The 563,814-nt window shown below is 42.5% G+C and overlaps 5 protein-coding genes across 7 annotated transcripts; 4 read left to right on the plus strand and 1 right to left on the minus strand.

Moving 5' to 3' along the window:
• The first annotated feature begins 64,461 nt into the window (after positions 1 to 64,461).
• On the plus strand, positions 64,462 to 202,666 carry csk (C-terminal Src kinase). Of its 3 annotated transcripts, XM_072282746.1 has the most exons (14): positions 64,463 to 64,566; positions 68,506 to 68,576; positions 161,865 to 161,952; positions 162,812 to 162,925; positions 165,799 to 165,911; positions 179,283 to 179,502; positions 187,220 to 187,313; positions 187,568 to 187,633; positions 188,371 to 188,470; positions 190,182 to 190,272; positions 192,980 to 193,053; positions 193,926 to 194,121; positions 196,781 to 196,867; positions 201,864 to 202,666. In XM_072282746.1, exons 3-14 carry the CDS (start codon positions 161,938 to 161,940, stop codon positions 202,044 to 202,046), a joined length of 1,353 nt encoding a protein of 450 aa, XP_072138847.1. In that variant the 5' UTR covers positions 64,463 to 64,566; positions 68,506 to 68,576; positions 161,865 to 161,937; the 3' UTR covers positions 202,047 to 202,666. The 3 variants fall into 3 exon arrangements, with proteins under 3 accessions (XP_072138848.1, XP_072138847.1, XP_072138846.1); XM_072282747.1 differs by lacking the exon at positions 68,506 to 68,576 and having other exon boundaries at positions 64,462 to 64,566; XM_072282745.1 differs by lacking the exons at positions 64,463 to 64,566; positions 68,506 to 68,576 and adding an exon at positions 106,701 to 106,881.
• A 23,700-nt stretch (positions 202,667 to 226,366) lies between these two features.
• Positions 226,367 to 350,684, plus strand: LOC140212138 (protein ERGIC-53-like). The gene is made up of 13 exons (XM_072282744.1): positions 226,367 to 226,598; positions 240,653 to 240,807; positions 241,708 to 241,815; positions 244,833 to 244,894; positions 254,774 to 254,873; positions 257,035 to 257,158; positions 267,461 to 267,516; positions 274,806 to 274,935; positions 276,085 to 276,284; positions 288,665 to 288,741; positions 337,552 to 337,696; positions 342,679 to 342,794; positions 350,280 to 350,684. Exons 1-13 carry the CDS (start codon positions 226,430 to 226,432, stop codon positions 350,314 to 350,316), a joined length of 1,479 nt encoding a protein of 492 aa, XP_072138845.1. The 5' UTR covers positions 226,367 to 226,429; the 3' UTR covers positions 350,317 to 350,684.
• Positions 350,685 to 366,330: 15,646 nt separating this feature from the next.
• LOC140211855 (complexin-3-like) lies at positions 366,331 to 389,741 on the plus strand. The gene is made up of 3 exons (XM_072282031.1): positions 366,331 to 366,491; positions 377,227 to 377,314; positions 389,517 to 389,741. Exons 1-3 carry the CDS (start codon positions 366,331 to 366,333, stop codon positions 389,739 to 389,741), a joined length of 474 nt encoding a protein of 157 aa, XP_072138132.1.
• A 24,230-nt stretch (positions 389,742 to 413,971) lies between these two features.
• LOC140211856 (dual oxidase maturation factor 1-like) lies at positions 413,972 to 441,964 on the minus strand. Its single transcript, XM_072282032.1, has 8 exons — positions 441,837 to 441,964; positions 438,487 to 438,655; positions 432,283 to 432,340; positions 426,791 to 426,925; positions 424,098 to 424,311; positions 420,996 to 421,210; positions 419,269 to 419,447; positions 413,972 to 415,098 (listed from the first exon to the last, which is right to left on the minus strand). The coding sequence occupies exons 2-8, from the start codon at positions 438,631 to 438,633 to the stop codon at positions 415,078 to 415,080; spliced, it is 969 nt and encodes a 322-aa protein (XP_072138133.1). The 5' UTR covers positions 438,634 to 438,655; positions 441,837 to 441,964; the 3' UTR covers positions 413,972 to 415,077.
• A 62,742-nt stretch (positions 441,965 to 504,706) lies between these two features.
• Positions 504,707 to 544,386, plus strand: LOC140212142 (sorbitol dehydrogenase-like). The gene is made up of 9 exons (XM_072282750.1): positions 504,707 to 504,937; positions 509,728 to 509,761; positions 512,250 to 512,414; positions 518,107 to 518,266; positions 524,331 to 524,449; positions 526,580 to 526,645; positions 532,258 to 532,436; positions 536,439 to 536,560; positions 544,011 to 544,386. The coding sequence occupies exons 1-9, from the start codon at positions 504,881 to 504,883 to the stop codon at positions 544,279 to 544,281; spliced, it is 1,173 nt and encodes a 390-aa protein (XP_072138851.1). The 5' UTR covers positions 504,707 to 504,880; the 3' UTR covers positions 544,282 to 544,386.
• The last annotated feature ends 19,428 nt before the right edge of the window (positions 544,387 to 563,814 follow it).

Genomic DNA, 563,814 nt, shown 5'->3' on the forward strand with positions numbered 1-563,814 from the left:
GCTGTGTGGAGAGGGGTGGGGGGGCCACATGGTCATCAGCTGTGTGGAGAGGGGTGGGGGGCTGCATGGTCATCAGCTGTGTGGAGAGGGGTGGGGGGGTGCTGCATGGTCATCAGCTGTGTGGAGAGGGGTGGGGAGGCACTGCATGGGCTACAGCTTGCTTTCCAGTTCGTACTGTGCTGGTTAGCGTGCTGACTTGTGCATCAACTTCAACAGCTAGGATGCCACGCCCATGGTCGACCCAGACCAACGGAGGCCATCAAGCATGACTTGTAGCTCCCGGATTTGTGTTCAGTTTTGGCCATCGCGTTACAAGAAAATTATAGAAACATAGAAAACCTACAGCACAATACAGGCCCTTCGGCCGGCAGAGCTGTGTCAAACATGTCCCTACCTTAGAAATTACTAGGCTTACCCATAGCCCTCTATTTTACTAAGCTCCACGTACCTATCTAATAGTCTCTTAAAAGACCCTATCGTATCCACCTCCACCACCGTTGCTGGCAGCCCATTCTATGCACTCACCACTCCCAGAGTAAAAAACTTACCCCTAACATCTCCTCTGTACCTACTCCCCAGCACCTTAAACCTGTGTCCTCTTGTGGCAACCATTTCAGCCCTGGGAAAAAGCCTCTGACTATCCACACGATCAATGCCTCTCATCATCTTATACACCTCTATCAGGTCACCTCTCATCCTCTGTCGCTCCAAGGAGAAAAGGACGAGTTCACTCAACCTGTTCTCATATGGCATACTCACCAATCCAGGCAACAACAATAAAGCTGGAAAGAGTGCAGAGAAGATTTTCCAGGCTGTTGCTGGGACTTGAGGGGCTGAGTTACAGGAAGAGGTTGAGCAGCTTGGGACTGTTTTCATTGGAGTATAGGAGAAGGAGGGGTGATCTTACAGAGGTGCATAAAATTGTGAAAGGAATAAATAGAGTAAATGAATGCATGCAATCTTCTCCCCTGGGCTGGAAAAACCAAGGACTAGAGGGCATGGGTTTAAGGTAAGAGGGGAGAGATTTAAACCAGTTGCAGATGTGGAGGAAATTAGTGTCTCCCTGGACCAAAAGAGAGTAGGATGTGGGCTACTGGTCAACTAGGTTTAATCCAAGAGAATTCATATTTGAAACTGCAGGTGGAACTCAATGAGTCAGGCAGCATCCCTGGAGGGAAACGGACAGTCAAAGTTTTGGGTTGAGACTCTCCATCCGAATTCAGAGCAAGAGAGTTTCACAGAATTCCGGTGGAAGAGAGGTGAGTAATTTCTTCAGAGTGGGCAGACCTTGAGGCAACCTTACCATGATACCAGATTAACCACAGACAGTTGAAATATTCATCCAAGGAAAAACACTGCAGGTCATAGACATGAGATTCTGCAGATACTAGAGATCCACAGCAACACACACAAAATACTGGAGGAACTCAGCAGGTCAGGCAGCACCTATGGAGAGGAATAAACAGTCGACGTTTTGGACTTCAGGACTGGAAAGGAAGGCCAGAATAAGAAGAAGGGGTTTGGGATGGAATACAATCTGGCCTGTGATAGGTGAGACCAAGTGAAACCACTGCAGATGCTGGACCTCTGAATTAAAAACAGAGAACGCTGAAAAGACTTGGCAGGTCAGGCAGCACCTGTGGGGAGAGAAACAGATTTCTGGTTTCTGGTCAGGACTGGGAATAGTGCTGGAAAAGTTTTGAACAAGTATAGGAATTCCAGCAGGAGAATTTGGCAGGGTGGGGAAAAATGTTGTTATAAAACCCTGTGATAACGTGAAGTATAGGAGAAAACAAATGCAAAAGGAGAGGACAGTGTGTGGAGAAAAGAACTTCTAACGGGTATGTGAAAAAACCAAAGATGAGCCATCCAAGTGAAATCATTATTATTCTCGCAGTGCAGGGGTTCAACTCAAAACATTGGCAATTCCTTTCCTCCCACAGGTGCTGCTCGACTTACTGAGTTCCTCCAGTTTATCGAATTGTTACAAAGGAGGCCGCTTGGGAAAAGGGTGCAGTGTTCCAATATGAAATTGTTTGGATCCTGAAGGCCGAATGCAAAAGTGTTTGCTCAAGAGTTGAGGTGTTTTCTATTGAGCACCAGTGGAAGAGTGTGACAGCCCAAGGGCGGAAAGTGCTTGAGTCAAACAGAAAGCTAATAGGGTTTGAGAGCTGGTTCCTAACCAAAGGTTTATCACCAACTAACTGAAGAAATTGCTCCTCATTTTAGTCCTCTATTTTGAGACAGAACCCTGCTTCTAGGCCCCTCGGTCAGTGGCAACATCCTCCCTGCATCCTGTCTGTAGAGCCCTGTAAGAATTTTGCAGGTTTCAATAAAATCTCTTCTTATCTCCCCCACAAAATAATAAACTTGCATGCATTATCATTTCAACACTAGCAGTATCTTATGGTCTTATAGCAGAGTTTGATAGGTTCTTGATTAGTAAGGGCATCAAAGGTTACAGAGAGTAGGCAGGAGATGCATAATAAATCAGCCATGATGGAATGGCGGAGCAGTCTCAATGGGAAGAATAGCCTAATTCTGATCCTGTGTCGTATGGTTTTTACCAACTAAACAACCCTGATCTGGTTAATTTTGCTCAGTGCATTACAACACCAGATGTAAGCTAGTTTATAAATCTCCTTTTTATCTTCAGAGGAGATGGAAAGACGACTCATCATTTCCACAAGAGTCAGAACAATCTGTTCTCATGAACTTGCTCCACCACTTGATAAGATTATACCTGATCTTAACCAAGTCCACTTTCCTAACTCATTTCCATTCCCTTTGCCTCTATACATCCAAATATCTATAATTTCTGACTGCTAATGTAACATTCCCTTTGTATCCATCTTGTCAAACCCTTTTGGAATAAATATTTCATTGAGATTATTTTAAACTCTGTCCCTTAACCTCACAATCAATCCAGGCAACTGATAAGACATATAATAATATTCTTACATAATTACTTCATTTTAATGAAGTATGTGTGCACATTTTACACTACCGATTTACAGTAATTTTACGTGTCTAAAAGTGGCTGGAGAATTCAAATTCTTCAGATCATCAACCCAATTACTCTTTGCTTACTTCTCTCTGAATTTACTACCTATAACGACTGATTAAGTTAATGTATTTATTCTGCTGCCTGCAAATTCATGGTATATTTGGCGTCATTACACGCGCCATAAATGATACATTTGTGTCTACACTTGCTCTGTGGCTGCAGGTTTTTCAGTAGTAAATTGCATATGGTTTCAACTAAAGACAGGCCTGTCTGCTCAATCTCCTCCAGGGCTTTTATAACGTTCTGTAAAGCAAATCAGAAACAAACCATCCCTAATAAAACAGAGAGAACTTCCATTTACAGAGGATTTTTCATCACTTGCCCCTCCATCCAACCCTCCCTATCGCACTTCACAGCCAATATATTTCTGAAGTTTAATTATTGTTATAAAACACAACATTTACACTCATCAAGATCCCACAAACTTCAAAGCTCCATTTATATAAAAGTATTAACAAGTAAGCATACAGTAGCTAGAGATTCTTTTTTTGCAGGCATTCACAGTAAAGCGGAGAAATACGATAGAATCAATTGAAATCTGACAAACCAAGACTGACAAACAACCAATGTGCAAAAGAAGACAAAGTGTGCAAATACAAAAAAACTACTAATAATAATTATTAATAACAAATAAGTAAATAAGTAGTATTGAGAACATGAGTTATAGAGACAACACCTCATATACCATCTGGGTAGTCTCCAGCCCCTTGGTATGAACATAGAATTCTCCAACTTCCCGTAATTCCCTCCCCCTCCCTTCCCCCATGCCAGTTTCACTCTGCCCCCTCCCCCAGCTGCCTACTACCTCCCTCATGGTTCTGCCTCCTTCAACTACCCATTGTGCTTCCCACTATTCCTTCTTCACCTCTCCTGCCTATCACCTCCCTCACCCCTTTATCTTTCCCCTTACTGGTTTTTCACCTGGAACCTACCAGCCTTCTCCTTCCCACCCTCCCTCCACCTACTTTATAGGGCCTCTGCCCTTTCCCTCTCCAGTCCTGACGAAGGGTTCTGGCCCGAAACGTTGACTCTTCGTTTTCATGGATGCTGCCCGACCTGCTGAGTTCCTCCAGGGTGTTGTGAGTGATGTGTTGTACAGTTCTTGGAAGTGAGTCCATTAGTTGTGAAATCAGTTCAGAGTTGAGGTGAGTCAAGTTATCCAAGCTGGTTTAGGAGCTTGATGGTTGAATTTCAGCAGAGCAAACATCAGAATATCTGATTTCAAGTCCGATTAACTGAATAATCAATATTTGTTAAGATACCAAGGAAAAGTCCCTTCTCTTTGAACTAACACTGGGTAATCTTATCATATCCGGGATGGCAGGAGGAGTCACAAGAGCTGCATATGCAGGAACCTGGAACAACACACACACATACTGGGGAACTCAGCAGATCAGGCAGCAACTATGGAGGCAAATGTCATGAAATATGTGGTTTTGTGATAGCAGTATAGTGCAATACATAAAAGTTTACAATAAGTTGCAATATTTTTTAAAATAAACAGGTAGCACAAAAAGACATCAAGAATAGTAAGGTAGCGTTCATGGACTTTCAGAAACATGATGGTGCAGGGGAAGAAGCTATTCCTAAAATGCAGTACTGGGTTTATTTTAACCTACCTCTTCACTCCCCACCCTGAGTATGAGAGAGATGGAGATCAGGTCAGTTGTATAATTCATTCTTTCCTTCATTCATGGACATGGATGTTGCTAGCAGAGTCAGCATTTATTGTCTGTAGAAAGAAAGAAAAAAAAGGGAAGTAGGAAAGAAAGAAGGTAGGAAGGAAAAAAGAAGGTAAGAAAGAAAGGAAGAAAGTAAAGGAAAATAGAAGGAAGGAATGAAAGAGGGAATGAAGGAAAGAAAAAGAAAATAAAGAAAGAAGGACATAAAAAGGAAGGAAAGAAGGATGGAAAGAAAGAAAGGAAAAAAAAAGAAAAAAAAACAGCAATGATGCTCTGGAGTTGCACTAGCTCCAACCCAGGTAATGGCTGAAGAATTCTCTTGCTGAAAAGCCTTTTGTTTGTTTCTTGGTAACTGTGACCAACTTTAATTCCAGATGTTTTAATGACTTCATTTTAAATTCCCCAGTTCCAAGGTGGGATTCAACCTCATATTTCTGATCCAGGAATGCCGGCTGTTAATTCAGTAACTTCACTACACTACCAACTTACATAATTTCACATCTGCATGTTTAAGATCAAACTGGGCTGTAAAGTCATATAAAACAGGCTTACAAATTAATTCCTCTCTGTTAAAAGTAAAGAAAGTGTTGGAAGTAGCAGGTCAGGCAACAGCTGTAGAGAGAAAGGCAGAATTAGTGATGTTTCGTGTTGATGAATTTTCATCAGAACCTGATGTTGAACTTGGAGTGTTTTTCTCTCTCCACCACTGCTTCTGATGTCTTGAGTGTTTCCAGCATTTTCTGTTTTTATGTAGGATTTTCCAGTATCCCAGAATTTTTACATTCTAAAACTCATTCAAAGTCAAAGTTGAGTTGATTGCCATTTTTACAGGTGCAATGAAAAACTTACTTGCAGCAAGCATCACAGATGTGTAGCATTAGTGACAAAACATTCACAAGAAAAACAAATTAAATATAATTTATACAAAATTATACACATAATTGGAACAAACAAAAGAGTCCATTGTATTGCAAAGTGATCAAAGTAGTCATAGTGTTGCTATACGAGGGAAAGATTAGTGATAAACAGGTTGGTTCAAGAACCAAATGGTTGTAGGGAAGTAACTGCTGATTCTTATATTGCAGGCTGAGTTAAAGTAATGACCAGATCTTGAGTTGTGATCCAACTTAGTTGGATATCGAAAGTGAGGCAGCATTATTAAAGAAAATTGAGTAGGGAGACTTCCTCAGAAATTGTCCTGGGCTTGAAGTTGCATGATGTCAATTTGCAATGCGATCTGAACACAAGAAAGAGCAGATGTTGGAATCTACAGCAATACACAATCTGCCAGAAGAACTCAGCATCTGAGGATTGGAAGAGGCTGCAGTGGGTTGTAGACTCATTCAGTTCTATCACAGGCACAATCTTCCTCACCGTCAAGGACATCTTCAAAAAGGCAGTGACTCATGAAGGCAGCATCCATCACTAAGGACCATCACCATGCAACACATCCTGACTCAAAATCAAAATCAGAATCACATTTATTATCAGCAATATACGCTGTGAAATTTGTTGTCTTTGCAGCAGCAGTACAATGCAATATATAATAATGATAGAAAATAGTTAACTTAAATAAGTAGTGCAAAAATCAAAATAAAAGAATGGAGAGGTAGTGTTCATGGGTTCAATGTTCATTCGAAAATCTGATGGCAGAGGGGAAGAAGGTATAGTTGAGTGTGTGCCTTCAGGCTTCTGTAACTTCTTCCTGATGGTAGTAATGGGAACAAGGCATGACCTGGGTGATGGGGGTCCTTAATGATGAATGTCACCTTTTTGAAGATGCCCTCTTCTTGTTACTATCATTGGGAAGGAGGTACAAGAAAATAAAGAGCCACACTCCATGATTCAGCAGCAGCTCTTCCCCTCCGCCGACAACTTTTGAATGGTCCATGAATCATAAGCCTCATTTATTCCGTTTTTTAAACACTATTTATTTATTTTTTGTTTTTTATGGTACCTTTATGACTTTGCACTGTACTACTACCGCGAAACAAATTTCACGTCATCTAAGTCACAGGTTCTGATTCTGATTCTGGATTTTGTAAATGGACGCTTGAAAGTTGGCTCTAACTTGGTGAGTTAAAGGTTCTGCTTCCTTGCTGTATCTCCCTTTGACTCTATAAGCATTTCAGCAAATGCTGAGTTTGTGTCCGTGGGAAATGTAATGCTAGGTGGAGGAGATACAGTAGGGATTTTCTTGTCACTTTGAAGATAGACAGTACAAACACATTCCACGAAGCAGGCACATTTAGAAACAAAATGCAAGCAAAGGAAATTACAGGACATTGTGGATTCTGATCTTCATCTATTAGGACTGATAACAACTGTGCTGGAAGTAATTTTTATCCAGTGAGCCCTCCACAAGGGTGAACTTATTAACACCTGAAACTTAATCCCTTGAGCTGAGACATTCCAAGTGAAGGCAGCTGTGAGATAAAGCTGTAGGAATAAAACTGCAAAAGAAAATGTTGCCTGGCCAGCAGACCACCCACATACCAAATAAAGTCAATGCCCACCATAAACAAACAGATGGGCAAATCTTTGTTAACATTGCCCAGGTTGGAGTTCGACAACAACATCTAGATTTGCAAAGCATCCTCACTGTTGTAAAGTGTCCAAGATCACGCTGGAGTGTGGTCAAACAAAATTTGGCACAGACCCTTGGGTGGAGTTATTTGTCCGACGGACAAAAGCTTGGTAGAAGGGAAAATTTTAAGGATTATCTCTGAGTCTGCAGAAGGCAGAATTAGAAGGGCTGGGAGGGGGGAAGGTTATGTAGATGGACTGGTGGGGGTGAGATGGGGGAGTGTAGCCAGAAAATCATGATGATGTCAAATAGTTAACTCCAATGAAAATGTTGAAAAAACTTGTTTTATTTTCTTTGCCCAATCTGACAATCTAGACATTGGAATATCCCGAACTAGAATAGGAATAAAGTGCCATATCTCTGGTATAACTATTTCTGATTAATTTGCCAAGGGAGGTGTCAATGCATGAACCAAGTAATGTAAAAAGTAATGACTATGCTTTATAAACAAATAATTGAGAGTTTGCCATTGTATGGTGACACTTGCAGGCTGCCTTCAGCACTTCCTTGGGTGTGCTGGTTATTAATGCAAATGACACATTTAGATCTGAACCTGAATCCGGAAAAGATAGTTTAGTAGAATTAGGAATTGGCCATATAATCTTCAAACCTAATTTTCCATCATAGTCAATCCTTCACCTTTATGCCTATGGTTCCCTTAATATCCCACTCTGGAATACTTCTCCTGCTTTCTAGGCATTCTCTCCAGATTGATGCTAACTTACTTCGATTCCTTTCTTTGGGGGCGTTCTGAGGTAATGCTGAGTAAATGAGCATTGTTTGCCCTCCACTGATTTACAATCTCTTATTACTGGTGCACTATGAACAAAGTCCTATCTATGCTATGCGTTGAGAAGGTAGGACCTGCATTTAGATGGCACCTTCTGAAGCCCTATGCCCTTTTTCAAGAGGCTCCTGCAGTGATTGGTAGATTGCTGGAGATCCTATCAAGGAGTGGAGGGTGCAGTCAGCTCAGTGAAATGCCTGGCTGTAACACCGAGATGCTGAAAGCTCCAAGCATGAAACAGAACTGTGTTGTTTGAGTTAGTTGGACTTCCCATCAGATGCTCCAACTGAGACAGAAGGTTGAGAGATTTAAATCTTGATCCAGGATTTGGCTTAGTGGTGGATTTTGTATCGTAATATTGTCTCCACTGAGATGAAGCATTTAGTACTGCGGACACATAGTTTCTGGGGCGCAGTTTTCATCTTGATCTCTGGTGCTGCCTGTGTGGAGTTTGCATGTTCTAGTTTCTTCTGCCATCCCAAGTCACATAGGTAGGATAATTAGCCACTGTAAGTTAGGCTGTAGTGTGGGTAAGTGGCATAAGAGTCAAAAAGGGTTGAAGTACTGTACATGCGAGAGAGACGTAAGTTGCAGGGGAGCAAGTGATGGGAATGGTCTGCGAGGAGACAGCTTCAACTTTATTCATCTCGTTTACATGGGTTGGAGCACAACATGCAACAAAGAAACAAGTTAGGGGTGGAAGTACTGATGTGGAATAAAATGCATAAATACACATATACCAACATGTATTTACAATGTAAGCGGCATTATAAAAAGTGCTTATAGTGCACTGAGGTAATGCATAGAGGGAGGTGGGGTCTGGTTCAGCATATAGCATGCACCCAATGGGCCAAATAGCCTCCTTCTGGCTTACTTTATTACTTCCTGTCAGAGTCACCTGACATGCACGTCCTCCTGCACCTAGTGTCACTTCATGTACATATATTCCGTCTATGTATATAAGCTAATCTCATGTGTATACAGCCACACTCAGTTACTTGTACACTGTGTTTCATAGGATTGTTTTTATATTTATTGTTTTTATGTATATTGTGTTTTTTTCATCCAGTACACGCCCTCTGCCATTTGATTTCTGAATGGACCCTAAACCCATGAGCGCTACATTTTTTATTTCCGATTTTTTGCACTACTTTTTAAATTTAACTATTTAGTATATATACTTACTGTAATTCACAGTTTTATTTTTCTCTCAATTATCATGTATTGCATTGTACTGCTGCCGGAAAGTTAACAAATTTCACGACATATGCCAGTGATATTAAACCTGATTCTGATTCTGATTCTTCCCATTGCTATCATCAGGGAGGAGGTACAGCAGCCTGAAGACACACACTTACCATTTTAGGAATAACTTCTTCCCTTCCACCTTCAGATTGCTGAATAGACAATGAACCCATGAACACGACCTCATTATTTCTTGGCTCGCTTTTTGCACTACTTTATTTTGTATTAACATAAATTATACATAGCTTAGAATTTAAGATAAACATAACGATACAAGTAAAAGTTGAGAGAGAAAAAGAAGTATAATCTGAATTTTAAATCAAGGTAATTTATGTATATTCATTTAGTTCTCCTTTACACTTGCCTACTGAAGAACGGCAATAAACAATCTTGAATGTTGAATCTTGAGAAGGAGCCCATTTACCAAAGGAAAATGTTATTGTTGCTCGAGGAGTATCATTCTCTGGCTCTTCCTCCGGAGCAGCACTAATAGTTCCATTTCCCTCTTTATAATTGGATCGGCATGCCCCACACTTTCAGGCAATTCATTCCTGTTCATCAACATTCACAGTCAGATCCTCGGGGAGATTGGAGAGTGGGGTTAGTTTCAGGATTTCGGCTCAAGGTTTGGCTTGTGTTGTTTTGAAGTATAGGTTTAGAATCAAGTTTTAGTCTGAGCTGAAGTCACAGATTGTAAATTACATGTTTGAGTCACACTTAAGATTAGATATACAGCAAATTAATTTGGTTGAGAAAGCTTCTTGGATTGAATGCATGTATTGAGTGTGATGAATTTCCAGTAAGTTGTATATAATTCATGGTCTAATATAATCCTGAAAATTAATGGCAGTACATGAACGAACTATTCACACACTCATGAATAAAAACACTCCATTTTCACTGATTGCTTGGCTGGTGAGCATGGCAAGACCCAGGAATTTTAACAGATCACCAAGCACCCTTCCAAAGAAGTAAGAATTTAATTTGCTGAAGCATTTTAAATTATACAAGGAGCAATATTTATGGGTCAGGCTAGCCATAGCTGGTCCCAAGTGGACTGTTAACTGGAGATTTCTTTTAAAAATTTTCATGAAACTCTTGACTAAATTTGCATGTGGTGATTGACTGAACACAAGCTGATCCATTAGCAAAATGTGATTACTTAGCTCAGTAAAAAGTGATGAATTCTCACGGCAAAAATACACGGGGTTTATTGTCCAAACTTTAATTGGATCCATTCAAGTTTAAATTTATTGTCATGGGCATACATATACTGGGGATAAATGTCATAAAAATTAGCTTTTTGCTGCAGAAGCAGCACAGTACATTACAACCACAAAAAAACATAAGTTAACATAAATGCACAGTAATGTAATGATTGGTGCAATCACTTTACACCAATTGGGGTTCATTTCCACTGCTGCCAGAAAGGAGTTTAAACGTCCTCCCCATGACAATGGGCATGGGATGGGTTTCCCCCTGTGCTCTAGTTTTATCCCACATTCTAAAGATGTACATTAAGGTTTGTAAACTGTGGGCATGCTACATCAGCACTGGAATGGTGGCGACACTTGCAGGCTGCCTTCCCAGCGCAATCTTCGGACTGTGTAGGTCACTGATTCAAACAATGTACATATGACAAATGAAGCTAGTTATTTATCTTATATTAACATAAATTATACATAGCTTAGAATCCCAGCTATGTATAATTTACATTGGTGGTGCGCAAGTGGAACAGGTCAAAAGCTTTAAGTTCCTCGGGGTCAATATCACAAATGACCTGACTTGGTCCAACCGAGCAGAGTTCACTGCCAAGAAGGCCCACCAGCGCCTTTACTTCCTGAGAAAACTAAAGAAATTTGGCCTGTCTCCTAAAACCCTCACTAATTTTTAAAGATGCACTGTAGAAAGCATTTTTCTAGGGCGCATCACAACCTGGTATGGAAGCTGTCCTGTCCAAGACCGAAAGAAGCTGCAGAAGATCGTGAACACAGCCCAGCACATCACACAAACCAATCTCCCATCCTTGGACTCACTTTACACCGCACACTGTTGAAGCAGTGCTGTCAGGATAATCAAGGACACGACCCACCGAGCCAACACACTTTTCGTCCCTCTTCCCTCGGGGAGAAGGCTCAGGTGCTTGAAGACTACAGCCATATTTGGGAACAGCTTCTTTCCAACTGTGATAAGACTGCTGAACGGATCCTGTCCTGGATCTGGGCCGTACCCTCCAAATATCCAGACCTGCTTCTCGGTTTTTTTGCACTACCTTACTTTCCATTTTTCTATTTTCTATTTATGATTTATAATTTAAATTTTTACTATTTACTATCAATTTGTAATCCAGGGAGCGGGAAGCGCAGAATCAAATATCGCTGTGATGATTGTACGTTCTAGTATCAATTGTTTGGCGACAATAAAGTATAAAGTATAAAGATAAATATAACGACACCTGTAAAAATTGAGAGAGAAAAAGAAATATAATCAGAGTTTTGAGTCAATTCAAGAAGCTGTTTTTAAACTTTGAGGTGTGGCTCTTTTGGATCCTATAGGTTCTGCTTGATGGTAGTCTCAAGAAGAGGGCATAGTCTGGATTACGGTGGTCCCTGATGATGAATATTACCTTCCTAAGACATTGTAGATATTCTTGATTATGGAGAGAGCCATGATGGAATGGCTGAGTCCACCCCTCTCTGTAGCCCCTTGTTTTCCCGTGCATTTAAGTTTCCATACCGGACCCTGATGCAGCAAGTTAGAATGCTTTTCACTATCTCAAGAAGGCAGCATCAATCATCAACGATCCCACCATCCTGGCCATCGCAGCTACCGTTGGGCAAGAGCTATGGAAGCCTGAAGTCCCACACCACCAGTTTCAAGAACAGCTTTAACCATTCAGTTTTTGAACTCACTGGCACAACTGTCTCACCTTAACAACACCGTGAGCAATTTGTGCTACATTGGACTCTTTCTTTGTTCTAATTGTGTTTATTCTTGTATGAGTTTGTACAATTCAGGCTTTTTATTGTGAATGTTGTGTCTCTGATGCTATGTGTCTAGTATCTATGTATGTTTATGCATGTTATTCCATATCTATACTTCTAACATCTTTTTTGTATAATTCTTTATCTTTATAAATGTTGATTTTTTTTGTTGTTGAATGTTACGCCAACAAACCACAGCAAATTCCTAATACACGTAAATATACAAAAGTTTGTACAAAGCAAGCAATGTTGTTCTTTGATCCTTTCCCCTAAGCTGCTCTGTGGAGAGTCTTTTGAGTTCCTGAGATCCCTAGAATGATCCCATCTGGAGGTTAGTCATCTTAGCTCGTGGTGGGGCCACCCACAATGGTAAGGTCATGGGGGAGTTCCAGACGAAGAGCAATCCGACCAAGATCTCAACAGAGGAGCTGGTGGAAGTTGATTACACATCATAACGGCAGTGAAAGCGGAACAAGACTGCAGTAGTGAGGGGTCCCTAGTCATCTTGCAATACAAGCAGCAGGGCCCTGACCTCGATCCGTCAAGGATCATGTGGTGGTTACCCATGCATCAGTCACTCCACATTAAACAAAATTATGCACAGACGTTCTCCATTAAGGAAATCCATCCTAATATCTTTGATATCTGGATCAGGGATTGGCCTCTACAGCTACCTGAGGACCTACCAAAAGACAACCCCTTAGGAGAGCATCATACTCGACTCAAGTGATCACTATAATAATACTCAAACAACAGGAATTCTGCAGATGCTGGAAATTCAAGCAACACACATCAAAGTTGCTGGTGAACGCAGCAGGCCAGGCAGCATCTCTAGGAAGAGGTACAGTCGACGTTTCGGGCCGAGACCCTTCGTCAGGACTAACTGAAGGAAGAGTTAGTAAGAGATTTGAAAGCGGGAGGGGGAGGGGGAGATCCAAAATGATAGGAGAAGACAAGAGGGGGAGGGATGGAGCCAAGAGCTGGACAGGTGATTGGCAAAGGGTACACAAGACTACAACAGTACACCCCTTATCGGCTGTGCCAGACTGCAACACCTGTCCAGCTCTTGGCTCCATCCCTCCCCCTCCTGTCTTCTCCTATCATTTTGGATCTCCCCCTCCCCCTCCCACTTTCAAATCCCTTACTCACTCTTCCTTCACTTAGTCCTGACGAAGGGTCTCGGCCTGAAACGTCGACTGTACCTCTTCCTAGAGATGCTGCCTGGCCTGCTGCGTTCACCAGCAACTTTGATGTGTGTTACTATAATAATACTACTGTGAGGTAGCTGTTCATAGATTTTGACCGACTGAAGATGAATGTAGAAACTGTGGGCCTACATCAGTGATGACTCATCCACCTTTACCACACCTTTTGGTAGGCTCATTTTGAAGTTCAAAGTTTAAAGTAAATTTATTATCTAAGTATATATACGTCACCATATACAACCCTGCAATTTGTTTCCTTCCAGGCATACACAGTAAATCCAAGAACCATAATAGAATCGATAAAAGACAGCACTCAACAGGGCGGACAAACAACCAATGTGCAAAAGACAACAAACTGTGCAAATAGAAAAGAAAAAAAGAAATAATAATAATAATAAATAGATAAGCAATTAATACTGAGAACATGAGATGAAGAGTCCCTGAAAGTGTGTCATGTGTTGTGGGAAAAGTTCAGTGATGGGGAAGTGAAGTTGAGTGAAATTTTCCCTACTGATTAAAGACCCTGATGGTTGAGGGGTAATAATTTTATCTGAACCTGGCGGTGTGAGTCCTGAGGCTCCTGTACCTTTTTCCTGATGGCAGCAGTAAGAAAAGAGCATGACCTGGGTGGTAGGGATCCTTGCTTTTCTGCGACAGGACTTCTTGTAAATGTGCTCGATGGTGGGGAAGGCTTTACCTGTGACAGACTGGGCTGTATACACTACTTACTGTAGGATATTTCATTCAAGGGCATTGGTGGTTCCATACCAGGCTGTGATGCAGCCAGTCAAGATACTCTCCACCTCACATCTATAGAAATTTGTCAAAGTTTTAGATTCCATACCAAATCTATGCAAACTTATAAAGAACCAGAGGTGCTGCCCTGCTTTCTTCGTACAAGCTGGGCCCAGAACAGGTCCTCTGAAATGGTAAGACAGAGGAATTTAAATTGCCTGTCCTGTCCACCTCTGATCCCCTGATGAGCACTGGCTCATGGACCGCCAATTTTCTCCTCCTGAAGTCAATAACCAACTCCTTGGTTGTGCTGATATTGCGTGAGAGGTTGTTGTGTGGCACCACTCAGCCAGATTTTCAATCTCCCTCCTATATGCTGATTCGTCACCACCTTTGATCTGGCCCGCAACAGTGGTGTCATCAGCAAACTTAAATATGGCGTTGGAGCTGTGCTTAGCCTCACAGTCATAAGGGTAAAGCGTAATTTGGCATAACTGGTTAGCTCACTGTCGGTTTCAAAATTAATCGGTCATAGTTCTGTGGGTCTGAGGTCACATATAGACAAGAGCAGGTGAAGAATGTAAACTTCCTTCCCAGGGAAGTTAGATGTAGAATCAGAGTCAGGTTTATTATCACTGATATGGGTCATGACATTGCAGCAGTAGAATGCAATACAAAAATATGCCATTGTAGCGGTGTGCTACACACAGCGCCAGAATAACGACACGTAGTCAGGGAGTCGTAGTTGTGAACAAAGAGGTTTATTCAAATTTCGCGGCCTCCTTTAAAGCATTCCTGTTCCCGCCCTTCCCGGGCGGGACTGCTGTGGGGAATGCATATTCGCAGACCCTTCCTGCGCGTGGGTTTTTTCCCCCTGCTGGTGAAAATGGCCTGGCGCTCTTTTTTGGGGCCAGCCTCCCTGCCGGCGCGCACCGTTTTGTGAGCCGGTTCAAGTGCGCTGGAAAGTGGGTCACCACACCATCAAAATTCAAAGTTCAGAATAAATATTTTTATCATAATACGTACTGTATACGCCACCATATACTATGTGTGTGTGTGTGTGTATGTGTGTGTGTATATATATATATATATGTGTGTGTATATATATATATATATATATATATATAAAATTATAAAATTACACTCTCTCTCCAGGAGAGGTGAGTCAGAGCCAGGTGTGCTCCACCGGGCCACCGGGGGCAGTGTGGCACAGCATCCGGGCTCGAGTCGGTGCTGCCCCCAGTGTCCGCTCAGCAGTAGCCATACTGTATTGTAATCGATTGCAAATTTCTGTGGCTCAGGTCTGGATTTTTTTATTGGGTGGCTGGATCTGACTGATGTCTGTACGTGTTTGCTATTTTGGACATGCTATGTGTGCTTTGTGCTGAGTGACTGTTAATACTGTGCTTTGCACCTTGGCCCTGGAGTAATACTGTCTCCTTTGGCTGTATTCATGGATATTCATGTATGGCTGAATGACAATTAAACTTGAATTGAATTTTATATGTAAGTAGTGCAAAATGAGACAAGAATAAATTAAGGTAGTGTCCATGGGTTCATTGTCCGTAAAGAAATCTGACAACAATCAGATTTCTGTACGGACAATAAACTGTATTTTCAACAACAGCACTATAGTTTCTCAGTCACCATAACTAACACTGGTATTCGGTCTCAAGTTTATTTAATTAACTGAAGTTGAATTTCCTCTAGTTGTTGAGGTAAGATCTAAAATATTTAAAATGTCGCTGTCTACAGGTGAGGTGCCGGAGGATTGGAGAGTGGCTCATGTTGTTCCGTTGTTTAAAAAAGGATCGAAAAGTAATCCAGGAAATTATAGGCCAGTAAGTTTAACGTCGGTAGTAGGTAAGTTATTGGAGGGAGTACTAAGAGACAGAATCTGCAAGCATTTGGATAGACAGGGGCTTATTAGGGAGAGTCAACATGGCTTTGTGCGTGGTAGATCATGTTTGACCAATCTATTGGAGTTTTTCGAGGAGGTTACCAGGAAAGTGGATGAAGGGAAGGCAGTGGATATTGTCTACATGGACTTCAGTAAGGCCTTTGACAAGGTCCCGCATGGGAGGTTAGTTAGGAAAATTCAGTCACTAGGTATACATGGAGAGGTGGTAAATTGGATTAGACATTGGCTCAATGGAAGAAGCCAGAGAGTGGTGGTAGAGAATTGCTTCTCTGAGTGGAGGCCTGTGACTAGTGGTGTGCCACAGGGATCAGTGCTGGGTCCATTGTTATTTGTCATCTATATCAATCATCTGGATGATAATGTGGTAAATTGGATCAGCAAGTTTGCTGATGATACAAAGATTGGAGGTGCAGTAGACAATGAGGAAGGTTTTCAGAGCCTGCAGAGGGACTTGGACCAGCTGGAAAAATGGGCTGAAAAATGGCAGATGGAGCTTAATACTTGCAAGTGTGAGGTATTGCACGTTGGAAGGACAAACCAACGTAGAACATACAGGGTTAATGGTAAGGCACTGAGGAGTGCAATGGAACAGAGGGATCTGGGAATACAGATACAAAATTCCCTAAAAGTGGCATCACAGGTAGATAGGGTCGTAAAGAGAGCTTTTGGTACATTGGCCTTTATTAATCAAAGTATTGAGTATAAGAGCTGGAATGTTATGATGAAGTTGTATAAGGTATTGGTGAGGCCGAATCTGGAGTATTGTGTTCAGTTTTGGTCACCAAATTACAGGAAGGATATAAATAAGGTTGAAAGAGTGCAGAGAAGGTTTACAAGGATGTTGCCGGGACTTGAGAAACTCAGTTACAGAGAAAGGTTGAATAGGTTAGGACTTTATTCCCTGGAGCGTAGAAGAATGAGGGGAGATTTGATAGAGGTATATAAAATTATGATGGGTATAGATAGAGCAAATGCAAGCAGGCTTTTTCCACTGAGGCAAGGGGAGAAAAAAACCAGAGGACATGGGTTAAGGGTGAGGGGGGAAAAGTTTAAAGGGAACATTAGGGGAGGCTTCTTCACACAGAGAGTGGTGGGAGTATGGAATGAGCTGCCAGACGAGGTGGTAAATGTGGGTTCTTTTTTAATATTTAAGAATAAATTGGACAGATACATGGATGGGAGGTGTATGGAGGGATATGGTCCGTGTGCAGGTCAGTGGGACTAGGCAGAAAATGGTTCGGCACAGCCAAGAAAGGCCAAAAGGCCTGTTTCTGTGCTGTAGTTTCTATGGTTTCTATGATCTCCTACTTTCAGATTTTTAGTCCAGTGCTCATAATTACTTGGCCTCCAGTTTGCTCATTGTGTAGGTGGTTTACAATATTCTAACACCACCATCACTGACAAAAGGCCTGTAGAATGGTATGAACCAGCAACCTCATTTAGAAGCTCCCCTCCCCTTTCCTTACAATGCCCTGGGATCTCAGTCTTCGGGGACATCCTCAAAAGGCCGAGTCTAAGGAAGGTGGCTTCCATCCCTAAGGACCCACACCATCTGGAACATACCCTGTTCTCGTTACTACTAAGGGTACAGGAGCCAAAAGATCCACACCCAGTGATTCAGAAACAGCTTCTTCTCCTCCATCATCAGATTTCTGAATGGTCCATGAACCCATGACATGACTTCTTGTTCCTTTTTCTGAAATTATTCACTTATTGTCATGGTCCGGATTGGGGTCCCTTTCAATTTACTTTGTTTATGTTACGAACCGGACCGTTGACTTCCTGTTTCCCTTTGGTTCCCTGTTTTCCCGTGTCCCTCGGCCCTAGCAATTTACTCCCGGCTGAACCGGTAGTTTATAGTCTCCGGCTTTCAGCCATTCGGGGCGGGAGCATTTGCAAAGTCACCAAGGTACGGCATGCCAATGTCATCTGGCCGGAGCAAGCCTAGTCTCTGCCCAAAGCGAGTGCCGGTAATTCGCCTTTCCTCACCGGAACAACCCTGTCAAGTTACCCCGCCAAAGCGAGCCTGCAAAGTTTCCTCACTGAGGTGGGTCCGTCAGTTAACCCGCTGGAGGGAATCAAGAACCGCTGTCTACTGTTCTCGGGCTGAGTTGAGAGCTCGCCACTACCTAGCGACATCCACGTACCGAGTCAAGTCCTGGCCCTGGCGGCATCCACATACCGAGTCAAGTCCTGACCCTGGCTGCATCCAAGTATCGAGTCAAGTCCTGGCCCTGGCGGCATCCAAGTTCTGAGTCAAGTCCTGTCCCTGGCGGCATCCAAGTACCGAGCCAAGTCCCAGCCCTAGCGGCATCCAAGTTCCAAGTCAAGTCCCGACCCTGGCAGCATCCAAGTTCCAAGTCAAGTCCTGGCCCTGGCTGTCTGTGATTCTTGTCCTACCCCCTTTCTGAATCCCTTCTCTGCCCCTCTCACCTCTAGCCCTCGTCTGCAGCCCTCGCCTGCACCTCGGTCTAGTTCTATCGCCGGAGCTAAATAGGTACTGTCTGGTGTTCTTTCGTGTTGGTCTATTATTGTCCTCGCCTCCATGGGGTAAGTCAGGCCATCTTGCCATTGCCCCGCAGGGTGGGGTCATGTCTTGTCTTGTCTTGTCCTCGCCTCCATGGGGTAAGTCTGGCCATCTTGCTGTTGCCCCGCGGGGGGTCATGTCTTGTCTTGTTTTGTCCTCGCCTCCGTGGGGTAAGTCAGGCCGTCTTGCCATTGCCCCGCGGGGGGGGGGGGGGGGGGAGGATCATGAGTCCCGGCCCTATGTCCTGTACCCAAGGAGGGGTCCCAACTCTGTGTTCTGTGTATGTGTCCATGGTTCCATGTACCTGCTCTCCCGAGACCGAGGCTCTGTTTTCCATGTTCCTCCCCTCCCTAGCCCATGTCATGTCCATGCCTGGTTCTGGGATCCGAGCCTGAGGCAAGACCCAGGTACTGGGTCCTTGCCCAGTCTCTGGCTCGGAGTCCATACCGTAACCTCTTCATGTCGCCTCTAGTTTTGGGATCCGATTCCGAGTCCTAGCCCAGTCCCTTAGTCCCAGCCTAGTCGTAGTCCTGAGTCCTTGTCCAGTTCGCTATTCCTGCTCCTGCCGTGCTCTCCTGGTATCAAACAATAAACTCAACTTACTTAACCTCACAAGATGTGTCTTGCATTTGGGTCCACCCTTGCTCCCTATGCCCCCCCCCCCATTGTGACACTTATCTTTGTAATTTCTGATAATTTTAGATATGTCTTCTGCAGCTGCTCTCTACTACTACTACTACAGTCTGGGGCAGCAATGAAGGTCCTCTATCCTTCATCATGTCAGTAGCTCGGTTTTCACTACTGCCAGTCACGCAAGTCCCGGGTGGTGTCTCAGGAATACCGTCACACTCAGACGTAGAAGGATTCTTCATTGCTGTTTTTGTAATAATGTTGTTTTTGCCAGACAGGGGTGTTAGCCCTGAGTTGAACCCCCAAACCTGGAGGACCAGTAGACCACTCTTAGTCTGGCCTCTACCCTTTGTCATGGGTGACTCTACCAAGAGCCAAAGCACAAAGCCCTGCCTCCAGCCAACACAGCTCTGCAGATGGCTGAGGCAAGGTTGTGGTCCTCTTGGAGGTCTGCTGCTGCAGTACAACAAATTTCCCGTCAAATTGGTAATAATAAATCTGATTCTGATTTCATCAGCCAGGGCTTCTGAATGCCCCTGGTCTCTTACCTCCACCACAACAACCCTGACCCAGGCTGCTGGGGGGATCAAGCTCTGCTCCTCCCCTCACTGACAAGGTGGGTGATGACGATTTGTTTCCCAGGGTACGGGAGTCTAAAACTAGTGGGCCTTTGTTTAAAGTGATAGGAGCAGGATTTTTACAGAGAGGGCGGCAGGTATATTAAATGAGCTGCCAGAGGAAGTTGTAGAGACAAGTACAATATTCAAAAGATATTTAGGCAGGATTATTGATAGGAAAGATTGGATACGGACCAAATGCAGATAAATGGAACTAGATGGGGTGGTTACCTTGGACAGTATGGGCAAGTTGGGCTGAAGGGATTGTTTCCATGTTGTATAACTGTAATCTATGACAACCGTGAAGATAATTTGTGTGGCCAGATGGAGGATCTGTTCTGATGTAAGAAGTGACCACAGAACCTTCTGACTTCAAGGCTCAATTGTTATTGACGACAAAAGCCTGCCTCAGCGGGTGGCAAATCTCGGGCACACGTCCCCAAAATAGCACGCACAAAGATCTCATAAGAACGTGGTATGTAGTGCCGCCCCCTCGATCCTTTAAACTGCACCCATAATAAAAAAAACACATAATGAGTATCTTTACTGCCAAATGAAGCAGTGAATGATATTTTGCAACCCAAGAGCAGTGAGATGTTTTCAGAGGAAATGTTTCAGACCAGCTTGGTTCTGAGAGCATGTGACTTTGGATGATATGTTTTGAAATCCTCACAGGCCTGTGGTACACATCAGTATTTGAATAGTAGATGATTACAGTAACAATACTATTTTGAAAAGATGTTGTTTTTCAAATTTTTTATAAAGATGAATATTCATCACTTTTGAATAAGGTTAATAATCTTCTAAAGTGCTGCATTTATTTCAATCTCTATTACACATTTATTAATAGTAAAAAAATGAAAACATGTAAATAAGAAACAAGATTCAGCCTTTTTTCTTGAAAAAGTCCATGATTATTGTAACTAATTTATTAATCAATGATAATCTTTGATCAAAGTTACAATGGCATGTGAGAAGTTTATTAATAACTTGAGCATGCACTCTCAAAATGGTTCACTACACCTAGCCTGACTTTACTGACATCTTTAACATGGTAATAGAGTTTGAGGGGTACTTTCAAATGTAATTTAACACTGAGTGTCACAGTCATAGTCATACTTTATTGATCTCGGGGGAAATTGGTTTTCGTTACAGTTGCACCATAAGTAATAAATAGTAATAGAACCATCAATAGTTAAATAGTAATATGTAAATTATGCCAGGAAATAAGTCCAGGACCAGCCTATTGGCTCAGAGTGTCTGACTCTCCAAGGGAGGAGTTGTAAAGTTTGATGGCCACAGGCAGGAATAACTTCCTATGACGCTCTGTGTTGCATCTGGGTGGAATGAGTCTCTGGCTGAATGTACTCCTGTGCCCACCCAGTGCATTATGTAGTGGATGGGAGACATTGACCAAGATGGCATGCAACTTAGACAGCATCCTCTTTTCAGACACCACCATCAGAGAGTCCAGTTCTATCCCCACAACATCACTGGCCTTACGAATGAGTTTGTTGATTCTATTGATGTCTGCTACCCTCAGCCTGCTGCCCCAGCACACAACAGCAAACATGATAGCACTGGCCACCAGACTCATAGAACATCCTCAGCATCGTCCGGCAGATGTTAAAGGACCTCAGTCTCCTCAGGAAATAGACGGCTCTGACCCTTCTTGTAGACAGCCTCAGTATTCTTTGACCAGTCCACTTTGACATGAGTGAGATAGATCAGCTGGTTAAATGGTGTTACTTTAGCTTATGTTTAATTTTGTTTTTCTTTTGAATGCTGTTCATATGACCTGTGACGCTGTTGCAAGCTGTACTTTCTGCCCAATAGTCGCTGCAAGAGGATGGCTCCTCTCTGTTTTTGTGATGTTAAGCGAAGAAAAAAAGTGTTGTTTTTTTGGTCAAAATATTGCCTTAATATATTTTCCATTCATAGAACAAAAAAGATGGAATGGCATTTAAAATCTGATCAATTCTCCCAACAGCATGGCATTCCCTAATCGCTGTTGAGGAGAATTGGGCTAGATTACTGTCTCAGGTTTGGGGTTGAACACTGAATCTTGTGTCTCAGACGCAGAGTGCTACTGATTAAACCACTGTTGACTGAAGCAACACCCTACTCCTTCACAGTACTGTACCATGAGATAACAAACCTAGAAATTCTCTGAACTCATATAACCTGCTCTCTTTCTGATTGACCCAGTATCTCTCAATTCTCTTCGGACAGAACAAGAAATTGTAATTAAAATATATATTCATTGGATTTGATTTTTTAAAAATCTGTCTACAGAACTCACTGAGCTTTCAATGCCTCTGGGATTATTCACCCTTAACTATGTTGGAAAAGCTTCATTTTGCAAGCCTTTAAAACATCTTAACAAGCAACAAATCGTCTCCATAGTATCTACAGTGCCAAAAGACAATCTACGCGTAGCAAGTTCCTATGCGCAGCTGATGTATGAATGGTTTATTTTTGATAGGAGAGGAAAGCCATACAGCAAACAGGCAGAACTCTACAGTCAACTACTGAACAGTACCAGAACTGCTTAAATGCCATCAAACAGGATACCTTCTCATCAGGGAGGAGGTACAGGAGCCTGAAGGCACACACAATGCTTTAGGAATAGATTTTTCCTCTCAACCATCAGATCTCTGAATGGACAATGAACCAACCCATGAACACTTGCTCACTATTTTTATTCTCTTTTTGCATTACTTATTTAATTTAACACACATATATATGCAGTAAAATGTACATATGTACACATCTTGCTATGATTCATAGTTTTCACAGTTTTTATTACGTACTGTATTACATTGCACTGCTACCGCATTACAAATTTCACAACATGTGCATTAAACCTGATTCTGATTCACTTCCTGCAACTGAACTTCACATCTCGTCTAAGGTGGTGGTTGGAACTGTGCAAAGGGGGTGAGGGTGGGGTGTTGGGTGGCAGTGGGTGGTCCCGATGGAAGTGGGATCTGTGAGATGTCTGTGATGTGGATAGGGGGGGGGGGGGTGTCTGATCCACATGCATTGTGTGGGGTGGGGACAGGGTGTGGTGTCATTAGGGCTGGTGAGGGACAGTCCTGTAGGCTTTCTGCTTCTTCTGGTTTCTCTTCCAAGCCACACAGGACCTGTTTGATTTGACACAAACAACACATTTCACGGTATGTTTCAATGTCCATATAACATACAGCTGAGCTTTATCTTTAATCCTTAAAACTTTGTTTTGCATACCTTGCATACAGATCATTTCATTGCAATGACACGTCAAGATGGTGGAAGGGTAAAGCAATGACAGAATGTGTTACAATTACGGAGGAAGTGCAGGTGCACAGCCATAATGAGATATATTGTGAGGTGAAGAATCAATCTTAGTGTATATTCCCTGCACCACATTTTTGGATCTCCCAACAGAAAGACCAACTTAATCAGAGCAAAGAGTTAGAAGTCCAATGTAATTGGCCACCATTGTCATCTTCTTCCACTGTTTATAGCATGCAAGTTAGGTTGATTAAGAACAGGAAGGAGAGAAAACAAGATACAGGAAGTAAATATGGCACCTCTGGGAAGAGAGCATCAGATTTTAAAATGACAGATCAGAAAATCAGAAGATTTTACAAAAATGTTACAAAACAGTTTCAGATACTTTTAAAAGTTTATTTATGTTTCCTCTGGACTCCAGATTCAAACCATTGACCTGATGTGGATCCCAATCTTCATACATTGATTTATTAAGGTTGAAAGATTAATGAAGGTGCATTGACCATTTAGAAAACAACTCCGGTCTGGCTAATGACTTATGTCAATAGCTCAATTTTTAGATTGTTCTGCATTTGTAAATCTCTTGGGTTTTGCTTGTCCAGTTTATGAACCTTTAATTAAATTTTGCTTTCGTAACCCAGTGCTGGCAACCCCATATTTTTGCCATTGAACAAGTTTATGGCTTTTGGCCGCCTTGCTGGAGTGTTTCCATAACAGCAATATTTCTTTCTGTTTTTTTTTACTCCTCTGGCTTGCTTGTCTTGATTTATTTCATAAATTGCTCTTAATTTCCCTTCATCTTCCGTTCAGCAGACCTCCTCTTCACACAGCCCGTCTGTTCACTTTCATCAATACACAGTATTTCTGGCAAGTCGTAGCTGAAGCTCTGCTTGAATATTTCAGAAAATATTCATACGGTCTTATCAACGTTTATCTTTAATTCATCGTGCAAAGCCAACTAAGGTACAGCCATACAACTCAAAGTTGCTGGTGAACGCAGCAGGCCAGGCAGCATCTCTAGGAAGAGGTACAGTCGACGTTTCGGGCTGAGACCCTTCTTTAGGACTAACTGATAGAAGAGCTAGTAAGAGATTTGAAAGTGGGAAGGGGACGTGGAATTAAAATGTGTGGCCACTGGGAGATCCTGGCCACACATTTTAATTCCACGTCCCATCCCACTCTGATATGTCTGTCCACGGCCTCCTCTACAGTAAAGGTGAAGCCACACTCAGGTTGGAGGAACAACATCTTATATTCCGTCTGGGTAGCCTCCAACCTGATGGCATGAACATTGACTTCTCAAACTTCCGCTAATGCCCCACCTCCCCCTCATACCCCATCCTTTATTTATTTACATACACACATTCTTTCTCTCTCTCTCTCTCCTTTTCTCCCTCTGTCCCTCTGACTATACCCTTTGCCCATCCTCGGGGTTTCCCCCCCTCCCCCTTTTCTTTCTCCCTGGGCCTCCCGTCCCATGATCCTCTCATATCCCCTTTGCCAATCACCTGTCCAGCTCTTGGCTCCATCCCTCCCCCTCCTGTCTTTTCCTATCATTTTGGATCTCCCCCTCCCCTTCCCACTTTCAAACCTCTTACTAGCTCTTCTTTCAGTTAGTCCTGACGAAGGGTCTCAGCCCGAAACGTCGACTGTACCTCTTCCTAGAGATGCTGCCTGGCCTGCTGCGTTCACCAGCAACTTTGATGTGTGTTGCTTGAATTTCCAGCATCTGCAGAATTCCTCATGTAAGGTACAGCCATGATCGTTGTCTTGTTTCCTGGAACAACGTGCAGAGAAAAGCTGTGATCTGGAATTCATTGCTGTAGGTTTTCTAGAAGCAGAGGCAATCCAGGTTCCCAAAAGGGAATTTGAAAGGACTTGAGGGAGATGACTTGCAGAGTAACAAGCGAAGAGTGAGGTGGGATAGGACTAACTGACTTAGATGCTCCACAGAGAGCTGTCATGCACATGATGGGCCAAATGGCTTCCATGGTTCCAGTGATTTAATGAGAAGCCTCCCCAACAATCACTGGGCTGAGTCAAGTTTTAAATATATGCAAGGGTGTAATTCTGACTAACTAAAAATACGAATAATTCCCCATTTTGATAGGTATTCGTTGTCGTGATCTGTTCTTTCATTGCACAGAGGAAACAAATGCATTTTCTGTCATTATCTACTGCATCCTCCATTCAACCCTAGACACTAACATGCTACAGCACAGTACCGGCGCTTTGGTCCTCGATGTTGTGCCGGCCCATATATTCATAAAAAAGTACTAAACCCACACTACTCCATAACCCTCTATTTTTCTTTCATCCATGTGCCTGTCCAAGAGGCTCTTAAATACCCCTAATGTTTTAGCCTCCACCACCATCCCTGGAAAGTCATTCCAGGCACCCACAACCCTCTGTGTAAAAAAACTTACCCCTGATGTCTCCCCTAAACTTCCCTCCCTTAATTTTGTACATATGCCCTCTGGTGCTTGCTATTTGTGCCCTGGGAAACAGGTACTGGCTATCCACCCTATCTATGTCTCTCATAATCTTGTAGACCTCTATCAAGTCCCCTCTCATCCTTCTATGCTCCAAAGAGAAAAGTCCCAACTCTGCTAACCTTGCCTCATAAGACTTGTTTTCCAATCCGGGCAACATCCTGGTAAATCTCCTCTGCACCCTCTCCATAGCTTCCACATCCTTCCTATAATGAGGTGACCAGAACTGAACACAATACTCTGTGTGGTCTCACCAGAGATTTGTAGAGTTGCAAAATAACCTCTCTGCTCTTGAACTCAATCCCCCTATTAATGAATCCTAGCATCCCATAGGCCTTCTTAACTATCCTATCAACCTGTGCAGCGACCTTGAGGGATGTATGTATTTGAACCCCAAGGTCCCTCTGTTCATCCACTCTTAGGTAACCAACATCAATCCTGTACTCAGCCTTCTGGTTTGTCCTTCCAAAATGCATCACCTCACACTTATCCGGATTGAACTCCATCTGCCACTTTTCTGCCCAACTCTGCATCCTGTCTATATCCTCTTGTAACCTTCGACAACCTACAGTTCCATTCAGAACTCCTCCAATCTTCGTGTCATCCACAAATTTACTCACCCATCCTTCCACCTCTATCCAAGTCATTTATATAAAAAAAAAGCCACAAAGAGCAGGGGTCCAAGAATAGATCCTTGCAGCACTCCGCTAGTCACCGACCTATATACTTTCCTTTCACTACTACCCTCTGCTTTCTTCCTGTACGCCAATTTTTTATCCAAACCGCCAAGGTTCCACTGATCCCATGCCTCATGACTTTCTGGATGAGTCTCTCGTGAGGGACCTTGTCAAATGCTTTGCTAAAATCCATGTAGACCACATCTACCACCCTATCCTCATCAACTTCTTTTGTTATCTCTTCAAAAAACTCAATTAGGCTCGTGAGGCACGACCTTCCCTTCACAAAGCCATGTTGACTGTACTTCTCCAAATGCTCGTAGATCCTATCCTTAAGAATCCTTTCCAATAGTTTGCAGACCACTGACACAAGACTCACCGGTCTATAGTTCCCTATTACCTTTTTTAAACAAGGGAACTACATTTGCCATTCTCCAATGCTCTGGCACCTCCCTGCAGCAAGAGAGGATTCAAAGATCATAGCTACTGCTCCAGCAATCTCTTCTCTCACTGCCCACAGCAACCTGGGGTACATCATATTTGGCCCTGGCAACTTTTCAATCTTGATGTTTTTAAGATCCAACACTTCTTTCTTAATCTCCACATTGTCCAGCACACAGGCCTGTTCTATTTCGTCCTCACCCTGAAAGGTCTTTTTCACTTGTGAATACTGAAGTAAAGTATTTGTTTAGGACTTTGCGAACCTCTTCCACCTCCAGGCACATTTTGCCTTCTTTATCCTTTAGCGGCCCCACCTTCATTCTTGTCATCCTTCTGTTCTTCACATATGCATAGAACGCCTTGGGGTTCTCCTTAATCCTACATGCCAAGACCTTCTCATGCCCCCTTCGAGCTCTCCTAGGTCCTTTCTTGAGCTCCTTCCTAGCTACCCTATATTTCTCATGAGCCCCTTCTGCTTCTTATACCTAACATGATTCCTCCTTCCTCTTGATGAGTTGCCTCATGTGTTTCGCCAGCCACGGTTCCCTTTTCCTACCATTTTTTCCTTGTCTCAGTGGGACAAACCTATCCTGAACCCAGCACAAGTGGTCCCCAAACTTCCTCCACATTACTTCTGTGCTTTCACCCTGAAACATCTGTTTCCAATTTACTCTCGCTAGTTCCTGCCTCAGCCCTTCATAGTTAGCCCTTCCCCAGTTAAGCACTTCCCCATTTTGTCTGTTTTTATCCTTTTCCATAGTTATGCTGAAGCTAAGGGAGTTGTGGTCACTCTCACCAAAATGCTCCCCCACCAAGAAGTCTGCCACCTGACCAGGTTCATTACCCAGAACTAGATCCAGTATGGCCTCTCCTCTCATCAGCCGGTCCACATACTGTGTCAGGAATCCTTCTTGAACACACCTGACAATTTCAGCCCCATGTATCCCCCTTGCAGTCAGGAGGTGCCAGTCAATACGAGGGAAGTTGAAATCACCCATAACTACAACCCTGTATTTCCTGCAGCATTCTAAAATCTGCCTGCTTATCTGCTCCTCAGTATCCTGAGGGCTATTTGGGGGCCTATAGACTACTCCCAGCACAGTGATTGATCCCTTCCTATTTCTGACTTCCACCCACACCGACTCAGTGGATACTCCCTCTGCAGCGTCCTCCCTTTCTATAGCCGTGATACTATCCCTGACCAGTAATGTTACTTCTCCCCCTTTTCTACCTCCCATCCTATTCGTTTTAAAACATCTAAACCCCCTACATGCATCAGCCAATCCTGCCCTTCCTCCAGCCAAGTTTCAGTAACGGCCACAACATCATAGTTCCATGTTCTGATCCATGCTCTAAGTTCATCCTCTTTATTCCTAATACTCCTAGCATTGAAATAGACACATTTCAACCCCTCTAACTGGCTACATTTATGTTTTGTCCCCTGCCTGTCCTTCCTCAGCAACTCAGAACACAGCATCCTGCCCTCGTCCTTCTAACCTAATCTCTGCACTCACATCCTCATTCCCACCCCCCTGCCAAACTAGTTTAAACCCTCCCCAACAGCCCTAGCAAACTTGCCCGCCAGGATATTGGTCCCTTTCCAGTTCAGGTGCAGCCCGTCCTTTTTGTACAGGTCAGACCTTCCCCAGAAGAGATCCCAATGATCCAGAAATCTGAACCCCTGCCCCAACTCTTCAGCCACGCATTCATCTGCCATAACTTCCTGTTCCTACCCTCTCTGTCTTGTGGCACAGGCAGCAATCCCAAGATTATCACCCTCGAGGTCCTGCTTTTTAACTTCTTTCCTAACTCCCTATATTCCTTCTTCAGCACCTCATCCCTACTCCTATCTATGTCATTGGTCCCCAAGTGGACCACAACATCTGGCTTCTCACTCTCTCTCCTGAGAATACCAAGAACTCAGTCCAAGATATCATAGACCCTGGCACCAGGGAGGCAACATACCATCTGGGATTCTCAATCTCTCCCACAGAACCTCTCATCTGTCCCCCTAACTATCAAATCACTACTGCTCTCCTCTTATCCCTCCTTCCTTTCTGAGCTGAGGGTCCAGTCTCAGTGCCAGAGACACGACCACTACACCTTGTCCCTGGTAGGTCATCCCCACCAATAGTATACTTATTGTTGATGGGAACAGCCACATGGGTGCTCTGCTCTTTCTGTCTTTTCCCCTTCCCTCTCCTGGCAGTCACCCAGTTACTTGTCTCCTGACTTTTAGGGGTGACTGTCTCCCTGAAACTCCAATCTATTACTGCCCCTGCCTCCCAAATGATCCAAGGTTCATCCATCTCCAGCTCCCTAACTCAGTTTAACAGGAACTGCAGCTGGATGCACCTTTAGCAGGTGTAGTCATCAGAGACAATTGTGCTGTCCCTGACTTCCCACATCCTACAATCAGAGCACTGGACTGCCCAATCTACTGCCTCCATTACCAACTCCCAAGTTAATTAAATTAATGAAAGAAATTTACATAGCCTTACTTCACTGGGAGCAAGCTCATCCTCAGCCTCTGCTCACTAAAGCCTCTCAAATCAAAGCTCCACTCCTTCACTAGCTGCTCTGCTTGAGCTACCTCTCTTTTTATTTGTTTAAGCTTTTCAATTTTCGATTGCCCAATCAAACTGCTTGGTCACCTGACCTCGATTGCCCAATCAGCTGTTTTCTGCTGAGTCTGAGCTATTCAAATCTTGATTGACTTGGTTGCACGATCCAACTGCCAAAACCTCTCAAGCCAAAGCCTCAAAGCTCCACTCCTTCACTGGCCCACTCACTCATGGCCATCCAGCTTGGAATCATCACCAGCCACTGGGTAGATTGCAGTTGGTCATTTCAATACTGTTTGTTACTGATCTCTGGGGTGTCCCACTGGTCATAACCTTCAACCCTGAATGACCCATTTATTATAATTAAGCAGCCCTCAGTCAATGCCGGTATATCATGCCCAATCACAGGTGCTCTACTCTTGCTTAATAACTTCTCACATGGCACCTTATCTAAGACTTTGCATACAGGTGCCAGGGGTGGTGGTAAAGGTAGATATGTTGGGGACATTTAAGAAACTTTTAGATAGGCACATGGATGATAGAAAAATGGAGGGTTATGTAGAAGGAAAACATTTAATTGATCTTAGGAGTAGTTTAAAAGTTTGGTAGAATGTAGTGGGCTGAACGGCCGGATTTGTGCCAAGAAACTCAGGCATGCATCCAGTCAGTGCCTTGAGTACATGCAGTTATATTTGACTAGTCTGCGTTGTATGCTACTTTTAATTTCCGTGTCTTTGTTTTTTTTAATCTAATTAACTGTCCAACTGAGTTCCTCTATGTTTAGGAATAAGGGAATGTTTGTAGGTGTGTTTGCAACAATTACATTGGGCCACGTCTTCTGTTGGTCAGAACTTGCTGATTACCTCCAGCTAGACTAGTATGTCCCAATGCGATACCATGGGAAGGATGTGATTCCCAGTACGTCAGGGAAGGGACCATGTCTGCATAGGAAACCAGCTCCACTCCCCGCTCACAATTCATTCCACCCACACCTCTCCTCTCACTCCCTCACTCCCACCTCCACCTTCGTCAAAATCTGTCAAGTGGTTGGGACCATCGAATGATTTTGGCGTTCATAAAAATGAGGTCATTCACGCATCCAATAGAAGATACATTGTTTAAAGATTTAACTATTTTGGAACATTCAAGCATCATAGAATACTACAGCACAGAAACAGGCCTTTTGGCCCATCTAGTCCATGCCAAACCATTTAAACTGCTTACTGCCATCGTCCTGCACATGGAACCATAGCCCTCCATACACTTACCGTCCTTGTGCCTATCCAGACTTCTGTTAAATGTTGAAATTGAGCTCACATGCACCATTCCACACTTTCACAACCCTCCAAGTGAAGAAATTTCCCCTCATGTTCCCCTTAAACTTTTCACCTTTCACCCTTAACCCAAGACCTCTGGTTGTAGTCCCATTCAACCTCAATGGAAAATGCTTGCTTGCATTGACCCTATCTATACCCCTCATAATTTTATATGCCTCTATCAAATCTACTCTCAATCTTCCACATTTCAAGGAATAAGGTCCTAACCTTTCCTTCAATCTTTCTTATAACTCCGGTCTTTCTGACAAAATTCTTATAAAATTTTATAAGGATCTGGCTACTTCCTTATTAAATTTTCTCTGTACTCTTTCAACCTTATTTACATCTTTCCTGTTAAGTCAGTAAAATGTCAAGTCATTGAAACTAACTTATATAATAAAAAAGAAACCATGTAACTTTCTCTTGAGGGACAATGTGTCCTTTGTTGGATCCTGATGATTTCATGATCCAAAGGCTCTTCACAAGTCAAGATTGAGACATAAAACTTATGGCAAGCAGTTTTATTAAATGTTGCAAGAACAAAGAAAGAGAAACTAAAAGAGCAAAGAAAAAAACAAGGAAAAGGTGATTACTATTGTCTCGTACTCAGACCAGAGATAACAAAAATTCCAGTGATAACAATTAACCTATAAAATAACTAGATTCAAGTAACCTGTCACCTGTGACTGGAAACTAAGAAGCTTCTCAAAAAGTACAGAAGCAACTGTTCTGTAGTTGCTGGGAAAGTCTCTAATTGCTGGAAAAACCTACTAACTGGTTGTGTAAGAGTTAGTGTAACACTATTACAGCTCTGGCGATCCAGATTCAATTCCACCACTCTCAGTAAGGAGTTTGTATGTTCTCACCATGACCACATGGATTTCCTCCAGGAGCTCCTGTTTCCTCCCACAGTTGGTTAATTGGTCACGAGTGTAACTGAGTGGTGCAAGCTCACTGGGCCAGAAGGGCCTGTTGCCGTGCTGAATGTCTAAATAAATAATTTAACAGGGGGAGTAAAGGCCTGTGACTTTTCCTAAACCTGCACTTCTCCCTACACAATAATCCCCACACATTTGGTCTGTGTCCCACAGAAGTGTAAAGGACCCAATATAAAGGACCTCTGTGGGGAACAAAGACTGTGCAAGGCCAACCCCTCCAAAGCTGCTCTACAAGTGAAGACTACCATTCAGAGTGTGAGATTGTGTCATACACAGACAGGAAGCTGTTGGTTGTAGCACATTACCTCTATTTGTGTCATTGGAAGAACATGAAAAGAAGTATTTAATTATCAGTGAGAAAGAAGCATTTGGAGGCTAACAGGAAACTGGAATGTTCTCTATAAACATTAATTCAGACATGGTGGATGTTAGATGCGTGGCGACGACCAAAGGAAAAACATGACTGACATCACTTAGCACTTTAGTGCAAGGGAGTTTATTAGGTGCTTCAGAAATCAAACTTGCAAAAATAGCAAAAATAAAACTGCCAATATTTACCAAAATACGTCTGCCAGAAAACACAATGATAGCTCCATACTATTTTTTGTCCAGTCGCAGTGTGAACTACTGGCAACCTGTACCTCTCTCTCCTACTGAGTGAAGAATTCCTTGTTTTACCATCTTTAATTACCAACAAAGTTAACTTGAGAGTACACATAAAGTAGAATAAGAAGCGCCACACAATGTACTTACAATGATATTACTGAATCAACAGAAGAATCTACCTTAAATACAGTATACAAACAACATATACACATTGACACTTCTCCTCTACTGGAAAAATGGAATATTCTGCCAAGTATGGTGGGAAAGGCACCACAAAGCCAACCTGAGGGCATCAGCTCAGTTTTGGAGCCATTATGAGAATATATCAAGAAAGGACATTGGAATGTGTACACTCAGCTCAACGACAGCAGAACAACAAGGCAATGTTTGTGTGTGAAGGGTGCATTTACCGAGTGCTCTCTGTCACAGTGGATTAAGCCGAATCCTTCTGTTTCATTCTAGGATTCCCAGTGCAGTCAACAAAAACAGTGCAGGAACAAAAAAAATTCCTTGGCAACAGCCTTCACTTTGTTATCAATGCAAACATTATAGTCACACAGAAGGATATTGGAATGAGGCACAGCTTGAGGATTGGTGGAAGAAGAACCTAGTTAAGAAGGTTCATAGGATAAAACTGGCTGAAAAGGCGACGAGCAAAGAATTTTGCCGTTTCCTGTCTGCTGTAGGGCATCGCAAAATGGCAAATGTCTTTTAAAGCAGGATTTAAGTCTTCTCCTTCACCCTTTTCATCCTCACCTGTGCTCCACCTGAAAGGACAATAGCATTAACTGACAGATTCCTGTGAACATCAGTTTCTTGCCCTGCAGCTAGTACAGACTCACCATCAAGGAAGCACGTGTTGCATCCCTCGACATTGTTGAGAACTTCCCGGCTCTGTCCGGGAAGGTATGATTTATTAGAAGCACATAAACACAAGAGATCCTGCTGATAGTTGAGAAAATCTGCAGATGCTGGAAATCCAAGCAACACACCAAATGCTGGAGGAACTCAGCAGGCCAGGCAGCGTCTATGGAAAAGAGTAAACAGTCAATGTGTCAGGCTGAGAACCTTCATCAGGACTGGAAAAAAAAGATGAGGTTAGAGCAAGAAGATGGGGGAAAAGGAGGAAGAAGTACAAGATGGTAGGTGATAGGTGAAACCAGGAGAGGGGGAGAGGGTGAAGTAAAGAGTTGGGAAGTCGATAGGTTAAAGAAATAAAGGGCTGGAGAAGGGGGAATCTGATAGGAAAGGGTAGAAGACCTTGGAAGAAAAAGAAGGGGGAGGAGCACCAGGGGAGGTGATGGGCAGGTAAGGTGATAAGGTGAGAGAGGGAAACAGGAATGGGAATGGTGAAGGTGGCGGGGGAACTTAAGGGATGTTAGCGAAATCGATGATCATGCCTTTGGGTTAGAGGCTACCCAGATGGAATATAAGCTGTTACTCCTTCAACCTGAGCGTGGCCTCTTTGTGGCACTAGGGGAGGCCATGGGCTGACATGTCGGAATGGGAATGGGAAGTAGAATTGAAATGGATGGTCACCAGGGAATCCCACTTTGCGTAATATAAGGTGTTGCTCATCCAACCTAATCCAGAGCAAACAACACAGCAGGTCAGGCAGCATCTACAGAGAGAAATAAAAAGTCGGGGGTCTTGGCCTGAAACACCAGCTTTTATTCATCTCCATAGATGTGGCCTGACCTGCTGAGTTCCTCCAGTATTTGATGTGTGTTACTCTATAAAAATAAAGCAGATAATTTATTCTCTTTCATCAGCATCCCTGACTGCCAGCTGTCCTTCTGCCAAAATAAATAGTGCTCCAATAGCAGCAACAAGATTAGAAAGTCTGGAGTGTCTCATCCAAGTCAACTGCAATTGGGCCAAGCTTCCTGATCCTTATTTATGAGTGAAGCTCAATAATAGTAATTTTATTTATGAGAGAATGTGCTGTAAAATTAGCTTCCTTATTTTTAAATCTCCCAGTGGCCTCTCTACCCACCGCCCTGCAATCCTCTATGTTTACGCATTTACAGATACCGGCATCGCTGGCAATGCCAGCATTCACTGGCCATCCCTGATTATCTCCGAATTAAGTGGCTTGCCTAGCAATCTAAGAGGAAGTTGAAGAGTGTCATCAGATAAAACGTTTTATAAGGCTGAGGCTTTATAAAGCATTGGTCAGACCACACAAAGTATTATGAGCAGTTTTGGGTCCCTTATTTCAGAATGAATGAGAGGATCCAGAGGAGGTTCACAAAAATGATCCTGAGAAAGGAAGGGTTAATGTATGAGGGGTGTTTGATGGCTCTGGGCCTATACTCACTGGAGTTTAGAAGAATGAAGAGGGATCTCATTGAAACCTATCAAATATTTGAAAGGCATAGATAGAGTGGACATGGTGACAATGTTTTCTATAGTGGGGGAGACTAGGACCAAAGACCACAGCCACAGAGTACAAGGACATCCCCTTAGATGAGAAGGACTCTCTTTAGCTGAGGTGGTGATTCTGTGGAATTCACTGCCATTGATGGCTGTGAAGGGCAAGTCATTGGCTATATTTAAAGTGGAGGTTGATAGATTCTCGATTAGCAAGGGCATTAAAGATCACGGGGAGAAGGCAAGAGAATGGCTTTGAGAGGGATAGTAAATCAGCCATAATTGAACAGCAGTGTGGACTTGATGGACTGAGTGGCCTATCTCCGCTCTTATGTTTTATGATCTTTCACAAAAACACAACGCTGAGCGTTCACACTAGTCAGGACTGAGACCGTTCTTCCATCAGTCCACAATTGCTGTGATCAAGGAGCATTTTCTCAACTCATTCACCATGATATGAACTCTGATCTCACAGATAACACGTTTCTTGTCTGCATCACCGAACCCCTGACAAATTGGGAGTGTTCAACAACACAAGTTCAGAGAAACTAACAATGTATCTAGACGGCAAGGCATTATTATTGTCAGGTACATAATTAAAAGGGCTTTAACACACACACACACACACACACACACACACACACACACACACACACACACACACACACACGTCTTCTTTTATTTATTCTGCTCTCCTGGTTGTGTGGGCAATGACAATAAACTTTGGTGCAATGGCACCTGTCCCCAGGATGACAGTTCAACACTTCAATGCCTTGGATGAGTCATTGTGTTTTCATTCCTGAATGATAATCAGCAGAGATCACAGTCAAATCTAAGGCATGCTTCTGTATTTTCTTACGTTAACAAATATAGCAGAGGGAAGTCATTATAGAGGATTATTTAACTTAAAAACAAATTGTTCCTGCCTCCTGTTCTGATGATAGGGTTGTGGTCTGTTCCATAGACACATTGTTCTGTAGAAAGGCGTTTGTGATTCAGAACCCAGTCAATGTTCATTGGAGATAATTTATTAGTTGACATATTCTGATACAAAACATACTGTATCTCTGGAACCTTGGGCACTTGATTTTTCTTTCCCTCAGCCATGATCACTTGAGTTATTCACAAGGTTATCCTGGGTCCAGAGAAGGTTCACGAGAATGATCCCTGGAAAGAAAGCCTTAAAATTTGAGGGGAGTTTGATAGTTCCGGGTCTGTACTGGCTGGAGTTCAGAAGAATGGAGTGGGGGTGAGGTCTCATGGAAACCTATCAAATATTGAAAGGCCTAAATAGAGTAGATGTGGAGTGGGTATTTCCTATAGTGCAGGGTCTCCCAACTTGGAGTCCACGGACCCCTCAGTTAATGATAGGAGTCCATGGGGTAAAAAAGGTTGGGAACTCCTGCTATAGTGGGTGAGATTAGGACCAGAAGGCACAGCCTCAGAATAAAAGGACCTCCCTTTAAAACAGAGATGTGGAGGAATTTCTTTAGCTGGAGGATGGGTGATCCTGGGGAATTCATTGCCACAGATGGCTGTGGAGGCCAAGACATTGAGTATATTTAAAGCGGAGTTTGATAGGCTATTGATTAGTAAAGGCATCAAAGCTTATAGGAAAAGGCAGGAGAATAGGGTTGAGAGGGATAATAAATCAGCCATAACGGAATGGCAAAGCAGACTTGTTGGGCCAAATGGCCTAATTCTGCTTCTATATCTCATGGTCTTATATTAAATTTCAAAGTAACTTTCTTATCAAAGTATGTATATTGTCCCACATACTACTTGAGATTCATTTTCTCACTGGCACCTACAGGAAAAAAAGAAATGCAATAAAATTTACAAAAATTTATACATTAACTGGCAAAGACTGGCAAACAATCGATGTGTAAAAAAAAGACAAAACTGCAAATAAAACTAATGAGAACATGAGTTGTAATGAGACCTTGAAAGTGAGTCTGTAGGTCATAGAATCTGTTCAGAGTGGTGGTGAATGAGGTTATCCACGCCGGTTCAGGAGCCTGAAGATCGGTGGGTACTTACTGTTCCTGAACCTGGTGGTGTGGGACCTAAGTCCAAGTTCAAGTTCAATTGTCATTCAACCATACATGAACACCCATGAATACAACCAAACAAATCAGTGTTACTCCAGGGCCAAGGTATAAAACACGGTACCAACAGTCACACACAGCACAAGGCACAATACAGAACAAATAATATAGCAAGCACATGTAAGATATCAGTAAAATACAGTCACACAACATAAAGGCTTCTGTACATCCTGCCTGCTTGTAGAAGGAAGAAGAGAGCTTGATCTGGATGGTGGAGGTCTTGGAGGATAGATGCTGATTTCTTGTGGCAGCGTCCCATGTTAATGTGCCCAGTGGTGGGGAAGGATTTGCCTGTGATGGAGTGAGCTGGTTAATCATTCGGTAAAAACCAAGGAGAAATATTCATTAAAAATAGCACCCATCTGCAGCTCAAGACATGGGCAGCCCTGCTCATCTCTAAAGGGAGCTAGTCTCTCCCTAGCCACCCTTTCACTCTTAATGTTTTGTAACTATAGAACTCCCTGGCATTTTCCTTAACACCTGTCAGATCCATTGCACATCCTCTCTTTGCTCCCCTGGTTTTCCTTTTAAGAGTATTCTTAATCTTTCTATAGTCATCAAGGGATTCACTCATTCCCAACCTCCTAAACCCATGCTTCCTTCTATTTCTTGACCAGAGCCTCAACATCTCTCATCAGCCAAGCTTCCCTAAATTCATACAATAGAGTGAGGTGTATATTCTGATATAAAAACATCTGGAGTCTTTCTCAGGTTGGTTGCAAATGCAGAAAATGTTTGGGCTCGGGTTGGGTACTTAGTCTGTTAAAGCATTTGGAATCGGGTTAGGTGTTTTTTTTAATAAAGTGATTTTGGCTCAGGTCAGGTTAGATGTACATACAGATAACACACTTAATGCAGGTATCATTTGGTGTATATTCTGTTGAAACATTTCTTTGCAAACCTGGGGAAAATAGCGTACAGAGTTTGCTCAGTAGAGTTCAGCACTTTGTTAAATCACTGATATTTTGGTCTGTTTATTGTATTTTCTGATCAAATACAGCTTCTGAGGCATGCAGGTGTAAATTCTAGGAAGGTTGGTTAAGCTGCATATTCTGATAAATCATTTATGTCCAGGTGGGGTGGGAATCTACATTCTGAAACAATATTACGGTTCATTTTGTCAAAGTATGTAATCTGATTAATCATATTCCATCTTGGTAGCCTCCTGCCTGATGGCATGAACATCGATTTCTCCAACTTCCGGTCATTTCTTTTCTCCCCTCCCCCTTCCATCTTCTTCTATTCCCCACTCTAGTCTCTTACCTCTTCTCTTCACCTACCTATCACATCCTCCGGTGCCCCTCTTCCTTCCTTGTCTTCCATGGTCCACTCTCCTGCTCTATCAGACTCTTCCTTCTCCAGCCCCTTGCCTTTTCCACCTATTACTTCTCAGCTTTTAACTTCATCCCCCTCCCCCACCCACCTGGCTTCATCTATCACCTTCCAGCTTGTCTTCATTCCCCTCTTTCCCACCTTCTTATTCTGTCATCTTCCCCCTTCCTTTCCTGTCCTGACAAAGGGTCTTGGCCCAAAATGTCGACTGTTTATTCATTTCCATAGATGCTACCTGACCTGCTGAGTTCCTGCGCATTTTGGGTGTGTTAACCTGATGAATGATTTGGGTTCTAGCTCGGCCATGTGTCCATTCCCAGGGACCACTCAGGTTTGGGTTCGGTTGGGAGTACGTTTCCATGGAATTGGGTGTATGCCTTGAGTTCCCATAGGATAGTCACATAAAACATGAAGGCTCAGATCAGCTCAGGTGTACATTCTGATGAAATATTTGAGATGCAGCATGGGAGCACTCCCTGCAGCCTGCTGTGTACCTGCCAGCTGTGCAAATCCCATCTTCCAGCCCAGCCCTCCGTGCCATGGTATTTCATGTGTTCATTCTAAATATCGTGAGAGGCTCTGCCTTCATTATCTCCTCGGAAGATTTCAACCTCCCTGTACGTGGAAAAATTCTTCCTCGCCCCATCTAAGTCTCTTACCTTAACACTATGATCTATAATTTCCTTCCTAAAACTCTTCCATTCCCTTCCCTTCTTTAAGAAGTTACCTAAGGCCTACTTCTTGGTTACCTGCCCTGCCATCTCCTTATGAGATTTGAGAGACTTTGCTGGAAAATTGTTGATAGGATGCCCTCTAGAGAGATTTTAATGCATTGAAGCCTCCTTTAACATCCTAATTGCTGTACTTGATCTAGTTATTTCCAGTACACATTCTGATCAGTTTTATAGAGTCATACAGCATGGATGTGACTGAAGTATTTTGCAGAGTAACAAAGTGTACCTGTCCCAAGAGGAAGTTCCAGTCATCAAGGTAAAGTTGAACTTACTGTGATATGCACAAGTGCACAGGTGCAATTAAAAAATTACTTGCAGCAGCATCACGGGCACATAGCATTAGAGGCACAGTATTTGCATGAAAAAAACATAAATCTAAACACAAATTATACAAAATTATGCAAAAAAGTGACCCGGATCTGGGTCGTACCCTCCAAATATCCGGACCTGCCTCTCGGTTTTTTTGCACTACCTTACTTTCCCTTTTCTATTTTCTATTTATGATTTATAATTTACATTTTTTATATTTACTATCGATTTGTCCACGGAGCACAAAGCGCAGAATCAAATTTCACTGTGATGATTGTACGCTCTAGTATCAATTGTTTGGCAACAATAAAGTTTAAGGTACAAGTATAAAGTACATTTAGAACAAAAGCATTGCAGTGGAAAGTGGTCATAATGTTGCCGCGGATAGTAAAGTCAGGGAGTTACACAGGGAGATTCTCCATGTCATTCTCAACATTTTGGCCATCCTCACTGACCCTATTTGTCCACATTAGGACTGCACGCAGCTATGTTCAAGTGCCTGTCTAAATGACTAACTGCCTGATAGCGGCTAGGGAATTGGCTGTCATTTTCATGTAGGCCAGTGGTACCATGAAGGATCGCACCACCCTGCTCATGGACTGTTTGTCCCAATCCCATCAGGGAAGAGGCTACACAGCAACCTCTCCAGTACCACTAGACTTCCCCAGGTTATCAGACTGATAGCACCTCCACCCATTGACCCACCCCACCGCCCCCCTACATCTGCCACTCCTCTCCACAGCCCTTCAGCATCCTTCATCTCCCATGCACTGCCACTTTATGTACGTGCAATCAGCCTATCTATATAAACTAACCTTATGCATTTTATGGCTACACTCAGTTACTTGTACACTGTGTTTTATAGGTTTGCTTTTATATTGATATTTACTGTGTTTTTAAAATTGCGTTCTTTGTGTTTATTGTGTTTTTATATGCTATATCGGATCAGGAGTAATAAACATCTTGTTCTCCTTTAGACTTGAATACTGAAGAATGACAATAAACAATCATAAATCTTGGATATAAAACCTGTTTTGGCCAGCAGGTGCCACTGCGCCTCTCTGATATACAGAACATGTAACTTTCCTGCTCTCTGTAATCTAATAAATTCTTGTTAATATCCATACTAATACTGGCAGTAATTAGATTAAAGTGACTTTACTTAGGATACTAATGGTCAACAAACCATGAAACTCCAGCTGGAGTGACTTTCTTCCAATAACTCCGTGTAGATATGTAAATTAGAACCTGATTCATTCATCAGCCCTGGACTTCCTGATCTATGCCGCCATATAGTGTGGAAACATCTCAATCGTACGGTTCACATTATTCTTTTCAAGCCTATTGATTCCCATAACCTTCCTTATCTCTGTGACATCCCCCACTCCTTTAAAGATTTATGAGGATGCTGCCAGGACTCAAGGGCCTGAGTTAATAGGAGAGGATGAATTCTGATGATTCCTCACCATAGATGCTGCCTGACCTGCTGAGTTCCTCCAGCATTTTGTGTGTGCTACCTTGAATTATAAGGAGAGGTCGGGCAAACTAAGACTTTATTCCTTGGAATTTGGAGATTTAAGGGAAACCTTATTGAGCTGTATAAAATAATGAGCTGCGTATTTTGGATGAAAATATATAATCTTTCTCCCAGGAAGCAAAGACTAGAGGGCACAGGTTTAGGGTGAGAGGGAAAGATCTAAAAAAATGTTCACACCACCAGGTTCAGGAACAATTTCTACCCCTCAACCATCAGGCTCTTGAACAAAGAGGATAACTACACTCATTTGCCCCATCATTGAAATGTTCCCTCAACCAAGGACTCTTTATCTCATCATCTCATGTTCCTGTTATTTATTGCTATTTATTTATAATTATATTTGTGCAGTTTGTTGTCTTCTGCACTCTGGTTGATCTTTCATTCATCCTGCTAAAGTTGCTGAGTATGCCCACAGAAAAATGAATCCCAGTGTTCTATACCGTGATATATACGTACCTTGAAAATAAAATGTACCTTTGAACTTTGAAATTTAAAAAGGAATGGACAATTTTTTCATGCAGAAGGTGATGTGTACATCCAATAAGCTGCCAGAGAAAGTGGTTGAGGAAAGCATAATAACGGCATTTAAAAGACATTTGGATAAGTAGATGGATAGCAAGGGTTTAGAGGGATATGGGTCTAATCGAGGCAAGTGGGCACCATGATTGGCATGGATAAATTGCCCAAAGTGCCTTTTTCCATGCTGTATTACTCCATGTCTGTAAGACCAACATTCCTGTCTTCCTGCACTCTGTCACAGTCATAGATAAGTCATAGACACAGCGCAGAAGTAGGCTTTTCAGCCCATTTCGGCCATGCTGAACAGTTACTCCCAACAGACTTCACCTGGACCCTAGCCCTCCCATCCATATACTTATCCAAATTTCTCTTAAATGTTGCATCTTAAAAGTCCACTTGCACATCTTCATTGAAGTTGTAGTGATTTACAGCGCCAGCGATTGGAGTTCAATTTTGACATTGTCTGTAAGGAGTTTGTATGTTCTCCCTGAGTTTCCTCCAGATGCTCTGGTTTCCTCGCACATTCCCAAGACATCTGGGTTAAGGTTAGTAAATTGCGGAGATGCTATATTGGCACAGGTAGCATGGTGACACTTTCAGGCTGCCCCCGAGCAGGTCCTTGTGTTGGTTGTTGACACAAGAGATGCATTTCACTGTAGGTATCGATATACAATTGACAAATAGAGCTGATCTTTAAAAATAGACAGTGCTGCCGTGACCCACTTCTATCACATAGCTTTTGATCGTTTGTCCAAAATTTAAATGACTCTTCATCAGAGACATGAGAGACAGCAGCTGCTGAATATCTGGAGCAACACATACAAAACACTGGAGGAACTCAGAAGGTGAGGATGGAAATGCAGGGAAGTGAACAGTCAACATTTTTTGCTGAGACCTCCACTAGGACTGGTAAAGAAGAGGACAGATGCCAGAAAACAAGGGCAGGAGGGAGGAGAGCACAAGTTCGGCAGGCGATAGGTGAATCCAGGTGAGCGAGGAGAGCTGAAGTGTGGGGGGGTGGGGAGGGAAATGATGTGAGAACGTGGGAGGTGATGGATGGTGAGGCAAAGGGCTGAAAAAGAAGGAAACTGATAGGAGAGACAGTAGACCATGGAATAAAGGGAAGGAGGTGAAATATGCAGACCGTGATAAGTTTACTTTGAACTTTGATATGTTAGTAATAATAAATTCCATTCTGATTGTTGTACCAGCATTGATCTCTGACTATGGTGCCCTCTCCTGTTCTTTAACATCACAGGCAGTACTACTAGCTCTCCCTTAATCATTTTTTTCCTGCCTAAGAATTGCTGGAACAATGGAAATTATGGAATTATAGCTGTGCATCATTTTGGATTCAATTTGTGACATAATGTCTCACTAGACCAAGGACACACTGCCGCCTGGAAGGAGGCTGAGCTGTGAGACAACCACGTGCACTACAGGTCGGTCTTCTCCTCCGCACACAGCCTTAGTCAAGAGAGAAACAGAAAACTTCCACAACTGTTTCTTTATTTGTTTTAGAAGTTTGTTTATTACTGCAAAGTTCTGATTGTTTTATTAAACTGGTGAGAGAATAAAAAGCATTGCCAATGAGGAAGCAAATCATTTGAAAGTTCATTGTATCCTTAATCCTCAAAAGGAGATCAGCGAATAAAATCTGCAAACAGGGATGTGGTAGAAACTGTGACAATCTGCAAAGATCTCCAGAAATCTTCTGTTTGACACCGAAATTCTAATGGGAGCAGTCATCACCTTCTAAAGAAGTCCAAGTCAGACAAGGGTTCGTGGACCAAGTTTTATGTGGATCGGAGATCGAGGGCTACTGAGCTGTTAAGATGGTTTATTGCAATGGACAAGTTAATCGTGAACCTTATACTTCACCTGAACTTCTGTGTTCAGTTTGCTGGGAATTTATACAGGGGATTGAAGGGCATAGCATTTCACATAACATTGAATAGGGAAACCAAATTTACCAAGGATCAACTTTCCATATACATTTACATATATTAGGAATGTGCTGTGTTGAGTTGGCACAACCTGCAACAAAAACAACATTCAACAATCATAAGGAATAAAGAATTAATGATGGGACCGACAAGGATAGGACTTGCACAGTGAATGGCAAGGCACAGATGAGTGCAGTAGAATGAAGGGATCTGGGAATAGAGCTCCTTGAAAGTAGCAGCACAGGTAGATAAAGTCATAAAGAAAACTTTTGGCATGTTGGCCTTCATAAATCTAAGTATTGAGTACAGGAGATGGGATGTTATGTTGAAGTTGTATAAGACATTGGTGCTGCCTAAATAGGAGTATTGATTGAAGTTTTGGTCATCTACCTCCAGGAAAGATATAAATAAGGTTGAAAGAGTACAGAGAAAGTATGCTTTACGAGCTTATTGCTGGGACTGGAGGACCTGAGTTATAAGGAAAGACTGAATAAGTTAGGACTTTATTCCTTGGAATGTAGAAGATTTAGGGAAGATTTGATAGAGGTATACAAAATTATGAGGGGGGTATAGATAGGGTAAATGCAAGTAAGTTTTTTCCACTGAGGTGGTGGGACTACAATTAGAAGTCATGGGTTAAGACTGAAAGGTGAAAAGTTTAAGGGGAACATGATGGGAAACTTTTTCAGTCAGAGGGTGGTGAGAGTGTGGAACGAGCTGCCAGATCAAGTGGTGCATGTGAGCTCAATTTCGAAGTTTAAGAGAAGTTTGGATAGATGGATGGATGGTTGGGGTATAGAAGTTTATGGTCCCAGTGCAAGTCAATGGGAGTAGGCAGTTTAAATGATTCGGTACAGACTAGATGAGCCAAGGGGCCTGTTTCTGTGCTGTACTTCGTTATGATCCTGTGACTGACTGTATGAAAATAAAGTTAGAGGTTAAAGTACAGCTATTGAATAAAAATATGTATAAATACAGAAATACAAGCTTACAATGTAAATAGCATTATAGAATGTGGTTTAAAGTGTTTACAGTGCAGAATCTGAGGTAATGGAAGGGTGAGAGTTGGGAATAATTAGAAAGATTGCTCAGATTAACTGCCTGGGGTAAGAAACGTTTAAGATGCTGTGAAGATTTTGCTTTAGTATTCAATAGTGCTTTCAAGAAGGGAGTTTTTGGAAAAGGGAGTTTGCTGATCCATTTTCCAATTCAGACTGTCATATGGGGGGCGTTGGTGGCAGACCCAAATGCAAGACACAGACACTGAGGTACTAGGAATAGGACTAGATGTGTCATGCAAGCAAGGGAAGTGGGGAAGAAATGATGCTGGACAAGGCACAGGCCCTGGACGAGGCTAGGATACAGGGCCTGGGCTAGGACTAGACCAGGAAAGTGAGACCTGGATGAGGAACTAGGAACTTGGAACGTGGACAAGGACTCTGAGCCAGAGACTGGACAGGGACCCGGAACCTAGATCTTGACTCGGGCTCGGACCCCGGATCTAGGCGAGGACAAGACATGGCTACAGGACTGGACGTGGCTGGGCTACAGGACTGGACGTGGAACTCCTGCACAGGACAAGAACACAAAGCCATGGCTTGGACTAGACGAGGTACTTGGATGTGGCTTGGACTAGACGAGGTACTTGGATGTGGCTTGGACTAGACGAGGTACTTGGACATCTCTTGGACTAGACAAGGTACTCCTGGGCTGAGCAAGGCACAAAGACAGGATGAGACCCTGAAGCCTTGGCTTGGTCAAGGGAGAACAGGAATGCAGAGCCTTGATCGAGGGCGTTACAGACAAGGACACAGGAGAAGGTAGCAGGTGAGGCTTCAGAAGGAAAGGGAGGGAACAGTCCAGCAACTGAAGCTGAACCCAGGAGCTATTTATGTAGTCAGCCCAAAATCAGAATCATGTGCTTCAATTTAGGCACCCAACAGGACAAGGGAAAACCAGAAAACCTGGAATAAGGATCGATGGACTGGACCGTGAACTGGAATGCGGACTTCACGTACCAGACCATGGCACAGATCCAATTTCCTGTCTTCTCCCCACATCCCATCATGCCTTGACCAATCAAGAATCTATCAACCTCTGCCTTATATATACGCAAAGACTTTTCCTACTTACCTTTTTTTGTCCTGGACACATACAAGTCCTGCAGTGATGGTAAACTGCAGCCGTTAAACTTTTCCTGCTGACCTGACATCCGGGAAGCATCAGCCTCACTGTGCTTGATAGCCATTACTTTCTGTCAGTTTCTGAAGCACTAACCAGAAATAACTTTTTGACCAGGTGCCTCTTACTAGTTTCAACTGTGACACTTCTTTTTCAGAAACCCCTACTGGACATAGAGGTTCTTCTGGACATGCGTATGTCCTTGAGATATTTGTGTGGAGTGAGGTCTGGATAAGCCACGTCACATGAGAAAACACCATAAGGCCATAAGATATAGGAGCAGAATTAAGCCATGTGGCGAATGAGTCTGCTCCACTTCGTTATGGCTGCACACACAAAATGCTGGAGGAACTCAGTAGGCCAGGCAGAACCTATGAAAAATAGTACAGTCGATGTTTCGGGCCAAGACCCTTCAGAGGAACACTCCAGCATTTTGTGTGTGTTGCTTGGATTTCCAGCATCTTTAGATTTTCTCTTGATTGTGATTTCATCGTGGCTGATCCATTTTCCCTTTCAGACCCAATTTCCTGTCTTCTCCCCATATCCCATCATGCCTTGACCAATCAAGAATTAGATTATGAAGACACACAGTCCTCTTTTATTGTCATTTAGTAATGCATGCATTAAGAAATGATACACTATTTCCTCCAGTATGATATCACAAAACAGAGGGCAGACCAAGACTGAAAAAAACTAACAAAATCACATAATTATAACATATAGTTACAACAGTGCAACAATACCATAACTTGATGAAGAAGTCCATGAGCACAGTAAAACGTTCAAAGTCTCTCAAATGTCCCACATCTCACGCAGACGGGAGAAGGAAGAAAAACTTTCCCTGCCATATACGACCACAGTCTGACTCTGAGTCATCCGAAAACTTCGAGCTCTGATCAGCTCTCCAACACCGAGTACTGAGCGCCATCTCTATCCGAACGATTCAACCTCCATCTCGGTCACCAAGAGCAGGCAAAGCCAGGGATTTTGAGGCCTTCCCTCGGAAAGATTCCCGATCACGCAGTAACAACAGCAGCGAACTGGCGTTTCAGAAATTTTTCCAGATGTTCCTCTGTGCTTTCACGACTGTCTCCATCAAATCAGAATTGTCCACGGCCCCTATTTAACGAATACAAAATCATTTTTCACCGGAGGGCTGCGCAAGCACGGCGCACTGCTCTCTCTCCTCCCGCCGAATCTATCAACCTCTGCCATATATATATACACACAAAGACCTGGCCTCCACAGCTGCCTGTGGTGACAAATTCCACAGATTCGCCACTCACTGGCTAAAAAAAAATTCCTCCTTATCTCCATTCTAAAAGAACGCCCCTCTTACTGAAGCTGTGTCCTCTGGTCTCAGACTCTCCCACCGTAGGAAACATTCTTTCCACATCCACTCTATCATGGTCTTTCAAAATTCAATAGATCTCAATTAGGTCACTGCTCTTTCTTCTGAATTCCAGTGAATACAGGCCCAGAGCCAACAAATGCTCTTCATATGACAAGCCATTCAATCCTGGAATCATTTTTGTGAACCTCCTTTGAACCCTCTCCAGTTTCAGCACATCCTTTCTATGATAAGGGGTCCAAACTGCTCACAATACTGTACTCCAAATGAGGCCTCATCAGTGCTTTTCAAGCCTCAACATTATTTCTTTGCTTTTATATTCTAGCCATCTGAAAGAGCAAAACAGAACTTCCAATGACTCAGATCAGTTTGAGGGAAAAACTGGTGTTATCTGATACTGCACCAAAAATCAATATCCCATCCTATATATTATTGGAATAAACTGAATATAATTTTCAGCCTCTTTTTATCATTTACCTCAAGAAATACTTTGAGGTTATTTTGTAGCTGTGATGACATGTGATTCCATTGGCCTTGAGTTAGCTGACAACATTCTCAGTGGGTTCATGACCTAATTTGGAGATCTCAGTGTTCCTTCTCCACTTGATGAGACTACCTCACTGTTGGAGATAGTGACTTCTGGGTAAATAGAGGCCCTATCATCCACATAACTGAATATAAATGATCATACAATGTTAATTTTTAGTCCACTACTGAACAGCTCATCACATTTATTTTATCTCATCCCTCTTCTCAGCTGTGTGCTATCTTTCCCAAGGGGTAGTTTGGCATGGATCAATTGGGAGATGCTCAATTTCTCACCACTACCATTGGGCAGGAGGTACAGGAGCCTTAGGTCCCATACCATTAGGCTCAAGCACTATTATTACCTTACAACCGTCAGCTCCTGAACCAGTGTGGATAACTTCACACACCTCAACTCTGAACTGATTCCACAACATGCAGATTCACTTTCAAGGAATCTGCACTCATGTTCTCAGCATTATTTATACTTTATTTGCACAATTTATCTTTTTAGCACATTGGTTGTTTGTCAGTCTACAGTTTTTTAAATAAATTTTATAGTATTTCTTTATTTTCCTGTCAATGCCTGCAAGGAAGTGAATTTCAAGGCACAAGAAGGTGACAAATATGTACTTTGATCAAAAATTGACTTTGACTTTGGGAAGAGCTGTGAAGAAACTCTGCGAAGAGACTACGAAAACACTGTGAAGGGACTAAAGTTGGTCTTTGGTGAAGCTGCCCAGAAATCCTCTACTATTGCCTTCTTCACTTTTGGGTTAGAGTTTACATACTTGGGTTGCAATCTCTGCCTCAGTATTGAAATATAGAGTTAGTCTAGATTTTTTTTTGCTCAAATCTCTTGAACTCAATTTTCTGACTCTGGGCTGGCAATAGAAAATTCTATCATCTCTCAATCAACATATTCTCCAATCTTTATCACAGTGCTGGGAGCTCATTGGGCTGGCACAGTAGTATAACAGTTACAGTAACACTATTACAGTACCAGCAACCCGACTTCAATTCCTGCCACTGTCTGTAAGGAGTTTGTACCTCCTCCCCATAGGTTTCCCCCAGCTGCTCCAGTCTCCTTCCACATTCCAACAATGTATGGGTCGTTCGGTTATTTGGTCACATGGAGATAATTGGGCGATGTGGGCTCATTGAACCAAAAGGTTCAAGGCTTCCATTTACTATCAGAGAATCTATTCAATGTACAACTTGAAACTCTTACTCTCCGCAGACATCCACGAAATAGAAGAAAAACCCCAAAGAAAGAATAACAGAAAAAAGTAAGAACCCAAAGCCCCCCTCCCCCTCCCACGCACAAGCAGCAGCAAAGGCATCAACTCTCCCACCCCCCACCTATGCCAGCAGAACACATCAGCAGCCCCAACACCCACCATGCAAGCAACAGCAGAGACCATGATCTACTGTTCACCAAACAGTTCAACATCCAACAAGCTCAACGGAGAGAGAAGTATCGCTCGAATTAATCAATCATCCCTGCTGTGGACCACCTGGAGGTCCAAGACGCTCTCATTACGTGCACATGCAGTTCAACTCTCTGAGTGATAATGCAGAAAGTTTGAAGTTAATAACTCATCTTCTTCTACCTTAGGCCACGAACTTATCTATCACCCCTCGTATGTCACCACATACAGCCCTGAGATTCACCTTCTTGTCGGCATTCACAGTATATACATGAAACACAACAGTGAAAGACTTCACCCAGCAGGACTGACAAACAATCACTGTGCAAAGACAACAAACTATGCAAATACAAAAAGAAAGAAAAAGTGATAATAATAATAATAATAATAATAATAAATAAGCAATGAATATTGAAAACATGAGATGTCGAGTTCTTGAACATGAGTTCAAAGGTTGTGGGAACATTTAAGTGATGGGGTAAGTGAAATTATCCCCTCTATTTCAAGAGACTGATGGTCAAGGGATAACAACTGTTCCTGAACCTGGTGATGTGTGTCCTGAGGCTCCTGTACCTCCTTCCTGATGGCAGCAGTGAGAAGAAGGTATGGGCTGCATGGTGGGGGTCCTCGGTGACGGATACTGCTTTCCTGTGACAACACACCATGTGGATGTGCTCTATGGTGAGGAGAGCTTTACCCGTGATGGACTGGGCTGTATCCACTAATTTTGGAGGATTTTCCGTTTAAGGGCATTAATGTTTTCATACCAGTCCATGATGCAGCCAGTCAATGTATTCTCCACCACATATCTACAGAAGTTTGTCAAAGTTTTAGTTGGTATGTCAAATCTTTGCAAACTTTTAAGAAAATAGAGGCACTGTCTTGCTTACTTCATATTGGCTGTTATAGACAATAGACAATAGGAGCAGGAGTAGGCCATTCGGCCCTTCAAGCCAGCACCGCCATTCACTGTGACCATGGCTGATCATCCACAATCAGTACCCTGTTCCTGCCTTCTCCCCATATCCCTTGACTCCACTACCAATAAGATATCTAACTCTTTCTTGAAAGAATCCAGAGAATTGGCCTCCACTGCCTTCTGAGGTAGAACATTCCACAGATCCATAACCCTCTGTGTGAAAAAGTTTTTCCTCAACTCCGTTCTAAATGGTCTACCCTTTATTCTTAAACTGTGGCCTCTGGTTCTGGACTCCCCCAACATCGGGAACATGTTTCCTGCTTCTAGCACGTCCAACCCCTTAATAATCTTATATGTTTCAATCAGATCCCCTCTCATCCTTCTAAATTCCAGTGTATACAAGCCCAGTCGCTCAAATCTTTCAACATATGACATTCCCGTCATCTCTGGAATTAACCTCGTGAACCTCCGCTGCACTCCCTCAATAGCTAGAATGTCCTTCCTCTAATTTGGAGACCAAAACTGCACACAATACTCCAGCTGGGGTCTCACCAGGGCCTTGTACAACTGCAGAAGGACCTCTTTGCTCCTATACTCAAATCCCCTTGTTATGAAGGTCAACATGCCATTAGCTTTCTTCACTATCTGTTGTATCTGTATGCTTACTTTTAGTGACTGATGAACAAGGACACCTAGATCTCGTAGTGGACATAGAACAGATCCCCTGAAGTGATAATACCAAGGAATTTAAAGTTGTTGACCCTCTCCACCTCTCATTCCCCGATGAGGACTGGCTCACGGACTTCCGGTTTCCTCCTCCTGAAGTCAATAATCAGCTCTTTGGTCTTGCTGACATTAAGTGTGAGGTCGTTGTTGGGCACCACTCAGTCAGATTTTCAAACTTCCTCCTATATGCCGGTTGGTCAACAACAGTGGTATCGTCAGCAAATTAAGCACATTGGAACTGTGCTTAGCCTCACAGTCATAAGTATGAAGCAACTGGAGCAGGGGGCTAAGCACACAACTTTGTGGTGTACCTGTACCAATGGAGGTTGTGGAGGAGATGTTGCCAAACTGAGCCGAATGGGATCTGCAAGTGAGAAAATTGAGGATCCAATGACACAAGGAAGTATTGAGGCCTAGGTCTTGAAGTTTATTTATTAGTTTTGAGGAGATGACAGTATTGAATTCCAAGCTATAGTCAATGAGAAGCATTCTGATACATACACCTTTGCTATCCAGATGTTCCAGGGTTGTGCGAAGAGCCAATGAAATGGCATCTGCTGTGGACTTGTTGTGACGGTAGGCAAGTTGGAGTGGATCCAAGTCACTTCTCAGGCAGGAGATGATAAGTTTCAACACCGACCTCTGAAAGCACTTCATCACTGTGGATATATGATAGTCATTGAAGCAGGTTACTACTTTCTTCTTAGACACCAGTATAATTGAAGCCTGCTTGAAGTGCGTGGGTATTTCAGACTGCTGAATAGCATGCCCACAATGTTCACCACATCAATACAACACAGAACAATACAAGCAGCATCAACAGAACAGAACAAAACAAGACAACAGCAGAACAAGGCCCTTCCCCACCCTCTCAGCCCCTAACACATAGACAGGCCTCCAGTCAGAGGACAAGCTGCCTCTAGGCCTCTATACTTGGCCCCAGGCTCTCAAACTTGCAAACATTGGGCCTCCAACCTCCAATCTCTGGCCTGGACTTGCCTGCCACCTCTGGAGTCACTGACTTTGGTCTTTGACTTTTCAGGCTTTCTGTCTCCAGATACGCTGAGCCCTGGGTGTCAAGCCCAGGACTCACCAATCACGGTTTGACCTTCAGGCTTCAACAGCATGACTTGGCAATCATGGGTTGTGCCTATGGGCCTCAACCGACCCAACATGTGGGATTGTTGTTCTTCAACTGTGGAGAGCCTCGGGCCTTGACTTCCAGACTCACATGGACTTCCAACCCCAGTGGCCTGGGACGGGTTACTGGGCCTCGTGACTTCTGCCCATAACGACCTTTGACTTAGGATTCAGCAAGCTGGGCATCACCAAATTCAGTGGAACATGGTGCACACTGTATCTTCATTGTGATATTCAATAAGAGCAAGTGCTGTCTTGAGACCATGCTGGCAATCATCTTGGCTATGTGCCAAGTCATTATCATGCCCATATGTGGGGAATTAGAAGCAGCTACAAGTTCATTTCAAGGTTAAAGAACGCAAAAGAGATGAAATGGCGATGCTATTTCTGTATTTTATTTCATAATGTCTGTTTCTTGCAGTGACCGTCTAGCAAGGTCAAGTCAAATCAAGTTGATTGTCATGTGCACAAGTATGGTGACATACAGATACAAGTACAGTGAGGCACAGGGGCAGCTCAGTAGTGTGGCAGTTTGCGTAACGCTTTACAGCGCCACCTGTAAGATAGGGGCCTGATTCCTTCTGGTATCTGTAAGTATTGTGTACCTCCTCTCCGTGACGCATGTGTTTCCTCCGGGTGCTCCGGTTTCCTCCCACCAAAATGTACAAGTTAACGTTCATGAGTTGTGGGCACACTATGTCGCCATCAGAAGCGTGCGACACGAGCAGGCTGCCGCCAGTGCGATCCTCACTGATTTCATTTGATGCAAAATAACGTATTTCACCGTACATGTGACAATATCTTACTCAGGTTAGTAGGATCTGAAAAACTTGCTTCAGCAGCATCACAGGCCCATAAGCATGGACTACAAAATGAATGTGAATATTAAACACTTGGCTGCCAATGAAATGCCGCATCTCTCCAGAATCATTATTTTTCTAAGGAGCGGAAATGAAGTAGAAATTGCAAAATAAATGGAGGTATACTGCATGACCACTTTACCAATGACCTTCTGTGTCGAATGAAGTGGTCACTGAGTATACATTCACTCCCAATGGCATGCATTTCAAATAGAGTCTGACGACCAAGCCCAGCTCCTGGCCTTCATGTTTGGCTTAGCTACTAAGCCTGACAGAACTGTTAGGAGAAGGGGCAAAGGCAGGCTACTGGCACCATAAAACCAGTCACTCCAGACAGATGGGGCTCGTCGGCTGTGCTTGGCAGCTCATCCAGGAGAAGGAAAACTCGGATCTCAAACCTCTGCTGCCTTGCGTCCCCACTCATGGGGAAGGCTTCAGAAGTAAACCTTAAGGAAAAGTCCAGAGCTGGAGTCTCCAGGACAATAGACAATAGGTGCAGGAGTAGGCCATTCGGCCCTTCGAGCCAGCGCCGCCATTCACTGTGATCATGGCTGATCATCCACTATCAGTATCCAGTTCCTGCCCTATCCCCATAACTTTTGATTCCGCTATCTTTAAGAGCTCTATCCATCTCTTTTTTGAAAGCATCCAGAGACCTGGCCTCCACAGCCTTCTGGGGCAGAGCATTCCATATATCCACCACTCTCTGGGTGAAAAAGTTTTTCCTCAACTCCGTTCTAAATGGCTTACCCCTTATTCTTAAACTGTGGCCTCTGGTTCTGGACCCACCCATCAGCGGAAACATGCTTCCTGCCTGCAGCATGTCCAATCCCTTAATAATCTTGTATGTTTCAATAAGATCCTCTCTCAGCCTTCTAAATTCCAGAGTATACAAGCCCAGTCGCTCCAATCTTTCGATATATGACAGTCCCACCATCCCGGGAATTAACCTTGTGAACCTACGCTGCACTCCCTCAATAGCAAGAATGTCCTTCTTCAAATTTGGAGACCAAAACTGCACACAGTACTCCAGGTGTGGTCGCACAAGGGCCCTGTACAGCTGCAGAAGGACCTCTTTGCTCTTATACTCAATTCCCCTTGTTATGAAGGCCAGCATGCCATTAGCTTTCTTCACTGCCTGCTGTACTTGCATGCTTGCTTTCAGTGACTGATGTACAAGAACACTTAGATCTCGTTGTGCTTCCCCTTTTCCTAACTTGCCTCCATTTAGATAATAATCTGCCTTCCCGTTCTTCCCACCAAAGTGGATAACCTCACATTTATCCACATTAAACTGCATCTGCCATGCATCTGCCCACTCACCCAGCCTGTCCAAGTCACCCTGCATTCTCATAACATCCTCCTCACATTTCACACTGCCTCCCAGCTTTGTTTCATTGGCAAATTTGCTAATGTTACTTTTAATTTCCTCATCTAAATCATTAATATATATTGTAAACAGCTGTGGTCCCAGTACCGAACCCTGCGGTACCCCACTGGTCCTCGCCTGCCATTCCAAAAGGGACCCTTTAATTGCTACTCTTTGTTTTCTGTCAGCCAGCCAATTTTCAATCCATGTCAGTACTCCACCCCCAATACCATCTGCCCTAATTTTGCCCACTAATCTTCTATGTGGGACTTTATCAAAGGCTTTCTGAAAGTCCAGGTACACTACATCCACTGGCTCTCCCTTGTCCATTTTCATAGTTACATCCTCAAGTCCTACACTGAGTTCAACACTAGCTGGAGACTCCTGCGACTCTGCTGGTACCAAACTTTATCGGTCTCCGCTGCTCCTTTGGATTCATCAGCTGCGTAGAACGTGGGAGCCTGCTACATGGATAACAGCTCGCTCTCCATATCGTACTTCCCTGGCTTGCATACAAGCAGACAGGTAGGACATAACATCCTTGGACCACCTGACTGACAGAAGCCTTGGAGTTTATGTCCATGGCCTTATGCATCTGTAGCACGTCCACTTTAAGGTTTTAGATGCTGTGTATTCAGATATTATGCTGCAACCACCAGGCTCTTGTGCCAGTGTGGATAACTTCCCTCATCTCAACACTGAACTGATAACTGAAGAGACTGTGGACTCACTTTCAGGGACTTTGCAACTCATGTTCTCAGTATTTATTTATGTATTTACTTGCTATTCATTTACTTTTTTACTTGCTATTTATTTATTGACTTGCTTTCTTGTTATTATTTATATTTACAGTTTGTCTTTTGCACATTAGTTACTTGTCAGCCTCGGTTTGTGCGTGGTCTTTCATTATTCTGTTGTATTTCTTTGATCGACTGCAAGAAAAAGAATCGCAAGATAGGATATGGTGACATATAGTATGTACTTTGATAATAAATTTACTTTGAACTTTGAACACTATGTCTATAGGCATTGATACATCTGCAATACCCTGGTTAAGATCTCTACTGCTGTGCTGTAGGTATTACATTTTAGCAGTTTTCTGCAAAAGCAGATGACATACCACAATCAACAGCACAATGATGTCTCCTTGCATGGTGACGAAACATTTGCAAATAAATTAGCAAGATCGGGGAACAACTCAACCCAAATACAATAGAATTTATGAAAAATTGCACATAAATGAAGACTGACAAACGATCAATGCGCAAAAGGACACAAATTGTGTAAATAAAAGTAAGTAACATTGATAACGTGTGTTGTAAAGAGTCCTTTAATCTGAGCTTTTCGATCTGTAGATCTGCAGGAATCAATTCAAAGATGAGGTGAGTGAAGTTACCCACGCTGGTTCAGGAGCCTGTTGGGTGTAGGGTAATAACCGCTCCAGGAGTGTCAAATGTTCTTGGTGTGTGCACTGGATATGAAATTTTAATGGTCCAGGCCCGGAGTCCCCAGAATTGGCCGTCCTCTCTGTTTCAGAAGCAGATCCTATCAAATTACCAATACATACTATCTCCTGGTATCTCGTGAGCACACTGTATTTTTTAGGGGTCAAAGTATCCAGGTTTCTAGTTGTTAAAGTTATTTTTGGTTTTGTGTCATTCATCTTACTTTTTGTGGGTTTGTGTGTAGGCAAAGAATCTGTCTACAGACATTTAAGGCTTCCTGAATGTCTTAGTTCAGCATGTGAATAACCGCCATGTATAATCTGTACAATTTTGCCTCCAGTCTTTTCTGCCTTAAATGATTTTATTCAACCATATTTAAATGCAGAGCACAATTACAAATTGATAGGGTTGATAAGAAGGTGTACGGTGTGTTGGCCTTCATTAGATGGGGGACAGAGTCCAAGAGCTCAATCCACTCGATCTATGCCTCTTATCATCTTGTACACCTCTATCAAGTCTTTTCTCATCCTAGCTTGCTCAATATATCCTCATAAGACATGGTCTCTAATCTGAGCAGCATTCTCTGCACCCTGTCTAGAGCTTCCACATTGCTCCTATAATGAGGAGACCAGAAATGAACACAATACATATTTCGAGTGTGGTCTAACAAGTGTTTTATAGAGGTGCAGCATTACCTCTTGAACTCAATCCCCAAACTAAGGAAGACATTACTTACCACAAGTAATGGCTTCTGGAGTCTCCAGTTTAGCACAAATAAGCATTGATCCCAAATTCTCACCACATTAGAGATCATGTTGAATATCAGAGTGGAGTATGATTGCTATAGGTGCAACATCCTTGCATTTCCTTTTTGTTGTTGCTTGCAAAGTTAAGTACACATGAGTAGAACTATAAGCAGAACATATTTTATTTAAGACATTTTCTCTCAACTGTACAGTATTGTAGTGTCTGGGCACAATGCATTAGAGTCAGAGCTTAAGGGGTAGATTAATGGGTGGATTAAAGAGAATTGAGGATGTGACCAAGGGCGACATCCTCCAGACAGTTCATGAAGCTACTTCTTTCACTTCTCTTTTAAATGTGGTTCTGCTACTGTTGGACCCTGTGATTTACATTTCGGTGTGAGTGTTCAGGCTGATTGAGCGATCAGCGATTTGCTGTTTCCGACTGTATTCTGGGAGGATTCAAAGGAAGTGTGCAGCCTGCAGGCCAAGAAGCCTGGAGATGAGGCGCAAGCTCACAATTGACTCCGTTTCTCAGTGATCTCGCAGATTAAAGCACTGAGGAGGATTGAAATCATGGGTCTCATGAGACCTCCATGAGTCTCTTGCTCGTTGCTGCTGGAGGAAGGTGTCTGTGTGTGTCATGGTCTCTCTCTCTCTCTCTCCCTCTTGCTTGCTGCTCCCAAAAGAAGGTTCCTGTGTTCAAATGATCTCTCTCTCTCTCACTCTCCCTTGACGCTGTAAGAGGATGGTGCTGGAGTTCTTGGGCAAAGTTTTGTCAATATGGTTTGTGGATTGGACTGTGTAGTTCAAGTTACGATCTATTTCTGGTTTCTGCTTGCTGAGCCGAATGGAATGTATTCTGTGTTTTTTTTTTGCTCTTTTTATTGTCGCTTGTTGCAGGATTTGTTTTTTTTTTGCACATGGGGGCTGGAGGGGTTGCTGTTTTTATTTATTTATTGAGATACAGCACGGAATAGGCTCTTCTAGCCCTTCAAGCCAGTCCATCCAGAAATTCCCTGATTTAATCCGAGCCTACTCACAGGACAATTTGCAATGACCAGTAAACTAACTACCCAGTGTGTCTTTGGATTGCAGGAGGGAACAGGAGCATCCAGAGGAAACCCATGCAGTCACAGGGAGAACGTGCAAACTCCTCGTTGTGTCTGTACACATATATATTAAATAAAAGCACGCACACTGGAGATGGTTTTAACTGGCGTATTCACATTGCAACGAGAGAGAGAGAAAGCAATGTGCATACGTAGACAACAGTGCATGCACAGACAACAGGTCAATACATAATGCTAAGAGGGGGAGTCATTGCTCTAAAAGAAATAGATCCTTATAGGCAGCAGTTGGAATTGAAGCCAGGTTGCCTGTACTGTAAAGCATTGTGCTAACTACTACAGACTATCATTTGAATAGGTTCCGTGGTTTTTTTTTGTTTCATGGGTGTCTGTGGGGAAGATTAATCTCAGGGTTGTATATTACATACACACTTTGATAATAAATGTCCTTTAAATCTTTGATTAAAGATAAACAATAACAAGATTAGCTCTATTTGTTACATGTGCATCAAAATATACAGTAAAGTGGCAAATGAGCAGATCTGCAGAGGCTGGAAATCTGAGCAACATACACAAAGTGCTGGAGGAACTCAGCAGGCCAGGCAGCATCTATGGAAAAAAGTACAGTCAACATTTTGGGCTGAAACAGTGAAATGCATCAATTGAGTCAAATCAAATCAGCAAGGATTGTTCCAGTGCCAACTTAGCATGCCTACAACTTAATAATCCTAACCCATATGTCTTTGGAATGTGGGATGAAACTGGGGCATCCGGAGGAAAGCCACATGATCGTGGGGGAGAATGTACAAATGTACAACCTCCTCACAGGCTGTGGCGGAACTTGAACTCCAATCTTAGAGCAGATGCTGTAGTAGCATCACACTGACCACTAAACTACTGTGCTGTGTCATGGATCAGGAAGTGCAGGAAGACAGTCAGGCAAGGGTCAGAAGAAGACTTCCAGTTCCTCTATACTTCTGTCCCAACACCAAGATCATTCGAGGGCCTTCACTTCTTTGTTGAAGAGAGACCCTGGTTCACCTGCCTAAAAATCCTTCTTACATTGTATAACTCTGCCCTCAACTCCAGCCACATCATCCAAAGCACAGTCATGGTTACAGGAGCTGCCCTAAGCTATGCTTGTTTGTCACTTCAACCGTGACTTCCTCTCTGGTACAGTTGACAGAACTTCTAACCACAACTGTTCTATTTTCTGCACTTCTTCTCTCGACCCCTCTTTTCCTAGCTAAAGCGAGGACAGATTTTCGCTTCTCCTCACCTCCCACCCCTGGAGCACATTCCATGGATCGCCCTCCATAATTTTTGCCACCTTAATGGGGATTCTAGCACCGGTATTTCACAATGTTTCAGTGTTGTGAAAAGACCATTGCCTCCACGGCGCCCTGGACTACATTTTTATCTCCACTAACCACTCCCCTTCTGACAGCATTTTTCCATGAGGCTGTGAAGAGAAGAAACATCTTCCCCTTTCTGCTAAATATGGCAGCAATTCATTGCACTTCTTCCAGCTTACTGCTTATGTTGTGGGCTCCTCTGCAGCGGAGAAATCAAACGTGGCTGTTTTACAGAACGCCTCTGCTCAGTTCTAAGGAGTGAACTTCCATTTCCAGAAACCTATCATTTTAGTGCTTGGCCTCACCCTTGATCTGACTCCTCTGTCTTTGGTCTCTTATAGTACTTCACTAATGTTCAAGGTAAGCTTGAGGATGACGTGGGAACATTATAACCCTTAGGACTTAATACTGACCTTAAAAGGCAGGGTGTCAGAACAAGAGGCAAGGATCAGGCCAGTTCTGCTCGCTGGTCCGCGACGTTTACTCTGCTCTGCACTGCTGAGGCAGTGGCATGCTCTGGGCTTCGTGTCTGTGGGCTCTGCGGCATTTGTTTGTCTCTGTGCTGAACTGTAGCTGAGACTGTAGGCTGCTCCAGGCTTCGTGTCTGAGGACTCACTTTCGTTCTAAATGCTATTCACTTACTTCTATTGTTTGCACGATTTGTCTTTATTTCCCCCTGCACATTGGGTGTTTGACGGCCTTCTTTTTTAATGTTTTTCTTTGGGTTTCTTTGTTTTGTGGCTGCCTGTAAGGAGACAAATCTCAAGGTTGTATAATGTATACTGTACATACTTTGATAATAAATATACTTTGAACTTTGAACTTTAATTTTAGACAACTATTTTCTCCACTTCTTTTCACAAATGTGCCTAAGCTACCTGGTTTCAATTTGTTTCTTTTTTTCTTTTCAGCTCCTAACCACCATTTTCAGATTTAATTTAGGGGACCAATATTCTTTCAGGCAGCTTTGTTAGGGCTGTTGAGGAGGGTTGAAACTAATTTGGCAGGGGGGTGGGAACCAGAGCGAAGGGACTCAGGATAGGACAGATCGTAAAAAAAGTAAGGATAGCATGCAGTCAAACTGTCGGGAAGGGCAGGCAGGTGATGGTGCTTAGTTGTAGCCAACAGGCTGAGTATCAAAACATTAGGGATGCAGAATCAGAAAGGACAGCAAATACGGTACTCAAGGTGTTGTATCTAAATGCGCGCAGTATAAGAAATAGAGTGGATGATCTTGTTGCAATATTACAGATTGTCAGGTATGATGTTGTAGCCATCACTGAATCATAGCTGAAGGACGGTTGTAGCTGGGAGCTGAATGCCCAAGGTTACACTTTATATCAGAGGGATAGGAAGTTAAGCAGAGGGGGTGGTGTGGCTCGACTGGTAAAGAATGGAATCAGATCAGTAGAAAGATGTGACAGGATCGGAAGATGTTGAATCCTTGGGGGTTGAGTTAAGAAACTGCAAGGGTAAAAGGACGTTGTTGGCAGTTATACACAGGCCTCCCAACAGTGGCTGGGAGGTGGACCACAGATTACAACAGGAAAGAGAAAAGGTGTGTAAAAAGGGCAATATTATGGTAGCCATGGGAGATTTTGACATGCAGGTTGATTGGGAAAATCAGGTTGGAAATGGATCTCAAGAGAGTGAGTTTGTTGAATGCCTAAGAGATGGCTTTTTAGTGGAGTTCGTCATTGAGCCTGCTAGGGGATTAGCTATACTGGATTGGGTGTTATGTAATGAACCAGAGGCGATTAGGGGGCTTAAAGTAAAAGAACCCTTAGGAACCAGTGATCACAATATGATTGAGTTCAACTTGAAATTTGATAGGGAGAAAATAATGTAGCAGTATTTCAGTGGAGTAAGGGAAATTACAGTGGTATGAAAGAGGAGTTGGCCAAAGTAAACTGGAAGGAGCTGCTGGCAGGGATATCAGCAGACTTGCAATGGCGTGCATTTCTGGGAAAATGAGGAAGATGCATGACATCTGTATTCCAAAAATGAAGAAATACTCAAATGGTAATATAGTACAACCGTGGCTGACAAGGGAAGTCAAAGTTATTGTAAAAGCAAAAGAAAGGGCATACAACAAAGCAAAAATTAGTGGGAAGATAGAGGATTGAGAAGTTTTTAAAAACCTACAGAGAGCAACTAAAAAAATCACTAGAAGGGAAAAGACGAAATATTGAAAGCAAGCGAGCAAATAATATCAAAGTGGATAGTAAAAGTTTTATCAAGTATGTTAAAAATAGAAGAGGTTGATATAAAAATATAATAGGTTGAGTGAACTCGGCCTTTTCTCCTTGGAGTGACAGAGGATGAGAGGTGACCTGATAGAGGTGTACAAGGCAATGAGAGGCGTTGGTCATGTGGATAGTCAGAGACTTTTTTCCAGGGCTGAAATGGCTAGCACGAGAGGGCACAGTTTTGAGGTGCTTGGAAGCAGTTACAGAGGAGATGTCAGGGGTAAGTTTATTATGCAGAGAGAGGTGAGTGCGTGTAATGGGCTGCCGGCAGCAATGGTGGAGGCAGAAACGATAGGGTCTTTTAAGAAACACTTGGATGGGTACATAGAGCTTATAAAAATAGAGGGCTGTGGGTAAGCCTAGGTAGTTCTAAGGTAAGGACATGTTCAGCACAGCTTTGTGGGCCGAAGGGCCTGTATTGTGCTGTAGGTTTTCTATGCTTTTATTTCTATGTTTCTAAGAGAAATAAGAATGGATATGGGACCGCTAGAAAATGAGGCAGGAGAAATAATAACAGGGGACAAGGGGATGGCTAATGAACTAACTGAGTAATTTGCATCAGTCTTCGCTGTGGAAGACACTAGCAGCATGCCTGATGTTGTAGTGTGTGAAGAAAGAGAAGTGGGTGCAGTTACTATTACAAGAGAGAAGGTGCTCAAAAAGCTAAAAGAGCTAAAGGTACATAAGTCACCCAGACCAGATGAACTGCACCCTAGGGTCCTGAAAAAGGTAGCTTTAGAGATTGTGGTGGCATAAGAAATGATCTTTCAAAAATCGTTGGTCTCATGGTGTCAGAGGACTGGAAAATTACAAATGTCACTCCACTCTTTAAGAAAGGAGGAAGGCAGCAGAAAGGAAATTATAGACCAGTTAGCCTGACCTCAGTGGTTGGGATGATGTTAGATTCAATTGATAAGGATGAGGTGCTGGAGTACTTGGTGACACAGGACAAGATAGTACAAAGTCAGCATGGTTTCCTTCAGGGAAAATCCTGCCTGACGAGCCTGTTGAATTTCTTTGTGGAGATTACAAGTAGGATATATAAAGGGGACGCAGTGAATGTTGTATATTTGGACTTTCAGAAGGCCTTTGACAAGGTGCCACACATGAGGCTGCTTACCAAGTTAAGAGCCCATGGTATAACAGGAAAGTTACTAACATGGTTACACCATTGGCAGATTGGTAGGAGGCAGCGAGTGGGAATAAAGGGATCCTTTTCTGGTTGGCTGCCCGTGACTAGTGGTGTTCCGCAGGGATCGGTGTTGGGACCACTTCCTTTTATGCTGAATATCAATGATTTAGATGATGGAATAGATGGCTTTGTTGCCAAGTTTGCAGATGATGCAAAGATTGGTGGAGGGGCAGGTAGTATTGAGGAAACAGGTAGAACGCAGAAGGACTTAGACAGATGAGGAGAATAGGAAAGAAAGTGGCAAATGAAATACAATGTTGGAAAATGCATGGTCATGTGCTTTGGTAGTAAAAATAAATGTGTGGACTATTTTCTAAACGGGGAGAAAATCCAAAAATCTGAGATGCAAAGGGACTTGGGAGTCCTTGTGCAGAACAACCTAAAGGTTATCTTGCAGGTTGAATCAGTGATGAGGAAGGCAAATACTATATTAGTATTCATTTCAAGAGGTCTAAAATACAAGAGCAGGGATGTGATGCTGAGGCTTTATAAGGCACTGGTGAGGCCTCACTTTGAGTAATGTGAACAGTTTTAGGCCCCTCGTCTTAGAAAAGAAGTGCAGGCATTGGAGAGGGTCCAGAGGAGGCTCACAAGGATGATTCCAGGAATGAAAGGGTTATCATACGCGGGATGTTTGATGGCTCTGGGTCTGTACTCACTGAAATTCAGAAAGATGAGGGGGATCTCATTGAAACCTTTTGAATGTTGAAAGACCTAGACAGAGTAGATGTGGAAAGGATATTTCCCATGGTGGGAGAGTCTAGGACAAGAGGGCACAGCCTCAGGATAGAGGGGCGCCCTTTCAATACAGAGATGCGGAGAAATTTCTTTAGCCAAAGGGTGATGAATCTGTGGAATTTGTTACCACAGGCAGCTGTGGAGGTCAAGTCACTGTGTGTATTTAAGGCAGCGATTGATAGGTTCTTGACTGGACGTGGCATCAAAGGTTATGGGGAGAAGGCCAGGAACTGGGGTTGAGGAGGAGAAAAAAAGAAGGATCAGCCATGATTGAATGGCAGAGCAGACTCAATGGGCTGGATGGCCTAATTATGCTCCTATGTCTATGGTCTTATTTTAAAAGTAATTGTCATCTTGTAACTCTGAACAATGCAATCACCAAAGAACCAGAATAAAATTAATGGTTGGGTTTCCTGATAAAATGTTATCAGATTATACAGAAGAATATTGTGACAGTATAACTTGGGCTGCATTCACTTGACTGAATCTGAACCAATGAAATAAATTAAAGCAGGAGATATCAATCCTCAATGATTGATCTCAGTCAATGATTTATACTAGGTTCCAAATCTGAAGAGCCTGTTTCTCCCCACAGTGACATTATCCAAACATTAGAGTCAATTTTGAGTTCATTGTCATATGTAAAAGTACATGTATGAGCAGATGCAGTGAATGAGGAATACGAGTGAGGGTTCAGCGCCGACTGCCTGCCTTTTGAATCGCTGATGGGATGGATCTTTCTGATGCCGGAGAAGGTGTTTGTGGATCCCATCGCTTGCTGTTGCTGGAACCATTCTTTTTTTTTTTGTGCTGGGGGTGGGTTTGATGTTTTTCTTTTAAAAAACTTCTCTGGTTCCCTTTGTTTCATGGCTATTTGGAGAAGATGAATCTCAGATTTGAATACTGCATCCATACTTCGATAATGAATGAACCTTTGAAAAATATACTTGCAGGCACGTAGCTTAGGATGTTTGAAAAAACAGCAACATGAGAATATAAGAGATCAGGTAATAGAGAAAGACCATTCAGCCCCTCAAGCCCGCTTTGCTACTCAATAAGATTGTGATTAATCTTCTACCCCAAACACTAACAAATTTCACGGCATACAGTGATATTAAATGTGTGATATTTCATATCACATCAGTGATATTAAACCTGGTTCCGATTCTGATTCAAACACTATCTTCTTTTAAATTTCTTTATAGTCCTTGAATCATTTAAAACCCAAGAAACTCATGATTTCTCCATTGAATGCAATGAGTGTTTGAGCCTCCACAATCTATTACAGAGAACACCAGAGAACCACCACGTTTAGAGTGAAAAAATATAATTTCTGGATCACCTACCCTTTATACTGGATGTGATGCCTCGCTCTGCAATCCACAGGCAAAGCAAACATTCTTCCTGCATCTAACCTGTCGAGCCCTGTAAGATTTTTTTCTTGCGTTTATACAAATTTTTTGAAGAATGAGATAACAGGTGGAAAAATAAGAAATATTGGAAAATTACAGTGAATAAAGAATGTTATTTCTTAATTTTTAACCTTGTAATGAATACATTTTATTTTTAATTTCACTATATTGGAATAATTTCTGTTTTGAGCAATTGTTTGCTTGAGTAAGATGCTGGATATGGATCAATTCAAAGCAACCAATTGTCTGTAGATTTTCAATTCAGAATTTCAAGTTTTCCTGCGTTCGCCAGGATTATGAAAGTATTTCCTAATTGGTGGCTCTTCCACCAATCAGTGGTCCGTTGTCTGTTTTTTTTCCCCCCATCTCCCCTATGCGCCTATTGGTAGGTCAGACTGATCGGAGTAGTGATTGGTTAGATTTCTCTTCATTCTCACCAATCGTTGATGTCGCACTACGATTGGTCTATACGGTTCACCGGGCATGAATATGAACGAACGATGCAGGAAATAGACGAGCGGGGCCGCTGATTGGCGGGTGCGGTCGAGAAGGGCCCAGAGAATTGGTGGTTGGGACGTCCATTAAAGCCGAGCCGGCGGCTGGCGGTGGATCGGATTGGGCAAAGGCGAGGCGGCGGCATAAGGTCCTGCCCTTCGCCGAGCGAGGATACAGGCGGGTGTTTGCGCGGTAGCTGCCGGAGGGGAAGGTGAGTGAGAGCGGGTAGGGCGATAGGGGGTTTGGTCTGTGTGACCTGTGGCTGAAGGGTCAAGGCAGGGGAAGAAGCCTGCAAGGCGGACTAAGCATCTTAGGCTGTCCGGGAGGAGTGGATTACCTGAGGCCTGTCGTGGAAGGGTGGGACTTGTGCGGGCCAGAGTCCAGAGGGTGTGAGGCGGCGGGGGTGTTGACCCAGCACCAGGCCTTCCCCTGGAGGGAGCCTTCATACAGCGTGCCTTGACTTCCTCCACCCCCTTCCCACCCATCGAGCTCAAGTCCCCCCCCACCTTTTTTGGTTGTTATTGTTGCAATAAGCACTGGTGACAATGTTGACAAGATTAAAAGAGGGTCCGCTGTAGATAAGCAATGTTGATGTTCCTGGGTGTTGCCTTCAAATGTTTGTGAGTGTTGTATTGCGGTGGGCGGGGGGGGGGGGGTGGAGGAACACTGTATCTGTGCAGCATCGGCTCAGCGAGGCAATGACAGTTGTGGGTGGGATAGCTAACCAAAAGCTTAAATTTACTGATTAAAAGCACAATAAAAAGGTGCTCGAAATAATTGTCTAGGTTTTATGGGGAGAGGAGTTAATGTTTTGGATGAATGATCCTTTAATGGAATTGAGAAGCTGTTAAATTGCTGATATTGGTTTTGGAACAGAGCAAAAGTTTAGCGTGTCTTTAATGTACAGAATATTTTGGAGAGTACTCTAATTTTATTTGAGAATGACTATGTACAAAGACTATGTATGAAGTTCAATTTATTATCAAAGTGAATATATATCACCATATACAATCGTGAGATTCATTTTCTTGTGGGCATACTCCATACATATAGAATAGTTACCATAACACAATCAATGAAAGACTGCACTAATGTGGGTGTTTGTCCAGTGTGCAATAGACAACAGGCTGTGCAAAGAAAGAAATAGCAATAATAAATAAATAAGCAATGAATATGAGATGAAGACTACTTGAAAGAGAGTTCATGGGTTGGAGGAACATTTCAATGATGGGGCAAATGAAGTTATCCCCTCTGGTTCAAGAGCCTGATGGTTGTGGGGTAATAACTGTTCCTGAACCTGGTGGTGTGAGTCCGGTGGCTCCTGTATCTTTTTCCTGATGGTAGCAGCGAGAAGAGAGCAGGTCCTGGATGGTGGGGCCCCTGATGATGGATGCTGCTTTCTTGTGACAGTGCTTCATGTAGATGTGCTCAATGGTGGGGAGGGTTTTACTTATGATAGACTGGGCCGTACTGACTAGTTTTGTTGGATTTTCCAGTCAATATACTCTCCTCCACACTACTTTAGAAGTTTGTCAGAGTTTTAAATATCATGCTGAATCTCCACAATCTCCTAAGGAAGTAGCGGTGCTGCCATGCTTTCTGCATAACTGCACTTGCGTGCTGGGCACAGGACCGGACCTCCGAAATGATCGCACTAAGGAATTTAAAGTTGCTGACCTTCTCCATCGCTGATCCTCTGAGGATTAGCTCACGGACCTTTGGTTTTCTCCTCCTGAAGTCAATAATCAGTTCCTTGGTCTTGCTGGCATTGAGTAAGAGGTTTTTGCTGTGACACCATTCAGTCAGATTTTCAATCTCGCTCATATATGCTGATTTGATACCACCTTTGGTTCGACCAACAGCAGTGGTGTTGTCAGCATTATTGAATAGGGCATTGGAACTCTGCTTAGCCACCCGGTCTTGAGTATAAAGTGAGTAGAGCAGGGAGCTAGGCACACAGCCTGTGCTCATGGAGATTGCAGGGGAGATGTTGCCAATCTGAACTGACTGGGATCTACAAGTGAGGAAATTGAGGATCCAGTTGCACCAGGAGGTATTGAAGTAAAGACTTGAACCGTATTGGTTATCATTGAGGCGCTTGTTTTTACTTTAGTACATAGAACAGTACAGCACAATACAGGCCCTTCAGCCCACAATGTTGTGCTGACCCTCAAACCCTGCCTCCCATATAACCCCCCACCTTAAATTCCTCCATATACCTGTCTAGTAGTCTCTTAATCTTCACTAGTGTATCTGCCTCCACCACTGACTCAGTCAGTGCATTCCACACACCAACCACTCTCTGAGTTTAAAAAAAAATCTTCCTCTCATATCCCCCTTGAACTTCCCACCCGTTACCTTAAAGCCATGTCCGCTTATATTGAGCAGTGGTGTCCTGGGGAAGAGGTGCTGTCTATCTATTCCTCTTAATATCTTGTACACCTCTATCATGTCTCCTGTCATCCTCCTTCTCTCCAAAGAGTAAAGTCCTAGCTCCCTTAATCTCAGATCATAATGCATACTCTCTAAACCAGGCAGGATCTTGGTAAATCTCTTCTGTACCCTTTCCAATGCTTCCACATCCTTCCTATAGTGAGGTGACCAGAACTGGACTTCATAAGAAGTGATAGTATTCAGGCCCTGCCACAACTGTCGCGCATCCTTCGTTGATTGAAGTTTAGTCTGGAATTGCCACTTTGTCCATGAGATTGCTTTTTGGAGATCATATCTGGACCTCTTGTAACTTGCTTAAATGCCTCTGTCCTGACCCTCAATAGATTAAAGATTTCATGGTTCATCCAGGGAAATCTCTGAAAGATTTCCCTGGGTACACTCGTCTACAGCTGTTTTAATAAAGTCTGTGTCAACCACAGTGTATTCATTCAGATCCACAGATGAGTCCTTGAACACAGCCCTGTCCATTGACTAGTGACGTTATTCGTTTTGTTTTTGCCTATACTTTCTGGGAATTTGGTCACCAGAAGGATGCTGTTGCTCCTGTTAATAGGAATTCGCGTGAAGAAGTGGGGTAGTGAGCATATGAATGTGTTTATTGTGTTTTGATAGCTGTTACGATGAGCCAGTGTAGATGTAATGTGTAACGATCTCCTTTGTTGTAAATGTCTGTCGCTCCGGAGCATATTTTAGGCAGAAAGCATATGTATTTTGTGAAATGAATGTTATGTGACTTGTAATTGGTAGCTGTATATCTTGGAGCAGAGACTACTTGAGTAAACTATCAACACATTGGAATCAGATTTATTATCATTGATGTGACGTGAAACTTGTTTGGCAGCAGCAGTTCAGTGCAAAGACAAAAATCTATACATTACAAAACTAAATACTGTAGTGCAAAAAAAGGAATTGTGTTGGTGGACTGTTCAGAAATCTGGAGGAGGTAAAAAGCTGTTTCTGAATCAGTCAGTGTTGGTCATCAGTCTTCCATATTGTCTTGATGGTAGTAACAGCAAAAAGACTTGTCCTCGATGGCGAGGGTCCTCAATGATGGATGCCTCCTTGAGGCACAGTTTCCTGAAGATGTCCTGGAAAGCGGAGAGGGTTATGCCTATGATGGAGCCTGCTGAATCCATGCTAATTCTGTTTTCTGAGCCCTGAGACAGAAACCATTATCTCCTGTGACTGATGAAGAACTTTGCATTTCTGCAATGCAACTTTTTGTTTACTTCCAGCTAACTTTGAATGACATTAATTTGTAATCTGTGAACAACGGTTCATAGCATGGTTCATAATCTCAGTTCATTGAAAGAAATAGATTTGTATAACTTGAGAAGATCGATGTTTTGTAATTCAAATTGAATTTGTTGGATATAGTCTGCAGGTCAGGCAGTATCTTTAAAGAGAATGAAACTTTTAATTTGTTGACCTTTAGCCACAACCAGAGACGTTTAGTGAATGGGCTTAATTTGAGTTGCAAAGAAGTGGATGCATTCAAGGGAGCCATGAGTGTGTGAGTTGAGGTGGTGTAGAGGACAATACATACTGGTAATGCTGTTTTTGGAGAAGAACAGCAACGTTTTTGAGGTCCTGGCTAATATTAAAATCAATACAGGAGATCTTATTGTCATATTGGTGTTTGTGTATAAATTGATGCATTTCCGACTTTATAACAGTAACTGTTTTGTACTTCCAGAGTACTTGATTGGCCCTAAAGGACTTTGAGACATCCTGAAAGTGAAATGAAAGGCAGTGTATAAATATAAGGTTTGTTTTTATTTGATTCCCCTGCATAAACTGGATAAAAATTCTCCTGAGGTACAGCTGATTCTGCTTCTGTCTGCTCCTCTACTTTCTCCACCTTCTGAACTATTCAATCAGAGAATTCAAATTCCTGCATTAAGCAGCTCTCCATTTGAGGATTTTTGTCAATGATATTAACTGTCAGTTTAACTGCTGACTGTATTGCCAGCTGAGGCCTTCCCTTTTACTTGATCAGAGTGTCTCTTGACTTGACCTTTGAAATCTCTGCTCTTTGCTGGATTGGCTGTCAGAGACACCCCTCTGTGATGGTAGATTTTTTTTTAAACAGTGGAGGATAAGTACCAAGCTTGTTCAGTTGATGCTGAATATTAAAATGCCGTGCATTTATGGTAATGATAACAAAACCTGAATTCTGAATACATCAAGAATTTGTATTAGGAACAAAGTTTGATGAGTAAACTTGGATTTGTGCTCTAGAATTATGTTCATTTGTGATGGCAGAAGATGCCAATGTGGAAGAAATGGGTTCTTCCTTACAGTGAGAGTTGTAGAGCAAAATACCCTTTGGCCCATCTAGTCCATGCCCAACTGTCATTTTTTCCTCGTCCTATTGACCCATCCCTGGGCCATAGCATTTCGTACCCCTTCACTCTAGGTATTTATCCAAACTACCTGAACAACAATCAAACCTGCTTCCATCACTTCCACTGGCAGCTCATTTCACACTTGGACCACCTTCTAATTCAAATGTTCCCAACCTGGGGTCCACAGATCCCTCAGTTAATAAGTAGGGCTTCATGGCATAAAAAGGTTGGGAACCCCTTCTCTAAGTGAAGAAGGTTCCCCTGTAGTTCTGCATAAATATTTACCTTTCATCCTTGTATCCGATAGCTCTAGTCTCACTCAACGTCAGGAGAGCATGTTGTTTGGGTTGTTCTACAATTAGTTCTGTGTAGAATGAACCCAGATATGAAGAGTTCAAATAACCATTTGTATTCTAGTCACAGTTTTGTGCAGAGGATTATAAAGTAAAGCTTGTTGCCGGTATTTTGAAAATTGCACTGTTCTATGTGAATGAAATTGTGATTTTTTTTTTTTCATCTGCACATGTGACTTTGATTTTGATTTTTCTGCCATTGGTAATGAGCCAAATGGTCATGATAGGTGGAGAGCCAGGTAGTGTTGAAGCAGGACTTGCAGAAAGACTTGAGCAGTTTAGGAGAATGGGCAAAGAGATGACAGATGCACTACAGTGTAGGGAAGTGTATAGTCATGCACTTTGGTAGAAAGAATGAAGGTTCTTCTTAAAGGAGAGTATATTCGGAAATCAAGTATGAAGTGATTTGGGAGTCTTAGTGCAGAATCCCTTAAAGGTTAACTTGCAGATTAAGTCAGCGGTAAGGAAGACAAATGCAGTGTTAACATTCATTTCGAGAGGATCCGAATATAAAAGCAAGGATGTAATGCTGAGACTTTGTAAGGCATTGGCTAGACAACACTTGAAATATGGACAGCAGTTTTGGGACCCTTTGAAAGGATGTGCTGGCATTTTAGAGAGTCCAGAGGAGGTTCACAAAAATAATCCTAGAAGTGAAATGGTTAGCGTCTGAGGAGTGTTTGATAGCTCTGGGCCAGTACTTACTGGCAGGTTTCAATGGGATTCCCCCTTCACTGGAATGAGGGGTGATCTCATTGGAACCTAGTGAATACTGAAAGACCTAGATACAGTGAACGTGGAGAGAATGCTGCTTATAGTGAGGGAATCCAGGACCAGAAGACACAACCTCAGAGTAGATGGATGTCCCTTTAGAGGAGAGATGAGGAATTTTTTTAGTCAGATGATGGTGAAACTGTGGAATTTTTTTTTACCACAGATGGTTTTGGAAGCCAAGTCATTTGGTATATTTAAAGCAGAGATTGATGGTTTCTTGATTAGAAATGGTTTCAAAGGTTACAGGGAGGAGGCAAGGAAATGGGGTTGAGAGGGATAATAAATCTGCCATGTGGAATGACAGAGCAGACTTGATGGGTTAAATTGCTTAATTCTGCATCTATAGCTTGTCTTATTATGAAATGTTGTTAATTTGTGAATTGTATTAAGTAATTAAAATCTAATAGAACGTTTAACTACCTAGTAGTGGCCTTTAAAATAAGCACTTGGATTCTAAGTTTTACCTGTCTTCTAAATCAAAGAAGCTTAACTTTACTATGTTCTGTTTCTGTGAAGTGCAGAAAAACATTTATAGAAACTTTTTTATTGTTTATAAGTAAAAAAAATTACAGTGCCATAATGTTAATGGTGGCTTTTTGTACATTAAGTGACATCAATTGTTGGGGTATAGGATATAATGCAGTCAATTTTCTCATGCCTTCCAATGAAAATGTTGAAATATGGTCTGTCACAGACTTGTACAAATAGATTGAGGTGATCTAATCAGATAGCGCTTTCACAATTTTGTTTTGAATCTAAGCTAAACTCTCAGCAGTGACGTCAAATGCTTGTCAAACTTTTCCTATCGTCTACACGCGATAGTTCATACTTTTTAATTTTTATAAAGCAGAAAACATTGGGAATATTGAGAATAAGTAATGAAATGAGAACTCAAATTTAAAAAAAAATTGAACACATTCTACAAACCGTTGCATCTGTGAACAGGAAGAAGTTAATATTTCATGTCAGGTATTTATCTTTCCGGCTTAAGTGTTTTGCAGCATTATTCATTTTGAGCTCAAACTTATAGGTTCTTTTTTCTGAGAACCTTGGAGCCACCTCCTGTTCTGTGCTCAAGAGAAATTTGCTGCAGTTTGAAATGCACAGTTTAATCTTGAACATGCTTCCGCCTGAAAGACTAATCGTTTGTGATCTCGCATGTCTGCTCAACTGTTCGTTGCCCGGAGGTCACACTTGATGTGTTTTTACATGACTGTAGACTTTTTGTACAGAAATGCAGCAAGATTGTATCAAACACCAAACCTGCATTTAATTCTCGGGGAATACTTTGAATCCATGAGAGTGCATGGTACCCAGGCTGATCTCACGATTTCCTACATACTTTGTCATTCGGAGCTTTATAAAAAAGGATTTGTTGAGTTCTGTATTTTCACCCAAACAATGCAAACGCTCTATTGTTGATTTGAATGTAAGAATCATCCAAGACCTTTGTATGAGCATCGTTCAAGTTTCTGGGATTTCCATACAAAGTGGCTTGATTTGAGTGCCGGTTTGAGCTGACTGAACACCCTCTGCAGCTCAGTCTTGGCTCTACTGCTAGATCCTGTAATGACATTGTGTGACCTCGGATGAGAATAACAAATTTCGACTCTTTGGGATTTGAGGTCGTGGAAATGACTTGGGAAGTGGTGTTGTGGTCAAAATCAGATCAATCTTGATTTTAATTCAATGGCAGTGCAGCCTGCATCATCTCAACCCATGTATTTTTAAAATAATCAGAATAAGGCTTAATATCACCAGCCTGCATCGTGAAATTTGTTGACTTTGCGGCTGCAGTACAATGCATTACACAATAGAGAAAAAACTGAATTGCAGTATTTAAATAGACGTTAGATAAGCAGTGCAAAAATAGAAATTTAAAAAAAAAACTAGCGAAGGTGTTCATGGCTTCAATGTCCATTTGGAAATCGGATGACAGAGGGGAAAAAATTGTACCTGAATAGTTGAGCGTGTGCCTTCAGGCTTCTGTACCTCCTTGCTGATGATAGCAATGAGAACAAGGCATGGTCTGAGAGATGCGGTCCTGAATGATGGAATCTCCTAGAAGATGTCTTGGATCCTATGGAGGCTAGTGCCCGTGATGGAGCTGGTTAAGTTACAGCTCTGCAGCTTATTTGCATTCTGTGCGGTAGCTCCCCACATACCAGACGGTGCTGCAGCCAGCTAGAATGCTCTTCACGGTACATCCGAAGAAATTTTTGAGAAATTATGTATTAAAAGTTAAATATTTAGTTCTGTGAATTTTGTCTTTTTGGTGTATAGGATATATTAAATTTACTTGTTTGTTTACTGCAACATGTTTCATTCATTTAGTCATAACATTGTTCTTGATAAAAATTAGGTTTACTCTGATTATTTAGAGTCTTCAATGAAGTGCTTTTTGATAAGGAAGCTTGGGGGAGAACTAAATTATTTAGTATTGGTGGGGATAAACACTCTCACTGGATTGTCAGTATTTAGTATTGGTGGGGATGAACTCTCACTGGATTGTCATTGCTCCTGGTGGTGTTGAGCTGGTTTTGCTCTCTAGTTTTAAGACTTTAATCTTGATTGGATTCATAGAATGCTACAGCACAGATAAAGGCCCTAGTCTGTACCGAATTATTAATCTGCCTAGTCCCGTCGACCTGCATCCAGCCCATAGCTCTCCATACTTCTCATTCCATGTATATTCCCAAATTTCTCTTAAATGTTGAAATCAAATCCGAATCCACCACTTCCACTGGCAGCTTGGTCCAAAACTGTCACTTACTCTCTGAGTGAAGTTTCCACCCATGCACAACAGCGCCTCTTTCACCTCAGACAGTTGAGGAAGTTTGGTGTGGGCCCCCAAATCCTAAGGACTTTCTACAGGGGCACAATTGAGAGCATCCTGACTGGCTATGTCACTGCCTGGTATGGGAACTGTACTCCTTTAATCGCAGGACTCTACGTAAAGTGGTGCGGACAGCCCAGGGCACCTGTAGTTGTGAACTTTCCATGATTTCAGGTGTGTAAAAAGGGCCTGTAGGTTCACTGGGGACCCCAGTCACCCCAACCACAATCTATTCTAGCTGCTACCATCCAGGAAACGATACCACAGCATAAAAGTCAGGACCAACAGGCTCCGGGGCAGCTTTGTCCACCAGGCCATCAGACTGATTAACTCATGCTAATTTGAGTGTATTTCTGTTATGTTGCCTGTTCTATTCATTATAGATTATTATAAATTAGTATGATCGCACATTTAGACAGAGATAATGTAAAGATTTTTACTCATGTACGTGAAGGAAGTAAGAAGTAGTCAATTCAAATCACCTTTCAGCCTTAACCAACGACCTCTAGTTCTAGTCTCACCCAACCTCCATGGCAAAAGCCTGTTTACATTTACTTTGTCTCTCTATACCCCTCATAATTTTGTATACTTTTATCAAATCTCTCCTCAGTTTTCTACACTAAGGAATAAAGTCCTGACCTATTCAACTTTTTCCTATAACTCAGGTTCTCAAGTCCTGGCAACATCCTTGTAAATTTTCTCTGCACTCTTTCAGTCTTACTGATAGGTAGTTGACCAGAATGCACACAATACTCCAAATCAGGCATTATCAATTTCATATGCAGCTTCAGCATAGCTTCCTAACTCCTGTACTCAATACTTTGATCTGTGAAAGACAATGTAGTAAGAGCTCTCTTTTCCACCGTATATTTGTGATGCCACTTTCAGGGAATTATGAAAATGTATTGCTGGATCTGGCTGTTCTACCACACTCTTTAGCGCCCTACTGCTCACCGTGGAAGTTCTACCCTTGTTTGTCCTCCCTAAATGTAATACCTCACAGTTGTCTGCATTAAATACCACCTGCCATTTTTAGCACATTTTTCCAGCTGGTCCAGAACCTGCTGTAAACTTTGATAACCTTCCTGTCTGTCGGTCTTGGTGTCATCTGCAAATTTGCTAATCCAGAAACACGGATTCTGTATGTTTAGGATGTTTAGCATTTGTATGTTTACCAATTATGTAAACGATGATCCTGAAATCATTGTACTGTGTGGATTAAATCAGAATATTTAAAAGAAAACAGTTATTGCTGATCCATTGGTGCTAAAACATAACATTTCAATGGAAATAATCTGTGGATTGTGTCCACTGGGGTAGTTGAAGGCCCATTGTGTCTCTGTTTCTGAATCGGAGTTTGCTAGAGACTGAAGGGTTAGAGGGCTGTGTATGTGAGTGGGAGGGAAGAACACATTTGTTGTGTGTGTTCTGTGTTGTTGCCCAACTATCTTCCCACTGGACTTGTGGGTTGCTCCCAGCTTATCCTTGGGTGTGTTGATTGTTAATGCAAATGACACATTTCACTGCATGCTTCGATGTACTAGTGATAAATCATCTCGAGTCTTGTTTGTGGACATTGCACTACTTTACAGAGGACAAACTTGAAAGATTTATCCCATATTTCTGTCATCATTGTACGTATTTTGAAGCTGTACATAGTCCAACAATTGGTTTGCATCCCACTGGGAAAGTTTCAATTTGCAAAGCTTGAGAGGTGAACGGGCTGGGCAAAATGCTGTTATTGGTGCAAACTTCATTTTAGTAAAAGTTGTCGTAATTTTTGCGAGAACAACAATAGGTTGTAGTGTCATTGCCTCTTTGGTGTACACACATCAGTGTGATTGACTCAGAACTGCAAAGCAAGCCGGTTGTACCAAAACCGAGAGGGAGGAATGTGCATTGAGTTCCGGGCTTGCCAAAGGTTCCATTTCACAATAAAATGTATCCTCCTGAAGAAATGTTTTAATGTAAATTGATAATTTTGCTTTAGTTAACGGAAGATCTTTCATCTCTTTGTACACCTATAATTGATAAATGATCTGGAACCTTTCAGTTTTAAATTGCCTCTTTGCTCTTTACGATTACTTCAGTTCTGAAAGCATTAGACACTTGCACTTTTATTTTGCTGCATCTGATGTTTATTTTTGTCCATTTAACGTAAATGCCCTTTTAAAGTTTGCATCATGTGCCTTGTTTGCTGCTTGCATTTGGAAAAATATGGCGAGCCTCAGTACTTTTAGACTTGAACATATTAGACCATAAGACATAGAAACAGTATTAGACAATTTGGTCCATCATTCCATCATGGCTAATTTATTTATCTCAGCACCATTCTCCTGTCATCACCCCATAACCTTTGACGCCCCTACTATCAACCTCTGCTTTAAGTTTACCCAGTGACTCGGCTCCAGAGCTGTCTGTGGCAATGACGTACACAGATTCACCACCCTCCGGTTAAAGAAATTCCTCCTCACCCCTGTTCTAAAGGGATGCCCTCTACTCTGAGGCCAGTTTTCAAGTGTCAGTAGAACAAAATGTATTGCTCAATATAAATCTCAATTTATGCCATCAGTATGCACTGAGCTATATGTCTCATGGTGGGTGGTAAGTGCTGGTTGGTATCAACATTTTAATAATGTAAGTGAAAGCTTGGTTTGACAGTGTATACTTTATTGTCGCCAAACAATTGGTACTAGAACGTACAATCATCACAGCGATATTTGATTCTGCACTTCCCACTCCCTGGATTACAAATATTAAAAATAGTAAAAATTAGTAAATATTAAAATTTTAAATTATCATAAATAGAAAATAGAAAAATGGAAAGTAAGGTAGTGCAAAAAAACCGAGAGGCAGGTCTGGATATTTGGAGGGTACGGCCCAGATCTGGGCCAGGATCAGTTCAGCAGTCTTATCACAGTTGGAAGGAAGCTGTTCCCAAATCTGGCCGTGCGAGTCTTCAAGCTCCTGAGCCGCCTTCTGGAGGGAAGAGGGACGAAAAGTGTGTTGGCTGGGTGGGTCGTGTCCTTGATTACCCTGGCAGCACTGCTCCGACAGCGTGCGGTGTAAAGTGAGTCCACGGACGGAAGATTGGTTTGTGTGATGTGCTGTGCCGTGTTCACGATCTTCTGCAGCTTCTTTTGGTCTTGGACAGGACAACTTCCATACCAGGTTGTGATGCACCCTAGAAGAATGCTTTCTATGGTGCATCTGTAAAAATTAGTGAGGGTTTTAGGGGACAGGCCAAATTTCTTTAGTTTTCTCAGGAAGTAAGGGTCCTGGTGGGCCTTCTTGGCAGTGAACTCTGCCTGGTTGGACCAAGTCAGGTCATAATTGAAATTGCTTTACAGAACATTGTGCTTATCAATTTAGTGGAAGATTAGAATGAGTATTTTGTAAAATGAGTTTTGAGGAACTATAGAGATCCATAATTCTTTAAGTGGCATCACAGGTAGGTGGGATCATGGAGTGCTTTTGGTGCATTTAGCCTTCATAGATCAAAATATTGAGTCCAGGAATTGAAATGTCATATTGAAGTTGTATAAGATGTTGGTGAAGCCAAATTTGGATTATTATGTCCAGTTCACCTACCTGCAGGAAAGACATCAGTAATATTGGAAGAATACAGAGCAAATTTACAAGGATGGTGCTGGGACTTGGACCCAAGTTACAGGGAGGGGTTGAATAGGTTAGGACTTTATACATTGGTCCCTTTAGGATGATAAGGGAATAAATGATAAGAGGTATACAAAATTATGAAGGGTATGGATAGGGTTAATGTAAGCAGGTTTTTTCCACTGAGGGTGTGACTAGAACTAAATGTTGTAGGTTAAGGGTGAAATATTTCAGGGCAATCTGAGGGAAACTTCTTTACTCGGAGAGTGGTGCAAATGTGGAATAAGCTGCCATTGGCAGTAGTGGATGTGGATTTGATTGCATATTTAAGAGAAGTTCTGAGGGTTATGGGGGAGCTATGTCCATGTACTGGTAGATGAGACTAGGCAGAATAATGGTTTGGCACAGACTAGATGGGTGGAGGGCCTCTTTCTGGGCTGTAGTAATCTATGGCTAAACCAGGATCCCATTTGGGATTATGCATAGGACTATCGAACAACAAATTGTCCATTAACCTGAGCAGAAATGTAACAACTACATAATTGTCATAATTTGTAACCTTGATCTAATGCTGCAAGAAATTTTGAGCTTCCTGCCTGTATTGCAAGAACTGTATTTGGAAAGTAAAAGAGCTGCCGATTCTTCTGGGAACTGCACACTTATTTAACGTCAGCTGGAAATTTGAACAATTCTTTGTATCCAGGGTGTTTCCTACTGTTTATGTACTGAATCAGGTTTAATATCACTGCCATATGTCATATAATTTGTTGTCATTGTGGCAGCAGTACAATGCAATACATAATAGAAAAAGATTTGAGTTACTAAGTATATTAGTTATATTAAATAAGTAGCGCAAAAATAGAAAAAAAATGTAGTGAGATAGTGTTTATGGGTTCGACATCCATTCAGAAATCGGACGACAGGGGAAGAAACTGTTCCTGAATCATTGAGTTTGTGCCTTCGGACTTCTGTACCTCCTTTCAGATGAAAACAAGGCATGCCCTGGGCGATGGGGGTCCTTAATGATGGACACCACCTTTTTGCAGCATTGCTCCTTGAAGGTGTCCTGGATACTAGGGAGGATAGTGCCCATGATGGAACTGGCTAAGTTTACAAGTCTCTGCAGCTTACTTTGATCTTGTGCAGTAGCCTCCCCCCATGGTGCAGCCAGTTAGAGTGCTCTACTTGTGGTTAGTATCTGTTATGACAGTCTCCTAAGAGTGACATTAATAAAAACAATGAAGGACAAAATGCAGTGTGTTTCTTCAAAAATGGCCACCAATCTTAAATATTTGCTTTGAGTTTTGGATAACATTTTACGAACTTAATTATTCATTTTTACCTCCTTGTAAACCTGTTAAGACAATAAAAATCAGAATTGTACATCATAGGAACAGGCCATGTAGCTTAACTTGTCCATCTGACATTGAGCACCTGTTCATATTAACTGTAATATTCATTCTTCGATCCAGATCGAAGAGTTTCTAACTAGTGTCATTCGCATGCACTTGCATGGCTGTTAGACACTACACCATGCTAAACATGAGCAGTTTTTAAATGGCATCAGTTGCATGTGTTTGTGTGTTGTATTATCCATTTTGACCATGGGGCACTGATTCAAAGAACAGTGATTTTTGATAATTTGTCTTTTATTGACTTCAAAAAAATTTCAGACCCTTGCCAAGATGCCACAAAAAGATTTGACACTAGCCGAAAAGAATTGCCCTAGGTGACTACTAATTTTGTTCATTTACAGTCAATTAAAAGAACACGACAGTATACTGGATGAATTCAAAGTTCAAATTTCAAAGAAAATTTATTGTCTAAGTGCATACAGTATATGACACCTTGTACAACCCTGAGATTCATTTTCTTATGAGCATTCATAGTAAATACAAGAAACAAAATCAACGAAATACCACTACCAACAGGACAGACAGACAACCAATGTGCAATAGATGACAAACTGCAAAATCAAAAAAAAATATTGAGAACATGAGATGAAGAGTCCTTGAAAGTGAGTGCATAGTTTGTGGAAAAATTTCAGTGATGGGGAGAGTGAAGTTATCCCTCCTGATATATTTCAATGATGGTCGAGGGATTAATGACTGTTCCTGAGCCTGGTGTTGTGGGTCATTAGGCTCCTGTACCACTGTCCAGATGGCAGCAACAGCATGAAGAGGGCATGGCCTGGATGGTGGGGGTCCATGATGATGGATTCTGCTTTGCTGTGACAGCACTGTGAAGATGTGCTCAATGTTGGGGACGGCTTTACATGTGATGGACTGAGTTATATCCACTACTATTTGTGGGCTTTTCCGTTCAAGGGCATTGGTATTTCCACACCAGGCCATGACGCAACTAGTTAACATACACTCCACCACACATCTACAGAAGTTTGTTAGTTTTAGATGTCATGCCAGATCTTTTGCAAACTTCTGGGAAGTGGAGGTGTTGTCATGCTTTATTTGTAATAGCACTTGTTTACTGGGCCCATGACAGGAGCTCTGAATTGATAACGCAGAAGAACTTAAAGTTGCTGACACTCTCCACCACTGATTGCCTAATGGGGACTGGCTCATGGATCTCTGGTTTCTTCCTCATAAAGTCAATAATCATCTCTTTGGTCTTGCTGACATTGAGTGAGAGGTTGTTGTTATGGCACCACTAAGCCAGATTTTCAGTCTCTCTCCTATATGCTGATTTGTCACCACCTTTGATTCAGCCTACAACAGTGGTGTTGTCAGAAAACTTAAATATGGCATTGGAGCTGTGCTAAGCTTCGCAATCATAAGTATAAAGTGAGTATAACCGTGGGCTAGATACTACCTTGTGGTGCAGCTGTGCGGATGGAGATTGTGGAGGAGATGTTTCCAATCTGAACTGACTGGGATCTGAAAGTGAGGAAATCAAGGATCCATTTGTACAAGGAGGTATTGAGGTTGGGGTCTTGAAGCTTATTAATTAGTTTTGAGGGATTACATTGAGCTGTAGTCAATGAAGAGCATCCTGATTATGTGCATCTTTGTTGTCCAGATGTTCCACGGTTTAGATGTTGATAACTATTACAAACTAATACAATTTTATAGTACTGTACTAATATTGATAGTGTTCTAATTACTTTATACTTTATTGTCGCCAAACAATTGATACTAGAACATACAATCATCACAGCGATATTTGATTCTGCGCTTCCTACTCCCTGGATTACAAATATTAAATATTAAAAATAGTAAAAATTGGTAAATATTAAAAATTTAAATTATAAATTATAGGAAATAGAAAAATGGAAAGTAATTTAGTGCAAAAAAAAAAACCGAGAGGCAGGTCCGGATATTTGGAGGGTACGGCCCAGATCCGGGTCAGGATCCGTTCAGCAGTTTGTTCTATATTGCATGTAACTGCGTAACACAATGTAGTTAAATGGTTTCTACCTTAACTATTTCTATGAAACTGGATAATTGGGGCAGCCACTTAATTGGGCCATAATGTACTGGTCCCAAAATGTCCCAATTAATGAGAATCCACTATTTATAAAATCTACCCTTTATTATAAATTGATCTAATCTACAGTCCAATCTTGTTCCAGAGTTTGCATGGAAGCATTATATTAAAAACCAGCTTAACCTTTGACAAAAGTCTGATTTCTAAAAATGTCCAAAATATTCCAATGTAAACTTAATATCAAAGTACATAGGTCAAGATATACAACACTGAGATTCATTGTCTTGCTGGCATGCTCAATAAATCCATAGAATAATAACCATAACAAAATCAACAGAAGACCATATATTGGGGTTACTTGAATTTTTACTGGAAAGAACAAATTATGTGCTGTAAATTTCTACTTAATGCAGCCCTAACAGCATCAAATTCTTGTCCAAATGTAAGTAATGGTGTCATCTCATGCCCATGCTAGAAAGTGCATTTGATGTATTTCAATGCAGTACATGTGAGCAGTGTAACAGTTTTGGATCGTGAAACTAGTACAATGTATAAAATTTTCCATTTGACATCTGAAAGTTGGGTAGATAAATGGAGTGCATGTTACTTGTTTGCTGTTTTTTGAGCCCTGATGGTGGTGGGAGTTGTTAAGATTACTAGATGAGTAATTAAATGCCTGAGCTAACAATCCTCATCATGGAAGCGGTGGAATTTTAATTTCACTTAAACTTCATTTTTAAGATTGCTTCCAAGTTTTCAGGCGGCCAAAGATGAGAATTGAATGTAGTTCTTGCCAGTAATTTTACTGTCTCTGTCTCTGTCTCCCCTCCCCTCCCCTCCCCGAGTTCTGAGGAATACTCTGCAGGGTTGGGGAGTGCCCAGTTAGAGGCTGCGAACCTGAGGTAAGAGGGGGTAACTTCACACGAAGGGTAGTGAGTTACCTGGAATAAGTGGCCAGAGGAGGTGGTTAAGGTGGATGCCATTGCAACATTTAACAGGCATTTATATAGGTACATAAGGTAGTTATATAGGTACATAGGGTGGGGGGCTTGAGTTATGGGCTGAATGTGAGCATCTAGAACTATGGGAAGAATATTATGGTTGGCATGGACCATTAGGGCCAAAGGGCCTGTTTCTGTGCTGTATCACTGACTAATGAAGAAATATTGCTTTCTGAGATAATAAATCATCACTGGCATGGTACACACTTTTTAAGCCATGCCTAATAGTTTTATTGAGTTAAGACTATCATACTCAATTATCTGTGCAGTCTTCAATGTTCTTAATTTGTACAGTCGTAATTGGAGAAATATAATCCAGTTGCTTGGGTTTTTTCTCCAATTCAAAATGTCTGATTCTTAATCCAAGCATGTTTATAAATTTAGTTTTTAGATTTAAGCCATAATTTGTAATGCACATAGATTATTTGCATTTCACTACATAAAAAAGCACCTTTGTATCAACATTTTGGAGAAGGAAATACTGATTACACTCCTAATTCTAAACTGGAATATTTCCTACTTAATTATCATTAGTTGGCAGACAACTTCCTGCTTCAATATTTGTCACTGATTCCTAAAATTTGAGCTGTGCACTCAACTTGCATAAGACTTGGGATCTAGTTAAACTTGGTCCATTTTGCAGTGCTCCATTACTCTGAAAGGAAATTCTGCGGTTGCTTCTGTCCTCTATCTCCATGATTCCTTTCGAGCTGCACTCCAGTATTGATTAATCAAAAGCCCCTTCTGTCACGTCTAATTTTACTGAACTGCATTTACATCTGCTATGTACTATGAACGATTAGTGTCCAGATGTCTTGCTTTCTGTTTGACTCCTTTGTTAGCTATCCTGTGGGAGTTGTGAAGTGCAGGCTTGTGCTGCAGTGAAACACAAGGAGGGCGAATAGATAGAAAGAGGCTTGAAACAAGGGGACTGGTTCTTCTTGCGCAGCAGTTAATTTTAATATTTTTTGAGTGGGGAAGTGCTGTACATGTTAGACTTTATGAGCTCATGGTTTTCATGGGTGAAAAGGGCAATATTTATATGCCTAGCAGAGATTAGAATGGCTGGGTAGACTAGAATATCAGTCAGAAAAAAACAACTTAACTGGCTAAATTGAAAGCTGCATTAATCCGTAAAGCAGAAGCGAATGTCAATTGTAGCTCGTCCCTGTACTATTTTAATGGTAGTCGAGATGCAGCAATATTAAATTGGCAAACTGTTTCTTAAATTTTATAATTAAGGTTTCAGAAAATTTATAGAGGGTTTGGTGCACAGTAGTACATGTAAAATTGAATTAGATTTTTTCAGTTGAAAATGCTGTTCACCAGAGGATGTGAATGCAGTATGATTACCCTTTGTGTTTCACTAAATATGTATAATCAAGGGAGTAAATAGGAAGTGATTTGGTTGTTTGGAATTCTGTGCAGGGATCAGAGTAATGCTTGGCTCTCAGTATGTTTATATGTACTTGAATCATTTCTATGTTAACTATTTCAGAAGAATTACTGGACCAGAGCTGGCATGAAAATTAGCCCTGCTGTTTTGTGCCTTGAGTGCATTGTCAACCGAATAGCTGTTTGACTGTCATTGCCTTGTAGGTGTGTGTGTGTGATATGTACATTTATCACTTCTCTGTTCTTCCTCTTTCTGGACAGGTTGAAGAATGGAGTTGGGTGACAGGGAAGTTAGAAACACTTTCTCAAGCAATTGGTCAAAAATAACAACTAGTACATTTGGTGCTGTATATCATGTAAATTGCCTCTGAAAGTAAAATGATCAACTTGGTTGTATACCTATCAGGATGTTGACTAGTGATGTTTAAATGGAGTCAATTTCCTCTGCGAATGTGTGCAACTGGATGTGGGCATCAAATGTCATGCACTGCATAAATTGCACTTGAGTTCTCTGCAGAATACATGCCGAAACAACTACTTTTGCAGAATTTATTTGACCTACATAACTTATCCCATGTAACTATTAAGTGATTTATTACCACCTAATCAGCCCATGAATGCACTGAAATTTCTGACTATTGATGTCTGCAAGCATTCACATATGTAAAATGAAATAGTTCTGTGAAAAATGATGCAGCTTTAGATGCATTTGAAAATGTTTCATAACATACTTGTTGAAATGCTTTCTTTGCTGTATATCTTGCAATACTTTTGAAGATAATTGTATTAAGGTGCTTGGGGCAATAGTTGAGGAAAATTAAACTGCATTTGAAAATACTAATCACTTGTTGATATCCTGTTGGACTTTCCAAGAATATATGCTGGATTCCAGTTGCATTAGTGGTTATCATGTCCCATATGACTTTTAAGCATGCATTTGATAGTTCAGAATGATTTTAACAGATGAGAAGTGTTGTCCCAGTCTCAAACACTCAGATTTACTGTAAGCTTGCAATTTGTTATACCTGCTGTAGTCTAGATTGGGAATGACTGATTTAATATAATGGTCCCCTACTGTATCAATTAACCCAAAAGAGGGCAGTTTTTAAATGAACACATTGTTAAATGGTTTTCTTTTTGGTACTAGCATCTTTGAATATGTTCCAGAGACAGCAGACGTTTGATATTTTCATACTGATGTATTGAATGTGTTTAAATGTGAAGGGAAAGGGAGATGGTAGAAGGAAAGGATGACTAACACTATTTAGAAATCTTTAATCATTTCAGTTTGGATCCCGTTGGATTTGTGGTTTCAATGCAGGGTGTGTGGGATACCTGATTTATCTAAATGTAGCTCTTCAACATCGAAGAGCTGCAAATCTGTGAAGGATATAAATGGTTGTTTTTATAACATTTGTGATTCTGTAAGAAAATCTAGTCCATGAAGCTCTCATTACCAACTTTAATATAGGTTGTCCCTGGATAGTAGGTTGAGTTTGCACAGAAGTTTATAACTTCCAAAACACACAGAAATCACTTGATGGTAACCATGTCTTTACAGTATTTTAATGAAGGGCATCAAAAACGGAATTTCTCAAAGTGGAGAATGAGCAGAAACTAGTTTTGCTGCTGGTAGGAGCAAAATTATTTAGAGTTAACGGGTTCTTTCAACCCAATGAGCCCATGGTTCCCAATTACACCACGAACTCGTATGTCTTTGGAACATGGGAGGAAATGAACAGTGGATGTTTTGAGTCAAGACCTTTCATCAGGGACGGGTGTCAGCCTGAAACATTGACTGTTTATTCCTTTCCATAGATGTTGCATGACCTGCTGTGTTCGGCCAACATTTTGTATGGGTTGCTCTGGATTTCCAGCATATATATAGGATTTTTGAATTTGATATTATGCAAGCTCGGTCATATGTATGGAGGTTCATAACCTGGGATGGCCGGTAATTGGCATGTGATGGGTTTCGGTTGTATTGTAAATGCATTAAGTCAGCAGTCACTGTTAATCTGACACTTCCTTTTAGCAATGTGATATTGTTTAATAAAGTTTCTTCTGTTCTGCAGAATTGTTGCTGCTGCAAAGAATTATATTTGTGACGGAGCTTTACACACAATGGCTGGAACATTTCGTATTGGATTAGCGCGGCTCCTTCGGTCAGATCACCGTTTGAGTTTCCAAAAAAATAAATCCTACCAGCAGACTAATTTGATTTGCACTGATTGAGATTCTCCTGATTGCCATTTACTTTGGGTCTTAATGATAACAATTCAGCTCCAAGAACAATCAGAAAAATGTAGAAACTAGGGTGAAGTTGTGCTGTGTTTCTGTCATAAGTTTCTTTTGAAAATTTTAAGATGACGTGTTTTGCAAAGTAGTGTTATGTTTCCTTGAGTGGATAAAAGCCTTTTGTAACCATATGTGCTGTTACCTGTTTTGCTTGTAAATTTATAAACAAGCACCAGTTGGATCCTAGTTGGACTGCTGTGACCAGTTCTTGCACTATTGACAATCTGTTAGGACCTTGGTGCAGCTGGGTGAAAGATTTTAGTTGTGTGGGAAGACTAACAGAGTTAAGTGAGCAGGAAAAATTAAAGCTTTAATTAAATATTAAAGCTTCGAGCAGGAAAAGTTAAAGGAACATTTAAATGAGGTGGTAAAAAAAGTTTAAGAACTAAATAAGGAGCAATAAACAGCTAATAAAATAGTTAATAACCAATTTCACCATACTTGCATCTTCTGGTTAAGGAAGCACAGCCATGAGTAAGTAGATGTGGGAGATTCTGAAGAATAACCAAGGTAATGGGATAGTTAATGGTGCCAACACCAGAGTTTCCTATTATTACTTTGTAAAACATGGTATATTTTTGGTTTCTTGATATGCTATCTAACATAGAAGCCCAAACTTTGATTAAACTATCTGTAATCAAAAAAGGTTGGTGCGTGGCCAAGTGGTTAAGGCGTTTGTCTAGTGATTTGAAGGTCACTAGTTTGAGCCTTGGCTGAGGCAGTGTGTGTGTCCTTGAGCAAGGCACTTAACCACACATTATCTGCGATGACACTGGTGCCGAGCTCTGTGGGTCCTAATGCTTTGGTCAACATCGGTGGTGTGGAGAGGGGAGACTTGCAGCATGGGCAACTGCTGGTCTTCCATACAACCTTGCCCAGGCCTGCCCCCTGGAAACCTTCCAAGGGGCAAATCCATGGACTAACGGATGCCTATTATTAGTCAAGAAAATAATTTGGATTGTCTTGAAGTGTTTATTAAGTTATCTAACTGTAAGGTATCCTGAATCTAAAGTTTTGTTGCTTGAGGTGCATGTTTTCTATTCTGATGTGTAGTTGGTGTTGGTCAAGTCATGTGGTCTAAATGATATTAGAGAAATAGTTGATTCTCAGTTAACTGTTTCTGACATAATTTAAATTAGCTCTGTTTATAAATTTTAAAAAATGTACTATAAGAGCTCTAATGGTTGGCTACTTCAGATGCACATTTGATCATGAGATTTTTTTTGTCAGATGTTGCTAGCTATTAGTATCTTTTCAGATCTAATGGTGTCTTGCTGGTAGTATATTCCAGGCCATTGAAGTTTAAAAGGAAGTTGTACAGTAGTGGTACTCAGTGGGGGGGATTTTTCTGGGCTGAAGGAAGAGTGGATAGTGTCCTAATAGTTCATTGATCCAGTTAGCTGAAATGCTGTTGACTATGCTTCACAATTCTTTATCAGTGCTCTCTTCAGTATTTTGAAAGCAAGTAATTGCAGTAGACTTTGATTGCTGTTCCACAGAATGATCAAAGAATGAGCCTGGGTGACGGAAGTGTAAATGGGTTATTAGTTTATAAATTTCCTGTTGCCTGTCAGTTTAATATTTCAGCATAATAGGGCTCATTGCAAATTATTATAGATCATTGTTTTGTCATCTGAGAAGAGCTGCATGACAGTAAAGATGGTTAACATTATTTTAAGAGAAGTGGCATTGGTCTCTTTGATTCAGTCTATATAAATATAGGCTTCAAATACCTTTGCAGCAGAAAGTTAACTTTTTTCCAAAACAAACCATGTTTCTACGCAAACACGAGAAAATCTGCAGAAGCTGGAAATTCAAGCAACACACAAAATGCTGGTGGAACGCAGCAGGCCAGGCAGCATCTATAGGAAGAAGTACAGTCGACGTTTCGGTTCGAGACCCTCCGTCAGGACTATGTTTCTATTTTGCTATGCAGCTCTTGGTTGTTTAACACTTTTGCCCAAGTGGAAACTTGACATTTTTGTTGTTTAGTAATTAGTTCTCTAATGGCTTCATGGGCCACATTGGGTTTGAGGATAACTGCCAACTATTTTCCAGGTTGCAATATGTTAATCATTCTAATTGATAATGTTTCTCTCACAACTTGTTTGTCTCGGCAAAATATTCTATTGTTTCTCCTCTAACACTTCCTTAGAATAATGAAGACTGTTGATATAATGGTACAGTATTTTTAGCAGCTACCTTAGGTGTAACTTTTGGCTCATTTAGTAATATGAATATGATGTGATCACAATGGTAAGGGTTAGTAGTGTAAAGCAAACATGGGCAGCTTTACCAAAGGACTAATCCATATTTGACCTACTGTTGTTTGAAGGAGAAAGTTATTTGGGAAGAAGTGGTGATACTTAATGTAAATTAACCAATAGTTCTGCAATGCATCAGTACTTAAGGTGAGAAAATCTGCAAATGCAAGCAATACACAAAAATGCTAGAACTCAGCAGGTCAGGCAGCATCTATGGAAAAGAGTAAACAGTTGATGTTTTAGGCGAAGACCCTTCATCGGGACTGGAAAACAATGATGAGAAGTTAGAGCAAGAGGGTGGGGGAGGGGAGGAAGAAATTCAAGATGGTAGATGATCGGCAAAACTGAGAGGGGAAGTGAAGTAAAGAGCTGGGAAGCTGACGGGTGAAAGAGAAGGGCTGGAGAAGGGGGGATCGGATCGGCAAGGGTAGAAGACCATGGGAGGCGCACCAGAGGGAGGTGATGGGCAGGAAATAAGATGAGAGAGGGTAATGCTGATTACCAGAATTATGAAGAAATTGATGTCCATTCTATCAGGTTGGTGGCTACCCAGGTAGAATATAAGGTGTTGCTTCTCCAACCTGAGTGTGGCCTCATCGTGGCAGTAGAGGAAGCCATGGACTGGTATATTGGAATGGGAAGTAGAATTGAAGTGGGCGGCCACTGGGAGATCCCGCTTTTTCTGGCTGGTAGTGAGCAAAGCCGCCTCCCAATCTACATTGGGTCTCACCAATATACAGGAGGCCTCACTGGGAGCACTGGATACAGTGACCCTAACAGACTCAAGTGAAGCGTCACCTCACCTGGAAGAACTTTTTGGGGCCCTGAATGGTAGTGAAGCAGGAGATGTAGGGGCAGGTGTGGCACTTGTTCCCTTTGCAAGAATAAGTACCAGGAGGGGAGATCGGTAGGGAGGGATGAGTGGACAAGGGAGTAGAGTTACACAGAAAACCTACAGCACAGTACAGGCCTTCGGCCCACAAAGCTGTGCTGAACATGTCCTTACTTTAGAAATTACCTAGGGTTACCCATAGCCCTCTATTTTCCGAAGCTCCATATACCTGTCCAGGAGTCTCTTAAAAGACCCTATCGTATTCACCTCCACCACCATCGCCGGCAGCCCATTCCACGCACTTGCTACTCTCTGCGTTTTTTTTCAAAAAACTTAGCCCTGACATCTCCTCTGTACCTACTTCCAAGCACCTTAAAACTGCGCCCTCTGGTGTCAGCCATTTCAGCCTTGGGGATAAAGCCTCTGACTATCCACACGATCAGTGCCTCTCATTATCTTAAACACAAAATAATCTGCAGATGCTGGGGTCAAAGCAACACTCACAACACACTGGAGGAACTCAGCAGGTCAGGCAGCATCCGTGGAAACGATGAGTCAACGTTTTGAGCCGGAACCCTTTGTCAGGACTATAGAGGGAAGGGGCAGAGGCCCTATAAAGAAGCTGGGGGGAGGGTGGGAAGGAGAAGGCCGGTAGGTTCCAGATGAAAAACCAGTAAGTGGAAAGAAAAAGAGGTGGGGGAGGGGAAGCAGGGAGGTGATAGGCAGGGAAGGTGAAGAAGGAATAGGGGAAATCACAATGGGTAGTAGAAGGAGGTGGAACCATGAGGGAGGTGATCGGCAGCTGGGGGACGGGGCAGAGTGAAATAGGAATAGAGGAAGGGAGGGGGAGGGAATTACCAGAAATCATCTCTCATCCTCCGCAGCTCCAAGGAGAAAAGGCCGAGTTCATTCAACTTTTCTCATAAGGCACACACCTCAATCCAGGCAACATCCTTGTAAATCTCCTCTGCGCCCTTTCTATAGTTGGGAGTAATCTCTGTGGAAAGTGGGGGAGGGAGAGGGAAAGATGTGCTTTGTAGTGGGATCCCGTTTGAGATGGCGGAAGTTACGGAGAATTATGTGCTGGGTGCGGAGGCTACTGAGCTGGTAGGTGAGGGCAAGAAGAACCCTATCCTTGGTGGCAGGAGGATGGGTTGAGTGAGGGTAGGCGTGTGCGAAATGGAAGAGATGTGGGTGAGGGCAGCTTTGATGAGGAGGAAGGAAAGCTCCTTTCTTTGAAGAAGGAAGATATCTCATTAGTTCTCGAATGAAAAGCCTCCTCCTGAGAGCAGATGTGGCAAAGACAGTGGAACTGAGAGAGAGGGATGGCATTTTTACAAGTGATAGGGTGGGAGGAGATGTAGCCCAGGTAGCTGTAAGAATCAGTGGGTTTCTTAAATAAATAAATAAATAAATACATTGTTAGATAACTGTCTCCAGAGATCAGGAAAGAAGAGGGAGGTGCCGGAAATGGACCAGGTAAGTTTCAGGGCAGGTGGACGTTGGAGGCAAAGTTGAAGTCGAAGAGCTCCGTGTGGGTGCAGGAAGCAGCCCCAATGCAGTTGTTGGTAAAGCATAGGAAAACTTGGGGTGATACCGGTGTAGGGTTGGAACATAGCCAACAAAAAGGCATGCATAGCTAAGACCCATGCAAATGCCCATGGCAACACCCTTGGTTTGAAGGACATGGGAGGAGTCAGAGGCTGGAGGAAGTGGGAGTAATTTAAGGTGGTTGAGTTTGGCTGATGTGGAATAAAGTTTGAAGTTTTTTACTTTGATTGTTGTGAACCTTTTTACACAGAAGTCAGGTGAATATATTCAATTGCAGAATTAACAATGTATTTGTAAAGTTCAAAGTATTCAGTTATTTTAAACATTTGACATCTGTAGTACTGTTGGTTATGCATTCTTCTGAAAAAGCACAGCACTAAGGTACATTATGGATATTGTTTACTGCTTTTTATTCCTGGAAGTCCTCCTAGTCTCACCAAAAGCTTCAAAAACTGGGATTATTCACTGCCACACACATCAAAGTTGCTGGTGAACGCAGCAGGCCAGGCAGCATCTCTAGGAAGAGGTGCAGTCGACGTTTCAGGCCGAGACCCTTCGTCAGGACTTCTGCAGAATTCCTGTTGTTTGCATTTTTTATTCACTGCCAGCTTGGTTCCAAGTTAGAGCAAACTAATGGGTCACAAAATGTCCACCAAGCCATTGAAATGCCAGACTAGTTTATCAATGTCGATGGTGAAGCTCATTCCATGAATAAAGCAGTCCTCCTCTGCTCTCTCCCAACTGTCCCCATCAGTTTGTCCTTTAAACAGGCTGTGTCCTAACTATTGTGTCTCACTCAGCATCAGAACATCTTATGCTGTGCTAACTGAGCAACATTCAGGGGTTCCAGTTCAGATTAAATCCTGGCCAGTGTTCTGGTTAGCAATGATTGCAGCCATAGAGCAGCATAGAGAAAGAGGGGAGTGGTGAAAAAACAACCCCAAAGGGAGCTGCCTTTTCACACAATGTTTCCAGCAGGCCATGTTGGAAATACAGACCTGGTATTTCATGGCAACATCACTAATCGAAGCACTTGCAAAACTGCTCGATTACATCAATACCTGCCTGATACATCCTGAGCATTTAGCCTCTGAGTACTGGTGACTGCTGGACTGACCATTGCCTAACCTGCTCTATTGCTTCCAATCGCCCTGCCATAGAACAGAAGCTTAAATGAAAGTGTTGTTGCAAGAAAATCATTTTCCAAACTCTTAGTCCCTCGCTAAGTTGCATGTTCTGAGAGTGCCTCATCGATGACCTGTCAGTTCCCAAACTCTGAGAGCTGCAGTGTCTATGGTTGGAAATGCGTATAGTATCCTTCACTGTAGGCATGCAGTATCTATTGCACATAATGTCAATTATTCTGTGATGTTGCAAATTCCTTGCTCCTGGTGGTAATAAAATTCTTACTACCTTTTAGAAGGAAAACCACATTGTTGTAAATCTGCTTGGTGAGAGAAGTTGGGTGGTATGTCTATTGTCAGATTTGTGCCAATTGCAAAAGCAGCAAAAAGCAGCTGCTTTTTATTGTTGTGAAATGCAGAGATGGGGTGGAGGGCACGATGCGAGCTGATAGAGGTGGAGTGTAGAGATCTTGCTGGCTGCTCACTGCGCAGAGCGTACTATCTCCTTGGAATTACGGGAACTGCAAAGAAAAGAACCATCAGCGCCATCACAGGGGCTGCTGAGCAAGCCACCAGATGGATGAAGAGGTGTAACCTGTGAACCAATGCTACTGGGACACAAGCCAGGGCTGATCAACCCTTGGGCATGAGGGTCTGATGTTGAAAGACCCGAAACACCCACTGACCTCCGGTTACATTGCTGTGTCCCAGCACATCCTAGGATGTATCTCAGCATCCCAAATTATTATGAACTATATAAATTGTGATGTTGCTGCTTTTTTTTAATGCTACTGCAGTTTAAAGGCAGAATTGAGGCTGTCCTGTGTTCTGAACACCTGTGGATATCCATATGTGCGAATGAGCTCCTGTGATGCGATTAAATTTAAATGTCCAACACTTGAACACTTTGGACTTTTATTTGCAAAGATTAAGCTGTTTTATTATAATGCTTCCGTGCAAACCCCAGAACATAATTAGACAGTAGACAAGCTCTCTTTAAGGTGGATTTTGTAAATACATCCAATAATCAGAACCATCTGGGTGAAAAATGAGGGACTGTACCATCATGCTTAACCAAGTGACAACTTGATGTTCTTAATCAGCGACATTCTGTCCAAGATTTTAATCACACTCAGTCTTCTCTCCAAGAATCAAGTACAGAACAGATTCTGGCACCTTTGGAAAACTGGAAGATACTGATCAACTGCAATCCAAACAACACCAATGAGCACATTGCTACACTGAATTCATCACGCAATCTCCCCTCTAGCCTTTTCCAGCTTTGTTACTTGGCATGCAGTAGAATTTCAAACGTGGTCAATTTTTCTATTGGGCAAGTGAGAGAAATGAAAGATTATTGTTCAGCACATAGGAGGAGAAAAAGGCCATGTGTGTTTTTGATGCCGTTCCTTCAAATACTAGGGAGATATGGTGTGCCATATTGAGTGATTTTTTTTTCTTTTTCTTTTCAGTATTTTTTGATTTATGGACAGAATCAACTTTAGGATGTCTGCAAAACATTGTTATCTGGGGTAGCCTATATAATGGAAATGTCCAGTGCATTAGAAGGCTGAATGTAATATGAGTAAATGCTTGGCATTTCTTTGTGAACATGATCATACTGAACCCTGCTGTTGGTAACTAATTTGTTCAAGTTCCCATTCACTTATTGCCCTGGGCCTGCTGACATATAATTGGCTCCTGGTTAAGCAGGTCGGAAGTTTTCAAATTGTTCCTTGATTTTCTGTCCTCTTGGCTTTGCCTCTCTGGATAGACCGATGTAGCTTGACATTATTACATATGTGTATTACTTGCATTTACGTACCTTTGCTTTTCCCTAATGGTGATAATTTCAGCTCTATTAGCCAGTCATGCTCTTACTGCTACCATCGGAAAGGAGGTATGGGAGCCTTGGGTCCCATGCCATCAGGTTCAGGAACAGCTATTACCTATCGACCATCAGGCTCCTGAACCAGTGTGGATAACTTCACTCACCGCAACACTGAATCATCACTGAACACACTTGAATTCACTGTCTAGGACTCTACAACGTGTTCTCAGTATCATTTTATTTATTATTTGTTTTTCTGTGTATTTGCACAATTGGCTGCTTGTCAGTCTTTGTGTAGTTTCAATGGTTCCATTAAATATCAGAATGTATACAATATACAACCTGAAATTCTTACTGTCTGCAGACATCCTCAAAACAGAATAACCATTGTGTGAGAGAGAGGGGGAGGTAGGGAATGATCATCCAAGTGCAGAGGCCTCCGACTGTGGCTGTGCTGATGTTGCGGCTCCTAGTTTTTCATTGATTCTATGTATTTCTACTACTGTGCATGCCTGCTGGAAAGTAAATCTCGGGGTTGTATATAGTGCCATGTATGTACTTTAATAAATTTACTTCGAACCTTTGAACTTTGAACATGGAATTTGCTTAATTAAACTTCTCCACATAACAACTCTTAAGGTTGACTTTAAAATGTAGGTAATTTTATTAAAGCTTGCTATCTGACCACAGAAGAAAATGAGTATTTATTACACAAATTATTACAGTCTTTACTGCACTGAAGACTTTTGAACTACTCTGATATCAGCAAGTTTGATTCTCTGCTACCGTCTCAAAATGTTGGAGGACTTGGCTTTGAAATGGAAATAACATTTTAAAACTCTTTTGGATCTTGATAGCATAAAATATACTTTTTGATCCTCTATGCGCTCCTAAAAGCTAAAAGGGACAAAATTGAGTCTGTCATGGTGAATGTTAGTTACACATCTTGGTCTCAGTTAAGTTTTAGCTAATTCATAAATTTTTAGTAAGGAAGCTGGAGCAGCTTTATCATTAATGGTAAGGATATTAGGTAATGAATTGAGTAATGAAATGAGCACCTTTATGCTTGAGACAAGATGCTTGAGAAATTCAGCAGGTCAGGCAACATCTATGGAAAGGAATAAAAAGTCAACGTTGAGCTGAGACCCTTCATTAAGAGAACGAGGTGCTACACTGCAATGGGCTAATTTGTTAGATGATCTTTGCCTAGCCTGAACCGCCTCTTGTTCATTCAAGTTGGAGCCTGGTGTGAACATTTGCCCTCTCATCTGCCATGCAGAGAACGTGATGTGAATCTGTGGTCTCTCAACTGAGAGTTTCCCATGCCTTAGTGTGAGTGACAGGTGTCAGGGAGGATAAAACAGGTAATGTGGTTCCTTGCTTCTGATGTGCAGGGCTCAGATTCTTGTAGCATATTAGCCTGAATGAAAGAGTGTTCAGACCCAGAATTAAGATTCCGTAAACAAATAAGCACGTTGCTGAGTAGCTGTAAGCGATATACTAATGCATCGCCTTGGAGGGGATGGAGGATGGAAGTTGCCTTCCTCTATTTAGCTGCATAGTTCTCCGGGCTCTCCAAAGTTCTTCGAGATCAAGAGAGCTGTACTGCAAAATAGAGACATGGAGCTGATCTTCCCAGCACCAGCAATGATGTGTACTCACTCTGCCAGCCAGAATGCGACCCTGACTTTGACGTCTTGGCACTAAGTTGCCATGTTGCCTACCCCAGGCTCCCAGTGGGAGCTGTCACCAAGATGAGTTGTTCTTTGCTAAGAGGATGACTGTGGGAGCCATGGATCTGTGTTAGGATGCTGACAAATGGCACTATCAGTATGCGTGTGTAATACTATATAACCCCTTTTGTGTTCAATTATTCAGATTGAAGTATGGAAGTCCTGATCCATATTGCATCCGTTCACTCTAGGTGTCTAAAGAAAAGAGCCATTTACTGCACTTTCAGTAATGTGCCACAAAAATGTGGTGCAAAATGACACGTGGATAGCTATCAAAGTTGCTGGTGAACGCAGCAGGCCAGGCAGCATCTCTAGGAAGAGGTACGGTCGACGTTTTGGGCCGAGACTCTTCGTCAGGACTAACTGAAAGAAGAGCTAGTAAGAGATTTGAAAGGGGGAGGGGGAGATCCAAAATGATAGGAGAAGACAGGAGGGGGAGGGATGGAGCCAAGAGCTGGACAGGTGATTGGCAAAAGGGATATGAGAGGATCATGGGTTTTTCCCCCTCCCCCTTTTCTTTCTCCCTGGGCCTCCTGTCCCATGATCCTCTCATATCCCTTGATCCTCTCATATCCCTTTTGCCAATCCTGTCCAGCTCTTGGCTCCATCCCTCCCCCTCCTGTCTTCTATCATTTTGAATCTCCCCCTCCCCCTCCCACTTCCAAATCTCTTACTAGCGCTTCCTTCAGTTAGTCCTGAAGAAGGGTCTCGGCCCAAAGCATCGACTGCACCTCTTCCCAGAGATGCTGCCTGGCCTGCTGCGTTCACCAGCAACTTTAATGTGCGTTGCTTGAATTTCCAGCGTCTGCAGATTTCTTTGTGTTTACATAGATAGCTATTTTTATTTGTGAAGGGTGTTACTGACAGTTTGATGTTAGTGATAGAAAAATAATGGAATCGCTTTAGCAGAAACTGAAACAATAGCATTTATTGGGTGTTGTCTTGAATACCCTTAATATTTTTGAAGTGGTAATGCAGTGGAAGCATCTAGGTTAAGTGGTTTTCAGTGGAATATCTTGTATAAAGGCCTGGGAATGTAGATGCATGTAACAAATAGGATGGATCGTCAGGTGGAATGAATATTGTTGGCAGGAGTAGAGGATAGCTATTCAGGAGAAGAGATTGGGGAGTGACATTTCACAAGGATCTTTGTTGAGACCAATGTTATATTAATGATTAACACTTGATTCTAAAATAACACTCTGAATTTTGCTGATGATAACCAAATCTTGGTGGCAAGATGGTTGATACTAAGAAGTTCAGTGTAAAGGACATAAATACACATGCAGAATGAGTAGATGGTTGGAGAGGTCTGAGTACTTTTTGATAGGGAGAATGAGGCCATGATTGTTGGAGATGTGTGAGTAAAAAGAAAAAAAATTGTGCCACTGTTGCAACACTGGAGTTTATTTCTAGATATTAAGGTTGCCTCTAGCAATTGAGCTGTAGGAGGGAGATTGTGTTGAGCATGCTCAATGGATGAGCACTAAACCATTGACACTTCACTGAAGTAGAGAGGGTGGGTCTTGCACTTAACATCCGCAAGACAAAACTCCTATAAAGTTGGCTCTGCTGCGTGCACAGTCCTCTTCCAAAGAACCACTAGATTATTTATATAATTTGCTGCCCTTACGAAGTGTCATGTACCTTTCAATATTTGGGCACTAATCTTTCCTCCTGCAGCCAAGCCTCTGTAATGGCCATCAGATCATTTCTTTCAAGTTCTTTGTTTTGAATGCCATGTGTTGTCCACTATCAATTTCTTTTTGTGACCTTTGTAACATCTAGATAACTACTGATTTGCACTTGGATTTGCACTCTTTGTAATACACTGTTTCATTTCCTTTGACTCTAGTCTTGTCTTTTGCCCTTTGACCACATCTTAGCAACTTTTGGGCCCTTGCAAATTCCCTCCCGCATGCCCCTACAGATGTTCAGTTTAAAAGTCCCTTTAGTTATAAAGCTTATGAGAATACCAGTTCCAATAATGTTTGCAGCACACAAGGTGCTGGAGGAATTCAGCAAACTGAGCAGCATCTATGGAGGGGAAATAAGGACCTCAGTCAAAAACATCAACTGTTTATTCCCCTCCACAGATGCTGCCTGACTTGCATCTTGTGTGCATTGTTCAAGATTTCCAGCATGTGCAGAATCTCTTGTGTTTCCAATACTGTTTGTCTTGTCCCAACACCACAGCTTCCACTTCCTCTGAAGTTCCTTTCAGAGACCCATGAGCCAAATGCTACTTCCTCCACATTAGTCTTTGAACCATGCATTCATTTCTGTAATCTGAGGTTCTGCTTAACTTGATGCCTAACGTCTTGCATTGACTATGAAGAATCCATTTCCTTGTCCTTGCAATAATATTGGTACTTGCATGTACCATGATTTCTTGATTCTACAATACTATATAAAACTGCCATCCTGAGGGGAGCCACCTCTCAGTAAAGCCTGAAAAAGATAAAAGGTGGATCTAGTTTTTGAGTCATTTCAAGTTGATGTATCCTAAGAAACACACCTTTCCACTAATTCTGTCTATCTGTTGGTTCTTTTCCATTATTGATTGATGTATGACTACTTCTACAAATGCTGAATACTGTTTATATTTACATTGTTTTTATTTTCCATTGTAGCCTGAATAATTCCAAAGGAAGTAATATTAAAGAAAGTAATGCTAACTTTAGAAGTCCTAAAGCTTAACCAGTTTATTATAGTTAACTTTCACAGGAGTTTGGTTCTGATGCTTTTGTGATCCAAAGGTTCTTCAGAAGTCAAGAATGAGGCATAAAACATGATGTTTATGATAGTTTAAGTGTCGCAAAAGCGGAAAATGAATGAGAGCTGAAGGTACAAATAAAAGACCAAAGGAAAAAAGTAGACGTGGTCGTTTCTTACTCAGACGAGAGATAACATTTCAGTGACAGCAACCTATAAAGTAGCCAGATTCAAGTAGTGTTACATCTGCTACTGAAAAAAAGTTTCTAGAAAAATGTAGGATTGCTTGTAGCATAATTCATTGGAAAGTTCACTGTAACAATTGCATGTATATAGGTAATTGTATAAAAATTGAGGAAAGCATCGGAAAGTTAAACCAAAGGAAAATAACAATTCTACACTTCAGTCCAACAGCAGGTATGTTCCAGTGTACATAAGACTTGCATGAATTTGTCTTTTGGTAATAATCAAATTTGTAGAATTTTCACAGGGGGACTAAGTGTGGTCACTTGTGTAGGGCAAGTGGATTTTCACTGTGCTATTTCACAGCAAGTTGAAATTTCAACTGATGATGCAGCTGTGCCTGGGAGTATAAGGAATATATGATCACACGAGAATTTGATTTTGTGATGCAATATGCAAATAGGCAGATATTAACTTCGATTTCCTGCTCTGGGCTCAGCTGCAGCCAACTCCATAGTGAAAAAGGATTAAAGAGCATGAGAGAGACTGAACCAGTGAAATCCAATGTGATTTATGGAGCAGGTATTAGTAATGTTTTTGGATTGGAAAAATGATTAACTGGACGGAGTTTAAAATCAATATATTCCTTAGCCTGAGGATGCTCTTGGAGAAGGGCAAAATTCTTTGTGAAAGCTGAAAGTGAAACAGAACTGGTGTGTGCATGTCATGATGGTTGCATTGATACAAGCCTACTGCAGATTTGAATTATGTGAAAACAAGTGGCAAGTCTGCTAGTGCTGATGAACCAACCAAGGAAAGGAAATGTTGAGTGTTGGTTGAAATCATCTGTGGGGAGGGGGAGGACTTAATTGCTTGATCAAGTGTTTATCTGTGGTCAGGTGCATTAGTTTGGAAAATAATACTCAGTGTAAAGGTGAGAAATCAGTGTATGAATTTAAAAGAACAAAGGATCATCAATGGCGCCAAGGTACTGAGTTAAATTTGCAAATATGTTGGGGGATAAAGTACATCCTTGGTTTGTATGTGGTGTCTAAGACTTCGAAGAAGTGGTCATGTTAAGGTTGCTGAGCTGACACACTGTTGGGCTTGGGGAGGAAGTCAACACTTGATACAACTGCAGTACCTTGATGTGCAATGCCTTGAAGATGGATCTCCACCCCACAAGTTTCAGGACGTTCAGCTGGATCAAATGTCAAGTTTGATGTCATTAGCACAGGTGCGATAAGAAATTTGCAGCATCACAGGTACATAACATTAGGGACATGATTTACAAGAAAAACGTGAATTAAACTTAATTATACACAGAACACAACTAGAACATAAAGTCCATTGTAGTGCAAGGTGGTCATAGTGTTACCATACTGAGGTAGTGATCATCCGTTCTGGTCTGTTATGCCATATACAGTGGGAGAACTTGGACAACTTCATAAATGGGGATTAAGCCACTTCCAGTATCTTCAACCTGGAGCAGCAGGGTAGCGTAGTGCTTTGCTCAACACTTTACAGGCAAAGGGGCTCAATTCCCAGCACTGTCTATGAGGAGTTTGTACATTCTTCCTGTGACAGTGGTGCTCCAGTTTCTCCCACAGTCTGAAGATATACTGGTTGGTAGGTTAATTATTCACTGTAAATTGTCTGATAATTAGGCAACGGTTGATTCTGGGGATTATTGGGTGGTGCATCTTGAAGGGTTTATTCTGATTTGTATCTCAATCAATTAAAAAAATCAATCAGCTTATGGACTGACACCATCCTTAACCCATCCCTGTGATAAAGTAGGTGCTATCTTACCACCACCAGCACTCTTTCATACAAGCAAACCAGCACTAAGAATTAAGGTAACTAAGCTTTAAATTTGTGTATTTTTTATGCAGAATGCAATATTATTCATGTATTACATACAGTATAATTAGATTAGCCTCTGCTCTAATCAAGTGTCTAGTAAAATTATAGACGTGCACCTGGTTCAAGTGAATTATAACTTGTGGTCAAATTTACCTTGCAGAGCAGTTTCCAGAATGAAACTCCACAAGTTCGTTTTTTTTGGTAAACAGATCTAAACACTGTTCCTCCCCCAGTAACATTGCTGAAGTGTACACTGAACTGATACATTGTTGCCAAAGCAGTAAGTTGCCTGGTTATGGTGAATGGAGCATTTCAATCTGAAATGTTAAAAAGATAAATACATATAGAACAAAATGAATTTGCCTCAAGGTTGTGCTTACCATTAAAACATTTATCTAGTGATAGTGAAATACTTGATTTCATTTTCATTGTGTTAAGAGTATTCTTATATTATAAAAAAAATGTTGAAAGCCACCAATCTAATTGAATTGTGTGTTGTGCTATGCAGCCATTGTGTGTATGATTATCAATTTAAAAGCTAACATTTCCACTTTTAAATGTGTCCCTGACTTATGTTCATCTTCATGTTATCATTAACACATCCCACACTTTCATTAGTCGAGTGACTGACCATTAACTTCCAAAGAAAGTGCACTCGTTTAAATCAAAATTTACTGTTTTGAAATTCACTATTTTGTATCAGCTGGCGAATTAATTTTTAACATCCTGCATTACAAAAGATTAGCTTTGTCACATGCACATCAAAACATAGTAAAATGCGTCATTTCGTGGCAATGACTGAAGCAATCCGTCGGGGTTGTTCACAAGCCTCCGTGCCGATGTGGCATGCCAAAACCCACTAACCCTAACCTTTACTGCTGTGGAATGTGGGAGGTTATTGGATCACTGAGAGGAAACCCAGTGATTACTGGGAGAATGTACAAACGCCTTGTAGACGCCAGTGGAAATGAAGCTGGGTCGCTGGTGCTAGCACTTAATGAGCATGCTACCCCTCATTTCCATGTTTCAATGTACTTTGATAAGTAAAACTAATCTGATCAAAATTGATGTGGATGCTCTGCGGGAAATATGACAGTGGGGTGTGGGGAGGAGTGATCTCAGTATAATTAGATCAGAGGATGTAAGCCAAGATTTTCGAGAACATAGAACAACACACCATGGTACAGGCCACTTGGTCAGCAATGTTGTGCCCATCCTTTGATCTTAGAATGGGTTATTCTAGCCCTTCCCTCCCACATGATCCTCTATTTTGTTCATCTATGTGCCTGTATAGGTCTCTTAAATGTTCCACAGGCAGCATGTTCCACCCACCCACTACCCTGTGTAAAACACAAAACCTACCTCTGACATCTTCATACTTTAAAGATATTAGAGTTACATCCCCTCATGTTAGCCATTTCAATCCTGGGAAAGTGTCTGGCTGTCCTCTTATCAAGTCGCCTCTCATCCTTCACTCCAAAGAGAAAACTTCAGCTCTCTCAACCTATTCTCAGCAAGCTAGAGTTTCACTTGGGAAAATAAATCTCAAGGGTGGCAGAGAATGCAATGAAGGGAATTATCTGAGAGTATTTTGGTAATTAGTTCATTGCAACATGTACTGAGATGCATTGAAAAGCATTTTGTAGCATGGAATCTGGGGAGATCATTCTATATACAAATGCATTGAGGTAGTAGTTTGTCATGTCTGACAATGATAGGAGACCTGTGTGGGAGAGGTTTTAAAGTGGAAAAGTTGTTGCACTGGGGCAGTTCCACTCTCAACCTCAGAAGTCTGGTTCCAGTGGTACGAGCAAGCATCTCAAACTGAGGTCTTGGTTGCACTGAACGATCCTGACATCTTCTGTGCCTTGTCATGCCTTTTGCTCCCAATGGAGTGGTGCAGTACTCCCTTCCTAGCCATTGGATCTCACTGTTGACCTCATCTGCCCAGTCCACCAGAGCTGGTTTTGCATGCTAGGATGGGTATGTTCCTATCTCACCAGGATATGAGACCCGCTGGCTACCCTCACTTGCTTTAGCCTGCTTGTTGAAACAGTGTACTGGGGTGTGGCTGCGGTCAAATGCAAACAGCTACTTGGAGCCATAGGTGAATGCAGAATGTCCAGTGGGTACCAAAGGTGAGTGATCTGCCCCAGAATGCACAGGACGGGGGTGAGTGATCTGCCCCAGAATGCACAGGACGGGGGTGAGTGATCTGCCCCAGAATGCACAGGACGGGGGTGAGTGATCTGCCCCAGAATGCACAGGACGGGGATGAGTGATCTGCCCCAGAATGCACAGGACGAGCCCCTTCACCAGAGGTGCTGCCCTTCCCCGGACACCCCATACACCAGTGCCAAACAAATGCAGTATGTAGTGTTACAAAGAAAATTGGTTAGGATTTGATTATATGGATGTAAAAGAGTCCAGAACTGGAACAGCAAGTGAGAAGAAATCCTCAGTAAAATTCGTGTAAGTTTGATGGTAAGAATGTGGAAGTCTCTGTTATTGTAGCAAATAACCTAGATGCAGGTTAAGGCAGTTAAGCACACAAGGAAGTAGAATATATTTGATGAGGTTATATGAAGGGTGGGAAGCACAGAATGTAGAGCATAAACCTATTTTGGATTTGTGGGCTGACTGGCTTGTTTCTTTGCTACTGTACAGCAAACTCTCATATCAAGCATGCTCCTCTTCAGTAATCTTAGACTGGCAGATTTTACTGATTTGAATGTCCTTTCCATTATTACCCCAATTTGAAACTGAGGACTTTTTCAACTGCTGCCCAGTATTATAATTTTTAACCCAAAGTTTAAATGGAGAATATAAACTGGGCCTCAGTGAGTGAAGAGGGAGTGTAGCCTTATGCCAATCGTCAAATGGTACGATATTAAAGTTGCAATTTTAAATGCTGGTTTTTCCAACAATGAAGCCACAAATTTAAGAGTTTAAAAAGTGTATTAAGATGCTTAATCCAGGTGCACGACATGCCAGCATACAGTGAATGTGCAAACATAAACAAAGCAGCACATAAAATGCTGGCGGCCCTCAGCAGGTCGAGCAGCATCTACAGAAAGGAATGGACACTTGTTTTGGGGACAAATGGTTACCCCTGCTGGGGTTTGTCCCTTTTCTCAGGTCTACAGTTCCTTAAAATCAAACAGCTTGGTGCTCCTTCCCTGCAGTAATCCCATCTCTTGAGGCTTTCTGTTGGTTATGGTTGACCATGTATATTGTATCCTAGCTGTCTACATGATATGCAAGCCAGGGTAGAGTGATATGGAGAGCAAGCTGTTGTCCATGCAGCAGCCCCCACCCCTGCCCCCCATGCAGCTGATGAATCCATAGGAACAGCGGAGACTGCATGCACTTTCGCGCCAGCGGCGTTGCAGGATTTGCCAGTCAGCATTGGACTCAACGTGGGCCTGCCGTAGGGACACTAGCTCTGGAATTTTCCTCCGGATTTACTCCTGAAGCCTTCCCCCACGAGCGGGTATGAGATCAAAGATTTTCTTTTAGATGAGCTGCCAACCAAGACTGCCCAAAGTGACTAGTTTTAAGGTGCCTGTAATGCGCCTTTGGGTGTCAGTAGAAATAGTTCTGCCAGGTGTAGTAGCTCAGCCATACATGAAGGCCAGGAGGTGGACTTGGTTGTCAGAGGCTGTTTGAGACGCACAACGAGGAGTATTTAATAAGTAGTGGGAGCTTATCCTCAGTACTTCCCCTGGCTGTGACAACCTTAAGGAACTCGTATTTTTTTTCTTGATATTGCAAAATTTATTGATTAGTGTCTCAAATGTGCTCTGAGCTGCTGATAGTGTGCTCAGAATTCCAGAAGTACACTTCCCTTTTCCTCATTTTGTTTCTAAATGGCTAACCCTGTCCTTTGAGACTGAGCTCTGGTCCGGTATTCTAAACAAGTTTTATGTCGTTTGGCACTTGCCAAACATTCACTAGAACGTGAGAGAGTGAAAGAGCTGAATGATAGTTTAAATTTAGATTGCTGAAGTCAGCTGTATTCATGTTTTGGCTCATTGTCTGAACATGAGTTTACTGTAATTTTTGGTTTCAACTCCTGTGATGTTTTTTCTCCCCCCCCCCCCCCCCATCATTCTTCTCGGAAGCCTCCTCCGGATCTTCACTATCATCTGTGCCGTTCCAGTTTAGTTTCTCCACACAACTGGTTTTATTCACTGTTTTGGCTTTGAGAATGTGGTTATTTCTCCCATGTCATCCTTTTTGGCCTATTGGTCATCATCGTAGCTCATGGAAAAGTGGTAAAACAGCACTAATGTTTCCATGTACATTGGAAGTACTAGTCATGTAATTCCTTTTGTCCAGCTTCAAGCTTCCATCCATTGTTGCTGTCATGTTTGTAAAAGCAACCTGGTGATACTTGTCGTCTTTGTGTTTATCAGAGATGGCGTGGTTTGGATGAGAGAAAACCAGTTTCTTAGCCTTTCATATCACTGTTCATGTTGAACAAACATAGCTGCTGGGTTAGCTGATGAGATTAATGGGAAGGACTTCTTTAAAAAGCCATTTGCAAATAAATGAGAATTACATTTATTATCACTGACGTGAAGTTTTTGGGGCAGCAGTGCAATGTATAAAATATTACTAAAAATTGCAATAATGTACATAATAGAAGTAGTGTAAAAATAGTGAGATTGGGTTCATTGTCTGTTCAGAAATCTGGTGGAGGGGAAGAAGCTGTTCCTAAAAGATTGAGTGTGTCTCTTGAGACTCTTGTACTACCTCCCTGATGGTAGGAAGGAGAAGAGGGCATGACCTAGCTGGGGATGTCCTTCATGATGCATGATGTCTTTTTGAGGCACTGCCTTGTGAACGTCCTCTGCTGGGCAGGGTAGTGCCAGTGATGGGGCTGGCTGCTGAGTTCTACAATCGTCTGCAGCCTTTGCATTGGCATCTTCATACCAGACAGTGATACCCCACCAAACATATCTTTACCCCTCCCACCCCACTTTCTGTAAGAATCACTCCTTCTGTGATTCCCTTGTCTTTTTGTCTCTCACCACTTACTTGTACCTACTATTCACTTCCTCCTTCACCTCCATTCAAGGCCCCAAACAGTCTTTCCAGGTGAGGCAATACTTCATTTGCAAATCTGCTGGGGTCATGTATTGTCTGATACTTCCAATGCCTCCTGTACATTGGTGAGACCTATTGTAAGTCAGGAAACCATTTTGAGCACCTCCGCTCCATCTGCAAAAAGCAGAACTTCCCAGTGGCCAAACATTTTAATTTCCATTCCCGTTCTGACTTGTCGGTCCATGGCTGCCTCTTGAGCCAAAATGAGGCCACTCTCGGTGGAGAGGCAACACTTTATATTCTGTCCAGGTAGCCTCCAACCTGATGGCATGAATATTGATTTCCCCTTCCAGTTTTAAAAAAAAAATCTCACTCCCTCCCTTCTTCTATTCCCCTTTTCAAACCAACCGGTCACCTCCCCCCCTTTCCCTTTCTCCAATGATCCACCCTCCTCTCCTATAAGATTCCTGCTCCAGCCCTTTACCTTTCCCACCCACCTGGCTTCACCCATCACTTTCTAGCTATCCTCCTTCCCACCCCACCCTTATCTTTTTATTCTGGAGTTTTTCCCCTCCCTTTCCAATCCTGATGAAGCGATTTGGCCTGTAACGTCAACTGTTTCCTCATTTCATAGGTGCTGCCTGATTTGCTGAGGTCCTCCAGCATGCTGTGTTTGTTGGTTTAGATCGCCAGCATCTGCAGACAAACTTTCTTGTGTTAGTGATGCAGCAAGTTAGAATGCTCTCCGCGGTTTATCTTAATAAACATCGATTTTAATTTTTTTAATATATGTACAAAGGTGGGTTTTTTTTGGGGGGGTGGTGTGAAATACATTCCTTCAAATAAACTAGTTGCCATATGTTCAGTTTTTTAATAATCTGACTTGTTCAAAATAAACTAGTTGTTAAATCAGACGAAAGTCATTCTGAATTAAACGAGGAGAATGATTGGAAATTTTATTCAAATCTGAATGTGTTTAGCTGATGAACATTTATTTCTGTTTAAAGGCATTCATCCATTTTATCTAAAGAGTGTAGACTGGGGCAAACTTGTATTTCTGGATAATAGGTTTGTTTTCATTTCACAATGATTTTTTTTAAACTTCATTTCCTCTAAAAGGCAAGCGTTATCTAAAAATACTCAGTTTTATGGGAAAAGAATTTGCTCTTATGACGCTCTGTACTGGTGCATATAGCTTGAGTAGAGGCTGTTTAATAATGCAAAGAGATTTAACTTTGGTTTGTGCTATCAAATAGTTATGAACTTGGTGTTATTTAGCCTTTTGCTTTTGCCTCAGTTTGGAAATGGTACATAGATTTTGTGAAGCAGATTTAAATACTGCTATTACAAGAACTACTTTTCTCTGAGCAACTTCCCCTTGGTTCAAAATGAGAATCGATCTGACAAATTGCAGTTTTGCACTGCAGAATGGAGAACTTGCAGCTGTTCATAGTAATGGAAAGGTTCAAACGATCAGTGCTGGAACTATGCTGGATCACAATTTATATGATCAATTTGCATTTTGGAATCAAAAACATTTTCTAAATTTGTGGGACTGAGCAATGGGAGGAGGTTGTCAATATTAGTATATAAACACAGCAAAGATGTGTAATAGGCATAAACTTCAACAAAGGTAATGGACTTTGCAAAAAGGTTGCATTGTCTAGAAGTTAAGAGGAAAAAATGGGACAGCACTGTAAATTGATTAATTAGACCATTAACAAAGAAAGCCAAATGTTCAACACAAGATTCTGCACATGCTGCAAAATGCTGGAGGAACTCAGCAGGTTGGGCAGCATCTATGAAGGGGAATAAAGAAATGATATTTCAGGCTAAAGAAACGATATTTCAGGCCAAAGGGAGAAGAAGCTAGAATAAGCTGAGGGGAGGGGATTGTGTACAGATTGGCAGGTGATGGGTGAAACCAAGTGAGGGGAAAGGTGGGTGGGTGATGAAATGAGCAGCTGGGAGGTGATAGGTTGAAGGAGAGGAGAACGGACCATGGGAGAAAAGGAAAGATTGCCCTAGATGAAGCTGATGGGCAGATGAGGAAAAGACAAGTGATGAGAGGAGAGCCAGAATGGGGAATGAGAAAGGAGAGAAGTCGAGGAGGAGAAATTACTGTAAGTTGGAGAAATTAATGTTCACCAAAACAAAACTGTATTTTTGTGAAGTGTGAAATTGAAAGATGCACCAACCTGGAATCTAATCTTGGTTCGATCTGGAGTACTGTGTTACTCTGGCCATTTTAGTCCAACTAGTGTGTAGCTTGACTGAATACAATGATTTGCAATTCTGATAAGACTGAGAAGCTGTCTTTGTCAGCATGGAATGAATAGACTGGGTAAAATTTAAGGAATGAGTTTTAGAGAAAGTTTATTCATGAAGGTTTGAAATGAATACATTTCTGCTTGCAGTCAATGAAAGCAAATTACCAGTAAATCAAGATTGCTTAATGATATTTCCAGTACTCGGGTATAAAGGAGAATGAAATAATTTTATGCCAGATCTGATGCAGCACAGGAAAACACAAGATAAATAACAGTAAAAACATAATAAATATAGCTTGTATGCACAGATTATTTGCATGTACAGTACATAAAGTGACTGACAGGAAATGATAAAGTGGTGGGCTGGTGGGTAAAGATGTTGATCTGCCTTACTGCTTGGGAAAGGTAACTTTTGAGTCTGATGGTATCGACTATAAAGGAATTTAAAGTTCCCTGAACAATGAGAATGGAACCTGCTGTTGGTGGTATTGTTTCGCCTAAGAGGAAATGGATGTGTTAAATGTGGATGCAAGGAACCTTGACCATAAATGATTGAATAGACTCATTGGACATCATGTAATTTCCATGTAAGTTGAGATCTAGTGCTTATTTTTATGTTATCAAAATCTTTACCAACTTCACTTTTTGGTTACAAGATGTCAGCTATCAGAAACGGGTTCAACCAACATTTTAATACTTCTGTTGTTTCTTAATACAAATGATATTTGTGGGACCGATCATTTTTCTTTTTTGGTGACTGGATACAATTCTATTTCCATTTGGTTTTATGTGGCAGATGAATAGACTTTTTTTTTTTGAAACAAATGTGTATACTGATCCTGAGTTCCTTTTGCTCATGTTGGCGGTTAAGCTAGTGAGCTGATGGGCTACAAGCGCAGTTGTTATTCAAGTGGAATGCCTCCTACAGGAGTTGTATTAAAAATTATTTCCTTGTAGCATTTTGATTATATTTATAGTTGGTGTTTGTCTGTACACACTTCTTCTGGTTCTTGAATTTAGGGGAAGTATCAGTAAAAATATTTTGATATCTGTATTTATGGTTTAATCAAAGAACATTTATTATCAAGAATATATAAATTATATACCATGAGATTTGTTTCAGGCAGCCACAAAGCAAGAAACCCAAAGAACCCAGTTATCAGTACTATATTTTATGTGAAATATGTCAATTATACTGCAATATCGTTAACCAATTCAGCATATTTGGCTATTTCATAGGGTTTAAATCCTTCTCAGCATTATTAAAATACTTGTGGCTTTTTTTCAATGTGCTTTCAAAATTAATGTGAAATTCTGTTAATTGCCCACAGCATGAATCCTCACCCAACTTTGCTTCTAAGCCTGAAGGCACACACTTAATGATTCAGGAATAGCTTTTTCCCCTCTGCCATCAGATTTCTGAATGGACTACCTCACTTTTCTCTTTATGCACTAATTCAATTTAACTCTTTTAATATATGTATACACTTTAGTTTTTATTATGTATTGCAAAGGACTGCTGTCATGACAACGAGGGGACAAAAATAACTTTTCCACTCTAGCCACCCTCCCTCCCCACCACATTCAAGAAAATTATGCTTGTGATCTGCCCCAGACCTGAACTCTTTCCCATGGCTCCTAGTGTCTCAATCCTTTAGAAAGTTGTCTGCCTGCACCCTAAAAATTTCCAACATCAGGTATTTGGTAATGGAAAAATGTATGATTTGGTTAAATTGAATCCTGAACTACATATTCAAAAGGGTGGAGCATGGATTGTAATTGGACATCAGAAGATGGTTTGTTGCCTCACAAGGTCTGCCATAGCCAGACTTCCTTGTGTCAAAATTGATCTTTTTAGTAAATCTAGTACAACATTGTGGGCTGAAGGGTCTGTTCCTGTGCGGTAATCTACTATGTTTCAAGATTGAGTTTTTTTTCTCATCTTGTGCTCAGGTTGTGTTCTCGGTGAGCTGTAGGGACGCTTTGGCAAGCTTAATGTAACTAGGATTCTTATGTGTGAATTTTGTAGTTGGATATTCACTTTGACTGGACAGCTTTAAGTGTGTATTATCATGTGTGAGAATTTTTAAAAAATTCACCTTAATATCTTTCCAATTCATGTATCTCTAAGTTTTGTACTTTCATTGCTTTGGTTAATATTTTATGCGCACTCATTATCAAATCTGTTTGTTCAAGAAGATGGAAATTAAAAATGTAGTTAACATTAAGAAATTGTACTTGGTAGCTTTTGACAATTTGTGATCCAATTCAGCTTGTGGTATCAGTGAATGTTTGGAATGTTGTCCGTTACAAATGGAATGTTCCCAAGGCCATTTTGCAATGTTTAATGTTTATTACATGCAGTATGTTTAAACTGAAATTACCCTCTATTTGGCTTGGATGGAACATATATTTTCAAAATGGCTTTCCTTGCTTGTGAGTAAAATCGGCTTAGTTGCCAAAACTGCTTGCTGCAAGCTTCCCAATTCCTGCTTGGATAGCTTAGTCAATAGAATTTAACCACTATTTTTCATTTTTTAACTTTTTACAGTACTTAACACGGCATGTACTTACACTGATTTTGCCGTTAGCTTTTGCTAAATAGCGATTCATTGAAACTTAATTCCATCTTGTGGTGTTGAATACCCTTGTATTTTCGCTGCTGCATTTGCATTAGTTTTAACTACAGCATTATTAATCTGTGCAGATTTTCATCTTGAAATGTTAGCATTCATTTCAAGAGGACTAGAATATAAAACCAAGTATGTAATGCTGAGTCTTTGTAAGGCACTAGTCAGACCACACCATACACTATGAGCAATTTTGAGCCCTGTACCTAAGAATTGATATGCCATTGGGGAGTATCCAGAGGAGCTTCATGAGTTACCCTGGGAATGGAAGGGTCAATGTATGAGGAGTATTGATGTCTCAGGGCCTGTATTCGTTGTACTTTAGAAGGATGGGGGTGGAAGAGGACATATAAGAGCAAAGAGGTCCTTCTGCAGCTGTACAGGGCCCTGGTGAGACCACACCTGGAGTACTGTGTGCAGTTTTGGTCTCCAAATTTGAGGAAGGACATTCTTGCTATTGAGGGAGTGCAGCGTAGGTTCACAGCGTTAATGCCTGGGATGGCGGGATTGTCATATGTCGAAAGATTGGAGCGCCTGGGCTTGTATACTCTGGCATTTAGAACGCTGAGAAGGGATCTTATTGAAACATACAAGATTATTAAAGGATTGGACACGCTGCAGGCAGGAAGCATGTTCCCACTGATGGGTGAGTCCAGATCCAGAGGCCACAGTTTAAGAATTAGGGGTAGGCCATTTAGAACGGAGTTGAGGAAAAACTTTTTCACCCAGAGAGTGGTGGATATATGGAATGCTCTGCCCCAGAAGGCTGTGGAGGCCAAGTCTCTGGATGCTTTCAAGAAAGAGATGGATAGTGCTCTTAAAGATAGCGGAATCAAAGGTTATGGGGATAGGGCAGGAACTGGATACTGATAGTGGATGATCAGCCATGATCACAGTGAATGGTGGTGCTGGCTCAAAGGGCTGAATGGCCTACTGCATCTATTGTCTATTATTGTCTATAAAAGGCCTAACGATGATAACGCAGAGACAGCTGAGGCAGAAACTGCAAAAAAAAGAAAGCTTCCTTCAACAGAAAATACAACGAGTCATACATAAAATATGGCTTTATTGCGACCAGTGACTCACACGCTCCAAGCCCCCTGTGTGTGATATGTGGAATCAAGCTGTCTAATGAGGCAACGAAGCCCTCAAAACTGCTTCGGCACCTTGAGTCCAAGCACCCTGCACTTAAAGGCAAACCCGTCAAGTTTCTTGAGTGGAAAAAAACGTGAACAAGCGGGACAGAAGCAAGTGCTGAGAGCCACCTCCTCCACAAATGCTGCTGCTCTGAGAGCATCGTACTTAGTGGCTAGCCATATTGCTAAGGCTAAGAAGCCTTTCACTGTTGGTGAAGAATTGATTCTGCCTGTTGCCAAGGGCATGTGCTGTGAACTGTTGGGAGAAGCTGCAGCTAACAAGATGGCACAGGTTTCTCTTTCAGCTACCACAGTTTCAAGGAGAATTGATGACATAGCAGAGGACATCGAAGCACAGCTGTTGGAACGGCTTAACGTGTCACCATGGTATGCTATCCGGGTCGATGAGTCTACCGATGTGTCGACAACAAGGCAATACTGCTGGTTTATGTGCGATATATATTTCAAGACAATGTGTAGGAGGATATGTTGTGTGCGCTGCTGCTGCCAGCTAACACAACTAGGACAGAACAATTCAAGTCTTTGAATGACTACATGTCAGGCAAACTGGACTGGTCATTCTGTGTTGGAATATGCACAGACGGGGCTGCAGCTATGACTGGATGGCTGTCTTGTTTCACTACCCGAGTCAAAGAGGTTGCTCCTGAATGCCAGTCTACACACTGTGTCATACACAGGGAAATGCTGGCTAGCTGAAAAATGTCACCTGATCTCAACAGCGTATTGAATGATCTTGTGGAAGTTATCAATCACATCAAAGCAAAAGCCCTTAACTCGCGTCTGTTGGATCATCTTTGCGAGGAAATGGATGCAGAGCACAAATGCCTTCTCTTTCACACTGAAGTCAGGTGGCTATCAAGGGGGAGACCCCTGGCCAGGGTTTTTGAGTTGAGTTAGAGGTTTCTTTAAGGAAAAATGTCACCATTGGCAGCACATTTCAGTGACGAGGAGTGGATAGCAAAATTCGCTTATCTGTGTGACATCTTCAACCTGCTCAATGAACTCAATTTGTCACTTCAGGGGAGAATGACAACTGTCTTCAAGTTGGCAGATAAAGTATCTGCTTTCAAAGCCAAACTGGAAATGTGGGGACGGCGAGTGGACGAGGGAATATTTGACATGTTCCCAACGTTGGGAGAGACTGAGGCTGCACCGTCCTTCTCACAGCTGGTGCGCGATCACCTGACTTTGCTGTTGACAGAATTAGAGCGTTACTTCCCAACCGCAAATGACTCAAGACGTGCAAAGGAATGGGTCCGCAATCCATTTGTGAATGTCCCTGGTGAATCATCCATGCGGGAAGAAGATCAATTTCTCGAGCTTGCAAATGACGGTGGGCTGAAAAGTATATTTGACATAATATCTCTGCCGGCATTCTGGATCAAAGTCGAGGATGAATATCCTGAGGTAGCCATGAAAGCACTGAAAACGTTGCTTCCATTTCCAACATCATATCTTTGCAAAGCAGGATTTTCTGCAATAAGTGCAACGAAAACTAAATTGCGGAATAGACTGGACATAAGGAACCCCCTTCGAGTATCGCTGTCTCCCATCACCCCTCAATGGGACCGTCTTGTTGCAGGGAAACAAGCCCAGGGCTCCCACTGATTTAGCGATATTGGTGTGTTGCAATGATTTTATATGTTCATACGAGGAAAATATGTGCTGTGTGTTTAATATCCAAACGTTACTTAAAATGTTATGATACTATTGAGTTATAAGTGACTTATAATTGACATCACTATATTCATGGGAGGAAAATATACACTGTGTTCGATATTAAATATGCTAGATAAACCCTTTTAGAAATGAAATTGAGTGTATTATTAGCCACTTATAAGTGACTTATAGTTTCATCTATATTCCGGTTGTGATTAACACCCCCCCTGCCCGCCCCCCCCAGTCGGCCGGTCCGCAAGAATATTGTTAATATGAAACCGGTCTGTGGTGCAAAAAAGGTTGGGGACCCCTGCTTTAGAACAGGGATGAGGAGTTTCTTTAGCCAGAGTGGTGAATCTGTGGAATTTGTTGCCGCAGACAGCTGTAGAGGTCAAGTCATTGGGTATATTTAATGCAGAGGGTTGAAAGTTCTTGATTAACAGGGAGAAGGGAGGTGAATGGGTTAAGAGGAATAATAGCCATGATACAAAGTTTGCCCAATTCTTATCCTATGTCTTATGGTCTTGATGCCATCTGGCATTTAAAAATGATTTCAACACGAATGAATAACTTTGCATTAGCCTTTCCTTTGTCAAGCACCTTTAAATAGAATGGCAGTACAGACTTTGTCAAGATTGTTGAAGGTGAAACCTGTGGAATAACCTTGAAATCAGAATCTGGTTTAATATCACCGGCATATTTTGTGAAATTTATCAACTTTGTGGCAGCAGAACAATGCAATATATAACATATTTTTTAAAAACTGAATTGCAGTAGGTATATATGTATATTAAATAGCTTGAGTAATGCAAAAACAGAAATAAAGTAGAGGTGGTGTTCATGGGTTCGATGTTCATTCAGGAATCAGATGGCAGAGGGGAAGAAGCTGTTCCTGAATCGCTGAGTGTTGCGCCTTTGGGCTTCTGTCCCTCCTTCCTAATGGTAACAATGAAGAGAGAGCATGTCCTCAGTGGTGGGGGGTTATTAATGATGGACAGCACCTTTCTGAGGCACCGCACCTTGAAGATATCTTGGATACTACAGAGAGTAGTACCCATGATGGAGATGACTAATTTTACAACTCTGCAGTTTACTTAGATCCTAAGCAGTAGCCTCCCTCCAAATACCAGACAGTGATGCAGCTTGTCAGAATGCTTTCCATGGTACATCTGTAGAAATCTTCAAGTGTTTTAGGTGAGAAACCAAATCCCCTCAAACCCCTAATGAAATATAGCTGCTGTCTTACCTTTTTGGCTGCATCCATATGTTGGGACCAGGTTAGATAATCAGATATTGACACCCAGGAACTTGAAATTGCTCACTCTCTCCACTTCAGATCCTTCTGAGGATTGGTTTGTTTCCTTGTCTACCCTTTCTGAAGTCCATAATCAGCTGTTTGGTCTTATTGACGTTGAATGCAAGGTTGTTGCTGTGACACCACTCAACTAGCTGGTATACCTTGTTCCTGGACGCCTTCTCATCTCCATTTCAGATTCTGCTGACAATGGTTGTATCTTCAGCAAATTTATAGATAGCATTTAAGCTACGCCCAGCCACACAATTATGGATATAGAGGGAGTAGAGCTGTGGGTTAAACACACATCCTTGAGGTGTACTAGTGCTGATTATCAGTGAGATGGAGATGTTTCAGATCTGCATAGATTGTGGTCTTCCAGTTAGGAAATTGAGGATCCAATGGCAGAGGGAGGTACAGGGGCTCAGGTTCTGTAGTTTTTCAAGCTTTTGAAAATAGTGGGCTTCCAATCTTTAACCTGTTACTTCTGATCGCTGCTTTCCCGGGTTCTTGTCAAGGATATAACATTTGGGTCAAATCCATTTTCTGTTTGGGATGTATTTCTATCTGAGCAGCCTGGGTGGCATGAAAACATAATTACAAGAAAATCTGTAGATGCTGGAAATCCAAGCAACACACAATGCTGGAGGAACTCTGCAAGCCAGGCAGCATCAATGCAAAAGATAGTCGATTCGTTGACTGTTTACTCTTTTCCATTGCTGCCTGGCCTGCTGAGTTCCTGCAGCATTTTGTGTGTATTGCATGAAAACATAATTGTATGAGTTGTTCCGTGACAACGAAAGAATCAGGGTTATTATGACTGATATGTTGTGAAATTAGTTTTGCGAGAACAATACGGTACAAGACATTTATTTAAAAAAAATACTATGTTATACCAAAAATAAAAGTGCAAAAGAAGAATGATGAGGTTTGGAACATTCAGAAATCTGTTGACAGAGGGGAAGGAGTAGTTTTAGTTGGTCCTAAAACGTTCAGTGTGGATCTCCAAGCTCCTGTACCACCTCCATGATGGTAGTAATGAGAAGAGAGTGTGTCCGGTTGTTTTTTTTTCCCCCTTCTGAACACGTTCTACCTTTGCAGTAACTTCAACTTTGAACGAGTCTTAAACGTTTGAGCAGTGATAACTATAAAGTGCCCCTGCTTGATGATGGATCTAAAACCTGTTCTGTCACTTGTCCAGAAGGCACAGCTTCAGTCCTTGTGCTCATATTACTGACCTCTAGTGGTCATGGCACTATTGGTTTATTGACACGAGAGTCTGAGGATGCTGGAATCTTGGGGAAACAGTGCTGGAAGAACTCGGCAGGTCTGGTAGCGTTTTGGCCCAACACCCCTCATTAGGGTTGGAAAGGAAGTGGGGAAGAAGCCAGGATAAGAAGGTGGGGAGAGGGAAGGGGCAGAAGGTGACAGGTGAGACCATGTGAGTGGGGAGATAGATGGGTGGAGAGCCTGTTTCTGTTCCATTGCTTGCATGGGTCATCAGGTAAAACTAAAAGTGATGATGTGATCATGGTTTTATGTTTGGCTATTGTGTATACTTTTTTCAGTTTCTCTGCAGGATTTTAAGAAGAGATTATTGTATAGATCTTTATTCTGACTTTCAGTAATTGGTTTCCCAGCAACGCTTTCTGTGCTATTTTACCAATGCTAAATAAGTGCCTGAATATGTTTAAATCCAAGCCAATATGTTGCATTACATGAAAAGTCCAGCCTCTAACAATCACCCTTTTAGAAACCACAAGTCATTTAAAACAATTATGCTGCCACATAAAATAAAACTAATGACTATAATTAACTGGATTGCAAGTAGTTTAACATGGAAATCCTCCCATTTTCATCTTTTTATTTTTAAAGCTACACTTTGTTTCCAGAGAGACTTTAATGCAGATCACAAATCTGCATGCTTTTTAGCTACAGAGATGGAGAAATAATAAGAAATATTTCTGACTTTGTCAGCTGAAGTTTGGCAATAGATACAAAATTTTGCCTGTTTGGTGGCATCATTGGAGAGATAAATGGTTCCCTGCTCAGATGCCATTTATTCATGTTAAAACTTGCAAAGGCAAATGTTATGAATGCAGTATGCTAGTTGCAGGATATTTTAATGTAATTTCTATCTGTCAATGTCTCTGCTTTTGCATCTAAATCCCTTGAGTATATAAAATCTAATAAATGCAGATGACGCAAGGGTCTGCACTGACAAGGAAATGGGATTGTGTAGTCAACGCATTACTTAGCAGGCAAAATCTTAAAAAAAAAATGGCTTGGAGTGTGGGGATGAGTGGCTGGTTTGGAATATGAATGCAAGTTCATAATTCATTTAAATCATAGTGAAATTAGGAGTTTTCATTTGCAGCATGTTGTCTGAAAAACATTTTAGAAATGAGGCTAAAGAAATTTTGGGCATGTCTCCTTTTAACCCTCACAGTTTTTATAGATGCATAATTAAAAGCTATCAAGAAGCAATATGGCTTGGTATGGTAACTGCTTTGCCTGAGACCACAAGAACTGTGGACACAGCTCAGCACATGGAAACCAGCCACATTTTTATGGACTCTAATCTTCTCACTGCCTTAGTAAAGCATCCAACATAATGAAAAAAAACATCTACCATAGACATTCTCTTTATTTCCTCCTCCCATTTGGCAGAAGATGCTGCATTGAAGGCTTTTATCCTGCAGTGTAAAATTATTGCATGGTCCCTTTGTGCAATAAAATGGACTCGACCTCATAATCTACCTCATTATGGTTTTTTTTTACTTTATTACTTGCCTGCACTGCATTTTCTTTGAAACTGTAACACTTTATTCAGCAATCTGTTATTCTTTCCCTTTGTATTACCTCAATGTACTGATGTGATGAAATAATCTATATGGATGGCATGTAAAACATGCTCTTCACTGTTGTCAAAGTTTGTCACTATACCTCAGTGCATGTGACAATAATAAATAAATTTATCAATTTAACAGCAGGAACCCTTCATTGGGAATAATGATTTGTGTGGAAATCCATTTGTTAACCCTGGTTTAACTCTGATCTAAGGATCAATAAAGATCCCTTCTGTTTAAGTCTATGAACTGAAAACGAAAGATAAACCAATACTATTGCACCCTTCAAATTGATTCAAGTAATTGAATATCCTCACTTTGATTATAGCAAACTTGGTCTCAAGAATTTCTTAAAAATATCTTGTGAAATAGTAGAACTAACTTGTTTCTGAGTAGACAGTCTTTTCAGCAATAAACCTTTCTATAGTATCAAATAATTGAAACTGATACATCAGTTGATATGGAGAAGGTTTGTTTTCAATCCAGATGCCAATGAAATTGCAATAGCTATGACAGACAGCCACGATTTTTAATACAAGCTCTAGTGATCTGGCTTATTTGAATGTTTGCAGACTTTTGTTTAGCTATTTTTACAGTAGCAGGAGCAGATTGATAACTGAGCATTAGACATTTGGTCAAGCTGTGTGCAGTTATATAGATGAACAAATATATTGACTGATCTGATGGCTTGACAGCATCTCAAAAGAAAACTGACATAACTATGCAAAATAGAATACAGAAAATGAAATGTATTACCATATTCCATGATATTTTTCAGAACAAGTATTTTATTATTGCTGACATGTATTGTGAGATTTGTTTTATTAGATTTCCAATAACCACTTGCTACTGGTGTTGGGCTTGCAGATGCACAATTGCCGTGCTTTTCCTTGCTACCCTTGGAAAGGGCAACTGCTTTAGCTGCCCTCATCATCTGATACTTTGCCAGTGTAGATATAAAACCTGATCAGGATAGCAAGCACTTCGTAACTTGCCTCCCATAGCAGTCTGGAATAAGTGTTATCAAAGTATGAGGATTTATCCACCTTTTAAGCAGCATGACAGCATAGTGGGTAGCACAATGCTTTACAGTATAGGTGAAGGATTCAATTCCTGCTGCTGTCGGTCAGGTTGAACACTCTCCCTGTGACTGTGTGGGTTTCCTCCTGGTGTTATGGTTTCCTCCCACAGTCTAAAGACCTTTTGGTTGGTAGGTTAATTGGTCATTATTACTTGTCCCATGATTAGGCTAGGATTAAATGGGGGGGGTGGATTGTGAGGCGGCATGGCTTGAAGGCTTATTTCACACTGCATATCAATAAATAAAAAGCCTGCTAAAGTGTTAGCTACCTTGTGTTTACATAAGGAGACTTGCTGTAGAATTTCATCTTCCCTTTCACTTCTCCAGTTCCAAACCGTTTATGATAAAATATTCATTTAGGACTTTGCTTTTGCCTTCTAGTTCCACATGCAGAATGCCTCAGTTGTCAGTTTTGCTTGGTTATTCTTTTGTCCTTGTATTTACAAACCTCATTTGGATTTACCTGACTCATGTTTGCTAGTGAGTTCTTGTGATCCTTCTTAACCCTCCTAATTTCCTTTTTAAGCATCTTCCAAACTTGCACTCTTGACTGGCCTTCTCTATTACCTTTTCTGTGCTTTATTTTCTTTTATTCACCCCTTCACATCTAGGTCTCCCTGTAATTGTTAATCTTGGCTTTCATCCTTGCCCTAAACTCCAGTTATTTCTCCTTTTAAATGCTTCCCACTGTGCAGATGTAGAACAGCCTGCAAGCAGATGTTCCTAGTTTAGCTTTGCCAGGTTTTGACTTATTTTAATGAAGTTGGCTATCCCCAATTTTAAGATCTGTATTCCTCTTCTATCTTTATCCTTTCCTTAACTACATTGATTTGGGGTTTCCTGTTTTTAAAAAAAAATGCTCTCCTCGTGACATTCCCTTCACCTGATTATAGTTATATTCCCCGAAGGGAATTACAGTAATGCTTCATCCCTTGTTGGTCTATCCACTCATCACCAAAAACACTCATGGACACCTAGAAAATTCCATGTATTCTGAGCATTGAAATCCCACTTGGAGGAATTGAAATCACCTTGTACTATGCAGTCGGCCCTCCTTATCCGCGGGTTCCGCATGCGTGAATTCAACGAACCGCGGATTGGGAAAACTTGGAAGTTCTCTCTCCAGCACTCATTTGAGCATCTTATTTGTCACTATTCCCTAAACATTACAGTATAACAACTATTTTACATAGCATTTACATTGTATTAGGTATTATAAGTAACCTAGAGATGATTTAAAGTATACGGGAGGATGTGCGTAGGTTATATGTAAATACTGCGCCATTTTATACAATGGACTTGAGCATCTGCGTTTTTTTGGTATCCGCGGGGGGTCCCGAAACCAATCCCCTGCGGATAAGGAGGGCCGACTGTACCTCTTTTTTCATATCTCTTGCTTTTAATCTGGATGTCTGTCCTTTCCTCTTGAATGTTAGGTGGTTTTTAATACTCCCCGAGGAATATAATGGTGTTGTTTCTATTCTATTGTACTATATTTAGAATTCACACATGTGACAGGCCCTTTTGGCCTAATGAGCCTGCACTGCCGGAACACACCCATGTGATCGATTAACCTCGTAATCTGTGTGTCTTTGGATGTGGGAGGAAGCCCATGTGGCCACGGGGAGAATGTACAAATTCCGTACGGACAGTTGTGGAATTTGAGCCTGGATCACCGGTGCTGTAATGGCATTATTGCCGGCCACTATGCTATTGTGCCACCGGCATTCTCTACTCTTGAGGAGCCTTCAAGGATGTCTTCCCTCAATCAAGTGATGCATTCCTTCACTCAGTGCAGTACACCTCCTCTAAACTACCTTTTGTCTTTGCTAAAAATTCTGTATCCCAGGATCGAGTTGTCACTCCTGCCTGTCTTTCAACCATGTTTGTAGTTTTTAACGATGGTGTAGTCTTGTTAAAGTTTTGAGTTCCTCTAATTTACTAGCCATTCTTCTTGCATTAACATTGCAGTTTGTATCCTCCTTGTGTGCATATGCCTTGCTGTTTTGCCTACTAGATTTGCTAACTGCCCATCTGCGCATCCTTTGGCACCCCTTTATCCTGCTAACTTGGTTTAAACCTTTCCCAATAACACTAGCTTACTCGCTCATTGGGATGTTGGTCCAGTTCTGAATTAGTTGCTCAGTTTGACTGTCTAGACTGAGAGGCTGTGAAAATCTGTAGGCTAATGCTTCAATGCAGTGCAGAGGCATATCGTACCTTCAGATAGGATGTACCACTAGATTGGATGAGATGGTTAACATTAGGCTTGGTTTGATATCATGGGTAAATGTTCCTATGGCACTTTTAGTTTTCAAACAGCAGCAGAGTTATTTCCAGAGTCTTCAGAGATACTCAGCTCTTGATGTCAGAAACTGATTATTGGATTATTTGCATATCACTTCATTTAAATTTTCCCTATCTCTGTGATTATTCAAAATATTTTGGCTGTTGAGTGCCTTGAAACTAAGATGCTTCAATGACTTTTATAAAATACCTATACTTAAATAACTGTGTCCTATCTACCGTGATTTGTATGGTTTTGTATGTCTATTTACAATCCTTGCCGATTCTAGTTGCAGACTGTTGCATGATAAATTCATTTCTGTCTCCATGTTAACCATGGCTAAATGGCCATGGTTAACAATATGTTGTGAGATGCTCATTTTCTGAATGTTTGGAGGTGTGCATGGAATACCAGTACAAATATACTGTTGAGGCCTTGGTACATGAACAAATCTTAGCAACATTTTGATATTTTGGTCTGAAAAATATAAATTGTTTAATTATGCCTTTTTGAAGTTTGCTTTTTTTTCTCAAAAGAAATGCTGTCAAACATTGGCAGTAGGTATATTGCCAAATAAGTTTTTGTGCTTAATGATTCCTTCCATTATGTTCTGGTTGCCGGAAGGGCAATTTGTCACACTTGGTTTGTCAGAAATCCACAAATACATCACTTTGTAAAATGGTAAATCACGCCTTACATTTCACGTAAAAATATGAAAGTAGCTCGCTTAACTGAAGTCCATCCAAAATACCATGTGAAGATCTAGCTGTTTTAGAGGCTCCTCCATGGGACATTGTGCAGGCTGTTGGCCATTGTCAAGTTAACCACATACTTGGTTTGTCTGAAGCACACAAATACATCACCTTGTAAGCTACGTTTTACCATTTACAGAGGCACAAGTGAGATAGTCATCGATGCATCTCTTTTTTTTTTGTGTGCGCGTGCACGTGTGTGTTGCTGAGGTGCTTTATAGATGCTGGGCATATTTTTCAAGTGCAAACATGATTGCAATGGAGTGAAGGAAATTTACCCAGGTTGCACTCTGAGAAAATTGGATACCTCCGTCATGAAAATGTTGTAAGGTCTTTGTCAACTTAAAATCTAATTGGAAACTTGGCTGAAAGATGGGAAGCTTAGTAGTTTTGATTACTTGTGAATTTGTATGAGATCATTAACCATTACAGCAGTGTTTAGTGACTTGCACCTTCACTTTACATGGTGCAGAAATATCTTGTACCTTTGCCCTTTTGGTTTTGGATCCCTCAGTTGCCTTGATTCTTGTATCTCTAATTCCTCAGTTTTAACAAGTGAATGTAGTGACACAGGCAATAGATCTGTTGCCTCACAGCTCTAGCGACCCATACTGTCCCCTGCTGTCCTTGTGGAGTTTGCGCACTCCCTTTGACGGCATGGGTTTCGCACTAAGTGTGGACTGACCAGTGTTTCATAGAGCTGCAGCTTTAACTTGTGTCTCTGAACTTAATCCCCCAACTAACAAAGGCAAGTACACAAAAACCCTATCAACTTGCATGGTATCTTTGAAGGATCTATGGACTTGAACCCCAAGATAACTCTGTCCCTCAACACTGCTGTTAACCTTGTACTCTACTTTCAAGTTTGATGTTTCAAGGTGCATCACTTCACACGTTATACATTATTCAATAACGCCTTCAACCTTCTGCACACTAACTAACCCAGCCCTCTACTTCCTCATCTAAGTTATAAAAAGCGCAAAGAGCAGCGGTCCTAGAACAGATCCCTGTAGATTTTCACTGGTCATCAACTTCCAGACAGAATATGCTCCGTGTTCTACCAGCCTCTGTCATCTCTGGGCAAACCAATTCTGAATGCATACAGCCAGTTTTCCATAGATCCCCTGTTCATGACTCCGGATGAGCCTTCCATGAGGAACCTTGTCAATCACCTCCATATACCACTGCTCTACTTTCATCAATTTGTTTTATCACCTCCTCAAACTCAGACTTGTGAGGTATGAACTACTCCTCACAAAGCCATGCTGATTAACCCTGATAAGGCTGTGCTTCTCCAGATGTTTGTAAATCCTGTCTTGAAGAATCCTCCAAAAGTTACTGACGTAATTCCTCGGATTATCCATCCCTATTACCTTGAACAATGGAACAACATTTGCCAATCTCCAATCCTCTGGTACCACTCCTTTTGGCGAGTGAGGAAAAATTCAACAAAAGAAACATAGAAAAACCTACAGCACAATACTGGGCCTTCAGCCCACAATGCTGTGCCGAACGCATACTTACTTTAGAAATTACCTAGGGTTACCCATAGCCCTCTATTTTTCTAAGCTCCATGTACCTATCCAGGAGCCTCTTAAAAGACCCTGTTGTATCTGCTTCCACCACTGTCGCCGGCAGCCCATTCCACACACTCACCACTCTGTGTTTTATAATTAAAAAAACTTACCCCTGACATCTCCTCTATACCTACTTCCAAGCACCTTAAAACCGTGCTCTCTCATGTTAGCCATTTCAGCCCAGGGGAAAAAGCCTCTGACTATCCACAAAAATCAATGCCTCATCATCTTGTACATCTGTCAGGTCACCTCTTGTCTTCACTCAAAAGCCAAGTTCACTCAGCCTATTCTCGTAAGGCATGCAAAACCCTTGTAAATCTCCTCTGCATCCTTTCTATAGTTTCCACATCCTTCCTGTAGTGAGGTAACCAGAACTGAGCATAGTACTCCAAGTGGAGTCTGACCAGGGTTCTATACGGCTGTAACATTACTCTCGGCTCTTGAACTCAATCCCATGCTTGAAGTCCAATGCACCATATGCCGCCTTAACTACACAATCGACCTGTGTAGCAGCTTCGAGTGTCCTATGGACTCGGACCCCAAGATCCCTCTGATTCTCCACACTGCCAAGAGTCTTGCTATTAATGCTATATTCTGCCACCATATTTGACCTACCAAAATGAACCACCTCACACTTATCTGGGTTGAACTCCATCTGCCACTTTTCAGCCCAGTTTTGCATCCTATCAATGTCCCAATGTAACCTCTTGACAGCCCTCCACACTATCCACAACACCCCCAACCTTTGTGTCATCAGCAAATTTACTAACCCATCCCTCCACTTCCTCATCCAGGTCATTTATAAAAATCATGAAGAGAAGGGGTCCCAGAACAGATCCCTGAGGCACTCCACTGGTCACTGACCTCCATGCAGAATATGACCCGTCTACAACCACTCTTTGCCTTCTGTGGGCAAGCCAGTTCTGGGTCCACAAAGCAAGGTCCTCTTGGATCCTATGCCGCCTTATTTCTCAATAAGCCTTGCATGGGGTACCTTGTCAAATGCCTTGCTGAAATCCATATGCACTACATCTACGGCTGTACCTTCATCAATGTGCTTAGTCACATCCTCAAAAAATTCAATCACGACCTGCCTTTGACAAAGCCATGCTGACTGTTCCTAATCATATTATGCCTCTCCAAATGTTCATAAGTCCTGCCTGTCAGGATCGTCTTCATCAACTTACAACCAGTGAAGTAAGACTCACTGGTCTATAATTTCTTGGGCTATTTCTACTCCCTTTCTTGAGTAAGGGAACAACATCTGTAACCTGAGGTTCAGCAATCTCCTCCCTGGCCTCCCACGATAGCCTGGGGTATATCTTGTCCAGTCCCAGTGACTTATCCAACTTGATGCTTTCCAAAAGCTCCAGCACATCCTCTTTCTTAATATCTACATGCTCAAGTTATTCAGTCCGCTGTAAGTCATCCCTACAATTGCCAAGATCCTTTTCCATAGTGAATACTGATGCAAAATATTCATTAAGTACCTCTGCTATCTCCTTCGGTTCCATACACACTTTTCCACTGTCACACTTGATTGGTCCTATTCTCTCACATCTTATCCTTTTGCTCTTCACATATTTGTAGAATGCCTTGGGGGTTTTTCCTTAATCCTGCTCACCAAAGCCTTCTCATGGCCCCTTCTGGCTCTCCTAATTTCATTCTTCCTGCTAGCCTTATAATTTTCTAGATCTCTATCATCACCTGGTTGTTGTTGTTTTTTTAACCTTTTGTAAGCTTTCTTCTTAACTAGATTTTCAACAGCCTTTGAACATGGTTCCTGTACCCTACCATCTTTTCCCTGTCTCATTGGTACGTACCTATGCAGAACACCATGCAAATATCCCCTGAACATTTGCCACATTTCTTCTGTACATTTCTCTGAGAGCATCTGTTCCCAATTTATGCTTCCAAGTTCCCGCCTGATAGGTTCATATTTCCCCTTACTCCAATTAAACGCTTTCCTAACTTGCCTATTCCTATCCCTCTCCAATGCTATGGTAAAGGAGATAGAATTGTGATCACTATCTCAAATACTCTCCCACAATGTCCCAGCAATCTCTTCCCTCGATTCCTGAGTAACCTGGAGTATATTCTGTCAGCTGCGGTGACTTGTAGATGCTAAAGTTTTTCTGAAGCTCCAATATTATATCTATCTTAACCTTAACATGCTCCAGCGCATTATCCAGTTCTATGTTGACCTCACATTCCCTGGTGAACGCTGAAACAATGTATTTATTATGGATGTCCCTACCTCTTCTGTCTCTAGGTGCACATGCACCCCTTTATCTCTGAGCGGTCCTATGCTCACTCTAGACATCTTCCTGTTCTTCATGTATATGGAATACCTTGGGGGTTTTCCTTAATCCTGCTCACCAAAGCTTTCTCATATCCCTTTCTAGCTTTCCCAAGTCCCTTCTTAAGCTCTTCACTAGCTACCTTATAATTCTCAAGCCCTGCCTGAATTTTGCTGCTTAAACCTAAAGTATGCTTTCTCCTTCTTCATGACTAAATGTTTCACCTCTTGTGTCCATGGTTCCTTTACGCTACCTTCCTTTCCTTGTCTCAGTGGACAAACCTATCCAGAACCTCATGCAAGTGCTCTTGAAACAGCCTCCACATTACTGACGAAGGGTCTTGGCCTGAAACGTCGACTGTACCTCTTCCTACAGATGCTGCCTGGCCTACTGCGTTCACCTGCAATTTTTATGTATGTTACTATATATTTCTGAGAACATTTGTTCCTAATTTTCCTCCCAAGTTCCTGCCTATCCAAATATATGGAAATAAATAAGCAAATTCGTCACTGAAAGGTTGCTTCCGGTGTCTGTGAGCAGCAGAGATTGGGGCAAGTTGATAGGAATGTAGAGAAGAAAACCAAATTAATTTAAATGAATGGTTGAAGGTCGGTGCAGGTTCATTGGTCCCAAAGGCCTATTTTCATGCTGTGTGAACATGATGCCAAATTTCCTGTGATTGTGGACAGGTCTTTAAGAACCTAAACTCTTAAATTTATTTCCTGACTCCCCCCCCCCCCCCCCAACCTTTTATAAGATCTCTTTAGACTAGAGCATTGCTCATCACAAATAGCATCTATAGTTCCAAATGTCAATTTTCTTATTAAATGCCATAGATATATTAATTCAGTCAATCCGGGCGATATTTTCCATTCTCTAACTCAGAGCTGGAACCCTTGATCTTCTGAGTGGGGCAAGAGCATCCACTGATCTGTGATTCGAAATATTTGCCTGTATTATCCTTTTGAGCTGTTCTATTTCAAGCACATTGGAGGATTATTTCTGTTTTCTGAACATTGTACTGAGCCTCACATGAACAATGCTATAAGAATACAGTTAATTTCTGGTTCAATGTGTTTTGCCTTTAGCTGAAAAGCTTTCAACGTACTCATCGGTTTGTACTGCTGTGACAAGATGCATGTGGAATTCTCAGTGCTGCCTTATCTAAAGGTGTAGATTTGCACAGTCAGATCATGTTCTCGATGACTGATTTCTGTTCAGTAGGTCTAGCTTGGTTCCTGTTGCATAGCTAATGTGTATTAATGGGCTGAATAGATGCCTTGAGATTAAAATTCTGTCGTTCTGGCTGTTAAAATATGAAAGGATATAGCAAAATGTAGTGTACATCAGGTGGGCAACTTGTAAGGCAACCGCTGTGCCAATCTGATGGCATCAGTGGGAGGTCTGACTTTTTCAAGTTGATCAGGCATCCTTTAAATTTGAACCTGCCAAAGCTAATTGCAATGCTTCGAGGTTGCATGCTGTTTGCGAGGGCGTGGAATCTAGTAATCCTTCCGATGCTTGAAGTTGGCTTGCATGTCTTAAAGGGGAATTAGTCTTATTGTTGCTGTGTAAAAAATAAGCTTCTGAGTAGCACACATTGGCAATTCCTACGCTTTCTAGTCTATTCAATCTTTCCTTATAACTCAGGTCCTCCAGACCTGGCAACATCCTTGTAAATAAGACTGAAAGAGTACAGAGAAAACTTGCATCGTTTCCTGTAGTAGGTGATCAAAACTGCACACAATACTCTTAATTAGGCCTCACAATATCTTGTACAGTTTCAACATAACATCCCAACTCCTGTAGTCAATACTTTGATTTGTAAAGCTCAATGTGCCCAAAAGCTTTCTTTACGATCCTAACTTCCTCTGATGCCACTTTCAATAAATTATGGATCTGTATTCCCAGATATCTTTGTTTTATCGCACTCCTCAGTGCCCTACTGCTCACTCTGCAACTCCTACCCTGCATGGTCCTCCAAGTGCAACACCTCGTACTTGTCTGCATTAAATTCCATCTGCCATTTTTCAGTCCATTTTTCTAGCTGGCCCAGATCCCACTACCAGCTTTGATGGTCTTCATCGCTACCCACTACACCCCCCAATCTTGGCATGCTTGCCTTTACAGAGGAATTAAATTCAAGAGTTTGAAGTTATGTTACAGCTTGATAAAACTCTTTATTGTGCTGCATCTGGAATATTGCATTCAGTTCTGGTCATCCCCTTAAGGGAAAGCTGTTGAGGCTTTGTAAAGGGAGCAGAAGAGGTTTAAAGGGGTGCAGTTTGGCTTAGAGGGCACGTGCTGTAAAGTGAGATTGGACAAACTAAGATTGTTTTCTCTGGAGTGGCTGAGGGGAGCTTTGGACATTTTTAAGATTGAGGGGCTTCAATAGCCAGACAGCATCTTTTGCCTATCCATCTAAGGTGAGAAGGGATAGCTCAAAGGTGATGTGCAGAGCAAGTGTTCTTTTTAATAATGTTGTGTGTCTGGAATAAGCTGTCTGGAGTGGTAGTGGAGACAAATATAATAGAAGCTCTTTAATAGGTACATGAATGTCCTGGAACTGAAAGAATATGGACATTGTGTTGACAAAAGAGATTACGAACATTTGATTAATTTAGTTAGTTCACAATACTATGGACTGAAGGGCCTGTTCCTCTGTTGTACTGTTCTATATCCTATGAATTAGTGGTGGGGAACTAATTGACCAAGTTAGCTTCTCCAACCTATGCCTTGCTTCCTACCAAATGCTGCATGCAATACAAGTAAGCACAACCGTTTTGTTCTAGACTGAGACCCAAATACACATAGAATTAAGCTTTTTATTGTAGGTAATATTTGGAAACACTGTGATCCACCAGAAGATGATCAAGTGTACAGTAGTGAACCCAAATCTGAAAGATAACCCTAATCACAACAATGGCTAAAAACTGCTCCTGGTTGCAAGTGCTACTATAACCCTCTTCCCCCAGTTGCATAGAACCAAGAAATGCAGCAAAATTCCAAGCACCTACTGTATCTTTTTGGAGATTCCAATGACAGTTCCCATGTTCACTTCCTCGCACCAGGATCTCTAGTAAATGTATTACTACTCTGTGTAACAGTGATTCTGAAAGTGTGGTCGAGTATTAATAGAATAACATCTGTTCTTCTGGCGCCACCAAAATGCTGAGCTTGCTGGTTTAATAGAATTTTACTCTGGCTTGCATTTTCAGATAAATTAGCACTTCCATATTGAAAACGTTCAATTTTAGGAACAAGTTCTTCCCCCTCCACCATCGGATTTCTGAATGGACAATGAACCAACCCATGAACGTTACTCATTTTTGCTCTCTCTTCGCACTACTTACATTTTTTGTTCTTGTAATTTATGACTTTTATGTATACCACTGTACTGCAGAAAAACAATTTTCACGGCATATGTCAGTGATATTAAAATCAATGTCAAGACGGTTTTATCTACAATTCTCCCTCAGAATTGAATTGAATGTACTTCAGTTGACCATTTTCTAGAATAAAGAAATAAATCAAGAAATGAGAATTTTCACAGAACTGTGGTTGGGTGCATCTGGAGCTTTGCATTTGGTTCTGGTCACACCTCCCTCTCGCTGCTGCTGGAGGAAGGTGTTTGCAAGTGATGGTCTCCCTCTCCTTGTTGCTTGCTGCTCCTGAGGGAAGGTCCCTGCTTTCGAATGACTTCTCTCTCCTCGATGCTGTTGGAAGATGGCACTGAAGTTCTGGGTCTGTAGGTTATGGATTTGACTGCAGTTCCTGGTCACTTTTTCTGTTGTTACTTTGGGTGACTTTGGATCACGGCAACTTGCTGATAATGAACACTGAGCTGAACTGAATATGGATTCTTTCAGTTTTGTGTTTTATATTGTTCTTTCTTGTTGCTGTTTGCACAATTTGTTTTTTGCATGTGGGGGGTGTCGTATTTTTTAATGGTTTCCATGGTTTTCTTTGTTTTGTGGCTGTGGAGAAGACCAATCTCAGGGTTACATACTTATTTTGATAATAAATGTACTTTGAATAAGAAGGATGTTGATTTACCAAGATGCTGCCTGGATTAGAGAGCATGTATATTTTGGAAAGATTGGAGAAGCTTGTTGTTTTCCGTGAAGTGGTGGAGGCAGAGTGTAAACGTAACTTTGCTGGATCAAATAACGACAGCACAAAAAGATCATTGCTTATCTTTTCACCCGTTTATTTCTTCGAGCTCAGCCAGCGAGTGAACTTGGACCCGACATCAGGTGGAGACCCTTTCTCATCTCCCCGGCTGTTCTACAAGTTCACTGCCTGCTGTCAGAGTTGTCAGAAGTTATAAGACCAGTGATACAAAAGAACAATCAGTTTGACAACCATTCTGGTCAAGTCAATGGACTATTGATACAAAAGTACAATCAATTTGTTAGACACTCTAGCCACCTTAATTAAATAAAAGAATGTCCTACCTGGTTTGCTGGAGCCACAACTTAATTACAAAGATAAGAACATCTGTCAAATTTATGCTTTAATTAACAATGGGAATGTTCTGTCTAATTTCCATCAGGTACTGCTTTTTGTCAAAATCAAAAGGTGTGAAAAGCCTAGAGACATCTTGTGTGGATCTGGGCGAACTTTAATCATCTTGCTCCAAAGAAGGCAGCTGTGAGACATTATTCAAACACACTGCAGTCACAGACATAGTACTGAATCCATTGTTTGCAGGAATCTGAGAATACCCCATTCCCTTAAACTTGATCGAGAGAGGAGACCTGACAGAAATTTATAAGGTTGAGAGGCATAGATTGGATAGCTTAGTATCTTTTCCCAGAATTGAAATGTCTAATACTAGAGGGCATGTGCTTAAGGTGAGAGGGGATAAGTTCAAAGGAGCTGTGCTGGGCAAGTATCTTAGACCAGTGGGTCCTTGGAATATGCTGCAATGGGGTGGTAGTGGAGAAACTATAATAGAGACGTTTAAGAGTCTCTTCTATAGGCACATGTACGTGCAAAGAATGGAGGAAATGGATGTTGGCAGAATGGATTCATTTAGGTGTTTGGTTGAATTAGTTCAGCACAGCATTGAGGACTGAAGGGCTTGTTGCTATGTTGTACTGTTGTTTTACGTCAGAATATACCACTTGTTCTTTTCAAATTTAACTGACCTATTTTAATAATACAATATTGCAGAAAGAAACCCATGGATGGTGAGACTAGTTGTCAAATTGAGGACATTAAGTGTGTGGGTGTAATACTTCTCTATTAATTTAAAATGTTTAATCTGAAACATTGCTCATGCCTGTAAAAATGTAATTTAGGTGTCATGATTTGGTAAATTCTGTTTGTAAAGAGTATGAATCAATTTTGGATCTCAATAGCACTACACGGCTTTGTCACTCAACTGTACAGATATTCAAGGTTATGGACACAAGGCTGAACTTAAGATCAACCATTATCTTGGAACAGGTTTGATTACTAAAGGGTTTTGTTTCTGATATGGTAAAAATGTATTGTGTGAATTTTCCCTATTCTGTTGTGAAGTAATTTGGTGTACAGAGAAGTTGATCATCACTCTGGGGTTTATGGAAGCAGTTGTTTTCTGGTTGGCTGGTGAACTGGGCTGTAGTTTTTAACTGATTCGCATTGCGCATCTTGGTAGAGTCATTTCCTTTTGTGGTTTGAAGAAGTCACTAGCACTTGTAGTATTTTGTCATCCCCTAATTTAAGGTTTGAGAAAATTACTTTATATAGACATGCTTTGAATTTTTGTGGTTCTGTTACTGCTGGTAGGTACTAGTTTCTGCCTGCACCTTCCTGTTCTGTGTTTAAAGATGGCAATTGCTAAATGTAGCACATTTTTCAGGTCATGCTTTTTAATTATGTAAAAGATTGAGCAATTTTGAACACATGTACACTTGGTAACCATGCAATCCATCCTCACTTGTTCATTCTCAGTCTTCAGCTCTGTCTCTTACCCATACCCCAAAATATAGATGGCTTTTTCTTCATGCTTAACCAGAGTTTTAATGTTGTAAACAAAAGTGGAATAATAATTTGGTTTCGAGTTAGGGTGAATTGTAGTACCTTTAAGTTAAACTTTCTTAGGCCTACCATGGACACGCAAGAAGTTATCATGTGGTTAGTTGAGGTGAATTTGGATCATGACTGTGTGCGCATAGAGTTTTTCAGATTCTTTTCTTTGAATGTTACAAACTGGGCTGGGAAAGTTCTGATAATCAAGTACTTGATTAAGGAATTCCAAAGTTGAGTTCCTGGGCAATGGAGAGCTTGCAGTTGATGTAACTTTGAAGATGGCCAGAATTATGGATGAGGAGGAAAACAACATTTTTAAAGATGCAATTAGTGTGGTATCTCTTAAAACAGTTGGAAATATTGGAAATGGTATGTTTGAAATCAAGATGACATTTGTTCACAAATACCAGCTTTTAAATCCCAAGCTTCATATTGCTTCCCAAAACAAACCATAAGATACAGAAGCAGAATTAGGCAATTTGGCCTATCGAGTCTGCTCTGGCACTTCATCATGGCTAGTCCTTTTTCCTTCTCAGTCCCAATCTCCTGCCTTCTCCCCATATCCTTTCATGTTACATCTAATCAAAAATCTATCAACCTCTGCTTTAAATATACCCAAACACGAGGAAATATGTACAGTTTTGGTCTCCAAATTTGTGGAAGGACATTCTTGCTATTGAGGGAGTGCAGTGGAGGTTCACGAGGTTAATTCCCGGGATGGCGGGACTGTCATATGTTGAAAGATTGGAGCGACTGGGCTTGTATACACTGGAATTTAGAAGGATGAGAAGGGATCTGATTGAAACATATAAGATTATTAAGGGATTGGACATACTAGAGGCAGGAAACATGTTTCCGATGTTGGGGGAGTTCCGAACCAGAGACCACAGTTTGAGAATAAGGGGTAGGCCATTTAGAACGGAGTTGAGGAAAAACTTTTTCACCCAGAGAGTTGTGGATCTGTGGAATGCTCTGCCTCAGAGGGCAGTGGAGGCCAATTCTCTGGATGCTTTCAAGAAAGAGTTAGTTAGATAGAGCTCTTAATGATAGCGGAGTCGAGGGATATGGGGAGAAGGCAGGAACAAGGTACTGATTGTGGATGATCAGCCATGATCACAGTGAATGGTGGTGTTAGCTCGAAGGGCCAAATGGCCTACTCCACCTATTGTCTATTGAAATCTGCAGATGCTGAAAATTCAAGCAACACACCCAATATATATATATATTGTGTGTGTGTGTGTGTGTGTGTGTATGTGTGTGTGTGTATATATATATATATATATATATATATATATATATACACACACACACACACACATACACACACACACACACACACACACACACACACAATATACCCAATGGCTTTGCCTCCATAGCCACCTGTGGCAATGAATGCCACAGATTCACCACTCTCTGGCTAAGGAAATTCATTCTCATCTCTTTTGTAAATGGACATACTTTTATTCTGAGGCTCTGTTCTCTGGTCTTGGACTCCCCTGCCATAGGGAACATCCTCTCGACATCCACTCTCTCGAGGCCTTTCAACATTCAATAGGTTTCAATGAGGACCCCCCCCCCCCAATTCTTCTGCATTCCAGTGAGTACTAGCCCAAAGCTATCAAAAGTTCCTCATTTGACAAGCCTTTCAATCCTGGAATCATATTTTTGTGAACCTCCATAAGAAATGGTTCACTAAAAATTTTAAATATTGGCCAAGATATTGGAAGATGTTTTTATGTACAGAGTACATGAGCCTACACCATTCAGATTGTGGACAGTTTTGTATTGTGACTTGGGTCTTGATAATTTCAGAAATGAAAAGGTGCCATGTTCTGTTGACTGTGGAGATCAGCTTTGGTCGAGCATTTTAATCAATGTGTGCGATGACACTGGGGTGGGAATTGATTACAAAGAGACCTTTAAAGGTGGGTAACACAGAGGATGCTACCCACCTTCAAAGGCTGGGATCAGTCATGATAAAGTGGCAGAGTAGACTCGGTAGGCTGAATGGTCTAATTCTACTCCTATGTCTTGTGGTCTTATGATGATCCAGTTGATGGATTTGAATATGGGTGGTGAGATATGGTGTTGGCATGTCAAGGTAGGGTTGAATTGGATCTTGGTATTTGTGTATGGGGAGATGAGGTGATTTCAATTCTGTGCACTTGGGCCTAAACATGAAGAGATATGCAAGGGACTGGTCTCATGCCACATTTCAAGCAATATTGTGTAAAGAATTGTATAATTAGATTAGATTATGAGGACACTCAGTCCTCGTTGATTATCATTAAGCAGTTGGTCACAAGCATTGAGCATAACTGACAGTGTCAGGTAAATAAAATGAATAAAATCCCTCACCTCCTTACTCTGAATTCTCATCTTTTTTCAAGTCCTGATGAAGGGTCTCAGCCTGAAATGTTAACTGTCCACTCTTTTCCATAGATGCTGCCTGGTCGTCTGAGTTCCTCCAGCATTTTGTGTGTGTTATTTGGATTATCAGCATTTGCAGATTTTCTCTTATTTGTAACAGAGCATTGCAGTTATTGAAAATATTTTTCCATTTTAGATGCTGTTGCACTGGGGAAATCAGGTATGATAAAACCAGGTCTAGGCTAGAGTTTAGGAGGCTGTCCATAAGGTGAAGTTAATGAGACACCATTAAACATGAAGGACTACAGATGAGGAATGGTTATTTTCTGGAGTTAGAAATTGTAAGTTAAATTGCCTGGAAGGCTATAATCACTGCACAGCCTTAACAACTCAAGTTCATTGTAGGTTTATTGCACAGATCATATGACTACTTAATGCCTTTAAAGTAATGAAGGGTTTCATGCTGTTTTACAGAAGAATTGCCAAATAAGACCTGATGAAATGCTTGGGTCAATTTCGGGTTGTTTTCAAGTTGATGCTCGATCAAATCAACTGTGGCACTAATCTTGTGCAACATTGAAAAGTACCAGGTTTCATTTGTAAGAATACAAGAGACCTGGTATGGAAAAAAAAATTTGGAACCATTATTCTTGCCTATTCGAAAGTAACCTTTTAATTCCTGTTTTTGGCCGGCATTTAATTAGGTTTTTTTTAAAGCCGTTGATGCATTGAGCTGCTACCTTGTACTGCATGGTTCTCCTCGTGAAAGTCTTACTGCAGAACTCCTCGGAAAGGATTTCCAAATTGTTGATCCCGTGATTAAGGAATCAGTGATTTATTTTCAAGCTGAGGTGGTTCCTGACGTGGAGGAGAAATTGCAGGTGTTAGTGTTTTCCATGCACCTGCAGTCCCAGGCCGTGGATGTTGTAAGTCTGGGTGGTGCTATCAGTGCAGTCAGAGAGTAACTGCAGTGTACAGGCTGTTCAAGTGAAGTGAGGGAACTGGTTCTAGGAAGAAATGTGTGTGCATGCAGACTTATTATCGAAGTTTGTCCAGAAATAATTTGTTTATTCCTACTTTCTGTTAACCAATCCTGAACTCTGTATTAACCCTGTAACATGAAATCTAATCCTTGGCATCTTTTCAAAGGCCTACTGTAAGTCCAAATATGTCATATCGGCTGATTTGCTTTTCTGCGAGTTGCAACCTCAAAGGCATATTTGTCAAGCTGCTTTCGTATTTGATCATTTTGATTCTTCCCATTGATTTGTTTTCTTAGTGATCCGTTGCACTTAATAGATTCTGACATTTTTTTCCTTTTGCTAGTTGAGCTCACTGTTTGGTATTATCCTAGTTTTTGATGGTTTAGTTATTTTGGCAGAAGTTTAGCAAATGGAGTTTTAATCTCCTTGTGAAATAATGCAGTTCAGAAGCTGCAAGGACGAAAGAGAACAGACAAATATTCCCCCACCATTCTCTCTTCTCACTGCTGCCATTGGGGAAAAGGGGCACAGGAGCCCTAGGTCCCACACCACCAGTTTCAGGAACAGTTAATATCCTGCAACCATCACGCTCCTGGAGAACTTTGAACTGATTCCACAACCTGTGGAATCACTTATAACTCATATTCTCAGTATTATGTATTAGTAACATTATTTGTTTTTTGTGTATTTGCAGTTTCTTTTCCACATTGGTATTGTCAGTATTTGTTCATAGTTTTTCATTGATTCTTTGTTTATTGATTTTTATTTTAGTGATACAGTGTGGAGTAAGCCCATCCAGACCCTCGAGCTACACCCCATTAACCCTAACCTAATCATTGGACAAATTACAATGATCAACTAACCTACCTTGTACGTCTTTAGACTGTGGGAGCAAACTGGAGCACTCAGGGAAAACTCATGCATTTCATGGGGAGGATGTCCAGCCTCCTTACAGACAGCTCTGGAATTGAACAATGAACTCTGGAATGCTCCCAGCTGTAATTGTGTTGAGCTAGCCATTACGCTACTGTGTATTTCTTTGTTTGACTGAATGCCTGCAAGAAAATGAATTTCAGGGTGGTATATGGTGACATACTAACTTTTACTGTGAAATTTCAACTTTGAGCTGTTAATGGTGTAGAGGAATGATGTACATCCACGGGTCCTTTAAAGGTAGCAGGTCAAGGCATTAAGGTGGGATGCTTTTGTTTCTTGGCCAATTCATTTAATATAAGAATGGGAAGATATGTTAAATCACAGTTTGAACACTGCAGGCATCATGTCACTGAACTGGATTAGAGGAAATTGAAAATCAGAACAGCTGCAAATTCTGGGCACCTGAAATGAAAATCAGAAAATGCTGGAAATAGTCAGCAGGTCATGTAGTATTTATGGCAAGAGAAATGTTACCAATTGTATATCTTTCACCAGAATCAGTTGTCTTCTGATCGTGGTTTTTGACCTGGAATGTTGATACTGTTCCTTTCGCCACAGATGCTGCCTGACCTGCTGAGTGTTTTCAACATCGGTTTGTATTGTAAAAAATGTAAAGCCAGAAAACCATAGCCCTGAAGTGAAACATGGTTTGTTTTCTTTAGAGCACGAGGGCCTGGAAAGAGTTTAAATAATAAAGATCTATTTCCTTTGGCAGAGGAGTCAAAAGTATGAGACATAAATTTAAACTCAGTGGCTCAGGGAGAACAGCAAAGTCTTATTCACCTGAGTTTTTGGAACACATAATACAGCACCAGAACGGGCATTTTGGCCCACAATATTGCATGGAACTAATCAAGCAAATGACACACTGTTCCTTCTTCCTGCATATGGTCCATATTACTCCATTCTCTACATAGTCCTGTGCCTATCTAAGAGCCTATTAAATGCCTCTTTTTGTATCTACCTGTACCTCCACCCCGAGCAGCAAATTCCAGGCACCCACCCACCCACACGCTTCAACCCTGGGGAAGAAAAGATGCTTGCTGTCTGCTGGAGGGTGGAGAATTTGAAGTTAATGAAACATCTCAATCAAAATGGAATTACTGAAAATTCCTTGAAGCTTTAGAATGAGAGGTGTATCAAAAATTGTTCAACACACACAAAATTGCTATTTGTAGCTATCAAGTGCGCATTGACCAAGCAGTTTTGTGATTATCAAATAAGTTTTCAGGTTTTAATAGATGCACAGTATGTAAATTGCAATTCACATTTTAAAAAAAACATTCTACTTGTCAGTTTTCAGTTCCTTCATTGTGCATTCTTAGTGCAAGGGCACAGCTGCAAATTGTAATTTGTGACAAGTTTTTGAAATTTAGTGCTAATTCACTAGCAGCTTCACACCCTTCTCTGTATCAGAGTCAACTTTGATATAAGCAGCTTGGTGTTTAGTAAATCTTGTTTAATATTAATGCAACTTTGTGTACTAGATCAAGGGATGAACACTGGAAAGGGTGAGCAGCTTCAAGTTCCTGGGGGCCAACACCTGAGGGGATGCATTCTGGGCCCAACATGTTGATGTGGCTAAGCTTCATTAGGAGTTTGAGGAGATTTGGTGTGTCACCAAAGGCTAGCAGTTTTCTACAGATGTGCTGCGGAGAGCATTGAGTGCTTGCATCACTGCTTGGTATGGAGGCTCCAATGCAGAGGGTTGTAGACCCAGCCAGCTACATCATGGACACCAGCCTCCCCACCAACGAGGACATGTTCAAAAGATGATGCCTTATGAAGCCTGTACCCTTCATTGCAGACCCTCACCATCCATGATATGCCGCCTTCTCATTACTGCCATCAGGGAAGATGCACAGGAGACTGAAGATGAACACTTGGTGTTTTAAGAGCAGCTTCTTCCCATCTGCCATTAGATTTCTGAATGGTCCATGAGCACCATCATCCCATTTGGCTCTTTCTGCACTAGTTATTTATATTTTAATATATTTTTTATTCCAGTTTGTAGTGTTTTTCATGTATTGCACAGTGCTACTGCTGCAAGACAACAAATTTCACAATATCTGTCAGTGATAATAAACCTGGTTCTGATTTTTTTGAGCTGTTTAATTAAAATTAAAGTAATTTTGGTCAATTGCCTAAAGTTGAAATCCTTCAGCTGCTGCATACTTTATTTAATGTCTGATATGAAAGGCATGGATGAGCCTTTATCAGTCATGATTGCCTTTTTGGAGTTACTTGTGGCAGTTAAATGTCACTTTAAAACCACACTTAAATGATGGAATATAAGGCTACACTTCATTTTCTAAAGTAATCTGCGTCAAATACTGTTTGTATATTGAGTGTATTTGTGAAAATTGTAAAGTCCCTTTGGATTTAATTTGCACTTTCAATTGAAAGTGCTGATGATAAGCAGGTATGAGGCACATTGGTTCTCTTCGCATAGACTTGCGTCAGTGCCATGTAAAAGCACTATTGCAATGTTTCCCTCCCTCAACTCTCCTTGCACATTGTTATTTAAATTGAATTTGAACACTAAACATTAAATTTATTTTTAGATTAACAATTATTTTTGATGCATAAGTTGGTCTCGGGCCTCCAGCCAGGTCCGGGTGTTGATTTTAACCGACGTTTTGATGACAGACTCTGCCATCTTCATCAGGGATGATGCCTAGGCCTATCTATTCTGGTGAAATACTCAACTCCTGTCATCTGTCCCTCCTGATTAGTTGAGGACTAACCAATCAGGTTTATGCTGTCTTGCGTTGTTTAAAATTGTAGTCCACTTCTTAAAATGAGACCTTTGCCTTTGTTGAAATTGTTATTCTCTAGTCTTATTTCAATTGTTTCCTTCACCAGACAGTTCCAAAAACCACTGGCGTGGCATAGTAGTTATTTCTGAAAAACTTGATAGTGATAGCTATTTTGAATATATCTTGTGGCTCTCATTTCTGTGTCAATTGCCTCTCATGCCCTATAGTTGGTAAAACTACATTTAACATGGTGTTTTTTTTTCAAATCGTCCGCCACATCTAGTTTAGAAATACTGTAAGTTCTCTCCATCTGTATTGGTTTGGGTGGGAAGGTAGCGGATATCAAATCTATAATGAACACACTGAATTCTAGACTTGGGCAAATAGTTGAGTTACTGGTTATATTCGTGTGAATACTCTCTGCTTTAATTATTGTTTAAGATGTAACTTTAAGGTTTTGGTCTCAATAAGATGATGTGCTTTAGTTTGCAGTTAGATTAGTGTTGTTTTTGTCCTTCAGTCAAAGATAATTTTCATCTACTCTAGTTCTGAGTGGGAGTGGCCACTTTAGGTACAGAAGTGGAACCCAGTGTGGTCTTCTGCTGCTGTAGCCCATCCATTTCAACATGTGCATTCAGGGATGCTCTTCTGCACACCACTGTTGTAAGTCGTGGTTACTTGGGTTACTGTTGCCTTCCGGCCAGCTTCAAACAGTCTGGCCATTCTCCTTCGACCTCTGTCTTTAACAAGGCACTTTCGCCCACAGAGCTGCCATTTACCGGATATTTTTGTTTCTTGCATCATTCTCTGTAAACGCTACAGACTGTTGTGTGTGAAAATTCCAGCAGATCAGTTCCTGAGATGCTCAAACCACACCATCTAGCACCAACAAAGTCAAAGTCATTGAGATCACATTTCTTCCCCATTCTGATGTTTGGTTGAACAACCGAGCCTCTTGACCATATATGCATGCTTTTATGCATTGAATTGCTGCCACATGATTGACTAAGTAGATATTTGCATTAACAAGTAGGTGTACCTAATAAAATGGCCACTTAGTATAGTTGTCCATGAGTTCTTCTAATGTCGGCTGGCTGTAGCTACAGATTTAGCAGAGTGGTCCAACTGCAAGGAAGAGCGAAATGATTGGAGACTAAGCTCTGACATAGACAGGGTTCATATTTTGTATTATAGAAATTGAATATATATTTAGGCTTGAAGTAGTGACGTGTTCATTTGTTTAACGTGTGCGTTTTAGCTGTCATTTGAAAGTAGCTGGCTATCATGTTGGAGATGGTTAGATTGATTTCATTTAAAGCATTATCCAAGAAATTTCTGGTGCAATTTTTTTGTCCTGCAGCTTATGATTACCTCCCCAACACTAAAGCTAGAGTTTTATCTGCCCTTAGTATCCTGCTTCATTCAACTGGAAAGTAGCATTTTACTCTTAACTGTGGAGCTTTAAGGTGTGCTATCAATCATTGATGGAAGAGGTGGCATAAAACAGTATTTTTATTTAATTCATAATGCATAAGCAGGTAATCAGGGTTTCAAGTGCTATGTTACTTTGCCAATAGAATTTGTCTCCAATTTCCTTTTCTGTTGGAGAAACAATTTCAGGTTTAGTTGAATTTGGGTTTGACAAATTTCATTATAGAGTGACTTAATGCTCAAATCGACTTCTATAAATCTTGAAGCATTACTCTTATTTTAATCTAATCTTCAGACGTGTGTACATATCTGTCTCTAAGCCATTATTGTTGCAATTGCAGTGCATAGGTAGTCTTAAAAAATGCTTGAGAAAACAGATTCTCTAGATATTTTGTGGCCTGGTGTTAAACTGTATGCTAAATGACTAGGTACACTGATTCCTCTAGTGCAGGAGTTCCCAGCCCTCTTACGCCATGGACCAAAGTTCAAAGTACACTCGGCCCTCTGTATCTGCGGATTCCGCATCCACGGATTCAACCAACTGCGGATCGAAACTATTCGAAAGAAAGTTCCAAAAAGCAAAACTTGAATTTGCCGCGCACCGAGCACTACGCTGAATCCACGCAAATGAAGTGACGTGTAGGTGTACCCTGCTGTAGCCTCCAGCCATTTCACAGATCCTCAGTCTCTCTCCAGCACTCGTTGTTGAGCATTGTTCGCCTTGCGTCTTGTTCATTCGCTACTTGTGTTGTGAGCGAGAGGAAGGAGTTTAAGGCTAGTAAGGGATGGCTGGCTAGCTATGTAAAGTGCTACAGCCTCAAGATCACGGGAGAATTGGCATTGGCTGAAGCCAAGGCAGCATCAGCCTTCCCAGAAGAGCTACGATGGTTGCGTCTGTACTGAACATGTACAGACTTTTTCTTGTCATTATTCCCTAAACAATACAGTATAAAACTATTTACACAGCATTTACATTGTATTAGGTATTATAAGTAATTTAGAAATGATTTAAAGTATATGGGAGGATGTGCGTAGGTTATATGCAAATACTACACCATTTTATATGAGGGACTTGAGCATCCGTGGATTTTGGTATCTGCGGGGGGTCCTGGAACCAATCCGCCGCGAATACCGAGGGACGACTGTGCATTTATTAAGTCACCTTGAGGCCCTGACACCCTGACCTTTTCAATCTAGCCTGCAGCCTAAATCATCGTTCAAACTTTGGGTTGGGTCTTGATACACTCTGGGGCCTGGACCTCACCACTTTGATTCAACCTGTACCTGACCTTTCTGATTCAGTATAGTGCCTAAATTGTCACCAAAGCATTAGGTTCAGTTCCATCGATATGCTGTGGTGCCTGAACCAATACCATTAAGGAAGAAGTCTGTGGGCCCCAAGTTGAGAACCCCTGCTCTAATGTCATATGTGGATAGGAGAACTCCAATTGTTTTGATTCTGAAGTCACTTCCCAATCAGGGTATAAAAGAGAAACGTGTACAGTATTTCATCTTTTAAAGAAAAGGATTAAATGCTATTGAGCATCACTTTAGTGAAGGCACCTGAAATATATGTTGGCCTGTATTGGCAAGTATGGTTTTTAATTCTATTAGCAGCTGCTTAAATTTGCCTAAACTTGTGGGAGACGAGAAGCTCGAACACTGTTTTATTGACTAGAAGTCCTAATACCTTATTGATTTATGGTTTTGCCGTGATACACTGTTTGGGGCTATCAATACGCACAGTGATAAATATGCAGCTTATGAATGCTAGAACAAGAGTGCTCAAGGTTTTATGAAAGGTGACCTTTTAAATGTTACTGTGGTCAGCTTTGTGATGAAACTTGCTCAATTCAAATTTAACTGAATATGAAATTGTTTCTCCTTCAGAAAAGGTGCTGGTTAGTCTGAGGGAAATTCTAATTGTAAGCCTACACAGTTTTTAATGCTGATTGGTTGTCTTTTGAATAAAAATGAAACTTCATACCATATCTTCCACTAAGCACAGACAGGACTTCTCCAAAACCTCCCATATAGGTTGAATAGAGATGAGGAGGAATTTCTTTAGCCAGAGAGTGGTGAATCTGTTGAATTTGTTGTCATAGTCGGCTGTGGAGGCTAAGGAGGCTAAGGCATTGGGTATATTTAAGGAAGAAGTTGATAGATTCTTGATTAGTCAGGGCATGAAGGGATATGGGGAGAAAGCAGGAGACTGGGGCTGGTGGGGTGGGATGGATCGGCCATGATAAAATGGTAGAACAAATTTGATAGGCCAAATGGCCTAATTCTGCTCCTATATCTTATGGTCTTATGGATAATTAGATGTTTCCAATTGACTGCACAGTTATTGTAATTATACAAGATAGTAATTGTAAGTAGACTAATAATAATTGCAAAAAGATTAATAAATGAAACACAATAATTGGATAAAGCTGTTGCTTGGGGAGTGAGTGGGTTTCATAATGCAGGTGCAAATTAGAATAGGATTTATAACGTAGTTTAAATGAAGAGGCTAGATCAATTGTTGAGGACATAGCCAAGGTTGAAGTGTAAAAGAAAACTAGATATATTGATGTGGTTGCAAGGTGCCGCCTTGTCTCAATGTTTGATGCCTGTAAATGCTTGGTTATAGGAGAGCAGAGAATGGTACAAATATTCAAAAGAAACTGTTCTTGTAATGGAATTTAAGTAGTAATTTGATATCTAGGGCTTCCAACTTGAAAGATTAAAAGTCATTGAAAGCATTTTTAGTATAATTAAACATTGAAAGCTTATTTCTTCAGCCAGAGCTGAATACATTGACATCTGATTACTTGCAAGCTGCCAGCAATGGTACATTTCATCCCTGACACCCCCACCCCCACCACATTCCTCCCCCCCCCCCCCCAACACTAACACTTGATTAGATTGGTTTTTTTTGAAATCTGCATTGGAATAAAGCAGTCTACAACTAAAAATGATTGCCTGAATCATTGCTTCTTGTCATAAGTACATAATCTGCTTAATTTATCTCGTGTGATACAAGGAATATTTTTGCACCTGAGCAATGTTGTGCTTCAGTTGTTTTGATGCTATTAACTTGTCAAATGCAATTTAAAGTACAATAGTTATCAAGTGTGCATCCTCCACATGATGCATGGAAATAGCATTTTGTAATCGGTGCTCTTCATCTGAAGGTTTGTAATGATGGTGTCTTGTGTATTAGTTTTGCTGACAGTCCCTTAGAAACCATGTTTTAAATAGTAGTAGAGTTATATCAAATATATTTCCAGGAAAGTGTTTATCAGTGGAATTTTTATCAGAATTGTCCTGGAATTTTCTCAACTGAGTTGCCATGCTCCTCTTTCCAGGAAGATGGGAGGAGGAAGGATACTGATAGCAGAGGCAGTGAGTTTTATGAAACATTTTTAGCTCTTCTGCCTACATAATAGTAAGGTCAGCGTTCATTCATATTCATTACAACGGTATACATGTATACGCCACTGAATATGTCTCCTCGTATGATAAAACGTTTGCAAATGAATTGCCTAGATTGGAGAAAAACTCAATCCAACCACATAAAGTAATATTACCTCAAAGGTAAAGAACAAAACTTTACACCACTAGTTAGAGCTGGAGTGGTGGCTGTGACAGGGTGTACCGCCACCTTGGAAGTGACAGAGGGTGATGAAGTTGCAAAGATTAAAAAGATTTCTACTAATCATTTTCTTTGGATTTCTGATCATTGGGTATACTGTGCTTTACTTTTATAAGGCTTTGGAAAGTTCTGTAAATTTATTTATTATATTGATGCAGGAAATGGTGCTAAATTATAACTGTAGAACCAAGAACCTCTGGTTTATCTGTCAGTTCTTGCCTGCTGATATAGTACCTTTAACAAAACTTAATGTTATGAAGGTTATTGAGGTATATTTAAAATGATGCAAGGAATATTTGCAGTAAGTAGAAAGAAATCTCGTGGAATCCAGCAGAAGAACCTAATAAACTATCTTACTAGGATACTGAGTGAAATCTAGGGGCAAATTGTGTTACACAAAGGATAGTAGGAATACACCCCTACAATGTTCTGTCATTTGACAGAACACTTGATTAGGAGACTTGTACAGAAGGTGATGAGCCAGATTGATCAATATTGGGTAAATGGAGCTGATCTAATAGAATGATGGAACAGGCTCAGTACGGATCTTGTGAGCAAGGTGACTTGCACTAAATTAAATGTTTGCATTTTGGCTGTGCCTTTGCAATGTAAGCTTTGTTACTGAAGCAATAAGAATTTACCAGTATCTTATCTTATCCTTGGACTTCATTTTTTTTGGCTAATCTTCTGTGAAAGAAATGCCATACAATAAAAGATTAAACATGAGATTCTACCGATGCTGGAAATCCAGAGTATCGGACAAAATGCTGAGGGAGCTCTACAGGTCAGGCAGCATCTATGGAAAGGAGTAAAGAGTTGATGTTTTGGGCTGAGACGCTTCATCAGTACGGAAAAGGAAGAGGGGGGAAGAAGAAGACGATAAGTTAGGGGGAGGTGAAGAAGTACAAGCTAGAAGATAATGGGGATGGAAGGTATGGTTTTACTTTTGGAGCCATGTGGTAACAATTGAACAATTTTTGCTGAGCCTACCCATACTGGTTAAGTGGTTTTACAACTAGTAACTTATATCTAAAAAAATTGCAAGAATTTGATGTTGTGGTGCTAGTCCAGAAACAACTCAAACTATTATGTCAACTGAAACCTTACTTGCTTGTTATGCTCCTTTTAAAAATAGAGCTGTTTGACCAACTACTTTTACTGATATCTCGAATGATGCTTGATATTTAACTTTTTAATACTCCCATGATATTAATGAGCTATAGTAAGTAATATGGGATTATTAATGAAACATGGAAATTAGTCACAGAAGCTCTATTCCAATCTGAGCATAGAAAGCTAGTCTGACACTTCACTGAAGGAATGCTTCTTTGACAGAGGTACTGTCTTGCCACTCAGGTTTTTAAATGGATGCTACCAGTACTACTTAATGAAAAACCTTTAAAATTAATATCCCTAGTGTCCAGGCCAATATTTATCCCTCAGCTGGAATCTGCTCAGTATTGTTGTGGGAGCTTGCTGTACATAACTTATTCCTGTTTCCCATATTACACAATGCTTCCCCCCCAGTCCTATACAGTCTGGAAGATCACAAAGCACTATATTATTGCAACTCTTCATTATTGTGCGAATTAAAGTTGATTTAAATTGTCAGACACTAAAGAGGTAGTTGCCGAAATGGCAGAATCTTGACAATTTGTATGTGAGAGAAAATGGATAATTTAGTTAATTACTTAATGTCATTCTGTACCTGAAGTATAGTAAAACTTTTTCAATCGGGTTGCCATGTGGAGGGTTGAGCTTGCAGTTATTTTAAGTTACCTGTCTGATTATTGCTTATGCTGATGGCATTTGTTATTTTGTATAATTAAGGAGCAAGGTGTATTGATGTGGCCTCCTCCATGCTGGTGAGGTTTGTTGTGTCAGGTGCCCATGATATGGCATTGGTGAGACCCAGCCTAAATTGGGGAACACTTTGAGCACCTCTGGTCCATCTGCCAAAAGCAGAACTTCCCGGTGGCCAAACATTTTAATTCTAGTTCCCATTCCTATTCTGACAAGTTGGTCCATGGCCACCTCTTGTTAGCCTCCAACTTGGTGGCATGAATATCGATTTCTCCTTCCAGTTTAAAAAAAATAAATTCCCTCCCCCTCCAAAAAAAAGGCCATTCTATTCCCCACGATGGCCTTTACTACTACTTACCTGCCTATCACTTTCCCTGGGTCTCTTTCTCCACCCCCCACCACCCTTCGCTTTCTTCAACGGTCCACTCTCTTCTGTTATATTTCCCCCTCCTCCAGCTCTTGATCTTTCCCACCCACTTAGCTTCACCTATCACCTTCTAGCTATCAACAGGAATTCTGCAGATGCTGGAAATTCAAGCAACATACATCAAAATTGCTGGTGAACGCAGCAGGCCAAGCAGCATCTGTAGGAAGAGGTGCAGTCGACGTTTCAGGCCGAGTTTCCTGACGAAGGGTCTCGGCCTGAAACGTCAACTGCACCTCTTCCTACAGATGCTGCTTGGCTTGCTGCGTTCACCAGCAACTTTGATGTGTGTTACCTTCTAGCTATCCTCCTTTCTTCACTCCCCCCCCCCCCCCCCCATTCACATGTTAGTCTGATGTCTTCCCCCTTCCCTTTCCAGTACTGAAAAAGGGTCTCGGCCCAAAACACTGATTGCTTATTCAGTTCCTTAGCTGCTGCCTGACTTGCTGAGTTCCTCCAGCATTTTGTATTGCTTTGGATTTGCAGCATCTGCAAACTTTCTGGTGTTTAAGGTGTATTATGACAGTGTTAATCTCACTGGAGAGTTGATGCACTGCTGAGACAGATTTGGCTGCTTTGTTGTAATGACTTACTCATGTTCTGATGACCTAGACAATCTGAACAATGATCAAATTTAAAAATCGGAAATGCCAAAGGATTTGCAGCGCATATTGTAGGATTCCCTAAAGGTTAGCTTGCTGGCTGAGTCAGGAGTAAGGAAGCATTCATTTCAAGAGTACTGGAATTTAAAAGTAAGCATATAATGTTAAGGCCCTATAAGGTATTGGTGAAACCACATTTGGAGTATTGAGCAGTTTTGGACCCTATATCGAAGACAGGATCTCCTGGCCTTGGAAAGGGCCCAGCAGAGGTTCATAAGAATGTTCCTGTGGATGAAAGGGTTAATGTATGAGGAGCGTTTGGCTCTGTGCCTGGACTCGCTGGAGTTTAGAGGAATGGGTGATGTCTTGATGAAATCTATTGAATATTGAAAGCTGTAGATGCAGTGGATGTGAAGAGGATGTTTCCTCTGGTGGGGGAGTCTTGGACTAGAGGGTCCTTTTAGAACAGAGTTGAGGGATTTTCTTTAGCCAGAGGGTGGTGAATCTGTGAAATGAATTGCCACAAGATGGTTGTGGGGGCCCCAAGTCGTTAGGTATATTTGAAGTGGAGGTTGATAGGTTCATGATGTCAAAGGTTACGGGAAAAGGCAGTAGAATGGGATTGAAAGGGATAATAAATCAGTCATGGCAGAACAGACTCAGTGGGCTGAATGACCTTGTTCTATTCCATGCCTTGTGATTTTATTTTTTGGATATCTTGGACTTTGTGCAGCTACAGCAGGTGTAATGCCATGTTGTAACTATGCATGTTTCTTTCCAGAGTTTTGCAAAAGATGAGCATTCTAAATCATCCAACTGGAATGACAACAATTACTTGTGACTTAAAAGTTTGAGTCAAGTATGTTCAGTTTTCATGCCCCACCCATGTTCCTTAATTAACTCCATCTTAAAGTTTGGGTTGAAGAATTGTTTTTTTAAATGTTTATGCTGTTTTAACTTCCATTTGGAATTTTTTCAAGATGCAGGAAATTGCTATCCAAAATTACTACATTTGAGTTCATAATGTGTGAAACACATTGGTATATTGAGCTGCAGATGGAATATGCTAATAATTTCAGTTGCACATTGCTCATTGGCTGAACTGTTATCAGTTGTGGGGGAGACTGCCTTGCTATTGGTGTAAGAATTTGACTGGAAAGCTGGGTGCTGGGTGGCTGCATCAGAATCTCTCAGATCTCTGAAAAATCTGCATTGCATTTTGCTCATGGTGCCTATGCTGCAGAAATTATCAGGCTGACCAGCATACCTTGAGCATTCACCAGTGGGAAAAGTGCATTTGCAATTCTGGAACCCTGTGGATTTGCTGAAGTGACATCAACAGGGATTTTGCTATTTGGTCCATTCTTGATGTTCCTTTGTGGCAGCTGAAACACGGTGACTCATCTGTGCTCTGACCAACAGCCAGCCAGACGAATTTTCAGGCGAGTCTTGACTCTGAACATCTCAGCCAGGTGTGCTTTCTTAGCCCCTATTTCGCACTACATTTTTTTTTACTTGATTGTATGAGGAATACTATTTATTCTGCTTACATTTAAGTGTTGAGAATGTACTGAAATGGTCAAGCCAGGTGTTTCTCATAAATGATTCAGTGATGATAATGGTGTTGAAAGTGAACCCGTTTAGTGGTTTTAGCCACTTACAACGCTGCTTAATGTTATTGCCCTATGGCTGTCCGGATAATCACCATTCTATTGTTTGAAAGGAGGACGACAGAATGTGCGTTAATTGGGAGAGGCAAGGTTGCACCCCTTTCTCTATTAACCTTTCGCAGCTAAACTGCAGAAATGAGCCTCGGAGAAACGCCTGTGTGCAAGATTGCAGAAGTAGAGGCTTTTTGTCAGAGTACAAAGCAGTAATCCCTCCAGTGTTTAAATGCTGTGACTGCAGAATGCTGCTTATCGTGTGAAGGAGTCGGTGCATGCCCCTCAGTGTTGCATCAGTCTGCAGAATAGGCCAGTCCCATCGTTTGTAATAGTACAGTTGTGCACTCAAGGAAGCTCTGTGGTCACCTATCATTTCTTGTGCTGACATTTCATTGTTGTACTGTTAATTAACCTACTCTGTTTGGAAAGCCAGTGCTGTTAAAGTGAGAATTTTTTTTTAGCTGAAGGTTAATATTGCAAATAAAAAAGCCTAAATTAACAGCTTTGTGTTAATGCTCTTCATGCATGATATTCTTGCAAGCTATGTCTGTTGCAGACATGGTTTATAATTCTTCTGCCTAATGCTAGATTCAAATAAGTGGGCTTGTGATACAGTTTTTTTTTGTTGAGACGAGGGTTTTTGTTGAAATGTGGATGAAAAGTTTGCAATTTTTTTTATTGTTGATTCAGAATACAAGTATGAAGTCTTGCCTTTGAAAGTCTAACATTACAAACTGCTTATTCTACCCTGCTAATTCGACTCTTCAAAATGTAGCTATTATACTCTCCAAAATGGAGCTATTATACTCTCCAGGTCCTTCCAGTTGTAAGCCTGAGTTGTGTGTTTCTCTAACCTCCACCCACCCCCTAGTGTGGGGTCAATTCTAATTTTTGCGGAGCATTCCCCAGTGGTGAATTTGAGGTTGGGACTTCGAACAAATACAGCAATTGAACATTCCTACCAGTTTATATTGCGGGTGCTTGGCTGCTCAAGAGATTTACTCCTATGTACTTTAAGAGCCCTGAGTTACCAGCTGGGCTTGCTGCTATGAATATTTCTAAATGTGGATTGATTATTGAAGATTAAATGTGCATTCTGGCACTTGTACATTAACAGGAGGTGCTAGTGTGTAATTCTGCTAAACAAAATGGCAGGAAGAATAGTTATATTGAAGGTACGTTCAATCTCAGCCAGCAATTAGCATGCTGCACTGAAAACAAAGCTAATTTGGTGGGTATGAGTGCTTTTGGGTACCATGGTTTGTTATAGTGTCACTATAGTTTGGCCCACTAAATATCTACCAATTTGTATAGAGCAATCCAGTCAGTCTCCTTTACTCATTCTACCCCCTTAGTCCTGTATTATTTCCTTCCAGTCTATCCAATTTCGTTTTGAAGTCCTTCCCTCTGCTTCTGCCCTAGTTGCCAGTGGGTTCCATGGACTAGTTTCATTCAGAGGAAATATTCTTAGTCCCTCTGCTTGTTCAGTACCTTAAATTCATGTCCATGCTTGTTCTTGTACAATCAGCTGGGAAGGATGGTCACCTTTGTTTACCGTAACTTGTCATAATTATGCACATATGTCAGATCTCCTTTTTAACTTCCATTGCTGGAAGGATAACAATTCCTAATTCCTTTGTCTAATTTATGAATCTAAAGTCTATTAAAAACATTTAGATAATTTTTTGCATTCTCCCAGGTACCATCTTGTGCTTTGTAAAGTGTGGTGTCCTGAATTGGATTCAGTTTTTTAGGTTACAGCCACAGTACTATGAAGTTTGACCATTATTTCCTACCCTTTGTACTTAATGCTTTTTAATGTAGCTTAAGATCCCTCATGATCAGATAACTACTATCATTGATGAATGCACACAAACTCCAGGTTATCTGTCCCTCTGCACTCTTTAAAGCTACAGGTATGCCTATATTTCCTCCTGATATCCTCAGATATCTGTTTGGATGATAAGGCTGGAGTGATAGGAAAGGGTGATGACCCTAAGGGATGATAAGCAGATCGAAATGAGATGTTACTTAACATGGAATCAGAAAGTTTTGGGTGAACGCTGCTTGAATCCCAGCTGGGCATAGTTTGATGGGCATAGAATTTTGTAGGTTAAGAAGTTTGCTGATATAATTGCATGTGCACATGTATGAAACTCAGTTTGAGGTCAGTATGATGCCAATATCTCAGATTCATATTTATTTATTTATCTAAAGTCTATATTGCAACATACAATGAAATACATTGTTTGCATTAACAACCAGCACAACCTAAGGATATACTGGGAGCAGATAGCAAATGTCACCATACATTCCAGCACTGATACAGCATGCCAGTCATAGTCATACTTTATTGATCCCGGGGGAAATTGGTTTGCACCATAAATAATTAAATAGTAATAAAACCATAAATAATTAAATAGTAATATGTAAATTATGGCAGGAAATAAGTCCAGGACCAGCCTATTGGCTCAGGGTGTCTGACCCTCCAAGGGAGGAGTTGTAAAGTTTGATGGCCTCAGGCAGGAATGACTTCCTATGACGCTCAGTGTTGCATCTCGGTGGAATGAGTCTCTGGCTGAATGTACTCCTGTGCCCACCCAGTACATTATGTAGTGGATGGGAGACATTGTCCAAGATGGCATGCAACTTGGATAGCATCCTCTTTTCAGACACCACCGTCAGAGAGTCCAGTTCCATCCCCACAACACCACTGGCCTTACGAATGAGTTTGATGATTCTGTTGGTGTCTGCTGCCCCAGCACACAACAGCAAGCATGATCACACTGGCCACCACAGACTCGTAGTTCATGTTCATAGAACAGAAGCAACAAAACAACAGTAAACAAGACCCATGTCTCCTTCCCAACCACCAACATGCGTGCACACACCCCTCCTATCCCTCCCTCCCTAACCCCTCCTCCCCCAATATCAGTCTCCGGTGGACTCACAGATTCAGAGACATGGAGCCTTTGACTTCAACAATGGACACAGACCCTGGGCTCAAATCATCAAACGAAAAGGGGCTGGGTTTCATATGTTATTTGTGCCCATTCTAATACAATATATTTTTTCTGGATTGCATGCATTTGAAGCAATTACTTACCAAGTGAAAAGATTAGCCAAACCTGTTGTCCACAGAGTAATTTAAGAAAAATTTGGCTGGATACTTGAGTGAGGGGGGGTGGGTGTGGAGGGTTTTGGTCTCGATGTGGATCGATGTGCTCTGCAGAATAATAGTTTGGCATAGATTAGATAGGCCAAAGGGCCTGTTTATCTGCTATAGTGTTCTATGACACTATTGAAATAGTGTGCGAAATCTCTACACTTTAAAACTATTGCAAGAACACCAGTAGACTAAAGCTTTCCTCCCTGGAATCGGGTAACATTTTGTACGGAAAGCACTTTTACTGTTACAAGCCATGCAAAAGAAAGAAAACAGGCCTAAAAATCCCTCAAAAAGGTTGCACTTCAATAAAGCAATTTCGCCCAGGAAAAAATCACAATTGTGAATTTGCTCCCCAGCTAGCTTCCCTCAGCATCCATCTAGTAACCTAGAACACAGACTAGTAATCTACAAGAACACAAGGAATTGCAAACTTGTAAGATTCTCCTAACAAGGCGAAATTCAGGAATTGGCTGTAGTATTTCTCCTTCCTTATTCATAAATACATTTGCAGCATACTTTTTTGACCAAGAATGCTTAGTTCTTGACCATTTCAGAGTAGTCAAACTGGATTTGGCTTGTTTTCATTGTGCACACGCGTGCACACATGCCACCTTTCAGTTTCGATTTATGGTTGATTACATTATGTGTCTGACGTCCTTCAACTTAAATATCATTTATAGTAATGCTTGTCTTTTCATATCTAGTCACCTCAAAGTGATGCTCTGAGCATCCTAGTGACTAGTTACCCACAACCATTTTCTGCCAAGATTTTCCCATAAACATAAGTGAAGGAGCACGTTAATTAATGCAGTTATTTGGTGGTCTTTTTTGAACTTAATGTTTAGTTAGTGCCCTCCGAGCAACTTAAGGGCTGTTAACATCTGGAAAACCCTTCAATGTGCAGCTGAATAAAAACCCATCACTTTTTTTCAATAAAGACAAGCTTATTCCTTTTCTCAAGCGCGTTGGTTTTTGTAACTCCCAGTGCCATCATGGGTATTAACCTCCATAGTATCCAAGACACCACTGAGGAATGGTTCACCATTAGGGACCACCACCACCCAAGACTTGCCCTCCTCTCATTGTTGAAATCGTGAAGGAGGTACAGAAACCTGAAGGCACACACTCAATGATTCAGAAACGGTTTCTTCCCCTCTGCCATTCGATTTCCTAATGGACATTGAGCCCATGAACATTACCTCACTACTTTTTAATTTCTATTTTTGTGTGACTTATTTAACTGTTATACATACAATTGCAAGAAAAAGTTTGTGAACCCTTGCCAATTACCTGGTTTACTGCCTTAATTACTCATAAAATGTGGTCTGATCTTCATCGAAGTCACAAAAATAGACACACAATCTGCCTCAACTAATAACACACAAACAATTGTACTTTTCATGTCTTTATTGAACACATTGTTTAATTAATCGTAGTCCAGGCTGGAAAAGTATGTGAACCCTTGCAGTTAATAACTGGTAGAACCTCCTTTAGCAGCAATAATCTTCTCCAACGTTTCCTGTAGCTGCTGATCAGACTTGACGATGGTGAGGACGTATTTTAGACCATTCCTCCATACAAAACTGTTTCAATTCATCATTATTTCTGAGATATCTTGCATGAACAGCCATCTTTGGGTCATGTCACAGCATCTCAATTGGACTAAGGTCTGAACTTTGACTTGGCCATTCCAAAACACTAATTTTGTGCTTTTTAAACCATATATTGAAATACTCTTGTGTTTCAGATCATTGTCTTGTTGCATCATCCCCAACTTGTATTAAGCTTCAGGAGGCAAATTGCTCCCCTGACCTTTTCCTGTAAAATGTCTTGATACAATTTTGAATTCATTTTTTCCTCAATGATTGCAAACTGCCCAGGCCCCGAGGCAGCAAAGTAGCCCCAAACCATGATGCTCCTTCCACCATGCTTCACAGTTGGGATGAGGTGTTCGTGTGCAGTGCCCTTTTTCCTCCAAACATAGTGGTGTGAATTTCTGCCAGAAAGTTTAAATTTATCTCAAATGTCCACAGAACTTTGTCCCAGAAGTATTGTGGAACATCCAGGTGGTCCTTTGCAAAGTTGAGACCTGCAACAATGTTTTGTTTTGGAGAGTAGTGGTTTCCTCCATTGTGTCCTTTCCTGAATACCATTCTTGTTCAGTGTTTTGTTTTATGATGTACACATGAACAGAGACATTAGCAGGTTCTAGAGATCTCTTTGTGCCGGTCTTTTGCTGTTACCCTTGGGTTCTTTTTTTTTCTTCCTTCAGCATTGCATGTTATGCTCTTGGTGTGATATTTCCAGGATGACCACTCCGTGGAAGAGAAGCAACAGTACTGAATTTCCTCCAATTTCTCTCACTGTGGACTGATGAGCATTCAGGTCTTTAGAAATGCTTTTGGAGCCTTTCCCAGCTTTGTGCATCTCTACAATTCTTATAAGGCCGTCTGAAAGTTGTTTTGATCAAGGTGTGGTGCACATAAACGGTTCTTGAAGAGCCAGCTCTGTTAGTAACCTGACTCTGCATTTTTGTAGGGCAGGGCACCTCTGCAACCCACATCTCATTGATTGGAACACCTGACTCCAAATAGCTTTTGTAGAAGGCATTATCCCAGAGATTCACATACTTTTTTTTAAACCTAGACTGTGATTGTTTAAATGGTGTGCTCAGTATTGACAAGAAGTACAATTGTTTGTATGTTTTTAGTTGAGGCAGATTGTGTTTGTCTATTATTGTGACTTAGATGAAGATCAGACCATATTTTATGAGTGAGTAATGCAGAAAATCAGGTAATTGCCAAGGGTTCAGAAACTTTTACTTGCAACTGTATATATTCATTTGTTCAGTTTTTTTCCTGTATTATCATGTATTGTACTGCTGCCACAAAGTTAACGAATTTCACATGATGTGCTTTTGTAATGGACTGGATTACATTCATAATCCTGCAAGTTTCTTTCGGTCTTGGGGATAGCAGTGGTCACACCAAGCTGTGATACATCCAGATAGGATGCTTTCTTTGGTAAAAGTTGATGATGTTATGGAGGACATACCAAATTTCCTTAGCCTCCTGAGAAAGTAGAGGCACCAGTACCTGGAAAAATTCTTTAAAAATGTAGGGTAAAATTTGTGTGAATTCAGCTTTCTTAAACTTGGGAACTTCTGTGCTTGAAGTCAAAGAATTTGCTTCCTAGTTTGCTTCATTATTGAAACCTACGGAATATAGAAAGGCTAGACAGAGTGGACATGGAAATGGTGTTTCCAATATTGGATGAGTCTAGAACCTGAGGGCACAGCCTCAGAATAGAAGAATGCTATTCAGAACAGCGATGAGGAATTTCTTTAGCCAGCAGGTGGGGAGCATCTGGAATTCAAAGACTGCTTTGGAGGCCTAGTCATTAGGAATATTTAAAGTGGAGTTGGATAGTTACTTGCTGTGAAAGCCTGTCTACAGTCATGTGGAGAAAGCAGGAGAACAGGGTTGAGACTGACTATCAGCCATGATTGAATAACAGAGCAGACTCAATGGGCTGAATAGCCCAATTCTGCTTCTATGACTTTTGGTTATCCTGGTTTGGAGGGGGAATGTTGCTCTTGGTGTGTGTACAATTACAATTCCAACAATGAATGAAGATTTATATTTAATGTGGTATCAAGAATGCAGCTGGCATTGTTAATAATATGCATTAAATACTTGATTACCATGATTCATTTCATGTGCAGCGCTGGACACTAAAAATAGCTGGAGATTGTAATTATGGAAGAATCCATGTTGGTAAAGTGAATTAATTGTGACTACTACTACTACGTCGACTCAGGCCTAGGGGGCTGGCGTTGGGCACGATGACGGACTCTCCATTTCTCCCTCTCCCTCATCAGTGTGTTCAGTTCATCTACATTAGCTGCGCCGCTGTCTAATAAGTGGAAAAATTTAGTTCCAAAGAGGTGTTAAACAATATAACTGTAACTCAAATGGGCAAATAGTGTGGGCTGTAAACTTCTGAATTTCCTTTGCTCCCTTTTTGTGATGACATGACAAAGTGGTACAGAGTGAAATAAATGCTAGCTCAATAGCTGGTCAACAGGATGGTGCGGTGCAGTGCAGTACTCGAGCCGTAATAATAATCTTGAGATTTGCAGTTGCTTAAACACGAAACTTCAGAAGTTTAAATGTACTCACAGCTTTTTAATCTTGTGTAACACACAAGATCTCGACAAGTCAGGCAGCATCTTTGGAGGGGAATAAATAGGCACCATCTTGGGCTGAGACCCTTCCGGATTTGTAAGGAAAGAAATCCGATTAAGAAAGCGGAGCGAGAGATGGAGGGCAGGAGTAGAAGCTGAAAGGTGATGGGTGAGACCAAGTAAGGTGGAAGGTTACATAGGAGGAGGGGGTGGGGTGATGAAGTTAGAAGCTGGGAAGAGAATGCTGAATAGGTGGAAGGGGTAAAAGCCTGAAGGAAGAATTGAATAGGAGAGGACAGTGGACCATGGAAGAAAGGAAAGGAGGAGGGGAGCTAGAGGAAAGTGATGGGCAGTTGAGAAGAGAATGAGAGGATAACCAGATGGGGAATGGAAAAAGATAAAGGAGGAGTAATTACTGGAAGCTAATTATTCCTCCTTCCTTTTCTTCCATGGTCTATCACTTTCCTCTGGTTCTCCTCTTCCTTTGCTTCTGTCGTTCACTGTCCTTTCCAATCAGATTCCTGCTTCAGCCACCTCTTCCACCTCCCAACTTCCTACTCCATCCCCACCACCCCCTTCCTCTCACCTGATCTCACCCATTACCTGCCAACTTGTACTCTTCACCCTCCTTATTCTGTTTTCTGTTCCCATCCTTTCCAGTCCTGATGAAGGGTCTCAACCCAAAAGTCAACTGTTCATTTCCTAAAAATACAAAAGTTTGTAGATACTGCTTGACCTGCTGAGTTCCTCTAGCATTTTGTGCATGTTGCTCAAGATTTCCAGCATCTGTAGAATCTCCTGGTTTTTTTATTCAATATAGGCAAGCTTTTCTCAAATGTTTCTTTTAACAATGTTATATCTACAATTTTCCTTGAGTGAGATCCCAGTTAGCAAGAATGAAGGTGTGATATTCAACCAGAAGACTTTGCCATTGAAGGCCATAGTAATAGAACATTCTCAATTTCCTCAACTTTCAATTCCCTGACCACCTCATTTTCATCATAGAATTCCAATCCTTGTACACGTCTATTCTGCCATTATGAAGGCTTTGAAGCTCTCTGTTTCTTTCTCAGCAAAAGACCCAACCATTTCCCCTCCAGCACTGTCATCTGTCTGGCAGAACTGGTCCTCGCTCTCAACAATTTCTCCTTAAGCTCCTCACACTTTTTGTAAACTCAAGGAGTAGCCACGGGCACTTGCATGGGCCCCAGCTATGCCTGCCTTTATGCTGGCTATGTAGAATAGTCCATGATCCAAGTCTTCACTGATAATGGTCCCCAACTCTTTCCTGCACTACATTGATAGCTGCATTGGTGCTGCTTCAACACCCATGCTGGGCTCATCAGCTTCATCAACTTTGCCTCCAACTTCCCTTAAATTCACTTGGTCTATTTCTGACGTCTTTCTCCCCTTTCTCTGTCGCTCTGTCTCTCCATATCTGGAGGCAACCTTTCTACCAATGTCTTTTATAAACCTATCGATTATTATGCCTATCTTCCTGCCCTGTCTCCTGTAAAAATGCTACTCCCTTTTCTCAGTTCCTTTGTCTTTGCTGCATGTGCTCCAGGATGAGGTTTTCCTTTCCAGGACATCAGAGACACCTTCTTCCTTCAAAGAACAGGGTTTCCCTTCCTCCACCATTGATGCTGCTTCACCCACATCTCCTCCATTTCCTGGGCATCTGTGCTCACCCCATCTTCTGCCACATTATCAGGGATAGAGTTCCTCTTGTCCTCACCTACCACCACATGAGCCTCCGCATTCAACATCTCATTCTCTGCAACTTCTGCCATCTTCATTAGGATCCTACCACTAAACGCATTTTTGCCACTTCTTCACCCTCCACTTATGCAGACATCACTGTCTGTGATTTCCTTGTCCAGTCATCCCTCTCCACTAATCCATCAACTGACACATTACCTGCAAGTGACATTACCTACAGCTGCCTGTTTATGTCCTCCCTTGCCTCAATTCAGAGCCCCAAAAAGTCCTCTCAGGTGAGGCAATATTTCACCTGCAAATCTGTTTGGGCTGTCTATTATATGTGGTGCTCCATATTAAGCCTCCTCTACATTGGTGAGACCCAATGTAAATTGGGGGATTGCTTTATTGAGCACCTCTGCTCCATCTGCCAAAAGCAGAATTTCTTGGTGGCCAACAATTTTAATTCCTAAACCCCATTCCCGTTCTGACATGCCGCTCCATCCTCCCATTGTGATATCCTCGTCTTTTGCAAAGATGAGTTTACTCTCAAGGCGGAGGCAGCAACACTTCATATTCTGTTTGAATGGCCTCCAACCTGATGGCATGAGCACTGATTACTTCCAGTAATAATTTTTCCCTCTCCTCTTCCCTCTTCAGTTCACCACTCTGGCTTCTTGCCTCCTCACCTGCCTATCACCTCCCCTTAGTACCCCTCCTTCTTCCTTTTTCTCCCATGGACCACTCTGTCAGATTCCTCCTTCTCCTTACTTTTCCTATTCACCAGGCTTCACTTGCCATCTTCTAGTTTGTTCTCCTTTCCTTCCCCTCCCACCCCCACCTTTTTGTTCTAGTGCCTTCTCCCTTCCTTTCCAGTCCTATTGAAGGGTCTCAGCCTGAAAAATTGATTGTTTATTCATTTCCGGGGATGCTGCCTGACCACCTGAGTTCCTCCAGCATTTTGTGTTTGTGTGTGTGTTGCTCTGTATTTCCAGCTTCTGCAGAATATATTGTGTAATAGAATATTTATGGATGTATATATAAGGTGCAGCAGTTGTCACCAAGGTTTAGGAGAAAAGATGGAGTGAACTAAAGCCTATTTCAAGACTGCCTTAAAGGAGGGAGGTATGTTTACGGCCAAACTTAATGATTTTTGGTGGTACAGGGGTGGCTGGGTGAAGTTGTTGGGAATGTGAGCAAGGCACAAATTGGGGGGAAAAAATGCAGTCTTGTAAAACAGTATAAGCTTTGGGGGAGAAAAGTGGGTGGGGGTTACAGAAGAATTCGGTAAATGTAACGTAATAAAGAAATATAAACATCAATTAAAATTTTGTATGTGTTTATCTGTACAGAATAGCTGGTCCAGGTTAATGTACTTACTAACACAGGATGCATTGTTGTGTTGCATGCTGCAGTGTTATCTTGTGTTCAACAGAACTAATGCCTATTGATTTTTATTAAAATCTTATTTTGTATGAGCCACCAAAAAAGTGAATCTGTAGTCCTGATGAAGGGCCTTGGCCCAAAACATCAACTGTTTATTCTGTTTCCATAGATGCTGCCTGACCCGAGTTCCTCCATCATTTTGTGTGTGTTATGCTGAAGCAGTAGTTATGTGTTTACCCCATTATGCACATTATAACTAAAAAAATTTAATACCCTCACTTTATTGCTGAGTTAGATTCCCAAATGACACAATTCAGCTAGCTACAGGTTTTCAAAATTGCAGTAAAATTGTTTCAAATTCCATTTGCTCATTTTATGATGTGATTTGATATGAGTGAGAATTGTTCTCTGCATGAAATTGTGATGCTCTGGGTTTGTCAGAGTGAAAATGCAAAAAGGAGATTGGGAATATTAATGCATTTATATTCATCTTTTGCCTAAGTATTTCTGGAGATGGGCATTTTGATTTGGGTCCTTTTTTATGAAGCCTGTTCTCTCACTTGCTCCCTGTCTGCCAAACTGTGTGGAAATTTAAAACAGTATGAAAAGAAACATTCCCTCTTCTCCCCCCCCCCCCCACATTCCTATGGAGCTGGCGACAGATAATTTATTGTGAAGTGTCCTGAGCTAAATGTACTTTTTTTTTTTCAGACACTTTCTATCAGCTCTTGAGTTTTTTTTTTGAAGCTTGGAGCATTCCTGGTTTGACAGCATTAAAGCAGAAGTACTGTATACACCAGATGGTGCCACTTCAGTGTTTTAACACGCCTGGATTAATGAGCTTTAAATACTTGATCTGTACCAAGAATTTCTGTAACACTTTTTCTATAAACAAATATTACTATCATTTTCTGGGCTAAAATAGTCTGAGCATGTGGAAACATAATATCAAAGTAGGAATAGACATTTTGACTCTTGGAGCCTGTTGTGCCAATCAATACTATAGAACCGATCCTCTATCTTCATATCATATTCCTGTACTCTCCCCTTAACCCATGATGCCTTTTGTCTAGATATTTACCTAATTTATTTAATGATTTGGCTCCTAAAACTCTGTGCTGACAAATCCCATAGGCTCACCATGTAGATGGATAAATTTCTCTGCCTCGTCCTTAAATATCTCGCCCTGTTACTTGAGACTGACCATATTCCAGACAACACAGCTAGAGAGCATTATCCTCCCTGTACCCAGCCAGTCTGGCCCTGCCAGATTTTTGTACACTTTAGTTATATTTCCTTGTTCTTGCATGTTCTAGTGGACACAAACCTGGTTGAATAATCTCTCCTCATAGCGTCTCTGGAATCTGGTAAATCTCTACTCCTGTAGAGCAATTATCTTGGGCAAAGAGACGTGTAAATAAGCTGGCCTGAAGGTCGAGTATTCGTTTTGGTCGACCAGCATTTTGTGTTATTGAAGATTTCCAGTATCCACAGGATCTCATCTCTAGCTGCAGCTAGAACAAGTGTGGAATTACAAGTTCAATTCTCATATACTTGATATAAATGAGTTTTAAAAATTGTTTTCAAATTCCCAAGCACCTATAAAAGCTGGTTGTTAAGCTGGAATTTTCTAAATGGAGTCAGTTGCATTTTCTGCATGAAATGGTTACCTTTTCATTATTAATGAATGCTAAAGGTTCCTGAAACTACCTGCTGACTACTGTTAGTGATGAGATTTTCTCCACATGGTCAGAGGTTGGAATTGTATAGTGTTTTCTCTTGCTGAATACTAATGGGATGGCTTTGGAATTTGGAGCTAATGCTGAGTTTCCATGTTCCAAACAGTTTGGCAGATTTAAGGATGGTGTCATGGGTGAGGCTATTATGAATTGTACATTATGGAGAGAGAATAAATTGGGACAGGTCAGATATAACTCTTGGATTTCTTGTGTCCTTTCCCCCCCCCCACCCCCCAGCAGTTAGTCTGGGGAAGGAAATACAGAGCAGGAAAAACAAATGTTGGTGTTGGAGTTAAATTGTAAGTCTAACTGGAAGTTTGTGTGAAGCTAGGTTTCCAAAGCCATTGAGTTAAATAAACCAGAGCTGAAAGCCAACTGCCAACCCAAGTAATGAGTATTCATTGTCAATATGTTAAGATCAGCCCGGATTCTTGATGTTGAAGAAGCTCAGCAAGTCGGGCAGCATCCATAAGGAAGAATGAATGGTTGACATTTCGGGCTGAGCACCTTAATCAGGACTCCTAATAGACCCCCTAAAGGATGCTGCCTGACTTGAGTTCTTCAAGCACTTTGCTCAAGATTTCCATCAGATGTCAACTTAGCTGTCAAAAATGTTTCTGAATTTCAAAAACTTAATTAAAACACTCGTAAATAATTAAAATATTTTAACGAAGCTGGTAATCCAATAAATGTCTGTTGGCTCTTGCACTCCAGTAGATCCATGTGTTACAGGATGTTCTCACAATGAGTTGAATGGACTTGCTGTTCCTATGCTCCATCGCAAGTTGGAATTGAACCCCATGAAGAGGATTGGGAAATTCAGTGAAGCTTAATCAGCAATTTAGGGATATGAACAGGAATCTCAGACTTTATCACTTGCACAGCATAATACTGGCAATTAACGCCAACACTTCAACATCCTACACCCCTTGTCTTCCAACTGTCTTTTAACCTTGTGGAAATCTATTTATGCCATTAGATATTCATCACCGGAGTGGCTGCTGCATGCTGTGTCGCACCGCCATCTTCTCCTCCCCTATTTAGTGGCAGATGGAGCAAAGGCACTTAGCGAAGTGGTCTCCCAATCTACATCAGGTCCCACCGATGTACAGGAGGCCACACTGGGAGCAACAGATGTAGTAGATGACCCCAGCAGACTCACAAGTGAAGTGTTGCCTCACCAATAAGTTCTTTTTGGGACAGTGATAGTGAGGGAGGTGGTGTCGGGGACTTGTACCCCTTGCAAGGAAAAGTACCACAAGGGAAATCGGTGGGAAGGGATGAATGGACAAGGGAGTTGCTTAGGGAGCAGGCCCTGTGGAAAGGTGGTGGGGGGAGGGGAGATCGGAGGGAAGATGTTCTTGATTGTGGGATCCTGTTAGTGATGGTAGAAGTTGCAGAGAATTATGTGCTGGACCCAGAGGCTGGTGGGTGGTAGGTGAGGACAAGAGGAACCCTATATCTGGTGTGGTGACAGGAGGATGGGTGAGGGCAGACGTGTGAAATGGAACAGCTGCAGGTGAGGGCAACATTCCATATACAATTCAACCATATACAGTTTACAGTAATCAATGTCTGTAACTGATAAGCCAATTCTGTATAAAAATAGCATTTTTCTTTTCAGACCCCAGAATGGTGTGGGTGAGAGGGGCCCGTGCTGTTCTTATTATGTACAGGTCAGATAAAAGGGATGCACGAGTTGTAAGAGTGCCTGAGTTCTGGTCCCAGTTATTTTGGTAACTTTATTATCAGTGATGACAGTTACTTTAATGTCATAACTGGTTTTGTAAAGATGGTAGATGGAGAGTTGAAAGATCAACTTTAAAAAGCTGATTGCTATGGAGATTGCATTAATAATCACTGTTACATTTTGCCATGTTAATTGAGTAAAATAATTAATATTAACCTTTGCTGGTGAACGCAGCAGGCCAGGCGGCATCGCTAGGAAGAGGTGCAGTCGACGTTTCAGGCCGAGACCCTTCATTGGTCCTGATGAAGGGTCTCGGCCTGAAACGTCAACTGGACCTCTTCCTAGAGATGCTGCCTGGCCTGCTGAGTTCACCAGCAACTTTTATGTGTGCTGCTTGAATTTCCAGCATCTGCAGAATTCCTGTTGTTTTAATATTAACCTTGTTGGAATTTTTATGCTTCTTCCTGTGTTCATAGCTGACCAACAGTTGAAGTAAAAGCGCTTTTTACGTTCACCTGTGGGAAGAGCAAAAAAAAATGATCTCAGTATAAGCCAAATGGGGATTTCAGAGGAAACTTTCTCAAATACTGGAGTGCATGTGGAGCAGTTTCATACTGGAGATAAATGAGAGGAGGAAGTAGAAAGCTATTCTGATAAACAAGGGCTGGAAGCTGGAATAGTGCTTGGACACAATAGGCGGGAGGGGATTGTTCTTTTTGCTGTGTTTTACTATCTTATTGCATTTCCCTTGTGTGACCTCAATGAAATGACCAATATTGGTGGTATGCAAAATGGTTTTTACTGTACCTCAGTACATGTGAGAATAAAACTAATTAATATTTCACTGCTAAAAACTGATTTCATTGCTTAATGCAATCAATAGTCTCTTTTCTGCAGCAGGTCTTTCAGAATTCACATTTGTGATTCATATTTTGGCACTTGTCCAATTTTTCTGGTTGAATAATTTGAAGTTTTGCACATTTTTACCCCAGTCTCTGGCAGAAGTGGGAACAAAAGTTCATTCTTGGATTAGACACAAAAAATATTGTGTGAATTGTTTTAAAACAAAACGTTTGTAAAGCGTAAGTGGCTGTTCCAAGTTACAATGGGAAGTAAATGTCCAGGAAGCACTGGTTCTTGACACATGCTGTAGAATTGGGTACTGTATCAATTGACTTCACACCTATAACTTCCAGTTCAATAACTACTTTTCCCTTTTATCACTGTGCTATATAAAATAATTGCAACAATTAATTCGACTGCAGAAAATTGGCTTATAATTCAAAGTTGATTAAATGTAAGACAGTCCATACTTTCATCTCTTGTATGGAAATACCTGTCTTAAGAGCAGTTGAGGCTGGTGTTTCTAACTATTACTGGTTGCCCTTGAGCTTTGCATTACACTGTTGGTTTCTATTAGATTGTTAAAAATGCATCTGGAATTTAAACAGATTTCCATAACCTCTCTTCTCTGGTGAAGGTCTGATGGTACCAAGCAAACGTTGAACCGTTGTGAGGCTTCCGACCCACAGCAACTATTGCAGAAGTGCAACATGTCACAGTCACAGGTAAAACTATTTCTACTGCTGTTTTAAATAGCTATATTCTGCAGTTAACGATTTGGATGGCGGGTATTGAATGTGTGCGCAAGGTTAAGGAAGGCCAAGGGTGCAGGTCTGAGAAATGAGCTGCCTTGTAACAAATTTAATTTTCATAACTGCATGCATGAAGGAAGGAAGTAGTTTTTAAGCAGAAGCAGTATGTTGATTACTACTAAAAGCTTTCATCTTTATTAGTTGAGGCAGTGGATGTCTCTAACTGCTGCTGCTCTGTCTTAAACTTCAGTGGTGCCTAATATGGTTTCCTCTATCACCACATTTTCATTCATTAGCCAAGATAATTTGATCTGGTAAAATATCATAAGTAATTAGTTTTTCAAGGATGCTATTAGTAGTTATTTTTTTGCTGCTGGGTACAGCAGTACATTTTATGTGCCATGTAGTGACATGTTTAGTAGAAACATCTGTAAAATCCTAGTGTTCATGATGTTAGAGAATGAGTTCCACCTGTTTTATTTCTGGTCAATTTTGCATTAAGTATAAAGTTACGGGCATTTGTCTTCTATTGCTGTAGCATGTCCGGTGATTAACCCCTTAGCAGTCAGTATATACATCTGGGTACTCTTGCCTGCAGCATGTTTGGATTGCAATGTGTCAAGTTACATTTTTAAATAGGCAGGTAAGAGCACATTGGCTGTTGTATAATTATAAAAATGCTGGGTTTCATAAAGTGTGCTTATGCAGTTACTTTGATGCACTTTTAAAAAAAAAAATGCTTTGCTGGAATAAATTCAGTAAGCGCTTTTGACAAAAATGTGCTGTTGAAATCCTTGTCTTTATGGTCACTTTGTACCCTATTTTCTTGCAGACAATATGGGCATCGGGCACAGAGTGTATAGCCAAATACAATTTCAGTGGCAGCGCAGAGCAAGACCTTCCATTTAACAAAGGCGATGTTCTCACCATTATATCAGTTACCAAGGTAATAGAATTCATTATTGTTTCCATGGAAACAGTGAAATCCCAATCAGAGAGTCATTAATCTTCAATGGTTACTCCAAAATGTTTGCTACCTACAAAGTCCTTTTTGCAGATTTTGATGTTTGAGATTGTGAAATGATACATTTGCTTTAATGCCATTCTTAAACTTGAGCTGCGCTGTGGGCCACCTGCCTACAAGTCATGAGCTGTAAAGAAAACAAATTGAGCCGATCAGTGTGCATGATTTAATGTCCGAAATAGTTTTCAAGATTTACTTTGTGTTTTTTAATTCAAATTGTGTGCTTTTTAAAACAAATAGCAATTCATGCCCTCGTTGTGATTGAACTCATTGGCGTATAATTCCCACTGCAATAGTGAACAAATTATTATCACTTCAAAGCACTACATGAATTGGTGGTTGAAAGGAAAATTCATATTGTACAGGATGTAGGTTTAATCATGTAAGTCTATTTTTTGATTAAGCTGTTTATTTTGCAGTAAAATAAAATGGTTTTTAATGCTCTAATTTGAGTTAAAGTTAAGAATTTGCCAAACATGTACCCTTTTATTTCCTCATTGTTTTGCAATGTCCTGTTTTTATCAAATTCATATGATGTTAAAGAGTAGCTTTTAGATCGCATTCTTCGGGTCATGTGAAGTGCAGTGGTGGTTCTGAGAAAGAATACATTCAGACCTCGCTTAACATTACCCCATGTAGTGCTGATTCGTTACAATGCAGTTATTCAATGCTTTATTGAAATTTTTTTAAATGACAAAAATTCATTCTAAACAACACAAGACTTCTCGAGCGGCCACCATTACAATAAACATTCAATCAGCCAATGAGAACACCTTACACGCGTTCTGATCCACTCACTGCCAATCGCGTATTAGGTCACGCTCTGCCTCCCCAGCCAATTTATTCCTTTTTTTCCTCCCCACCCAAAATGTCTGGAAAACAGTCTGCAACTTCCAGTGAGGATAGCACATCTAAGATGTCTGGGGAAAAACATTGGCGTGGATGTGAAACTGCAAGTGATATGGCATTTAGAAGCTGGTGAGCGTCAGGTTGCTGTTGGTTCCTCTTTGAAATTTGCGATGTTCATCAGAAATAACCCTGACTGGGAACAAAGCAATAAAGCAAAGAGGTGTTTCAACGTGATTTCCTGCTACCGACAACTGCTTCATGGAGGGAACTTAAGAAAAGGCAGTAAATCTCAATGCCTTCTTGAAGAAGAAGCCAAAATTAGAGGAGGACCTAAAATCTGGTCCCTCCTCTAAGATTAACCACCACCCTCTTCCCTCCACTGCTGCAATATGTTGCTGCTCCACTGATGTGTAAGTTAGGCTTGTTTGCATATTTGTGACTCCTCATATTATTGTGTGTGTGTATATCTATATCTCTGATTTGTGTTTTTTTAAAATCAGGGTGCATGTCCATTCACATAATGTTATAATGACCCCGCATAGCGCTGATTTACGTTGCGCTGCACCTCCGAGGAGCGCATCCTCAGCGTTAAGCAAGGTCTGAGTGTAATTGTTTAAATGAGTTGTGGTTCCATCCGTGACAGTTTGTGGTCCCAACTGGGATTCGTTTTTGCTTGAGTCCACATTATGTTGCATTAATTGAAACAAGACCTCAAATTATGCTAAAATAGCCGTGCTTTTAATTTTAGAGGTGTTGAGTGAAATAGTGCAAGCTCTGGTATAGGAATTTTATATATTAATGTTAAGTGTGGCATGGTCAAAATTTAAATTTCCGCATTAAGGCTATTCCCCAATTTAAAATGGTAACTGCATGTTTAGAAATTCGTTTATCAAATGGGAGCTCATAATTTGTTTCTTTTAGAAGAAGATTGTTAAAAGTTGGTTATATTAATCAGTGAATAGTCGCCAAATTGAACGTTAAATATTAATACTTGTGTCGTTTGGGGGAAATTGGAGTGAAATCCTGATGTAAAAAAGACAAGCCTGAAAGGGGAATTGATATCTTAATGACCAGTATAGATTTGTCTTTTCAAAGCAATTGCTGGGGTTATTTTATTTAGGGATTAGATTATGAGAACACTCACTCCTCTTTTACTGTCATTTAGAAATGCATACATGCATTAAGAAATAATGCAATGTTTCTCCGGAGCGATATCACAGAAAACAGGACAAACCAAAGACTAACACTGACAGAACCACATAATTATAACATATAATTACAGCAGTGCAAAGCAATACCATAATTTGATGAAGAACAAACCATGGGCACAGTAAAAATAGTCTCAAAGTCCCCGAGTCGATCACTCCCGAGTCCCTGATAGCGGCGGCAAAAGGGAGAAATTCCCTGCCACAAACCTCCAGGCACCATCAACTTGTCGATGCCTTGGAAGCAGCCAACACTGAATCCGTCCGTCCGAAAACTTCGAGCGTCTGACCAGCCCCTCCGATACAGCCTCCTGAGCGCCATCCTCTGCTGAGCGCCTTCGACCTAGCCCCGACCGCTGAAACCAGCAAAGCTGAGGATTCGGGGCCTTCTGCTCTGGAGATTCCGGTTACCACATAGTAGCAGCGGCAGCGAAGCGGGCATTTCAGAAGTTTCCAGATGTTCCTCCGTACTCTCATGTCCGTCTCCATCAAATCAGAATGTGCATGGTCCCCTACTTGACAGATTTTTTACTATTTTTTTTACTATATTCTAAAATATGGCAAATTCATCAAGATCAAATATTTATATTGTCAATACCTGTACAGTTTTATTCAGTTATTAGTGTACATTATGTGTATGTGAAGAATTAAATTCATTCTGTCCCTGTATTCTGCCTATTATTTGTATCGATGCTCCAATGATCTCAGCTTAAATTGTCGCTTGTAATTTTTGTTTTGAAGGATCCCAACTGGTACAAAGCAAAAAGCAAAATAGGTAAAGAAGGAATTATCCCTGCAAACTATGTTCAGAAGAGAGAAGGAGTCAAGTCTGGAGCCAAGCTTAGCCTTATGCCGTAAGTATTGTGATGGTTTGTGTGATCCTGTATCAACAGACTGTAGAATGCAAATGTTAATATGGAATGGGCACCAAATAAGATCAATATGTACTATCCTTTCAAAATTCAAGACAAAGAAGCCTACAGGAATAGTCACTCTTAGAAATGTTTAAACCAGTGCTGTTAATTCAGGTGCCTTGTGTCCAGATAGTACAGATTAGTCATTTTATGTGTCAAGCCAACAGCACCATCTTTGGAATGCTCAATTAAGATGGTTCACATCCAGTTGGAGTCTGCTGCTGTGAATCAATGCACTGACCTCTATCTAATCTTGCTTGTCTTTGATTTCTTTGTCCTTACTGGCTAGAATCAGTATCTGGTCAAGTGAAGTAACAAAAGTCCTGTGAAATAGTGAAATGAAGTATAACAAAGGCATAATGATGGATACATTTTTCCCAAAATGATTCTGTGCTGCATCTGTAAGCTCTTCAACATGCAACCATCTGAAGCCAGATTTTGTACATTAGAGGTTGAACAGGTCTGTTTGCTATTTTGCCTTCCACCTTGACATTGCCAGTATTCTAATAAGTTGGCATAACTGCAGAAGGCACAAATATAATGGTACCAAAGGTAAGGCTAATCCTTTGGATGGAAAAGATCTTGCCTTCAGATTTATTTTTTGAGACAGCTATAAGCTTTTTATCAATTAGTATTTTGCTGACTGCTGATCCCATAATTCTAGCAGTTGTCTTACTTTCTGCTTCCAAGTAAATTTATTATCAAAGCATATATACATTATACAACCTTGAGATTCAATGGTCTTTTTTATGTAGGTGTTTTGGGTGTTTCTTTTTTGTTCCATGGCTGACTTTTAGCACTCGGCCACAAAACAAAATACCCAAAACAACCTATACATTTTTTAAAAAAAACCATTGAGCACCAATGTGTAGAGGAAAAAAAATTGCAAGCAAATGGTGTACTGGCATTCCGCAAGAGTTCATAGTTCAGCGCAGAGCCAAGTATACCTTGTGAAGCTGTGATCTGAACTGGCCTGTCCCTCGCCTTAGGCCCCAATGCCCTGACCTTTTCAATCTAGCCTGGCGACGTCCAGACATCGGGTTCACTCGCCTCAATACACTCTGAGGCCTGGGCATTGTCTCCTTGATTTGGCTGGTGACCGATCTTTCCAATTCAGCATGGCACTTAAATCTCCATCAAATGTTGAGTTCATTCGAATCAGTACACTATGGTGCCTGGACCTCGCTGCCTCAATCCGGCCTTTGACACAGTGCTTAAATTGATCAAACCACCTCGCTCTCAGCAACAGGCCACTGCTTCGGCTCACCTTGTTTCTGCCACATTGAATTGCTTTCAAGGCGAAAGAGAAGTTGCAGATTATTACTTGAGATGATCATTTGCCAGAAAAGGTGTGATTAACAAAGTATTTAGTTGTTTTTCTTGTTTTGTTAGCCACAGCCAGAAGTCGCTGAAGTTTAATGCTTCTGGAAGGAACTTGACTGTAGTTTAAAAAAATAAAAAATACATTTCAATATGCTGTGGCCACTAAGTACTGGAGTGGAACCTGGTGTGGTCTTCTGCTGATCTGCTTCAAAAATTGACATGTGCGTTCAGAAATGTTCTTCTGCACATCACTGTTGTAGCGCCCGGTTATTTGAGTTACTGTTGCCTTCCTATTGGCTTGAAGCATTCTGTCCATTCTTCTCTGACCTCTTTCATTAACGAGGAATTTTCACTCTCAAAACTGCCACTCACTGAATCTTTTAGTATTCCTACCATCTATATACTACTAAAACTCTCATGCTCTGTCTGTGACCTCCAATTAGCGCAAACGGTGCACTGCAGCGGCACTTTTTTTTGGCTAAATCGAATTAAAATGCGCTAACTTATAGAATGCAGGCAAAGTTCAGGGTTATATATTCGTATAAAATTGCTCATTCGTCAAAATCAACAGGCTTATTTCACCCGAGATGACGATCCGCCATCATGGAAATCGGGACGCGACAGCCCGACGCATGCGCATGGCCAGCCTCAGCAGCGACACCTAGCGGAGCAAAAGGACAGGGCAGCTCTATTTCAAGAGGTCACATTCTGCTAATCACCATCAGCATGTGCAGGATTACGACAGATCTAACTGCCTCCCATCAATAAGAGATAATTAAATCTTATTGTAATGACGTACTTCGAGACACCTATCGAACCCTTTGCTGCAGTCAAAGGACAGTGGTGACTATATCACGTCTATTTAGATTATGAGGACACTCAGTCCTTGTTTATTCTCATTTAGAAATGCATGCATTAAAAAATGATACAATTTTTTAATGATATCACAAGAAAACACAGGACAAACCAAGAGTGAAACTGATAAAACCACATAATTACAACATAGTTACAACAGTGCAAAGCAATATCATAATTTGATAAAGAACAGACCATGGGCACGGTACAAAAAAAGTCTCAAAGTCCCGATAGCCTCATCATCTCACGCAGGTGGCAGAAGGGAGAAACTCTCCCTGCATGAACCTCCAAGCACTGCAAACTTGCCGATGCAGTACCATTGGAGGCACCCAACTGCAGCGGACTCTCAGTCTGTCCGAAAACTTCGAGCCTCTGACCAGCCCCTCCGACACAGCCTCTCCGAGCACCATCCTCTGCTGGAGTGTTTCAACCCGCCCCGGCCGCCGAGCAACAAGCAAAGCCGAGGACTCGGGGCCTTCTCCTCCGGAGATTCTGGACCACACAGTAGCAGCAGCAGCTATGCAGGCATTTCAGAAGTTTCACCAGATGTTCCTCCGTGCTCACATCTGTCTCCGTAAAATCAGGATTGTGCACGGCACTCTACTTGACAAATAACAGACATAACCACCGGAGTGGCTGCTGCGAGCTGTGTTGCATTACCATCCTCTCTCCTAGGAGAGCGCCAACCACATCATCAAGAATAATCAGCATCCTTTGGTCTTACTGCTTCATATCTTCTATCCAGCATTAGGGTTTAAAAAAAAAGGTCAGCCTAATTATGCCACGTGGAAAGGGAAGGGGGACGTTATGGTCAAGAGATGACGCCGTCGGGAAGCGGCAAGGAGAGGGAGACAACAAGAATCGGATGAGGTCGGGGCCGCACGACTCCAGGATCAAAGAATCAGGACAAAAAAAAATGAGAGAAGAAGAGACAGTGGAGGTGAGGCATGCAGGTCTCCAGGGTCAGAGACAAACAACAAACAGCAGAAGAGATGAAGAGATGGGGGATGAAAGGACTGCATGTCTCCAGAATGACAACGAGAGGCACAAGGGTGGTAGATAAACCAGAAATGATGCCATCAAAGGTGTCCTTCGTTAAATGAGGAGCTATATTTGCTTTGCTACACATCATTCTTCTTTAATTGAGGTTTTCTACTTCAGTTTCCAAAACAAAGCAATACCAATAGCATGCAGGAAAATTTAATGTACTTTCTTCTCACATCAGACTGCACTACCCTTCTCTCCAAAGGGTGCCCCAACGGGTCACCCCGTTGTGTAGTTCTCTATAAACTCTAGACTGTTGTTGACAAGAGATCTGCAGTTTCTAAAATACTCAAACCACCCTGTCTAGCACCAACAATCATTCCACAGTCAATGTCACTTGGATCACATTCCTTCCCCATTCTGATGTTTGGTCTGAATAACAGCTGAACCTCTTGACGATATTTGCATGCTTTTGTGCATTGAGTTACTGCCGCTTTGGCTAAATAGATATGTGATTTAACAAGCAACTATACAGGTAGATATACTTAATAAAGTAGCCACTGAGTGGAATTATGACAACTTTTTGCTGTAGCATTCTTCCTGTACTTCTGATTTATCTGCCATTATTATTGATTAACAGGACCTTGACATAATACATCCAGAATTAATGCCTACTTGACAAACGCTTACACCAGTTTCTTGGTGGATGTTCAGTTATGTCTTGGGTTTGGAGAAGACACTTAAGGAGAGCAGCTACTTAAACCTAGAACTTGGGCAGAATCATAATCAGATATATTTTTTTTTAATTTTATTGAGAATAGGCCCTTCTGGCCATTCGAGCCACGCCACCCAGCAATCCCTGACTTAATCCTAGTCTACTCACGGGACGATTTACAATGACCAATTAACGTACAAACCAATACGTCTTTGGACTGTGGGAGGTAACCGGAGCACCCGGAGGAAACCCATTCCATCACAGGGAGAACATACAAACTCCTCTTCGACAACAGCGGGAATTGAACCTGAGTCACTGGTACCGTAAAGCATTGTGCTGATCGCTACACTACCATGTCGCCCACTGCACATGGCATGAAATTTTTTGTTTTGTGGCAGTGGTACATTGTAATACATTTTTTTAAAAAAAGCTCTAGTGAAAGAATATAGTAGAGAGACAAGATCTTGGCTTAACAACATATGGAAGTTGCTTCCAAGAATAAAGTATTGCTGAAGAGCATTATCAATGAAGGGGTACTGTAAGATCATTTTTACTTCTAAAGTAATGCAGAGAAGTATGAAAAACAATGATCTAAATTTTTTAGCTGCCATTATGCAGGTAAGAGAGGGCACTTGCAGATGAGCTAAATATATGGAGATTAGCTACAATTGTCTATCATTTGCTCAAAGATGAAGATATGAAACCAAAGATTGGAAAGGAAGTGGGGAAAAAAAAACAAGTTCAGTCAGGTCGATGGTCTAAAGTGTTCAACAATGTGGTCACTCAATCTGTGGCTTTTTCTACGATGAAGAAACTGTACTGAGCTCTGTAGCTATTTTTTTTTATACGGCTCCATCCCCTTGTGGCACATCAGGCAGCACCCTTGCTGTTTGTTTAGTATTTTCTGTTTTACGAGGCTGAGTTGCTAGCTCGATGCTCAACCCAGCATGGATGGAAAAGGTGCGAGGAACTGGCAGGATTCCAACCCGGGACTACTCACCTCAGAGTCCCTTGCTGAATGCCACTACACCACGTGCTGGCAACCTGTAGCCATGTTTGTGATAGCAAAACACTTGCATTAATAAAATCAAACATAATGTTTTATCCCTATCTTGTATATTTAAAAAAAATCAAAGATTGTTATTTGGTTAATCTACCTGAATTACAGGAAGTTTAAGCATTGGGATAAAGTAAAAATGCTAGAAATACTCAGCAGGTCAGGCAGCATCTGGAGAAGTGAAGAGGTGCAAAGACCTTTCAGGGATAAAATGACTAGTTTTACTGAGAGAAATTGTATTGGAGAAAAGGGGTAAGATGAAATGAATCGTTATAATTAAATGAGGCCATAGTTATTATGGGGATAAGATGTAGATCAGGGGTTCCCAGTCTTTTTTATGCCATGGACCAATACCATTGAGCAAGGGGCCTGTGGGCCCCAGGTTGGGAGCTCCTGATGTAGATAAGTCATCTAGTTTCATCAGAACTGTTACAGAGAAAACAGCAGTGTGAAATCCACAGCTGTGGAATACATGGTCTAGCCTTAAGAGTCAGAGTACTGTAGTGTAGAAGCAGGCTCTTTTGCCCAACTCATCCATGCCGACCATGGTGTCCACCAAGTTAGTCCAATTTACTCTTATTAGCCCATATCCCACTAAGCAGGTTCCTAACAAGTACTTGCCTAAATGCTATTTAAATACTGTTATTGTACATGCCTCATCCACTTTCTCTGGCAGCTTATTCCATGTACACATCACCCTCTGAGTGAAGTTGCCCCAAGGTCTCTTCTAAGTATTTCCCCTCACTTTAAACCTATGCCCTTTCATATTTAGTTCCCCTTCTCTTGGGGGCGGGGTGGGGGGGGGGAATGACCTGTGTGCGTTCAGAGTCAAATTTTTTTATTTGAGTACCTGCGTGTCATCACATACAACCCAAGATTCTTTTTCTGTGGGCATACTTAGCAAATCTATAGAACAGTAACTATAGCAGGATCAATAGACAACAAATTGTGCAAACGTAGACGTAACTAAATAGTAATAAATAACAAGTATGAAATAAGATAAGTGTCCTTAAATTCCCTTTTGTTCAAGAGCCTTATGGTTGAGGGGTAGTAACTGTTTTTGAACCTGGTAGTACAAGTCTTGAGGCACTTTGTACCTTCTACCTGATGGTAGCAGTGAGAAAAGAGCATGGCCTGGGTGATGAGGATCTTTGTTAGATGCTGCTTTTCCTCAGCATCATTTCATCTAGATTTGCTCAATGATTGACCCAACCTATGACCTTAATGATTTGTACACCTCTCTTGGGTCACCCCTCAATCTCCTCAATAAACTGATTAGAAAGACTGGCTCGGTTATCGGAGTCAAACTGGAGCCTGTGGTAGAACAAAGGACCCCATGGAAAATCCTGGCAATTCTGGACAATGTTTCTCACCCTCTGCATGCCACCTTGGCTGAACAGAGGAGCACATTCAGTAATAGACTATGATAACTGCACTGCTCCAAAGAGCGCTATATGAGGTCATTCTCGTTCTTACGCTCGGCCATTAGGCTCTATAATGATTCAACCTATAGCCAAGGAAGACTGTTAGACTGTTTGTAGTAACTTATGTTTTATTCTTTCTACTTCTAATATTTGTATCTGCACTTGTAATGCTACTATGACACTGTAATTCCCTTTGGGATCAATCCATCTAACAATTGACCCGGTATCAACAGTATCAATTCCTTTTTGCAGAGGTTCCAAACTACTCCTGCCCTCTGCTACAGAATCATTTCCTAATTTAATACCAAAAAATCCCAGTATGATGTTTGGATTGTGCCCATCAAATAAAATTTTCTCCTACTCTATCATGTGCCCTTCTTGAAAGTTTAATTCTCCCATTAACCTCCTGAAATCCATGGAAAACCATTCTAGTGTATATGATTTTTGTATTGAAACAAAGTATTACTGAACTCCCACCAAGCTGATGTTGCCTGTTTTCTGATGGCTTGATATGACCTTCACCTATGGCTTGTACTGCGTCCCCTCCTCTACACCACCTTATTCTGACTTCTTCCTGCTTTCTTTCCAGTCCTGATGAAGGGTCTTGACCCAAAATATTGGCTATTTAGTCCTCTCCATGGATCCTGAGTTTCTCCAACATTTTCAATAGTTCCATTCAATATCAGAGAATATGTACAATGTACGACCTGAAATTCTTGCTCTTCAGACATGCACAAAAACAACAGTGCCCCAAAGAATGAGTGACAGTAAACATTAGAACCCCAAAGCCTTCTACTCCCTCCACACACAAGCAGCAGCAAAGCAACAACCCTCACCCACCCCCACTTCAGCAAACAAAAGCATCAGCACCCTCCACCCACCAAGCAAGCAATAGCAAGACCCCCAAGAAAGACTGATCTCCAGTGATCGTTCACCCCAACAATTCGACATAACACAGGCACGCCCTCTCCTGAATAAAGGGGCAGAGGGATGTCCCATTTTGAGGGGAAACCAATAAAGGCAAACAATTTGCTGATTTGTGGTGTTAAACTCTGCTGCATCGAGTTCTGCCAACTCGAGAATCGGCAGCGAACTTTTCCCCCACCAACGAGAGAAAGAGGGAGTGTGTGCAATTCGCTAAGTACTGAGCTCCTGACAGCTGATCAGGCGTTCCTATAACACAATAAGATATAGGAGCAGAAATAGGCCATTCAGCCCATGGAGTCTGCTCTGCCATTCAATCATAGGCTGATGCAATTCTTCCAGTCATTGCCACTCCCCTCCCTCCACCCCATACCCTTTGATGCCCTGGCTAATCAAGAACTTATCTATCTCTGCCTTAAGTGCACCCAATGACTTGGCCTCCATAGCTGCTCGTAGCAACAACATTCCACAGATTTACCACCCTCTGACCAAAGTAATTTCTCTGCATCTCTGTTCTAAATGGATATCCTTTAATCCTGAAATTGGGCCCTCTTGTCCTAGACTCCCCTACCATGGGATATAACTGCCATATCTAATCTATTGAGGCCTTTTAACATTTGGAATGTTTCTATGAAATCCCCCCTCATTCTTCTGAATTCCAGGGAATACAGCCCAAGAGCTGCCGGACATTCCTCATATGGTAATCCTTTCATTCCTGGAATCATTCTCGTGAATCTTCTCTGAACCCTTTCCAATGTCAGTATATCCTTTCTAAAATAAGGAACCCAAAACTGCACACAATACTCTGTGTGGTCTCAGAAGTGCCTTATAGAGCCTCAACATCACATCCCTGCTCTTATATTCTATACCTTTAGAAATGAATGCCAACATTGCATTCGCCGCCTTCACCACCAACTCAACTTGGAGGTTAACCTTTAGACTATCCCGCACAAGGACTTCCAAGTCCCTTTGCATCTCTGCATTTTGAATTCTCTCCCTATCTAAACAATAGTCTGCCCGTTTATTTCTTCCACCAAAGTGCATGGCCATACACTTCCCAACAATGTACTTCATTTGCCACTTCTTTGCCCATTTCCCTAAACTATCCAAGTCTCTCTACAGGCTCTCTGTTTCCTCAACACTACCTTCTCCTCCACCTATCTTTGTATCATGGCAAATTTAGCCACAAATTCATTAATACTATAGTCCAAATCATTGACATACATCGTAAAAAGCAGTGTTCCCAACACCGACCCCTGTGGAACTCCACTGGTAACCAGCAGCCAGCCAGAATAGGATCCCTTTATTCCCACTCTGTTTTCTGCCAATCGCCCGGTGCTTCACCCGTGCTGGTAACTTCCCTGTAATTCCATGGGATGTTACCTTGCTGAGTGTGACACCTTGTCAAAGGCCTTTTGAAAATCCAAGTACACCACATCTACTGCATCTCCTTTGTCTACCCTGCGTGTAAAATTTCTAAAAAAAATTGCAGTAGGTTAGTCAGGCAGGATTTTCCTTTCAGGAAACCATGCTGGCTTTGGCCTATCTTGTCATGTGCCTCCAGGTACTCTGTAATTTCATCCCTAACTATTGATTCCAACAACTTCCAACCACTGTCAGGGTAACAGATCTATAGTTTCCTTTCTGCTCCCTCCCACCCTTCTTAAATAGCAGAGTAACATTTTCAATTTTCCAGTCCTCCAGAATCTATTGATTCTTGAAAGATCATTGTTAATGCCTCTGCAGTCTCTCCAGCTACTTCCTTCAGAACTTGAGCATGCATTCCTGCAGGTCCAGGAGATTTATCCACCTTCTGCTTACTGAGCACCTTCTCAGTCGTAATTTTCACTGCAAATACTTCACTTCCCTGACACTCTTGAATGTCCAGTATATGCAGATATCTTCCACTGTGAAGACTGATGCAAAATATGCATTCAGTTCCTCTGCCATCTCTGTGTCTATCATTACAATATCTCCAGTGTCATTTTCTATTAGTCCTATATCAACTCTCCTTTACCCTTTATATACTTAGTTTTTAGTACCTTTTTTGATATTAGTCACCAGCTTCCTTACATAATTCATTTTTTCCTTCCTAATGACCACCTTAGTTTCCTTAAAGTTTTTAAATGATTCCCAATCCTCTCTCTTCCCACTAGCTTTGGCTTCCTTGTATGCCCTCTCGTTTGCTTTTACTTGGCTCTGACTTCACTTGTCAGCCATGGTAGTGTCCTTCCATTCGAAAATTTCTTCTTATTTGGAATTCATCTATCTGTCTTGCACTTGCCTCATTTTTCACAGAAACTCCAGCCATCGCTGCTCTGCTATCCTTCCTGCTAGTGTCTCTTTCTAGTCAACTTTGGCCAGTTACCCTCTCATGCCATTGTAATTTCCTTTATTCCACTGAACCATACCATAGAACCATAGAAACTACAGCACAGAAACAGGCCCTTTGGCCCTTCTTGGCTGTGCCGAACCGTTTTCTGCCTAGTCCCACTGACCTGCCCATGGACCATATCCCTCCATACACCTCCCATCCATGTATCTGTCCAATTTATTCTTAAATGTTAAAAAAGAACCCGCATTTACCACCTTGTCTGGCAGCTCATTCCATACTCCCACCACTCTCTGTGTGAAGAAGCCCCCCCTAATGTTCCCTTTAAACTTTTCCCCCCTCACCCTTAACCCATGTCCTCTGGTTTTTTTCTCCCCTTCCCTCAGTGGAAAAAGCTTGCTTGCATTCACTCTATCTATACCCATCATAATTTTATATACCTCTATCAAATCTCCCCTCATTCTTCTACGCTCCAGGGAATAAAGTCCTAACCTATTCAACCTTTCTCTGTAACTGAATTTCTCAAGTCCCGGCAACATCCTTGTAAACCTTCTCTGCACTCTTTCAACCTTATTTATATCCTTCCTATAATTTGGTGACCAAAACTGAACACAATACTCCAGATTCGGCCTCACCAATGCCTTATACAACCTCATCATAACAATCCAGCTCTTATACTCAATACTTCTATTAATAAAGGTCAATGTACCAAAAGCTCTCTTTACGACCCTATCTACCTGTGACGACACTTTTAGGGAATTTTGTATCTGTATTCCCAGATCCATCTGTTCCACTGCACTCCTCAATGCCTTACCATTAACCCTGTATGTTCTACGTTGGTTTGTCCTTCCAACGTGCAATACCTCACGCTTGTCAGTACTAAACTCCATCTGCCATTTTTCAGCCCATTTTTCCAGCTGGTCCAAGTCCCTCTGCAGGCTCTGAAAACCTTCCTCACTGTCTACTACACCTCCAATCTTTGTATCATCAGCAAACTTGCTGATCCAATTTACCACAATATCATCCAGATCATTGATATAGATGACAAATAACAATGGACCCAGCACTGATCCCTGTGGCACAGCACTAGTCACAGGCCTCCACTCAGAGAAGCAATTCTCTACCACCACTCTCTGGCTTCTTCCATTGAGCCAATGTCTAATCCAATTTACCACCTCTCCATGTATACCTAGCGACTGAATTTTCCTAACTAACCTCCCATGCGGGACCTTGTCAAAGGCCTTACTGAAGTCCACGTAGACAATATCCACTGCCTTCCCTTCATCCACTTTCCTGGTAACCTCCTCGAAAAACTCCAACAGATTGGTTAAACATGACCTACCATGCACAAAGCCATGTTGACTCTCCCTAATAAGCCCCTGTCTATCCAAATGCTTGTAGATTCTGTCTCTTAGTACTCCCTCCAATAACTTACCTACTACTGATGTTAAACTCACTGGCCTATAATTTCCCGGATTACTTTTCGATCCTTTTTTAAACAACGGAACAACATGAGCCACTCTCCAATCCTCCGGCACTTCACCCGTAGACAGCGACATTTTAAATATTTCTGCCAGGACCCCCGCAATTTCAACACTAGTCTCCTTCAAGGTCAGAGGGAACACTCTGTCAGGTCCCGGGGATTTATCCACTTTAATTTTCCTCAAGACAGCAAGCACCTCCTCCTTTTCAATCTCTACAGTTCCCATGGTCTCACTACTTGATTCCCTCAATTCCATAGATTTCATGCCAGCTTCCTTAGTAAATACAGACACAAAAAACCTATTTAAGATCTCCCCCATTTCCTTTGGTTCCGCACAAAGCCGACCACTCTGATCTTAAGAGGACCAATTTTATCCCTTACAATCCTTTTGCTTATATTTGTAAAAGCTCTTTGGATTATCCTTCACTTTGACTGCCAAGGCAACCTCATGTCTTCTTTTTGCCCTCCTGATTTCTTTCTTAAGTATTTTCTTGCACTTCTTATACTCCTCAAGCACCTGATTTACCCCCTGTTTCCTATACATTTCATACAACTCCCTCTTCTTCTTTATCAGAGTTGCAATATCCCTTGAGAACCAAGGTTCCTTATTCCTATTCAATTTGCCTTTAATCCTGACAGAAACATACAAACTCTGCACTCTCAAAATTTCCCCTTTGAAGGCTTCCCACCTACCAATCACATCTTTGCCAGAGAACAACCTGTCCCGATCCACGCTTTTTAGATCCTTTCTCATTTCTTCAAATTTGGCCTTCTTCCAGTTCAGAACCTCAACCCTAGGACCAGATCTATCCTTGTCCATGATCAAATTGAAACTAATGGTGTTATGATCACTGGAACCAAAGTGCTCCCCTACACAGACTTCTGTCACTTGCCCTAATTCATTTCCTAACAGGAGATCCAATATTGCATCCCCTCTAGTTGGTCCCTCTATATACTGATTTAGAAAACTTTCCTGAACACATTTTACAAACTCTAAACCATCTAGACCCCTAACAGTATGGGAGTCCCAATCAATGTATGGAAAATTAAAATCCCCTACCACCACAACAATATGTTTCCTGCAGTTGTCTGCTATCTGTCTGCAGATTTGCTCTTTCAAGTCTCGTTGACTTTTGGGTGGTCTGTAATACAATCCCACTAATGTGGCCATACCTTTCCTGTTTCTCAGCTCCACCCATAAGGACTCAGTAGACAAGCCCTCTAATCTGTCCTGCCTGAGCACTGCTGTAATATTTTCCCTAACAAGCAATGCTACTCCCCCACCTTTCATTCCTCTGCCTCGATCACATCTGAAACATCGGAACCCTGGAATATTAAGCTGCCAGTCCTGCCCCTCCTGTAGCCAAGTTTCACTAATTGCTACAACATCATAATTCCACGTGTCAATCCACGCCCTCAACTCATCCGCCTTCTCCGCAATACTCCTAGCAATGTAGAAATGCACCTGATGCTTTCAAGTGACGAAGCTCAGGCAAAATGTCAAGACCTTGTGACATTTTGTCCATCCGCATAACTAAAACTTAGAACAAGATTTTAGGCATGGAAGAAATGTAGAAATATAGAAATATCTACATTTTGGAATTTAGTTTCTCCTTCTCAAATTTCAAAGTGAATTCGATCAGATTGTGAACACTGTTCCCCAAGAGTTCCTTAACGTTAAGCTCTCTTACCACCTCCGGATCATTGCTTAACACCCTATCCAGCACAGCTGATTCCCTAGTGGGCTCAACAACAAACTGTTCTGAAAAGCCATCCCTTAGACATTCTACAAATTCTCTCTCTTGAGGTTCCGTTTTCTCCCACAGCGCTTCAATTGGTGACAATGACAGAGCATCTGCTCATCCCTAGGGCTGCGGATCCTTGGAACACCGAAGGCACGCTCGTCTTCTAGGCTGGTCGATGAGCCCCTGGAGCAGGTTCCACCGCCGCAGAGAGCTGAAGTTTGTCTGTAGCTCTAGGTCAGGGTCTTTAAAAGAACTCTATTCACCTTGATAGGAAAAAGAGACATTAGGGTAGAAATTAAGCATTTTGCACAGATGAGCTCGAAGGAGTTGCAGTTGAGTGCCATCGTAGTTCCGCCCATTGTGTGTTACTGTATATTTCCAGCATTTGCAGAATCTCTTGTTTACTTTTTTCTGGTGATTGTTTTGCCGGCAGTATCGTAACAGTGCATTTTTGATTTGTGTATTGTAGCTGGTTTCATGGAAAAATTACTCGTGAGCAAGCTGAGAGGCTACTGTATCCACCTGTAGACGGTTTATTTTTGGTACGGGAAAGTACGAACTATCCTGGTGATTACACACTGTGTGTGAGCTGTAGTGGGAAGGTGGAACATTACCGGATCATTTATTCGGCCAGCAAGCTCAGCATCGATGAAGAAGCCTATTTTGACAACCTGATGCAATTGGTAGAGGTTAGTTGGATTTTAGTAACTTTTAATAGTTTATATTAAGACTATTTTGAAACTCAGTATGCTGTTTCAAATAATAACATTTTTTTCAATCCTCTTATTGGTGTATTGATTTTCCTGTGCAACTGTTAAAATCCTGTTTTTCTTCAAAATACTCAATTTGTAGATACGTTGAAATAGAATAAGAACAAAATTGCAAAGACTTGTTTGAAATTAATGGTATTCCAGTAGTTTGTATGATATCTCTTTATTGCTAATTGACGACGGGACATCAACCGTCTCGACTTCACCGCACCTTGTCCCCATTCCAACCTCAGTCCTTCCGAACGCTCTGCTCTCCACTCCCTCCGCACTAATCCTAACCTTATTATTAAACCCGCCGATAAGGGGGGTGCTGTTGTAGTCTGGCGTACTGACCTCTACCTTGCCGAGGCACAGCGACAACTCGCGGATACCTCCTCTTATTTACCCCTCGATCGTGACCCCACTAAGGAGCACCAGGCCATTGTCTCCCACACCATCACCGACTTTATCCGCTCAGGGGATCTCCCATCCACTGCTACCAACCTTATAGTTCCCACACCCCGCACTTCCCGTTTCTACCTCCTACCCAAGATCCACAAACCTGCCTGTCCTGGCCGACCTATTGTCTCAGCTTGCTCCTGACCCACCGAACTCATTTCTGCATACCTTGACACTGTTTTATCACCCCTTGTTCAATCCCTTCCGACCTATGTTCGTGACACTTCTCACGCTCTTAAACTTTTCGATGATTTTAAGTTCCCTGGCCCCCACCGCTTTATTTTCACCATGGATGTCCAGTCCTTATATACTTCCATCCCCCATCAGGAAGGTCTCAAAGCTCTACGCTTCTTTTTGGATTCCAGACCTAATCAGTTCCCCTCTACCACCACTCTGCTCCGTCTAGCTGAATTAGTCCTTACTCTTAATAATTTCTCCTTTGGCTCCTCCCACTTCCTCCTAACTAAAGGTGTAGCTATGGGCACCCGTATGGGTCCTAGCTATGCCTGCCTTTTTGTTGGGTTTGTGGAACAATCTATGTTCCGTGCCTATTCTGGTATCTGTCCCCCACTTTTCCTTCGCTACATCGACGACTGCATTGGCGCTGCTTCCTGCACGCATGCAGAACTCGTTGTCTTTATTAACTTTGCCTCCAACTTTCACCCTGCCCTCAAGTTTACCTGGTCCATTTCCGACACCTCCCTCCCCTTTCTAGATCTTTCTGTCTCTGTCTCTGGAGACAGCTTATCCACTGATGTCTACTATAAGCCTACTGACTCTCACAGCTATCTGGACTATTCCTCTTCTCACCCTGTCTCTTGCAAAAACGCTATCCCCTTCTCGCAATTCCTCCGTCTCCGCCGCATCTGCTCTCAGGATGAGGCTTTTCATTCTAGGACGAGGGAGATGTCTTCATTTTTTAAAGAAAGGGGCTTCCCTTCCTCCACTATCAACTCTGCTCTTAAACGCATCTCCCCCATTTCACGTACATCTGCTCTCACTCCATCCTCCCGCCACTCCACTAGGAATGGGGTTCCCCTGGTCCTCACCTACCACCCCACCATATTCTCCGTAACTTCCGCCACCTCCAACGGGATCCCACCACTAAGCACATCTTTCCCTCCCCCCCCGCCCCCTGCATTCCGCAGGGATCGCTCCCTACACAACTCCCTTGTCCATTCGTTCCCCACTGATCTCCCTCCTGGCACTTATCCGTGTAAGCGGAACAAGTGCTACACATGCCCTTACACTTCCTCCCTTACCACCATTCAGGGCCCCAAACAGTCCTTCCAGGTGAGGCAACACTTCACCCGTGAGTCGACTGGGGTGATATACTCGTCCGGTGCTCCCAATGTGGCCTTTTATATATTGGCGAGACCCGACGCAGACTGGGAGACCGCTTTGCTGAACATCTACGCTCTGTCCGCCAGAGAAAGCAGGATCTCCCAGTGGCCACACATTTTAATTCCACATCCCATTCCCATTCTGACATGTCTATCCACGGCCTCCTCTACTGTAAAGATGAAGCCACACTCAGGTTGGAGGAACAACACCTTATATTCCGTCTGGGTAGCCTCCAATCTGATGGCATGAACATTGACTTCTCTAACTTCCGCTAGGCCCCACCTTCCCCTCGTACCCCATCTGTTACTTATTTTTATGCACACATTCTTTCTCTCACTCTCCTTTTTCTCCCTCTGTCCCTCTGAATATACCTCTTGCCCATCCTCTGGGTCCCGGACCTCCTGTCCCATGATCCTCTCGTATCCCCTTTTGCCAATCACCTGTCCAGCTCTTGGCTCCATCCCTTCCCCTCCTGTCTTCTCCTATCATTTTGGATCTCCCCCTCCCCCTCCAACTTTCAAATCCCTTACTCTTCCTTCAGTTAGTCCTGACGAAGGGTCTCGGCCTGAAACATCGACTGCACCTCTTCCTAGAGATGCTGCCTGGCCAGCTGCATTCACCAGCAACTTTGATGTGTGTTGCTTGAATTTCCAGCATCTGCAGAATTCCTGTTGTTTGTATGATACATGTAGATTTGAGATTTAACTACTCAGTCAAATTGTCTAGCATAGATTACAGATATATTGTGCAGATAGGTTAAAGCTGCGAGATGTTTCTATAAGTGGCTAAAGTCAGGTTGTGCCCCATGAACACTTGGTAATTTTTCCCTCTCATTTTGCAATACTCGTTTAATTTATTTTTATACATTTATTGTAATTTATAGGTCTTATTTCTTTGCATTGCAGTGTACTACTGCCACAGAACAACAAATTTTATACCATATACCAGTGATGTTAAACCTGATTCTCATTCTGGTATTTTTTAAATTTTGCCATTTTGCCATTATCTTGTCTGAGGTGCAGAAATAATGAGCAATATTTTAAAATTTAGTATCTAATGAATTTGGTACTTAAAATCCTCAGCTATTTACCCTAATAATGTAGCAGTAAAGTTCTTGTTAATTACTGAAAAGCAGCTGATCATAACATCCCAGATTGTTTTAGTGAGTCATTGGAAGCTGTGGGTCATCTTTGGATTTGTTCCATAACATCTGACAATTGATGAATTATAGTTTTGGTGCCAACTCCCTTTCAGGTATTCTTGGTCCAACTATAAATGGATAGTCAATCATCTGATATGTTAGTTCTTAAGAGACTTCAACTGAAATGCTTGGATATGAATTCCATGCCTAAAATCTTGTTCTAAGTCTTAGTTATGCGGATGGACAAAATGTCACAAGGACTTGACATTTTGCCTGAGCTTCGCCACTTGAAAGCAACATATTTTCTTGTCCCAAGAATCTGGATTCTCAATCCAATTATCATCTGCCAATTCTTGCTCCACCCTTTCCTTTCACTTTTTCTACAGGCCATCCTCCCCTCTATCTTTTAGTCTAGATGAAGGTTCTCAACCCAAAATTTTGACTGTCCAATTCCCTTCATTGGTGGTGACTTCCTCCAGTGTTGTCACTTTAGTAAAACTTCCACTGACGATTGTTAAATGTCAGAAAATAGCTTTGTGGTTTCTTTCAGCTCTTCATTGCTGATGGAATTCCTCAGCAAGCTTCAGCTGTTTTATCTGTCATTTTGTAAGTCGTATACTCATTGTAATATTCGGTTGTATTTACGGTGGCTCAATGAAGCAATGCATATCTGCATCCTGCACGACCTGAACGTGCCTGCTTCTCGTTACTACCATCAGGGAAGAGTTGCAGGAGCCTGAAGACACATACGCAATGTTTTAGGAACAGCTTCTTTCCCTTTGCCTTCAGATTTCTGAATGGTCCATGAACACTACCTCACTATTTTGCTCTTTTTCCACTAATTTACTGATTATATTTCTTTTTTCAAATTGTATTAATATTTTGTGTTGCACTATGCTGCTGCTGCAAAACAATAAATTTCACAACGTTTATCAGTGATACCAAACCTGATTCTGGATGACATTCAGACATGAGCTGATGAGAAGCAAGTAACACTATGCACATTAGTTACTGTTTGTTGTGCCTGTTCTTCCATCTGTCTGTCCTATTGTGGCACATGAGAGTCCAACTCCCTCTCTCTGACATTAACACTGCCGCTAGCACCTTTGATCAGAAATTTAAGGTCTAACGGCTGACTACAAGTGTGTCCTGTGGTAGACGACTCACCACCTGATTATTGGAAAGTATTTCCACCTGGTATAGTTGTCTGCCCGTTGTGTGCTGGAATAGACTGACCTTTCCTGGATGACTGCTGCCTCAAATTTCCATTGCTGGTGTGTAGTTCTTATAGTGCATACCAGCTATAAAATGCACTGTATTTACACACCAAAGATACTGCCACATCATTTTGAGGGAGATCAGCATCAAGTGGAATTATGCTACTTATAATTCACGTATACGTTTTACATATGGAAATAATATCACTAATCCTTTGGCTCTGAATCAGGGCAGATTGGAGGGATATAATAGTTATGCCATCTTTTAGAGATAGGCAGTAAATGCTCGGCTTGTCAACAAGATGCTCATCCTTTAAATGAGTGAAAACAATATTCCCTGCTCAACTTGAAATCTGAAACAAAGCAGGAAATACTTGAAGCACAGATCCTGCTTGACCTGTTTAGTATTTCCAACATTTTCCAAGTCTTGATTTTCCATGTAGAAATATTTTTTGGATCTTGAGCATCTGCAGTTAAAGCTACATTTTTCAAACATTTTTCTGTATTTGAAAGCTAACATTTTGTGTAACCTTGTGTTATCTCGCATAACACCCAGTAAAACCTTGTGTGGAACCACCTAGTGCTGAGTGAGACTTGTTCTGTCTGATTTCATTAATAGGTAAATGTCTGCAAAAGTATTCAAACGAACTCTATTTAAATCTTCAATTGAATTGGGTTATGTTAGTCATTAGTAATATACCAATTGCTGTCTCTGGGAACTAGACTTCCGTTATTCATGAGGTTAGTTTTATTTTTATTCCAGAAGAATTGTTTTCTTTAGGTATAATTGGTCAAGATGAAAAGTCAATTTTCTGTGTGCCTTTATATTAAGAATGGGGAGGTGGAATCAAACAACCCTGATACAACACATGAGACTGTTCATCCTATCAGGCCTGCAGTATTTCTTCTGTAGATCAAAAAAAAATTCTGTAAACCAACACCATCTTTGCTGCATATCTCCAATATTTATCCAGTTTTGAAGGCTACTTGTAGAGGCTGGTTTCAAATGGTGCCATTGCTGGATAAAAGAGGTCTGCATTCAAAAGTGTGTCTTTCAGTAACAAGACATTGCTGAAGTAATATTACAAAAGGGGCAAGTAGAGATCTTTTGTTTTCTAAACAGTACCACAATCATTTCCACCTGCCTCTTACATAATTCAGGTTTTAATTTTATTATTAACAGTGGTAAACTGTCCAAAAGTAAAGGTGGGCAATTTCTCAAATTGTATGCCTTGAGGTATAACACTTGCCTCTCCATTTCCTTCCCTTAAAACCCTCTTTCTTAAAACAAAATTAGCATTTGTTCTTCCAGAAGAAGATGGTGCCAGTGAACAGTGTGACCAAGGGCGACAGACTGCAGTCAGTTCACAAAGCTACTTTCATTTCTTTTACATCTTGTTCTTTTAAATGTGTTTCTGCTGTTGGAGATCTTGATGGATTTAATACGATCCTTGGAGTTGTATACTGCATATATTCTTTGGTAAAAGCTTGAAAGAAATCCAGTCAACAACATACTGGCAGTTGTAAGATTTTTTAAAAAAAGAAGCTGAGTGTTGAATTACTCTCATAAAATTGCAGGATTTCTTCCTGCTAATGATGCATGTAAAGCCCACGGGCCATATCTGGCCATTGGGATGTTGCTGTTGGCCTCCTTCAGTGAAAAGCACAGTGGGCATCAGGTACTCCTTGCCCACTCTTGGGCAACAAGTTCTGAAAGCTGGTTTTCGATTGGTAACACCCTGCGATATTGAACACTCTTGCTCAAAATGAAAACCTTAGCCCTGGAGACAGCTCCCTCTACAATTTAACTGGTTGTTAAACTGTGAAACAGTTTGCAATTTTTGAGTAACTGATGTTCATAATATGATAACATACAAAATATATTAATTCTGTATTAAATAATGTATAGAACATAGAATAGTACAGCACAGTACAGGCCCTTCAGCCCACAATGTTGTACTGACCCTCAAACCCTGCCTCCCATATAAGCCCCCACTTTCAAATTAAAATTGGAACACTTGAAATTGCATTCTAAAAGATATGAAGAGGATTTTTTCTCACATGTATTAAAACATGGAAATATATAGTAAAATATGCCACTTTCTGTCAGTGGTCAGGATTCTGTTAGGGACAACCCACGAGTGTCGCCATGCTTCTGGCACCAACACGGCATGCCCACAATTTATTAACCCTAACTTTTTGGAATGTGGGAAGGAAATGGAGGAAACCCACTTTGTCACCGGGGAGACCGTACAAACTCCTTGCAAACAGCAGCAAGATTTGTACCCCAGTCGATGATCACTGGTGCTATAATAGTGTTATACTAACTGCTATATTACTGTGCTACCCATTTTTAAACCTGAATGTATTTTAACTTGATTGTAAAATATGTAAATTACTTAATCTGCCTCCATTTCTTTTTGTTGAAGTGGCGTTGTTAAGCATTTGCTCAGTCAAACTAACATTCAGTAAGGGAGATTTTACGGCATGGAACTTCAGGGTCCAGTGAAGCAATGAGACAAGAGCCTCAGGATATCTTGGATTTTGGTATTTGTTAGAGTTGCCTTTGGAAGTTCAATCTAACTTGCCCTCTCTGTGAAATGTGTCACCACTTTGACCTTTTCTACCTATTCTAGATACCTTTCCACCTTGTAGTAATTTGGATTGTCAGTGGTGATGATTAATACTGAAGCTTCTGTGTCATTGCTCTGTCTACAGATGTCTTGGTTTCACTTGAAGATACTGTAAAAACAAATCTGTTTCTGAGCAGTTTTTCAAATTTTACTTTGAAATTTCAAACTTTGAAGATTGTGCTGCTGATAAAAACGAAGCTTTAGAATGGAAGTTGCAGTGTGCTTACAGAGTAGAAATGTGAATATTGAATAACATGGCTTTAAATCATAACTTGAAAAACTTGCATCCAGCCTCACAGCCACATAGCATCATTTGAACAGCACTCACAGGAAAAATAGTGATCAAAGTAGTCATAGTGTTGCTATAATACAGTATTATGGTTGGGCCATTTGGTTTGAGAACCAGGCGTCTGTACCTCTGGCTGATGGTAGCTGTGAGAAGGCATGGCCCAGATGTGGGGATCTTAGCATATTGCCACCACATGTGGGGAGGGTTGAGCCTGTGATGGTTTAGCCCAATTCCACTACTCTGCAGCTTCTCACGTTTGTGCTCTTCGGAGTTGCCATACCAGACTGTGATATGGTATCCAGTCAGGATGATTTCAACAGTACTTCTGTAGAAGTTTGAGATTTTGATGATGTGCTAAACCACCTTAAACTCCAAGGGAAGTAAAGACACTGGCACACCTTTCTTGTGATTGCATCTGTATGCTGGGCCCAGGACAAAGCAAGTATTCATTGCATGTTACTAGCTGAGGGAGAAGTCCAGTCTGTGCAGCAGGTTAGCTGCAGGGTTCCCTGCCCCAAGCAGTGCTAACAGCTTTATGTTAAACTGTTTACTGTTTGTTTCCTTCTATTCTTAGCATTACACCATGGATGCAGATGGGTTGTGTACACGTCTCATCACTCCCAAACTCATGGAAGGAACAGTGGCAGCGCAGGATGAATTCTCTCGAAGTGAGTGGAAAAATTTGAGCTTGGGTGGTTTTATTTGGAATCTTAACAAAAATGTTTTTAAAAAGATGTTCAAAAAATGTTTTTTTTTAAATCAGAATCCTCCTGCTATTTAGGACTGAAGAGTTGACAACTTGCTTTAAATAAATGATAGCAAATCTGCAAAAAAAAAAATTGATGTCTGTAAATGGCTGCCTAGTTATTATTCTTAGTGATTGCCTTGGATCCCTATTTTAAATGTAACTTCTGTTTTGTAGGCGGGTGGGCTTTAAATATGCGAGAGCTCAAATTATTACAGACAATAGGAAAAGGAGAATTTGGAGGCAAGTATTGCCCATTAATGATTTCTGATGTATAACTGTATCCTGCTGTGTTGGTGTATCATTTGTAAATGCTGTGTACTTTGAAAGTTTGTATAGTATTGATGACTGCTTTTTTTTATTCTGTTGAAAGATGGCCATGTAAAGACTGCCCTCGCCAATTAATGTTTCTTAGCCAGTAACAAGGCCAGAATCCAGATAGATGTTGCTTAGTGTATACATCAACATCTTGCATATGTATGCCATTATCAAAATGGGAGGTTTAAGTATCTTGAGAGAATGTGACAGCTCTCCATTTTGTCTCTCTGAAGCACCAAGAAAATGGGTGGTGCTTGGTTATTAAGGAAATATTTATCAGCCTGAACATCAGAAGTACTTCCCCTTCATTGTTCTTCAGATGTTATCTTGAGATCTCTTGACCACTGGACAAAACAGATGAGACTTTGGTTTAAAAGAACAAACCAAAGACCACTGTCTGCTATGTGCTCTGCTACTTTGGAGCACTACCAGAGTTGACAACTTGCCTCCACCCTCCACTGATGATTCAAGCAAGGCTAATATTCATTGTTGCCTGTCCACTGTCCCAAATCTCTCAAGAACATAAAATGTCCTTGCCAGACTTCACTGTCTGTGCTGCTTGTTTCTTTTCCTGTCTTTGTAAGACTCTCCACCCACCATGGTGCTATGTTTTGAAATGGTCAACTCTGCTTGCTCCTTTAACTAACTTTGTTTATCTGTAGATGTGATGTTGGGTGAATACAGAGGAAACAAAGTTGCGGTGAAATGCATTAAACATGATGCAACTGCGCAAGCATTTGTTGCTGAGGCATCTGTGATGACGTAAGTTTTATTATTAATCCTGTGCAGTCTAGCTGCATTTAAGTAGTTCATAGTTTTAAACTTCAGAAGTTAAAGCCTTGATGTCCGATTTTTAGATAGTAGATTTTAGCATTAAATTCTGAGCTACATATTCACCGTGATGTTATGGAAAGTATCTATTCCTTTTGGAATTTTATAAGATAGAGGCAGAACGTTATTCCCACTGGTAGGTGAGACTAGAACTAGGGGACACAGCCTCAAGATTCAGTGATTTAGGACAGAGATGAGTACAAACTGTACTTACCAAAGAGTGGTGAATCTGGAATGGTCTGTACTGAGCAGCAGCAGAAGTTGCCTCATTAAGTATGTTTTAAGACAGAATCTTACATAGTAGGGGAATTAAGGGTTATGGGGAAAAGGCAGGTAGGTGGAGCTGAGAATGCGGTCAGATCAGCTATGATTTTAAGAAATTGCGGAGCAGGCTCAACAGGCCAGATGGCCAGTTTGCTCTCCTATCTTAACGTTCTTGCAGCAAGCAATATATTAGATTGTATGCAGAGAATAGCGCACACATTTCAGCTTGCATTGTTATGGGAAGTGAAAGTATGGGAGGGTAAATTCTTCCTTTTTTTGGGTTAACAGAATCAACTCATTTTCACTCGACTGGTATGTTTTCTTCCAAGTTTACTCTGCTAACTTAGTTGAATATTAAGGAGTTATTGTTTAACACTTTTATAGAGTATCTTTAATTATCTTCTGAAATATTCAAAACAAACTGGAGTGGGCGAGATGCAAGAAGAGGACGGCTGGCACAGATTTGAGGAAGGCCATCACCTTCATCAAAGAGGGAGCCAGGCCTTTCGTAACCAAACAACCAAAGCCCAATCTGCTGCTAACGGCCAAGTCCTGGGAGATGAGGGTCGATGTGGGAAGGAGGTTGCAGTTCCCAGATGTGGTGCACACAACCCTATGCCCGGACATTGTACTGTGGTCAACCAAAGACAAGAAAATAATTCTGGTTGAGGTGACTGTGCCGTGGGAGGAGAGATGGGAAGAGGCCCGTGAGAGAAAGGCCTTGAAGTACCAGCCCTTAGTGCAGGAGTGTAAAGACAAGGGATGGCAGGAATGGTTGTTCCCTGTGGAGATCGGCTGCAGAGGTTTCCCAGCCAAATCAGCATGGCAGTTGTCAGATCTGGGTCTGGAGGAAAATGCAAGCAGCTCGTAGGATGGGGGAAGAGGCAGAACGAGCCTCTTGTTGGATTTGGAATAGGTGAGAGGAGGGAAGCTGGAAGCCAGGAGCAGATGGGCAGTGGTTTGGCCATCACTGCCGGTCCACCAACTGGAGAGTGTCGTGGTTAAGGGTCGAAACACTCGGTGAAGGTTGGGAACCACCTGATGACATCTGCTCCTGGCTGAAGGCTACAGTTACCTTATAAGGTAACTGGAGAATGCACTCTAACAGGTGTATGTAACAAGACAAGTACCAAAACATGAATGGCTAGTTTATGGTGGGAATAGTGAGATCCTGAAGGCTAGTAGCTCAATTTGTTTAGACTTTTCTTCTAGTAACAGCATTTTGAATGTCTCTTGTATTAAACAATAAAAATATAAGTGGGTATTGTTTCATCATACAATACTCAATTTTTAAAAAGGAAATCTTGATTGTTGTCGCTCAAACTTTGAGTTTTCTAATGTAAAGGCAGGTACCAAATTAACTTTCTTGTTAACACAGGCAACTTCGCCACAAAAACTTAGTACAACTACTGGGTGTCATCGTGGAAGAAAGTGGCTCACTGTACATTGTAACAGAGTACATGGCAAAAGTAGGTATTTAATTACCGGATGAATGAAGGACTGGCACTGATCACTGTAGTAGACGTGTAGTTTGCGATTTCACAATCCAATATATCCTTTTATCCTGCAAGGCTATTAATGTGCATGGAATGAACTTTAAGCAACACAAATAAAAATTGCTGGTGAACGCAGCAGGCCAGGCAGCATCTATAGGAAGAGGTACAGTCGACATTTCATGCTGAGACCCTTCGTCAGGACTAACTGAAAGAAAAGATGGTAAGAAATTTCAGAGGGGGGGGGGGAGATCTGAAGTGATAGGAATTAAAATGTCCGCCAGAGAAGGCAGGATCTCCCAGTGGCCACACATTTTAATTCCACATCCCATTCCCATTCTGATATGTCTATCCACGGCCTCCTCTGCTGTCAAGATAAAGCCACACTCAGGTTGGAGGAACAGCACCTTGTATTCCGTCTGGGTAGCCTCCAACCTGATGGCATGAACATTGACTTCTCTAACTTCTGTTAATGCCCCACCTCCCCCTTCATACCCCATCTGTTATTTATTTATTATTATTATTTTTTTTTCTTTTCCCTCTCCTTTTTCCCCCTTTATCCCTCTCACTATACTCCTTGCCCATCCTCTGGGCTCCCCTCCCCCCCCCTCCCTAGGCCTCCCGTCCTATGATCCTCTCGTATTCCTTTTGCCAATCAACTTTCCAGCTCTTGGCTCCGTCCCTCCGCCTCCTGTCTTCTCCTATCATTTCGGATCTCCTCCTTCCCCTCCCACTTTCAAATCTCTTTCTAGCTCTTCTTCCAGTTAGTCCTAACAAAGGGTCTCAGCCCGAAACGCCGACTGTACCTCTTCCTAGAGATGCTGCCTGGCCTGCTGCGTTCACCAGCAATTTTTATGTGTGTTGCTTGAAATTCCAGCATCTGAAGATTTCCTCGTGTTTGCGCTCTTGTCTATGAATTTGTTTCCAAAAAATTCTTAGACGGTGATATGTTGAGGTTTCTAATAAGTACGTACTTGATACCAAAGCACTTGTGGCACATGATATAGTTAATTTATGTGGTTGAAATGAGTCAGTTAACATACAAATTGCAGCTCCCCACCCCCCTTGCATTCTCCCTTTAAAATTACTGGATTAACTTTTTATTCCCCAATATCTGCACATTTGTATACAAAGTTTCAAAACTTGTGAGCTTTTAAAGGTTGCTTGCCAAGAAATTTTCAGTAGTAGTTAAACGAATGTACATTTATTGAGGTTCTGCTTTTCACAGTGAAGTACTTTGTTTCCCCTGTTGTGATACCAGGTCGAAGCACTTTTCTTTTTGTGGTAACTCTATTTTTGAATGATCAGCCTTTGGTGTTGATGCACCCTTTTTCCATGATGCTAAAACAATTACTAATTCAGTTGAAGGAACTGTATTTTATGACGCCAATAACATTTTGGATTTATAAATATTTACCAACTTCAGCATTTCAAATGCTGAAAAGGCTTATTGTTTGCACACCAAAATAACTTGTATACTAAATATTAACTCTTGAGACATAGCGTTCACATGGGGAGGTTAATTCTTTTCCTCTCCACTGTTTTCAGATTGTGACTGGAGTGCTCAGTTTAATAACTGATAGCAACCTCTGTCATAGTTCACTGTTTTACCATGTTCTTTCCAGCAAGTTCATTGCTTTGATCTTGCTGTGCATGAAGTGGTTGCCACAAGATTCCATGCTAGTTAAGTTGCAAGGCAGGTATATAGGGGCTCGGACTTTAATCCAGAGTCCTTAATTTGAATCCCACCATAGCAGATGAGCTGATTAAATTCACACAATTAACTCAGCCTGTCAAGTTGTCTTTAAAAATGTGGTTAACTAAAAGATTTCTTTCACTGAAAAGACAGTAAGATTATATGTGACCCTTAACACACAACTCTGGTTCTGTCTCTACTTTCTCCTCAGACTATTTATTGTCATTTAGGGTTGTTCACAGTAGCATCGATTCTAAGGTAGAGCCGATGTGTAGAGGATGTTCCCTGCTGTGGGAGAGTCCAGAACCAGAGCGCACACCCCCAGAATATCAGCAATATAGCGTGGAACAGGCCGTTCCGGCCTGCCAAGCCCAGCAACCCACCATTTTATTTTCCCACCCCGCCTTAGCCTAATCACAGGATGATTTACAGTGACCAATTATCCTACTAACTAGTGCTTCTTTAGAATGTGGGAGGAAAGAAGTGCACCCAAAGGAAACCTACGTGCACACGGAAGGAACATACAATCTTGCTTACAGAGGACGCTGGATTGAACTCCGAACTCTGACGCCCCTGAGCTGCAATAATGTCACGCTAACCATTATGTGCTAGCATGGTGCCCTAGAATAGAGGGATGTCTCTTTACAACAGAGATGAGGAACTTCTTTAGCCAGGGTGGTAGGAATCTGTGGAATTCATTGCTACAGGCAGCAATGGGATATTTATATGGTATATTTAAAGTGGAGAGTAATAGATTCTCGATTAGTAAGGGCATCAAAGTTTACAGTGTGAAGGCAGGAGAATGGGGTTCAGAAGGTTAATGTATTAGCCATGATGGAAGGCAGAGCAGCTTCAATGGGCCGAATGGCCTAATTCTGCCCTTTTGTCTAGTGGTTCCGAGTAGCATCAAATCCCAGTCTTTATCATGGAAATTTTCAAAATAAAGGCACTTGCACTTAAATTTAATGAAATTTCTTCATTACTCAGGGAAGTTTGGTGGACTACCTAAGATCACGAGGAAGATCTGTTCTTGGTGGAGATTGTTTACTAAAGTTTTCCATGTGAGTATTGTGAATCAGGTGGTCTAGTTTGCATTTTAAATAATAGGGATGAAAGTAAAGTTGTAGAAATGCTGCAACACACCAAGCAGTAACTGAAAAAGGGCAAAGTAAAGAGCTGGGGCACTCAATAACTGTTACTCTTAGTAGCTCAATGAGTGATGATTGGACCTACACTACTCGAATCAATATTTGAAAGTATTTGTCTTGGATGACAATGTGTGCTCGATCTTTTGTTGAAATAGAAATATTTACAACTTTGTAACTGTAAATGTTAACAGCTCAGTGTTACATACAGAATTCCACCTGGAACATTGAGGGATTGCCTGTACATCTCAAACCAACAGACCTCTGTTATGAAATTTACTAATAAGTTTCAAATTTCCTTATGTGCAGTCAATGTAGGGGGAACTGAATAGTACTGATAAGTAGGTTATTAAGTATGTTTTTCACTACCAAGTGAATACACTTAGACATGAACAGTGGTTAAAAAATACCTAAATCCTTTGGAGTTAATGCAGAGAAAAACAAAAGCAACTGGTAAATGCAAAACAATTGGGGAAATAAAAATAGCACTATTACTAATAGTGACCATGAAAGTGCAGACTTTAATTAAAATGCACCTTGTTAGTTCATATCCTTCGGGGAAAAGAGTTTGTTATTCTTACCAATTTGCCGCGATGTGCCTCTATGTGGTTGACTTAACTGACCGCTGGCTTAGCAAGCTCCTGGGTTTGGGGGCCAGTCATAATGTGCATCTTGCCGGTGATGCCCATATCTTGTCAACAAAAGTCACAAAATATTTTGCCTTTCAAAACTAAAATTTCCAATATTAATACCATGTTAAATATCAAGACTTTTTTTGTCTTTTTTAGTAATGTCTGTGAAGCAATGGAATACCTGGAAGCAAATAATTTTGTACATAGGGATTTAGCCGCTCGTAATGTTTTGGTCTCTGAGGATAACATAGCTAAAGTTAGTGATTTTGGTCTTACAAAAGAAGCTTCATCTACGCAAGACACCGGGAAGCTGCCAGTAAAATGGACTGCGCCTGAAGCTCTTAAAGAAAAGGTAAAATAAAAATGTATAATCATATTTTATAGATTTCTTGATTCATGTCCTTCAACGTCAACGTAGTCAAAGTAAAGGTTATTATCAAAATGCATATATGTTACCATATCTTAAGATTCATTGTCTTGAAGGTATTTACAGGAAGCTAAATAGAAATTGTGAAAAACTATACAAAAAGACTGACAAACTAATGTGCAAAAGAAGGTAAAAAGCACTTGAGACACGAGTTGTAGAGAGTCTTTGAAATGGTTGACTTGTGCGTGAAGTTATCCACACCGACTTAGGAACCTGATGATGTTGTAGGGTAATAACTGTATCTGAACCTGGTGGTGTGGAACCTGAGGCTTCTATAAATCTGTCTGATGGCAGTGGCAAGAAGAGAGCATAGCCTGGATGGTGGAAGCTGCTTTCTTTTGTGTAAATGAGCTCAACGGTGGGGAGAGCTTTACCTGAGATGGACTGGACTGTATCCACCACTCTTTGTAGATACTTCCATCCCTGCGAATTGGTGCTTTCATATCAGCCCATAATGCAACTAATTAAGTTACTCTTTACTGTGCATAAAGAGAAGTTGCTCAAGCTTTATGGTGACACGCCAAACCTATGAAAACTTGTAATGTAGTAGAGGTGTTATCATGCCACCTTTGTGAAGGTACTTGCATGCTGGTCCTTGAAACATAAAATTATACCTCCAGAAAAGGATTTACGTGTGGCCAAGATGATGTAATTGTGCTGGGAGATAAGCTTCAATTCCTGAATCACTTGAGCAGTGTTACTTGGAAGGGAGTACTTTTCAACTTTGCTCAACAGCTGTACATTTCTTAGAAACAAAAGCAATGTAACGCATTGGTGCATAAGAGGAAGCTAGTCATCAACTTTATCAAGGTACCTAGGAAACAACTTTTATCAAGTTGTGCTTTTTTGTGTGGAGAAGAGGCTTGGCTTCATGTTTGCAGGGCTTAAATAAGTATAGCTGCTGGTGATGATAAAATGATGCCACACACACTCTCCCTCTCTCTCCTTTATAATGGTTCATAAATGAGATAGTGCAGTGACCTAAAGAAAAAATAGTTGCTATTTAATTCCATTTGCTCTGAAGCCGTGGAACTGGATTTGTTCTATTCCATCCTGGCTTTTTCATTATTTAGCATTGGAGAGCCTGGAATTACTCCTGAACTGACTTACGCATATGGCTGCCTGTAATTTCAAAGTATTTTCACAAAATAATAGCAATATAATTGTATTTCTAAACAGGGAGCTGTCTCGGAGGTAATCGCTTGAAAGTTTGGGCTTGTGTGCAGTTATTTGTCTTTGGCTGAAATACAAAACCAATGTTGAACTGAGAAAACTTGCTTTTGTAGAGTACAGCACCTTATTCTCAGCAGGGATGTTCCCAAACAATGTGAAATGAAGCTGCATGTAAAATGAGCATTTGACTAAGAACTTCATGGGGGGGCATCTTGGAAGGAGGAGGAAATTGGGAGGCCTTAAAGAAATTTGGAGCTGTAGTATAAATGCCAGTGGGGCTAAATTTCTGTGTGAGGGGGTGTTATCTTGGAGACTTGTCAAATTCAGGAACTGCAAGTGTTGGTATGAATGTCGATGTTCACTATGCCCAGTCAATTCAATACTTTGAAGAAAGTGTGTTCTATTTATTTAATTTAGAGATCGGGCAAGGAATAGGCCCTTTGCACCACACAGCAACGTCCAACAACCCCCATTTAACCCTGAACTAATAGGTTAGCTGGTGGCGCAGTGAGAACAGTGCCGGGCTGGAGAATGGAGGTTCCCGAGTTCCATCCAGTGACAGACCACCCCCGTGCGCGCTCTCCATCCGCGTCGGGTTGATGTCGAGCTCGCAACTCGGCCTCGTAAAATAATACTGCGAAATGTCTGTGCGAGGAGTGGCGCCCCACACGGCCTTTCGAACTGCGCATTGTAAGGCATGAAAATACCCGATGCTGGCCTCTCAGGTCTGAGTCGATGTCGTCGTCGTCGTCGTCATCATAATCACGGGACAATTTACAATGGCTAATGAACCTAGCCAGTATTACTTTAGAATGTGGGGGGAGACTGGAAGGACCCAGAGAACACCCACACATTCCTTGGGTAGGAAGTAAAAACTTGCGATTGAGGCCACTGGGATTGAACTCTGGACTTTGACCCCCACAAGGTACAATAGCGTCACGGTTATTGCTATGCCACCGTGGCACCTACCGAGATGGATGGACCCAACATAATTTTGATTCTGTATAGTTCCTAATATTTATGAAATAACACAACTGCAAAATATTGGCAGATGTGCTTCCTTGTGTATAGAGTGATACAGCATGAAAACGCCTTTCAGCCCACTGATTCCACACTGCCCATCGAGAATCCATTCACACTAACTCTACCTTAGTCCCATTTTATTTCCCACCAACTTCCCTCAGCTGTAGTGGCTCATGAACCTCTGTGTTAAATGTGGGAGAAAACCCACACGGTTTCTTCAAATTCCACACAAGCAGCAGACAAAGAACCCTCACTGAACCTGAGTCACTCATTAGAGCAACTCTGCCGTTGTGCACTCAAATCTGTTAGTTTGAGAGTTCATGAGCCAGGTGAACAGTTAAGAGAAGCCTAAAATGTGTGAGAATGACACATTTTATTTTGTTTGCAGAATTTTTCTACTAAATCAGATGTTTGGAGTTATGGGATTCTTCTATGGGAAATTTACTCTTTTGGGCGAGTGCCTTATCCCAGAATGGTATGTAAAAATTTACTACTTTTCCATTTAAAGGCAAAGTTATGCATGTGTGTACTTTTTTAAAAAGTGGACTCTGGGAAGCAAAAGAACAAATAGAATTGTGTATTAATAGTTATAACCACATCTATCAATATAAATCATTTATAATTAGTTATAATTCATAAGTCATCTAATTGTAAAATTCTTTTGTGCCATTAATTATTTTTGAAGGTAAAATATATGATGTCAAAGTATTAAGTTGATTAAAACAGATTGCCATATTACATGATGCAGAAATCCTGCTTGGGCACTGGTCAGTATTTTTTTTCTCTCTAAGCCAGATGAATCGAGGATTTATTCCGGCTGAGTTCAACCATTGACAGATCTGATGCTGCAGAAGGTGGCAACAGCTGAAATCAGCATTCAGTCTTGCACTCCTTTGCTGTATGTCTGGCACGTGTAGCTCTGGTGTTAAATTGGGCCAGTCAGGGTTCATTCCACCAAATGGAACTTTTATTGTAATGCTGCTTGAACTTGTGCCCTTTGTTGTATTTGAGATGTGTGGGCTAGTTGTCAGATGAAAATTACAGAATTTAACAGTGAGAAGGCTATGCCAGACCTTTCAAAACTGATCTAAGTATAATCTTATTTGCATATTGTGGTGTTTCCTATCAGCTGCCTTCTTTTGGCTTTTCAGTGTATGATGCACGTAGTAAAAGACAATAAGGCATAGGAGCGGAATTAGTCTTTTTAGCCCATCGAGTAGGCTCTGCCATTGATCATGGTCGATTTATTTTCCCTCTCAGCCCTACTCTCCTGCCTTCTCTCCATAACCTGTAGCATCCTTACTAATAAAAAATGGCTATATTTTAAATCAAATAGATGTGTGCAACACACACATAAGGCTGGAGGAACTCAGCAGTCCAGGCAGCATCTATGGGAGAAAAAGCACAGTCGACGATTCGGGCTGAAACCCTTGGGCAGGGCTGGAGACAAAAAGTTGGAGTAGATTTGAAGGGTGGGGGAAGGGGAGTGAGAAATGCCAGGCAATAAGTGAAACTTGGAGGGGGAGGCATGAAGCAAAGAGCTGGGGAGTTGATTGGTGAAAGAGACAGAAGGCCATGGAAGAAAGAAAAAGTGGGGGGGGGGGGAAGAGTACCAGAGGGAGGCAATGTGTGGGCAAGATTACATGAGAGAGGGAAAAGGGGATGGAAACTGGTGGGGGGCGGGGTGGGTAGGCATTACTAGACGTTTGAGAAATCAATGTTCATGCCACCTCCAGCCTAAGCGTGGCCTTGTCCTGACGACGCAGAAGGTCATGGGTGAACATGTCGGAATGAGAATGTGAAGTGGAATTAAAATGGGTGGCCACTGTGAGATGCCACTTGTTCTGGTGGATGGAGCGTAGATGCCCGGCGAGGCGGTATCGCAATCTAAGTCGAGTTTCACTGATATACAGGAGGCCACACTGGATTAGGAGACCACTTCGCCTCCCTCTGGTGCAGCCCACCCCCTCATTTATTCTTTCTTCCATGGTCTTCTGTCTCTTTCACCAATCAACTTCCCTGCTCCTTGCTTCATCCCTCCCCCTCCAGATTTCACCTATCACCTTTTGTTTCTCGCTTCCCTCACCCCACCTTTTAAATCTATTCCTCAGCATTTTTTCTGCAGTCTTGCCAATGGTTTTGACCTGAAATGTCCACTATGCTTTTTCTCATAAATACTGCCTGGCCTGCTGAGTTCCTGCAGCATTTTTGTGTGTGTTGCTTGGATTTCCAACATCTGCAGATTTTCTCTTGTTTGTGAAGGAAAAGGTGTTGGTGTTTTAATCAGTGAGTGAGCTGGTGCATCTTCTTTCCTCCCCTATCATCCCCCCTTCCCCAGTCTCTTGTGAAACACTTCGTTGACATGTTGGCATTAAGACTTCTAATTGCTGCCATGCCTTGCTGTTGGTAACCATAATATTTAAATTACTCTGGGAAGGGTGGAAGGATGTCACTGATATAAGAGGAAGTAGCAATTTACTGCCTTGCATCAGATGCAAGGGGAAAATTAACATATTTATAGCACTTGTTTGCATACTCCATTTTGAGTATATTTAAGTTCCTCTGCAGAAATACCACATGGCACAAAGTGAACAAGTATTATGCACGTAGCACTTTCCCGACTTCCTCTTGTGCAATTTTTTTTGCTTCTTGTGTCCTACCATAATTGACTGCCTTTGTAATTGTCACTGTTGCATAGCTGATTGGCTGTCAGCAAGAGTAAAGCCACATGTTACATGACTTGTGACTTTGTGAAGAGGAGAGTGTGTCTCCAACTGGCTTGGTAGGAGATGACAGCAAGTCTGACCCTGTGATCACCTGAATCCACATTCCTGTAGTTACGATCAGACGTCACTGTTCAGTGTCCCATTTACTGTTCTGGAGCTGTTTGTGTTCGAAAGTCACTCCTGGGTGAGATAATGCAAGTTTTAGGTATTGGAACCTATTGCTAATGCTTCATTGAATCCCTATAAAATTATGATAGCAAGTTAATATATCGTAGGGGTAGCTGAAGTACCATATTCCTTGTCATCTAGACTATTAATTCTGGTAAAATATTTGTATTTACGCAAGCACGTAGCATTTGAAAAGCTAATCAAATTAGCTTTTAAGCATTTCCTAAATGGGAGATGGTTTTGTTTTTATACAGAAATTCATCGTGCTATCTGAAATTTTAACATGTAGCTTTATGCTCAAAAAACTGCCATTGATGCCTTACATATATTTACCAAAAGAACAGTTGGATTGGGCCAAAGAGTCCAGTAAGTTCATTCCACCATTTATAAAATCACAGCTAAGGCTATTTCCTTTGTGATGACAAATTTCTGAATAGTGGCTGAATGGACTCAATGATTTGACATCTCAGTCAGAGTAGAGATTGTGAGGAGTACAGAAATATAAGTTTTCTCCTTAACAAATTCCTAAATACCAAGCCCATGAGATTTGCATCCTGGTTCTTTGCTGTCCTTTTTCTGAATGTGATTCCGTGAAACAATTTGCTTTGATGTGCATGAATTGTGGAAACATCTGGTAATTTGCAATGGAAATTTATTTTTGCTTGTGAATCATTTATTAACAAGTCATGGAGTGTCCTTGAAAAATGAGTTTTTGTTTTATCTTGACAATTTTCATGTGTTACAGCAAGGAAGCAGGTCTTTGGGGCCACCAAGTCTACACCAGCTAATGATCAATTTACATTAATCTGATTTTTATTTTCCCCACCTTTCCATCAATTCTTCCACTTGTCTAGACACTAAAGGCAATTTAAATTAGCCAGTTTAACTATCAGCCCATTCTAGCTTCAATTGTGGTTAAAGACCAGGTGGAAACCCACATGGTCATAGGGAGAATGTGCAAACCTAACACGACATGGGAGGGCAGGATTCAAACCAGGTCATGAGCTGTGAGGTAGCAGCTGTTGGTGCCACCAGAGTGTGTGTGTGTGTGTGTGTGTGTGTGTGTGTGTGTGTGTCTCCCCCCCCTCCTCCCCCACCCACCTTCCCTGCTTAGATTTTCCATCTGACATGATTAGCTTGCAATAATTGAAAGGGAGGATTCTACCAAAATTGCCCTTGGAAAGGTAAAATAAACTATTATTTGTACCATTCCATTCTGCATAAAATTTTACTGTCCCCAAGGACAATTGATTGGTTTTAAAACCTGATCAGGTCACCTGAAGGACAAGATTGTGGTTCTGTGATTGTTGGAGGATGGTGGTAGTGTGCTTTCTGCTGAGAAGGGAAAAATCAATATTCTCTGTAACCTTGAAATGTGTATCTGCCTTAATAGTTAAATAGCTTGGCACAATGTGTATTTCAAATTAGCAATTTATAATTTTGTTAATTATCATGTGGTATTTCATAACACTACTATTATGTTTTCATTTATCAGGCAAACTGTCACTGAATGTGCAGCACATGCTGTTTATTCACACCTTTTGTTGGCATTGATAACTTGCATTTTTAAAATAATGTTAGGGTATAGTGGAATTGAGTAGAAAAACTGAGCTAAATTCTGGAAAGGATTGAGGTGAATGCAGGGCTATAGAGGAAAGTGGTCAAACAAAAAGAATTTGCACCTATTTTAAGATAACTTTTCATTCAAACTGCTTCTATAACTTTCAAGTGCATAACTTAATCCAGCATGTTACAATTTACATTTACAAACAATTGTTCCTTTGTGTTTGAGTGTAGTTTAATAGACTTTGATAAAAATGAATAGTTATAATCAGATTATTAATCCACTTTAAATTCTGCAATATTTAGGAACTTAAAATTGCATTAAAATATATGTACAGATTGATCTTCCTGTGCTATTACAACAGATGTTACATAAATTTGAAGATTATTTAAAATATTCATGCAAAAGAAAAGCACTTTAATTTTCAAAGGCCTGAAAATTAAGTCAATTAGTGGAATTTATTGGTGAGTAATTTGAACTGCCTTGTGATCAGTTGTATGGGTAGAGCTGATATTAACCCGGCTGTTGCTTTGCACAGGGCATAAATTGTTTAAAATCTATTTAATTTTTAACTGATTTTAAATGAACTGTATTGGTACAATCACATAAAACTTACAGCTCTATTATTGCCATTTAATTCTACTTGATCTTAAATTTGAAGTAGATTCCATTTATGGATGGATAAACTTTTGTTTTATCCACATTAAAATTGTAACCATTTGATGTTCAGTGTCACAAAGAACTGGTTAGTGTAAAATTGTTTTCTGATTGAACTTCAGACTAAATTTGTTTTTTCTTCCCCCTCTCTTGGTTCCTTGTGCTTTGTATTTTATGTAGAAATTCTCTCAGTTTGTGGTGAGAAATGGGGTAAATTGATAAAGGTGATATGGTGTGTGACAGCTGGTTTTGGAATAGTATTTTGAAATCCAGACTACAGACGTCCTTTGAAGTGGAGAAGTCTGCTGATGGATATTTACAGTCCGGTCCATAATGATTTTTTTTTAATCCATTAGCCTCTGAAAGACGTGGTTCCTCGTGTCGAGAAGGGTTACAAAATGGATCCACCTGATGGGTGTTCACCTTCTGTTTACGAGTTGATGAAACTGTGCTGGGAACTGGACCCTGGTCGAAGACCTACCTTCAATCAGTTGAGAGCTATGTTGCAGGAAATCAGAACTAAGGAAATGCGCCTGTGACAGTCCAGAATGCCATGGAACTTTTTCTTTTGAAAAAATAAACTGCTCAATATTGAACCAAGAGTGCTGAGACTTTTACAAAGCAACCTTTAAAAAAAAAATGAACTCCTCATATCATGGCCTTGTGTTTCATCCTCCCTGTCTATCCCTGAGTTGTGTACTGCGGCAGCACAGTATCCCCTTATCCCGATTTTAAAAAGCATGCTTACTCATCTTTGTCAGGACTCCTCAGTTGTTGTGGTCTTTGTTTTGTGCCAAGTGCCTCCAGCCAAAAGACGGTGCTTATTTGCTTATCTATACTCTGTGACATTTGTTCGACCAAATGAGTCAAAATGAGATCTAGTGATGAGTTATCTCTTAACCAACATAACACAGTTCTCTGGGGTTTTTTGCTTTCCCATCTAAATTTGCTTAGCCAGATTTTTTTTTAAATACTTGTAGTTTTTATAAAGGAAAATGGATTTTCAGTTTTATGTTCCGTAATGCTCCACTGATTTGAAGTAAACTCATTGCATGTAGTGTGGGAAGTATTCATTTCTGTCAGTGCGTTACACTCATTTTAGCTGCCAAGACTGAGATTAAAATAATGAAATAAACCATTCCATATGACCATTTCTAAATGGCTGTTACGTTTTAATTTAGATTTATAAATTTGGAAGAATAAATATTCCTGCTGTATTTGTCTTAACCCAATGTAGCCTCATTGGACATCAACTGAGAGGGTACTGGAATGGCTTGACTGGACTCTCAACTTTTCTCTGTTGTTGCAGATGGCTGTTAACAGGTGCTGAAATATAACCAGAAATTGAATTCATGTTTTATTCCAAGTATTTTACTCCAGGCTTGTTTGTATATGGCAGAATTACAAATTTCTGATTCTTCACCAGTAGACAAAGTCAGCGGTGCTTGTGGCTGACAAAGGTACATATGCAACATGAGATGTGAAATAAAGGTAGTTAATTGCACAGCTGCATTGGAGATGTCACAAGTGATTTATGTTTATTTGTTAAGTAAAGCACAAGTTGTAGGGGAAGATAAAGCAACTCAATAATGTTCATTTGGATGATGGGAGTGCATTCTGCAGCATCAGTTCATTTGATGATTGGACCAACAATATTTTAATACTGTATAATCGAATGAAAAGTCAAGCTTCAAGGCAATGGTTTTGAAGGGAATTTTATTTTCGCATGATTATTTGAGATATGGGTGGGAATTTGTCTCTCCCCACATCAGGTGAACATGGCAGATTTGGCTGTGCTGATAGTCTTATCAATGTCTCATTAATCTGTGGGGATCTGCAAGACATTTTCTCTGTACAACTCAGATGCAATGATTATGATTGTTTTATTCCAGTCCTCAGCAGAGAGAAATGGTAAGTAACATTTCTGAGAACAAAATTCAAAAAAACACATGTTCAAAGGTGTTTTTGAATAATTTGGCTTTATATTTACCTAAGTATCTAAAGGGACTATTGAAGTGCTGCTGGTTCTAGAGGTCATCGTATAAGCTGTTTTTTTTTCTGGCAAAGAATGACAGCAAGATCAAATCCTACACTTGAAGACAATATAGCCTTCTGCTACACACACACAATGCTGGAGGAACTCAGCAGGTCAGGCAGCATCTATGGAAAAGCGTAAACAGTTGACATTTTGGGCAGAGTCCCTTCATCAAGACTGAGAGGGAAAGGGGGAGATGCCTGAATAAGAAGATGGGAGGGAAAAGAGGCTAGCTGGAAGATGATAGGTAAAGCCAGGTGGGTGGAAAGGTCAAGGGCTGTAGAAGAAAGAAATCTGAGAGGAGAGTGGACAATAAGAGGAAGGGAAAGAAGAGGGGACCCAGAGGCAAGCAAGAAACAGTGAAGGTCAGGAGAGAGGCATCTGCAGATTTTCTCATGTTTGTGATGGCCTTCTGCTATGCATACGAGTCACAGGAAAAAGTGGATTCTGGAATGAGGTGCAGCAATTCTGACTTGTATTCTGGATTGTTTTAAAAAAAAGTGGCTGAAAGTAAAGCTGCATGATATCTAGAACTAATTTTGCTGTCTTGACTAAAATAAGCTCCAGTTAAATTGTACTGAGGGTAAATAATTGCTTAGTCTGAAGTCCAAGTTGGAGCTATCAGTAGATTGAACAGTAAGTGTTATGGTCTGCATGTCAATGAACTAGAATAAAAGATATGATCCTTGGAATTCCACAATCCATGCTTGCAGCCTTTAATCAGAATTCCTTTCTCTTGTCACTTGGTTAAAACTTGCTCTATTTCTTTAACTGTGTAACCTTCACTTAGTGAGCTTTGGAATTTGGTGGAGTGTCTGGAATGGGAAAAGTCAAATTCTTATTGCTTGTAAAGCTGCACTCATCACTACACTAGTAATGGTTGATAAACAGGTTAGGTAGTTCTGTCAGTAGCCATGTTTTCATTTCTAGTATTCTTTCTAAAATTTATCATGGTGTTCTATTTTAAACAACTCTGCTATCTGAGCTTTTTTTTTTAAATCATGCCCTTAAGTGTAACTATCCTGTCAAATGCTTTGAATTTATTAACATTTTTAAATGAAAACTAATGAAAGCTAATTTTATTTCTTGCATTGTTTTAATGCAATAACACTGTGACCTTTCTTACTGTTATTTTTAAATGTGTTTTCAATTTCTCAGGCTACCTTTTTGAGCTTATTTTATTGCAGTTTTCTGTATTTCAAGTCCAACCATATAACCAGTGCAATACACTACCCCATGTTTATTATAGAATCTTTACACACAGTCACTGGGTCAGCTTATACACGAGGTAACTTGGATGCCTGATTCAGTCAGTGGTTTTCAGATCCAGTTGAACAGTTAGATCTCAATTTTCTAAATGCTATATTTGCACATTGAAACCACAAGGTTATTTGGATCCAAGCTGAGCTTGGTTGTTCTTATTTGGTAATTAATTGTGATGCATGATCTGGCTGGGTGAGCTTGAGCTCAATAGGTTTCCCACTCTTTATTACTTTATAGATAACTTATTAAAATGTTTGTGTTAATTGGCAGAAGTATTTGAATTGGCTGTGAAATTTCCCACATAAAAATTCTCTACAAGCAGCCACAGGCCAGAAGAGCTAAAGGATGGCCAAGAGTTTGTTCTCCCAGCACTTCATAAATGGGTTTTTGTTTAAGTACGAACTACACCAAGCATAACACGAACGTTACCTGGTATCTGCCAGTCACTCAGGTTAACAATATTATGCAGCTAAAGTGTGTGGGGATATTCAGCCCATCAAGCCCATTCTGTTTGTCTCACAGCAAAACAAACCAAAATTTAACTTAATTTGACAATCGTAGGTGAACTATGGAATTCATAGTAAGGGAATTTAAAAACAACAAATGCAGAAATGAAATCCATGCATCGTAGATCCTTTTATTATGATAGAGTAATGCAGTTACAAAATGTGTTTATCTTGGGCAATGTTTTTAAATGGTATTTGCGTTTGGCAAGACAGCAAACCTAGTTGAAAGGAATCTTAGTCTGCTGAAATGGGACTCTTCCTTTAATTTTGAGAACATTATCTTAGTGATCCTGAATAGTAAATGAAATTTTAAGACATCCCATTAAAATTCACTTTGTGGATCTGTATTTAAGTATGGATTCTACAGATAATAGTGCACCATCAGAGAAGGGAAATGTATAATCTGGCCCTCCTGTCATGTTCTGAATTGCGATTTGTAATTACTTGGAGTATGTGGGAAGGTATAATTCATGCTTCCTTGCTAGTCTATACTCTAAGAGCAAACTGTACAAGTAATGTGAAATGGTTTCTGTATAGATATTCGGCCTTGATTCTTTGCAAAATAATATCTGACCATTTTTTCCTCCTGAATTCCAGAGAGAGAGACTACAGATGCTGAAATCTGGAGCAAAACAAATTAAATATATGAATTTCCCTGATATCCAGGTTTTCCTGTAAATAAGCATTTCACTTGAACAATTTCTTGCTGAATAATGGCATAAGGCCTCGGTTGAAGGTGCTGGCAAGCTGCATGCGACATATGTTATACAGATTAGATCAACTCTCTTGCTTATAAGCTCTACTGTGAGAATCCCATGAAGGTCTTTTTCTGTAAAACATAACAGTACTTAATATCCTGCCTATTCAGTTTGTTACATTGGTTGGTTGGATTTATTGTAGTTAAAAGGGTGCTGATTGTGGTTATTAAATTGAGTAGTGCTGTGTTTTAATTGCCCTCGAAATGACCCACGTTGGGTGAGAAACATTGCTGATACTAGTGGAGTTGATTTGCAACCTTCTGCCAGGAAAATGACAGACTGCAAAAACTGATTGCCATAGAAACCCCAAATTGAGCAGGAAAAGCACCTGCCTACCCTGTTGATATGTTAGTGTATATTCACAGGGCTCTCTTGAACTCATCACTACTGGGATAGGTTCCAATGCACCTTGACAACCAACCCCTACTGCCCAATCCTAGGTTAAACCTTGAGCACCAGCCCTCTGAGTGTCATCATAAGGAAAATAAGAGGGTGAGTGGGGGAAACCGCAGATGCTGAAATAAAAACAATAAAATTTGGAAACACTCAGCAGGTATGACCACATCTGTGGAGAGAGGACCAATTAATGTCTTGGTTCAAAGACCCATCATCTGAATCAAGGTTGAATGCTTGCACCCTGGAAAAAGTGCATAGAGGAATAAAGAACATATTCCTAATGTAATGTCTTCCCAGCTTGCAATGGAATGAGATTTTTTTATGCCAGGGTAGACTAGTCTAGGTGTGTAGGAGTAAAACTATTTCACAACGTAATTAAAATTTTTTAAAAGATAGTTCATTTCCGCATTCAGAAAAATAAATTTTCAATCTACACATTAAACTAACAGACATCATGCTGGTATACAATATTAGAAATCCTGAGGTTTTCAAATCTCACCAGGGCAGTGAGGGAATTCAAAATAACTTAAATGGATCTAGAAATTAAAACCAGCATCAATCTAACTGCTGGTGATATTGCAGAAACCTATTCTTCCATTAGAGAATTAAATCAATTTATCACTAGCAAAGGAAGTGTACTGATGTTTCATTTCACTCACTAAAATTGGGGTTCAATTCTCGCCGCTGTTGTGGCTCTACTATGTTGTCAGCAGAAGCATGGCAATACTTGCAGGCTGCCCCCAGCACAAACCTCAGACTGTGTTGGTCATGGACATAAGTGACGCATTTCACTATGTTTTGATATACAATAAATGTAACATGTATATTCATCTCTTTTGCAGAACCTAATGTACATTGGAGGAGCTGCAGAGACCTAACAATCTGAAAAACAGCACAAATATCCCCTGATTTTTGCATCAGCAAATTGTTGAACAAACTTGGCTGGCTCATAGTAGAGTGCAGTTGCAGAAGTAAAATTAGGTGTTTGCATTTCTCATAAGACTGAGAACCAAGGGGTTTTCTATTTTGCCCACGCCAGTCTTATGCTATTTGTTTTTTTTTCTTGCATTGATAATCCTGCATATGTGAGTGTCAAGTTTGAAGCGTTTCCCAACAGTAACAGTTTTCAGACATGGCAGGGCAGGTTTTGTACAAATTAGTTGTGTTTTGGGTCACTTACAAAGTTTCCCAGATCCTATTTCATGTGGATGCTCCCTAGCTGTGTGTTGTTCTGGGTTAATGTGGATTACATGCTTCAAATGGATTTCACCGTAATTAGAATCAAGTCTCTGATTATTCACTTTGGTACTTGTATAATACCCACAAGCCTAGTGGTAACATCAGTTAATTAAAAGTATGAAGTCATCTAACCTTAAATTCATTGCAGCAATACTGAAATTTAATTTTCAGATCCACAAGGAAATGTTCCAGAGTCATAACAAAAAAAAAAGTTTCTCCTTGCAATTTTTTGTGGAAAAAGAGTAACCATGCAGACAAAGCATATCATTATGTTTCGGAACAAAATGAATTCCAGTTAATTTGGACACATTAGGACCAGTATATTTTGGCCCAATTAAACAGCTGCCCCAGTTAGCCTAAAGTTTCATGGAAATAGTTTAAAAAGGTATAAACAGACAACCAGATGACATATTTCAATGAAATGCAAAACAAATTGGAAAACTACCAATACTATTGCAGTAATATAAAACTGTATTAGTTCCTAATGCTTATTGCCAGAGGAATTCATTTGTGTCGCGATGAATGTAAATGAACAAAATGGCACAGACACCTAGTGCAGAACATGAACTGCCTTCGACAATGCTGTTGATGTTGTATCCTCCAAATCTTCATTTTCATTGTAACATTCAAGATTATTATCTACCTTGTTTCCTTTTCATTCCTGCTTGAAACTACAGTGAGCAAAACAGTTCTGAATTGTCTTATTTCTCACCACTATCAGTGACACAAATTGCTGCTTTTGGAACACAAACGAATGCAGATACTGCTATTTAAAAACTTCTGTTTGAAGCAGTGCTTTGTCTAATGCATACAAGTGCACGTGACTGACACTAGTTAGAAATTGTTCAACAACAGCCTCTTGCCCCAAATAAGTAGTATAATATCCCAAATTAATAAAGGGAATCCCAGCTATTTTTTGATTAGTTTTTTGTGTTTAAAAGTTGTCCCAAATAAGTGGCTCCCTAATTAGCTGATAGCCCAGTTAACCGAATCTACTGTATGTTAGTAGTGTGTTTCTGTAGTAGCTGAGAATAATGCATAACACGAGTCATCAATTTAAATGTTACTGCCCAGTTTTCATGTGTCAGATTATTGTAAATCCTGATTAACACTGTCATAAATCTTTATCTTTCTCTGACCTTCCATATACGAAGCCTGATGCATTTGATTCATTGGAGTAAAGTGGACACAAATCAAACACATGGGAAGAACTTAAATGGGTGATGAGTTGTAAAACTGTTTCCAGAAAGGCATAGCACAGTAGCCCTTTGGCCAATGACGTGCTGATCAATCAAACCCTTCCTTCCCACATAGCCCTCCATCTTTCTATCATCCATGTGCCTACCTAAGAATTTCTTAAATATCTCTAATGTATAGTCAATGACCACCTCATAAGATACCACCTGTACCTAATAAAGTGGGCACTGAGTGTATGGGTTCATAGTCTTCTGCTGCTGTAGCCCATCCACTTCTAACTCCGATGTGTGTTCAGAGATGCTGTTCTGCACACACTGTTTTACATGGTTGTTTGAGTAACTGTCACCTTCCTTTCAGCTTGGACCACTCTAGCCATTCTCCTCTGACCTCTCTCATTAGCAATGTCATTCACTGGATGTTATTTTTGTTTTGTTCATCATTCTCTGTAAACTCTGGCGACTGTTACATGAAAATCCCAGGAGATCAGTTTTTGAAATACTCAAACACCCATTTGGCACCAGCACTCATTCCATGGTCAAAGACACTTGGATCACATTTCCTCCCCATTCTGCTGTTGGGTCTGAGTAATGACTGAATTTCTTCACCATGTCTGCATGCTCTTGTGTATTGAGTTACTGCCACACAGTTGGTTGATTTGCATTAATGAGTAAATTACCTAATAAAGGAGCCACTGGCTATATCTGCCTCAACCCCCACCCCTGGCAGCACGTTCCATACATCCACTGCTATGCGTGTGTGTTTAAAAATAATAATACTTACTGACAATCCCCAATAACTTCATTCAATCATCATAAAATTATACCATCCCCCAAAACATCCACAGATCTTTGGGTTATTGTTGGTGTTCATGTTTGAAATTATATGAAAGGGAAAATTCCCTTTATTGCCTTAAACTAGAACAGAGAAATCTTTAATGGCTTCAGGTTTTACAGTGTTTCACTTGTAAATTTATAAGCTCTTGCTGTCTGTGATCAGTTTGCCTTGCTCCCATATCCTGACTACAAGAGGTCTATCACCCCACTAGATCTTTATGGCCTTGCTTGTGTACTCTGGAGCCAGCTGATTACAAGAAGCTAAGCAGCAGGTCGTGAGATACCATCAGTTTAGTGAAATTTACATTGTTCTGGCCAAGTCACACACATCAAAGTTGCTGGTGAAAGCAGCTGGCCAGGCAGCATCTCTAGGAAGAGGTACAGTCGATGTTTCAGGCCGAGACCCTTCATCACGACTAACTGAAAGAAGAGCTAGTAAGAGATTTGAAAGTGGGAGGGGGAGGGGGAGATCCAAAATGATAGGAGAAGACAGGAGGGGGAGGGATGGAGCCAAGAGCTGGACAGGTGATTGGCAAAGGGGATATGAGAGGATCATGGGACAGGAGGTGCAGGGAGAAGAAAAAGGGGGAGGGGGGGTAAAACCCAGAGGATGGGCAAGGGGTATCGTCAGAGGGAGAAAAAGGAGAGAGAAAGAATGTGTGTGTATAAATAAATAACGGATGGAGTACGAGGGGGAAGTGGGGCATTAGTGGAAGTTAGAGAAGTCAATGTTCATGCCATCAGGTTGGAGGCTACCCAGACGGAATATAAGGTGTTGTTCCTCCAACCTGAGTGTGGCTTCATCTTTACAGTAGAGGAGGCCGTGGATAAACATATCAGAATGGGAATGGGATGTGGAATGAAAATGTGTGGCCACTGGGAGATCCTGCTTTCTCTGGCGGACAGAGCGTAGGTGTTCAGCAAGACGACCTCCCAGTCTGTGTCGGGTCTCGCCAATATATAGGCCACATCAGGAGCACCGGACGCATGATCCTGTCCCATGATCCTCTCATATCCCTTTTGCCAATCACCTGTCCAGCTCTTGGCTCCATCCCTCCCCCTCCTGTCTTCTCCTATCATTTTGGGTCTCCCCCTCCCCCTCACACTTTCAAATCTCTTACTAGTTCTTCCTTCAGTTAGTCCTGACAAAGGGTCTCGGCCCGAAACATCGACTGTACCTCTTCCTAGAGATGCTGCCTGGCCTGCTGCGTTCACCAGCAATTTTGATGTTTGTGGCTTGAATTTCCAGCATCTGCAGAATTCCTTGTGTTTACGTTTGCTCTGGCCAAGTATCTTTTGATTTCCCTCTTTTTTTTCCCACATCATTCCTGATCTGCCCACCTTTTATAACCTACAATGAGCAAGCCAAACACTGAATTCTTGAATTCCCAGGCTAAATTTAACCCTCTGCAAGTTCATTCTTACTTTCTGCTTGAGCTTTTCTATTATCTGCCATCATGAAGTTTGTTTGGTGGTTATCATGCCTGGGAATCTTTAAATGCAAATTGTTCTGCTTTGATTCTTTTATTATATGGCCGTAAGACACAGGAGCAGCATTAGGCCATTTGGCCTGTTGAGTCTGTTCAGTCATTCCATCACCGCTGTTCTATTAGACCTGTCAACCCCATTTCCCTCTAATCTTTGATGCCCTCACTAATTAAGAACCTATCAACCTTTGCTTTAAATACACCCAATGACTTGGCTACCACAGCAGTCTGTGGCAATGAATTCCACAGATTCACCACCCTCTGGCAATTTAGTGCATTAAAACTTGAAATTGATTATAAACTGGGGCATTTATTCTTCCTCAGTTGGTTACAGGGTATTGTAATGGTCAGCACAATTGCATTACAGCACCAGTGATCATCGATTGGGGTTTGATGTCCTTCGCCGTTTGTATCTACTCCCTGTGACCCTGCGGGTGCTCCTGTTTCCTCCCACATTCTAAATCTAAAGATGTAGTTGCAGCACCAGAAACGGATGGCTGACAATATCCATTTCATTGTATGTATCATTGTTTCATGTGACAAAGTTAGTCTTGCCATTTTAAAATTGTGGGAGAAAAGCTTTTCCAATCTTTGAAACTTGACTAGTAGTGAAGTAATTTTTTTTTCTCTGTAACACTGGAAACTTTGGTAAGGTGTACTGGGTGAAACTGGGTCTGACGTTTACAAAACATGTCAGTGTGATTGAGGGTAATTTGGTCCATTTCCACGCTGACCATTATGAACTGATAGTACTTCCTGGCTCTTGGGTCTGCAGGCTTTTGGTTATGGCTTTTCAAGTGAGTAGAAGCGAACAAGTATTTTGATCATCCTTTGGACAATAATCAGATGTGTCAGATTGCTGTAAACCTCCCTGATTCACTAATGTTCAAGGAAGGAAATCAGTCATCTTTACCTTGCCTTTCCTGATGATAACCTTACCAGTGTGCTGCCTCATGTGGGGGAGGACATATATCAAAGTACATGTATGTCACTGTGTACTACCCTGAGATTCATTTTCTTGCAAGCATTCACAGTAGACAGAGAAATACAACACAATCAATGAATATCTACAAAGACAAACAACCAAGCCAATAGAAGGCTATCTGTACAAATACAAAAATAAATATTAAACATACACAAAATGCTTGTGGAAACTCAGCAGGAGAGGCAGCATCTATGGAAATGAATAGATAGTGAATGTCTTGGGCCAAGATCCTCCTTCAGGAAAGGAAAGAGGGCTGAAATGTCAACCCTTTCCTCAGGTGCTGCTGAAGTGCTGAGTTCCACCAGCATTGTGTGTGTGTGTGTTGCTTTGGATTTACAGCCTCTGTAGACTTTCTTGTAATTAAATAAATGTTGTCAAGTCCTTGAAAGTGAGTCCACATATCAGTTCAGCGTTGAGGTGAGTGAAGTTATCCACGCTGCTTCAGGAGCCTGATGGTTGAAGGGTAATAACTTCTCCTGAACCTGGTGGTGTGGGACCCAAGTTGCCTGTATTTTCTTGGGGGCTGCAGCAAGAAGAGAGCATGGTCTGGATGGGGTGGGGGTTTTTGATGCACTCACCCTAATGTTGGTTGTTGCTGATGACTTCAATCATACCAAATTTTAAAACCATCCTGCTGAAGTTAACCAGCATGTTGAATTTGCAATCAAAGGAGAGAATATATTAGACCTAGTTTACATCAACATTTGTGGAGCCTTCAAGGCTGTCCCTGCCCTTATCTCAGATACTCAGACCATGTAGTCATTTTGCTAATTGCTACATACAAGATGACTGGTTAAGCAAGTCAAGCCAGTTTACAAAGAGATCAGACCTGACCAAAAAGTGATGCAAAGAATAGGCCTGGGCTGCAGGATGAGATTCTAAATTGGAAAAAAGCCAATTTTGATGGTATCAGAAATATTCCTGGCAAGAGTGGATTGAGACAGGCTGTTTTCTGGTGAAGATGTAATTGGAAATTAAGAGGCCTTCAAAAACAAAATTTTATGAATACAAAGTTTGTATGTGCCTGTTAAGATAAAAGGTAATGATGACAAGTGTGGGGAACCCTGGTTTTCAAGAGAGATTGAGGCCTGGTTAAAGCGGGGGGGGGGGGGGGGAGACAGAAGAGATGCATAGCAGGTAAGAAAAAATGAGGTACTTCTGGAGTACAAGAAATCCAAGAGAATGCTTAAGAAAGAAATCAGGAAGGCTAAAAGAAGGCATTAAGTTGCTCTAGCAGACAAGGTGAATGAGAATCCCAAGGGATTCTACAGATATGTTAAGAGCAAGAGGACTGCAAAGAACAAAATTGGTTCTGGAAGACCAGAATGGTCATGTGTGGAGACAAAACAGATGGGGAAAATCTTGAATGCATTCTTTGTATTTGCATTTACTCAGAAGACAGATACAGAGTCTATAGAAGAGAGGCAAAGTGAAATCAACTTCATGGACCCTGTACAGATTACAGAGGAGGTGGTGTTTGCTACCCTGAGGCAAATCAGGGTGGATAAACTTTCAGGGCCTGACAAGGTGTTCCCTTGGACCCTTTGGGAGGCAAGTGCAAAAATTGCCATGACCCTCGCAGAGATATTTAAATTATCCTTAGCGACAGGAGAGGCACCAGAGGATTGGAGATTAGCCGATGTTGTTCCGTTGTTTTAAAAAGGTGTTAAACAGAAACCACAAAATTATAGTCCGTTGAGTCTGACGCAAGTTGTGGGAAAGTTATTGGAAGGTTTCCTAAGGGATTGGCCATATAAGTGTTTGCATAGATATGGATTGATTAAGGATAGTCAGCATGGACTTGTGTGAGGTAGGTCATGTCTAACCAATCTTAGAGTTTTTTGAGGATGTTACCAGGAAAGTGGATGAAGGCAAGGCAAGGCAGTGGATGTTGTCTATCTGGATTTTGGTAAGGTATTTGACAAGGTCCCGCATGGGAGGCTGGTCAAGAAGGATCAGTTGCTTGGCATTCAGGATGAGACAGTAAATAGGATTAGACGTTTGCTCTGTGGGAGAAGCCAGAGAGTGGTAGTGGAGGGTTGCCTCTCTTGAGGCCTGTGACTAGTGGTGTGCCACAGGGATCAGTGTTGTTTATCATCCAGATCATTAATATAGATGACAATGTGGTTAAATGGATCAACAAATTTGTGGATGACACCAAAATTGGTGGTGTAGTGGACAGTGAGGAAGACTCGTGCCTTGTAGAGGGATCTACATCAGCTCTGAAAAATTGCAGATGAAATTTAATGCAGACAAGTGTGAGGTTTTACACTTTGATAGGACCAGCCTGTGTAGGTTTTACACAGAAAACAGGGCACAGATGAGTGTGCTAGAACAAAGGGATCTGGGAATATAGGTTCATAATTCATTGAAAATGTCGTTGTAGGTAGATAGGGCTGTAAAGAAAGCTTTGGGTACCCTGGTGTTAAATCAATGCATTAAGTGCAGAAGATGTGCTGTTATGTTGAAGTTGTACAAGACATTGGTGAGTATTGTGTGCAGTTTTGCTCACCTATCTGCAGGAAAAATATAAACAAAAGTTAAAAAGGGCAGAGAAAATTTAAAAGGATGGTGCTGGGGCTGGAGAACTTGAGTTATAAGAAAAGATTGAGCAGGTTAGGACATAGTCTTTAGAACATAAAAGATTGAGAGGAGATTTGATAGAGGTATACAAAATTATGAAGGGGTATAGATCGGGTAAGTGTAAGTAGGCTTTTTCCACGGAGTTTGGGTGGGACTATAACCAGAGATCACAGGTTAATGGTGAAAGGTGGTAAATTTAAGGGGAACAGGAGGGGAAACTTCACTCAGGGTCGTGAGAGTGTGGAATGAGCTGCCAGCACAAGTGGTGCATGCGAGCTTGATGGCCATAAGCAGTTTAAATGGTTTTCGGCATTGGCTAGATGGGCTGAAAGGGCCTATTTCTGTGCTGTACTTCTCTACGACTCTAAAAGGCGCTGTAGGACTGCTTCGAAAGCACGCACTGGTGAATATTCAGGGCGACGATTATTGCATCAACATTGGTGAATATGCAGGATCTGTGACTGACTACATAGGAAAATGTATTTAGGATGTTACCGTGATTAAACACCACACCGCCAAGGCAAATCGGAAACCATGGCTGACCGCAGAGGTTCATGCGCTGCTTAGGGACCAGGACGCTGCCTTCAGATCAGGAGATGACTGGTCAGCAAGAGCCGCGCTCTCGCATGGACTCAGGAAGGCAAAGCAAGACTACTAGAAAATTCACAGACTCCTTCGTGACAGCAGGGACGCGCATCGCATGTGGCAAGGTATACAATCCGTAACCGATTAAACTCCAGCCTGCGCATCAACGACAGCGACGCCTCCTTTCCTGATAGGCTAAATGCTTTGTATGCGCGATTTGGCGCATTGAATAATATGATACTGAGGAAAGCCCCCTCTCCCCCTGAGGAACAGCCACACTGTCTAGTCGCAGCCGATCTGGGGAGGATCCTAACCAGAGAAAACGTACGCAAAGCTGTGGGGCCGGACAATATACCCGGTCAGGTGCTGAGAGACTGAGCAACGCAGCTAACAGAGGTCTTAACAGACAACTTTAATATCTTCTTGAAACAGTCCACTGTCCTATATCAAGGCAGTCACCATCATTCCAATGCCCGAGAGGTAACTAGTCTAAACGATTACTGCCCAGTGGCACTGGCTTCAACAATGAGGAAGTATTTTGAGCGGATAGTATAAAATCCCGTCTTCCAACTACATTGGATCTTTTTCAGTCCGTCTATCACTCAAACCGGTCCACTGATGAAAACATAACTCATCCCTCCAGTTCGTCCTGTCCCACCTAGAAAACGAGGAGGGTGAACTTCGCCTTTTCTCCTTGGAGCGACAGAGGATGAGCAGTGACCTGATAGAGGTGTTTAAGATGATGAGAGGCATTGATCGTGTGGATAGTGAGGTTTTTTCCCCAGGGCTGAAATGGTTGCCACAAGAGGACACAGGTTTAAGGTGCTGGGGAGTAGGTACAGAGGAGATGTCAGGGGTAAGTTTTTTTTACACAGAGAGTGGTGAGTGCGTGGAATGGGCTGCCGGCAACAGTGGTGGAGGCGGATACGATAGGGTCTTTTAAGAGACTTTTGGATAGGTACATGGAGCTTAGAAAAATAGAGAGCTATGGGTAAGCCTAGTAATTTCTAAGATAAGGACATGTTCGGCACAACTTTGAGGGCCGAAGGGCCTATATTGTGCTGTAGGTTTTCTATGTTTCTATGTTCTAACTGTCCGTGTTGGGGCTCAACACCGCTCTCTGTAGCTGGATCCTGAACTTCTTGACTGTAAGGCCCCAGTCAGTCAGAGTTGGCAGCTACGTCTCACGCTAAACACTGGTCGGGGACCCCCGCCCCCCAGGGCCGTGAGTTCAGCCCGCTCCTGACTCACGCCTGCACTCCAGATCCGGTTCAAACCGCACTATCAAGTTCGCTGACGGTACAACAGCGGGTGGTCTCATCAGCAACAATGATTAGTCGACAGACACAGGGGAGGTAGTCAAATGTCAAATCGTGCGAGAACAACCACCAGGACCTCGCAAAAGAGATGATTGTGGACTGCAGGAAGGCGCAGGTCCACCACTCTCCGTTACACATCAGTGGTTCTGCTGAGGAGAGAGTGAGGAGCACAAGTTCCTTCGTGTGGACATACAGTCCTATCTAACCTAGACACACAACACCTCCTCATTAGTCAAGAAGGTACAGTAGCTTGAAGGTTGGCGGGGTGGCTAGTTAAACAGTCAAAATGTAATCGGCATCTGATTGTATTGAATGCAATTTGTTGGTGTTGCAATAAAACATTAGTGATAAGAAAAGGTACAGTAGCTTCTACACTTTCCGAGGAGAGTGAGGCGTGTATTGCCCCGCCCCATTCTAATAACTTTCTACCAGAGCTCCATCGAGCGTGTCCTGTCTGGCTGCCTCATTGTGTAATACCGAAGCTGCAAGGCATCCTAATGCAAGACGGTAGAGAGGATAGTAAAAACTACCGGGAAGGTCACTGGGATCTCCCTCCTCCCTGTTTATGATATTTACCGGGAGTGTTGTGGACAAAGGGCCTGAAGCGTTTTTGAGGATCCCCATCACCCATCCCACCAGCCGGCTGGGCAGCGGTGAGCACATTGCAGTTACTGTACTACTGGGGTGTTCTGAAAGGAGTCTCTGTGCCTCCTCCCGTGGGATGCATGGATTTCCCCCGGTGCTCTGGTTTCCGCCCACAGTCCAAAGGCGTACTGGGTAGGTGAATTGGTCGTCATAAATTGTCCCGTGATTAGGGGACAACTTTTCCTTCGCTACATTTAGGACTACATTGGTGCTGTTTCTTGCACCCATGCTGAGCTCGTCAATTTCATCGACTTTGCTTCAAACTTCCACCCAGCCCTCAAATCGGACACTTCTCTCCCCTTTCTCGATCTCCCGGTCTCCTTCTCTGGAGACAGTCTGTCCACTGACATCTTCTACAAGCCCACTGACTCTCATAACTACCTCGACTATACCTCTTCCCATCCCGCAAGATGCAAAAATGCCATTCCCTATTCCCAGTTCCTCTGTCTCCGCCGCATCTGCTCCCAGGATGAGGCTTTCCGTTCCAGGACATCTCAAATGTCTTCTTTCTTTAAGGATGGTGGTTTCCCTTCTGCAGTCATCAATGATGCCCTCACTTGCATCTCCTCCATTTCCTGCACTTCAGCCCTCACCCCATCCTCCCACCACCACAACAGGAACAGAGTTCCCCTTGTCCTCACCTACCACCCCACCAGCCTCTGGATCCAGCACATTATCCTCTGCAACTTCTGCCACCTTCAACAGGACCCCATCACTAAGCATATCTTTCCCTCTCCACCCGTCTCCACTTTCCGCAGGGATCATTCCCTCCGTGACTCCCTGGTCCACACGTCCCTCCCCACTGATCTCCCACCTGGCACTTATCCCTGTAAGTGTAAGTGCTACACCTGTCCCTTCACCTCCTCTCTTGCCATCATTCAGGGCCCCAAACAGTCCTTCCAGGTGAGGCAACACTTCACTTGTGAGTCTGTCAGGGTCATCTGTTGCATCTGGTGCTCCCGGTGCAGCCTCCTCTACATCGGAGAAACCCGACGCAGATTGGGGGACCGCTTTGTCGAGCTCTTCCACTCCATCCACCACAACAGACAGGATCTCCCGGTAGCCACCCACTTCAACTCTGCTTCCCATTCCCATTCAAATATGTCCATACATGGCCTCCTCTACTGCCATGATGAGGCTAAACTCAGGTTGGAGGAGCAATACCTCATATACCATCTAGGTAGTTTCCAGCCCCTTGGCATGAACATTGAATTCTCCAACTTCTGGTAATTCCCTCCCCTTCCCTTCCCCTATCCCAGTTTCACTCTGCCCCTCCCCTAGCTGCCTATCACCTTCCTCATGGTTCTGCCTCCTTCTTCTACCCATTGTGCTTTCTCCTATTCCTTCTTCACCTTTCCTGCCTATCCCCTCCCCCACCCCTTTATCTTTCCCCTTACTGGTTTTTCACCTGGAACCTACCAGCCTTCTCCTTCCCACCCTCCCCCCACCTTCTTTATAGGGCCCCTGCCCCTTCCCTCTACAGTCCTGACGAAGGGTTCTGGCCCGAAACGTTGACTGATCGTTTCCACGGATGCTGCCCGACCTGCTGAGTTCCTCCAGCGTGTTGTGAGTGTTGCTTTGATTCCAGCATCTGCAGAGTATTTTGTGTCCCGTGATTAGGTTCGGGTTTATTGGGTTGCTGGGGCAGCGAGGTTGGAAGAGCCTACTCCTGGCTGTATCACTAAAGAAATAAATCTCTTTGACCCTCACCTCAGAAAGAAGGTACAGAAACACCAGGATTGCTAGACGAATGAAAACCCTGCCACCACCAAGGTCTGGTCATTAGGACAGCAGTGCTCCACGGTGGGGAAGGCTTTTCGTGTGATGGATGGAGCTGTATCCACCACTATTGAACAACAAATACCAGCAATCCCAGTGACATCCAGTCCTGTGAATGAGTCATTAAAGTTCCAGACTGCCTCCACTCATTGGGGAAGTGATTTAACTCCCATTCCATTAATTAACAAGTCTATAAAAATAACAAACTGCAAATGCTAGAACTCTAAAATTAAAAGCAACATACTGAGAATACTGGGCAGACTAGACTGCAACTGTGGAAAGAGAAACCAGTTGAAAAGTCTTCATCCCAACCAGGAGAGAGATGAGGCACGCTTATTCAGCTCCAGTGAGGGTGGAAGAGGGTGATATCTCTGATATGGTCACTGGGGATAAATAGCAAATCGTGTTAATTGATCAGTAAGTGAATGGGAGCATTCAGAGAATGAGAACATAGACAAAAGAACATGAGGGTTGCAAAATATAGAGCAGGAAGTCGTGCCTGGCAAGTCAGGTTGGGCACATACTTCACTTCCAGGAAGCGGGGAAGAAACAAACTGATTTTAACAGATATAGGATTGATAAAGACAGAAAAATTAAGTTGCCTTTAGTTGCAAAATTCAGTACTGAATCCAGAGGGCTGCAATGTGCCTGATCAAAGGATTAAGTGTTCCTGGGACTTGCACTGTGTCTCACTGTAACAGCACAGGAGGCTACAAACAGATTGGAGTGAGATGGAGAGACCCTAATCTATGGCCCCTCCCTCCTCTTATCATTCACATCTTCACGGGGGAAATTATTCAATGTTATTCACTGTTCAGGCTTCTTAATTTTATACACTGCATTCAAATCTCCCCGTGGTATTCTTCATTTCAATGAGAAACACTTCCTAATCTACCTTTAATTCTCTAGTAGAAAGCATTCTTCTAGGGTGCATCACAACCTGGTATGAAAGTTGTCCTGTCCAAAACTGAAAGAAGCTGCAGAAGATCGTGAACACAGCCCAGCACATCACACAAACCAATCTTCCGTCCTTGGACTCACTTTACACCGCACGCTGTCGGAGCAGTGCTGCCAGGATAATTAAGGACACGACCCACCCGGCCAACACACTTTTCGTCCCTCTTCCCTCCGGGAGAAGGTTCAGGAGCTTGGAGACTTATATGGCCAGATTTGGGAACAGCTTCTTTCCAACTGTGATAAGAATGCTGAACGGATCCTGACCCGGATCTGGGCCGTACCCTCCAAATATCTGGACCTGCCTCTCGGTTTTTTTGCACTACTTTACTTCCCATTTTTCTATTTTATATTGATGATTTATATTTTAAATTTTTAATATTTACTAATTTAACTATTTTTAATATTTAAGATTTGTAATCCAGGGAGTGGGAAGCACAGGATCAAATATCGCTGTGATGACTGTACGTTCTAGTACCAATTGTTTGGCGACAATAAAGTATAGAGTAGTCCTCATATTCCCTTTGAGCCTTCCCTCTGGGTAGAATCTCTCACAGTACTCCAGCTGTTACTGACCCAATTACTTGGCAGTTAAAGCATCTTTGGAAAATAAAGGTACCTAACCCATGAAGCTACTCTCCCCCTTTATTAATCAGACCTACCTTTAGACATTTATGATCTAGCAATCCAACACACCATTTTTCCTGCACTATTTGGCATCCTGCTGTTATGCATTCTTTTTTTGGTTGGCCCTTGTATTAAAACTAGATTGAGTTCCATTTGCCGCCTTTTTGATACACTTATAACTTTCTGTCGTCTAGGTGGAACAAAAGCAATGTGTCTGCCTTTCTTCATTCCGCATTATTTCCAAGCCCCACACTCCTAGCACAAAGCCCACCAATCACCTCGTTTTTATCTATACTCCACCTGCCCATCACCCACTCTTCAAACTGTGTCCTGTCTGCCCACTGGCCCACTATAATCTCCTTTACAGTATTTGGTTCCTCTTCACTTTCCTTATCACCTTCTACTGTCTTCAGCCCTTTGCATCCACCTCCCAGTTCTAGTCCGTAAGGAAATATTGACTGTCCATTTCCCTCCACAGATGCTGCCTGGTCTGCTTGAGTACCTTGAGTTTGTTCGTTGCCCCAGGTTCCATCCTGTGCAGTCTCTTGTGTCTGCACCTCCCAGCCTCTTAATGTAGTTCCGCCCAATGAACATCTCATGTGGTCTGCCTGTCACTTGACAGTTCTTGTGCCACCTTTTCCCTTCACCTGTTTACACTAGTTATCTCCCCTCTTCTTTCAGTCTGGATGAAAGGTCTCATCCCATACATCAACTGGAGCCACTGCCTGACCTGCTGAGTTCCATCAACAGCTCATTTTCTGCTTCCAATTCCAGTGTTTACTTTGCGATATCCCTCTTATGTAAATGTGGTTCATAAGTCCTTTATTCTTTTGATGTGGTTCATAGAGGAACCTAGGAGTTACATATACATGGCTCCCTGAAAGTGATGCCCCAGATAGACAATGAAAATTATAACGCTTCTGGCAAGATGGGATTTTTCGCTCAGGGCATTGAGTCTGGAAGTTGCATTTATACAAGACACTGATAAAGCCAGCTTTGCAATATTGTTCAGTTTGGTCACCATGCTCCAAGAACGATGTAATTAAACTGAAAGATTGCAGAAAAAAATTATAAAGATGTTGCCAGGACTTGCGGGTCTGACACACAGAGCGGATAGGCTACCTAACACCTTATTCATTAGAGCTTAGGAGAATGATAGGTGATTGCATACTGCTGTACAAAATTACGAGTGGTGTAGATAGGGTGAATGCACACATTCTTTCCCAGGGTTGTAGATTCAAGAGAGCATAGATTTAAGGTGAGAAGGGAAAGAGCTCTCTCGGAATTGGAGGGGTAACCTTTTCGCCCAGAGAGAGGTCAGTGTATGGAATGAGCAGGCAGTGGTTGAATGAGACCTCCCATCCACTGCTCCCAAACTCTGAGTTCCCTTACCCCACACTGCTCGTTTCTACCTCCTACCCAAGATCCATAAACCTGACTTTCCAGGTAGTCCCATTAAATCTGCCTGCTCCTGGCCCACTGAACTTGTGCCTTCACACTTCAACTCCATTCTGTCCCTCTTGGTTCTATCCCTTCTCACCTACATCCATGACATTTCAAATGCTCTCCATCTCCTCAACAACTTTCAATTCCCTGGCCCCGCCTGCCTCATTTTCACTATGGATATCCAGTCCTTAACACTTCTGTACCCCATCAAGAAGGCCTTAAAGATCTCCACTTCTTTCTCAGCAAAAGATCCAACCAGTTCTTTTCCACAACCAGTCTCCACTGTCTGGCAGAACTGGTCCTTGCCCTCAACAACTTCTCCTTCAGCTCCTCCCACTTTCTCCAAACTCAAGCAGAAACCATGGGCCCCAACTATACCTGGCCTTTTGTTAACTACATAGAACAGTCCATGTTCCAAGCCTTCCCTGGTTAATGCTCTCAACTCTTTCTGTGCTACATTGATGACTGCATTGGTGTTACTTCATGTATCCATGCTGAGATTGTCAGTTTCATCATCTTCAGCCCCAAACTTCCATCCTGCCCTTTAATTTACTTGGTCCATTTCTGACACCTCTCTCCTGTTTCTCAATCTCTCTGTCTCCATCTCTGGAGACAAACTGTCTCCTGATATATTTTATAAATGTACCAACTCCCATAGCTATCTTGACTATTCCTCTTCCCACCCTGCCTCCTGTAAAAACACTATTTCATTTTCTCATTTCCTTCATTTCTGCCACATCAGTTCTCAGGATGCGGATGTTCTTTCCAGAACATGAGAGATGTCCTCCTACTTCAGTGAACGGGGTTTCCTTTTCTGCACCATTGGTGCTGCCCTCACCCACGTCTCCTCCTTTTCCCGACATCCATGCTCCCCCAATCTTCCTGCTACCTTAACAAGGATAGCCTAACGGCCTAATTCTGCTCCTATATCTTATGGGCTTATGATTACTATTGTGGGGGAGTCCAGGACTAGAGGTTACAACTTAGGAAAAGAAGGATAGCACTTTAGAACAGAGATGAGGAGAAATTTCTTTAGCCAGAGGGAGGTGATTCTGTGGAATTCAATGCCACAGATGCCTGTGGAAGCCAGGTCATTGTATATATTTCAAGCAGAGGTTGATAGGTTCTTGATTAGTAAGGGACACAAAGGATATGGGGAGAAGGCAGGAAAATGCGATTGAACAGGATAATGAATCAGCAATGATGGGGTGGTAGAGTGGACTCAATTGGACAAATGGCATAGTTCTGCTCCTATATCTTATGAACTTGCCTGATTAGTTTAGAGTTGACCACATTGCAGGTCTGGAGTTGCACATAAATCTAACGGGGTGATGATGGCAGATCTCCTTCTTGAAAGACATTCATGAAACTTGCTATATAAAAAAAGTTTCACTATCAGCATTAATTTAAACCCTGCAGCTGCCTCAGTGTATTTCAACTCTGGTAAATAGACTGTTACTTGAGGCCTCTGGATTATTTGCCCAGTCATACTATCTGCTCTGCTGACACCAGTATCAGGCCAGCCAGTGGTGAGGTATTACATGAATGTGCTCTATACAGGCGCCAAATGGACTGTCTACTTAATCCTCAACTGTGCATTTTCTTTGAGTAAATAGCAAATAACATGGGGAAAATACTCAAGGCTGTTAAAACGGTTTCACAAGAGATTCTTCAGATGCTGGAAATGTTGAGCAACACATAAAATGGTTGAGGAACTCAGCAGGTCAGGCAGCATCCATGGAAGGAAATAAACCATCAATATTTTTTGGTTTATTACTTAGTACCATGCACCAAGTAATTTACAATATACTTTCTGCCTCTAATTACTTGGCAGATTATTCCACAATTCATTTCCCAAGATTTGAATGGTGTTAATATTTCTATATTGTATGTACCCTTTGGTATGGTGTGTGGATTTGAGCTGTAGACCTTCCTGTTCACGCTCTCACAAGGCTGCCCACATCCATCTCCATAACACGATTGACTATAATCTGCTGCAATTACCTCCTCACCTCAAAGTGTCAATGATCAATATCCTAGCTCTACTCAGTAAATGTGTGGTAATCAAAGCTCATGTTTGCCAACTTTGCCTCTTTCACATGCAAGTTCTATATTCACATTTAAAATTCTCATCCTTGCTTTCAGGCCTCCCAAAGCGCTGTTTCCAACTTCTAATAAGTTTGGACTATCTCCAACTTTCAGTTCTTGCTTAATCCTTGGTTTACTCACTTGAGTGAAACATGCCAGAATTGATTGTGGATCATGCCAAGCATAAAACACAGGACAGCAGATAACACAAAAGCAACCAACAGTTTACAAGACAATAATGCAAACAGTCATGAGCAATCAACAATTAGCAGATTGCAAACACGTGCAAACACCAATAATTGAACATAAACAAATGTGAACCAACTCAATAATTATCCATGAAACAAGGAGAGCAGGAAAGACCATTTAATGGATGTTGTGCAGGGACACTTAAGGGTATTACATCTGAATGAGTTTTGTTGAGAAGTTGGATAGCTACAGGAAAGAAGCTTCAGAGATGATGTGTAGTCCTGGTGGTGATGGACTTGTAGCATCTTCCTGATAGCAGTTTGGTGAATAGGTGATTGTTAGGGTGGGTGGGGTCAGCAGTAACTTTTTCAGCTCTTTCCTTCGCTCTGACGATGAACAGGTGGGTCTCTTAATGTAGGTAGCTGTGGACCATTTGCAACCTAGACTTGGGGAGGGGGGAGGCAGTGGGAAACCAAACAGTGATAGAGGTGGTCATAACACTGTCAATGATGGCTGACTGAAAATTCACCAGGACACAACCTGAGATGTTAAGTTTCCGATGCTGACAAAGTTAAGAACAACCCCTGTACGGTTTTCCTAGTGATGAGCGTAATGTGCATGTCCCAGTTCATGGTAACGGTAGTCCCCAGGAATTTGGATGACTTGACCACAGACACAGTATGACCATTAATTTCCAAGGGGGGGGGTGTGCAGGTAGGGGGTTGTCAGCAGAAGTCATTCCTTCTTTCCACTGAATTGTTAGCATTAAGCTCCAAGTTGTTATGAGTGCACCATGCTGCAAGATTGTCCACTAGCCGGTCACATTATTAGAGATGAGACCAACTGCGGTCATGTTATCTGTGAACTTCAGGATTTTAATGTGGCGGTACAGTCATTTGTATAAAGTGAGAACAGAAGGGGTGACAGAATGCAGCCCTGGGGTGAGCCTGTGCTTATAAACATTTGAGTTGTCTTCAACTTCCAAACCCCTGGTAAGTTCATATCCGAAACCCCTGGAACCCATTAACACATTCATTTAAAACCTATTTCATTTTTAATTACTGTCCCTAAAATTTATTATGCATCAGGAATAATTTCTTCCTATTCCTATAAAGTTCCTTGGGATATTTTGGCAAGTGAGAAGCCCTATTTTAAACTAACAAATAATTAGTTTCATTACCCTTATAATTAATAACTAATCAGACTTATTATTGTCCAAATACTGAGATACTGTGAACATTTTGAGTTTGAATGCTATCCAGAAACTATTCCATGCATAAATATTTATTTAAATAGTACCCAAATAGATTTTTCACAATATATTGGAAACACTAAGTTGCCATCTGGCCTTTTGAGTGTTTCCAGCATTTTTTGTTTTTATTTCATATTTTCAGCATCTGCAGCTTTTTATTCTCAAGTAGGAGTTATATCGAAGATTTTAACTCCCTTTGCTTTGACTTATTGTAGATTTCTTTGGAAAATATATTTTAAGTGAGCCACGAAACTTTTATCGTCTTTGCGAGTTCACAGCATAGTGGAGTTTGGGGTGAAGGAACAGGCTCCTGAATCAACGTATCACTCACCACACTGAACTGATCATTGAACACAACCTATAGACTCACTGTCAAGTTCACAATTTTCAAGACTATACAACTTATGTTCTCTGCTTGATTTTATTTATTTATTATTTTTACTCGTTTCTTTTTGTATTTGCACAATTTGTGGATCTTTATATGTAGTTTTTAATTGATTCTATTGCACTTCTTTATTCTACTGTAAATCCCTGCAAGAAAATGAATCTCGGAGTAGGGTTTGGTGACACCTATGTACTTTAATAAACTGACTGTACTTTGAGATACCGTTGCCTGTAACTGTATTAATACCACGTTGAGGTAGGCATTTGGCTGACCCAAGTCGAAGCTCTTGACCCAAGCGGCGACAGCCAATGGGTGGCTGCCTGGTGGCTCTGTCGCCCAGGGCTTGACGCCGGCTCAGTGAAGGGCGAGCGATGGTGGGCTCTGTCGTGCTGATCGCGCCCTTTCTCTGCTTGATCGCCGCTCCTGCCTCCAGCCAGAAAGCAGAGTGGCCGCGCCGTAGGTTCGAATATAAGTACAGCTTCAAAGGACCGCATTTAGTGTTCCCGCACGGTTCGATTCCCTTCTGGACGCACCATGGCAGTAAGTTCTACTTTCTCCAAACTCAGAAAACCCCCGAACCCATTTCCCTGTCCTCCAGCTTGTCTGCTTCTGAACTGACTGTTTGCTAATTGCAACTGACGATACCACGGTTGTTCAGCATTACTATGTTGTTAAATTCAGGTTATGCAGGAATATAGTGCGTCTTTTTTTTGCGAGCTAGTTAAATAAACTTTCCTCCCGTATTTGAATAGTTTGGTAAAAGTTGATGGGAAAATAACAAAACCAAAAGATGGAAGGGAGAAAGATGAATTTAAAGCCGCTGCAGTTTACACTTGTTTGCCGCACTGTTCAGAAACTTCCCGTTCTTACCGGGCTTTGTAGAGATCGCTTGTGACCGCAAGGTTTCCTCTTCCTCGTGATTCACAGCACGTGTAAAAACACTGATGCGTGGTACAGCACAGGAGCAGGCCTTTCGGCTCACAGTGTCTGTGCCAGTCCGAACTAATCCCAAACACAAAATACTCTGCAGATGCTGGGGTCAAAGCAACGCGCACAAAACGCTGGAGGAACTCAGCAGGTCCGGGCAGCATCCGTGGAAACGAACAGTCAACGTTTCGGGCCGAGACCCTTCGCCAGGACTGAACAGGGAGGGGGCGGGGGCTTAAATGTTCATGCCATGATGTTCTCCAACTTCCGGTAATTCCCTCCCCCTCCCTTCCCCCATCCTGGTTTCACTCTGCCCCCTCCTCCAACTGCCTATCACCTCCCTCATAGTTCCGCCTCCTTCTACTACCCATTGTGCTTCCCCCTATTCCTTCTTCACCTTCCTTGCCTATCACCTCCCTGCCTCCCCTCCCCCACCCCTTTATCTTTCCCCTTACTGGTTTTTCACCTGGAACCTACCAGCCTTCTCCTTCCCACCCTCCCCCCACCTTCTTTATAGGGCCTCTGCCCCTTCCCTGTTAGTCTTCAGTACTGACGAAGGGTCTTGGCCCGAAACGTTGACTGTTCATTTCCATGGATGCTGCCTGACCTGACTTGCTGAGTTCCTCCAGCGTTTTGTGCCAAACGAATCCCCTTGCCCATACGTGTGCTTGTCTTTGGCCAAGATTCTGAGCCAGTTAATCCTTGTAATGATAAAAGGAGGACATTAATTCCCCTCCCCCACCCGTGATCAGTCCCACTCTTACTCTGCTTTAATTATCTGTACCGCTGTAATTTAATCTCTCCCGTGTATGCCCATTGACTCCCACCATCTTTTGCCTAGCAACTACAAAGAGGAAAGTTGTATCTGTGTAAAGTAGTTGCGAATTGTGGACTGAGGTGGGGTGAAAGGTAATGGACAGAAGGGGCCAGGAGACAGGTTGATGAGCTGGCAGGGAATGGGGAAAACTGACCATGCACTGGTAGATAGGATTAGGATAGTGCAAAGGAGCAGAGAGGTAGTGTTCATGAATTCACTATTCATTCAGAAATCTGATGGTGGAGGAGAAGAAACTGTTCCTAAAATGCTGAGTGTATGTCTTCAGGCTCCTGTACCTCCTGCCTGATACAGGAGCCTGAAGACACACACTCAAGGTTTCAGGAACAGCTTCTTCCCCTCTGCCATCAGATTTCTGAATGAACAGTGAACCCATAAACATTTGCTCAGTATTTTCCCCTCTCTTTTTGCGCTTCCTATTTAAATATTTTATATATATATATATATACACTTTTTTTTACTGTAATTTATAGTTTTTATTACTATGTACTTCATTCTACTGCTGCCACAAATCAACAAATTTCCGGACATATGCCTGTCACATTAAACCTGATTCTGACGGTAGCAATGATAAGAGAGGTGGCCTGGATGGTGAGAGTCCTGAATGATGGAAGCAGCCTTCTTGAGGCACGCCCTCTGGACGGTGGGGAGGGTTGTGCCCATGGTCGAGCTGGCTGAATCTACAGCCCTCTGCGGTCACTTTCAATCCTGTGCACCAGAGCCTCCAGAACAGACAGTGCTGCTACCAGAGGAAGCAAGGGCACCTGGAGGAGATCCACATGGAAAATCTACACAGGCGGCCCCTGAGGTCGGGATTGGAGTAGAGCAGAGAGGCAGCAGCGTTAACTGCTGCACCGCTGTGCTTTCAGAGAGGGACCAGAGGAGGTTTCTGAAAACGATCCCAGGAATGAAAGGGTTAACATTTGAGGACTTGCTTCATGGCTCCAGGCCTGAAGTTCAGAAGAATGAGGAGAGGATCTAATTGAAACCTGTCGAACCTGGGGAGCATGTTTGCTATAGCGAGGCAGCCTAGAACCAGAGGGCATAGCCTCAGAATAGAAAGGTGTCCCTCCGGAACAAATGAGGAGGAATTTCTTTAACCAGAGTTTGGTGCATCTGTGGAATTCGTTTCTGCAGACAGCTGTGGAGGCCAAGTCACTGGTAAATTTAAAGCAGAGGTCGATAGATTCTTGATTAGTAAGGGTGTCAAAGCTTACAGGGAGAAGGCAGGAGAATGGGTTTGAGAGGGGGAAATAAATTAGCCATGATGGAATGACAGAGCAGAGTTAATGGGCTGAATAGCCTTATTCTGCTCCCTTGTCTTGTGGTCTGACATCAGCAGGTTTTGTTTACTGTGTGGCAATCCCAGCTTTGGAAAATCAGATTAAACAAATGTTTCCTCTGCAGAAGTATTTTAAAACAGTTTACACAGCCTACATAGATGAAAAAAATTAATGATAATGGGAATTTGATGTACTCATGTATGAAGGTTGCTGCTGCAGATATTGTAACTATTTTAATTGTAACACAATGTCATTTCTTGTGAACAAGCAATGACTGAGTAACTTTTTCCTCCCCGGTACACATGGGTCTTGAATTTCTGTAGTTCCCTTCATTACGTTTATATCCCAAAGTACTTTTCACCCATATGAAATATAAGTGCTTGAAACACCTCTGGTTAGGAAGCAACTGTGGAAAGAGAAATAAAGATAAGGTTTCAGATCAAAGAAACAGCCCTGAATTACAGCACAGTCTGTGATGGCCTCGTTATCTTGCTTGTCCCATCTACCTGTACCTGGGCCCTAGCCCTCCCATCTGATGATTTGAGGAACGTATTTGATCCAGCAACCTGGAACCCTGTGGCTTTTGTCAAAGAATTTTCACCTCCACCTTAAAATGGGATGAGATTTTGGTTTAGTACCTCATCTGAAAGATGACAACTTTACCAGTGTCACTGTCCCACAGGACTACAGTGCACTGTTGACCTTGACTTTTGTGCTCTCTTGTCTGCTGTGTGACTTTAGCGATCAACTTACAGAGACCGGCCGCCACTATGATCTTCCCTTTAGGAATTCCGGGATGAATTATGTTCCTCACCCACCCACCTGATCTCGCATATCAATTACCAGCCTTCCCCTCTTGCACCCCGCACCTCCCCCCCCCCCAGCCCACCTTATTATTCTGGCCTCTGTTCCCTTCCGTTCCAGTCCTGATGAAGGGTCTCGGCTTGAAATGTTGACTGTTTGTAGATAGACTGTTCATTCCCCTTCATAGATGTTGCCTGACCTGCGAGTTCCTCCAGCATTTTGTGTGTGACAAGCAATTGTAAATGGCTCCAGAATCTAACCGAACAAACTGCTGAGGCCTACACTGGGACTCAGAGGAATCTTTGCAAACCTGCGTATTTATAGTTAGACCATAAGACATAGGAGCAGAATTAAGTCATTTGACCCTTGGAGTCTGCTCTGCCATTTCATCCCATTCAACCCCATACACCTGCTCTCCCATCATATCCCTTGAAGCCCCGACCAATCAGGAATCTATCAACTTTTGCTTTAAATGTACCCATGGACTTAAATTCCACCGCAGTCTGTGGCAAAGTATTCCACAGATTCACTACTCATTGGCTATAAAAAAAAGTTCTCCTTCCTTCTGTTCTAAAAGGACACCCCTCAGTTTTGAGGCTGCGCCCTCTAGTTCTGGATACCTCCAGCAGAGGAAACGTCCCCTCCACTTCCACCTATCTAGTCCTTTCAACATTCGGTAGGTTTCAGTGAGATCCCCCCCCCCGCCGCCCCACATTCTTCCAAATTCCAGTGAGTACAGGCCCAAGGCAGCCAAATGCTCCTCGTATGTAAACTCCTTCATTCCGGCAATCATTCTTTTGAACCTCCTCTGGACTCTCTCCAATGACAACACATCCTTTTTGAGATAAGGGGCCCAAAATTGTTCGCAATACTCCAAATGCAGCCTGACTAGTGTCTTATAAAGCTTCAGCGTTATCTCCTTGTTTTTATATTCTATTCCACTTGAAATAAATGCCAACATTGCATTTGCCTTCTTTACCACAGACTCAGCCTGTGAATTAACCTTCCAGGAATCTTGCATGAGGACACCTCAGCCCCTTTGTACCTCTGATGTTTGAATTTTCTCCCCATTTAGATAATAGTCTGCACTATTGTTCCTTTTACCAAAATGCGTTATCATACATTTCCTAACACTGTATTCCATCTACCACTTTTTTGCCCATTCTTTCAATTTGTCTAAGTCCTGCTGCAATTGCATTGCTTCCTCAGCACTAACTACCCCTCTACCTATCTTCACATCATCCGCAAACTTTGCCACAATGCCATCAATTCCACTGTCTAAATCATTGACAATAGTTGAAAGCTTCAACGTTATAGAAAGGTCACTGCACATCCCAACATTTTGGAAGAAGTCTCTATGAAGATAATGGATGGAGGGATTACATTCCCCCTTAACTACCCACCTTCCCCTCACCTGGTTTCACCTATCATCTGCCAGCTTTACTCTTTACCCTCCCTCCCTGTCCCCCTCCACCTCTTTATTCGGGATTATTCCCCTTTCCTCTCCCATCCTGTCCCCTCCTATCCCATCAGGGCCTCAGCCTGAAATGTCGACTGTTCATTATCCTCCACGGATGCTGCTTGACTGGATGATATGTGTACAAGTATTGCTTTTTGGGGCATTTCCTTTTGGATATACCATATTTAATATTTAAATAAGGTCAATAGAAGTTGTTATTTCTTTGTACTGATGATAGTGGTACTGTGCTTTAGCTGCTAAGCAGAGACCAGTCTACTCTTGTAGGTAAATGGAACAGATCCCCTTGCACTACTTTTAAAGAAAAGAGATGCTGTGTGAAGGAAGTTCCATTTTTATTTTCTCTGGCCTGTGCTTGAATAGATTACCTGGTCATTTACGAATTAGTAATACACGGTCAAAATTTCATGCACCCACCGTTCATCAGGACCTCAGTTGGGTTCTGATGAAGTATCTCAGTCTGAAAAGTTAACTGTTTGTTTCCTTTCATAGATGCTGCCTGACTTGCCAGCATTTCCTGTGTGTTTTCAAGTTGGTAATCTCTGATTAACATGCAGTTTTCACCCACAGAACTGCCCTTCACTGGATCTTTTTTGTTTTCACACCATTATCTATAAACTCTAGAGACTATTGTGTGTGAAAATTCCAGGAGATCAGCAGTTTCTGAGAAACTCAAACCACCCTGTCTGGCACCAGCAATCACTCCACTGTCAGAAACACTTGGATCACATTTCTTCCCCATTCTGATCTCTGATCTGAACAACTGAACCTCTTGACCTTATCTAAATGCTTTTATGCATTGAGTTGACACTTGATTGGCTGATTAGATATTAGTATTAATGAGTAGGTATACCTAATAAAGTGCCCACTGAATGTATACAGAGCAAACTCCCATTATATAGTAAGATGTCATGTTTGGTTGGTGACTGCCATTTAAAAAAAAAACAAAAAAACTTTTAACTTTCTCCAAGGAATTGAAAGACATTTGCTTTCTACCGCAGAATTTTGTGGGTCTGGTAAAGTCATAGAGAAGTACAGCACAGAAACAGGCCATTCAGCCCATCTAGTCCTTGCCAAATTTTTTAAATTGCCTATTCCTATTGATCTGCACATGGACCATAGACCTCCATACCCCTACCATCCATGTACTTATCCAAACTTCCTTTAAATGTTGAAATCGAGTTTGTATGCACCACTTGTGCTGGCAGCTCATTCCACATCCTCACAACCCTCTGAGTGAAGAAGCTTCTCCATAAGTTCTCCTGAAACTTTTCACCTTTCACCCTTAACCCATGATCTCTAGTTGTAGTCCCACCCAACTTCAGTGGAAAAAGCCTGCTCGCATTTATCCTATCTATACCCATCATAACTTTGCATACCTCAATCAAATCTCCCCTCAATCTTCTAGGTAATAAAGTCCTAACCTATTCATTCTTCCGTTATAACTTAGGCCCTCCAGTCCCGGCAACATCCTTGTAAATTTTCTCTGTATTATTTCAACCTTGTTTACATCTTGCCTGACGGGTGACCAGAACTGCACACGATATCCAAATTAGGCCTCACCAATATCTTGTTCATCTTCACCATAACATCCCATCTCCTGTACTCAATACCTTGATTTATGAAGCCGAATGTACTAAAAGCTTGCTCTACCTGTGACACAACTTTCAATGAATAATGGCCCTGCAAATCCCCTTGTTCTACTGCACTCTAAAGTGCCCTACCGCTCACTGTGTAAGACCTACCCTGGCTGGTCCTACCGAAATATAACATCTCACGCTTGTCTGCATTAAATTTCATCTGCCCTTTTTCAGCCCATTTTTCCTGCTGGTCGAGAACCCTCTGCAAGTTCTGATGGTCTTCTTTGCTGTCCCCCACACCCCAATCTTGGTGTCATCCACAAGTGTGCTTATCCAGTTAACCACATTATCATCCAGATCATTGATACAGATGAGGAACAAGAATGGACCGAGCACTGATCCCTGAGTAGTCACAGGCCTCCAGTCAGAGGGGTAACCCTCTTCCACCGCCCTCTGGTGTCTCCCACAAAGTTAATGTCTAATCCAGTTTACTACCTCACCCTGAATGCTGAGCAACTGAACCTTCTTGACGAACCTCCCATGCAGGACCTTGTTAAATGCTTTGCTAAAGTTCAGGTGGACAACACCCACTGCCTTGCCTTCATCAACTTTATTGGTATCTGCCTCAAAAAACACTATAATATTGGTTAGACACGACCTACCATGCACAAAGCCATGCTGACTATCCCTAATCAGTCCATGTCTGTCCAAATACTTAAATATCTGGTCCGTTAGAATACCTTCCAATAACTTTCCCACCACTGATGTCAAGCTCACCGGCCTATGATTTCCTGGTTTGTTTTTAGAGTTTTTTTAAAACTGTGGAATACCTTAAACTATTTTCCAATGCTCCAGTATTTCACCTGTTGCTAAGGATGATTTAAATATCTCTGCTCAGGCCACTGCACTTGCCTTCCACAGGGTGTAATGTCCTGGGGATTTATCCACTTTAGTTTGCCTCAAGACTGTAAACTCCTCCTCCTCTGTAATCCGTATGTGATCCATGACCACACTACTGCTTTACCTCACTTCTATAGAGTCTGTGTCCATCTCCTGAGTAAATACAGATGCAAAAAAATCCATTTAAGATCTCCCCCATCACTTTTGGCTCGTGCATAGATTAACATTCTGATCTTTAGGATTCCCCTTCATTCTGTCTATCATAGCAACCTCAAGCCTTCTTTTAGCCCTCTTCATTTCTTTCTTAAGTGTTGTCTTGCATTTCTTATACTTCATAAGTACCTCACTTGATCCCAACTGCCTATACCTGCAATGCAAGTCATCTTATTTTCTTAAACAGGGCTTAATATCTCTTGAAAACCAAGGTTCCCTAAACTTGTTATCTTTACCTTTTATTTTGCCAGGCATATACATGCCTTGTGCTCTCAAAATTTCACTTTTGGATGCCTCCCACTTTCCAAGTACATCTTGGCCAGAAAACAGCCTGTCCCAATACACACTCGCCAGATCCTTTCTCATACCATCAAAATTGGCCTTTTTCCAATTTAGAATCCACCCTTGTGTTTGTAAAGATTTTGTTGTGTTGCTCTTTTGCAAATTGACTGCTGTCTTTCTCAAATTGCCTCAGAGACTGTTTTCACAATTATTTTAATTATTTATAAGAATCATTCAGCTGTCATAAAATTAATTCTATATTATAGTTTGTTAACTTACTGCAGATAGAGGTGCAGTGATAAATAATTAATTGCTTTGATGCTCCTCAATGTATATTTAATTTTCTAATTTTCTTCCAAAGCTAATGGAAGGTAATTTTTCAGTATAAAAAGCCTGTTAGTCAAGAAAGATACTAAGTAGCTATAGTTTGCTTTAGCATTTGTTTGCTTTTACACACTAACCCCGGACAACAAAGTTTTTTGAATGTGTTGCTTCCTCAGAATTTTTTTTGCTTATGATAGACCGCTTGAAGCTGAATGCACATAATTTCAGACTACTTGTATCATGTAGGAATTTGGAGAAACAAGAAATTAATTTTATTGAATATAGTACATTTAATTACATAATGGTACTGATGCTTTGCAATAGTTCAACTAAGCTAAACATTTTTTTTTGATGATTTTCCTTTGTAATGTGTCTGAGGCGTCTCGTTTAAGACTCCAACAATAATCAGCCAGCACAGCTGGATTCCAGTTGCCCTGATATCGTTTCTCCATGACCGCAATGTTCTGCTAAAACCTTTTGCCATGCTCATCACTGACGGTGCCAAGATTGGTAGGGAAGAAGAGTTAAATGGGAATGCAAAAAATCAATCTTTAGTGACATGTTGCACTTCATGGTTTTGTGTGCTTGGAGCATGTAGTCCATCAGCTGCATGTAGTTTGGTGCTCTGTTGTTGCCAAGAAAAGTTTCAACAACATCCTTGGATGCTTTCCATGCAGTTTTTCTCTGGTCCCACTAGAAATTCTTTGAATTGGACCCCAAATCTCAGAAGACATTTGTTGTCGTTGGAGAGAGTCCGGAGGAGGCTTACGAGGATGATTCCAGGAATATAGGGGGTAACATATGAGGAGCGTTTGGCAGCTTTGGGTCTGTACTTACTGAAATTTAGAAGAATGCTGGGGGGTGGGGGGTGGGCATCTCATTGAAACCTACCGAATGTTGAAATGTATAGATAAGGTGGATGTGGAGAGGTTGCTTCCTTTGGTGGGGGTATCCAGAACTAGACAGCATAGCCTCAGAATTGAGGGCAACGTTTTAGAACAGAGGTAAGGAGGAATTATTTTTTTAGCCAGTAGTGAATCTGTGGAATGATCTGCGACAGACAGCTGTGGAGGCCAAGTCCATGGGTATATTTAAGTTGGAAGTTGATAGTTTCCTGGTTGGTCAGGGCATGAAAGTTGTGGTATAAGGCAAGTGTATGGGGTTGAGTGGGATCTGGGAACAGCCATGATGGAATGGTGGAGCAGACTCAATGGGCTGAATGGCCTAATTCTGCTCCTGTATCTTATGTCTTATTGCTAACTGTTTGATTTGTGGACCAACAAAAGTGCTTTCCTTAATCTTGGCGTCCATTATTTTCTCATGAATTATGAACTGAAATTACAAATATCGGCAATTTCAAAAACATGGTATGTGATAGGGAATTTTCACAGTGAGTTTCGTGATCAGCAGACCTAAATTCATCAGTTGCACCCAAAAATATTTATGAAGCAAAATTTTAGTTGTCCAGTGTAGTCTAAGATTGATTGGCACACTTCAATGCCCATTGCGTGTCTGTAGTACTAATTGTATTTCAGTTGTGAAAGCAATTCCTGATCTTTGTAGTTGTGTTACATGGTGCAGGAGCTTGTTTGGATTCCAAGCCTAGAGTTCATGTTTAAAATACAAGAGTTTCTGCAGATTCGGGACACAGCAGTGGAAACTGCAAGCAATTTCAAACTCCCGGGAGTGCACATCTCACACAACCTCTCACAGTTCCAGTGCACATCCTACATAGTCAGGAAAGTTCACCAACATCTCTACTTTCTGAATAGGCTGAAGGTAGCTGGACTATGCACGTCCATACTCATGTCATTCTACAGGTGCACAGTAGAGAGGATATTGCTTGATACAGAAACTGCACTGCACCAGACCAGGAGATTCCACAATGGGTAGTCAAAATTGCCCAATCAGAATCAGAATCCTTTATTATCGCCAAGTATGTGGACACATACAGGGAATTTGATGCCGGTTTCCCTGAGCTCTCGCTGTACAGAATCAAAAAGCAAACAAAACAGTGCAAATAATCGTGAACTATATACAATGAGGTATACCTGTGTATGTACAGGTGGACTTGGTTTATAATAGACTAAAATTCAAGTGTTCATAAGACTGATGGCATACGGAAAGAAACTGTTCTTGTGCCTATTTGTCCTGGCATACAGTGATCTAAAGCGCCTACCAGAAGGAAGGAGTTGGAACAGGTGATGTCCAGGGTGTGATGGGTCAACAATGATGCTGCTTGCTCGCTTCCTGACTCTAGATGCGTATAAGTCCTGGATCGAGGGCAGCTTCACACCAATGATCCTTTCCGCAGCCCTGACGGTTCTTTGGAGTCTATTCTTATCTTGTTTAGAAACATAGAAAATAGGTGCAGGAGTAGGCCATTCGGCCCTTTGAGCCTGCACTGCCATTTATTATGATCATGGCTGATCATTTGGTAGCTGTATTGCGTCACAGGCATCAGGACATACCTGCTGTCAAGGACATGTATACAGAAAGGTGCTGGAAAAGAGACAGTAATATCATGAGGGATCCCACCCACCCTGCTCATGGACTGTTTGTCCCTCTCCCATCAGGGAGGGGGTCATGTCGTATCCATGCCAGGACCACTAGGTTCAAAAACAGTTACTTTCCCCAGGCTGTAAGGCTGACCAACACAACACCACCACTACTTTATTATTGGCTGTCAGTCGCCTATGTACAGACACTCCTGTGCCTAACAGCTCTTTATGTTCATATAATCAATCTATGTGTGTATTAAAGCTGTTTTATCTATTTATTGTGTTTATTATTATTTTTATTTTTTTTTTCTCAGCTCACTCTGGTAAAACCTAAGCTATGGGCATAGCCAAGCATACTCTTTTCGCAATCGTTAGGAACTTAGGAATACTTTAGTGGTGTTTAGTATTGTGGCTTTCTGGAGATTTACATAGATATTATTGTGTAGCCCTAATTGTTTAATGCTATTGTGCAGTGCCTTTGTGATTATACCAGTTGTAGATATTACTACTGGGACAGTGTATACCTTGTTCATGTTCCAAAGTCTTTCAATTTCCTCTTTTAATTCAGCATATTTCTGGTGTTTTTCACTTATTGATTTCTGTAAGTTATAAGCTAATAGCTAACACGAGAGGGCACAGTTTTAAGGTGTTTGGAAGTAGGTACAGAGGAGATGTCAGGGGTAAGTTTTTTACACAGAGAGTGGTGAGTGCATGGGATGGGCTGCCGGTGGCAGTGGTGGAGCTGGATACAATAGGGTCTTTTAAGAGACTCCTGGATAGTCACATGGAGCTTAGAAAAATAGAGGGCTCTGGGTAACCCTAGGTAATTTCTAAAGTCAGTACGTTTGGCACAGCATTGTCGGCCAAAGGGCCTATATTGTGCTATAGGTTTTCTATGTTTCTAAGTTACCTATTATTATTATTATTATTATTACTACTGTGTTCTTTATCCTTTGTGTTTTCCTTGTGCTGCATCAGATCCGGAGTAACAATTATTCTGTCCTCCTTTATACTTGTGTACAGGAAATTACATTAAATAATGATGAATTCGCAAAATATCTTTTGCCTCAGTGCCATTTTCCTGCATTAATCTCATATCCATCTATTTTCTTAGATGTGGGTAAAATTTTAAAGTTAAATATTTTTAAAGATTTGCCACATGTACAGTACATTGAAACATGAAGTGAAATCCGTCATTTGTGTCAGTGACCAACACAACACAGGGATGTGCTGGGGGCAGCCCACAAGTGTTGCACACGCTCTTGGCGCTAATATAACATGCCACAATTTTTTAAACCCTACCTCTTGCCTTCTCCCCGCAACACTTAATCATCAGCTTGTATGTGAAAAGGATGTTTCCAAAGCTTGGACAGTCTAGGACCAGAGGGTACGTCCTTAGAATTCAAGGATGTTCCCTTTAGAACAGAGATGAGGAGGAATTTTGTTAGCCAGAGGGTGGTTAATCAGTGGAATTCATTCAGGCGGCTGTGGAGGCCAAGTCATTTAGTATATTTAAAGCAGAGGTTGGTAGGTTCTTGATTACTAAGGGTGTCCCAGATTATGGGGCGAAGGCAGGAGAATGGGATTGAGAGGGAAGATAGATCAGACATGATCAAATGGCAGTGTGGACTTGATGGGCTGGTGGCCTAATTCTGCACCCATGTCTTGTGCTCCGTCAAGAATCTATCAGAATCTGCCAAAAACTTGCCCACGTCCTATGTGACAATGAATTTTACAGCTGTCCCTTTATTCTGAGGCTGTGCCCTCTGATCATAGACTGTCCTATCAATAAGAAACATAAGAAAAAGGAGCAGAAGTAGGCCATCCGGCCCATCGAGCCTGCCCTGCCATTCAATAAGATCATGGCTGATCTGTCCGTAAACTCAGCTCCATCTACCTGCCTTTTCCCCATAACCCTTAATTCCCCTACAATGAAAAAATCTATCTAACTGTATCTTAAATATATGTAGTGAAGAAACCTCAACTGCTTCCCTGGGCAGAGAATTCCACAGATTCACCACTCTCTGGGGAAAAACAATTTCTCCTCATCTCCGTCCTAAATCTTCTCCCCTGAATCTTGAGGCAATGTCCCCTAGTTCTAGTCTCACCTACCAATGAAAACAATTTTCCTACTTCTATCTTATCTATCCCTTTCAAAATCTTCTCCATGCATCCACTCTCTCCAACCTTTTCAATATCCAGTAGGTTTTAATAAGATCCCCAGCCCCACCCCGTGCATCTCTTTCTGAATTCCAGGGACTTTAAATTCTCCCCAAACATTAAGCTTTTCGTTCTTAGAACTATTCTTATGAACCTCCTTTGGACCCACTCCGAGGACTTTTCATCAGAAACGGGGCACAAAATTGCTCACAATATTCCAAATGTTGTCTGACCAATATCTTATAAAGCCTCAGTCGTACGTCCTTTTATATTCTAGCTTTCTTAAAGTAAATGCTAACATTGCATTTTGCCTACTTTATTATCAACTATGTCCCATGGATTATTTTAAAATGGAAATCTTTATTCTAGCTATATTTTGACTAAGGAAACCTTTTTGCCAAATATTTCATTGCATTATCTGGTGTAATCTATGTGAACCCTCCTAACACTGGACCAACTTCACAGGTCTTCTCTGCATCCACTGATTTCCTTTCAAGGTAGACTTCTGTTTAGAAATCCACCACCCAAAGATGGAATACAAAATAGAAGGTTTTTATTCTACAAAGTGGTGATTCCTTCTGTGCTGGGTAGCATGATTACTGATTTCAGATTGGGACCTGTAATACGATTATAGCCTGTCACACTAATAAAAGCAGCCAGGTCTGTCTAATCCAATAAATGTTGCTATGACTACATCTAAATGTTGTTTTTGTACAACATGCTGCAACGAACCTTATCCAGGATTAAAATAGGAGATTCTCTATATTTAGAGTCATAGAATAGTAGAGCACAGAATCAGGCCCTTCGGTCTATCTAGTCTGTGCGGAACCATTATTCAGTCTAGTTCCATCGCCCTACAGTCACATAGCCCTCCATACCCCGATACTTGGTGCATTAAAGTAACAACGTAAAGGTAGAATGTCCCTAATATTTTTCTACCCTCACCATCTGGGACATTCCCTCTTCTCATTGCTGCCATCAGGAAGGAGATGCAGCAGCCTGAAGGCACACGCTCAGTCCTTTAGCACTAACTTCTTCTCGTTTGCCCTCAGATTCCTAGATGGTCCATGAACACTTACTCACTATTCCTCTTTTGCACTATTGATGTATTTTAAAAAATTTTAATGTAATTGGTGATTTTTTTTTTCCATTTTGCACTGTACTGCTGCCACAAATTAACAAATGCCATGACAATATTTCAATAGTGATAAACCTGATTCTGATATTCTCATTGATCGCACTCACCCTGTTACACAACCAGCTTTCTTGTACAGTAGCTATAACCATTTCCATTCCGTTATTTTTCAGATGCCCTTCCAAGTTTAGACCAAGTCCGAATTGTGCCTTCGCTACGAAGCCAAAGTGGATCTGTTTGGACCAAAAATAGGGTAGCTTTTGAAAACTGGGAAGTGGAGGTTGCTTTTCGGATCGTTGGCAGAAATCGATTTGGCGCTGACGGGCTGGTGCGTTTCCATGTTGGCCTCTGGCCTTAGTGTTTACCGCTTTCCGGAATCCGTTACCGTTTGTGACTTATGGGGTAGAGTCTATGACAGTTTTAAAATTGTAATTGTTGTTTCCATATTGGTTTATTATTGTCACAGAGATACAGTGAAATACTTAGTTGTTTTTAACAGCATACTTAATATACACTCGGTGGTGTCTTTATTGGATATCTCCTAACCTGATAAAGTGAGCACTGAGTGTGTGTTTGTCGTCTTCTGCTGTAGCCCATCCGAAGTTCGACGTGTTGTGCATTTAGAGATGTTCTTCTGCACACCACTGATGTAACATATGGTTATTTGAGTTACTGTCACCTTCCTGTCAGCTTGAACTAGTCTGGCCATTTTCCTCTGACATCTCTCACTAAGACCATTTCGCCCTTCGCATCTGCTCCACCATTTCATTGTGGCTGATGGAATTTTCCTGTCAGCCCCAATCTCCTGCCTTTGCCCTGTATCCCTTCATGCCCTGACCAATCAAGAATCTATCAGCCTCTGCCTTAATTACACATAAAGACTTGGCCTCCACAGCTGCCTGTGGCAAAGAATTTCACAGATTCACCACCTCTGGCTAAAAAACTTCCTCCTCATCTCTGTTCTAAAAGGATGCCCCTCTACTCTGAGGATGTGTCCTTTGGTCTTAGACTCTCCCGCCAAAGGAAACATTCTCTCCACATCCACTTTATCAAGGCCTTTTACCATTTGATAGGTTTCAATGAGGTCACCCCTTACTCTTCTGAATTCTAGTGAATACAGTCCCAGAGCCATCAAACTCTTTTCATATGACAAGCCATTCAATCCTGGAATCATTTTCTTTCTGTGCTGTAGTAATCGATGACCTTGTAACTGCTGCTACTATTTCAGGCCCTTTGGTACACCAGCGAGAAAGGGCCAACTGGACCCGTCTTTGGAGCGGCTGACCACTGGCACGGCGTGGGCGTTTTCTTTGATACTTTTGACAACGACAACAGTGTGAGTACAACTACAACTGTCCAGGGCATGAATTTTGCTGAATTAGTTTTTGTGAAGTAATAAAAGGCGGTTAATCCAGGTCGGTAAAGTTATTGAAAATTGTTGAGTTTGTGTGTGGGAGGGGGATGTATAGTGACCTATTTCCCTTGGCAGACGTCAGCAAAGCAATCTGGATGACAGAATTGATGGCTTTGTGGCCAAGTTTGTGGACGGTGCAAGGATAGGTGGAGGGACAGGCAATGTTGAGGAAGCAGGGAGTCTGCAGAAGGTCTTCAACAGATTATGAGAATGGACAAAGAAGAGGCAGATGAATTATAGTGTAGGGAAGTGTATGGTCATGCACTTTGCTCAAGGGAATAGAGGTGTAGACTATTATCTAATTCGGGATGGAATTTAGAAATCGGAGGTGCAAAGGAACTTGGGAGTCCTAGCGCAGGATTCCCTGAAAGTTAACTTGCAGACTGAGTTGGCAGTAAGGAAGGCAAATGCAATGTCAGCATTCATTTTCAGATGATTAGAATATTTTATTTATTTATTTGTTTGTTTATAAAAGTGAGGATATAATACTGAGGTTTTATAAGGCATCGGTCAATCTGCACTTGGAGTATTTTGAGCAATTTTGGACCCCTTATCTGAGAAAAGATATGCTGGCATTAGAGGTGGTCCAGAGGAGGTTCACAAGAACGATCTAGAGACTGAAAGTGTTCACATTGTATGTTGAGCATTTGATGGAGCTGAGCCTATACTCGCTGGAATTTAGAAGAATGAGGGGGGGACATTGAGTGTATGTTTGCTAAAATGGGGGAGTTTAGGACCAGAGGGTGCAACCTCAGTATACAAGGATGTCCCTTTAGAACAGAGATTAGGAGGAATTTCTTTAGCCAGAGGATATTGAATCTATGGAACTCATTGCCAGAGATGGCTGTGGAGGCCAAATCATTGTGTATATTTAAAGCAGAGGTTGATAGTTTCTTGATTAGTAAGGGTATCAAAGATTATGGAGAGAAGGCAGGTGAATGGTATTGACGGAAAATAAATCAGCCATAGTCAAATGGAACGGACACAAGTCATTGTGTATATTTAAGGCGGAGGTAGATAGATACTTGATTAGTCAGGGCATGAAGGGATATGGGAGAAGGCAGGAGGTTGGGGCTGAGAGGGAAAATGGAACGGCTGTGATGAAATGGTGGAGCAGACTTGATGGGCCAAATAACCTAATCCTGCTCTGTATCTTATGGTCTAATGGTCTATAAACAAAGTTTATTTTGGAAATAAAACAAAAAAAAATGAAGAATTTGTGTGGCCCATTAGAACAAGTATCAAATCCGGATCTTTAGACAGAGGTTTGTACTGAGTGCCTGTGTTCTGTGGTGCTGCACATCAAACAGTAATTGTAATGTATGTAAATGCTGGAATCCGCACCAACTGAAGTGTTGTTGCAAGAATATATAAGCTGACAGTGACAGTCAACACCAAACAATGGCTGCTGTCTGGCTTCTAATGCAAGTCTGTTGGAAGGATTTTTTTTTAGAGGTGTCGAGAACTTTTTAGATTAGTGTTGCATAAGATATTGTTTGTCTGCCTGACAGCGGTGATATAAAATGGAAAAGAGCTTGAGACATAACACGGATATGAGCATTAAGCTTTTAATCACAGGAGGTTTTAATTACCTCAGAATGGAAATATCTGGACGAGCACTTGAATTGCCAAGGAATATAGGGCTATGGCCCAAGTGCTGGTAAAGAGGATTAGTGTAGGTAGGTGCTTGTGGTTGTTATGGAAACAGCACGGATCATAGGAATTGCCTCTGCACTCTATGACTGGACTGAGCTGTAGGTCATCTGGGAAGGTGAGGTACTTTGACCAGGTGCTTGGACAATGTACTTCAACCAAGATGGGGAACCAGGAAAATGTAATTGAAGAGGATTTCTTTGGGTGCGGGGCACTGTGAATATGGGTCAAGTGAGTATCCCCTGTACTGTGAGGTGGTTTGTGGAGTTCAGGAAGGTAGGCAGATAACTGAAAGGTAAGAGATTGTTTGGGGAGATGGTGACCACAGTGCTTTGTGTATAATTAAAGAAAAGTGAATGAAATTGGGCACTTGTAAGGAAGAGGGTGATGAATATTGAAGGAGAAGGGTAATATTATCCACTTTGGAAGAACAATTGTGAACTCGAATCCCAGAAGAGTGGTGTGAAATGGTTTGAATGAGGGAGAAGTGATCACGTGTATTCCAGTAAAATAACATTGAAGAGTGAGATTATGTGAATAAGCCCACCCTGTCAAATTCAGAGTGGGAGAATACACATTTTGTTTAAGGGGCAGGTATGGAAAATGCAGTGAAGTTGCAATACTCTTACTAAAGATTTAGAAAACGAAGATTAAAAAAAATCCTTTTGTGGCTAGGTTCAAATGCCAGTGTGGGTAACAACGATGAAGGTCGATGATTAGACTTAGGGTATCAGAAGAATAAAGCTGGGCCTCTTGTACTATAGTTTGTAGGAGCATATTCCCAGTTCTGGGGCTGTAGGAAGCTGATGCCAAGAGCTGTAATTCTGTATCCATTGGGAAGACTGACCATAGGGCTCCTCGTTGTGTGAGGTGACACTACTGGGAGGGCAGGTGATGAAGTCCTTGATTTGGATGGATTATCGCCTTTAGAATGCTGGGATTTTGTTGCACATTGATCATTGATCTTTGCTGTCTCAAAGTTCAGGGTAAATTCATTATCAAAGTACATATACACTGAGATCCATTTTCTTGCAGGCATTCACAGTAGAACAAGGGAATTCAATAGAATCGATGAAAAACTACACACAAACTGACAAACAACCATTGTGCAAAAGAAGACAAACTGTGCAAATACAAAAAAGACCAAACAATAATAAATAATACTGAGAACATGAGTTAATAGAGTCCTTGAAAGTGAGTCCATGAGTTGTGGAACCAGTTCAGTGTTGAAATGGAACCATAAGCTGGAAGTTTCCTGAAGTTTGCCTTCTCTCTATGCCTTCTAGCAAAACAATCCAATTGTACTCGTGGTGGGAAATGATGGGAAGCTCACATATGATCACTTGAAGTAAGTTGTTATTTTATCATTGGTGTTAAGTTGTGAAATGATTGATTTGAAAAGTAATTGATCTCTCTGCTGAAACTTGTAGGAAATCAAAGGCATCTTTGCAAATTTCCCTTAAATTTGTTTTAATATATAGAGATGAGACAGAGAAATAAAGAAAAAGATTAGTCTTATTTGTCACATGTACATCAAAACATACAGTGAAATGTGCCATTTGTGTCAAATCAAATGAGTGAGGATTGTGCTGGGCAGCCCGCAAGTGTCACCATGTTTCCAGTGTCAATATAGCCCACAACTCACTAACCCTAACCGTACGTCTTTGGAATGTGGCAGGAGTCTGGAGCATCTGGAAGAAACCCATGTGATCACGGGAAGAATGTAAAACTCCTTTGGACAATGGGATTTGAACCCCGGTCGCTGGCACTGCAACAGTGTTACGCTAACCACGACGCCACCATGCTGCCTCACATTTCTGAATCTGTAGAATTCTCTGCCACAGACTGCGGTTGAGGCCAAGTCCGTGGGTATATTTAAGGCGGGAGTTGATCGTTTCCTGATCAGTCAGGGCATCAAAGGATATGGGGAGAAGGCAGGCGTATGGAATTGAGTAGGATCCGGGATTGCCATGTTGGAATGGTGGAGCAGACTCGATGGGCTGAATGGCCTAATTCTGCTCCTGTGTCTCATGGTCTTATTGAAGTTTGTCCTTGGATGGGTATTTAGCCATCATTCTTTTTTTTTCCATAATTTTCCCTTTCAAGGAGGGTGGACTCCAATTACAACTGCATTTTGTGCCTGAGGCTGAGTTAGAGTTGAGAGGAGGGTTTACCATGTTTCGATTTGTAACTGGGTCAATAACGCTCTCAGCTCCTGGGTTGGGTGTTTGTGGATTCGAATGCCAGTCTTGAGACTGGAGCATTACCAAGATGGCAGGAACCCCAGGGCATCACTGAGAGAGGGCTGCAGTGTTGGAGGTGCCGCGTTCTGATGAGAATGAGTTCCCTTCTGCTCGGTTGGAATGGATGCAGAAGATGGTACACTACCTCTGAGGAGTGGAAATATCCCCAGATTTCAGAACATAGAACACCACAGCACATTGCAGGCCCTTCAGCCCACAATGGAGTGGTAGTAGTAGAGCAATCTCTCGACTCGAGTATGACGTTCTCCCATGGGTTTGCCTATTGGTGGGCCCTCGGGCCAGTCTAGGATCCACATAATCTGGTGCAGTGTGGGCAAGAGTAAGTACTGACTGTAGTTACTGTTTGGGTCTTTTGGTTGTTCAGTCTCCTTTCGCAGCTGAAGCTTGTTCTCTGTGGTACATCAGAGATCGATCTCATGTAGCGCAGCTCCCTCCTGAACACATTTCCCCCAGGTGTATCTAGTGAGCGCAATGTCTTCCCAGATTTTAGCTGTAATGTTGAATTTCTTCAGGCTGATTTTTGATCTTAGCTTTGAAGCATTTCCTTTGCTCACCTGAGGCTTGTTGATCTTCCTTCAACTTTACTTCCACAATGTTTCCCAGACTTTTTAGTCAATCTATGGTCATTCTAACCCTTTCCTCCTACATAGCCCTCCATTTTTCTGTCATCTGTGTGCCTATTTAAGAGTTTCTTAAATGCCCCTAATGTATCTGCCTCTAATGAGAGTCTTTCATGATCGTGACATCTGAACAGACACTAAAATGTTAGTGTACAAAGCAGTGGTAATCCCAACGCTCCTGTATGCATCAGAAACCTGGACAACATACTGACGAAATCTGAAGGCACTTGAAAAGTTCCATCAACGCTGTCTTTGAAACATCTTAAATATCAGCTGGGAAGATAGAAGAGCCAACTTCAGCATGCTAAATGAAGCAAAAACAACAAGCATTGAAGCCTATGTCATCAAGAACCAACTAAGATTGAGCGGTCATGTTGCTCAGATGAAAGATGAACGTCTGCCGAAACAAATCTTCTACTCCCAGCTTAAAGAAGGCAAACGTGAAAGAGGCCTTCTTTTACAGAAGAGATTCAAAGATTCAAAGACGTCTTAAAAGCCAACATGAAGAAATGTAATATCGACATCAACAGTTGGGAAACCATTGCCAAGGACAGGAAACTCTGGCAAGCCATCATCCGAGAAGGAACAGCAACTTTCGAAACCAACAGATGTGCAGAATTAGAAGAAAAGAGAAGAAAATGGAAAGAGAGGCAGCAACACTCACAACACGCTGGAGGAACTCAGCAGGTCGGGCAGCATCCGTGGAAAAGATTGGTCGACGTTTCGGGCCGGAACCCTTCGGACCCCAGCATCTGCAGATTATTTTGTGTTTAAGAGAGGCAGCAACAACCAAAGCCCGATCTGCCATCTGGAACTACCTGTCCTGAATGCGGAAGAACTTTCAAAGCCAAGATTGGACTCATAAGCCACTTGAGAGCCCATAAGTAGATCAACAGAACGAAGCTCAGCAGACAATAATAGCACACTGAAGTGCCCACCTCGAGGGATAGCCACGACAACCATCACCCCTGGCAGCATGTTTTAAGAAACTGTTTTCCTGTTACTTAATTAATCATTTTCTAAAATTGTTTTAAAAACAAAGTACGCAGATGGTCAGGCAGCATCTATGATGAGAGAAAGGCTTAATATTTCAGGCTGATGAATATTAATGTTAATCCCCTTTCTCCTCCATATGCTTTCTGACCTTCTGAATGTTTCCAACGTTAAGTTTGTTTTCATATCTCACCTGTACTTTTAATTTTGCTTTCCATTCACTAAAACTAATAAGTGTGCTATTATTGTCTGCTGAGCTTCTTGCATTGCAATTATAACTTAGTTGTCTATCGAATGCTCTGTGAGTCCTAAACGTCTGTGAAAAACCTTATCACGAAAAAATGGACAGTCACTATAACATTAACCTTTAAAGCTTTTGGATCATAATTTCCAAAGAAGAGTTCTCAGTTTACTGATAGCTGGATGTGTGTCGAGTTGTTTCGTTGCTCATATTTTGAGCTGTTACCAAGCAACCGATTGGTCAGCTTGGAGAGCAGCTGGAGTTAACTTTCTTTCCCACACTATCAGACTCTGGAGTGATCCTCTTGTACAATAAAATGGACTCTCACCTCATTATGATCTTGCACTGCATCACACAGTACTGTGCAAAAGTCTTGGGTATATATACAGTATATATCTAGGGCACATAAGACTTTTGCACAGTACTGTATTTGTCAACGTGGAGTGGAAAGCGAGTTTGTAAATCTGGCGGGAGCAAAGGATGTTGCGAATGGTGTGGGTGGGGTGTGAGACAGGTGGCAGAGAAGGAGTGCTGGGGTGGAGGTGGGTTGTGGAGGAGGCACAGGTGTAACGTCGTTTGGTTCCAAACAATTGATTTATTGATCATTACAGAATGTCTCTCTGGTGTTTCCCTCACCCTTCCCCTTTTCCTAACCATGATTCTCCTCTCCCTGACCCCTTGGGGAATTCCAGAACAAGGGGTCACAGTTTGAGGATAAAGGGGAAGCCTTTTAGGACCGAGATTAGGAAAAATTTCTTCACATAGGGAGTGGTGAATCTGTGGAATTCTCTGCCACAGGAAACAGTTGAGGCCAGTTCATTGGCTATATTTAAGAGGGAGTTAGATATGGCCCTTGTGGCTAAAGGGATCAGGGGGTATGGAGGGAAGGCTGGGGCAGGGTTCTGAGTTGGATGATCAGCCATGATCATAATAAATGGCGGTGCAGGCTCGAAGGGCCGAATGGCCTACTCCTGCACCTATTTTCTATGTTTCTATATGTTTCTATATCATAATCAGGTTTATCATCACTCTCACGTGTCAGGAAATTCAATTTTTTTGTGGCAGCAGTACAGTCCTATATATAAAATTACTTCAGTACTATGCAAAGATTCTTAGGCACCTTAGCTCTATATTTCTGCATAAAGAATTTTGCACAGTCCTGTATACTTGCACGCACTTTCTGAGTAGCTATTACACTTCATTCTGCATTGTTATTGTTTTACCTTATTCTAGCTCTCTGCACTGTGTAATGATTTGATCTGTATGAACAGTATGCAAGACAAGCATTTTACTTTATCTTGGTACACATGACAATAATTAACCACATTCAGATTAATTTATTTATCTCATGTATATTGAAACACACTGCGAAAGGCGTCATTTGTATTAACAACCAACACAACCTAAGGATGTACTGGGGGTAGCCCACAATTGTCACCACACATAGGATGTTACCATAGCCTTCTGCCGGCCCTGGATCTCTTCATCTATAATTGCCAATGAGACGTCAACCGTCTTGACTTTACCACTTTACTCTGCTGTTTGAACCTCACTCCCTCTGGAATGCCCACCCTCCCCCACTCTCTTTGCACCAATCCAGTGCTGGTGAAGAGTCTCGGTGCAAATTGTCAACTGTTTATTCTCCTTCATAGATGCTGTCTGCCCTGCTGAGTTCCTCCAGCAATTAGAGTGCATTGCTAGAGGTCCCCAATTTCCTGGTTTCTATAAGACATAGGAACAGTATTAGGCCATTCAGCCCATCAAATCTGCTCTGCCATTTCATCATGGCTGATCCCAGATCCTCTTCAACTGCATACACCTACCCTCTCACCGTATCCCTTGGTGCCCTGACCATTCAGGAATTTATCAACTTCTGCTTTAAATATAGCCACGGACTTGACCTCCACTGCAGTCCAGCAGAGCATTCCACAGATTCACCACTCTTTGGCTAAAACTATCCTCCTTACTTCTGTTCTAAAAGTTTGGCTCTCAACTTTGAGGCTGTGCCCTCTAGTTCTGGATACCCCCCCCCCCCCCCAGAGGAAACGTCCTCTCCACATCCACCTTATCTAGTCCTTCCAACATTCAGTAGGTTTCAATGATATCCCCACACATTCTTCTAAATTCAGGCCCAAAGTTGTCAGACAGTCTTTGTATGTTAACCCCTTCATTCCTGGAATTATCCTCGTGAACCTCCTCTGGATTCTCTCCAATGATAGTACATCCACTCTGAGATAAGAGGCTCAAAACTGTTGACAGTACTCTAAGTGTGGCCTGACTATCACTTATAAAGCTTCAGCAATAACTCCTTGTCTTATATTCTATTCTCCCCTTGAAATAAATGTCAGCGTTGCATTTGCCTAATTTACCACAGACTCAACCTTTGTATTAAACTTCTGGGAGTCTTGCACAAGGACTCCCAAGTTCTCTGCACTTCCGATGTTTGAATTTTCTCCCCATTAGTCTGCAGTATTGTTCCTTTTATCAAAATGCATTATCATACATTTCCCAACACTGTATTCCATCTGCCACTTTTTTGCCCATTCTTCCAATTTGTCTAGGTCCTGCTGCAATCACATTGCTTCCTCAGTGTTACCTACTCCTCCACCTATGTTCTAATCATCCACAAACTTTGCCACAAAGCCAACAATTCCACTACCTGAATCATTGACAAACAATGTGGAAAGTAGCGGTTCCAATACTGACCTGAGGAACACCACTAGTCACCGGCAGCCAACTGGTAAAGGCCCCCTTTATTCCCACTTGCTGCCTCCTGCCTGTCACCCATCTATCCGTGCCAATATATTTCCTGTAACACCATATGATTTTTCTTGTTAAGCAGTCTCATGTGAGGCACCTCATCAAGTACCTTCCAAAAGTCCAAGTAAATGGCATCCACTGTCTCTCCTTTGTCCACCTGCTTGTTACTTCCTTGAACAATTCTAACAGATTTGTCAGGCAAGCTTTCCCTTGACAGAAACCATGCTGACTTTGACTTATTTTATCTTTAGTCTCCAAGTACCCCGAAACCTCCTCATTAATAATAGACACTTTCCCAACCACTGACTGCTCTATAATTTCCTTCCTTTGCCTTTCTCCCTTCTTAAAGAGTGCAGTGACAGTTGCAATCTCGCAGTCCTCCAGGACTATTCCAGGATCAAGTGATTTTTGAACGATCATGACCAATACATCCGTTATCTCTTCATTAACCTCTCTCAGGACTCTGGGATGTAATCCATCTGGTCCAGGTGACTTATCCATCTTAAGACCTTCCAGCACTTTTTCCTTTGTGTTAGCAATAATACGCACTCCTGCTCCCTGACACTCAACAGGTTTCTGGCACACTGCTAGTGTCTTCCACAGTGAAGACTGATGCAAAGTACCCATTCAGTTCGTCTGCCATTTCTTTGTCCCCCATTACTACCTCACCAGCATCATTTTCCAGTGGTTCAATATCAACTCTCACCTCCCTTTTACTCTTTATATAACTGAAAAAGCTTTTAGTATCTGGCTTTATATTATTGGCTTGTTTGCCCTCATATTTCATCTTTTCCCTTCTTATAACTTTTTAGATTGCCTTTTGTTGGATTTTAAAAACTTCCCAATTCTCCAACTTCCACTCACTTTTGCTACAGTACCTTTTATGCCTTTTCCTTGGCCTTAATGCAGTCCCTCATTTCCCTTGTCAGCTGCAGTTGCCAAACCCTGCCATTTGAGAACAACTTTCTGTGGGACATATCTATCCTGTGCCTTGTGAAATATTCACAGAAACTTCAGCCACCTCTGTTCTGCCATCGTCCCTGCCAGTATCCTTCTCCATTCTACATGGGCAAGCTCCTCTCTCATGTCTCTGTAATTCCCTTTATTCCATTGCAATTCTGATATATGTGACTTATGCTTCTCCCTCTCAAATTGCAGTATGAATTCAATCATATTTTGATCACTGCCTCCTTAGGGTTTCTATACGATAAGCTTCTTAATAAAATCTGAGTTATTACACAACACCCAAGCTGCTCTAAAAAGCCATTTCGTAGGCATTCAACAAATTCCTTCTCCTGCAATCTGACACATAAGAACATAAGAAATAGGAGCAGGAGTAGGCCATCCGGCCCATCGAGCCTGCCCCGCCATTCAATAAGATCATGGCTGATCTGTCCGTAAACTCAGCTCCATCTACCTGCCTTTTCCCCATGACCCTTAATTCCCCTGCTACGTAAAAACCTATCAAACTGTTTCTTAAATATATTTAAGCCTCAACTGCTTCCCTGGGCAGAGAATTCCACAGATTTGCCACTCTCTGGGAAAAACAGTTTCTCCTCATCTCTGTCCTAAATCTTCTCCCCTGAATCTTGACACCAACCTGATTTTCCCAATCCCTTTGCATATTGAAGTCCCCCATTACAAATTGTGACATTACCCTTATTACGTGCCATCTCCAGCTCCCTTTGCAATCTCAAACCCACATCCTGACTACTATTGGGAGGCCCGTATATGATTCCCATAATTTTTTTTTGCCCTTGTAGTTTCTTCACTCCACCCACTAAAGATTCAACATTCTCTGACCCAAGTCACCTCTTCTAAAGATGTAATTCCATCTCTTACCAACAGAGCCACACCACTACCTATGCCTTCCTGTCTGTCCTTTCATACAAAGTACATCCTTTGATGTTAAGCCTTCTTTTAGCCACAACTCAGTGATGTCCACAACGTCAGACCGACCAATTTCTAATTGCGCCATAAGTTCGTCCACCTTATTCCGAGTACTACGTGTATTTAAATAGAGCACCTCAGTCCTGCATTCTTTGCCCTTTTGAATTTTGCCTCTGTGGTACAGCTTAACTCTTTGCTCCGTCTGCAGTTGTACCCAAACATTGGCTTGTCCTTCCTTGTGTTCATATTACATATTACATCATCTACTTGTAAACCTGCTGGCTCATCCTCAGCTGTATCATACTGGTTCCCATCCCCTTGCCATATTAGTTTAAACAACTCCCAATAGCTCTAGTAAACCTACCCACAAGGATATTGGTCCTCCTTGGATTCAAGTGCAATCTGTCCCTTTTGTACAAGTCATACCTGCACCAGAAGAGGTTTCAATTACCCAAAAATCTGAATCCCTGCCCCCTGCTCCAATTCTTCTGCCAAGCGTTTATTTGCCACCTCACTCTATTCCTATCCTCACTGTTGCACAGGCAGCAATCCTGAGATTGCCAACCTTGAAGTCTTGCTTCTCAGCTTCCTTCCTAACTCCCTGTATTCTGTTTTCAGGACCTCCTCCCATTTTTCTGCTTGTATCATTGGTACCAATATGTACCACGACTTCAGGCTGCTCACCCTCCATTTCCAAGATATTTCACTTCTCAAGCTTTGAACATCGCACTCACGGGGTGGGCCAGCACCTATGGAAGGAAAGAAAGGAAATGTAAATTGGTTTATTATTGTCACATGTACCAACGTGCAGTGGAAAACTTTATTTTGCATACCATCCATAAAAAATATTTAATTACGTCTGTAGATTGAGGTAGTACAAGGGAAAACAATAACAGAATGCAGAGTAAAGTCTTGCAGAGAAGGTACAGTGCAGGCAGACAATGTGAAAGGTCATGACAAGGTCAATATATTATGTCAAAACCTACTAACAGGACACAACACGTCAACCTTCCCTTTCCTCTCCTCCCACAGATGATGGTGTCTAACCTAGTGAGTTCCTCCAGCAGATTATTTGTTGCTCCAGATTCCAGCATTGGCCCCTTTACCTTTTCCGCCAATTGTCTCCCAACTTCTCACTTCAACCTCTCCCCCTCAACTGACTTTACCTATTATCTTCCAGCTTGTTCTGCTTCCCTCTCTACCCACCTTCTTATCCTGCCTTTTTCCCCCTTTCTTTCCTGTCCCGAAGAAGGGTCTCGGCCAGAAATGTCGGATCTTTATTCCTCTCCACCGATGCTGCCTGACCTGCTGAGTTCATCCAGCGTTTTCTGTGTGTTACTCTGGATTTCCATCATCTGCAGAATCTTTTGTGTGTATGATTTGCTGCAATCTCTTGCATCTCCTTTGACCATCCAATCTGTATATTGGTATTTTGTAGAAATTTGAATTTTCTTTTGGTTCTCGACATTTTTTTCCCCGCGAAATCAAGGATTTATTACCAATTCTGACAGCACATTGATCTGAGTGGCCCACTGGGTCCACATTGCTCTAGGACAGGAGTTGTATGTAGGTCGGACTGGTTATGGCGGCAGAATGCCTTCCCTAAAGGATATCTGTGATTCCATACACATTTTGAAGTTCAAAGTACATTTATTATTAAAGTATGTATAGAGTATACAACCCTGAAATTTGTCTTTCCCACAGACAGTCATGAGACAAAGAACCATGGAACCAACCCATTCAAAAAAAAACACATCAAATGTCAAATCCCCTACCCCCCCACGCACAAAGAAATCACACAAATGGAAACAAAAACCATATTGAAAACACAGAATATAAAACACAAAATGCTTATTTCAGTTCAGTTCAGCTCAGTTTTCATTAGCTACAGGCCGCCTAATTCAAAAATTGCCAAATAGTAGTAACAAAAACAAGAGCAACCAGAACTAGACAACAGTAATTTAAATGACACTCACAAAATGCTGGAGGAACTCAGCAGGCCAGGCAGCATCTATGGAAAAAGGCACAGTCGACATTTCAGGCCGAAACCCTTCGGCAGAACTTTAACTTTGATTCTCTGGTACTGCCAGAGCAACTCTGAGTCCTACCTGAACAAAGAAATAAAACCTGTCATAAATCTGAATTGGAGTCCAAATCTACAATCCATGTTGATTAAACCTTGCTCATTGATGTCATCTTTTTAATCCCAAATTTAATTGGGTTTAATTTCCCAATCCATTTAACATTGCGGGTATTAATATGGAAGTGACTCCATTTTCAGCTAGCATGAACTCTGTGGGCCGAGTGGTTTTTTTCCTGTCATGTTTTCATTACCATATTCCTATTGTACGTTGAAGTAGCTTTGAAACGAGAACTTTTGCTTTATGAACTAGCTCATCCACTTCAGTTACAATGAATAAAACTGTCCAACACATTTGTCTTTCAATCCAACCTGATAGTGATGGTGCCGGGCAGGCTTTGGGTACGTGTTTGCGGGATTATCGCAACAGTTATCACGCTGTCCGAGCCAGGATACGCTATTACCGGAAGACGCTGCAGGTAGGCAACTCTACAATGGTAATTAATTTTGCCTTTCAAAGTCTGTGCTTGCCTATTAGTTGACAGTTCTGTGTTTTGACATGTTTCCTGCTTCCTCTTGGCTTCGTTAGAGCCTATATCTCTTTCTTTCTTTCTCTCTTTCTTTCTTCAAAGCATTGTTCTTTCATGCAGATGGCAGAGCTAGAGAACAACCGGTATGGTTTGGTATTGGGTTCAGAGTTGCCTTTGGCTGGACCAGAGAATCAAAATTAAATTACTGTTGTCTGTAATGCACTGTTGATTTGAACGACAAGAGCAAGCTCAAGGGGCCAAATGGCCTACCCTTTCTATTCCTTATGCCCCTCATACCTGCTCTATCATTCAATATCAGAGCAGTGTTGAATCAGGGTGTAGAACTGTTATTTTTCTTGTAGTTTAGCTTTCCTTTCCTTTCTTATATTCTCACATAATCATATCTGTAATTGTTCAGTGAATGTTTCAGGAATTATGGTACAGTTACTTCTGCATTTCTCTAGAAACATCGTAGTTTTCAGCAGCAGGTGTCATGCCACCTGAATCTGGCTATTTTATAGGTTTATAACTTTGTTACCTCTGGTCAGAGTATGAGACGGCCGCAGCTGCTTTTTTCCTTTGTCTTTTCTTTGTTCGCTCGTCTCTCTCTTTTGTTCATTCTTTGTTCTTGTAACGCTGAATAAAACAGCCATAAGCAACAGGTGTTGTGCTTCATTCTTGACTTGTAAAGAACCTTTGCATCACAAAAGTGTCAGGATCCCACAGCAGAAGCCTTACCTCAGCATCACTTCCCTGAACTAACTCCAGAATCAGAATCAGAATCAGGACAGTATATTATTGCTGACATATATTGGGAAATTTGTTGTTTTGATAGCAGTAAAGTGCAGTACTTAAATTACAATAAGAGATATATAAATAAAGATTAAATAGTGCATAAAGACAGCAAAGTAGTGAGTAATGTTCAGGGGTTTATGAATCATTCATTTGATGGCCGAGGGGAAGAAACTGTTGTTAAAAGATTGAATGTGGATCTTCAGGCTTCTGCACCTCCTCCCAGATGATAGTCGTGAGACAAGGGCATATCCAAATGGTGAGGGCCCTGAGAGATGGATGCTGCCTTTTTGAGGTACCACTTTTGAAGACATCTTGATTTTTGAAGACATCAGTGGGGAGGGTATGCCCGTGATGGAGGAGGCCGAGGCTACAGCCCCCTGCAGCCTCTTTTGATCCTGTGCATTGGAGCCTCCGTAACAGGCAGTGGTGCAACAAATCAGAATGCCCTCCACTGTATCTTTGTAGAAATGTGCTCCAATCTTCAGTGACGTGCCAAATTGGCTTCATCATCACCCCGTCCTTACCTAATTGATCCAGAATAATCATTTCTCATTATTTCAGGACTTCAGCATATATCAGTGTAATCACAGAAATGAAGGACTTTACCCAAAGGTATAGTTAGCCAAAGTCGCTGTTTTAAAAGTTGTTTATTCTGTCTGCCTAAAAGCTTGTATAAAAATACTGAGCGATGGCTCTAGTCCGTCCCGTTCACCCTTTGGAGTTTCTGATATATTTTGCGTCCTGTATCTCATCCAGAACTGTGTGATCTCCTGGAGCCACATAAAACTGATTTTTAAAGCTGGAGTTAATTCTGAGTGGTGGAAAAAGACATGGGAAATTCCTCTCCAATTTTCCACTCAGCAGTTGAGACTTGTCCAGGAAGTTAGTTGTCAACCTTCCCGAGGGACCCTGTTCTTTCAAAGAAAATTTTAGCTTAGCTTGTCACGTGTACACTGAAATATACAGTGAAATATGTCAACGCCGTCAACAACTAACACAGTCTGAGGATGTGCTGGGGGCGGCCCACAAGTGTCACCATTCTTTTTAGTGCCAACATAACATGCCCACAACTCGCTAACCCTAACTTGGATGTCTTTGGACTGTGGGAAGAAACGAGCACCCAGGGGAAACGCATGAGGACATGGGGAGAACGTACAAACTACATACAGACAGTGGCGGATAATGAATGCAGGTTGCCAGTGCTGTAAAGTGTTACACTAACTCTGTTCTGGCACAGGAGTACAGGGCGTTACGCTTTACTGAGTTGTTTTGGAAAATGTAGCCAATGCTTTATTTCTGCCCTCCTCCTCTGCAGGTTTATCTGAATTTGGGGAGAACTGATATCTCTGAGAACTACGAGTTATGTACTGAAGTCACGGACATGCACCTGCCTCTGAATGGGCACTTTGGTGTATCTGCAGCCACAGGGGCAGTTGCTGGTGAGTGTCAGTGGCCACTGTTTGGTTATGTTTATGGTGATCGCCATAGAGTCATACAACAGGGGAATGGGCCATTCAGCCCATCTAGACATGCTGAACAATGTATTTAAGCTAGTCTCATTTGTCCATGCTTGGACCATGTTCCTATCCACGCACCTGCCCAAGTTTGATGTACCTGTCTCAACCACCTCCTTTTGAAGCTCATCCCATATACGCACCAATGGCTGTGCACCCTTCAGGTTCCTATTAAATCTTTTCCGTCTTACCTTAAAACTATGCCCTTTAGTTCTTCATTCCCAAAGCTTGGGATGAAGACTGCATGCATTCACCCTAATGATGCCCTTCATGATTAATATGGCTCTGTAAGATCACCTCTCAGTCTCTCTCTGGCTTTATTGCAATGAATTGAGTGGTAATCTGCCCAGGCTCTCTCTCTACAACTCAGTCGTTCGTGTCTTGGAAACATCCTTGTTAATCCTTTCTGCACTCTTTGTAGCTTAATGACGTGTTTCCTATAGCAGACTGGCCAAAAACTGAACCCAATCTTCCAAACATGACCTCACTTGCATCTTATAAACTCTGAATGCTACCTTACCAATGTTTGCATTTCCTTTGGATTTAAATTGTTTCTGATCAATACAAGAAAATAATACACATATTTGTGGAGTGGGCATATCCTCTTCGTAATCATGCAGGTTTCTTCCAGCTGCTTTAGTTTTCTCCCGTATTCTAAAGACGAATGGACTAGTAGTTTAACTGACCACTGTGAATTCTCCTTGTGTGGAGATATGTAGTAAAATGTGGGGTGGTGGGGGTGAAGAAGCTGATGGAATGTGGGGAGAGTGAAATGGGATTTGGGTATATTTAAGATGGAGGTTGGTAGGCTATTGATTAGTCAGACATCAAAGCTTACCGGTCGAATGGCTCAATTCCACTCCTATGGTCTTGTGGTCGTATAGTAGGTACTTTATAGCTGGTGTGGACTCTGTGGGCAACAAGGCCTGTTTCTGTGCTATATAACATTAAGCTTCAGTTATTCCATATTGGTTGCATTTGTTGTGAGTGATTTATATGCTCTGTGCCTTGGTCTGGAGGAACATTGTTGCATTTGGCAGTATATATGGTTAAGTGACAATGAACTTGAACTTTGGTTGCCCGCAGCTTATACTGTATTTTAATTTTTTTTTCTCTGTTTAGAGTTATCTGCCTATTGTTCATTTTGTAAGACCAGCCCTTGTTGGTCCTACCAAAGTGCAACACATCGCACTTGTCTGCATTAAATTCTACCTGCCATTTTCAGCCCATTTTTCCAGCTGATCCAGATCACTCTGCAAGCCTTCCTCGTTGTCCACTACACCCCCAATCTTGGTGTCATCCTCAAATATTCTAATCCAGTTTACCACATTATCACCCATATCGTTGATCTAGATGGCAAGCAACAACAGACCCAGCACCAATCCCTGTGGCACACCACTAGTCACAAGCCTTCAGGCAGAGAGGCAAACATCTACAACTATTCTCTGGCTTTTCTAGCGAAGCCAACGTCTAATCTAATTTACTACCTCGTCTTGAATGCTGAGCAAATGAACCTTCTCGATCAACCTCCCGTGTGAGCTTCATACAGTTTCTGTTATTGTCGTATCTGTATCTGACATCTGATAAAGTTGTATTACCAGATTCCCATTTTTCAATGTAAAGTTAGGTGCAAGTTGTCCATGGGTTACAACGGTGTTCCATTCCCATGTGCCTGATGAGCAGTTGCTGCTGAGGGGAGATGAGGTTGCTGGGGCCAGCCTCCATCACCACTTCAAGGTATTCAAGGCAAATTTAGGGAATTCCCAAGCATTTTAAACATCCTCAGCCGGGGGAAGTAACTTATTCAAAGTGGCAGGATAAAATGACTGTAGTGCGGGCCATGGTAAAGCCTCTGGTTTGGTTCTGAAAATCAGGGGAACATGCAGATGTGGGGACCCACAACAAAAGCAGAAAAGGTTTTGGAAACACTCAGGAGGTCAAGCAGCACCTGTGGAGGGGTAAACAGACCAGATAACCCGTGTCAGAACTTTGAAAGAGAAGAATGTTGAGTCTAATTGCAGAGAAGGTTGGGGTAGGGATGGAAAAATTGGACTAAATACTCATCAGTGGTAGATTGGGGCCAGAGTGGAGGTGAGTTGTTAATGGGGCAGTTAGACATTTTGGAGGTGTGCATATGGAAGGTGGGTGTGGGGAAGGGATGGGTAACTGAGCCAGTATCGCAGATAGATAACCTCAGGCAGAAATGTGCAGCGCTGACATAGAAAAAAAGCTTGATGAATATTTCCAGAATGTTGTTTTTGGGGTAATGCACTCAAAATGCTGGAGGAACTCAGCAGGTCAGGCAGCATCTACAGAGATGAACAAAAAGCTGACATTTTTAGCAGAGACCCTTCATGAGGACATCATCATAGATATTGCCTGACCTGCTGAAATGCCCCAACATCTTGTGTGTGTTACTCTGGATTTTCAGTATCTGCAGAATTGCTTGTGTTTATGTTGTTTTTGGTGTGAGTGTGGTTCCACCTAGTGGCAGGATCAAGGCTGGAGTTGGTTAGTAATTGAGCTGTGAACAGAGTTGCCTACAATTGTCCCTGAAATAACGGGTAATCGGTTTATCGTTGTCACATGAATCGAGGTGCAGCGAAAATCTTTGTTTTGCAGGCCATCCATACAGAGCAGTACAAACATAGTCACACTGAGGTAGTACAAGGAGGAAAACAACAACAGAATACTGTTACAGAGAAAGTGCAGTGCAGGTGGACATTATGGTGCAAGGGTCGTGACGAGGTAAACAGTGAGGTCAAGAGTCCAACTTTATCATACAAGAGTTCTGTTTAATACGCTCGAACAGGTCCAGGTGTTCGCACAATGCATTGGGCAGCATAGCAGTTAGCGCTACACTGTTACAACACCAGCGATCTGGGTTCAGTTCCGTAGCTGTCTATGGTGTGTACAGGAGTAAGGAGTTTGTACATTTTCCCCATGACTGCGGGGGTTTCCTCCAGGTGCTCTGGTTTCCTCCCACATTCCAAAGACATATGGGTTAGATCAGGTGGTAGGGACTTATTGGCCCGAAGGTCCTGCTACCGTGCTGTACTTCTAAACAAATTAGTTACTTCAAGAAGCCAGAAGATCAAAGGACCTGTAAGCAGGTTTAAGTAGGACTGTATGCTTCTGGGCTGCCATTTGGAGAATGAGGGTAAACTGCTCAGAGTGGTGCTGCCTGTGGAAAGAGAAAGTTAGCACTTTCGTTTCAAAGCCTTTCCCACGCCTGAATTGTTAGTTGTTCCTCCTGCGTGACCTGCTGAGAGTTTCCAGCATTTGCTAATGACGTTTGCAGTATTTCTGCAGGATGTTGCCCAAAAAGGAGAACTGTGGTTAACCAGGCAAGGCTGTGTTTATTCCCACTGGTAAATTGGAAACTGATGGTTACATGATGGAAGATAGGATAGATAGATTCTTCCACTCCTGCCCCAGGCCAGGGGTGTCTAAAACTAGTGGGCATAGATTTAATCTGAGGGGAGAGAAATAAAAAGGAGATCTGAGGGGACATTTCTCCACTCACAATTTGGTGTAAGCTGCTAGAGGAGGTGGTAGAAGCAAATATAATTAGAGCATTTAAAAGACATTTGGGCAGGTACTTGAAAGGACAAGAGTAGAGGGATACGGCCTAACGTAGGCCATTGGGATTGGCAAAGATAGGCATCACAGTCATAGTCATACGGTATGTAAATTGGCTTTCTGCACGACTGGTCTATGCCAAGCCCGATTCCCATTCAACTAAGTCCTATTTGCCCACCTTTGTCCCATATATATTCCTCTAAACCAGGGGGTTCCCAATCCAAGGTGCATATACCCCTTGCATGAGGGTATTGGTCGATGGCGTAAACCAGTAGTCTCCAACCACCGGGCCGCAAAGCATGTGCTACCAGGCCGTGAGGAAACGATATAATTTGGCGATATGAGTCAACTGCACCTTTCCTCATTCCCTGTCACACCCACTGTTGAACTTGAACGCATGCGAGGTCATTATCCGCGCGTCATCCATGTCAGCGCGGGAAGAAGATCATCTCCTCGAGCTTGCAAATGATGGCGAGCTGAAAAGTATGTTTGACATAACATCTCTGCCGGCATTCTGGATCAAAGTCAAGACTAAATATCCTGAGATAGCCACGAAAGCACTGAAAACGTAGCTTCCATTTCCAACATATCCCTGCAATGAATGCGATGAAAACTAAATTGCGGAATAGACTGGACATAAGGAACCCCCTTCGAGTATCGCTGTCTCCCATCAGCCCTTGATGGGACCGTCTTGTTGCAGGAAAACAAGCCCAGGGCTCCCACTGATTCAGCGATATTGGTGTGTTGCAATGATTTTATATGTTCATACGAGGAAAATATGCACTGTGTGTTTAATATCCAAACGTTACTTAAAATGTTATGATGCTATTGACTGATAAGTGACTTATAATTGTCTTATCACTATATTCATGCGAGGAAAATATGCGCTGTGTGTTTAATATTAAATTTGTTAGATAAACCCTTTTAGAAACGAAATTGAGTGTATTAGCCACTTATAAGTGACTTGTAGTTGACTTAATCACCTATATTCCAGTTGCGATTAACACCCCCCCCCCCCCCCCAGGGTTGCCAACTGTCCAGTATTAGCCGGGACATCCTGTATATTGGGCTAAATTGGTTTGTCCTTACTGTATTTCCCCCGCTAAGGTCGAGCGTTCCTATGAAACCTTTCGTGCTGAAATGGCGTAAAGTGAAGAAGCAATTACCATTAATTTATATGGGAAAAATTTTTGAGCGTTCCCAGACCCAAGAAATAACCTATCAAATCATACCGAATAACGCATAAAACCTAAAATAACGCTAAGTATAGTAAAAGCAGGAATGATATGATAAATACACAGCCTATATAAAGTAGAAATAATGTATGTACAGTGTAGTTTCACTGAACAGAATCGCCAAAACTGATTTGTAGAAAAAAATCGGCACGTACACGCATACGCACACAGGTGCCCATGCAAGGCTTCATGGTCATGGCAGTCTTTCTCGGGGTAAACACAATGTATTTGACTGCTGCTCTTGTCCGTTGGCAACCCTACCCCCCCCCCCCACCCCCGGTCGGCCAGTCTGCGGTGCAAAAAAAGGTTGGGGACCCCCGGCGTAAATAGGTTGGGATCCCCTGTTCTAAACCTTTCCTATTCATGTATCTGTCCAAATGTCCTTGAAATATTAGCATACCTACTTCTACCACTTCCTCTGGCAGCTTAATCCATATACAGACCACCCACTGGGCCCCTCAGGTTCCTATTAAAGCTCTTCTCTAGTCGGCATGGATGAGCTGAGCTGTGAGTTCCTATTCTTGTGTTGAATGTTTCTAAGACTGATTCTGTTTCAGATTTCCAGCATCAATAATCTTTTAAAGCAATGCACACAATGTGCTGGAGGAGCTCAGCAGGTCAGGCAGCATCTATGGATGAAAGTTTTTTTTCTCCTCATGCCTCAGTGGAAAAAGCCTGCTTGCATTCACTCTATCTATACCCATCATAATTTTATATACCTTTAGTGATTTTGTCCTTCCTAGGATAGCAGGGGAATGGGCTGCAGGGTAATCAATTCTTTTTTTCTCCATGAAGATTTTTTCTGGCATGAAGAGCCGTGAGCGCCGAGACACCCAGCCGAGGTCGAGTCGACACTGGGTTGTGAGTGCTGAGACTCCCGTCCGAGGCCGCCGAACTGACACTAGACCTATTATACAGGTATAAGGCGAGGTGGCGGCGGGCGGAGGGGGCGAGGCCCGAGGCCTGGAGTTGGCCTGCCGCTCGTCGCGACTGCCGCCGCCCGCCCCCGCCGCCTGGTACGGTCGGGAGCAGCTGCAGGACCTGGTGAAGGTGGAGCAGCTAGCGGGCGAAAACAAGTGAGGGGGTGGTGTCATTACCACACCACTAGGTGATCATCCCAACGGCGGAGCAGGCGGAAGAGGAGACATCTCCCAACGGCTGCAAAGGCGGATGAGGATGTCCAACAATGGGTAGGGAGGCTTGCGAGCACGCCGCAAGAACTGCCGTAGACCCACAACACTCAGGGCTTGTCTACCTAGCGTGTGAAGCCTGGATTCGGCGGACTGGTGGAAGAAACCATCACTGGTTCAACGGGCAGAAAGGCGATTCTCAGCAATGCGTCGTGGAGCGCTAAGAGGGCACAGTGAGACGCACAGAACACTGCTGGCCATCCACTGCATCCTGACCTATCTCCAGCCGTCTCGACTATGTCTTGCCACTGGTCCAGATAGGCCGGGACGACAGAGTGAGGCTGACGACCTGCACAACTCTCCCTCACTTTAATCCAAGTCAAGCACAAGTCATGACTTCAAACCCAACGCGGAAGAAAGTGATGGTGCTCAGCCTTGGCACATGGAACGTGAGAACTCTGCGAGATAACATCAAGGCAGACAGACCAGAGAGAAGAACTGCACTGGTTGCAAAAGAGCTAGCTCGCTACAACGTGGACATAGCGGCTCTCAGCGAAACGCGCCTAGCAGACAAGGGCCAGCTGACAGAACGTAGTGGTGGATACACGTTCTTCTGGAGCAGTTGCAGCGACGCTGAACGACGAGAAGCAGGCGTGGGATTTGCCATCAATTCTAACCTCGCCGGTAAACTCACCAAGCACCCAGAGAGCATCAACGACCGCCTGATGACACTTCAGCTCCCACTTGCAAACAAGAAGAGTGCTACGCTGATTAGTGCCTACGCTCTCACCATGACCAACCCAGATGACATTAAAGACAAGTTCTATGAAGAACTCGACGCCCTCATCTCAGCAATCCCACAGTCAGAGAAGCTCATCGTTCTCGGGGACTTCAATGCCAGAGTAGGGACAGACTACCAAACCTGGGAAGGGATCATTGGAAGACACGGCACTGGCAAGTGTAACAGCGACGGCCTTCTGCTCCTCAAGACATGTGCCACACACGACCTTGTCATCACCAACACCCTGTTCCGCTTACTCACCCGTAAGAAGACGTCATGGATGCACCCACGCTTGAAGCACTGGCATCTGATTGACTACATCATCACCAGGAAGAGGGACAGGATGGATGTCAGAGTGACGAGAGCCATGTGTGGTGCCAACTGCTGGACCGACCACCGCCTCATTGTGTCCAAGTTCAGGCTTCGCATTCTGCCCATGAGAAGACCCCAAGGGCAGAAGACTGCAAAGAGGTTGAATGTCTCCAAGCTGAAAAGCAGCAGGGTTACAGAAGAATTCATCGATGACCTTGAAGGCAGACTGTCAGACACACCACAGGAAGACGGGACCAGCGTTGAGGAACAGTGGACGGCCTTCAGAGACGCTGTCTACACTACCGCCCCCGAACATCTCGGACCAGCAACCCGAAGAAACCAAGACTGGTTCGATAAGAATGATGAAGAAATACAGGCACTACTAACGGAGAAACATCAATGTTACAGAGCGACCCCACGTCGCTAGACAAGAAAGATGCCTTTACCAACGCAAGAAGAAAGGTACAGAAAAAACTTTGCGAGTTGCAGGACAGCTGGTTCAGCAAGAAGGCCGATGAAATCCAGGGGTATGTAGACAGCCACGACATAAAGCGCTTCTATGATGCGCTTAAGGCTGTATACGGACCCCAGTCCTCCGGCTCCTCACCCCTCCTCAACGCAGATGAGACGCAGCTGCTGACAGAGAAGAAGCAGATTCTGGATCGGTGGGCTGAGCACTTTAACAACGTCCTTAACCGCCCTGCCGACGTCAATGACGAGGCCATTGCCCGCCTGCCCCAGGTAGAGATGAACAAGAACCTCGACACCCTCCCCACAGTAGATGAAGTCAGGAAGGCAGTGAAGCAACTCTCCTGTGGCAAAGCGCCACGACCTGATGCAATCCCTGCTGAGGTATACAAAGCAGGAGGCCCTGTCATGATGCAAAAGCTGACTGTACTCTTCCAGTCCATGTGGAAAAAGGGACAGGTCCCGCAACAGCTGAAAGATGCCAGCATAGTCCACATCTACAAGAGGAAAGGCAACCACCAGTCTTGCGACAACCATCGAGGCATCTCCCTCTTGTCCATTGCGGGGAAGATTCTCGCCCGCGTCCTGCTCAACCGCCTTCTCCAACATCTTGAGCAAGGTCTGCTCCCAGAAAGCCAGTGTGGCTTCCGTGCTGAACATGGGACCGCAGACATGATTTTTGCTGCACGCCAACTCCAGGAAAAATGCCAGGAGCAACACAGCGACCTCTTCGTGACCTTTGTCGATCTAACCAAGGCTTTCGATACGGTCAGCAGAGGAGGCTTGTGGAAGATCATGGAGAAGTTTGGCTGCCCCAGCAAGTTCATCACAATCGTCCGGCAGTTCCACGACGGTATGATGGTGAAAGTTCTGGATGATGGCGACGAGTCGGAGGCCTTCCCAGTGACAAATGGCGTCAAACAAGGCTGTGTTCTTGCCCCGACTCTGTTCAGTATGGTATTCTCTGCCATGCTGACAGATGCCTTCCATAACTACGAAGAAGGGATTCACGTCAGGTACAGGACTGACGGCAGGTTGTTCAACCTTAGGCGCCTGCACGCAGTTACAAAGGTGAGAGAGACTGTCATCAGAGACTTGTTGTTTGCTGATGACTGCGCACTCAACGCCAGCACAGAGCAGGAGATGCAGCGTGAAATGGACTGCTTCTCACAAGCCTGCGACAACTTCGGTCTCACTATCAGCACCAAAGTTATGTACCAGCCTGCCCCAGGAAAGCCATACCAGGAGCCGCGCATCACGGTGAAGGGCCAGAACCTCCAGGCAGCCGACAACTTCACCTACCTGGGCAGTATACTCTCTCGCGCAGTGAACATTGACGCTGAGGTCAACAACAGGATTGCCAAAGCCAGCGCCGCCTTTGGGAGACTCCGTGAGAACGTCTGGGAGCGGAGAGGACTCAGCCTTACCACCAAGCTGAAGCTCTACTGTGCAGTGGTCCTTACCACCCTCCTTTACGCCAGCGAGACCTGTCTGTCTACAGCAGACACGCCAAACAGCTCAACCATTTTCACCTGAGCTGTCTCCGCAGACTCCTCCACATCAGGTGGCAGGACAAAGTCCCCGACACGGAAATCCTGGAATGAGCTGGGCTCTGCAGCGTCTACACCCTCCTGCTGAAAGCCCAAGCCAGGTAGGCTGGACGTGTGGTCAGAATGCCAGACAGCCGATTGCCTAAGCAGCTGCTGTACGGAGAACTGTGTCAGGGCAAGCGCTCAGTCGGGGGGCAGAAGAAACGTTACAAAGACTGCCTGAAAGCGTCCCTTAAAGGCCTGGGTGTCGACATCAACACATGGGAGACGCTTGCCCTCGACCGTCCAGCTTGGCGCAGCAAGATCACCACAGGAGCCCATGCAGCTGAAGTCAGGCGCATCATCGAGGCGCAACGAAAGCGTGCTGTGCGCAAGGCCCGAGCAGCATCCACTGCCACGACAGCACCCACCCACTTGTGTCCCACATGTGGGCGAGCCTTCAGGGCCCGGATTGGCCTCATCAGTCACCTCCGGACCCACAGCCACCAATCTCCCATTTGACTTTGAAGCCATGGTCATCTTCGATTACGAAGGACGAACAACAGCAACAACAACAACAATGGATGGAAATAAACTGTCAACGTTTTGGGCCAAGACCCTTCATAAGGACTTTTTCAGAATTTTTAAACAAAATTTCTTTTACAAAATTGGTGTCTTTAGCCAAATATGTAATCAGCAACACACTGCAGGTTTGTATCTTGCTAACCTTTTGGTGACAATTCTGACTCTCTTAGTTCTGAAACAAAATAACTTCTCAAAATTGCTTGTCTCCAGCCCACCTTCTGCTGTAACCCTCATCCAGGCCTTGGTGGTTTGAGGTTTTATGGTCATAATGTTTCCAGAAGGCGATTCCTCAAGCTCTTAAATGTCATTGGAAGAGGCCAAGGTCAGAGTGGAATAGGGATTGAATGTGCCTGTTGGCTTGGTGTCACCCTTGTGGACTGAATCGATGTGTCCTCAGAGCAGTCACCCAGTCTCTGGTTGGTCTCTCCAAAGTAGGAAACTAAAGTACAAGGGATATTTTGAGTAAGGAAAGATCTTAAAGTGATTTTAGACATGAGGCTGGCGAGTGTGCGGCTGCTATTTCCAAAGTAAAATTTGCCTACTTGTTGGACAGAACAAGCAAGGTGCCTTAATGCAACTTGAAATATGTTGTGCATGTTTTCCAGATGACCACGATGTACTGTCATTTGTCACGTTCAGCTTGAGCGTTCCTGCGACACCGGTAAGTTGAGCTTTGTAAACTTTGAGAACAAGCATTGTGCTGCAAATGTCATCTGTCATCCCTGCACGTCACTAAGCAATGTCGCCACCTTTGTCTACGTGAGGAGGCATGACTGCACAGATGGTATGTAATTATATGGAAGTTGAGCACGAATCATTTCCCTGATTTAGTTTGTGACTCGGGGACGAGTGCTTGCAGCGAAGTGGTGAATATCACTGAAGAAGCTTCAAGGACATAAGGTGCAGAAAGGATGTGTGGAGAAATATGGTGCCAACGAGGGCTGTTATAATCAGGAACTCTCGGCTCTTTTATGTGGTGGAAACCAAGTGAAATGGGGATTTCCAAAGAAAATGGGATAGGGAGCCACTTCGACCCTCAAACCTATGAATGTAGCTGAGGAAGCGTGGAAGTGTAGCAGTGAGTGTAACATTATTATAATGTCAGCAACCCCGGTTCAATTCCTGCCGCTGTTAGTAAGGAGGTTGAACATTCTCCCCATGACCTGAGGGTTTCCTCCAGGTGCCTTTGTTGCCTGTCACGTTCCAAAGACCTATGGGTTAGTAGGTTTCTTGGTCATATGGTGCAACTGGGCGGTGCAGGCATATTGGGCCAGAAGGTCCTGTTACCATAAGACTATAAGATATAGGAGCAGAACAAGGCCATTTGGCCCATCGAGTCTGTTCTGCCATTTTGTCATGGCTGATCCATTGTCCCTCTCAGCCTCAATCGCTGCCTTAAATGTATGCAGCCACCTGTGGTAACAAATTCCACAGATTCACCACTCTCTGGCGAAAGAAATTCCTCCTCATCTCCATTCCAGTGTTCTCAGACTCCCCAAGAAACTCGATAGGGTTCCTTCAGATTCTCCAATTTCCTCTCACGTTCCAGAGATTTGGGGGTTAGTAAGTTAATTGGTCACATGGGTGGTGCAGGCACGATGGACCAGAAGGTCCTGTACCATGCTGTATCTCCAAATTTAAAAAAATAAGTAGTTTCTCAACCCCAGGCCTCAACTTCTCTTCTAGGCCAGTTTTTCATAATCTTCAATTCCCTAATTTTTCGAGAATGTACCTATGTCTTCTTTCTGGGGTGGTACAGCAGCGTAGTGGTTAGCACAACACTCCACAGCACCAAGGACTTAGATTCGTTTCCCACCACTGCCTATAAGGAGTCCATATGATCTCCCCATGATGTTTGGGGTTTCCTCCCACAGTCCAAAGATGTACTGGTTGGCAGGCTAATTGGTCATGGTAAATTGTCCCATAATTAGGCTAGGATTTATCGCGGGGGATTGCCAGGTGGTGTGACTCGAAGGGCCGGAAAGTCATGTTCTGTGTTGTATCTCAATAAATCAGTAATAAAAAAATAAATGATACCTCCCATGAAGTAGCCTCAACAGCTCTCTGGGATAAGGGAGAGGAGCTGAGGAAAGGCAAATGAACTTCAACTTAGGTAAGTGGGAGGGTGGAATTGGAATTGGTTTAGACTGTCGAAGGGTCTCAGCCCAAAATGTCATCTGTACCCTTTTCCACAGATGCTGCCTGGCCTGCTGAGTTCCTCCAGCATTTTGTGTGTGTTGCTTGGCTATCTGCAGATTTTCTCTTGTTAGTGTTGTGAAATGATTGTCTTGCATATGTTCATGCAGATTAGAACATTCCACGGTGCATTGAGGTAGACAAGGTAAAACAATAACAATACAGAATAAAATGTAACAGCTTCTAGAGAAAGTACAATGCAGGTAACAATCAAGTGGAAGATTACAATGGGGTAGATTGTGACAACAAGAGTTCAACTTACTAGTACAGCTGGCCCTCCTTATCTACGAGGGATTGGTTCCGAGACCCCCCGCGGATACCAAAAAACACGGATGCTGAAGTCCCTTATTTAACCTGTCTCAGTGCAGGTGGACTTTAGGACCTAGGGCAGCACAGGACCCACTGCCTGCAGTGTTTCTGTTCCGTTGACTTATAATACCTAATACAATGTAAATGCTATTTTAATAGTTGTTATACTTTATTGTTTAGGGAATAATGACAAGAAAAATAGTCTGTACATGTTCAGTACAGACGCAACCATTGTAGCTCTTCTGGGAATGCTGAGCCAATGCCAATTCTCCCGGGATCTTTAAGTTCTTGAGGCTGTAGCGCTTTACGTAGCTAGCCAGCCATCCCTAGCACCAACACTTCCACGAATTTCAGCTTCTTTCAGCATTATTGTGTGAATGCTCGATTCGTTCTTACCGACCTTACGGCCCACTTTGGAATGCGACATGCCACTTTTCAAAAGATCTAATATTTCTAATTTCTCGGTGAGAGAGAGCACTTTACACTCCCTCTTAGCCTTTGAGGAATTGCTTTGACCACGTAATTGCTTATCAGGAGACATTTTTTCACAGAAACAAAGTAGTGAATGAACGAGAAGCGAGGCGAACAATACTCGAACGATGAGTGCTGGAGAGAGAACTTCCAGGTTTTCCTGATTTGCGGTTGGTTGAATTCGCGCATGCGGGACTCGCAGATAAGGAGGGCTGACTGTAGTCTCATTAACAGCGGGATAGAAGCAGTCTTTGAGACTAGTCGTACGTACTTTCAGGCTTTTGTATCTTCTGCTCAATGGGAGAGGGTAGAAGAGAGAAGGCCCCAGGTGGCTGGGGTTTTTGATTATGTCTACTTATGCAGCGAGAAGTATAGATCAAGTCCATAGGAGGGAGGCTGGTTTCCAAGATGCACCGAGAAATGTCCACGTTTTGCAGTTTCTTGCAATCATGAGCGGAACAGCAGCTGAGCAGTTAGGCATCCAGGTAGGATGCTTCTTATGGCACATCAATAAAAATTGGGAAGGGTCTTTAGCTTCCTGAGGAAATAGCAGCATTGGTGAGCTTTCTTGGCCATGACGTCTATGTGGTTGGACCAGGCTATTGGGGATGTTCACACTGAACAGCCTGAAGCTCTCAGCCTCAGCACCGTTGATGTAGGCAGGATCATATGCACTGCACCCCTTCCTGAAGTCAGTGGCCAGTTATTCTGTTTAGTTGACCTTGAGGGAAAGGTTGTCAGATGCATTTTGGGCATTCAAACCAGGGTAGGGCCCATACAGTGAATGACAGGGCACAGGTGAGTGTTGTGGAGCGGAGAGGGGCTGAGGAAAGAGGCCAAGATTTACAAGTGCCCAGCTCACTCTAAGTGGACAGGCTGGTGGAGAGGGCATTTAGCATGGTGACCTTCATCAGGGCATCACGCTTAGGAGTAGGAGCATTATGTTGCAGTTACATAAATCTTTGATGATGCTGCACTTGGAATATTGTATACAGTTTTGGCCACCCCATTATAGAAAGCATTTGTCAAACTGGAGAGGGTACAGAAGAGCTTTATGAGAATGCTGTCTGAACCAGAGGGCCTGAGCTATAGGGAGAGGTTGGCCATGTTGTATCTTCTTTCTTTGGAGCATAGGAGAATGAGAGGTGACCTCACAGAAGTTTATAAAATCATGAGTGGTATGAATAAGATAGACAGTCATTGTCTTGTCCCCAACATTGGAGAGTCCAAAATTAGATGGCACAGATACAAGTTAAGAAGGGAGTCGTTTAAAAGAAGCCTGACAGGTAACTCATTTGCATAGAGGGTAGTGAACTCCTGGAATGAGTTGCTAGAGGAAGTGATTGAGATAATTATGATTTAGACTGTCTTTTCTTCCTTATTCATTTGGAAGAGGAAATGCCTTGTGACAGTGTCATACGGCACGGAACTGGGACACTTGGCCTACTGATACCATGATGACACTCAAGTCCCTGTTTCTACTGACCACATTATATTCTCCCCACGTTTGCGTCAACTGTCCTCAGATTCTACCGCTCTCCTACGCACTCACAGTGGCCAATCAACCTGCCAGCTCACACGTCTTTGGGATGTGGAGGGAGACCCTTGTGGTCCCAGGGACAGCCTGCAGGCACCGGGGCCGAACACAAATTGTGGGAGCTGTGAGATATTGCTTTTGCTGTTCCGCCCATCTGCTCCCTGGGCTCAGTTGAACAACTGCATGGTGTAGTCCTTCTCAAAGAACAAAAAGAAAACGACAGGATTTTCCCCGTCCACATGCCAACCTGCCCCTGTAAAATGGAGGCAGCTGCCAAACTTGGCTTGATGCGTCTTTTGTTTTCCTCACGTGAATGGAAGCTGACTGTTCTGTGCTGTCTACTCCTTGTGACTCCAGTCGCACAGGATTTGGGTGTGGCTCTAGTGCCTTGGGGGGGGGGAGGGAAGGGTGGGTAATTACAAGGTTTGCCAATGATGTAGCTTTCGACCCTGTCCTTGTAGATTTTGCCTTTGTACAGAAATTACTCTGTGAACGTAAAAGGATTGTGAGAGGACTAGAATATGAAAGCGAGAATGCTAGGGTGAGGCTTTTTAAGGTATTGGTGAAACCACACTTGGACAGTTTTGGGCCCTGTATCTAAAAAAGGGTGTGCTGGCATTGGAGTGGGTCCAGTGGAGTTTCACAAGAATGATCCCTGGAACAAAAGGATTAATGTCAGATGGCTCTGGGCCCGTACTCGCTGGAGTTGAGAAGAATGCCGGGGGGGGGGGGGAGAGGGGTGGTCTCATCGAAACTTATCAAATATTGAAAGGCTTAGATAGAGTGGATATGGAGAGGATGTTTTCTATAGTGGGGAAGCCAAGGACCAGGGGACACAGCCTCAGAATACAAGGACATCCCTTTAGAACAGAGATGAGGAGTTTCTTTAGGCTAAGAGTGGTGAATCTGTGGAATTTATTGCCACAGATGACTGTGGATGCCAAATCATTGGGTATTATTTATCTATTTAGAGATACAGCTTGGAACAGGCTCTTCTAGCCCACTGAGCTGCACCACCCAGTAGCCCACTCATGTAACCCCAGCAGTATCTAGGCTCTATAAGGCGCTGGTGAGACCTCACTTGGAGTACTGTGGGCAGCTTTGGTCTCCTTATTTAAGAAAGGATGTGCTGACGTTGGAGAGGGTACAGAGAAGACTCACTAGAATGATTCTGGGAATGAGAGGGTTAACATATGAGGAATGTTTGTCTGCTCTTGAACTGTATTCCTTGGAGTTTAGAAGAATGAGGGGAGACCTCATAGAAACATTTCGAATGTTAAAAGGCATGGACAGAGTGGATGTGGCAAAGTTGTTTCCCATGATGGGGGAGTCTAGTACGAGAGGGCATGACTTAAGGATTGAAGGGCGCTCATTCAGAACAGAAATGCGAAGAAATTTTTTTAGTCAGAGGGTGGTGAATCTATGGAATTCGTTGCCACGGGCAGCAGTGGAGGCCAAGTCATTGGGTGTATTTAAGGCAGAGATTGATAGGTATCTGAGTAGCCAGGGCATCAAAGGTTATGGTGAGAAGGCGGGGGAGTGGGACTAAATAGGAGAATGGATCAGCTCATGATAAAATGGCGGAGCGGACTCGATGGGCTGAATGGTCTACTTCTGCTCCTTTGTCTTATGGTCTTATGGTATCACAGGACAATTTTCAATGACCATGTAACCCACTAACCCGTAAGTCTTTGGACTATGGGAGGAAACTAGAGTAAACCCATTGGAGAACATATAAACTTCCTACAGATGACATCGGAATTGAACTCCACACTCCAATGCCTAAGCTGTAATAGCATTTGCTAAGCACTACACTACCATGACACCCCAAAAGACAAAGGGTATATTTAAAGTGGAAGATTATAGGATCTGCATTAGTAAGGGTGTCAAAAGTTATGGGGAGAAGGCAGGAGAACAGGGTTGGGGGATAACAAATCAGCCATGATGGAATGGTAGAGCAGACTCTATGGTCTAAATAGCCTAATTCTACTGCTATGTCTTATGGTCTAATTGTCTTACCAGAAAATCCCTGTCAGTTCAAATTTCAAAGTAATTTTGCTAGCAAAGTACGTATATGTTACTGTATACTACCTTGAGATTCATTTACTGGAAAAACAAGTTGTAAAAAGTTGTCGTAAGTGAATTGGCAGGTTTTAGAATCAGTTTGGAGTTATGTTCAGTGAGGTCATCCAATCTGGTTCAGGAGCCTGATGGTTGTAGGTTAATAACTACTCCTGAACCTGGTGATGTGGGACCTGAGGTTCTTGAACCAGCTGCCCAATGGTATAGTGAGAGGAGAGCATGACCTGGATGGTGGGGGTCCTTGATGATGGTTGCTGCTTTGTTGAAGCAGCACTGCATGTAAATTAACTTATTGATGTTTATCCCACCACAGAACTTTTGAAATTGCAAAATATTTTTTTAAAAAGATAATTTCCTTCAGCCTTCCTCTGTGTTCCCACATTTAAGGCTGTGTACTGTGTTTTAAATGTAGTTGTTCAAAAACTTTACCATCCACTTGGGAACAAGAGAAAATCTGCAGACGCTGGAAGTCCAAGCAATGCACACAAAATGCCGGAGGAACTCAGCAGGCCAGGCAGCATCTATGGGGGAAAAAAGTACAGTCGACGTTTCAGGCTGAGACCCTTCGGCAGGACTTGTCCACTTGGGAATGCTTTAATCCAGCCAATTTCTACAGATGCACTGTGGAGAGCACTTTTACTGGTTGCATGATCGTCTGGTATGGTGAGGCCACTGCACAGGATCAGGGAAAGCTGCAGAGGGTTACAAACTTGGCCACCTCCATCGTGGGAACTAGCCTCCCCACCATCGAGGACATCTTCAAAAGGCATTTCCTCAAAAATGCGGCCTCTATCTTTAAGGATCCCCACCACCTAGAATATCCCCTCTTCTCATTACTACCATCAGGGAGGAGGTATAGAAGCCTGAAAACACACACTGAAAATGTTTTAGGAACAGCTTCTTCCCCTCCGCCATCAGATTTCTGAACGGTCCATGAATCTAGGAATGCTGCCTCAGTATTTTTGCTCTTTTTTTTGCACCAGATGTATGCATGTCTTGTAATTTATACTACATTTTATGTATTGCACTGCACTGCCACCAGAAAACTATAGATTTCATGACATACATTATGGTAGTGGTAATCACCCTGTTCTGATTCTGTGCTGTTCATGATCTTGATGGCATTGCAGTCACTGGGTGGCAGGAGGTATTTATACTGAGGGCCAGCAAACGGAGGGTGTTGGGCAAGTTCCAGGCACCGAGTTCCCTCGTTTGTTGTGAGGCAGTGTCTGAAGTGATGAGTGAACACCGTCTCCTTGTGTGTGTGTGTGTGTCCATTAGATAGACTTTGGGTAAAGCCACGGATGTTTGATGCAAGGATCTCACTTGTATTCTGCCTTTCCTGTCATAAACAGGATGCGTCCACTCAGGCCCAGAAGGAGCAAGAGGAAGATGAGTACCAGAAGGAGTACGAGCGCTTTGAGAAGGACTTGGAGAAGCGCAAGGATGAGTTCTGGAAGCAACACCCCGAGCTGCACACTCCAGGTACGGAAAGAAAGAAAGATTAGCTTTATTTGTCACATTTACTTTGAAACATACAGTGAAATACACCATTTGTGTCAAATCAAATCGAAAAGGATTGTGCAGGCAGCCTGCAAGTGTCACTATGCTTCTGGTGCCAACATGGCACGGCCACAACTCACTAACGGTGATCGCACAACTTTGGAATGTGTGAGAAATCTGGAGTACTTGGAGGGAACCCAATTGTTCATGGGGAGAATGTACACACAAACTCTTTACAGACAATGGCAGGAATCGAACCTCGATTTTCCAGCTGGTGCTGTAATAGCATTGTGCAAACCTCTACACTACCCTGCTGCCCCAGCTGGGTATCAAAGAGTCAGACTATTCCTTCATTATCTTTGTCAACCCTGTGAAACGCTTCCCATTTTGGCACCTCACCCATTTACAGTGATGTGCCAGACAAGAGACGTATCGCACTTACCCACTGCTTCTCATCATCCCTTCTAACATCAACTCATCTTGGTCGCGTGGGTGCAATTGGGTGGTGCGGGCTCGTTGGGCTGCAAGGGCCTGTTACCATGCTGTGTCTCTAAATTAAATTAAATTGAATTAAATATCTACTTTGCTCCCTAATAACTGTAATGCATTTCCCAGTAAACATGTTTGTCTCACTCAGTTTACCTCCTCCCAGAAGTAAATTGCCCTTTGGGAGAAGAGGGTTTTGCATAACAGGTACCGGAAGGCTCCGTGCATACAGAAATCTAGAAGATTTGTCAGGCCCACCATTCAGGGATGCAACCTTTGCTCCTCCTCGGATCCTGAGTCCCTTTGACATAACAGCTGGAAGAATCATCTCTCAGATTCCTTAAAGTTAACTAGCTGGCATTTTCAACTGTAAGAGTCAATTTTGCTTGCCATATACATTTATATGTATTAGGAATTTGCTGCGGTATGTTGGCCCTTTTGTAATCCATTTTACAATACAACTGTTGGAGTCCTGACCACCGTTGAGGGAGACTAGTGACAAACCTACATGCCTGTGATGCTACATTGTACCTGTGCCTCACTATACTTGTACATATGACAATGAACTCGACTTGATGATTATTCTTTTCCCATTCTGCGAAAGTTCTCACGCTCCCAATTCCTCGTTCACTCCGATGTTCTTAGATGAAGAAGCCTTTGAGACGCAGAGCCAGCGGGAGATGCAAATGGTTATCAGTGGGCAGTCCATAGTTTGGGATGAGCTGACAAAACTTAAGGAAAGGTTGGCGGACGCATTTGACGAGCACAAGCGACATACGGAGAACTTCAGTAAACTGAGCAAGGATCGACATACAAGCACTACAGACAGAGAAAGCGGACGTCAGGCAAGTTGGTGTCTCTGACAGGTTTGGTTGGGAGTGAAAACATATTTCTGTTTGAATAGCAGATTCAGGCACAGTTATTACAAGTCTATATATCGAAAACGTAAGGTGAAGCGTTTAGAATCAGGTTTATTATTGCTGAAACGCTATGAATTCGTTGCATTGCGGCAGCGGAGCAAGACAAAACAATTCTATAAGTTACAAAAAAAAATTAAAGTAAGTAAACAGTGAGAAAGAGTAATAGTGAGAGTGTTCATGGACTGTTCAGAAATGTGATGGCACAGGGGAAGAAGCTGTTCCTAAAACTTTGAGTATGGGTCTTCAGGCTCCCCTACCTCTTCCCTGATGGTAGTAATGAGAAGAGGACAAGCCCCAGATGGTGGGAGTCAGTTAATGATGTTGCCTTCTTGGGGCACCACCTTTTGAAGATGTTCTTGACTACGAGAGCCTTGTGCCCGTGATGGAACTAGCCTCTTTCGATCTTGTGCAACGGAGCCTCTATATTAGGCAGTGATGCAAACAGTCAGAATGCTCTTCATCGTGAATCGGTGGAAATTTACTTTAGTGATGAATCAAGTCACCTCTAACTCCTAATGAAGCGTAGCCACTGGTGTGCCTTCTTCGTGATTGTGTCAAAGTACTGGGCCCAAGATAGATCCTCGGAGATGTCGATGCCCAGGAACGTGAAACTGCTCACCCTTTCCACTGCTGATCCCTGAATGAGGACTGGTGTGGGTTCTCCTAACTTCCCATTCCAGAAGTCCACAAACAGTTCTTTGGTCTTCCTGACATTGAGTGCAAGGTTGTTGTTGTAACACAACTTAACCAATGTTAATCTATCTCACAGGGGCTTTATTAAAATATATATTTGTCCATGACATGCATTGTTCTGACCATGCCAGAATTTATAGTCCCCAATTGTCCTTGAGTTACTGTGCTGTTAGACAATGTTCAAAGGTTAGAATAGAAATAATGGAAGCCTTTCTGAGATAGTAGATTGTATTGGGACATGCGTGACCTTGGAATATTTTGTAATTGGTTAATTATTACCTTGTGCACCCGAACAGATCATTTCCAAATTGAAGTAGATCGAGGTAGTGCAAACTTAAAAACAACAACAAATGTAGAATGTAGTGTTACAGAGAAAGTGCAGTGCAGAAAGTCAATAAGATACAATCCCTCGATAAGGTAGATTGAGAGATCGAGATTTCATCTTTATCATATGAAGTCCATTTACGAATCTTGTAATAGTGGGTTAGAATCTGTTGGTGAGCCTGTTTCACATTTTATATCCTCTGTCCCATAGGAGAGGGGAGAAGGGAGAATGATCGGAGTAGGGAGGGTCTTTAATTATGCTGGCTGCTTTCCCCAGGCAGTGAAAGTGTAGACTGAGTCAATGGGCGAAGGACACGATTACCTTGTAGTTTGTGCAATTGGATTGAATCCTGGGATAAAGACCTTGTCTTCTGAAGAGCGACTTGAAGAAGATTAGTCCATACTCATTGGAAGTTTACACAGAGGACTGAGCTAATTGGGCAAGGTTCTGTATGGGAGAGACAGGGTAGTGCTGTAAATCTTTTTGCTCCTGCTCAGCGTCAGGATGAGGGGATGACTGTTTAGAAAATGGGTGAGAACGACTTTCTTCCTGTGAGGGCTGTAGAATTATTCCAGCGTTTGAAAGTTCAATCATTAAACCGATGTTCAATTGAAGTGTAGAATTGTTACAACAATGGAGGAAACCATTCAACCCATTGAGGGCGTCCTCAAGAAAATAGGAGTAAGCGAAAGCCACTCAGCTCCTCTAGCCTGTCCCGCTATTCAATATGATTGTGGCTGATCTCCCCAGGATGCCGTTCCAATGCCAGTTCCTCTATCTTCCTAAAATGTATCTAGCTCCATTTCAAAATTGTGAAGGATGTTGACAGAGTTAATGCAAACAGACTTTTTCCACTGAGATCGGTTGAGACCAGAACTAAAGATCATAGGTAAGGGTGAAAGGTTAAATATTTAAGGGCAGTCTGAGGGGAACCTTCATTAAGAGAATGATGCAAGTGTAGAATGAGCTGCCGGTGAACATGGTGGATGCAGGTTCAATTGCAACATTTAGGAGATGTTCGGATGAGTATGTGGATGGGAGGGGTATGGAGGGATTTGGCCCAGGTGTGGGTCAATGAGACTAAACAGAATAACAGAGGGACAAAGGCCTGTTTTTGTGTTATAGTGCTCTATGACTCTAATACTTAATAGACTAGCCTCCACCACTCTCCGAGGCAGAGGAATCCAGAGGTTCATTGTCCTATGTGAGAACAATTTTCTTCATATCTTGGCTTTAAATGGCCAGTCCTTTAACTCTCTTAAGGGAGATTAAGGCTCATTTGTGACCCTCCCACTAGTGGAAACATAGATCTGTACAGCACAAAACAGGCCCTTCGACCCACAATGAGATGACAACTTTTTAACTAAGTTCCTACATAGCCTACTATTCTTCAACCATCTTTGTGCCTATCTGAGATTCTCTTAAATGCCCCTAATGTTACTGCCTCTACCACCACCCCGGCAGGTATTCCACACACTCTCCACTTGCCTCTGACATTTCCCCCTACATTTCCCTCCAATCACCTTAAAATTATGCCCCTATGTAATAGCCACTTCCAAGCCCTGGGGAAAAAATCTCTGGTTGTCCGCTGTATCTGTTCCTCTTATATCTTGTACACTCTCGAGTCGCCTCTCGTCCTCCTCCACTCCAAAGAGAAAATCCCTAGCTCACTGCCTTCTTAAGACGTACTCTCCAATGCAGGAAGCATTCTGGTAAATCTCCCCTGCACCATCTTTAATGCTTCCAAGTCCTTCCTATAATGAGGTGATAAGAAATATCCTGAAACCTATTCTGATTTTCTCTCATAAAACTTTATGTAGTTCAATAAAATCACCTCTCATTCTTCTAATCTTCCAGGAATACAGACCCAACCTGTTTATTCATTTGCTGCTCTCAGGGTTTGACCAAGACTGTTTTGTGGAGACAAATAGACAATATACTTTTTGGGTTGAGATTCTTCATCTGAACTGAAAGATAGAGGGGGACAGCCAGAATAAGGAAGTGAGGGGGAGGGGTGGAACAAGAACTGGCAGGAGATGGGTGGGTCCGGTGATTGGCAGATGGAGGAGTGATAAGTGGACATAACGACAGAAGTTGAGTGGTGTTAGGCAGAGGCAACATAGGGTTGCAGATCGAATACGACAGGAAAGGAAGGTCGTCCTGATGAAAGGTCCCCGCTGAAGTGTCGGCTGTACTCTTTTCCGTAGAAGCTGCCTGCTGAGTTTCTCCAGCATTTTGTGCGTGTTGCTTGGACTTGCAGCATCTGCAGATTTTCACTTGTTTGATCAAATATTTACATGGGTTTTGAAAAACGAAGGAGAGGCTGAGAGATTTAATCTGGACATTCCCCTGAAGTTATGTTAGGAATGCTGTTCTTACAAGCTGTCTACAGATCAGGAACTTGAAGGTAGTGCCACACTTTTCTGTAGCTTAAGTTGCATCTGGTGGATTGAATCCCAATATAACATTTTCCAAATGGAGCAGCAAAGGAGCAGGAGGTTAAATGGCTGGAAATGAAATATAGAACTCCACTGGACCTTGAAACACTAACCATTCAGATTTATTTATTGCATGTACAATACACAGAAACATACAGTGAAATATGCCATTTGCTTTCACAACCAACACACCCAAGGATTGCCTGGGGACAGACCGCAAGCGTTGCCATACATCTGGGTACCAACGTAGCATGCTCACAATGCTTGTCAGGACAACAAAGAACATAGCAAAAACACAACATACAAAGCAACAATGAACAACAGCAAATCAAGCCCAGTTTCTCCCACACCCCCCCGCCATGGACATAAAAGACCTCTAACCCTAGGACAGGCTTCCAGTCTGCAGTGGGTTTATGGTCATTGGGCCTTTGACTTTCCCAGTGGACTCGCAGAGATTCACAGACTTGGGCTCCAGCCATTGGGCCTTCCTTTCTGGACTTCCATTTGACCTTTGACCAGGGCTTGCTAATGACGACGATAGAGGACCCTGGATAATGACCCAAACTCGCTCCGGACTTGCTGATGACTGGAGCCCAAACTCTAGCTGGTCTGCTGGCCTGACGTCCGACCATGTTCACGTTGCTGGCCTTCAAACACAGTATGGAGGCTTGGAATCTGGCTTGAACTCTAATTTCCCCACATCCCTGTCCCTGACCCTAACCTGACCCCCAACTTCTCTCTCTGTTCCCCAAACCATCCCTACAAACCTAAAAACACACTATAAAACAACTGAGTCCAAGCTGCGACTTTGTCGGAGGCCACAGCTCAGTGCCACCTTGACCGTATCCTTGCAAACCCTCTGGGTTGCTTTCAGTGCACCCATATTAATTAAATAGTCAGAGAATTAAATACCCCAGTTTACTGCTTAAATACTTTGTTTAAAGATCTTTAGTGCACTGGAGAATTGCTTTAAATCTTTTTTTTTATAACCCACCAGTCTTTATTGCTTTGCTTCATAATTTTTTAAATACACGTGACAGTCCAGGAGATAATCCTGAGTACTCGATTTCATTTGAATATCTCTGTAGGCCGTCTGCTAAGAGGCTTTGACGAGGAGATTATTGGGATTATAATTATGATTCAAGCGAATGAGCGCCACATAACCTGCTACACACAAAGTTCACATTTAATAAAATTGTGACAAATTCCAGAAGAAGCTTGATTATATTACCCCTTCCTGTTGACAAGCCTTCAAGTAGAAAGTTATCATCAAAGCACGTATATGTCCTGAGATTAATTTCCTTGCAGGCATTCATAGGAAAATAAAGAAATACAATAGAATTTGTACAAAACTACACACGAAGTCTGAAAAACAATCAATATGGAAAAATACAAATTGTGCAAATAATAAAAAAGTAATGAATAATACTGTTCAAAGCTCAAAGTAAATGCATCACCAAAGTACATATCGTCATCATCATCATCATCAGCGATCACTTGTAATCGAGTATGATTCTTCTCCTGGTGGTTAATCTGGTCACTTGTGGGTCTTGAGATGACTGAAGAGGCCGATCCATGATCCACAAGTCCTGTTGCAGTGTAGGGAGGTGTTGGTCATTAAAATGGTGGTGATGTAGCTAGATGGGTCTTCCCCAGTCTTTCCTTATGTTGAAGCCACATCAACAGCAGGGTGGAGGGATTCTTCGAGCTGTACAATCCCCTCGTAGACAATCCTTCTCCAGCTTTTCCTATCCTGTGCTAATTTCTCCCATCCATTCAGGTTGATATGGTACTTCCTCAGGTGGAACTTGATATTGTTCTTGAAACACTTTTTCTGCCCTCCAGGAGCGCACTTTGCATCCTTGAGTTGGCCGAACAGGAGTTGTTTAGGGAGGTGGGAGTCGGGCATAAGGATGATGTGGCTAACCCATGGCAACTGGTGTTGAGTCATGATTGTGGCTATGACTTCCTTAGCTGGAGTTAGTGCACCTGTTTTTCCAGTTAACTCTCAGAATCTTTCGGGGTCATCTTTGATGGTAAGTTTCTAGGGTTTTTTTGTGTATATTGTCCATGACTCTGCTCTGTATAGCAAGGAAGGGAGGACTGTAGCTTTATAGACCAGAAGCTTAGTATTGGTCTTGATATCCCGATCTTCAAAAACCCTCTTTTTCAGCCTGGCAAAAGTTCCACTTGCACAGCCTGCTCTGCGATTTATTTCAAGGTCAATTTTGGCTCTTGAAGAAAGAAGGCTGCCAATATATGGGAAATGATCAGTGTTCTCCAGAGGGATGTTGTCAACTTGGATGGTTAGAGGTCCGACTAGGAGTTGACGATGCCATCGTCTACCTGCTGAACCGTGTCTACACCCACATGGACAAGCCAGCGAGCACTGTGGGGGTCATGTTTTTTGACTTCTCCAGTGCGTTCAACACCACCCACCCTGCTCTGCTGGGGGAGAAGCTGACAGCGATGCAGGTGGATGCTTTCCTGGTGTCATGGATTCTTGATTACCTGACTGGCAGACCACAGTACGTGTGCTTGCAACACTGTGTGTCCGACAGAGTGATCAGCAGCATTGGGGCTCCACAGGGGTCTGTCTTGTCTCCCTTTCTCTTCACCATTTACACCTCAGACTTCAACTACTGCACAGAGTCTTGTCATCTTCAGAAGTTTTCTGATGACTCTGCCATAGTTGGATGCATCAGCAAGGGAGATGAGGCTGAGTACAGGGCTACGGTAGGAAACTTTGTCACATGGTGTGAGCAGAATTATCTGCAGCTTAATGTGAAAAAGACTAAGGAGCTGCTGGTAGACCTGAGGAGAACTAAGGTACCGGCGACCCCTGTTTCTATCCAGGGGGTCAGTGTGGACATGGTGGAGGATTATAAATACCTGGGGATACGAATTGACAATAAACTGGACTGGTCAAAGAACACTGAGGCTGTCTACAAGAAGGGTCAGAGCCATCTCTTTTTCCTGAGGAGACTGAGGTCCTTTAACATCTGTTGGACGATGCTGAGGATGTTCGACGAGTCTGTGGTGGCCAGTGCTATCACGTTTGCTGTTGTGTGCTGGGGCAGCAGGCTGAGGGTAGCAGACACCAACAGAATCAACAAACTCATTCGTAAGGCCAGTGATGTTGTGGGGATGGAACTGGACTCTCTCACGGTGGTGTCTGAAAAGAGGATGCTGTCCAAGTTGCATGCCATCTTGGACAATGTCTCCCATCCACTACATAATGGACTGGTTGGGCACAGGAGTACATTTAGCCAGAGACTCATTCCACCGAGATGCAACACAGAGCTTCATAGGAAGTCATTCCTGCCTGTGGCCATCAAACTTTACAACTCCTCCCTTGGAGGGTCAGACACCCTGAGCCAATAGGCTGGTCCTGGATTTATTTCCTGGCATAATTTACATATTACTATTTAACTATTTATGGTTTTATTACTATTTAATTATTTATGGTGCAACTGTAATGAAAACTAATTTCTCCTGGAATCAATAAGGTATGACTATGACTATTAAGTGCTTGATCTGGAGCAGGGCTTGGGTCTTGATGTTTAGATCAAGTCGCAGGAGCTGGTATGCTCTGGTAAAAGCATCCATTATGCATTGCAGATCCTCCTCAGAGTGAGCTGCAATGGTGGTGTCATTTGCATATTGGAGCTCCATGATGGAAGTAGTTGACAGTTTGCTCTCTGCCTTGAACCCGCCTGTCCTATAGAGAATTCTGGATTATTTGTGGGAGGTCATGGCCTGTGAGATGAAGAATGTTTGCAATGAAAACTGCAAACAGAGTTGGGGCAATGATGCACCCGTTTGACCCTGGTCTCAACCTTAAAAGGTGCTGTTTCAGAGCCGCTCTTGCACTCATATTGCGTAAGAGCTTGAGGTATTTCTTTGGGCACCTGATTTTGGACAGTACCTGCAGGACAATTTACAGAGTCAAATGCTTTTACAAGGTCTATGAAGGCCATATAAGGTGGGAGATTTTGTTCCTGGGCTTCCTCCTGCAATTGACATGCAGTGAAAATCATGTCAGATGTTCCTCTGGCTGGACAGAAGCTGCTGTGGCACTCAGGCAGGAGATCTTCTGCCAGAGGTGAAAGCCGATCACATAAAATTCAGGTGAGTATCTTTCCTGTCATAGAGAGGAGGGAGATGCTTCTATAGTTTCCACAGTCAGCTTTGTCACCTTTTTGAAGAGTGTGACAATCAGGTTGTCTCTGAGTTCAGCTGGAATCTTTTGGTCCCAGATCTTGACAAGTAGGTAATGAATATGATTTAAGAGTTCCGTGCCACCTTCCTTGAGGTTTTCTGCTGGAATTCCATCAGGCCCGGTGGCCTTGTTGTTCTTCAATTTCTTGCAAGCTCTCTGCACTTCTTTGACACTAGGAGGCTTACTCATGTCCTCCTCATCGGTCGTTGTGGGAGCTGGTTGATGACTTCAATGTCAGCAGTGGCATTATGATTAAATAGCTCCTGAAGGTGTTCCTTCCATTGAGAGTTGATGACATCATTGTCCGTTAGTAGCCTTCATCCATCTTTGGAGCAAAGGGGGTTTAGGCCACGATGGTTTGGGCCATACACCACCTTGGTGGCAATAAAGAAACCCCTGATATCACCAGAGTCAGCAAGCCGTTGTATTTCTAGGGCCCTCTCAGTCCACCACTGATTCTTTATTTCCCTTACTCTACGCTGGACTGCGGCCTTAGCTTTGGAGTGGGCTTCTCTTTTCACCTTGCAGTTGATGTCCCTCTGCCAGGCACAGAAAGCTTCCTTTTTGTTGTTGTTTAGCTCTTCTAATTCATTGTTATTTTCATCAAACCTACCTTTGTTTTTCCTGTTCTTGTATCCAATGATGTTTTTACAAGTAGCAAGGATGGTGGTACAAAGTAGATTTATTACCGAAGTACATATATGTCACCATTTACAAACCTGAGATTAATAAATAAATAAGCAATAAATATTGAGATGAAGAGTCCTTCAAATCGAGTCCATAGGGTAGGAACAGTTCAATACTGAGGAAAGTGAATTTGAGTTAAATTATCCCCTCTGGTTCAAGAGCCTGATGGTTGTGGGTTAATAACTGTTCCAGAACCAGGAGTTGTGGGTCCCGAGGCTCCTCTACCTTCTTCCTGATGGCAGCAATGAGAAGAGAGCGTGGCCTGTTTGGTGGGGGTCCCTGATGATGGTTGCTGCTTTCCTGCAACAGTGCTACATGTAGATGTGCTCAGTGGTGGGGCAGGCTTTACCCGTGATGGACTGGGCCACATCCACGACTTTTTGTAGGATTTTCCATTCAAGGGTATCTCTATACCAGGCTGTAATGCAACTGGTGAATATACTCTCTACCACACATCTATAGAGGTTTGACAAAGTTTTAATGACATGCTGAACCTTTGCAAACTTCCAAGAAAGCAGAGGCACTGCTGTGCTTCAGTCCTTGGAAAAAACTCTATAGGTTGTGCAGTCAATTCAATTTTTAGTGTTCTTCTACAACCAGTGTGCAAAAGAGGCAAACTGTGCAAATAATGTACTACTACTGAGAACATGAGTTGTAAAGAATCCTTTGGCGTGTGACTGTAGGTCATAGAATCAGTTCAGGCTGATGGTGAATGAAGTTGTCCATTTGGCTTTCTGCAAAAATTGTTTGGGTCTAAATGCAAACAACAGGAATTCTGCAGATGCTGGAAATTCAAGCAACACACATAAAAGTTGCTGGTGAACGCAGCAGGCCAGGCAGCATCTCTAGGAAGAGGTGCAGTCGACATTTTAGGCCAAGACCCTTCGTCAGGATTAACTCACTCTTCCTTCAGTTAGTCCTGACGAAGGGTCTCGGCCTGAAACGTCGACTGCACCTCTTCCTAGAGATGCTGCCTGGCCTGCTGCGTTCACCAGCAACTTTTATGTGTGTTGCTTGGGTCTAAATGTTTTGGTTTTTAAGATAGGCCTGTTAGAGCTTCTTGGATGCCCTGGCTTCTAACGCTGGTGTGGTGGTATAATGTACAGGGTCCTGTGAGTTGAAAAGTTTGGGGTTGATGCTGAAGGTTATCCAGTACCTGTGATCTTGAACACTGGGTTGCAATTCTTTGAAATATGGTCTGTTATTAAAGTTGTCATCTCTTATATGGTGAGAAGCTTAATATTTAGGTTGGCTCAGCTAGTAGAGTGGCCTGACAGCACCAGACATTTGGGTTCAATCCTGACCTCCAGTGCTCTCTGTGTGGAGTTTGCACGCTCTTCCTGTGACTGTGTGGATTTCCTTCTACATCACAGTGAAGGATAATTGGACAATGTAAGTTACGCTTAGTCCATAGCTGTAGAGTAGAGTGGGGGTGGGGGGAGAGTGCAGGGGAATATGGGGTAAACAAAAGATGGAATTGGAGTTGTTAAATAGATACTGGACAGTTTAAAAAAAAGTTTAGCTTTTCTTGTTAAATGTACCTTAAAATACACAGCAGACATCCCACCCTACTCATTTCAGGGAGGTATCACTACCATTTCAGGGAGATAGCACCCACTCCCCGCAACCCCATATCCCTCCCTCCCCCCCCCCCCCCCCCCCCCGGTCGACCTCCAAGGGTGTATGTAATACTTTGTTTAGTGATTTTGTCTAATCTGTAAACCAAGTTGGGTAGATGCAGCAAATATGACATTAAAATATGTACTTATATTATCACATTTATTCTATTACAACTTTAAGCAAGTCTACAGGGAGCTTGGCCTCATCACGTGGGACATCAATAGCGTAGCTCCTTAGCAGCTAGCCAGCTAGTTTAAATAACGATAGCTATGCTAATGAATGAATGACATCTGTTAAACTCACCTCAACATGTCTTTTACATTTTAACCCACCATGGGCAATAGAAAAGTCACTGTTGCAAACAGTGCAGCGAGCAACACTGTCATTATTTTTGAGGTCAACTATAAAGCCCGCCCATAGAGAAAACTGATAAGTCTACTTAGCAGGGGTCCGCAATCGTTTTTGCACCGCAGACCAGTTTAATATTGACAATATTCTTGCGGATCGGCTGACTGGGGTGGGGGGAGGTGTTAATCACGACCGGAATAGAGGTGATAAGTCAATAGCATCATAACATTTTAAGTAACGTTTGGATATTAAACACGCAGTGCATATTTTCCTTGTATGAACATACAAAATCATTGCAACACACCAATATCGCTGAATCAGTGGGAGCCCTGGGCTTGTTTCCCTGCAACAAGACGGTCCCATCGAGGAGTGATGGGAGACAGCGATACTCGAAGGGGGTTCCTTATGTCCAGTCTATTCCGCAATTTAGTTTTCATTGCATTCATTGCAGAAAACTCCGCTTCGCAGAGATATGATGTTGGAAATGGAAGCAACGTTTTCAGTGCTTTCATGGCTACCTCAGGATATTTAGCCTTGACTTTGGATCAGAATGCCGGCAGAGATGTTATGTCAAACATACTTTTCAGCCCGCCGTCATTTGCAAGCTCGAGGAGTTGGTCTTCCCGCACTGACGTGGATGACGCACGGGTAATGAGCTCCCGTGCGTTCAAGCTCAACAATGCGTGACAAGGATTGAGGAAAGGTGCAGCTGACTCATATCGCCAAATCATATCGTTTCCTCGTGGCCCGGTGGTTGGGGACCAATCTTAGCACGAAGAGAGACCAATCAGGATGCTTGCTCTCCCTCTCAATAAAATCTATTTCCGGGATATTGTATATAATTTCCGGGCGTCAGGGAGCCACTATCGATATCCGAGAGACTCCCGGATCTTCCGGGAGAGGTGGGATGTCTGTATACAGTGAAATATGTCATTTGTGTTAAGAGACAACACACATGAGATGTGCTGGTTGCCATGCAAACTTGATTGTCATACGGGGCTGCTTTGTGCTGTATGACTCTGACTTCCTCTGAGGAGTTCAGGGTTTTAAGTTTATGGAGCACAAAAGAGACACAGTGGTCTTGTCTCACAGTCAGTGCTAAATATTTGTGTTTAAAGATTTAGAGGAGTTCACATCTGTTGACATAATCTGTTGATTCAATTGCTCAGACAAGTAACCACTTGTTGCACGAAATACTTTGCAACAAGTTCCCATTGTTTTATTGTAGATAATAGCAGTGGAATGGAAGTTATCCCCTCTACGTTGTGAACAGCCATCTAGCCTGGCTTTATGTAATCAAGATTAAGTTCTACCATCAAATAAAGGTTACTAAGTGAAGTTAGTCTGCTGGTTCAATTACTTTCACAATGATAAACAGTGAAAAAAAAATCAGTCTGACATTGCTGTGTAGCTCTGGGGGAGTAGACTGTGATGTGGAGAAATTGTTTTACAAGTACACCCCCCTAAAATAATGGGAAATATAATAATGCATCAAAACTCTAGCAAGTGTCTACAGATGTACTATATGTAACTTGGAGAGCGTTCTAATTGGATGCATGTTTGGAGGTTTGGAAAAAGGTACAGAGGCTTGTAAACTCATCCAGCTCTATCATGGGCATTAGCCTCCCCAGTATCAAGCACATCTTCAAAAGGCGATGCCTCATTAAGGTCCACCACCACCCAGGACATGCATCTTCTCATTACTCCCATCAGGGAGAAGGTACAGAAGCCTGACAATCCCGACTCAATGATTCCGAAACTGCTTTCTGACTGGTCCAGAAACTCCACCTCATTATTCCATTGTTAGTAATTTATAGTAATTTATGTCCTTGCACTGTACTACCGCCACAAAGCACCATTTCTCATGCCATATATGAGATATACAAACCGGATTCTGCTTCTCAATGTCTCCTCTAACAGCAGAATGTATCCATCCAATGCCCTTGACTGACATGTGCCTTTGTTTTGGTAGGACGCTGTTAATTCAGAAAGCTTGATGAACGTGCTAAATGGTCAGAAGAACGTGATTCAGCAGGTGCAAGAAATTGGGTAACTACCATTTTTTGTGTGGCCTCTGGTATGGTTGAGTAGGACACTGACTATCATGAAGAGAGATGATATTCTGGAATGTCAGCTGAGGTGTTCAGGTATATTCAGAGGGAAAAATCTTTGGAAAATTCCAAGAACCTTTGTAGCTTGCACAAAAGTGAGTAAAAAGCTGCAAATATGAATTAGTTCAATGATTTTCCTCATTTATTAAATGTATTTCTTTTATTCCCACAACATGATTGTTGAAAAATAGTAAATTCCTACATGAATGAAGTAACCACATTATCCATATATTTGCTATTTTTTATTATTATAATAATTAATGGACTCAGATTTGCTTGAAAACAGTAAGATCACTCATATCTTAGATAAGGTTCGTAAAAAGAGCACGTTGACCTTCGTAAATCAAAACACTGAGTACAGGAAATGGGATGTTAGGTTGAAGTTGTTCAAGATGTTTGTGAGGCCTAATCTGGAGTGTTGCATTCAGTTTTGGTCACCTACGTAGAGGACGAGGATCAATAAGATAGAGTAAAAACAAATTACAAGGATGTTGCCAGAACTTGAGGATCTGAGTTATAGGGAAAGGTTGAATAGGTTAGGACTTTATTTCCCAGGGTGTTGGAGAATGAGGAATCTCTATGAGGAACATCTGGCAGCTCTTGGGCTGTGTTTCCTGGAGTTCAGAAGAATGAGAGGGGATCTCGTAGTAACATTCCAAATGTTAAAAGGCCTGAACAGATTAGATATGACAAAGTTATTTCCCATGGTAGGGGAGTTTAGGACAAGAGGGCATGACTTCAGGATTGAAGGACGTCCATTTAGAACAGAGATGTGGAGAAATTGCTTTAGTCGGAGGGTGGTAAATCTGTGGAATTTGTTGCCAAGATCGGCTGTGAAGGCCAAGTCATTGGGTGCATTAAAGACAGAATTAGATAGTTTCTTGATTAGCCAGCGTATCAAAGGGTAAGAGGAGAAGGCAGGGGAGTGGGGATAACTAGAAGAATTGGCTCAGCCCATGATTGGATGGCGGAGCAGACTCAATGGGCCGAATGGCTAACTTCTGCTCCTATATCTTATGGTTTTACAGAATGAGGGGAGATTTGATAGAGGTATACAAAAATTATGAGGGTTGTAGATAGGGTAAATGGAAGTAGGCTTTTCCCACTGAGGTTATGTGGGACTAGAATGAGAGGTCATAGGTTAAGAGTAAATGGTGAAAATATTTCAGAGGAACCTGAGGGGGTTCTTCACTCAGAGGTTGTTGCAAAAGTAGAATGTGCTGCTAGCAAAAGTGGTGGATATGGGATCGATCAGAGCGTTTAAGAGAAATTTGGACAGGTACATCGATGGGAGGAGTATGGAGGGCTACAGTCCAGGTACACGTCGGTGGGACTGAGCAGAATAACAGTTTGCCGTGGACTTGGTGGGCCATACAGCCTGACTCTGTACTAAATGTTCTCTGACTGCATTAGTTGAAGCCCAGTACAGATGATAAAACTATATTTTCACCAGCAGAAAGATTCACGAGGATGTTACTGGGACCTGAGGGTTTGAATGATAAGGAGAGGCTGGATAAGCTGGGACTTTTTATCATTGGAGTGTAAGAGGATGGGGGGTGACCTTTCAGGACTATCTATAGGTTAGCATGGTTGAGTTGGGTCGATGGGCCTGTTTCTGTGCTGTGTAACTCTGACTCAATTTCCTCCAATTTGCAATTGTGCGGTTTTTAATTCATTTAGTGAAGTTTGCTTTTCACAACTGAGTGAAACCACTGGCAAGTTTACTGTTCAAAAGATGAAACAAACTCTGGGAACCATTGCCAGGGGTAGTGGTCCACAGCAGGATATCTGAAATCCCTTCCACATAACTCATTTATGCATTTTTTGGGAAAAACTATTTACCTCATGCTGTTTCACCTCTCCTGCATCTCAATTCTAACAACCTGCTGAATTATATTTTCAAACAACTATTTTCAATCAAATCTCCTTCTGTCCTCCAGTTCTAAATCCATTCCTCTTATAGTGAGAGATTGGTGTTGTTTATACCTGCCAGACAAGATGGGCTGATAATTAGACAACAGTTCCATGGAGTGTGTGTGGATCAGGTCATCTCTGGGCGTCTGTGCCTCACATTGAACTGTAGGAGGCAAGGAGTAGCTTGAGGTGATATTGTAGTGCACCTGACCTCAGCATCACATGTGAGCCCAGTGACACAACACTAATGTGCTGTGGGACTGGATCCACTTCACATCTGGCCCCTCGGGTTTGTCTCATCCAAGCTTCCTTCAGAACAGTTAATTAATTTATATGCGTGTACTCGCTGACCCTCAGTGACAAGAAAAGGACAGGAAAGTGAGCTGTTTACTCTCGCCTCTTGCAATTAATTGTTTTAAATGTTTTCTTGAATACAATTTTTGCTTGTGGTTTATGGTATTTTGAAATGTTTGTTTTATAATGTTTTAGAAAGTTCTATTTGAATTGTTTGTGAATGAGGTTAAAAATGAACTGAAAGGGCCCTCTCTACATTGGTGAGACCCATCATAAATTGGGGGACCGCTTCATCAGTCAACTCCATTCCATCTGCCAGAAGCAGAACTTCCCAGTGGCAAACATTTTTTAATTCTGAAATCCCATTCTCAGTCTGACATGTTGGTCCATGGCCGCCTCTTGTGCCACGATGAAACCACCCTCAGTGGAGGAGCAATACCCTACATTCCGTCTGGGCAGCCTCCAACCTGATGACGTGGATATCGTTTTCTTCTTCCGGTAATAAAAACATTCCCTCCCCTTCCCCTCTGCTTCTATTCCTGACCCTGGCCTCGTTGTTTATGAAAGGGCCTTTGGTGTCAAGCTGCCTAAAGGCCATCGGGGGTTTCTGGAGGCAGGGTTCCTGGATCTCCCTGAGGTAGAGAAGACCTGCTGTGGAATCCGTGAAAGTTAAGTGCATTGAAGGGAAACGTGGAGCATTGAGGATGATCTGATTAAGCAGAAACAAAGCATGAGAACAATCTGTTTTAACGGGATTAAAGCCACATTGCTGGAGCTGCGTTTAACAAGACTTGTGGCCTTTGAAAGGACCGGCAGAAGGAGGATAGGTTGAGAGATGTCCATGAAGAGATAGCCAATCTCAGCAGCAATGGAGTTGTTGACCGGGCCTTTGCATCTCTGTCAGGGGGACTTTGGCCAGGATTCCTCCAGACTGGTCTGATACATGAGGATAGGTTGAGTGTGTTTTGGCCTTTCTCTCTGAAGCGAAGGAGAATGAGCGTCTACTTGGTAGAGGTGTAGACCTTACAAGGTGGTAAGCAGCATAGATCATGTAGATAGCCAGGGTGGAAATGGTTAAAATGAGGGAGGTATAATTTTAAGGTGATTGGGGAAAAGTATATGGAGGATGTCAGAGGTAGGTTTTTTACACAGAGAGCGATGAGTTCATGGATTGTACTGCCAAGGTTGGTGGCAGAGGCAGATACATTAGGGGCACTTAAGAAACTCTTAGACATATGGATGAAAGAAAAATGGAGGGCTATGTTAGAAGAAAGGTATAGACTGATCTTAGCAACACACATCAAAGTTGCTGGTGAATGCAGCAGGCCAGGCAGCATCTCTAGGAAGAGGTGCAGTCGACGTTTCAGGCCGAGACCCTTCGTCTAACAGTTAGTCCTGACGAAGGGTCTCGGCCTGAAACGTCGACTGTACCTCTTCCTAGAGATGCTGCCTGGCCTGCTGTGTTCACCAGCAACTTTGATGTGTGTTGCTTGAATTTCCAGCATCTGCAGAATTCCTGTTGTTAGACTGATCGTAGAGTAGGTTAAAAGGTCAGCACAGCATCGTGGGCCATTGCGTCTGTATTATGCTGTAGTGTTTATTTATTTATTGAGATACAGTATGGAGTAGGCCGTTCCACACCGCCCAGCAACCCTAGCCTAATTACAGGACAACTTAAGATCACCCGAAGAAAACCCACAAAAGACCATAAGACATAGAAGCAGAATTAGACCATCTGCCCATCGAGTCTGCTCCGCTATGCAATCATGGCTGATCCTTTATTTTTCTCCTTCTCAACCCCAGTTCCCGGCCTTCTCCCTGTAACCTTTGATGTCATGTCCAATCAAGAACCTTCAATCTTTGCCTTAAATAAACAACGACCTGTCCTCCACAGCTGCATGTGGCAACAAATTCCACAAATTCACCATCCTTTGGCTAAAAGAAATTCTCTGCATCTCTGTTTTGAAAGGGTGACCCTCTATCCTAAGACTATGCCCTCTTGTCCTAGACTCTCCAACCATGGGAATCCTCCTTTCCGTATCTACTCTGTCTAGGCCTTTCAACATTTGAAAAGTTTCATTGAGATCCCCCCTTATCCTTCTGAATTCCAACAAATACAGTCCCAGAGCCATCAAACGTTCTTCGTATGACAACCCCATGGTCACGGGGAAACTGTACAAACTCCTTACAGGCATCAGCAGAAATTGAACTCAGGTCTCTGGTACTGTAAAGCGTTGTGCTACCCACTACACTACTGTGCCTTCTATGGTCACCAGTGACTCAGTGGGAATTGGTTCTGTTTATCACTATCACATCTACTGCAATGTAGTGAAAAACTTTCATTTGTGTGTAGTCTGGAGAGATCATTCCATACATAAGTACATTGAGGAATTTTGAAAAGAAAAGCAGTAACGGAATGCAGAGCATATTGTTACAGATGCAGAGGAAATGCAGTAGTCAAGTGAGGTGCAAGGGCCACGTGAGGAGTTCTCTATCTTTAAGTTGTCTATCCAAGAGTCCTGTAGCAGTGTCATTAAGCCTGGTGGTACACATTGCTGAGCTTTTCTATCTTCTACCTGATGAAAGGAGGTTGAGGAAAGCTGCCAACGTAATAAAGGAGCTCTCCCATTTGGAAATGTAGACAGAGTTAGTGAAGGGGAGGCTGGTTTTTACGATAGACTGGGCTGTGTTCACAACTCTCTACAATTTCTTGCAGTTTTGGGCAGACCAGTTGCTGTACCCAGCTGTGATGCAACCGGAGAGGATTTTTATTTTGGTGTGGTACATCTGTAAAAAGTGTTGAGGGTCATTTGGGACATGCTGAATTCCTTAACCTTCTGGGAAATGATGGAACATTTGTTTGCCTTGAGGCTCTGCACTGCGTAACATCAAGGGAGAGCATCTGTTGAAGTGTGGAAAGGCTTGATCTGTTTAAAGACAATATATTTGAGCAAACCGCATCGTGTTTTGTATAATTAATGGCAATATCTCTATAATATCTCAGTCTATGTTTGCATAGGCTTAAAATAGTATATAATTATGTTTTGAGTTTTGCAGGTATGGAATATGACAGCTGTTCAGAGTCCAATTATAATTGTTTAGCTAACACGAAACTATAAAAATTAAACCAAACCATTTTGTATTTGGGCAATAGGAATTATTATGATCTTTATGGTTGATATATCTTCTACCTCCTTCTGCAGTTATTTTCTCCTATTTATTACATTTGATATTCTGAGATGCACATTGCTTGAAAACTGGATTTAATTTTAACCCTTTGGATTAAGGGAGTAGTAGAGACATTGGTCTTTGTTGATTATGCATCTCCAGCATCAATCAATAAATTCAATAACACTAGTGGTTATGCCAAAGAATTTAAACCACATGAGCAAACTGGGTATTAAGTATATAGGGAAAAGGGTAAAAAATGAAACATGTTCTGTCTGTGGGCGCACTGCTCTGTGGCTCTATGCGTTTTCTGAATGCCTTTTCTCTGGAATACTTTAAGCATGAGGAAAATATTATACACCAGGTATTGCTTTTGCCTTCTCCATTTACATGTTCAAATTGCTGTTGACTTTCAGTTTTTGTGTGTTGAGGTCAATAAAGGCAACTGGTTGCAAAATGGCGGACTCTTTATTGGTCTTTGCAGACAATGAACCAACTGATGAACGCTACCTCACTCTTTTTGCTCTCTTTTTGCACTACATAGGTATATATTACTGTATATAATGAGATTAAATATTATTATATATGTGTATATAACTAAATATATGTAATAATATTAAATATGTAGTGTAAGAAGAGAAATATATATATATCTGTGTGTGTGTGTAATATAGAGATACACATAAACATATTTCTTATTGTAATTTACAGTGAAATAATTTGAAAGGTGTGTAGCTTGGGTGATCAATGGTTGGCTTGAGTTGTTCTCCGATCTTGGCATTTACTTGGAAGTGTTTCGTCCCCATGCAAGGAGACATCGTCAGTGCACTATTGATTGTGGTGCTTGAATGCTTGATCTTTATATACTTCTCAATCAGCTGATTGGACATAATTTTGGAAACTGGATTGTGATATGGGGAGGTAATCTCGTAATTTAGAGTTTTTTTATGTCTTGCATTGTACTGCTGCCACAAAACAACAAATGTCATGACATGTCAGCGATAATAAACCCAGTTCTGATTCTGAGAAGTAATGGCCACTCTTTGAGCTTTTTCTGCGCCAGTAATTCATGAGTGTTCAGTCTAATCGAGACATATCAGCTAGTTTCACTTTGGTTTCTTGCAGAGGTGTTTTCTAAGGAGCACGTTGAGCGGGATCTAATACTTGCAAAACTGTTTGTTCTGTTGGAAGGTCAAGGACAGTGCCAAATACTTCACTGTGTCCCCCAACATAGGAGCAGTTAAGAAGGAAACTTACCCAATAAGTAAATGCAGTTGCTTTCTCGTGAGATTTCTTCTTAGTGAGCCTGCTGTTCATTTTCTCACCTTCTCAGTGCTGTTGCTCTCAACTACCTCACTCTGTGGCTTGAGGTCTCTCTCCCCCCCCCCCCCCATTCCTAACATTACTCTTCAATCATCTCTCTAAAGCTTCCTCGGAGCCTCTAATTCACCCTAGAATCTGCCATCCTATCAGAAAATGTGGAACTAGAGTCCACTGTATCTTTTTAAAAAAATCTCCGAATGTGTTGTCTTTGCATTTGCTTTAAAATTACACAGGGAACTGAGGGATGTGGGTTTGGTGCTGAGCTAAAGATCAGCCATGATCTTGGCTAGGGCAGGCATGAAGAGTTCAAATGATCTGTTCCTCCTCCTTCACAAGATAGTACCAGGATCAGAGGGCTTGAGTTACAATCGCTGTCTGGGACTTTTCTCCCTGGGATGCGGGAGCCTGAGGGGTGAGCTTTCAGAGATTTATAAAATCATGTGAGGCATAGATAGGGTACATTGTCAGGTTATCCCCAGGGTAGAGGGGTCTGAAACTAGAGGGCACAAGTGAGAGAGGGAAGATTTAAAAGGGACCTGAGAAGAAACGCTTTCACACAGAGGGTGTGGTATATGGAAGCTGTAGAGCCAGCTCCAAATGCTACGTGTAAAATTCATATAGACTGATGCACTGATGTACTTGGCCGGCATGAACAAGATGGGCTGAAGGGCCTGCTTCCTTGCTGTATGACTCTGTGGAATAACAAGGATGAACCATAAACATGAAATTCTGCAGATGCTAGAAACCTTAAGCGACACACACAAAATATTGGAGGAACTCAGCAAGTTAGGTAGCATTTATGGAGGGGGCTAAAGAGAGAATCAGATTCTCTCAGAATCAGGTTTATTATCACCGTCATGTGACGTGAAATTTGTTAACTAAGCAGTAGCAGTTCAATGCAATACATAATCTAGCAGAGAGGGAAAAAAACAAATAAACAAGTAAATCAATGACAGTATACATATATTGAATAGATTTTTAAAAAACATGCAAAAACTGAAATACTTTATATTTTAAAAAAGTGTGGTAGTGTCCAAAGATTCAATGTCCATTTAGGAATCGGATGTCAGAGGGGAAGAAGCTGTTCCTGAATCACTGAGTGTGTGCCTTCAGGCTTCTGTATCTTGGTAACAGTGAGAAAAGGGCATGCCCTGGGTGCTGGAGGTCCATAATAATGGATGCCGCCTTCCTGAGACACCGCTCCCTGAAGATGACCTGGGTACTTCGTAGGCTAGTACCCAAGGTGGAGCTGACTAGATTTATAACCTTCTGCAGCTTCTTTCAGTCCTGTGCAGTAGCCCCTCCATACCAGACAGTGATGCAGCCTATCAGAATGCTCTCCACAGTACAACTATAGAAGTTTTTGAGTGTATTTGTTGACATGCCCAATCTCTTCAAACTCCTAACAAAGATAGCCGCTGCCTTGCCTTCTTTATAACTACATCGATATCTTGGAACCAGGTTAAATCCTCAGAGATCTTGACACCCAGGAACTTGAAGCTGCTCACTCTCTCCACTTCTGATCCCTCTATGAGGATTGGTATGTGTTCCTTTGTCTTACCCTTCCTGAAGTCCACAATCAGCTCTTTCATCTTACTGATGTTGAGTGCCAGGTTGTTGCTACGGCACCACTCCACTAGTTGGCATATCTCACTCCTGTACGCCCTCTCATCACCACCTGAGATCCTACCAACAATGGTTGTATCGTCAGCAAATTTATAGATGGTATTTGAGCTATGCCTAGCCACGTAGTCATGTGTATATAGAGAGTAGAGCAGTGGGTTAAGCACACACCCCTGAGGTGTGTCAGTGTTGATTGATCGTCAGCAAGGAGGTTATGTTATCACCAGACCGCACACGTTTGTGGTCTTCCGGTTAGGAAGTTGAGGATCCAATTGCAGAGGGAGGTACAGAGGCCCAAGTGAACTATTTGGCTTTATACCTAGTGCTTTATACTTAATGAATGGTGGGGGGGGTGGGTGGAGGGGGAGGTGGTTTTGGGGTGGGAATTCACTGCCTGAGAAGAAGTTACCTCAGCACAGTAAAAAAAAAAAGATACCCAGTTGAGCAAATGCTGAGCTGTGGTCTGTCAGTTCCGGACCAGGGTCTGGGGAAAGGAACTCACCTCAACAATACCTGTGTAAGATATCTCTGTCACTCTTTAATCGAACCAATGCATTTATCCCCATAGCCTTGCTTTCTCATGCAAGCCCATTCATCATCAAGTCAAGTCAAGTCGCTTTTTATTGTCATTTCGACCATAACTGCTGGTACAGTACACAGTAAAAACGAGACGTTTTTCAGGACCATGGTGCTACATGGACAAAAAACTGCACTGAACTATGTAAAAATACAACACAAAACTACACTAGACTATAGACCTACCCAGGACTGCATAAAGTGCACGAAACAGTGCAGGCACCACAATAAATAATAAACAAGACAATATGCACAGTAGAGGGCAGTAGGATTATAATTACAAATAAATAGAGGTGTCAGTCCAGGCTCCGGGTATTGAGGAGTCTGATGACTTTGGGGAAGAAACTGTTACATAGTCTGGTCATGAGAGCCCGAATACTTCAGTATCTTTTGCCAGATGGCAGGACGGAGACCTCACCTTCATGACCTTCATGATCATCATGACCCCACCTTCCAGATCTTTAAGGAGCTTTCAGTTCCTCGGGGTCAATTTCACAAATGACCTGACTTGATCCAACCAAGCAGAGTTCACTGCCAAGAAGGCCCACCAGCGCCTTTACTTTCTGAGAAAACTAAAGAAATTTGGCCTGTCCCCTAAAACCCTCACTAATTTTTATAGATGCACCGTAGAAAGCATTCTTCTAGGGTGCATCACAAGCTGGTATGGAAGTTGTCCTGTCCAAGACTGGAAGAAGCTGCAGAAGATCGTGAACACAGCGCAGCACATCACACAAACCAATCTTCCGTCCTTGGACTCACTTTACACCACACGCTGTCGGAGCAGTGCTGCCAGGATAATCAAGGACACGACCCACCCAGCCAACACACTTTTCGTCCCTCTTCCCTCCGGGAGAAGGCTCAGGAGCTTGAAGACTCGTACGGCCAGATTTGGAAACAGCTTCTTTCCAACTGTGATAAGACTGCTGAACGGATCCTAACCCGGATCTGGGCCATACCCTCCAAATATCCGGACCTGCCTCTCGCTTTTTTTTGCATTACCTTACTTTACATTTTTCTATTTTCTATTTATGATTTATAATTTAAATTTTTAATATTTTACTATCAATTTGTAATCCAGGAAGCGGGTGCAGAATCAAATATCACTGTGATGATTGTACGTTCTAGTATCAATTGTTTGGCGACAATAGAGTATAAAGTATAAGTATAAGATCTCAGCACTGTTCCACGTCCCAACAATTTTTTAAAGAGCAAAACAGCAAATGCATTAAGTCCTCATTGTCGCTTGCAGACTTGAGCTGGGCAGTGCATTACTGAGAGTATTGGAAATGTGTCCCAGTTCTTCCCACCCCTGTCCTGCGCACACCCTTCTCCTGCAGTGTCTGGTGAGTCCTGCTTTGCCACGGTATGTGTTGCATTTGCTGTGTTATGCTGGCATTAGCGAAGTGGTCACTAAAATCAAGATGAACTTTATTTGCATCGAAGCATAGAGTGAAATGCATCATTTCTGTCAACAGCCAACGCAGTCTGAGGATGTGCTGGGGGCAGCCTGCAAGTGTTGCCATGTTTCCAGTGCCAACATAGCGTGCCCACAACTTAGTAACCCTAACCTCTACATCTTTAGAAGGTGGGAGCAAACCAAAGCACTCAAAGGAAACCCATGTGTTGTGTATTTAATATTTCAGTAGTGTTTGAGCAATATTGTGAATATATTGTTTGATTAAGCATTATTCGTTTAAGTAATTAATTACGGGTTATTTGCAAAAATAAGTGAATTTAAGAAGTGAAAATAAGTTAATTCTATACGTCATCACGCCACCATGTAAAGTAAACTGAACTAAGACTCACATCGTTTTGAACTCTTGTTTTCCTTTCGATTAGATTTATGTTTGGAGTTACAAAACATAACACTACCCAGTCGTGGGGAGAATTGAACCCCCATCGCTGATCACTGGTGCTGTAAAGCACTACGCTAACTGCTGTGCTGCCCTGTTCTAGCGAGTGTGAGGTCATTTAGGGTTAGGAATTTGCAGCGGAGCTGGGCCGGATGTGTTCTAGGAGCAGAGCCCAGAGGGTGGATTGGTTGAGAAGCAGAGTTTTGGGATCAGCAGGGGCTAGAAACACAAGTAGATGTGAGGTCCAGAGAGTTGGCCCATTGTGCAGTGGAATCTGTGGATGGGATCACTGGGAACTAGGATTGTAGCTGGGACAGATTCCAGACTAGTTGAATATTTCTTATTTTGATGAGCTAAAGTGTTCTTGGAAGGTATGCTAGTACAAGCTTGATGGACTGATTGGCCTTCTGTTTCCTACATTAAAAACAATTCTCCATATTCTTTCTGGTGTTGGTATTGAACCTGTGTCCTCAACTATAAATAGTTCTGCTGACTCACCGCAACATCTCTTTGTGTCAGATTACAACATCTGTGTTCTTAGTAGATGAGCCTCCCATCCAGGATTTTGTCTGCGTAAACCTTTGCTGTATCAGATTTTCGACATCTAATGTGAACATCCACATTTAGAATCTGTGTTTTAACTCTGCCCTTACGGAGCATGATTTCTCTTGGACAGGAGTGTTACGTTACAGATCAAGGTGATCTTTGAAAATGAACGAAGTTATTACTTTATTCCGAAGTTATTACTTTACTGAAGAAATCTGAGTGTTTCTTGCTCAAAGGGAGACCACTCTACCTGTGTTGTCATCTATGTCCCTATAAAACTTCTGTTAATATGTCCTGTCACTATAACCTCACTTCATAAAATTATGTATCTTACTCTTTGTATCTGTGTTTTTTTAAATCCCTGTTGGCAACAAATACATGTTTCCACATTTAACAAGGAATTCTAACAAAACTTCTTTGTTCTGTAGAACTCATTGGGCAGGAGGTACAGAAGCCTTGGGTCCCACACCGCCAGGTTCAGGAGTTGTTATGACCCCACAAGCATCAGCCTCCAAGAGGACCACAACCTTGTTGTAGGGTTTGGAGGCTTGTGTGCCTCAATAACCCAGACAGCTATGTTGGCTGGAGTCAGGGGTTTGTGCTTTGGCTCTTGGTATGGTCACCCATGCCAAACAGGTCAAAGAGTAGAGGCTAAACTAAGAATGGTCCACCAGTCCTCCAGGTTCGGGGGTTCAGCTCAGGGCTAACAACCTTGACTGGTCAAAAAAATTGTTACGAAAACAGCAACAAAGAATCCTCCTTTATCTGTATGCAACAGAGATGGGGGACCTTCATTGTTGCCCTAAACATGAACAGCGTAACAGGCATATTGATTGACACTGTGGATAACTTCACTCATCTCACCAAATCTGAACTAATTCCACGACCTGCAGTTTCACTTTCAAGGACTCTTTACAACTCATGTGCTCAGATTTTATTTATTATTATTTGCAGAGTTTGTCATTTTTTGCACTTAGTCATTTCTCAGTCTGTGTCTATGTATACCCTGAATTTCATGGTGTTATTTTGACTATGTTGGACTTACAGAAGATTAGAAGTTGGGTTATTTGTGTTGGGCACGTGGCAAAGTGGTTAAGGCATTTGTCTAGTGATCTGAAGGTCGCTAGTTCGAGCCTCAACTGTGGCAGCGTGTTTGTGTCCTTGAGCAAGGCACTTAACCACACATTGCTCTGGTGTCTGTGCGAGGAGTGACGCCCCACACAGACTTCCAATCTGCACCTTGTAAGGCATGAAAATGCCCGACGCAGGCCTCTCATGGTCTGAATTGATGTTCCCTCCCTTCCCTCCCCTAATTTGTACCCACACTTGATCTGACTTGCTTACAAGGTCATGTGTCGTGTTACTTGTTTTATGCAATCTTTGTCACTGTCCTGAGTACCCTCTCGAAATATTCTATAACACTTATTTAAACCATGTACACTGTTAAAGCAAGAACAAGGGTTCCTTCAACCAACTTTTCAGATGAGGTTGGAGGAATGTGCAAATGGGCACTGTTTTTAATTTTTGTTGGTAATTTAGTAGTTTATGGACTGTTTGTTCCACTCCCATCAGCATACACGCCAGCACCACCAAACACAAAAGCAGCTACTTCCCCGAGCTACACACATCAAAGTTACTGGTGAACGCAGCAGGCCAGGCAGCATCTCTAGGAAGAGGACCAGTCGATTTTTTGGGCCGAGGCCCTTCGTCAGGACTAACTGAAAGAAGAGCTATTAAGAGATTTGAAAGTGAGAAGGGGAGGGGGAGATCTGAAATGATAGGAGAAGACAGGAGGGGGAGGGATGGAGCCAAGAGCTGGATGGTGGTTGCTGTCAGGCCATTCAACACCTCCACTCATTAACCCACCCCACCACTCATCCATATCAGCCACTCCTCTCCACAGCCCCTCAGCACCCTACATCCCCCTGTGCACTGCGACTTCACACTTTCACTCCGCACCTCGTCCTTACACCGACACAGTCACTGTCCTACTGTGTTTTCATATGCCCTTTTGCTACCTAGAAGAGATCGTCTTGCCAAGAGTCCCTTTGTATTTTATCATTTCCTGTCAGAGTCACCTTCTGTTTGGATTCTCCTGCACTCGGTGTCACTTTATGTACATACAATCAGTCTATGTATATAAGTTGATCTTATGTATATACGGCCACACATAACAGTTACTTGTACGGTCTGTTTTATAGGATTGCTTCTATATTTGCATTTATATAGTTTATTATGTTTTTTAATTGTGTGTTGAATCCAGAGTAATAGTTATTTCGTTCTCCTCTACACTCCTGTACTGAGGAATGATGATAAACTATCTTGAACCTTGAAGTGGATAAGTTAGCACACTGTTTAAGTCACTAACTAAGCATGTAAAAGCCTAACGTCCTCATGCGGAGTTTTAGTTTCAAATCCCACTTTGGCAGCTGGGACACTTTAATTCAGTATAATTAAATCTGGAGTAAAAAGCTTCGATCCTTAGTGGTGGTTATGAAACTACCAAATAGCTGGAAAACCCAGCTGATCGACGGTGGTCCTTCAGGGTAGGGAATTTGCCATTCTTACCCAGTCTGACCAATAGCTAGCTTTAGACCTAGCAGTGGTGTTGCGTTCATGGGCATTTACAGGGTATTGAAGCAACAACCATATACTGTGTACAGGTTAAAAAACAAATCGATGCTAATGCCACATTGGTGTGTTAGACTAATCTTATTTTGGTCAAGAACAGCTACTTCCCTTCGGCCATTTGGTTTTTGAACCATTCTGCGCAATCCTAATCACTCCCTCAGTATCACGGCACTCTGATCACTTTGCACTACAACAAACTTTTTTATTTTTGTTCTTTCTTGCGTAATCTGTTTTCCTTGTGGATATAATGTCAATACTATGTGCCTGTGAAGCTTCTGCAAGTAAGTTTTTCATTGCATCTGTGCATACATATAGATAGAACATAGAACAGTGCAGGCCCTTCAGCCCACAATATTGTGCTGTCTCTTTAACCTCAGGCTCTTGAGGCATAACCTACTCCTCACAAAACCATGTTGACTATCCCTAATCAGGCTTGTGTACAGTGAGCAAAAACCAAAAACAGCAAAAACACGCCCCTTTCCTCCATCTCACCTACAAACATACACAGTCTTCTAATCCCAGAACAGGCTGTTTACCTTGGCCTACAGCCTCGAGCAGACTTGGGCTTGGGCTCAGGCTTCCAGATACTGGCCTTCAGCCTCAGAGAGATTTGCAGACTTGGGGTTCCAGCCACTGGATTTGCATGATCTTGATAACTCATAAACTTATAAAAGAATTCCATTATCTTCACAAATCAGTTCAGTTGGCATTACAGCTTGATGTTGGAGGATCACAAGACCACAAGTTATAGGTGTGGAATTAGGCCATTTGGCCCATCAATTCTATCTTGGCTGATTTATTATTCCTCTCGAACCCATTTCTTGCTTTCTCCCCATTACTTTGGATGCCTTTACTAATCAAGAGCTTAAATCAACTTCATTTTAAATATACCCAATGACTTAGCCTCCACAATTGTCCGTGGCGATGAATTCCACAGATGCACCATCCTCGGGCTAAAATTCACCCTCGTCTGTCCTCTAAAGGGACATCCTTCTATGCTGAGGCTGTGCCCTCTGGTCCTAGACTCTCCACTATAGGAAACATCAGATACGTTCTCTCTAGGCCTTTCAGTATTTCGTAGGTTTCAATGAGATCTCCCCCTCATTCTTCTAAACCAGCGAATACAGGCCCTGGGCCATCAAATGCTCCTCATACTTTAACACTTTCAGTCCTGGGATCATACTCAGGAGCCTCCTCTGGACAGTCTCCGTTTGCCAGCGCATCCTTTCCTGGATCAGTGAGACATTGGAGATGAGACCAAGCCTGCACTGCTCCCTGATGGTGAGGACATGAATGTGGTGAGGACCTGCGAGTACCTATGGGTGCACCAGCATGACAGACTTGAGAGGAGCACCAACACAGAGGCTGTGTACAAAAAGAGCCAGAGTTGCCTCTACTTCCAGAGGAGACTGAGGTCCTTTGCAGTATGCAGGCCTCTCCTTCACATGTTCTCCCAGCCTGTTGTCGCCAGTACAATCTTCTATGCGATGGTGTTCTGGGGCAATTCCATCAATACAGGTGATGCCAACAGGCTCAATAAACTGATTAGAAAGGCTGGCTCTGTTATAGGAGCCAAACTGGACACACTGGAGGTTTTGGTAGAACAAAGTCCTGGCAATTCTGGACAATGTTTCTCACCCTCTGCATGCCACCTTGGCTGAACAGAGGAGCACTTTTAGTAATAGACTGAGACAACTGCGCTGCTCCAAAGGCCGCTATATGAGGTCATTCCTACCCTGTTGAGCTGTGTTTACCACACCATGCTATCGCGGACACCCTGTGCAATACTCCAATCACTTCCTATCTTGATAGTGTGAATGTGCACCTATTACTCTATATTATGGTAATTCTTGCATTACCATCTCATCAGTGTGAACTTATTTTTAAGGTAACTTATTTTTATATTCTTTCTTACCTCTCTTCTAATATTTGTAGGTCTGTGCACTAGTAATGCTACGATGATACTGTAATTTCTTTGGGATCAATAAAGCATCTATCTATTGATAAGGGTCCAGATCTGCTCACAGTCTGAGGTCTGACCAATGCCTTATAAAGCCTCAGCCTCTTCATAATTCATAAACTTATAGAATATGTCCGTTATCTTCCCAAATTGGGTTCATTGGCATCATATCTTAATATTCCAGTCTGCTGCTGAGGAGTCACAAAAAAAATTGGGTCGTCTTTACATTTCTGTCTATTGATTTCTGTGCAAGACCAACCAGGCATGAATGTTGATTTCTCTAACTTACAGTAATTTCTCCCCCATCCCCATATCGCTTCTTCAATTTCCTGTTCTGTTTCCCATTTCACCTTTTCTCCTCACCTGCCTATCACCTTCCTCCGGTGTCCCTCCTCCTTCCCTTTCTCCCATGATCCTCTCTCCTCTCCAGTCAGATCCTTCTTCTTCAGCCCTTTACCTTTTCCACCTATCACCTCCCAGCTTCTCACTTCAACCCTTCTTCCACTCACATATCTTCTCCCTCACGTGGCTTCACCTATCACCTTACAGCTTGGACACCTTCCTCCTCCCCCCACGTCACTATCTTAGTCTGGTTTCTTCCACTTCTTTATAGTTCTGATGAAGGGTCTCGGCACAAAAGCTCAGCTCTACTCTTTTCCATAGATGCTTTCTGACCTACTGATTCCCTCTAACATTGTGTGTGTGTTGCTTTAAAAGCTAAGCGTTCTGAAATTAGGAACCATATGGTGAAGTTATTTGTATGAAACCTGTGGAAATCTGGTGGAGATGATCTGGGCCAGATGGTTTTTATCTATGATGAATGCTCAATATAACACCCAACTTTATGAATGGACTTCCCTGCTGGTTAATGATCATCTGCAGTTATGGAATTAAAGCTTGTGAGTGCCAATCCCGTGTGTCTTCAGGCAGTTAACTCTGGGTTCAAAATATGTGATAATTATCTGATAATTAAGTGAACTAAATTATCCCAGCATACTACCATTCGTCAAGAAATCTGCTGGCCCTTCTGCGCAATAAGAGCCAACTTTAGTTTTTTTCACAATAAATTACTTTTATAATTAACAAGTAAATCAGCTCGAAAAAATTAGATTTGGTTGTAAACTCTGAATTGTTGAGAATCAGGTTTATTATTTCTGAAATGTTATGAAACTTGTTGTTTTGTGGCAGTAGTACCATACAATACATAAAATATACTATAAGCTGCAATTGAGGTACACCGTGGAGTAGACCCTTCTGGCGCTTCGAGTTGCGCTGTGCAGCAACCCCCAATTTTACCCTCGCCTAATCACGGGGCAATTTACAATGACTAATTCACCTACCAACCAGTATGTCTTTTGGACTGTTGGAGGAAACCGGAGCACTCGGAGGAAAGCCACAGGGTCATGGAGAGAACGTACAAACTCCTTACCGACAGTGGCGATAATTGAAACTGGTTTGCCGGTTTTGTAAAGCGTTGTGCAAACCACTATGTTAGACTGCTGCCTTAAAATATGTAAGAAAATTGAATAAGTAGTGCAAAAAGAGAACTAAAATAGTGGAACAGTGTTTATGGGTTCATGGACCATTCAGAAATTTGATGGCAGAGGGGAAGAAGCTGTTCCTAAAATGCTGAGCGTGTGTTCTCAGACTCCTGTATGTTATAAAGACTCACTGTATTTGCAAGTTAGTTTTTCTCTCATCTCCTTGTGTGGGACTCAGTGGGTTACTGATCGATTTGCCAAGATGTAGTCCATTTGAAACACCCCATTGCATCTGTGGCCACACTCACACAATTCACCAAGAAACAAAATAGCTTCCCATCTCTTTCACTGACCAGAAATATACAGTACGAGCAGCACACATCAAAGTTGCTGGTGAACGCAGCAGGCCAGGCAGCATCTCTAGGAAGAGGTACAGTCGACGTTTCGGGCCGAGACCCTTCATCAGGACTGTACAGTACAAGTCTTCTGCCCATCTTCAATTGTTCCTTTCTTCCTTTCCTGTTTTATTCAGGAGGTGGCCAACAGCTGCTGAGAAAGCTTGCAAATTCAGAGAACTCCATAGTTTTCAAATAAATCTAACACCCAACTTACTTTCTCAAAACTTTGATTTTCCTCAAATGCACAGTATTTGTCACCTTACTTGAGTCAATGCAGGCAATGTCCACCACTTTGTCTTCATCTATCACCTTGGTCACCCCTCAGAAAACTTAATTAAGTTAGTAAGAGATTACTTGCCATGCTGACTATCCCTAATTAGGCCATGACTCTCCAAAAACTCAAATTCTACCCCTAAGAATCCTCTCCATTAGCTTCTCTATCACTGACATGGGACTCGCTAGTCTATAGTGTCCAGCATTATCTCTTATTTTCCTCCTAAAGCAACAGAACAATATTAGCTACTCCAGGACCTTGCCTGTAACAGATCAGAATCAGGTTTATTATCACTGGCACGTGACGTAAAATTTATTAACTTAGCAGCAGCAGTTCAGTGCAATGCATAATTTAGCAGAGAAAAAAAATAGTGATAATAAATAAAATTTAAAAAAATAATAAATAAACAAGTAAATCAATTACTATGTAGCTAGAGGGGACACAAAAAATTATTGGTCAAGGCCCTAGCAGTCTCTCAATATCCCAGGATATATCCCACCTGCAGCTGGGGACTTATCTACCCTTAACGTCCTTTAAGCGGGCGGCTTGGTAGCGTTGTGGTTAGTGCTTTTGTTTTACTGCACCAGCAAGGGGTTCTGTTCCCTTTGCTCTCTGTACAGAATGTGAGGTTATCTACTTTGGTGGTAAGAACGGGAAGGCAGATTATTATCTAAACAGAGTCAAGTTAGGAAAAGGGGAAGTACAATGAGATCTAGGTGTTCTTTTACATCAGTCACTGAAAGCAAGCATGCAAGTACAGCAGGCAGTGAAAAAAGCTAATGGCATGCTGACCTTCATAACAAGGGGAACTGAGTATAAGAGCAAAGAGGTCCTTCTGCAGCTGTACAGGGCCCTGGTGAGACCACACCTGGAGTACTGTGTGCAGTTTTGGTCTCCAAATTTGACGAAGGACATTCTTGCTATTGAGGGAGTGCAGCGTAGGTTCAGAAGGTTAATTCCCAGGATGGCAAGACTGTCATATGTTGAAAGATTGGAGCGACTGGGCTTGTATATTCTGGAATTTAGAAGGCTGAGAGGGGATCTTATTGAAACATATAAGATTATTAAGGGATTGGACACGCTGGAGGCAAGAAGCATGTTCCCGCTGATGGGTGAGTCCAGAACCAGAGGCCACAGTTTAAGAATAAGGGGTAAGCCATTTAGAACGGAGTTGAGGAAAAACTTTTTCACCCAGAGAGTGGTGGATATATGGAATGCTCTGCCCCAGAAGGCTGTGGAGGCCAAGTCTCTGGATGCTTTCAAGAAAGAGATGGATAGAGCTCTTAAAGATAGCGGAATCAAAGGTTATGGGGATAAGGCAGGAACTGGATACTGATTGTGGATGATCAGCCATGATCACAGTGAATGGCGGTGCTGGCTCGAAGGGCCGAATGTCCTACTCCTGCACCTATTGTCTATTGTCTATTACAGAGTTTGTACTTTCTGCCCATGACTGCGTAGCTTTCCTCTGTGCACTCTGAATTGTGGGCACCGGAAGCATAGCGATGCTCGTGGGCTGCCCCCAGCACATCCTCACTGGTTCTGATTCGATGCAAACAATGCAGTTCACTGGATGTTTTGATGCATGTGAGACACATAAAGCTAATCTTCTTTCTTTAAGAGACACAATAGCATCTCTTTGTTAATCTCAAAAATGGCTTAGCATATTAGCAGTTTCCACACTGATCTCCCTATCCTCCACAGCTTCTTTGGTAAAAACTAACACAAAGCATTTTGCTTCCAAGCACATCGTTTTTTCATCATCCTAATCTGGTCCTCCCAATTGCCTAGTTATCCTCTTACTCTTAAAATACGTATTGAAAGCCTTGCAATTCACTTTAATCCTTCTTGCCAAGGACTCCCGGCTTCCTTATTTCCGTTCTAGAGTTCTTTTCTAATTATATTAATATTAAATAAATTCATAACTAGTTAGTCATCCTCAGAACAGCAGAAGAATGATTAGGATATTCGATGCCTTTCTCCTTCAGTTGGGCTCCCTGATGCATCTTCCTCTTTGTCCCTGGTGTTGTTGGATTTGTACGGCATCCGATACACTTCCTCTTGTTATATTTCAGGCTTCTGCGGTATTTGATGCCTTTAATCAGCCTGGATGTAATTTCAGAAGTACTGTTAATAGCCGAAGGGCACAGATTTAATAAATCACTTTTTTAATTTGTTCACGGGTTGTGGATATTGCTGGCAATAACAGAGTTATCCATCTTGAGAGAGAAAATGAGCCTCGGCCAGTTTGGTTGTTCTGGAGTTGCACGTAGGCCAGACTGATTAAACGGCAAATTTCTTTCCCCCCGTGGACATTTGAGAGCCAAATGCACTTTTGCTTAAAATTGTGGAGTTTCATGGTCGGTGTTACTGAGACTAACTTTTTGACATTTTTTTACTTCAATTACTTGAATTGAAATCCTCATTCCCCAGGGAGAGATCACAGAACAGAAAAACACAGGAGAAGGCCATTGGGTCCATAATATCTATGCTGTCAAATGATGCCAAATTAACCTGCACACCTTCCTACATGTGGTCTATATCCCTTTTAATAAATACCTCTTAAATGTTCCAATCGTATCTGCTGCAGAAAATAAAAAGGTACATTGATTTGAACTCGTATCTTGGAACCATGTCCATTACTACTACACAGTCCTACTGAGCTCTTTTCCCAGCTGAAGAGATGCTTATTCAGTATACCAACTTGTTGTGATATGCCTTGACAGATACATGGTTAGGAAAGGTTTAGGAATATGGCACTAGCTTCGATGGCTATCTTGATGGGCCTGGAGCAGATGGGCAGAAGGACCTGTTTACCTGCTGTATGACTCTGCAGTCCCCGAAAGGGTATAGAAATGGGTCTAGCAGTAAGTTTTGTAAGAACACTGGATATATCAAGGAAATGAGAGATGACCAGAGGTACAGACTCATGGGGGAGATTTTTATCAAGAATATATAATTATACTCGCTCTCACTCTCACTCTCACTCTCTTACACTCACAGTCACACTCTCAACTGTGCATGTGTGTGTGTGTGTATGTATATGTATATATATATATATTTTTTTTTTTTGGTTGTCCATCAAAATCCAATGACGACATCCACTCCTTTAACGGTGAGATCTTTGATGACTATACAGTCCTATCCTGGACCCACAGGCTCTATTGCAGGTGGGACATGTATATGTGGTAGTGGTGGCAACCATGGCTGCATTTCTCCTGGCTCTCCTCTGCTGTCTTCTAGTTGTTCTTTCCATCTCCAGAATACGAACCCCGTCCCTACACAGCTGTCGCCAAGTGGTACGGTCAGCAGCAACATCCTCCAGGTCCTCGGGTCTGATCTTGCACTTCCTTAAAGCATTCTTCATCTGATCCTTATAGCGCTTCTTCGGCCCTCCAGCTGAGCGTCGACCATGATGTAGCTGGCCGTATAACACTCTGCGGGGTAACTGACATGGGGGGGACACAGTGTGTGCAAGTCTGTATGTGTATATATACTGTGTGTGTGAGTGTGTATGTACTGTACGTGAGTGTGTGTCTAAATGTGTATCTGTATATATACAGCTCTTATTTCTCCCTATCCCTCAACCGCAATTTCTCGGAATATCCTCTCACTCATCACCTCATGGAATGCATCAGAGATCTGCTTGACCATGTGGAGAAAGAAAGTGAGACTGTGGGGGCTCTGTGGGCAGTGACGAACACAGGCTTCACTGTCAAATTTGGACACCAAGAGCCGGGCATCAGTTTGGCCCTTGAAGTGTGTGTGTTTCAGAGAATGCCACTCCAGCCTTGGCCAAGGGTTGGGTGGGAGGAAGTGGGAGTGAGGTGTGATGTGCCACAAATTTAGGCATCGGTTCTGAAGTGGTCAGATGGGGGCTGGATCGGGGATTGCAGGCTGTATCATGACTTCCGGAGCAGCATGAATATCTTGAAGATTTAGCTCCAATCTGGAAGCATTTCTTTATTTTAAACTGTATATATTTATTTTATTTTTATTTAAAGGTACAGTGGTGAACAGGTCCTTCCAGACTAATGAGCTGCACCATCCACCGATTTAATTCTAGCCTAATCACAAGACAATTTACAATGACCAATTAACCTACTAACCGATACATCTTTGGATAGTGGGAAGAAACCAGAGCACATGGAGGAAACCCACACGTTTATGGGGAGGACGTATAAACTTCTTACAGAGGGTGCCGGGTTTGAACTCTGAACTATGATACAACACACATCAAAGTTGCTGGTGAACGCAGCAGGCCAGGCAGCATCTCTAGGAAGAGGTGCAGTCAATGTTTCAGGCCGAGACCCTTCGTACGTCGACTGCACCTCTTCCTAGAGATGCTGCCTGGCCTGCTGAGTCCTGACGAAGGGTCTCGGCCTGAAACGTCGACTGCACCTCTTCTTAGAGATGCTGCCTTGGCCTGCTGCATTCACCAGCAACTTTGATGTGTGTTGTTTGAATTTCCAGCATCTGCAGAATTCCTGTTGTCTGAACTATGATACCCCAGTTGTAATAGCCTCACTCTAACTGCTATGTTACCATGCTCAACCTTCACCTCAAAGTCAGCGAATGACCTGGGATACCTTCTCATGACCCCACTGAAGGAATTAGTGCTCTGCCGATTCATTGCTTTATACAGAGTGGTACGTGCCTGGAAGAAGCTGCTGAGAGGAAGTGGTAGAAGCGGATATGATGACGTTAGGTAGACCATGTGAGTAAGATTCAGACTTGCATGTACAGTCGGTCCTCCTAGTCCGCGAGTTCCGCATGCGCGAATTCAACCAACCATGAGTCGAGAAAACCCGAAAGTGCTCTTCCAGCACTTGTTGTTCGAGCATGTACATACTTTTTTTTCTCGTCATTATTCCCTAAACAATGTAGTATAATAACTATTTTATGTAACATTTACATTGTATTAGGTATTATAAGTAATCTAGAGATGATTTAAAGTATACGGGAGGATGTGCGTAGGTTATCGTGGATTGGGATTGAAAAAAAATGGAAGTTCTGTTACTAAGTAAGCCGGAACAGGTACTTCCGGTATTATTTAGCGTCAGTTAGTCAAACGTTTGTCTTAGTATATAGTATATATTTCACCTTTCTATGCATATAAAACACTTAAGAAACGTATGTTTCAGCGCCGGGCTCGTGAACAGAAGTTCCCGAGTTTGATCCAGTGACAGATCGCTCCCGAGTGCGCTCTCCATCTGGGCCGGATTGATGTGGAGGATCAAAAGCCCAAAACCCAATAATTAAACCGCTGTGTTGCTTAGTAATAATTGTAGCTTTAATCGGGGCAGGGCCTTTCTCACTTTAACCTTTAAAATTGTTCCGATCGTTGACCGACTGTAACCTAACGCTTTTCCAATGACCGATGGCATTTAACCTCTTTCTGATTGCTTTATTATTTCCACTTTATTTTCAATCCTGATTATTTTCGTGAACAAAAACACTGTGGATTCAGAGCACCGCTGCCGGGTCCTAATGTCCCCCTCACTGAGACAGGTTAAATAAGGTCTGGGGTTCCGCTGGGTCCTAAGATCCACCGCACCGAGACAGGTTGAATAAGGGACTTGAGCATCCGCGTTTTTTTGGTATCTGCAAGGGATCCTGGAACCAATCCCTCGCGGATAAGGAGGACCGGCTGTATTGCATGTGTTAACAACCATGTGCTGGGGGCAGCCCGCAAGTGTCGTCACACATTCCGACACCACAATGGTTAGCAGAACAGCAACAACTACAACAGCAAAGCAGGCCTCTTTCCCAACCTGCAGCCACCAGCCCACACCATACGCACAGGCCTCCAACTGCAGGATGGGCTGCCTCCGTGCCTCCCGTCCTTGGCTCTGAACTCTCACTCTTGCAGATATCGGTGTTCCAAGTTCCACCTCTGGCCCAGACTTGCAGACGTCAGGCCTCTAACCCTTGGACAAGCTGGCTTGGGGCTTCGGCTTTGGGCTTCTAATTCTGGACTCTGTGCTCTAGTCTTTGACCTTTAGACTTTCACCTCCAGGCTCACTGAGCTCTGGACTTTGACCTTCAGCTTTACCCTCTGAGGTTCGCTGAACTTCCCAGGACTTACCGTTCACAGATTACACCCACAGGCCCCGGCCCCAGGATTTGCTGATCACAGGCTTGACCTTCGAGCCTGGACTTCCAGACTCGCATGTATCTCCGACCCCAATGACCTGGGGATCGTTGGTCTCCTCAGCGCCTGCTGACCCGACCCCGGGAATCAATGACCATTGGCCGTGGAGTGCTCCAAACACAGCCTCCTGCTTCTGACTCTTGAATTACAGCCCCTGGTCTTTAATTCTCCCTCATCCCCAATCCCAAGTCCTATCCTGATCCCTAACCCCCTGCGTGGCCCTGAAAATAATCCAAATAAAAACAACTAAATCTGACATTGACAGATATCACAGTTTCTTTCTTTCTTCCTCTCTCCTCTCCACTCTCCCCTCTCCCCTCCTCTCCCCTCTCTCCCCCTCCCTCTCCCCTCTCCCCTCTCTCCCCTCTCTCCCCTCTCCCCCTCTCCCCCCTCTCTCCCCTCTCTCCCCTCTCCCCCCTCTCCCCCTCTCCCCCCTCTCCCCCTCTCCCCCTCTCCCCCTCTCCCCTCTCTCCCCCCTCTCCCCCCTCTCCCCCCTCTCCCCCCTCTCCCCCCTCTCCCCCTCTCCCCTCTCTCCCCCCTCTCCCCTCCTCTCCCCTCTCCCTCCTCTCCCTATTTTCTCTCTCTATATTTTTCTCTCTCTCCCCTAATTTTGTCTCTCTCTTTCACCTCCAAATATTTTTCTCTCTGAATTCACTGGCTCTTGATTTCTCTATCTCCCTTTCTTTCTTTCTCCCAATTTTCTCTTACTCACTCACTCTCTCTCCCAACTCTCATGGAGGATCTCAGACTGGAAACATTGATTAATACAAGTGTCCCCCGCTTTTCGAACGTTCGCTTTACGAAACCTCACTGTTACGAAAAAAAATTCAGTGCGCGATAAAAGACAGCGTGCGATAAAAAGCAGCGCGCGCCACGAGCAGCCGCTGTCCCCCGGATTGGGAACTGCTTTGCTTTAGCAGGTGCCTGTGAGCAGCCGTTTGCAAGATGAGTTCTATGGTATCGGAAAAGCCTGAAAGAGCTCGTAAGGGTGTTACACTTACGGTAAAACTAGACATAATTAAGTGTTTTGGTTGTGATGAATGAAGTAAGGACAACGTGAGTTTGGCTTGTGGAAGCTGACGAACATGATGTTTTTTTTTAATATAATTTTTATTGAATTTTCAAAAGGAATACATGAAAAATTAGAATCTACCCTCCCCCCTCCCCTTAACCCTCCCCCCCCCCATATATAGTCCTACCTAAAAAGAAAGAAAGAAAAAAGGAAGAAAAGAGCCGCCTGGGTATTGGAAGGTTTCCACATGCTCCATGGGATTCAAAATAAATTTGGTATAATTATTCATTACTTTCCCCAAGTGACCAAAGTCTTTATCGGAGCACTTAAATATGCCATCCTATCTTTTGTAAATAAGGGCGCCAAATATTCAAGAATGTTACATATTTGTCTCTTAAATTATTAAGTAATTTTTTCGAGTGGAATAGAACTAGCCATTTCATTATTCCAACGATCCATACTTAAATACGAATCAGATTTCCAAGCAACTGCTATAGTCTTCTTAGCTACTGCCAATGCAATTTTTATAAATTCTTTCTGATATTTATTCAATTTAAGTTTCGGTTTTATCCCTTCAATATCACCTAATAGAAATAATACAGGGTTATGTGGAAGTTGAGTTCCAGTAATTTGTTCCAATAAGATTCTTAAATTTATCCAAAAGGGTTGAATTTTAAAACAAGACCAAGTAGAATGTAAAAATCGAACGTGATGTTGAAGAGGTTTTGGCATCCCATCACCAAGAACTGATAGATGAAAAGCTGATGCAATTGGAAGAGGAAAGAATAACAATTGAAACCGAATGAGTAATGATAAAGTACGACTTTAATTTTGAAAGGGTACATTGGTTTAGGGGATATTTGCAGGATGGTTTAAGTCCTTATTAAAGAACTGTATGATAGAAAAATGCACGAGGCTCAGCAGTCAAGCAAGCCTTCCACATCAGCCACAGCAGACGACGAACCTCGACCTTCGACATCGAGGCGGGCAGTCATAGGAGAAGATGAGTTGCCTGCTCTAATGGAAACAGACGACGAGATGACACCCCAGTGTCCCAGCACCCCAACCCCCAGGCCACGGACAGATACCGATTCGCGGAGAATGCAGCGGTAGCCGGGAGACACACAGCACATCTTTAAGAAAAAAGCCGAAATAAACATTCTAATTAATTAGGTGCCGACACGTAATTGTCGGTCCAGATCAGAGACGACACAATCGGCAATTGCCTCTGATCTGGGCCGACAATTACAGGTCAGGTGGCACCTAATTAATTAGCTTGTTTATTTCGGCTTTTTTCTTAAAGATGTGCTGTGTACCTCCCAGCTACCACTGCATTCCTGCATGCTTCGGGGCAATGTATTGCTCGGCGGCCTGGAGGGTGGGGGCCACTGCACCACCCAACCTGCAGCGACTCAGTCTAACACACCATCATCAGTGTGCTCGGCAAGCTATCTTCCCAATTCCGGTAAGTGACACTACACTGTATATACATTATTTCTACTTTATATAGGCTGTGTATTTTTACGTGTTATTTGGTATGATGTAGCAGCTTCATAGCTTAAAGGTTACTGGGGAGAGTGTTCTTGCCAACAGCACTTGCGTGAGATTTTCTGCTGACAGCGCTTGCGTGAGATTTTCGCTAGGGAGAACAGTTCAGTAATGATTGTGGAAAAGTATTTGTGCTTTATATAGGCTGTGTATTTATCATATCATTCCTGCTTTTACTATATGTTATGGTTATTTTAGGTTTTATGTGCTATTTGGCATGATTTGGTAGGTTACTTTTGGGTCTGTGAATGCTCACAAAATTTTCCCATGTAAATAAATGGTAATTTTTTCTTCGCTTTACGACATTTCGGCTTACGAACCGTTTCATAGGAACGCTCTACCTTCGGATGGCGGGGGAAACCTGTATACATGGTTGATGGTCAGCAACAGCTTGATGAGCTGAATGGCCTTTCCAATGCTCTATAAATCTATAGATATATATTATTAAAAGTCTTTGATACTTGGCAGGTTAAGCAGCCTGCCTGGAAGAAGAAACCAAATTCATGTTTTAGATTGATGAACTTTTGCAAGGATACAGGAAATTTAGTTTTAAGTTACAGAGGGACATTTCTCAATATCTCCCCTTTGGTGTGTAAAAATTCTGTTGAAAATCACCGAAGCAATAGTGAAATCACATTTGACAATCCAGCATTTGAGCAGTCACTGCCAATTATGGAAGCGAGTCATCAGGGAGATAGAAACTGATTAACAAACTGGTTTTACTGAGTGAGATTATGAAGCAAAAACAATGCAATGAATTCCTAGGGATGTGAAGTAGGTTGGTGGGCAGGGCAGAATATTTCTCAGTTTTTAATCATTATTTTAATAGTTAAACACTAAATGATTTCAACCATAGAAATGTGAATAATATGTGATGAATTCACTTTGGGTGGTGTTATGAATGCTGTTGTTATAAAGAACAAAGCATCACCAGCTTGGGAGTGTATGGGGACATTACATAAGTTCCACACATGCAAGTAAAGCAGTGTTCCAAGCTGCCAAACTAATAAGAAAGTCTTGAAGCAAATAGTTTCATTCTCCAAGGGCTGTGTGTCATGCAAAACTCTGTCCCTCCAAGGCTGGCGGAAGCCAAGGCTTCAATATTTTAGATTCTTCTTAACTTACTGCCTGTCACGTTGCTGGCATTTAGGGTAGCAATGAAGGTCTGGCAGTGTTCAGGGCTTCCTTTATCATGTCAATAACTTCCTCTTGGTTTTCACTACTGTCAGTTATGCAAATCTGAGGTGGAGACTCAGGAATATTGTCACACTCAGATGTAGGAGGATTCTTCATTGCTTTTTCCGTAGCAATTTTATTTTACCAGTCAGGTTGGCTAGCCCTGAGTTGAACCCCCTGAACCTGGAGGACCGGTAGACCACTCTTAACCTGTTCATTACTCTTTGACCTGTTTGGCATGGACGACCCTACCAAGAGCCTTGGCTTTAGCCAACATAACTCACTGAGTCATTGAGGCACGCAAGCCTCCAAGCCCAACAACAAGGTTGTGATCCTCTTTGACGATTCTTAATAAGCGTGGATAGGAGAGGTTGCTGCAGGGAATTCAGAGTTGAACTGACTCAGATCGACTGTGAATTTATGGCATGGTGAATGAGGCCAGGGGGGCCATGTGGCCTACTTCTGTTCCTAATTAGTATGTTTATAAATGGGAGTAGATGATCTATTTTCAGGTTCTCAATGGAGGGATAAATATTGCCTGGTCACTGTGGAAAGCTCTGAATTAGTGTCACTGTTCATTTTCCTGATAACTGATATCTTTGAATTGATGCCTAAGGGAATTTCTGGATAGTGTTTGTTAGTCCTATAGAGCGAAGAACCATTTTGTTCAACTGTCTATCAATCAGCCGTTCAGCACAGAGGAGGAGCAGTACGTTGGCACCACCTCTACCCCCAAGGTTAGCAGGAAGCAACGGGGTGCTTGATGCAGAAATGGTGGGGTGTTGGAGGTGATGGATTAGATCTTTACATTCATCACTATTAAGTTCCCATATTATGTGTGGCTGAGGGGTAGCATCTGAAGGAGATGATGTGAATATGGGGTGATTAAGTTGAGATTAGTTTTGCATTGGTGCTGGTTTATTATTGTCACGTGTACTGAGATGCTTGTGTTTTGTGTGCCATTAACATAGATCATAAAATATTAATATCAGAATTGGAATCAGGTTTAATATCACTGGCATATGTCATGAAATTTGCTAACTTTGCAGCAGCAATGCAATGCAATACATACAGTACTAATAGAAAAAATTGTGAATTACAGTCAATATGTAGGTTTTCGCAATTAAAACGGCGGAGGTGTTTCAGAAAGGCCATAGCAACTCATTTATTGAACACCAAACAACTGAACACAAAGTGCACTAAAAACCCTTTCCATAATCACGTCATGACATCAGACCAGCCTCTCAAAGTGAAACCCCAGCTCAATGTTGCTAGTTGTGAATTCTATATGTTACCTTACAAGCATCTAGACATAGTGATGCTCTGGGGGTGGGGGCAACAGCCTACCCCTGCATTTCTAATGATCAGTACTGTTTATTGTTCTTGCATTAAAATGCCTTTGTGGGACTATGGTGGGAAGTTCCAGTTAATTTATTGTTACATTTTAGCTTGGGTCATACAGTTATTTGCTTGTGTATTTGTGGGTCACCCTGACTGTAACCGGGGTGTGTGATGGTCACCTTCCCCGTCGGTGTGAGACTGGTTGAGTTCACTCTCTGGGTCATGGTGCCCGGTCTGTTTTGTGTTTATCACAATAAAATGGTTGTTGAATTACCAAGCTTCCTCGTCTGTCATGGTGGACCACATGCTGGCCACATTGGTGTCAGGAGTGGGATGCGAGATCGACGACGAGATTGAAGAGCTATGACGTCGAATAGAGTGCCTTAAGACGAGGGACCGAGGAGTATGCCTTCCCACACCCACGGGCAGGGCTTGTGCAGATGAGAGCCGGAGGGAGGACCTGGGAACCGAGCATCATGCCTTCCCAGGGAGCCCTGATGGAGCCAGCGTACCCAGGCTCCCAAACCCGGGGAACAGAGCGGAGTGCATCACTCGCATCAGTAGTGACCCGCACTGGAGAACCCAAGAAGCCGTAGTCATGGGAGGATGAGCACCATGGCAGATGCAGCTGGAGCACGAGGAAGATCAGTGGGCCTCAGTGATCTAGCGCCACAAAGTCCACACTGAAGTTCCCCAGATACGATGGTACCAGCTGCCTGGAGCCTTACCTGGTGCAAGTCAAACTTGCCGCATTGCACAACGAGTGGAGCCCCACTGTGACAGACTTTCTTTGCCCTGGCACTGGAAGGAGATGCCCTGCGGGCCCTCCTCGACCTAATGCCAGCAGAGCAGCGTGACTACAGGGCCCTGTAGTGGCCATTAAACGGCGTTTCGAGCAGAGGGGAGAACTGTGCAGCAGATGCGTTGTATGGGAGAAAGTCTGGGGGCATTGGCAGATGATTTTCGCCTGGCTACCCCTCCATTCTCTCCTGCGACCCAGGAAGAACTTGCCCTCCATGCCATTGTAAAGGCGCAGATGCTGGAGCGCCTTCAGCAGCATGTTCGCTTGACATCACCATCGTTGCTGCACGAAGCACTGGCCGAGGCGGACTTTAGCCCCCAAGGTGTGCCAGCATTGCCCTGCACACCACGAGCCTGGGCTTGTGTTACTGAGGGTGAGGAAGAAACTGACAAGGAGGAGCCCATGAGACAGGTCCGACCAGCGCCACGCCAACCCCGCCGGCGGCCACGAAACGATCTCTGCTGCCGGTGCGGTGAGGCAGGTCATTTGGCCCGGGACTGCCTCACACCAGCACCACGCCACAGCTCAGAGCAGCCATTGGGAGATGCCGATCGGGCAGCACCACCCGAATCCTCCAGTGGAACCCCTCCGGGTGGCACGCTTATACATGGACTGCACGGTGGAGGGCATCAGGTGCCGTGCGTTGGTGGACACGGGGCCAACCATCACTATCACCCATCCCGATGTTCTCCCCAAGACGGACCAGCCATCCCCACCTGGGTGGACAACATTGGCAGTCCAACTGGCGATGGTCACCAGTGACTGTGCGGCGATGCGAGGGAAGTGTTGGCTACCGATATCCGAGAGTCCGGCATCTTTGGCCTAGACCTGCTGTCCCGCTGGGCAGCTTGTATGGATGTGTCGGGGGCAACATTCTACCTCGGCACTGAAGCTGTGGCTCTCTGGCAGGGCGGCTCCAGGAAGCAGCCCCAGTGGGAGCAGCCCAGTGCAATGCAGCTGAACCGCAGGCAAGCGACAATGACAGCCAGCGACGGCCTCCCCACCGTGGACCACGAGCAACTGCACAGCGAGCAGGTGAGCGATCCCCTGTTGGCCCAGGTGGTGGAATGGCTGAGTGCGGGACATCCAAAAATGTGCTGGAAGCAGCTCACAAGTCGCTGCACATTCTGGCACAAACATAGCATGCCTACTATGCCTGGCAGTGGATATATCAAGCTGTGGTGCTCGTGAATTGATGCTCTCTACATCAATAAAAAATCAGTGAGGGACATTGGGGTCATGCCAAATTTCCTCAGCCTGCTGAGGAAAGAGAGGCATTGGCGTAGATGCTTAACGGTTGACATGGACTTGATGGGCCACAGTGTTCAGACTCTCGGACTGTATTTATTTATTAATATATGTTACCAAAGCATGTACATTAAGCTATGATGCTTAACATGCATTGTAATTGACTGTACTGGTAATCTATTGGTAAATTTAAACATGGTTTGCTTTGAATAGAAAGGACATTTTCACTGTAATGTTGGTTGCTACTGTATGCTCTCGAGCAGATTACTGTTTCCGTTCTGCATCCAACCTGAGTAATGACCTTCCAGACGTGACAACGGTAAAGTGCTTTGGGCTGCTTCTAATTAAGTTCAAGTTTATTGTCATTTGGCCATAGACGTGTATACCGGCAAACAAAACAATGTTCCTCTGGACCAAAGTGCACAACACAGTACATAGAACTGTCACACAACATAGAAGGTATAATATAAATGGTAAGACTCTTGGCTGTGTGGAGGATCTGACAGATCTTGGGGTCCATGTCGATAGGACACTCGAAGCTGTTGCGCAGGTTGAGAGTGTTGTTAAGAAGGTGTATGGTGTTTTGTCATTCATCGACCATGGGATTGCGTTCAAGAGCTGTGAGGTAATGTCACAGCTAAGTAAGACCTTGGTCGGACCCCACTTGGAGTTCTGTGTTCATTTCTGATCACCTCACTACAGGAAGGATGTGGATACTATAGAAAGAGTGCAGAGGAGATTTACAAGGATGGTGCCTGGATCAGAGGAAATACCTCATGAGAATAGATTGAGTGTGCTTGGCCTTTTCTCCTTGGAGCGACAGAGGATGAGAGTTGACCAGATGGAGGTGTATAAGATCATGAGAGGCTTTGATTGTTTGGATAGCCAGAGGCTTTTTCCCAGGGCTGAAATGGCTAACGCGAGGGGGCATAGTTTTAAAGTGCTTGGAAATAGGTACCGAGGAGATGTCTGGGGTAAGTTTTTCACACAGAGAGTGGTGGGTGTGTGGAATACACTGCTGGAGGTTGTGGTGGAAGCGGATACAATAGGGTCTTTTAAGAGCCTCTTAGGTAGGTACATGGAGCTTAGAAAAATAGAGGACTATGTGCTAGGGAAATTCTAGGCAGTTTCTAGAGTAGGTTATATGGTTACATAGAAACATAGAAAACATACAGCACAATACAGACCCTTTGGCCCACAGAGCTGTGCCAAACATGTCCCTACCTTGGAACTACCTAGGCTTTACCCATAGCCTTGTATTTTTCTAAGCTCCATGTAGCCATCCAGAAGTCTGTTAAAAGACCCTATCATTTCCGCCTCCACCACTACTGTTGACAGCCCATTTCACACACTCACCACACTCTGCTTAAAAAAAACTTTCCCCTGACATCTCCTCTGTACCTACTTCCAAGCAACTTTCATCCATTTCAGCCCTGGGGAAAAGCCTCTGACTATCCACATGATCAATGCCTCTCATTATCTTGTACACCTCTATCAGGTCACCTCTCATCCTCCGTAGCTCCAAGGATAAAAGGCCGAGTTCACTCAACCTTTTCTCATAAGGCATGCTCTCCAATCCAGGCAACATCCTTGTAAATCTCCTCTGCACCCTTTCTATGGTTTCCACATCCTTCCTGTAGTGAGGCGACCAGAAATGAGCACAGTACTCCAAGTGGGGTCTGACCAGGGTCCTATATGGCTGCAACATTACCTCTTGGCTCTTAAACTCAATCCCACGATTGATGAAGGCCAATGGACCTTATGCTGCCCTAACCACAGAGTCAACCTGCGCAGCAGCTTTGTGTGTCCAGTGGACTCGGACCCCAAGATCCCTCTGATCCTCCACACTACCAAGAGTCTTACCATTTATGCTATATTCTGCCGTCATATTTGACCTACCAAAATGAACCACTTCACACTTATCTGGGTTGAACTCTATCTGCCACTTCTCAGCCCAGTTTTGCTTCCTATCAATGTCCTGTTGTAACCTCTGACAGCCCTCCACACTATCCACAACACCCACAATCTTTGTGTCATCAGCAAATTTACTAACCCATCCCTCCACTTCCTCATCCAGGTCACTTATAAAAATCACAAAGAATAGGGGTCCCAGAACAGATCCCTGAGGCACACCATTGGTAACCGACCTCCATGCAGAATATGACCCGTCTGCAACCACTGTTTGCCTTCTGTGGGCAAGCCAGAACTGGATCCACAAAGCAATGTCCCCTTGGATTCCATGCCAACTTACTTTCTCAATAAGTTTTGCATGGGGTACCTTATCAAATGCCTTGCTGAAATCCATATACACTACATCTACTGCTCTACTATCATCAATGTGTTCAGTCACATCCTCAAAAAATTCAATCAGGCTCGTAAGGTACGACCTGCCTTTCACAAAGCCATGCTGACTATTCCTAATCATATCCTGCCTCTCAGGATCTTCTCCATCAACTTACCAACCACTAAAGTAAGACTCACTGGTCTATAATTTCCTGGGCTATCCCTACTCCCTTTCTTGAATAAGGGAACAACATCTGCAACTCTGTAATCCTCTGGAACCTCTCCTGTCCTCATTGATGATGCAAATATCATTGCCAGAGGATCAGCAATCTCCTCCCTTGCTTCCCACAGTAGCCTGGGGTACATCTCATCCGGTTCCGGTGACTTATCCAACTTGATGCTTTCCAAAAGCTCCAGCACATCCCCTTTCTTAATATTTACATTCTCAAGCTTTTCAGTCCACTGCAAGTCATCCCTACAATCACCAAGATCCTTTTCCATAGTGAATACTGAGGCAAAGTTGACACAACGTTGTGGGCTGAAGGGTCTGTAATGTGCTGTAATTTTTAAAAAAAATGTAGTGGTACCACAAATAAGGTAATAAATCGGGGCATCGCATTAGTGTAGCGGTCAGCACAACACTCTTACAGCTGGGGGCTTTGCAGTTCGGAGTTGAATTCCAGTGCCATTGGTAAGAAGTTTGTACGTCCTTCCTGCCTGTGGTTTCCTCCGTATGGTCGGGTCCTCCTCCAATCCAAAGATGTAGTGGTTAGTAGGTTAATTAGTCATTGTAAACTGTCCTGCGTGGGTGGCAGGGTGGTGCAACTCGTTGTGCTGGAAGGGCCTGTTCAACACTGTCACTCTACATAAATAAAACAATAAGGTGCATTTACAACACAAGTGAAAAAGTAAACAATACATGTGCTGCTGTCACCTCATCGGTGATGAGACCTGGGTGGAATGTGACAAGGCTGACATTTGCACAGGGCTTGTTTCCTTTCTGCAAGGAGGAGTTACACTCGTGAAGAGGAGTTGCATTGCCTCCTCGAGCAGATTACTTTGCTTCTGCCCGTGTTCAAAGCAAACCAGCGCTAATCCATCCAGGGGCTGAAACCTAGTTTGAAACATAAACTCAGAAGGAAGCTGACGTTTGGACCGGGGCCAGATTTTGCTTTCACTGTGACAGCTTGTTTTGACCATTTGTGACCTAGATTTGTCAGACTAAATACCACGTGAAATTTATTTCAGGGAACAGTGAAGACTTGAGGCACCACCCTTTTGGGTGAGATGAACAATACATTCCCTGTCTGTGGAGGAGCTCCGCGAAGGTGGGAAGAGGAGGGGAGGTGGGCAAATTCCATGGGATGAAAACAGCGGAGTAGCGCAGTTTGAAGTTCAGCCAGTTGCGAAGAAGGTTGGGCAGGACAAAGATGCAGCAGATCATAGAGTCATCGAGCTAAATGGCATGGAAACCGGCCATTCGGCCCAACTGGTCTGTGCTGACCAAGTTGCCTCACTGAGCTAAACCCATTTACCCATAAGCACAAGAGATTCTGCAGACAATGGAAATCCAGAGTAAGAGACATAACGTATTAATGGAACTCAGCAGGTCAGGCAGCATCAACGGAGAGGAATATAGTGATGGAGTTTTGAGCTGAGACCCTTAATCAGGACAACAGAATCCTGATGAAGGATCTTGCCCTCTCCACTGGTGCTCTCTGACCTGCCGAGTGGGTATTACTCTGGATTCCCAGCATCTGCAGAATCTCTTGAGTTTATAATCAGATTAGTCTTAATTTAATTTCTCTGCTAACGGTTCATAGTGTTTTCAGTCTTTTGTAGGATCAGCTGAACTGGAGCTGCCTTCCTCCTGTCCTTGACAGCACCTTGCTCAAGATCACATTACGTTTCTTTGCTCTGGGCTTATAATGTTCAAGGTCCTGTCTTATGACATCATTGGCGACCTCACGCTTCCAGCCTCATTGTGTCCAGTAGAGTGGAAGGTTGACTGTGTCAGCAAGCGTGTCCTTCAAATGGATGTATTTTCCAAGAAAGCACTGCAGCATGCAAATGTGTTTTGCTTGATTTGATGGCAAAGAGAGATTCAAAGCTTGACATAGTTACTGACGCAGAAACAAATAACCAACAGGAGATACCAAGAAACGGATGTGGTCATTGAGAGCTCAGCTGAAGTGGGCCAGTTAGCCCTTAAACCTGTTCTGTCACTCAGTTAGATTGTAAGTGATTCTGTTTCTTAATTTCATTGACATATCTTGGTTTCATAGTCCTAAATATCCTTATATACTAATCTCTTAAAATATCAGAGAAAATTTGCAAGTATGTTAGTGGGACTTGAGGACCTGAATTACAGGGAAAGATTGAATAGGTTCAGACTTTTTTCCCTGGAGCGTAGGGGAATGAGGGGAGATTTGATAGAGGTATACAAAATTATGAGGGGTATAGATAGGGTAAATTCAAGCAGGCTCTTTTCCACTGAGATTGATTGAGACTAGGTTAAGGATGAAGAGTGAAGTATTTGTAGGGATCTTAGTAATATTAACTGGACTGTTAACTGTGAACTGCTTATTATAAAATGGCTTCTCTGAAATGTTATAATGAAATGGCTTCTTTGTAATGCTAACTATGAGGTAATGTTTGGGTTATAGTTATAGATAATGGAGGAACTAACCAATGGAAGCTATGTTATGCCATCTTGTATGTGTGCTGAGCTGAGGCTCGCGGGCTTTTTCGGGAGGTGAGTGGAGAGGACGGACGTGCGGGGAATGGACAGCAGTTCCAGGGCGGTGGATACCGGGCCTCGGTGGTTCGGATGGTGGCCGGAGTCTCGGAAGGACGTTGTGGATGGAATCGGAGGCGTGAGCTCCAACGTATTAAAATATTATGTGCACAAGACTGATAAGTTTACTTATGTGGCGCCTTTTCTTTTAGTTGCTTCTACTAATCCATCACCAAGAATTACTATGAAGTATATTTCTTTACGTGCACTTTGTATGTTGCTTGATATTTGTGTCATGGCTGATATTTGAGTGTCTCACACCATATCCGCACCAAAACATTTGCACTGTTTGGCAGGGTTGACGGCTATTCACCCTAGGCAACGGGAGTCGGTTGGGGTCTCAGAGGTTACATGTTTAAGGGAGACCTTCTTCACTCAGAGGGTGGTGGGCATGGGGAACAGACTGCCAACAGAAATGGTGGATGTGGGTTCAGCTGCAACACTTACGAGAAGTTTGGATAAGTACATGGATGGGAGGGGTATGGAGAGCTATGGTCAATGGGATGAGGTAGAATAACAGTTCAGTACAGACTAGATGGGCTGAATGGCCTGCTTCTGTTATGTAGTACTCTATCACTTGATGAACAACTTGTTCTACATTTCCTACTATTGCTTGAGTGAAGGAATACCTCCTGAGACTACTCTTGAATATTCAGCTGAAGCCCGCTCACCTTGGCTAGGCATAGATTTTTGCATTCTTCTGTTGCATTTCTTGGGAATCTCTAGACCAAGTTAAAGTGAAATTCATTGTCACGTGCACAAGTGCAGTGAGATACAGGTACAGTGAAAAACCTGCAGCTACATCAGCATCACATCCATGAATACACGGACAACACACAGAGCATAAATTATGCATTAATACACATAAATTACATAAGACAGAGAAGAAAGCAACTGTGCAAAAACAGTGGATAATGTTTAAAACAGTGAGCAGCATTTTCGGGGAAGTGCATCAAGGATCAAATTTGTTTGCCAGACAGTGGCATGCAAGAGTTTGGGCACCCCTGGTCAAAATTTCTGTTACTGTGAATAGTTAAGTGAGTAGAAGATGAACTGATCTCCAAAAGTCATAAAGTTAAAGATGAAATATTCTTTTCAACATTTTAAGCAAGATTAGTATATTATTTTTGTTTTGTACAATTTTAGAGTGGAAGAAAAGGAAAGGAGCACCATGCAAAAGTTTGGGCACCCCAAGAGATTTGAGCTCTCAGATAACTGTTACCAAGGTCTCAGACCTTAATTAGCTTGTTAGGGCTATGGCTTGTTCACAATCATCATTAGGAAAGGCAAGGTGATGCAAATTTCAAAGCTTTATAAATACCTCGACTACTCAAACCTTGTCCCAACAATCAGCAGCCATGGGTTCCTCTAAGCAGCTGCCTAGCACTCTGAAAATTAAAATAAATGATGCCCACAAAGCAGGGGAAGGCTATAAGAAGATAACAAAGCGTTTTCAGGTAGCTGTTTCCTCAGTTCCTAACGTAATTAAGAAGGGGCAGTTAACAGGAACGGTGGAGGTCAGGTTGAGGTCTGGAAGACCAAGAAAACTTTCCGAGAGAACTGCTGGTAGGATTGCTAGAAAGGCAAATCAAAACCCCTGTTTGACTGCAAAAGACCTTCAGGAAGATTTAGCAGACTCTGGAGTGGTGGTGCACTGTTCTACTGTGCAGCAACACCTGCACAAATATGACCTTCATGGAAGAGTCATCAGAAGAAAACCTTTCCTGCGTCCTTACCACAAAATTCAGCATCAGAAGTTTGCAAAGGAACATCTAAACAAGCCTGATGCATTTTGGAAGGAAGTCGTGTTGTCTGATGAAGTTAAAATAGAACTTTTTGGCCGCAATGAGCAAAGGTATGTTTGGAGAAAAAAGGGTGCAGAATTTCATGAAAAGAACACCTCTCCAACTGTTAAGCACAGGGGTGGATCGATCATGCTTCGGGCTTGTGTTGCAGCCAGTGGCACAGGAAACATTTCACTGGTAGAGGGAAGAATGAATTCAATTAAGTACCAGCAAATTCTGAAGCAAACAACACACCATCTGTAAAAAAGCTGAAGATGAAAAGAGGATGGCTTCTGCAACAGGATAATGATCCTAAACACACCTCAGAATCCACAATGGACTACCTCAAGAGACGCAAGCTGAAGGTTTTGCCATGGCCCTTACAGTCCCCCGACCTAAATATCTGTGGATAGACCTCAAAAGAGCAGTGTATGCAAAACGGCCCAAGAATCTCACAGAACTAGAAGCCTTTTGCAAGGAAGAATGGGCGAAAATCCCCCAAACAAGAATTGAAAGACTCTTAGCTGGCTACAGAAAGTGTTTACAAGCTGTGATACTTGCCAAAGGGGGTGTTACTAAGTATTGACCATGCAGGATGCCCAAACTTTTGCTTTGGGCTCTTTTCCTTTACTGTTATTTTGAAACTGTAAAAGATAGAAATAAAAAAAGTAATCTTGCTTAAAATATTAAAGAAATGTGTCATCTTTAACTTTATGCCTTTTGAAAAATCAGGTCATCTTTTACTTGCTTAGCTATTCACAGTAACAGAAATTTTGACCGGGGTGCCTAAACTTTTGCATGCCACTGTATGTACATTTACATCTGTCATGAATTTGCTCTCATGTTTTGGTTAGGGTGTGACATCCAACAAAAAACAACGTTCAACAATTATAAAAACTAAAGAATTATCTAAAAGTAAAGTTAGAGGTTTAAAGGACGGATATGGAATAAAATACAAATAAACACATAAATACAGCATGTCTAACAATATAAAGCATGTTTTATAAGAAGTGGCTTTAAAGTATTTACAGTGCTGTGCAGTAACAGGCTAACTAGAATGGCTGATCACATGAACTGCTGGAGGAAGAAACTTTTAAGATGGCATTTTGGATTGTCAGAGACATCAGAGTTTGTGATTCAGAAAGAAAGTTACACATTAAAGAAGATTTTTGGGCAGTATTCCAATATTTTCTATGCTTCATCTTGATGACTGATCTTTTACCAAAGCACCTCTCTTGCATTAATGCCAAAACCCCCTGATTCCTTCCATATCCAAAAAACTATCCATCTGTTGACTCAAACTTTATGGCTCTCGTGTTTAGAGAATTCCAAAGATGCTCTCAAACCACTTTATTAGGTACTTCTGGTACCTAATAAAGTGGCCCTTGAGTGTATGTCCATGGTTTTCTGCTGCTGTAACCATCCACTTCAACATGTTTGATATGTTGTGCATTCAGAGATGCTCTTCTGCATGCCACTGTTGTAAGGCGTGGTTATTTGAATTATTGTTGCCTTCTGGTCAGCTTGAACCAGTCTGGCCATTCATTTCTGACCTTTCTCATTAACAATGTGTTTTCACCCACAGAACTGCCACTGACTGGATGTTCTATGTTTATCACACTGTTTTCCGTAAACTCTAGAGACTGTTGTGTATGACAATCTCAGGCAATCAGCAGTTTCTGAGATACTCGACCCACCCCATCTGGCACCAGCAACCATTCCATGGTCAAAGTCGCTTAGATCGCATTTCTTTTCCATTCTGATGTTTGGTCTTAACAACTGAACCTCTTGACCATGTATGCGTGCTTTTATGCATTAATGAGCAGATGTACAGGTGTACCTAATTAAGTTACCACTGAGTGTACTCTGCGCTGTAGTTGAAGAAACTTCTCTCAGTCCTGAATGGTTGACCACTTTTTTCATGTGTGATGTGGCTTTGACAATGTTCAGGAGAATCTGTGTAAAGTCATTTTCCTGTTAGCCAAAAATTTTGTATCTTGTTGAGGTAGGTCTTATTGTTATAAACCTTGGAGAATATAAACCCAGTCCCTGAGGCACAGTAAATTGTATCACTGCAATCTCGGGTGCCAGTGAACTCTTTCTGTTCCAAGTACAAACTTATGTAGGGGGACCAGAATTATATACATCATTCCCGAAGCAGTCTTATAAAGACGCTGCCTAGTGCCAGGAAAAAAGTCTTCACTCAGTGATGGAGTTGTGAATAAAGTGGGCGGTATTAAGTGCATCCGTGCATTTTCAAGATATCTACACTCTTGCGGTGAAGTAAAAAGGATATACAAGCAGACCCTGGGTTCCATTCCTGAGAACAGTCTGTAATCTGATTTCTCGGTCTATTTTCTATCGTGGCCCATATTGCATCACTCAGGGAAGATGCTTAGTATGGACCAGTTGGGCTGAAGGGCCTGTTTCCCTGCTCTATGACTCCACATACATACAAATTCTTTCAGTTCATTGGATGTTCTCTCTTAACACTAAACCTTCCGGTCTAAGATGGCACTGCTGAACATGGGTGACAGTGTGTGGTTCTCAAAGCAAGAAATTTGACTAAATAACACTTCTTATATGGAAAATTCTGGCAAACGATCACTGCAAACAATGAGGTGAGCGAGGGCAAGGCTGATCCAAAGGTCGAGGGCGTGTTGGTGCGAGACAGAGCTGGAGCGAGGTCAGGGCATTTTCCGGGAGAAGATGGAGTCGGAGTCGGAGCTGGAACTGGAGACATAGTTGAACCAAGAGGAGTGGCGAACAGCTGAAGCAGAGCTGTTTCAGAGCCCATCCACCTAAACCAGGAGCGAGCTTTGATCCTTCTAAGCGCCGTGCCGATTTGGAAAGGTGGAGTATGGCCAGAAGCAGCCAAAGTCTGTCACTGTGGTGGAGCCTGGGCCTGAGTTTGAGAACGACCCGTTGCTTTGACAATTTAAACGCTGGGCCGGATGGACTGAAAAGGCAAGGTTTCGAGACCGGAGGCAAAGGTGGAGCCAGTTCTGCTCCGTGACGTGTTACTCCGCACTCCTTGGCACCGAGGTTGTGTCGTACCCCGGCTGGTCTGGGCTTAGTGTCTGTGAGCTTTGCGGTGATTGGCTGGGCGTAGTGTCTGTGAGCTTTGCAGTGATTGGCTGGGCTTAGTGTCTGTGAGCTTCACGGTGATTGGCTGGGCTTAGTGTCCGTGAGCTTCACGGTGATTGGCCTCTGTCTGATGGACTGATGCTGAGATTATGGGCCCACTCTGGCTTCAGGTTTATGGTCCCAGTTTCATTCGGAATGTGCTGATGCTTGCTTTATTGTTTGCATCATTTGATTTAATTTGATTTTTTTCCCCTCTTTGCTCATTGGATATTGTTCTTTTTAAATTGGGTTTCTTGTTTTGTGGCTGCCTGTAAGCAGATGAATCTCAAGGTTGTAAAATTTTTACATAATTTGACAATAAAATGTACTTTGAACTTTGTATATAATTAAACCAATGGTATCGGTACTCTATCCAGCCATTAGTGAATACTATGATATACTGTATATTATTATTTCTAGCTTGAAAAATGCTTTAACAATGTATGGGAGAACCTGCATAAAGTCAGATTTCTGTCAGGTTACTTGTGACCCGGGGACACTGTACAATGCTTCTAAAGATGAAAGATTAACTTTATTTTTCACATGTACATCGGCACTTATAGCCAAATGCATTGTTTGCCTCAAATTAAATTAGTGATATGCCGGATGCATTTTCCGTAGCTTCCACCATCCTCAACAGGATCCTTCTATCAAACTCATCTTCATCTCTGCTCTCCCCCCAACCCCATGTTCCACTTAAAGATCCTGATGAAGTCTCAGCCTGAAACATCAGATCATTATTTTCCTCTCCTTGGATACTCCCTGACCTTTGATGTTCATCCATGATTTTGTGTGTCTTGCTCAGGATTGTGCTGGGCAGCCTGCAGGTGTTGCCATGTTCCTGGTGCCAATATAGCATGCTCACAACTCACTAACCCCAACCATAACACCTTTGGGATGTGGGAGGAAACCAGAGCACCCGTAGGAAGCCCATGTGGTTACGGGGAGAACGTGCAAACTCTTCACAGGCAGTGGTGGGGATTGAACCACAATCTTACAGCTAACACGGTAATAGTGTTACGATGACCGCTATGCTACCATGCCATCCTGTTAGATACATAGATGTCATAACAATGGCGTATGCTAGAATGAAACCCCCATATGGTGTAGGTACAGTATGTGCATTTTATGGATATGGGGTGGAGTTGGAGATGCTCCCCCTCCCCCTCACCAGTGTTTGTTCAGTAGAAGACAAGGTCTATTGTGGTCGCCTGAAGATCTCAATGCACTCAATGCCTGGACTATTTTATCAATAAAAAAAAAAAATATATATATATATAAATATTTTTTTTTTTGCGTGGTTGTATTTTACTGATAAACTATTTGTGCTTGCTATCTTGTGTGTGCGAGGACTAGGCCTCAAGCTGTGGTGTCGTCTGTTTACAGGTCGCCAGGAGAGAGGTGTCTGATCTGGTGCGCTCTACTGGGCGCAGTGTAGCACGGCATGCAGGCTGGAGTCGGTGCTCGTCCCTCTCCCCCCCCCCCAAGTGTTCCCTCGGCAGAAGACAAGCTGTATTGTGGTCGTCTGCAGATTTTGGCGGCATTGGATGGCTTGTGTTTGGACTCTTTATTGTGTGGCTGTATCTTTCTGCATTAGATGTGCTATGTCGGCTTTGTGCTGTGTGTAACTGTTGCCAACTGTGTTTTGCACCCTCGCTCGGAGTAACACTGTCTTGTTTGGTTGTGTTCATGAGTATTCACGTATGGTTGAATGACAAACTTGAATTGAATTGAATTTTGATCAACAAGACTTTTGGGATTGAGTTTTGATCCGAAGTGATGTAAGACATGGGTCATGAGGAAATAAGAGAGAATTTGGCTTTTGTCTATGAGAGTATGTTTGGACAGATCGCACATATGAGAGAACTTCAAACTGATAGCCAGCTAAACTTAAGACGGATGCCATGTTGTCGCCACAAAAGAGGGTAGTCACAGGAATAACATGCCTAGTAGGATGGCGGAGGCAAAAACTTCGAACCAACTGTGAGACAGATGGTGTGTAGGAGGGAAGCTCCTGGAAGTATCTAGAAGGATAAGTTAAGATGCTGTAAAAAACAATCTTTGTTTTGGGGCCTCTGCAAGAAATAGTGCTTGTGATGTAGAAACAAGAAACAAAGAGTGGGGGGTGGGGGGGGGGGAGGAAGCTGAGGAAAGGACTTTTGGACCATTCCTGTTGCATTACTTTCCAATCCTGCTAAATAAATCTGTGGATTTAGGAATGGATTCAATCTCTGGTTTTCTTTAGAAATATCTACCTCTGGCATATTTTGGAGAATTTGAGAGAGATCTTCATGGGTCTTTGACAAAGGCTTCAATATGATCACTAAAGCAGGTTATAAGTCCTGATGAAGAATCTAGGCCTTTTATCAACTTTATTTCTCTCCATAGATGCTACCTGACTTGCAGTGTTCCACCAGAATTTTGTGTGTGTTACTCTGGATTTCTAACTTCTGCAGAATCTCTTGTGTCAGCAGGTTATTGCGCAATAATCATATCATTGGGTCATACCGTATCCAATCTGCTACTGCTCTTCACTAACAGAGAAGTCCCATCGGTTCTACTGATATCTTGTAGCCCACCAAACCAGCTTAATTCTCTGTCTTTCTCAGATGATGGTGCCCCTCATCCAAAACATTAACATTTCTCTGATGCTTTGCTTTCCTGCATTTTTCATTTTATACACAGAAAGGTGCATCGTATCCAGGACATATTCAAGTAGCAATGCCTCAAAAAGGCACCATCCATCACTAAGGACACCCGTCACCCAGGTCGTGCCTTGTCCACATTACTGCCATCAGGGAGGAGGTACAGGAGCCTGAAGGCACGCACTCAATGATTCAGGAACAGCATTTTCCCCTCTGCCATCTGATTTCTGAATGGACATAAAACCTATGCACACTACCTCACTACATTATTTAATTTAACTATTTAAATATATACTTACTGTAATCTATGTTTTTTTTCTCTATTCTTATATATTGCATTGTATTGTTGCCACGAGGACAACAAATTTCACGACATTTGCCGGTGATATTAAATCGGATTCTGATTCTGCTTCTGTTCAGTATTCAGGCACGTCCCACTTCCGTGACATCAGCTACTCACTACACAGACTGAATGTTCTGATAACTGTCCCCGCTGTGCCATTTTGACCCATCCCTTCATTCTGTCCACCCTCTCCCACACCTTCCCCAAACTGAAAGCCTTGCACTGCTCTCTTTCCCGGTCACAACGAAGGGTCACAGTCCCCAAGATGTTTCTTTTTTCACAGACGCCCCCTCATATGCTGAGTTGTTTTCCCATGCATTTTCTGTTTTGCTGTCATTATTGCATTGTTTTCTGTGGTAGGCTGCTGCCTGTAAACAAGTTCTCTACATTGCATCAGGACCTATCCCGATTTATTCCCTTAGACTCTAAAAGTGCTTTTGGATGTGTAAATTTTTTTTGTGGTTACTTTGAGTATGTTTCAGCTTCTGACTGCACGAGCGTAGGTTTTCAGTCGCAACCTCACACAAGAGGCTCTGCAGATGTTGGAGATCTTGAGCAACACACACAAAGAAATGCTGGAGGAATTCAGCAAGCCAGGCAACACTGGTGGTTCAGAAGTCTCGGGCGGAAACGTCAGCTGTTATTCCCCTCCATAAATGCTGTCTGGCTGCTGAGTTCCTCCAGCATTTTGTCTGCGTTGCTCAAAGTAACTCTTGTTCGATGATGATGTGGGATCTTGCTGTGTTGAAAAATGAGTGCCAGCTTCCCGGTCTCCTATGTGAATCCACAGAGTTTCGTGAGCTCCACTACACAAATGCAAATCACGTAAATACTTTTATACACAGTATATTCTGCCGACGCTGGTTAGGAAGCATCTATGGAGGGCAAAAAAAAACAGTCAATATTTCAGGCTGACAACAGGAATTCTGCAGATGCTGGAAATTCAAGCAACACACATCAAAGTTGCTGGTGAACGCAGCAGGCCAGGCAGCATCTGTAGGAAGAGGTGCAGTCGACGTTTCAGGCCGAGACCCTGTCAGTCCTGACGAAGGGTCTCGGCCTGAAACGTCGACTGCACCTCTTCCTACAGATGCTGCCTGGCCTGCTGTGTTCACCAGCAACTTTGATGTGTGTTGCTTAATATCTCAGGCTGAGATGCTTCAGGACTGGAAAGGAGGGGGCAAAAGCTGGACGAAAAGGTTAGGAGGAGGGGAAGGAGTACAAGCTAGCAGAGATCAGGTGAGGGGGAAGGTGGGCTGTTTGGGGAGGAGGTGATGGAGAAAGAAGCTGGGAGATGATAGGTGGAAGAGGTAAGTTCAAAGTTCATTTATTATTACATTATGTATACTATATACAACCTTGTGATTCATCTCCTTACAGGGACCCACAAAACAAAGAAATCCAATAAAACCCATTAAAAAAAGAAGACTGTCAAACACCCGATGTGCAGAAAACAACAAATCTTGCAAACCATAAAAGTGAGCAAATAGCTTTCAGAACTGAAGTTCACGAAAGTGAGTCTGCAGCCGTGACACCAGTCACAGCCAGTCCAGGAGCCTGTTCAATGCAAACCACAGCCTCATTTCAGTGTGGAGATGCGTACACCTCGCTGAGCAGTGAGCCAAATACTGGCCTGTCCCTCTGACCCCCAACACCCTGAAACTTTCCAATCTGGCCCAGCGCTTAAATCAGCGAAACAGCGAGTCGTTCCTTGCTCTCAGACCCAAGCGAGTGCAAGGAAGGGCTAAAGAAGAAGGAATCCCACAGGAAGGGACAGTGGACAATGGAAGAAAGGGAAAGAGGAAGGGAACGAGAGTAAGATGATGGGCTGGTGAGAAAAAGAGAAGAGGTGAGAGGGTAACCAGAATGAGGAATGGAATGCATGAGAAGATGGGTTTATTAATTACCAGAAGTAAGATAAATTGATATTCATGTCATCATGTTGGAGGCTAGCCAAATGGAATATGAAGTGATGCTTCTCCAGCCTGAGTATGGCTTCATTGTGACAGTAGAGGAGTCCATGAGCATGCATGGCAATGAGAATGGAAAGTCAAGTTGAAGTGGGTAACCACTAGGAGCTCCTGAGTTTTGTGGCAGACACAGCGAAGATACGAGGCAAAGCTGCGTCAGGTCTCACTGACCCAGAGGAGGGAGCACTGGATACAACGGACTCGTAGGTGAAGTGTTTCCTCACCTGGAAGGACTGTTTGTGATCCTGAATGGGAGGATGTAGGGGCAGGTCACAGCACTTGTCATGTTTGCAGGGATAAAAAGCAGGAGAGAGATCAGTGGGGGGAGACAAGGGGGAAATACCTAACTGGCTTGCAGTCTTTTTTCCAAGTAGCCAGATCTGGAGGAACTCAGTGACCCAAACAGCATTTGTGGAATTTCAGCCATTCCATTGCCTCAGTAGACCCTGGTCTTAACGCACTGAATTTCTCCAGCATGTTAACATCGATTTCTCCAACTGCTGGTAATTTCCCCCCCTCCCCCTTCCCTCTTACGCAATCCCACTCTAGCCTCTTAACTCTTCTCCTCATCTGCCTATCACCTCCTCCTAGTGTCCGTCCTCCTTCCCTTTATCCCATGGTCCACATTCCTCTCCTATCGAATTCCTTCTTTAGCCCCTTAACTTTTCCACTTATCATTTCCCAGCTTTTTACTTCATCCCCCTCCCCCACCCACCTGGTTTCACCTATCATCTTCTAGCTTATCCTCGTCTCCTTCCTCTCCCCCCATTTCTTATTCTGGCAGCTTCCCCCTTCCTTTCCAGTCCTGAAAAAAGGTCTTGGCCTGAAAAGTCAGCCCTTTACTATTTGCCTGACCTACTGAGTTCCTCCAGCATTTTGTGTGTACAGCATCTACAGAATCTTGACTTTCTCCAGCTATTTTAAAAAATACTTTGCGTGAAATGACTCAGAACAAGCTACAAAAATGAATCTGGAAAGACTGGCCTGACCAGGCAGCAGGCAGCATCTGTGAGCACAGAAAGATCAGCGACCTGGAAGATTAACCCAGATGATTCTGAGTGTTCTCAGTATTACTAAGGAATGAAATACAAATGTAGCCCAATTCGGAGACTGCACCCACAAGATATCAGACCTGTTTTAGATGTTAAATCTGAAATTTCACTTGTTTAAAACATTAATCCCCTTCCTCATTAACAGTGACGACTGAGAAGGTCTTTTCCCACTTGCGGCGGACATTGCCACGGCAGGGACTTAATAAGCAAAGCAAAACCATCTGCTGTTTCGCTAACTAGAGGATTGCACTGGAGTAGAGCCAAGTGGCTGTACTTGTGCATGATGTGGGTGCCATGACTGATGAACTATGCACTGCATTCCCTTTAGTTTCCAGTTGGCAGCAGAATTTTCTTTGTGGGATTTCCCAAGGTAACCATGCAGATTGTTTTTAAAACAATGACTTGCACTTCTACATTCAAGTTGAAGTTATTGTCACCAAGCGAGGATGAAGTGTCTGGCGGGAGCGGGAGCAGCACAACGCGCAGGTGTCCAGCCTGGTGAGGCGAAGGAGGGGCCAGGTCTGGAGTCACCCCATAGTGCCCGAAACCTCCAAGTGTTGCAAACTAATCCCTCTAACATGAAGTCTAACAGGAGGCGGATCAAATGGCCTGCAGCTAACATGACTTCACAGTGGAAGCAGTTTGATGAAGATGTTAACCAAATTCTGGAGGCAACGGCGAAGGGAGGGGTTGATAGGAAGCTGCAAGCCATGACAACAATTATTGTCAGTATCGCAGCTGAACGGTTCGGAGCCCAGTGGAGGTTGGTTGTAGGGGATTCGTAGCCCATTCTTTAGTTAGAGCCTTCAGCATTTTGGGCATCGAGGGAGAGAGGAAGAGGAGAGCCATCCGCAGTACCACCGATGCAGCAGAGAGGTCCTCAAGATGGCTGTGGCTCAAAAGAGGGGAGGCATGGAGTCATAAGTAGCTAGCCATCTGGACACAAGCTGGGGTCTGATCAGCCCTGGCTGGGTCACCTGGAGGAGGTTGTATGATGTTGAAAGACCCGAAACACCCGATGATTCCAGGAACATCACTGAAGATATGTCCAGAGGCATCGATAGATGTATGTATGCAGTCACATTCAGAAGTACAGTGAGGTACAGGTACCATAAAGACTTCCTTGCTGCAGTGTCACAGACAATTAGGTTCAGAGAACATACAAAATGTAAATTATGCAAGACAATGAAGAGATAAAAATGTGCAAAACAAGTTATTCATTTCCTCTGTAATCTCTTTCCATATGAAGTGGTGTTAGATCTCATGGCTTCCAAATATGAGAATTCACTTTGAATCCTTGTTCCCAGCCCTTGAATCATCTGCAAATAAGAGCAAATACCCTAAGCCCTACATGATGCTGTCCTGCTATAGAAATGTCTTGGGGTCTGACCACTTCATATTAATGAATTTATGGTCTGTTTTCCAGGACAAACATAGAAAATATTCTTTCAAAGGTGAGACTAAGCCAGAAGTCCTTAAACATCATGGTTGCAGACCAGGGCCATTTTTGGGAGATTAAAGAGCACATCGATGTTGTCAAGAAGGATATTAACAGTCTAATAAACACAAAGGTATGACTTGAATAATTCTGAATTATGCTTTGGTTATGAGTTTGGACAGTGTTGAGTCTTAAAACACAGTAATAGATTTCCATATCAACCATTTATCCTGATTCTCCCCGCATTTCTACCAGTTCAGGATTCAAGTTTATTTGTTCCATGTTCATGGAAACATACAGCGAAGTGTGTCATTTGTGCTGACAACGGACACACCTGAGGGTTTGGTGAGGGTAGCCCAAAAGTGTTGCCACACATTCTGGTGCCATCATGGCATTCCTACAATGCTCCATGTGCTCTTATTTAATTATGCTGTAAAGTATATTGCCAGAGCTTTGCTAAAGTTGGCTTACTGGCTGATCTAAGTTCTTTAACTACATTAGATCAGTATTGTCTCTTTTCCAGCATTTTTTCTTTGCTTTAAATAATTTATTTGTGTGTCTTGCCCAATGTGGCAAGCAGCATTGGGGTTAAAATTCATTGAAAGTCATACTTATCCTGTCCAATTGAAAGCATCCAAGAAAGCAAATGGCATTTCCCCAGGGAGAGAAAGAGACACAGGCAGGCTTTTGATAGATATTCACTTTGCCAGACGGTTTCCCAGAGATGTCCTTTAAAAGCCTCCCAGCCTTATGTTGAAGAGGAAGCGAGACCTCGCTCTGCATTCAGTTTTGCTACTGGACGTCCTAGTTGTATTCTCAGTGGCAATGCAGGGTGTTCCACAGGGCCACTGTAGCTTGAGATGCAAGTGAACCTTTCCATTCCCTCTGCTCATACAGCAGTCAGTGGGTACTGTCTTTTAAGCGCTCTGCAGTTCAGAGCAAAAAAGCAGACTGGAAGAATTCAGAGAGTTAGGTAGCATCAGTGGGGGCAGAGCGATGGTTGACACCTTGCATTAGGTACATCCCCAATAAACAGGATTTTCCGGGGTTCAACCACTGTGATCCCTCTGCCCATTCCCATTCTGTCTGTGGTCTTCCCTACTGCCACGATGAAGTCACTCTCAGGTTGGAGGAGCAACACCTCGTATCTTGTCTGGGTTGTCCCCAACTTGATGGCATGAATGTCGCTTCCAGTAATTTCTCACCTCTCCCCCTTCTCTTTTATTCCATTCTGGCTCCCCTCTTTCCCCTTCTCTTCCCCTCGCCTGCCTATCACCTCCTGATGCCTCTCTTTCCCTTTTTACTTAAGGTCCACTCTGCTCTTCTATCAGCTTCCCCCTTCTTCAGCCCCTCTACCTTTTCCACCTATCACCTTCCAGCTTCTCGCTAATCCCCCTCCACCACCCATCTACTTTCCCTCTCACCAGACTTCACCCATCACCTTCCAGCTTGTACTTTTTTCCCTACCCCTACCTTATTCGGACATTCTCTCCTTTCCTTACCATTCACGATGAAGGGTTTTGGTCCGATACGTTGACGTTTATTCCTTTGTGTAGATACTGCCTGACCAGTTATTTTTTTATTCTCAGTTTGACTCATTATAGAACCAAATGGCAGAGGGTAAGAATGACCTCGTACAGCGCTCTTTGGAGCAGCACAGTTGTCTTAGTCTATTACTAGAAGTGCTCCTCTGTTCAGCCAAGGTGGCATGCAGAGGGTGAGAAACATTGTCCGGAATTGCCAGGATTTTCCATTGGGTCTTTTGTTCTACCAGAGCCTCCAGTGGTTCCAGTTTGACTCCTATAACAGAGCCAGCCTTTCTAATCAGTTTATTGAGCCTGTTGGCATCACCCGTGTTGATGCCATTGCCCCAGCACACCACTGCATGGAAGATTGTACTGGTGACAGCAAAGTGGTAGAATGTGTGAAGGAGAGGCCTGTGTACTCCAAAGGACCTCAGTCTCCTCAGGAAGTAGAGGCGACTCTGGCTCTTCCTGTACACAGCCTCGGTGATAGCACTCCACTCAAGTCTGTCACCTAGGTGCACTCCTAGGTACTTTAGGTCTTTATCACATCCACATCCACGTCCTCACCCTCAATAGTTACAGGGAGCAGTGCAGGGTTAGTCTTCCTAAAGTCCATCACCATCTCCTTTGTCTTACTGATGTTGAGCTGCAGATGATTCAGCTTGCACCATTTGACAAAATCCTCCACCAGGGCCCTGTATTCATTCTCCTGTCCTCTCTTAATAAACCCAACTATTCCTGAGTCATCAGAGAATTTCTGCAGATGACATGACTCAGTGTTGCATCAAACTTCTGAGGTATACAGAGTAAACAGGAATGGAGCCAATACAGTCCCCTGTGGAGCCCCAGTGCTGCTTATAGCCATGTCTGGCACACAGCTCTGAAGCCACACAAACTGTGGTCTGCCAGTCGAGGATACAGTGGAAGTGCCAACCCAGCAATGAGGGCTGTATGGTATTGAAGGCTCTTGAGAAATCAAAAAACATGATCCTCACAGTGCTGCTCTGCTTATCCAAATGGGAGTAAGCTCTGTTCAGCTGGTAGATGACAGGACCATCGACTCCAATGTACTCCTGGCAGGCAAACTGCAGGGGATTGGGGGATGATCTAACCAGGGGTCAGAGGTGAGCCAGGACCAGCCTCTCTAGGGTCTTCTTGATGTGTGGGCTCAGGGCTGCTGGACGGTCATCATTCAAGACTTCTGGTCGGCCCTTCTTGGGTATTGGGATCACCCGTGATGTTTTCTGCACAGTGGGGACCCTTTCCAGGCTGAGACTCAGATTGAAAATGCGCTGGAGAACTCCACACAGCTGCTCAGGAGCTTAGGGTTCACACCATCCAGTCCCGATGCTTTGCCGTGTCTGGGTTTCCCCAGAGCTCTTCTCACCTGCTCAGTAGTAAAGAGTCCATGATGACTGGGAGCTGGTGGAAGATGGGAACTGGGGAAACTGGGGTCATACCTCACGGAAATGGGCCCTTTATCTCATCTCACATGGTCTACCTGAGTTATTCTCATTTGCCTACATTTTGCCCATGCTCCTTTAGACCTTTCGTGACCACGTACCCATCCAAATGTCTTTTAACGTTATAATTGTATTCACCTTTATATTCCCACTGGCAACTTGTGTTATAGCACATTCTGGAGTTAGGGTATAGAGCAAATATTAATTCCAACAGCAGCCATTTTTCAGATTTGAATGTGGACTACAGATTGACTTTAAAGTGCAGCGCAGCACAGAACAATTGGTTTCCTGGAGTTGCTGGTTGGGGTCAATTGCAACCAAAGAAACACTCCACTTGGACCTCAGATACCTAGAGTGAGCCGTAACTCAACCTAGAGTCAGTAGGGATTAACATTTACTTTGGGTGTCTGGAGTGTGGGTACAATGGAGGAGGTGTTTGAAAACTATATGTAATTCAAAGGAAGCATTGTAAATACATTGTAACTATAGATTGTCCTGATATTACCTTTGAAACTTATCATATAAAACTATCATGTAATACTGAGTTGGGCAGGCGCCTTCTTCCAAGAGTGTCTGGAATATGATGCCTGAACACTTGTTTTGCCAGAATAAACGCTTCTCTATCCACTAGCTTCAGTGCCTCTCCGGTGACTGTTCACAGTTACAACAGCTTGTTCCACATATCTAACACCATCAAAGTGGAAAAACCTGGTTCCCCTTTAAAACTTGACCCTCTGCTCTTAAACCTGCAGTGTTGGACTCCCCTAACCTGGGAGAAAGAATTATCAATGCCCCTCAGCCTCCTACGCTCAAGGAGAAAAAAAAATGAGCCTATTCAGAATGGCTGTTCTTATAAGTCAACCCCCCTCCCAGTCCAGGTAATGTCCAAGTGAATCTATTCTGTCTGCCTTCCAGTTTAACCACATCCTTGCCGAAATTGGTACTTGGTTATTTGGTAAATGCCACATTAGGATTGATAAAATGCATTGGGAAGAACATTTAAAGACTACGGTGTAGGCAGATGTAAGGGGAGTGCATTTATAGAGAATGTAATCAGCACACGTACTAAAACATGATGCGGAAATGACACACAGTTTGATTTAAATTTGGAGTATTGGTTCTCGCATTGGCCCCTCTGTTATTCATCCATCTTTGAATACAAATATCCTGCTCATCATTTTAAGGCCTGTGTTCTTTTCGAGTTCTGATGTGGCTCGACCTGGTTACCATGGCTACTTCTGAAGTGTGGAACTTTGCTTTGGAGAAGTGTTTGGTTTCAAAGCTTTGCACAGACAATTTCCCCAGTTTGTGGAGTTCTCCCTGTGAACTTGTGGGTTTCCTGCAGGTGCTCCAGTTTCCTCCCACATTCCAAAGATTGCTTTTTGATTGACCCCCCCCCCCTCCTGTTGGCGGATGATAGGCAGATCTGGGGAGTTTTATAGAAATATAAGAATATTTGATGGCTCTGGGTCTGTACTTGCTGGAATTTAGAATGAGGAGGGGGTGAATCTAATTAAAATCTATCGAATATTGAAAGGCTTAGATGGAGTTGATGTGCAGAGGATGTTTCCAGTTGTGGGGGAGTCTAGGACTAAAGGACAAAGCCTCAGGACAGAAGAACGTTCCTTTAGAACAGAGGTGGGGAGGGATTTCTTAGCCAGAGGGTAGTGAATATGTAGAATGCATTGCCGCAGACAGTTGTGAGGTCAAGTCATTGAGTAGATTTAAAGTGAAGATTGATAGGTTCTTGATTAGTAAGGACATCAAAGATTATTGGGAGAAGGCAGAAGAATGGAATTGAGGGAAAATAAATCAGCCATGATCAAATGATGGAACAGACTCAATGGGCTGAATGGCCCGATTCTGCTCCTATGTCTTATTGTCAAAGAGAAAGTTGGTTACGCAGGGTGGGAGAGTGGAATTAGTTTGGACTGAGAACCAAGTTATGTCTTAATGGGCTGCACAGCCTGCCCTGCTGTGATAAGATATGATAATTGTGTTCAATTTTACATTTACCTTTTGCAACACTGTAGACAAATCTCTAAGAGCTAACATTTGACGGCTAAGAATGTGAGTTGTTGATTTGGTAGAATGGTATAACTTGTATTTATAAATTTGTTCTGCAGGCTCAACGCATCAGCTGTCCAAAGGCACCTCCTGTCCCTTCCTGCCTCTCAATATGGCACTTCTTGCTATTCATCGTCCTCCAGTCCGTGTTCTTTCTCTACTACCTAATACACAGGTAATTTTTTTTGGCACTTGAGAGAGGTATATAGTGGCAAAGAATGAACTGTTGACACTGCATTTGGGCTTGTTAGTACACAGGGCAAAAATTGCAAAGCTAGTTGGATATTTCACGTACTGTACGGTCTGTCTCAGGAGTTCCCAACCTGGGGTCTATGGACCTCTTGAGTAATGGCATTGGTCCATGGCATATAAAAGGTTGAGAATCCCTACTTCACAGATTTCAGCTTCACTATTAAACCCATTCTTATGTTGTTGTTCAATATTTATTATGCCAAGAAGCAATAAAAAATCGGAATCAGATTTATAATCACTGACGTATGTTGCAAAATCTGTTGTTTTGCAGCACCAGTACATTGTAAGGCGTAAAATAAATTATAAATTGCAACAAGAATTACATATATAAACAAAAATAAGTTAGTAGTTCAATAAGAGAGCAAAAATAGTGGGGTAGTGTTCACGGGCTCATCGTCCATTCAGAAATATGATGACAGAAGTAAGTAAGCTGTTCCCAAAATGCTTGTTGCCCCACTCCCATCAGGGAGAAGGCTACGTACCATTCATGTCAGGACCACCAGACTCAAAAACTGTTACTTTCCCCGGGCAGTGAGTCTGGTCAACACCTCCACTCACTCACCCACCCCTCCACAAATCCCACCACCACTATTTTATCATTTCCTGTCCGTCACCTTATGTACAGACACTCCTGTGTCAGGCTTCATTTTATGGACATATAATTAATCTATGTGTGTATATAAGCTATCTTATGTATTTATATTTATTGTATTTTTAAAATTTTGTTCTCCTTTACACTTGTGTACAGGCAATGACATTAAACAACCTTGAATCTTTCCCTGATGGTAGTAATGAGAAGAGAGCATGTCAGGGGTGGTGGGGGTCATTGATGATAGATGCAGCTTTTCGGATGCATTGCCTTTTAAGAATGTCATCAGTAGTGGGGAGACGTGGGCCTGTGATGGAGCTGGATGAATTGACAACCCTCTGCCACTTTATCTAGTGTTGTACAGTGGCCCCTCCATGCTCTCCAAAAGCCGGTGTGGTGGTATTGAAAACTTTGTGGGTTATTGCTTCATTGCCTGCTCTGAACTGTTTTGTTGGGTTCCCCAGATTAATTGTTGGATAAGTGCACAAATTTGCTTGAAGGTAGGTAACAGCAGACAACGGAGATCCCATTTTTGAATCAGCCAATCCTGGCAGTTAGATAACTCCACTCATAAGACTATAAGACACAAGAGCAAAATTAGGCCATTTGGACAATATGGTCTGCTCCGCCATTTCATCATGCCTGATTTATTATCCGTCTCAACCCCATCCTCCAGCCTTCTCCCAGTAATCTTTGATGCCCTCACTAATCAAGAACCTCTGCTTTAAATATACCTAATGACTTGGCCTCCACAGCCGTCCGTGGCAATGAATTCCACAGATCCTCCAGCCTCTGGCTAAAAAGTTCCTCCTTATCTCTGTTCTAAAGGGAAGTACTTGTATTTAAAGACTGTGCCCTCTGCTCCTAGCTCCCCCAGTATAAGAAACACCCACTCCACATCTACCCTATTTAGGCCTTTCAGTATTCGGTAGGTTTCAAAGAGACCCCACCCCATCTCATTCATCTGAACTCCTGAGGGTTGAAGAAAAGATGAATCAAGTACCCAAGGTTCCTGGAACATGTTTTGTATCAGAGCATGTTGACTAACAAATTATCTCTAATGAGCATTGACTGGGTACTGAATCATAAGTATCTTGATCTTTCTACAAAACAGTGTGTCTATGGAACAGGCGACAGCCCTATCATCAGAACAGGAGGCAGGAAGAATTTGTTTTTAAGTTAAATGATCCTCTATAATGACTTCCTTTTGCTATACAGTATCTGTTAGCTTAATAAAATACAGAAGCATGCCTTGGACTTGACTGTGATCTCTGCCAATTATCCAATGACTCATCCAAGGCATCGAAGTGTTGAACTGTCATCCTGGGGACAGGTGCCATTGCACCAAAGTTTATTGTCATTGCCCACACAACCAGGAGAACAGAATAAATAAAAGAAGACACGTGTGTGTGTGTGTGTGTGTGTGTGTGTGTGTGTGTGTGTGTGTGTGTGTGTGTGTGTGTTAAAGCCCTTTTAATTATGTACCTGACAATAATAATGCCTTGCCGTCTAGATACATTGTTAGTTTCTCTGAACTTGTGTTGTTGAACACTCCCAATTTGTCAGGGGTTTGGTGATGCAGACAAGAAACGTGTTATCTGTGAGATCAGAGTTCATATCATGGTGAATGAGTTGAGAAAATGCTCCTTGATCACAGCAATTGTGGACTGATGGAAGAACAGTCTCAGTCCTCACTAGTGTGAACCCTCAGCGTTGTGTGTTATTGTGAAAGATCATTAGACAGAGGAACAGAATTAAGCCATTCAGCCGATCATGTCTGCTGTGCTATTCAAACATGGCTGATTTACTATCTCTCTCAAACCAATTTTTCTGCCTTCTCTTCACAACCGTTGATGTCCTTCCTAATCAAGAACCTATCAACCTCTGCTTTAAATATACCCAATGGCTTGGCCTTCACAGCCATCTGTGGCAATGAATTCCATAGATTCACTACCCTCTAGCTAAAGAAACTCCTCATATTTCTGTTCTAAAAGGTTATCCTTGTATTCTGAGGCTGTGCCCTCTGGTCCTAGACTCTCCTGCTATTGGAAATATCCTCTCCACATCTAGGCTTTTCAGTATTTGGTAGGTTTCGAGGAGATCCCCAAAGATAAAACAAGCTGGAGATGATGAAATCCCAACGCTATTCTTATACAATTTCCTCATACAAATGGAAATATTAGTGAGCAATTAATAAAATGACATGTCCCGCTTTCTCTGAAAGAACCTTTTATTTGTAATCTTGCTATTGCATTAGTCTAGTGTGTGCAACCCCTGGTGCTGCAGGTTATATGTTGATAATAACTGGGTAGAGATTTCATGAATCAATCCTGATTTAAGCTCCTGACTATTGATGTGAAATGCTTTGGGGTGAACTGTTTCTTTTTTTGGTGATAGCAGCATGTTTGGTGAGGGTGGCATGGTAGCATGGTGATTTGCACACTGCTTTACAGTACCAGTGACCTAGGTTAGTTTCCTACCACTGCCTGTAAGGAGTTTGTACGTTTTCCCCATGGCTACATGGGTTTCCAATGGGTGCTTTAGTTTCTTCCCGCAGTCCAAAGACAAACAGGTTGGTAGGTTAATTGGTCATTGTAAATTATCCCGTGATTAGGCCAGCATCAAATCAGTGGATTGCTGGGCGGCACGGCTTAAAGAGCTGGAAAGGCCTATTCTGTGCTGTATCTCAATAAACTAAAAAAAAATTAAAATTAATATCTCTAGTATCTGATTACTATTGGCATTTGCAAGTATGTAGTGTTCTCAGGATCACAGAGGAGAACCCTCCTTGTAAGTAGAACAGTCTGCAATTAATCGATAGATGTTCCAGGCTGGGGGGAACAAGAGTAAAACAAAACCACCACATCTGAGTACCACAAAGAGTTTATCATGAAACACAGACCCCACCCCCCACACCTTTTTCCTTCTTTGTATCAGTAGTCTGATCCTTCCTGTGTATCGCGAAGCCTCCAGGTCTTACCAACACATCTGGCTTTTCTGGAGGGAGCCATGTGTCCATGAAACACAGAACACAGCAATTCCTCATTTCCCTCCAATACTGCAATCTTTCCCTTAGGTTCTCAATCTTCTTCTCCAGTGACTGTACATTTGCTACCAAGATGCTGGGTAGAAGGAGTTTCATTAGTCTGCATTTCAGTCTGTCTTGGAGTCCTCCCCTTCTCTCTCCCTTTTGGCCATGGCAATGTACTTTTGCTTAAAGGTGCCATACCTGTGTGCCTGAGAGTTAAGTCTGCCAAATCCTTCACAAGATCATGAAATCGATAGTTCATTAAGAAGGTTCAAAAGTACATTGTCTAGCAGGAAATTACAGGCTGCAGATTGCAATGAGAGTGATTCAAAAGAGCCTCATTTAGAAGTTTTGTAAGTAGCCTGCAGCACATCACCATGGTTCACCTGTGACGTCTTGGCCAAGTCCAGGTACGGTCTTTGGAAAGCCATCTCACGGGCAAAGTGGCTATTCAGGACCAAACTTGGTGAAGGATGCTTGACAGCTGTGGCAGGGCTTAAATGCAATTATCTCTTACAAAATGAAGCCAGGCGAGATAGATGAATACAAGGCTTTGACCCCAGATGAACTCAATGCCTTATGTGCTCACTTTGACCCTCAAAGCATTCATGACCCTTCATGAACTCCCACAACCCCCAATACACTGTGATATCAGTCTCTGAGGCTGATATGAGAGCATCCTTCAGAAGTGTGAACCAATGGAAAGCATTCGGCCCAGATGGGATACTGAGGACCTATGCTGATCAACTGGCTGAATTTTCCACTGATATCTTTAACCTCTTGCTTTGGCAGTCTGAGGTACCCAACTGCTTCCGCCTGCGGCTCGATGGAGTAATACATAAATTTTGTGGCTGCCTTTAACTCCTCCTTTTCCCCAGTTTAAACCTTGAATTTTAACTTTTATTTCTCGGATCTTAGGGGGAAATAGTTGTCATTGTGTCATATCCTTTAAGAAGTGGAAAGCTGCCTTTTGAATCCAGCAATGGAAAGGGAAAAACTTGGAAAGAAAAATCAGAAGATATGCCTGTCTGGGCTGAGTATTCGGAATGTGCGTTGATGGTTCTCGACAACAAAATAGACAATAACACTTCTGAGTTGAAGTCGTTCCGACAGAGTTTTCAGACTATTGAGGAAAATATTATTTCCTTGAATACTGAGTTTAAAGAATCAAAATGTCAGATTGTGGATATTTGAACCTGCTTGGAACAGGCTCAATGCAAGATTGTCGATTTAGAGGCGAAGTCTCATCAGAATAATATACAAATTATCAGACTCAAGGAAGGTTCTGAGAGTGGGAATTTATTGGACTATTTTGCCAATTTGTTTCAATCTTTGTTTCCGGATATTCTACCTCAACCTCCCGATATTGAAAGAGCTCATAGAATTTTCATACCGAATTCTCAGATTTCAGATAAACCTCGGCCAATTTTGGTCAACTTTCTTCGCTTTAAAGTTAAAGAGCAAATTGTAAAATGTGCAAGGAAACAGAGAGTTTTTAAATTTAATGGTTCAGAGATCCATTTTTACGAAGACTATCCACGAAAAATTATGGAACAGCTGATCAAATTTGCCCCAGTGATGAAAACTGCCTGTGCAAAGGGACTTTTTTCTATTACTGCGCTATCCAGCTTGATTAAAATTATTTCCTAAAGATTCTACACCTCGTGTGTTTTCAGATCCCCAAGCAGCATCGGATTTTGTTAACTCTATCGTGGAGCCAGCTGACGCATGAAGGATATTTGGGTTGCTGAATAATTTTCTGAAAGAAAACAGGCTTTGAAGATTTTTGATATGCTGAAGATTTCCTTTGATTGATGAACTATTTAAAGAAGAGGTGAACTTCTTGGTTTGACTAATGAATGACTTTTTTGAAGTCTGGTAGATGAAACATGTGAAATCCTGCCCGAGAAGCAGCTCCAGTTTGTCTACTGGCACCTCAAGTCTTTAGGAGATACTGTTTCACTGGCTCTTCACACAACCATGTAGAATCTGGACAGCAAAGTTCCATACATCAGGATGCTTTTTATCGACTACAACTCAGCATTCAACACCATCATCCCCTCAAATCTTACCAATAAGTTTCAAGACCTTGTCCTCAACACCTCCTTGTGCAACTGAGTTCTCGATTTCCTCCCTTGCAGACCTCACTCAGTTCAGATTGGCAACAAGATCTCCTCCAGAATCTCCATCAACACAGATGCACCACAGGTAGTGTGCTTAACCCCCTGCTCTACTCGCTTTAAACGAGTGACTGCATGTCTAAGCACAGTTACAATGCCATATTTAAGCTTGCTGACAGTGCCACTCTCGTTGGCCAAATCAAAGGCGGTGACAAATCAGCATATAAGAGGGAGGTTGAAAATCTGGCTGAGTGTGGTGCCACACAACGACCTCGCACCAAAGAGCTGATTATCGACTTCAGGAGGAGGAAACCAGAGGCCCAAAAGCCAGTCCTCATCAGGGTATTAGAGGTGGAGAGTGTCGGTAACTTTAAATCCTTCAGTGTTATCAGTTCAGAGGATCTGTCCTGGGCCAGCATTCAAGTGCAATAACAAAGAAAGCACGGTAGCACCTCTTCTTCCTTAGAAGTTTGCAAAGATTTGGCAAGACATCTGGAACTTTGACAAGCTTCTGTAGATGTTTGGTGGAGAGTATATTGACTGGTTGCATCATGGCCTGGTATGGAAATACCAATGCCTTTGAATGGGAAATTCTACAAAAATCGTGGATATGACCCCTCCATCATGAGTAAAGCCCTGTCCACCATTGAGCACATCTACACACAGCGTTTAGCAGGAAAGTAGCACCTATCATCAGGGACCCCACCACCCACGTCATGCTCTCTCCTCACTGCTGCCACCAGTTAGAAGGTCAGGAGCCTCAGGACCCGCATCACCAGGTTCAGGAACAGTTACAACCATCAGGCTGTCGAACCAGTGGGGATAACTTTACTCAACTTCACTTGCCCCATCACTGAACTATTCCCAATGCCTATGAATTCACTTTCAAGGGCTCTTCCTCTCATGTTCTTAATGTTCCTTGCTTATTTATTTCTCATTATTGTTTCCTTTTCTTCCTTTTGTATTTCCACAGTCTGTTGTCTTTTGTGCATTGGTTGTTTGTATGTCCTTTTCGGTGCGGTCTTTCATTGATTCTATTGTTTCTTGGATTTACTGAGTATGCCCACAAGAAAACAAATCTCATGGTTGTATGTGGTGACATATATGCACCCAGGTCATGTTCTCTTCCCATGGCTGCCATCAGGTAGAAGGTACAAGGACCTCAGGACTCACACCATCAGGTTCAAGAACAGATAGTACCCCTCAACCATCAGGTTCAAGAACAGATAGTACCCCTCAACCATCAGGTTCAAGAACAGATAGTACCCCTCAACCATCAGGTTCAAGAACAGATAGTACCCCTCAACCATCAGGTTCAAGAACAGTTAGCACCCCTCAGCCATCAGGCTCCTGAATAAAAGAGAATAGCTACACTCACTTGCCCCAACATTGAAATGCTCCTGCAGCCAATAATCTTACTTTTAAGGACTCTTTATCTCATTATCTCATGTTCTCATTTATTTTTTTATATATTTGTATTTGCACAGTTTGTTGTCTTCTGCACTCTGGTTGATCTTTCATTCATCCTGTTACAGTTACTATTCTAGTGATTTGTTCAGTATGCCCACAAGAAAATGAATCTCAGGATTGTATATGGTGGCATATATGTACATTGACAATAAAATTTACTTTGACCTTCAATAAAAATCTTCAATATTTTTTGTTTTACAGGAACGGAAGGGAAACAAATTTAAAGAAAGTTTACTGAGGACTTACTGCAGCATCTTTGGGTATATAGTTTTAAGGAGTACTTATAAATGTTTGAATAATTATGCCATTTTTAATGTGCTGCTCTCCTAAAAGATGAGTAATCTGTAACTACCACCATAATATAGTGAACAAATTTAATTTAATATCGAAATGTTTTTAAAAAGTAATTCACTTTAAAAAAATGCTAGCCATTAACTTACCCTAGAATGTATTTACTTTGGAATTTTTAAAAATGTAAAACTTATAGATTTATGTAGATTTGGACCTTTATTCTATTTTCATTTAATAAAAAGCAGTAATCCAAATGTTACATGTTAATTTATTTCAGCCTGTATTTTAACATCATGGCGACAACTGGAATTGACAATAAAATGAATTGCAATCCTCGCCAGAGTGTTTCTGTATGAATGTGTGGGAGATAAGGACTTCCTAATCCTAAATATCAGCTTGCTTACATTTCCACGCTCCTTGATTCACCCACGTGTTTAAGCTTTGAAATTGCTTACTGTATTATCAAGCCACTGTAGGTGCCGCAGAGGGAGTTAGATGCTCATTCAAGATGGTGCCAAGCTGCAAACTCATCTCAGTTTTAGTTGAATTTTAGTGTTTTTTGGGGTCATGGGTTTAGGGATAAAGAGGAGAGATTGTGGTCATGTTAGGGTTTAGGGACAGGGATTTGGGAGAAGTAGAGGAATTAGAGCACAGGCCGAAGTCTTAAGTCTCTACTCTACATTCGAGTGCCAGTGACATAGACATGAGGCATCTGCAGAGCAGGCCAGGATATCCAGCAGGATATCGGGCTGCAGGGCAGACCAGCGTGGGCTTGGGCTGTTGACCACCTCCCCCCACCAAGGTCAGCCAGTTGTCAGCAGGTTTCTATGCGGGCAGGGAGAGCCAGGTCCAGTGACCCCCAGGAATCATGTATTGGTGAGACCGGATTTTGCGGCCTTGTGTTTGGAGTCAAATCATCAGCAAGTCTGGAGTTTGAGGCCTGCAGTTCATTGATTGGCAGGTCCTGGATCAATGTTGAGGATCAAGGCCTGGGGGTTGATTTGGAAATCCAGGCCAATGGGCCGGACCCCAGCGTCTGTGATTTCTGTGAGCCTGCTGGGGTATTCGGAAGCCCAAAGCCTGATTGTTTGTGTTCGAATCCAAATACACTGGAGGTTAATGAAGACAGAGTGACACACACAAAATGCTGGTGGAATTCTGTAGGTCAGGCAATATCTATGAAAAAAAGTAAACAGTCGGCATTTCAGGCTGAGACCCTTCATCAGGACTGGAAAGGAAGGGAGAAGATGCTAGAATAAGAAGCTGGGGGAGTAGGAGTACAAGCTAAAAGATGGCCGGTGAAGCCAGGTACAAACGTTTGTAGTTGGGGCTGGGGTTGAAGTAAGAAGCTGGGAGGCGATAGGTGGAAAAAGTAAATGGTTGGTTAATAAGGAATCTAATAGGAGATGACAGTGGACCATGAGAGAAAGGAAAGGAAGAAAGGCACAAGGGGGAGGTGATAGGTAGGCGAGGAGAAGAGGTAAGAACAGGCTAGAGTGGGAAAATGAAAAAGAGGGAAGGGGTAGGTGAAAATCACTGGAAGATGGAGAAATTGATATTCATGCCATCAGGTTGCAGGCCAACTACGTGGAACATAAGGTGTTGCTTCTCCAGCCTGAGAGTGGCCTCATTGTGGCAGAAGAGGAGGCCATGGAGTGACATGTTGGAATGGGAATGGGCATTGGAATTGAAATGGTTGGCCACCAGGAAATCCTGCTTTTTGTGGATGGAGTAAAAGTGCTCGACAAAATGGTCCCTAATCCACTTCAGGTCTCATCGGGAGTACCGGATACAGTCAAGGAGCCCAACAGATTCGCAGGCGAAGTGTTGCCTCATCTGGAAGGACTGTCTGGGGCTCTGAATGGAGTTGAGGGAGGAGGTAAATCAGCAGGTGTGGCACTTCTGCTGGCAAGGTACAGGTGCCAGGAGGGAGCTTAGTGGTTAGAATATCTTGTACTGCTGGAAACAGTCTGTCGTGGGGTTAGAGGATGGAGAAAAGGGCTTGTTTAGTTTTGTTGCTAGTTGTGTTCTGTGTTGTTCTCTGAAGCGATGTTGGCAATGAAATGAGTGACAACACTTGCAGGCTGCCCCAACAAGCCCTCGATGTGTGTTAGCTGTTAACGCAAACGATGCATTTCACTCTATGTTTCGATGTACACATGATAAAAAAATGTTGAACCTTGAATCTTGACAGCCAAGGACAATTGATGGCAGATAATGTGTTAATAAAGTACCTTGGTTTGCATGACCAGTGGACTCACTTTCAATGACTCTTCATTTCACATTCTCAATACTTATTGCTTATTTATTTATTGTTGTTTCTTCTTTTTGCACCTGCACATTTTGCTGTCCTGTCCGCTCAAGTTAAAAGCCCTAGTTTGGCGATTGTTCATTAATTCTGTTATGGTTACTATTCAATAGATTTGTTAAGCATGCCCACAAGAAAATAAATCTCAGGGTTGTATATGGTGACATTTATGTACTTTGATAATAAATTTTCTTTGTACTTTGACTATAACTGTTGGGAAGATGATCCTAATAGCTCTGTAAGTAGTGAGAAAGGCAATTCAAACCTCCCAAGCAGATTCTGGTCCAGAAAGCAATGAATGACTTAGTAGTGTTAGCTGTTCTGTAGGTGAATGCAAGAGCTGTTGTGCAAGAACATTTGGTTTGAATGCCCCGATAATCTATTTTTGGAATTGATTCAAAGAGTAGTGGGAGCAAGGTTGTCACGTAAAGTACTCTGGTTAAGCTGCTGCTGAACTGCGATATCTGTCCAGCTCAGAGTTAAGCACAAGAGATTCTGTAGATACTGGAAACCTAGAGCAACCCACAACAAAATTCTGGAGAAACTCAGCAGGTCAGGCAATGTCTATGGAAATGAATACACAGTTGATGTTCTGGGCCATGGCCCTTAGGATATGCCCCCAACATATCCATAGGTTGTGTTGGTTGTTAAAGCAAACAACACATTTTACTGTATGTTTCGACATACATGTGATAAGTAAATAAATAAACTTGAAACCTAAAAAGTTTTATGGAAAGAAGATGAATCCTTGTGCTTATTTATGTAATTGTTTTACTATTGATAAAATTATAAGAGACAGGTTGAAATAACCGAAACATTTTCGAAAACCTGTTTGAAACCTATTAATATTACTCTTAAAAAGACAACTGAAGAATAACATCATTTCTAAATAGTATTATAATTTACTATCCAAATAATGATGTGTACGCCAGGTTTTTGAGGATTTCAAAATGTGTCAGCCAACTGTTGAGCTGGCACCAAGCTGACATGAGACGATTCCTGTGTAAACATCTCTCACGTTATAAAAATGATTAAAAACAAGAGAAAATCTGCAGATGCTGGAAATCCAAGTAACACACACAAAATGCTGGAGGAACTCAGCAAGCCAGGCACATCTATGGCAAAAAGTACAGTTAACGTTTGGGTCTCAGCCCAAAGCGTCAACTGCACTTTTTTTTCCATGGATGCGGTCTGGCCTGCTGAGTTCCTCCAGCATTTTGTGTGTGTAAAACATCATTTGCTGTTTCACTTAGTAATAAAAATAATCATTGCACATCTTTTTATTATAGGTGGGGTTTAAAGAATCATGGGGGCGCATTCTGTGCCATGTGTCAGCAAAATATTGATTAGATTAGATGATGAGAACGCTCAGTCCTCTTCTATTGTCATTTAGAAATGCATATATGCATTAAGAAATGGTACAATGTTTCTCCAGAGTGATATCACAGAAAACAGAACAAACCAAAGACTAACACTGACAGAACCACATAATTATAACATATAGTTACAGCAGTGCAAAACGATACCATAATATGATGAAGAACAAACCATGGGCACGGTAAAAATAGTCTCAGAGTCCCCGAGTTGATCGACTCCCGAGTCCCCATAGCAGGCGGCAAAGGGAGAAACTCCCGGCCACAAACCTCCAGGCACCGTCAACTTGCCGATGCCTTGGAAGCAGCCGACCACAGCTGACACTGAATCCGTCCATCCGAAAACTTTGAGCCTCCGCCAGCCGCTCCAATACAGCCTCCTGAGCGCCATCCTCTGCCGAGCGCCTTCAAGATGAAACACACAACGCCAAGGATTTTGGGGCCTTCTGCTCCAGAGATTCTGGTTACCACACAGTAGCAGCGGCAGTGAAGCGGGCATTTCAGAAGTTTCTCCAGATGTTCCTCCATACTCTCACGTCTGTCTCCATCAAATCAGAATTGTGCACGGTCCCCTACTTGACAGATTACAGACATCATTCATTCACCGGAGAGGCTGCGCACGCTGCCGTCACGCCGCCATCTTCTCCTCCTCTTGTCCCATGTCCCATCTTGAGCACACGTGCCATAGTTTGCCATCCTTGCAACTCTAATCATTTCCTTTTTACTGCATGTGAAGGGTCAGCCTGGAATTTTCTACCTACCAATGGACTTGAGCCATTAATCTTCTGAAATATTACTGACAAGACTGATATTTACACTCAATGGCCACCTTATTAGGGTAGACCTTTACATCTGATTGTTAGTGCAAATATCTAATCAATCAATCATGTGGCAGCAACTCAGTGTAAAAGCATGGAGACATGGTCAAGAGGTTCAATTGTTGTTCAAATCAAACATCAGAATAGGGAAGAAAATGACTTTGACTGTGGACTGATTGCTGGTGCCAGGCGGGTGTTTAGAGTATTTCAGAAACTGCTGATCTCCTGGGATTTTCACGTACAACAGTCTCTAGAGTTTACAGAAAATGGTGCAAAAACAAAAAAAAAAAACAGTGAGCGACAGTTTTGTGGGCAAAAACATCTTGTTAATGAGAGAGATCAGAGGAAAGTAGCCAGGAAGGTGACAGTAACTCAAATAACCACATGTTACAACAGTGGTGTGCAGAAGAGAATCTCTGATACACAACATGTGGAACCTTGTACTTGATGGGCTACAGCAGCAGAAGACCAAAATCTTTCACTCAGTGGCTCTTTATTAGGTACAGGAGGTATTTGTGTGTGTGTATTAAACCTGATGCTGATTCACCTGGTGGAAACCCACACAGTCACGGAATGAACATGCAAACTCCTTATAGACAGCAGTGGGAATTGAACCCCTGGTCTTACAGCTGGTGCTGTAGAGCATTACACTAATCACTACGTTACATGCCACCCATTCTAGATCACTCAAATAATTTAAATACTCAGCTTCCAGAGTGGAATGTGAACTCAATTATTATGTTATTAAGTTATACTCCTGGATTACTACAGTTAGCTAACCACTACATTCCAGCTGCAGAATACTTAAAGTCTCAACAGACCATGAGAATGTAACAAGGTGCTACATTCATTCAAGATTTTTTTTAGCTGGAGGATAAATATTGAAGCGATTTCAGAATTGGGTTTATTTCCACTGACATAAGTCATGAAATTTGTTGTTTTGTGGTAGCAATACAGTGCAATACGAGAAAATGAACTTGTACGGCAGGAGGAGAAGATGGCAGCGTGCTGCGCGTGCGCAGCCCTCCAGTGAAAAATGATATCGTGGACAATTCTGATTTGATGAATGGAGGTGAAAGCACAGAGGAACATCTGGAGAAATTTCTGAAACGCCCGTTCGCTGCTGTCGTTACCGTGTGGTCATGAATCTTTCGGAGGGTAGGCCTCAAAATCCCTGGCCTTGCCTGCTTTTGGCGACCGAGAAGGAGGTTGAATCGTTCGGACAGAGGTGGCGCTCAGTACTCGGTGTCGGAGAGCTGATCAGAGCTCGAAGTTTTCGGATGACAGAGTCGGATTGTGGGTGGCATGGCAGGGAGAGTTTTTCTTCCTTCTCCCGTCTGCGTGAGATGTGGGACATTTGAGAAACTGAACTTTACTGTGCTCATGGACTTTCTTCATCAAGTTATGGTATTGTGCACTGTTGTAACTATATGTTATAATTATGTGTTTTTGTCAGTTTTTTCAGTCTTGGTTTGTCCTGTGTTTTGTGATATCACACCGGAGGAATATTGTACCATTTCTTAATGCATGCATTACTAAATGACAATAAAAGAGGACTACGTGTCTTCATAATCATAAAAAGTTACAAAAAATGGTGTAAAAGAGGAATAGTGAGATGGTGTTCATGGACCATTTAGAAATCTGATGGTGGAGTAGAAGAAGCTGTTTCTGAAATATTGACCATGCACTCAGTGGCCACTTTATTAGGTATCTCATGTAGCTAATAAAGAAGCCATGGTGTGTATGTTTGTGGTCCTCTGCTGATGTAGCCCATCCACTACAAGGTTTGATGAGTTGTGCATTCAGAGATGTTATTCTGCCCACCACTGTAGTAACCTGTGGTCATTTGAATTACTGTTGCCTTCCTGTCAGCTTGAACTGATATGGCCTTACCCTGACCTCTCTCATTAACAAGGTGTTTTTGCTCACAGAACTGATGCTCATTGGATGTGTTTTAGTATTCTGCACCATTCTCTGTAAACTCTAGCGATTGTTGTGCACGAAAATCACAGGAGATCAGCAGTTTCTGAAATTCTCAAATCACCCAGACTGGCACTAACAATCATTCCACGGACAGTCACTTAGATCACATTTCTCCCTTATTCTGATATTTCATCTGAAAGACAACTGAACCTCTTGACCATGTCTGCATGCTTTTATGCATTGAATTGCTGCCACATGATTGGCTGATTAGATATTTCAGAATGAGAATCAGGTTTAATATTACTGGCATATGCTGTGAAATTTGTTGTTTTGCAGCTGCAGTACAGTGCAATACAAAATAATAAAAAAACTATAAATTACAATAGAAGTGTATCCCCTCTCTCTCTCATATATGGTGTGCGGTGGAAGCAGATACAATAGTTTTTAAGAGGCTTTTAAACAGATACATGAATGCAGGAGGAAATGGGTCATGTGTAAACAGAAGAGATTTAGTTTAATTTGACGTCGTGTTCAGTGCAGATATTGTGGACCACTGGACCTGTGCTGTTGTATGTTCTATGCTCTGTTGAATTTAATTTTTTAAAAGAAGCATTACCATAATTTGCGGCGAAAATGTGCAGCATTTTGTTCTAATGTCAAATTTCCAAAGTGACTGACTCCTGGTGTACGTAGGTTTATCGTTTTTGTTTCATGACCTGCTATCTGCTACCTTGTTTGTGGATTTATTCAATTAAGATTTTAAGCACAAAGCAAAATATTAAGATGACTCATGACTTTGAAACCTCCTATTGAGAACTTTTATGAATGATTTTGAACATTACTGTATATAAACTGAACATTCCTATAAAGTTACCCTCAAAATAAACCTCTGCCTTCTGCACATAATTTTAATTCAAGTATGGAATTATAATGTGGCAAATTGCTACCCATCATCTTCCTAATATCTACAATTATAGATGATTGTAATCCTTGCCTGACTTATGAATGTTAACCTGGTGTTCCGCAGAAACCCCCTCCAGATGGGAAATTTGTATTACTGCTGAAACTGAATTGGCATTTTCTCTAATCTGTACTTTGTCCTCTAGGAAACATTAAACCTCTGAAGCTAGTGAAACACTTCCTTCTACCAATTAAGTTGGTAGTGCAAAAGAGAGCAAAGCAAATTGAGATAGGATTCACGAGTTCACTGTCCACTCAGAAATCTGAAGGCAGAAGGGGAGAAGCTGATTCCAAAATGCTGAGTGCGTGCCTATATTCTCTTGTACCTGCTGGCATGTACTGGGTGGTGGAGGTCATTGATGGGTGTTGGCTCGCTGGCGGTCAACACTGGTGCATCTCAAGGATGTGTGCATAGCCCACTGCTCTACTCTCCATACACCCATGACTGAATGACTAGGCACAGTTGAAATGCCTTCTGAAAATCTGCTGATGATCCAAGTATTGTTGGCAGAATTTCAGATGGTTATGTGAGGGTGGACAGGACCGAGATATGTCTGCTGGTTGAGTGGTGTTGCAGCAACAACCCTGCACTCTGCATCAGTAAAATCAAGTAACTGATTATGGACTTCAGAAAAGGTAAGATGAGGTAACACACACCAGTCTTCATAGAGGGATCAGAAGTGGAAAGTTTGAGCAAATTGCTGAGTTTCAACATCTTTGAGGATCTAGCCTGGATCCAACATATCAATGCAGGTACAAAGAAGACACAACAGTGGCTATATTTCATTAGAAGTTGGAGAAGATTTAGTACGTCACCAAAGATACGTGCACATTTCCACAGATGTACCATGGAGACATCTATGATGGCTGCATCACCGTCTGGTCTTGGGGAGGGGGCTACTGCACAGGATCAAGATAAGTTGCAGAGAGTTGTAAACTCTCCATCATGGGCACTAGCCTCCGTAGTATCCAGGACATCTTCAAAGAGCGATGCCGTAAAAAGAAGCATCATTAGGAACCACATCACCCAGGTCATGCCTTGTTCTCATTGCGACCACCAGGGATCTGGTGCAGAAGCCTGTAAGCACCCACTTGATGATTCAGGAACAGCTTCATCCCCCTACCTTCCCATTTCTGAATGGACATTGAAACCATGAACATTACCTCACTATTTTTTTATTTCTATTTTTGCACTACCTACTTAATTTAATTAATATATATATATATTTATAGTAATTCGTGTTTTTATTATGTATTGCATTGTACTGCCACCACGAAGATTTCACAACGTATGCTGGTGATATTAAGCCTGATTCTGATTCTGATTAAGGCATCACCTTTTTAAGATTTCCTTAATGGTGAGGAGGCTAGTTCTTATGATGGAACTGGCAGAGTTTGCAACCCTCTGCTGCTTTTTCTGATCCTGGCCCCCATTTGGCTCCTTGGTGACATACCAAGTCTTCTCAAATTTCTAATGAAATATAGCAGCTGGCGTGCCCTTTTCGTAATGCATCAATATGTTGGGCCCAGGATAGATCTTTGGAGCTGTTCACATCCAAGAATTTGAAACTACTCACGCTTTCCACTGCTGAGTCCTTGATGAGGACTCATGTGTTTTCCCTCAACTTCCCCTTCCCGAAGTCCATAATCAATTCTTTGCTCTTACTGACATTGAGTGCAAGGGTATTGTTGCAACACCATTCAAACAGCTCTTGGGTCATTGATTCAATAAATCAATGTTCAGAACCTCATTATAATAGACAGTAATTATAAATCTGCCCGTAACGTAGCTGATTTATTTTAACAATTATTCTTTTCATTTAAATTTTTCGTATAACAGATGATAGAAATTTCATTTAGTATGAAAGTTGGCTAATCTAGTTAAGATGTGTGAAGTGCTATTCCTCTTTCCAAAATCCTGGCATCTTGAGATGAACAATCTGTGATATTGCATATTTCAAGCAGAGTGGCATATAATGAAAGTATGCCCTAGTAAATACAAAGTGAATGTTGTTACCATTATGTCAGCCACAGTCAGAAGTGGGCAGAGTTCCAGTCAGGAATATATTCAGCATGTGCATTTAGTTTAAACAATATCGCTCCATTACTGCAGCGGCAAACACTCGTCAAATTAAAACATGGCAATTTCTCCAGCAAATGCAATGAATAGGAGATTGAACAGGACAAGAGAAATTTGCTTCAAAATTGAATTAATCATTATTATTGGCTTGTATTGTTCCATGTACTGAGATACATTAAAAAAATGTTTGTGTGCTTTCCAGCAGATCAAATTGTACATATGCACATCGAGGTAGTGAAAAGGAAACAATGCAGAAAATAGTGTTACAGTTACAGGGAAAGTGTAGTGCAAACAAACAAGTGCAAAGTCAAATTTATTGTCAGCTTACGTATATATCACCTTGAGGTTCATTTTCTGCATTCGCAGGAAAATAATCAAACTCATATGAATTTATGGAAAACTACACATACAAACAACCAATGTGTACCAGAAGACAAATTGTATAAGTCTATAAATAACACTGAGAACATGAGTTGGAAAAAGTCCTTGAGAGTGAAACTATAAGCTGAGTTGCTGTGAGTGAAGTTACCCATGCTGATTCAGGAGCATGGTGGTTGTAACTGATTCTGAATCTGGTGGTGTGGGATCTAAGTGTCCTGTACCTCATGTCCGATGGTAGCAGCGATAAGAGAGGATGGCCTGGATAGTGGGGGTCCTTGATAGATGCCGCCTGCTTGTGGCAGTGCTCCATGTAAATATGCTTAATGGTGGGGAGGGCTTTGCCTGTGGTGGACTGGGCTGTAACCACCACTTTCTGTTGACTTTTCCATTCCTAGGCATTGGTGTTTCTACACGAGGTCATGAGGAAACTAGATAGTCTACCCTTCACTATGCATTTACAGAAGCTTGTCAAAGTTTTTGGTGACGTGCTGAACCTATGTAAATTTCTTTAAAAAAAACTATGTCATGACTTCTTCGTGATGCCACTTATGTGTTGGTTCCAGCAGAGGATTTGTAATATTCTTAAAGGAGTCTCCAGAATCTGACTTTTTTAACCATATACTAACAGTTAAAGACTCCGAAATTAATCAACATTTTGTTTCATATCTAAAACAAACATGAAACTTATGGTAATTATGTGTCTGGGGGTCTTGCTGATCCCATCCAATACGTAATTGCCAAGATATCCAACACTAATCTACTTAACACTTTACTAATTCATTATATTCTACTTTTAATAACATGGAGATAATCAAATGCCATTATTCTATAAATAGTGATAAAAAAGACTGGTTAATTTCTTCTTGGTATTGCTTGAAAGAGGGGGGTTGCTCAGTATTCTGGAGGAATTGACCTTCCTCGAATTGTAATGTTCTGGATTGAATGTAATCATGTAATTTGTAGAATTATATCTCTAATCATATTGTTTCCCTAGGTGCTGGATCAGAAGGATAAACTTCTTTTTCCATAGTAATAATGTGTGAAGGTGTTTGTTCTCACTTGTGTATCGTTGAATGCAGATAAGTTTGGAATACATTAGGGAGGATTTGATAGAGATATACAAAGTTATGATGGGTATAGATAGGATAAATGCAAGCAGGTTTTTTCCACTGAGGTTTGTGGGACTACAACTAGAGGTCATGGATTAAAGGTGAAAGGTGAAAGTTTAAGCTGAACATGAGGGGAAATGTCTTCATTCAGAGGGTCATGAGAATATGGAATGAGCTGCCAATGTAAGTGCTGCATGCTAGCTCGATTTCAACATTTAAGAGAAGTTTGAATAGGTACATAGATGGCAGGATTGTCTGAGTGCTGGTCAATGGGACTAGGCAGATAAATGGTTCAGCATGAACTAGATGGGTTGAAGGCCTGTTTCTGTGCTGTACTTTTCTATGACTCTAAGTAATCATTACAAGGACAGCTGTTCATGGTATGCCACATTTTCTAATTAGTAATATTTTTTGTTGCCATTGACTGATTTCTGAGATTGAGCCTGTTGTACTATAGTGTAGAACTTTTACTTTTCTTGTAGTTTAACTTTCCTATGCATGCTTATATTTTTATATAATCTCATATATATATATATATATATATATATATGTGTGTGTGTGTGTGTGTAATTGGTCAGAAGTTTTTCTAGTAATTAGGGTACAGTTGCTTCTGCACTTTTGTAGAAGCTTCTTAGTTTTCAGTAGCATGTGCAACACTGCTTAAATCTGGCTATTTTCTAGGTTAATTGTTATTACGGGAATTTTTGTTATCTCTAGTCTGAGTATGAGACAACCACAGCTACTTTTTCTTTTGTCTTCCCTTTGTTCTCTTGGCTTCTCTTCCTTGTTTGTTTTTCTGGTCTTATAATATTAAAATAAAATTATTATAAGCAGTAAGTTTTATGCTTCATTCTTCACTTCCAAATAATCTCTGGATCACAAAAGCTTCAGGATCCAACAAGGCACAGATGGAAAGGTGACAAAGACCATAACAACACTGTCAGAATGTGTGAAAATTTATACCTAAATTTACACTCTTGTTTGTCTGCCAGGATAAGTTGTTGCTTCATATGGCAATGAAATGTGTTGCATCTTTGACGTGGTTCAGATTTTATTTACGGATATTTATTTTCTATTCCATATGTTTGATGACTTGCCGTGGAATGGTGGAGCAGGCTCGATGGGCTCAATGGTCTAATTCTGCTCCTTATGATTAGGGGATCTTATTACAACCTTTCCAGACAGAGTGAACTTGGAAAAGATGTTTCCAGTAGTGGAAGGGTCTAGGACCAGAGGGCACAGCCACAGAATAGAAGGTCGTCCCTTTAGAGCAGAGAAGAGGAGGAATTTCTATAGCCAGGGTGTGGTGAATCTGTGGTATCCATTACCACAGTCTGCTTTGGAGGTCGAGTCATCCGGTATAATTAAGATAGAACATAGAATAGTACAGCTCAGTACAGGCCCTTCAGCCCATATTGTTGTGCCGACCCTCAAACCCTGCCTCCCATATAACCCCCCACCTTAAATTCCTCCATATACCTGTCTAGTAGTCTCTTAAATTTCACTAGTGTATCTGCCTCCACCACTGACTCAGGCAGTGTATTCCACGCACCAACCACTCTCTGAGTAAAAACCTTCCTCTAATATCGCCCTTGAACTTCCCACCCCTTACCTTAAAGCCATGTCCTCTTGTATTGAGCAGTGGTGCCCTGGGGAGATCGATGGGTTCTTGATTAAAGTGGAGATTGGTGGGTTCTTGATTCGTAAGAGTGGCAAAAGGATAAGTGGAGAAGGCAGGAGAACGGGGTTGAGAGATGATAAATCAGGCATGATGGAATGGTGGAACAGCTCGATGGGCCGAGTGGCCTAATTCAGCTCTTTTCTCCTTTGGTCTTATGGTCTAAACTTGAACAGTGACGCCATTACTGATGAATGAAATCCTTAATTTGGAATTGTGATCGTGCCTGATGAGTTTAAAAAATCGGTGCGGTCTCGGTGCTATTTCCGTGCTCTGATATTTTTGTACACTGCACGTGACTTTGTCTTAATCATTGAAAATGTTCGTCAAAGCAAATGCGCCCCACTAACGGAACAGGCTAATTCAGACCTTTCAGCGTAAGTTCCCAGTGTTAGTAAGCCATGTGCAAGACCGATAATCATCTAGTTATGTCGCTGCCCACTAGCCCCTTAAAACAGACAGATGTTCTTTTAAATCCATTGAACATAGCACTTAAACTGACATTTCATAGCCCCGAGGCAAAACTGTGTAGTATTCCGCATGAGGGAACAAACCAAGTCCCGCCTGCCCTCTCAGGTGCGTGGTAAGGATTACATGAGCCAATTTCCAGTTGTGACCCAGACGGAAATATCTCTAATATTTGCCCCTGGAGCCTCACTTAGAAAGAATAAATTTATAAAGACAAAGCGGCCCAATCAGGACGGTGATTCGGGGCCCGGGGGATTATTGACGCTATTGCCCAATGTCTATTGTGTTCATCCTTGGCGGCCGCATCCTCTACACTGCAACCAATTGGTACTATCCTCGCCCCAGCTGCTGATTTTTAAAAATAAATACAGAAAAATAAGTAGTTAATTAATCGTAAATTGGGGTTATGAGCCCTCTTGTTAGAACAGTTGCGTGGTTCGACTTGTAACCAGTGTTACATAGAACACTACAGCACACAACAGGCCCTTCAGCCCAACAAAGGCGTGCTGACCGTTTAACGTACCCTAAGATCAATCTAACTCTTCCCTCCTCCGTAGCCCTCTATTTTTCTGTCATCCATTTGCATATCCAAGAGATTATTAAATCTTCCCTTGAGTTCCTTAAAAGTCCTTGCATGGTAGTAGGAAGATAATGAGCGAGTAATTACATACCCCCGGAAATCATTTGGTAAGGTTCTGCTTTCAGTCCTACTTTTCTGATAGAATTGTCATAGAGGGATAACATTTGGGGGTGAGGTGAGTCACAATGCTTCTCCCCGGGCCCCTGTGGAGGTGAAAGGTCGCGGGTCAGAGAGATAGGCTCTTGATTTGGAAGCCATTTGGCCAGAGTCATTCGCAGGGGATGTGTCCAGATATCTTCCCTCCAGCAGTCTGGACGATGCCGTATTAAGCCTCGAGATCAGGTCCTGTTATTTTAACAGCATTAGTTAGCCTTCAGCAATAATCGGTTGATCCACTTAACCTGGATCTTACTCCAGGGCTGTAAACATAATCAGTGGTCAGCAAGATATCCTTTTGTATTGGGATGCATCAATATTTGTGCTCATAGTTCAAATGGGAGATGTACTCAAATTGTTAGGCTGTTCTATTGACGGCTGTGGAGGCCAAGTCGTTGGGTATATTTAAATCAAAGGTTGATAGGCCCTTGATTAGTAAAGACATCAAAGGTTACAGGGAGAAGGCGGGAGAATGGGATCGAGTGGAAAAATAAATCAGCCGTTATCGAGTGACAAAGCAAACTCAATAGGCCGAACGGGCTAATTCTACTTATGCCTTACGGTCTAGAGGCTGTAGTTTGCAAGTTATATGAAAACACCACCTAAATCTCATTGAAATGGCAATTCGTTGGTGCGAATTAACCATATTTTCGAAGTCAAATCATTTGCTGCCTTTTGTGGTAAATGCGATCTGTTGTTCTATTTCTAAGCTTTCCGGCCACATTTTCAGCAAAATAAATTGGTTTATTATTTCCGCATGTATCATGGTCCGGTGGAAAAACTTGTCCGGCATATAGTTCATGTGGATCGTTTCTTTACAGAAGTGCGTTGAGGCAGAAGGTGAAACAAGAGTGCAGAATAAAACGTTACCGTTACAGAGCAAAATACTGCTCATTGTTTAATGTACGCGTGGGGAGAGCTAATGGGGATGTGGGAGGATTAGTGTAGGATTAGTCTAAAAGTGTTTGATGGTCGGCACAGATTTAGTGGATGGAATGGTTGGTTTCTGTGACACTATGTAAAACCATGCTCTTCATTCCGATTTGGTTGTTGTTTCTACGGTAAGCATAGTTGATTGCTTAACCATATCCACATCGCCCACCTTCGCTACAGGTATTTGTGGCGATGTGCAGAGATCAGTAAATATCCAGTGTGTGCTAACCGAGCATGTTGGATGGACGAAATAAAGCAACATCCACATCGATAATTATTTCGAGAAAGCTCATTGGGAGATACAATTTTTTTCTAAGCAGAAAAGTTTGGTTGAGATTGGATCTTGTAATGGAACTTCAACGACTTTTACAGGCATAATCGAGAGCTAAGATAAAAATTATTGAGTTTGGGAGCACCTACAGAAGGAGAATACCAACATTTAACATGACATTTAATATAAAACTTATTATGAAGGGGATAATAACATGAAATATTTCGTGCAAATATGAGGGGGAACCTTCACTTAGAGGGTGGAGCGAGTGTGGAATGAGTTGCCAGCAGAAATGGTGGATGCGGGTTCAATTTCAACATTTGAGAAAAGTTTGAATAGGTACATGGATGAGAGGGCTATGGACCGCGGGTCAATGGGATTAGGCAGTTCGACATGGACTGGATGGAGCGAAGGGCCTGTTTCTGTGCTGTAGTGCTCAGTGACTCTATTTCAGGTCAATGACTTTTTGCCAGAATATCGAAAAGTTCCACCAAAATATTGCGGGGAAGAGGCGTGATGTAAAGAGCGAAAGGGGAGATCTGCAAGGGCGGAAGCGAGAAGCGATCGAGAGTTGAAAGGAATGACGTTGCAAGTGAAAAGTACAAGAGGAGATTAGTCTATGGGGGTATAAATGAAAGGACACGAATTATTATCTGAAATTATCGGCATCTGATTCATTATTTGCTTCCTCCCGGTAGCGTGTACCTCGTGCCGAAGTCGTCAGCATATGTAATCCGCTTTTATTAGTGGAATGGGAGCAGACTCTGGCTGTTTGAGAGGGGAGGAGGTGTGGGCTGTCCTCTGTCCATTCAGAGGAGAGAGCTGTCCACAAAGCTTGGTGCTGAAACTCCCTCCGACCCACTGCGCGTTGAGAGCTGTCCCTGGGTCTCGCTACTGAATCCTGCAGGCAGCAACTTCCAGCTATGGCTTTCATGGTGAAGACTATGGTCGGGGGGCAGTTGAAGAATCTGACCGGAGGACTCGGAGGCGAGGAAAAAGGAGATGGGGAGAAATCTGACGCCGCAGCTCAAGGGATGACGAGAGAGGAATTCGAAGAATACCAAAGGCAGCTGCTCGATGAAAAGTAAGTGAATTGAATTTTGGATCGCAGCCAAGGCTGTTAAACTCCTTATTCTATTACAGTCATAGAAAATTAAAGCTAACAGTTAAATATCTAACCTACTGGCAGGAATACTCTTTTAATAACGTAAGTTGTTCTTCAGCCGTTTTTCAATGCAGTTCATATGATCCCAGCAGCAGGAATACATGTTTTCTTAGATGTCAAAAATAAGGAGTGAAAACTAATTCTAAATATTAGTTTTCTGTAATGGGTACCTCGTTACTTATCAGTCACGTTTTCATCCATAATCTATGTTAAATAATAGAGAACATAATCTTGTCTGCTAAATGGCAAATGTTTTTGTACACTCGAGATTTTGAGATTCGGCGAAAGTATTCAAATTCATTGAGCTGATATTTTCAATGTTTTCATCGTATTTTCGACCAAGAGAGTACAATTCCGTACCAATATTATGTCAAAAGTTGTTCACCTAAGCCAGAGTCTCTCAACTTTCTGCGCGAGATCAGCCGAGTGGAGCAGATATGAAATGTGGTGATGTCATTGGGATATACAGGATTCCGAGGGGAGGAGATGACAGTGGTTGAGAGACAAAGTGCTAATTCTACTGGTTCTACAACTAGGGGCTACATTCTCGGGGTAAGCGTTGGAGCACTTAGGGCAAGGAGGAGTTCATTTGCCCCGGATGGTCGACTCTTGGGTATATTAAGCATTTTTTAAAAATCTGTATGTAATGTGGCAGGAACGTTGAATTGAGAAACAAGATTTGCTGCAATGTTGTCGAATGGCTAAGCAGATTCGAGGGCCAGAATACCCTCTGGATTCCATGCTCTTCTAAGGAACTTATTGGTAGTTTCCCTCCCGGCCCCACCAAATTAGCTTTCTCTCCTTAGAAACACCCGTCGAAAATGGTGCCCCCTATCCTTAAGGAAGTTCTAAGCTTTAACAATTCCCTCTACACGAAGAAATTCTTTACAGAACATTACAACACAGTAAAGCCCTTTGGCCCACGAAGTCGTGCCAACATTTTAATATACTTTAAGATAATTCTAACCCCTCTCCCCTACATAGCCCTCCATTTTTCACTCACACGTGCCTACCTGTGAGTTTCTTTTTAATTTTTTTTTTTGCTCAGCATAACAAAACTTTCAATTTCCAGGTACATTTACATTTCTTTCCCTCACAGATATCAGCTATCAGAACATTTGCATCAAAGTATAGACATCACCACCACATCCTATACAAAAGCCCTTAAGAGTATAGCAGACAGGTTTACATCTACATATTGTAGAATAGATTGCCGTTTTATGAAAACTATTTGTTTTTGAGCGACCCATACATGTTAAAAAGTCCAAAAGAATATATACCATGATTAATTTACGCCAACCAGAAAGTCCAGGAAAGTCCAGATACCCAACAAGGTAAACTGTTCTTCTAGCACAAAAAGTCAGGATACTAAAAAAAATTTTCTGATGTGCATTAATAATAGGACTGCTGGGTAGGTCTAAGAGAAAAGACATTGGGTCCAGTTCAAGCTCCATCTTCAGAATCTTTTCCATTTCATTCAAAATATCACTCCAGTATGCCTGAAGTTTGGGACAACTCCAAAAACAATGGGTGAGAGTTCTAGTATTTCCTTTACATTTAGAGAAACTCCCGTCTTAAATTTCTAGAGATGATCTGGATGGGCTCTATGCAGAATTTTGAGTTGCAATGCTTTAGTTCTATTACAAACTGAAATTTTCTTTGCATTATCACAGATGTCTTCCCATGTTTCTGCTGTAATTTCTACCTCCAGCTCTTCCTCCCAGACCCTTCCCATCTACTCAGCTTCTCCACAAGAACATTCCCTCAGGATGCTGTAAAAAGTACTGATGGAGACTTCACCTTTAGAACAAAACACCCTCTTTTCTATGTCAGAACTATAGAAATCAGTTAACAATGATGTTTTTTTTTCTGTATATAATCTCTTATCTGAAAGAAATGAAAAAGATCCTTGCTGGGTATGTTGAATTTCTGTACTATTTGACTAAAAGATATCACTGTTCCTTCATCAAACAAGTCTCCCAGATGGAAAATACCCTCAGAAATCCAAAGTTTAAATCCAGGATCCAGTATGCCAGGCTGAAAATCTGGACTACTGGTTATTGGAGTGAAGGGTGATGTTTTCACTGCATTCCCCTCAATTTGTCGCACTGCCCTCCAAGCCCTGATTGTGTTAATTATTATTGGATTGTGACAATATTCCTTAACTAATTTCATCTTATTGAGGAAAAGCAAATTAATAAGAGGACATTTTGTTTGTGAGGCTTCAATGTCCGGCCAAATTGAGGAGGGATCCCTGCAAACCCAGTCGACCACATAAGATAAAAAGGAACTTAATTGATATTTTTTGATGTCTGGAAAATCCAGACCCCCTAGACTACTGGGAAGCTGTAACTTAGACATTTTAATACAGGGTCTTTTTTTGTTCCAAATGAAAGAACCAAACTAGCCATTTTTTTTTTACCTGTGAGTTTGTTAAATAACTCTAATGTACCTGCCTCTATTGCCACCTCTGTTGGTGCATTCCACGCACCCACCACTCTCTGTGTAAAAAAAAACTTAGCTCTGACCTCCCCTCTAAAATTCCACCCCCACCCCCTTTATCACCTTAAAATATGTCCCCTCGTATTAGCTATTTCCGCCCTGAGGGAAATGTCCGGTGGTCCACTCTATGTCTCTTACAATCTTGTACTCCTCTATCAAGTCACCTCTCCTCCTCCCTCGTTCCAAAGAGAAAATTCTTAGCTCACTCCATCTATCCTTATAAAACATGGTCTCCAATCCAAGCATCACTTTTAACTTTCCCTCTAATACCTTTACTCGTTATTGCAAACTTCTGTCCTTTGATTCCCACCCACCTGCCAGAGGAAGCGAACCTCGGAACCTCGGAATGTGGAATTCCTCTAAAGAGAAGAAACGCAGCCTCACTGTATAACCAAATCACTTCCTCGTCTGCACCACGAGCAAGTCTCAACCATACCCTCTCTAAAGTCTGCGGGTCCTTTCTCAAAACCAAGCTTGGGCTATAAATGTCTTCCTCTGATATATTTGTAATTGACACTTCCATTATCATTAATGAGTTCCAACTCCCAGCGTTAACATATCGTGCTGAGACAAGCTTCATTCGTTGCCAGTGCTCCCCACTGCTGAAGTATCCGAGAATGCATAGGGGAGGCTAATTTTCTGACTGCTAACACCCTGATGTTTGTGACTTGTCGCCTACACTTAAATTCCGTTCCTACACAATTTGCAATAAAAATAACTGATGTTTCATTTCCGGTACAAAAGGCCGAACTCCCTTGATCCATTCCAACCTATGGTGCACGAAACAGTTTTGACACACCGTTTTCCTAGATACTGCAATTATTATATGCTCTCAAAATTTATCAACAATTACATGGGCCTTTCTAGTTGTTTGTGTTAAACCTTGTAAAGTCAGCTTGCGTAACTATAGGTTCTTGAGATTTTATTTATGCCACGGCAACGTTGAAATTAAATTCACTCCAGCTTTGTTGTGATAAGCGCACAAACATAGGTTATCTATGCATTGTCTAGACATTAGAAAGCCCGGGAGAATCAGGGTTTCAAAAACCTCTGACCCATTTATTCTGCTTGAAAATATGACTTTCCGGAAACCCGATGGGAAGTACCAAATAGTGTTCTTAAAGGAACGTTACGGTTATATATGTACAATCCCTAGGATTAATGTCGGTGTTGTGGATCAACGATAAAATCCATAAAAACCATGTTCAGACCAGAGTCGCGAACTGAATAAGCCGAATTGAGGGCGCTCGCGATTGACCTCGGCCGAGTACTACCGCTGGTGTACTAACACGAATTGACAGATCACTCCTGGCGGCCTGACCCCGGGAGAGGGTATGGACGAAGGAGTGCTGGGTGGGATTGGTATGTGGGGCTGAGGAATGCAAAGGAGAGGACTGTGAATTTATTAAACTGCTTCCACCGCTTGCTATTACCATACGCGTTTCATCGGAAACTCTTTCTCTGGCTATGATGGTGGTAGTGTTAATCATAAATGGTTAGCCAACTAAATTATTTTAAACGTTAGACCCTGCCTGAAGGCTAATACTGTACAATAAAACTCTGATAATCTCAACAATTCCGCATTTAGTTCACTCTCCCAGTCTTACCACTCAGCCAGGGATTGGTTACCACCATCCCTTTCAAATTACTTGTTTTTGCGAAAGATTTATAATAATAGCATGTAGCATCCAAATATGGAGAATTATAAGTGTATTGGATATTAATAGAAATAACATCCAATAGTCCACTAAAGCCACTGACTTTATTGGAGTTCTACTGTGTTGGAGAAATAGCAGATTTCACATGATCAGATTTTTAACATGAAGGATTTGATAGTCCAAACACTCCTCTCTTCTACTTCTGGTGACCTTGTGCTCCACTGCGTTTGTTTCCAGAGTTTGTATCTTCCCACTCAGTCCATTGTACCAGCCAATAGAGAGCTACACAGCCCAATCTCATCCTTTAGTCGTGGATCTGCAGCCTCACCGGTCAAGGCTCCTCATTACACGTTCAAACACTTCTTAAATCTGATGAGGTTCCTGACTATACCTTGGTTTCAGCCAGTGAAATCCAGATCCCACCTGCCTTTTGGAGTTTGTCAGGTCTCATCACTTATCCTGCTACCAATTACCACAGAGAAGAATAGCCCTTTCCTCTGCACTCCATTTGGCCTGTTCTCTGTATTATACCGTTAGATTTGTTGTAGACTTGCGCACACAGCAGAGTATATCAGGGAAACCAACCGGCTCACCATGGATTCTATCTATACCTCTCACTGCCTCAGTGAGACATCCAAATATACAGTACACAAAGACTCCACCCTCCCTGCATATTCTCTCTTCTCCCCTCTCTCATACAAAAGCCTGAAAGTACATACTTCCAGGCTCAAAGACAGCTTCTACCCTGCGGCTTACAGAAATTGAATAGTTCCCCAGTATGATAAGATAGACTCTTGACCTCACAATCCTCCTGCTCAGTTACAGTCGTTGTTTTCTGCCTGCTCAACTCATCCTGGATGCCAGGCTCACTGGGTTCTGAAGTAGCCCCTCCTAGGCAAGCCAATCACATCCCTGGTTTGCAACAGCAAACTACTGTGTACCAAGTGATGTGACTTGGCATAAGAGCAATAATAACCAAAGTAAGACATTCTGTAGACATAGTTTAATGTCAACGTTTAAGTATTTTTCACTATAAAGATCATTTTACTATTGAAGAGCTCGAGGCCAGGTGCCAGATAAATAACCTCTTCCTCATTGTCAACAGGAGAAAGGAAATGGTTATCTACTTCAGGAGAACTCACACCCCTCTTTAAATTGGTGGCATAACAGTGGAAACTGTGAGCAGTTTCAAACTCTTGGGAGTCCACATCTTGTGCAATGTTTCATGGTCCCAGAACACACCGTACACAGTCAAGAAAGCTTACTGATGTCTCTACTTTCCAAGGAGGCTGAAGAGAGGTGCCAATGCACGTCTATACTCATGTCACTCTGCAGATGTGCAGTAGAGAGCATCCTGACATGCTGCATCACAGTGTGGTATAGAATCTGACACTGAGCCAGACAGGAGGGGTCTACAACGGTTAGTTAAAACTGTCCAATGCACCACCAGCACCAGCCTACCCAACATCAAGGACTTGTGTATATAGAAATGCGCTGGAAAAAGCCAGCAATATCATGAAGGATCCCACCTACCCTGCTCGTGGACTGTTTGTCCCACTCCCATCGGGGAAAGGCTACGCAGCATCCAAGCCAGCACCGTTTTAGGTCGCATCTGGAAAGTCCAGCTGACGGACAACTTCCCTCCATGCCGCTCTGTCATATTGGGAAATCATGTACTCAGCAGGTTACAGCAGCAGTTTGCCTTTGCCTTCTGCCAGGTGAGTTTAAAGAGATCACCACCTCTTGCAGTGGATGACCAGGACGTCTAAGTGCCTTGTCGTGCTCTTAGCGCTCCACTAATGCCTGCTGGCCTGCCTTCTTGACTGTTGGACCATTAATCGGTCTCCCCCCGTTCCATCTGCCAGGGCCAGACTTCACATGCTGGGACAGGCAAATCCCCTACCTCACCGAGGGTTGAAGACCCGTCGGCTACCCTCAGCTGGTTTGGTCCGTCTGCTGAGACGGTTTACCGGGGTGTGACCGCTGCGCGTGCTACAGCTACCTGGAGCCACAGGTGAGAGCTGAGCACCAAGTGGGGACCAAAGGTGGATGAGCTGCCCTGAAAAAGGGCATGGCAGCCCCCCCCCCCACCAGAGGTGCTACCCCTCCCTAGACACCCCATACACCCCATACATGCCAGGACCACCAGATTTATAAAGTTACCTCCCCCAAGCTGACAGGCTGATCTGCACCCCCATCCATTAACCCACCCCACCACCCCCACCACCACTACATGCACATCACCTAGTGACACTCTATGTACATACAATCAGTCTATGTGCAGTATATAACAGTTATATTGTGCTTTATAGGATTGTTTTCATATTATTGTGCTTTTTTATTGTTCTTAATGCTTATTATGATTTTACATTGCATTGAATCCAAAGTAACAATCATTTGCTCTTCTTTAAACTTGTGTACTGAAGAATGACAAAAAAATCTTGAATCTTGAATTATATTGCATAAAATGGTTATTTTTTCAACTGTTTTTTTTCTGTGAACTATAAAAGTTACATAATTTACATCAGTCCATTTAATATTGAATTTAAAATCTGATTTTTTTAATGTTGCAACTTAAATGATCCTTAGTGGTCGGAAAAAAGATAGCATGAACTCTCCTCTAGCTGAGCTTCATTTGAAATGTCCTGCAGTGCTGCTGGTGATATTTACCATGTTATTACGGGCTGTGACCTATTTGCCAATACCTATAGGTAGCTTCAGATGATGATTCCCAGAGATACACGTCCACTTGGAATATCATTTCTGCAAACAAAATGCCACAGGAGCTCAGCAGGTCAGGCGGCATCTGTGGAGGGAAAGGAACAGTAGACGTTTCAGGTTTCAGACTCAGCCTCCAGGCTGGCTCCAGCTTCCAGTGTCTGCAGTCTCTTGTGTGTCCATCACACCTATAGTGTTACTTACATATTTTCCCTATCGATGGGAGGATGGCTGACTGGACCAATTCAAGGTTTACGATTTTTTATTGTCGTTCTTCAGGGTGTTACTTCAGATCCAGTGCATCATAAAAAAAACACAAAAAGCATAAAGAACACAACAGAAAACAAACAGAAAATAAATGTAAATATTAAGACAATTCTATAAAACACAATGTACAGGTAATTGTTGAGTGTGGCCATAATGTAGTTAACCTGTATGTAGGATTGGTTTATGTACATAGATTGAATGTATGTACATAGAGTGACACTGGGTACAGTGTATCTCAAGTCAAGTCAAGTCACTTTTTATTATCATTTCAACCATAACTGCTGGTACAGAACATAGTAAAAATGAGACAACATTTTCCAGGACCATGGTGCTACATGAACAATACAAAAACTACACTGAACTACGTAAGAAAAAACACAAAAACTACACTAGGCTACAGACCTATCCAGGACTGCACAAAGTGCACAAAACAGTGCAGGCACTACAATAAATAATAAACAAGATAATAGGCACAGTAGAGGGCAGTGAGTTGGTGTCAGTCCAGGCTCTGGGTATTGAGGAGTCTGATGGCTTGGGGGAAGAAACTGTTACGTAGTCTGGTCGTGAGAGCCTGAATGCTTTGGTGCCTTTTTCTAGATGGCAGGAGGGAGAAGAGTTTGTATGAAGGGTGTGTGGGGTCCTTCATAATGCTGTTTGCTTTGCGGATGCAGCGTGTGGTGTAAATGTCTGTGATGGCGGGAAGAGAGACCCCGATGATCTTCTCAGCTGACCTCACTATCCGCTGCAGAGTCTTGCAATCCGAGGTGGTACAGTTTCCAAACCAGGCCGTGATGCAGCTGCTCAGGATGCTCTCAATACAACCTCTGTAGAATGTGGTGAGGATGGGCGGTGGGAGATGGACTTTTCTCAGTCTTCGCAGAGAGTAGAGTCGCTGCTGGGCTTTCTTTGCTATGGAGCTGATGTTGAGGGACCAGGTGAGTTTCTCTGCCAGGTGAACCCCAAGAAATTATCTGACCATAAAGTGAATCTGAAAGGAAATGATAAAGTGATGAGGTGACTCTTGACCAGGGGAGCTCTTCTAGCTAGCAGCAGGGTACATAAAAACACAGTAGGGCAGCGACTGTGTCAGTATACTGAGGGTGTGAGGTATGCAGTGTCAGTTTAAAGTGGCTTACTGAGCATCAACTTGTAGTTCTGTTGATTTCAAATGCCAACATAAAGCTAAAATTCAACCTTGTGAAATTATATATTCAGAGGACACTAATGACACAGAAGGAGGTCATGCAGTCCTTTGTACCAGCCAATAAAGAGTTCCATGACCCAATCCCATCTTCCAGTAGTGGATCTGCAGCCTTGCTGGTCAAGGCTCTCACTACGCATTCAGACACCTCTGATACCCGATGGAGTTTCTGCCTCTACCTCATTTTCAGGCAGTGAAAATCAAGTCCCAACTGGCCATAGTCTAGCTCAGCAGAGCAGAGAAACCAGCCTCCCCTCCATGGACTTTGTCTATACCTCTCGTTGCCTTGGTAAAGCGCCAATATATGCAAAGACCCTGGACATAGTCCATTCTCCTTTCTCCCATTAGGCAGAAGAGAGAAAAGTCTGAAAGCATGAACCACCAGGCTCAAGGACAGCTTCTACCCCACTGTTATAAGACTATTGAACAGTCCCGTAATATAATAAAATACTCTCTTGACCTCATAATCTACCTTGTTTATGTTCTTGAACCTAATGTCTGCTGAATGATCTCCCAGTCTGCGTCGGGTCTCGCCAATATATAGAAGACCACATCGGGAGCACTGGACGCAGTATATCACCCCAGCCAACTCACAGGTGAAGTGTCGCCTCACCTGGAAGGACTGTCTGGGGCCCTGAATGGTGGTGAGGGAGGAAGTGTAAGGGCATGTGTAGCATTTGTTCTGCTTACAAGGATAAGTGCCAGGAGGGAGATCGGTGGGGAGGGATTGGGGGGACGAATGGATAAGGGAGTCGTGTAGGGAGCGATCCCTGCAGAAAGCGGGGGGGGGTGGGGGGGACGATGTGCTTAGTGGTGGAATCCCGTTGGAGGTGGTGGAAGTTATGGAGAATAATCCCGTTAGAGGTGGCGGAGGTTACGGATCGTTTCGCTGAACACCTACGCTCTGTCCGCCAGAGAAAGCAGGATCTCCCAGTGGCCACACATTTTAATTCCATGTCCCATTTCCATTCTGATATGTCTATCCACAGCCTCCTCTACTGTAAAGGTGAAGCCACACTCAGGTTGGAGGAACAACACCTTATATTCCATCTGGGTAGCCTCCAACGTGATGGCATGAACACTGACTTCTCAAACTTCCACTAATGCCCCACCTCCCCATTGTACCCCATCCGTTATTTATTTATATACACACATTCTTTTTCTCTCTCTCCTTTTTCTCCCTCTGTCCCTCTCACTATACCCTTTGCCCATCCTCTGGGCTTTTATCCCCCTCCCCCTTTTTGTTTCTCCCTGGGCCTCCTGTCCCATGATCCTCTCATATCCCTTTTGCCAATCACCTGTCCAGCTCTTGGCTCCATCCCTCCCCCTCCTGTCTTCTCCTATCATTTGGATCTCCCCCTCCCCCTCCCACTTTCAAATCTCTTACTAGCTCTTCTTTCAGTTGGTCCTGATGAAGGGTCTCGGTCTGAAACGTCGATTGTACCTGTTCCTATAGATGCTGCCTGGCCTGCTGCTTTCACCAGCAACTTTTATGTGTGTTGCTTGAAATTCCAGTATCTGCAGATTTCCTCGTGAATGTTCCATCTCTATTCAGTTGGACTTCCATTTATCCCCAGGGTATTTGGATATTTATTCCCAGGTAAATTGCTGTACAAATTGCTGACAGCACTAATTTCTGAAATGAGGAGTTATTCCCTGAAATTCACTAGGTTTTAAAGAAGAAGGTTATAAGTATCTTGATTCATCAGTAAAAAGTTGATGAATAAATTTACCTATAATCCTCTTACTTAAGGATTGGAATGAGAAATAGACAAATGCCAGCTAAAATACCCGAGGAACTCTTAATAGTCTTTTCCTTAAAATAAAACAAAGCAAATTTGATAGGAATTTTTAAAATAATGAGGTGGTTCAAACAGAGTAGCCCAGGAGCAAATGACTCCATTAGTGGGAACAATAAACTTAAATAAACATAAATTTGAGGGAAATATCTTTAACCATGAAGTAATAACTTTACCTACAAATCATGGTTACCGGGGGAGTAGTTGAAGCAAAATCCATTGACGCATTAAACAGGTTTCAAGATGAACACAGGAGGGGGAAAAGAACAGAGAGATAAATTGATGGATTTAGTTGAGGAGTGGAAGACATTCATTGGGTACCAGAGCTATTGGTCCAAGTGCCTTGTTTCAGTACTGTAAATCAACCAGAGTGCTTGGGATGCACATAGATCTGTTTTCTACCCAAGGCACAATGTGACTTGTGATAGAAGATCGTCCTTGCACATTTTACAGTGCTGGACCTGCTGAATGCAGGTGTCAGGTGTCACTGATGATATGTTTGATTGCAGGATGGAGCGTGATGCTAGTTTTGCTCAGAAGAAGGCGGAGCGCGCAACAATGAGGACACACCTTCGTGACAAGTACAAGCTCCCAAAGGTAGACTTTCTGTTTTTAAGACCATAAGTCTATAGATATAGGAGCAGAATTAGGCCATCTGTTCTATTGAGTCTGATCTGCCATTCCATCATGGCTGATTTATTATCCCTCCTAACACTATTTTCCTGCCTTCTCCCTGTAATTTTTGACACCATGACGAATCATGAATCTATCAATCTCCACTTAAAATATATTGAATCACTTAGCCTCCACAGCCATCTGTGGTAAGGAATTTCACAGATTCACCACCCCTGGCTAAAGAAATTCCTCCTTATGTCTGTTCTAAATGGACATCCTTCTATCTGAGCTGCCCTCTGGTCTTGGACTCATCCATTACAGGAAATATCCTCTCCACATCCACTCTATCTAGGCCTTTCAGTAGGTTTCATTGAAATATCCCCTCATTCTTCTGAACTCCAGTGAATACAGGCCCAATGCCATCAAACGCTCCTCATACGTTAACCCTTTTGTTCCCAGAATAATTCTCATGAACCTCCTCTGGATCCTTCTCCAATGCCAGCAAATCTTTTCTTGGATAAGGCGCCCAAAACTGCTCACAATGTTCCAAGTGTGGTTTAAGCAATGTCTTATAAAGACTCAGCATTATATCTTGGCTCTTATATTCCAGTTCTCTCAAAATGAATGCTAACGTTACATTTGCTTTCCTTACCACTGACTTAACCTGCAGGTTAAACTTTAAGAAATCCTGCACAAAGACTCACAAGTCTTTTTGCACCACTGATTGTTGAATCTTCTCCCCATTTAAGTTCAAATTAAAGTTTAATTGTCAGTCAACCATACACATGAATACAGCAAAAGGAAACAGCCAAGGCCAAGGTGCAAAACACAGAACCAACAGTCACACACAGCACATATAATTATGATGGTAGAAAAACATACAGTTACTAAAAAAATTAATAATATTGCCGAAGTCACTGAAGGTCATGGCCTGTAGACTGATGGAACATGGTTTATCTGGAGCCATGTTTCTGCAAGAACAAAGCTGTAGCAGTTCCTTATATTGCACAGTGCAGCCACAGATGAATGCCATCAGTCTACATCTTTATTCCTTCTACCAAAGTGCATGACCATGCACTTCCCAACACTATATTCCACCTGTCACTTCTTTACCCATTCTCCCAATTTGTCTAAGTGCTTTTGCAGTCTCCCTGCTTCCTCAGCACCACCTGTCCTTCCACCTATTAAGGTAGGTGGAGGGCCACAAAGCCACCAATTCTGTCACCCAAATCATTGACATTAATGTGAAAAGAAGTTGTCCCAGCACCAACCACTGTGGAACACCTCTAGTTACTGGAAGCCAACCAGAAAAAGCCCCTTTTATTCCCACTCTTCGACTGTTCCCAGTCAACTTATCTTCTTTCCTATCATACCATAGGCTCTTATCTTGGTAAGCAGTCTCATGTGTGGCACCTTGTCAAAAGCCTTTTGGAAAATCCAAGTAAACATCATCCACTGACTCTCCTTTGTCTATTCTGCCTGTTATTTCCTTAAAACATTCCAACAGATTTATCAGGCAAGATTTCCCCTAAAGGTAACTTCGTTGACTTTGTCCTACTTTATCATAGGCCTCCAACTATCTCAAAACCTCATGCTTAATAATGGACTCTACCATCTTCCCAACTACTGAAATCAGTATAATGGGCCTATAAATTCCTTTCTTCTGCCTCCTTCTCTTCTTAAAGAGTGGAGTAACAATTGCAATTTTCCAATCCTCAGGAACTATTCCAGAATCCAGTGACTCTTGAAAGATCATTATTATTGCCTCCACAATCTCCTCAGACACCCATTTCAGAACCCTTGGGTGTAATCTATCTTGTCCAGGTGACTTACCTACCTTCATACTTTTCAAATTCCCCAGCACCTTCACCTTATTAATAGCAATGACATTCACTTCTGTCCCCTGAAGCTCGCAAATTTCTGGCATACTACTAGTGTCTTCCACAGTCAAGGCTGACACAAAATACTTACTAAATTTGTCTGCCATTTCTTTGTTTCCCATTACTACCTCTCCAGCATCATTTCCCAGCAGTCCCATATCCATATTCACTTCTCTTTTACCCTTTATATATCTGAAAACTTTTGATATTCTCTTTGATGTTATTGGCTGGCTTACATTTTTATTTCATTGTTTGTGTCCTTATGTTTTTTTAAGTAGCCTTCTGTTGGTTTTTTAAAAATTACCCACTAACTTTTGCTTTTTCTTATGCCCTCTCTTTCACTTTTATGCTGTCTTTGACTTCTGTTGTCAGCTATAGTTACGTCCCTTTACAATACTTCTTCATCTTTGGATGTATCTATCTTGCACCTTCAGACTTGCCCTCAGAGTCTCTAGTCATTGCTGTTCTGCTATCATCCTTGCAGGTGTTCCCTTCCAATCAGCTTTGGCCAGCTCCTCTCTCATGCCTCTGTAATTCCCTTTATTCCACTGTTTCAATGTACATTTGACAAATAAAGCTAATATTTCACCTTTACTTGTATACAATACAATGCTTGTACAGAAAACTGATGCCAAATCAACCATTTAGTTCTTGAACCAAACTACACAGCCCTAATCACCACCTCACTATGATCTACTTTGCACTAAAGTGGACTTTGTTTTATTTTTGTTCTACCTGTGTTTTTCTTGTTAAAAACTGTGCATAATTTATTTTTCTTATGAATGCTGCTATTTGATGTGATGTACCTGTGATGCTGCTGCAAGTAAGTTTTTCATTGCACTTCTGCAAACAAGATTCAATGAAAAACTGTGGCAATAAACTCCAATTTTGAGTTAGATAATTTATTTACCCCGAAAATTTGCTTGTTTTCTGTATTTTGAATCACTATGTTTTTAAAATTGTTTCTTTGAAACAAGTTTATCCAATTCCATATCATGAATCATACCTTAGATGTCTACAGAAGTGATGAATTTAGTAAAGAAGATAAAAGGAAAGTGTGTAAAGCTCAAATCAAAGAGAGCTCTTGAGGATAATAAAGAAGCTAGAAAAGAACTGAAGAAGGGAATTAGGAAAGTCAGGAGGGGTCATGGAAGTCTTTGGCAAAGGACTTTGTCAAGTTAATGGTTCAGATTAAAGAAAATCCCAAGGCATCCATACAGACATCAAGATCTGCCCAGCGGATTAGCGGCACCCAATGGCCCACCATTGAGAACATCTACTATAAACGCCTCCTGGGCAGGGTGAAAAGCATTATCAAGGCTGCATCTCACCCTAACCATGGACTTTTTACTCTCCTCCCATCTGGTAGGTGCTACAGGAGCCTCTGCTCCCGCACCAGCAGGCACAGGAAGAGCTTCTTCCCTGAGGCTGTGACCCTGTTGAACCTCACATCACAGCGCTAAGCAGTATTGCATCCATACTGTACTGTCTCAGTACTTTTATATTTGTGTGCTGTAGCACTTACTTTTTATTTGCAGTTATTTTGTAAATAACACTATGCTTTGCATTTCTGGTCAGATGCTAACTGCATTTCATTGGCTTTGTATCTGTACTCAGCACAATGACAATAAAGTTGAATCTAATCTAATCTAATCAAGAGGATAACTAGGGAGAGGGTAGGACTACTTAAGGATAAAGGATGCTTTTGCTTGGATGTGGAGGATGTGGGTGAGGTCCTTGATGAGTACTTTACATCAGAATTTACCAAAGGAAGGACATGAAGGATAGGGAGATTAGTACCGAGTGTATTGATATGCTAGGGCATTTCAAGGTAAAGGGGGAGGTAGTGTTGGGTCCCCTAAAGAGAATTGAGGTGGATCTGATGGGCTGTATCCCATGTTATTGAGATGAGGAGAAGAGATTGCTTGGGCCTTGACCAATATCTTCCTGTCCTCTCTAGCCACAGGCGAGGTCCCAGAAGGCTACTGAGTAGCCAAGGTTGCTCCATGATTCAAGAAGGGAATCAGAGATAATCCTGGAAAGTATAGACTGATGAGTCTCATGTCAGTGGTAGGGAAGCTACTGGAAAGAATTGTTGAGCATTTGGAAAACTATGACCTAAGTAAGGAGAGCCAGCATGGCTCTGCGTGGGCCAAGTAGTGTCTTACTAACTGGATTGAGTTTTTTGACGAGGTGATGAGGGTGATTGATGAAGGTGGAGCTGTGGGTGTTGTCTACATAAATTTTAGTAAGGCACTTGGCAAGGTCTCTCTTATGGGAGGCTCATCCAGAAAATTAAGATGCGTGGGATTCATGGTGAATTGCCCATTTGGATTCAGAACAAGCTTGCCCATAGTAGACAGATGGTAGTGGTTGAAGTGAATTATTCCAGCTGGAGGTCTGTGATTAGTGATGCTCTGCAGGGATCTGTAATGAGACCTCTGCTATTTATGATGTATGTAAATGATTTGGGGGAAAATATAGGTGTGTGGATTAGTAAGTTTGCAGGTGATACCAAGACTGGTGGTGTTGTTCTGTGTTCTAAATCAAAAGATGTAATTTTACCATTCAATAATATTTCAGCCTCAAGCCCTGAAGAAGAAAATTTCAAGAAAATATGGGGAGATGTATGATAGTTGAAAAATTAACTTGTTAAAATGCTTGAAAATCAAAAGGCTGGAAATCTGAAATAGAAGCAGAATGTGCTGGAAACAATTGCCTGATCAGGGCATATTGATGAAAAAGGACCCCCACCATCCAGCCCATTCTCTCTTCTCGCTGTTGTCATCAGGAAGGAGATGCTGGAGCCCTGGGCTCCACAGGACCAGCTTGAGGAAAAGTTATTCCCCTTCAACTTTCTGGCTCCCAAACCAGAGTTAGAGCTCATGAATCAGGCTGCCCTCACCCCAGCACTGAAATGATTGCAGTACCTATGGACTCACTTTCAAGGTCTCTACAACTCCTGTTCTCAATATTATTTATTATTTATTGATTTTTTTGTTTTCTTTTTGTTTTTGCACAATTTGTTGTCTTTCGCACATTGGTTGTTTGTCTTTTTTTGTGTAAATTTTTTCATTGATTCCATTGTGTTTCTTTGCATCTATTGGTACACCCGCAAGAAAAATTAATCTCAGGGTAGTATGTGGTGACATACATGAAGTTTAATAATAAATTTGCTTTGAACTTTGAAAGGAGTCCTGATGAAGGGTCTCGGCCCAAAACGCTGACTGTTCATTTTTCTCCATAGATGTTGCCTGGCCTGCAGAATCCCACCAGTATCGTGTGTGTGTTACTCAATGAGATTGGAGGCAGCTGCTTCAGCCTGAAAATTTTTTACCCAGATGCTGCCTGACCTGCTGAGAGTTTTCCACAATCTGTTTTCATTACATTAACAGAGATCAAATTCAACTTCAAGTTGAAGTTCAAGTTTATTGCCTTTCAACTGTATAACTATATATCACCAAAAGAAACAACATTCCTCCAGACCAAGGTGCACATTGCAGTACATATAACTCACACACAACACACAAAGTAATAACACAAACAAGAGAAAATCTGCAGATGCAACACACACACAAAATGCTGGAGGAACTCAGCAGGCCAGGCAGCATCAATGGAAAAAAGTACAGGCGACGTTTTGACCCTTCGACAGGACAAATAAATTAACAAATAATAAGGTGCATTTACAACACAAATTAAAAAGTAAGCACTATAATGTTACTGGCTCTTCATATGTGGTGAGCCCTAGGTTGTGGCAGGGAGATCAATAATCTCATGGCCAGGGAGAAGAAGCTGTTTCCCATCCTAATAGTTCTTGTCCTAATGCTTTAGTACCTCCTGCCTGATGGCAGGGAGTCAAAGAGATTGTTTTGGCGGATGAGAGGGATCATTGACAATGCTAAGGGCCCTGTGTACACAGCGCTCCTGGTAAATATCTCAATTGCATGGAAAAGAAGCCCCAGTGATCCTCTCAGCAGTCTTCACAATCATTTGTAGTCAGATGTCTTGCAATTGGAAGCAGAAGAATTCCTCTGTTATCTATTTGAATAAAGAATTAATTAAAATGGGTAAACATCCTTATCAGACATACAGTTTTGGCTGCCCCCCACTAGAGGAAGGATATTAAAACTTTGTAAGGGTGCAGAAGAGGTTCACTGGGATGCTGCCTGGTTCAGAGGGCATGAGCTATCATAAGAGGCCGGATAACCTTGAGCTGTTTTCTCTTGAGCGGTCGAAGCTGAGGAGAGACCTGATAGAGGTTTATAAGAGGCATGGGTAGAGTGGACAGTGTGTATCTGTTTCCCAGGATAGAAATGTCTTACACCAGAGGGCATGTATTGGAGGTGAGAGTGGGGAGGTTCGAGGCAAATGTGCAGGGGAAGCTTTTTACTCAGAGAGTGGTGGTTGCCTGGATTGTGCTATCTGGTACGGTGGTAGAGGCAAATACATTAGAGGCTTTTAAGAGACATTTGTAAGGAAGATGGAGGGATATGGACATTGTGCAGGTAGGAGGAATTAGTGTTTGGGTGTTTTTGATTTGCCTTTTAGCTGTTTTGGCACAACATTATGGGTTGAATGAACTGTCATTGTGCTGTACTGTTCCATGCAGAATGAAAAGCAATGTATTTTATGCGAACATGATACTGATATGACTCATTGTTGATATCATCTTGATTATAAAGGAAAAACATTATGCATGATTACATAATTCTGCTGATGTGAATGACAAGTCAACTTTTGTCCTTATGTATTGTAACCAGGAAGCTGTTGTGAATAATGTAACTTTAAAAAACCCTTAATTCTTCAGTGTAGATTAACTTTTAATCTTTCTGTCCTGGCTAGCAATTATTTCAACGGTCAGCAAACATTCCCTGCCCCTATGACATTACTATTTCTGGAATCTTATTCTGTACAGATTAACCTCTCAAGTGTTTTGGTACATCCTCATGTTGAAAAAGACATTAAATAAATACTTTATCATTGCTGTATTTAGAACAGTATATGGTTTCAAAATGATCAGATGCAAAATATATTGTGATATTAATTGCAATATCTTTTAAATCCAACAAGAAATGTAATCTGAAAACTCAAAGGTAATAAAGTCATAATTAAGCTGAAGTTAATGCCACGAGGGAGAAAGAAATCATGACTCAGTAACTGAATGAAGAGATAAAAAAAATTAGGTTTAATGATGCACTTAATTGGTTTGTGGGTTATTCCCAGTGCAATCACAGCAGGTGCAGTTTGAATTAACTCAATGTTAGCGGTTAATGGCGAACTCACAAGAAGTGAAATGCAAAAGGTCAATTTAGAATATTAGTTTAAAAAGGATTCACTCTGAATATTTGGTATCAATGCTAATACTAATCTGACTTGCCTTTCAAGTTTGAGTTCAGCTTTATTGTTATTCCACCATACACCTGTATACTGCTAAACAAACCACAGTGGGGCCAAGGTGCAAAACACAGTGCATACAGTCACACTGTATGGGCACGTGGCCAAGTGGTTAAGGCATTGGACTAGCGATCTGAAGGTTGTGAGTTCGAGCCCCAGCCGAGGCAATGTGTTGTGTCCTTGAGCAAGGCACTTAACCACACAGTGCTCTGCGACAACACCAGTGACAAGCTGTATCAGCCCTTGCCCTTCCCTTGGACAACATCGGTGTCGTGGAGAGGGGAGACGTGCAGCATGGGCAACTGCTGGTCTTCCATACAACCTTGTTCAGGCCTGCGCCCTGGAGAGTGAGGACTTTCCAGGTGCAGATCCATGGTCTCGCAAGACAGTCACACCCAACACATATAGTTACGATCGAGCACACACAGTCACAAAATAATATTGGCACAAGTCCCTGAGTGACAAGGCCTAAAGATTGACAGGTTGCCATAAGACTGCATAATGTTTCCGGCACTGTTATAATAAAACAAGCAGTCATATAAATATGTGAAACAGCAGCAATAAATGATGGGAAGTGACCAGTGCAGAATGAGAGTGTGTCTATGAGTTGGGAAGTGGGACGGGGGGTAGGGTTGGGGGCGGCAAGATACTCAGACAGAGTGTACACGTGTGCTGGGTGGCAGCAGGGTGTTAACAAGTCTAACAGCCAGGGGGAAGAAGCTGTTATCTAGCCGAACAGTTCTGGTTCTTATGCTGTGGTACCTTCTGCCTGACTGCAGGAGGTCACAGAGACTGTGGGAAGGATGGGAGGGGTCTTTGACAATGTCAGATGCATTACAAATGCAACTTCTGATATATGTCCTGAACGGGGAGGGGAACAAGACAGAGAATGATGATGTTTTCAGCAGTCCTCACTATCCATTGCAGTGCCTTGCAATCTGACGCATTGTGATTCCCTAACAGGCTTTTCTAGGGTGAACAGATGCGATGATAAGATTTTGTTTAGTGTGGTGTGAGAGAGTCTCAATGGTATCCATCTCTGTGGGCTTGGTCTGGTTGGAAAGTAGGGTGAGCTCGGGGTGCTGCTAACTGACACCTTCATTGACTAAAACTTCAGAACATTACATTCCAGTCGTGAGAGTTTGTGATTTCATGAAGTAATCAGATAGCATTTTATGAAGAAGCAGAAGTTCTCTGAAGGATCCCAACTTGCTCTAGTCACGAGTAGAGCGTGTCCTCCTGGTTAGTCAGCACACTTAATATCAAGGATCACCCTTTTTCACCAAATATATCAACATGTATTAGGAAATTGCTGTGTTGATTTGGAGCTACATGCAACAAAAACAATGTTCAACAATTATACAAAATAAAGTTAGCAGTACAGATATGGAATAAAATGTGCATAAATATGTAAATACCAGCTTGTATTTACAATGTAGAGAGCATTATTAACATTGGTTTACAGTCCACTGACTAAGGTTATAGGTAGAGGGCAGCAGGAGGTCAACTAGAATGGTTGATCAGATTAACGGCCTGGGAGAAGAAACATTTAAGATGGCGGGAAGTTTGGTTTTAATAGCCCTATTGTGCTTTAGAGTCATAGAGCCATAGAACACTGCAGCACCTTGGGCCATCCAGTCTGTGCTGAATTATTATTCTGCCTAGTCCCATCGATCTGCACCCAGACCATAGCCTTTCATACCCCTCCCATCCATGCACCGATCCAAATTTCTCTTAAATATTGAAATCAAACCCACATCCACCATTTCTGCTGACAGCTTTCCAGAAGGGAGCTTTTGTAGAAGGCAGTTTGCAGGGTGGGTAATGTCCACAAAGATTTTTCTGCCTGCTTCTTCACCCTGGACATGTACAAGTCCTGCAGTGGCGGCAGAGTACAGCCAATGACCTTTTCTGCAGTCCAGACAGATCACTGTAATTTTCGTACAACGTGAGAGGACGCTGCAACAAACCAGACAGTAATATCTGATATGAGGGGGCTCTCTATGATGGCAGTGAGAATGTATTTATTTATTGACATACAGCATGGTGTAGGCCATTCCAGCCTTTTGCCAATGCTGCCCATCAATCGCCCAATTTAATCTGAGTCTACAGTGAAAAATTAACCTACCCACTGGTACACCTTTGGACTGTGGGAGGAAACTGAAGCACCTGGAGGAAATCCACGTGGTCACAGGGAGAACAGGCAGAGGTGGGAATTGGACCTGGGTCATCTGTATGGTAAAGTGTTGTGCTAACCACTATGGGACCATACCACCCTCTGCAATAAGAAATAGTATAGTAAACTGATAAGGGGAGAAAATCTTTTGGGGCTCAATGTACTCCCTGATCTCTTCATGTGCTTTATTATTAGCTTGGTATTTGTGGCTTTTCCCAATGGTTTGATCTGTCTCCAGTGGGATTCTAAGACCCCCCTCTCTAATCACACAGAGGAAAGGTTCAAATCTAATATAATATAATATAATATAAAATCAAATATAAGGAAAATAAAGGTTTGGAACATTTCTGGTTGAATAAAAAAATCTGGCTTCTGTTTTAAGCCTTGTGAGGATGGGGGCAGGGAGAACTGTAACAAGAGTGTGGGGTTAATGATGAGGAGAGTTCGATGGCTCTGGGCCTGTACTCGCTGGAGTTCAAGAAGAATGAGGAGAGAACTCATTAAAACTTATTGGACTGTATATTGAAAGACCAAGATAAAGTGGTTGTGGAGTGGCTGTTTGCTTTAGTGGGGCGGTCTAGGACCAAAAGGCACAGCCTCGGAGTAGAGGAACGCCCCTTTGGAATAGAGATGCTGAGAATTATTTTTAGCCAGACGGTGGTGAATCTATGGAATTCATTGCCACAGACAGCTATACATGCAAAGTCTTTGGGTACATTTAAAGCAGAGGTTGATTTAGTAAGGGTGCCAAAGGTAATGGGGGGAAGGCAGGAGAACGGGGTTGAGAGAGATAATAAATCAGCATGATGGAACTACGGTGCAGGATCAATGGGTCAAATGCTTAACTCTGCTCCCGTGTCTAATTGTCTTATGAATATGATGACCTCCAGATCGTCTTGCCCTGTTTTCACACAGGAAACATATGCACGGCAGAGAGACTATGTGAGGACTCCGTGACCCTCAGAATGAGTTTGCGTTCCGAAAGAACTATGACTCTTGTACCAATCAAGCAGGGAAAATGAGTACCACCTTATTAAAAAGTGTTTTAAACAATTGAGGAAGACGAGGTTGCCCTGATGTCTGTTTTGATGCATTGTCATGGGGGTGGCTGCAGGCTTCTGCGATTGAGAGTCTAATTAAAAGGTAGTCCGACACCTGCAGCAGAAACAATGTCAACCTTGTAATTTGACCTTGAATGTTAAATGGCCCCTGTGAGGATAGTAATTTACTGGGATCAATCCCCTGTTGAAGCAAAGGTTTCCTTAAGTGAACTATTAATAACCAAAAGAATTAATTTCTTGCTCTTTATACAGCTGCTCATACGCTGATATGTGTTTATTTGGTCCTGCTTCCAGTAAATCTGGTGCATTACTAATTCTGTGGCAGCCTTTATGTAGACTTGGCATGTTACCAAAAACTTTGACAAACTTCTATGGGTGCACTGTGAGAGCATCATGGCCTGGTGTGGAAACACCAATGCCCAGCAATGAATAATCCTACAGAAAGTGGTGGATACAGCCTAGTCCATCATGTTCCCTCACCACCTCTGATTACTTCCAAACATAGAAAAGGACTTTGTACTGCAACCTGTATTTCCAGGCCAGCATGCCACGGCCTCTTTGCCAATGCGGTGCTCGTCTGTCCCAGTCCATCACAGGCAAAGACTGAGCACATTTACAAGGAGTGCTGCCAGAGGAAAGCACCATCCAAACCATGCTCTCATCTCACTACTACCATCAGGCAAGAAGTAGAGGAATTAAATCTCACACCACAAGATTCAGGTACAGTTATTACCCTTCAGCCGTCAGGCTCCTGGATTGGTGTAACTTCACAACCTGCAGGACCCTGTAACTCTTGTTCTCAGTATCATCTATTTATTTATTTATTTGTTTATTTATTTCACACAGTTTGACTTCTTCTGTACATTTGTTGTTTCAGTCTCTGTTTACAGACATCCCAACCTGCAAAAACTGATTTCAGGGAGGTAGCACCATCTATTTGCGGGAGACTTCCGGGAGGGGTGGGATGTCTGCAATAGAGCAGCTCCTTAGCAGCTGGCCAGCTAGTTTAAATAACATTATGAACAAATGACACCTGTTAAACTCACCTTAACATGTCTTTTACAGTCTTAACCCACCATGGGCAATAGAAAAGTCACTGTTGCAAACAGTGCAGCGAGCAACACTGTCATTATTTTTGACACCTATTAGGCAGGGGTACACTTTAGTGTAGTCTGGGGTGACGTACGTTTAATATTTTCCTTTTTTTTTGGAACACTCTGCCATGGCACGCTCTCGCTCTCTCTCTCGCTCGCGCTCTCTCTCTCTCTCGTGGTCACTCGCGCGCTTTCTCACGCTCTTGCTTGCTTTCTGTCTCGCGCTCTCACTTGCTTTCTCTCTCGCGCTCTCGTTTGCTCTCGCTCGTGCACTCTCTCCCTTGCTTTCTCTCGCTCGCTCGCTCTCAAAAACATTGATTTCCATGATATTGTATATAATTTGCGGGCATCAGGGAGCCACTATTCATATGCGGGAGACTCCCGGAACTTCCAGGAGAGGTGGGATGTCTGTGTTTATGTATAGTTTTTCATGAATTCTATTGTATTTCTTTACTTTTCTGTAACTGCCTGCAAGAAAATGAATCTCAGGGTAGCATATGGTGACATATAAGTGCTTTGAAAAGTTCTGACTTTGACTTGAGGTTATAAAAGTTTCAATCAATGGTTTCTTTCCACCAGAGCGAAATAGACGAGAGCCAGATCCAGCTGGCCGGTGGTGAGGTGGAACTGCCAAAGGAGCTGGCCAAGATGATTGAACAGGACAATGAGGAAGAAGCTGAGAAAGACTCCTTGATGGGACAGCTCAGCAACATTCAGAACCTCGACATTGACAGCTTGAAGGACAAGGCCCAAGCCACCCTGGAAGACTTCAAGCATACTGCAGAGAAGTGTTGTGTCATGTGAAACAAAAATTATGGGACTAATTTTCATAATGTTCACTGCAACTTGAACCTAAACTGCAAATTTGCAGCCTGTTAAACACTGATCTATAAAGTAATATCCCAGTGAAGGCAATGCAATAGTTAGACACAGATCTGCTGCTGTTTGCAATACACTGTCTGTATGATGTACATACTAGTCAGCAATTCTTGTCAATTCTGACCATCAGTCTGTCACCCTGACCATCAATCTGTTCATCTTTGTTTCCGGTATTTTAAGAGAACAAATTTGATCCAGGCCTGGAATTCTGAATATAAACACTAACTCCTGGGGAACAAATACCTCTGACATTCATTACACTAGCGACAGTACACCTCAGGAACAGAAATGTTCCTTGTAAAAGTGACACTCACAACACACTGGAGGAACTCAGCAGGTCGGGCAGCATCCGTGGAAATGATCAGTCAACGTTTTGGGCTGGAACCCTTCGTCAGGACCCGAAACGTTGACTGATCGTTTCCACGGACGCTGCCAGACCTGCTGAGTTCCTCCAGCGTGTTGTGAGTGCTGCTTTGACCCCAGCATCTGCGGAGTATTTTGTGTTTAAGTGATATACACACACAGTAAACTTTACCTAGTTCAGGTAATTGTGTGACCTAATTAATGAAGTTACAGTAACAGTGACAAAGATTCTCTTCCCATTCTAATCTACTTAAAAGAAACCCTAAGGAACAGCAACTTCTATTTATGTAGCATCTGTAACACAGCAAAATGGCTTGAGCTGGATCTCAAGACAGGATCGCAAGGAGATATTGGAGTCATAGGGTCAGAACCATGGAATGACATGGCACAGATACAAGCTCCCTTAGCTCACTGAATCCACACCAACATCAGGCACCCATATTTGCAGTAATGCTACCCTCACCCATTTAATTCTCTGCATTCCCATTGACTCCTTCCCAAGTTCTCGCTCTCCTCCTCAGACAAAGGACAAAGCGAAAGAGCATTTAGGGTGCAGACAGGTCTATGGTGGAGGGAGAATCCAAACCCTAGGGCAGAGGGAGCTAACATTCCTGCAAATTGACGGTTAAATTTTGCTATGTCAAAGCTGCTGTGTAAATGCAGATTGTTGTTGCTGTATGAACCAAATGCTTGACGTGAAGATGGTGCATTAGAGCTGTTTAAATCCAAGCCGGAATCCTCTCTTCATTACAACATAATGACAGTTTTGGATGTTTTGGAACTACAAAAGATTATATATCATCATCCTTTAGTTTCTCGCCCCCTCCCTCTCCCCTCTCCCTCCCCCTTTCTCTCTCTCCCTCACATCTTCTCTCTCTCACACACACACACACACACACTGTCTCTCTGTTTCTCCCAATTGATCCTTCAGAGCCTCTGTATCTCTTTTATATGTACAAATATAGTTTTTCTTGTTTTTTTATCATTTCCTCTCTTTCTCACCCACTTACCATTCCTTTCTCTCTCTCTTTCCTTCCCCTTTCCCCTTTATGAATTTTATGCTGCATCTCATCTGGAGCAACAACCATTTCCTTCTTTACACTTGGGTACAGATAAATGACCATAAACAACCTTGAATCTTAAATCTTCTCCTCCTCCTTCACCATCTTATTTACTCATTCTTTCACTCTTTCATTTTGTCATATTTCAGAGGAGGGGGCTATTCCGCCCATTGAGTCTATGCCCCAATGATCATTCCAAGCAGTTGATTTCCTCTTCTTATTTCCTGTGACCTCTGCCCTCTCACATCTCCATCCATTGCCCTCCTGTTTTCCTTCATTAGGGGACTATGTACATTTGCCAAATAACCATCATTGAGCTTTGGGAGGAAACTGGAGCACCTACAGAAAACACATGCAGTCACAGGCAGAACGTGCGAGCTCCACACAGAGAGCACCAGAGGTCAATCAAACCTGACACTCGGTGTGGTAGTGGTACTAACCACTCTGGTATTGTGCGGCCCACTTGCTCTCCTTCTCGCTTTCTCTCATTCTTTGTCTCTCTCACTCTGTACTCTTCTCTTTCTGGCCACATTCTCTCTCTGGTGTCTTTCCCTCTCTCGCCACCTTCTCTCCCTCTTGCAATCTTCTCTCTCTCTTTGTCTCTCCATCTTCTCTCTCTCTCTCTCTCTCACACCCCATTCTTTCTTGCTCCTTTTCTCTCTCGCCTCTCTTTCTCTCTTCCCCTTCCCTCTCTTACCCTTTCTCACTCGCTTTCCTCTCTCTCTCACCACCTTTCCTCACTTACACCCCTTTTCTCTCCATTTTCTTTCTCTTTTACTTCATTCTTTGTTGCCCCTTTTCTCTCTTTTCCCTCATCTCTCTCCCTCCCACCCCCTTCACTCTCCCCCACTCCCCTCTCTCTCTCTCACCCCCTTTTCCCTCCTTCCTCTTTGGACCTTTCTCTTTAAAACTAGGCTGGGCAAACAGATTCAGGCATTTCTGTGTCTTTCCAGATTTGCATGCTTTCTAATTTTAATAAATGCTCTTAAATCATTGTTATTAATGCCAAACAAATGTGTTTATGCACAAAACGTTAGAGTAGCAATATCTAATGTTTCATATCTGTATGTTCATTATATTTGTTTGTTTTTATATGTGTTGGGCTATCTTACGTCTTTAATGTGTAGAGTAATCTTTACCTACAGGCTCGTAAGATATGAATTTAAGATGTTAGGGGGATATTGAACCTGTTGAATCTAATCTTCACTGTACCTGCTGCAATTAGAAGTAGCAGCAAATACTCCATCAGAAAACTCATTTTCCCTAGGCACTTTGAAACTCAAAATCAGATCCCAATTTATTATAACTGATGTACATGGTGTGAAATTTGTTATTTTACCACAGCACTATAATACAAAGATGTAATTACTATATATTCATGATCTTCTGCTGCTGTAGCCCATCCACTCAAGGTTTGATATGTTGTGCATTCAGAGATGCTCTTCTGCACACCACTGTTGTAACACATGGTTATTTGAGTAACTGTCACCTGAACCAATGTGGCCATTCTCCGTGGACCTCTCTCATTAATGAAAACTGCCGCTAACTGGTTGTTTTTGTTTTGTTCTTCACACCATTCTCGGTAAATTCTAGAGAAGGCTGTGTATGTAAATCCCAGGAGATCAGCAGCTTCTGAGATACTCAAATCCCCCTGTCTGACGCCAACAATCATTCCATGGCCAAAGTCACTTAGATTACATTTCCTATCCATTTTGATGTTTGGTCTGAACAACAAATGAACCTCTTGACCATGTCTGCATGCTTTTATGCATTGGGTTCCTGCCACACAACTGGCTGATTAGATATTTGTGTTAACGTACAGGTGTGTACCTAATAAAGTGGCCACTGAGTGTATTCTAGCTCTTCAGAATTCAGAATCACTGACAAATAAGGTGTAATTTGTTGTTTTGTGGTAGCAGAACAGTACAAGGACATAATTACTATAGATTACAAAAATAAGCAAATTGTGCCAAAAAAGGAATATTATTTATTCAGTAGTTAATGCAGCAAAATGGCTTGAGGTGGATCTCAAAATGGGTGACAGAAGGAGATATTAGATAGAGTCATGAAATGATATGGCACAGGTACAAACCCCTATGGTGCTTTGAATCCACAGCAACCATCAAGCACCTGGATTGGGCGCCAGGGTAGCAGAGCGGTTAGCGCGACTGTTATGTTTTGTAATTTCAAAACATTAAACCAATTCAAAGGAAGACACGGGTGTCTGAAATGTGAGTAATTTTGTGGTTAACTTTAAGTGAGGCACGCACATATCGCATGGTAGCATGATGACGTATGCAATTCACAGATTTATACATATAACCCATAATGAATTATTTAAGTGAGTCTTTTATCAAACAATTTATATACAAGGTTACTCAAATGTTACTGAAATATAAACTCCAACTCAATAGAGAATGCATCTTAACTGTAAGAGTTGACTCTGAGAATGCAGGATGTGGTTCTGACAATGGTAGCTACTGTTCTTATTCAACAATTGACTCTGCTCTACTCAGATGATTGATGTGTCACCTCCAGATGATATCAGATGCAATCTCCACCGTGTGGGAGAGTGGTCTAGTTCTGTCCTTAATCTTTCTTAGTTACCCACTTTTGATCACCTCAGTAGTCCCTTGTCAGGACTGCTTATCCAGGAGTGAAACATTGAACCTTCTTGTTTGAGGAGCCCTCAATTTGCCTCAGCTCTTTGTCCTGCATCCTGCTTCTGAGAGTGGGTTTGAGGAGATACAAGGATGAACAGAAGGGACGACCCAGGAACAGCATAGCTGTGGAGCAATTGGTGTGCTGCATTGTGATATGCAAGGAGGAAATTGGCAGGTGTTGTTCTGCTGACACTGCTCACAGTGCGTTGTTTAGACCCTGGACAAATCTTTCTGTGTAGATGTAATATATGTTATTCCATTTGTTTTTAGGAATGACTGAAACTGTTCCATCACAAATTGTGGTCCATTGTCACAGCTTAAATATTCTGGAACACCAGTCCTTGTGAAGAGGGTTCTCAACGCATCAACAGTGGGCAAGGCTGGAGTGGAGGCTACTAGGGATAGTTTTGGCCACTTTATAACTGTATCTACTACCACCAAGAAATGTGTGCCCATGAACAGTCCTGTAAAATCCACATGAATACTTTGCCAGGGCAATGCAAAGCATTCCCGAGGATGGAGAGGCGCTACTCTTGGCATCTCCTGGACATGTCAATATCCCGCTCAGTGCATGGCAAGCTGCTCGATCTGCTGATCTATCCCAGATCACCTGACAAAGCTTCGCACCAATGCTTTCATTTTAATCATGCCTAGGTGACGGCATGTGGCTCTGCCAACACTTCAGGTCTCAGCTTAGAAGGTACAGAAACTCTCAATCCTCACAGAGGCAACTTCCGTCAAGCGCAGGTTCATCTAGGCACCGGTGAAAACGAGGAAACTGGAGATTCTATTGCACATTCAAGCCGCTCTGGGTGGCCATGTAGACCTGAGACAGTGTGCGATCTTTTCTGGTTGCCCTTTGGGAGACTTTTGATTTGCTTTGGGGAGATCACATCCAGAGAAGTGCCTTTATTTTTGTAAATTTTTCCAGTGTTTTCTTTTCCAAGGGTTAATGGGACAATCTATCAGCATTCCCATGATTAGTTGTCCTCTTGAATTCAATCTTTTAATTATGTCCTCCAAGAAACAGAGCCCATCTCTGCATTTGTGCTGCTGCTGTTCGTGGAGCATCCTTTGGTGGATTGAAAATGGACACTGGCAGTTGATGATCAGTAACGAGGGTAAACTCTCTCCCATACAAGTACTGGTTGAAATGTTTTACACCCCAAACCAGACTCAAGGCTTTTCTGTCAATTTGTGTGTAATTTTTCTCTGCAGTGGTAAGGGATCATGATGCAAATGCATTCACTTCCATAACTCATAGCATGTGCCGTGACTGCATAAGGCGAGGCATCACAGGCAAGCTTCACTGGACATTGTGGATCATAATATCTGAGGACAGAGTTTGATGTCAGCATTTCATTTTCCTTTTTGAAAGCCACCTCACACTGCTTTGTCCATTGCCATTTCTTCCCGATCTGCAGTAATGAGTTCAAGGGGTGGAGCACAGTAACCAGGTTTGGCAGGAACCTGTTATAGTAGTTGACAAATCCTACAAAGGATGACAATTGTGACACATCCTTTGGCCTTGGGACATCAACCACTGCATGAATTTTCTCTACACACTTGTATAATCCTTGTGTGTTGACGGTGTGGCCACAGTAAGTGAAGCTTGGGTTAAAGAGTTCACACTTGTCGCATTGTGCTGGAAGCCCATAATTTTCTAATATTTTTAAAACTGTTTTGAGGTTTTGTAGATGTTCTTTGTCATCCTGACCAGTAACAATCATGTCATCCAGGTAACACTGAGTGCCTGTGTAGCCCTACAGGACCTGGTCCATGGCTTTCTGCCAGACTGCAGGTGTAGGCAATATTCCAGAATTAAGCCTATTAAGACACTAACGTCCTTTGTGAATGTCTGTGGCGAGAAACACTTTGGACTCTTCTTCCACCTCAATATTTAAGCAGGCCTCAGCTAAGTCCACTTTGCTGAAGTGTTTTCTTCCAGAAGAGTTTGCAAATATATCCTCTATCCTGGGCAGAGGATATTGATCTACTTGCCTCACTGGGCTCATTGTAACCTTAAAACCACTACAGATTCTGACAGACCCATTCTTCTTGGCTGCTGAGACCATGGGCTCCACTTAAGCTTGGAAAGAATTCTTCTGGTCTCCATGCAATCTAACTCACTGGCTATTTTATTATGGATGGTATAGCAACTGGAGGGACTTTGCAAAACTTGGGTGCAGAATTTTCATTTAACACTATTTTACCCTTGATATGTTTGAGTTTTCTAATGCCATCCTTGAACACTGCTGTAACATCATCCTGTAGCTTTCTTACTTTGCTTTCAGTTGGCTTCGTTGCAAGAGATGTGGCATGCAAATGTTGGGTGGATCTCCAATCACGTTGGCGTTGCCTCAGCCAATCATGACCCCACAACGCTGGTCCTCCCATTTTGGCCACATACAAGTTCAATGTGGCTTGTTGGTTGTTGTATTTCATGGTACGAATGTCATTCCCACAGATGTTACGGGCTTCAGTTTGGTATCTTTGAAATACTGTTCAAACTCATTTTGTAGAATGACTGAAAGGAGAGGCTCAGCAATCTCCTCCCTCACCTCCCACAGTAGCCTCTTCTGGTCTGAAGTTAATTACCATTAACTTCTTCTCAATTTCTACCTCTCATTCTTAGAGAAGAGACAATTTATAGGGGATTTAGAATTTATGTCTAGTGCACATTCTGGAGCAGAGGGTGGCGGTAATGCACCATTAAGCTGGATGCCAACCGCCATAAAACAAGATACAGACAGACAGACAATTTATAGATGATTGAAAACTCAAGTCGAAAAGAGAGGTTTTGGGGAGCATATTGGGGGATAGAAAGGTCTGTGGGGTGGTAACAAGTAGTTACTTGCATTAATTTACTCATCACTTTTAAATGTTCATTTATGCCCAGCATTTTTCTCCTTTTTTTGCTCTCTCCAAATAAGGCCATCACCCTTGCCACCTTCCCAGAAGCCATGAGCACATAGACCTTTTCTCTTGTGTTAGTGGCTTTCTGGTAGTTCATAGGTCACCTACTGAGTACATTCAAAGGTTGGTTGTTTGGTTCACCAGAATGAAGTGGGTGGGCCCAGGGGTCACTCCCACACCATTGCTTCCCATGTCTTGTCCACTGACAGCGTTTGTCAACAGACTTTACAGAACAGCAGATAGGAACAGGAATCTTTGGATTTCCCCTATCGTCCTCACCAGGGATCAGGAACATGGTGCTGGGGTTTTGTGCACAGGTGACATTCTGTGCTGTCATAGTAACATTAACAGTATGTTCTCATAGTATAAATATGTCAATTACCCTTGAATAGCACTGGTAAAAGCCTCTGCCTGTAACTGCTGATTTTGTTCTTCCTATAGTGTGAACATCTCAATAATTGATCAATAAACCACTTTCTGTGATGATATGTAACTCTAAAACATGAAACAATTTGAAAGGAAACAAGGGAGCCGAAAGATAGCTCATGTACGTTCCTTTTTAAAGCAAGATGCACACGTGATGTGTTAGTGTGATGACATGTGCAGTTCACTTATTTTTACATATAACATGTAATGAATTATTTAAATGAACAAGAATGCTTAATCAAACAATGCATTTACAATATTTCTTAAATACTACTGAAACATTAAATACACAACAGTCCTCCTTATAAACACCCTATAACTCAATATGGAATGCATCACAACTATATACACTGTGTACTATGTAATACAAATCCTATACAGTACAGACATTCACAGCAATGAAATGTTTGAACTGTCCCATTCAGGCCTAATGATTTAATCGCTGTGGAGGATTTCGGACTCTTGTCGGTTAACGCCAAAGGGGGATCACTTTGCTGGGCAGGGGAGACTCTGGGGCCTCCTCCATGGTGGATGTAGGAGTTGTCTCTGAGATTTCAGGAAGTGGTCCTGACAGCTCTTGGATCTGCTTTGGTCCTTTCTTCTCTCCCAATCTCAGCTTGTTTCTCTCTTTATCCTGCTCTTTTCTTTTTCACATTCCTTCTCTCATTCACACCTTTCTTCTTCTTGCTCACTTTCTTTCTGTCTATATCAGGTTGTCCAGTCCTTGTAACGTCTTTGTAAATTTTCTCTGTACTCCTTCAATCTTATTTATATCTTTCCCATAGGTAGGTGACCAAAACTGTACACAAATTAGGTCTCAGCAATATCTTATACAGCTTTAATATAACATCACATCATGTCTCCTGTACTCAATACTTTGATCTACGAAGGCAAATGAGTCAAAAGCTTTCTTAATGACCCCATCTACCTGTGGTATCGCTGTCAATGAATTGTATTCCCACACTTCTCTGGGCCTTACCACTCAATGTGTCAGACGTATACCAGTTGGTCCTCCCAAAATGCAATACCTCACACTTGGCTGCTTTAAATTCCATGTGCCATTTTTCAGTCCATTTTTCTGGCTGTCCAGATTCCACTGTAAACTTTGATAGTCTTGCTCGCTGTCCATTAAACGCTGCATCTTGGTGTCATCTGCAAATTTGCTGATCCGGTTAATCACATTATCATCCAGATCATTGATCTAGACGACAAACAACAACGGATCCAGCACTGGTCCCTGAGGCACTCCACTAGTCACAAACCTTCAGTCAGAGAGGCAAGCATTTAATACCACTCTTTGGCTTCTCCTGCAAAGTCAATGTCTAATCCAATCTGCCACCTTATCTTGAATGCCAAGCAACCGAACCTCCTTGACCAACCTCCCATACGAGAATATTGTAATAATGATCAGAAAGACACAGCAAGACCTTACCGACAAGTACCTTTATTGTTTAAATGAACAAGTACGTGAATTCATGCACTAAATACCTTGTGTGCACATGCACTAAGTATCCTCGACTCTCCCGCATAGTCAAAGACTAGCAAAGATATTACCCAGGCAAAGGTATTTCTCATAGTCCTGATTCACTCGCCACATGTTCCACACAAGGTCACTCACGCTTGTATCTGCGATGATTATTCTTTGAGGTTACTGCTGCCAGCAAACACAAAGTGTCCACTTTTATATCCATTCCTTATCAATTCAAATATTGCATTCCAGTGTCACTGGCCACAGGTCATGTGCCTGACCTTTAACACTTTGTTATTGGCTCTGCTCCAGGCTATCATCCACTTATTGCCCTCTTCCCAGCAAGCAACAGTCTATCCCTCCCCCTCTTGTCTTCTCCTGTCATTTTGGATCTCCCCCTCCCCCTCCAACTTTCAAATCCCCTACTCACTCTTCCTTCAGTTAGTCCTGACGAAGGGTCTCGGCCTGAAACGTCGACTGCACCGCTTCCTACAGATGCTGCCTGGCCTGCTGTGTTCACCAGCAACTTTGATGTGTGTTGCTTGAATTCTCAGCATCTGCAGAATTCTTGTTGTTAGTCGACAATATATGCCTCTTTGTTCTCAATCAGCATCGAGCTCAAGTCACTCCAGGCAGGCACCAACCCCATCACTGACAAACCTGCATGTTATATCCAAACAAACAAGTAACTTATTTGGAAATGATTTCTAGTCCAGCAGATTACCTGGAGCATCATTGCATCTACTTTAAAACATTCATTATGCCCTCAAAATTGAGAACAGAGTATCTGCACAAAATGGCAGCATCCACCCCAAAGCACGCGGCAAGAACAAACACAATCAGTTTGTTTGCCTCCTCTATCCTCAATTCATTCATTTTCACTGTCGCTTTCTCACCAACACTATTCTTAATCAGTCCAGGTCGATACAAATACTCATATAACACCTTCCAGTAATGTTCCCACTGTTGATGTCAGGCTCACTGACCTATCATTTCCTGGTTTATTTTTAGAGCCTTTCTTAAATAGCAGATAACATGAGCTATCCTCCAATCCTCCAGTACCTCACCGGTCGCTAAGGCTGATTTAAATACCTCTGCTAGAGCCCCTGCAATTTCTGCACATGCCTCCCACATGGTCCAAGGGGACACATTGTCATTTCCTGGGAATTTTTCCACCCTGATTTGCCTCAAGACAGCAAACACCTTCTCCTCTGTAATCTGCAGACAGTCCCTGACAGACATCTATAGATATTGTCTCCATCTCCTGAGCAAAAAATCCATTTAAGATCTCCCCACCTCTTTTGGCTCCACACAAAGGTTACCATTCTGATCTGCCAGAGGACCAATTTTGTCCTTTGTAATCCTTTTGTTCTTAACATATCTGTAGAAGCCCTTATACTTCTCAAGTACTTCATTTGTTCCTACCTGCCTATACCTGCTATGCACCTCCTTTTTTTTTCTTAACCAGGCCTCAACATCTCTTGAAAACCAAGATTCCCTACACCTGTTCTCCTTCCTGTTTATTCTGATACGCACAATTAGCTTTGCACTCTCAAAATTTCACTTTTGAAGGCCTCCCACTCACCAAGTACACCTTTGCCAGAAAACAAAAGTGAAAACAAAGGATTGAAAATGTCCCAATCCATACTTGTCAGATCCTTTCTGATACCATCAATATTGGCGTTTCTCCAATTTAGAGTATCATACTAAGGACCAGACCTATATTTTTCCATAAATATCTTGAAACTAATGGCAATATGATCACTAGATGCAAAGTGTTCTGCTATACAAACTTTTGTCACCTGCCCTGTCTCACTCCCTATTAAGAGATCATATATTTCACACTCTGTCACTGGGGCTTCTGCGTACTGATTAACGAAACTTCCCGGAAGCCACTGGAAAAACTCTATCCCTTCTTGTCCTTTTTCAGTGCAGGAGTCCCAGTCAATATTTAGAAAGTTAAAATCACCTGCTATCATAACCTTATGCTTCCTGTAATAGTCTGCAATCTCTCTACAAATTTGTTGCTCTTAAACCCTGCAGACTGTTGGGTGGTCTATAATATAGAGTAGACCCATTAACATGGTCATACCTTTCTTATTCCTCATTTCCACCCATAATGCCTCACTAGTTGATTGCCCCACTCTGTCCTGACTGAGCCCTGCCATGACATTTTCCCTGACTAGTAACGTCAACCCTCCTCCTTTAATCCCTCCTGTTCTATCATGTCTAAAACAATGGAACTCTGGAATATTGAGCTGCCAGTCCTGCCCCTCCTGCAGCCAGGTCTCACTAATGGCTACAATATCATAAATCCGTGTATTGATCCATGCCCTGAGCTCATCTGCCTTTTTTTTTGTAATACTTCCTGCATTGAAATATATGCAGCTCAGGATGGTAGTCACACCATGTTCAACCCTTTGATTCCGGAATTTGTCTGAGTTCTTTATGACATCTGTCTCCGCAGCCTCTCCACTATCTGTTCTGGCACTCTGGTTCCCACCCCACCCCTGCAACTCTAGCTTAAGACCCCCTACTAAGTAATTAATCCCCCTTCAGTTCAGGTCTCATCTGTACAGGTCCCACCTTCTCTGGAAGAGAGCACAATGATCCAAAAGTCTGATGCCCTCCCTCTTACACTAACTCCTTAGCCACAAGGCCGGAGGAGAAGATGGCAGCGCGACGCAGCGCGCGCAGCCTCTCCAATGAAATGATATCGTGTTTGTTAAGTAGGGGCCATGCACAGTTCTGATTTGATGGAGACAGACGTGAGAAGCATGGAGGAACATCTGGAGAAACTTCCGAAATGCCCGGTTCGCTGCCGCTGCTACTGTGCAATCGAGAATCTCTGGAGGGAAGACCCCAAATCCTTGGCTTTTCCTGTTGCTGGCAGCCGGGGCCGGGGCCGGGGTCGAAGCACTCGGCAGAGATGGTGCTCGGTGCTCGGTGTCGGAGGGCTGGTTGGAGGCTCAAAGTTTTCCGATGGACTCAGATTCAGACTGTGGTCGGGTGCTTCCAGGATGCTGCATCGGCAAGTTTGCGGCGCTGGTAGCTCATGGCAGGAAGAGAGTTTTCTTCCTTCTCCCGTCTGCGTGAGATAATGGGACTTTCGAGAGACTTTGAACTTTTTTTTACCGTGCCCATGGCCTGTTCTTCATCAAGCTCCGGTATTGTTTTGCAGTGTTGTAACTATATGTTATAATTATGTGGTTTTTGTCAGTTTTTCAGTCTTGGTCTGTCTTGTGTTTCTGTGATATCACACCGGAGGAACATTGTATCATTTCTTAATGCATGCATTACTAAATGACAATAAAAGAGGACTGCGTGTCCTCATAATCTAATAATCTAATCTAACATGTTAAACTGTATAATCTTCCTATTTCTGGCTTCACTAGCATATGGCACAGGTAGTAATCCTGGGCTCACTTCCCTGGAACCCTGCTATTTAACTTAACACCTAACTCCCTGAACTCACTCTGCTGAACCTTGTCACTCTTCCTACCTATGTCATTGGTACCTATGCGGACCGCGACCTCTGGATGCTCACTCTCCCACTTAAGTATGCTGAGGACTTGATCTGAGATGTCCCGTACTTGGCACCCAAGAGACAATGTACTATCCAAGCATCCTGCTCTCATCCACAGAACCTCCTTTCTGTTTCCCTAACTGATGAATCCCCTACCACCACAGTTCGCCTCTTCTCTCCCTTCCCTTCTGAGCCACAGAGCCAGACTCAATGCCAGAGACCTGCAGAGACCTGATCACCCTGACTTTCCTCTGTTAGGTCATTCCCCCCCAAAAGTATCCAAAGTGGTATACCTGTTGTTGAGGGGGTTGGCCACTGCGATACTCTGCACTGGCTCTTTAACCCCTTTCCCCTACCTCTCTCATCTAGTTTCCTGTGCCCTGCACCTTGGGTATAACTACCTCTCTATGTGTCCTATCTATCAGCCCCTCAGCCTCCCGAACGATCTGGAGCTCATCCTCTGCATGCCACCTTGGCTGAACAGAGGAGCACTTTTAGTAATAGGTTAAGACAACTGTGCTTCTCCAAATAGCACTATATGAGGTCATTCTTGCCCTCGGCTATTAGGCTCTATAATGAGTCAACCTATAGCTGGGGAAGTGATGACCCCCTCCTGTTAGACTGTTTGTGGTAACTTATTTTTTATTCTTTCTACTTCTCTTCTAAAATTTGTATATCTGTGTGCACATAATGCTACTGTGACACTGTACTTTCCTTTGGGATCAGTAAAGTATCTATCTATCTATCTATTTCCAACTTCAACTCCTTAACACAGATAGTTAGAAACTGCAGCTGGGTGCATTTCTGGCAGGTGTAGTCAGCCACAATGGAGGTCTCACTGCCTTCCCACATCCTGCAAGAGGAGCATTCCACTATCCTGCCTGGCATCCCGACTGTTCTAAACTGTGCAAATATAAAGAAGAAAAACAATCAATAAACTGAAAAAAATACCTACAGCTTTTTTGCCTTCTCTCACTCAAGGCTCTCCTCGATGATGCTTCAAGGAGCTAAATCCTCAAAATCCCCATTCTAACACTATCCACTCCAACACAGGCCACTCTGCTTGGCCCTGCCTTATTTTAATTTGTACTTGCTAATGAATCCTGACAGGATTGGCTGCTGTTCAAATGCAGAATCAGCCTCTTCTCTCACTTCTGATCTCCAACTCACTGTTCTTCTGCCTCTCTCTCCTTCCTTTCTCTCCCCATCACTCCCCTGTTCTTTCTCCTGCCTTTCTCCCTTCTCTCACCCCCTCCCTCTCCCCTCTGACCCAATCCCCTTTCTCCCTTCTCCCTCCCCTCTTCTGACCCTCTCCCTGCAGCCTCACTACCCCGTTTCTGCCTGCTTTCTGTCCTTCTCTATCCTCACTCTCTCCCCATCTTTCTTCTCCTTTCTGGTCCTCTCTAGTCCTCTCTCCCTGCCTCCTTCTTCCACCTCTCCTTTCTCTCCTCTCTCTTCTCTCCTCACTCCTCTCTCCCCTCTCCCCATCTCTTCCTTTCTCTTCTCTCCCCCTCTTCCCCCCCCTCACTCCTTATATACAAAATTAAATAAGTAATGCAAAAAGGAAAAAAACTGAGGTAGATTTTATGGGTTCATTCTCCATTCAGATTTTTAGAGGAACAAGCTATTACTGAAAGCTACTATTATAGGAGTTGGGATGTAATGTTGAAATTGTACAAGGCATTGGTGAGGTCAAATTTGGAGTATTGTGTACAGTTCTGGTCACCGAATTATAGGAAAGATGTCAACAAAATTGAGAGAGTACAGAGAAGATTTACTAGAATGTTACCTGGGTTTTATCATAGAAAGTTTGAACAAGTTGGCTCTTTATTCTTTGGAGCGTAGAAGGTTGAGGGGGGACTTGATAGAGGTATTTAAAATTATGAGGGGGCTAGATAGAGTTGACGTGGATAGGCTTTTTCCATTGAGAATGGGGGAGATTCAAACAAGAGGACATGAGTCGAGAGTTAAAGGGCAAAAGTTTAGGGGTAACATGAGGGGGAACTTCTTTACTCAGAGAGTGGTAGCTGTGTGGAACGAGCTTCCAGCAGAAGTGGTTGAGGCAGGTTTGATGTTGTCATTTAAAGTTAAATTGGATAGCTATATGGACAGGAAAGGAATGGAGGGTTATGGGCTGAGTGCAGGTCAGTGGGACTAGGTGAGAGTAAGAGTTCGGCATGGACTAGAAGGGCTGAGATGGCCTGTTTCTGTGCTGTAATTGTTATATGGTTATATGAAATGTTGAGTGTGTGTCTTCAGGCTCCTCCTTGATGGTAGCAATGAGAAGAGGGCTTGTCCTGGGTGATTGGGGTCCTTAATGATAGATGCCACCTTTTAAGGATTTTCAGCCTGAAAATGGGCATGGATACACATCCTTGATATTAGATACTGGTGCATGGTAGCGTAGTAGGCTGGAAAAGCACTGGGGGAAGAAATTCTGAACACAAGAAATTCTGCAGATGCTGGAAATCCAGATTAACACACACAAATGCTGGAGGAAATCTGCAGGTCAGGCAGCATCTATGGAAATGAATAAGCAGTCGACTTTAGGCCAAAACCCCTCTTCAGGACTGGAAAGGAAGGGGGAAGATGCCCAAATAAAAAGATGGGGGGGGGGGCAGGGGAAGGAGGATAGCTAGAAGCCAGGCCATGGGAGAAAGGGAAGGAGGGGCACCAGGGGAGGTGATAGGCAGGCAAGAAGAGGTAAGAGGCCAGAGTGGGGAATAGAAGAGAGAAGAGTGGAATATGAGGTGTTGCTCCTCCACGCTGAGAGTGGCCTCATCATGGCAAAAGAGGAGGCAATACTGACACGTCATAACGTGAATGGGGATAGGAATCAAAATGGTTGGCCATCAGGAAATTCCACTTTTGGCGGATGGAGCAGGCGTACGTGACAAAACGGTCTTGCAATTTATGAAAGCTCTCACCAGTGTAGAGGAGGCCACATTGGGAACACCATATACAATAGATGACCCAACAAACTTTCAGGTGAAGTGTTGCCTCACCTGAAAATAAAGATAAAGATGTGCTTGGTGGTAGGATCCCTTTGGAGATGGCAAAAGTTGACGAGAATGATGTGTTGGATGCAGAGGTTCATGGGGTGGTAAATAAGAACAAGATGGTTAGGAGAAGCAGGAGAGAGATAAACGTGATGTTAGTATTTTGAGGGATATTAAAAGGGACACCTTCTTGCTACAAATTGGAATGATGCCTTAAACTGGGTCACAGTGGGTGCAAAGAGACCGAGAGAAGGCTGTGAGCTGTGTCAGATACCTGAGGTTCCCACCAGCATCATGTAGATCCGTTCATTAATTGGTTGGTAAATATTATTTTATTTCCTTCTGTATTTGGTTAAAATCCTTCTTTCTTTCTGTATTTTATTCTTTATGTAACTCTAACAAAGTAATTTCTATAAGATTCAACACGCGTTTCTTGTTATCTCTTGCTGCTGAGTCAGAAAAGAGGAATTTTAAAAGATTTTCATTACAAGGACCCTCCCTGATAGGGGGAAAAGCATAGGACAATGGTCATCAGTGGCAAAGTCAGTATTTTTTGTGCATCACTAGTTGTCCTTGAGAAAGGACAATGACCTGCCTTCCTGAGCCACTCAGTCCAGGAGATGGTCTGAGTGTTGGGCCGGGTGTCCTGTCCGATGGGGATCCGTGATGATGGACGCCTGAGACATCACTTTTGAAGATGTCCTCGGTACTGCGGAGGCCATTGTCAGTGATGGAGCCGGCTGAGTTTGTAACGTTTTCCCGATCTGGGCCAGTCCCATCATGAAGGTGGAGCAGAAAAACATCTCCAAGTTGGGATGGAATGTGATATGATGCTCCAGGAAGGAGATGCTGGAACTTGGAGTTAAGAAAAAAAACATTGGAGAATTCAGTGGGTCAGGCAGCATCTGCAGAGGCAGAGAGATGGTCAATACTTCTGGTGGAGGCCCTGCATCAGGACTGATGCAGAACCTCAACCCAGAACGTCGACCATCTCTCTACCTTCACAGATGCTGCCCGGCCCATTGAGGTCCTCCAGAATTTTGCGTGTGTAGCTTGCAATTGAACCAACGTCTACTACTTCTACTGCCAGCTCATTCTACACTTGTACCACCCTCTAAGTGAAGAAGTTTCACCCTTAGGATCCCCTTAAATATATTTAACCCTAAACCTATGACATCTAGTTTTAGTCTTATACAACCTCAGGAAAAAACCCCGAACGTACTTTATCTATACCCCTCATAGTCCTGATATCCTGCGTTTGGCCCATATCCCACTAAATCCCACCTCTCCTTTTACCTATCCAAGTGTTTCTTAAACGTACCAACCTCAGCAACATCCTTTGGTTGATTGGAGTACTGTGCAGACGCAACAGAAGTGTCCCCACACAGGTCCGATGAAGAGCTTTAAAAACCCAGTCTCTATAAAAGAGGGGTATGGCCTAGAGGAGCAGCCATCATGGGAGCAGTCATCGTTGGAGTGGACTGAGTCAGGGTAGTCAGGCTTTGGCTCAAAAGGGCTTCGGCAAGAACAGACGGAGGTAAGGTAAGTAGGTAAGTTCATTCCTTATTTCTTTTTTCTTATTTAACTCTTGAGAGGATAGGGGGTATGTCTACAGGGCCAGGTTTCTGTTCTGGGGGTCAGATGTGGGATTTCCAGTAGACTCCCGGTCTCCCCAGTGGCCACATCTGTGCCAGGTGCATTGAGATGCACATCCTTAGAGACCGAGTTAGGGAACTGGAGCTGCAGCTCGAGGACCTTCGCTTGTGGGGGAAAGTGAGGCAATGATAAACCGGAGTTACAGGGACGTAGTCGTCCCAAGGCTACGAGAGACAGATAAATAGGTGACGTCAGGAGAGGGAAGGGAGAATGTCAGATAGAGGACAGCACCCCTATGGCTGTCTCCCTCATTAATAACTACTCCATTTTGAGTACTGCTGGGGTGACGACCTACCTGGGGTAAGCAACAGCGGCCATGCCTCTGGCACTGAGTCTGGCCCTGTGGCTCAGAAGGGCAGGGAACTGAAGAAGGTGGCAGCAGTAATAGAGGACTCTATAGTCAGGGGGATAGATAGGCAATTCTGTGGATGCCAAAAGGAAACACAGATGGTAGTTTCCCTCCCGGGTGCCAGGGTCTGTGATGTTTCTGAACGAGTCCACAACATACTGAAAAGGGAGGGTGAGCAGCCAGAATTTGTGGTACATATTGGTACCAACAACATAGGTAGATAAAGGGAGGAGGTCCTGAAAAAAGAATACAGGGAGTTAGGAAGGAAGCTGAGAAGCAGGACCTCGAGGGTAGTAATCTCGGGATTGCTGCCTGTGCCATGTGACAGAGAGGATAGGAATAGAATGAGGTGGCAGATAAATGCATGGCAGGGGGCAGGGATTCAGATTTCTGGATAATGGGGACCTCTTCAGAGCAGGTGTGACCTGTACAAAAGGGATGGGTTGCACTTGGAAGCGGACCAATATTCTTGTGGACATGTTTGTTAGAACTGTTGGGAGTGGTTTAAGATAATGTAGCAGGGGGATGGGAATCAGGAGCTGACGATGAGCCAGCAGGTTTACAAGTAGATGATGGGTGTAACATGAATGTAAGGAAGGGCAAGCCAATGATTGTGTACAAATCCAGACAGAGCAAAGAGTTAAATTGTACCACAGAGGCAAAATCCAAAAGGGCAAAGAATGCAGGACTGGAGGTGTTGTATTTAAATGTGCATAGCATTCAGAATAAGGTAGACAAACTTGTGGTGCAATTAGAGATTGGTCAGTATGACGTTGTGGGCATCACTGAGTCATTGCTGGTAGAAGGCCATTGTTGGGAGCTTAACATCAAAGGATATACTTTGTATCGAAAGGACAGGCAGGAGGCATAGGCAGTGGTGTGGCTCTGCTGGTAAGAAATGGAACTGCACCTTTAGAAAGAGGTGACATAGAAACATAGAAAATAGGTGCAGGAGTAGGCCATTTGGCCCTTCGAGCCTGCACTGCCATTCAGTATGATCATGGCTGATCATCCCACTCAGAACCCTGTACCTGCCATCTCTCCATACTCCCTGATCCCTTTAGCCACAAGGACTATATCTAACTCCCTCTTAAATATAGCCAATGAACTGGCCTCAACTGTTTCCTGTGGCAGAGAATTCCACAGATTCACCACACTCTGTGTGAAGAAGTTCTTCCTAATCTCGGTCCTAAAAGGCTTCCCCTTTATCCTCAAACTGTGACCCCTCGTTCTGGACTTCCCCAACATCGGGAACAATCTTCCTGCATCTAGCCTGTCCAATCCCTTTAGGATTTTATACGTTTCAATAAGATCCCCCTTCAATCTTCTAAATTCCAACGAGTATAAGCCTAGTCGATCCAATCATTCATCATATGAAAGTCCTGCCATCCCAGGAATCAATCTGGTGAACCTTCTTTGTACCCCCTCTATGGCAAGAATGTCTTTCCTCAGATTAGGGGACCAAAACTGCACACAATACTCCAGGTGTGGTCTCACCAAGGCCTTGTACAACTGCAATAGTACCTCCCTGCTCCTGTACTCGAGTCCTCTTGCTATAAATGCCAGCATACCATTCGCCTTTTTCACCGCCTGCTGTACCTGCATGCCCACTTTCAATGACTGGTGTATAATGACACCCAGGTCTTGTTGCACCTCCCCTTTTCCTAATCGGCCACCATGCAGATAATAATCTGTTTTCCTGTTTTTGCCACCAAAGTGGATAACCTCACATTTATCCACATAGGGTCAGAGAATGTTGAATCTTTGTGGGTGGAGTTAAGAAACTGCAAAGGTAAAATAAAACTATTATGGGAATCATATATAAGCCTCCAAATAGTAGTGAAGATGTGGGGTTGAGATTGCAAAGGGACTTGGAAAAGGCATGCAATAAGAGTAATGACACAATTATAATGGAGGACTTCAACATTCAAGGGGATTGGGGGAAATCAGGTTAGTGTCAGATCGCCAGAGAGGGAATTTGTTGAATGCCTACGAGATAGCTTTTTAGAGCAGCTTGTCGGCTGGTGGCGCAGTGACATCAATGCTGGACTCCGGGACGGAGGTTCCCGGGTTCGAATCCAGTCGGGCCGCTCCTGAGTACGCTTTCCATCCGTGCCGGGTTGAGTGTTGAGCTCGCAACTCGACCTCATAAAATAAAGAAAAATACTGCGAAATATCCGTGTGAGGAGTGGTGCCCCACACAGCCTTCTGATCCGTGCCTTGTAAGGCATGAAAATGCCCGACACTGGCCTCTCAGGCCTGTGTCGACATCATCATCATTGTCGTCATGTGCTCAAGCATACTCGGGGAAAGGCCATCTTGGATTGGGTGTTGTATAATAACCCAAATCTTATTCGGGAGCTTAACGTAAAGGAACCCTCAGGAGGCAATGATTATAATATGATTGAATTCATACTGTAGTTTGAGAGGGAGAAGCATAAGTCACATATATCAGTATTACAATGGAATAAAGGGAATTACAAAAGTATGAGAGAAGATGTGGCTATAGGTCCATGTGGATTGGAAAGATATACAGGCAGGGAGGACAGCAGAATAGAGGTGGCTGAAGTTCCTGGGAATAGATCACAAGGCACAGGATAGAAATGCACCACAGAAAAAGTTCTCAATGGCTGGGCTAGGCAGCCATGGCTGACAAGGAAAGTTAAGAAATACAAAAAAGCCAAAGAAAGAGCATATAAGGTAGCAAAAGTGAGTGGGAAGTTGGATGATTGGGAAGCTTTTAAAATCCAACAAAAGGCAACTAAAAAGCTGTAAGAAGGGAAAAGCTGAAACATGAGGGGAAACCAGCCAATAATATAAAGCAGGATAATAAAAGTTCTTTTAGTTATATAAAGAGTGAAAGGGAAGTGAGAATTGATATTGGACCACTGGAAAATTACGCTGGTGAGGTTGTAATGGGGGACAAAGAAGTGGCAGATGAACTTAATAAGTACTTTGTATTTGTCTTCACTGTGGAAGACACTAGCTATAGACCAGAGATCCATGAGTGTCAGGGAGCAGGAGTGAGTGCCATTGCTACTTCAAAGGAAGAAGTGCTAGGCAAATGAAAGGTCTTACGGTGGATAAGTCACCCGGACCAGATAGACTACATCCCAGAGTCCTGAGAGAGGTTGCTGGAGAGATAATGGATGCATTGGTCATGATCTTTCAAGAATCACTTGACCCTGGCATGGTCCTGGAGGACTGGAAGATTGCAAATGTCACTCCACTCTTTAAGAAGGGAGGAAGGCAAAAGGGAGGAAATGATAGGCCAGTTTTCCTAACCTGTATGGTTGAGAAAGTGTTGGAAGCCATTATTAAGGATGAGGTTTTGGGCTACTTGGAGACTAATGATAAAATAAGTCAAGGTCAGCATGGTTTCTGTCAAGGGAAGTCTTGCCTGACAAATGTATTAGAGTTCTTCAAGGAAGTAACAAGCAGGGTGGACAAAGGAGAGGCAGTTGATGTCACTTACTTGGATTTTCAATAGGTGCCACACATTAGGCTGCTTAACAAGAAAATGTCCTATGGTGTTACAGGAAAGATACTGGCATGAATAGAGGAATGGCAGACAGGCAGGAGGCAGTGAGTAGGAATAAAAGGGGCCTTTTCTGGTTGGCTGCCGGTGACTAGTGATGTTCCTCATGGGTCAGTATTGGAGCTGCTACTTTTCACATTGCTTGTCAATGATTTGAATAATAGACTTGATGGCTTTGTGGCAAAGTTTGCGGATGATACGGACAAGAGAAAATCTGCAGATGCTGGAAACCCAAGCAACACACACAAAATGCTGAAGGAACTCAGCAGGCCAGGTGGAATTTATGGAAAAAAGTACAGTTGATGTTTTGGGCCGAGGCCCTTTGGCAGGATGATACGAAGATAGGTAAAGGGGTAGGTAGTACTGAGGAAGCAATGTGATTACAGCAGGACTTAAAATTAGAAGAATGGGCAAAAAAGTGGCGGATGGAAAACAGTGTTGGGCCTGCACTCCCTGGAGTTTAGAAGAATTGGGGGATCTCATTGAAACCTATTAAATTTTGAAAGGACTAGATAGGATGGAAGTGGAGTGGATGTTTCTTATGGTGGGAGTATCTAGAACTAAGGGCACAGCCTGAAAATTAAGGGACAATTTTTTAAAACAGAGTTATGGAGGATTTTTTTTAGCCAGAGTGGTGAATCTGTGGAATGCTCTGCCACAGACTGCATTGGAGGCCAAGCCCATGGGTATATTTAAGGCGAAAGTTGATAGTTTCCTGATTGGTCAGGGCATCAAAGGATATGGCGAGAAAGCAGGTGTATGGGGTTGACTGGGATCCAAGATCAGCCCTGATGGAATGGCAAAGCAGACTCAATAGGTTGAATGGCCTAATTCTGCTCCTACGTCTTATGGTCGTAATTCATATACTCATCACCCTCTGCATGAAAAAAGTTGCCCTTTAGTTCCCTTCTAAATCTTTCCCTTCTCATACCAAGTCTATGCCCACAAAATGCTGGAGGAACTCAGCAGGCTGGGCAGCATCTATGGAAAAAAGCACAGTTGATGTTTCGGGCTGAAATCCTTCGGCAGGACTGGAGGAAAAAAAGCTGAGGACTAGATTTGAAATTGGAGGGAGGGGAGAGAGAACCACCAGGCAATAGGTGAAACTTGGAGGGGGAGGGATGCCCCTACCTTGGGGAAAAGACTTTACCATCAACCTTATCTAAACCTGATATAATTTTAAACATTTCTTTTAGTTCACCCTCATTGTCCTATATTCCAAGGAATAAAAACTAAATATGTGGACTATTTATTCCATCTAATAAAGGGAATGATCCTGTTTGTTTTGTGATTACATAAACCTTGCAAAGGTGACTAAATCCAAGGACATTTCTATGGATGCTTCAGATATTAAACCCTAAAGCAACTGAAATGAATTATGATAGTAAGATCATGGTGACCAGCATAAATCAGATGTTTATTGGCCTAGACTACACTAGGTGGCCACTTTATTAGGTATTGCTGCTCGTCAATGTAAATATCTAATCAGCCAATCATGTGGCAGCAACTCAATGCATTAAAAGCATGCAGACATGGTCAAGAGGTCCAGTTGTTGTTCAGACCAAATATCAGAATAGGGGAAGAAATGTGATCAAAGTGACTTTGACAGCAGAATAATTGTTGGTGCCAGACTGGTGGTTTGAGTATCTCAGAAGCTGCTGTTCTCCTGGGACTTCCACGCACAACAGTATTAGAATTTATTTATTTATTGAGATACTCTTCAGAATAGGCCCTCCTGGTCCTTCAAGCTGCATCGCCCAGCAACACCAGGTTTAACCCCAGCCTAATCAGGGGACAATTTTCAATGACCAGTTAATCTACTTAGGGGCATGTCTTTGGACTGTGGGAGACAACCAGAGCACTCCGAAAAAGACGTACTGACTCCTTACAGACAACAGCAGAATTGAGCTCTGCTGTTCTGATCTATAATAGCATCACACTAACAGCTACATCACCGTGGTGCCACAAAGAACGGTGTGAGAAACAAAAACATTCAGAAACTGGAACCTCTGTGAGTGAAAATGCCTCGTTAATGAGAGAGGACAGAGGAGAATGGCCAGACGAGTTCAAGCTGACAGGAATGTGACAGCAACTCAAATAAACAAGTTACATCAGTGGTGAGCTGAACACACAACACGCCGAACTTTGACGAGAATGAGGTACCGCAGCAGAAGACTGTGAACATACACTCAGTGACCACTTTATTAGGTACAAGAGGTAGATAATAAAGTGGTCACTGAATTTAACTGTGATCTTTCGCCCTGTCTTGAAAACAACCAACTTCTTTCAGGGCTTTCAGTGCACCCTTAGAAAGTTCCTTAGAATGATAAGGTGGAATCTACCTCGTTATGATCTTGCTTACCTGTACTACACTTTCTCTGTAGCTGTTACACTTTATTGTTCTTTTTTATCTTGTTCCACCTCAATGGACTGTGTAGTGATCAGATCTGTACAAATAGCTTTTCAATTTCTCTTTCCAGTGAACTAATCTACCCCCCCCCCCCACTTTCTCTTTTCCCCACTCGGACCTTTCACTTCTTCTCACCTGTCTATTGCCTCCCCCTGTGTCCCCTCCTCCTTCCCTTTCTCCGATTGTCCACTCTTTTCTCCCATCAGATTCCTTCTTCTGCAGTCCTTGTCCTTTCCCATCACCCACCTGGCTTCACCTATCACCTTCCAGCTAGCCTCTTTCCATCTCCTCCACCTTTCTTTTGGCATCTTTCCTCTTCCTTCTCAGTCCTGCAGAAAGATCTTGGCCTGAAATGTCAACTGTCTACTCTTTTCCATAGATGCTGCCAGAACTGCTGAATTTTCCATTGTTTTGAGTGTGAAGCTTTTCACTGGAACTCACTACGTCATAATTATAAAGCAATTCCAGTATCAAGAAATAAATGCTGGAGAAACCTAGTGAGTCAGGCAGAATCTATGGAGGCAGAGGGATAGGCGAGGTTTCAGGTTGAGACTCCACTTTCTCAGGGTCTCATTCAGAAATGTCTACCATACCTCTGCCTGACCCACTGAGTTCCTCCAGCAATCTGATTTTTGCTCCAAATTTCAGCATTTGCAGCTTGTGTCCATAGATTATAGAATATGTTACTAATGCCTTCTTCTTGAGAAGAGAAATCTCACTTGCCAAGGTATTTAAATACTTGATGTCTCACTGGGAGTGTAGCAATGGTACTTTATTTACTTTTTAAACAAATATAAAATTTAAAACATAAACATTCTTAACTTGATTTGTACATTTACAAAGAACAATGTTTAAATCTATTGACAGCTCAGGGAAAGGAATGAAATGTATTATTCTTCATTTTGCACACACAAATTCAATGATTGTAAAAATGTTTATGTGAATCCATTATGTCCTAAGAAACAAAAAAAGGAAACTTGTGCCAGAGATGAATGTGACCACTGAATGTCTCTGCATCCACTGAAGCCACTAAATTGCAAAGCAAATCCTTCCACACTGGTAACAATTGAGAAATATTTCCAGGTACTTTGCATCTGCCTGTCACTTACACTTGCCTGTTCAATCATTTGACAATAGTGACACCTTTCACATTCTACAGGTACAAGACCATAGACCATAAGACATAAGGGCAGAATTATGCCATTTGGCCCATCGAGTCTGCCCCACCATTCCATTATGGCTGATTTATTATCTCTCTCAACCACACTCATCCTGTTTTTGCCCTGTAACCTTTGACCCCTTCACTAATCAAGAACCTATCAACATCTACTTTAAATATACTTGATGACTTGGCCTTCACAGTGTCTGTGGCAATGAATTTCACAGTTTCACTGCCCTCTAGCTAAATAAATTCCTCCTCATCTCAATAGATTCTACAGGAATATCCTTCTATTCTGAGGCTGTGGCCCTCTGGTCCTAGACTCCCCCCCACTATAGGAAACATCCTCTCCACATCCACCCTATCTAGGTCTTTCAATATTTGCTGAGATCCCCATTCATTCTTCTAAACTCCTCAAATGTTCCTCACATTAACCATTCCACTCCCGGAATCACTCTTGTAATATTTAACTCATGAGGTTTGAGTAGTGTAAAGTTCACTTATACCTCACTTTGATGTTGATTTAACACTCAACATTCACCTTGCAGAGGCTGCAATTGTTTTCAACTTTATAGTAAATTAGAAATAAGTTTAAAACTATTAGTGTTTCTCTCCTTCTGCCTAACATCTGAAATTTCAGTTCTGGCACAGATGTGGATTAAAGTCCAAGTGGTAAGTAGATATCAAGTAGATACATATTGGAGACATGGAATCATTCTTCAGCTGATTATACAACACCTTCCATACTCTGAAAACAAAGAACACAAAAACGTGAGTAAGTCATGTGTAATGTTTGAAAGATTAGCAGAGAAAAGTTTTGGAAATTGTTTATAATGGTTGTTGAAATGAAGCAAACAATTGCTTTAAACTTTAGAACATTAATTTCCCAAAGCATGTTATTAGGTTCGTATGAAAGGATCACTGTTTGTTGGGATTGAGGTTTTTATTCTGTGTGTATTAACACTGGAGCTATAATCACGACTGACAAGTTCATTATTATCTTTTCCCATTCTTGTTCATTTTGAGAAGGCTATGGCAAGTTAGATTCTTGCCCCATCCAGTCTGTGCGGTTGGAGAGAATTAAGTGGAACTTCCTATTAAAGGAGGGGTTCCCAACTCTGGGGTCCACAGACCCCCAGCTCAATAGTATTGGTCATAGCACAAAAAAGGCTGGGAACACCTTTCTGAGTTGTGTTCAGACTTGGGTGTGTAATTTGGAAAGCAACCTGGATTTGGTGTTATTCCATTTATTTCTCCATTGGTCTGAGAGATTTAACCTCCTGAAAACCCCAAGCCTTTCTTTAATCAACAAGGCATGTCAGGAGTGCGCTGGATTGTTCTCTGCTTGCCTGGATGCAGGTAGCTACAGCAATGCCCAAGAATGTCGACACTCTCTGGAGGGCAAGTTAGTCTGTTTGATTGACATTCCATCGGCCATATTAAATCTTTATTCCTCCCACCAGTGGCACTCTGACTGCAGAGTCCTCACAACTGCAGATATCAACACAGCTCCCAAACCTGTGACCTCAGTCGCCAAGGATAAGGGCAGAGACAGATGGGACCACCACCACACATGGGCTCCCTTCCAAGTTACACACCATTCCAACAAGAAAATATATTGCCATTCCATTCGACGTGGAAACCATAGAAAGGGTGCAGAGGAGATTTACAAGGAGTGTTGCCTGGATTGGGGAGCATGCCTTATGAGAATAGGTTGAGTGAACTCAGCCTTTTCTCCTTGGAGCGATGGAGGATGAGAGGTACCTGATAGAGGTGTACAAGATGATGAGAGGCATTGATCGTGTGGATAGTCAGAGGCTTTTCCCAGGGCTGAAATGGCTAACACGAGAGGGCACAGTTTTAAGGTGCTTGGAAGTACTGTAGGTATAGAGGAGATGTCAGGTGTAAGTTGTTTTTTTTATTAACGCAGTGAGTGGTGAGTGCGTGGAATGGGCTGCCGGCGACAGTGGTGGAGGCGGAAACGATAGGGTTTTTTGTTTTAAAAGAGACTCCTGGATAGGTACACAGAGCTTAGAAAAATAGAGGGCTATGGGTTAGCCTATGTAATTTCTGAGGTAAGTACACGTTCGGCACAGCTTTGTGGGCCAAAGGGCCTGTATTGTGCTGTAGGTTTTCTATGTTTCTATGATCTAAGTCCTGGAATTTCCCACTTAGCAAAACTGTGGGAGCAACTTCACCAGAAGGATTGCAGTGAAGATGATCGACCCAATATCGTTCATCTTAAGGGTATTACCATGGGTACAATTAGTAGGTTTGCCAGCAACGCACAAGTCCTGAAAGATTATCTTTGAAAAACTTGATAAAGAAAAACTGTCATTTGTTGCCACAGGTGGTGTGGCCAAAGTGCAGTACACATATACTCTAATGAGTCTATATTTGACTCTGCATGTCACTTAGGAAACAGTCCTGTTAAGTTGTTGGAGAACAATCGACTGAAAGAACTCAAAGGGTTGAGCAGCATCTGTGGCAGGGAAGGAATTATGGACATTTTGGGTTATGATGCAAAGATTTGGATCCAAAATCAAATGATTGAATGGCAGAGGGGACTCCTCTTTTTAATGGTCTAAAATGTTGACGATTCCTTTTCCTCTGCAGATACTACTTGACGCACTGACTTCCTCTAGCAGATTGTTTGCTGCTCCAGATTCCAGCATCGGTAGTCTTTTGTAATTCCTGGGTTAAACTCTTAACAACTTGTATTTTAACAGCACTTTGGATGTGTCAGGGCACATCACATGACCATTCTAATATGGCTACATAAAGTGATATCAGGATACTGCCTAAGAGTAGAAATTAGTATTCGGTCCATCATGCCTGCTCCACCATTCCATCATGACAGATTTATTATCCCTCTCAACCCCATTCTGCTGTCTTCTCCCCGTGACTAATCAAGAACTAAACAAACTCCTCCTTAAATATACCCAATGACTTGGTCTATACAGCCGTCTGTGGTAAATCACCACCCTCTGGCTAACAAAGCTGTTCCTCATCTCGACGTCCCTCAATTCTGAGGCTGTGCTCTCTGGTCCTAGACTGTGCCACTATTGGAAACATCCACTCCATGTGCACTCAATCCAGAACTTTCAGTATTCAATGGGTTTTAATTAGATTCCCTCCCCTCCCATTCTTCTAAACTCCAGCAAGTACAGGCCCATGCTATCAAATGCTACTCATATGTTAACCCTTTCATTCTGGGATCATCCTCTGGACTCTCTGCAATGCCAGCACATCCTTTCTCAGATGAGGGACCCAAAACTGCTCACAATACTTCAAGTGCGATCTTATAATGCCTCAGAATTACATCCTTGCTTTTGTATTCTAGTCCTCTTGAAATTAATGTTAACATTGCATTTGCCTTCCTTACTAATGACTCAACCTGCAAATTCACCTTTGGGAATCCTGCATGAGGGCTTCCAAGTCCCTCCGCAACTCTGATTTTTGAACTTCCTCCTCATTTACAGAATAGTCCGCAACTTTATTCCTTCTGCTAAAGCGTGTGACCATGCACTTCTTTACATTATATTCCACCTGCTACTTATTTACCCATTATCCCGATCTGTCAAAATACTTCTGCAGGCACCCTGTTTCCTCAACACTGCCTGCCCTTCCGCCCATCTTGGTATATTACGGAAACTTGGCCACAAAGACATGAATTTCATCATCCCTATATTCTCTCTTCAGGACCTCCTCCCTTTTCCCACCTATGTTGTTGGTACCAATATATACCAAGACTTCTGGCTGTTCGTCCTTCCCCTTTAGAACGCCATGGATCCAATCCAAGATATCCTTGACCCTAGCTCCTGCAGGACAGCATATCATCCGTAGGTCTCTTTCACATCCACACAATCTGCTTTCTGCTCCTATAATTATGGAACCCCTGTCACAACTGCACTCCTCTTCTTCTCCCGTCACCTTCCCTTCTGGGCCCACAGAACCAAACTCAGTGCCAGAGAACTGGTCACTGTGGTCTCCCCATGGCAGGTCATTCCCCCTAGTATCGAGGGGGAATGGCTACAGGGGTACTGTACGCTGCTTATTCCCTTTCTCTCTCCTGACGGTCACCCAGGTACCTGCCTCCTGCAACTTAGGGGTGACTACGTCCCCGTAGCTCCTAGCTACGATCTCCTTATTCTCCTGTATGATCCAAAGGTCATCAAGCTGCAGTTCCAGTTCCTTAACATGGTTTCTAAGGAGCTGCAGCTCAATGCTCTTTCTGCAGATGTAGTTATCGGGGAGACTGGCGGTGTCCCGAATTTCCCACATCACACTCAGGGAACATACCACTGCCTCCGGATCCATCCTCAGTGCACTAGCTATGTACTAGCAGAAAAGAAAGTTACTAGAAACTTTCTTACTTACTTAAAAGCTTCACCTGTCCTTGTGCAAGCCTGTTCTTGCCTAAGCCTGTTGAGCCAAAGCCGGACCACTAACAATGCCTCACTCCAACAACAGCAGCTCTGCTTACACCTTTTCTTTTTATTGGCTCAGCACTAATTGCTGCCCGTCAAGAAAAAAAGCTGAAAAGTTCCCGAGCTCTTTTTAAACCTCACGCTGTGTCACCAATGAACGACCTTTCGCGCTGATTGCCGCCTGCTGAGGGATGAATGACGAGGACCTTGGTTACAAGTAAGTTACAGGGGAGCATCTTAAAGGAGGGGGGCACAAGAGATTCTGCATGTGCTGGAGCAACTCACACACATAAAATGCTGGAGGAATTCAGCGGGTCAGGTAACATCAATAGAGGGAAATGGAGAGTTCATATTTTGGGACAGGGCTCCTCATCAAGACTGAGAGTGGGGGGGCTCAGAGGTTTAGGGAGAAAATTCCAACTGAAGTCCACTGGTATGATACAAGTGTAGCATGGAAATCTCAGAAAAGTGTATGGTCTAGTACTTACTTTCAGTTGTACACCATTGGTAGGCTTGTTTTCCTCCTGGTAGCTGTTAATATAATAATGATCCATCATTACGTCTTCATCGTTGTTATCCTCATTTATTTGAAATACTCTGCTCAAGATCTTTGGAGCAAAGAAGCTCAGCACAATGATGGTTGTTCCAATGAGTAAAGTCAACAATGCTGTGATAATAGAAAGAGAAGAGATAAACTGCTTTAAACTTTTCAAATTTCTGTAATTCTGTATAAAAGTTTCACAAAACATTGAATAATTCTCTCTCTGCTGCAGAGAATCTTGTGGTGGTGGGTTTCTCTTTAACCTCAGACATGAACCAACCTCATGTCCGGTCTTGGTTACCAACGGCCAGGACCCATCATTTCCCCAATCCTGATTGGCTGGCCATTAGGCAGGCTCAGGGTGAAAGTTTTCCAGGCCCAAACAAATACTTTACCAACATTGGCTCTCCCATTTCAATTGGCCATCCTATTTCCATACTGAGAGGTCTGTCCATGGCCTCCTCCACTGCTACAATAAGGCCAAACTAAGGCTGGAGAAGCAACACCTCATATTCTGTCCGGGTAGCCTACAACCCAATGCAAAGAATATCAATTTCTCTAACTTCTGGTATTTATTCTCCCATGCCCACTTCTCTTTTTTGCTACCTTCCTTTCTGGTCACTCCCTCAGTCCTTCTCTTCTCCTTACTTGTCTGTCACATCCCACTGATGTCCTTTCTCCTTCCCTTTATTCCACATTGCACTGTCCTCTCCTATTAGAATCTTCCTTCTTTAGCAATTTAGCTCCTCCACTTATCACCTTAAAGCTTCTTACTTCATTCCCCCCCCATCCCCCCTTTCTCCTCTGCCCACCAATTCACCTTCTCCCTCACCCGTTTTCACCTATCACTTGCCAGCTTGCACTGCTCCCCCTCTCCCCTCCTTATTCTGGCTTCTTCCCCTTCCCGTCCAGTTCTGAAGCTTGAAATGTTGACTGTATTCCCCTCCATAGATGCTGTCTGACCTGCCAAGTTCCTTCAGCATTTTGTGTGTGTTGCTTTACTACCCATGGAGAAGAACTTGCTACCTCACTCTGGCCTGCCCCACCCAGTTCTTTGTTAAAATAGCTCAGAAACTGGTTTTCCTTGAAAAATTGTCTTGAGGCAAGGTTGTGTACGTGTTTCGGTACAAGAATAAACACTGAATTCCACATTTGTTGACAGTCAGCCTTGTTACCTCACATTTCCAGTTTCAGTATTTTCTTCTTTCTTGTTATTTGTCTCCCATGTGGACCTTCTCCTGGCATATCTTTTATTTTTTAGTAACTCTCACCCACTCTCCCTCAACTGATTCCATCATTTTAATTGTTCATTATCACTGGTCTTCATCACAATGGCTGCCTTGCCCAGTGGCAGTTTTCTAGCATTTCCAGTTATTCTGGCAACAAGAATGAAAGCTTTCCTCTCTTCCTTCCCTTGCTCCCATGGTCCACACTCTTCTCCTATCAGATTCCTTCTTGTTCAGCCCTTTAGCTTTTCCACCTATCACCTATCTTTTTACTTCATCCTCCCACTCCCTCACCCACCTCCCTCCTCCATCCCTTCTATCACCTGCCAGCTTGTATGTCTTCCTCTCTCCCCTTCTTTTTTATTCTGGCTTCTTTCCCCTTCTTTGATACTCTTACTAATCAAGAACCTCTGCTTTAAATGCACCCATCGGCTGGGTTGGTGCTCACCTGTTGCCAATGACAGCCAAAAGGATGGGCCAAGAGCACTTTCCAGCTTCACTTGGTCAAACTGAATAGCACAGAGTGGTGCCTTCCTTGTTGTGCCAAAGGAGATGACTGAAAATATCATGAAGAAACCAGATACCAGCGTCATATAGGCTCCATATAAAAGGACATTGATCCACAGCAGGATATTGGCCAGCATCCAAGCAACAAGGGCAACCCTGGGAAGGAAGAGAAATAAAAGAAATTTACACCTTTAATAATTAACTTAATAACATACATCTTTCTTTTGTACAACTTGGAACAAAGGAGTTAAGCATGGCATGGTAGTATAGTGCAGCAGCTGGCACAATGCTTTACAGTGCCAACGACTGGAAGATGGGCTTCACTTTCTGCTCCTGCTAGTAGGGAGTCTGTATGTTTTACTGGTGACCATGTTGGTTTCCTCCAGATGTTTCCGTTTCCTCCCACATTCCAAAAAAAAAACACGAGGGTTAGGGTGAGTAAGTTGTGGACGTGCTCTCTTGGTGTGGAAGCTTGGCAACTCTTGTGGGCTGTACACAGCATATCCTCGGACTGTTTTGACCGTTCATGCAGACGATACATCTGCTTCTATGTTTTCATGTACATTGACAAAATAAGCAAATCTAATCTTTAAAATAAAGTTTGGTTTTAAGGAGCCCCTTCCAAATCTCCAGGGTCACAGCACCCAAAAAGCAATAAAGTGCAGTAGAGTAGTGATTAGTGCCACACTTTTACAGAGCCAGCGATCCGGGTTCATTTCGCACTGCCCTCTGCAAGGAGTTTGTACACTCTCCCTGTGACTGTGTGGGCATCTTCTGCATACTCTGGTTCCCTTTCACATTCCTAAAAGACGTATAGGTTAGATTAGTTGTGGGCATGCTAAGTTGGCGCCAGAAGCATGATGACGCTTGTGGGCTGCTCCCCGCACATCACAAAAGGTGCTGCAAATAGCACATTTCACTGTTTCAATGTAACAAATAAAGCTAACCTTTTCTCTTTCAATTGTAAGGGTTAGATTCACTGTTTTCTCAAATATTTAATCAAGGCTTCTAAAGTTACTTATTAAAGGTGATTCATCGTTACTTAACGCCGTGAACTTCACAGTCATATTGAATTCAATTAAGTGATGCGCAGCCAATAGGCTCCCTTCACAACACTTCCAGCTCTGTCACATTTATTCCAAGTTTCTGATCTTCCGATAATGGCCAAATCTTTCCTGCAGGTTAGGCCTGTGTGCTTAGTAATTGTTTGTCCATAATTTGTTGCTTAATTTAGACCCAAGGTGCACATAAAGTGCTAGAGGAACTCAACAAATCAGGCAGAATCTACAGAGGGGTTTAAACTGTTGATGTCTTGGACCAAGTTCCTTCATCAGGATTGGAAAGGACGGCGAAGCCAGAATAAAAATGTAAGGGAGGGGCCTATTTCTGTTTTGTGTTACACAATGACTCCATGATTCTATATTACTTGTTACCATGTGAAAATGCATGTCCTCCTTGCCAATGCTAGTTTGGATTTTGCCAGAACCTTTCAGCTCCAAACCACATGCTGTTTCTGGCTGAATTGAAGGTGGTGATGAGACAGCATATAGGAAGGAGACTGAAAATCACCACCACCAGTTTCAGGCACAGTTATAAACACAAGTCTTATAGACCAGTGGTCCCCAACCACCGGGCCGCGGATCGGTACCGGGCCGCAAAGCATGCGCTACTGGGCCGCGAGGAAATGATATGATTTGGCGATAGAAGTCAGCTTCACCTTTCTTCATTCCTCATCACGCACTGTTGAGCCATTATGCATGCAAGGTCATTACCCGCGCGTCATCCATGTCAGCGCGGGAAGATCAACTCCTCGAGCTTGCAAATGACAGCGGGCTGAAAAATATGTTTGACATAACATCTCTGCCGGCATTCTGGATCAAAGTCAAGGCTAAATATCCTGAGATAGCCAGGAAAGCACTGAAAACGTTGCTTCCATTTCCAACATATCTCTGCAATGAATGCAACGAAAACCAAATTGCGGAATAGACTGGACATAAGGAACTCCCTTCGAGCATCGCTGTTTCCCATCACCCCTCGATGGCACCGTCTTGTTGCAGGGAAACAAGCCCAGGGCTCCCACTGATTCAGTGATATTGGTGTGTTGCAATGATTTTATATGTTCATACAGGGAAAATATGTGCTGTGTGTTTAATATCCAAACGTTACTTAAAATGTTATGATGCTATTGACTTATATAACCATATAACAATTACAGCACGGAAACAGGTGATCTCGGCCCTTCTATTCCGTGCCGAACGCCACTCTCACCTAGTCCCACCGACCTGCACTCAGCCCATAACCTTCCATTCCTTTCCTGTCCATATACCTATCCAATTTTTCTTTAAATGATAATATTGAACCTGCCTCTACCACTTCTACTGGAAGTTCGTTCAACACTTACTTCAAGCTCCCCTGTCCTCCCCTGAAAATTGACTTATCACTATATTCATGCAAGGAAAATATGCGCTGTGTGTTTAATATTAAATTCATTAGATAAACCCTTTTAGAAACGAAATTGAGTGTATTAGCCACTTATCACCTATATTCCGATCGTGATTAACACCACACCCCCACCCCCATATAGAATCACCAAAAACGATTTATAGAAAAAATTGGCATGTACGTGCATGCGCAAACCACGAATGCACACTGGTGCCCATGCAAGGCTTCATGGTCATTGTAGTCTCCCTGGGTAAACAACGTATTTGACTGCTACTCTTGTCCGTTGGCAACCCTACCCGCCCCCCTGGTCAGCTGGTCCGCAAGAATATTGTCGATATGAAACCAGTCTGCAGTGCAAAAAAGGTTGGGGACCCCTGTTATAGATAAGACTTTTCCTTCTCATCTGGTTTCACCAATCACCTGCCAGAATGTATTTCTTCCCCCCCCCCGTCTTATTCTTGTTTCTTTCCCCTTCCTTTCCAGTCTTAATGAAGAGTCTCAGCTGAAATGTTAACTACTTATTCCCCTCCCTAGCTGCTGCTTGACCTGCTGACTTCCTCCAGCATTTTGTGTGTGTTCTTTGCTTTGTTGTGTAACTTACCACATTGTAGCTGAGGCATATGTACCAGAGACCTTGTACTGTGCATAAACACCACAGGGGCTGTTTGGAGTGAACTTTTCTGCCACATACAAGATTGGATCTGGAAGACCTCTCTCCAGCCCCTTGTGATACTCGTTTTCATAGCTTTTTCCATTCATCCACAAAAATTCTTCATTGTAATTGATAGTTTCATTCAGCTGGTTTTGAGGGAGCCCTGCAAGAAAATTATCAGGAGATATTGAATAACCTCATTGTTCCCTTGAGGTTTAGCCTTATGACGAACAGATTACTTCCCTGAAATGTGATGGAAGCAAGTAAGAGTTTGTCTACAGTACTGGTCATTCCTAAATACACTCAGTGGCCACTTTATTAGATACACGTGTATACCTGCTCATTAATGCAAATATCTAATCGGCCAATCATATGGCAGCAACTCGATGCGTTAAAGCATGCAGACATGATCAAGCTGTTTAAATGTTGTTCAGATCAAACATCAGAATGACAAAGAAATGTGATCTAAGTGACTCTGACTGTGGAATTATTGTTGGTGCCAGATGGGGTGGTTTGAGTATCTCAGAAACAGTTGATCTCCTGGGGTTTTCAGTCTCTAGAGTTTACAGAGAATTGTGTGAAAAACAAAAACAAAACATCCAGTGAGTGGCAGTTCTGTGGGAGAAAATGCCTTGATAATAGAGGTCAGAAGAGAATGGCTAGACTGATTTAAATTGGCATGGAAGTGACATTAACTTAAATAACCATGCACTACAACAGTGGCGAGCAGAAAAGCATCTCAAAATGCACAATATATTGAACCTTGAAGTGGATGGACTACAGCAGCAGAAGACCATGAACATACACTCAGTGGCCACTTTATTAGGTACAGGAGGTTTCCAATAAAGTGATGAAAGGTGATGACTGAGTACATATCCTTCTCTATACATTCCGAGTGATTATGCAAACTCTTCTATTTAATGAAATGTATTTAAATTTTCTCTCTGCTTGTATGTCATTAATGCAAAACTCCTGGCCGTTGAGCCAATTATTAGTAAGTTCAACACTTAAATTTAAACAAACTAAAATTAAAATCCAGTTTGAAAAACCATTAATTAGCTACATCCATCTCTGCTGCCACGTCCTACATCATGCCACGGGCATTTCACTCATGTGTGCTGTCTCCACTGACAGATTAAAGAATAGCTTTATTTGTCACATGTACATTGAAACATCAAAACATACAGTGAAATGCATTGCTTGTGGCAACGACCAACATATTAGGGATGTGCTGGGGTTTGCCAGCAAGTGTCGCCACACTTCTGATGCCAGCATAGTATGCCCACAATTTAGTAATCCTGACCCTAAGCTAACGTTGAAATGTGGAAGGAAACTGGATTGCTGTCACAGAGGGAACGTACAAACTCCTCAAAGACAGCAGCAGGAATTGAACCCCGATCTTACAGCTGGCAGTGTAAAGAGCTGCACCAGCTGCTGCCCTAATGTGCTGCTCACCTGGCACTTGACTCTATTAATGAACTATCACGATTTTTAAGATTCTTGATTTCAACACATTCCATAGCCTTACCCTTCACACCTCCTCCACAATTACAGCCTTATCCCTGCCTCTCTAACCTTGGGCCCTTAAATGTTTTTGAACTTAATCACTCTACCACTGGCAGCAGGAGCCTTGGCTGCCAGGCACCGAAATTGAACTCCCTCCCTAAACCTTTCCCTCTCTCTCAACTCTTCCAAGGTCTTGCTTAAGACTTGATAAACTTTTGGTGTCGTAAGTAGCTTATTGTCATATTTGATTGATAGCATTCTTGCAAAGCACTTTGAGATAATTTTCAATGTTAAAGGTAAGAGTTGTTATTCCTTGGCTTAGACTGAGAATGCTGGCCATTGGAACTCCTTTGTTAGGTCTTGTTGATAGATTCCATTCCCTCAGAAGAATTTTACATTAATCTGACATCTTTCATTCTCAATCTGATTTTTTTTCAAATCCCAGCACACAAATAGTCAGATTTATTGAATTCACTTTTGCAATTTGCTCTGGAATTGTTGTCGAAGCATTAGGATGTTTGTCCCTCCAAATCCACACCAGCTTTCCTTAGAGCAACTTCAGCTTTCTCTTTCCCTTGCTCTTTCCTCACAGCCCTGTTTATGCCTATCAGATTTCAGAGAAGTTTATTGTCATATACAGCAGGGTGCAATGGAATTCTTTGCTTGCATGAAACTTCTGAAATCACCTTCTTCCACCACTCTCGCAGGTAGTGAGTTTAAGTAATATTTTAAAATCCAGAACAGACCCTTCTGGCCCAACAAGTCACACCACTCAGCTGCCCACCTATTTGACCTTAGCCCAATCACAGGACGATTTACAATGACCAATTATCCTACTAACCAGTATATCTTTGGACTGTGGGAGCGGGTGAACATATGAACTCCTTACAGAAGGCGTCAGAATTGAACTCCAACACGCCGAGCATCAATTTTCACCTGTCTCCCCCCTCTGAGTTTTACCAATCACTTTGAACCTCTGCACTGACCCAAAGCACCCAGTCTTCACACCATTGGTTAATAGAAACTGTTTCTCTCTGTCAACTTTCATTAAACCCATCAAAATTTTGTGCCAAGCCTGGGTTCCTGATCTAATATCACAGTCATTCTCGGCAGACAAGGAGGTACAGAAGCCCTACCTTTTAGGGTTATATTTACTCCTGACAATCCAACGTGAAGCCCGACTTCTGCCTTGACATTCGTTCTGCTGAATGATTTATACGTTGTGTTCACTGTGGCAAATCCTCTTTCCCAGTTTGTGGTGAAATTAACAACTGCAAGAGAAATAAATGATATGATTGAAGTCCCCCATCATTCATGAAAAAAATTCTTCAAAGTCAAGTTTATTGTCAGATGCACAAGTCTATGTGTGCACAGGTGCAATGAAAAACTTACTTGTAGCAGCATCACAGGCACATTGCAGCAAATAAGCAGTATACACAAGAAAAACATAAATTTAACATAAATTATGTGCAATTTTTACAGGAAAGGACACAATTAGAATAAAAAGAAAGTCCATTTTAGTGTAAAACGGACATTGTAGCGATCAGGGTTTTGCTCGTTGGTTCAGGGATGAAAGTGGCTGTTCTTGAACTTGGTGGTGTGGGATTTCAGGCTTCTGTACCTTCTGCCTGATGATAGCTGTGAGAGATGGCATCAGTAGTCCTGCTTCATTGGATCGTAACTGACCAACATGCCAAGGAGGTTCTAATCTAAACCAAGGTGTGATTTTGTGTTTCTCTATTTTACTTCCAAGTCATCATGATTATGCTTGGAGATTTTCTGTCATTAGCTGGAAATACACCAAGTCGCAGTTTCCTTCCTGCCAGATTTCTCAGGCACCTGAATTCAACAGTGTCGCTCTAACTGCTACCCTACTGCGGCACCCTGTGGGTTAGGGCCTTAGCCTCTAGAGTGTAGGAGAATCAGCGGAGATGTGATAGGGGTATACAAAATTATGAGAGGTATCGTTAGGGTAAATGCGAGCAGGCTTCTTACATGGCGGTTGGGTGAGAAAAGAACTAATGGTCGTGGGTTAAGGGTGAAAGGTGAAATTCTTAAGGGGAACATGAGGGGGAACTTCTTCACTCAGAGGGTGGTGAAAGTGTGGGAATGAGTTGCCAGTGGGAGTATGGATGCAGGCTCAATTTGAACATTTAGGAGAAATTTGGATAAGTACATACTGTGTAGCTATCCAAATTTCTGTACATACTGTAGATGGGAGTGGCAGGGAGAGATGTGATTCGGGTGCAGGTCGATGGGACTAGGCAGTTTAGTAGTATGGCATAGATTAGATGGGCTGAAAGGCCTGTTTACGTGCTGTAGTGCTCTGTGATTCCCATTCATTCAACCTGTAAAAGTGTTGTGTAAAGTATAACATTTTGCCTGGCTGCTTATACTTAAGCCTTGCATATTCATTATGTAAAAATAACTGTTCCTTTATCATTTGTGCAAGGATTTTTTGTTGTTAGTTCGGTAAACTTGAAGTTAATTTTCACAGATGCCTGCAGCTGATCACTGGGTTTATCTGCTGCCCTCTCCTGGAAACACATGTTACTGTATACAGTAATACCTGTCTAATACTCCACACCATATGAGTGATATTGCTGTGTTTTTACTGTGGAAAGGAGATGTGCCTAATTATTAAGCTGGGGATTTCCCAGAGGCACATTTCTCCCGAAATTGTGAATTTCCTTTTATAAAGTATACTTTTAAGATATTATATAATTGTTTTTATTTTTAGGCTGAATTTCCCCTCGAGTCTAGCTACTGTGGTATGCTGTGACGTTACAGGAACAGGGCTGAACAATTTACATCACTTGAAAAAGTCTGCAAAACTACTTATGTATTGTGGAGGCTTTCAGCATTGAAGAACTTGGACTAACACATTGCGCTTTTTGTTTCAACTTTGAAGCCACTGTTTCCTTTTCTTTTGTTGCAAGTTAGTGGAGGCATAGAGTCATACAGCACAGAAAAAGGCCCATTGCCCCATCTTTCACATGCCAACTAAGATGCCCATCTAAACTGGTCTCACAGGGTGCCGCAGTAGTGTAGCAGTTAGAGCGACATTGTTACAGTTCAGGACAACCTGAAGTTCGGAGTTCAATTCTGATGCCATCTGTAAGATTTGTACGTTTTCTCTAGGAACCGCGTGTAATTCCTCCGGGAGCTCCAGTTTCTTCCCACAGTCCGAAGCCATCCTGGTTAGTGGGTAATTCAGTCATTGTAAGTTGTCCTGTGATTAGACAGGTAGGTTGCTGGGTGGTACAGCTTGTTGGGCCAGAAGAGCCTGTTCTGCGCTGAATCTCTAAGTAAATTGGCCTATATCCGCCCTATATCCCTCTAAGCCTTTCATCCAAATGTCTTTTAAATACTTTTAAAATTTATTTTAGATCTGGTATGACTGAATACACTTTGTGCTCGTGACACTAGCCCAACCTGAAGATTCATTGGTTCTAAGAGAATCCAATGAATGAAAAACATACAAATATATTTTTTCCGGGGGTTCAGTGCTCAAGCCTGCTCCACCATTCCAACAGATCATGGCTGACTATAATCTCAACTCTGCTTTGCCATCCACCCTCGATAACCTCTTGTCTGCCAGTAATCTAGCAACCTCTGCCTTAGAAATATATGAATTGTTGCAGTTAGTTAACATGGACAAGAGGTTAATCCTAATATTATCCATGTTTCTTGTTTAAGTGCAGTAATTCCTGGGTCTGAGAGAAATAAACATAAGACCATAGGACCATTAGCCCAGCAAGTCTACTGTACCATTCCATCATGGCTGATTTATTATCCCCCCCTCAACCCCATTCTCCTGCTATGCTTCTATTAGTGGGAGAACGTTGAATGAGGGGACATAGCTACAAGGTTGGAGAGATGTTATTTAAAACTGGCATGCACAGGAAACCTTTCTCACAGCCCTGTTCCTGTGATGAATCCCTTTAAGTCTTTACTCCAGAAGGTTGTTGAGGCTAGGTAACTGGTGATATCCAGAGGACGTAGGTACACTTTTGGAAGGTTAGGAAATTAAGGAACATTGGGAATTGGCACAGATAAAGGGACAAGGCCCAGGGACAGATCGGGGCCATCTCAATGGTCCGAATGAGCTATTCCTGCTCCTATTTTCTTGTGCCCTGGGTTTGCCTAAACAGAAATACTGAGTTAATTCTTCACCAGTTCCCTCCCCCCGCCACCTCCACCTGACTGCTGCTCTCACTGTTAACCTGGATCCCTTTCAGAAGGGGAACCCCAACACACAGCACCGCACCAACACGGGGTTAGAGAACCCATACTTTGAACAGATGACAAATCATCAATAGAACATCATTCTATTCCACAGCAAGTGACAGCATATCAGTTAGTTAATTTCAACAACCCCATGAGCCGCGAGGTAATGTTGCATATTTATAAAACCCTAGTTAGACCACACTTGGAATACTGTGTTCAGTTCTGGTCACCTCATTATAGAAAGGATGTAGGAAGTTTAGAGAGGGTGCAGAGGATATTTTCCAGGATGCTGCCTGGATTAAAGAGCATGTTTTAGGAAGATAGGTTGAGCGAGCTAGGGATTTTCTCTTTCGGTCAAAGGAGGATGAGATGAATTGATAGAGGTGTACGAGATAAGGGGCATAGATAGAGTGGACAGCCAAAGACCTTTCCCAGGACGAAAATGGCTAATACAAGAGGGTATAACTTGACGGTGATTGGAGGAAAGTATGGGGGAGATGTCAGAGGTGAGGTTGTTTGTTTGTTTTGGTTTTTTTAACACAAGCAACACATTTCACTATATGTTTTGATATACATATGATAAATAAACTTGAATCTTGAAATATTCACTCTCTCCACTGTGATTACAGGGAGTTCCATCTTCAAAAAGCTCTGCAGATCACTGTTTAAGAAAGGCTCCAAAAATAAACCAGAAAATTATAGGCCAGTGAGCCTGATATCAGTAGTGGGAAAGTTATTGGAAAATATTCTAAGGGACTAGATATATGAATATTTAGATAGACATGGACTGATTGAGGATATTCAGCATGGCTTCATGCATGGTAGGTCATGCCTAACCAATTTTAGAGTTGTTTGAGGAAGTTACCAGGAAAGTTGCTGAAGGCAAGGCAATGAACGTTGTCTACATAGACTTTAGCAAGGCATTTGAGAAGGTCATGGGTTAAGCATGAAAGGTGAAAAGTTTAAGGAGAACATAAGGGGAAACCTCTTCACTCAGAGAGCTGTGAGAGTGTGGAACATGCTGCTAGTGCAAGTGGTGCATGGGAGCTCGATTTCAACACTTGAGAGAATTTTGGATAGGTACATGGATGGCAGGGGTTTGGAAAGCTATGATCCCAGTGCAGGTCAATGGGAGTAGGCAATTTAAATCATTTAGCATGAACTAGATGGGCTGAAGGGCCTGTTTCTGTACATTTCTATGACTCTGACACTATTGTTACACTGCCTGCACCACTGAGACTTGCGATCCCCACCACCGAAAAAGACAAGAAGCCCACTGCTCCAGCTTCACCTCCATACTGACCAGGAAGCATCTCACTGCCCTTTTATCATCAATGGGATTAAATCCTGGCAATTTCACAGCACTGTGGGAGGACTCTCTTCAGCAGGAAAAGAACATCAGTGTGCCTTACTGTGCCAATGTGTGGTTAGTGAACTCATGCAGGCACTCAGATGACAAACAACCATTCGAACCTCATTCCATTCATAGCAAGCAACAGCATACCAATCAATTTCGGCAATCCCACGAGCTGTGAGGTCACATTGTCTTTTTCTTTATTTAGAAATACAGCATGGAAGAGGCCCTTCCAGTCCAAAGAGCCGCACTGCCCAAGGACCACCTATTTAACACCAGCCTCATCACAGGACAATTTACAATGACTAATTAGCCTACTATCCAATGCGCCTTTGGGCTGTGGGAGGAAACTGGAGCACTCAAAGGAACCCCATGCACTAACAAGGAAAATGTACAAACTCCTTACAGACGGTGCTGGAATTGAATTCTGAATTCTGGAAAGCCATGAGCTGTAATGGAGTCATGCTAGCTGCTGACGTTGCATCTCTACAAAACCCTAGTTAGACCACACTTGGCATATTGTATTGTGTTCAGTTCTGTTCACCTCACTAGGGGAGGGATGCAAAAGCTTTAGAGAGGGTGCACAGCTGAATTACCAAGATGCTGCCTGGATTGGAGAACAATGTTTTAAGAAGATAGGTTGAGCATGCTAGAACATTGCCTTCAGCTGCAACGTCACTACTCTGGAATTCCCTCCTTAAACATCTCTATTGCTCTCCCCTCCTATAAGACACTACCTTAAACTTTATCTATGCTACTCCAAAGAGTGCTATTCTTACCCTTGGCCATTAGGCTCTAATGAGTCAACCTGCAGTGGAGAAGTGATAACTCCCCTCCTGTTAGACTGTTTGAAGTAACTTATTTCTTTCTTTTCTTCTAATATTTGTATATCTGTGCACTTGTAATGCTACTGTGACACTGTGATTTCCTTTGGGAATGATAAAGTACCTATCTTTCAACAGACCTCTCAGCCTGCCATATTTTTTGTCTTAAGAGTTGCTACACAATCAATGTAGAGTGACGTTAGCAAGAGTTGATACTCACCGACGATAACAACTCCAATAAAAAAACTTAGAGTTACTTTCATAAACCCATGAAGTCTCTGTAAAATGATCACACAGAGTTTTAGCACAAAATACCATCCACTAACCAAGAATGCAGATGTTACAATGACTGTTCTTTACCAATATATCAATTATAATGTACATGGAAACCAGTAGATTGGTCAAACAAATCTTAGTGATACATTTATTTATTAATTTATGTTTGTTACTACAATGCCATCACACAAGGTCTTTTTTCTTTTTTTCTTTTTAAATCTTTGTATTAATTTTCAAAATTATAAACACAGTAACAAAGTTGATACGAAGAGATTAGAATAATTTTAATAAGCATATACAAAAAGGATTTTAAGTAACATAGGTGTAACAGACTTCCAAAGTCATAATGAAATTAGTCATAAAAAAGAAAAAAAATATATAAACAAAGAAAAACCCCCAAAAGAAAAGGAGGAAAAAAACCCAAAAAGAAACAGAACAAAACAGGTCTAGACCAATATCTTGAATCAGACACGTTCAGTAATGTCGTCAACTCTGCTCTTCTATTCATATAATTTAAGTTAATAAAAAAAAGATTCAGAAAGGTCAAACAAGGTCTATTCCAAACTTCCCTAGTACTGAGGAAGCAGTAAAAGAGTCAACCACATTGGTAGGTCCAAAGATTGTTAAGGTACTATACAATCAATGAAATACCGTGGATAGAATTGGAAAATAATCAAAAAGCCAAAAGGATTGTTGGACTTCATATACAGAGGACAGGAGCAGAAGAGTTATAGAGCAATATAGCACAAATGCAGGCCCTTTGGTCCAACTAGTTCATGCCAACCACATTGCCCACTGAGCTAGTCCTAATTTCCTGTGTTCGGCCCATATCCTTCCAAACCCTACCTCCCTATGTACTTAACCAAGTGCTTCAAAATGTGGACAGAAGATACGTTCAAGTCATAGAAAACATAGCATAGGCCACATGAGAAATACTATAAAACGCAGCTGGCCACCAGATGCAATGGACTTGGTGTCGATTTAGCAGAAAGCTACCGCTAGATCAACACCAAGGTAGCAGAGCGATTGGCGCAATGCTATTACAGCTCAAGGCATTCTGGAGTTCAGAGCTCAATCCTGGTACTGTCTGTAAGGAGTTGGTACGTTTCCTCGTGAACTGCATGGGTTTCTTCCGGGTTCTTCAGTTTCTCCCCACAGTCCAAAAACCTCTAATTAATTCTCCTGTGTTCTATGTGTTATATATCCTTTGTATGTTCTCAGTTCTCTATTAATCTAGTCATAGGTTAAAGACCATGTGGCCACCAAGAATCTTGGGCAGAGTGTCTGCATCCACCTAATTCAGGAAGTGGAGCTCTTACAGAGAATCACACTAACTCTAACGTTGTTGTAGTATACGAAAGCTGCTCATATCAATGGCTTTTATTTCAAGTTAGATAATGTTCAAATAAATAGATTTTTTAAATATTTCAGTTAGAGGAATGGCACAATTAAAGTTTTGTGACTACAATCATTCGTAGCATTTCAAATTAATTACAGTGGATTCCAGTTAGTTAGGACACATCGAGACCAATACGTTTGGCTCCATTAAGCAACTACACCAATTATCTGAATTTTCATGGAAATAGTTAAAAAAGGTATTTTTAAAAAAACAAACTACTGTTTAACTGATTAATAAATTATGTATTGATGTGAATACAGAACCAATTAGAACACTACCAGTATCACGACGTTACTATAAAGCTGTATATTAGTTCATAATGAGTACCGACAGAGGAATATCATCTAGTAAATGCTGGCATAGTGCTCAATTGGTAACTTATCCATTCTTAGCCCCTTAAAACATTGATGTTTAACACTTTTTCCAATAACCAACAATTTTTAAAATTAGTTCCTGACATACAAACATAGAAACCTATAGCACAATACAGGCCCTTTGGCCCACGAAGCTATGCTGAACATGTCATTACTTTGGAAATTGTGTAGGTTTCCCATAGCCCTCTATTTTCCTAAGCTCCATGTACCTATCCAGGTGTCTCTTAAAAGTCCCTATCGTATCCGCCTCCACCACTGTCACTGGCAGCCCATTCCACGCACTCACCACTCTTTATGTAAAAAACTTACCCCAGACATCTCCTCTGTACCTACTTCCAAGCACCTTAAAACTGTGCCCTCTCGTGCTAGCCATTTCAGCCCTGGGGAAAAGACTCAACTATTCACACGATCAATGCCTCTCATTATCTTGTACACCTCTATCAGGTCACCTCTCATCCTCCGTCGCTCCAAGGAGAAAAAGCTGAGTTCACTCAACCTATTCTCATAAGGCATGCTCCCCAGTCCAGACAACATCCTTATAAATCTCCTCTGCACCCTTTCTATGGTTTCCACATCCTTCCTGTAGTGAGGCAACCAGAACTGAGCACAGTACTCCAAGTGGGGTCTGACCAGGGTCCTATATAGCTGCAACATTACCTCTCAGCTCCTAAACTCAATCCCACGATTGATGAAGGCCAATGTACCGTATGTCTTCTTAACCACAGAGTTAACCTGCACAGCAGCTTTGAGTGTCCTATGGACTTGGACCCCAAGATCCCTCTGATCATCCACACTGCCAAAAGTCGTACCATTGATACTGTATTCTGCTATCATATTTGATCTACCAAAATGAACCACCTCACACTTATCTGGGTTGTACTCCATTTGCCACTTCTCAGCCCAATTTTGCATCCTATAACCTCTGACAGCTCTCCATACTGTCCATAACACAGCCAACCGTTGTGTCATCATCAAATTTACTAACCCTTCCCTCCACTTCCTCATCCAGGTCATTTATAAGAATGACAAAGAGTAGGGGGTCCCAGAACAGATCCCTGAGGCACACCATTGGTCATAGACCTCCATGCAGAATATGACCCATCTAAAACCACTCTTTGCCTTCCGTGGGCAAGCCAGTTCTGGATCCACAAAGCAATGTCCCCTTGGATCCCATGCCTCCTTACTTTCTCAATAAGCCTTGCATGGGGTACCTTATCAAATGCCTTGCTGAAATCCATATACACAACATCTACTGCTCAACCTTTAATGTGTTTAGTCACATCCTTAAAAAATTCAATCAGGCTCATAAGGCACAACCTGCCTTTGACAAAGTCATGCTGACTATTCCTAATCATATTATGCCTCTCCAAATGTACATAAATCTTGCCTCTCAGGATCTCCTCTATCAACTTACCAACCACTGAAGTAAGACTCACTGGTCTAAAATTACCTGGGCTATCTCTACTCCCTTTCTTGAATAAGAGAACAACATCTGCAACCTTCCAATCCTCCAAAACCTTTCCTGTCCCCATTGATTATGCAAAGATCATCGCCAGAGGCTCAGCAGTCTTCTCTCTTGCCTCCCACAGTAGCCTGGGGTACATCTCATCTGGTCCCGGTGACTTATCCAGCTTGATGCTTGACATATTTGCACAACACAGAGCTATGCAATCCTTTGCTTTCTTTGAATTTGATAGTGTTGCATGTTTGTAACAAAGGAAACTATCTGACGTGGCACAATAATAAAGCTCTCTTTCACAGGCATTGTAGATATTATCTGCACAAAGTTGTTGAAGCAGATTGAGGGGTTTTGTAGATCTCCTTGCATCTGCACTTACAGTATCAGCACTACCTTTCTCACCGTGTGCTTTCTTGAATTTAATGTACTGCCTGTGTGTCCATTGAGACAACCAACCATCTGTTGCTTTGAAATCTTCGTGACCCAGCTTCTTAGCTAGCTCCTCTGACCTCTGACTTGTGTTTCAACATTGGTGTACACACACACACACTCCTCGTCCAGTTACAATGGAAAACCATTGACTAAGGGCCTCTTCAGCATCTGGATCCTTAATTTCATGATTTCATTTTTGGGATGTTCTCTTTTGTCCCTTGTCCCTTGCGTGATACACATTATTCCCGCAGTTTACCTTGCTGATGTATCAAGCGTGCAATTGTAAATTTCGGCATTTATGTTATCTCTGCCAGTGGACGATAAGTAGCATTGGGCGGATGGCTTTGGTTTGATAGGGTAATACTTTTGGCTAATGTCAAATCTTTTATTGGCAAGAGTTGCAAAAAATTTTAAGTCAAAATAAAAAAAAGAAAATGTTCAAAAATCATTGTTTTTTGAGTTGGCGTCCGTTGGCCCAAATGGACAACATAACACAAGCACACACAACTGTTCGCTCTAAGCATGGTGTAGTGTCTAACGGCCACACAAGTGCTCGTGACCGCCATTGCCTGCCCCAATTAAATGGCATAGTGTTCCAAATAAATGTAGGGAATCCCAGCTATTTTCTCAATTTGTTTTTGTTCTTTAAGTGTTGTCCCAAATAAGCAGCTGCCCTAATTAACCGATGGCCTAATTAACTGGAATCCACTGGGTAAATTTTCAGCAATAGGTCTCTTGTTCCACTTGGAGAAGCTCCCCACTGTTGAGCACATTTACAAGGGCAGCAGAAAGGCCACAAGAAAGCAGGATCCATCATCAAGGACACCCACTGTCCAGGCCACGCTCTCTTCTCAGTGCTACTATTGGGCAGGAGGTATAGGAGCCCTAGGCTCCACCCCAGCAGGTTCAGCAATAGCTATTATCCTACAGTCATCAGGCCCCTGAGCCAACGGGAAAAACTTCACGCACCTCAACTCTGAACTTGCACCTCAACCTATAGACTCACTTTCAAGGACTCTATAAATTACATTCAAAATATTATTTAACTATCCACCCATCATTTGCACAATTTCTCTTCTTTTGCACATTGGGTTTGTTTGTCACTCATTAATTATGTATAGTTTTTTTATGAAGTCTACTGTATTCCTTTATTTTCTTGTAAATGCCTGCAAGAAAATGAATCTCAGAGTATCAAATTGTGACATGCAAGTACTCTGATCATGAATTTACTTTGACTATAAAAATGAAAGGAAACAAAGTCCTTTGAATTAGATTCACATCCTGCCTTGAAATAGCTCAGGGTCTGGGTCAGACTGAGTCAAGGGTTGAGATATCTAAAATAGTTCCACAGTTGGTTGTCCTCCTGATAAGAACATTTGAGGATATAAAATTTGAGTCTTCATTCATCTGGTGCACAGGTACTGAGGCATTCATTGTGCAGTGTCAGACTGGACTTGTAGTATCGTGAGCAGATTTGGATCCCACATCTAAGAAAGGATGTGCTGCTATGAGAGAAAGTCCAGAGAAGGTTCAGGAGAATGATCTCAGGAATTTAAGGGTTAATATATGAGGAGTGTTTGACGATTCTGGGCTGTACTCAGTGGATTTAGAAGAACTGGGGGCGGGGAAGGGAATCTCATTGAATCCTATTGAATGTTGAAAGGCATAGATAGAGTGGATATGGAGAGTATGTTTCCGAGAGTGGGGGAATTTAGGAGAAGGCACAACCTCAGAATAAAAGGATGTCCATTTAGAACAGAGATCAGTAGGAATTTTTTTAGCCGGATGGAATTCATTGCCACAGATGGCTGCAGAGACCAAGTATATTTGAAGTGGAGTTTGATAGGTTCTTAATTTGTAATGGGCATCAAAGGTTATGGGGAGAAGCAAGGAGAATGCGGTTCAGAAGGATAATAAATCAGCCATGATGAAATGGCAAGGCAGAGTCGATGGGCCAAATAGCCTAATTCTGTTCTTATGTCTTATTATGGCATCCAAGTATAGAAGGAAACAGTCCAAACCATCTTAACTCTATGAAATATCTATTCATTGGTCTCAACGTGTTACTCTTTCTGCATAATACATCTTCTCTACTTCCCTTGCAGACCATAATCTCACTGCTTTTCAAAATTAACTTTATCATCTCACAGATTCTTTTAATGAGGTTCATGTTACTCATGACAAACATTTCTGCCTAAAGAAGCAGTTGGTTTGTATTATTTTTATCCAAATTCTTCATTATTTCTTTAATATTAAATCCATATAAATCTTCCCTTAACCAATGACCAGATTTGAGAATCCACCCAATTCAGGTTTCCCAACTTGGGGTCCTCGGACTCCTCGGTTAAATGGTAGGCGTCCATGGCATAAACAAAAGGTCAGGAACCTCTGATCTAAAGCCTTTGATTAAGTAACTCTTCCTTGATAATTCCCAAGTTATTTTTTAAAACAGTGAATAAAACGCCAAACGATACAAGTACTTACTTCAGTTCCACGAATGCCGATAAGTACAATGAGAAAAGCTAGCAGGAAGACTAAAAATATGATAATAACCACAATTTGTATGGTGTTGAACACGACTGGAGCCCGTGCTATTGGATAGAAGGGGTAAAGGCCATCATAAAAGGTCATCTTTGCTGTCTCTAGTGGTTGCCTGGAAATGAATGATATCAATACGAGAATCAGAATCTCTTTATTGCAAGTTCTGAGAAACATACCAGGATTGATTGTGGTTTGCAGCCAAGCATTAAACACAGGACATCATAACAGACAACACAATAGCAGCCAACAAGTTACAAGACAGTAGTGTAAACAGCCATGAGCAATAACAGTTTGATTACGGTCACATGTGCAAATGTCAATAATCAACTTAAAGAAATGTGAGCATATGAATAGACACAAACACAAGGAAATCTGCAGATGCTGGAATTTCAAGCAACACACATAAAAGTTGCTGGTGAACGCAGCAGGCCAGGCAGCATCTCTAGGAAGAGGTACAGTCGACGTTTCTGGCCGAGACCCTTCGTCAGGACTAACTGAAAGAAGAGCTAATAAGAGATTTGAAAGTGGGAGGGGGTGGGGGAGATCCAAAATGATAGGAGAAGACAGGAGGGGGAGGGATGGAGCCAAGAGCTGGACAGTTGATCAAAATGTGGTCGAAAAGTTGAAGAGCCGAAGAAATTACAGATGGGGAGCAGTGAGAGATGGTTTCACTGAACTCCCGTCAAAAAGAAGATTTAAACTTCTTCAGTGTAGCCTTTCAAATCTCTTACTAGCTCTTCTTTCAGTTAGTCCTGATGAATGGTCTCGGCCTGAAACGCCGACTGTACCTCTTCCTAGAGATGCTGCCTGGCCTGCTGCGTTCACCAGCAACTTTTATGTGTGTTATATGAACAGACTCGATAACTATCAACAAAACAAGGAGAGTAGGAAAGACCATTTAACAGACATTGTGCATAGGGACAGTTGGGGTATTACACTGAGTGAGATATTACTGTCACAACAGTGATAACCGTTCAACAAATCACTTCATTACAACAATACAAGGTCAAACAGTAATAGAATGCCTAATAAAGTGTTGCATTTACAGAGGAAGTGAACTTCAGGCAGACAAAAAGGTGCAAAGCCATGACAAATTGTAATGTCGAGAGTCCATTTTATTATACTGGGGGCCATTCAAAAGTCTTATAAAAGCAGGATGGAAGCTGTCCTTAAGGCTGGTGGTAAGTACATAAGGGCACTTATATCTTCTGCCCGAAAGCTTGAGGTGAGTGGGGTCTTTGGTTATAACTCAGACAAGAGAAAATCTGCAGATGCTGGAAATCTGAGCAACACACACAAAATGCTGGAGGAACTCAGCAGGCCAGGCAGCATCGACGAAAAAAGTACAGTCGATGCTTCGGGCTGAAACCCTTCAGGAGAACTCCTGCCAAAGGGTTTCCACCTGAAACGTCGACTGCACTCTTCTCCTATATGCTGGCTGGCCTGCTGAGTTCCTCCGGAATTTTGTGTTGTCTTTGATTATACTGGCTGCTTTACCAAGGCAGCAAGAAAAGTAGACAGAGTCCATGGAAGGAGAACACAAGTTGTTCTGCAGATGCTGGAAATCATGTGCGACACATACAAAATGCTGGAGGAACTCAATAGGTCAGGCAGTGTCTACGGAGGGAAAGCCGATGTTTTGGGCAGAGATTCTTCATCAGGACGCGATCCTTCATCTTTCCCTCCATTGGTGCTGTCTGACTTGCTGAGTTCCTCCAACATTTTGTGTGTGTTTTGTGTACAGAGGGGAGACTCCTTTCTGAGATGAACTGAGCTGTATCCACAACTTTCTGCAGGTTCTCACAGTCATGGGTGGAGTCCAATAAGTGAGCGGATACCGCTTGGATGTAGGGACACTAAGGCAGGTTGCTTTTAATAAGCTGCACTGCTATTTTTGTTACTGGGAGTAATCTTCAAACCACTACCTGAGATGTGTGGAATTTGAAACTATTTATATTGAACCTTTAATTATTATTTTCCTGGTTGTGAATTGCCACAAGGGATAGAGCTTCTGGTCACTATCCTCCCACTGGAAGCCCGGTTGTACTTTTCTGTGACTTCCTCAAGTCTTAGAAAACTATTTGTCACAGGCTGCACAGTTGTCGCAGTAGTTTTAAAAGTCAAATGGCAAGTTCAAATAGTTAACCTTGGTTCTAATCAAGTTGTGATGATGTTGTACATTAGGTTACAAGCTCTTTAACCATTATACTTGTACCATTATAACGATAAATAAATTCAATAAATGCCTAGGCAAACTGCATAGATGTTAAACTGCATCTCAGGTTCTTGACTGGATAAGTTTAAAGTTAGCAAATACGTTGGAGGGAGAGAGATAGAAAGATTAAGTCTCCATCGTCTCTGCCTAACCTATAGAATGTTTCCAGGATTTTTAAAGAGGCAAATGTCCCGGAGTTCAGCAAAGAAGTGTAACATGTTTGGAGAAGTAAATCTTCATGCAGTTTGATCTTGACAGAGTTAAACTGGCCACCTGCAATATTTCTGTTTTATTACATTAGATGATTTATTCACAAAGGGTTGTGCTTCTGACCATGGATAATGGGACCCATAAGTTTTACTTTCTACTCTGTAGCGTTCAGCGGATCTCCAGTTACAGCTATACAAAATGAAAGAACGGTCGATGTTAAATATGTAAAATAAGACTATAAGATAAACCAGGCAGCGACTCAAGAAGTCTGCTCACCACAAATTTCGTGAGGGATTATAAGGGACACGGTAATGATTGCTGGCTTTCCCATCGACACCCGAATCCCAAGTATTATTAAAGTAGGCTCTTCCTTCATTCAAAACACACAAAATGCTGGAGGAATTCAGCAGGCCAGGCAGCACTTTGTGTGATTACCTCGTTTGTGATTGTCTTCCTTCACTCAAGCTGCCCAGCTTGTCGAATATTCACTCTACATTCTCCAGTCCTGTTTTTATTCAATTTAAGAACGCGTCGTTTTCAATGAGCGGGTGGCTAGTATAAACCTGTGTTTTATTATATCTTGATTTTCGCGAGAACTATTCTCATAGACATTCCACAGTTAATCTGCGCAGCGAGGAGCCCCGAGACCTTCAAAATCAAACAGCATAACACTCATTTCTCCATCACGTTATACTCTTTTGTTGAACTTCTTCGGGACATTTGCCTCTTTAAAGTATCATTAAACTATTTATATACATTATTCATTTCATTTTACCAAACAAGATCCTCGTGAAATACAATATTACTGAGTGCAAGACAATAGTTTTTCGTTTTCTCGTTATATCTACGTTCATAAACAGACACTCACCTGGCTTTAGCAGAGAAAACGCTTTCAGTATGAACAAGAGGTAGCTTTCCTTGGCAGCTTCGCCGCACGATTTCGGAGTTATTTTATAGTCATTCGTTCCCCTATCCTTTAGAATTATGCAAATATTGTTCCTCCCCTCGAAGGCAGCGAGAGGAATGGAATCCAGGCGGTGGAGGACTTTTTCAAAGCTAATCTATTTCCTCCTGCAGGAATCCTTGAGCATTTAAAGTTTTGGAATCAGCTGATTCATTTCTTCCATCCCCTGGACAATGGGTCTATTTATGAGCCCAGTAATTGGTACTCCATGTTCCGTCAGGACAATGAAGAGATGCTCGATCAGCCTCCGCGTTGTTCTGGATGAGTGAGCTTCGCATCTAATCTGCAGTTTCAAGGGTAACTCTTAATAAGCTTTGAATTCGACTGCCACAGATGACCAGAGTTAATCTTTGTAAAAGGATTTGGTTTTAATTGTTCGTGGGGTGTTGGCATGACCGATAAAGCCAGAATTTATCGCCCATCTCTACTTGCCCTGAACTTGGGAGGATTAAGAATCAGTCACAGAGGTGGGTGTAGAAGGTTGAACACTCGAAGAATTCTGAGCCCCACATACACTCAGTGGCCACTTTATTAGGTACACCTGTACACCTGCTCATTAATGCAGATATCTAATCGGCCAATCCTGTAACAGCAACTCAATGCATAAAAGCAAACGGACGTGGTCAAGCGGTTCAGTTGTTGTTCAGACCAAACAACAGAATGGGGAAGAAATGTGATCGAAGTGACTTTGACTGTGAAGTGATTGTTGATGCCAGTTCTAGTGGTTGAGTGTCTCAGAAACAGAAACTGCTGATCTCCTGGGATTTTCACACACAACAGTCTTTCCAGTTCACATAGAATGGTACAAAAAACATCCAGTGGGCAGCATTTCTGTGGGCAAAAATAGCTTGTTGATGAGAGAGGGCAGAGGAGAATGGCCAGACTGGTTCAAGCTGACAGGAAGGCAACAGTAACTCAAATAATCATGAATTACAACAGTGGGATGCAGGAAAACATTTCTGAGCACGCAACATGTTGAGGTGGATGGGCCACAGCATCAGAAGAACACAATTGTACTCAGTGGCCATTTTATTAGGTACAGGAGATAAGTAACAAAAAGGTCATTGAGTGTATAACTACATTCAGATACCTGTATTACAACTCAATGTATAAAAGCAAATAAACATGGTGTTGCAAACGGACATACATCGACTCCATTCTGTCCCCTTCCCATCTACATCCACAGTACTTCTTGTGCTCTTGATATCCTTAGTAACTTTCAATTCCCTAGCCTTTACTGCCTCATTTCCACCGTGGACATCCAGTGCCTATAACACTTCTATCCCCCATCAAGAAGGCCTTGAAGCTCTCTGTTTCTTTCTCAATAAAAGAACAAACCAGTTCCCCTCCACCACCACTCTCCTCCATCTGGTAGAACTGCTCCTCATCCTCAACGATTGTTCCTTCGGCTCCTCCCACTTTCTCCAGACTCAAGGAGTAGCCATCGGCATCCACATGGGCCCCAGCTATGCCTGCCTCTTTGCTGACTATGTGAAACAGTCTATATTCTGTGCCCTCCCCAGTTCTTCCTCTGCTACACTGATGCTTACATCTGTGCTGCTTCACGCACCCATGCTAAGCTTGACAACTTCATCAACTTTACCTCCAACTTCCGCCCTGCCCTTAAATTCACTTGGTCCATTTCTGACACCTCCCTCTCCTTTCCCCATCTCTCTGTCTCCACCTCTGTACACAAACAGACAACTGACCGCTTTTATAAATCTACTGATTCCACAGTTATCTTGACTATACCTTTCCCTATTCTGCCTCCTTTATAAATGCAGCCTTCCTTTCAGAGATATTCTCCTTCTTCAAAGAACAGGGTTTCTCTTCCTCACCATAGTTGCTGTCCTCACCCAGATTTCCTCATTTCTCGAATGCTCCATGCTGTTATAGTCATAGTCATAGACATACTTTATTGATCCCAGGGGAATTTGGTTTTCGTTACAGTTGCACCATAAATAATAAATAGTAATAGAACCAGAAATAGTTAAATAGTAATATGTAAATTATGTCAGTAAATTATGAAATAAGTCCAGGAGCAGCCTATTGGCTCAGGGTGTCTGACCCTCCAAGGGAGGAGTTGTAAAGTTTGATGGCCACAGGCAGGAATGACTTCCTATGATGCTCTGTGTTGCATCTCGGTGGAATGAGTCTCTGGCTGAATGTACTCCTGTGCCCACCCAGTACATTATGTAGTGGATGGGAGACATTGTCCAAGATGGCATGCAACTTAGACAGCATCCTCTTTTCAGACACCACTGTGAGAGAGTCCAGTTCCATCCCCACAACATCACTGGCCTTACGAATGAGTTTGTTGATTCTGTTGGTGTCTGCTACCCTCAGCCTGCTGTCCCAGCACACAACAGCAAACATGATAGCACTGGCCACCACAGGCTCGTAGAACATCCTCAGCATCATCCGGCAGATGTTAAAGGACCTCAGTCTCCTCAGGAAATAGAGACGGCACTGACCCTTCTTGTAGACAGCCTCAGTGTTCTTTGACCAGTCCAGTTTATTGTCAATTCATATCTCCAGGTATTTGTAATCCTCCACCATGTCCACACTGACCCCCTGGATGGAAACAGGGGTCACCGGTACCTTAGCTCTCCTCAGGTCTACCAGCAGCTCCTTAGTCTTTTTCACATTAAGCTGCAGATAATTCTGCTCACACCATGTGACAAAGTTTCCTACCGTAGCCCTTTACTCAGCCTCATCTCCCTTGCTGATGCATCCAGCTATGGCAGAGTCATCAGAAAACTTCTGAAGATGACAAGCTCACTCTGTCTTCCCACTGCCTTAACAGTGACAGAGTTTTGTGTCCTTACCCACCACCCCTTGAGCCTCCGCATCCAACACATCATCATCTGCAACTTCCGCCATCTGCAAAGGGATCCTACCACCAAACATATTTTTACCTACTCCCCACTCTCCACGTTCCAGAGGGGTCACTCCCTCCATGATTCCCTTGTCCATTTATCCCCCTTCACTAATTTCCCTCCTGGCACTGATCCCTGTAAGTGGCCAAAGTGCTACACTTTCCCATTCAGCTCCTCCCTCACCTCATTTCCGGGCACCAAATAGTCCTTCCAGATGAGGCAACACTTCACCTACAAATCTTCTGGGGTTGTCTCTTGTGTCCGGTGCTCCCATTGCAGCCTCCTCTACATTGGTGAGACCCATCATTAGTTGGGGGACCACTTCATCGAGCAGCTCTGCTCCATCTGCCAAAAGTGGAACTTCCCAGTGGCCAAATGTTTTAATTCTGGTTCCCATTCTCATTCCAACATGTTGGTCCATGGCCTCCTCTTTTGCCAAGATGAGGCCTCCCTCAGGATGGAGGAGCAACACCTTATATTCCATCTCGGTAGCCTCTAACCTGATGGCATGAATATTGATTTCTCCTTCCAGTAAAAAATTCCACCCCTCTTTCTCTATTCCTCACTCTGACCATTTAACTCTTCTCACCTACCTATTAGGTCTCCTCCTAATTCCCTTTCTCCTATGGTCCACTCCCCTCTCCTATCAGATTCCTTCTTCTCCAGCCCTTGAACTTTCCCACCCACCTGGCTTCACCTATCACGTTTCAGCTAGCCTCCTTCCCCTCCCCCCACCTTTTTATTCTGGCATCTTCCCCCTTCTTTTCCAGTCCCAGTGAAGAGTCTTGGACTGAAACATCAACTATTTATTCATTTACATAGATGCAGCCTGACCTGCTGAGTTCCTCCAACACTTTGTGTGTGTTGCTTCATATTTTGCTGCCTCGCCTCCATGTTATTTTAAAAATTATTTTTGCACTATTTATTTACCTTTGTTAATTTATTGAATTTTATGTACTGCCACCCCAAAACAACCCACTTTGCATCATATGTCAGTAATGATAAATCTGATTGTGTTTGTTCCAGATAGTGTACTTTTCTCAAATTCAGAATTCCCATCTACAAGCACCCTTCTTATGTACTCACACCTCTGATCTATTTACCACCAGCTGCCAGCCATAGCACTGACTGCCCTTAGGCACCGTGACCGACACCTCTCTGAACCTGCAGTATTCTGCTCAGAAGGAATCAAGCCTATGCAGCACATAATATGCTGGAGGGACATATCTCCATCTAGTGAGGACAGCATCTAGTGAGGACCTGCGTCGGTCAGAGTAGACCTTGGATATTACATCCTAGCTGTCTAGATAGGCAAGCCTGGGCAGTACAATATCAAGAGCAAGCTATTGCCCATGTAGCAAGCTCCCCCTCTCTACTACTACTACTACAACAACTACTACTACATCGACTCAGGCCCAGGGGGCTGGTGTCGGGCACGATGATGGACTCCCCACTTCTCCCTCTCCCTCATCAGTGTGTTCAGTTCAACTACATTAGCCGCGCCGCTGTCTTCTAGGAGCGTGTTGACCATAGTCTTGGGAGGGCGCCCAGGGTTCATCCTCCCATGCTTGGGCTCCCATTTGATGACAAGGCTGGCAGGTAGCTCAGGGTGGCGTAGACAGTGTCCCGCTAGTTGCAGTCTTCTCGCCTCAATTTTAGTAGTGAGCATCCGTAGGTTGTCATAGAGCTCAACGTTCATCATGTGCTGTTGCCAACTCATGTCAGGAGCCATCCGGAGCATTCGTGTATAACAACCATCTAGAGACTTTCGCATCGTCTTGGTGAATGTCCACGAATCGCATCTGTACGTGAGAATGGACTCTATGACTGCTATGAAGATCCTCTTTTTAAGCCCTCTGATCAGGTTCGACTTCCAGATTTCCTTCATGTCGTTCATAGCCCTCCACGCCAGCGCCTTCTGTATCTTTATGTCCTTCTCCAAACTCATCATTCTTGACCCGAGGTACTTGTAGTCAAAGACTTTCTTAATGGTATCATTCTTTACGGTCTTGAGAGTACCTTCATCACAGTTAGACACCCTCTCTACGCATCTTATGAACCCAAAGGAAAAATAGACAGCGATACAGTTTGGCGCCAGCAGTATCGCAGGAGTTGCCAGTTGGCACTGAACTCAATGTAGGACGGCCTTGGGGATTCCAGCTCCAGATTTTCCCCTCGGGGTTTACTCCCGAAGCCTTCCCCATGAGTGGGTATAGACACAAGGCAGTGGAGGTCTGAGATCAGTTTTCCTTCTCCTTGATGAGCTGCTGACCACGGCTAACAAGCCCCATCCCCACCGGCAGCACCTATGGAAAGAAATAAAGAGTCAATATTTTGGGTTGGGCCCCTTCATCAGGATTCAACGGGTTTGTTATCAAACCTGTCGCTAATGAGTGATGCTGTTGTTTGGCAAACCATCTTGCAGGTTTCAAATGGCAGCTCTAACATTTTAACATGCCTTCATAAACACAAGGGATTCTGCAGATGCTGGAAATCCAGAGCAACACACACAAAACACTGGTGGAGCTCAGCAGGCCAGTGGCTTCTATGGAGGGGAATAAATAGTCCATTTTTCAGGCCAAGAGCCTTCGGGCTTAGTGTACAAAGACATACTGGTTGGCAGGTTAATTGGTCATTGTAAGTTGCCTAGAATTAGGCTAGGGTTAAATCAGGGGTCGTAGAGTGGCACGGCTTGAAGGACCGGAAGGGGATATTCTGCATTGTATCTCAATAATAAATAAATAAATTCAAACATGTCTCTATATCACCAATCAAGTAATGTAGCACCATACCACTGTATCCTTGCATTGCACCAGATATTGGATAAGTCATTATTTTAGACAGGCATCTGTCTAAAATAATAACTTTGGGTTTATTAACAAAGTTATACTGATACATTCCCCTTTGTTACAGGCTTCCAATACTATAGGTGCTACTTTTGGGAGTTAACTATGTTCCTTTATCTGCTTCCTATCCATTAGACCATAAGACATAGGAAGAGAATTAAGCCATTTGGCCATTGGGTCTGCCACTTAATGTGAAAATCTGCAGCTTAATGTGAAAAAGACTAAGGAGCTGGTGGTAGACCTGAGGAGAGCTAAGGTACCGGTGACCCCTGTTTCCATCCAGGGGGTCAGTGTGGACATGGTGGAGGATTACAAATGCCTGGGGATACAAATTGACAATAAACTGGACTGGTCAAAGAACACTGAGGCTGTCTACAAGAAGGGTCGGAGCCATCTCTATTTCCTGAGGAGTCTAAGGTCCTTTAACATCTGCTGGATGATGCTGAGGATGTTCTATGAGTCTGTGGTGGCCAGTGCTATCATGTTTGCTGTTGTGTGCTGGGGCAGCAGGCTGAGGATAGCAGACACGAACAGAATCAACAAACTCATTCGTAAGGCCAGTGATGTTATGGGGATGGAACTGGACTCTCTGACGGTGGTGTCTGAAAAGAGGTTGCTGTCTAAGTTGCATGCCATCTTGGACAATGTCTCCCATCCACTACATAATGTACTGGGTGGGCACAGGAGTACATTCAGCCAGAGACTCATTCCACCGAGATGCAACACAGAGCGTCATAGTAAGTCATTCCTGCCTGTGGCCATCAAACTTTACAACTCCTCCCTTGGAGGGTCAGACACCCTGAGCCAATAGTCTGGTCCTGGACTTATTTCCTGGCATAATTTACATATCGCTATTTAATTATTTATGGTTTTATTACTATTTAATTATTTATGGTGCAACTGTAACGAAAACCAATTTCCCCCGGGATCAATAAAGTATGACTATGACTATGACTATCTTTCTGTCATAGCTGATTTATTATTCCTCTCAAGTCCATTCTTCTGCCTTCTCTCTGTAACCTTTGGCACACTTACTGATCCAGAACCTATCAATCTCTGTTTTAAATGACTTGGCCTCCACAACCATCTGTGGCAATGAATTCCACATATTCACCATCTTTGGCCAAAGAAATTCCTCCTCATTCCTATTCTAAAGGGACATTTCTCTTTTCTGAAGCTGTGCCCTCTGGTCCCAGATTCCGCCATCATAGGAAACATCCTCTCCCTATCCACTCTATCCAGGCCTTTCAATATTCGATAGGTTTCAATGAGATCCCTCTTCATTCCAGCAAGTAAAGGCTCAGAGCCATCAAACACTTCCCTCTTGTATTTTTCAGTACCATCATTACTTTACTGTTGTTTTATGATTCTTTATCCTTTTTAAGATTACTTGGAGCACTTACCTTATTAAATAAGATTTTGATTCAGGTTTTTATCACACGTACATTGAAACATGAAGTGTACTGTGGGCAGCTCACGAATGTTATCACGTGTTCTGGCGTCGACACATAGATCCTGTGTTGCTTGAGTGGTTTAGGGGCTGGAGGGGCTAGAGATTTTAAACATTAGTCCAAAGGTATAAGTGGGGTGTAAGGAAGAAACTGGGCAAGGGTATAGTTTCTGTTGTCTTCCCCCTTCCTTTCCAGACCTGAAGAAGGATCTCAGCCTGAAATGTTGACTGTTTATTAATTTCCAGAGATGCTGCCTGACCTGCTGCGTTCCTCCAACATCTAGTGTGTGTTGCTAAAGGTATAATTAAGATCTGTAGTTACTGCCCGCAGTCATGGTGGAAGTGAAATCAATCAGGGCTTCCGAAGGGAAATTGCAATGATATTTAAGAAAGAATAATTTGCAGGGTTGTGGGAAAAGAGGAAGAATGTGACTGATGTATCTGCTCTCTTCTCGCTGCTGCTATCAGGAAGAAGGTACAGGGACGTCAGAGCTCACACCACCAGGTTCGGGAGCAGTTACTACCACCTCAATCATCAAGCTCTTGAACCAAAGGGGATAACTTCACTCAACTTCAGTTGCCTCATCATTGAAATGTTCCCACAACCTATTGACTTAATTTTCAAAGACTTTTCATCTCACATTTTCGATATTTATTTGTTATTATTATTTCTTTCTTTTTGTATTTGCACAGCTTGTTCTCTTCTGCACTCTGGTTGACTGCCCTAGTTAGGCAGTCTTCCGTTGATTCTGTATGGTTATTATTCTATAGATCATGTTGAGTATGCCCACAATAAAATGAATGTCAGTATTGTATATGGTGACACATATGTACTTTGATAATTACTTTGAACTTTTTTAGGACCTAACCTAGAGACAGTGAGTCATATGGCTTCTTTCAGTTTCTCAATAACATAATGAATATTTGTGATGTTTTATTGAATTGAGCCCAATGTGAATCTACACTCAGTGGCCACTTTATTAGGTACACCTGTACACCTGCTCATCAATGCATGTATCTAATCAAACAATCATATGACAGCAACTCAGTGCATAAAAGCATGCTCAAGAAGGTTCAGTTGTTGTTTAGACTAAACATCAGAATGGGGAAGAAATGTGGTTTAAGTGACCTTAACCATGGAATGATCATTGGTGCCAGGCAGAGTGGTTTGAGTATCTCAGAAACTGCTGCTCTCCTGGGATTTTCATATACAACAGTGTCTAGTGTTTACAGACTGGTACCAACAAATAATAATGCGAGAAACAAAAAAAAACATCCAGTAAGCAACACACATCAAAGTTGCTGGTGAATGCAGCAGGCCAGGCAGCATCTGTAGGAAGAGGTGCAGTCGACGTTTCAGGCCGAGACCCTTCATCAGGACTAACTGAAGGAAGAGTGAGTAAGGGATTTGAAAGTTGGAGGGGGAGGGGAGATCCAAAATGATAGGAGAAGACAGGAGTGGGAGGGATAGAGCCAAGAGCTGGACAGGTGATAGGCAAAAGGGGATACGAGAGGATCATGGGACAGGAGGTCCGGGAAGAAAGACAAGAGGGGGACCCAGAGGATGGGCAAGAGGTATATTCAGAGGGACAGAGGGAGAAAAAGGAGAGTGAGAGAAAGAATGTGTGCATAAAAATGAGTAACAGATGGGGTACGAGGGGGAGGTGGGGCCTTAGCGGAAGTTAGAGAAGTCGATGTTCATGCCATCAGGTTGGAGGCTACCCAGACGGAATATAAGGTGTTGTTCCTCCATCCTGAGTGTGGCTTCATCTTTACAGTAGAGGAGGCCGTGGATGGACATGTCAGAATGGGAATGGGATGTGGAATTAAAATGTGTGGCCACTGGGAGATCCTGCTTTCTCTGGCGGACAGAGCGTAGATGTTCAGCAAAGCGGTCTCCCAGTCTGCGTCGGGTCTCGCCAATATATAAAAGGCCACATCGGGAGCACCGGACACAGTATATCACCCCAGTCGACTCACAGGTGAAGTGTTGCCTCACCTGGAAGGACTGTTTGGGGCCCTGAATGGTGGTAAGGGAGGAAGTGTAAGGGCATGTGTAGCACTTGTTCCGCTTACACGGATAAGTGCCAGGAGGGAGATCAGTGGGGAGGGATGGGGGGGACAAATGGACAAGGGAGTTGTGTAGGGAGCGATCCCTGCGGAATGCAGAGAGAGGGGGGAGGGAAAGATGTGCTTAGTGGTGGGATCCCGTTGGAGGTGGCGGAAGTTACGGAGAACAATATGTTGGACCCGGAGGCTGGTGGGGTGGTAGGTGAGGACCAGGGGAACCCTATTCCTAGTGGGGTGGCGAGAGGATGGAGTGAGAGCAGATGTACGTGAAATGGGGGAGATGCGTTTAAGAGCAGAGTTGATAGTGGAGGAAGGGAAGCCCCTTTCTTTAAAAAAGGAAGACATCTCCCTCGTCCTAGAATGAAAAGCCTCATCCTGAGAGCAGATGCGGCGGAGATGGAGGAATTGCGAGAAGGGGTTGGCGTTTTTGCAAGAGACAGGGTGAGAAGAGGAATAGTCCAGATAGCTGTGAGAGTCAGTAGGCTTATAGTAGACATCAGTGGATAAGCTGTCTCCAGAGACAGAGACAGAAAGATCTAGAAAGGGGAGGGAGGTGTCCCCTCTACCACCACTCTGCTCCGTCTAGCGGAATTAGTCCTTACTCTTAATAATTTCTCCTTTGGCTCCTCCCACTTCCTCCAAACTAAAGGTGTAGCTATGGGCACCCATATGGGTCCTAGCTATGCCTGCCTTTTTGTTGGGTTTGTGGAACAATCTATGTTCCGTGCCTATTCTGGTATCTGTCCCCCACTTTTCCTTCGCTACATCGATGACTGCATTGGCGCTGCTTCCTGCACGCATGCAGAACTCGTTGACTTTATTAACTTTGCCTCCAACTTTCACCCTGCCCTCAAGTTTACCTGGTCCATTTCCGACACCTCCCTCCCCTTTCTAGATCTTTCTGTCTCTGTCTCTGGAGACAGCTCTGCTGACGTTGAGTGTGAGGCTCTCTCTCTCTCTCACTTTATTTTCAAAAACAGAGGAGCTTTTATTACCTACAGTTTATTTTGTGGGTGCATGTTAAACATCAGTGGTATGTTGCATTGTTTGATAAAAATACTTGCACAAGTGCGGATAGAAGTGATTATTTTTCAAAGAACTCCCAGGGTGAAATTGGCAGCCTGTATTCTTACGCGTCAATAGTGTCCAATTACTGCCAGGAGGTCACAAGGAAACAGTGTTTCTCACCAAAGCTGTTAAGTTCCAAAGTAGCTCCTAAATGGTTCTCTAATTCAGAGTCAGTTACATTTTAACCTAATCCGCCCATGTAATACAAATGCTCGTGTTCCCTAATTCACCAATTGCATCATATCTGATTTGTCCAATTAGGGTAAAGCAGCATCTGTGGTGGAGGAGAGAGTGGATGGTTGTCGGGGGGGGGGGCAGTGTGTGAAGGAATTGTCCATATTTCTGAATGAAACATTACATGAGGACTGTCGAGGACAGTGGCTAAATTCAGATGATCAGGGTGATTGTTGAGATCCAAGTGTCCCCAGCAGGAGGAGGGAGGGTCCATAAGACCATAAGACAAAGGAGCAGAAATCACCCATTCGGCCCATCGAGTCTGCTCCGCCATTCCATCATGAGCTGATCCATTCTCCCATTTAGTCCCACTCCCCCGCCTTCTCACAATAACCTTTGATGCCCTGGCTACTCAGATACCTATCAATCTCTGCCTTAAATACACCCAATAACTTGGCCTCCATTGCTGCCCATGGCAACAAATTCCGTAGATTCACCACCCTCTGACTAAAAAAATTCCTTCGCATTTCTGTTCTGAATGGGCGCCCTTCAATCCTTAAATCATGCCCTCTCGTACTAGACTCCCCCATCATGGGAAACAACTTTGCCAAATCCACTCTGTCCATGCCTTCCAACATTCGAAATGTTTCTATGAGGTCTCCCCTCATTCTTCTAAACTCCAAGGAATACAGTCTAAGAGAGGACAAACGTTCCTCATATGTTAACCCTCTCATTCCCGGAATCATTCTAGTGAATCTTCTCTGTATCCTCTCCAACGTCAGCACATCCTTTCTTAAATAAGGAGATCAAAACTGCCCACAGTACTCCAAGTGAGGTCTCACCAGCTCCTTATACAGCCTCCACATCACATCCCTGCTCCTATACTCTATTCCTCTAGAAATGAATGCCATCATTGCATTCGCCTTCTTCACCACTGACTCAATCTGGAGGTTAACCTTAAGGGTATCCTGTACGAGGACTCCCAAGTCCTGCTGCATCTCAGAACTTTGAATTCTTTCCCCATTTAAATAATAGTCTGCCCATTTATTTCTTCTGCCAAAGTGCATAACCATACACTTTCCAACACTGTATTTCATTTGCCACTTCTTTGCCCATTCTTCCAATCTATTCAAGTCTCTCTGCAGACTCTCCGTTTCCTCAGCACTACCGGCCCCTCCATCTATCTTCGTATCGTCAGCAAACTTAGCCACAAAGCCATCTATTCCATAATCCAAATCGTTGATGTACAATGTAAATAGAAGCGGCCCCAACACGACCCCTGTGGAAAACCACTGGTAACCTGCAGCCAACCAGAGTAGGATCCCTTTATTCCCACTCTCTGTTTCCTGCCAATCAGCCAACGCTCTATCCAGGTATGTAACTTTCCCGTAATTCCATGGGCTCTTATCTTGTTGAGTAGCCTCATGTGTGGCACCTTGTCAAAGGCCTTCTGAAAATCCAAATATACAACATCCACTGCATCTCCCTTGTCTAGCCTACTGGTAATTTCCTCAGAAAATTGTAATAGGTTTGTCAGGCTGGATTTTCCTTTAAGGAATCCATGCTGAGTTCTGCCTATCTTGTCATATGCCTCCAGGTACTCTGTAACCTCATCCTTGACAATCGACTCTAACAACTTCCCAACCACCGATGTCAAGCTAACAGGTCTATAATTTCCTTTTTGCTTCCTTGCCCCCTTCTTAAATAGTGGAGTGACATTTGCAATCTTCCAGTCCTCCAGAACCATGCCAGGATCTACCAACTTTTGAAAGATTATCGCTAATGCCGCCGCAATCTCCACAGCTACTTCCTTCAGAACACGAGGGTGCATTCCATCTGGTCCAGGAGATTTATCTACCTTTAGACTATTCAGCTTCCTGAGTACTTTCTCTGTTGTAATTGTGACTGCGCACACTTCTCTTCTCTGCCACCCTTGAGTGTCCGTATACTGCTGATGTCTTCCTCAGTGAAGACAGATGCAAAATACTCGTTCAGTTCCTCTGCCATCTCCTTATGTCCCATTACAATTTCTCCAGCATCATTTTCTATTGGTCCTATATCTACTCTCACCTGTCTTTTACTCTTTATATACTTGAAAAAAGCTTTTAGTATCCTCTTTGATATTATTTGCTAGCTTCCTTTCATAGTTAATCTTTCCCCTTTTAATGACCTTCTTAGTTTCCTTTTGTAAGCTTTTAAAAACTTCCCAATCCTCTGTCTTCCCACTAATTTTTGCTTCCTTGTATGCCCTCTCCTTTGCTTTAACTTTGGCTTTGACTTCTCTTGTCAACCACGGTTGCATCCTTTTTCCATTCAAAAATTTCTTCTTTTTTGGAATATATCCGTCTTGCACCTTCCTCACTTCTCGCATAAACTCCAGCCACTGCTGCTCTGCCATCTTTCCCACCAGTGTCCCTTTCCAGTCAACTTTGGCCAGTTCCTCTCTCATGCCACTGTAATTTCCTTTACTCCACTGAAATACGACAAGTCATCCACCTTATTCCTTATGCTGCGTGCATTTAAGTATAACACCTTAAGACCAATATTTGGTACTTTTCGCTTTGATTTCACTGCAACTTTATTGCACTGCAACTCATCCCAATGGCTACAAATTTGCCCCATCACCTGCCTGGCTTTCCTGACATCTTTACTGCCTACTGTCTTAGATTTATTTCTGTTTTCCCCTTCCTCCGCTCTATCATTCCGGTTCCCATCCCCCTGCCAAATTAGTTTAAACCCTCCCTAACAGCTCTATTAAACTTTCCCGCCAGGATATTGGTCCCCTTCAGGTTAAGGTGTAACCTGTCCTTTTTGAACAGGTCATACTTCACCCAGAAGAGATCCCAGTTATCCAAGAATCTGAAGCCCTGCCCCCTGCACCAGTCTCTCAGCCATGCATTCATCTGCCTGATCCTACTATTCTTGCCCTCGCTAGCACATGGCACAGGTAGCAATCCTGAGATTACTACCCTGGAGGTCCTGCTTCTCAGCTTTCTTCCTAACTCCCAGAAAACTCTCTTCAGGATCTCCTCCTTTGTCCTATCTATGTCATTGGTACCAACATGTACCAAGACAACTGGCTGCTCACCCTCCCCCTTCAGAATATTCTGGACCCGATCCAAGACATCCCGTACCCTGGCACCTGGGAGGCAACACACCATGCGGGTATCTCTATCAGGCTCACAGAATCTCCTGTCCGTTCCCCTGACTATGGAATCCCCTATGACTACTGCATTCCTCTTCTCCCTCCTTCCCTCCTGCACAACAGCACCAGGCTCAGTTCCAGAGACCCGGTTACCGTGGGTGTCCCCCTGTCAGGTCATCCCCCTCAACAGCATCCAGAAAAAGATATTTGTTGCTGAGGGGGATAGCCACAAGTGTGCTCTCCACTATCCAGTCATTTCCCTTCCGTCTCCTGACAGTGACCCAGTTTTCTGACCCCTGTAACCTAGGGATGACTACCTCCCTGTAGCTTCTGTCTATCACCTCTTCACTTTCCCTGATAAGCAGTAAGTCATCAAGCTGCAGCTCCAGATCCCTAACACGGTCTCTGAGGAGCTGCATCTCGGTGCACCTGGTGCAGATGTGGCCATCAGGGAGGCTGGAGGTCTCCCAGGATTCCCACATCTGACACCCTGAACAAAGCACTAACTCTGCAGGCATGCTATCTAATTGTACAGGAATGAAACAGGAAACAGGTGGTCTACTCACCCACTTACCTCGCCAAACAGACGAATTTTTTAAACCGTTTGCTCGTACCGTTAGCTGTGAGAGCCCTGCTGTTCCTGTCTGTCTGGGCCGATTTGCGAAGGGCGGGGGTGGGGAAGTTGGTGCTTCTCTCTCGCCTCTTCCCGTTTACCGCCGAAGCCTGTTGAAACCAAAGCCCTACACTCTGCTACCGCTCAGTCCGCTGCCTGCTGTATAGGGTGGTCTCCTTTTTAAACTCTCCGTGCTGCCCTGGTATGTCACACGCCTGCGCAGTCTCGTCCTTCTTGCACTCGAAGAAGTTTTTTTAAAAAAAACTGCCTTCCTTCAGAATTCAGCTCCCATGCCGCTCTGTAGTCCCGATCCAAAATAAAAATTCTATCTAATTCAGAAATTCTATCTGTCCCTCTCAAAATCCAAAAACACCTCAGTGAAATCATAAGACACAGGAGCAGAATTAGACAACTCAGTCCATTGAGTCTGCTCCACCATTCCATCATGGCTGATTTATTATTCCTCCCAACCCCAAACTCCTGCCTTCGCCCTGTAACCTTTGACACCCTTTCTAATCAACAACCTAACAACCTCTTCCTTAAACATACCCAATGACTCAGCCTGCACAGCCATCTGTGGCAATGAATTACATAGATTCATCACCCTCTTGCCAAAGAAATTTTTCTTCACCTCTGTTCTAAAAGGATATCCTTCTATTCCAAGGCTGTGCCCTCTGGTCCTAGACCTCCCCACGATAGGATACATCAACTCCACGTCCATTCCATCTAGACCATTCAACATTCAATAGGTGTCGATGAAATTTCTCCCCCCCCAGTCTTCTAAATACCAGTGAGTACATGAGGACAGCTCCTTTTGAAGTTATATGTCAATGATTTGGATGACGGAATAACAAACGAGGAGTGTTTGATGGCTCTCGGTGTTTGATGGGTGTTTGAGGCCCTGAGCCATCAAACATTCCTCATATATTAACCCTTCTAGTTCTGGAATCATTCTTGTGAATCTCCTCTGATTCCTTTCCAATGCCGGTACTTTCCTTAGATAAGGAGCCCCAAGCTGCTCTTAACGTTCCAACCTGACCAATGTTTTATAAAGCCTCAGCATCACATCCTTGTTCTTACGTTCTAGTTCTCTCAAAATGAATGCACATTACATGTGCCTTCCCTACCACTGACTCAACCTGCAATTTAAACTTCAGAAAATCCTGCAAAAGGACTCCCAGGTCCCATTGCAGCTATGTTTTTTTTGAATTTTCTCCCAATTTACAAGATAGTCTATGCCTTTATTCCTTCCACTAGAGTGCATGACCATACACTTCCCTGCACTATATTCCATCTGTCACTTCTTTGCCCATTCTCCCAATCTGTCCAAGTCCTTCTGCAGGCTCCTTGCTTCCTCAACACTACTCGCTCCTCCACCTATCTTTGTATCATCTACAAACATGGCCACAGTCATCAATTCCATCATCCAAATCATTGACATGTAATGTGAAAAGGAACAGTCCCAATACCCACCCCTGTGGAACACCACAAGTCACTGGTAGCCTCCCAGAATAGGGCCCCTATCATTCCTTAACCTCCCCTATTCCAAGCACTATAACAGAAGCCAATTTCATGAAACCTTCCCTTATAATATCACCTTTGCAGCTGTAGTTACATTTGCACACATGGGTGTAAGAACTAGGAAAAGAAGTGAGTTCTTCAACCCTTCAATTCTGTTAACCACTCAAAAGCATCACAACTGATCTCACCTTGAACTCATCTCCAATTTTCCAGTCCAGAGACATCAATCTAAGAAAGGGTGTGCTGGTACTGGAGAAGGTTCAAACAAGAATGATCTCTGAAAGAAAGGCCTAACTTATGAGTAATGTCTCGGGGAACTCATCCAATCTACATTACCTTTGATTCCACTATAATCCACTTACCTTAATCAAAAACCCTCTGATTAGTCCTAATGATGCCAATTTACTGGGATGATTTATAGTGGTCCTGGGATATCTTCCAAACTTACTGGCTCACTAATCTACACCCAGTATGGAAGGCAAACTATGTGCCTTCCAAGATACAAGAGCAGAATTGAGCTATTAAGCCTATCGCGTCTGCTCTGTCTGCTCAATTATGACTGAATTTTTTCAACCCCATTCTGCCACCTTCTCTCCGTAATCCTTAAACTCCTTAACAATGTTCTTTCTTTGTTTCACAGCTGCACAGATCAACAATTGCTCTGAGCTGGAAATTTTTACACGGCCTGAAAGCTGTGCAGCACTTTAAATATTTTTTTTGTAAAATGCATACTATGAATATTTCAAAGGAAAATTGAACATCACATACTTTTGATTTTATTTGTTAATTAAAAGGTATAATGAAATGCAGTTTTGTAAATCATGTTTTGTAAACACTTTCTCATTGGTCTGTATTCCAGCTGCGTGGCAACAAAGGCTATGAGCACAGGAGCATTTCAGTTATTGCGTGGCCAAGCACCCATGCAGCTTAGAGTGAACAGTGCTCCTTACCAGTCAAAATATATATATATATCTTCCTTAATACATCCAAAATGTGGCCTCCAGAACCCTCTGTGGCAACACAGATTACCACCATCCAGTTGAAGAAATTCCTCTTCATCTCAGTTTTAAAAGGATGTCCCTTTATTCTGTCTATCTCTTTAGATCCTAGAATCTCCTGCAAATGGAGACATCCTCCATACATTCACTCTAAACAGGCCTTTGAGGATCTGATAGATTTCAGTGAGATTCTCCTCATCCTTCTGAATTCTGTCAAGTACTAGCCCTCGGATGCTAAGCCTTTCATCCCTGGGATCACTCTTGAGTACTTCCTCTGGATCTTCTCCAGGGCCAACATATTCTTCTTTAGATATAGGGCCCAAAATTGCTCACAATTCTGGACCATCTGCCTCCAAAATTTCTCCCAGAACATGGACTACTCCATCATGATCGGGGTTGCTGTCAACTGGCCAAGTTGATGTCAGCCTGTCTAGGTCTGTCTGGTTGCAGGTATGGTCTGACTCTAGGGAACGGCTGTCCAAAACGACTGTGTGTGTGCGTGTGTGGAAGAGGGGGATGGGGCTTGTTTTTCTGTTGTTGTTCTGTTGCTTGCTGTGTTCTGTGTTGTTCTGCCAAGCATTGTTGATATGGAATGTGTGGCCACACTTGCGGGCTCCCCCCGGCACACCTTTAGGTTGTGTTGGCTGTTAATGAAAATGATGCATTTTAATATACATACAGTGAATACAGTGGATTCTGGTTAATTAGGACACATCAGGATCAGTACATTTTGGCCCAATTAAGTGGCAGCCTCAATAAGCCGAAGTTTCATGGAAATAGTTAAAATGGTATGAAAAAGACAAACTACTATTGAACTGACTAATAAATAATTTATTTAATGAAATACAGAACAAGTTAAAACCCTATCAATACTACCACAGTACTGTAAAACTCTGTATTAATTCCTAATAGTTGGTTTGGTGGTTGTCCGTCGTATTTGACAATGATAGGAAAACTGCGCAGGAGGGGTTTTAAAGTGGAGAAGTCATTGCACTGGGGCAGTTCCACTCTCTCAGCCTCAGAAGTCTGAGGCCAGTGGTACAAAAGTCATCACATCTGGGGTCTTCCTTGGTTGCAATGGTTGACCATGTCTTTTTCTGTGTCTCATCAACCCTTCATTCTCCACAGAGTGTTGAAGAACCACCTTCCTGGCTGCTGGATCTCACTGTAGATCTCATCTGTCCAGTCCGCCAGAGCTGACTTTGCGTGCTAGAACAGGGATGCCCCTATCTTACCGGGCTATAAGGCCTGCTAGCTACCCTCATTTGGCTTTGCCTTCCTGTCTAAGCGGTGTATCTGGGTGTGCCAGCTGTGACACAAGATATCTCCTTTGGGCCACAGGTGAGAACTGAGAGTATGCAGCCATGTTCTTTTGGTTGACTGAAAATGAACAAAATCACCGCAGACACCTAGTGTAGATAGTGAACTGCCTTCGTACAATTTTCAATGATGATTGCCAATACCTTCAAATTCTTTGTAATTCTTAACTTGTTGAAGCAGTGAAATTGTTTCATTTTCATTCCCGGCCATTTCCAGCATCTCCAACATCTCCAAGTCAGAATCCTTGAAACTTCAATGAGCTAACAGTCCTGACTTGTCTTGCTGCTTATTTCTCACCATTTATCAGTGACAAAAATCACTGTTTTTTAAACAGAAGCCCACACAACTGATGCTACTTTAAAACTGTGCACTCATACCACAGTGTAGCATCTAACAGCCACACAAGTGCGAACGTCTGACACTAGTTTCCTGTCCTAATTCGGCAGCATAGTGTCTCCAATAAACAAAGGGAATCCCAGCTATTTTCCTGATTAGTTTTTGTTCTTTAAAAGTTATCCTAGATAAGCAATTACCCTAATTAACCGATGGCCCAATTAACTGGAATCCACAATAAATAAAATGATTCCGAATCTGAATCTGACTTTAACGTTATGTAGTCAGGAACTAGCTGACCTCACGCTGGAAGGAATAATTGTATGAAATGATAAATTTCCACAGTAAGGACAGCTGAACTTGGAACCCTGCCCTGAGGTACTGTAGCAGTGATGCTCTGAGGCGATTGGCTTCCAGCAACCACAACCATCTCTCACTATTCGAGGTATGGCTCCAACCTTATATAGTCATAGTCATAGTCATAGTCATACTTTATTGATCCCGGGAGAAATTGGTTTTTGTTACAGTTGCACCATAAATAATGAATAGTAATAAAACCATAAATAGTTAAATAGTAATATGTAAATTATGCCAGGAAATAAGTCCAGGACCAGCCTATTGGCTCAGGGTGTCTGACCCTCCAAGGGAGGAGTTGTAGAGTTTGATGGCCACAGGCAGGAATGACTTCCTATGACGCTCTGCGTTGCATCTCGGTGGAATGAGTCTCTGGCTGAATGTACTCCTGTGCCCAAAGTGGATGCCTATGTCCTCTAGTTTTTGATTTCCTTTCCCTGGGACGAGGACTATGTACATTCTCAAATTTTATGCTCTATGCCCCAGCAATGAGGCAAGCATGCCACATGGCTTCATCACCCTATCTACCCGTGTTACCACTTTCAAAGGTGTATGGACAAGGACCCCATGATGCCTCTATGCAACAATGCTGTTAATAATTCTATTAACTGTATATTTTCCCTTTGCATTTGACCTTTTAATTTGCAACATCTTACACTTGCCCTGATTAAGACTTATGAGAATATTGCCTGAGTTCTAAGGAGAGTTTTCATTCCTTGGAGTGCAGGAGACTGACTGGTAACCTTCTAGACATGTATAAAATCATGAGGAGCATTGAGAGGGTGAATGCACACAGACTTTTTTTCCAAGGGAGTGGAAATCAAAAACTGGCTTAAGGTGAGAGCGGAATAATTTAAAATGGACCCAAGGGCAACTTCTTCATGCGGAGGATGGTGGATATATGCAATGAGTTGCCAGAGAAGTGGTGAAGGAAGATAGAATAACAACATACAGTATAAAGGACATTCAGGCTGGTACAATCATTGGAAATGTTTAGATGGATGTAAGCCAAACACTGGCAAATGAGGTTAGGCTGCACCTAAATCAGTTCTTGCTGCCCCTTTACAAGGAGAATGTGGAGGTACTTTGGAGAAGGTTCAGTAGAGGATTACCAGGATGCTGCCTAAACAAAAGGGTGTAGCTACCTGGGGAAATTTGACAAATTTAGATTATCTTTTGCTGGAGGGCGGTCTCCAGATTAGAAGCTCCCAAAATTACAAGAATCATAGGTAGAGTCGAAGATATGGAAGACCCACGTCTCTGAGAGTCAATTCCAACTCAGGAAAAAGCAAACGAACAGCAGACCCTCACACTTCTATTGCCGGTAGATTCTGGACCAGGAAGTAAGCATACAGATTCCCTTGATATTTATTGCTTTCCACGATAATTTATTGCTCAATTCCAGTGAAATATTATACAACTACACTTTAACAAAGAGGTATTGTGTCCTTAAGAGAAGTAATAGGTTGATGCAGGTCTCACAGATATTATATATACACACCCTACTACATGAAGTCAGAAGACAATATTGAGCAACGATTATTACAGTATATCAAAGCTACATACTGCTTTAAACTGGTTCTTCAAGTGTACCCGAAATATAACAAAGAATAATTTTATGTTATGGAAAGAGTTCTCGAACCTTAAGTAATTGGTACCTGCAATTTTCTGTAAAATGTATTCTTGAGAAGAGTTGGCTTATTAAATAGACTGAGGCATGTGTTCGCATAAACTTCTAAGGAGACTAGCTGATTGAATGCAATGTTATTTGGAATCAAGCTCAGGGGCAACTGAACTAGCAAGAATCTACATGTGTAAAGTAGGCTGACTTTCTAGTATCAGAATCGGGTTTATTGTCACTTAAGGCCCAACGAGCCACGCTGCCCACCAGTCCTCCTATTTAACACCAGTCTATTCACAGGACGATTTACAATGGCCGAGTAACCTACTAACTGGTATGTTTTGGACTGTGGAAGGAAACTGGAGCACCCAGAGGAGACACATGTGGTCACATGGAGAATGTACAAACTCCTTGTAGACGGTGCTGGAATTAAACTCCGAACTCTGATGTCCCGAACCGTAATAGCATCACACTCATTGCTAGGCTACCATGGCACTGCAAACTTCACAGTCACCAACATGGAGATGCCAGGAATTGAACCCAAACCTTCATGCACGCACAATGTGCATTCTCCCCTGAGCTATATCCCTGTTAAGATACAACAAAAATAAATAAATAATAGTCCAACAGAAGAATAGAGGGGTAGTGTCCGTGGGTTCATGGACCATTCAGAAATCTAATGACGAAGGAGAACATGCTGTTCCCAAAATGTTGAGTGAGAGTCTTCAGGCTCCTTTATCTGAGAGATACAAGCTTCCATAAAAGTTAATAATATTAATGTTAGTAACTTTTATCAAATTTTAACAATATTGAAACACTTGAAGTAGCAGAAAGAACTTCAAAACACAAAGAAACTACAAAGCAGCAACTTAACTTTTCACTCAAGGTTGGTAACCACATTCAAATGGAGTCAACCATCCTTAGTATAAAACCAAGGTGTTGGAAGCTTTTCACATTGGGTCCTAAGTTCAGGAGTCAGCGGATCCTCTCCATTCGGAGTCAGGGCCTTGGAGTCATGTGGCTGAGTGGGGGGCGGAGGGGAAATGTGCCAGCCCCAAAAATTCCACATCAAGACTTATTCTTGACATGACACCAAGACAATATAAGGGCTCTCCTGGACAGACCTCATTACGACAGTTTTAAAAAAATTCAGCCAAGCATAAACGTAAGAGGTTCTGCAGATGCTGGAAATCTAGAGCAACGCCCACAAAATGCTGGAGGAACTCAGCAAGTCAGGCAGCACCTATGAAGAAGAATAAGCAGTCGACATTTCAGGCCAAGATCCTTTATCAGGACAAAGTCACTCCACTTGAACGTCAGAGAGTAACTCCAAGGATGTAAGGATCCATTTTCTGGACCTTCACAGCCAAATCACCAGGCACTCACATGTGAATTTGCGTGTGTATAAATGCAACATGGTGCATGACTCAGGCACCAAGTTCCAGGTTAACCTCTGGTGCAGTGGAGTACCCAGGAAGTGAACACTGTCATCTGAGATGCTGAGCCATATCTGCACCTACCCTCCCGAGCTGGGTGTGCAGGATTGTGTGGCAAGGTTTTGAGGAGAACCGTATAGATTTTTCCCAAAGTCCACAATTCTTTACTACTTCAACAGCCTTAACAAAAGACTTTTACATTCGTTTCAGCCATCAATTCCTTTCAAACCTCAACGAGTCTTGTATTCTAATATTCCTCTGGACCTTAGACTGCAGACACAGGAATCTGAAACAACACACAAACGCTGGACGAACTCAATGGATTAGGCTGCATCTGTGGAGAAAACTGGATAGCAGATATTTCAGGTCAAGACCCAAAGTGTCTAACCCACCGAGCTCGTCCAGCATCTTGTGTGTTCCTCTGGACCTTTCCTCCCACCCCATCTGTCGCTCTTTCCCTTACCCTTATTGTGTTAACATTACCCCTCCTGATCTCCCCCTCCTGCTCCTAACCAGAAACCTTGGCTTCATCCTACTGAGTCCCCCTCTCAAGGAATTTCATATGCAGAAAGATGTTGAACTTTCCTTCTGCAGCCTTCACTTCCCTTTTCTTTGGCTAGGAATCTTCATCTTGACTGTGGACCCCTTCTTGTGTATTAAGAATACCTGATCAAGCTAGTCTCACCCTCTGCAATTTAGCTTCTAACAGTCATTGTTAATTTATTACTGACTGCTGCTGTGACATTAGAATTATGGAATCATAGGAACATATATGACACGAAATAACCCTATCAGCCCACCTCATCCATACCAACGTGATACCTATTTACACTAATCCCAAGTGGCTTAGTCACATAGTCAGTTTCCATTTTATTAAGTACACCTGCTAGTTAATGCATATATCTAATTGGCCAATAATGTGGCAGCAACTCAATACATAAAAGTATGCAGGCATGGTCAAGAGGTTCAGTTGTTGTTCAGACTAAACATTGAACGGGGAAGAAGTGTGATCAAAGTGACTTTGACTGTGGTATGATTGTTGGTGCCAGGTGGGGTGGTTTGGGTATCTCAGAAACTGCTGACCTCCTGCAATTTTCATGCACAACTTTCTCTACAGTTTATAGAGAAGGGTGCAAATTTCTTTAAAAACATCCAGTGAGCAGCAGTTCTGTGGGTGAAAATGCTTTGTTGAGAGAGAGAGAGAGAGAGGGAGAGCAGAGGAAAATGTCCAGACTGGTTCAAGCTGACAGGAAGACAACAGTAACTCAAATAACCATGCACTAAAACAGTGGTATGCAGAGGAACATCTCTGAATGCACAACACATTGAAAATTGAAGTGGATGGATTATGGTAGCAGAAGAGCATGAACATACATACATACATTCACTGGCCACTTTATTAGGTACCTCCTGTCCCTAATAAAGAGGCCACTGAGTGCACTTGTCTTCTGTCAAAGAGCTTGGAACTAAAAGGCAAGCAGAAAATGCTGGAAACGCTCAGCAAACGATGTAGCTTCAATAGGAAGTGAAACAAAATTAATATTTCGGGTCTGAGGTCTGAGTTCTGACGAAGATTCTTCAACAAGATATGATATACTCCTTCCAGAGATGCAACCTTACCCAGTGGGTGATCTGCAGTCACTTATTTTTAACTTTCGTCTGGAATTTAAATTATCCTCTCTTTGGCAAACTCCGTACAAACCAGTCCATTGGAGATAAGGTAGAGGAATGTCCCTCTGAGGTATTCTGTTCATCTCTGGAGATTAAATGAAAGGTTTTCATCAGTCAAGGTTTATACTTCCTGTTAGGTTGACTGACAGATGGTTTGGGGGAAAGGTGTGGTACTCCCAAACATCTTACTGCACTGGCTAGTCAGCAATGAAAATTTGCTCAAGGCAGCCATACCATTGTAGCAAAAAGTTATAAAACATACCTGTCACTGTTTATGAGCATTGACTAAAAAATCAGGAAGTGTGTACATCAATTGAGAATACTGTATTAATTTCAGTCATGTAGTGGAATAATTAAATCCTTGCTGGAGAGTTAGAGTTTGCTTTGTAACAGTGTGAAGTGTGTTGCCACAAGAAAGGAGCATCCATCATCAAGGACCCCCACCATCCAGGCCTGGCTCCCTCCTCTCTTCTATCATGGGCAAGAGGTATAGAAGCCTGAGGTCTCACGTCACCAAATTCAAGAACATTTATTTCCCTTCAACCATCAGGCTCCCGGCCTGGTGTGGATAACTTCACTCATCTCAATGCTGAACTGATTCCACAACCTATGGAGTCACTTTCAGGAACTCTGCAACTCACGTTCTTAGTATTATTTACTTAACTATTTATTTATTGTTATTATTATTTGTGTTTTATTTCATTTTCACTGTTTGTCTTTTTAGCACATTGGTCCTTTGCCAGTCGTCGTTTGTTTGTAGCTTTGCACGGATTCTACGGTATTTCATTGTTCTCCTGTGAATGCCCACTAGAAAATGAATCTCAGGGTAATAGATGGTGATGTTTACATAGTTTGATAATAATTTTACTTCAAATTTTGAAACGTAAAAAAGCAAAAACAATTATTCACACGGTGTTATGTTTCGTAACTTCAAAATATTAAACTAATTCAAAGGAAGATGTGGGGAATCCAAAATATGGATTTAACTTCATCTTTACTTTAAGCGAGGCGTGCATGTATCACTTGGTAGTGTGTTGACATATGCAATTAACATATTTATACATGTAACCCATAATGAATTTTTTAAATGAACAAGAATGGTTAATCAAACTATATATAATACACACAAGATGACTTAGATGTTATTGAAACATTAAATACACAACATGTGGTGTTGCTTAATAGTGTATTGATGTGGTGTCAGGATGGAGAGATAAGTGCCCTTCCTATCCTGCACCCTGCTTTAAGACTCTACTCCAAGCAAGTTCTATAATCACAGTCTGGAAAAAACACATCAATTACAGTCATCCCTCCCCATCGCAAATTGTATGTTCAGCTGTGGAAGCTGTAAGTTAAGGGTTAATTAATGCAAAAACAAGAATTGTTTACAGATTGAGTGCAGGGAATTTCAGGCAAGAGAGTCTTTTGAAGTAAGGACTTCAGTATGGACGTAGTATGAAGTATGGAGGTAGCACCCCTTTTGCACAGCAGGAGACAGGAGCCATTTTGGCTTTCTGAGTCAAGATAAGGATGTAATGGAAGGGTTCAAGGAACACACACCAACTAAGAGACAATTACTTTACGAACTTCAAAGTAGCATCAGTTGTTGGCTTGTTGTTTTTATTGACAGTTAATACATGTATTGTAAATGGGTATTGATCTTTCAAGTAAGGAATTTGAACATACATAGTTTACCAATATCCATAACTGCTAGTCAATTCTGTACAAAAATGGCATTTCTTTGTTCAGATTTTCGAGCAGTGTGGTGACAGGGGCCATGCTGGTCCTCTTGTGCATAAGTAAATAAAGTGTGATGGAGGAAGAAGTGTGAGTTTTCAGAGTCCAGTTCAGCAGCAATGTCACAACAAGCAAAGGCACGTCACCAAGCTGAACACAGAGACATGAGGGCACAGTCTTGACCTCGACCACCTAAAGGACAATGGCCCTTGGTGTTACACGAGCAGCTGGAGGTTCCCTCTTGAACCACAAACACTCTTTTCATTTATTTGTCTGCCTTTGCTGCATTTACTCTGTAACTGGAACACTTTATTCTGTATTTTGTTTTTCATTTTACCTTCTTAATGTTCTTATACATGGAATGATCTGCCTGGAAGGCATGCAGAAGAAAAGCTTTTCACTGTATCTCGGTGCATATGACGATAATAATCCAATGCCAACAATTTCAAAACACACTCAGTAGCCACTTTAGTCCACTGTACCTAATAAAGTGGACATTGAGTGTATGTTTGTGGTTTCCTGTTACTGTATCCCATTTCCTTCAAGGTTTGATGTGTTCTGCATTCAAAGATGCACTTCTGCACACCACTGTTGTAACGTGTGGTTATTTGAGTTACTGTTGCCTTCCTGTCAGCTTGAATCAGTCTGGCCATTCTCCTCTGACCTCTCTCATGAACAAGGCACTTTCACCCTCAGAACCACAACCCACTGGGTGTTATTTGTTTCTCCCACCATTCTCCATAAACTCTAGAGACTGTTGTGCATGAAAATCCTAGGAGGTGAACAGTTTCTGAGATATTCAAGTCACCCCGTCTGGCACCAACAATCATTCCACAGTCAAAGTCACTAAGATCACACTTCTTCCCCACTATGGTGTTTGGTCTGAACAACAAATGAACCTCTTGACCACGTCTGCGTGCTTTTATGCACTGAGATGCTGCCACATGATTCACTGGTTAGATTTTTGCATTAATGAGCAAGTTTACAGGTGTACCTAATAAAGTGGCCACTCAGAGTATGTTGTCATATGGTCATCATCACTAGATCCAGATCTTCCACACCATCCAACAGTAATACGAGAGCACAATCCACAATTGCCAGAGTGTCTATATCAGGTCAGGGAATGTATTAATTTTTCTGAGCTCATCAACTAAATTGTTTAATTTTATTGTTGTTTACTTGATAACAGCTATACTTGGTTTACATAACTGTTATCACTGTATCTTATATATCAAAGTTTCAAATTCTTTGAACTTTTTATGAACTTTTCTCATACACTAAACAGAGGTCAGTTCATGGTAAACCAGTTGCTCAAAGTCTCGGACACTTCTCTCCCCTTTCTCGATCTCTCGGTCTCCATCTCTGGAGACAGACTGTCCACTGACATCTTCTATAAGCCCACTGACTCTCATAACTACCTCGACTATACCTCTTCCTACCCTGCCACATGCAAAAATGCCATTTCCTATTCCCAGTTCCTCTGTCTCCGCCGCATCTGCTCCGAGGATGAGGCTTTCCGTTCCAGGACATCTCAAATGTCCTCTTTCTTTAAGGATCGTGGTTTCCCTTCTGCTGTCATCAATGATGCCCTCACCCACAACTCCTCCATTTCCTGCACTTCGACCCCCACCCCATCCTCCAGTCACCACAACAGGGACAGAGTTCCCCTTGTTCTCACCTACCATCCCACCAGCCCCTGGATCCAGCACATTATCCTCCGCAGCTTCCGCCACCTTCAACAGGACCCCACCACTAAGCACATCTTTCCCTCTCCACCCCTCTCTGCTTTCTGCAGGGATTGGTCCCTCCGTGACTCCCTGATCCACACGTCCCTCCCCGTGGATCTCCCACCCGGTGCTTATCCCTGTAAGCGTAAGTGCTACACCTGTCCCTCCACCTCCTCTCTTGCCACCACTCAGGGCCCCAAACAGTCCTTCCAGGTGAGGCAACATTTCACTTGTGAGTCTGTTGGGGTCATCTATTGCATCTGGTGCTCCTGGTGCGGCCCCCTCTACATCGGTGAAACCCGACGCAGATTGGGGAACCGCTTCGTCGAGCACTTCCACTCCGTCCGCCACAACAGGCAGGATCTCCTGGTTGCTACCCACTTCAATTCCGCTTCACATTCCCATTCGGATATGTCCATACATGGCCTCCTCTACTGCCATGATGAGGCTAAACTCAGGTTGGTGGAGCAACACCTCATATACTGTCTGGGTAGTCTCCAGCCCCTTGGTATGAACATAGAATTCTCCAACTTCTGGCAATTCCCTCCCCCTCCCTTCCCCCATGCCAGGTTCACTCTGCCCCCTCCCCCAGCTGCCTATCACCTCTCTCATGGTTCCACCTCCTTCTACTACCCATTGTGCTTTCCCCTATTCCTTCTTCACCTTTCCTGCCTACCCCCTCCCCCACCCCCCAATCTTTCCCCTTACTGGTTTTTCACCTGGAACCTACCAGCCTTCTCCTTCCCACCCTCCCCCCACTTTCTTTATAGGGCCTCTGCCCCTTCCCTCTTCAGTCCTGACAAAGGGTTCCTGCCCGAAACGTTGACTGATCGTTTCCACGGATGCTGCCCGACCTGCTGAGTTCCTCCAGTGTGTTGTGAGTGTTGCTTTAACCCCAGCATCTGCAGAGTATTTTGTGCTCAAGGTTGTGTAAGTGAAATCACCTTAGCCATTCGATGGCTTAGTGGAACATGGTAGTCCAGCTGAATACCTGGAATTACAAACAGGGGAAAGTGTGCAGCTGCTGGAAATCCAAAGCAACACACACAAAATGCTAGGGGAACTCAGCAGGTCAGGCAGCATCTATGGAAACTAATAAAGAGTCAGTTTTCAGCTGAGACTCTTCTTCAGGACTGAGAAGGAAGGGGGAAGATACCTGGTGGGTGGAGACGAAGGGGTAGAGCCGGCAAGGAGTCGGAGGACAGCAGAGATCACAGAGGGGGAGCAATGAGAGAGGGTTTCACTGAACTCCTGTTGAAGAGAAGATTGAAACTTCTTCAGGGTAGGCATCCCCCGAAGAGACTTCGCAGTGGAGTAGCAAATGATAAACATAAGAGGTCCTGCAGATGCCTGAGATCCAGAGCAACGCATAAAAAATGCTGGAGGAACTTAGCAGGTCAGGCAGCTGGAACTGTTTTCTCAGCAGTGAATAGAAACTACCCCAGGGAGTCAGACATACAAAGTATGCCATTCAGCATTGTACCTATCTGAGAAAGTCCTCCACCATGTTGTATCAGCTGGCTTTATCAATTAATGGTGATCATTTATTACAGGATCAGTTTTTCATTTATTTAATAGAAAAAATGTTTGCTGAAAAATCATACTGTTGTTGCTCCCAATTCCAAATTGGAAATTCCTGTAAGAGGGCTATCTCTGACTCCAATGACTTCCTCAGAATAGAAGAACATCCCTTTTGAACAGAGATGAGGAAGAATTTATTTAGCCAGACAGTGGGGACTCTGTGGAATTCATTGCCACAGACCACTGTGAAGGCCAAGTCATTCAGTTTATTTAAAGCAGTGTTTGACAGGTACTTGATTAGTAAGGGCATCAAAGATTATGGGGAGAAGACAGAAGGATAGAGTTGAGAGAGATAATAAATCAGCCATGATGGAATGGCAGAGCAGACTTGATGGGCCAACTGGCTTAATTCTGGTCCTGCTTGAACCTGTAGAATGTGAAAGGTGTTACGATTACTAAATGATTGAACAGGCAAGTGTAAGTGACAGGCAGGTGCAAAGTGGGCACCTGCAAATATTTCTCAATTGTTACCAAGTGTAGAAGGATTTGCTTTGCAATTTAGTGGCTTCAGTGGATGCAGAGACACTTAGTAGTCACATTCATCTCTGGCACAAGTTTCCTTTTTCCTTTATTAGAACATAATGGATTCACAATTGGTCAATGGACCAACTATAACTAGCTAGTCTCCTCTGTATTCAGCAGCTTCTGTCACCAAAATGTCATCTAGCCTATCATTCTCCCATGAGTTATATACCCCCTAGATGCTGACCTTTTCTGCATCAATGATTGCTTTTGATAAATAATCAGCAGCCATGACATGTAGTTCCCAAGGCCTGGAAAACCTGTCCTCTCCATGTGTTAATCTGCTTTTAAATTGGTTTATTATTGTTATGTACTGAGTAAAGTGAAAAAATTGTCCAGCATGTCATCCATACAGATCATTTCAGCACAACAGTGCATTGAAGTAGTACAAGGAAAAAGCAACAGCAGTATGCAGAATCAAGCGTTACAATTGAGTGCTGGTAGACTGTAAGGCACAAACAAATACATGGCATAGCAGATTCTGACATCAAGAGTCTATTTTATCATAGCTGGGGAATCATTCAATTGTCTTATAACAGCAGGATAGAAGTTGTCCTTAAGCCTGGTGGTATGTACTTTTAGACTTTTGAATCTTCTGCCTAGTGGGAGGGTTGAGAAGGGAGAATATCTGTGTTGAGTAGGGGCTTTGATTATGTTGTCAGCTTTACCCAGGCAGTGGTAACAAACTTATTTATGCCATCAATTGCGTTAAAACTTCAACAGGTTAATGCACATGAGTTGGAAGCTATATGGTGACTGTGACCTAACTATGGTCGGTAGAGTAAACAAGGACTGTTAATGGCAGGACCAACCAAAACTCTATAAACTACTTCCTAAACTCTTTCCATAGTTCATGAAACTCAACGTCAATAGTTAGATGCATTTTCTGATATAGTCAGACTTAATATTTTTTTACCTGTAGCTGTGAAAAGTTATGAGGTTGTCATTCATTCAGAAGATCCAGGGACCACTACACCAGAGAGAAAAGTTTTTTAGATATATTCAAGAACAACTTATCAAAGGTTCAAGGGTTCATTTTAATATCAAAGAACATATACAGTATACTACCTGAAATTCTCAATCTTCACAGACATCCAAGAAATAAGAACCCCATAGAATGAATGATAGAAACATCAAAGCTCCTGAAGCATCCTCCCCTCACCCGTCACACAATTTATCCATTATACAGTAAATTCTGCTTGCTCAGAGTATGTCCAGTACTTCCTATTACTACCTAGAACACAGAACACAAATGGTACAGCACAGAAATAGGCTCTTCGGCCCATTGTGACTGTATTGACGCCAAATTAAACCTGCCTCTTCATATCCCTCCGCTCCCTGCTAAAAGCCTACCTTGAATCTTAAATCTTAACATCCAACCCTCTAGTTCTAAATCGTAGGAGGTATCTGCAGAGCAATCCTGATTACCTCGGATGCTGTTACTGCTAAAATACAGGAGTCATCTTTTGTCAATTTATTTAGACATTGACGTACCATTCAAATGCCAGATAAAGGTTATTTGAGAGCAAAGTTTTGAGTTGGGAACAGAAGTGAGAATTAAAAGTAATTGTTGGCCCAATTCCCTGAAAGATATTGCATTAGTTACTCATAACTTGATTTCTGAGTCAGCTTTGGCTAGTATCGAGAGAGAGAGAAAATGGAATTAGATGAAGTAATTTGTATGTCCATATTGTGGCAATCTATTATTACAGGAGAAAATATTCAGGTGTAGATATTCAGCTCTGGTTGAGTAATCAATGGTGGCATTTGAGATTTACAAGGATGTTGCCAGGACTGAAAAACTGTTGCAGGGAAAGATTGAGTGAACTAGGGGAGGTTGAGAGGAGACTCATTTGAAGTGTACAAAATACTAGAGAATTAAAATAAGTAAACAGACGTGACCTATCCCCTTTGGTTAAAAACCAGAGGGCATAAATTTAAAACACAAGAGGTACTGCAGATGCTGGAAATCTAGAGCAATACACACAATGCACTGGAGGAGCTCAGCAGGTCAGGCAGAATCTATGGAAATGAATACACAGTCAATATTTTTGTCTGGGACCCTTCATCCAGTGATGAAGGATGATGAGTGCCCTGATGAAGGGTCTCTGCCTGAAACATCAACTGTTTATTCCCATCCATAGTTGCAGCCTGACCTGCTGAGTTCCTGCACTATATTTTGGGCATAAAGTAAAAGTAGTTGGTAGGAGAATTAGAGGGTGCCAATAATCTGTTAAAGATTTTTTGAGAGGGTAATGAAGAGGATGGGTGAGGGAAGGCAGTGGATATTGTCTGTATGGTCTTTGACAAGATTCCGCGTGGAAGCCTAGTCTGGAAGGTAGACCACATGGGACCTAAGGAGAGATAGCCAACTGGGTTGGTATTTAACTCGATGTAGGAAGCAGTGGATGATGGTGGAAGGTTAGTTTTTTGAACTGGTGGCCTGTGACTAGTGGTGTGCCCCAGGGATCAGTGCTGGGCCCGTGGTTGTTCATTGTTTATATAATTAATTTGGACTAGAAGGTACAAAATTCAAAATAAATTTTATTATCAAAGTATATACAGTGGCATGCAAAAGTTTGGGCACCCCCGTCAAAATTTCTGTTACTGTGAATAGCTAAGCGAGTAAAAGATGATCTGATTTCCAAAAGGCATAAAGTTAAAGATGACACATTTCTTTAATATTTTAAGCAAGATTACTTTTTTATTTCCATGTTTTACAGTTTCAAAATAATGAAAAAAGAAAAGGGCCCGAAGCAAAAGTTTGGGCACCCTGCATGGTCAGTACTTAGTAACACCCCCTTTGACAAGTATCACAGCTTGTAAATGCTTTCTGTAGCCAGCTAAGAGTCTTCCAATTCTTGTTTGGGGGATTTTTGCCCATTCTTCCTTGCAAAAGGCTTCTAGTTCTGTGAGATTCTTGGGCCGTCTTGCATGCACTGCTCTTTTGAGGTCTATCTACAGATTTTCGATGATGTTTAGGTCGGGGGACTGTGAGGGCCATGGCAAAACCTTCAGCTTGAAACAAGCCGTAGCCCTAACAAGCTAATTAAGGTCTGAGACCTTGGTAAAACTTATCTGACAGCTCAAATCTCTTGGGGTGTCCAAACTTTTGCATGGTGCTCCTTTCTTTTTTTCACTCTAAAATTGTACAAAACAAAAATAATACACTAATCTTGCTTAAAATGTTGAAAAGAATGTTTCATCTTTAACTTTATGACTTTTGGAGATCAGTTCATCTTCTACTCACTTAACTATTCACAGTAACAGAACTTTTGACCGGGGTGCCCAAACTTTTGCATGCCACTCTATATGATATATCACCATATTCAACCCCGAGATCCACTTTCCTGTGGGCATACTCAGCAAACCTACAGAATAGTAATTACAACAGAATCAATGAAAGATCAGCCAGAGTGCAGAAGACATCAAACTGAGCAAATTAAACTATAAATAAATAACAAGAATATGAGATAATGAGATAAGGAGTCCTTAAAGTAAGATAATTGGTCGTAGAAATATTTCAATGACGAGGCAAGTGAGTGTAGCTATCCCCTTTTGTTCAAGAATCTCATGATTGAGGGGTAGTAACTACTCTTGAACCTGGTGGTGTGAGTCCCAAGGTTCTTGAACCTTCTACCTGATTGTACAGTGAGAAGAGAGGGAGAGCATAATTAGCAAGTTTGTAGATGATACTAAAATAGATGGCATCGTAGACAGTGACAGTTACCAGTGTTACAGGGGGGGTCTTCCTCTGTTAGATAAATGTATCAAGGAATGATAAATGGCATTTAATACACAAAAACATCAGGTGTTGTATCTTGGCAAATCAAACCAGGCAGGACTTTCAGAGTTAACAGCCGGGCACTAGGGAGTGTTGTTGAACAGATGGACTTAGGATTACAAGTGCATAGTTCCCGAAAAGAAACGTCACAGTTATAGAGGGTGGTGAAGAAGGTATTGGAACACTGTTCATTATCAGTCAAGGCTTTGAGTAGAGACCTTGGGTTCTTGAGGTAAAAGAATTTCTCCTGAGTTCCCAACTGGATTTATTACTGACCAGTTGTTTTTTGAAAGATTATATTTACATAAAAGTACATCAGAACATACAGTGAAATGTGTTGTCTGTGTCAAGTCAAATTAGAGAGGATTACGCTGGGCAAACTGCAAGTGTCGCCACTCTTCCGGTGCCAACACAGCTTGCCCACAGCTTACCAATCCTAAACGTACATCTTTGGAATGTGTACGGAAACTGGAGCAGCCGGAGGAAACCCATGCGGTCATGGGGAGAACGTAGAAGTTCCTTAAAGACAGTGGTGGGAATTGAACTCTTGCCTTACAGTTGGTGCTACAATAGCATTGTACAAACTGCTGTGCTACTGTGCCAACTTTATCCTAACTTACTGTACCTTGTAAGTTAACTAACTAGGGACCAAAGAGCAAGCAAACTTATCCTAAGTTTGCATAAGATGACTTGTTTCTTTGTTTAAACTTTTTGACACTCTATGGCCACTTTATTAGGTACACCTGTACACCTGCTCAATAATGCAAATATCTAATTAGCCAATCATGCGGTAAAAACTCAATGTATAGAAGCATGCTGACATGGTCAAGAGGTTCAGTTGTTGGCGAAGAAATGTGATCTGAATGACTGACTGTGGAATGATTGTTGATGCCAGACTGGGTGATTTGAGTACCTCAGGAACTGCTGATCTTCTGGGATTTTAACACACAAGTCTCTAGAGTTTATATAGAACAGTGCGAAAAACAAAAAAAAATCTAGTGAGCAGTAGCTCTGCGGGCAAATTGCCTTGTTAATGAGAGAGGTCAGAGGAGAATGGCCAGACTGGCTGACAGGAAGGCAACAGTAGCTCAGATAATCACGCATTACTTCTGAGTTGTGCAGAAGAACATTGACCTTTCTGAAATTTATCATGCAAACAAAATTCTTGGATATGTTGTCAAACATGTTTTATTTGTTGGAAAGGTTAATCACATAATGTATTTGACGTTTCTATCGATAATGGTATCAGGAAGGCAATGCAGAGCGACAAGCATTGTTTTCTCTAGAGCAACTTGACGTTGAACAGATATGGAAAAAATGTAAACACAAAGGATTCTGCAGATGCTGGAAATTCAGAGTAACACAGACAAAATGCTGGAGGAACTTAGCAGGTCAGGCAGCATCTATGGAAAGGAATAAAAAGCTGACACTTCAGGTTAAGACTCTGCATCAGGACAGGAATGGAAGGGGTCAGAAGCTAGATTAAGAAGGTGGAGGGGGGTAGGGGAAGGCGTACAAGCTGGCAGGTGATAGGTGAGACCAGGTAAGGGGGAACGTAGGTGGTTAGGGAAAAGTGGAGGATGAAGTGAGAAGCTGGGAGGTGATAGGTGGAAAAGGCAAAGGGCTGAAGAAGGAATCCAGTAGGAGAGGAGAGTGGACCATGGGGAAAAGGGAAGGAGGAGGGGCACCAGAGGGAGGTGAAAAATGTGTTTGTCTTTCCCTTTGTGCTCTCTTAAAGTAATGTATTGGAAGTATAGTCATTATTGTAATGTTAGAAATCATGCTGGAATTTACATACAGCAAAGTTGAAAGCTAGTGATAAAATAATAACTTGTTTCAATAATATGGCTAAATGTTGGGCATGGCACTGTGGAGAACTGCCTTTTTGTCTTTTAGGAACAAAAGGGGGAATACTTCAACTTAAAGGCACAAGCGACTGCCAATGCTGGAAATATGGTGGAGCAATACACAAAGGAGCTGGAGGAACTTGGGATCAGGCAGCGTCTATGGAGGGAAATGGGCAGTCAGGACTCATCATCAGGACTGAAAGAAAGAGGGGAGAAAGCCAATATAAAAAAAGAAGGGGGATTTGAAGGTGCCCACAGTACATAATCCTGGACATTAGAGTACGTAGTTGTCGGTAACACACACAAAATGCTGGAGGACCTGCAGGACTCCTGAAGAAGGGCCTCAGCCTGAAACTTCGATGGCCTATTCATTTCCATAGGTGCTGCCTGACTAGCTGAGTTCCTTCAGCATTTTGCATGTGTCACTTCAGATTTCCTGCATCTGCAGACTTTCTCGTGTTTATGATTTAGTTGTAGGTAACTCTTTCTTTTCAAAGGCCAGTATGCTTCAAATGGAGCAAAGGACCCTTTTCACTTTGTTGATATTCCGTCAGAAGAGACTGGTGGATGTGGTTTTATGGAGGGCAAAAAGCTGAGGGAAACCAATCTGAAACAGGAAAAATTATGAAGGCCATAGAAAAATAGAAACATAAAAACATAGAAAATAGGTGCAGGAGTAGGCCATTCGGCCCTTCAAGCCTGCACCGCCATTCAGTACAATCATGGCTGATCATCCAACTCAGAACCCTTCTCTCCATACCCCCTGATCCCTTTAGCCACAAGGGCCATATCTAACTCCCTCTTAAATATAGCCAATGAACTGGCCTCAACTGTTTCCTGTGGCAGAGAATTCCACAGATTCACCACTCTCTGTGTGAAGAAGTTTTTCCTCATCCCGGTCCTAAAAGGCTTCCCCTTTATCCTTAAACTGTGACCTCTTGTTCTGGACTTCCCCAACATCGGGAACAATCTTCTGCATCTAGCCTGTCCAATCCCTTTAGAATTTTATACATTTCAATAAGACCCCCCCTCAATCTTCTAAATTCCAGCGAGTATAAGCCTAGTCGATCCAGTCTTTCTTCATATGAAAGTCCTGCCATCCCAGGAATCAATCTGGTGAATCTTCTTTGTACTCCCTCTATGGCAAGAATGTCTTTCCTCAGATTAGGGGACCAAAACTGCACACAATACTCCAGGTGTGGTCCCATCAAGGCCTTGTACGACTGCTCCTGTACTCGAATCCTCTTGCTATGAATGCCAGCATACCATTCCCCTTTTTCACCGACTGCTGTACCTGCATGCCCATTTTCAATGACTGGTATACAATGACACCCAGGTCTCATTGCGCCTCTCCTTTTCCTAATCGGCCACTATTCAGGTAATAATCTGTTTTCCTGTTTTTGCCACCAAAGTGGATAACCTCACATTTATCCACATTAATTTGCATCTGCCATGAATTTGCCCATTCACCTAACCTATCCAAGTCACCCTGCATCCTCTTAGCATCCTCCTCACAGCTAACACTGCCGCCCAGCTTCGTGTCATTCACAAAATTGGAGATGCTGCATTTAATTCCCTCGTCTAAGTCATTAAAATATATTGTAAACAACTGGGGTCCCAGCACTGAGCCTTGCGGTACCCCACTAGTCACTGCCTGCCATTCTGAAAAGGTCCTATTTATTCCCACTCTTTGCTTCCTGTCTGCCAACTAATTCTCTATCCACATCAATACCATACCCCCAATACCGTGTGCTTTAAGTTTGCACACAAATCTCCTGTGTGGGACCTTGTCAAAAGCCTTTTGAAAATCCAAATATACCACATCCACTGGTTCTCCCCTATCCACTCTACTAGTTACATCCTCAAAAAATTCTATGAGGCTTGTCAGACATGATTTTCCTTTCATAAATCCATGCTGACTTTGTCTGATGATTTTACTGCTTTCCAAATGTGCTGTTATCACATCTTTGATAACTGACTCTAGCAGTTTCCCCACCACCGATGTCAGGCTAACTGGTCTATAATTCCCTGGTTTCTCTCTCTCTCCTTTTTTAAAAAAGCAGGGTTACATTAGCCACCCTCCAATCCTCAGGAACTAATCCAGAATCTAAAGGGTTTTGAAAAAATTATCACTAATGCATCCACTATTTTTTGGGCTACTTCCTTAAGCACTCTGGGATGCAGACCATCTGGCCCCGAGGATTTATCTGCCTTTAATCCTTTCAATTTACCTAACACCACTTCCCTACTAACATATATTTCCCTCAGTTCCTCCATCTCACTAGACCCTCGGTCCCCTACTATTTCCGGAAGGTTATTTATGTCCTCCTTAGTGAAGACAGAACCAAAGTAGTTATTCAATTGGTCTGCCATGTCCTTGTTCCCCATGATCAATTCACCTGTTTCTGACTGTAAGGGACCTACATTTGTCTTAACCAATCTTTTTCTTTTCACATATCTATAAAAGCTTTTACAGTCAGTTTTTATGTTCCCTGACAGCTTTCTCTCATAATCTCTTTTCCCTTTCCTAATTAAGCCCTTTGTCATCCTCTGCTGGACCCTGAATTTTTCCCAGTACAGAAAATGAGATAACCTCCCCTTAGCAGAGGGTGTCTGTAACCAAGTTCCATTATTTCATGCCACCTCCTAAGGAACAAATTCAGATGAGGACCAACTGTTTGTCATGACCTTCACTGCTGTAAATTCACATTTGCCAAAGACATTCACATCTGTAATTCAATCAGTATCAAAGACCAAATAGGGAATTTTTGATGTGTGACAGGAGAGTGGATGAGGGAGCCTCCCCCAGCTCAGTGAGTTGTCAGTGGACTCCGGAGTTGGTGTTCCGTGTTGGCAGAAGGAATGGGTTCTAATAAACCTGGATTCACAAATCGGTGATACCAGAGTTCAAGGCCTGGCGTTCGCCGTCCCACCATCAACAGATCCAGAAATTGAGGCCCGATGTTTGGTGATCGGCATGTACTGCATTCAGTGCTGAGGGTCGAGGCTAGAGGATGAATCAGAGGTCTGGAAGTCGAGGCCAGTTGGGCAGGACAGAGTATGTAATCTCTGTGAGTCCACTGGGGTGGTCAAGGGACGGTCAAACTCTGCAACCCGGAATATTTGCCCACTGGAGGCTGGAGCTGGGAGATTGTCCTGGCATCAAAGGACTGTGTTTGTGAACAGGTGGGAGGGAAGAATGGGGCTTTCTTCGCTGTTGTTGTTTGTTCCTTGTTGTGTTCTGCATTGTTCTGCCAAGCATTGTGGGCATGCTATGTTGATGCCAGAACGTGTGATGACAATTGAGGGCTGCTCTCAGTACACCCTTGGGTGTATTAGTCATTAACACAAATGCCCCATTTCTCTGTATGTATCAATGTTCACTTGACAACTTGAGTCTTTCCGCAAGGCCATATGATTTTTAAAAACCTTTCAGACGTCTGACAATTCCCACAAGCCATTCATAGCAGTTTTAGTGCTTCAGACTCCTTTTCATAAGTAACCTTCAGATGAACTGATAAATTGTCACATAGAAAATTCTTCATTACAATCTCAGACCTGTGGTTATTAGGAGGATTCAATGACACAATCTGACAGGTGTAACATACAGTTTTTTCCATCATTTATCATCTTATATATTTAAAAAATCTTTAAAGAACATACAAAGATAAAAATGTGGAGGACAATGTTCTCTGGAGATTGTACAACAACTGATACGTGACTTGACCATAAAATTTGGGCAGGGAGTTAACCATTGTGCAAGAAGCAACACTGCCTCACAGCCAAACAGCTCTGGCAGAAATAACTCCACTGATTTGCAACTAACTTCAAATTTAGTTTTAAGAAAGAAAGCCCATAATAATTAGCTTTGTAATATATTTTGCTACCCAACAATTAACCTCATTACATGATCCAAGAAACCTGCCTCAAATTTTAAGTTTTGGGTGACTCAAATACTGCCGAAGATGACTAAACAGTGTTTAAAACAGGTTACAAAGTAATTTCATGGTTTGATGTTAAGCAGGGATTATGTCCTGTGGTTACTTTATTAAACAAGTGCTCACTCTCCTGTGAATGCCTCCTCTCAGTCTTGTACTCAATAACAAAAGATTTCCCGTACTGCATAAATACTTTGTACTGTTTGGCATACAGATTCAGTAAACATTCACTTTCAAGTTCCTTTTAACATCTGAGACACATAAGAATCTGCACATACTGGAAATCTTGAGGAACACACAGAAAATGCTGGAGGAACTCAGCAGGTCAGGCAGTGTCAGTGGCAGGAAAATAAACAGTCAACATTTCGGGCTAAGACCGTTCATCAGGACTGGTGACCAATGAAGGATCTTGGCCCACAGCATCAGCTATTTATTTCCTTCATTACTGCCTGAGCTGCTGAGATCCTCCAGCATTTTATGTGTGTGTTGCTCCTTTTTAAGTTTGTCTTCTGAAATAGTCTGTATTGCTTTACTGAAAATAAATGGGTGTGTTTTTCCAGTTACACACTTTGGCAATAAAAAACAACATGAACTCTGTGAAATGTGGCTGTTTTTGGATGCCATGGCCCTTCCCCACCCCCACCCCATGGCATCCAAAAACAGGTTGAAGTGAGCAATCAGGGAAACTCCAACTTGCCACGAAACTCACAGGCATTTTAAGTAGAATGGAAATAAAGAGCGTGACATGTATACAGAGTAAGGCTGAAGCTGGGAGAAAAGGAAATAGACAAGCAGACATTTTTAGTAGCAATTATAGCTCGGAATCAGAATCACAATGCAAGAAGAATGTCCTCCCTCCCCTCCCAAGAAGAAATATATATATATTAATGGTTAAATTAAGTAAGTAATGGAAAAAGAAAGCATAAATAGTGAGGTAATGTTCAGAAATGTATTTATTTATTGAGATACAGCATGGGAGATAGGCCCTTCCGGCCCTCTGAGCCTCGCCACCCAGCAATCCCTAATTTAATCCTACCCTAATCACAGGACAATTTACAATGGCCAATTAACCTACTAAGTGAAACATCTTTGGACTGTGGGAGGAAATCAGAGCATCTGAAGGAAACCCGCGCAGTCACAGGGAGAAGGTACAAACTCCTATCGGGCAGCGGCGGGAATTGAACCCAGGTCACCGGTACTGTAGAGTGTTGTGCTAACCACTACGCCCCTATCTGATGTCAGAGGGAAAGAAGCTGACAGTGTATGAGTGTCTTCGGGCTCCTGTATCTCCTCTCTGATAGTTGCAATGAGAAGATGATACGTCCTGCCTGATAGAAGTCCTTAATGATGGATGCCGCCTGTGTGAGGCATGGCTGACAGCAGTAATGACTGACAGCTAACTTCTAGATTTTGTGCTTCAGTGTGCTAATGGACTTAGCAGAAGACGCTGCAAAATTTTCTGCACCAAAACTCTGAAAAGTATACTCAACACAGATTCTAGGCCATTGATAACATCAAACTACTACAAAGACAACAATTAACTTTGATGGCTCTCAGTAAACACAGGCTTACTTTAAGATATACAGGTATATGTTTTCCAAACAGTCTAGATAACACTCTTAAACACAACAGATTCTGCAGATCATAAACATGAGAAAGCCTGCAGAAGCTGGAAATCTAAAGCAACACACACAAAATGCCGGAGGAACTCAGCAGGCCAGCCAGCATCAATGGAAACGAATAAACAATCGACGTTTCAGGCCGAGACCCTTCTTCAGAACTGAGACGAAAGGGGGAAGACACCAGAATAAAAAGTTGGCGGAAGGGGAAGTAGGCTAACTGGAAGGTGAGAGGTGAAACAGGTGGGTAGGAAACTTAAAGGGCCGGAGAGGAAGGAATCTAACAGGAGAGAAGATTGGATCAAAGGAGTAAGGGAAGAAGGAGGGGCACCAGAGGCAGGTGATAGGAGAATAGAAGAAGAGAGAGGGGAGGGAGTTTTTTTTACTGAAATGAAAAATCGATATTCATGCCATCAGATTGGAGGCAACACAGACAGAATGTAAGGTGTTGCTCCTCCACCCTGAGGGTGGCCTCATCTTGGCACTAGAGGGGACCATGGACCAACAAGTCAGGACGAGAATGGGAATTGGAATTAAAATGTTTGGCCATCAGTAAGTTCCACATTTTGTGGATGGAGCAGGGGTGCTCGGTGAAATGGACCCCCAATGTACAATGGGTCATACCAATGTAGAGGAGGCCGCATAGGGAGCACTGGACACGATGGATGATTTGCAGGTGAAGTGCAGACCCAAATGGAAGAACTGTTCAGGACCCTAAATGGAGGCGAGGGAGGAAGTGAATGGGCAAGAGTAATACTCAGGCCACACGCAGGCTTAACCCTCTCACCAGGCTCGTATGCAAACTCGGCTCGTTAGCTACCTCTGCTAACAGCTATGTGAACCAGCGGTGAGAAGGCCACCTTTCACAAACAATAGACATCTGGGGTCGGTATGATTTGGGGTTCAACCAAACAGGAATGTTGTGATGTTCCAATCAATGAAAACTCGATCTAAGCAAATGCTCTGTAAATACTGTCCATACACAATTATTGATCGGCAAGAAATAACAGATCGTACACCACATAAAATTATAATGGAATGATATTTACCAATTTCAGCTTTATCAAACAGATAATAAAAGAAAGAAAATAAAGAAGAAAAAATATATAAGAAATATCTATTACAGTTAAGTCAGTTTAAGTGTGCAGATGAACGTCTCCTCCAAAGCTGGGTATAACCGTTGCTCACAGCACCAAACCGACAGTCTGAGTGAAAGCACTCACTAAATCCTCAACTTTCCTTGAAATCCACCGTGAACAAAGTGGCTCTCTCTCAGGAGCATTGGCCCTTCTTCCTTGGAGCCAATCATCAGCACAAAGAACTTTGTGCAATGGGGACTCTCCTTCCAACGGCATTCTGCGGCATCTTCACTTCCGTCCTGCTCCTCAGCTCCCACTAAAAGACCCCAAACCGGACTACTGTCTGTTACAAAACTCTCTCTGCCCCACTCTCTCTAGAAGTTTCTCCAGATCCCATCATCCGAATTGACTGACACCATATTCCTAAGCTGAACATCAGGGCTTCTTATCTTTAGCCGAAACCGAAACATTCTACCAGCAGGACACACTGGTTTTACATAAAACTGTTAATATAAACCACCTTGCAGTATAACAGTAGGAATCTTAATCAGGGTATTACACAGGGATAATTGCAGGGAGGGAGACTAGTGGGGAGGGACAATCGGTGGAGGGAGCAATTCCTGCAGAAAGCAGAGAGGGTAGGGGAGGTAAAGATATTTTGGCGGGCATTCGGTCTGTGATGATAGATGAGAAGAGCTTGTTTATCTCATCTGCTCTTTTTATTGTGACAAGCACAATAATAGACAAGAGCGCCATCACTCAGTGAGAACCAAAACAGTCATATATAGGTGGGGGAGGTGATTACTGCACACCCCGATTACAGTTAGGGTGACCCACAAACACACAAGTGAACAACTATATAACCCGAGCTAAAATGTAACAATAAATGAACATAAATTGCACTTGTACCCACTGCCCACACCAGTGAGGTCAGCCATTCCTAGCAACCCCAGAGTCCAAAAGTTCTGGTGGTGGACTATGCCACTGCCTGGGTTGCTCAGAGTGTCTGTAGCCCCCTGAGGGGAGGCACTATTTGGCGAGGCAAGAGGCAGGGCATCTGGAGTGTCACTTCCTTTCTTCAGTCTCGCTGGGTCAGTGGTGGCCAAGGGCTGGTTCAACACCAGCCAGTCACAGTGCAGCATGAGTACTTTCCTCTGTTCAGCCATGGCACCCAGAGATGTGGTCGAGTATTGCTCCCGGCTCCTTCCACTGGCTTCCAAGCGTAGTGGGATAGACTCTTCTTCCGGGTGGGCAGTTGACCCATGCTGGGCCCCAATCAGGTACTGCTGCATCAGCGCCCTAGACTGGAAGCCCGGCCCCTTCTGGGACGCGCAAGTGTTGCTGCAGTGCATGAACAGCTCCATGTCCTGCCTGCACCCAGGCCAACAGGAGTGTTCACGCAGCTTGTTCAATGTCTTTGCGACCCCAAAATGGCCGTCCCCCAGCGGGCCGTGTGCTTACTGCAGCACTGTTGTGCAGAGTCCCCAGGGGACCACTGGCTGCAGGAGACATATGGAACCTCACATTCTAAGAACTTTCTACAGGGGCACAATTGAGAGCATCCTGACTGGCTGCATCACTGCCTGGTATGGGAACTGTACTTCCCTCAATCACAGGACTCTGCAGAGAGTGGTGCGGACAGCCCAGCACATCTGTAGATGTGAACTTCCTACTATTCGGGACATTTACAAAGACGGGTGTTTAAAAAGGATTATTGGGGGAAAAAGAAAGAAAGAAAACGGATTATTGGGGAGCTGAGTCACCTCAACCACAAGCTGCTACCATCTGGGAAATGGTACTGCAGCATAAAAGCCAGAAGCCGGGACAGCTTCTTCCACCAGGCCATCAGACTGATTAATTCATGCTGATACAATTGTACTTCTAATGTTATATTGACTGTCCTGTTGTACATACTATTCATTACAAATTACTAAAACTGCACATTGCACATTTAGACAGAGACCAAATGTAAAGATTTTTACTCCTCATGTATATGAAGGATGTAAGTAATAAAGTCAATTCAATATCTGTCGCCTGTCAGAAAACTGCGACCACTGCAACAGCAGTTGTGCACCTCCAGCGTGCCCCACTGAGAATACGTCTTTAGTCTCTGGATCCAGGGCGGAGGCCTCTGCCCACTCCAGCCGCCGTCCCATGGTCAGCCAACCCCTCACCTGAGCCAGCACGAGATCACTCACTTGCTCGCTGCACAGCTGCTGGTCGATGGTGGGAAGGTCTACCTTACCGCTGGCTGCCACCTGAAGGGCTGCTGCCGCCGCCGCTGCTTGCCTCTGGTTCTGCTGTGGTACATTGGGCCGCTGCAAGGTATGACATACTGTGGTGGGCTGCTGTGAGATCAGTGGCGGTTGTTGCCCTGCCCGCCTGGTCTGCTTCCTGGAGCTGCCCTGCCAGAGAGCCACGGCTTCAGTGCCGAGGTAGAGTGTTGCCCCCCAGCCAGACAGTAGGTCCAGGCCAATAATGCAGGAGTCCTGGAAGTTGGCTAGCCACCCCTCAAGCTCCACTGAATTGAATTAAATTGGCTTTATTACTTACATCCTTCATATACACAAGGAGTAAAAATCTTTACGTTACATCTCCGTCTAAATGTGCAATATGCAATTTATAGTAATTTATAATAAATATTATGTACAACAGGATGGTCAATATAACATAGAAATACAATTGCATCAGCAGGAATTAAGCAGTCTGATGGACTGGTGGAAGAAGCTGTCCCAGAGCCTGTTGGTCCTGGCTTTTATGCTGCAGTACCATTTCCTGGATGGTAGCAGCTGGAACAGTTTGTGGTTGAGGTGACTCGGGTCCCCAATGATCCTTTGGGCCCTTTTTACAGACCTGTCTTTAAAAATGTCCTGAATAGTGGAAAGTTCACATCCACAGGTGCGCTGGGCTGTCCGCACCACTCTCTGCAGAGTTCTGCGATTAAGGGAGGTACAGTTGCCCAAACCAGGCGGTAAAGCAGCCAGTTAGGTTGCTCTCAATTGTGCCCCTGTAGAAAGTTCTTAGGATTTGGGGGCCCAAACCAAAATTCTTCAACCGTTTGAGGTGAAAGAGGTGCTGTTGTGCCTTGTTCACCACACAGCCAGTATGTACAGACCACGTGAGATCCTTGGTGATGTTTATGCCGAGGAACTTAATGCTGTTTACCCTCTCAACTCCAGATCCATTAATGTCAATAGGGGCTAGTCTGTCTCCATTCCTCCTGTAATCCACAATCAGCTCCTTTGTTTTTGCGACATTGAGGGAGAGGCTGTTTTCTTGACACCACTGTGTCAGGGTGATGACTTCTTCGTTGTAGGCTGCTTCATTGTTGTTTGAGATAAGGCCAATCAGTGCAGTGTCATCAGCAAATCTAATTAGCAGATTGGAGCTGTGGGTGGCAACATGGGTATTTGCAATCACCTCTTCCCTCTCATCGCCGCACAGTCGCCGGTGACCGTAGCCAGCTGGACCGACATCGTTGTCCACCCAGGCGGGGATGGCTGGTCCGTGTTGGGGAGAACACCGGGATGGGTGATACTGATGGTTGACCCCATGTCCACCAACGCAAGACATCTGATGCCCTGCACCATGCAGTCCATGTATAAGCACAGCTCTTCACTGAAACAGCTCACACGGAGAGGAGACCACAGGGGGATTCTGCTGGAGGTCTCGGGTGGTGTCAGCCGCTTGGCATTCTGCAATGGCTGCGCTGGGCTGTGGTGTGGCACTGGTGTTGGTCAGTTCCAGGCCACGTGGCCCGCCCCACCACGCTGGTAGCAGAGATCGCTCCATGGCATGTGGCAGGGCTGGCATGGTGCTGGTCAGACCTGTCTCACAGGTCCCTCCTCGTCAGTTTCCTCCTTTACCTCGGTTGACACAAGTCCAGGCTCACGGCATGTGGGGCAACGCTGAACACCTTGAGGGGCTAAAATCGCTTCTGCCCTCTCCACCTCTCCCAGAGCCTCGGCCAGCGATGATGGTGATTTCAGGTGAACGTGCTGCCAAAGGCGCTCCAGTATCAGAGCTTTTAGAAAGGCATGGAGGGCAAGCCCTTCCTGGGCTGGGGAAGGGAACTGGGAGTAGCCATGCCAAGCACAGTGGTGGGGATCTGCTGCAAATGCCCAGAGGCTTTCTCCCTCACGGCGCAGCCTGCTGCCCTGTTCTTCCCTCCTTGTTTCCTCCAATGGCCTCTGCTCAAAACCCCGCTCCAGAACCACTACAAGGGTCCTGTAGTCATGCTGCTCAGCTGGCGTTAGGTTGAGAAGAGCTCACAGGGTATTCCCCTCCAGTGCCAGGGCAAGGTGCACTGCTGTCTTGGTGGGACTCTACCCACTGTGCCATGCGGCAAGTTTGACTTGCGCCAGGTAAAACTCCAGGCGGCCGGTACCATGGGGAACTTCAGGATGGACCTTGTGGTGTTAATTGCAGGGACCCTCTTGGTCTTCCTCTTTCTCCAGCGATGTTGTTGGTGCCTGCCATCCTCCCATGGCTGCAGCACCTTGGATTCCCCTGCATAGGCTGTGAGGGTGGCGGGTGATGTGCTCCACTGCGTACCCTGAGTTGGGAAGCCTGGGTACTCTCGCTTCATCGGGGGTCTCTGGGAGGGCACGATGCTCATTTCTGGGGTCTCCCTCCAGGTCAGTGTGCCATCTTCGGGAGCCTGGCCTGAGGGTGTGGGGGAGGCATGCCGCTCCGTCCCTTGATTTATTCCCCGGGCCTTAAGGCGCTCCATCCGACGTCGTACTCTTCAATTTCGCTGTCAATTTCTAATCCCACTCCTGACACCTTTGTGGTGAACATTTGGTCCATGACGATAAACGAGTAAAGCTCATGTATCTCAACTGTGATGAGCATAATAACAGACAGGCTGCCATCGTTCAGTGAGAACCCACTCACTCACATACAGACGGGGGAGGTGATTATTACACACCCCAGTTACAGTCAGGGTGACCCACAATCTGTAAAACCCAAACTAAAATGTAACAATAAATGAACTTGAACATCTCACCATAATTTCACGAGCGCATTTTAAAACAATAGCAATAAATAGCACTGGCCATTGGGAATGCTTGGATGAGCTTTCAACCACACCCCTAGAATGCCACAAAAAGTTTAGTTGTGGGATCCCTTTGGAGATGGCAGAAGTTGTGGAGGATGTCGGTGTTTGATTCAGAGGCTGATGGGGTGGTAGGCAAGGACGAGGAACTCTATCACTGTTAAAGGCAGTGGGAAGACGGGGTGAGTGCGAATGTTAGGGAAATGGAGAAGATACAGGTGAGGGCAGTATCAATGGTGGAGGGACGGAAACCTCATTCTTTGAAGGAGGAGGACAGATACAGAGCATTAGAACTGATGCTCACACCATTAACATTTTTATTCTTTTCCCAAATAGGAATAATATCTTGTAATGCAAATATCAGAGAAATACCATCAAAAGTTTAAAAAGTCAATTCCCTTCAAATTCCACCATCTGAAAATTCTCTCCAAAGTGAATTAAAGCTTGTATATGTTTTCCAAACAGTCTAGATAACACTCTTAAACACAAGAGGTTCTACAGATACTGGAAGTCCCAAGTAACACATGCATAATTCTGGAGGAACTCAGCAGGTCAGGCAGCACTCAATGTTGATTATATTGCTGTTCCATTTCCTTCACTAAGACTAATTCCTGAACTTCCGACTACTCCAGTCAGATTTCAATGATTCAACAGAGCTTCTCATCTCTACTGCCTTAAAGGGAGGGCAATTAAGGATAAGTAATGAATCCCAGCAATGCCCAGATCACATAAAAGAAATGGAAAAATATGTGTCCATCCCTAGTAGTCATCTGCTTTGGGATGCTCTGAGTACATTTTTGTACAGTTACGAATTAGCAGGAAAGAGTAGATTATGAAATTTCTCTTGATCAAAGTGGGAATTGTCCAATAGCAGAAATACTACGGAAAGTTTGTGGAAATGGCCAAGAGAGGGCAGCAGAGGTAAAAGGTAAGAAGAATTAGGAATAACTCAAAATAGAGTGGATGTGGAGAGGATGTTTCCTATGGTGGCGGAGTCTAAGACCAGAGGGCAAAGCCTCGGAATAGAGGGGAGTCTGTTTAGAACCAAGATGAGCAAGAATCTCTTTGGCCAGAGAGTGGTAAATCTGTGGAATTCATTGCCACAGGTGTTTGTGGAGGCCAAGTCATTGGGTATATTTAAGGCAGAAGTTGATAGATTCTTGATTAGTAAGGGCATGAAGGGTTACAGGGAAAAGGCAGGAGACTGCGGTTGAGAGGTAAAATGGATCATACATGATGAAATGGCAGAGCAGATTGGATGGGCCAATTGGTAGAATTCTGCTCCTTTACCTTACGGTCTAAAATGCTCTGAAGCAACTCAGTATCTATGGAAGAAAGCACATGCCACTGGACTCAAGGGCAGCCTCTATCCAGCTATTATAGGACTATTGAATGGTCTTCTAGTGCAATAAGATAGATTCAATCTCACATACTATCTCATTATGGCCTTGGATCCTATCGTCTGCCTGCTCTTCACTTTCTTTGTAACTGAAACACCTAATTCTGTATTCCATTATTGTTTTTGCTTGTACTACCAGTTATAATGGTCTGTATGTCTGTATGCAAAGTAAAGTTTTTCACTCTACCTCAGTACAAGAGACAATAATAAACCAATTTACCAGTTCACGTTTCAGGTTGAGATCTTTCATCTGGACCCTTCATCAGTCCAGATGAAGGGTCTTGACCCAAACGTTGACTGTCCATTTCTTTTCATAGATGCTACCTGACCTGAACAGCTCTAGAGTCCAACATCTGCATTCTTTGTATATTCTAGTAATTAGGAGGAGGATTACGCCATCCTGGCCTTCAGGCCTGTTCCATCATTTGCCAAGATCATGACTGATCAGAATTAGGTTTAATATCACAGACACGTGTCATGAAATTTGTTGTTTTGTGGCAGCTGTACAGTGTAATATATAACAAGCCTATAAATTTCAATAAGAAATAAATAGATAAAAATTAATTAAATAAGAAGTACAAAAAGTGAGGCAGTGTTTGTGGGTTTGTTCATTGTCTGTTCTGAAATCTGATGGCAGAGGGGAAGAAGTTGTTCCTAAAACATTGAGTGTGTGTCTTCAGGCTCCTGTACCTCCTCCCTGAAGGTAGTAATGACAAGAGGGTATTCCAGGGGTGAGGGCCCTTAATGACAGGTGCCGCCTTTCTGAGGCATCGCCTTTTGAAGATGTCGATGCTGAGGAGGCTAGTGACCATGATGGAGCTGGCTGAGTTTACAACTTTTTGCGGCTTTTTCTGATCCTGTGCAGGTACCCCTCCGTACCAGATAGTGATGCAACCAGATGGACTGCTCTCCACAGTTCATCACTGACCTCAATGTCCTCTCCCTCCATTATTTACAACTCTATCAATCTATCTATTCTGAATCAGCTCAATGACTCTACTGCCCTCTGGTGGAGAGATGTAATGGGTTCCCCACCATCTGAATGAGGAAATTTCATACACAATGCATACCACTTATTCTGAGACTGTGATCCCCTGATTCTAGTCACCCCAGACAGGGAAAATTTCTCTCCATATCCACCTTGTATGCTTATAATAAGTTTCAATCAGATCCCCCATACTCTTCTAAGTCCTGCAGAATACAGCCCTAGTACACGCAATCTATTTATTTGTTTGTTTGTTTGTTTATTTATTGCGATACAATGCAGAATAGGCCCTTCCGGCCCTTTAAGCCATTCTGCCCAGCAACCCCCAATTTAACCCTCGCGTAATCATGATACAATTTGCAAAGACTAATTCACTTACCAACCCGGTACGTCTTTGGAATAAAGAAGGAAACCAGAGCACCCGGAGAAAACCCTTGTGGTCATGGGAAGAACGTACAAACTCCTTACAGACAGCAGCGGGAATTGAACCCAGGTCACTGGTACTCTAAAGCATTGTGCGTCATCTCTCCTCGTAGTACCAGCCAACCATATCGTGTTGCAGTTCAGTGACTGTTTATAGCATTTCCTCAATGGTAAGGATATCCTTTTTTGAGGTAAAGAGTCCAAACTTGTGTCCAGTGCTCCAGGTGCACACTTACCAACAGCCTATTTAATTACAGTTAGTTATCTTCACTCCTGTGCTCAAACCCTTGCATAAAAAAGACCACCATAACATTTTCTTTGCATTTATACACACTGATGCGACTTTATTAGGTACACTTGTATACCTGCTCATGAATCAGCCAATCATGTGGCAGCAACTCAATGCATAAATACATGCAGACATGATCAAAAGGTTTAGTTGTTCAGACCAAACATCAGAATGGGGGAGAAATGTGATCTAAGTGACTTTGACCGTGGAATGATTGCTGATGCCAGATGGAGTGGTTTGAGGATCTCGGAACCTACTGATCTCCTGGAATTTTCACGCACAGCGGTCTCTAGAGTTTACGGAGAATGCTGCAAGAAACAAGAAACGTCCAAAGAGAGAAGGTTCTGTGGGCAAAAACACCTTGTTAATGTGCCAGACTGGTTCAAGATGACATGAGGGCGACAGTAACTCGAATAACCATACATTACAACCATGGTGTGCTGAAGAGCATCTCCAAATGCACAAAATGTAGAACCTTGAAGTGGATCGGCTATAACCACTAAAGACCACCAATATAAACTCAGTGGCACTTTATTAGATACAGGGGGGTGCCTAATAAAGTGGCCACTGACTGCTTATGCTAACTTTCTATTAACTATCTGCCAAGAATCCCAGGTCTCTGTGAACATCAACATTTACTGATCTCACATCCTCTACAAAATACTATATACCCCTTTTGCTTTTATATGCTTATATAAGAGCATAGTTTTGCATTTCTCACCATAGTCATCGAGCACTATAGTTCAGAAGCGGGGCCTTCGGCCCATCTAGTCCATGATGAACTATTAATCTACCTAGTCTCATTGACCCACACCTGGACCATAGCCCTCCATACCCCTCCTATCCACATACTTATCCAACTTCCCTTCAATGTTGAAATCAAATCTGCATTCATTACTTCTGCTGGCAGCTTGCTCCACATATGCACCACTCTCTGTATGAAGTATGAACCCTCATGTTCATATTAAACATTACACCTTTCACCTTATTCCATGACCTCTAGTTCTAGTCTCAGCTAACCTCAATGGAAAAAAAAACCTGCTTGCACTTACCCTATTTGTACCCCTTATAATTTTGTAGTTTAATTTTATCTTGAAAGTACCTTCTATTTCTTTATCAATTTCTTGGTCGTCCTTTGCCAAGTTCTCCAAATCCCCTGCGTTCCTGCTATTTTGAACAACTTTATAAACCTCTGTCCTTGATTTGGTACTGCCTTTAATTTTTTGTGTGATCCATAAGACAGAATACAATTGAGTTCTTCTACCTTAAAGGAATATTGTTTTCTGTTACAAATCAAACATTATTTCTTTAAGTGTGAGACATTGTGTGTCTGCTATAATACCTTTTAAAGTAAGTTTCCAGTCAACTACGGTCTGCTCAACTCTTATCATTAATTTTGGTTCAAACTACTTCACTTTCAAAGACAATGTAAGTTCTATCACATTGAAATCATGGTTCTCTACAAGATTATTAATTAATACTTTTTCACTGGAAAACATAAGATCCAAAATATTTCCCATTTTAATTGTTGAACTAAATTACATCTAATTAAATTATGTAATTAAATTACATCTGGCGCGTAAACCATGAACTTTCCTTCTGCTTCTTGGGCCCTTGGCTCCAAGTGGAGCACAGGCCATTGCCACCCATCTCCATCGTCCAAAGTTGATAGTATGCTTGGTGTTCATCGATGTTTCTGTAATGCATTGTATCCATGGTACAGGGAACTGGCTTATACAGCTTCACCGGAGCCTTGTTGGCTGGCCTTACCCATTTCCAGCTCTCACGATGGGTTAGACTTTGAGAGGTGTAGGCCAAGAATGTGCCCTCCTTTTTATTACCTAATTTGACCTGTGCAATTCATGTGCAGATTAAATTTCCCCATAGTTAAAATAGTAAATTAGTTTATTATTGTCACGTGTTGTTGTTCGTTTCCATGCCTTGTGGCGAGTCGGGTGGCTTCTTTAGTTGCTAGCTTGATGCTCAACCCAGCACGGACGGAAAACATGAGAGGAGCCGGCCAGATTCGAACCCAGGACCATTTCCCTCGAAGTCCGGTGTGGTTGCCACTACACCACCAGCCGATACTGTCACATGTACCAAAGTACAATGAAAAGCTTTGTTGTACATGCCATCCAGAAAGATGACTTCATCATATCAGTACAGTGACATAGCACAAGTGAACAAGCAATAACAGAATGCAGAATAAAGTGTTATTGTTACTGAGAAAGTGCAGTGCAGGCAGACAATAAGGTGCAAGGCCATGATGAGGTAGATTGTGAGGTTAAGAATCTATCTTATCATTCAATAGTCTTATAATAACAGGATAGAAACTGTCCTTCAAACCTGTTGATTTTAGGCTCTTGTATTATCTGCCTGATGGGAGGGTAAGAAGAGAGAATGTCCAGGCTGGGTGAGGTCTTTGATTATGCTGGCTGCGTTACCAAGGAAGCGAGAAGCATTGGCAGAGTTTACGGAGGGGAGTTTGTTTCAGTGATGTTCTGAGTTGTGCCTTCAACTCTCTACAAGCTCTACAGGTGGGGAAACGATGTATTTTTCCCTACTTCATTTCTCCCCAAGCACAATTGTGAGTAGCACTGAGACAGAGGAGAGAGACTGGGCAACACATATCTGGAACATTTGGGATTTGACCTCAAGTTTCCAGTGATTTAGCAGCTCTGGATCATCAAGATTTCCATTGGCCCATATTCCCTAGCAAGATGGACAGGTGCCAATATGGACACTAGAGTCTAAGCTTATGGCCTCTTATCCACTTCAGGGTCAACTAACAACAAGTGCTCCACACTTTGTTACTACTTGCTGAATCAATGTTTGTTACCTCATTTAACCAACGTCTCTACAGCCCTTCTCCGATAATGAGGAAGTAGACTGCAGTAAATAGAATGTCAGTGGATAAGAAATTTTTATCGCCTTTGATAATGGAAACACTTAGTTCTTGTATCATAGCCTAAATAGAGCAGCTACTGATGCAATGGAATTTCTTACACAGTGCAGTGTGCCAACACCAAGTCATTTATCAGCACTAATGCATGACATTCTAACATACATTTGGAAGGTGTGGATGGAAAAGTGTAGTTACGAAGATTTCTCTTGAATGTTGAAATCAAATCTGTATCTGCCACTTCCGCTGGCAGCTCATTCCACACTCTCACCACCCTCTGAGTGAAGAAGTTCCTCCTCATGTTCCCCTTCAACATTTCACCTTCACCCTTAACCCTTGACCTCTAGTTCTAGTTGAGAAGCATCTCTTTTGGGGGTGACGACACCAAGTGCTAAGGGAGAACACACAACTCTAGTAGCATCAAAACAACAGCAATTCCTCCCTCCTCCCCCACAGATGCTGCTAGACTCGCTGAATTCCTCCTGCAGATTGTTAGTTACTTCAGGCTCAAAGATGGTAAAATTGTAATAGTCAACTGGTTAACACAAAAACAAAGATCTTTTCAACAAATATACTGAAAATACAATTTCTATCATATTTTATGAGCAAAATGCAGGGAGGTGAAATTGCTGTTTATGACTAGATTTTTTCTTCAAATGGCACTGACATTAACTTACATTACAATTTGAGACATGGGTATTGCTGCTGTTGTTGAGTGCCGTTGAGTCATTGTTGATTTATGTTAGTGTAGTTGTCCATAGGGTTTTCATGGCAAGACACAGAAATGGACTACCATGCCTTTCTTCCGCACCGAGACTGCGGCTGCCCAGATTGGGACCCGGCTGGATTCAAACTCAGGACCATCTGCCTTGAAGTTCAGTGCCAATGCCATTACACCACTGGCCAACTTGCTATACAAGTCAATATTTATTGTCTATATCTAAATATAGTGCAATCACTTGAATCAAATATGGTGTCTCCTACGAGGTTATCTGGGACGTTAGAGTGGATTTCCTTACTGGAGAATGCCTGTGCATGACTTTGTTTAACATGGGGAGGCTGACGCACAGGTTGCCGTCACACAGATCTTGACAGACTAGGATTGGTATGGTCCAGTAGCACGGAATGTGAAATGACTGGGGACCTCTCACCACTGTAGCCTTCCTCGGCCTTCAAAGCCATTGTGATGTGCCTTCATCTTCTGCCAGCTCCACCATTAAAGTCTTGGTTGGATCCTCCTCATTGACCTTGCCACCTTGGAAGACCCTACTGGGAGCTAAAAGTCAGCTGATGGTATAGTCACATCTGCACCAGACTTCAAGGTGAGTGGTCTCAGGCCAGCTCCATGTACGCTTTCCACGTGCGCTGGGTTGAGCATCGAGCTAGCGACTCAGCCTCGTAAAAAACAGACAAAAATGCTGAAGAAACGGCAAGGTTGCTGCCTGATGTGCCGCAAGGCGTGGAGAGGAACAACAACATTCAGGAACTAAGTGCAGGATGGCAAAACTCCAGACCGCATCGCTTTCAGGATCTCGGAAACTCACAAGCCTCTCCACCACGACAAGGTGACAATCCTCAGAGAAGTTATCTGTAACTGAAAATTTAAAAAGAAAGCTGCAGATGCTGGATATCTGATATAAATACAGAACATTCTGGAAACAGGTCAGGTAGCATCTGCGGAAAGAGAACTCGATTTCATATTCCAAACTCTAACACTAATGCAACTACAGAAGATGCAACATTTGTCTTTTCACTTCCTTTATTCCCACCATCCAGGGGCCATAACAGTCTTTCCAGGTGAAGTAGTGATTCACCTGAACCTCCACTCTGGTGTCCTGTACGTGGGATTCACCGCATGGTCTCTTCCATGTTGAAGAAACCATATGAAGATTGGGTCATGATTTTGTGGAGGACACCTGTGGTCAGTCTCCAGGAATGATGCTGAGCATCCAGTTACCTGTCATATTAATTCTCAGTCCCACGTCCGCTCTGACCTCCTCCATTGTCATAGTGTGGCCCACTGCAAGCTTGAGGAACAAACCACATCTTGCGTCTAGTCTTCCAGAATCTGTATTGAATTCTCCAACTTTAGATTCACTTTTGTTTATGTACCTGGACTGGCCACTTCTGCTGGTCAGTTTTACCGTCCATGTTGGTACATCTCCCATAAACCTGTTAACCAGCAGGGATGTAGTACAGACAGAGATACATACTCTGATTCTGCCATATTTTATAATTTTAAAAAAATTATTAACAGGCCCCTACAGCCCAATGAGATGCACTGCCCAATTATATCCATGTTAGTATGTTGGTACTATTTACTAATTAGTAAGTAAAGTTACCAATTACCAGTTAGTTTTTGGAATGTGGGAGGAAACCAGAGCAGCCAGAGAAAACTCACAAGTTCACGGGAGAACGTTCAAACTCCTTACAGACAATGCTGGAATTGAGCCTGGGTCACTGTACCTGTAAAGTGTTACACTAACTGCTACACTACTGTGCCAACTTTTATGCTAACTGCTACACCACCAGGCCACCTCAATTATTCATTGGAACTCATCCTATCACAGATTTTCCCTCTGTTCTATCCATCCCCAAAACCCCCTCCATAATCCGAACTTTACTTTTGCTGAAAAATCATAGTTTTTCTACTTCCTAGTTCTGAAGACCTGAATTATTAACTCTGTTTTGCCTTCCACAGATGCTGCCTGACCTGCTGAGTATTCCTATCATTTTATGCACTTGTTATCAAAATCAGGTTTGATATCATTGGCATATGCCGTGACATTTGTTGTCTTTGTGGCACCAGTACAATGCAATACATAATAATAGGAAAAAACCCATGAATTACTGTAAATATATATTAAGTTGTTAAATTAAATAAGTAGTGCAAAAATAGAAATTAAAAAAGTACTGAGATAGTGTTTATGGGTTCAGAAATCAGAGGGGAAGAAGCTGTTCCTGATTGAGTGTGTGCCTCAGGCTTCTGTACCTCCTTCCTGATGGTAGTAGTGAGAACGAGGCATGATCTGAGTGCTGAGGGTCCATATTGATGGATGCTGCCTTTTGAGGCTCGCTCCTTGAAGATGTCCTGGATACTATGGAGGCTGGTACCCACCCCTCACCCCTGCCCATACCAGACAGTGATTTGTCCATAACCACTCTGGAAAAGCTGAGGTTTCATATTGAATTACTGCAGGGTGCTTGGTAAAGGCATCCAAAATGCTACCCTACTGTATAAGAGAGCGATTTTCAGAAATCCAGTCCAATGATAATGAGAAAATGACTGATGTATGTAGAAGGGTGTGTACAGTCTAGTGGGGAAATTGGTGAAGAAATTTCCATAAAGAAAGGTAAGCTTGATCTGCTATTCATTGGAGGTCAAGGACTGGCAAAAAAAAATGCACAATAATCCTTGGCATTCTCCAGACATAGACCATAGAACATAGAACAGAGAAATCTACAGCTCATTACAGGCCCTTCGGCCCACAATGTTGTGCTGACCATGTAACCTATTCTAGAAACTGCCTAGAATTTCCCCATCGCATAGCCCCCTATTTTTCTAACCTCCATGTACCTATCCAAGAGTTTCTTAAAAGACCCTATTGTATCTGCCAGTTTAATCAATGCTTAAGATAGCCCATGGATACCAAATCATACTGTGAAAGGGGTTCGGCTTTTATTACAATTCCATATTGCAATACGGGGCAACCTGACTTTGTTGAAATGAAAGTGAGATGGATTATTAGAACGACTCCACTTAGTTTTATTTGACAGCTGTGGTTAGCACTGACTGCTGAATTTATTTGACCTGCCAGTTTCCAGAGAGTTGATCACAATGAAGAAAAATTAGGTCAAGTATCAATCAGCGGTTTAGGTTAAATTTCAACTAACAATGCAAATAAAGAAGTAATTATTACAGTGACTATACCGAAGAATTAACTATTACAGTGATTGTAAGGAAAAAGTTAAATGTGATTCTTCCCCAGTATATGCTAAAATAAAATGGAAGCCATTAAGACAAAATGGTGTTAGCTTGAGAGGCATTGTTTTGGAAAGTACAAGAGAACCAGTCCACAGCAATGTTTTGAAAAAGTCAAGGGAGTACGAGTTTTCAGCCATAACAGTGGAAAATGGTGAAAAACATGCTTTTCTGGGGAAGGCAAGGTCATTGTGCAGGTGCAGGTACCAAATGCACGGAAAAGTACCGGTATAGGGGTTTTGAAGGGTACGAAAAGGGCATATTCTTGGTGCAAAGGTGGGAGACAGGGTTTTGTCCTAGACTGGTGGCTGGTGATGAGTGCTAAGGTACAGAAGGGTACATCGAGACAGTCAAGTCAGAGTTAGACAGTTTTAGAGAGAGAGGAGAGGCTGCGTGGATCTGTTCATTAAGAGGTGTTAAGTATTATTTTGGTTTCTGTACTGCCACAATTGTAGAGATCTGTTTTTACTTCTGCATTGCATTTGTACCAGTTCTAACAAAATGTTTCCTTGTGGCCTTTTGTTTGCCAACACATATATGAATACCCTGAGCTGAACCAGGTAAAAACACATAACAAAATTAATTTTTCATTACAGTGCCTACACCAAAGATTTAACTATTACAGTGACTTGGATCTGCTCCAGTTTGCCTACCGTCACAACAAGCCGACAACAGGTGCCATTTCATTGGTTCTTCACTCAGCCCTGGAACATCTGGACAGCAACGATGCATACAAGATGATTGATAAAAACTGTGCATTTAACACCATCATCTCCTGAAGACCCAAGACCTAGACCTCCCTGTGCAGCTGGATCCTTGATTTCCTCACTTGCAGACCCCAGTCAGTTCGGATTGGCAACAACATCTCCACAATCTCCCTCAGCACAGGTGCACCACAAGGCTGTGTGCTTAGCCCCTCTGCTCTACTCGTTTTATACAGTACTTATGACCTAGAGGTTAAGTACAGCTCCAAAGCCCTATTCAAGTTTGGTGATGACACCACTTTTGTAGGCTGGATCAAAAGTGGTGATGAATTGGCACAGGAGGGAGATTGAAAATCTCGTTGAATGGTGCCACAACAACAACCTCTCACTCAACATTAGCAAAACCAAAGAGTTGATTATTGACTACAGGAGGAGGAAACTGGAGGTGCATGAGCACCTGCTTATCAGGGGATAGGAGGCAGAGAGAGTCAGTAACTTTAAATTCTTTGGTGTTATCATTTCAGAGAAGCTGCCCAGGGACCAGCATATAACTGTCATTGCAGAAAAGGCATGGTAGCACGTCTACTTCTTTAGAAGTTTGTGCAGATTTGGCATGTTATCCAAAACTTGGCCAAACTTCTAAAGATGTGTGGTAGAGAGTATATTGGCTGGTTGCATCACAGCCTGGTATGGAAAATCCTACAAAATTCCATACATATGGCCCAGATCATCACAGGTAAAGTCCTCACCACCATTGAGCACATCTACAAGGAGCGCTGCCACAAGAAAGCAGCATCCATCATCACGAAACCCCACCATCCAGGCCACATTCTCTTCCCACTGCTGCCATCAGGAAGGAGGTACAGCAACCTTGGGTCCCACCCCTCCAGGTTCTGGAACAATTAATACCCTTCAACCATCAGGCTCCTGAACCAGTGTGGATAACTTCACTCCCCTCAACACTGAACTGATGGCGCAACCTATGGACTCACTTTCAAAGACCCTACAACTCTTCCTAAAAAATATTTATATACCTTTCTATCTATTTATTGTTTTGTATTTATACAATTTAACTTCTTTTGCATATTGTTTGGTTGTCTGTTTCTGTATATGATTTTGAACTGATTCTCCAGCGTTTCTTAGTACTTACTGTGAAATCCCACAAGGAATTGCGAATCTTGGGGTTGTATATGGTGGTATATGTTCTTTGAGAATAAATTTACTTTGAACTGTGAAGTAACTATTATAGTGACTATACTGGATGGTTTAAAGTGAAGAAATATGAACATGATGACTGTAGTCTGCAGAATTCCTGTTGTTTGACTGTAGTCTAGGTTCCTTTTCATCAAGGGGGTCATGATGTCTCTACCTTAACACTTGATACTGGTTTCATGCGAAGCAATACATCTTCATTTGACATCTGCCCAACCCAAGAGCTTTTCAATGCTTGTAGCTCAGCGCATGGATGATTATTCTTCTAGTCTCTGTTGCCACCTTTCACTGGGTGTTTTACCACGAATTGTTTGCAAGGAGCACTGGTCATTTTCTCAGTGAGAACAAGACAAGGATCAGAATCAGAATAGGGTTTATTATCACTGACATATGTCAAGAAATTTGTTGCTTTGCTGCAGAAAGCACCAAAGCAGGCTCTCCGTGGATTGTCACCTTGTCGCGGTGGAGAAGTTTGTGTGGTCCTGAGATCCTGAGAGTGATGCCGTCTGGAGCTATGCTCCTGCTAGGGTCACCCATGGGGGTAAGGTCGAGGGTGAGGTCCCTGACAAAGAACAATCCACTCAAGACCTCAACGGTGGAACAGGCGGACGAAGTTACTTCGAACTCAACGGCTGTGAAGGCGGATGAAGGCTGCAACAAATCCATCAGCTCCAGTCATCGTGGTTTCCATGCCATTGGAATCAGTTGGTTGATTTGTGAAGTATCATGTGCTCCTTGGAGTGCAACAGCAAGTATACGTTAAACAAATACACGCACAGGCGTCTTCGCTCTGTGGGCATCATCCTCGAGGGATAGCCATGACGACAGTGCAATACATAAAAAAATTCTATATGTTACATTAAGGGGTAATTGAAAAACATGTAAAATCTTCATGGGTTCATGGACCATGCAGAAATCTGATAGCAAAGAGGAAGAAGATGTTCCTAGAACATCAAATGTATGTCTTCAGACTCCTATACCTCTTCCCTAACAGTAGTAATGAGCAGAGGACGTGTCCTAGATGGTGAGGATCCTTAATGATGGATGCCGCCTTCTTGAAGCATTGACTTTTGAAGGAGGCTAGTACCCATGATGGAGCTGGTTGAGGTTACAACTCTCTGCAACTCTTTCTGATCCTGTGCATTGGAACCCCCATACCAGATGGAGGTGCAACCAGTCAGAATGCTGTCCTTTGGTACATCTTTACTCACATTAGGGCAATGAGTAAATAACATAAGGCAAGGTGCAAAGCTGGTTCACCTTCCCACTTTGAGAAAGTCTTGACACAAAAGTGTGAAGCTAAGTAGCAAGAGTCAACATGCTTCATAAGAGCCATTGTTCACAACTTTTGGACTGTACTTTAACCAGGCCAGTTTAATACAGAAAATGTTGCAAATACTCAGCAGGGCAGGCAGCATCGGTGGAAGGAGAAACAATTAAAGTTTTGGGCCCGGCTCCCTTCACAGAACTGTTCAATCTGGTTACCATGTCTCTTTCCTGGCCAGCTTGGAGTTTCTGTTTCTGTTTCAGATTTCCAGCATCTGAGTTTTTAAAAATTTCATTTGTGGTTTGTGCTGGTTGTCTATTGTTTCTGACTATGATGTTTGTCTGTGCAACTCACAGAGAAAAACCTGTGTGGGAGGAGTTTCATAGTGAAACAGCTGTTCCACTGGGGCAGTTCCACTCCCTTGGCCTCAAAAATCTTCGTTCAATGGTATGAAAAGTCATCACATTTGGAGACTTTTTTGGCTACAGTGGATAGCCATGACATCTTCTGTGCCTCGTCATGCCTTTCGCTCTCCACGAAGTGTTGCATCACCACAATCTTGGCTGTTGGATCTTGTAGTTGATCTCATCCACCCAGTCTGTTGTTACTGACTTCGCACATTGGAGTAGGCATATCCCTATCTCACTGGGGTTGGAGGATCCTGGCTAGCCTCAACTAGTTTGTATCAAGATGCTGATCAATGGCATTTCTCATTTAACAACTATCTCACAGTACTTGTGTACACGTCAACAAACTTGACTTGAAACTGTGAGGTGCGACGTAACATTCAAAAGGCAAGCTGAATTAAAACATCACACAATACTCAACTGTGCAATTAAAATGTTCACCCTCCAGCACCATTTCTTGCCCTGACATTTCACCATAACTGACCTGTAACATTCAAGGAGCAAGCAGCTCTCCCAATGCCCCAGTTCTTTCCCGCCACCCCACCCCACCCCATCAATTGCATATAGCAGGGAGATTGACAATCTGGCTGAATGGTGCTACTACAACAACCTCTCACTCAATACCATCAAAACCAAAAAGCTGATAATTGACTACAGGAGGAAGGAACCAGAGGTCCACGAGCCAGTTCTTATTAGGGGATCGGATGTGGAGAGGGTCAGTAATTTTAAATTCCTCAGCATTACCATTTCAAAGGGCCTGTTCAGGGTCCAGCATGTGAGTGTCATCACAAAGAAGGCATGACAGCACCTCTGCTTTCTGAGAAGTTTTCACAAATGTGGCACGTCATCTGAAACTTTGACAAACTTCTATGGATGCACCATGGAGAGTATACTGACTGGTTGCATCACAGCCTGGTACGGAAACACCAACTACCAAGAACAGAAAAGTCTACAAAAAGCGGCTGACGCAGTCTAATCCTTCACAGGAAAATCCCTCCCTACCGCTGAGTACATTTTAAAGTAACACTGCCACAAGAAAGCAGCATCTATCATCAAGTACTCACACTATCCAGGCCATGCTCTCTTCTTGCTGCTGCCATTGTAAAGGAAGTACAGGAGCCTTGGGCCCCACACCAGCAAATTCAGTAACAGATATTACTCTTCGACCATCTGACACCTGAACCAGCATCAATAACCAGCTCAGGGAAACCGGCATCAAATTCCCTGTATGTGTCCACATACTTGGCGATAATAAAGGATTCTGATTCTGAAATAACTTCACTCACCTCAACATTGACGTAATTCCATGACCTATGAACTCACTTTCCTGGACTCTACAACCCATAGTCTCAATATTATTTATAACTTATTTATTATTGAAAATGTGGATAGTCAGGGGCTTTTTCCCAGGGCTGAAATGGCTAGCACAAGAGGGCACAGTTTTAAGGTGCTTGGAAATAGGTACAGAGGAGATGTCAGGGGTAAGTTTTTTTACGCAGAGGGTAGTGAGACTGTGGAATTGGCTGCCGATGACTGTCGTGGAGGCAGATACGATAGAGTCTTTTAAGAGACTCCTGGATAGGTAAATGGAGCTTAGAAAAATAGAGAGCTATGGGTAACCCTAGGTAATTGCTCGAGTAAATACATGTTCGGCACAGCATCATGGGCCGAAGGACCTGTATTGTGCTGTAGGTTTTCTACGTTTCTATTATTTTTTATACCTGCACAGTTAATCTTCCTATGCATATTGGTTGTTTGTCCATCTTGGTTTGTGTGTAGTTTTTCATTGATTCTATTGTATTTTTTTGTCTACTGAGAATGCCTGTAAGAAAAAGAATCTCAATACACTATATTATGATGGACAGTATATGTACTTTAATAAATTTAATTTGAACTTCAAATCTTGAGCATTGTAATCTGGCTATATTGAAAAATAAGCTTTCCATTTCAAAGCTGGATGCAACCAAGTGTCAAACCCTGCGACTGAAGTGACCCTGAGCCTTATGACAAAGTGTAAGAGAATGAATTCAAAATAGATGTTATTCTCAAACTCCAGTATTTCGTGAGACTCTTGTTTTGTATATCCAAAGCCCCTTCAAATATTATTAATATATTCATCCCAAGCTTGGCATTGCTTTAAGTTTCCACACACTGGATTGGGAATGTGTGTTCAAAATAATTGGGGAAAAATGCTCTTCCAGCAACTTTTTCTGTTCTGACAGCTCATTTTCTTTCATATGACAAGCCTTTCAATCCCGGGATCGTTTTCGTGAAACTCCTTTGAACCCTCTCCGATGTCAGCACATCCCTTCTTAGACAAGAGGCCCAAAACTGCTCACAATACTCCAGTGAGGCCTCACCAGTGCTTTGTAAAGCCTCAATGTTACATCCTTGCTTCTATATTCCAGTCACCTTGAAACAAATGTTAACATCGCATTTGTCTTCTTCACCACCGATTCAACCTGCGAATTAACCTTTAGGGAATCCTGCACAAGGACTACCAAATCAGGCAACATCTGTAGAAGGAAATAGCCTATTTCTCATTTAGTTGCTGCCTGAACCGTGGGGTTTCTCACGTGTTGCGCGCTGCTCCAGATTCGGCTCCCTTGTGTCCCCAACTTATTTCCCTGAAAAGCCCCAACAGTGAGGCTTTGGGCTATTGGCTGAAGAGGTACAGGGTTTAGCCAATGAAGACCCAGATCTGTAAGTCATGACAACTGAGTATGTCACAGGCGCAAACATCCCATGCTTGAAATAGTTTTTGTGACGCAACTGCGTTAAAAAAATAAATTCCCAGCACCAGGCTGGGTAACTTATACCGTTAAAACGGTGCAGTGTGCGTTGTACAGACGGGTTAGACAAAAGTAAGAGAGAAGATAGCGGCGCAAAGAGGAACTTGACCGACGATAACTTTGTTTAGGAATTCTGAAGAGCGGCAACCAACTTCTAACACCTTCGAACGCATCCAGAGCAGTCAGAAGTAGAGAAGATGTCGCAGCCAGAGAATTTAGCAGTTGTGCTTTGTGGGCCAGGCGATTTAAAATTGGTAATCTATCGATAACGGGCCAGGAACGTCAATTCTCTCATGGTTTCCAGTTTGTGTCCGAGCTGATAAGCATTTCCGGCATTTCTTGCTGTCAGGTTTTCAGCCCCTGCAGCAATTGGTCACATTATAGAAACATAGAAAACCTACAGCACAATACGGGCCCTTCGCCCCACAAAGCTGTGCCGAACATGTCCCGACCTTAGAACTACCTAGGCTTTACCCATAGCTCTCTATTTTTCTAAGCTCCATGTAGCCATCCAGCAGTCTCTTTAAAGACCCTATCGTTTCCGCCGGCAGCCCATTCCACGCACTCACCATTCTCTGCGTAAAAAAACTTACTCCTGACATCTCCTCTGTACCTACTGCCAAGCACCTTAAAGCTATGCCCTCTCGTGCTAGCCATTTCAGCCCTGGGGAAAAGACTCAACTATCCACACGATCAATGCCTCTCATATCTTGTACAGTACACCTCTATCAGGTCACCTCTCATCCTCCGTCAATCCAAGGAGAAAAAGCTGAGTTCACTCAACCTATTCTCATAAGGCATGCTCCCCAATCCGGGTAACATCCTTGTAAATCTCCTCTGCACCCTTTCCATGGTTTCCATGCCCTTCCTGCAGTGAGGTGACCAGAACTGAGCACAGTACTCCAAGTGGGATCTGACCAGTGTCCTATATAGCTGCAGCATTACCTCTCTCTTAAACTCAATCCCAGGATTGATTGACCTTGTCTATCATTTTGATCATAGTGTATACAGTATAATATAACCTGACTTTGCAATCGTGTAAAATGTGCTGGCACAATGGTCTTAAATGTTATGGATTAATTGTGACATCATACTCAATGGCCACTTTATTAGGCCCCTTCTGTACCTAAAAAGTGGTCACTAGCTGTGTGTTCATGGTTTTTTACTCCTGTAGCCTATCCACTTCAAGGTTTGATGTGTTGTGCCCTCAGAGATGCCGTTATCCCCTGACCTCTCTTATTAACAAGGCATTCCCACTCACAGACCTATCGCTTGCTTTTTTTTGGGGGGGGTTGTTTTCTTGCAGCATTCTCTGTAAATTCTAGACACTGTGCGTCAAAATTCTAGGGATCAGCAGTTTCTGAGATACTGCAATTCAACTATCATTCCATGGTCAAAGTCACTTCGATCACATTTCATCCCATTCTGATGTTTGGTCCGAACAACAACTGAACCTCTTATTGAACAAGTCTGCATGTGGTTTATGCATTGAGCTGCTGCCATGGCAATTGGCTGATTAGATATTTGAATTAATGAGCAGGTGTACCTAATAAAGTGGCCACTGAGTGTAGACTGACGTTGCAAATCATGTAGTTACATTGCAAACATGTAAAAACATCCTGGCACAATAGTCTTAAATTCTATGATTCTTTGTGACATGATAGAAGACATCCCATTAGAACAGAGATGAGGGTGAAGTACTTTAGCCAGAGAGTAGTGAATCAGTGGAGTTCGTTTGCACAGACAGCTTTGAAGGCCAAGTCATTGGGTATATTTAAAATGGAGGGTGATAGGTTCTTGGCTATTAAGGGTGTCAAAGGTTATGGGGAGATGTTAAGAGAATGGGGTTAAGAAGGGTTAATGAATCAGCCATGATGGAGCAGACTTGACGGGCCTCCTCCTATGTATTGTGGTCTTATTATTGTATACTCAAATAGTGAGCGTGGGCATTATGTAATGTTGTAAAATATTCATGGTAGACACATTATGGTAGGTAAGTTTCTTGCATAAGTATAGCAGAGATTAACTAGAATGTTTCTGAAAGAAAGGGGTTCTATTGAGGTGGAGGAAATGAAGGTGATAGGGAATGGGAACGGACACTAAAGAGGAGCAGAGATCAGCCAGCATCACGTTGAATGTAGGACAGGCTTGGGGGTCTGGTGACATACTCCTGCACTTAATTCCTTGCATTCTTGAGAGATTGGAGACATTAGATTTGTTTGCCTTAAAGCTGAGAAAATCGGGAAGAAATGTGATGGGGGTATTTAAAATTGGGCAAAACAAACAGAAACTTTTTCCACCCGCTAAAAGATGAACAGACAGCTGGAGTACAATATGCAGTTTAGGTCATCAGACCAGGGGATGAATGTGATAGCTCTAGAAAGGGTGTAGAGGATATTCACCAGAATGTATCCTGAGATGAAGCTCTTCAGATTGGATAATTTAACAATGAATGGTTGATGCTGTAGCATCACTAAAAGGAGCACAGCCATCAGTTATGTTTAGGACAGGAGAATAGACAAAAGACAGAGGGACTTAAGTAAGGAAACTCTCAGGTGATCAGCTAACCTCGATATAAAAAGGACAAAGCTCCATTTATAAATTGAGACTGAAATGTTTACATTGGAATGATGATTTGATCTGTAGTCAAGTGGGTGCCATAATAGTTAGTGACAAAGTATAATGTACTAAGACCATAAGACATAGAAGCAGAATTGGGCCACTCAGCCCATTGAATTTGCTCAGCTATTCCATCATGGCTGATTTATTATTCCTCTCAACCCCATGCTCCTGCTTTCTGTCCATAACCTTTGACATCCTTACTAATCTAGAAACTATCAACTTCCGCTTTAAATATACCCAATGACTGTCTGTGGCAATGAATTCCACAGATTCACCACACTCTGGCTAAAGAAATTCCTCCTCATCTTTGTTCTAAAGGGACATCCTTCTGTTTTGATGCTGTGCCCTCTGGTCCTGACTCCCCCATAATAGGAAACATACTCTTAACATCCACTTTATCCAGACCTTTCAATATTTGGTAGCTTTCAATGCGAGCCCTCCTCGTTCTTTTAAACTCCAGCGGGGACACGTGGGACTGCTGGTGGTTGTGAATTAGGGTTGTAATTTCTGGTATCAACTGCAAACAAGTTCTTCAAGGGGAGCCTGCAGGTTGCAAATCTGAAAAGCAGCTTGAGTGGGAGCTCTGTTGCTGCATTTTAAATTTCTGTTGCTTAGCTGGTGGGTGTATCACAGAAGGTAATGGCTGCCCTGTTCATGAGCCGGTGATGTTAACCACTATGAACCCTGACAGCTGCTCTGTACCTCAGAGCTCCTTCAGAGTAGGACATGGCAATGGTCAGTTGTTTTGTACATCAGTCCTCTGCAGTGTTACATTTCACATGGAAACATACACTCAGTGGCCACTTTATTAGGTAGAGCTGCTCGTTAATGCAAATATCTAATCAGCCAATCATGTGGCAGCAACTCAATGCATTAAAGCATGCAGACCATGGCCATGAGGTTCAGTTGTTGTTCAGACCAAGCATCAGAATGGGGAAGAAATGTGAAGTCAGTGACTTTGACCATGGAATGATTGTTGGTGCCAGATGGGTGGTTTGAGTATCTCAGGAAATGCTGAGCTCCTGGGATTTTCACACACAACAGTCCCCAGAGTTTACAGAGAATGGTGTGAAAATTTTTTTAAAAATCCAGCGAGCAGCAGTTCTGTGGGTGAAAATGCCCTGTTAATGGGAGAAGTCAGAGGAGAATAACCAGACTGGTTCAAGCTGAGAGGAACTCAGATAACCATGCTTTACAACAGTGGTGTGCAAAAGAGCATCTCTGAATGCACAACACGTTGAACCTTGAAGTGGATGGGTAACAGTAGCAGAAGATCATGAACATACTCTCAGTGGTGACATTATTAGGTATAGGAGGTACCTAATAAAATGGCCACCGAGTGTAGTTTTTATTGTCTGAGTGCTGCTTATGCATTTATTTATTGCACACTGGAGTCAGCAAACATATTGTTTGTGATAGGCTTTATCAAGCGTCTTGTTTTTCTAATGGCTTTAATGCCATTGCTTTAAATCAGGGCCTAGTTTTAAGGTTATTATTGCCTCCAGAATACCAGGCACAAAATTATCTTTTGATGTTATTATGAACACTGCTTATAGATAATGCTAATGGGGTGTTGAGAGTGAATTACATTCATTTATAGAACAATGTACATGTTTTGAATGATGTAAATCATAGACACAAGAGATTCTGCAGATGCTGGAAACCTTGAGCAACACCCATAAAATGCTGGAGGAACTCAGCAAATCAGGCAACATCTATGGTGGGAAATAAACAATCATATTTGTGTCTGTCCATGGTCTTCTGTATTGCCATGTGAGGCCAAATGCAGATTGGAGGAGCAACACCTCGTAATCTGCCTGGGTATATTCTCCAACCTGATGGGATGTTGGACATCAATTTCTCTAACTTCAGGTAACAACTCCCCTTATGCACCCCTCCTTTTGTATTCCACATTCTGGTGGCCCTCTCACCCGTTCTCCCCCGCTCTCGTGACCTGCCTATCACCTCTTCCCTTTTCCTTTCTTTCACTGCATTGTCCTATCAGATTCCTTCTTCCTCAGCTCTCTGCCTCTTCCACCTGTCACCTCTCAGCTACTCACATCATTCCCCCCCCCCACCCATCTAGTTTCACCTATCATCTGCTAGCTTGTACTCTGGCACCATCAATCTTACCACCTTCTTATTGTGGCTTCTTGTCCCTTCCTCAGCCTGAAATGTGAGCTGTTCTATAGATGCTGCCTGAGCTGCTGAGTTCCTCCAGCATTTTGTGCATGTTGCTCCAGATGGTGTAAGCCTGTTCAATGGGTGTGAGTTTGCTCAATTAGTGTAATGGTAACCAGCAGAGCTACATCGATGCAGAAATTGCCTGGTATCTTTTTTTATTGTTGGGAGCAAAATCAATGTTTATTTCTATTCCAAGGCTAAGAAGTTGCTTTTAAAAGTATATGTTTTCTCTCATTAGGAAAAATGTCCAGTCCCGGAACCTTGCTCTGGTGGTAAGCATGCTCTTGGGAAATATTCTGAATAAAACCTTCCTCTGTTCTTTCAGAATCATTTATTAACCTGTTGCTAGCACTGACTCTTTTGAGTCAGAATCTTATGGTACTGAGACAGGCCCTTTGGTTCATTGCCACCTACAATGCTCCATCTCAGCTGGTCCCATTTGCTTGTGTTTGGGTGTGTATGTTCAACAAAAAAATGTCATTTTACTGTAAGATAGTAAAGAGTGCAGACTAGGTTTCAGGCTCTGAGTCTTTCATTTTTCACTGTTGTCCTGTCTGGAAAACTGAAGAAGATATGTACAGTAGTTATAGCACAGTTAAGAGTGGGATAGATGTTTTTTGGTTTCAACACTCCAACATAAAAGTCATGAAACAGTTAAGAGTAGAATAGAAACAGCCAAGGTTCTATAGATTTTGGAAATCTATCCAAAAGTACGGGAGGAACTCAGCAAGTCAGGGAGTATCAATGGCAAGGAATAAATAGCTGACATTTCACACTGAGATGCTTCATCAGGACTGGAAAGGAAGCCTTAATCTGTAGGTGGAGGGGAGGGGAGTGGGAACAAGCTGACTGGTGATAGTTGAAAACAGGTGAGGGGGTAGGTGGGAGAAGGGCAAGGAATTAAGAAGTAGAGAGGTGATAGGTGTAAGTGGTAAAGGGCTGAAGAAGAAGGAATCTGATAGGAAATGACAGTAGACCATGGGAAGAAAGGAAAGGAGGTGGAGCACCAGAGGGAGGTGATAGCCAGGTGAGGAGAAGAGAAGGAGCAAGAACAAGAATGGAGAACGCAAAACAGGAGTGTGGGGAGAAATTACCAGAAGTTGGAGAAATTGATGTTCATGTCGTCAGTTGGAGGGAATCCAGATGGAATATGAGGTGATGGAAGGAGAGTAGAAGAGTAGGATAGCTGCTCTATTAGAGCTGAGCATAGATGTTTTCACGCACCAACTTCTAATTTTGAAAACTTTCCATGGGCCTTGTTCAGGAAATTCAAAGCATTATGAGAGTCAGATTTCATCTCTATTTACAATTTTGAGAATCAAATAATTTTTTTCAATATGTTTTTGAACTTCCCTGGAAAAAAAGTGAGATTCATTTCAAAATTTGCGTTTAATTCTGCAATCTCTGTAAAATGAGTATATGAAACTCTCTGAATAAATTATAAATGAAGTTTTATTTATAATGATATCAAATTTTATTTTTATTTTAATTAGATTCACAGACTTTTATTTATAATTATATCAGTCTTTTCTTGGGTCTGGTTTTTCTCTCTCAGATCTTCCTAATACATGTTCTCAGAAATGCATCTCTCTGGCACCTGTGCTGAATTAGGGACCTGTGTGGCAGATGTTCAAAGTAAATGTATTATCAAAGTACATATATGACACCATATACAACCCTGAGCTTCATTTTATTGTGGGTATAGTCAGTAAATCCAGGAACCATAATGGAATCAATGAAAGACAGCACCCAACAGGGTGGACAGAAACCAGTGTGCAAAATCCAACAAACCGTAACTACAAAAGAGAGAGAAAAAAATAAGTAAGCAATAAATATCAAAAACATGAAATGATGAGTCCTTGAAAGTGAGTCCATAGGTTGTGGAATCAGTTCAGTGATGGAGCAAGTGAAACTGAATGAAGTTATCTTCTCTAGTTCAAGAGCCTGATGGTCAAGGAGTAATAACTGTTCTCAAACCTAATGGTGTGTGTCCAGAGGCTTCTTATTTTCTTCCTGATGGCAGCAGCAAGAAGAGAGCATGACCTAAGTTGTGGGGGTTCTTGATGATGGATGTCGTTTTCCTGTGATAGCACTTCATGTAGATGGCCTTCATGGAGGAGAGGGCTTTACCCGTGATGGACTGAGCCACATCCACTATGTTTGGAGTTAAGCAGGGAAGAAATGCCACCATGTCTAAATAACAACTTTAAATCAGCTATATTTTTATGATCAGAAAGACTTCCTTTTAGCTCTGATTTTTATCAACCCTTTTGCATGATTAATAAGAACCGTACAAATTCTCTAAACAAAAAATAAATTTGAAAACTAAAGTTAAACATAATTTAAACATGAGGAATTCTGCAGATGCTGGAAATTCAAGCAACACACATCAAAGTTGCTGGTGAACGCAGCAGGCCAGGCAGCATCTCTAGGAAGAGGTACAGTCGACATTTCACCAGCAACTTTGATGTGTGTTGCTTAAACATAAATGTACTACTTTTATTAAACTGTATATTCTTAATGGAACAATAGAGCACAGAATAGGCCCTTCGGCCTATAACATTGTGCCAACTTTTTAACCTCCTCCAAGATTAACTCATCCTTCACTCCCACATAGCCCTCCATTTTCTAATATCCATGTGCCAAATGGCATTCTTTTAAAAAAACGTGTTTGGAGTAATTATGTTTATACTTTCTTCTGTCATTGAATGTTTTCAGCTTTAAAATACATTTACGTTTTTGTGTTCGGCTGTCTTTCAGAGGTTCTGCTGAAGATGCATTCAGTTGGGATCTGTGCCTCTGACATCCATTACTGGCAACATGGAAGAATTGGAGAATTTGTTATGAAGAAGCCAATGGTTCTGGGGCATGAAGGTGCAGGGACTGTGATTAAACTAGGGTCTGGAGTACAAAATCTTAAAGTAGGTAAGTCCACAATAAAATATAAAGAAAGGGAATGTTTATGTAATGCTTTACTTGACTTTGGAAAAGCTTCTAAGTGCAAAACAGCCAATGATGCATTGAACTGCTGAGTTCCTCTAGCATGTTATGTCCTCTCCTGGAAGACTCAATCTTCTTCAGCACTTTAGCTTTTCCACCTATCACCTCCCAGATTCTCACTTCATTCCCCATCCTTCACCCTCCTACCTTTCTCCTCACTTAGCTTCACCTCTCACCTTCTAACTTGTACTCCTTCTCCTCCCTTCACCTTCTTTTTCTGGCCTCTTCCCCCTTCTTTTCCAGTCCTGATGAAGGGTCTTGGCCTGAAACTTCAACTCTTTATTCCTTTCCATAGACTCTGCCTGACTTGTTGAGTTCCTTCAGCATTTGTGTGCATTGCTCTGGATTTCTACCATCTGCAGATTCTAACAAGGTAGATGCAAGATTGGTGTTTCTTCTGGGTTGGAGAGTCCAGGACTGAGGATCAGTCTTAGAACAAGGGTTTGACCGTTCAGGATTGAAATAAGAGGAATTTTCATCAGTTTTTTTTAAGCGTGTCGTACCAGACATTCAGCCATTCTTGTCTGGCACGTGGTGTCAGGATTAACCGGGTCACGTTATGAACGTTCCTGACTCGACCCTTGTATTTTTTACGAGGCCGAGTGGCTAGCTTGACACTCAACCCGGCACGGATGGAAAATGTACTTGGGGGTGGCCCGACATGGATTCGAACTGGGGAACCTTCATCAGTGAAAGGTGATGATTCTCGTTGAGCACCTCCACTCCATCCACCAAAAGCAGAACTTCCTGATAGTCAAACATGTAATTCCCATTCCCATTCCTGTTCCCGTTCTGAGATGTCAATCCCTCAGGGTGGAGGAGCTACACCTTGTATTCCGTCTGGGTGGCCTCCACCCTGATGTCATGAATATTGATTTCACCTTCGGGTAAAAAATATTTTCCCTCACCCTCCCTTCTTCTTCTATTCCCCTCTCTGGCTTTTTACCTCTTCCCCCTGGGTCCCCTCCTCCTTCCATTTCACCTATAGTCCACTTTTCTCTTTTTACCGATTCCTTCTTCTCCAGCCCTGCATCTACCCCGTCAAACTCTAACAGAATGGAACTTTTCAGCAAGGTCAGCATTGATTCTTCTCAGCTTGTGACAGCAGGGTCTTAACCCACTTAATCATTCTCCATTCAACATCCACACCATCCCAGGAATTGTTGTAATCCATTAGAAATTAATCCTTCCTGAAAGAGGGAGACAAGGTCCATACACAGTATCTCAGAAGCAGGTTTAATAGGGGCCCTACACAATTGGAGCAAGATTTCTCTACATTCTTGTTCAACCCCTTCAGCAATGGAGTATTTTCCAGTTATTTTCCGAATTGTTTCCTGAATCTTAGAGTCTAAACTTCAAATGCACCATTAACACGAGGGATTCTGCAGATGCTGGAAATCCAGAGCAATGCACTCAAAATGCTGAAGGAACTCAACAGGTCAGGCAGCGTCTGTGGAATGAAATAAAGAGTTTCAGGCCAAGACCCTTCATCAAGACTGGAAGAGAGGCGGGAAGAGGCCAGAATAAGAAGTTGGGTGGAAGGGAAGGTGAACAAGCTAGAAGACGATGGGTGCAGCTAGGTGAGAAGGGAGGTAGGACGCGTCGGTTGCATTGGAAGTGTGCATGGGTGGGTGGAGGGGGTGCAGTCTGTGAGTGTCGCCACACTTTAGCGGCAATGTAGCATGCCCGCAATTTACTAACCCTAATCTGTACGGCTTTTTGGAATGTGGGAAGAAACCGGAGCACTCAGAGTAAACTGTGATGCCCCTACCTCTTGTGTTCTTATGTTAATGTGGGGAATGTGGCGGCCTGTATTCACCCAGTGCACTTCGGTATTCCGCCCAGTTAGTACCTGCTCTGGTTCTCCTGAACCACATCCTCAGTACATTCAGATAATTGGACTTCATGGTTAATGAGACAAAGGATCTAAAAGCAAAAAAAGAAATACTATTCTGGAAACCTGAAATAAAACCAAAAAAATGCTCAAAACACTATTGTAAGTCAGGACTCCTTCGAACACAGGCATTTACCAGTTAGGTAGTATCTAGAGAGAGCAAAACTGAGTTCTGTCCCCCACCTTCTTCCTCTATTCCCCACTCTGACCTTTTACCTCTTCTCACCTGCCTATCACCTCCCCTTGGGTCCCCTCCTCCTTCCCTTTCTCGTAGAATCCAATCTGATTCTTTCTTCCCTATCCCTTGACCTTTCCCACCCACCTGGCTTCACCTAACACCTTCCAGATAGCCTCTCTCTCATCCCCTCCCATCTCTTAATCTGACATCTTCCTCCTTCCTTTTCAGTCCTGAAGAAGAGTCTCAGTCGGAAACATCGACTATTCATTTCCATAGATGCTGCCCAACCTGCTGAGTTCCTCCAGCATTTTGTATGTGTTGCTTTGGATTTCTAGAATCTGCAGAATTTCTTGTGTTTGTAAAACTAAATCAATGTTATGATGGATGAACTTGTATTAGTACAGACCAGATCTGACCAAAAATCTGCAGAAAACGTGGTCTTTCTTTTGCTGCCCTTGAGGTCGGTTTTAACTGGTCACCAATACTCATGTCTGTGGATTGACAGAAGATGGCGATGTTGAGCACGTAAAAGAAGCTTTGAACCTCTGTTCTCGGATTATTACCTGTTCTTTATCAGCAAACTTCCAAATATCTCACCAACTGTATTTCCAGATTGTGTCCTTCTGAGGGTAGTCTGGTAACACAGTACTTGGCTCATCTTGTTATAGATGTGCAATTCTGAAGGAAATAGCAATGGTGTAATTGTATCTATTATCGTCTGTGGCAAGGCAGAAAGCTGTGAAGATTGTTGGAAATGACTGAAAGTACATACAGTACTGTGCAAAAGTCTTATATATAGCTAGGATGCTGAAGACTTTTGCACAGTGCTGTATATTATGTCTTTACAGTTACCAAATAACACTTAATATTACTGTGCTGGATTGATTAGTCCATCTGTCTCGAAGGACAGGGGGTGATGATGATCAACATCACAGGCCTGGCTGGAAGGTATAGAGATCCTGAGATGCCCAGTCGTCAAGATTTCCCTCTCGGCCTCACCAGTGTAGTCCAAAGGAAAGGAAGAAATACGTTTGGCACCAGTTGGCTGCAGGAACTGCCGGAAGGATGTTCAATGACATCCAGCTGCCTTAGGGGCCCCAATTTGCTGCCTGGGTTTACTTCCATAGCCTTCATCTCTCCCGAGGCTGCCCACGAGGCAGAGGGGCTACGACTTACCCATAGCTGGGGATCTGGTTCACGAGTACCAAGTCGAAGTCCGAGGTCTGTAAGTCTGCTGGAGGCTAGAGACCTGTCCTGGGTTTAGAGTGTGAGTGTGTGTGTGTAAGGGAGGAACGGGGCTTGTTTTGCTGTTGTTGGTGTTTAGTTGCTTGCTATTGTCTGTGCTGTTCTGCTGAGTATTGAGTGAATGCTTGTTGGCAATGGCATATGTGGCAATACTTATGGGCTGCCCCCGGCACATCATCAGGTATGTTGGTTGTCGATGCAAATGACAGATTTTATTGTATGTTTCAATGTACTTATGATAAATGAACTTGAATCTTGAATGCAGCATCACCATTTTTGACACTTGAATCTGAAAGAAGACACTAGAAGCAACAGATGCTGGAATCTGGAGAAACACATAAGATACTGGAAGAACGCAATGGGTCAGGCAGCATCTATGGAGGGAAATGGATATTCAACACTTGATTTGAGACCCCTCTGCTTCCTAGGTCCTACCTGATCCACTGAGTTCCTCCAGATTCTTGTGCACTGCACGTGAATTCCAATTCCTGACAATGTATTCTTGCCCACTTTCATCCCTGGTACGACTTCATCTGCTGCCACCCTCATCTGTGATGTAAGTACTCTTAGATCCAGCTACGGGACTCCCTTGTCCATACGTTCACCCGCCCCCCCCCCCCCCATCCTTCCCCACTGATCTCCCTCCTGGCACTTATCCGTGTAAGTGGAACAAGTGCTACACATGCCCTTACACTTCCTCCCTTATCACCATTCAGGGCCCCAAACAGTCCTTGCAGTTGAGGCGACACTTCACCTGTGAGTCGGCTAGGGTGATATACTGCGTCCGGTGCTCCCGATGTGGCCTTCTATATATTGGCGAGACCCGACGCAGACATTGAGACCGCTTTGCTGAACATCTACACTCTGTCCGCCAGAGAAAGCAGGATCTCCCAGTGGCCACACATTTTAATTCCACATCCCATTCCCATTCTGACATGTCTATCCACGGCCTCCTCTACTGTAAAGATGAAGCCACACTCAGGTTGGAGGAACAACACCTTATATTCCGTCTGGGTAGCCTCCAACCTGATGGCATGAACATTGACTTCTCTAACTTCCGCTAATGCCCCACCTCCCTCTTGTACCCCATCCGTTATTTATTTATTTATATACACACATTCTTTTTCTCTCTCTCCTTTTTCTCCCTCTGTCCCTCTCACTATACCCCTTGCCCATCCTCTGGGCTTCCCCCCTCCCCCTTTCTTTCTCCCTAGGCCTCCTGTCCCATGATCCTCTCATATCCCTTTTGCCAATCAACTGTCCAGCTCTTGGCTCCATCCCTCCCCCTCCTGTCTTCTCCTATCATTTCGGATGCCTCCTCCCCCTCCCACTTTCAAATCTCTTACTAGCTTTTCTTTCAGTTAGTCCTGACGAAGAGTCTCGGCCCAAAACGTCGACTGTACCTCTTCCTAGAGATGCTGCGTTGCCTGCTGTGTTCACCAGCAACTTTTATGTGTGTTGCTTGAACTTCCAGCATCTGCAGATTTCCTCGTGTTTGCGTTTTTAATTCACTAGCCACCTGGTTATAGTCCCAGCTTGAATTTGTAAATTTCTGTTCATATAAAATTCAGCTCCCCATGTTCTGACTCCATCTTGCTTTTCATTGACTCCTCGGCTCTGAGAACAAAACTTTTCTACCACTGTCCTTCTCTTATCACTTCCTCCACTCTTTTTATATTGAACTTGGAGTCATTTGTTGTATGTGTTACTGTATAATGTGACTTAATGTTTAATTATGTCTCCCATTACCCTTGTGAAGCAACTGCAGATTTGTTAATGGTGTAATATAAAAGGATATCGCCACTGTCGGCTTTAATTCTGCTACTCATAAAATGCAGAGGGCCAATTTGAAAGTTCCGGACCTATAACACAGTATTGACATAAACATGAGATTCTGCAGATGCTAGAAATCCAGAGTAACAACCCAACCTGCAGGAGGACTCAGCGGATCAGGTAGCATCTATAGAGAGGAATAAAGAGCCGATGTTTTGGACAGAGACCCTTAGTCCTGATGAAAGGATCTCGGCTCAAAATGTTGGCTCTTTATTCCTCTCCATAGATGCAGTCTGTCCTGCTGAGTTTCTCCAGTATTTTGTGTGCGTAGCACAGTTTGTAGTCTGATATTAAGCAGATGATTTCACTTCATAAAGACAGTATAACTGTCTGATTTGGAAATTAAATTGTCACAGTGGCTCTCTTTTAAGATGGAAATTCTGTGCCACTAAAGATTTCATTGGTGGAACGCTAACTGCAGGCAAAAAAAATGCATGCATTTATCTTAAGTGTTTTCTCTGCTGCAGGTGACAGGGTTTCTATTGAGCCTGGTGTCCCAAGAGAAAATTGTGAGTTCTGCAAAACTGGACGTTACAACCTGTCTCCGACAATCTTCTTCTGTGCCACACCTCCTGATGACGGCAATCTTTGTCGATACTACGTACACAATGCCAATTACTGTTACAAGTGAGTTGCCTATGTTTATTTAGTTGATTGTCCTTGGTAATTTCAGAATCACTGGGGTTAAGAATGAGAAATAAAGGCTCGTCGCCTTCTAGTTCTGGCAGTAGTGTGCGTGCATGGGTAAATATGAGTCGAGGACAAGATTAACGTTGTCCATTGGCTGAGAACATTGACTTGCTCATGTTAAAGATTCATTAATATTTAAGAATAAGTTTCCAGTTAATAATTTCTATTGTTTAAGTTTCAAATAAACTTATTAGTCATCTAAAAGTTGAACTAAGCGATATACAGTATGCGCTCAGTGGCCACTCCTGCACCTAATAAAGCAGCAACTGAGTGCACGATATTGTTCTTCTGCTGCTGTAACCCACCTACTTCATGGTTCAAAGTGTTGTGTGTTCAGAGAAGCTCTTCTGCACGTCACTTCGTGATTAATAGAGTTACTGTCACCTTCCTTTCAGCTTGAACCAGTCCAGAATCAGAATCAGGTTTATTATCACCAGCATGTGACAGGATATTTGTTATACTTAGCAGCAGCAGTACAATGCAATACATAATCTAGCAGAGAGAGAAAAAAAATTATAAATAAAAATTTAAAAATAATAATAAATAAGTAAATCAACTACGGTATACATATATTGAATAGATTTTTTAAAACATGCAAGAACAGAAGAACTGTATTTTTTTTTAAAAAGTGAGGTAGTGTCCAAAGATTCATTGTCCATTTAGGAATCAGATAGCAGATGGGAAGAAGCTGTTCCTGAATCACTGAGTGTGTGCCTTCAGGCTTCTGTACCTCCTGCCTAGTGGTAACAGTGAGAAAAGGGCATGCCCTGGGTGCTGGAGGTCCTTAGTAATGGACGCTGCCTTTCTGAGACACCGCTCCCTAAAGGTGTCCTGGGTACTTTGTAGGCTAGTGCCCAAGATGGAGCTGACTAGATTTACAACCTTCTGCAGCTTCTTTCAGTCCTGTGCAGTAGCCCCTCCATACCAGTGATACAGCCTGTCAGAATGCTCTCCATGGTACAGCTATAGAAGTTTTGAGTGTATTTGATGGCATGTCAAATTTCTTCAAACTCCTAATAAAGTATAGCTGCTGTCTTGCCTTCTTTATAACTACATTGATATGTTGGAACCAGGTTAGATCCTCAAAGATCTTGACACCCAGGAACTTGAAACTCTTCACTCTCTCCACGTCTGATCCCTCTATGAGGATTGGTATGTGTTCCTTCATTTTACCCTTCCTGAAGTCCGCAATCAACTCTTACTGACGTTGAGTGCCAGGTTACTGCTGCAGCACCTCTCCACTAGTTGGCATATCTCACTCCTGTATGCCCTCTCGTCACTGTTGTGGGGTGGATGAAACACTGGTAGATACAAAGCAGCTTCTTTATTCGATACAACAAGGTTCAGCAGGCATAATATGGACCGAGACACTTTTGGTAGAAAGGTCTGCTAGCCCAATGTGGGCTCGATATTTATTTGCTAAACACAAAGGGCAATCCCTATTTACAAAGTTATAGACAATGCTTTCTCTTGAAGCTACATACGAAACATCACATCTTCTGACTTCATCCTTTCCTCCTGACGCCTGCATGTCTGGGTTGGTACTCACAGCCTTTAGGAATGCAAGTTAAATCCACAATACATTTATTTGGTATTTTACGTGCTAATATAGAGGACAATTCATATTTATAAAGTATAGATAAGGCTGTCTTCGAAACTACCTGTAAACTTCACACTTCCATCCACAGTGTCTGGGCTATAATTCCAGTATTCACAGCTTTTAGGAAATGCATTGTTGTGAACTCAATCCACAGTACTTTGTCAAACGGAAGACTGGTGGCCAAAGTCATTTAAGTGTAAATGAATCATCTACCCAAAAACTCACTCTAACAGTCACCGCCTGAGATTCTACCAACAATGGTTGTATCGTCAGCAAATTTATAGATGGCATTTGAGCTATGCCTAGCCACACAGTCATGGGTATAGAGAGAGTGGAGCAGTGGGCTAAGCACACACCCCCGAGGGGTGCCAGTGTTGATCGTCAGCGAGGGGGATATATTATCACCAATCCGCACAGATTGTGGTCTTCTAGTTAGGAAGTCGAGGATCCAATTGCAGAGGGAGGTACAGAGGCCCAGATTCTGCAACTTCTCAGTCAGGATTGTGGGAATGATGGTATTAAATGCTGAGCTATAGTTGATGAACAGCATCTTGACATAGGTGTTTGTGTTGTCCAGGTGGTCTAAAGCCGTGTGGAGAGCCACTGAGATTGCGTCTGCCGTTGACCTATTGTGGTGATAGGCAAATTGCAATGGGACCAGGTCCTTCCTGAGGCAGGAGTTCAGTCTAGTCATGACCAACTTCTCAAAGCATTTCATCACTGTCGATGTGAGTGCTACCAGGTGATAGTCATTAAGGCAGCTCACATTATTCTGCTTAGGCATTGGTATAATTGTTGCCTTTTTGAAGCAAGTGGGAACTTCTGCAATAGCAGTGAGAGGTTGAAAATGTCCTTGAGCACTCCCGCTAGTTGGTTGGCACAGGTTTTCAGGGCCTTACCAGGTACTCCATTGGGACCTCCTGCCTTGCGAGGGTTCACTGTCTTTAAAGACAGCCTAACATCGGCCTCTGAGATGTAGATCACAGGGTCATCAGGTGCAGTAGGGATCTTCACAGTTGTAGTTGTGTTCTTCCTTTCAAAGCATGCATAGAAAGTGTTGAGTTCATCTGATAGTAAGCATCGCTGCCATTCATGCTATTGGGTTTCGCTTAGTAGGAAGTAATATCTTGCAGACGCTGCCAGAGTTGCTGTGCATCCGATGTTGCCTCCACCTCATTTAAAATTGTCTCTTCGCCCTTGAAATAGCCCTCCGCAAATCATACTTGGTTTTCTGGTATAGGCCTGGGTTGCCAGACTTGAATGCCACAGATCTAGCCTTCAGCAGACGACGTACCTCCTGGTTCATCCGTGGCTTTTGATTTGGGAATGTACAGTAACTCTTTGTGGACACACACTCATCCACACAGATTTTAATGAAGTCAGTAACAACTGCAGCATACTCATCCAGGTTTGAAGATGAATCCCTGAATACAGTCCAGTCCATCGATTCAAAGCAGTCCTGTAGGCGCTCCTGTGCTTCCCTTGTCCATACCTTCTTGATCCTCACTGCTGGTGCTGCAGTCTTCAATCTCTGCCTATTCTCAGGGAATAGAAGTGCAGCCAGGTGATCACACTTTCCGAAGTGAAGGTGGGGAATAGCACAGTAGGCATTCTTGATGGTGGTGTAGCAATGGTCTAGTGTGTTCTTTCCTCTGGTATTGCAAGTGATCTGTTGATCGTAGTTGCTTAGTGATTTTTTTCAGACTGGCCAGCCACTCTCCTCTGGCCTATCTCATTAACAAGGCATTTTCACCCATAGAACTGCCATTCACTGGATGCTTTTTGTACCCTTGCACCATTCTATGTAAAGTCTAAAGAATGCTGTGCGTGAAAATCCCAGGAAATCAGCAGTTTCTGAGATGCTCAAACTATCCTGTCTAGCACTAATAATCATTCCATGGCCAAAGTCGCTTAGATCATATTTCTTCCTCATTCTGATGTTTGATCTGTACAACAACTGAACCTCTTGACCATGTCTGCATAATTTGATGCATTGATTGCTGCCACATGATTGGCTGACTAGATATTTGCATTAATGAGCAGGTGTACAGGTGCTAATAAACTGGCCACTAAGCATATATTAAAGGAGCAGTACTATTCAAAATACATAGAAAGAATATGGGTAAATAATTAGTTCTAGATAACCTCTTATTGATATTGATGTTAAGTAAAAGAAACATATTATGGGAACTGAGAATTGCTCATGGGGAATGTGATGCAACTATTGCAAAATACCCTTTAAAAGTCTCATTTTTTAGTGAATTCCAATCCATATAGCAACACTTGGAATAAGACAGAAACAAATAAACCATTCCAATACCTAGAGATACAGCATGAGACAGGCCCTTCCTGCATAGCTCAGCAACCCGTTGATTTGATGATGATAGCTAGTACTTCATTTGCAATGATCAGGAGGGAAAACTCCATCTCTGTAGGACTTTTCTTCCTGCCTGTGTTGCGTAGGTTTATAACGAGGATTGGTACACGCGGACTGAATCCACTCTTTAGGCTGGGAGGTGTTCCACAATGGTACAGTGAACTGTAGTAACTGCGGCAACCGCAAGGCTGTAGATTGAGTATGGGAGTTTTCCTTCTCTTAGACAGACTGCCTGGCAAGGCTAACGAGTCCCATCTACCTGCGTTTGGAATCACATTTGTCCTTCTCCTAGGCTGGTTGCTAACGAAGGCTGATGAGCCCAGCCTGCCCACCCAGCTATTCTGCTGAACACTCAGTCGCACCATGACATAACGTTGCTATGGGCACAGTAGTGTAGGAGAGGCCAAATGCGAGTGGCCTCCTGCATGGCAAGCCTATCAGTGGTCCTGTGGTGATCACTACACCTGGAAAGGAGAGGCTATGAAAGACTCTTCACCTTCCTTAAGTGAGCAGGACATCCAGCCCAGGACTCACCCATCCCCTACCTATATATATAACTCTAACCTAATCACAGGACAACTTACAATGACCAATTAACCTACTAAATGGTACGCCTTTGGAATGTGGGAGGAAACTGGAGCACCTGGAAGAAATCCAGGTGTTCACAGGGAGGAACATGCGAACTCCTTACAGGCAACGTCGGAATTGAACTCCTAACTGCGACTCCAGCTGTAAAAGCATCACACTAGCTGCTATGCTGCCAAGGCAACCTAATAGGCAATTATTAAAGTTGCAAGATTTATAGATACTTCCTTACCTGTTCCCCAATGCTCCACAATCATTTTCTCCCTTAAGCAATGATTGAATCTGTGCTTCCTTTTGCAGGTGGTGAATGCAGTAATTATTCCATATCACTGTGGTTTGTTTTGCCAATCATAGTATATCTGTGTTTCAGCACTTTCCAGCAGCAGAGAACAGCTTATGTTTACTCACCCTGACTTGATCCTTGATAAGTCTATATATTCCTAACAAAATATAGTGTGTTGTATTCTTTCACTGTTTAGAAAGCCAAGATCACTTGAGCATTTTTAAAAAATTGTATACTCGACCTGCTGTTTCGATAATCTGTGTGCATGCACACCAGGCTTTTTATTCCTGCAGCTGCTTTACAACCTGTGCCCTTTCAATTCATGATACAAGTAGCCAAATATGGATTTTCAAGGAGCAACGACTCAGTATTGTCTGTGTGTAGTGCCCTGCCCTAGAACATTAGGATAAGAATTAACAATAAGGCAGTAGACATTCAATAGAGTTATTGAGCACTAATGCAAAGAGGCAGGAATTTCTGACCATCTAGTCAGTGCCGAACTATTATTCCATCTCATCCCATTAACCTGCACCTGGACCTCCATATGCCCTCCATATCCCTCCCATCCATGTACCTATCCAAACGTGTTCTAAATGTTGACATTGAACCCACATTCACTACTTCTGCTGGCAGCTTGTTCCCCACTTTTACCACCCTCTGAGTGAAGAAGTTCCCCCTCATGCTCCCCTTAAAACATTCCACCTATCACCCTTAACCCATGACCTCCAGTTCTAATCTCATCTAACTTCAATGGAAAAACCCCAATATTAGATGCTGCCTGACTTGCTGAGTTCCCCCAGCATTTTCTACATGTTGTTCAAGATTTACCACATCTTCAGAATCTTGTGTGTTTATGTTATATGTACTGTTTTTTTAAATGTAAAGGTATCTTGAAACTATTATGGTTTATCAATATGACAATGTTCCTTTTAATTGACTATTGTTGCCTATAAATATATTTGTAGATAGGGCCTTTCAGCGAATATATTAAGTATCAAGAGTTAGAGATGATGTTGGTTGATAGGTTGCTGCTGATATTCTGTTCTCTAATGCAGTGTCACCCAATGCTAAGCACAAGGAGTGACATGGAAAACTTCATACTAATGAGTTACATGTTTTGAATAAGGGAAGTTTAATGCTTGTAACTTCTCTACAGACTTCCTGAATGTGTGAGTTTTGAAGAGGGTGCATTGATAGAGCCTCTGTCTGTAGCGATCCATGCCTGTCGTAGAGGTGGGGTAAATGTGAGCCACAAGGTCCTCATCTTTGGTGCAGGTAAGTAGTTTATGCGATTATGAACCAAGAGTTTTCATAATGACACACACAAAATGCTGGAGGAACTTAGCAGGCCAGGCAGCATCTATGGAAAAGAATAAACAGTCGTTGTTTTTGGGCTGGGACCCTTTATCAGGACTGGAAAGAAAGGGGGAGAGTTCAGAGTAAAAAGTTGGGGGGGGAGGAGGGTAGGAAGAAGTACAAGGTGATAGATGAAACTGGCAGAGGGGGAGGAGTGAAATAAAGAGCTGGGAAAGAGATAAAGGACTTGAGGAGGGGGATCCTGATAAAGGAGGATAGTGGACCATGGAAGCAAGAGAAGCGGGAGGAGCACCAGAACCTTGAGGTACATTGGTATAAAGAGAAAACTGACTAAGGATTATAATCTCATTTTCCCAACACACACACACACACACACACACACACACACACACACACACACACACACACACACACACACACACACACACACACACACACACACACACACACACACACCCTTCCAAATAAATTGAGAAAGTATTTGAAAAATTTAAGAAGCCACAAAAGAGCATTAATACAGTAAGATATAGGAGCAGAATTAGGCCTTTTGAGTCTACCCCACCATTTCACCATGGCTGATCCAATTTTCCTCTCAACCCCAATCTCCTCCCTTTTCCCTGTATCACTTCATGCCCTGACTAATCAAGAATCTGGGGCCTGGCCGGGTTTGAACTTTTGACCATCTGCCTTGAAGTCCAGTGTTGATGCCACTACACCACCAGATGGCCCTGGAACTCACTACCTAAAATTATAAGGGATGCAGACTTAGTTAACACTCTTGAACGCCAGCTCAAAACTTATTTATTTAACCTTTCTATTAATGAACATCTTTATTTTCATATTTATTCCACTGTAAAATACTTTGAATTACATTGTTTATATGAAAAGAGCTCCATAAATAGGTTGTTATTATTATTACCTAACTAGCTAGGGGGCAGCATGAGAGTGTGACAGTTATCACAACACTGTACAGCGCCATCAGTAAGATCGGGATTCAATTCTCTCTGTTGTCTGTAAGGAATTTATATGCTGTCCCTGTACTGCAGGGTTTTCCTCTGATTTCCTCCCACATTCCAAAGATGTACGGTTAGGGGGTCAGGTTAGTAAGGTGTTGACTTGCTATGTTGTGGGTTGCCCCTGGCACAATCACTGGACTGTGATGGTCATTGACACAAATGATACACTTCACTGTATGTTTCAATATTTCAATATACATGTGACAAATAAAACTAATCTTTTTAAAAAATCTATTAGCTCCTTAAGGTTTTCATAGCCAGGGGAGGTAGTGGAGATAAGCTCCCACTTCCTATTAAATACTTCCAATGGCATGTGTCTCAAATAGCCTCTGACAACCATATACAGTTCCTAGCCTTCATAAATGGCTTAGTGACTAAGCTAAAAGCAGGTTACTGACACCTTAAAACCAGTCGTTTCAGGCACATGGATGTCCTCTGCCTTTCATCTATACCTACACAAGCGGAAGGCTTCAGGAGTAAACCCTGAGGACATATCTGGAGCTGGAGTCCCTAAAGCAGTCCTACGTTGAGTTCAACACTGACTGGCAACTCCTGTGACACTGCTGATGCTAAACTGTATCAGTCTTTGCGAACTAGATTCATTGGGTGCATAGAGGAGGAGCCTGCTGCATGGACAACAGCTTGTTCTCCCTATCATACTGTCCTGGCTTGCATGTCACATACAATAAGTCATGGTCGACCCTGACCAGTGGAGGGCCTCAATTAGACATCTATAGCAACAGAGTTTTTATGTGGTCTAATTGTAGCTGTGCACTGAATGTATACAATGAAATCCTGAAAGAGAGTTACAAATCCTAGTCCTGATTAAATTGTCTTTTCTCAGTCAATTATTCTCGTTCTGTTCTACAACTATATGGGCAGATGGAGAATCTCACAGTAAAGAAAATTAGTTTTCTCTCTGATCACACACCTGTTGTTGTTGAGTGACTTTAGGTGGATTGAATAAGGTTCCTGAGTTCAGAAAGTTTACCAGACATAGAATGTGTAATTAACTGTATTTTAATTAAATGTAATTTACACCTAATACTTGTGTGATCTATCTTTTATCTAGGGCCAATTGGACTTATGAATCTGCTCGTCGCCAAGTCAATGGGAGCATGTCCAATTGCTGTTTGTGGTAAAGTTACTTATATATAAATATATATAAAATGTTTGTTCAGAGAACGTGGGTTGTAGTTAACTGCACGGCTCAGAATTACTCCGTGAACTGAACACCATGCTTAAAGAATATGAATGAATTGGATGAGTGCTTAATGACAATCCAGTAGACTGGTTTTTCAGATTTGAGTTCTCTAAATATGATTGTTTGATTTAAACTTGTATCCTCAAGTCATTAGAATGGCTTTTGAGATTTTTTTTTTGTTCAGCCATGTACCATCAAAATGCCAAATCTTCTATTACTTGACCTTTCCCATGCTACCATTTTACTGCTCACAGCAAAGCACTGTGTAAGAGTTTACATACTTACTAAACAACGGGTTGACCCATTGGGGTGCCCTTTGACAGAAGGGTAGTGCAGTCTGATGTGACCAGAATATACCTTAAATTTTCCTGAATGCTATTGGTATCGCTTTGCTTTGGAAACTGAAGTAGAAAACCTCAGTTTATTAAAGAAGAATGACGCGTAGCAAAGCAAATATAGCTCCTCCTCATTTAATGAAGGACACTTTTGATGGCATCATTTCTGGTTTATCTGCCGCCCTTGTGCCTCTCATTGTCATTCTGGAGACGTGCTGTCCTTTCATCCCCCGTCTCTTCATCTCTTCTGCTGTTTGTTCTTTGTCTCTGATCGTGGAGACGTGCATTTCTCAGCTCCTTTGTCGCTTCCTTTCTGCTCCTTCTGTGTGCCTGCTTTTGTCATTCTGGAGACGTGCAGCCCTTTCATCCCCTGTCTCTTCATCTCTTCTACTGTTTGTTGTTTGTCCCTGATCCTGGAGACATGCATGCCTCTCCTCCTCTGTCTCTTCTTCTCTCATCTGTTTTTGTCCTGACTCTTTGATCCTGGAGTTGCGTGGCCCTATCATCCCCCGTCTCTTCATCTCTTTTGCTCTTTGTTGTTTGTCTCTGATCCTGGAGAGGTGCATTTCCCAGCTCCTTTGTCTCTTCGTCTTTCCTCCTTCTATGCCAGTTGTTGTCATTTTGGAGATGTTCATGCCTCTCCTCCTCTGTCTCCTCTTCTCTCATCTTTTTGGCCCTGACTCTTTGATCCTGGAGTCGTGTGGCCCTGACCTCATCCGATTCTTGTTCTCTCTCTCTCCTTGCTGCTTCCCAGCGACGTTTGGCGTCATCTCTTGACCATATTATCCCCTTTCTCTTTCCACGTGGCATAATTAGGCTGACCATTTTTATTTTACCCTAATGCTGGATAGAAGATACAAAGCAGTAACACCAAAGCCTCCAGGATGCTGATTATTCTTGATGATGTGGTTGGTGCTCTCCTAAATGGACGTGCTATAGTCACCGCTGTCCTTTGACTGCAGCAAAGGGTTTGATGGGTGTCTCGAGGTACGTCATTACTATAAGATTTAATTATCTCTTATTGATAGGTCTCAGTTTGACCTGTCCCAATCCTGCACATGCTGATGGTGATTAGCAGAATGTGACCCCTTGAAATAGAGCTGCCTTACCCTTTTGCTCTGGTTGGTGTCGCTGCTGAGAGCATCGTGAGTCACTTCTGAGGCTGGCCATGCACATGCGTCGTGGTGTCGCGTCACGGTTACCGTCATGGCAGACATCGGCTCTCGGGTGAACAAAGGGCTGTTGATTTTTGGCGAGTGAGCAATATTATACGAATATATAACCCTGAACTTTGCCTGCATTCTGTAAGTTAGCGCATTTTAAGTCGATTTAGCCAAAAATAGTGCCACTGTCATGCACCATTTGTGCTAATTGGAGGTCACAAACAGACAAGCAGACAGACAGAGCATGAGAGTTTTAGTAGTATATAGATAATGTCTTGCAAGCAACATATTGTCACATTTCTTTTTGCATTTGCTTCTAGTTCTGGTTTTTCTGTTTTAATTTTCATGGGCTTCTTCAAAGAACACTCCGCAGATAATTAGGACCTTATTGTACACCAGACCTAGTTGGTAACATGGTTCATTATCTAACACAATGGGTCAAAAAAACCTGCACTTCGGCTCCACCTGTCTTTGTTCTTGTTTATCACTGAAAATGTGGCCTGAGCAGCTCAAAAATGATTTGCATTTTTTTAATGTCTTGCTGACCTCAGGATATTTTTCAGAAATGAGGCTTCTGATTTTCGAAAGCATTGATTTCAGCCTCTGAAGCCACGTGAGAACATCCTTCAGGAGAATGAACTCATGGAAGCCATCCAGACCAGATGGGGTACCTGGCCAAGTACTAAAGACCTGTGCTGATCAACTGTCTTGAGTATTTTCTGAGATCTTTAACCTCTCACTTCAGCAGTCTGAGGTACCCACTTGCTTCAAGCAGGCTTCAATTATACCAGTGCCTAAGAAGAACGTGGTAACCTGCCTCAATGCCTATCATCCAGTAGTACTTACATCCACAGTGATGAATTGTTTTGACAGTTTGGTGAGGAAACATCAACTCCTGCCTTAGAAGCCACTTGAATCCATTCCAGTTTGCCTACCGGTCCATGGCAAATGCCATCTCATTGGCTCTTCATTCAAGCTTAGAACATCTGGACAGAAAAGATGCATGAATCAGGATGCTTGTTATCGATTACAGTTTGGCATTCAATACTGCCACACCCTGAAAACTAATCAATAAGCTTCAAAACACTGGACTCAATACTTCCTTGTGCAGTTGGGTCCTCAATTTCCTCACTGCAGACCCCAATCAGTTTGGATTGGCAACAGCATCTTCTCCACAATCTCCATCAGCACAGATGCACCACAAAGTTGTGTACTTATCCCCCTGCTCTGCTCACTTTATGCTTAAGACTGTGAGGCTAAGCATAGCCTGAATGCCATTATTTAAGTTTGCTGATGATACTACTGTCATTGGCCAAATCAGAGGTGGTGAAGAATCAGTATATAGGAGGGAGATTGAAAATCTGGCCGAGTGGTGCCACAGGAACAACCTCTCGCTCAAATGTCAGCAAGACCAAGGAGCTGATTATTATAGGAGGAGGAAATCAGAGGTCCATGAGCCAGTCCTCATTGGAGAATTAGTGGTGGAGAGGGTCAGCAACTTTAAATTCCTCATTGTTATCAGTTCAGAGGACCAGTCCTGGACCTAGCATGTGTGCACAATTATGAATAAAGCACTGCAGCACTTCTACTTCCTTTGGCATGACTTCTAAAACTTTGCCAAAGTTCTATAGATGTATGGTGGAAAGTATATTGACTGGGTGCATCAGAACCTGGTATGGAAACACCAATGGCCTTGAACAGAAGATCCTATAAAAAGAAGTGGATATGGCCCAGTCCATCATAGGTAAAGCCCTTGCCACCAGTGAACACATCTACATGGAGCATTGTTGCAGGAAAGCAGCAATAGTGAACTCCCCCCATCCAATTTAAGCTCTCTTCTCACTATTGCTGAAGAAGCTGGAAGAAGAGCCTCAGGACTCACACAACCAGGTTCAAGATCAGTAATCACCCCTTAACTATTAGGTTCTGAACCACAAGGGATAACTTCACTGAACTTTACCTGCCGTGTGCCCTGCCCCCACTGAACTGCTCCCAGAATCTATGGACTCACTTTTAAGGACTCTTCATCTCATGTTGTCAGTATTTATTGTTTTTTTATTTTTATGTTTGCACAGTTTATCTCTTACATGTTGGCTGTCTGCCCTGTTGGTGTGGTCTTTCATTGATTCTATTTTGGTTATTGGAATTATTGAGTAATGTTCTGTTTTGTAATTTCAAAACATTAAACTAATTCAAAGGAGGACTCTGGAGTCTGAAATGTGGGTCTAGCTTCGAGTGAGGCACGCATGTATCACATGGTTGCATGATGACATGTGCAACTCATGTATTTATACATATAATCCAGAATGTATTATTTAAATGAACAAGAATGCTTCATCAAGGTAATATATATACACACACACACGATTACTCAAATATTACTTAAATATTAAATACACAACAAATATATCCTATAGAAAATGAATCTCGGGGCTCTATATGGTGAGATATTTGTACTTCGATAATAAATTTACTTTGAACTTTAATTCCCACATTCTCATCTCCATTGTTCCCAGTAAAAATACTCACTTTTGAACTTTGCAATGTCTTTTTATTTTTGCAATTTAATTTCAATTATTTATCCAATATTATCTGTTCCATTTGATTTTCACTTGAAGATTACATCATACATTTAGTGGCAACTGTATCAGAAACAGGAGTGGAACCTAATGGGTTCTATGGCCGCTGGAGCCCATCCACTTTAAGGTTTGAAATGTGTGTTCAGAGATGCTGTGCTGCACACCATTGTTGTAAATGTGTGGTTATTTGAGTTACTGTCACCTTCCTAAATCAATCTGGCCATTCTCCTTGGACCTCTCTCATTAACAACCCTTTTTATCCACAGAACTGTCACTCACTGGATGATTTTTGTCTCTCACACCATTTTCTATAAATTCTAAATGTTGTTCTGCGTGAAAATCCCAGGAGATCAGCAGTTTCTGAGATACTTAAACCAGTCTCTCTGGCACCAATGATCATTCCACGGTCATAATCACTTAAATCACATTTCTTTCCCGTTCTGATATTTGAGTATCAACTGAACCTCTTGACTAGGTCTGCGTGCTTTTATGCATTGAGTTGCCGCCACTTGATTGGTTGAATAGATATCTTCATTAATGAGCTGGTGTTCAGATGATAAAATGGCTAGTGTGTATAGGTAACCCTTTGGTAAGGCTCCCCCTACAATGCATTTGGTCACATGTCACTTCTCCCCATAGCTTGAGTGACTAACAATATGTGGTCCAGCCATAGATTTGCTATTAATTGCTATGAGGTATTTAGGTGCACATGTTCTTTTGTAAATAACATAACCTCCAGTACAAACTTAAATTTTACCATCATCTGGCATAACATTAGGTAAGATTAATCTTTTAAAATAACTTGAATCAGCATTTCCTTGAAACTGCGAAAAGAGTTTATAGTGTGTGGAATATCTGATATTATTGCTGAAGTATCTGAGAAATTGGTAAACTGGTAAATCATAAAGGTGGTATCCATTATTAAGCACCCCTTCCACCCAGGATAGAAACATAGAAACAAAGAGAAACCTACAGCACAATACAGGCCCTTCAGCCCACAAATTGTGCCGAACATGTCCTTACCTTAGAAATTACCTAGGGTTACCCATAGCCCTCTATTTTTCTAAGCTCCATGTACCTATCCAGGAATCTCTTAAAAGACCCTATCGTATCCGAAAAAATATGCCCTTTCACATCACTCCCAACAGAGAGGAGATACTGGAGCCTGAAGACACACACTCAATGATTTAGAAACAGATTCTTACCATCTGCCACCAGATATCTGAATGGACATTGAACCCATGAACATTACCTCATTATATTTTGTTCTCTTTTTGTACTACTTGCAGTATATTTTATTCATTGCACTATAGGGCAGCTGCAAAATAAATTATAATGAATTTCAGGTTGATATCTATATGAACTTTGATAATAAATCTGATTATGATTAAAATTGGTTTTAAAAAAGGCAAATTATTCTGATATGTCTAATCACTTGAAGATTCATCAGGTTAATTAAATTGTTCCAGATTTGATACAAGAGCGACTAGATATGGCAAAATGCTTGGGTGCCTCTGCTATCTTTAAAGTAGAAAAGAACAGCTGCCCTCGGGAGTTGGCTCAGAAGGTGAAGAATGCTCTTTGTGGCATGCCAGATATAACTATTGAGTGTACCGGCGCAGATCAAAGTGTTCAGACTGCAGTCTGTGTGAGTATTAAAGTTGTAGGACTGGTACATATATGGTCAAAACTGTACATGATTAGCTATGGGTTACATTCTCCTGACTTATGAATTGGTTATTTTCCTGTTTGCTGAAGTCTACTTGGTCAGTTTTCTACCTGGTAGCAGCTTACCAGTTTAATTTTGACTTGATAACTTGGAACTAAGCTCATCACTCATGGGTTGCTTGTTCCTTCATTAAAGATCAACTTTAGACCATAAGGCATAGGAACTGAATTAGGCCATTCAGCCTGTTGAGCCTGTTGCACCATTCCATCATGGCTGATTTATTATCCTTCTCAACATCATTCTCCTGCCTTCTACCCATAACATTTGATGCCCTGACTAATCAAGAACCTATCAACTTCCGCTTTAAATACTAGGTCTATTACCAATTACCAATTATTGATAAAAGGTCTATTACTCTATTACCAATAACTAGGTCTCTGCAGCTGTCTGTAACAATGATTTTACATCTTCCAATCCTATGTCACCTCCTTCTGATTTGATTTCACATTTTACCAACACAGCCACCCCAACGTGGTGCCTAGGTGCCTGTCCTTTTGATACAATTTGTATCCTTTGAATGTTAAGCTCCAAGCTATGATCTTCTTTCAGCCATGATTCAGTGATGCCCACAATGTTATACCTGCCAATCTCGAACTGTGCTACAAGATCATCTACCTTATTCTGTGTACTGTGTGCATTCAAACATAACACCTTCAGTCCTGTTTTCATCAGCCTTATTTTTTTTCTCTCATGTTACACTTCAATTCAGCCCACTGACTGCAATCTTTTCCTATCATCTGCCTGTCCTTCCTCACAGTCTCAATAGATGCTGTATCTGCTTGTATACCAACTGTCCCATCTTTAGCTCTATCACTCTGGGTCCCACCTCCCTGCAAATTAGTTTCAACCCTCCCCAACCTGCCCATAAGCATATTCATGCCCTTGAGTTCAGTTGTAACCTGCCCGTTTTGTACAGGGCGTACCTTTCCCAGAAGAGATCCCAATGATCCAGAATTATGAAACCCTGCTCCCTGCACCACTTCCTCAGCCGTGCATTCATCCACCAAATCATCCTATTCTGACTCTCACTGGTGTATAGTACAGGTAGCAATCCAGAGATTATGACCCTTCAGGTCCTACTTTTCAGCTTTCTACCTATCATCCTATATTCTCTTCAGGTCTGCATCCCCTTTCTTGCCTATGTCATATGTACTCTACACTGGCTGCCTATTCCCTTTCCCTCTCCTGACAGTCACCCACCTACCTACTGCAACTTAGGAGTGACTACCTTCCTGTAGCTCCTATGTATCACTTCCACATTCCCCTATATGAGCTGAAGATCATCCAGCTGCAGCTCCAGTTCCTTAACACAGTCCAACAAGTATTAGGAACTTGCTGCAGTGTTTTAGTCAGATTGCAACACGCAACAAAAAAAAACAACACTCAACAGTTGTAAAGGATAAATAACTTTATTTTTTATATAATTAGAAGTTAAAATATGGAATAAAATATGCATAAATGCATATGCATTTACAATGTAAATAGCATAAAAAGTGGTTTAAAGTGTTTTAGAAGTGAAAAAGGATCTAGTGCTTTAAAGTGGTTTAAAGGCAGATACAATAAGAGCATTTAGTAAAGTCTTGTATAACAGAAAAATAGAGGGCTATGCAAGAGGGAATGGTTTGATCGATCTTAGAGTTGGTTAAAAGGTTGACACAACATTGTGGGCCAAAGGGTCTGTACTATGCTGTTGTGTTTTATGATTGCAGTGCAGTGATGCGGTAATAAAGTGGAGCTTTTGGAAAAGTTTGCAGGGTTATCTTCTGGGATTCTCTAATGATAAAATTTGATATCATAGTTGTGCTGCCACTATTTATACTTTATTGTTGCCAAACAATTGATACTAGAACGTACAATCAACACAGCGATATTTGATTCTGCGCTTCCCGCTCCCTGGAGTACAAATTGATAGTAAATATTAAATATTTAAATTATAAATCATAAATAGAAAATTTCCATCTTGAAGGACTATTTGGTGAGCCACTAAATATCCTGGGGTCTCCCACCGATGTATTCTTGGCACATTTACTGTTTCTCCATACTGGCTTGTTACAACATCATCTAAAAACACATTGTCTGTTTTATCACAAAGCCTAATGATATCAAGGTCTATCTTGCCATTTAATTTGAACCTCTTAGCTGTACCTAAAATGTTAAACTGCTTTCTGATACTTGGAATTAGATGAGCTGAAACTTCCTCTACTTTGGTTCCCAACAGACTTTTTCCAACCACTGACTTTGGCCATTTATCCTGTAATTGTTGCTTCAGATCATATATCCATGTTGTGGTTATACATTATAATCTGCTTCCCAATTTCTGTCAATTTTTCCCTCATTGACCTTAAAAAGTAAACATGGTTGTAAGCAGTAAATTCCAAATATTATGTACATTCAGGTACAGAAGGTACCTCTTGTACCTAATAAAGTGGCCACTAAGTGTGTACTCTCATGGTCTCCTGCTACTGCAGCACATCTACTTCAAGGTTTGATGTACAGTGCAGTTAGAGATACTCTTCTGCACACCACTGTTGTAATGTGTGGTTAATTGAATTACTGTTGCCTTTCTGTCAGCTTGAATCAGAATGTCCATCCTCCTCTGACCTCTCTCATTAAAAAGGCATTTTCACCAACAGAACTGCCATTCACTGGATGTTTTTATGTCTAGAGACTGTTGTGCATGAAAATCCCTGAGATATTCAGATCACTCCGTCTGGTACCAACAATCATTCCATGGTCAAAGTCACCTAGATCCCATTTCTTCCCCATTCTAATACTTGGTGTGAAAAACAACTGAACCTCTCGACCCGTCTGCATGCTGTCTGCTTTTATGCCTTGAGTTGCAGGCACCTCATTGGCTGATTAGATATTTACATTAATGAGCAGGTGTACAGGTGTCTCAATAAACTGGTACTGAGTATACAGTATAGTTTTAGAAGCAGTTTTAAGGTGCTGGGTGCCAACATCTCTGAAACTCTATCCTGGGCTCATCATATTAATGAAATTACGAAGAAGACACATCAGCAGCTATGTTTCATTAGGAGTTTGAGGAGATATGGTATGTCACCACACACCAATGTTCCCTCTAAAGTGTGCACATGTGTGTATACACACACACACACACACACACACACAATTGGCATGTTAAGTATATTTCATGATCATACACAATCACATTTTCTATTCAGGTTTCTGATGTGGACAGTGTTGACAACGTGGAGTTTGCAGTGATTTGTCTGCATTTAGAACTGGCTTCCTTATACTGTTTTCATTTAAGAAGTTATTCAGTGTGCACATGTTGTTGTCATTGGGCAAAAAATTGCACAAAATTTTTGCACACACTGGTCCTTACCAATTAGAGGGAATGTTGCCATAGGCTCTAGCAAATTTCCACAGATATACCATGGAGAGCATTGTAACTGGTTGCATCACCGCCTAGTATGGAGGAGCAACTGCACAAGATTGGAAAAAGCTGAAGAGCATTGTAGACTCAGCCAGCTGCATCATGTGCACTGGCCTTCCCAGCATTGAGGATATTTTCAAAAGGTGATGCCTCAAGAAGGCAGCATCTATCATTAAGGACCCCCATCACCCAGGGTGTGCTTGTTTCTTATTATTTACCATCATAGAGTAGGTACAAGAGCCTGAAGACACAGCTTCTTCACCTCCGCCATCAAATTTCTGAACGGACAACGAACCAACCCATGAACACTACCTCACTATTTTTGGTCTCTCTTTGCATTACTTATTTGATTTAATTTTTAATATACATTTCTTATTATAATTATAGTAATTATTATATATTGCACTATAGTGCTGCCACAGAACAACAAATTTCATGACATACGTCAGTGATAGTAAACCTGATTTTGATTCTAAATTAAGAAATGTTTCTTATTCTGAGTTCTTGCCCCTTTTTTTCAGGCTACTAAGCCGGGAGGAGTATTAGTTTTGGTTGGCATGGGCTCATCATCTATAAATACCCCTATGTTAACTGCAATAACCCGGGAGCTGGACATACGAGGAGTTTTCAGATACTGCAACACGTAGGTACCAAAGAAAATATAGATGATATACAATAAAATAAATATTCACACATTTTGTAGCCAATGGCTTTTGCTGTAATATTTAGAATTACAGAGGATTTTATTTGCGGATGTTTCTGGTTTTCTCAAGTTTCTTCCTTTTTTTTATTTTATCCTATCAACGTATTTTTCTATACTATCCTCCCTTTTGTGTTAATCTCCGTTTCATTACATTCAATTTTTTTTACAGTTCCTCAGTCTCTCGTGTTTCATGTTCTCTATACACTCTGGGCAAACAATTTTCCCCTGAATACCTTCATGAGTTAATTACCCAGTTTCATGCTCTTTTCAAGTGGAATTTTTTCTAGATCTTAAATCACGTAACCAATTTAATTCACACACAGTGTGACTTTAGATTTAAGTTATCATTTCATTATCATGGGTAGTGTTGTTTAAAGTGCATCAATGGATTAGACCAACTATAAAGCATCTTTTTTGAAAACTGAGAGTTAATGCTGTGGATTCTCTATCTACTTATCACATGGAAATATTTATTTGAGTTTTTAATTAACTTATTACTGTAATATTTAAAATTACAAACCTATTATTTGACTGAGGGGATTAAGGCCAATAGACACTGGAGCAAAATGAGGTCATTCAGCCCATCAAGTGTCTCCACAATTCCATCATTGCTGATTTATTATCCCTCTCAACCCCATTCTCCTCCTCTTCCCCATAACTTTTGACACGCTTACTAATCAAGAACCTACCAGCCTCCACTTTAAATATATCCAATGACTTGGCCTCTACAGCCATCAGTGACATTAAATTCCACAGATTCACCACCTTCTGGCTAAAGAAATTCCTCCTCATCTTTGTTCCAAAGGACCATCTTTCTATTCTAAGGATGTAACGTCTAGTCCAAGACTCTACCTCCATTGGAAACATCCCCTCCGTGTCTACTCTCCAGGGTACCACCACCTTGAGAACCTGAGTGTGATGCCGCCTACAGCTTTGCTCCTGGTAGATTACCCATGGCTGTAAGGTCAAGGAGGAGGATCCAGACGAAGTGCAGTCTAACCAAGACCTCAATGGCGGAGCAGGTAGAAGATGGTGGTAAACTAGAGTGTCCGGAATCTCGGAACTATGAGGACCACCACAGCAGCTGCGAAGGAGGAGGGGGGACGCTGCAGCAGAAGATGCCCCTCCAATCATCTTGATCTCCATGCCATTGGATTCTGGCTCTTTCTCTGTCAAGAACCATGTGGTGGCTGCTTGTGCATCAATCTCCCCACATTAAAAGACCTCACGGACAGGAATTTCCCCTGATTTGGTAACACTGGACAACAATTTTTTTCAAAAGTGTTGCTTCCTCAGAACTTTTTTTTGTTTATGATAGACTGCTTGAAGATGAACACAAATATAATTTCAGACTACTTGTATCATGTAGGAATTTGGAGAAACAACAAATTAACTTTTATTGACTATAATGTGTTTAATTGCATAATGGTGATGATGCTTTGCAATAGATCAACTAAGTTAAAAATATTTTGTTAACATTAATAATTTTCGTTTGTACTCAGTGTCTGAGGCTTCTCGCTTAAGTGTCCAAAAATAATTCGCCAGCATTGATGGATTCCAGCTGCCCTGGTATCTGTTCTCCATGACTGCAGTGTCCTGGTGAAACCTTTCACCATGCTTGACACTAACAGCACCAAGATTTGCAGGGCAGAAGTCTAAATGGGAATGCAGAAAATGAATCTTTAGTGACATGTTGCATTTCATGGTTTTATATGCTTGAAACATGCTTTCAACCAGCTGCATGTAGTTTGGTGTTCTTTAGATGCCGAGAAAAATTTCAACAATTTCCTTGAATGCCTTCCATGTGATTTTCTCCAGTCCCACTAGAAATTCTTCAAATTACCTGTCATTGATGACCTGCTTGATTTGTGGACCAACAAAAATGCTATCCTTAATCTTGGCATCAGTTATTCTGGAAAGCATCTGTTGCAAATATCAAAATCCCTCATAGAAATTTTTGTGCCTGGTGATAGCAAATTCCATCCTTACAGTCCTGAACCCAATAATTATTACTGAAACCTGTCCCGCCATGCAGCAGCCACACTGCCTAAACATGCCCAAGCATGTCTGGACAAGATAGGAAACTTTCCAGCTTACATTGTAGGCAACATTTTAATTAACTTGAATTATGAATTGAAATAATAAATATGTTTATTTTTAAAAATGGTGCATGATAGGGAAATTTCATGGTGATTTTCATGATCAGTAGCCCAAAATTCATAAGATACACCTAAAAGGTATTCAGGAAGCAAAATCTTTGTTGTCCAGTGTAATCCAATCAACCAACTTGGAAAAAGCCCTGTAGTGACCAGGAAATGGTGACAAGAGCAGGGCAGTGAAGTCTGGGAGCTCCCAGCCACAACCTGGCACACAGGCAATGGGTGTTAGATACAGTCATCTTGCTCTTGGACTGCGGCAGATGGAGCTTTTCAACAGCTGCACCCATGACTGAGCAGCTCTATTCAGGACCCACTCTGTTCACCCCACACGGGGAAGGAGCTAGAAAAGGAGCCCTAAAAATAGCCTGCCTCTTCACTTCTGACTGGATTACCACGTCCAGTGGGATGACAAAACTGCAGTCTGAAACAAAAGCATATAAATTTTGGAGCCTGAAATGTGCAGACACTTACGGACAGCAAAATCAGCAATCGTCCTGAAAGACATACTGCCATCATCTCAAGAAAGCTGAAAAGATTCAAAATTGACCTTGCTGCCCTCTGTGAAATGCAGTTGGCTGAGGAGTGACAATTGAAAGAGGGGAAGGGTGGATACACATTTTTCTGGAAGAGGAAATCAACAGATGAATCCAGAATCCATGGAGCTGGATTCACCATAAAGAGCAGCATCTTCAGTCACCTCTCTGAATTGCCAATTGGCAAAAGTGAATGTTTCATAACCATGTGCCTTAAGCTCTCTAACAACCAAATGGCTACAGCTGTGAGTGCCTACGCTCCAACCTGAGACTAAGCAGACAATGTTAAGGGGACCTTCTACGCTGGCCCAGACTGCATACTGTCAGATATTCCCAAGGAAGATAAAGTCATTCTTCTTGGAGACTTCAGTTCTAGAGTTGGCAGGGTCCTGGAAAGGCACAATTGGGAAGGAGGGTATTGGCAACATCAATTCCAACTGAGTGCTCTTACTCTCCAAGTACGCTGAGCATGATCTTACCATCACCAACACCCTTTTCCGCCAGAGAAATGAGGTGAAAATTTCATGGATGCATCTCTGTTTAAAGACTTGGCATCTTATAGATGACATCATTGTGTGGAGGAGGGATTGCAGAGAGGTAAAGAATACAAGAGCCGAGATCAGTGCTGATGGTAGCTGGACTGACCATCGGTTTATTCACTCACAAATAACCATCAAAATCACGCGGAAGAGTAGAATGCAGAAGAAGCTGAGCCGTCCCAGAATCAACATCGAGAGCCTAAGATACACAGCGAAGGTACGACATCTTCAGGCTACCCTTTCTAAAAGACTCCCAAAGCAGTATCCGGAGGGCATTGAAGCACACTGGACCACACTGAAAACTACCATCCATGATACTTGTGAAAACATTATTGGATACAAGACCAAGATAAACAAAAATTGGTTTGATGAAAATAACAATGAATTAGAAGAGCCAATCAACAACAAAAGGAAAACTTTCTGTGCCTGGCAGAGGGACATCAACTGCAAGGTGAAAAGAGAAGCCCACTCCAAAGCTAAGGCTGTAGTCCAGTGTAGAGCAAGGGAAATAAAGAATCAGTGGTGGACTGAGAGGGCCCTAGAAATACAGCAGCTTGCTGACTCTGGTGATATCAGGGGTTTCTTTATTGCCACTAAAGCAGTGTATGGCCCAAACCATTGTGGCCTAAACCCCCTTCACGCCAACGATGGATAAGGGCTGCTAAAGGACAATGGTGCCATCAATTCTCGATGGAAGGAACACTTTCAGGAGCTATTTAATCATAATACCACTGCTGGCATTGAAGTTATCAACCAGCTCCCACAATGACCCATGACGAGGACATGAGTAAGCTTCCTAGTATCAAAGAGGAGCAGACAGCTTACAAGAAATTGAGGAACAACAAGGCTGCTGGGCCTGATGGAATTCCAGCAGCAATCCTCAAGGAAGGTAGTACAGATCTTTTAAATCATACTCATAACCTACTTGTCAAGATCTGGGATGAGGAGAAGATTGCAGCTGAACTCAGGGATATCTTGATACACACTTCAAAAAGGATGACAAAGCTGACTGCAGAAACTATAGAGGCATCTCCCTCCTCACCCAAGTTTTATATTATTGGCTCCAACCTCTGTCAGAAGATCTCCTGACTGAGTCTCAGTGTGGTTTCCGTCTGGCCAGAATAACATCAGACATGATTTTTACAGCACGTCAATTGCAGGAGAGAGCCCAGGAACAAAATCTCCCACTTTATATGGCCTTCATAGACCTTCCAAAAGCATTTGACTCAGTAAATCGTCCTGCCCATTGGCAAGTACTGTCCAAACGCAGGTGCCCAGAGGAATACCTCAAGATTCTGCAGCTCTTACACAATAATATGAGTACAACAGTCCTCAGCAACAGTGGCTCTGAAACAGCACCTTTTAAGGTTGCGGCCGGGCTCAAATGGGTGCATTATTGTCCCCAACTCTGTCATTTTCATTACAACCATTTTTTGCCTCACAGGCCAAGGCCTCCTACAAGGAGTCCAGATTCTCTATAGGACAGATGGGGGGCTCCTTAACTTTAACAGGTTCAAGGCAAAGATCAAGGTGTCAACTACTCCCATCATGGAGGTCCAATAGGCAGACGACAACGCCATCATAGCTCAACTTGAGGAGGATCTGCAATGCATAATGGATGCTTTTGCCAGAGCATACAAGCTCCTGGGACTTGATCTAAATATCAAGAAAATCCAAGCCCTGCTCCAGATCAAGCTCCTAAACCTCTAACCATCCAAGCTGACAACATCCCTCTAGAGAACACTGATCATTTCCCATATATTAGCAGCCTTCTTTCTTCAAGAGCCAACATTGACCTTGAAATAAATCGCAGAGCAGGCTGTGCAAGTGGAGTTTTTGCTAGGCTGAGAAAAAGGGTTTTTGAAAATCGGGATATCAAGACCAGCACTAAGCTTCTGGTCTATAAAGCTATAGTCGTCCCCTCCTTGCTATATAGAGTGGAGTTATGGACAACATACAGCTGGCATATAAACTCCCTAGAAACTTACCATCAAAGGTACCTCCAAAAGATTCTGAGAGTTAACTGGAAGAACAGCCATAGTAACTCCAGCATCCTGGAGGAAGCTAACATTAACTCCATAGCCACAATCGTGATGGGTTGGCCACATCATCCGTATGCCTGATTCCTGCCTCCCTAAACAACTCCTGTTCGGCCAACTCAAGGATGCAAAGTGCACTCCTGGAGGGCAGGAAAAGCATTTCAAGAACAATATCAAGTCCCACCAGAGGAAGTGCCACATCAACCGGAATGGATGGGAGAAATTAGCACAGGATAGGAAAAGCTGGAGAAGGATTGTCAGTGAGGGGACTGTACAGCTCGAAGAATACCTTCATTGTACCACTGAGACTAAGTGGCTTCAACGTAAGGAGAGACTGGGAAAGTCCCATCTAGCTACCTCCACCACCACTTCAATGACCTACACCTGCCTACACTGCAATAGGACTTCTGGATCACGGATCGGCCTCTTTAGTCATCTCAAGATCCGCAAGTGATCAGATCAACCACCAGGAGAAGAATCATACTTGATTATGAGTGATTGCTGATGATGATGATGAGACCTTTCAATATTCGATAGGTTTCAGTGAGATTCACCCCTCATCCTTTTAACACCATCAAGTACAGGTCCAGAGACCATTATAAGTTAACCCATTCATCCCGTGAACCTTCTGTGGCCTCTCTTCAATGCCAGCTCATTGTTTCTTAGATAAGGGGCCCAAAACTGCTCACTATACTCCAAGTGCAGTTTGATATTGATTGCTTTATAAAGCCTCAGCATTACATCCTTGCTTTTATATCTGTTCAGTTAAATCATTTCCATTATCTCTGCAGGGGCAAGATGCCATTCTATCCATATATTTCTGCACAAATATTTTTCTTTTGGAGGTGCTGTGGTAATGAACGGTTCATTCACCTTCAAGTTGTACATTCTCCTGACCTGGAAATATGTCACTATACTTTCATTATTGATTCATACAGATTAAATTATTACGCACTGCACTAAGATAGTACTGTACAAGGTAAAACAATAACAGAATGCAGCATAAAGTGCAACCGCCACCGAGTAAATGCAAAGCAAGCAGACATTAAGGTGCAAATTAATTACAAGGTAGATTGTGAATTTAAGAGTCCATCTTACTGTAATAAGGAACCATTGAATAGTCTTAAATAGTAGGGTAGAAGCTGTCCTGAAGCCTGGTGGTATGTGCTTTCAGGCTTTTGTATTTTCTCCCTGATGGAAGAGGGGAGAGGGGAAAAGAAGGAATGTCTGGAGTGGGGGTCTTTTGATTATACTGGCTGCTTTACCGAGGCAGCAAGAAGTGGAAAGAGTCCATGTAAGGGAGTTTCCATTTCTGAATTCTGATGGATCATTATCCTGGTAGTCCCCAGAGCACAGGATGCATATGTTCATCACATGATCTCCAGTGGTTTGAGACTCATCATCTTCCTAGGACAATTAAAAATGGGAAATAATGCTGTCATTATCAAAAAATTCCACTTTTTGTAAAGAAATAGAAAAACCTTTGTAAATTCCACCTCATTTTAGTTATCTATGTTAAAAGAAGCCAAAAGTGACCAGTTATTTTCATTTGATTATCAATTCCACTTTGATGGAGGGGTTACTGCTTCACTCAGATGATGCTGTGAATGTGGAACGAGCTGCTTGCAGAAGTAGTGGATGCAGGTTTGAATTCAACATTCAAGAGAAGTTTGGATAAGTACATGGATTGGAGGGCTATGTTCCAGGTGCGGGTCAATGGGACTAGGCAGAGTAGCAATTCAGCACAAGCTAGATGGGCTGAAGGGCCTGTTTCTGTGCTGTAGTGTTCTGTGACTCTTGCCTTGTACCTCTGCAGGTTATATCTCCAAATATCCATCCATGTACTTTCTGATTGTGCTAAGGATTTCTGACTGACAATGACTGCCAGACACCATTACATATTATGCAAAGGAAGAACAGCACTGTGAACAATAAATATCTAACTTTTCATATTGTCAGTGGGATTTTCTAGGCTCCTGGTATATAAATATCTAATCGTGTGTTTGGGATTATTCATTCTAATATAGATGAATTAACTGGTGTGTGCATCTTTTCTAAATTCCAGTTACAGTCTTGTAAGAAATCGAACTGTCACTTAACTTTTTTGTTTTGTATCTTAGGTGGCCTACTGCAATTAACATGGTGGCCTCACAAAGAGTAGACGTGAAGCCTTTGATCACACATCGCTTACCTCTGGAACAGGCCGCAGAAGCATTTGAGTTGGTGAAGAAAGGTGCAGCTCTGAAAGTGATTATGTTGTGTGAGGAGCAGCAGAAGCAGCAGGAGGGAAAGACACTGGAACAATGCCGACAGCAATGTCAGCAGCTGCTACTGCAGTGTCAACAGCAGTGCCAACAACTGAAAGACCAGTGTGAAACTGGCCGCTCCTGAGTGTGCTTGTGCTCTTATGTTCAATATGAAGTGACAGCTTTAGCACAGGCCTCAAAGACTGTTTTCACCAATTAACAACTGTCCCAAGTCTGTAATAAACACACTGAATGATAGCATTTGTCTATGTATTATTTGGAAAAGTTATGATTTCCTCTCAGATTTTTTTTGTGTGTAGCAGTAGGTTGCACTTGTGTATATTAGCTTTTTAATATGTTAATCCTGCAGCATTTTAACAGGACTGATAACAGTGAAAATTTGAGCCAGAGAGAAGTTAGCCAATGGACTAATCCTAGTAAAGAAAATTAAACTAGATGCCAGAAAGAAACAGTCGACGTTTCGGGCCGAGACCCTTCACAAGGGTCTCGACCCAAAACGTCGACTGTACCTCTTCCTAGAGATGCTGCCTGGCCTGCTGCGTTCACCAGCAACTTTGATGTGTGTTGCTTGAATTTCCAGCATCTGCAGAATTCCTCGTGTTTATGCCAGAAAGAAAAAAAGGGGTTTGAGAGGACTGAACCAGATAATACATTAACAAAAGGGGGCCACATATTGCAGATACTGAAAATCTGAAATGATGCTGAAAGCATTCTTTCTTTTTTCCAGAGTCCTAATGAAGGGTCTCAACCTGCAACCTCATCTGTTTATTCCTCTCCATAGTTGCTGCTTCATCTTCTGATGTCCTACAGCCAAGTAAATATTTTTGACCTGCAAGCACTATTGAAATGTAGAAACATAACATCCAATCTGTGCACTTCAGATGTTCAATACCTGCAGTTTGATTTTCATATAATTCCTAATAAATAGGGATTTCATTCAGCAGTTACTAAGCTGGCTGAAGACAAAGAGACAACAGATGCTGGAATATGGATCAAAAAAAGGAACTTAGTAGCGGAGCAGCATCTGTGAGGGGGGATAACAGTTGTTGACACTGTATTAAAACTGCATCTGACTGAGATTGGAAAGAGGAGATAGCCAGCATAAAGAGGAAAGAGGGAGGGGTGAGATAGGCCAGCGGGTGATAGGTAGATTGAGGGGCATGGAGGATGAAGGGGCAGACAGAGCCAGGTAGGGAGTGGAGTGGAATGAATGGAGTTGGGAGACAAAGGCAAGTAGGTAATGGGGAAGCTAAGAGAAAAAGGCAAATGGAAATCTCTGTCGGTACGAGAGGCTGAAGATCAAAACAACTACTGGAATGTGATAAGCAGAAATACAAAGGCAACCAGTACTGATATCTGATAAGTACGGAAGGTGATAATCAGAAGCATTAGGGAAGAGGTTGTGCCATCCCTTTTCAAAGTTTCTTCCAAGAAACTTTCAAGATGAGTATATTCATTCCTGAACATTTGAAGTGTCCTTTTACAAAGATATAAAGTACTACGGCACAGAAACAGGCTCTTCAGCCTACCTAGTCATGCCAGTTGGTCTTCTGCCTAGTCTCATCTACTAGCACCTGGAGTATATCTCTCTAAACCCCTCCCATCCATGCACATATCTAAAATTCTCTTAAATGTTACAATTGAATCAACATCTACCACTTACATTGGCAGCTCATTCCAAGTGAAGATTCCTTTGAGATGCCCCTTAAATATTTCACCTTTCACCCTAAACCTATGACTTCCAGTCTACTCTCACTGAAAATTATGGGAAAAAGCTGGCATGCAGTCACCCTATCTATACCCCTACTAATTTTCTATATTTATAAAAGATCTCCCCTCATTCTTCAGCCTGGTGCGGACACACGCATTCTCCCCCCCCCCTCCCCCCCCCCCGGAGAATACCCGGAGCAAGCAAGGCTGACCCCAGCATGGACTTGGAGCTGGTGCACTTCTCCACCCTGGTGTGAGCCCAGACCGGACCAGACCCCCTTAAGATGTGTCCCAACACCGGTCAAAGCTAAGGTTTTTTTTTGTAGTGGATACATGGAACGCCCTGTTAGGGCTGGTGGTAGAGGGAGATACATTAGGGAGAGTTAAGAGACTCTTACTTAGATAGACACATGGATGATAGAAAAAATGTGGGGGGAAGAAGGGCTAGATTAATAATAGAGTAGCTTAAAAGGCCTACAGAACATCTTAGGCCAATGGATTTGTATTGTTCTGCATTTTCCTATGCTCTGTAGAGGGAAATACAGGCATCCGTTAGTCTTGTGAGACCATGGATTTGCACCTTGGAAGGTTTCCAGGGTGCGGGCCTGGGCAAGGTTGTATGGAAGACGAGCAGTTGCCCATGCTGCAAGTCTCCCCTCTCCACGCCACTGATGTTGTCCAAGGGAGGGACCCATACAGCTTGGCAGCAGTGTCATCGCAGAGCAATGTGTGGTTAAGTGCCTTGCTCAAGGATACAACACACTGCCTCAGCTGAGGATCGAACTAACAACCTTCAGATCACTAGACCGACGCCTTAACCACCTGGCCACGCGCCAACACAAATAGACGATCGCTATTTTGGGTGGAAACCCTTCATCTGGACTGAAAGTATATAGGGAAGAAAGTCACCATAAAGAACTGAGAGGTAGGGATGGAACAAGAGCTGGTAAGTGATTACCAATGGGTGGAAGAGAGACCCTAATGATCCTCTTAGCAGTCCTCACACTTTTTTGTAAGAACGCGATTAGATGCCTTGCAATTCCTGTACCAGATGGTGACGTAGCTGTTCAGGGCACTCTCAATGGTGTTCCTGTTAAAATTGGTTAGAAGCGAGGAGGGGAGCATCACTCATCTCAATCTCTTCGAGAACTGGAGACACTGCTGTGCTTTCTTGACCAAAGAAGTGGTGTACAGAGACCAGGTGAGATCATTCATTATGTGCATACCTAGAAACCTGACAGTGCATATACTGTAGCTCTCTCCGTGGTGGAGGCATGTACGTGCAGTGGAGTGGTCAGCCTGCACCTTCGTAAAGTCCACAATCATCTCTTTGATCTTATCCATGTTGAGACTCAAGTTAGTGTACTTGCAACATTCTCCTCTCGGTCCAGTGACACCTCACCTTATGGTATATGTGCAGTCATGACATATGAGTAATGGAAGTGAACACCCCATAGCTTTTGCATCACGTTCCCTTATCGCTGCAGAGAAAAACTATACACAGATTGACAAGGAGACCTTGAGCCGGGGCTGGGGTTTAAAATGTTTTAATCAGTACTTGTATGGGAGAGAGTTTATTCTCATTACTGATTACCCTCACTAGTGGTTCTGTGGATTTTTAATCCTCAGAAGGGTGTTCCATGAACAGCAGCAACGCAAATGCAGAGATGGGCTCTGCTTCTTGGAGGACACAATTACAAGACTGAATTCAAAAGGAGGATTAATCATGGAAATGCTGATGGATTGTCCCATTTGCTCATGGACAAGGAAGTACTGCAAAAATTTACAAAAAAAGACACACCTTTTGATGTATTCTGTCTAATGCAAATTGAAAGTCTCTCTATTACGGCAGAGATGATCCAAAGGTACACCAGAAAAGACCCAACACTGTCACAAGTCTCCATGGCCACCCAAAATGGTTGTAATGTGCAACAGAAACTGCAGTTTCCCCATTTTTACCAGCACTGAGATGAGCTTGCCCTTGGTGGAGATTGAGAGTTGTACTATCCAACCTGAGAGCTAAGGTGTTGCAGGAGCTACATGCTGGCTATCTAAGCATGGTTAAAATGAAAGTGTTAGCTTGAAGCTTTGCCTGGTGACCTGGGATAGATCGGCAGATCGAGCAGCTTGCCGTACACTGTATGGGATGCCACCATGTTCAGAAGATGCCAAGAGCAGCACCTCTCCATCCCTGGGAATGGCCTGCATTGTCCTGCAGAGGAATCATGGGGATTTGGCTGACTTTTCATGGGCATAAATTTCTTGGTAGCAGTGGATTCAGCTACAAAGTGGCCAAAAATGTTCCCAGTAGCCTCCACTACGGCCTCGCACTCTGTTGATGTATTGAGAAGTCTATTCGCAAGGACTGGTGTTCCAGAATACTTAAGTCAGTGACAATGGACCACAATTTGTGGCAGTACAGTTTCAGTCATTCCTAAAAATGAATGGAATAAGACTTATTACATCTGCGCCGTACCACCCAGTTACAAATGGCTTGGCAGAAAGGTTTGTTCAGAATCTAAAGAACACTTTACAAGCAATGTCAGCAGATCACACTATACCTACACTGAACCAGAAGTTCACCAATTTCCTCCTTGCGTATCCTATTGCAACACATTACACAACCAATGACTCTCTAGCTATGCTATTCCTCGGTTGTTTCTTGCATTCACACTTAGATGTCCGTAAATCCCATCTCAGGAGTATGCAGAACAAACAGCTGAGACAAATTGAGGGCTCCTCAAATAAGCAGGTTTGATGCTGCACTCCTGGACAATCAGTCCTGGTGAGGGACTACAGAGGTAATCAAAAGTGGATAGTTGGAATGATTAAGGACAGAATGGACCGCTCTTCTACACAGTGGAGATTGTGCCTGATATCATCTGGGGATGACAACATCGATCAGTTGAGGAGATCAGGGTCAATTGTTAAAGTGGAAAGTTAGCTACCACTATCAGAGCTGCTTCCTGCAATTTCAGAGTCAACGCCTGCAACCACCACAGAGGAGTCCCAAAATCTGTGATTGTTTCACTGCCACAACTCTCACCTGCCAAACTGAGTGATCCCCCTTGTCAGGAAAGAAGTTAGCCCAGAAGAGTAAGAAACCCACCACAGTGATTAAACCTTAGGCCTGAATGGGGCAATTTAAAATTTACTTTGCTGTGGGTGCCTGTATATAGTAGTCATGCATTCTACATTGAGTTGGAGTTTATAGCTAAGCAGGGAAGAGTGTTGTGCATTTAATATTTCAGTAAAAGTTGAGTAATCGTGTGTGTGTGTGTGTGTGTGTGTATATTAAGTATGCTTGTTCATTAAATAATTCATTTTGAGTTATAAGTATAAATACGTGAATTGCATACGTCATCACGCTACTATGTGACATGTGCCTGCCTCATCTAAAGTAAACTCGGAAGTTAGGCTCGCAAGTCTGACTCCCGTGTCTTCCTTTGAATTGGTTTAATGTTTTGAATTTACAAAACATAACATTGATGGCGCGGGACAACGACCCATGCTGACCTGAGAGCTGTCTTATTCCCCAATCTGAAGGCAGCATCCCGATCTCTCAGCCATGCCTGGATCTCTGCTGTCAGCCATGGCTTCTGATTTGCTCCCACATAGCTGTGTTTGATAATGAATGCAGTCCTCAATGTAGCCAGTCACAGATCTCACATATTCGTCCATGTTAACATGACGGCTGTAGGTAGTAAGTAATCAAGTTTTCAAAATGATGAAATCCTCACTATTACAAAATGCAATCTCAACTCCAGAGGAAAGCAGAGAAGTTAACATGTTTTGTCATCCTTTTTATTTTACACTTGGGCTGTCAGATTGCTGGGTATTTCTGTGCAAAGTAAGTGGGAGAAAGGATTAATAGACCAGTGATGTGATATTATCTCCTGAAATTGTAACTAAAGTACAAAGTATTTATGTGAAATAAGAGATAAGAAAAAAAAAGACAACAAAGATGGACAGATTTTAGACCAGGAAGGGAATGTAATTTTAAAAAAAGATTTCTGCTTACTGTAGCAATCTACAAAAGGAGCTCAGCAGGTTGAACAGCATCTGAGCATCTGTGGGAGGAAAGGCATCATTGATGTGTTAAGTCAAAACCCTGCTTCAGGTCTCCAGTTTATATTTTCTAACTATGATTAGGGTGGAAAATGGAGCAGAACAGAGTGGGGGAAAAATTTTTTCCACAGTATGCAACAAAACTAGTTTTGAACCTTCTGTGTTCAATAATCTAACCAATGATGTGCCATGTAAGATGATCTGGGCAGGACATCTGGCTGTGACTTGTGAAATACTTATAAATTCCTGTCACTCTTACATGTTTTTTCCCTATAAAATGTATTCAAATGTTTCTATTTGTGCTGTTTTCCAGTAAAAATGCACATTTGAGTCATCAGATCAAAGACACGCTCAGTGTTAAAAGGGCCTTTGGACTCATTTAGAATTGGTCATCAACTGAAAGTATAAATTAATGGGACTGAAGATGGCACACCATAAAAGCCCGTCTGTGATGCTCAATGAAAAGAATGATCTGAGGCTGGTAACCAATTTGCCTCTTTTTCTATTGTTTTGTAACTTTATAACTGAATTTAAAAGTATGAAAGTGATAATTTTGCTGTAGAAAGACAGATCTAGAGGCAGCATTTAATTACATTTTCTCATCACTGATAATTTGTGAACAATTGTAAATCCTAAAAGAATAGGGAAATTCACATGTAAGTATTAATTTACTTTATTTATCTGATTACTCAGACATTAACAGGACTATATTTTAATCCTGTTACTTGAAAATGAAAAGCAGAAAGTTGTTTGGCTTAGTTTAACTTTAATCACTTTTGACGGGGGGGAGGTATCTTGGATTTTGGACAGATTTGAGAAGAACAGTGGCTTGGGAGTGATCATGTGATGATTCTTTAATATATAACTGAAATGAACTTTTTGCTGTATAACCTTTATATTTGTCACATACAACAAAATTTGTAAATTATTCCGCTTGTTTTAGAACACGTTCACAGATCAACTTTACAATTTTTTTCATGACTAATTAGATTTCAGAATTGATTAAAAATGAGAATTTTTGTCAAGATTTTTTAAAAAACTTATTAAAATATGAAAATGCATTTACCCAAATATCTTTCAGCTCACAGTACCATTCAATAATTTTGTTGTATTTTAATACTTTTTTATCCTGTATGGTGATGTGCTACATACAAAGAGTTGTATAATGTATTTAAAGTTGTGCAGTTGTTAAGTTTGGTGCTGCAAAGGATTCTATCCATGAATTAAGTTCTGCAACTTCATAGAATTCCAGACTTGATATATGGTGAGCACTGGCACCGCAAAATTAGAAGTTCAAAGCTAAGTTATTATCAAAGTCACTGTATACTACCTGGAGATTCATTTTGTTGCAGGTATTCACAGTTAAAACAAAGAAATACAATAGTATCAATGAAAAACTACATACAAACACTGACAAGCAACCAATGTGCAAAAGAAGACAAACTGAAAACACACAAAAAAGCAAATAATAATAACAATAAATAAACAGAGCAAAGTAGTTTCAGCAAAATGCCCTTTACTGGAAATTGTTAGAAGTTGAATCCTTTGTAGCAATTATAATGCAAGAAATGGAGCTGGAAAATGATAGCTCTTGGCCAATATGCCAAAAGGTTTTTTTATGACTCTATCTACCAACAGGAGCTCAAGAGATGCCACTATGATTTACGTAGAGCTATCAAGGTGGAAAAATGGCAACACAGCAACAAGATCCAGTCACAACTCTGCAACAATGACACACAATGTGTATGGCAAGGACTGCACACCATCGCGGACCTCAAGAGGTAACACAGCAGTACAGCCAGCATTGCCACTTCACTCCCAGACAAGCTAAATGTTTTTTACGCTCAATTTGAGGTTGATAAGACTGAATCCCCGAGGAGAGCGCCAATGAGACCTGCTCCTTGGCATTCTCTGAAAATTAGTCCCTCCATGTCCGACCTTTTGATTCCTGACTTTGTGTTGTAGTGTGGATGAAATCACCGGAGAGACAGAGTCACTGGTGGATACAAAGCAGCTTCTTTATTCAACACAAGGTACAGCAGGCATCATACGGATGGAGACGCTTTCGATAGAAGGGTCTGCTAGCCCAATGTGGGCTTGATATTTATATGCAAAACACAAAGGCAATCACTACTTAGAAAGTATAGACAATGCTTCCTATTGAAGCTACATACAAAATATCACACCACCTAACTTCATCCTTTCCTTCCGACGCCAACATGTCTGGGTTGGTATCCACAGCCTTTAGGAATGCAATTAAATCCACAATACATTTATTTGGCATTTTACATGCTAACATAGAAGACAATTAATATTTATAATGTATAGATAATACTGTCTTTGAAACTACAGCATCTGGTCAAACTACCGAGCCAGAAGCATCTGGTATTCACACCTTTTTAGGAAGTGCATTGTTGTGGACTCAATCCACAGTACTTTGTCAAATAGTCAAATAGAAGTCTGGTGGCCAAAGTCATTTAAGTGTAAACAAATCATCTACCCCAAAAAACGCACTCTAACACTTTGTATGTACAAACCCCATTTCCAGAAAAGTTGGGATATTTTCCAAAATGCAATAAAAACAAAAATCTGTGCTATGTTAATTCACGTGAACCTTTATTTAACTGACAAAAGTACAAAGAAAAGATTTTCAATAGTTTTACTGACCAACTTAATTGTATTTTGTAAACATACACAAATTTAGAATTTGATGGCTGCAACACACTCAACAAAAGTTGGGACAGAGGCATATTTACATCACCTTTCCTTTTAATAACAGTTTTTAATCGTTGTGGAACTGAGGATACTAATTGTAGCAGATTTGCAATTGGAAATTTTGCCCATTCTTGCTTGATATAAGACTTCAGCTGCTCAACAGTCCGTGGTCTCCGTTGTCTGATTCTCCTCTTCATGATGCTGTTATGTAACCGGCAACAATGAATATCAATCGAGATAGGTTATATAAAAATAACCAAACATTTATTAAACAAGGATAAACGATAAGGAAAAAAAAACAAACAAAAACTTTAACTGGACGTTAACAGATATGCAGCCGTTCACCAACTCTCCACTTGGCTCTGGTTCTTAAAGCGTTAAATGCAAAAACAGTTTTTAAAGTGATACAGTCAGATATAGTTCTTAAAGCGATAATTTCGAAAGTCCAACAGATTTACACGTTCAATTGGGAGAGACTTCTCTGGAGAAGGATTTCTTCACAGACACAACTTTACTGCTGGTTCTGTCCACAGGATTCACCATGCTGAAAATAAACAGTTTAAATTGACTGACTTTAAATTCCTTTAGAGAGAGAGAGCACCTTTTTGCATGAACTCATTGCTCTTTTGGCAAGAGTTATCTCAATGCAGGTAGCTACTACTCCAATGAAGACTCAGTAAGGTCGATCCTTTATTAAACTGCCAAATGATGCTGACACCTCTTGATCCTTCGATTCTGCACTTCGATAAATTCTTCACTCTCCCTTCGAATGTTGGAATTGAGTAAATCAACACATCTAGCAAAAATTTCCAGTCCAAATAATAAGGTATTTTGCAACAGAACACACAACCGTTTTAAAAATGAAACTGCGTCACCAAAAACAAACACGCAACAGAAATGGTGATACAGCACGTTCTACCTGGAAATCTACAAACTCAAAAACCAACTGCGTCACCTGGGTCGACCCTTACATAGTCACAGGGCACATGTCATCACGTGACCTCACATCGGCGGGAAAATTACATCAGGTGACCTCCAAAAGACCATTACATCATTCTCGCACAAAAAAAAATCTCCTTGAGCATGTAACAATGCGCCATACATTTTCAATAGGCAGTCCAGTCAAGCACACGCACTCTGTGTTTACGAAGACACACTGTTGTAGCCCGTGCAGAATGTGTTATGGCACTATCCTGCTGAAATAAGCATGGACGTCCCGGGAAGAGACGTCGCCTTGATGGCAACATAAGTCTCTCTAAAATCCTAACATACGCCTCAGAGTCAATGGTGCCTTCACATACATGCAACTCACCATGCCGTGGGCACTGATGCACCCCCATACCATCACAGATGCTGGCTTTTGCACCTTTCACTGATAACAATCTGGATGGTCATTTTCATCTTTGGCACGGAGAACTCGACGCCCATTTTTTCCGAAAACTAGCTGAAATGTGGATTCATCTGACCACAGCACACGGTTCCACAGTCTTTTGGTCCATCTGAGATGAGCTCGGGCCCAGAGAACTCGCCGGTGTTTCTGCATAGAGTTGATGTATGGCTTCCTCCTGGAGTAATACAGTTTCAAGTTGCATTTCTGGATGCAGCGACGGACTGTGTTGAGTGACAATGGTTTTCCAAAGTACTCCCGAGCCCAGGTGGCTATAATTGTCACAGTAGCATGACGGTTTCTTAGGCAGTGCCGCCTGAGGGCTCGAAGATCACGCGCATTCAACAGTGGTTTCCGACTTTGCCCTTTAGGCACTGAGATGTCTCTGAATTCTCTGAATCTTTTCACAATATTATGTACAGTAAATGTTGAAAGACCTAAATTCTCTGCAATCTTGCGTTGAGAAATGTTCCTTTTGAACTGATACTTGAATATTCTGTGCACTTTTCAATCTTATTTTAACTCTGTCCCAACTTTTGTTGAGTGTGTTGCAGCCATCAAATTCTAAATTTATGTTTGTTTACAAAATACAATTAAGTTGGTCAGTAAAACTATTGAAAATCTTTTCTTTGTACTTTTGTCAGTTAAATAAAGGTTCACGTGAATTAACATATCACAGATTTTTGTTTTTATTGCATTTTGGAAAATATCCCAACTTTTCTGGAAATGAGGTTTGTAGATTTAACATCTTTCTCCACAACCACTCCACTACCTGTCCTGGCATTCAGGTTCCCATCACCCTGCAATTCCAGTTTAACCTTCACCTCCCATGCAGCACTGGCAAACCCTCCTACTAGGTATGGCATAAGTCCCACTCCCATTCAGTTGCAAACCGTCCATTCAGAAGAGAGTTCAATGATCCAAATATCTGAAGCCCTACGATATAGATAAGGACTGGTAATAACATAAGATAAATGTTAAGATATAGATAAGGAATAGTAATTAAACCTTTAATTCAAACTGTATAATTGGCTTTTGCCAGCTATGGAAAAATTAATTGTATAAAGAATATATTAAAGTTCCCTATGTACAGTTCACTTAACTTGAAGCTAAATTATTTCCAATTACTTTTGTCTAAAGTTCAATCTTTTCACAGCGTTTGCTTCTAATCTCATGATTCTCAAGTTTTTCCATCTGACTTCCTGTGTCTGGGTCAACCAGAACAGATGCCAATCCTTTACAACAACAGAACAAGACTGACCTTTATTTGTACAATAAACACGTACAGTAAATTCCATCTGGGTAGCCTCCAACCTGATGGCATGAACATTGACTTCTCTAACTTCCACTAATGCCCCACCTCCCCCTCGTACCCCATCCATTATTTATTTATATACACACATTCTTTCTCTCACTCTCCTTTTTCTCCCTCTGTCCCTCTGACTATACCCTTTGCCCATCCTCTGGGTTTTCACCCCCCTCCCCCTTTTTCTTCTCCCTGGGCCTCCTGTCCCATGATCCTCTCATATCCCTTTTGCCAATCACCTGTCCAGCTCTTGGCTCCATCCCTCCCCCTCCTGTCTTCTCCTATCATTTTGGATCTCCCCCTCCCCCTCCCACATTCAAATCTCTTACTAATTCTTCCTTCAGTTAGTCCTGACGAAGGGTTTCGGCCTGAAACGCCGACTGTACCTCTTCCTAGAGATGCTGCCTGGCCTACTGCGTTCACCAGCAACTTTGATGTGTGTTGCTTTATTTGTACAGCACCTTTAACTTGCATGAGTATTATCAACCAAAATCTGACAAGTGACATAGGAGGCATTGGGTAGATAAAAGCTTAGGCATAGGTAGGTTGTAAAAGAGAAAATTAAGGCAACAATGCAAAGAGGTTATGAGGAATTTCCATATCTTATACAACTGAAAACATGGCTACTAACAGTAGTGCAATGTCATATGGAGGAGCAAAACTACAAAAAGTTGAAAGCATTGATTCACAAGGAACAATAGTTAGCAAGAATAGGTGAATGGGACCTTGGAAACAGCAGCAGAATTTTGAATGTCATCAAGTTTAGAAGCAGGAAGAGTAAAGCTGACAGAAGTGAATTGGACTAGTGATGCCTAGAGGTATTCAAGCATTCAATTTATAAGACCATAAGACATGAGCAGAATTAGGCCATTCAGCCCATCAATTATTCAGGTTGATGCATCAAGTGAATTAAAACAGGGACAGAGTTGGGAGTTGCTTTGGCCATGGGGCATATATATTTGTCATAATCTTCTCAAGTCAAGTCAAGTCACTTTTTATTGTCATTTCGACCATAACTGCTGGTACAGTACACAGTAAAAATGAGAAACATTTTTCAGGACCATGGTGCTACATGAAACAATACAAAAACTACACTGAACTACGTAAAACAATACAAAAACTACACAAAGACTACAGACCTACCCAGGACTGCATAAAGTGCACAAAACAGTGCAGGCATTACAATAAATAATAAACAAGACAATAGGCACAGTAGAGGGCAGGAGGTTGGTGTCAGTCCTGGCTCTGGGTATTGAGGAGTCTGATGGCTTGGGGGAAGAAACTGTTACATAGTCTGTCATGAGAGCCCGAATGCTTTGGTGCCTTTTGCCACATGGCAAGAGGGAGAAGAGTTTGTATGAAGGGTGTGTGGGGTCCTTCATAATACTGTTTGCTTTGCAGATGCAGCGTGTGGTGTAAATGTCCGTAATGGCGGGAAGAGAAACCCCGATGATCTTCTCAGCTGACCTCACTATCTGCTGCAGGGTCATGCAATCTGAGATGGTGCAATTTCCGAACCAGGCAGTGATGCAGCTGCTCAGGATGCTCTCGATACATCCTCTGTAGAACGTGGTGAGGAAGGGGGGTGGGAGATGAACTTTTCTCAGCCTTCGCAGAAAGTGGAGACGCTGCTGGGCTTTCTTGGCTATGCAGCTGGTGTTGAGGGACCAGGTGAGATTCTCCGCAAGGTGAACACTCCTGTGGCGAACAGAAAGGATCCCTGCTAGTATCCCCTTCTATTCAGCTTTAGCCAACTCCTCTCTTGCATACTTATAGTTCCAGAATTTCTGACAATTCAATTATAATTCTGACAAATAACTTGTACTGTAAGTATAAGAACTGGAGAATTTAATTAATCAGAAAATCAAGGATACCTTTTTTCTAAACTTCCCATTCCTGTCAAAAGATCTGGTACCAGGAAAATTTGTCCTATCCTGCCCATATTGTTTTTCTTAACTTAACTTTTTGTGTATGTATTTTACAAGGCAATTGGGCTTATGAATCTGCTGATTTCCAAGGCCATGGGAGCATCTCAGGTTTTAATCTGTGGTAAATTGTTTGTCATAATTTTAGGTACATACAATAAGAAATTCTAGGTCAAGAAAATGCCTTTTAACACATTGTGTACTCCATTCAGAATCTATATGCTATTATTCTGTTGTGGACTTTAAAATGATGATTGATCAGTCATTACCATGTCTGAACATGGGGGGGAAACACATAACATAAAATTACTGTATATATTTAAATGCCACAGAGCTTTTGTTCTCTATTACTGCCTTTGAGTCATAAAGAGAAATAACCCTAGTTCCCTCACATATTTTGCCATAGTTTTCCTATAAAAGATGTAATTTTCTCCATGGGGTCTTTGCCATATTTAAGAGTAAAGCTAATCAAAGCTATTTCTGTGTACAATATTAAAATGTATCTTTAAACTGTTTAATTTTTTCCATTCTCATTTTGCCTTTAATAAAATTATACTGTGTCCTAATAGTACAAAGATTACCTCAGTTGGCTATAATTAACAAATGGAGAGCCTATAATTAAATAAATTCATAACCGGGGTTCAACCCAGTACAATGGCATTTTGGAAGATTATGAGACCATAAGATAAAGGAGCAGGATTTGGCTATTCGGCCCATTGAGTTTGCTCCACCATTCCTTTGTGACTGATTCCTCTCAACTCCATTCTCCTGCATTCTCCCGTAACTATCCACACCCTTACTAATCAAGAAATATCAGCCTCCGCTTTAAATATACCCAATGACTTGGTCTTCATAAGACAAATTTCTTTAGGCAGAATATGGTGAATCTGTAGCAATGAATTCCATTGATTCATCACCTTCTGCCTAAAGAAATTTCTCCTTATCTCTATTCTAAAGATACACAGTTTTATTCTGAGGCTCTGTCTTTTGGTCACAGACTCCCTCACCAGAGGAAACATTCTCTCAACATCCACTCTATCTAGTCCTTTAAATATTCAATAGGTTTTAATGGAAGCATCCCACTCACATTCTTCTAAACTCCAGCAAATACAGGCCCAGAGCCATCAAATGTTCCTTTTACATTAACACATTTTAATTCCCATGGTCTTTCTTCTGTAGCCTCTGGAAACCCTCGAATGCCACCACATCCTTTCTTAGATAAGGGGTCCAAACCTGCTTTCAATATGCCAAGTGCAGACTGAGCAATGCCCTATAAAGCCTCAACATTACATATTTATCATTTCCCATAATCACACTTTCCTCCTCAACTTTCCCTCTGTTCTCTGGTTTAACACTATTTGGTTTCAGCTCCTCCCCACTTCCCAGTTCTGTGACTCACTGGAACACCACACCTGGAAAGCTGAAGGACAAGTTAATCCCAGAGGCCTAGCCTTTCTTTAACCTTCACCCAATGAGAGGCCATCCTTTTCCTCCACCTCCACCAAATCAGAAGTCCTCCTTTTATACCCTCCACCCAAGCAAAGGCCATCTCTTTTATTGTGCTCCATCTTAGAGATCTTCTTTGCTGACTTTTACTCTACCAGACCTAGAAATTCAACATTTCATTTCCTGATATAGATTACCTTGTATATTTTACATAGTTTCCACAGGAGGAATATATCAAATTGCATCATCCCCCATTGTTAAACACTCCCAGGCCAATTAAGTTTGTGCAGTTCACACTTGTATCCTTTATTGTTTTGTAATCAAGGCAGGGGTGTAGTCAGGCTATGTTAGAATGTGGTGTGATGAGAATACACATAAATTAAGATGTTTGCTGGCCTGGGCTAGCACCAGTGGTATCAGCAGTTGGTCTGCCACCTGTCCTCAGGGGAGGGAGAGATAAGGAACACAATGAAGCAGCATTTGGAGATGTTAATGAAGGAGCCATCAGTCTGGGTATTGTCAAGATCGGCTCCCCCTTTGAACCCTGAACTGTTTGAAGTGTGATGGACAGGCGATACCCCAGCAGGGGGATAAAAAGGGACAGGTTCGCTAAGGCAAGACACACATGACACCACGAGGTAACGAGACCCTGGAAGCGGTGCCCCCCCGCAAATCGGCGGGAGTTGTTTGGAAGGTTGGTTGCGGAACCAAGCCATAGACGCACAGGGTGGAAAGGTACGATCAGCGGGAACCCGGTGTGTGTCCACCCTTGCTTGGGTGCCAGGTTCACTGCAGAAGATCGACCGCATCTGGAGGAGGGGTCACAGTCGGTGACCTCAGGTGACATCACAAAGGACTCGCCCGAAAGCTGCTTGTGAGCAATATCGTAGGTCTGTGTGTGGAAGCCGTTTTGAATGATCATTCGTTCTCGTTCTCTCTCTCCTTCCCCCACTTTGTCCATCGCCATGGCAACGATTACTGTGAACTGAACTAAATTGGACTGAACTTTGCATCACTTTGAAATTGGTCATTTACCCCTAGACAACGATAGAGCTTGATTGATCCTGTTATCTTAATTCTGTGCACATGTATGTTTATCATTGCTGAACTGTTGCATTTATTATCCTTTCGATTACTGTGTTGCTTGTTTCTTTAATAAAACTTTCTTAGTTCTATTAATCCAGACTCCAACTGAGTGATCCATTTCTGCTGGTTTGGCAACCCAGTTACGGGGTACGTAACAGTGGTAACAAGCTGGCAGGCTTAGTGAAGATGCCTCCAGTGTGTAGTCCAATGAAAGAGCATGCAATAATCCTGAGAAATTTATTTCTTGCCCTTTTATCACTCATTTTTATTGCATTATCAATCTATTTGTCCTTAATCTCAACATCTCATCACAAGTCTTCTCTTTTAGCTCCCTACCACCAAACATCTCTTTTATCACCACCCGTCTTTCTTCAGCCTTCCTTCCTTCCTTCACCCATTATCCATAACACATGACAAACATTTTTTGTCATCAGGCTATTATATGCCTTCCCTTGCTTGGCATCCAGCCTATCATGTTTTCCCTTATAACTATAAACCTACTATTGGTCTTCCTTTTTACCATTATAGACCAATCATAGACCTTAGCTTTCAGTCCAAACCACCTGTCCTTCTGTTTTCCATAATCCTGTCCCAACTCCACAACCTTTCCTCAAAAAACAGAACAACTGCAAGCACTAGAAATCTGACAAAAATTCTATATATTCCACCAGAAAATGTTAGAAATACTCAGCAGGTCAGGTGACGTTTATGGGGTGGTAGGGTGAGACAGTTAATGCTTTAAGTTGATGACCTTTCAGTAAAACTGAGAGCATTTGTAAAGGAAGGAGAGGGGTGGAGATAACAAAAGGAATATCTGTGGTAGGGGAAGGCCAAGAGAGATTGCATGACATGATTGGTGGTGGTATTGGATAAAATTAGTCAGGTTTGTTATTGACATATAATCCTCCAAGTAGGCACATGACGACAATTTAGAGCGTAACTAGACTAATTATAATTACCAGCAGGGAGTTAAGCTTTTCAGGGAGAAAGGAAATTGAAGAATGAGGTAGAGCTGATACATAGCCATAATTTTGGCAACCTAAAAAAAATTCCATTTGACGTTAAAGATTGAATATACAGCACACAGACAATGTAAGGCTTTCCCAGATATAACCTAGGTATAAGAAACTCTGCTCTATTACAGTCCTATTAGAAAGTTGGTTGAAAAAGGCAAAGCAAATGGAAGCTACTTCCACCATTGCTGTAGAGAAAAACATGAGCAGTAAGGAACTGAACCAAAAAAATAAGAGATGAATTTGGTGGAGCTGTGGCTGACACATCTATTGAGTGCACTGGAGCAGAGTTATGTATCCAATCAGGTATCTATGTGAGTACAACTGAGTGTGAAATTTTACATTCACTGTTACAGATTTACATTGACTGTTACAGATATTCCACCCTGCAAAAACTCATTTCAGGGAGGTAGCACCACCATTTCAGGGAGGTAGCGCCCTCGCCCCCCCACAACCCATATCCCCTCCAACCGGTCGACCTCCAAGGGTGTATGTAATACTTTGTTTAGTGATTTTGTCTAACCTGTAAACCAAGTTGGGTATATGCAGAAAATGCAACATTAAAATATGTACTTATATTATCATGGAGTCATTTTTTATTCTATTACAACTTTAAGCAAGTCTACAGGGAGTTTGGCCTCATCACGTGGGACATCAATAGCGTAGCTCCTTCGCAGCTAGCCAGCTAGTTTAAATAACGATAGCTATGCTAATGAACGAATGACACCTGTTAAACTCACCTCAACGTGTCTTTTACATTTTAACCCACCATGGGCAATAGAAGTCACTGTTGCAAACAGTGCAGCGAGCAACACTGTCATTATTTTTGAGGTTGACTGTAAAGCCCGCCCACAGAGAAAATTGATAGGTCTACTTAGCATGAAGAGAGACCAATCAGGATGCTCCCTCTCACTCTCACACTTCCTCTTCCTCTCCCTCTCAAAAAAATCGATTTCTGGGATATTGTATATAATTTGCAGGGGTCAGGGAGCTGCCATCAATATACAGGAGACTCCCGGAACTTCCTGGAGAGGTGGGACGTCTGCTGTTAACTGTGCAATTATAAATAAGTTCAGATTTATGGCCATTCAGCCATACACATGTATACAGCCAAACAAAACAACTTTCCTCTGGACTAAGGTGCACAACGCAGTCCATATAACTCACACAAGGTAAAATTACCACAAATACATTATCAAATAATGTGCATTTGTGACACAAGTCACAAAATAAACAGAATATACTACTGGTGCTTCATACATGATTAAGACCTGGATGCTTGAAGGGAGTTCAATAGCCTCACAGCCTGGGGGAAGGAGCTGTTTCCCATCCTAACAGGTCGGCTGGTGGCGCAGTGAGATCAGCGCCGGGCTCGAGAACGGAGGTTCCTGAGTTCGATCCAGTGACAAACTGCTCCCGAGTGCGCCCTGCATCGTGCCGGGTTGATGTTGAGCTCGCAACTCGACCTCGTAAAAAAAAACTGCCACCTCCAGTTTAAATTCCTACACGGAATATTGTGGAGGATCAAAAACCAATACCAATACCAACAGTCCTTGTCCTAATGTAACAGTACCTCCTGCTTGATGGTCAGGGGTCAAAGAGATTGATGGATGGGAAGGATCATCAATGCTAACGGCCTTGCATGAGCAGTGCTTCTCATAAATGTCTTGGATGGGTGAAGGAAGAGAGACCCTGATGATCCTGTCAGCAACCCTGGCAATCATTTGTAAGATCTTGTGATCTTGCAATTCCTGTACCAGATGGTGATGCAGCTGCTCAAAACACTCTCAGTGGTGCTTCTGTAAAAATGTTTATAATGGGGGGGGAGAGCTTCACTCACCTCAATCTCAGGAAGTGGTGCCTTTTTGGCTAAAGAGGTGGTGTTGAGGGACCAGGTGAGATTGATTGTTATGTGCACTCCCAGAAACTTAGTGCTCCTAACTCTCTCCAAGTGGAGCTCTTTATGAACAGTGAGGAACGGTCAGCTTGCACCTTCCTAAAGTCCACAATCATCTAATTTTGTCCACATTGAGATTCAACTTCTGCCTGCACCATTCTACCAGCTGCTCTACCTCCTCTCCATACACTGTCCCGTCAGCATTGTTGATAAGGATCACTGATCACTGTTGTGTCATCAGTGTACCTGATAATTCAGTTGAACTGGATCCAGCAGTACAGTTATGCATCAGCAGTGGGCTGTGCACACAACCGTGGTGGGCACCAGTGCTCAGCGTGCTGGAGCTAGACATGTTGCTGCCAACACAGACCAACTATGGCCTTTCTGTCAACAAGTCCAAGATCCATTTACAGAGAGGTGTTGAGACCCAATAAGGACAGCTTACCCATGGGCTTCTGCAGAATGATCATATTAAATGCTGAGCCAAAGTCAATAAACAGTATCCTGATATATGAGGCACCATTTTCCAAGTGGGACAGGAGGGAATGGAGTGGACCGATTTGAGCGATAAGTGAACTGTAGCAGGAAGATGGGATTTAATGCAATCCATAACCAGCCACTCAGAACACTTAATTATTGTTAAGGTGAGTGCAACTGGACAGTAGTCATTGAAGCAGATTACTGTTGCCCTCTTGGGCACAGGGCTGATGGTGGCTGCCTTGAAGCCTGCATGGACAATGGACTGTTTCAGAGAGATGTTGAAGACGTCTGTTAGAATCTCTTTTAGCTGAGCTGCAGAGTCCCCTGGCATCCAACCAGGTATGTTATCTAGCCTCAACCATTTGTTGGTTGACCCTTGGTGAACGGGAACCTTCCTCGCCAGCATATCAATCCTGCATCAAACCATGCATAAAGGACATTCAGCCTATCAAGATGAAAGGTGTCACTGTCATTGAGGCACAGGGTGGATTTGTAGTACGTTATGATCTCAATGCCCTGCCACATATGCTTCCTGTCTCCGTAGTCACAGAAATGGCTGTGCAATTTCTGCAAATAATCATGTTTTGTCTTCCTGACAGTGCAACAAAATGCAACTGTTTGTGA

This window comes from Mobula birostris, chromosome 18 (genome assembly GCF_030028105.1).
Source record: "Mobula birostris isolate sMobBir1 chromosome 18, sMobBir1.hap1, whole genome shotgun sequence".
Classification (NCBI taxonomy): domain Eukaryota; kingdom Metazoa; phylum Chordata; class Chondrichthyes; order Myliobatiformes; family Myliobatidae; genus Mobula; species Mobula birostris.

Coding starts and splice junctions, on each gene's coding strand:
- LOC140211855 (XM_072282031.1), top strand. CDS start 366,331: ATGGCTTTCATGGTGAAGACTATGGTCGGGGGGCAGTTGAAGAATCTG. Junction 366,492..377,226: donor AGGCAGCTGCTCGATGAAAA/GTAAGTGAATTG, acceptor GTTTGATTGCAG/GATGGAGCGTGATGCTAGTT. Junction 377,315..389,516: donor ACAAGTACAAGCTCCCAAAG/GTAGACTTTCTG, acceptor TCTTTCCACCAG/AGCGAAATAGACGAGAGCCA.
- LOC140211856 (XM_072282032.1), bottom strand. CDS start 438,633: ATGACCTTTTATGATGGCCTTTACCCCTTCTATCCAATAGCACGGGCT. Junction 424,312..426,790: donor AGTAAATATAACCCTAAAAG/GTAGGGCTTCTG, acceptor ATTTTCTTGCAG/GGCTCCCTCAAAACCAGCTG. Junction 415,099..419,268: donor CCAATGGTGTACAACTGAAA/GTAAGTACTAGA, acceptor CTTTGTTTTCAG/AGTATGGAAGGTGTTGTATA.
- csk (XM_072282745.1), top strand. Junction 179,503..187,219: donor ACCTGATGCAATTGGTAGAG/GTTAGTTGGATT, acceptor TTCTATTCTTAG/CATTACACCATGGATGCAGA. Junction 194,122..196,780: donor CTGAAGCTCTTAAAGAAAAG/GTAAAATAAAAA, acceptor TTTTGTTTGCAG/AATTTTTCTACTAAATCAGA.
- LOC140212142 (XM_072282750.1), top strand. CDS start 504,881: ATGTCGCAGCCAGAGAATTTAGCAGTTGTGCTTTGTGGGCCAGGCGAT. Junction 509,762..512,249: donor CCCGGAACCTTGCTCTGGTG/GTAAGCATGCTC, acceptor GCTGTCTTTCAG/AGGTTCTGCTGAAGATGCAT. Junction 512,415..518,106: donor AGTACAAAATCTTAAAGTAG/GTAAGTCCACAA, acceptor TCTCTGCTGCAG/GTGACAGGGTTTCTATTGAG.
- LOC140212138 (XM_072282744.1), top strand. CDS start 226,430: ATGGTGGGCTCTGTCGTGCTGATCGCGCCCTTTCTCTGCTTGATCGCC. Junction 240,808..241,707: donor GATTTGGCGCTGACGGGCTG/GTGCGTTTCCAT, acceptor CTACTATTTCAG/GCCCTTTGGTACACCAGCGA. Junction 267,517..274,805: donor TGAGCGTTCCTGCGACACCG/GTAAGTTGAGCT, acceptor TGTCATAAACAG/GATGCGTCCACTCAGGCCCA.